A 495,911-nucleotide genomic window follows, 5' to 3' on the forward strand; every position below is an offset into this window, starting at 1 on the left:
GGGATGAATTGATCAAGACATAGGGTATACATACATACAATATTCAAACAATAAATTTAGAAAGAAAGGACGGGTGAATGGGTAAAATGGTGGGGTGGGGGTTAAGGCACTTTCAAGGTGATTTCAGGAAGCTAAGAAAGTTGGAGAATGCTGGCTCGTAAGGAAAGAACTTTTACTGGAGGATCCTAAAAAAATCACTGCTACAGAAAAAGCTAAGCAGGAGACTGGGCATGTGAAAGTCGTTTCTGGTGGCCCTGTATCCACATGAACAGCTCTTGATGGATTCCCACCCGATTCCCAAAGGAATCCAGGACTTAAACACATGGTCGGGTGAGTTCAGACAGTCCAGGCTTCTCCTCACAATGTGTGACGGGCATTAGAGGCTGAGGCAGGCACGTCCTGGGTGCTACCGGGCTTTCACGAGCCTGCACCTGCTAGGGCTAGCGCGGTCATGCCCCGAGGTGGGCTACTCCTTGAGGCTCGCCTACCTCATCAAAACGACACTCCGCGCTTCATGGTTTGGCGGCCCCAAGACGGTCACTGAAGTCCTCAAGGTGCTCTGAGAAGAGCACATACTCCTGGGCGAGCACACCCTAGGGGCACCTGGAACGCCTTCTCCAGGCACAGTACCAGGCTGCCCCTTGCCTGGGTTTGGGAACAAAACGCTGACTTCTTGCCTAACTCCCTTTACAGCAGCTCGTGTTTCAGGCGCAGAAGTCCTGCCCCGGAGCAGTCTCCCACAGTGGGACTCTTCCGACTCCACGGGTCTGCGGGCTCACCTCTACTAGAGGCGCTTCTGGAAGACTCTTTCCAACTTTGCAGACGCTCATCGGTGAACACACGGCTTGCCTGCGCCCAGCTCCGGGATCCCAACCCCGTGGAACAGTGAGTAAGTCCCACCCGGCCTCCCCTCTTGAAAGCCACCGCGGGGTGGGGGTTGTGGGGGGCGGGGGTGGAGGGAGGCAAGTGCGCGCGCAAGCTGGAGAGCGGGCGGAGTCAAATTTTCTCCTCCAGCCCGCCCATACGTCACGAGTCTCAGCCCCGCCCAGGCGGTGGTGATTGGTGAGCAGCGCGCGCGAGCGCCCACGGCCCGCCCCCACTGCAGCAGTGCCCCGCCCACCGGTTGACAGGAATGCTAGTCTGGCCTGCAAGTTGGAACAAGAAGGTGAGGGCGCCGAAAGGCTCAGACCCTCCAAAGCTGGTGGCTTTTACCCGAGAGCCGGCACAGCCCAACGCCCCAAGTACTTGAGACCAGGCCCAAGTCTGCCCTCACTGGCCACTTTCTACCCTCAGCCCTCATCCACATCCTCCTTTCCGCCTCCAGAGGCAGAGGTGCCCACAGACCCTCGCCGAGGTGCCCACAGCCCCACGTGCCTAGAGGTCTAGCGTCAAAGACGCACTGTTCCTCACACCGATTCTCATCCCGATTGCTTATGCAGACTGCACAGTGCGAGCCTGGTCTGCGGACTCTCCGTGCACCACTCATCGCTTCCTCACTCCCGGGTCCAGCATCCCCTCGGCCTTACCTCACACCCTAGCTCGACATCACCCCAACTCAGTGCCCGAATCCTTCTGCAGCCTCGCTCCCCGCTTCCCCTGGCGGAACCCTCCATTCCTAGTTCGCGCGTCAGGACGTCCCTCGCCCGGAACCCACTAGTGACTGCAAACGTCTCCCACGGCGTCTGGCCTCGGGGTGACTAAACCTCCCTGGGCCTCAGCCGGTGATCCCGCTGCACCAGGGCCTCCACCGCGCGCGCCCCGCTCGTCCATTGCCCGCTCCGCGGCCCAGCCCATCGCTGAGCCCGCTCCTTCTCCCAGGCTCCACTGCACCCTCCCACCTCTCCCCAGGCGCCCTGTGCCCCACGCGCGCGCCGCAGCCCTCGGCCCTAAGACCACACCCCGCGCGCTGTGCCCCGACTCGGCCCCGCACCCTTCTCCGGGGCGGGCGGGCGGGCAGCGCCGGCGGCGGTGGAGGCTAGTCCTCGGGCCGGGACACACCCACCCGCCCGCCCTCCTCGCTTTCCTCCCTCCCTCCTGCGCTCCCTCTCTCCCGCCCTCCCGCCCTAGCTCAGCGTTCGCTCCTTCCCTCCGTCGCCCGCTCGCGCTTCCCGCGGTGCCGGGCCTCCCGCTCCGCCTCCCCGAGCGCGGCTCTCCCGGGCGCGGCTCCGGGGTTCATGCTGACGAGGCGGCGGCCGCTCCAGCCCAGCGGCGGCGGCGGCGGGAGCTGGGGCGCGGGCCCCGGCCTCCTCTCTCGGAGCGCGGGGCCGGGCGGCGGGCGCGCCCCGGCGGCGGCGGCGGCGGCGGCGAGCGCCCCACCGCGCCGCGCCCCTGCGCGCCCCCTGCGCCGCGCCCCCGCGCGCCCCCCGCGCCTAGCTTGCGGGGGGCCGGGCCTGCGGGCGGCCGGCGCTGCGCGCACCCATGGACGGTCCGGCCATCATCACCCAGGTGACCAACCCTAAAGAGGACGAGGCCCGGTCGCCCGGCGCGGGCGAAAAAGGTGAGGAGGGGCACAGGCAGCTGCCGCGATGGATGTGAGTGCACCCCGCGTCGCCAGAGTTCTCAGTGTGCGCCCGCACGGGCGTGGGGGAGGGGTGCACCGGGCCAAGAGGGTGCGTGGGTGTGGGGTGCGCCTGGAGCAGAGGGAGGCTGCGAGGGTGCTTGTGCCAGCTGAGCTCCTGTGAGTGTGCACGAGCGGCCGAGAAGTTGGGATCGGGTGTGTGCACTGCACAGAGCTGTTCTAAGTGTGCATGCGATGCGTGTGACAGGTTGTGAGTGCACCTACGTATATATATACGCGCAGGCCAGCTGGAAGATTTGTAAGGGCGTGTGTGCTTCTAACAGATTGTGTGTGTTGCTGCTGACAGGCTGTGAGTTTGTGGTCTTATGTGGGGGTCTGTGTGCATCTGACTGAGAAGTGGTGGAGTGTGTGCAGAGCCGGAGCCTGGGGACATTGGATGTGTATGTATGTTCACTCCTGATGGAGGTGTGTGTGTGTGTGTGTGTGTGTGTGCGCGCGCGTGTGCTTACGCTACCCAACTGGCAGAGTGAATGCACTGTGTCTCTCTACTGTAAGGATGTGTGTGTATCTGCCACCCTGACCAAGAACCTGTGGGTACTTGAATGCACACATGCTTGTACCTGCTCGTGCACAGCACAGTGAGGTTATGTCTTGGGAATAGTTGGTTGTGCAAGTGGAAGGGCGAGGTGAAGAAGAGCTGACCGCACAACACCGCACAGTACAGGCACAAGCGCACACTTCCTTCTTAGCTCTTGTCTCGAATCTACCAAGTGGCCAGTGAGGAACTCCAAGGCCCAGCACCTCAGGCCTCTGGTGGGTGGGTGGGTGCTAAGCAGCACTCTGGAACCTGTTAGAGCTGTCCCTCTGGGGAGTTGGTCGGGGGCCCAGCCGGCAATGCAGTGTTGTACCTGGCTTGTGGGGGCATATTCTGGCCCCAATCCCTTTCTCTGTTTACTTTTTGGGCTTTTTCTTGGTGTATTGACCCCTCGGAACTGCCTGGAGTTGCTGTGCATCCGTCCGGTTGGACAGACTGTTTTGAAGAGCTGACCAATCTGGCTTGGTTTGTTCTGGCGACCAGCTCTGGCTTCACTGTCCCTCTGCCATGTGCGGCACAAACACCTGGATCTACCTCTCCTCTACCTCTCCTCCGCAAGGACTTGTTTGCCCCCTCCACCCTCTGTGCTTGTGCTGTGAGCAAGGACTGTAGCCCTCCTGGGAAACAGGGTGAGGAACAGTCCAGCATTTCTCCCCAAGTAGGACCCCTGGGCAAGCCAGGAAAATGCAGAGCATCCCCAGAGTTCCCCTCAGGTGGAGATTTGCCATCCCATTTCACTCTGGACACTGTAAACACCGCCTGTGTAGGCACACTGGTTTTCTAAATGTAAAATAAAGAATCGAACTCTCCCCCTACCCCCAAGCCTTCTATGCCCTATAAATGAGTTTTAAAAGCCTTGCAAGAGGGTATAGAGTGAATCCCACGCCTGCCTGGGGCCTAAGTGGATCGCACCTCTGTGGTCTAGCCTTCTCTCCATAGGGGCCAGTGTTCTTGGGGCCCTGGCTGGGTATGTCCCCTCGGGGAAGGTCTCTGAAGGAAACATCAGGAAAGCTTGGAGAACCCAGTGCTCCTCTCTGCTGTGGACTTTAGGAGAGTGAACCCTCAGCTCTTGCTGCAAGAGGTGTGGCAGGCAGCTAGGGACTACTTGTCAGCACCTGGGCCCTCTTGGGGCTCCGCCTCACCCCAAGAGCAGGCATTTTGCGAACTCCCCCTGTTCTCTGACTGCTGGGATTCCTGAAGCAGAGTCAGTCTGTAGAAAAGCCAGCCCTTGTACATGTTTCTGGAGGCTGGAGGTGCTTGGCGCTGTTCGGCCTGTTGACATTGCTTTTCTGAACAGGCTTTTCATATCTTTAACAGCGGATTTTGTTTGTTTTCGGTGTCCGATGGTTACTTGTTAACTGCTTCGGGGAATTCCTTGCCTGCTGGCCTAGGGTGGGGTGCCTGGCTAGTAAAACCATTAAAATCCCACTAACATGAGGTTTTGTTTTTGTTTTTGTTTTTTTTTTAACTCCAAAAAGTTAATATAATTTTGATCACATGTAGTATAACAAAATACTTGAAAACCAGTTTTTATTGTTTGTCTTTTAAAAATATTTTTGGCTTGGCCGGGCGGTGGTGGTGCACATCTTTAATCCCAGTGCTCAGGGCAGAGACGGGAGGCTATGAGTTTAAGGCCAGCCTGGTCTACAGAGCAAGTTCCAGAACAGCCAAAGCTTGTTCTTTGACAGCCCCACATATATGCATGTGTCTTGATCATATCCACCCCCAGTTCCCCCTGCCCCCTCCAGCACATGCTCCTCCCACCTTCATGTCTATTTCTGAGAATCAAATTTTGTAACAGATTCTTTAGAATAATGAACCACCAAACAGGTTCAGCAGTGTTTCCAGCTTCAGCGTGCTGATATCTTTAGATAGGCAGAACATAGTTTGCATAATTTAAGACAGACAGTCATTTTGTTATTAAATATTGGCCCTGCAATGTTTGGAGGTGTTTGTGGTATGAAAGTGATGGATGGCTTTAAAATGTTTGCTTTTATGATGAATTCTATTAAATAGGAATGACAGTGACCAAACACTCTTGAGTTTGGTGGGAGGGACTCTGCCCTGTGTACCAGTGGACTGATGCTCCACAACCTTTGTTTCAGTAGGTTTACAAAGGAAGTTTGATGTGCTGGCACCAAGTTGAGTTACTGCTTGACACAGTACATGTGGTGGTGTACTGGGGGATGGCTGTCACCGTCAGCCTAGCCTGTTACTCTGGGCTTCTTCCTTCCAGCTGTGTTTGACTGGATTGATAGTATGGTGTGAGGCTACAAAGAACGATGTCCCCGTCAGCCTCACTGTTCCTACTGTGTGTCTCTTAGCACTTAGAAAAGCAGACAAGAGATAGGCATGAGAAAGCCTTGGGAGAAGAAAATTGAACGACTGGTCAGTCTGTGAACTACCCATTCCCAGGCCATTCTTGTTAAACATTTAAGTGACTTCCAATGTTCAAAGCTGACAGATGTTAGGAGGAAAACGGGTCCTCTCAATAGACTTGGGAGAATATAAAAATTAAAAAAAGTACAGATTTTCCTATCCTTAAGATTTATTTTTATTTCACGTGTATGGGTGTTTTGCCTGCATGTATGTCCATACACCATGTGTGTGCCTGGTACCTGTGGAGGCCAGAAGAGGGTGTTTGATCCCCTGGAACTGGAGTGACAGATGATTGGTTGTGAGCCACCATGTAGGTGCTGGAACTGAACCCAGCCAGTGCTCTTAACCAGCCCCAGGAGTGCAGGCGTTTTAAACAGTAATTTAATACTTAAAGCATGGGGAATGCTTTGGCTGCAAGTAACAGAAAACCAGGCTTCCTGCAGCCTAAGCCAGCTCCGCCTTTATGACAAGTGCCTGGAGTTGCCTGCTGTGGCTCTCATCAAGCAGCTCTGGCGTTAGAGCCAGCTTCGTGGTGATTCTCTTGGCTCCCCCACCCCCATGTTGCATCCTGGCTGCAACCCCTCTAGTCACCCCAGTGATCCTCAAGACGGGAAAAGAGACCGAGCAGGTCATGTTTATCCCTCTTACCTGGAAAGCCGACATTCCCAGGGACTGCTCAGTAAACTTTTGTTCATGTTTAATTGGCCAGAACTGGGTCATGTGGCCTCCCTTAGCCTCAAGCAAAGTCGAGGAAACAGAGGGGACCAGTGTGGGTGCAGCTGACCCCAGAGCTAGCTACCTGTGTTCTCAGCGCCAGTCCCTGTCACAGAGGAGTCATCTCTGAACTCCAGAGACACAGTGTGATGATGTCGCTGCTGACCTCAAGGCTTGCAGAAACAACATTTCTAAACATCCTGTGTCAACAGGTGAATCAGGCTGGACAGTGGGACCTCAGTCCTGCAGAACAAATGCTACCAGGCCGTTGGAACAGTTAAATTACATCTGAACACAGACACGTGACTTTCTGAGACATTTCAAAGTGAGAAATCTCAAAAATGACATAACAGTATGATCCTATCTTGTTTAAAAAAATCAAATACACAGAACTGAACAAATGTCTAGAAATACACACACAAAAATAATCTGTGAGGAGCAAACGTACATGGATGATTCCCTCTGGGGCGAAGGCTGAGTGGTAAGTGAGGCAACCTCTCCTAGCTCTTTGGAAAGAAGTCATTTGAAGGAATTGTACAATAACAAAACAAACTCCCCAAACCTTGATTAATATGCAGAAATATCCAGAACATTTCAGTGCTAGGTATGCAGCTAATTGTTTTGTGAGCTGATAGTTTCACAGGAGATGACTGCAGGCCGGTGTGTTTATGCAGATACTCAGGCCCAAAGTACTGAGCTTGCCTCTCAAATGTTTGTGGCCTTAGTCATTTGTAAAATATAATTTACCATTTTTAAAATTTTATTTCATGTGTGTGGGTGTTTTATCTACATGTATGTATGTGTGCCATGTGCATGCAGAGGCCAGAGGAGGGAGTCAGGTCCAAACGGAGTTACAAACGGTTGTACATTGCCGTATAGCTGCTGGGACTTGAACCCAGTCTTCTGCAGGAACAGCTTGTAGTCGGAACTGAGAGCTTCCGCCCCTGGAGGTGCTGACAGAATTAGCGAAGAGAAGGGTCTTATAGGCAGTCATCATTTCGGACGATGGCATAAATCAAAAGAAAGTTCACATTAACATTTTGTAGAGGGGATGTGAGACAGGGTCTCACGAACTTCAGGCTGCTCAGGAATTTTCTGGGTAGCCAAAGTTAGCCTTTACCTCCTACGTGCTGGGATCGCAGTCATATATCAGTGTGCCCAGTTGATTAAGTTTTTAAAAGTAAACTTTTGTCATGATTGTTGTTGTTGAGACGGGTTTTCCCCATGTAGCTCTGTCTGTGTAGCCCAGGCTGGCCACAAGCTCAGAGATGCCCTGCCTCTGCCTTCCCAGTGCTGTGGGATTAAAGGTGTGCATTCCACACCAGACTTAAATTCCCCATGCCTGACTTAAACTTTTACTTAACATTACTGTAGATTCTTATGTTGTTGTAAGAAATAACACAGGGCCAGGTGTGGTGGTGCATACCTGAGACCAAGATCATAGATTCCAGGGTAACCTGTAGCAGGACCCTTTGAAGAGGCGAGAGGGAGGGGAAGGGTCAGTCACAGAGATCCTCTGTCTCCTCTGCCCTGATCCCCTCAGTATTAATATTTTGCAAGACGTTGAATGGCTTCACAGCCAAGATGTTGAGAATGACCTTATCAAGGCAGAAATTACAGACCAAGAGACTCAGCTCACTCTTTAACGCTCTTTCTAGCCACAGCCTTTTCTCGCCAGGCCCGTCCTTAGCACACTGGCAACCTCTATTCTGTTTTCCATGTCAAAACTTTGTCATTTCAGAAGTGTTAGCTGGGCAGGATCAGACAGTGTGATCATTGAAGTTTGCTCTTCCCCTCAGTATGCTTCTCCAGAGAGTCGTTCTGTTACTGCTCATGTTAACATTTGGGTTCCCTTGTTCCTTGCTCTGTAATAGTCAGTGTGTGAACATGCCACAGTTTGATTGCTCATCCTCTGAAGATAATTTGGGTTATTTCTAGATTTGGGGTATTTTGAATAAAGCTGCCGTGAACACATACAGACATTTTTATGTAAGTATAGTTCGTTACTGGGTCGTATGATGATTGCAAGTTTATTCACATTTTTTTAAATTTAAAATATACTACTATTTCTTTGAATAAACACACCATTTTGCTTTCTTAATAGCAAGTAGAAGGCATCTATTTCTCTGTAGCCTCTGGAATATTTAATGTTGCCATTTTTTTGTTTTTGTTTTTTTGTTGTTGTTGTTTTTTCGAGACAGGGTTTCTCTGTGTAGCTTTGCGCCTTTCCTGTATCTCACTTGGTAGTCCAGGCTGGCCTCGAACTCATAGAAATTCTCCTGGCTCTGCCTCCCAAGTGCTGGGATTTTAAAGGCGTGCGCCACCACCGCCCGGCTTTAATGTTGTCATTTAAAAAAATCATTATATTTGTGTATGTATGTGATATGTCCTGCACTGTCACTACCGGGCTTATGCCCTTGAGACAGGGTCGCTCACTGAACCAGGCTAGTGACCAAGTCCCTGCTACCCTTCTGGCTCTGTTGCATACAGCACTGGGGTTACAGACTTGTTCAGCTACATCTGACCTTTTAGACGGGTGCTAGGGTTTGAACTTGATCCTCATGCTTGCACAGCAAGCACTCTTACTCACCAAGCCCCTGGCACCACACTCTCATAAACGGAGTGGTCACATTAAATGATGCAGGCTAAGAAAGAGTGTAGAGTAAGACACAGAACTCAAAACAGATCATGCAAACACACCCAGCAGACTTCAGCAAGCTCAGGTGAAGAACAGGGGCTGTGAAGGTGGCAGAGCTGTTAAGAATGCTTACTCCGCAAGCGTGAGATCGTGAGTTCCAGTCCCCAGAACCCGTGTAAAAAGCCAGGCGTGGGTGGACGCGAATCAGGGTTGTAGGATTTTTAGTAAACAAATCCTATTAATGTTGCACTGCACTCTCTCCGTAAAGCAGTTAGGAATTTCAATGTGGATGTCCATGTGTTCTGTGTTAGCATACAGACATATAGCTGGCATTGTATACTTATCCTGTATCCTGTGTCTTTGTTGAGCTCACTGATTGGCTATGCGCCTTTTGTGGATTCATACAAGTTTTGATATAAGCAATCTTGTCAAATAAGAACATTTATTTTTCTTCTTTGGGGCTGTATGCCTTTCATTTATTTTCCTTGCTTTGTCATGCTGACTAGAACATGGAATAGTATATTAAGTAACTGGTGAGGATGGATGGAGGGATGTCTTTTCGTGCTCCTATCTTGATACTTTTCTGTTGTGGTGGTAAAGCTATGACCAAGGCAACCCACAGAAGAAAGAGTTTATTTGGGCTTACTGGTTCCAGAGGGATAAGAGTCACTCATGGTGGAGACACATGGTAGTGAGCAGCAGACATGGCAGCAGGAACAGGAAGTTCGAGAGCTCACACCTTCAACCATGTGAAGGAAGTAGGCATGTGACTCTTTACGTCAAAGCCCACTCCCAGTGATGTGCTTTCTTCCAACCAGACTGTACCATCTAGACCTCCCCATCTAGGGACCAAATGTTCCAATGCCTCAGACTGTAGAGGACGTTTCCAGTTCAAACCACGGCAGCTCCCAAGCTGAAGATGAACTCCTTGTCTTCCACTAATAATATCATTTGTCGGATTTTGTTTTGTTTTTTGTTTGTTTGTTTGAGACAGGGTTTCTCTGTGTAGCCCTGGCTGTCCTGGAACTCACTCTGTAGACCAGGCTGGCCTCAAACTCACAGAGATCCTCCATGCCAGGATTAAAGGTGTGAGCCACCACCACCTGGCTCAATTGAAATTTTCCATAGGCCCTGTCTGCTTAAGTGAGTCTAATCATGCATTTCTTTGGGGCAGTTTTTAAATCTCCAAATTCAATTTTTTCAGTAGTTGTAAAGCCGTTTAAATCATCTCTTGTGTACGGGAAGACCTGTGGTAGAGAGGGTCTCTTGATTTAAGCTGACAAACGTCTGGGTGCTGAGTTGTCTCTAGTATTTGTTCCCTTGCCGTCTTCCTGATTTGTACAGAACCAGCAGCAGGGAGGGCCGTGGTCATCTGTGGCCCCGAGTATTTCCTGTCAGCCTTGCTAGGAGTATCTCAATTTCCTTGGTCTTTGTCCATTATTTTTTTACCCCTCTATTTTCTGTGTTCATTTTTTTGTTTGTTTGTTTTTTTTCGAGACAGGGTTTCTCTGTGTAGCTTTGCGCCTTTCCTGGAACTCACTTTGGAGACCAGGCTGGCCTCGAACTCACAAAGATCCGCCTGCCTCTGCCTCCCGAGTGCTGGGATTAAAGGCGTTCACCACCATCGCCCGGCTCTGTGTTCAATTTTATAATTCTTTCTGCTACTTGGTTTGTTTTGGGTCTGTTTTGCTCCCCTGACCCCTGTGTTCTTGGAGAGAAGTTCAGAGGCCCAGGTATTTTTTTGCTTTCCTAATAAATGTGTTTAGTGCTGCACACTTCTAAGTACTGCTGTAGTAATCCCCACAAATTCTGATATTTTCATTTTCATCCAGTTCCATGTGATTGTTAAATGAACTTTAATGTTTAGAACAGCATCAGGTTCATGGTCAAATTGAGCAGAAAGTTCCACACAGCCCCCGGCGCCAAGTGTGGGCATCCTCCCCCACTGTCAATATCCAGAGCCCTGTGGTGATTACAGTTTTATGACCCTGTGTGGACTCGGTCATTATCACCTGGCACAGGAAGTGCACATTAGGGCTCAACTGTCACCATTGTCCATTTTATGAGTTTAGATAAAGGTGCAGTGATATGTGTCCACCTTTACAGCATCTAATGGGATGATTTCACGGTGCTAAAAACTCGTGTTCACCCATCCTTTCCAGCGTCTGGAAACCGCTGACCTTTCTACTGTCTCCATAGGTTTGCCTTTTCTGGAAGACCATCTGGTTGGAGTCACAAGGGCGTGTAGCCTCTGCAGATGGGCTTTCTTCACTGAAAATGCATTTAGATTTTCTTCACATCTTTTCATGATTGAAAAATTAATTTGGGGGCTTAGAGAGATGGGTTAGAAGTTAAGAGCACTTGCTGCTCTTTCTGAGGACCAGAGTTTGGATCTAAGCATCTATTCCTGGTGGTTCACACAATGCCTGTAACTTCAGCTCCAAGGGATCTGACTCCTCTAGTCTCTGGCACACACACACACACACACACACACACACAGAGAGAGAGAGAGAGAGAGAGAGAGAGAGAGAGAGAGAGAGAGAGAGAAATTATTTTTTTAAAGATTTGTTTTATTTGTAATTACCTGTGTGTGTGTGTGTATGTGTGTGGGCTCTTACACTCACGCACATGTGTATAGGTGTGCTTGCATGTGTGTGCAGGTAGATGTAAGGACCAGACATCAGCATCATGTGTCTTTATTCAGGAGCTGTTCACTTTGTTTTTTGAAACAGGATCTCTCATTGGCCTGGAGCTCACCAATTAGGCTAGTCTATGGCCCCTGAATCCTAGGAATCTGCCTCTCTGCCTGCCCAGAGCTGGGCATACAAGCATGTGGCACCATGCCCTGCTCTTACATATGGGTTCTGATGACCAGCTCAGATCCTCACCTGCTCAGTGGATACTCTGCAGCAGTGCTACCTCCCCCTCCCTCAGATCCACTTGTTTATAGTGCTGAATAACACTGTGCTCTGCAGATGTACAACAGTTTAATCATAGTTCACCTACTGAGGGACAGCAAGGTTGCCTCTGAGTTTTAACAAAATGAACAGGGTTGCTCTGAACAACTGTGTCCACATCTTTGGTAGAGACAAGATTTTGATTCATTTGGATAAATACCCAAATGAGAAAGAGTATTGAGTTTAGTTTTAAAGGAAAACTGTTGTGCTGTTTTTCAAAGCAGCTATATGATTATTAGTTTTCATTAGTTTAATTATAGTGCATCTTGGCGTGGATTTCTTTGATTTGTGTATTTCCGGTTCTTTTGCTTCTTGGTTTATTTCTTTTGCCAAATTTGGGAAGTTTTCAGCCATTATTTCCTGAGTTCTTTTCCAGCCCTACACATTCTTATCCCCTGAGATGCCAGTAACACCAAGATACTTAAAAAAAAAATAAGATGTAGTTATTTTTATTTTATGTGTATGGATGTTTTGCCTGTGTGGGTTTTTTGTTTGTTTGTTTGCTTGCTTGCTTGTTTTTTCGAGACAGGGTTTCTCTGTGTAGCTTTGGAGTCTGTCCTGGACTAGCTCTGTAGACCAGGCTGGTCTCCTCGAACTCACAGAGATCCACCTGCCTCTGCCTCCCGAGTGCTGGGATTAAAGGTGTGCACCACCACCGCCCGGCTTTGCCTGTGTGTTTGTGTGTGCATCACAAGTGTGCCTGGTGTCTGTGGAGGACAGAAGAGGGCATAGAACCCTCTAGAACCAGAGGTATAGAGTGTTGTGAGCCACCATGTGGCTGCTGGAATTGGAACCTGGGTCCTCTGCAAGAGCAGCAAGTCCTTAAGTGCTGAGCTGCCTTCCTCTCCAACCTGCACAGTTAGTCAATACTATTCTGCTCAGTTTTTTTCTTCAATCTCCTCTTGTTCAAACTGGGTAGTTTCTGTTATTCTCTCTTCAGGCTCTGCTATAGAACCGATCCACTGGAATATTTTTATCACACTTCTTTTATGTATGTGGTGTGGTGTGGTGTGCACATGGGCACATGAGGCTGATATCAGCTGTCTTCCTCACTTGCTCTCCACCTTACATCTTGAGGCAGGGTCTCTCACTTGAACTCACAGCTCACTAATTTTTCTAATCTAGCTAGCCATCTTGCTCCAGGGAGCCCCTCACCTTCACCTCCTATTCACTAGAATTGCAAATACATTACCATGCCCACCTGGAATTTACATGGCTGCTGAGCAGTCTGAACCCTCGTCTTCATGTTTGTGCGGTGGTGAGCGCTTGACCTGGTGAGCCATCTCCCAGGCCCCAGCCATATGCCTTTAATTCTAAGTTTCTGTTTATTCTCTAAAATTTCTTCTTTGCTAAGGCTTTCTACACCCCCTCCCCATTTGTCTCCAACATGCCTCAGTTGCTTGTTGAGGCATTTTATCATGGCTGCTTTGAAATCTTTGTCAAGTAAGCCTATCATCTCTGTTATCTTGGTGTTTCCATCTGCTGGATGCTCATTTTTATTCGGTTTGAGATGTCCTGAGTTTCTGTATAACAAATTACACAGAATTATAGTAAAAACCTGGAGATCTTCATGAGGTGTCAAAACTCTGGGTCTTGTTCAAGCCTCCTGTGTTAGCTTTCTTCTAGCTGGGTCCAGTGAGAAAGGGGAGCCCTCCCTTCTTCCCTTCTGATGTCTGCTGGGCAGAGGAGGGAGTTCAGGGTCCACATGTCTTTAATAAGCTACAAAGGACTGGCCTCATTATCTCTGGGTGTTGAAAGCCCTGACTCTTCCCACGCCTCCTGTGATACCAACTTAGTGGAAGGGGGGTGTCTTCCTGCTCTGTACTTGGCCTTCTCTGTCCCCACCAGGGCTTGTGACAGATCAGTACACCTGAGGAGAGTTCGTGGTTGATGGCCCTCGGCTATTTACTGGCCTTTATGGGGCAGGTCCACAGGCGTGTGTGTGTGTGTGTGTGTGTGTGTGTGTGTGTGTGTGTGTGTGGTGTTTGATTGCAAAACACTATTATCTGAGATATCTTGGTCTTGCCAGATTTTCCTTCCGTCGTCTGGCCTCTGGGTTGCAGGAGAAGGCTTTTCTGGGGCTCTTGTCTGTGACCTTGCTTTTTTCCTCTCACATGCAGCTTCTTGAGCAGTAGGTCTCAGAAGCAGGCGGGCTCCCCAGGGAAACCGCCCCGTATTTTCCTCAGGCCTCATGGTTGCTACCTGATTTACCTTCTCTCTGCTTTTCAAGACTGACTTGTTTGTCCCTGATACAAAGTCCAGAGGGTTAATTGTGTTTAGTGGGAAGGAAGGAAGTGAGTGTATCTACTCTGTCTTCTGGAAATCCCTCAATTAATGTTTAGTCTCAGCCAAATTAAATACTGAATTTTAATTATGTAATGGTTTTTGACATGGTGTCACTCTGTGCAGAGAGGTTGGCTTTGAGCTTGCCATTGTCACCTCAGTGCTGAGATAACAGGCATGCACCACCACCAAATTAGATACTTTAAAGACTAGAGAGGGAAAATTGTCCTTTTAAAGGTTCATTTCAAGGGGGGCAAGATGGCTCAGTGGATAAAGATGCTGGCCACCAGCCTCACAAGCTGAATTTAATCCCCAGGACCCATGTAGTGGAAGGAGAGGACCAACTCCCCAAAGTTGTCCTCTGATCTCCACACATGTGCTGTGCTGTGTGCCTACCCTTGAAATAAATGCATAAATGTAAGAAATGTATATTTCTAGGAAAGATTTGTTTATTTTTAATTTACGTGTGCAGGTGTTTTGCCTGCATGTATGGCTGTGCATCATTTACATGCCTGGTGCCCACAGAGGCCAGAAGAACTGGAGTTACAGATGGTTGTGAGCCTGCATGTGGCTGCTGGGAATAGAACCTGAGTCCTCTGCAAGAGCAGCCAGTGATTTCAATTGCTGAACTATCTCTTCAGCCCCAAATATTTATGTTTTTAAAAAATATTTATTTCAATATTATGCTAGTGAACAATATAAAATTCAACTTCTCTTAGTGTTTTCAATATCTTAAAAATTCTTAGCTGGGTGTAGTGACACACACTTTAATCCCAGCACTTGGGAGGCAGAGGCAGGTGGATGGATCTCTGTGTGTTTGAGGTGGGCCTGTTCTATATAGCGGGTTCCAAGCGAGCCAGGGCAACATAGTTAGACACTGTCCTTAAAAACAAAAAGAGCAAAAAGATAAGAATGAATTAAGTCTAAAATCAAATCTAGATTGGTAGGACTGCTGGGACAACAGCAATCTGACCAGCCTTGAAAGGGTTAATTTATAAGTTTTGACCTTCACATGAAAATTACATTCCAAGTTCCCCCGCATCCTTATGTAAAATGTGTTTTTAGCTGATATTCTGTTTGGTTAGTGAGGATGTTCAGCCTTATATCTTTAATTTCATTTCTCAGTTAAGAAACTCTCCATTTAAGTAAACAAATGCCTTCTTGAGGTAAACACAGAATGGTGGATCTGGAGTGCACATGGCTATGAGACAGAGCTTCCTGGCCAGTGACTGTGAAAGTCTGCCTTGGAAGTGGGTCTGTACACTCCAGAAACTTGCTTTGGGATGGTTCGCAGGAGCACGCCCTGTTGGAGGAAAAGCTCCCTTTTGAGATGTCAGGACAGTCTTCTCAGAAGGGACCTCAGACCTTAGAAGATTTTAATTCTCAACCAAAGGGCTTTTTTCCCTTTTTGTACTGCAGAAGGGGCAGGCTGGTGGTGAAGGGAGAGAGAGGGTCATGTGAAAGGGGTGTGGGTCACTGGACCTTCCAGCCAGTAAGTAGCAGAGAATGGGGAAGAACTGGCCACTAGTGTGTGTATGTGAGTGTGTATATGTAAATATGCCTTCACCACTGTTCCAGAGGAGATACAGTACAGTGTCTGGATACTGGACAGGGCAATGAAAGAATTCTCTTGGGTAATATTGAAATTATAATGTACACCTTAGAACTTATTGTTCATGTCTTAAATCCTTACTCATCAGACATTTAAAGGTAAGAGTGGGACATGGGTGTGTATGTGTGTATTGGGCTTTTAAAAATCTCCTTTCTTGGGCTGGGAAGATGGCTCAGTGAAAAGAGCATCTGAAGGCCAAAGTCCTGATCCCCAGAACCCAGGTCAGTGCCAAACAGGAGTGGTGGCTTGCCTCAAATTCCAGCAATCTCAAGGGAAATAGAACCCGAGAGCAAACTCTACCAGGACAGCCTGAAGGACTCTGCCTCAATGAATAAGGCAGAAGCAGTCAAGGATGCTACCAGTGTCAGGCCTCAACACATATTCAAATGTGAACCTCCCCCGCCACACACACACACACACACACACACACACACACACACACACACACACACACACACGCTTTTTTCTCCTTACTTGTCTTCCTAGCTCTGTGCTAACAAGGTATAGCAGAGCAAAGGCTCAAAAGCCCCTTGAAGCTCTAGGTTGGGATGTGGACATTTATGTTTGAATCACAACTGCAGACACTGATGGTATAATCCTTCTGAGACAGGGCCCAATCAAAACCCGTCTTTATGGTGCCTAAGATTATGCAATTCCTTAACAGTGCGTGCAGATTCTGAGTAGCTGTGTCAGATAAAAAACTGAAAGGTTTCTTTGAAATTATAATTTGTATCAAGGCTGTTTGCCAGAATGTTCCCAAATCGTTGTGCTGCAGAGCACTTTAAAAACTGAAGAGAAGTGGCCGAACATGTGATGACTGGAGCTATTCTTACTTTTCAAAATTAGTACGTAACCAGAGGCCACAGGGCAGTGTGCCAGCATCCTGAAGAACAAACTGCTTTACCTTGTCAACATGGCTTGATCAATGGAGCCTCGTAAGGCCAGTGAGAAAGAATAGTGTACTTCAGATTGTACTTCGTGTAGTCCGAGCAAGATATGGCTTTTATGCTTGGCTGTAAATTTGTTCTGAGTGTTGAGTCCAAAGACCTCAGTCAAGGCCGTATTTTCTTCCCCTTCTTCAGGAAACAGAATACATTCACTTATGTTTTGATTACAGTACTACATTTAATGGCAGTCATCAAGCAGTTCTAAAATCTGTATTGTTGTTAACTTTGTCTAGTGTATAAGCAGCAACTGTGTGTGTGTGTGTGTGTGTGTGTGTGTGTGTGTGTGTGTGTTCACATGTGTGCATGTTCAGGTATTTTACATGTGTGTGTATGCATGTGGAGACCAGAGATCACCCTTAGGTGTACTACCTCAAGTCTTAGCCACCTTGCTTTTGAGACAGGGTTTCTTGCCTAGTCTGGCTGTCATTAGTTGAACTGGACTGTCCAGGCTGTGAGCCTCAGTGATATATCCCTGTCTTTACCTCCCCAGATCTGAGATGCCAAGCTCTGCTGCCAGACCCAGCTCTTTGTGGGTTGTGGGGATCTTGCTCTGGTCTTTGTGCCTCCGAATACTTTACAAACTGAGCTAACCATCTCCCCAGCCCGAGAACTCTCTTTTCTACTTCATAGGAGGCTGTAACACTTCCATGGGCCTAACTTCTTCCCTGATTGACTCCTGGACTTCTTTTCCTTCTTCTTTGAAACAGGGTCTCACTGTCTAGCCCAGGCTGGCCTGGGACTTGCCATCCTGCTTCAGCCTCCTAAGTATTGAGATACGGACATGCACTGTCACACTAAATCTCCTTGATTGATTTTGCATTTAATGTATGTGTCAAGGTAAATTTGCAGAGAATAAAAATACAAGTGAATTTTGACGAGCATAACCATGAAACCACCATGTCTATCAAGATGAAATGTTTCCACTGGCCCCGAGATACTCTCCCTGGCAGTTCCGTTTTGATTCCAAGCGGCCGTGTGACAGTCCCTGTTGACATGCTGCTTATCTGTCTTCGATATTGTCATTTCTTCTGAGTGGCTAATGGCATCTTATCAGGCTGTACTCTTTTGGTGTTTGTATTGGCTTTGGAGACAGAAGCCAAGGCTTTGTACATACTAGGCACACTCTCTACACCTGGACCTAGCCCAACATCCTAATGATGCTGAGTCTTACTTTTAATTTTAAAATTTGCTTGATTTCTTAATATTTATGTCTTTTAAATATAAATTGAGATTCAAGTACTTTTTTTCTATGTTTTGCAAATATTTTCACCCAGAGTGTACAGCGCTGGGGAATAACCCACGGCCTTGTACATGTTTCATCCCCTCACACCCCACCCTACCCCACCAGCCTAGCCCTGTCTTTCTTTTCTCAAAGGGGGTACATGTGGTTAAGGAAACACACACACACACACACACACACACACACACACACACACACACACACACACACGCTGGAGCAATGGCTCAGCAGTTACAAGCACTTGCTGCTGTTGCAGAGGACCTGGGCTTGGTTCCAGTGGAACAGACGCCCTCTTTTGGCCTCTGTGGGCACTACACACATATGATGCACAGATACACATTGCCGGCACATACACATAAAATTAACATAAATACATTTTTATATTAAAAAACACAGAGTGTACAGTTTTACCACTTTAAGGCATACAGCTCATGGGTACCAAAAACATTTGTGCTGTTTACAGTCATTGCTCCATCCATCCCCATAGTTCTTTCATGTTGTAAAACTGAAAGTGCCTGTTAAGTGGTAAATGTGCTTTTTCCCTCTCGCCATGTCCCCAGCAACCACCCATCCTGCCTCGGTCTCTCCTCTGGTGCTCTACCTTTCCTTTTATCTTTTGTGTACTGGTTTGTGTCACTTTAACAGAATGCCCTCAGGTTTCATCCATGGCACGGTGTGTGTTGGAGTTTCCTCCTGACACACACTGTTGTGAATGTCACTCACCTTTAATTATAAAGGTGGCTGACACCCCCTTGTCTGTATCTGGCTTCTTTGCTCTTTCTTCCACTCACCTGCTTGTGGGCGCTTTGGTTGCTTCTGTGGTTTAGCTTTTGTGAATGCTGCTATAAACCATGGGTACAAACATTTTAAGTTCTTGCTTTAAGGTTCGGGGTTTATACTTACATGTGGAATTGCTAGATTATCCGGCAGTTCTACTTGGCATGTTTTGAGGACCCTCCATGCTGCTTTTCAAGGCATTCCAACAGCATGAAGATCCCGGAGTGCTCACATCCTGAGCATGCTTATTGTTTTTCTGGGTTTTGCTTTCTGTGCTTGCTTGCTTGCTTGCAGTCAGGGCCGTTGAGACAGGCTTCCTCCATCTCCCAGGCTTGAACTTCTCTCGGTCCTCATGCCTCTGCCTCCCAGAGTCCTGAGGTTACAGCATGAACCACCAGGCCTGGCTTTTCTGGGGTTTTGATAGTAGATATCTTCATAACTGTGAGTGCTGCTGGTGCCTCTCAAGAGTGAGGATTTCTAATTTGGATAAAATCCAGCTTGAATGATGTTTATACTGTCATACTGATGGCCTTGCTAACCCAAGATTACAAAGATTTTCTGTATAATTTGGGGGGAGGGAAGAGCAGTTTGCAACATTCCATTTTTAAACTGTTTAAAGTAAAATATATGGCATGGATTGAGGCCTACTTGTTTTCTTAAAATTTGTTGGTTGTTTGTTTGTTTGTTTGTTTGTTTGTTTTGTTTTGGGACAAGGTTTCTCTGTGTCCTAGAACTTAATCTGTAGACCAGGCTGGGCAGTAGCTGAAGTTTTCTCTGGTCCTGCCTAGCCCCATGGACCCCGCAGCCATTTATAAAAGAATCACTCAGAAGCTTATATTAATTAAAACTGCTTGGCATTTAGCTCAGGCTAACTACTGACTAGCTCTTACATTTAAACTCAGCCCATTTCTGTTGATCTATATGTTGCCATGTGTTCCATGGCTTTACCTGTGTGCTATTACATGCTGCTCCCTGGATGGCGGGCTGATGTTTAATGACTCAGCCTTCCTCTCGCAGAATTCTCCTTCTCTGCTTATCCTGCCTATACTTCCTGCCTGGGTACTGGCCAATCAGCATTTTATTTATCAACTAGTAAGAGCAACACATTTACAGAATATAGAGCAACATCACCCATCATTTACCCTTTTCTTTCTATTTAAGAGGAAGGTTTTAACTTTAACATAGTAAAATTACATAACAAAACAGTTATCTAGCAAGAATTACAGTTACGTTATCTAGTCTTTTTAAATTAAATTAAAGAAAATATTCTATCTATCCTATATTTGTGAGTCTAAAGTTTTATATCTAATTTATTTTTTATCATAACTAAGGAAAATTATAACTATCTAGTCTTCAACTACATCAAAGACCTCAAGAAGGAAATAATATTACCTAATAAAACGGGAAGTGCAAACAAATGGCTTCTAAAAATCTAGAGTGACAGAGACAGCTAGCTGCCTGGACAGTTACCCAGAGTTCTTCTGCAATGTTGGGCATCCATCTTCAGCCCATAGGCCTAGTCTCTCAGTCATTTTTCCCCCTCTGTGTCCTGTAGATTGTCTGGCAGTTTCTTCTGCGAAGCAGGAACCTGAAGGACCATTTTGCCTTACAAAGTTCAGTGGTCACCTTTCTATGGGTCTTGTATGTCCAGTCAATATAACATTTAGTCAAGCAGTCCTGGCAAGAATAGTGTTTTTTGTTTTTTCCCAAATGGCTGTTTTTGCCAAGAAGAAGATAAACTCCACATGGAGTGTCCTCAATGCCCACCCTCCTCTCTGAAGTAAATCGGTGCTGCCAGGAGCAGACATGTCTCACTGTCCAGAAAGTCTTAAGTTTTTAAAACATTTTAAATGCCATAATCTGTAGCTCTCTGAAGGGTTTGAAGAAGACTTGTCTATCTAATATATCTCTGCTTGACCTTGAAAACATACCTAATATGACTACAAGTTTGATTGTAATGTCTAACTACTAACTTTCATTTCTTTGTATCCTAGTAGTTGGTAATAATAACATTCAAGGATTAGCAAATTGCATTACATTGTTAAATGAACTAAGTATAATATCCTGAACAAGATTAGAAAAAATACATACAGCATTTTCTAACAATATCAATCTCAATATATATAATTTGTATACAATATATAAAAATCCATTCCAGTGTAAAGTATTTAAAACTAGTAATTATCTTTTAAAAGTAGATTCAATAATCGACCTTTTTATCTATATCCTCTCTTTTCAGAGTAGATTCAATAATCTACCCTGTATTCTATCATTTCTGTATATCTTCTTTTTTTTCCAAACAAGAACCTTAAATCTAATCTCCTTTGTTTAGCCCTTTTCCTAACTACTAACAACAACAACTTGTAACCAACCCTCCTAAACAGTGAAAATTATCCTAGACCCAAAACTCATTGAAAGACCAAAATCCACCCGCCCCACACCACCTCTTTGGGAATTTGGGCGTTGTATTCTTAAAATTGCTTCCTGCTGGTTGTGGCAAAAGCATCTTTAGGAGATTCTGGAAAGAAAAATTTTGGATTAATTGTCAAGTTCTAGGAAAGGTAGCTATATCCTTTGTTGTCCAGTCTATGCATAATGCCAAAGTTCAGGGCTTATCTTAAGTCATTGTTCAAGTAGTCTGTGAAACTGGATCATCTCAACTAGCCATCTCAAAATTGCTCTGAGCAGTTTGTAGTCCAAAGCTGATATGTAGATGGTGTTTGTCACCTTAGTGGCATTATTATTGTCCACATGGAATCGTTGTTGTGGGGCCCCATCATCTTTCTGGAGACTTCAGTTGATGTTAGGCCTGGCCATGATTTCCTGCAGAAAACTGATAAGAGACTCAAACACAAAGACATGTACAGGCAGCTAACAAGCCTTTTGTTTCTAGAATTAGTTAGTACTCTATATGACCATTAATATCATAACAAAAGTTTAAAATATATAGATATTAATCTTATAAATTTTGGTATAAAATTCATACGTTAAGAAAAGTTTAAAGAATCAAATAGAATCAAAGAATTGAGATTAGTGGCAGTAGAACAGTCCCTTAATTTTCTCGTTTTCTTCTGTCCCATATCAGAAGATGGCTCTTTCTTCTGGCATAATACAGAGATTTTGCATTTTCCTTTTAACAACATACTTGGGTTTAAAGAAGGAGAGCGCCTTCTCCGACTCCAAAGCTAGCTTGAATTTTTAATTGAACTGGGACCACAAGAAGACCATTTGTGTTAAATGTCTTTAGAGAGGAGCAGAAACAAACATGTAGAAAAATTTATGAAAGTTGGCAGCTATTGCTCTGATCTCTATGGCTTGCACCTCTGTATTTGGCTCTGTGTTTCTTATTTAATAAGACTGATTAGAGGGCTGGAGAGATGGCTCAGAGGTTAAGAGCACTCATTAGCTGCTCTTCCAGAGGTCCTGAGTTCAATTCCCTGCACCCACATGGCGGCTCACAGCCATCTGTAATGGGATCTGATTCCCTCTTCTGGTGTACATGAAGACAGAGTACTCATATACTTAAAAAAAAAAAAAAAAAAAAAAAGACTGTTTGGAAATTTGTTTACAGTGGCCTCCAAAAGAGATCCACCTGCCTCTGCCTCCTGAGTGCTGGGATTAAAGCCATGTGCCACCACCACCCAGCTTTTAAAAATATTTTGATATAGGCTTAAGCACAAGGATTGGGAGAGAAAGCCACGCAGAAGGAAACAGTCATACTTAAGGAAGGGTACAGGCCCTGAAGGGAGAGTCATCTACCTTGGTTTATTGAGATAGTATCTCCCACTGTCCTCATTAAATAGGATAAACTGATAACCAGCAACACCCCTGTCCCCACCTCCCCAGCACTCGGATTTCAAGTGTACACCACCAAACTGGGCTCTTTTTTTTTTTCTTTATACACATGACTTCTGGGGATCAAATTCAAGTCACTTTACCATGGAGCTATCTCCTCAGCCCCACTTGTTGACTGTCTTTGAGCCTCCATTTCATAGTAGTCAGTACCTTATATGAGTTATTATGAGAATTAAGTGATATGTAAAAGGCATTTGCCAAATCTATCAACATTTAGCAAACACGTCCTAAGCTAATCATTATTGTTATCTCTGCTTGTTTACTCAGTAAATATTTGTTGAGCAATGCTCTGTCCTGTTCAGCCCCAGGTTCCAGAATGCAAATGCAAAATGGAGGTAGCTATTTTATTTAAAAATTTGAAAAACTGTTATTAGATTTAGTGTGTGTGTGTGTGTGTGTGTGTGTGAGAGAGAGAGAGAGAGAGAGAGAGAGAGAGAGAGAGAGAGAGTATGCATGTGAAGAAGTCAGTGGACAACTTGCAGGAATTGGTCTCTCTACCATGAGGGTCCCAAGGATGAACTCAGGTCATCAGGTTAGTGGCAGATGCCTTTCTTTACTCACTGAGCCATGTCACTTGTTCTGGCTGTTTTATTTGAGAGATTAAGCAGAATGCTCTAGGGAAAGGATGTACAAAGAGCCACAGATGCTCTGCCTTCATGATTGACATGTGTTAACTCTCTGCATGTGTGTCTTATTTCATGCTACTTTAGGATGTCGTGTTGCCCTCCATGTGGCAGAGGAAACCAAGTCTCAGAGGAGTTGAGAAACTCACCTCTGAGGTAGCTGTGTACCTACCCAATTGGAAAGCCAGGGAGTTAAACCTAGTCTGTCTGGCCCTGGTGTTTAGAGGAAACTTGAAAAACACATGGAGACTACTACAAGCCCTTTCAATTTATGTCTTGAAAGACAGCAGCTACTCTTCTCCGGAAGATGCCTCTTGCTCCTGCCACAGGCGGCATATTTAATGGGATACATTTTTCGGTTCGCCCTAGATGACAGACCACATTCTCTTAGGATGTGGTTTCTTCTGTCTGTTATCTACAGAATGAGCTGCTTCCTTGATTCTTGCTGTTATCTCCCGACACTCTTCAAGTTAGCTTATGAACCATGAATGCTGGAAGTGAGAGACACTGAAATGTATCATGAAAGTCAAGAATCCTGGGCCTGGAGAAATGGCTCAGTTGGTAAGATGCTTGCCACGCAAGCATGAGGATCTGTGTTCAATCCCTAGAATCATGTAGAAAGCCAGGCACACCTGCTCTGGGGAGGCAGCGACAGGAAAAGCTTCCCCAGCTGGTATAGCCAAATTGGCCATCATTCAGTTCAGTGAGAGACCCTGTCTCGATTCAGAGAGACTGTCTCATAAAACAAGGTAGAGAGCGACTAAGGAAGATACCTGAAGTCCACTTCTGGTCTTATGCACATATACACACACACACACCCCCCCCCCATACACACACACAAGAATCCAATATTATTGATTTCTAAACCCATGGAAGAAGTGATCCCCTAGCCTTCATTTGTTCCAGCCACATGATTTCTATAAATAAAGGAGGAGCTTTGGAGTGTTTTTGCTGTTGTTGTTGCTGTTGAGACAGGCTCTCACTATGTAGCTTTGGCTGTCCTGGAAGTGACTATATAGACCAAGCTGTCCTTGAACTCACAAAGATCCTCCTACCTCTGCCTCCCAAGTACCGGGATTAAAGGCATTCACCAATATACCTAGGTGGGACGTTTTCAATAGGGAAACAGTATGCCAAGGAGGCTCTTAAAGGCTGTCAAGTTCCATTGTGTTGGTCAGAGTTCTTATTTGCAAACCACAAAATCCATATATATTAGAAGATTTTGGTGCCTTGTTGACAATCTGGATGGCCAGGAAATGCTCAGCTCCACCTGGAACTCTTCCTGTTGAGGTATACTATGGACCCCACCTGCTCATGATTCAACTTAGGGCATCTCTATTACAATACTGGTATTGTCTGAAGTGAAATAATTTCATTATTAAAAATAAAAGAAGGAAATTTATCAAAATCTCATTGGCTTCTCTTTGGAAGAAATCATAGAAGAACAAAATTCTAAATAAATAAATTTAGGCATACCTAGTGAGACAAAAAAGGAATCTATTAGACTCTCAGTATTATCAGTGCAAAAGTATTTTATTGTCTGTGGGGTGTGTGTGTGTGTGTGTGTGTGTGTGTCTGTGTGTGTGTGTGTGTGTGTGTGTGTGTGTGTGCATACATATTCGTGTATGTGTGTGTGAGTGAGAGCATGTCACAGAGCATATGCAGAGATCAGAGGACAGGAGGTGCTGGTCCTTGACTCTCACCTGAGCCAGGTTAGCTGGCCTGGGATTCTGTCTCCACTTCCCATTTCTCTCTGGGAGTGCTGAGATTACTCACATGTGCTGTCCTGCCTGCCTTTGCAAGTGTTCAAGGGATTGAAACTATGGTCCTCATGCTTGTACGGCAAGAACATTGCCCACTGAACCACCTCTCCAGCCCTCTGTAATGTTTTCTTAACAAGGGCTTTTAAAAAAAATTTAAGACAAGTATAACAAAACTTTAAAATTCTCTAGAGATGGGTAGTTGGGTACATAGTTCCAATATGTATTTGCTAAATTTATTCCCTGAGTTTCTCATAAGTTTAAAATTTTCATAATGAAAAAAGATTAATCCTGGACTCTAGTTGAAGATTAGCATCAATTTTTAAAGATATTACCTCTGTACGTGGAAACGAATTCCTAAAAGTGGGGAAGATGCAGCCATTGCATTTAGTTGGTTCTTCTCCCAAAAGGAGAGTGTCCAAGAAGATTGTTGGACATTTAGGGTGATCTTTCCCTCAGGGAGTTAAGCTCAATGCTAACTCAGCTGTCCCACATCCACCCTCAGTCTTGTTTTTTTTTCAGGTGACCTTCCAAAGGGTGTTGTAAGGGTTTGGTCTGTAGCTCAACTTTGTGTCAAGCGCCAGCTACAAAAATGCCTTGAATGTCCTGTTTACAAACCATGCAGTCCAACGTCTGAGCATGTCATCAGAGGGTGGATTGCCTAATATGCCGCCTCTACTTTGTTATCCCAGGGATTTATTTTAGGAATAAAGGACTTGAAATGTTCGGTCAAGTTCTTTATATTAAGGAAAGCAAAAATTATTTTAAAGAGAAAACAAAGACATGTGTAAAATAAAAAGCCAAGACAAGTCCTCTTAGAACAGCAGTTCTCAACCTTCCTAAGGCCGCAACCCTTTAATACAGTTCCTCATGCTGTGGTGACCCCAACCATAAAATTATTTCATTGCTACTTAATTACTGTAGTTTTGCTACCTTTATGAATCACAGTGTAAATATCTGATATGCATAATATCTGATATACAACCCTTATGGGGGTTGTGACCCATAAGTTAAGAGTCACTGTCTTAAGAGCAATCCAGTTCCCAAAAAAACCTGTTTGAAGCCCTTAGTATCCACAGGACAGATGCCCATTATGACTCACCTGATGGGTTTTTTGTTTGGACTGGTGTTCTGGCTCCTTGGTAGTCTAGATTACCTCTAGCCCTGTTTCTGTTTCTTAAAGGTAGGAATTTTCTTTCTTTCTTCTTCTTCTTCTTCTTCTTCTTCTTCTTCTTCTTCTTCTTCTTCTTCTTCTTCTTCTTCTTCTTCTTCTTCTTCTTCGGTTTGTTTTTTTGAGACAGGGTTTCTCTGTGTAGCTTTGCGCCTTTCCTGATTCGCTTTGTAGACCAGGCTGGCCTCAAACTCACAGAGATCTGCCTGTCTCTGCCTCCCGAGTGCTGGGATTAAAGGAGGGCGCCACTACCGCCCGGCTGGAAAAAAAAAGTGTTTTTTTTTTTTTTATTTTTTTAAATATAAAGATTTCAGGCCAATTTATATTCCTGAAGTCTTTTCTCAATTGACAAGTGACATCCTAAATGTCACACTTTCCCCAAATGGAAACTCATAAACTTAAGTGAAAGAGTTGATTTCATATGTGTCTTAGTCAGTGTTCTATTGCTATGAAGAGACACCATGACCATGGCAACTCATACAACAAAAAAAAAAAAAAAAAAAAAGCATTTGATTGGGGCTGGCTTGTAGTTTCAGAGGTTTAGTCCATTGTCATCACGTGGCAGCATGCAGGCAGACATGGTGCTGGAGAAGGAGCTGATAGATCTGTGTCCAGGTTGTCAGGCAAGAGGAAGGGAGACACTGGGCATGGCTTGGGCTTTTGAAACCTCAAAGCCCCCCGACCCCCAGGTGGGAATTTTCAAGCCAGAGCCCACAGATTCCCCGAGTGGTCCAGGAATCAAAAATTCAGGGAGTTCATGAACTTGAGTGGAAGGTGGGCCACAACCCAATGTAGTGTTTAACCAGGAGGCTAGTGTGGGGTTTTCTTCTTGTTCAAAGTCCGTGTGAGCTTCTGGCGTCAAGATCATGCTGGGCCTCAGAAAACATGTTTGGGAGTTTTATTCTTTGGAAAACTTTGTGTGAAGCCAGTACTGCTTCTGTCTGTTTTCAAACTGCACTTTTGTGTGTATTTGTGTGCACATGTTCATGTGTATGTGTGCACATGTGTGTCCAGGTGTACATGCATGTTACACTTGTGCATGTGGGAGCAGATGTCTTCCTCAGATGCTCTTTTCCTTAGTTTTTGAGGCAGGTTCCCACTGAAACTGGAAGTTACCAGTAGAGCCGAACTACCTGGCCAGCAAACCCTAGGGATCCTCCTGTCTCTGTCTCCCAGTACTGGAATAGAAGTCACGTGCCACCACACCTGACATTTTCGTATGGTTTCTGGAGAACCAAACTTGGGCTTGCTCACTGAGCCGTCTCCCCAGACTGTTACTTCATTAATAGCAGAGTGCATTTGTAAAGCCTTGGGTCCTGGAGTTTCTTTGTGAGCAAGGTATTCAGTGTAGATTTAACTTAAGTGATGGAATCAAGACTAGTCACGTGGTCTGTTTCTTCTTGCATCCATCTTAGCAAGTTTCTTCTTCCTCAGAATTTGTCCATTTGGACTGTTTTTGAAATGATGGTTGTGGAGCTGGGTGTGGTGGCTCACACCTTTATTAATCCAGCTCTCCAGAAGCAGAGGCGGGCAGATCTCTGGAGCTCCAGACCAACCTAATCTGAAAACAAAGAAGTAAACCAATGTTGAGCCAGTCACCTACACAATCACTTGGGACTGGAGGGATGGTTCAGGGTTCAGAGCATCGGCTGCTCTTGCAGAGGCCCTGGGCTTGGATCCCAGCACCCACATGGCAGCTCACAATTGTAACTCCAGCTTCAGGGATCTGACTGACATCCTCTTCTGACCTCTTCAGGCACACATGTGGCATACATGCATACATACATACATATATACATACATACATGTAGGCAAAACACTTAAACATGAAAATTTAGAAGTTTTTTTTTTTTTTTTTTTTTAAATGAGGAGTGCAATTCGGGAGACAAAGGCAGACAGAGCTCTGTGATTTCCAGGCCAGGCTGGTCTACAGTGCGAGTTCCAGGACAGCTACACAGAGAAACCTTGCCTTGGAAAACCAAAATTAAATTATTTAATTAGTTAATTAATTAAAATAAAAAATGGGGAGTATGAGTTCATGTTACTTTAATGCCTACAGGCTTATTTTTCATTCTTGATATTAGTAATAGAAATGAAACAATGTACTTCAGGATCTGCATTGATGGAGATGCAGGAGCACCAGCACCAGGGACTCTTTTTACAGTGTGTAGAAAGCCTGAGCTGAGGGTGGATCTATCAGCCGAGCTGAGTTTAATCTATCAACTTCTCTGAAGAAATCTGCAGAGGAATCTGTGGGAGGCCCACTGGGTAAAAGCAGTTGTCACCATGCCTGGACTTGAGTTCAGTCTCCAGGACTCATGTGGTGGAAGCAGAGAACCAACTCCCACAGATTGTCTCCTGACCTCCACACCCACATGATGGTACTCCAATTCACACAAGTGCACTTTCTCTCTCTCTCTCTCTCTCTCTCTCTCTCTCTCTCACACACACACACACACACACACACACACTAAAAATGTCTAAAAAATAATTTAATAATTTTAAAAAATGCACTTGCTAGAAATAATCTCCTTGACATAAATAATGGACAGAGCATGATAAACTTATCAGTAGGGGACAAGGAAGCAGTTATGTTATGTACTCCCCAGAATTCATCACAGTTACAAAATGTAAGGCAGTGACTTGGAAGAGGGCTAGAAGACTATGAAGGAGTGCTGGCTTGCTCTCCATGGTTCACTCACCTCATTTTCTTATACACCCAGGATCACCTGCCCTGGAGTGTCACTGCCCGCAGTAGGCTGCTCCCTCCATGTCAGTCATTGGTTGGTTGATTGGTTGGTTGATTGGTTGGTTGTTTTGGTTTTTCAAGACAAGGGTTCTTTGTGTAGCCCCGGCTATCCTAGAACTTGATCTGTAGACCAGGCTGTCCTTGAACTCACGGAGATCTGCCTGCCTCTGCCTCCCGAGTATTGGGATTAAAGGCATGCGCCACCACTGCCTGGTCCACATCAATCATTAACCAAGAAAAAGCCTCCACACATTGCCTACAGGCCAGTCTGATGGGGGCATCGTCTCCACTGAGGTCCCCTCTTCCCAGACGACTCTAGCTTACATCATGTTGACAAGTTAACAGCACAGTGTGCACAGAGAATAAGTTGAGGCACATTATCTCTGGGTGCTGAGATGCTGGAGCATAGTTATTTTCTTCTTGATCTTCTGTATTATTTAAAATGTTTTGCATGAGCACGCATCATTCCTACAAAAATAGCAAAACTTTCTAAGGAGCTTGGCAGGAACAAGATGAGAGGGTGGTAGGCAAGGAGTGTGTGCGTGCATTTTTGTTGTGTCTTAGGAAACAGCCAGGGAAGGAGAATTTGAAGCTTTGAGAAAAGAATGGTAGTCAACAGAGTGAAGGAGACTTAGGGCCTGGACTCCAGCCGAGAAATCAGCCTTAAAGGGACAAGACACCCTCTTCATAAAGCTGAGATGAAGACACTGGGGAACTCCAGAGCTGCAGGGAGGGAGAAATGAGAGTGTTTATAATCCATGGCTTCTGGTGTCTTGGTGAAATGGGAGAAAAACATTTGCAGAGAATGGGAACAATAAAATCAGAAATAGGAACATGGCGGGGTCTCAGTGGACTGACAGCCGGTAGGGGAGGCATCTGAGGGGGGGGCCAGCTGGGCTGTGGGATCCTGCATGGAGCTATAAACGCAGTATTGGCAAGAGAGCCCAACAGTGTGGCTGGGCAGGCTTTCTCTGGAGGAAGACGGTGCTTGGATTGGGCTGGAGGGAAGAGAAAGGGTTAGCAGAACCTCCAAGGAGGAGAGAATTCAGAACACTCACGAGAAAAATTGAAATGACTGGCCTTTGAATCTGGATGCTGGGAAAAAGTGAATTAGAGAAACAGTTGGAATTTGAAGTAAGTATCCAAGAGGTGATGGTGAAAGAGGGGCTTTAGAATGTGACATACTACAGGAGTTCCTGAGGATACAAAGGCAGCTGTGGAGTGTAGGGCTGGTGAGGAGTTGAAGGTCACTGTCGTGATACTGGGAGGCTCAGTGGTCTTTGTCAAGGAAGGGGCCATTTCCCATGCTTTGGCCTTTTGAAGAGGAAAACTGCAAAGCAGGAACTAAGGTATTAGTACTGAGGATAAAAAAAAGGACAACTCCTCAGGAAGGCCCCATGAGTCCACTGACCCTTCACTTGTGGGGGGGTTCTGGTGTCTCTTTGCCCTCTTTTGAAGGGCAGGTTTACCAGGCAAGGGAGGGTAGTCTCAAAAGGGATTCAGCTAGCTCTACCAAAGTTTCTTCCAGAAGAGAGGGAAGTGAGATGTAGGTGGGTGAGCATAGTCCCCACAGTGAGAAAAGGGGCGTGCAGAGGCAGAGTGGGGGGAACAGGACGGAACAGTGGAGGGCAATTCGCACGTGGGTTCCCACAGGAAATGCTAACCTGGGTGTTTTCTGTTTACAAAGCACTGTCTGCTTACTTCAGGAGAAACTACAGACTAGCAAAGGCAGAAAGAAGTAAACAGAAGAGCCGTTAGAACTACCCATAATTCCCAGTGTGTGGGGGCTTTTCCCACTGCCGCAGCTTTGGGTCTCAGAGTCAGCCTGACCTCTGTCCAGCTCAGTGTCTCTCCCTAGCTGAGACTGGGCCCTGCCCCAACCACGCTCCCAGCCTCTCTGTCCAGTGTGAACGGCCACGGTCATCTTCCCAAGGCCCCCCTCTCCCTAGTCATTTCTCTGCCCGGGTTCTGTCATGTCAGCTCCCTCTCTGGCTCCCAATGTCATCTTGTAACATGAGCCTCCTTGCTTTCCCTCCTGCCTTGTTTCCAGGCCTGTCCATTTCCACTGAGGTGCCTTCTCATCTCCCCCTTTGTCACTTCCCTACAGCCTCATGCTGTGCCCTTAGCACCGATGTCTGACTTAACAGGGTAACTGCAGGGTAACTGCCCCTGTGCCCTTAGTAATGATGGCTGACTTAACAGGGTAACTGAGCAGGTAACTGCCCCTATCCAGAGTCTTCCTGTAATAAGACCCTACAACCTCCTCCAGCCTGTTCTGACCTTTGCCCTTCTGAGTTCTCAGCCCATCCCTCCTTCTGGAGACTTGCATCCATTAACCACCTGGGTAGGAAGCACAGGCTTCAGAGCTGAGAGAAACCTAATCCCCTGATCCTACTGCTAAGGAGTCTGGGAGGCCAAGGAATGTCCCTAAAATCAACCAGCAAGCTAAGGCTTAAGTCTCATTTCAGACCTGAGTGCTAACCCTGGGTCCCATTTTTATACCCGAATGCTACATTGGAAATTATCTTTGTAATGCACTTTTTCTTGATGCCTAGTCAGGAAGTTCTAGAGGTTTATAGAAATGGCTATCACCATTTGGCATACATCAGAATCACTATTTCTGCCAGCCTAGACCTGTGCCTCTAGGTATCTGTCCCTACCTAGAGGGGGTATAGCTGGCCTGTGGCAATGCAGAGAATCTGTCTTTGCCTCCTGTCTGTCTGCAAGAGCACTGAGATTGCAGATGTTTGCCCTGTCCCATCAGGCTTCTCCATGAGCTCTGGGGATCTGAACTCACATCCTCCAGCTTGTATAGCCATGTTTTACCCACTGAGCTGACTTCTTAGCCCCTTACATTTTTGAGACTAATTGAGTGCCCTAGGTGGTCCAGATAGTTTTATCCCTTCTTCTAGATCCTTGTTATTGCCCTGCAGACTGAATTTCGGAGGCATTTTCATCACAGAAGAAGCCCTGGCGACCCCAGAACCAGATTCCCATCCTAAACGCAACAGCTGTAACCTAGAGCAGCATTTGTGAACCTTCTCAGGCTCACGCAGTTCTGGTTTCAGGCTTTGATCTCGCCCACTTCCCAGTGCATCTGGGGACCAGGTTGTTGGGCATGATCTAGCAAATACCGAGGAGAGTTCTTATTGGCTCCATTTGTCCGGGCGTGTGTGTGTGTGTGTGTGTGTGTGTGTGTGTGTGTGTGTGTGCGCCCGCGTGCGCGCTTGCTTGCGCCAAGGGTCTACAGCCAAGTCAACCAGACCTGGCCTAGGCAGTCTTGGCCAGTTAGAGGAGATAGGATCTGTGCTGTGATTGGAATGAAGATGGGTGAACAGTGAGTTTGTATCCCAAAGCCCCCATTTGACCACCCTCTGCCTCTTTTTCCTCATCTATAAAGTGAGAATAAAACTCATTAAAAACCACCACAATTATATTAGAAAAATAAAAACAGTCCCTTGCTGCCCAGGATGGACTATGAGATAGATCCACCCAGGTAAGGTACTCGAGATGGCATTAGGTATGTAGCAAGCGATCCATGAGGGTTTGCTGCTATGATTATTTCACGAGAACTGTGAGGGATGAGAAGCCTCCAGAGAGCACTGTGCCGCACTGGTATGGGTTGGGAAGTTATCAGTCCCTGCCTCAGTGCATGAGCTCACATCAGAGGAATGACTAGAGGATGTAGGCTCTTCACAGCACCACAGCCCGCTGAAGGCAAGCATGCTAGGTATTTGCAAAGGAGAAGGTCAAGCCATGCATAATTTAAGAAATACACAGCCGTTCTGCACTCCAGGGCTTCGATAAGGTGGAGTTACATAACAGCTGCAGCCATGCAGACGAGCAGAGACATGGTGGGGTCCTAGGGTAGAGGCCGTGGTGGACGGAGGACAGGCTGCACTAGGTTTGGTCTGAGATCTGTGCGCTTCCCATGCTGCTGTATGTGTTACTGTGGCAGCAGGACAAGCAGCCTGATGATCCTTGCCAGGCCAATACCAACAGGAGGATTGAAAGATGGCTTTAAATATGATAGATGACCATTGTTTTCTTCCTCCCAGTTAATGTTTGTGAGCTAAAGTCAGATCGCATCAATACGTCGAAGTGATACTGTGCAGGTTGGTTTGGGTTAGTTCTTACAAACCTAGACATCTCTGGAAAGAGGGAATCTCAGTTGAGGAATTATACCCATCAGATTGGCCTGTAAGCAGGTCTGTGGGGCATTTTCTTGATTAATGATTGATGGGGGAGGGTCCAGCCCACAAGGGGCAGTGCCACCCTTGGGCAAGTATGAAAACAAAGTGAGCAAGCCATGAGGAGCAAGCCAGTAAGCAGTGTTTCTCAAAGGCCTCTGCTTCAGTTCCTGCCTCCAGGTTCCTGTCCTAACTTCCCTGGGTGATGGACTGTAAGCTGTAAGGTGAACCCCAAGTTGCTTTTGGTCCTGGTGTTTATCACAGCAGCAGACACCCAACTAGGACAGGCACAGAGTAATCTTACAAACATTAGGGGCCAAGGACACAGCTCAGTGGATAAACACCTCAACGAGCTTGAGTTTGGATCCCCAGAGTTCCTGCAACCCCAGCACTCCTGTGGAGAGATAAAAGATGGACAGGTGAACCCCTGGACAGTCACAGGACAGCTAGCCTGTTTTACACAGCGGTAAGGAGTCCCTGTCTCAAACAAGATGGAAAAGAAGGATGGACACCTAAAGACTGCCCTCTGACCTCCACACACTATGACACATGTATGCCCACACTCATACAAACACGCACACATACTCATACCTCTCTCTCTCTCTCTCTCTCTCTACACACACACACACACACACACACACACACACACACACACACACACACTTTTACACATAACAAAATGTTTCATGGCTCCTGGAAAGCCACACTTGGATGGATGTCATAGCACAAGCTTCCCATGTCACCTGGCCTCCTTGGATGCCTCGGACTAGCTAGCTTCCTGATTCCAAGCACAGGTGAGTCCAAGGTGTTGGGAAGCAGACTCCAGTGGCTTCTTGCCATTTAGGGGCAGAAGGTGTGAGCCCATGAGCACTTACCAAGTGCTCCCATGTGTCAGTTACAACATGCTTAGACCTCCCTGTGTGAGTCATTGGTACCTTTTGAGAGGGGACTGACTGGTTTAGATAAACTGTTGTGGTTAGTCATCATGAAACCCAAAATTTCAGAAACCAGAGAGCCAGTTTATTTCCAGAACCATCTGTAGGGTAAGCATCAACCTCATGTCCAAGGAGATGCCAGAGCAGCTCTGCCATTGCCAGGCTTTTGGAAATGATACCCAGGCAGGGAGGTTTCTGGACTTGGTAGTATGACTGAGGGGGCTCCAGCCCACCAGGCCATGCCAGAAGCTCTGCTCTGTCTCAGCATGCCACAACCTGCCATCTCCCTTACTTAGCAAGAAGTTGCTGAAGAATTAATTGGTCCCTGGGAGTGGGGAGGCACCAAAAAGCTTTGTTGGGTTGAATCCATCATTTTAAATTGGGTGTGGTGGCGCATGCCTGTGCATACCAGCACTCGAGGCTAAGGCAGGAGGATCATGGGTCACAAGGCAGCCTGAACTGTAGAGCAATTCCCTCACTCAAAAGGAGGAAGGAAGGTGGGCGTGGGGGAGATCCACATTATTCCTCTGTCGCTTTTTAAATATTTGTAAACTTTTATTTGGGGTGTGTGTGTGTGTGTGTGTGTGTGTGTGTGTGTGTATGAGTGTGTGAAGTGGGTAGGGTGGCTGTTGCCTGCTTCCATGGTCTCCAGGGATTGAATTCAGGATGTTAGGCTGTGCAAACACTTCTACCTGCTGAACCTCTCACCAGCCCTGAATAAACAGTTCTCATATTTGTAAATGAGAGGAGAATTTGGAATGTCTTCGCTTTTTCACTGCCGGAGTCGTGTGGGAGATGGGAAGGCTGGCTCCGCAGGCCAGGAGGAAGCAGTGAGCCTACAGCCTTAGCTAGCACTGGTCTTTACTTAACTGTAGCGCAGGGGATGGGTCCCACTGCTGTGAAGGACAGCCCCACTCTTTGAAAGTTCTTGTAATGAAGATTTAAAAAGTGACAGCATATTTGAGGACAAGGAGAACATTTTGGAAGATAAAAATATAGCTAACCACTTTAGAAGTGAAATGTAAAGGCTGGATATGAGATCAGAGTTTCCAAAAGACAAGAGAACAGTCAGAATGGTAGCACAAACCTCTAACCCCCCCGTGGTGGGTGGGCACGGAGTTCTACTGGCCAGCCATTCGTAGCCAATTGGTGAGCACAGGGCTCAGTGAGAGACCCGGCATCAAAACATGAAGTGGACACACACACACACACACACACACACACACACACACACGTGCGGTAGAAAAGTAGACCGTTAGTTACATAAGTAAATTTAACCAGGATGTTCAGGTTCAGTATCTGACTAGCAAGAGTCCTAAGGTAGAACATTGAAAATAAGAAAAGGGGCTGGAGAGATTGCTCAGTAATCAGAACACTTGCTGTTCTTGCCAAGGTTTGGTTTCTAACACCCATACGATGGCTCACAACCACCTGTAACTCCAGTTATAGGTGATGAGACACCCTCTTCTGGCCTCTGTGGACATCAGGAATACATGTGGTACACAGACATGCAAATACATAGGCAAAATACTTATACACATAAGATAAAAATAAGTTTTTTTGGTTTTTTGTTTGTTTGTTTTGTTTTTGTTTTGTTTTGTTTTGTTTTTTCGAGACAAGGTTTCTCTGTGTAGCTTTGCGCCTTTCCTGGAACTTGCTTTGGAGACCAGGCTGGCCTCGAACTCACAGAGATCCACCTGCCTCTGCCTCCTCAGTGCTGGGATTAAAGGCGTGCGCCACCACCGCCCAGCAAGTTTATTTTTAAAAAAGGAAATTAACAAAATATGAAAAATTTCAGAAGTGAAAGTCAAGGCACTCTATTTTGAAAGTCATCACCCCTATCTCACTATATAGGCCAAGCTGGCCTTGAACTCCTGACCCTCCTTTCTCAGCCTCCAGCATGCTAGGATTATAGACACTTACTGTCACACTAAGACACAAAAGATGCTTTCAATGTAGAGCTCCATAAAATAAGTGGGGAAAAGTCACTTATTGAAAGTGTAGGACATTATGAGCAACATTAAAAACTAGACATAAGGGCTGGAGAGATGGCTCAGTGGTTATTTAAGAGCACTGGCTGCTCTTCCAGTGGACCCAGGTTCTTTTCCCAGCACCCACACGGCAGCTCACATCCATTTGTAACTCCAAATCCAGGGCACCTAATGCCCTCTTCTGACCTTCATGTGCACTACACACGTGTTGCACAGATATACATGCATGTCAAATAAACATACACATAAAAATAAATAAAATCTCAAAAAAATTAAAAATAAAAACTAGAAACGATGGGTTATAAAAAACGTTTTTTCAGTAATTCTGTGTCACTATGACAAAGGTCCTTATGGAACAACTTAAAGAGAGGAAGATTTTGTTTGGGCTAATGGCTTTGGGGTCGGGGTTCAGTCCATTGTAGTGGGAAAGGCCAGATGGAAGGCATTTCAGAGTCACCAGCGTGGAAATGGAAAGCAGAGTCTGCTTGAGCAGGAAGTGGGGGAGCCACCTTCAAAGGCCCACTCCGACCCACATCTGCCCACTTGCCTCTACTTCCTAAAAGTTCCATAGCCTTCCAAACTAGCACCCCACGTGTGAGCCTCTGACACTTCAGATTCAGACCATGGCACGTCAGAAACGGGAAACATGTCACAAGCAAAAATAAATGAAAACCAGGATGGTGTCGGATTCATAAACATCAGCGCTAGAAGCAAGGTGACAAAGTCATCGGAGTTGTAGGGCAGAATTATTTTCCATCTAGAGTTGTACACTCCACTGAAACTTCAATCAAGTGTGAAGATAGAAAAAAGATGTTTTTAAATCTTTTTCTGGGAAACAAACAGAACAAGACCTTCAGTAAAATTATATATATATATATATAAACAGAAACAGAACCCAGGAGGCACAGAATAATCCATCATAGAAAAGTAGGCAGAACACACCCAGTGTTTTGAGAAATAGGCTCAACTATGAAATGTGCAGGTATTATCCGCCCACCCTTAGCATTTGAGGAATAATAAAAATATCAGAATATTTGGAAAAAGTGGATATAGGTTCATGGAAAAGTAAGCAAGTGAAATAAAAAGAAGAAAGGGAACTAATACAAGAGACCACAACTGAACAATGTGCAGAGTGAGAGACTGTAGCACTCAGTCCTAAAAGGGATGGGTGGGAAGGAAACCTCCCAGACCCACAACAGGACTGATTTTATGAGCTCACAGACTGGCCCATGCATGAGACCTGCACAGGGCACACCTGACAAACACCAGCGCTGAGAAGGGGAAGTGGACACAAAGTCCCACCCTAACCAAGAGGCTGTTTGCAATTGGTACATGCTGGGAAAAGGGAAAGCAGTGTTCTCCCATGGAGTGCCACTGCACTCACTAAGACACTCCAGGGCAGGCTTCTACCAGGGAGTGGTCAATCAACACAAAATGGACTCCATGTGCATTTTTGTGGGTTTTTGTTTTTTGTTTTGATTTTTGGTTTGGTTTGGTTTTGAGAGAGGAGAAAGGACATGGAATTGAGGGGTGGAGCATGATCCAAATATATCGTATGAAAAACATTTTTAAATAACTTTTTTTTCAAAGAAAGAGATGGATGGATGGAGGGCTGACACAGTGGCTGGGTGGGTAAAAGTGCTTGCTGCCAGACATGATGACCTGAGTTTGATTCCCGGGACCCACAATGCAAAAGGAAAGAATGGACTCCCACAAGTTGTACTCTGAACTCCTCACTCATCATGACACACTGTCTCTCACACATGAACACACCCTCGCATACAAAATAAAGCAGAAAAGGAAATGACAATATCAGTATACTATTTGGTTTAAATAAAACCAAAAGAATGTTCAAAGGGGATAGGCACTCTTTTTAATAGTTTAGTGTAAAACATTGTTTGCTCTGATTAAAAATGAAGAAAGGGCCTGCAGAGACGGCTCAGTGGTTAAGAGCACTGGCTGCTCTTCCAGAGGACTCAGGTTCAGTTCCCAGCACCCACATGGCAGCTCACAACTCTAACTCTAGTTCCAGGGGACCTGATGCCCTCACAGAGACATACACATGCAGACAAAACACCGGTGCATGTAAAAGTAATGAAAAACTTTTAATGAAGAAAAATTATAAAAGCTTTGTTAACAGGAGACTCGACGTAAGCCTGTCCCATCCGATGGCATTCGCCAGCCCAGGCTTCCGCAGCGCACAGCCCGAGTCTTCCTCAGGTCCTCTGTCACAGGATGGCCTCTGGCAGGTGGCCAGGCTGTCACCTGCCAGAGTCATACCAAGTTTCACATGAGGTTATAAGACTGAGCAGGGTCACATTCTTCATAACAGGAAGCTAGGGAAGAGGAAGCAGGAAGGAAGGAGACAATCCCCTTCATAGGTGGATTTAGAAAAGGATTTGCCACTTTGTGGTTGAGACCGCTCCAGGGAAATCCTATCTTAAACACAGCCTGTGACCGTGCACCGCCTGGCCATTCCACGCCTTCATCTTCTGAGGCCTGCCTGGTTGACCCAACAGTATGTCACCAAGGCCAGCCTAGATACAGAGTTAACTGAACGGACACAGCACTCTCCGTTCCTGCCCCTGCTGCACAAAGGGCTCCACGCTGCCCTAACCCGCGGATTGGCTTGGAGTCCTCGGGATGGACCAGTTCCTCCTCTCCCTACCCCTCACCAGAAGTGGCTTTTTCTCGTCCATTACTAGTGGTTGCTGACATGCAGTGCCTTTTCAGAACCCAGACAAGACTAATCAATGCCTGGGCTCACTGAGTCCAGTTCTAATTGACCATAGGAGAAGTCAGTTGTTTGCCTCTCTCTACTCGTGCTGTCTGAAAGAAGTGATTGTAGAGAAGGGCCTTTGCACTCCTCCACACAGATGTGTAGAACAGCAGCCCAGGTGAAATCGAGGACCAAGCTGTTTGTCAAGACATTTGTCTTAAAGCTCAGACTGTTCTCTTCTGTCCATGCTTGGGGTGACAATTTATGTCAGAAACTCTTGTATTGCACTTCTGGTTGGGGAAGAGCCCCTGCACCTTTAATTAGTCATTTAACATGTTATGGAAGTATTTCCTTTTGAAGAGAACATATTTCTCTTCAGCTTTCAGGTAGTAAGAGACTTTGAAAACCTACCTGATTATTACAGAAATAATGCATAGCCAGGCATAGCAGTGTGTGCCTGTGATTCCAGCATGTGGGAGGCTGAGGCAGGGCAACTATGGGGGCCAGAAGTCAGCCTAGAGTGTTGTAGTTGGAGACATGGTTTCCCTTTTGGCTTGGCTTCCCAGCCAGCCACTCCATCTCTGTAGTGTTGGGATTTACAGACACCAGCCACCACACCAGGCTTTTCCACATGGGTTCTGGGGACCAAACTCAAGTCCTCATGCACTTGACTGATCAAGACGTCCCCCCATCCCAGTATCTCTACTTTAAGTCCCCAGAATAGAAAGGCCCTTAAACTTGAGTCCTTCTTGTGGTGTCAGAGGGTGACCATAAACAGCTCATTTAACTGATCTGCTTCAGCTCCCCTGCCTGTGTGGTGGTGTGTAAGGGTTATTCTTTGCAAGAGGGAGGGATGGTATCAAACCCTGGATGGATGTGAGTGTGCTCGTTTGCAAGGCATGTTTTAACTCTTGTTCCCTGGTCCTTTGCTGTCACACCATTTCCAGTGGTGGCTCTCAGATATCCTCACTGAAAAAGTGTGTGTAGGGAACAAGAGCCACACTGAGCAGTCAGGATGGAGGGTAAGGCCTGCGCTTCCTGTGCAGGGCGAGCTTAACATCTAAGGCCAGTGAAGAGCAGCCAAGGGGGAGGAAACGGAGTTGGGGGACAGTCTGTTCTGTTGTGCCTGCATGTGCCACCAGCCGTGGAGCGGACTTACTGCTGCAGGACACAGCTGACCTTTGGAGAGTCACTGGGTGAGGCTGCCCTTTCTCAGGACAGAACACAGCTGTTGTTTAGCCATTAGAGGCTGGTTCATAACTGAGTTTGGCAGTCTGCTCAGGATGTTAACAGTTTGGAAAACAGTCCGCCTGTAGATTTACGGAGGCCAGGATGGTAAGAAGGGAATCTTTGTGTTCCCGACAGGTTGTTCCCTAATCCTTCTTTGCAGCTGCTTTTAAAAAGAATTAAGAGAATGCAGGAAGGCCAGAGCAGGTGTTCAGAGGTCACCCTTCCTAACCCCTGGCGGAGGACAGGGACCATTCCTGAACCAACAAGTCCAACAAATATACTGATGCGATTGAGATTTCTACAACAAATATTATCTCCACCTCATGCCTTCAAGTTAGTTCTCCAAACTGAATGTAACCTCCAGGGTAGCCCAGCCTGTTTTCTTTCTTCATACCTCGCCATTTACCTACCTTCCCATAGTCCTGAACTCTGAACAGGTGAGGCTTTTTAATGGCCAGTTCTGTATTCGTTCTCTGAGTCTTAATAATGTTGAGAGGAATACCAAGAACACCTTCATTTTCTCTGAATGTGATTGTAGGGAAGTGGGAGAAGGCCAGGAGAGCCTAACAGCGTAGAAATGACAGCCAGGTCACATCAAAGTAACTTCTTTTTGTTGTTGTTGTTGTTTGTTTGTTTGTTTGGTTGGTTGGTTGGTTGGTTGGTTTTTCAAGACAGGGTTTCTCTATGTAGTTTTTGTGCCTGTCCTGGAACTCACTCTGTAGACCAGGCTGGCCTCAAACTCACAGAGATCCGCCTGCTTCTGCCTCCCGAGTGCTGGGATTAAAGACGTGCACCACCGCCCGGCATTGTTGAGCTTCTTAAACCCATAAAATCTAAGACTTGCCAGCCATTATTTTTTCAATTTTTATTCTGTCTTGACCCCTCTCACTCTCTCCTTCTGGGGCTCCAATTACACTCGGGGCTCTTTGAAGCCCTTCAGGTCTATAATAGTCATCCATCATCTTTAAAACATTTTTTCCTTTCTCTTCTTCAGATGGGATCATTTCCACTGTTCTTAAAGTTCACTGGCCCTGTCTATGGTCTCAGTTGCATCGTCCTTACCCGCTGCTTTCATTTTTTTCACATATGATAGGAAGTTTGATGTTATTGTTTGGACCACTGTGTATTTCTGGTTGGCCTCAAAGTCACAGAGATCGGCCTGCCTCTGCCTCCCCAGTGCTGACATTCAAGGTGTGCGCCATCACACCATATATTACAGATTTTAGTCTAGAATTTCCAGTTGGGGCTCTTACATAGTTTCTGTGTCTGTGTGAAATTTTCCTACGCATCTCATCTCTCTTATCGTTTCCTCTATGCCACTGAGCATAAGAGTTGCTTTAAAGACACTCACCCGTTAACTATAACATGAGGGGTATGTTGAGGTCTCTCACTGAACACACGCTGTATTTTCCTGTTCAGTCACCAGATACTTTGCTTTATATTTTGGGTGGAATATAGTCACATATTCTGTGGTGAGGAGCCTGGGTTCTCTGCTCTTCTTCTGAGGAGAGATTTGAGGAGAGAGAGGTTGTTTGTTTGTTCTAGGTACCAGCGATTAACTTGGATAAACTAATACCACAGCTTGGTTCTTGGGCAGCTCATCATTTCCGGGGTATTTTGTTTAGAGTCTGCTGCATGCGTGATTCAGGGTCAGCCGGAGGTGTGGGTGGTTCTTACGCTGAATGCATGTCTTTCTGGGATTGCTGCTGCAGTTTCCAGTGGCCGTGCTAGCTGGGAATGTCCAGAGAGCCCGTGCTCTCCTGCTTGGGTGTTATGCTGCATGAGCTGCAGCTTCCACAAGGCTCAAAGACACACGACTGAAAAATACATCTGCATCTTTCCCACTGTGCAGGTGGCAACCACTCCAGAATATACTTACTTTCTGTCTCATGGTTTGTCTTGTGTTCATGTGAAATTGTTGTATGTTATATTTTTGTCCTGAGTTCTTACTTGTACTGTCCAGGAAATCGATCTAGTATCAAGAATGTAGTGGTGGGATCAAGACAGTAACCCCCATGGAGGAGTGTGGGCTATTCAAATGTATACAAGAGGCAAAACTCCTTGAGTATACATGTAAGATTTGGGTCAGAGTGCTTACTGTGCAGGCATAAGAACCCGAGTTCAAATCCCTAGGATCCATATCAAATCTGGGTACAGTGGGCATGCCTGGAACCAGAAACAGGCTAATCCAGAGTGCTCACTGGGCAGCCAGTTTGTCCAAAATGGCGAGATTCCAGTTCAGTGAGAGACCTTCTCTCAATGCAGTAAGCCGGAGGACAATAGAGAAAAATACACAGTGTCTTGCTTCTGGCTTCCATGTGTATGTGCATTGGCACACATGCAGACATTTATGTGCATGCACACACACATGCACACATAGATTTGGTCACAAAAATTTAAAAGTTAATACTAAACTAAAGCTAATTTAGTCAGATGTACTGAGTTATTCAAGGAAGATAAAACAGTATCTGATGATTTTGAAATGTGTCGGGGAGACTAGATTGATGAACAGAGGAATGACTGTAGATGAGGATAAAGCAACTGCAGTGAAATGTTGGGGGTTTAATCCCTGTGGCCTTTGGAACTTTGCTGGGCTTGAATTTTTTCATTTAAGATGCTGAGATGTGAGAGAGGGGTGCTGCTTAAGCTGTCTGCAGACTCACTGAAACACCATGGCTCCATCCTTCCTGAGGGTCTGCTTTTGTAAACCGACAAGAAAGATGTGACACGGAACACTTGTTCTTAGTTGCTTGAGGGCCGCCATATAACAAGGACTGTGGGATAAGGGATTAATGCAAATGAAATGTGTCCTCCCTCTCCTGGAAGTACACAATCAGAGGAAGCGTGGAAATGAGCCTGCAAATAGTTGAAAGCAGGCATGCTGCATCCTCTCAGTGAGGTGCAGACAGTCTGGGTGTTGAGGAGAGTGAGGGCACGTAGCCTGTTAGAAAGACAAGGAAGCTACATGGGAAGGGTGAGGGGCAGTGAGGATCAACAGGACATGGGGAGCCCAGATACAGAAAGGAGCCTGTGTAACTGTTTGGAGTGATACGAAACAGGGCTTTCTAGAAGGAAGGACCAGCGCCTTGAAGACTAGCTTGGGTTTTATTCAGAGCAGAGGAGACTGAATCTTCAAGCAAGGTAGGAGATGGACACTCTCACAGGCAGCTGTTTATCTGGTACCCAGAAGTGCAGGGCACCCAGATGCAGCCAGTCCCCACCCCCCTTTGACGCTTCATTCCCTTAGGTGCATTTGGCAGAGTGCCTGGGCCACCTGTGAGTTAGAGTGACACCCGAGGGTTCCACAGGCCTTCCAGCTGTGGCATCCTGTGATTGGATGGCTGTCTGAAACCAGTGCTTCTGAAGAAGCCGATGCTTCTGAAGTGGATAAACGTTTTCTTCTGTAATGGTGCTTTGCTCTGCCAGCCAGTTCATCCTCTCAAGTCTGGACTGCCCTGTTCGGCAATTATGAATTCTACATCCAGAGCTCATACTCCTTCCTTTGTGCAGTGAGGTAACCTCTGCCTATGGAAGGATGGATGGAATTGTAATAGACGCTTGCAAGCTCTCTCTCATAGAGTCTGTGTGACTACACATGTCACGGGTGTACCTGAGCAGTCCCATCATAACGCAATACTCCTCAAAGAACTCCTGGATAGACACCTTGGTAATTCTCAATGAAGAGAAGTGGACTCTTAGAGTCACATTGAACAGCAGCAGTTTCCTTTCTCAGAAAGAGAAATTGAGGCTGGAGAGATGGTTCAACGGGTGAGTGCACTGGCTGCTTTCCAGAGGACCTGGGTTCCATTCCCAGTACCACATGGCGGCTCACAACAGGCTATAACTCCAGACCCAGGGGATCCAGTGCCCTCTTCCGGCTCTCTTGTGCACCGGTGTACACATGGTGGGTGGCCGTGTAAGCAAAACATCCATACACATAAAATTTTTAAGTATGTATTGTGTACGTGTTTGGTGGTTGCTCTATTATCTCTAGTAAGGTAAATGTTTTGATCTTTACTCTAAAAATTAAATTCTCAAGTAATATATTGAGACATTGAGTGATAACGGCTAGATTTTTTTCATCTCTAGACATCAGGGTATAGGTGGATATCCTATTATGTCAAGAATGAATGCCAGGGTTTGAAAACATTGATAATTTTTAGATCATTGGGTATTATGGTAGTTTAAATGAGAATGCCTCCATAGGCTCATATGTTTGAATGTTTGATCCAATTCGTAGAACTGTTTGGAAGGGATTAGGAGGTGTGGCCTTGTTGGAGGAGGTGTGTCACTGGGAGTGGGCTTTGAGGTTTAAAAAGCCCAAGCCACTCCTGGTTAGCTCTCTCTGCCTCATGCTTGTGGATCAGATGTGAGCTCTCAGCTACTGCTACAGCCCCGTACCTGCCTGCTGCCATGCTCCTCACTATGATGGTTATAGATTCTAACCCTCTGCAACCTGGAGCTCCAAATGACACACTTTTTTTACAAGTTGCCTTGGTCATGGGTTTTGTCACAACAATAGAAAAGTAACTGAGACAGGCTCCGTGTGAAAGTGGCATTGGTAGACTGACAGACTTGTGCTGTGTGGAAAGTACCAGATCCTCGAGAGCAGTAGCGGTCGGTGGCCCTCGGCCGCTCCCATCTGTAAGGTTTCTGTTGCTGTCCTGTTGGAGACCTAGCTGTTGCAGTGACTTAAGGTTGGTGATGGAATGGCGGTTAGAAGCAAGCTCTGTTACGGAGAAGACGTGTTTCTTGTTTCTAATTCACCTCACCCCAACCACATAGGAACCACTCAGGCACAACGCCACAGCTCTCTGAGTCCTTCACATGTCTGTTCTCCAAGAAGTGGACAGAGATGGTCCAGATTTACATTCAGTGATGCAATGAGTCCATCAGAACCTTTTAATGGAGAGGGTCTTCTCTCAGGGGACCCCAGGGGAAGAGGGATTCTACTCCCTAAGTTGCCTCAAAGAGAGGAGAATGTGTCTCTAGCGCTAGACCCCAGTGAAGGAGGAAAATGCATTATTAACCTGCTGGGAAATGAAGGGCTGAGGCTCCATGTCAGAAGTGATGCTTTCTGACTGAGCAGACAGCGTGCTTTCAAGCCACATATCCTGTTTAAACAATGATCGTAATGTTGAGTTAGACCATATGAAACTGCTGTTCTGTGGGCAAAGTTAAGATGTTAGCAATTTCATATAGCAAAGTCTAATAGTGAGAACGGTAATAACGCTGCTGCTGCTGCTGCTGCTGCTGCTGCTGCTGCTGCTGCTGCTGCGTCTCTGCTGCTGCTGTCTCTGCTGCTGCTGCTGTTTCTGCTGCTGCTGCTGCTGTTTCTGCTGCTGCTGCTGCTGCTGTCTCTGCTGCTGCTGCTGCTGTCTCTGCTGCTGCTGCTGCTGTCTCTGCTGCTGCTGCTGCTGCTATCTCTGCTCACTCTGTGCCACACCCGGAACCTCACACAAATGCTTTCACTTATGCTGGTTCTATTAAATGTCACTTGCTGCTGGATTGACTCACATTCCATTTGGTCATTAAGCAGTATTTACCACGGATCTACCGTGTGCCAAATAAGGCACATCAGTGAACAGGACAGACTTATTGTTCTCGGAGACTCAGGGAGATTCCCGGGGAGGGCAGATAATAGCAGATGAGCAAAAGCTTAGGGAAGAGCCGGTGAAGGCTCAGCAGGTCAAGGCACTTGCCACACTAACCTGACAACCTGTCATTGGTCACCAGATCCCACAGCAAAAGGAGAGAACTGGTTTCCAGAAGTTTTCCTCTGACCTCACATGTACCTTCTCTCAAACACATGCAACAGTAATTTTTTTTTCAAGAGGGTTTCTCTTTGTAGCCCCCGCTGTTCTAGAACTCACTCTGTAGACCAGGCTGGCCTCAAACTCACAGAATTCTGCCTGCCTCTGTCTCCTGAGCACTGAGATTAAAGGCGTGCACCACCATTACTAGGCTATAAACAATTTTAAAAGGCTAATGAAGGCAGTAAATTAGTGTCGTAGTTTCATCTTTGTTGATGTGATAAAATACCCTGACAGAAAGCAGCTAGAGGAGGAACGGGTTTACTTTGTGTCATAGTTCTGGGCTGCAGTCCATCACAGAGAAGTGGGAACTTCAATCAGCTAGTCACATCACACCCATGATCAAACACAGAAAAATGGATGCATGCGTGCTGCTTGCTTGCTTGTGCCCAGCCTGGTTTCTCCACTCTTACACAGTTCAGGACCCTGAATAGGTAGTGGTGATGCCCACTGTGGGCTGTATCTTCTTACATCGATTTGTACAGTTCCCTATAGACATGCCCACAGGCCAACCCAATGTAGACAGCCCCTCACTGAGGCTTTCTTACCAGCTGATTCTAGGCTGTGTCAAGCTGGCAATCAGGCATGCAGTTGGTATCTGTGGTTTTGTCAGTGGTTGGAGAAGTCTCATAAAGGTGTTGGGAGGCAAAGAAAACAGCAGCTGCTAACCACTTGCCGTAAGCAAAGCTTGGCATAATCCAGTAGCCAGTGAAATCCCAGTGAGCAAAGTGGTCAGATGAAAGACAGAGGGCTGTGCAGGTCTTTTGTCTTGGACACATGGGAGGTGAGAGATCAGAGAAACTTGCAGAAAGAGTTACTGAGGAGGCATTAAAGTCCCAGGCTGGCCAGGCGGCAGTGGTGCACATGCCTTTAATCCCAGAACTTGGGAGGCAGAGGCAGGCAGATATATGTGAGTTCAAGGCCAGCCTGAGCAACAGAGCAAGATCTAGGACAGGTACCAAAACCTCACAGAGAAACCCTGTCTTGAAAAAAGCAGCCCCCCCCCCCCAAAAAAAAAGCCCCAGGCTGGAATCCAGAACAATGGTCTTGGCTAGAGATGTATATTTGAAACCTGCCATGGAGGTGATATTTCAACTCACAAGAGTATAGGAGTGACCTAAGGAGCAAGGACCGGCAGTCTCTGTGAGAGTACAAGGAAGTCAAGCCTTCCATACCAGAGGCCCTGCTTCTTCATGCCTGTGGGCTGAGATCACCACATTGATGCCTATATCCCAGAACCACTCCAACCCATGTCCTCAACTGTAGCTGTCCTGTGGCCTGAGGCACAAAAGGAGCTCATCAGCTCTTCCTGTGGCATCTGGCATTAGGTGTCCGCTGCAATAGTGAGTGGACCCTGAGACAAGTCCAAGTCAAGAAAAATCCAAAGGACAAGTTAGCCAAAGGCAGAGGGCCAGAGATGATTGTGAAGAAAGTGAGATGGTCAGGGCTTCACGGAGGCCTTAGGAGGTCTTGAATACCAAATACCATTCATGCCTGATCTCCCAAGCCACCATAGACAAGTGCAGCAAAGTATTGCAAACTGAGGTTCACATTTTTAATGTCATTTCTAAGCTTTGCTACTTTCTCTCTAAGTGATGCCGGTGAGTTACTTAATGTCTCTAAGCCTTGGCTTACTCCTCTGTGAAACTGGAACAATTATGATGCAGATTTCTTCCTGTAAAGAGCATCAACCATGGCTGACACATAGTAAATGCTCAAATGTTTCTTTAAAGAATTTATGAAATCTTAGGACTGTTTCAGAGGTTAACAGCATGTCCTGCTCTTGCAGAGGACCAGGGTTTGGTTTCTAGCACCCATGTCACAACCGTCAATCCAGCCCCTGTAGAGTAGATCTGATGACTTTGTTTGACCTAGGCAGGCAATGCACTCATGCACAAACCCAAACACAGGCATACATGCATATACATATTCGTTAAATGATTTTAGATTTAAATTTTAAAAATGAAATTTAAAATGTTTAGTGAATTTAATTTAAAAATTAAAATGAATCATTTTGAAAAAGAACTTGAGGAATCTCTCTGACATATAAGTTAGTCCTGAGACTAAGATGGGCCATGTCCCTTGCCTTCTGAGAAAACAGACAGACTCAGAGAGAGGACTCGGTGTGGCCAGGCCTTTCACCACAATGACATCTCACCTGCTGTGAAAGCAAGAGTGTGTTGCCTGGGAGCGAGGTCGCAGAACTGTGCCTTGGGTTAGATGCAGCAAAGCACAGAGTCCCAGGAAACGAGGCTAGAGAGTGAATGACAGGATGGAGCTGGGGGCCGCATGACAGCAGTGTTACTCATCTGCTCTGTTGTGCACGTTGTCCGGGGTCAGCATGAGAAGGAACAGAAGGTGCCACACCAAGCCCAGGGATGTCTGACGGGAAGGCTCCATGTGGCCTTTGAACCCATGTTAAGTTTTGGGGATACTGTTTACTGATGTCAGCGGGGTCGTTTTTGACAGCGAGGGAAACCTTTAGCTCCTGTTGCTAAAAGACTTGAGGAAAGGGGAAAGCAAGGCGGTGGCAGGCATTGTGACATTGCTTCTGAACAAGGATCCTCCTAATGGTCATATAAAGCATTGTAAACGTCTCATAGGTGTTTGGGGGTGAATATTTTGCCTGCATGTACATATGTACATCACATGCCGCTGCCTGTGGAGGTCAGAAGGCAACATTGGGTCCCCAGGAACTGGAGTTATGGATTGTGAGCCACTTGTGTGTGTGGGAATCAAACCCAGGTACTCCTAGATGCTGTGCCATCTCCCCAGCCCCGTGTGGGCCACATTTGTACAACTTTGACTACAGTGCAGCATCTCAAGGAAGAAGATTATTCTGATTCACAGTTTTGGGGGTCGCTAGTCCACCATGGCGGAGAAGGCATGGTGGTGGGAGTGTGTGGGAGTCTGCTTGTATCCCAGGAGACCATGAAGCAGAGAACAAGTTTGAAACCAGTGGACAGACTGTAAACTTAAAGACCCACTCCTAGTGAGCCTACCTCCTAAAGGTTCCACAGCTGGTAGTCTAAGCAGGAACAAAGACAGGAAAGCTGAGGCACTGGGTCCAACAGTCCTTTCCAAGGGCATTTCCTCCAGTGACCTAAGGACCTCCCACTAGGCCCTACCTCTTAAAGGGCCCACCACCTCTCTATTGCCACACTAAGAGCCATGGTTGCAGCACATAAACCCAGAAGGGGACAGACATGTCCCCAACATAGCAATTAGCCTAAACAAGCAATTTTCTGACACGATGAGAAACCCGTAGAGAACCTTTCCAGGGTTCGTATGGTACATCAGTGACCCAATCTGTTATCTTCCTACCTGGACTGTTCTTGGCAATGGCTTTCATCCTTGTGGGCATAACTGGCTCTGCCTTTTCTTTGAGTGAGCTGAGTAGGAAGAAGGAGGAGAAAAGAGAGATCCCTATGTCATGACAGCGAAGCTTTTTTTAAGACTCTTTGGTCAGTACTGTGTCCCACGGTAATCTGACTGTGAGCCAGGGAGAAGACTTAGCTGGGCACGTTGCCATCCCTAAAGATGGAGAATCCTGTTACAAGGGAGAAGAGGAGGGTGTTTGATGGGTAAGCAGCCATCAGTGTCTGTATCAGCAGGTCGTTTCATCCCTTTGAAACTCAGCTTTGTCCAGTACCACCGTGTTCTAGCCTATCGCTTTTCAGCTTATCAGAGTGATGCCTCGTTTGTCTCTGGGATGAGAACTCTTCATGAAAATCTCCAGGGATGTGGGAAAAGTTGACACACGTCACAGCAAACAGTCTGTTCATCACGGCTCTCCGGAGCTCTAGTGGCCTCTTGGGCAGCTCAGTGTTCAGAATGCCAGGAGTTGTGGGGCCACATTAACACATTAGCAGTTTAGAGTTTGGCACCCATAGTCCCCACCATTGTGATTCTTCCAGATGACCATGCCCACTCTGTCTTCTTGCCCCTCTGCTCTGCCTGCTGTCTCTACTGCACATCCCTTTTAAAAGAGAGGATGTCTTGGGTCACTATGAAGGAACATTACAGTTGAGCAGAGTCTTACACCCGCTGCCCTGTGGCCACAGGGCATATCAGGGCTGTTTTTCCACATAGAGGCCTGTTGTCATGACAATTGCTACTGGGTCAACATCCTCCTCAGTGAGTTACCTCAGTCTTAGAGGCACAGCACTGTACAACTCAAGAGAGCGCTGTCCAGCATGAGATCTGTGTGGTTTGAGCTTCAGGAATTGTCAGGGCCCTGAAGTTAAGCGACATAGTACTGGTCTATGATGGGCCTCAGATGCTTGGGATAGTTTGAGAAGATGGTGGGCAAACTGTACTCTTGTCAATTAAGAGCCAAGCACAAGCCTGAACCAACCATCTGGTCTACCAACCACAGGGCCTAGTAGAAAGTGTGGGTTCTGTGCAAAAATGGAATGTTCGCCACCACTAGCCATCAGAGAAGTGTATATAAAAATGGCACTGGGACTCCATCTCACTGCAGTCAGAATGACAGTCCAAAAGCAGCATGCTAATGAGAACGGGGACAAGAGGGTACGCTAATACACTGTTATGAGAATGTAAACTAGCCATGCCACTGTGGAAAACAATATAGAAAAAACAAGAACTAAACACACACCTTCTGTATGGCCCAGCTACAGCACTTCTCAGTATTCACCCAAAAGACTCCAAGTCAGCACACCCCAGAGATCCTTGCACATCAGTGTTGACTGCGGCCCCATTCACAAGAGCTGAGTTAAGGGACCAGCCTAGGTGTCTATCCACAGAGAACCGGATAAAGAAAATAGGTTTATGTAGACAATGGGAATTTTTTCAGCCATGAAGAAGTAACTTAGATCATTTTCTGGAAAGTGGATACAACTGGAGCTCTCCATATCAAGTAAATTAAATCAAACTCAGAACGGCAAATAGCACATTTTCTCTTTTTTGTGGGTCCTAGCTTTTAAAGGTCCATAGACTTGTTTGCACTGATGATGTGAAAGAGATAAAGCCGAGACTTGAAGGTTAGTGTTTTCAACTTGACCGAAGACTATGGAATCACCTAAAGGGGTCCTCTATGGCTGACTGCGATTGTAGGGGATTCTCTGGTTGCACTGAGGTAGGAAGACCCATCTTTACTATGGACGAGACTAGTTCCTCATCAGGTTATCTGCACTGTATGTAATGAAAAGGGGAGCTGAGCATTCATAGACATTGTGTTTCTCGACTGTAGATGCAATGTGACCAGGGTCCTGCTGCTTTGGCTTTGGCCGAACCAGAGCAAACTCTCCTTACGTTGCTTTTGTTGGGGTATTTTATCACAGCAATGGGAAAAACTAAGACATTGGAGAACAAAAGGGTGAGAACAGGAAGAGCAATACGAGGAAGAGTATGCTCAGATAACATATGTATGTGAAAACAGACTTGTGTAACTCTGTGCTGCTGCTGCTGCTGGTGGTGGTGATGGTGATCGTGCTGGTGGTGGTGGTGATGGTGCTGCTGCTGGTGATGGTGGTGATAGTGATGGTGATGGTGCTGGTGATGGTGCTGCTGGTGGTGATGGTGCTGCTGGTGATGGTGATACTGCTGCTGCTGGTGGTGGTAATGGTGGAGGAGTAGGAGGAAGAAGTTAGGTCATTTTCTGGAAAATGATGATAGTAAGAGGCCAGGACTTGGGGAAGAGCAGCCAGAGATGGTGCTGGCCCTCCCGAGGAGTGGAAAGCTGCTGCTGGTACTCCCTTCATCTCCAGCTGCCGAGCAGCGAGGGGCCGTGGGGGACTGATGAGGGAATGTGTGTGCACAGATTTTGAAATGGTGCCTTGGGTAAAGGCTCCTTTGCTGCTGTTACTATGGCTGCTGCAGCAACAGGACAGCTTTGAACCCTGAGGTGGGAGACGGACTTGAGAGGTCGGGCAGGGGTGGGCAAAGGTGATGGGCCACACAGAGCATGAGAGCTCACGCTCAGTTGTGGTTTAGGTTATTGTATAAATTTTGACACCAACAGAGTCTATCCCGACCCTTGGGGTCAAATGCTAGAGACAAGCAAGAATGTCCTTATCACAAGCCTGTCTATGCATCTCACTTAGCAAACGATGTGTCACATCCTGACACAGCCCCGCCAGACGCCTCCCCGTGTGGGCTCTGAGGTAGCTTCCTAAGCGCCAGGCACAAGCTCTCTTGCTGTGAAAGCCAGGTAGTTCCTCTTATTCACACTCTTATAGAGAAGCCACCGTGAGTCAGATGCTGTCACTGTTGGACCAAAATGCCTTCCAAGTCCCTGTGCTATTGCTTCTGGCTGGTGCCACATTCCTGAGCCTGCCATCAACTACCACTAGGTTGCCTGAAGCTACCTGTGTAAGAGTTTTTACAGTTTAGGTAGAAAGTAAGCAGGGGATACAACTATCCCCACTGGATCCCTGCCACATACTCCTGTGGCCTTCAGACTGCCTCAGTCGGTCAAGGGCTAGAGAACTGGGTAGGAAAAGAATTCCTGTGAAGAATTCTGTAGAAGAAAGTTGGCTTCCTAGCCTGGCTGGCTGCTAGCAGTACAGCCTTTCATGTGACCACACGTAACATTTGTAACTTAGGCAGAGAAGAAAGCCAGATAGAGAAGAGCCATGCTGCAAGTGTGTTGTGTGACCATGTGTATGTGTGTCTGTCTGTGTGCAAAGGCAGAAGCCCGAAGTCCATATCAAGTGTCGTCCTCTGTCAGCCCTCCACTTTATTTTTTGAGACAGGTTCTCTCACTGAATCTGGAGCTCACTGACTGACTAGACCAGCTGGCCAGTGAGCCCCAGGCAGCCTCCCAAGCCCTGGGACGACAGCGGTGTGCCACCGTACCCGGCTTGTTTCGTGGTGGCTGGGGCTTGAACTTGAGCTCTCATGCTGTACAATGAGAGTTTGAATACGAATCCCTCTAGAGGAGGATCTATATTTGGCAGCCTCTGAAGTGTCAGGATTCTGCTGTGTGTGTGTGTGTGTGTGTGTGTGTGTGTGTGTGTGTGTGTGGACATTCCTGAGCGAACACGTGCAGATGGGGGTACAGATGTGGGGACAGAGAGAAACCTAGGGTGTTACTCCTGTCACTTTCCCCCTTGCATTTTGAGACAGGGCCTCTCACTGGGATCTAGGCTCAGTAGCCAGTAGGCAGCTGCAAGGGGCCGGCCTGTCTCTGCCTTCCCAGTGCCCAGATTACAAGCATGTGCCACCATACCTGACGTTTTACATGTGTTTTTAGGTCACATTCTTGTCCTCATGTTTGCAAAAGCACTTTACCAATGGGCTGTCTCCAGCCTCGGGAGGTTATTTTTCCGTCTACCCTTGCATCTGAAACGGCCTCTTCACTCAGCTTACTGACTCTGGATTGTTGCTGCCGCCGCCTCCTCCTCCTCCTCCTCCTCCTCCTCCTCCTCCTCCTCCTCCTCCTCCTCCTCCTCCTTCTCCTCCTCCTCCTCCTCCTCCTCACCACCACCACCACCATCATCACCATCTTTTCAGTGACTTCTCAAACACAATGCGGTCCGTCACTCCTCTGCTCCCAAGCCTTCAGTGCTGCTCTGCTGCCTGCAAGAAAACAGGAAAAGGTGGGAGAATCTCCCTCCGCCCTGGGCCCCCACCCACCGCTCTGAGTTTCATGACTTTGTTCTGGAAACAATTAGAAATGATGTGAATGAATATAAAAACTGGGAAGCCTGGCGCGAGTTCTCTGGAGCATTCTGTTTCATCCATACAGAGCTGTGGCAATATCTGATGGTAGTGATTGTCAGCAACCATCTCTGCTCTTATTGGTACAGACTTGTTACTCAAAGAGTTAGCTTGTCTTGCTTCATAAAGGGACAAGGTTGATAGACTTTCTACAGGAAACTGAGACTCAAATAACATTTTAGTCTTTTGCTTTGAACTCGTAGTGCAGATAATGCCTGAGTAAAGGATCTCAGCAATTCATTCTTTTTTTAGCCAGCCAGTCCTCTAGTCAAGTTTTGAAAGGCTTGGGAGAACATGTGATTTTTTTTTTTTTTTTTTTTTTTTTTTTTTTAATATCCTGGAGTATTTTTCCAGGCCTGGGCAGCTCGTGGGTCAATGCACAGCTATTTCCGTATGTGGGTAGGGTGGGAGAGCATGGTCAGGTCACCGAGGGCCAGGGCCCAGCTCTCTGAGCTGGTGGTTGCTCGGAAATGCTCCCTCCTTTCCTCCTGCTGCTCCTCATGTGCTTTTCTCCAGAGAGGTGCAGATTTGTCTTTCAGACCCACTTGTGTCTACCTGTACCTGCTGCGTGGTGTTTATTCTGAGCCCTGATCCCTTTACATTGTGAAAGCCTGGGCTTCCCACACCCAGGGTGTAGCAGGCAGGTATGTACCACCAGGCATTTTGGGGGGGTAGCTCGAGGGGAATGTGGACTGCACCAGGAAGGGTGGCTTTGGAATGCGCCATCCGGAAAACACATACCCACAGTCCCAACTGATATTGATTTTTCAAGGCTTGTGCTTGAGTCCTAGAGTAGGACACCTGTGAGGAGGGGTCCTTGAATCACACAGAAAAGTGTGTACTGGCAGGTGGGTGAGTTCACAGCCCGGCTCTACCACCATCTGTCACTTTCCACCCATGTTCCCCTTTTCAGGCACAGAACTTTTCAAGTTGGAGGGCGAGTGAATTAGTTCTTGGGCCAGATATTTCCTGTCCTTCTCCCAGCCCTTCCCGCCCTGTCTGTGCCCTGGATGCTCCCCAGCAGGGACTGCATGAATGGGCTCCCTAGCTTCCTGACATCCTCTTGTTTCTTTGCTCAGTGGGGAGCAAGGAGAGAAAGAAGGAAGTATTGATTCTCCTAGCTCCACCCTGTGACATCACCAAAGATCTGGGCTCCTGGCACTACATGTAGTTCCAGCGACCTCTCGCCCTCTGCCCTTCCCACCAAACGTCTAAGTGTGCTGCTGAGACTGGTCCCAGGGCCTTTCAATCAGGCCCTGAATAAGTGGGCCCCTTATTAAACACCTCACATTACCCATTTGGGTAAGATTCCTAAGATTTTTTCAGATTTGAGGAGAGAGGAATGCACAGAGGAGCAGCCAGCCCTCTGGGCTCCTGTGTTTTCACCAGTCCCTCCCTGGTTGTTCACCATGATCCTGGGAGACAAGGCCTGGTCAAAATAGACCTCTAAAGCAAAAGTTCCCAGCGGCGTCACTGGAACCCTAATAGGCACAGACTGTTGGAATTTGATTCCAAAGAGTACATAGAGGAATGTTAGCACTGGGATGGGGAGAGAGCAGTGAGGACCACCCCACTAGGCTGGCTTGTCACCCACCCACTTTGCCTTTGGACCTTGAACTTACCCACTGAGCTCTCCTTTTGTTTCTAACCTGAAACTGCTCTTACGCTGGCCATGCACGGCCACTATGAAGTTCCCATGATGGTCCGTGTGCCCGCTGTGTGGAATGCAGTCTGTGGAATGCCTGGTGTAGGTAGCACAGGAGAATTGCAATCATAAGCCATCCTCACTGTGATAGTGTCGTAGATGGAGCCTGTGGCCAGGTAGGCCGTCACCTCTACCCCATCCCTGTAGAAAACCTTCTTTCCTCTTCTCTGGAATGTGTGTTGCTCAGACAGACGTGAGGCATGATCTCGGAGACGTTAAGTTATACAATCATGCTGTCAAACAGCAGCCATATCCTCCTGACAGATCTGGAGTTTGTGCTCTGCCCTTGAGGGTCTTAGGACCACTCACACAGCCCCTTCCAAGAACAGCTACTTCAAGATGGGTTCAAGGGGAAAAGGTACAAATTAAGAATTTTAAAGGATTCATACACTCTGAATTATTAAAGTTCGCATTTTTCAAAAGAGAGAACTATGTTAATTTTTTGCCACATGCAGCTTTCTCTTAATAATAGAGACTTAAGGACATTTGTCCTCCCCACTTGGCCCTGTTGATACTATGCCAGGCCGTATGTGCATGCTCACATGTGCTGTGTGTGTGGCATGACCAGAGAAGTTAAAGGAGACAAGGATGGGGACAGCCAGGCCTGGAAAAGACCTGTGCTGTGATAAAATCCCCTGGAAAACAGTGCAAGGGGGAGAGGGACTGTTTGACCCCCAGTTCCAGGTGACAGTCCATCAGAGCAGAGAAGTCACAGGCCCAGGGGCTTGAGGGTCACATCACATTCATAGCCAGGAACAGAGCAAAAGGAGTGAGTACACGTTTGCTGTTCAGTTCACTTTCCCAAGCCCAGGGAATGATACACCCACAGTGGGCAGGTCATGCTTCCTCTGTTACTGCATTCCTCACAGACATGCTGCCCACAAGTCAGCCTGATCTACACAGTTCCTCATTGAAACTCCTTTCCCAGGTGCGTCCAGATTGTGTCATGTTGACAGTTAAAATTCACTGTCACATAACACCAAGGGGCATTTATCAAACAGATGAAGGGCCTGATGCGCACAGCATTATGGGTAAATCTTAGGAGTAGCACACAGTGGGGAAAGCAAGAACGAACTACATACAGTAGCTGTTTTATAAGCTAGGCATAGGTGCTCATGAAAATGCAGCGCACGCTTTGGGGGTATGGACACACACTGAATCACTCTGAGCACATCGTAAAGTTCTCCTGTGGGTCGAGGAGATGGAAGTTAGCCTGTAGGCCGATAGGGAAGCTTGCGCACACAAAGGGCCTTGGCGTGGTGTCGGCCTTGTGGCACATGATCAATGGAGCTCTCTGTTCTTAAGGTGGAAAACAGAGTCCTCGGCATGTTTCTGAAGAAGTCTGAAAACCTGCATGTCGTCCCCGTGACCGTGCAGCCGCAAACCGCAAGTGGTTAATGGAACAAAAGTTCCTTTTGTAGGGTCAGAACACAAACACTGCCTAGACACCGCATGAAAGGACAGATGCTGTGAGCTGCCCTCCAGGCTTGCTGCTGAAAACACATCACCTGGCAGCACCCACCAAGTGGGTGAGTGACCATCTCTGCATGCAGGAGTACTCCAGAAGTGGCTGTCCTTTAAACACTGCCTGATAGGGAGCGGAGCCCATGGCAGACACATGCAAACCCTTAAGAAAAGGCTGCTCGAAACATCTTGAACAGTGCACTCTCTCTCTCCCCCACCCGCTGCAAACTGAATGAATGGCATCACATGTCTCTATAACCACATTTCACCTAAGCTACGTTTCTATATCCTTGTCTTTGTTATTCCTCTTTCTTGGTTGTGTGTGTTTGCATTGTGTGTGTGTGTGTGTGTGTGTGTGTGTACAGATAATGTGCATGTGGAGGGCAGAGATTCCATACTGAGTGACTTCTACTGTTGGTCTCTGCCTTATCTTTGGAAGCTGGGATCTCACTGTATGGCTAGACTGGCTAGCCAGCATGCTTCAAGGAATCCACTTGTCTACACACACACACACACACACACACACACACACACACACACACACACACACACCCTGCTCCCCACCTAGCACTAGAGTTAAGTGCAGGACTGCGCCTCAGTTTTAACTGAGTACTAGGGATTGAAGTCAGGTCCTCATACTTGGTACTTTACCCATGAAGCCATGCTTCCAGACCCCCAATTATTCTTTCCTAATGTTTCAGTTAACTATATTTTCATTTTGCTATAAAGGCAGTATCAGTGGGGCTGAAGAGGTAGTTCAATGGTTAAGAGCATTGGCTACTCCTCCATAGGATTTTGGTTCAATTCCCAGCACCCATGTGGCAGCTCCCAACTGTAATTCCAATCCCAAGGGACCCAGTCCCTTCTGGCCTCTACAAGCATTGCATGCACCTGGTATACATACATGCATGCAGGTGAAGCCCCCATATATATAAAATAAAGTGAAAAAGAAAAATCTCTAAAAAAATAGACCCATCGGTTTTAGAGGCCAGGTGATAGATTATTGAGAAAATACACTGTGTTTGCTACTCACTGTCCCTTTGTGTCACATTTAGCTGCTTCCCACTTGTCCCACTTCTAATAACCCACAGAAGGTACCCATGCTGCATATGGCATCTTCATATTTTAACTGAAACCCTCAGGATACTTAGGACCTGGGATTTTGGAGTAAAAGTATACACAGTAGCATCAGTGGGCTGACACAGTGGCTCACACCTTTGATCCCAACACTCGGAAGCAGAGGCAAGTGGATCTCAATTTGAGGCCAGCCTGGTCAACATATCGAGTTCAAGGCCAGATGGAACTAGATAGTAAGACACTGTCAGAGGGAGGGAGGGAGGGAGGGGGGAGGGTGGGAGGGTGGGAGGGAAGCTTCTACTCTTGGGACAGGCTACCAAATTGTTCTCCAAAAGAATCCTAACAGTCTACCCTTTCCCTAGGGCTGTTGCTATCCAGCAGTTTTTGAAATTTTATGTCATTGCCTTTTGTCGTTGGTGGGCTGCTTCATAGTCGATAGCTAACTAGCTAGTTTGTTAAAACAAGGGCACTCTATAGCCCAGGCTAACCTGAAGCTCACTTTGTAACTTGACCAACCCCAACCATCCCCCACCCCAACTTATGTTGATCTTTCTCCCTCAGCCCTTGAAGGCTGGAATTCCAAGCATGAGCCACCATACCACACTAAATGTTTTCCTTTATGAAGAAACTGATGCTAACTTGTTGGTTTCTGTTTGTTTTGTTAGCAAATAAAAACCAAGATACTCTTTTTTGGCCAAATTCAAAAAATTTCACAGCATTCTGTAATGAAAACCACATCAAACCGGGGGCCTTGAAAGTAGACGAGCCAGGCCTGGGCCCTGCCACTGGGACCCCAGGCCTGGGCCCTGCCACTGGGACCCCAGGTCTGGGCCCTGTGCCTTGATGTCCTGGGCAAATGCATGCCCTGAGCAGTCTGTTCTCTGCATCCAAGCTTTGGAAACTTCCAGGTGCAGGACTGTGACCAGACACCTATGTAGTGACCTTGGTGCTCCTGGCCCTTGAAGCCCAGGACTAAGCAGGGGAACTGAGCGGCTGCTTTAGAGAACAGTCCTTAGCCGAGACTGCCTGTGGCCTGCCCGGCAGCCCTGAGGCTGCCTGTTTGCTTCCAGGCAGGCCCTACACAGGCGGCAGCCAGGAGCTGAGAAGAGTGGGGCTGTTGTTCTGGCAATCTGGAAACCAGCTTCCTGTTTTTCCTGGTGCGGTGCTGGTGTTTCAATCAGCAGCAGGAGGGAAGAAACAGTCCTGAGTGGGTAACTTGTGTCCCACAACCCTGCAGTGAGAAGTCTGGCCCTTTCCTCCAGGGACTCCATGGGTCACAGAGTCACAGAGCTCTGTGACCTAGAACTGAGCCACGACACCGGGTTACCAAGGGGAGGAGCTCAGGGGCAGCACATCATCATAGCTTGTAAATCAGGGTCTCCACGCCTGTGAGAGCTGACACTGGTGCATTTAAAATGTAAGGCCAATTAAACATTAAGCTTCCATTCCCCCCAGAGTCCGTGCACCACACATTCCTGTTCACTTCACATACTTGGACAAGTCAGACTCCTGGGTTCACTCACCAGACACAGAAGGAAGTCTAGACAAATGACTTAACCTCGCTGTTTTCATCTCCAGAGCGGGAAAATAACAGCAACTGCGTCACTGGGTCACTGTGACCTGTCAATCAGGCCCACACTAGCCATGCCATGCTTAACATATGGTCTAGAAATGTTATTTGCTAAACACTGAACCCGTGCTTCAGAGGCTAAACTTTGGTCAGAGACCTAGCAATCCATTTTAAAGATAATCTGAGGAAGTTTCACAGCTCACTAAAAGTGGAGTGGATGTCTTAAAAATTCCACAGGAGCCAGGTGGTGGTGGCACACTCCTTTAATCCCAGTGCTTGGGAGGCAGGGGCAGGTGGATCTCTGAGTTCCAGGACAGCCAAGGCTACACAAAGAAACTCTGTCACAAAAAACAAACAAATTAACAACAACAACAACAAAATCCTCAGGAGTCTATTAGAGGTATCTCTAAATGTTAGTTATAAAATAAAAATGTTTCCTTCCTAACTGCCTCTTCGGTTTATAAAATTCAGGAGGAAACAGAGTTGGCTTAGTGCTGACATGGGTGCCTTGCTCCCTTCCACGAACTGGCAGAGGAGGGTATGAGGTGTGAGCTCACCATTTGTGAAGGTGGTCCCTGCTGTCTGGTGGGTAGACTGGGTTACAGCTCTTTAGTCTCTAGCTGATTCTGAGGTTGGGGACTCCTGCTCTGCTCTGAGAAACGGGCTGTGCTGGTTTGCAGCTGGGAGTGGGTTTAATAGGTAGCATTGGTCCTGCATCCTTTAAGGGTGTGAATCAAACACATGTGGCCATTTAAATCACAGACTACCCTTGCCATTCTGCAAAGCAAGTTCACATGACAAGGGACGTGATGGGGCTTGCTCCTGCTTGGGCAGTCGGAGCAGGACATCCAGGGTGAGCGCTGGATGAGGCTGCAGAGCCTGCTGCCTGCACTTCCAAAGCAGGTTTGCTCAGTCATGGAGCAGGTTGGAGCACAGCATTCTCCGCTTTCACAAATAGTCGGAAGTAATAGCACAGCTGCAATCCACAGTCCAGAATGGAGTCAGGGCTGTGGAGAAGGGGTGTCCCTTTGAGGATTTTTATTTCTTTGAAAACATCACACTTTTAAACCATGTGTTTTGACCCTACCTCTCCACCACCACTACTCTCTGACTCCCTCTACGCCCTCCTCACCCAGCCTATCTCCCAACTTTATATCCTCCCCACTTTTTTGAGACAAGGTCTCACTATATAGATCGGGCTGGCCTTGAACTCACAGAAATCCACCCACCTCTGCCTGCTGAGTGCTGGCATTAAAGATGTGCTCCACTACATCTGGCTCTTCCATTTTTCCTATCATTGGTAAAACCAGAGTCCAGTTAGTATGGCCCATATGCACATGGGTATGGGACCGTCCACTGGAGACGGACAACCTACCAGTGGCCATATCCCCAAAGGAAAGTGGCTCTCAGTCCCTTGGCAGCCATCAACTGCAAATAGGTCTTCCACCAAGGGTGGGACTCGGGGGCCCTTCCTCATCATGTTGGAATTTCCCTGGCTTGATCTTGTGCTGATGACTACATCGTCTGTGAGCTGATGTGTACACCAGCCAGTTGTGTCCAGAGACCATCATTTCCCATCCCTCTTCCTCATCCACCAGCTCTTACATCTGTCCCTCCCTTTTCCACCATTTCCCCCAGCTTTGGATGGAAGGAGGTTAATAGAGTTGATCCGTTCACAGCTGAGCACCCTCGGTTATTTGTATCAGCTGTCTGTGATAGCCACTAGCCACTGCCAGGAAAACACTGAAGGAAGTTCAGAGATTTGCTGAAGAAAATTGTTTCTTCGGGTTGGTTTGGTTTAACATGGTAAAGGGTTCCCAAGGCAGGTTTTCAGAGTCTTTCTGGAAGAAACAGGAGAAAGGGCAGCAAGGATCAGAAGGTGGTTCAGATCCCCAGGCAACCCCGCACACTTCTCTATGGAGAGGGAAGAGAAGAGTCTGGTGTACAGAGGGTGAAAGTCTAACTAACTACTGGGCCACACAGAAAAGAAGGCGTGGAAATAGGAGGGGACTTGGGGACAGGGTTTGGCAGGGGATTGAAAAATGACTAAAGCTTATTACACATGTGCGCACACACACACACATACACATACGCGCGCGCACACTGTCAAAGAAAAAAACCTCTGTCCTATAAAGCAAAGCTCTTGAGCTAATAATGTTTTATTACATTCATCTATGCTACAAAAGCATCTTGATTGGTGTCTTTGGAGGAGCTGAAGGGATCAAACATGGAGCTTTCACAGCTCCATGGTGAGGCCCAGAAGTGAGGGAGTATCTGAGTGGCAGGAAACCCATAGAGGGAAGGCCGGGTCCTCCCTGCAGTCACCAGCCTGGCTTCCTACCTCCCATTCGGGGCACTGTCAGGCCTAAACTGCAAATCTGTAACAGGGTGGAACAGAGAACCTCAGCTCTGGTTGGCTTTAAGACCATTTCTTTATAGGCAGTTATGAAATGAGGAGTCTTTGTGTTAGAAACAGGCCCAGGAAACCGTATTAGCCAAGTTGTAAGCTAAAGCTAAAGCCAGCCAAAGATGAAGGGTTGGTGTGTACTCATGAAAAGGAAAGAATGTTAGACAGTGTGTGTGTGTGAGTGTGTGTGTGTGTGTGTGTGTGTGTGTGTGTGTGTGTGTGTGGTGTGATAGGGATGTACTATGATCTCTCTAGTAATAGTGCAGAGCAGAAATGTATTAGGTGTCTACTTACCATTTGGAGGGAAGTCTGCCATGAAATAAGGAGACCTCGTCAGAAGACTTGGTGAGTGCTTTATAGGCAGGATTTAAATCCATCTTCATGACTTTGCTCTCATAGGTAAAGGCCCCAAGACTCCAAGAGTGGTTTAGTCAGAAACTTCACATGCATGTAAATGAGCCCAGAGTGTTGGTTCAGGCCCATGATCCCAGCACTTGGAAGATGGAGACAGGAGAGTCATAAGTTCAAGGCCAGCCTGATGGATATATGAAGTTCCAAGCCAAGGTTACATGAGACCCTATGTAAAAAGAGAAAATTAGCCAGGTGGTGGCACAGGCCTTTATTCTCAACACTTGGGTAGCAGAGACAGGCAACTACAGAGTCCCAGGACAGCCAGGGATACACAGAAGCCCTTGAAAACCAAAAAAGGAAAAGAGTACACATAATGAAAATAGCATTTTCAACCTAGGTCTGTCTAACATCACTGTGTTATCTACCACCCCCTTTTTGTGTGGAGACAGGGTGTTACCATGTAGTTCCAACTGGCCTGGAACCTGCTATGTGAACTTACCGAGACCCATTTGCTTCTGCCTCCCAGGTGTTGGCTTGCATAGATAGATCGCTGCATCACCATGCCTGTCTTATATGCCTTCTAAATGGGCCATCAAGACAAGACTAAGCAGACCCTAGGCTGCCTGGACTCTTTGGGGCTATAAGGGCACAAGTCCAAAGTCCCAGATTTTGCACCTACCTCTACCCCACCTCCTGCAAAATGTTGTTTGGTTTCATGGAAAATTATCTTGTTTGTGGGTAGAAGCAGAGACTAGAAACCCTGCAAACTGGGAATGTTTAAGTCACCGAATTCTGACTTCAAATCTGAATTTTGGTGACCTGGCCCAGGTGTTTGATAGATAGGAGACTGTGGTCCACAGTGGATGATGAGCCTTACTCCAAGTTACAAAGAGGAAGGATGCGCTCTTTAGGGGCCCAGCCCAGGGCCCCTTCCGTGAACATCTTGGAACTCCAGGCATTTCCTGGGCTTTTTACTCTGTTGCTTGATTTGTTAGTTCTTTGTCCCAAGTCACCCTTTTCTGTTGGTGTGTTTCAGCAGCAGGCTTCTGTAGCCCCTGGGACAGAGTTCTTACTGTCACATGCATTTCTGCGTGAGTTTTTAAATCAGCTTGACTTCCCAGTCTCCAGAAAATGAACAAGACTTGCTCCAGTTTTTACTGAAATGGCATCGAATCTGTAATAGATCAATTTGTAAATATTCTTTACAATATTGAACCTTGAAATTCACAAACATGATATATCCTTCCATGTATTTATAGACTTAAAATTCCTACAGATAACATTTGGAATTTTTCTATGGAGAAGTCTAACATATCTCTGATTTACTCTTACATATTTTATATTTTTGATGTTAGCATATGTTACAGCTTTGAATTTCTTCCCTTTTCTAAATGCTTTCTATTCCCTTGTGTATGTGGTATATAGTTCTTGTGGTATATGTAAGTATGTGGTATATGTGCATGTGATATACATGTGTATGTGGCATATAGTGTGTGGGTTATATGTGTGTGTGGTATATGTGTATATGTGGTATACATGTGTGGGTGGTATATGCATGTGAGTGTGTGTGTGTTTACATGTGTGTGCCCTGCTCTATCACTCTGACTTGTTGCCTTGATTAAGAGAACCTGGGGCTGTGATCCTACCACTCTTACCCCATCCCCCACCCCAGTGCTGGGGTTATGAGTGTGACCACACCCAGATTTTTTTATGCATGCTGGGGATTTGAACTCAGGTCTTTATGGTTGCAGAGCAAGTGCTGTTACCCACAGAACATCTCCTCAGCCCTACATGTTTTTTTTTTTTTTTGTTTTTTTTTTGTTTTTTTTTAACTAACCTTCTGTTTCCAGTTAAATGTATGTGGAAATTGTTTTAGGTCATCAATACACGACATCAGAACATCTGAACGAGCCCCCCCCCTACACACACACACACACACACACACACACACACACACACACGTTTCTTATAGCGCTCCCCCCCAGCACGGGGCTTCATCCAGGTGCTGACAGCTTCCTTGTCTAGTCCTTGATCTCAGCAGGAAGCCGTCAGTATTTTGGTGGAGTATGACGAGGGTGATAGTTATTTATAGATGTCACTTATCAGATTCAGGAAGATTCTATCTTGTCCTCCTTTGCAAGGAGTCTGTCATAGATGGCTGTTGGCGATTACCACATTTTTTCCCTCTGAATCTGTGAATGTGGTCATTTGGTTTTCCTCCTTTATTTGAATGTGATAGCATGGATTCATGGGTTTGGGTCCTAGCTTGGTTGGACTCAGAAAATGAATTTGTTCCTGATTTCTAGAAGGGCGTGTACAAGATAGCTGCTATTTCTTTGGAAAGAGTTTATATAACATTGATGCTGTTTGGTTCTTTAAACATTTGGGTATTTTCTTTCCCATCTACTGGCATTTTATCTTTTCATTAAGAAATCAATTGTTGTGCCAGGCACGGCAGTGCACTCAGGAGGTAGTGACGGGTGGGTCCCTGAGTTCACAGGCCAGCCTGGTCTACAGAGTGAGTTCCAGGCAACAGCAAAAAGAAATCTGCAATCTTACTGTTAGTTCTTTGGAAATAACCCAAGCCGCACACCTTCCCCCCTCCCCCCATTGCTTTTAAGACTTTTCTCTTTGTTTTTGACTATTTTCCCATTTGCCTGGGTACTGCCTTCTTTTCATTAACCCACAAGGGCTTCTGCATTTAAGATCTAAAGCTGTGCTAATGATATTCTTCAGTTTTTAAATGTTCTCGGTTGCTGTTTCTTTTCTTTTTTTTAATTACTGCATTTATTTTGTGTGTGTACACATGCACACCTGTGTCGAGGTCAGAATACAACTTGTGGGTGTCGGTTCTGCCCTTCCCCATTAGGGTCCTGAGGATGAAACTTGGTAGTTAGGCTTGGCTGGCAGCAAACGCCTTCCCCTCCTCAGCCGTCACATTGGCCTCCCTGCCTTCCGTTGTTCTAATGCTGGTTCTAACCTCTTCCCTCTTTGTCTCTGGACTTGAGACACAGGCCTGTTATCCTCCACTATATCCCTCTATCTGCCTCATGTAGCCCAGGCTGGCCTTGAACTCATGATCCTCCAGCCTCCACCTTCCCAGTGCTCAGGTTGTAGGCCTGTACAATTCCAGCTATTTCCCTTACTGGCTCTCTGTTTTCTACCCGTCCACTGCCGAGTTTGAAAAAGATTCTGCCTTTTGACCTCTCAACAAGTTCCCTAATTTGCTTGTCTCACTGAATTTCAAGTGCTGAGTCCTTGGTTTTAGTTGTTTTGTTTTGTTTTGTTGTTTTGTTTTGTTGTTGTTTTAACCATCTACAATTCCTACATGTTCTTTTAGCTTGTTCTGTTTCTGGTTTCACTGGAAACTATCTTTTACCTCTTTGAACTCTTTTAAGTGTAATTTCTTTTAAAATTTTTATTTATGTATGTGAGTACATGTCATGTGTGCTGGTTCACCTGTGCAGGTGAACGTAGGGCGCTGGGGGTTGATGTTGGAAATGCTCACTTGCTTCTCCGTGTTTGTTTGTTAGTTGTTTCAGGCAGGGTCTCTTACTGAACCTGGAGCTCATCATTTCAGCGGGAGCGGCTGATCCTCCTGCCTCCACCCCTACCTCCAGTGATGGTGTTACAGGTGTGTGCCGCCAGCCCTGGCTTCACAGTGGTGCTGGGATCCACACTCAGAACCCCTCCTCACTCAGCAGGCACTGTACCCCCGGAGCCACCTCCCCATCCCCAAGTGTCAACTTTAAAATTCCCTGACTGTTAAAACTCACGTTGTCTCTCTTCAATGCTGTTTCTATTGCCCGTGGCTCTTCTCAGCATATGTTTATATTGTCTCATCGTCTTAGTTGTTCTCGATTAAATGCCAGACATCGTAGCCAATACTTTCTAGAGACAATGTGAACCCTTGGTTGATGCCGCCCTTCTTCCGGGAATCTGTCACTGCCGTCTGGATTCAGGGGCTGGGGTGGGGTGAGGGGGCTGCTATGTTTCAGAACCAGCCTGCTGAGGGTGTGTGGTCATCTGGGATGTCCAAAGTGCTGCTCTCAGCCTCCTCCTCTCCCAGAAGTGGCAGGCGTTCCTAGGGAAGCGGCCTCCCCAGCACCACGCACCTCTCTGCTGTCTCTTGAGTTTTGCTTCCATTGTTCTTTATTAACTGCTCATTTACCATATCTTAGAGGAAGGGTTTTTACGCTTATTACTTATGTGGGGGAGGGGTGTGCCTGTGTCATCGCACTCTTGAGGTCAAAGGACAACTTGGAACAGTCCATTCTCCCCTCCCACCCTATATGTACTGGGAATCGAACTCGGGCCCTCAGGCTTGGTGGCAGGCACCATCAGGCACTTTGCCATCGTGACAACCCCCAAGGAAAGTTTTAAAAATTGTTTTCCAGCTTTTCTCACTTTCAGTAGGTGGGTTAGTCTGTGTTACCTAAGCTGATGTTTCCTAGTAGAGTTTCAAGTGACCCATTTACTCATGATGTTTGTGAGTTGAATTATGACCTGCAAATCATGCGCCGAAGTCCTAGTCCCCAGCATTTCTTAAGGTTGAAAACCGGGTCATTGCAGATTTACGTGGTTAAGGAGAGATAAGATGGAAAGAGGACTTTTGTCTAGCGTAGCACGTGTCCTTGGAGGAAGCAGACATGAAGTGTGGAAGCCATAGGCCGACATCAGAGACAGGGCTACTGGGGGAAAGGAGAAGCTGAGATGGGAGCCATGTCTGCTAGCCAGGGGACCCAGTCTCACAGGTAAACAGCAGGAGCTTATAGAGGTAAGGAAGAGGCGCTGGCCCCGCCAGCCTGACAGCAGACGCCTGGCCCTCAGAACTGTGAGACATTCCAGTCACACAGCGAGGGTGCTTTGGTGTGTCCAACCTAGGAAAGAGACACATCGCCGAGTACATCCCGCAAACCACCTTGTTAGGCACAGATTGCCTCATGGGAAGCAGGGAGGGCAGCTGGTGCCTGAGAGAATCATGTTAGAGACCTGGAGGCTAAGAGGAAGGAAGCCTCACTTTGGTGACAGAAGTGTCTTCAAACTCTCTGCTGCACAGAAATACCACCATGTGTTCGCATGCATGTGTGCCACACGTGTGTATGTGTGTGTGTGTGTGTGTGTGTGTGTGTGCATATGTGTGTAGGTAGACTGTGTATATATATGCTTGTGTGTGTCTGTAGTCACACTATGTATTGTGTGTGAGAATGTGCATGTCTGTGTGGAAGCCATAGGCTGACATAAGGTGTGTCTCTCAATGGCTCTTCATCTTGTATGCTAAGGCAGGGTCTCTCATTTGAACCCAGAGCTTGCTGGCACACCAAGACTAGCTGTCCAGCTTGCTCCAGGGATCCCAAGTCTCCACTTCTCAAGGACTGGAATCACAGGCTGCCATGCCCACCCAGTATTCATGTGGGTGCTGCGGATCCACACTCCAGTCCACACTCTCGTACATCAAGAACTTTACCTGCTGAGGCATCTCTCTAACCCAGTGACTTGTTTCTTTAACTTTTAAGACAGAATTTAGCAAGATATGAATAAGGTCATTAATTCAGAGTGAATTTTCCCCAGGGTTTGTAAAAGTAAGAAAGCATTTGTATGTACTATTTAATAATTATGGCACATGATTTCCCTAAAGTGTTAGACACTTTCATTATAATTATTTAGAAAATTGACTACTGATAAGTTGTCCTAAATTATATCCCCACATAGATGAATAAATTTAGACCTTACAAAGTTGATGTCATCTAAATTGAAACAGAGCCCCACCCTGGAATAGCAGGCCGCAGACCACCAAACAGATTTACTAATAAATGTTTCCATTTACTACATAGTGTTCTGAGTCATCAGGTTCTTGTATGGAACGTTCAGAGGGGTCTCAAAGCAGTTCCCGCCCTCAGTCAGAGGCAGCTGTAAGCAACAAAGCCTCCTTTCTTGAACCCGATCAACCTTAATTGACATGCCCAGACATCCAGGTTGTGCTGCTGAATAACACAGGATGAGGGAAGTGCTGTTGTGTTTGACAGCAGATATTCAGAAAACAGTTGGTGAGCCCAGGGTGTTTAGGAATTGAGAATGGTGTGTATGGGCTGAAGGTTTAGAAAGGAATTTCCAAGTTCAAAAGCTAAGTAGTGGAGGTGGGGGAATAGAGAGGCTTGGGGTTGCTGATTGAGGGGAGCTGGGGGAGAGGCACAGAATTGGGGAAGACAGAAGCATACAAAGTGGTGCTCCAGGGGGAGCTTGCTTAGTGTACACCGAGGTAGGCATGGACTAAGGAACAGACTTCAGTGCTTGGATTTAAGTTAGTTTCCATCTGGCACTAACCAAGTCTGATGCCACACAGGCCACCTCATTTTCCTGTACCTTTATTACAGATCTCATTAAGGAATCCACATGGCATCAGGAAATGACAAAGTCCGATGTCTTTTTCAACAGCCCCTTCCCTTCCTACCCAGTGTGACTCCATGATGGTTTGAATAAGAACGGCCCCCATAAGCTCGTATATTTGAACGCTTAGTCACCAGAGAGTGGAACTGTTTGAAAGGATTAGGAGGTGTGGCATTGTTCGAGTGGGTGTAGCCTTGTTGGAGGAAGTGTGTCACTGGGGGTGGGCTTTGAGGTTTTGAAAACCCAAGCCAGGCCCGTGTCTCTCTCTTCCTGCTGCCTTTGGATCTAAATGTGGAACTCTCACCTGACATGTCTGCCTGCATGTCTCCATGCTCCCTACCATGATGATAACAGACTAAACCTCAGAAACTGTAAGCCGGCCCCATTAAATGCTTCCTTTGTATAACAGCTGCCATGGTCATGGTGTCTCTTTGTAGCAATAGAACACTGACTAAGACAGCTGTATGTCTAATCAAGCTAAGGCCTTTGCCAGTTTTAGAAGACCCCACCATTGTCCAGTTCAGGCACGCTGGGGTCCTTGTGGCTTTGTGAGCCCTTCCCCAGGGCTTCCTGAAGTTAATGTGTCTCTTGGCACCTCTAACCTACAGAGATGATCTGTAACATGAATCTTAAAAGGTCTTATCAATAAAATCAAACCTGAAGCCAGGTATTGGAGTGAATGCTGGAAGATCGGAAAAGCAGAACAAGCCACAGCTTCTTCACCTCACCAGTTCCTCAGCTGATCCTGTTTCCTCAGACTGGAAGCCTCTGTGTCCTCATCCAGAATGAATCTCAGCTGTACTGCTGCTAAAAGCCTAAAAGCTTCACCAGCCAAATGCTTCTAGTTGCTGGTTTTCACGCCTTATATACCTTTCTGCTTTTTGCCATCACTTCCTGGGATTAAAGGCATGAGTCACAATGCCTGGCTGTTTCCAGTGTGGCTTTAAACTCACAGAGATCCGGATGGATCTCTGCCTCCCAGGTGATAGGATTAAAGGTGTGCGCCACCATTTTCTGGACTCTATGTCTATCTAGTGGCTGCTCTGTCCTCTGACCCCAGATAAGTTTATTAGGATGCACAATATATTGGGGGACACAATATATCACCACAATGATCTGTCACGGATTGTCATCTGGATTTTCATTCTCCTTCCACTCACATTCCATATTCATATCATATATCATATCATATCATATCATATCATATCATATCATATCATATCAATGGCTCCCATCTCCTTCCCTTAATTTAATACCATCAAAACTTTGACTTTCAGCAACTCGAAGGAGTTGTATTCTTCACTTGTGGTAGGATTTTATACTTTGATGTACCTAGCACATGAACTATCTGTGATCTAGGCTCTGCTCGTGATGGGGTCACCATCATAAAGAAAATGCCATTCTCTGCCTCAGGGCAGCCTCAATTCTACAGAGGAATCAGGCCCTGTTCAGTGGTGAGAGCTGAGCACCTAGGATCTGTGGGAAACAGTGGGGGGGGGGGGGGACCTTTAATTGCCATCCCCCTGCCTCTGCCTCTTCAGCATGTGTTACTGACATGTGCCCTCGTGGACAGAGTGGGGCCTTCCATTGTAATAGAATTTGTGGCTGTGGGATTATTCATTAAAATACTGATATGTACTAACAGTAATAGATTCAGTGTCCTGTTGATGGTCTTCACACAGCTCTGCAAATCTCTCATGGCTTGAGTGGGTCAGGCACCCCTGCCCTTCCCTGACAACACAGGTAGCAACTCCTCTCAGCATTTAGTGTTTGACATCAAGTGTCCTTGTAGGTTACTGTTTTTAAAAGGTTACCTGGTGGTATTTTAAACGTCTGAATTCTGTTCTTCCCCATAGCAGACACGTCATCCTTGGAAGTATTTAGAGATCTTGAGGACTTGTGTCTTCAAGCGCCTGCAGAATACTTTCCATAACATAGAAACAAATACTTTCCCTCTTTGGGAAAACAGCATTGGAATTTTGCCTTGAGTTGATAGCACATGACGGGGCAGAGCCTCTGAATATATTCTCACCTCCATCTTTATTTTAAAAGTGATGTGTGAAGTAGAAACTAGACTAGGAAGTCAGTGTGGCAAGTGTTGGGGGCCACTTGCAGAAGGGATTATTTAAGGACACTGTGTGTTCTCTGATCTAGAGCCAGGTCCTGGAGAAGCTGAAAGACTACTGGGAAGCTGTGGTCTGGAGAGCTGAAGAGTAGGTCATCCAGTGGGAGCCTGCAGCTGAGGAAGACTTGGCAGGGTGGGGTGGAAAGAGGCCTAGGGCTCCCCGCGTCGGGAGAGTGGAGTGTGTTCCTGGGCTGTCTTGGTTGAGGAGTGCTGCTCTGCAGGACCCTGTGGGAGACTGAGAAGGAGGTCTAGCTTGTTTGTGTGAGCCAGTGCCCACAGCAGGTGCCCATGAACCACAGAGGAACTGATTAGAGCAGTTGGGGCCCAGAGAGAGCGCTAATTTGAGGGTGAGAGTTATGGAGGTGCACACTCTTCTGTCTTGATGGGGGCTTGTACTTTCCTCCGGCTACTGAAAGAAAGAAAAGAAAAATACAAATCACACACTCCATGCTTAAGGCAGCACATAGTCTCCTACGGATTTGGAGGTCAAAATTCAAGTAATCTCACTGGGTTAGGGATGAAGTGTGTTAGGGTTACTGGTTCCCTCTGGGGCCTTCCCTCACTTCAGGAGGCCGCCAGCAGCCTTTGGCTTCTGGCCTTCCTTCCATCATTCCACTCTCTTGCTTCCTTCTTTGGCCTCCCTCCCAGAGTTGTGTTCGGTGTTCAGGGGTGCTTGCATGGTCCAGGACATCCCACCATCCAGTGACCTTTAACCAAATTCCAGCTTTCCTCCATCAGAGACTGTAGCATTCCTAGGGCCTAAGGGCCTGGGGTCTTTCCCAGCAGGAACTGCAGTGTAACAATTTCAACATAGAAAGTCAGGGATTCGTGATGTCTGCTTGAGTCTTGCGGCTGTGGTTGGGTGCCCAGTCTCAGGGCTATGCTGGCCTGGAGTGTTGCCATCGGTCACCAGATTATCCTTCCATTCAGTCAGTCTGCTGCTCCCTGGCCTATGCTGGGTCTCACAAGGCTGAGTACTAGGGGGATAGCTCTCCACAGTAGAAATAGGGCCTTCCGTGCCCGCCTGCTGTGACTACTTATGACGGACACAGACCCTGCCACCCTCAGTTAATTGGCAAGTTGGGTTGTTCTGTAGCTTGCTTCCTGCTTCAGCTCCCATTTCCCCAGGCTACACAGCCCCTGCCTGATTGGTTCCTATGGGTGCCGAATACACTCTTGCAGGTGCCCTTCGAAAGGTGCCGGAATCTCTTACCCTCCCCCACCGGAGCCCGTGGGTAGTGAGCGGCCGGGCACCGAAGGCTTTGCGGTTCAGAAGCATCCTCTTCAAGGGTGGGATTCTGAGCCTGTCATAGTGGTACACACAGAGTAAACTGAGGCAGGAGGGTCATGAGTTTGAAGCCAGCCTGTCTTGAAAGGAAGGGTGGAAGGGAAGTAGAGAAAGAGAGAAGTCATGAACAGGGAAAGAGAAGATGGAAGAGAAGAGGAAATAAGAGAGGGGAGGGAGGGAGCACGGAGGACCCCAGGTCTAGTGGCTCACTTCTGAGTCCAGGCAGCCGAGCAGGGAAAGGACTTCCTGTTAGGGCAGAAAAGCACTGGGTGTTGGACCGTGTAGCCACATGACCTTGACTCCTCACCACTGTACTGTAGAGCTTTTCAGAACTCACGGGGAGTTAATGTGCTGCATTCCACAGACTATATGGAATAGGGTGAATGGTCTGGTCTGGTGACGCGGCCCCCATCCGGCCCCCATCTGGTCTCGTCCCCTCCCCTGAGCCACCTTCAAGACCTTCCCACCCCACTTCCTCCACCCTGTGGGCCAGGGTCCGACCTACTCTGAGCCCCTGTGCCAGCTATGGAGTTGAACTAGTGCCCTGTGAGCCTCGCCGACCCAGTGCCTCCATTCAGGCCACGGCCGAGAAGGAGAGCTGGAGGACGTTACAAGGTAGCTGTCCTCCGCATGCTGTGGCACCTCCCTGAGGATGGAGACACTGCCTTATTTGAAGTCTGGAAGTCTCATCCTGTTAGTGGAGGCAGCTGACTTACAGGAAAGCGGTCCCTACTCTTTCCCACATCCTGGAACAAGATATAAAATTTGTGGTTTCCTCTCTGGCCCTACAGCATCAGTCCACTCCTGCAGGGTCATGTGAGCTTGAAGACTTGATACCAGGTCATGGGGTGAGGACCTCAGCTTGAGGGAGGAGCCAGCTGAGGCCACTGTATCTGATAGTCCCTGGAAACTGCTCTCTGGGTTTCAGTCCCAAATGCTGTATTCCAAATGAAGTCTTGTCATTGCAGGATGTGAAGGTGGGGTTGGTCTCTCAACCGAGCCCTCCTGGTGTGGGAAGCAGTTCCCTGGGACTCAGGAAGCTGGGGCAGCAGTGACTTTGAGATTCTCTAAGGGGAGGTAAATGGCTGAGAGAGCGCTCTAGCTGCCTGGGCCTGTGGGAATGCTTCCCCTGTAGTGGGTAGGAGGAGGATGTTACTTCCTTAAAGGAACCAGCAGGTCTCCTCATAGCAGGCGCCAGGTGAGCCTTGAAATAGACGTCTACTCCTCGCACACGGCATTGTTGAATTAGGACTAATCAGCCCTAGGGGCCAACAGGAGCGCCTGTCACTCTTTGTCACATGATGTTAATAGAAAATAGTACTCCAGCTTCCAAACAAGAGGAGTGTGCACATAGCCCACTCGCAGCAGAGACCTGCCCCTCTCTGGCGTGAAGCCCTGTTCTCTCTGAGGACTTCCTTCTGGTCTCATGCTCAACCTGCAGACCTGGCAGCAATACTGACAGTATTTCCATCACAGATGCTGAAGGCTGAGTTCACCAAGCATCCTTCCAAACCTCTGTTGCCCCATCTTGTACAATATTACAACAGCTCAGAGCCATAGAAAGCTACCCGAGGAGCTGTGAACAGGAAGGGAGCCAGCCACAGCCGGATTTCAGAAAAATCACTCTGCAAGAGTCGGAGAGGAGATACTTGTCATCAGACTTCTGCAAGTCTTCGGGATGCAGGAGCCACGGTGTGGACTGGGAGCTACTGAGCACTAGAAACAGCCAGGCTCTGGTAGCTGGCTGAGGGAGTGCAGGCAGAAACACAGGACATGCTAGAGCCTTGAGTTCTTTTGAGAACCCCTGAAAACGGCTTGAAGACTTCCAGAGAGAGAGCTGCCATCTCAACCGGTTCAAGTGTATCTTAAAATACCTGATCTCAGCAGAGTGGAGCGCTGTGTAGGAAGAACCACGTGCTATTTCTTATTCCGTGTTTAGTCCCCAGTGTGTGGAATCTATTTTGAAATATGAGCTTTATGTGATATCATCTAGAGAGGTTTCTCAGGGTCATTGTTAATTTTTTTCCCATTTCTGAAAGTACCATGTCTTAGAAAATTCATGTTAAAGAACAAATACCTTTATAAGTTCTTTAAATTATCTCTTTACAAATCATACTCATAGCCAGGAGGTTGTGGCACACACCCAGGCAGAGGCATGCGGATCTGAATTTGAGGCCAGCCTGGTCTACAGATCAAGTTTCAGGACAGCCAGGGCTACACAGAGAAACTCTGTCTCAGAAAAGAAAAAAAAAAAAAAAAAGTGATACTCATGGAAATTTGAACTGGGTAATTAAAAGCTGTAAGCCATCAAAGGTGACCTTCTGCCATACACATTTCCTATGAACTGCTAACCTGTTAGCAAGGCAACACAGGCCACAAGTATGCCTTGCTTCCTGTTGATCTGTTTTCTTGTAAGCCCATGCAGTATCCAACACTGAATCACCCATTTAGGCTATCAGAAAACTCTGGTGCCGGGAAGGGAAAACACAAGCTACCCATTTGATGGCATCTGCTCAGCTAGTCTGAAACATCTGTATGTGCTCACGAAGGGTGATGCCCTACAGGGAACAAAAGGTTACAAACAGCAACTCCCCTGTCCCAGGATGAGAGAGACGCCTGAGCAAGTAAAGCACTTCTGGCCAAGCCTCACAACCTGAGTTCCATCCCCAGGACCCGCGTGACTGTAGGAGAGAAACTGCTCTCCTGTGGTGCTCACAGGTGTCCTCTGACCTCTGCACTCATGCTGTGGCATGCACATGCGTACACAGACACAACATACATTCGTGTACACACATGCACAATAAGTAAGTAAATGTAAAAACAGCACATAGAAATTCTCCTGTTCCCCCTTTCTCCTTAAAACTAAAAGGGGGAAAGTTTTCCATGTTTCAAAGCTCAGGAAAGGACAGCTGACCGCATGGGGGTTGAGACGGTACACATGTATGTACCATGTACTCTCCTACGAAGACGTGTGTGGGGGCCAGAGGTTGATAGCCGCTGTAGTCTGTTCATCTTAGTTTTTGAGACAGGGTTGCTCACTGGATCTGGAGCTCACCATGTTGACTAGATTGCCTGGCCACAGAGCACCGGGAGCCTCAGTCCTTGCTCTGGGGTGCTAGATTGCAAATACATACCAAGGCAAGGCGCCCAGCCCTCACATGAGAGCTGGGCGGTCTGCGTAGCAGGCGCTTTTCCCATAGAGCCATCGCCCCATCTTCCAGAGTTTCTTCTGACATTCAAACTATTTGTTTTGGGTTTATTTGGTTGGTGGTTTTTTGTTTTGCTGCTGTTGTTTGTTTCAAATTATTGAGGTAAGAATTTGATAAAATTCAGAGTAAGGCTACTTCACTATTTGGCCTACAGAGAGGAGAGTACTGCATGTCCTGTTTGTATGATAAAAATAAATTTCTCTAGGCCCACCATGTGCTCCTTGTCTGTTTTGAACACTGCCCCATGATTAGAGTTGTTTACTTATGTAACAAAGGAAATGGAGAGGACTGTGAGGTCCAGAGTGGTAGGTCATTGAGAGACTGGGTGCGGTGCAGTGGCCTCTACCTCCACTCTGTTTGGTCGTTGCCAGCCCTTGCAGGGAGGATGTCCTAAGAGACGACCTCCAGTGGACAGCATATAAGATGTCCCCAGCTTGTGTTGGTCTTCCCATCTCACAACTCAAAAATAATGACAGAAGTAAATATTTGGGACCAGGTTTATTTTGGTCAGACAAATTCCAGCCTGCTTTCTAAAATTAGGGAATCTGTGGGATGCACATGGCTTGGGGCATCCTGCCGGAGAAGTTTGTCTCAGAGATATTCGGTTCTCTTCCTTACTGTTGCTGGCAGGGAAAAACATACATCTGAATGTCCCCTTGTGTTGGCCCATCTGTGCAGACCCAGGGCCTGTGGTAGGAAGGCTCTAACCAGCTAGTTTGGTAGGCTTCCCCTGCCTGCCCTCAGCAGCTGATGCAGAGTTGAGCTGCACTCTCCTGTCCTTCCCTCACATGCTGCCAGATCTGCCTTCTAAGGACAGCCTTCACCCTATCTCTGTCCCTCTGGGAAGCATTCAGTGACCACCTTCCCACTGTCTTTCCCCTGGTGGTACTTGGCAACCTGACAAGTTAGAGTCCTCATTGTAGCTTTGTAACACATTGTAACTTTCCATTGTCCCCATGTAAGTGTCCCTTCTTATCCACCCCCCTCCATGTTTCCCCCTCCGCTGCTGCTGCACCCCACTTCCGTGGAAGCCTTGGCTGTGACATCTCATCACTATCTCTCCCTCCATACCTAGCACAGAGGAGGCCCTTGAGGATGTTTCTGTTTCCCCTCCCAAAGTTGTCCTTGACCCAGGAAAGGCAGGCCCTCCCTGCAGGCTCCTACACTTAATCTAGACCCTACAGTTCTCTTGTAGAATGTAGCAGAAGCAGCTGCTAGCCTCCGCCTCCCACAGGATATTGGAGGAGACCTACCCTCACAGGGCCTCACCCTGCCCTCACCTCCCTTCCCTTCACTGGGCTGGCTTTGTGGGCTTATGGCTTGTGCCTTAATACTTTCCTGCAGCAACTCTGAGTCTCTTAGTTTTTGAACATTTTACTAAGTTAGACAGATTATATCCCCAGTTCTAGGAGCAGAAAAAGTGAAGGCAGACAGTGGGAGGTAGGACGAGGGATATGGCTCTGTAAAGTGCTTGCTTGGGAGAATGCGGACCTCAGTTCAGAGGGGGAGATAAGTAGAGTCCCGAGACGCGCAGGCTCTGTGAAAGACCCTGTCTTTTAAAAAAAAAAAATGCGGGAGAATGAATGAGAGAGGACTACCACATGCATGTGTGCACACTGGCACACGCGCGCGCGCACCCACACCCCCCCCCCCCACACACACACACAGTTGAGAGTAGGAGGCCACATAGAAGGGAGCCTGTGGGGTTGGACCTGGAGGTAAAGGGGTAACAGCAGCCTGGGAGAAGTGGAAAAAGCATGTGATAAGAAGTGCCTTTCTTGCAGGTGGAACAATTCTCTGATATGGAAAGCCAGGGTGCTCCTCATCAGTGGTGACTCTGGGACCTGTGTTGAACACTGCCTTACTGCAGTTCAGCAGTGGACAGCCATTTTATTTCCCACGACACTTCAGTTGCCTACAGGACCTTAGCTGACCTTTGCCACCGACCTCTTCTTCCATTGCCCCCTTGACCCCTCTGCTGTGGCCATGTACACCCTACTATTGGTTTTGAGTATATGGTATACCTCAGAGACACCCCCAGCCTCTAATATCTATTATTGCCTTCCTTCTGCTAACTTTGGGCTTTATTTTTTTTTCTAATTCCTTGACATATAAAGATAGGTTGTTAGTTTGAAATCTTTCTTTTTATAAAATTTATTTTGTATGTCTTGGTGTTTTGCCTGCCTGTCTGTCTGTGTACCCTGTGTGTGCCTGATGCCTGTGGAGGCCAGAAGAGGGCTTCAGATCAACTGGGACTGGAGTTACAGGCAGTTGTGAGCTGTGAGCTGCCATGTGGGTGCTGGGAATCTGGGTCTGTGGAAGAGTAGCCAGTGCTCTTAACTGCTGAGCCATCTCTGCAGGCTGGCTGTCTTTCTCCTGTTTTTATGTAGGCGTTCACAGCCGTCAGCTTCTCTCAGTGCCACCTTTGCTGCCTGTCTTGGTGTGTTGTAGTTTGAAGATTTCGTTCCATTGGTTGCTTCTCGGGCCCCTGGTGTGTAAGAGTGCACTGCTTGGTCTCCTGTGCTTGCGGTTTCCAGTTTTCTCCTGCTATAGATTCCTAGGTTCTTTCCCTGTGTGACTCCCCTCTCCTTAGCATTTCAAGACTTGTTCTGTGACGACACATGATCTGTCCTGAAGGACGCTCTGCATGTGCCTGAGAAGAATGTGTGTCCCGTGGTGTCTGGAATGTTCTGTCCATGTCTCCATTCGCCCTCACTGTTCAGTCCTTTGTTTTCTTATTGGTGTTCTATTGTTCAGAACGGGATTTTGAAATACCGTTGTGATGTTGTGCGCTCTTCTGTTTTGTCGGCCTTGGCTCATCTCCACCCTCTGATGTTGGGAACTTACATAACTATTTATCTTCCTATTGAATTAACAGAGTGTGTGTAGAGGGCCATGCATGCAAGTGTGCAGGTGTGCATGCCCATACAAATGCATACAGAGACCACGGGAAGACATTGGATGTCTTCTGTACATGCTCTCTATCTCTTATATATATGTGTGTGTATGTATTGTGTATGTAAAATTGCCTTGTAACAGGATCTCTCACTGACCGTTTGGTCCAGGGTAACTGACCAATAAGCCTCAGGTTCCACCCATCTCTAACCCCTGAGTGCTGGAGTTCTAGGTAGGCACGGCCATGCCCAGCTTTTTCCATAGGTGCTGGGAATTCAAAGTCAGGTCTTTAGCTTGCACAGTGAATTTTCTTACCACTGAGCCATCTCCCCAGCCCCTTTTATCATATGATGCCGTCTGTCTTCTGTGACGGCTCTTAAGTCTATGTTGTCAGCTTCACTCTGGTTTGATCCTGTTTGCATGGAATATCCCCCATTCTTTTCCTCTTAGCCTGTGTACAGCCTTCCAGGGACACAGAGTAAGTTTCATGCGATTGAATCTCAATATTTCTTTCCAAGTTCAGCCACTTTATGTATTGTGATGGAGTTTAATCTATTTATGCTTAAAGTAATTAGTGAAAGAAGGAGAATTATTACCTGTTTCTATCTTGTATAAGTTTGTCTGTCCTCCTCTTTCCTGTGTCTCTCATTGGTCTCTTTGTGTAGTGACATGATTTGATTCCTTTCTGTTTCTTTAGTGTCTCTTCTATAAGTATTGTCTTTATGGTTACCATGGAGATTACAGAAAACTTCATTCAGTAATATTCATCTATTTCAGGCTAGTGAACAATGCCATTCAACCTTGGCATAGATTTTAGGCATAATACAACAAAAATGATTTGTAAAAACTTTCTTCACTTTAACCTTCATTATTAACTAGAATTGGTAGATATATACCTTATGAATCTCAGGTAACTAATTCCCAGTGGTATTCTGTTTTAGAATTTGTAAGTAACTCTGACATTTGTCTGGAAGTATAAAGGATAGTCCAGCCAAGACATTTTCAGATCGAAGTTTAAAAAGCTGGAGCTTCTGCTATTAAATATAAAATAGTAAATCTATGCTCACCAGCCTGCATTTTACTGGCACACAGAGGGAAATAGAGCAGAGTATAGAACAGACCAACAGGCTGAATGAATACACAAGGATGGATTGTTGAATAGATAATAGGATATTGGGTTAGTCTTTTGGAGAAAATGGCGCATTAGTATATTCTGAAAACCAGAGGAAACCTGACAAAGAAAATGTTGACTTTAAAAAATACTAGCAGAAAAATATAAACAAATAGTGTATCATATTGAAGAGGAAAAGAAAGTCTCTAAAAGAGTGTTAGATTTAGGGGTAGGGACGTAGTTCTGTAGGAAAGTGGGAAATGCTTACCCGTGAGGCCCCGGTTTAATACCCAGTGCCTTAGAAAGCAAAGGGAAGGTATGGAGGAAGGAGATCAGTTAGAATTGACTCTCTGGAAATGAGATTTCTGCCTTTCCATAGCTCCTCTCACCAAATTTTAGAAGGCCTAAAACATGCTATTTCCAACACCCAGCACAATCAGCAAGACAAAGGAACCCGCGATATAATGTCCAGTCATCCCGATATGACAATGGGAAAAGTAAGTAGAAACAGGCTGCTTCGAGGTGTAGGGTTTCCCACCCCCCACCCTCCATGGTTCTCAATAGAAATGCCCAAAAAGCATGCAGGAGACTGTAGGGCTTGAATGACAGTGGGCAGAGTGCCAAGTAAACTCAGCAGGTTGTGCCTGGCACCTTTCGGACAAGCAGAGGCTGTGTGCTCCACACCACCACCAGGGCTCCCGTAGGCACAGCTGAGGGGACACCCTGCGGGTTGAGGCGCACATAGCTCTCTCTGACCCCATGGCAGGTTAGCCACAAGCACAAGGACAATTCTGTAGTCCATTCTCTCCTTCCACAGTGAGTTCTGGGAATCAAACCAAGGTCATCGGGCTCATGGGGCAAATGCTTTCACCCAGAGTCACCTCTCCAGCCTGTAATATTTTAAAGGAATAATGTACACGTAAAGACTATGTATGCTGCATGGTCTTCATGGCACTGCTTCTGCATTCTTACCACTTTCATGAGCATATAATTCACTATTGTTATTTTAATACATAATACAACATCCTACAATACCGGGAACAATGAAAAATCCTTCCCCCTCTCTCCCTCTCACTGTCCTTCATTCTCCTGATGTTTCTTTCCGGGGACATTCGGTTCTTTATTAAAACTTTCCAGGGATGCTCTCGACACGTAGAACATTACCATGTATGTGCATTTTGTTTAGAAGTGTATGCAAGTGGGCTGGAAAGATGGCTCAATGGGTAAAGGCACTTGCCGCCCGTGCCTACCGACCTAGGAACCCACAGGGTGGCGGAAGGGGAGAATCTGCTCCCAGCGGTTGCCCTCTGACCTCAGCATGAGACCTACACACACTAACACGCCATGCTGTAGTTTCTAAGGTTTTATGGTAGTGTGCCATGTACTCTTCTGTGCTGACCTCACTGAGGCATCTCCACAGAGGCCATCACTGGCAGGCTCTAGGGCAATTTGTGAGCATCGATTATGGGTCTGAGTAAACTGCGCTTTTACACCTTTGTTGTCCTCCTGGGCAGATTCCTTCTTTAGGACAGCATGTAGCCCATCAAAATGAGGTTGTGGAAGGATCAGTTTTATGAACTAGAAACTAATATTTCAAGTAATATTTACTACATTTTCCCATGATAAGTATGATGTAGATTGTGGTCATTTAGAAATCATAGCAGAGTATCAAGAAAAACATAATATTCACTCCAGTCCTGTGAGCCAGAGAGTGCTTCACATATTGGTAAGTTTTACATAAGCTTGTATTAATCTTATAGGAAGCAGGAATTACCATGTTTGCTAAAAATAGTGGGGAAATGGAGATAGCTCCGTGGGTAAAGTGCTTGTCATACAATCATGAGGACCACGCCAGACTCCCAGAACCCATGCAGAGTCACGTGGGTAGACATGATGGTTCCTAGAGCTCCAGAGGGGAAGACAGGGAGTCCCCAGAGCAAGCTGGCCCTCCAGACTGAATGCAAGGTGAACTCCAGTGTCAGTGAGAGAATCTGCCTCAGTGAATAAGGTCAAGAGAGACCAAGAACACCCAGTGCCAACCTTTAGCCTCCACATTCACACACACACACACACACACACACACACACACACACACACACACACACACCACAAATGCACATGTCAAAACAACAACAAAAACCTGTTGGGGAACTGTGAGTTGTGTGCCCAGGATGGGAGCTGAGCAAATGTGGGTGGTATGGATGACAAATGCCTAGAGGAGCGTCTTGCCATGGCCAGAGGATTCTCAGCAGAGCGGTAGTTTGACCCAGCTCTCCTGACAGACTGCTGCAGGGGCTCTCCCTTTCCAGTGTTCTGGCCACTCCCATCGTTCTGTGTTTTGGTTCATTCATCCATTAATTAACATCTGTGAATGTCCCCCATGGTCTCAGGCATCTGAACACTCGATCCCCAGTTGGCGACGCTGTTTGGGGAAGTTTAGAAGGTGCAGACTTGCTGGAAGAATATCACTGTCGGGGAACTGGGTGGGGTCACAGCTAAAAATGACACGATGTCTTTTTGCCTCATGTTTATGGTTGGAAGATACGAACTGTCAACTTCCTGCTCCACCTGCCGTCTTTACTCTGCCATCATGGGCTCTAATCCCTCTGGAACCAAAGCCCAAAGAAACTCTCCCTTAAGTTGCCTTGGTCATGGTGTTTTAGCACAGCAATGAGAGTAATTGCTTGAACATCTACTCTGGCAGGCCTGTGGTATACCAACACATATCTAAGCACAGGGATGTGACCAAGATTGGTAAGGTCCCCATACCCCTTTGCCCACACTTCCACAGTTTACCCAGCCCATACTGCTGATATAGGCAGGGCTGGTACAGGTCTGAGATGGTGGTCCGCACTAACTGCACACATCCCAAGGCTCACTCCTGGATGCGTAGGGCTTCCTGTAGCTGCGGTGTACTGGTAGGACTGGTGGCTGCAGCAACACCTCCTCTGTCGGACCTCCACATCACTTGCATTTTCACTGCCCTGCCTCATGGCTGTGGTAAAACACCCTGACAGAGAGCAACTTTTGGAAGAAAGGGCTTGTTTTAGCTCCTGGTGCCAGGTTCCAGTCCATCATGGCAGAGATGTCAACCAACGCACAAGAAGGTAGAACAACTGGTCCCATCCACAGTCAGAGCAGGGAAAGAGTGGATGCCTGCATGCTTGTTACTCTGCTTGCTTTAGTCTGACACAATCCAGGACCCAACTCAGAGGATGGACGGTGTCACCCACTGTCAGGCTGGTCTTCCCTCATCAATTCAGGCAAGAAGACCACCCCCAGACATGCCCACAGGCCAAGCTGACCTAGACCGTCCCTCGGTGAGACTCCTCCCACCCAACTTGTGTCAAGCTGACAGTTAAGCTAATTACAACAAACACCTCCTGGGTGTGACGTTCCTCTTCTGCTTCTCAAACAGGTTGTTGCCAGTTACGGAGTGGGCAGCGTGTGAGTGGATGGGTGTGTGTCTCCCGAGCTCACCTCCATTGGCTGGATGCCTCATTTTTGTTCAGTTAATAAGCACAGAAGTAGGGCTTGTTTTTTAAGCACCATTTATTTGGTGACTGTTAAAGTTTAACCTGTTTCCTCCTCCATGCCTCAGCGGTGTAAGTCCCTTGTGCTGTGGGTTAGTATGGCTCTCAGTGTGACAGCAACACACTGTGTGCAGTGACGGCTCAGAGCATGGGTCCTAGCCTCACACAAACCCAGCCTGTTTAACCAGCCCTGCCGCCTAGGACCTCGGTGAGTGTCCCTGGTCGCCAGGGCCAAGGAAAGTGCTGAGGCAAGGAAGGTGTTCCCAGTAGTGTGGGAGCGCCTAGGCATCATCACTGAGAGGCTATGCCCTGGGCACACGGAGGGCACAGTGGCTCTACCCACAGTGGGGCTTCCTAGCAGGACTTGGCTCCTTTGTTTCTCACGTGTGCTGACTCTGAAGGGAAGGGAGAGATTTGAGGACTCAGATGCAGGGGATGTCTCTGGAAGTGAGACTGCGGCATGCAGGGCGAGAGTTCGGAACCCGGGTGCCTGTGTTCTTGTGGGCAAATAGGCTGGTTATGATTGCACTACACACTGTGAAGAGCAGAGATGATGTGTATAAAGGGCCATGTACAAATACGCTCAGCTAATGTAAGACAGTACAGGGAAACACTGCTGTCATCTCAGAAGGAAGCGGTCAGCTTGCTGCTGAAGATCGGGGCCAGTGTTGTGTTCCCAGAGATGACTCTTTCACACTGTCCTATGGAATTCCCTGGGGAAATTTATCTCATGGAAATAAAATAGACACTGATTGGATATCTTGAAAGGTGGCTCTTTTCTTAACTAAATCTTTTTTTCTAAGTGTTTGGGTTTTCTTTTGAACTGTGTGGTGGGCAGCCCGGCCCCTCTCCACTCTGAACACTCCCCTTTTATCTCAGCAGAGGGGAAGTCTGTTTGTTGACAGCTCTTCCAGGGCGGATAAAGAAATGTAATGTGTGCATGCACTGCCCAGAATTTCCTGTTAGACACCCATTCCAGACCACGGCCTGGGAGCCGGTCCAGAGATAGGAGCCCATTCTAGGAGGGAAGAAATGGTGCATTCATCTCTGTGTTGGCCTCCGGAAAGGGCTCGCCCTCACCCTCCTTTTAAGAGGGCATTTAGCTTTCTCTAGCATGATGTAGTTGTGAATTCAGCAGTATGGTCTCTTTAGATCTGTAATTAATGTGCTCTGCTCTAACATTCCTGTGTGTGAAGCAACAGCCTTACCTTAAGGCACATTTGATGTTCATTCTGTAGCTGTAGCCGCATGGACAGAATATAGCAGCATGGACATCCACAAGGTTGCTGTACACAGAGCTTGTTGTAAATCTGCTCTGGATCACTCCTGGGTGTGGTGGGGGTGTGCAGGTTCATACCCTTCCCTTGAGAATGTTGGGTTTCCTGCTCTGACACCATCTGCCCTATTCACTTAAGACGGGGTCTGAGTCTGGAGCTAGCAGCCGGCAGGCCTCGGCAAGCCTGTGTGCTTTTGAAATGGGAGCTGGGCGTGCAAACTGATACACTCGCGCTTGCACAGCCAGCGCTCTTACACTCTTACATGTTGAGCTGTGCCGTCCCCAGCCCCCAGATCACTGAAGTTTGATAAGAAAAAGGCTCGTTGGTGTGCTCTGTCACATTGCCAGTCGAAGGGGTATGTTGTTGGAGGAAATTGGATCTGGGTAGTAGTTAAAATGGCAAAGAGATTGTATTCTGGACTGTTGCGATAGGGGAAAGAGCCCTCAGTCTAGATCCTTGGTGGAGTCTGAAGGTAGCATGGACAAGTGGTGTTTATACTGAGCAGAGCGGAGGAGGTCATGGGTGGACAGTTAGTGCGAGCAGTAATCAGGAGTTAGGGGGTTCTGGCTAACTCCCTGTCAGGATTCTTCATAGCATGGGTGTGGAGGTCAGAGGACAACTTGTAGGAGTCAGTTCACCTTCCATCATGTAGTTTCTGGGGATTAAACTCAGGTCAGGTTTGGCTGTAAGCACGCTCACCAGTTGACCCACTTCTCAGCCCACCTCTCAGGATTCTTGATGAAGAAGGGCCAGACTCGTGAGCCATCACCCAAGGAAGGATGGATACAGGGCATGTTCCCCTGTGAAGGCACAGGACTTTTGTTAAGGTCACCTTATAGCTCCTTGCTAAATTTGGACTTTACAAAGATGCACAGATGGACCTAGGAATCTCTCTACCTCCAGGGCATATGAAGGTTCCTTGTCGGTGACACGTTAGTTCTCTTCTGGACTGTGCTGTCTTGGGTGATTTGGCCCCTGTGCCAGGGAGAATCGAGCATCATGGGAACTAAAGACAGACTTTCATGCCCACTGCTGTTGAGATGTCTTTACTGGGGAGGCATATTAATATTAGAGATAATAACATCAAGCAACAAAGTCTGCTCACTGCTCTTTATCCTGAACTCCTTATCCTGAACTCCTTATCTTTAATTAAATTAGTTCTTGGACCTTTTCACCCTGTCTCCCTACTACTCCCACTAACACCTTGTTCTCCTCACAAACTTCACTCATGTTTATGTTCATTTGGTTTTGTGATCCACTGAGACAAACCAGTGTCAGCTTTGTGGCCATGGGTTTGGAGTTGTCTGTTGGGACCTCATAGGTTTACAACTGCACACTGATTCCATCTCTCCCAGAATCTATTGATCAGTCACTCTGAGGTTGTGCCCTGAGAACCATTCCTTGGTGGTGCAGAGGTATCACAGCTAAGGAGTGTAAATCAGAGCAGAGGGGAGGGTGGATCACAGCCCATGTGGTAGCAAGGTCAGGATGGTGAGCACACAAAGCCTGAGTCAGTGTGGACCCCAAAAGTTTAGGTCCTGAAGCCAGGGTGAGTGGTCCGAGAGCTTCCTCACCTCCTGACTCTAAACCAGATTCAGTCCACAGAAAATGAAAGGTCAGTGATTATGTGGCATGTGGCTGGTCTGGGGACACTTCAACATTTCTGGAAACTGCAAGGAAGCTAGGGGATCAGGAAACATAAGGTGATGACCAGAAATTGCCCTCTCCCTGTGTAGATGCCACTCCACTGTAGTCTCTGCCTGTTGGCATAAACTCCCCGAGACTCTAAGTCACGTGATCTTTAGACTAGTCTCCTTGGGCCACACCATGGTCAGCCTCTGTGAACTTCCTCCTAGACACTTCATGTCTTTGGTTACAATACTTTCTAACCACATTCATACGTGATTTTTCTAGAAGGGCCCTAAGGCAGGAGGTAGGTTTTCTTCATTGCCTTAGTGGTGTTCGTGTGTACAGAAATGTCCTCTGCATTGGAGGTAAAACTTGAAAGGGCCACTTAATGTTCTAAGTTTAGAGTCCACATCACCAAAACCAAAATGGGTCTGCCTACATGTTTTCTCATAAAGCCAGGCTGTCTGGGTAAGCTAAATTCTCACGGTGCACAGTGAGACACTGCACAGAGCCCAAGTCAACTGCCGCTCTTACTGTGTTTTAAGTTGCTGGTGGGTGTTTTCCTCTCACGTGAACATACATGCTTTTGCTGCAGGCATGATGCTGTGGGGAGCTGTCGTTCTTTGTGCAGTGTTGCTGTTTAGGTGGATGAAGTCACGCAGCTAAGGAGAGGGCTGAGACAGCTCAGGTTCACCGCTAACAACTCCTCCTCCTCCTCCTCCTCCTCCTCCTCCTCCTCCTCCTCCTCCTCCTCCTCCCCATCCTCCTCAGTACCTGATAAGTGCTTTCTGTTCGAGGGAGGTTTATTGTTTATCTGTTTTGTGCACATGCACGTACGTGTATTTATGTATTCACAAGTGTGTCTGTGTGTGCAGGTCAGAGGTTGACATCAGACGTCCTCTTCAGTCGTCTCGTACTGAACCTAGAGCTCACCGGTTTGGCTAGATTAAGGGTTCCTCCTGCTTCTGCCTTTCCAGCACAGGGAATACAAACATGCACCACCACACGCTGGGGACCCAAACTCGTGTACCCATGATTACAAAACAACCACCTTACCAACTTAGGCATCTCCCCAGTCCACAAATACTTTTAAAAAGTTATGGGGGCGGCATGGGTGTGACCATGAAGCATATGTAAAAGCAGAGAACAAATCTGAGGAGGTGATTCACCTTCCAGCTCGCTGAGGCAGGGTCTCTATTATTTCTATCCTGCTGCATTCTCCAAGCTAACTGGCCCACCAACTGCTAAGCCAGTGGTTCCCAATCTGTGGGTCTGGAACCCCAGAGACCATCAGGAAACACAGCTATTTACATTACAATTCAAAACAGTAGCAAAATTACAGTTAGAAGTAGCAACAAAAATAATGTTATGAGCCGGGCGGTGGTGGCGCAAACCTGTAATCCCAGCACTCGGGAGGCAGAGGCAGGCGGAGTTCGAGGCCAGCCTGGTCTATACAGCTAGTCCAGGACAGGCTCCAAAGCTACAGAGAAACCCTGTCTCAAAAAAACAAACAAACAAAAAAGTTATGGTTGGGGGTCACAGCATTAGGAAGGTTGGGAACTGCTGCTGTAAGCAGTCCACCTACCATCGTCTCTCAGTGGGTGTGCCAGGACCATAGACGTACATCACTGAGCCTGGCTTTATTGTGTGCCTTCCAGGGACTGACCTCAGGTTGTCTGGCCTGTACAGTAAGTTCTTTTGCTTGCCGAGCCATCTCACTAACCCTACACATACTTTTATTTTTATTTATTTATTTTTTTTTTTTTTGAGCTGAGGATTGAACCCAGGGCCTTGCGCTTGCTAGGCAAGCACTCTACCACTAAGCTAAATCCCCAACCCACAGACATTTAAATAAGTCAAATTCTAAGGAAGGATTTCCATTCTAGACTCTTCAATAGCCCATGGGGCTGGCTTACAAAAATATCTTAGATCTTTGCTACAAATTGATAGCTTGTGTTAGTAACTTAAAATTTAACCTCAGTTGCTGTGGGATGTTCTCTATGCTGTGAATGTGTTGCTCTGATTGAGTGATAAATAAAACACTGATTGGCCAGTAGCCAGGCAGGAAGTATAGGATAGGTGGAACAAAGAGAGAGGAGAATTCTGGGAAGTGGAAGGTTGAGGCAGGGGACACTGCCAGCCGCAGTGATGAGAAGCAACATGTAAAGATGCCAGTAAGCCACGAGTCACATGGTAACTTATAGACTAATAGAAATGGGTTAATTTAAGATGTAAGAACAGCTAGCCAGAAGCCTGAGCCATTAGGCCATACAGCTTGTAAATAATAAAAGTCTCTCTGTGTTTACTTGGGTCTGAGGGCCGTGGAAGCCGGGCAGGAACAGGATGACTTCAGCTACACACAGTCATTCCAGTTACAGAAATAAACCCCCATCTCATACTTCTCCCTTCTTTTTGCCTCTTCCCCATTTCCCTGGGGGAGGTGGTGTGTGTGTGTGTGTGTGTGTGTGTGTGTGTGTGTGTGTGTGTGTGTGTTTGAGTGTGTGGGCACAGGCATGTGCAGATGCACATGCATGTGGAGGCCTGTGTTGATGTCAGGAATCATCCCCCACCACTCTTCCACCTTATTCCTTGAAGCGGGGTCTCTCCGACCTGGAGCTCATCTGGATGACCACTCCCACTAGCTTGCTCTGAGAATTACCTGCCTCCCCCTTCTGAGGCTGGAATTACAGGCAAGACCACGGTGCCAACTCAGTGTTTCTGTGTGTTCCAGGAATCCCAGCCCCAATCCCTGTTCCTGCACAGCGAGCTCTTTATCCTCTGAGCCATCCCCAGCTCTCCTGCAACCTTGGTGCTCTCTCACATTAGGCCCCTCCCACACCATTGCCTCATTTCCCTGCTCTCCATAGCAAGTTTATATAACTCTTATCCTTTCTTAGAAACAATTCCTACCCTGGCTTGGTGACATGTGTTCATACTGGAGCTGTGTGGCAAGACCTATGTCAACAAAAAAGGAATTAAAAAAAAGAGAGAGGAGAGGAACAAATCCAATTCCTTCTACCCTGGGCCCCAGTGTGCCCTGCACTGCCCACATCAAAACATAGCTCTTCTGTATCTAAATTTTGTATTCAAATTCAAACATCTCTCATTAGCCATGACACCTCAGGCTATAAGGATAGTGCCTAAGACATCTGCCAGGCTCTGCACTGCCCAGCGCCAGAGCTTCCATTCCCAGAACTGAGTGTTGCCATTGAAAATCATGTAAACCGGGCTTAGACTGGCTCAGGGTAAAAGGGGATCTGTGGTTTTACGTAACGAAAAGTTCCACAAGGGTCTGCTCTTGTTAATATTCTGTCTCTCAGGAGCTTTTTCAACATTGGCTTCATGCACTAGTGACAAGGGTGCCCACCAGCTCCAGGCTTCTTAGGAAACCCAGCAAAAAAGAGGGCAGGAATCCCAAGCGAGACCCTTATGGTCTGTTCAGTTGTGTGGACTGAAAGCTGGTGAGGTGAGCACAGGAAGGAAAGGGAATAACTTCTTACAAGAAAGCTTAGTGGGGTTCTGGAAGGTGGAACTGTCAGATCTAAGCCATGTTCCCCTTTAATGACGTTATGATGTCACTTCCTGCTTCCACCCAGAGAGACCAGGAGATGTTCTGGAAGCTTTCCGCCCTGTAGGATCAGGGACTCATTTCCTCTGCGGAAAAGGCAATTGCTATGGTGTCCACGCCAAGCCTTATCTATAGATGTTTCCAGAAGCTCCAGCCCTGGCCGGAGAGAGAGGGCCACATCCACAGCAGGAAGCGGGTCTTATTTGTTGAGGTGATGACTAGAAAGAAGCAGTAGGGCATGCCCAGAAAAACAGCCTTCCATCTGGTTTCCTCTCTGTCACCCCCTCCAGGAGACACTCAAGGACCATGAGACGCAGGCCCACCCCAGCACCCCCACCTCCATGATTTCTACTCTTGTGTCTTCTGAGAAATAAAAAGTTGAGTCATAGACTCACTTGTCTGCATCTGCCAAGAGTCTCCCTTTATTCACCTTAGGAGGAGATACCCATAGCCTAGCCATCTGGTGGAGAAAATAGCAGCTGCCGGGCTCGGCCGGCCTCGGGCATGGCCTCATCATCACAGCAAAGGAAGAGATAGAGGGGTTTCTTCGCGCCCTGAGCCCAGGGAAATAGTCAAGGCACAGCAGGGAACCTGGTAGGAGAACGCACTGGCTCTGCTGCCCCCACCCTGCTCCGTTCCGTTGGTCCCAGGGCCAGCTGCAGGCTGGGCGGGAACAGGGCTCAGCAGAGGGCGAAACACAGCCCGGAGGGACCAAGCTGTGAATAGGAGAGAGAGGGAGTATGGAGGCTGCCCCTTCTCCTGAGAACCTCGTTCTTTCTCTCAGAAAACAACCAGCAGAGCACACTGGACACTCAGCCCCTCCCTTTGCCTTGCCCATCTCTGCATCCGATTTTTAGAGCAATTGAATAGAATCATTTCCTGGGATTTGTCTAGTGTTGCTTTTAAAGTAGTTTATATAACTGAAACCTGTTATAATAAATGCATCTCTCCGTTGGCAGATGCTAGTAGAAAGAAAAAAATTACTTTTGCAACATCCAGTCTTAATCCGGAACTTACCAGCAGATTCATTTCTGTTCTACCAAGCAAAAGTTGATGGGCTGATGAGATGACTTAGCAAGAAAAGGGGCTTGCTGCAAATCCCAGTGACCTGAGTTCAAGCCCCAGGACCCACATGATAGAAAGAAAGAACTGATACCCACAAGTTGTCCTCTGACCTCCACACTTAGTGTGCACATGGGTACACACACACACACACAGACTAAATAAATAAATAACGTGTTTTTAATAATGAGATAAACAAGAAAAATGTAAAAGAAAAAGGAAATAAATGTACTGCTGAATAAACTCCTAAAAGAAATTATTTTAGCCAGGCAGTGGTGGTGCACGCCTTTAATCCCAGCACTCGGGAGGCAGAGGCAGGCGGATGATCTCTGTGAGTTCAAGGCCAGCCTGGGCTACCAAGTGAGTTCCAGGAAAGGCGCAAAGCTACACAGAGAAACCCTGTCTCGAAAAGAAAAAAAAAATTACTTTAAAGATTTGTTTTATTTTTAACTGTGTGTGAGTGTGTCTGTGTGTGTGTGTGTGTGTGTGTGTGTGTGTGTGTGTGTGTGTGTGTGTGTGTAATGCCCAGAGAGGTCAGAAGAAGGCATTGGGTCCCTAAGAGCTGGTGCTACAGATGGTTATGGCCAACAGTTTCAGGGCACTAGAACCAAACTTGAATTCTTTCTAAGGGCCTTGCCCACCGTTGACCACTGAGCCATTGCTCCAGCCCCTAAAAGACATTTTTAAGAAAAGAAAGACTACTGATGATTCCAAAAGCTAGCATTTGTTTTAATGCCCACCTTTATTAGATTCTTTTCTAAATACTTACAATAAAACCTTTAATTCTCACTTGCCTGATGTGGCTATTTCTAATGTCTCTGTTTTATTGACATGAAAACCAAAGCTCAGAGAAGTAGTGTAACTTCCCCGCTGCTTCTGGCTGGGTCAGACGCCTGTGCAAGCTGGCTGCAGAGCCCATGCTCTCTCTCATCACTTGGTAGGCTTAGCTGCCTCGTGGGTCCTGTGGGGTAAAGATCTGCAGCAGATCAAGTCAGGACAATACTGCAGGTCCAGGGCCTCTGCCTGGCGAGGAAACACGGAAGACAGATGTAAGAGCTGCTTAGGGTTCAGAACAGCCTAGTGAAAGACAAAGGGCTAGCCTGTGGCACAGAGACCCTAAGCTCCACTTAGCCATGTCACGGGGAGGGACCTACGAGACAGAGATGTCCATCCCACAGGTTAGATAAACAATGGAAATGTGGGAGAGAGGTCTGGACCAAAGGCTCCAGCCACTCAGTCATACACTGGTGCTAAGGAAATGTGTCTATTTCCTGCCTAGCCTGATGCTGAGAGTGACCCACCAGCCTGGGAAATTAGCAGGGCCCAGAGCTTCCCTGACTTAACACAAGGGGAACCCACCAAAGCCGCTTCTCCAAGGAGGCAGGCGAGGAAACCTGTCCACTCCCACCAGCCTCCATGCTGCGTAGACTAACTTCCACTGACTCTAAACAGTGAGTGATCCAACGGTAGAAACGTAAGTGCCTTACTGGTTCCAAGTTTCAGGTTTATTGATTGATTTTATAAGTAGTTGTCTGTTAATTAGTGGGGAGGAAGAGTTGTATACGCTAAAGATGAAAACAGACCTTGGAAGGTGCTTCCTCTCAGGCTGCTCACCATCTCTGAGACTCAAGCAAATTGTAGACTTGCAAAGAAGTGTGCCGTCAGCCTGGAGACCAGCATGCTGTTGGGTTGGGTTTTTCCCTCCTGCCCATGGTTAAGTTATTTGAATGTAACATAAAAATTTTAACTCCCAAACTAATTATGAGACAGTCAGACCAATCATTTGTATTAAATACAAGTTTATTACAGTGCCTTCCTCTCTGCTTGGCAAGCTCTCTGCTCCTTAATCAAACCTCAGTTGGTTGAAGATTCGCCTTCAGTGGGGCACTTGGGAAATCACACCTTTGGAAACAGGCCCACTTGGGTTCTCCTTCTGGTACCAGCAAGTACTAGCTGCTCCCTCTCAGCAAAGATGGAAGCAATGACCCCAGATCCTCTGGGAGCTGTGTGGAGTCCAGGAGGTGAGGTTTGTGATGGCCTGGTCTGTAGAAGGTCAGCCTTCAGTAAACTTGACAGGAGCCATGTCTTTTCACACCAGTCACGGATGCAGCCACCACCTGTTGGCCCATTGGTCTGACCCAGCATTTGAATCCTGAAATGCAACCACTGGTATTCTGTACATATACTCAGGGGTTCATGAAGAAGACATAAACATCCAGCTCCCCCAGGATTTTTCATTTTTATCATTTATCATCCGCGCACGTGATCGGAAGAGGGCATCAGGTTTCCTCCATCAGTCTGTGCTTGTTCCTTTGAGGCATGGTCTCTCTCCAAACCTGGGGCTTGAGTTTTCTCAGTGAAGCTGGAAGACAGTGAACCCCATCCATCCTCTCCCCCTCAGAACTGGGACTACAGATGTGTGGAACACCTAGCTTGTTCCATGGGTGTTAGGATCCCAACTCTGGTCCTCATTATTGTGTAATGAATAAATGTTCTTAACCATCTGAGCTATCTCCCCAACCCCTAAGGGTCATGTGTGAGGGCTGTAGACCATCCACATCTGGACAGTTGCTTGGAAATCACCTTCCCAGAATCTCCTGGATGCATTTGGTTTTGCTGTCACCAGGAAACGATTCCTGAGGTTGTGGCCACTTGGGGGGAAAGGCACTGAACGAATCACTAAACTCACACAGTGAAGAGTAATGCCCGGTGGGTCATGAGGAGAGGCGTGTTCTCACGAGTGCTCCACATCACTAACCCTCAGCATGGTCCCTTCCCTGTGGCTACAGCTCAGAGCACTGCAGACCCACCCAGCCATGACATGTGGTAGGACTGCCCCAGCCACATTCCCAGGCCAAAGCACCTTCCCATCCAAGCAGTCAGTCTGCCCTGAGGTGTGTTTTCCATCTGCGCCAGACTTCACCTTTCAGTTCTGACTTGTGGCAGCTTGTCCTGAGCCCTGGATAAATAGAAAGACCCATCCCTCCCTCAGGCGCCTCCGTCCAGGACAGGCCAGGGCACAGTAGTGGATCTTGAGAACTTAACCTGATCCTTCAAGCCCACACTCTGCACGTCACAGCTCCTGCTGCCTCTGCAATGGACACCTTGGCTTTGTTCTTGGGGGCCCAGGTCACCCCATCAACTTTTGACAAGTGCCTGACTTTAGGAAGAGAGTTCCTTTGTCCTCTTTAACCCTAAAGCTGACAGTCCCCATAATGCACAGGGAGTGTCCAAGAACCAAGTTTCTAAGTGGCTCTTGCTGTCCAGTGGGAAGATGCTTCTGAGACAGGGTCAGGTCTGGTTTATTCACGAAAAAACACTGATTTTCAGTAGTGCTTATTGCATGGTAGGAATGCTTCACCTCCTCAGACTGGAGGACACAGGTGACAGTGACCCTGAGGATGGGCACTTAAGGAGCAAGCAGCCCCACTGAACTGAAGTCAAAGGGATTTGTACCACTTGTGGGATTGGGCTACAGGGCCCCTGGAGTCTGGTCCAGTACTCACACCCACACACCTCAGTTTACACTCACACTCACATGCCTGGGTCATTCACGTGACTCTTTCTCTTTCAGCTTCCCAGCGCAACGTCAGCTTGAAGAAGCAGAGGGGTCGTAGCATCCTCAGCTCCTTCTTCTGCTGCTTCCGAGACTACAATGTGGAGGCCCCTCCACCCAGCAGCCCCAGTGTGCTTCCGCCTCTGGTGGAGGAGAATGGTGGGCTTCAGAAGGTCAGTACATACGGAATCCTGCAAACTGTAAAGCTGAGGCTGCGTATGTCCTACCCATGACAGATGCCCTCACAGGAGTATGTGAAATATGCATGCAGCCATTTAAGACTTGGGTTCAGTCTTTTTAGAGAAAGGATTTCTGGTCCTCCCATCTAGCAACTGAAGAGCATGTATGATAGAAATTTAAGGCCAGCAAGATGGCTCAGCTGGTAAAGGGGCTTGCTGCCAAGCCTGATGGCTTGAGTTCAAGCCCCAGAACCCACATGGTAGAAGGAGAGAATTGACCCCCCAGGATGTATTTCCTGACCCCTTCACACACACTATGACATGGTCAGATGTGTACACACACACACACACACACACACACACACACACACACTCAGAATAGATAAATATAATTTTTTAAAAGTAACCAGTAGCAGATATAGAAACAAGTAAAATAAGATAGAGATGGAGCAGTCCTGGCAGTGAGTGTAATTGAGTTTAATACATGTGTTTAACAACAGCAAAGTCACATAGAGTGTTTGCTGGGGTGTGTGTGTGTTAGATTGTCATAATAGGTCAGAACCCCAAACCACCCACAGGCTGTCTGACAGACACATCTGAAATGAAATGACTCAGAACGGTTAAGAATATAAGGCTAAACAAAGAGGCGCTCTCCAGGAACAAGCAAAGAAACCAGGTTATATTAGTTTCTGTCAAAATTGGATTCCAGGTTAAGACAGCAACATGAAAATGCAGAGGGGGTTATCATCAGGAACGTGGTTAGATTACAGACACCAAAGTAGTAAAACTATGTTACAAACAGATGTCTCATAGAACAAGAAAGAGGCTGTGGGCAGGAGATTTGGCACGCTGGGTTAAGGGCAGGAGAGTTGGTGCTCGGCGGTAAAGAGCTCCTGCTGCCCTTCCAGGGACTGGAGCTTGGTTCCCAGCACCCACCTCAGGCAGCTGCAACAGCCTGTGACTCCAGTCCGGAGGACATAATGTCCTCTCTTGGCTTCCATGGGTATGTGCACACACACACTAAATATTTAAATAAGAAAAGAATACTTTGGTCAAATGTGGGATAGATCAAAACATCTGATTGTTTTGATATATGGCTCAAAAATACGAAAAATATTTGATAGTGGCCAAATGTGTAAACTAGAACAGGCCTTTCCTGTCTCTGAGGTTTCTAGGGGTGGGTTTGGTGTGGGGTGGAGGGTACAGCATAGCGTTAAGTGATGTGGAGAGCCTGCTAATTGGTTTTCATTTCCAAGAGGACATTTGGCAATGTGGAGTTAGAATCTTAGAGTATACCTGTTGATAAAAGCAATTTTATTTCACAGCCAAAAAAAAAAAGTTATGAATGTACAAAGATTGATCCACAAAACGCTATCCAGTATAGCTTACAATGGACCAGGAAGGTACCTGATGCAGACCTCAGAGCAACACACACACACACACACACACACACACACACACACACACAAAACAAAACAAAACAAAAAAACTAGCCTCCTTGAGGCAATGGAAGTACATTTTCAGACACAGAATGATTCCAGGAAGGGATTTAAAAAAGCGTTTGTAAAAAAAAGAGGTAATTGGTTAAATAAGCTACATAATAGTCATACAATCAGTTGCTGTCTTGGTTAAAAATGACTTATCCTGAGGAATGGCATGTCACGATTGTTAACATAAAGCTGGCTCAGTGAGTACAGCGCTTGTGCCCAAGTCTGACAGCCTGAGTTCAGGTCTCCAGAACCCACATCAAAGTATTAGTGCAATATATTTAGGGATTCAGCAGAAGCCTGTAGGCCAGCCAGCCTGCCACACACCGCAGGAACAAACAAGCCTGGGAAGAGAAAAGTCAAGTGCTTGTCTCCTATAGAGGCCTAAGGCAGACCTGAAATGTCAACCAGCAGCAGAGGCCTTACTCCCTGGGGAAGGAGGGGCACTCTAGAGGAGCTCTGCTGATGAACTGAGTGGTTTTATTCCCTTGCCCTAGTATCTGGTAGTGTGGGGCCTCCTTCACCTCTGATGGTCCATGGAAGCAGGGCTCCTCTGAACTTTCAAAGCTCCCACATCTCCCAGAGATCTTAATGGACTGAATAGCCAGCCATGGTCAGAACACACAACACAGCCTTGCACATGCAAAGAAAAATGTAGCCTCAGCTGAGAGGTCCATGTTGAAAAACTAGCACCTGAGACTCCTGGGGAAAACAGTGGAAGCCAGCCTCCACGGACAACTAGGACAGCCATTGGGGACAGAGAGACTTGTGGGCTCCAGAATCTCACTAAACAGAAAACAAGGGAGCAGAAGGAGGAGCAGCCATTTCTGAGAACTGACTGTAAATCTGGAAAAGCAAATGGAAGAAATAGTGTAGAATTCAGACCAGAAACACAAAGATGGAAATCATGAAGGAGGGAAGGAACCATCTAGACGATACACAAGCAGGAGAAGTACCAGAGAGAGGAGAGGCAGATTTTTTTTTTTCTCTTGAGCTGAAAAAGACAGATTGTGCCTGCCATTGGAAAGTTCACTGGTTCTCCCAAAGAACTGGGATGCAGCAGAGCCCGGGTACATGCTGATGAAACTCTGAGTTAAAGGAATACATCTTTTTGTTTGGTTGGTTTTTGTTTCTTTCAAGACAGGGTTTCACTGTGTAGTCCTGGCTGTCCTGGAACTCACTCTGTAAACCAGGCTGGCCTCGAACTCACAGAGATCCGCCTGCCTCTGCCTCCCGAGTGCTGGGATTAAAGGCGTGCACCACCACCACCCAGCCAAAATGACACATCTTACAAGCCATCAGAACACATTGTTCCAGAGAAAGCAGTTCTATTAGTCCCCGGCTTCCCATCAGCAACAATAAAAGACAGAAGACTATGATACACAGGTGCAGGTTACTGAGAGGAACAAAGATAAAGAAGGAAAAGTGTATGTGTCAAAGCTAGCCCTGGACTGGGAGCCACCTATGAGCATGGATGTCTGCGTTGAGATCCTGATGTCTCATGACTGCTGAGGATAAACAGCTTACAGAGAGCACAAAACAAAGCTGAGTGCACCAAATTCTGCTCACAGATGACCAAGACCACATCGCATGGTTTGGTAAATTCAGCGGTACACCATTACCAAGAACATGCCTGCCATCAAATAGGGATGATTTAGGCAACAAATAAAAGAAAACTAAAAACCAACAGCTTAAACTGATTGCATGACTGAGTCAGTCTTGGTGCTGAGTTGGTTTAGATCCCAGTGGTAACATGAGAAACCCAGACTGTGTGTGTGCTCCTCCATCTGGACGTCTTCCTGCTGGACTGTCTCTGGTCTCTGTGCTTCTCAAGATTTACATTCATGGGAGGAAGAGGGTGATGGGTGGCACAAACGTGCCTATCTCTTTTATGTCATTGCTTTTCTAGAAAACACAGGGCTGGAGAGATGGCTCAGTGGTTGAGAGCACTGGCTGCTCTTCCAGAGGACCCGGATTCAACTCCTAGCACCCACATAGTAGCTGACAAGTATCTGTAACTCCACTCTGGATCTGTTGCCTTCATATGGACACCAATGCACATAATATAAATATTCAATGCAATAAAATAAAGAAATAAAAAGAAAACCCAGAACTTTGTCACAGGTCTACCTAGTCACTGCAAAGATGACATACAAAGAAGCTCACCAGATGAGACAGAGCAGTCGGTAACAACCTTAAAACCTACAAGGCTTAAAACAATACAAGCCGGGCTGGGCGGTGGTGGCACACGCCTTTAATCTCAGCACTTCAGAGGCAGAGCCAGGCGGATCTCTGTGAGTTCGAGGCCAGCCTGGTCTACAGAGCGAGATCCAGGACAGACACCAAAAAACTACACAGAGAAACCCTGTGTCGAAGAAAAGAAAAAAAAAGTACAAGTCGGGCCAGCAAGATGCCTCATTGGATAAAGATGCTTGCTATTAGGCTTGATGACTTAGATTCTGTCCCTACGACCATGGCAGAAAGAGAGAAGTGGTCCCTGCAAGGTCTTCTGATCTACACACACTTACAAACAGCGGCGTCTGTTTACCCCACAAGCATGCGTACACACACACACACACACACACACACACACACACACACACACACGCTAAATAAGAATTAATTTAAGGGGGCTACAGGTTCAGTTTCAAGCACCCATGTGTTGGCTCACAATCAGCTGTAACTCCATCTAGTTTAAGGGGTCCAGTGCCCTCTACAGACACTGCACACATGTGGCACACATACATGTTTGCAGACAAAATAACTCACACATAAAAAATAAATAAATCTTTTTTTAAATTTTAAACTTAATTTAAAAATTAGTTTGGAGAGTTATTTAAAGTTTTATTTTTCCTCCATCCTTTATTTGTCATAGATTGGCTGAGTCTTTTGTGAAAATATACTGAGTCACAAATCTAATTTAAATCATTCCAGTCACATTTCAAAAAATAATTTAAAATAAATGAAATTAATTTTAATAATATTTTACTTAACCCAATATATCCAAGGTTTGAACAAGGACCAATAGAATATTGCTGGGTAATTTCTTACCAGGTCAAGAACTAATACACATATATTTTCTATTAGCTCACATCTTAGTGTGGACTAGCCACATCTCACAGACTCAGTGGCCACCTGTGAGCTGCGGTGTGTGTCAGCTCAGCTCATTCATGGGCATACGGTGATGATGGCCCAGGTTTTGGCTTCCTTGACTGTCACAGTGCCTGCAGGTTTTGACCCAGGAGCAAACACATTTTGCCTTCAGTGGCTGCAACAAGACGAGCAGCTATACCTAACTTCAAGGCATGAAAACACGCCCTTCCCATGTACCCAGAAGAGACTCCAGGATGACTGGGTGTTGCCTGGTTATGCCTGTCACCTGTATGAGTAGTGAATTGTCTCCATGCTAACTTCAAACACAGCATGATAAAAGAAAGCAGGAAGTAGAGAGATGGGTGCAGTGTAGAAGGACAGACCGAACCCAAAGAAAGGGGTCTTACTGTTAAGGCAATGTTAGTATCAGATCAAGCAGAATTGAGTCAAATATGTTAGGGGCTGGAGAGATGGCTCAGTGGGTAAGAGCACTTGCTTCTCTTGCAGAGGACCTGGGTTCAGTTCCTAGCATCCTTGTGAAGCTGCTCACAACTATCATTCAGTGCCCCTCTAGGGGATCTGATGCACTTGTCTGTCCTCCATAGACACCCACACACATCACATGCCTGCACACAAATTAAATAAATTAATTAATTAATTAATTAATTAATTTTTGGGGCATTAGACACAGTAAAGACATTTACAGTGATAAAAGATCTAATAAGTGGGGGTATTTAATAGCTCAGCCATCCTTCCATATGACCAAAAATATGGCCAAGTACAAGAAGAAAGCTATGATAAAAAGCTATTCTGTCTTCTGGAAATGAGCAGCAAACAACACAGTCGAATCATTGGTAGGTTCTGGCTGGTGAGATAAAACAGGAAAATGAAACAGTTGGTATAAATATGGAAATGTTATAAAATTAGCCTTGCTTGTAGATGACGTCATGGTTTATATAGATGCCGGAGAGAGAGGAAAACTGATCCGAATGGCTGAAAGCTAGGTTAACTCTTCTGTGTTTCTGGATGGGCATAGATTCTTGTGGAAGGAAAAATCATCAGAGAATACTGAAGAAACCTTAAGGAAACGCACACTGAAAGACAGCATATCCTAGCAGATGTTACTCCGTAATGTGTATAGCTCTCGGTAGCATGTACAGTGGGAGTCCACTGTGGTTCGTATCCTGCCCATTCCAAGCAGCTCTCCCATGCACTCCCCCTCTGCTTAGGAACTATTGCCCTGAGACGGCTCAGCAGGAAAAGGCTTTTGCTACCCAGCCTGACAAGCTGAGTTCCATCCCTGAGACCCACATGGTGGAAGGAGAGAACCAGCTCATGCAAGCTGTTGTCCTCCACCCTTCACATGTGCGGGAAGGCCCTCGCCCACAAGCACACACAAAATAGATAGATAGATAGATAGATAGATAGATAGATAGATAGATAGATAGATACATACATACATACATACATACATACATACATACATACATAGATACATAGATAGATAGATAGATAGATAGATAGATAGATACATACATACATACATACATACATACATACATACATAGATACATAGATAGATACATAGATACATAGATACATAGATAGATATATAGATAAATAAATAGATAAATAAATAAGTGGATGTAATAAGAAGATTTTAAAACAAGAGATTTAAGACACTGTCACTGTGGAGAAATGCCCTACTTGAAGGGAACTGGGGTCCTCAGTTATCTGTTGAGATAAACACCTTTTAAAGGTACTCCTTTGAGAATGGTAGTCTCACTTAGAATTCCTGTTCATTCATAGGCTGTTGCCTCTATTCACATTTGCCAAAGTGTCTTTTTAAATAATTCAGGTGGTTTTAATTTTTTTTTGGGGGGGAGGGGTGCTGGAGAGAAAGCTCAGAGGTTTGGCTGCTGTTCCAAAGGGCTAGAGTTGGGTTCCCAGCACCCATGTAGCAGCTCACAACCCTCTGTAACTCCAGTCACCCCTCTCTGGCCTCCATGGGCATCAGGCATGCACATGGCATATAGACATACTGCAAGCAAAACATTCATACATGTAACATAAAAATAAATCTTCTAAACTTAGTTCAGTCTAAAGTGTCTGTATCACAACTGCATGGTCTGTGGAACCGTGTGGATGGGGGAAGCTGACTCCCAGGGGACGCTCTGCCTCTTGCACTGAATTCCACCAGCACCCACAGAACACAGGCCAAGCCCAGATGTGGAAGTAGATCCCAGACCTGACTCCATGTAGTGGGTAGCCATCCCAGCCTTGGCCTGGAAGTTCCAACCCCCATTGAGGCTTCAGTAATGGTCACGCCGACAAGGTGGGGCTGAGGGAGGAAGCTGAAGACCCAGGATCGAGAAGAGAGGTCTCTCTTGGTTCTGGGACCCTGGATGCTGAAGGTAGACCAAGCAGAGTTCTTCAGAGAACACCGCCGGACTGTGCCATACCTTTGTCAGACCCTACAACCTATCCCTTCATTTGTAAGTTATCCCACAAAATAAACCTCCCTTTTAACTACGTGGAGTGGCCTTAATAATTTCACCAATATCTCCACTGAAGTCTGCAAGGCTCCCTGCCTCTCCTAGCTCAGCGATGGAGAAGATGGAAAGAAAGCCGTGGACAGAATGGAACAGGCAGCTGCTGAGACACCACCTGCCCTGAAAAGAGGAAGATCTGGAACCTTTTTCAACCATTCTGCAGCAGTGCTTCATGCTGACAGTCACTGGGGCATCTCACTACACCCTGGACCTGAAGGCCAGCAGCATCCAGAGACTAAGAGGAGTCCGTGTCCAAAGGCAGTGACCCTGGAGGACCCCAGGAGTAAGGAGAACCTAAAAGGGATTGCCAGAAACACAAATACACACATACATACACTCCCTATATACACAAGCCCTGTACACACAAATTCACATATCCTATACATACACACACACATACACACCCCTCAAAGCACACACATGCAGTCCTCATTCTCACATACCTGTGTCCCTGTTCTGTCAGCCCTCAGCTGTGCTCCCCAGACCTCTCCACACATGTTCAGCTTGTGACAGGTGTTTCTGAAGCTGACTGAGTGGGGTTCTGTGGTCTCTGGCTGGAGCAGGGCTTCCTACATGGCTTTACTTCCAGGAGCACTTGTAGTACTTAGAGACTTGTCCCTGCTCTGGGAGGCACCCTGGTGAGGCAGGCCAGAGATGCTGTTGTGTGGGCAGTTAGAGGGCATCCTCACCATCATCTGGCTCAAAATCCCATCTCAAAAGGGGCCAGCACTTACGAGCTTCCAGTTAAAATCTCCCCCGCTGATAGCAGCCATCTGCTCCTGAGTCCAGACACTGGGAATGGTATTGTTTAGATATTTCTGGAATGAAGTTCCTTGCAGGAGTTGTTAGACATCAGGATTTGATTAGCATGTGCTATTGTGTGAGAGAGCCCAAGTGATAGAGGCTGATTAGAATTATAGAGAATGGTCCCTTTTGGAGGCCTCCTGGCAAAGCAAGGAGCCATCAGGGTCATTTCAGAGAAAAGAGGAATTGCGTTACCCCCACAGAGGTGATGTCTAGGGGCCAAAGAGGATCAGGAAGTCACCATGCTGGTCTCAGCAGAGCTATCAGGAGGCGCCAGCCACCTGCCTTTACCATCAGGTTTGGCCTTCACAGGAGACCATGACCACCTTGGTAACCATGGATACATCTTTTCACAAATCCTCAAACTTGGAGACATGAAGCAGTATATCTCCATGTCCTAGCATATGAAAAAGAAAAAGAAAAAAAAAACACAAAAAAATAAATAAAACGTTTTTTTTCTTGCGTTTGCAATGGCTGGTATTATGGGCTGAGGCTAGTTGAGGCCCTTCCTTAGGGCATGAATCTTAACACCCTCAGTGAATACAGTGTTGTTTCCCTTAAAGGTGATAGCTTCGTGGGTAGCCTGGGAGGGCACTTCTAGTACCTTGCCCTGTCCTCTTTCCCATTCTCTCCTCTAGCCTACGGAGGCCCTGGAGTGTGCTCAGGCATTCCTTGTAATCTGATAAACCTGCCTCCCTTTCCCTGCATGTTATACTGATGTCCTTTTAGGGGGAAATTGCTTCAAAACAAGAGACAAGCCAGTTATTAGAGGGGTGGGGATCAAAACATGAGTGTTTGGTTTTGTTTTTAAGGTAGAGGCAGATTCCTGGGAGCAGGGCACACACTGTTTAAATAAATAGAGAGCTCTGCCTCCAAGTCCGGGAGGAGTCTGGAAGCAGCATGGGCCTGCTCCCTCCAAGAAGTCCCTTGGCTCACTGACTGCCACCAGGGTGGAGGGGTGGGAAGGCCATTGCTGTTTGTGCTCAAGAGAGCTCAGAAGTTTCTTCTGAAAATGTGATCTCTTTCTCTTCCATCCTGACGATGATTTTCTTTTCTTTTTCCACAGGGTGACCAGAGGCAGGTCATTCCCGTACCAAGCGTATGTATCTTCATCCAGTTCTATTAAAACATGCATAACATCCTTCAGGCCTTTGGGCCTACTCAGGGGAAAGGTTTTTCAATGTTCTTGCTTCTGTTGAGTTTTATCATGTGGTATAAACATCTATTAAAAAAAAAAAAAAAAGCAGAGAAACAAAGCTAGTCTGAGCTGTGAACAGCACAGCTATCCAGGGGAGAAAGCAGACAGCTGCATTGTTCACCCACTGCTCACCTCTTTGCTCCCTGCAGCCCCCATTTCCTTTCTCCCAAGAAGAGCTTTCCCGTAAACTGAGGTGGCCTGAGCCCCCCACCCCCATACTGTATTGGCCCAGCTCCTCTGATCTGGAACATAACACACATTGCCCAGACTTGCTCCTTCACGGCAGAGTCTGGCTCATTGAACCTGCGCAGTGTTGCTGTTCCAGGGCTGCTTGGCTGCAGCTCTGGGCTGGGCTTAGACTAAACTCACAGGAGCCAGCCTGCCCCTCAGTCCCCTCAGGCCAGCTGCTCTGCGACTCTGCCTCTGCCAGGCCACCTCACTTACCCTTTGAAAACCTTGAATTCCAGAGCTGAGTGTGCCTGTGTCCCCAGGCCTCCACTGGGCCTACCATTTGCTCTTCTCCATGCCCCCTTGGCCAGCCAGCAGCATTCTCCATCCTCAGACCATGCAGCAAACAACTCCCCTAAGGAACTTTACAGCTAGGCTCAGCCCCATGTCTTCAGGGAAGAAATCAGTTCCTAAACAGTCTGTGAATTGGTCTTTTGGTCTGTAAGGATTATCTGATTCCAATTATGGGATTCCAATCTGTGTGTGCACTTTGACATATTTCCTGGAGCCTCCAAGAAGTACAGCAGTCCTACACTGAATAGAGTGGGTTTTGTGACTTTGGATTGCCCAAGAAGACTTTTTGGTGCCATGTGTCATTTCAACTGGCCCAAAAAGGCCAATCATTTTATTTTTCTCAAGACTTTCAGTCTCCGTTGACCACCTAGGGGTCGGGCTTCACTGGGGGAAAGATTGATCTGGCATCATCTGAGTTAGTGTTTCCAGGTGACACCCAGCAGGCTCAGTCACAGGGCTTCCTTTAACCTCTACAAAGGTCTTTCCCTACATCTTTCTTGCACAAGTTTCTGTAGTAAATGGGTGGCAGCATCTATTGCCCCCTCCCATTTAATGTCACTACTCTACAAAGAGGTAATTCATGGCCAACTGTAAAACTAGGTGCTAGATGAAAGCATCTGTGGACCATGCAAACCCTGCTGAGGACACTGGCCCTTTTCCCACAAACTAGGCTCAACCATGTACGCAATTCCAGCATAAAGTAAACAGGGACGAGAAGGTTCCTTGTGTAATTTTTCTTAACATGAGATCAATAAACTACAGACTCTGCCCTGCATCTACAGCAGATGGTGGGTCAGGCCATGTGACTCTTGAGACTGGCTTCCAAAAAGGCAGCACCTGGCTGAAGTAACTTGTGTCTTGTTTTGGTGCTCCTCCCGGCCCCCTCCCAGTACTGGGAATTACCGTGTGCCTATTAAACAAGACTCTACCACTGAGCTACACCCCTAGCCCCGATTTGCATCTTTAAATGATGACATGAAGGAGAACAGTTCTACCATCGGGCACCTCCACTGCCTGCTCAGCATGCAGGACTGAGAGCAAGGTCATCTGGGCTCAGCTCAGTCCTGAGTCTTAAGTCCTGGCATCCCTGGTAAAATCTGTACTGATTCCCCAAGGCCCCTGGTCACTTAGGTAGACAGACCCTGTTCTTTCTGGAGCAGAGGGGGTTCTGGGTAGTACTGAGAGTGACTGAAACTAGGGGTGCTGCATCAAAGGACTACATACCTCAGCAGGTGCTGTGCTTCCAGACTAGGTCCCCTGGCCTCCTGAAGGCTTTCTCCAGGAAAGAGGAAGGCCATCTGAGGCCACAGGTGCCCAGGGCAACTGCTGGTGCACAGTCCCCCGTCTCTGCTACAGGACTCACCCCTGCTTCTCTCATTCACCTGCTGGTCTTTTCCCATGTGCAAGAGTTTTATACGTTGAACTTCTTATTAAACAATAATTCAAGCCAGTAGTTAAATTTTAAATGATGAAAAATTAACATAAGAGAAAAAATCCTCCCAGCAGTTCCCACGATCTCCCATAACTGTCATTAATGTTTGCTCCGCCCCTCTCAGAAAGCTTCCAAACAAACATGTTTGTACACTGAGACTGTGTCGCTCCTACCATTCTGCAAGCGATCTGCTGCTAGCCGGGAGCGCCTTGAACATCTTTTTGCAGTCAACATATGTACACCTACCTCACTGTTTTGCCTGTCACTGACTGCATTCACATGGCTGCCGTTAGCATACGTCAACAAGCATTTGTTACAGGAATATCTGTGTGTACATGGACCTCTACAGTCGGGTCCTAACTGAAAACACTAGGTCCAACAGCCTGTTGACATTGTTAGTTAGCAGAGCCAAATTGCCCTCCAAAAACTGATGACTATGAGATGACCCCATTCCCTTTCTGAAAATGCTTCTCAAAGGCTTTTAACCTTTGCTAATCCAAAAGCAGAGAATGCTATTGAGTAATTGCTTTGACTGGCATCTGTTGACCAGCGAATATGAACAGTTTCTCATTGGCCACACACCTTGCTTCCATCCTACCCATCTGGGTTTTATATTGAATTATCTTTCTTAAATGTTTAGGAAGTGGTGGTTGGGCCTAAGAAAGAGAGCTCAGTGGGTAAAGGTGCGTATTGCAAGGCTGAGTCTGATTCCCTGGGACCCACGTGGCAGAAAGAGATAACCATCCCCCACAGTTGTCCTGTGACCTCCATATATTCACACACACACACACACACACACTAAATGGGTTTTTTTCCCTAAGGTTTTAATGTTAAAAAACTATAATGTCCCTTTTGACCTTGTTTATAATCATTTTGGCCACAAATTTTATTCTTCTATAGGTAAATATATTCATCTGCTGTTTTATGACTCCTGATTCTGTGCTTAGGGACATCCATCCACTCTGTAACATGACCCATGTTCTTCTCTGAGGTTTTGATGTTCTTCATCCATTTAGAAAGTATGGTATGGTACTCCATGGCTGCTCTACTGCCCTGAACCTTTATGGAGTCATCATCTTTGACACACCACTAGAATGACATGTTAACATGGACTGTTGAAAGTTTCAGTTAGTAGCTTTTGTGTACCACTGGGAAGTTTTGTGGCAGTTTAGTGACAGCCTGATGTTGAAGGGAAGGAAGACATGTAGGGATGGGAAGTTCACATACATTGAGTGGTCATGACTTGAGACAAGCTTGTGAAGATGGCATCCTCACTGAAAGATGCCACAGGGTCTGTGACTCCACACCCTTGCTGAAGTTACATGTCTCACTAATGTGCACACAGAGCCCTGGCAGTGTAGCTGGACATGCTGAAGTTACGTGTCCACGGAGCCCTGGCAGTGTAGCTGAACGTGAAAGTGAAAGGGGAGTTGGAATTGACTTCACAGTCAGTCTGTGTTATCTGCCAGAAGCTTTTTGATAAAACTGGAATCTCATTCCCAGATTTCAGATGGCAAACCACGGTGCCTTCTTCCTCCCCCACTTCCGTGTTTCTGCCCCACCCCGCAAATCCCATAGTGCATTTGTGTGACTTTGTATAGAAAAGGCCATTCTTATCATACTCAGTGGCCCATGCTTGTAATCCCACCCCCAGGAGGGTTGAGAGTTCCAGACCAGATGGCCAGCAAGACGACTTTGTAGGAAAAGGTGCTTGCCAAGTGAGCCTGGCAACCCGAGATCACCCCTAGAACCCACATACAGGTAGAAGACGACAGACTCCAGAGTTGCCCTCTGGTTTGCACACACATGCATGGCATCCAGATACCCACACACAGTAATAATAATTAAAAGATTTGTTTTTAATGACTAGCCTGATAGTACAGGCTTCTAAGTCCTGCTATTCAGGAGGCTGAGGTAGAGTAAGTTCAAGGCCAGCCTGGGTACCTTAGTAAGACCTTGCCTCATATTTTCAAAGTAAAAAGAGGGTGTATTTGGCTCAGGGCTAGAGTGCTTACCTAGCATGGAGCTGCCCAGGTCAATTTACAGTTCTGCAGTAAATATGCAATGGCTATTTTTCCTGTTCTTAAGCCTTATGATGACCTCAAAGATTTGGTTAAATCTTTGAGTGAATGATTCAAGCTAAGTCACAAAGCACTGTGGCAGCTTTACAGTGTCCTGGGATTGCTAAGAGCACAGCTGTCCAGAGGTCTTAGCAGTGGACTGAGGAATTTGCATTCCTCCAAAGGAGGCTCCCAGGGAAGCTGTGTGAAGGGCTAGGGATTGATGGGGCCCTCCCTCCCTCCCTCCATCTTCCTGCAGCCTGGCCTTTCTCTCCGTAAAATCATGGCTTGCTTACGGAAGTCTCACCCCACCTGATCTCGCCTGCATCATTTGGTCAAGGAGATCTGATTTTTAATTACTGTTAACTCAGAGAATGCTGGTAAAGTGTGGATACATATGCTGAGAAGGTAATCTGTAGTCTTGGAAAGTCATGGAGCCGCTTTTGGCAAGTCTTTGATGTTTTCAGATCTGTGAGAATTGCTAGAGCCTTGTTTTCCAGGCCAGCAATTTCAGTGACTTAAGTTATAAACGTTGCTTTAGTAGTGCATAAAACAAAGGACTGGAGGGGAGCAGGCTACCCCTGGGGGAGGGGAGACAGGAAGGGAGAAGTTCTTACCTGTCCTATTCTTCACAGGGAGACTATGAGTGACTTTCACATAACTGTGTGATAAAATCCAAACAAAGTTTACCATGGTCATATGCATACCTTCTGCTGTGGCCCAAAGAAAGAATTCCCTTATCTTGGTTATGTTCAACCCTGCCTTTTTAAACATGTTTTTGTACAAAACCTCTTGTGAGTTTAGTTATCTTTTTTTTTTTTTTTTTTTTTTTTTTTTTTTTTTTTTTTTTTTTTTTTTTTTTTTTTTTTTTTATAACCTGCTGTCGTTTATAGTGAAGGAAACAGTCCCTCTCAGTCCCTGAATTTCATGTCAGCGGCCAGGGCATGTCCGACCTTCCTTGCTGATGCCAGGAGGCCATGGAGGACTGGAAGCCAGCTTTCGTTAGAGCGGTGGAAGTTAGACCTCTGGGATTTTTTTTCTTCTCTGTGTTTAGAAAAGGACATCGGTGCAGAGAGTGCCCTGGCGTCCGGACTGCTTCTGGCCCCACATGTCACCTCTTTGCTCAGCCCCTGTGCTGTGTATCGTGGTACCTGCCTCTTTAGATAGCCTGCCCTGTGGTTTACATTCACTGTTGGGCTAGCTAAAGTTCCATTTTAATTTCATTTTCAGCCCTGGAACTAGCTCACACATGCCAGCGTTCTACCACTGAGCCAGATCACACATGCCAGCGTTCTACCACTGAGTCAGATCACACATGCCAGCATCCTACCACTGAGTCAGATCACACATGCCAGCATCCTACCACTGAGTCAGATCACACATGTCAGCGTTCTACCACTGAGCAAGATCCCCAGCCCAACTTTTTGAGCCAGGGCCTCACTAAGTTGGCCAAACAAGCCCCTGAGCTCACTCTGTAGCCTCGACAAGTCTCGTTTATCCTCCTGCCTTGGCCCCCTGAGTAGCCCTCCTATGACCACAGGTACGCACCATCCAGCCTAGCTTCAGAATTATTATTTTTTCCATCAGCGAATGTTCAAAAGTGAAAGGAACCAGCCACTTTAAAGAAAATATTTCTGATTTCAGGCCTGCTTGTCTTGCTTGAAAAGCTCTACTGCTCATTCTTCCGTGGCTGAGTCTAGATATTTAATTATGTTTTGTTTTGCATCAAATATTAAACAGTTGGGGGGGGGGAGGTTAACTAGTTAACATTAGCCACTGAACATACCACAGTCAATTAAAATACTTCGCATTATCTCTGGAATGAGGCAAGGCCCAAAGAAGTTAATACTCAGAACAGAGCAGGCTGGCTGAAATTATGAAGCCGTGTATTATTAACTCCTTATGACCCCATCACAAGAGAGGAGTCAGCTGCTATGAGGACAGATTTTTTTGAGTTAACACAGCACATGGATTAAAGTCTAACTTGAGATAGGAGGTACAGATGCCTCAGCCATCGGTTTCACACCACAGCAGTGCAGGAGCTGTGCCCACCAGTTTCAGTTTTAATACTTGAAGGACAAGTTGTTGGCAGGTCTGCAACATCTCTTTTCAAGTGTTTAAGAATGCCAGGCCTAGGGCTGAAGAAACTGCTCAGCAATTAAGACTTTGTGTGGCCCTTGCAGAGGACCTGGGTTCTGCTTCCAGCACCCACATGGTGGTTCACAACCACCACCTGTAACTGCAGTTCCAGGGATCTGACGCCCTCTTCTGGCCTCTACAGGCACTGCATGCACAAAGTGCACATATAGACAAGCAGGCACACATGCATACATATAATAAAAACTCCACGAGTCTAACATAGCTCCAAAGTTTCCTGACATGTTACAGTAAATTTTAGGGAAAATAAGACTCCATTAAATAGGCCTGTGAAGTCAGAATAGTTACTACATGTAAACATTCATTCTTATGTAATCCATTTCAATAATAATTATGGCCACCCTGTGCATGCCAGGAAGAATGTTGGGTGGATTGCTGTTGGTACAGCTGATAAACATCTATTTTACATGGAGGTATAATCATCTCAACTACTAACAAAAAGTGTCTGAGGTGATATTGAACCCCAAGCTTGATGCAGAGCCCAGGCCCTCACTTCAGTCCATCACAGAAGGACAGTTTCAGTGGAGCAGACTCTCCGATGCAGAATCCTTGTCGTTACTGCTTTTAGTAACGGGACATGATAGGCTTGACCGGGCCTTTAAATGTTGCTTTCATTTACACCCTCATTAGTGTAGTCTCTGCTTTGGCAGATGGGGAGGGGGAGTCAGACTCTTACACTGAGTTTATAACATTGATTTTTTTTTTTTCTCCTTCCTTTAGCCAGCATCTAATTACCTCCTCCCGGAGGTGACGGTCCTCGACTACGGGAAGAAGTGTGTGGTCATTGATCTGGATGAAACCCTGGTGCACAGTTCATTTAAGGTAAATTCCACATTCAGGATTGCCATGGAGGGTCTTTGTAACGTCATGACCACCATGAGAAAAGATGAGAGCTGTGTGTGTGTGTGTGTGTGTGTGTGTGTGTGTGTGTGTGTGAGAGAGAGAGAGAGAGAGAGAGAGAGAGAGAGAGAGAGAGAGAGAGAGAGAGAGACTTCACTTCTCATGAAGAAATCCCAGGAACTCGGGGTTTGGGCTGAACCAACCCCTTGAGCCCTAGTGCACAGGAGCTATGGGAGTTGAGTATGTCCACAGTGGTTTGGGGAAGGAGTTCCTGGGCTGCCCGTGAGCTCTGGGCTGCCCTGCTCTAAGCCCTGTAGACATGCCTTTAGGTTCAGGTGGTACGGGCAGTCAGTGCCAAGGATGTGATGTTTTCGAGGTAACTGGAGTGCTTGTGTTTTATGGGGTGGGACATGGGGTAGGACATTGCTGAAAGCAGTCAGGTGCTCTGCTGTTCTGGTGATGTTCCCAAATTCATTTTTGAATGAACTCTCAGGAAGCCTTATCCAAAAGGGCTGGGCCATTCATCCTGACCATTTTCGTGCTGAGGTTTCTTGTGCCCATCATGGCTGAGTACCACCTTCACAGCCCTCTCAGCGGGAGACTAGCTGCAGCTAAGCTACCTCTAAGTGAATGTCAGAGGCTTCCTGGCCACTTTCCCCACTCCATGTCAGCACCAGAAACAGTTAAAAACAGAGGGCCTCTACACTGGAGCAGCGGTGGCTACATGATTAAGACAGTGAGTTAATTCACCCCTCCTCGAAGAAAAAGAAAGTGTGTCAAAGAGGCGACTGCCGATAACATTTGGAACATGTGATTGGTGTGCTGGGGAGATCAGTGGGTGTTTCTAAGAGCCTGATGCTGGTCTCCATGGACCATTCCTGTCGGTGAAACTGCTCTACCCTGCCCAGTGTCACCACATTCCTCATTCCCCCCTGCCCTGGGATGCGCGCGCGCGCACGCACGCACACACACACACACACACACACACACACACACACACACACATGTGGGCTAGGTGTCTCACCTGAGCCCCTGTCGTTCCTGGCAGGCCATCAGGCAGGAGGAACCATCAGCTTTACCTCGCACCTTCCTGCTGGAAACAACATCATACACTGTGCCTTCTCACTGAACAAGGAGGACAAGGCCAGGAGGCTGTCTCTAAAGGCTTTGGAAAGTGGGTGACCTAGCCGTGAAAAGAGCCTCATTCTAGCTGCTGAGGCTTATAGGCACACCTCATTACCCAGCATTCCAAGGGCCGGGCTCTTCCAGGGTTAGTCCTAGGGCCACACTGGACTTATGTATCCAAGCTCAGCTCTAAATGGCATTGCAACATTTCCCTTTCTGTGAAGCAGGCAGCTCAGGACTTCAACCCCTTCGGAGTGGGGGCCAGCTGCTGTCATAGCATAGAGAGCTTCCTCCCAAGGAGCTCTGGAAACATTGCCCAAGATTACCGAGGCCCTGGCAGCCCCGGTGTCTCCGGACCCTGCTCAGAGGGCACCGCAGTCACAAGCTGTAAACAGGATTTCCTCATTTCTTATCTGTTTTTGTGTCGAGTGTGTGTGTGTGTGTGTGTGTGTGTGTGTGTGTGTGTGTGTGAGAGAGAGAGAGAGAGAGAGAGAGAGAGAGAGAGAGAGAGAGAGAGAGAGAGAACCACTTTTAGGGGTCAGGTCCTTACACTGTGGGTTCTGGGATCAAATTCCTATCATCAGGCCTATGCAGCACCAAGCCATGTCTCCCTGCCGCACCATCTCACAGGCTCAGACTAGGCTCCTTTTCCAAGCTGGAATATGGTTACTAATGTTCTGGGCATTCCAGAGTCTTGGGAAAGTGGGTGCTCTGTTCACAGGTGCTCACGAACTCCATATGGGAGGCACTGGTTTCAGCATGACCTGTATCGCCCCAGCACGTGAGAGCTTAGGGGCCACGCTTGGCAGCTAGGGCTGATTCTCCTCTTACTTCACCATGCACAGTGTGATTTCATAATCCAAAGCCTGTGACAGTTTCTTCTTCTGGTCGTTTTTCTGTTTTTCATAACTTGATATTTCAGTGGTAAAATTATGAAATTTTGAGTTCATCCCTTGCCTATCTACCCTGGAAATAGATAAACTATGGTCTTAAACCCCAGCAGCACCCCCACATCTACGCAAGCGCTTAGTGGGACGAAGGTCTAGCATACTCCAAATAGTGATGGGCTGATGGTCTAGCACATTCCACATAGTGATGGGGTTATGGTCTAGCACACTCCATATTCTTCATTTTATGTCAAGGAAGAGTGTGTGGTGCACCAATAAACTTAAAAGCAGACCCAGTTTACAGCACAGGTTCCACACATCCTCTACCCAGTGGCCGCCATGCACCTCTGTCTTCCTCTGAGTCTCTTGCCCCTAGGATCTTCAGACTGCTGGTTCTTTTGGACCTGTTCCTTAATTTTTCTAATTTGTGGGATTCTGTTTAGAACTGTGTATGAGTCTGTCATTGAGATATGATAACTACTAAAGTCACATTTCATTTTTCAAATGTGTCTAATACTATCCAACAGTTACGTTAAATGCCTGTGGAGTTGTGGGTTAGCTGGGTTTTGTGTTTCTTAGAACAGAGCAGTTGAGAGACTGGCTGCCTTCCAATCCCAGAGCAAGAAGCCAGGCCAGGCCACCAGGCAGGGCCTGAGGCTGCTGATGGAGCCATGGGGACCCATCAGACCTACCACCATAGCAGTTTGAAGAGAGCAGACACTAAGTCCAGAGGGAAAGTCCACCCAGGGTCCTGGCCTGTGGTGTCTGGCTTTCCGCCTGCTGTGGGTGAGTGCTCTGAGCGTTCCCTGCCAAGCTGCCCACACTGTGGGTCCAAGGAAAAATTGCTTTTCCAGTGGTAATGACACTGGCTAGCAGGCTTTCATCTCTGCCCCCTGGTGGCCATCAGTGGTTCCCCTCAGTATGTCTGGGCCCCAGGGCAAGGGCTGGAGTCTCTGAGGAGCCTCATTCTCTTGCCAGGCTGGACTACCCTTTGTAGTTGAGGCAGGCAAGTAACCAAGAGGTTGGACCAGGATGCTGAAACGCCACAACACTCAGAAAGAAATGTGCCTTCCTGCTTGTGTTATTTCAAGGACCCAAGGCATGTGCCAACACCCTCCTGAACTGTTTCCCCCAGTTATCAAAATATTGGTCCAGGCAAGCTTTTTTCTTGCTAAAATTTCCAAATTTCTTTTCCCTTGCAGATGTATTAATCACAGTTTCTTTTCTCTCTAGCCCATTAGTAATGCTGATTTCATTGTTCCGGTTGAAATCGATGGAACTATACACCAGGTAAGAAACAGAAGCTAACCTGGAGTTTTGGTGAGCATTTTCTTCTCGTAACCACATTCCCTGCGAATGTCATTTCTAAATTCTCATCTCAGTGGTAATTTTATTCCAGCCACAGGAAACAAACTTTGTATAATAAATACAGTGAGCTCAGAGTGGAGGCAGAGGCAAGTGGGTCTTTTGAATTCAAGGCCAGCCTGGTCTACAGAGCGAGTTCCAGGATAGCCAGAACTACACAGAGAAACTTTATCTCAGAAAACCAAAAGTAATTAAATGCGTACGGTGAATGAATTTCTACCTCACACACATTTGTTCTACTCCAGGTTTGTGAGGGAGATTTTCTGCTCATAAATGTTACCTGTGATTTAGACTTTTGGGATTTTCTATACTGCCCCCTCCCCCCCACCACCACCATAGGCTCGCCCTCTGGTTGATGTCATCATATGATTGCTCTGGGCTACTCTTCCATGCAATAGGATGGGACACTCTTGGGAAGAGGTGTCCACTTTGATGACAATGGCCCCAGACTGATCTTGTCCCATGTGGTTTTCTCCACTGGCACCCCAATGCAAAGGAAGAAGGGTGTGTTAAGATCAGCAGGCTGCTGTGAGTGAGGACGGCACAGTCAGCTGGAATGAATCTTCTTTGGTTTGGGTTTTGTTATTTTTTCTTTGTATGAGCAAACTCTTCTGGAAACGGCTTCGTTTGCGAATGCAATAGAAGCATAGTAGAAAAAGTAGCCTTGGAGGTTAAAGTTGAGGTGGCTTTTGTCAGATTTCCCTCAGGCATGATGGGATCATCTCCCCTGTTGACGTCAAAGCCTTAACGGGAGAGTATCTGCCCTCATATCCCAGGAAGGAACATCTAGTTCCTGGGCCACACAGGATGTCATTTCTTAAAGATATCAATAAGGCTCCCTGGCTTTTAATGCATTCTGAAGACTAGAAGCAAATTTTTCTTTATGATTTATTTACTTATTATGTATGCCTGCACACCAGAAGAGGGCACGAGATCTCATTACAGATGGTTGTGAATCATGTGGTTGCTGAGAATTGAACTCAAGACCTGGAAGAGCAGCCAGTGCTCTTAACCACTGAGCCATCCCTCCAGCCCTGCTCCCTGACTCTTGAATGATGAGTTCCCAGGCCTGTGACATCAGCTCATTGCCCGCATGGGGAAACTGAGACTTACTTAGGGAAAGGGTTGGCTCAAGTGTGTATATGAAAAGTATCAAAATGAGAATCCTGACTCCCAAGCCAGGGCTCTTTTCCCTAAACACAGCTCCCCGCAACCCCACCTAGCCTTGCAGGAAGCTGGACCTAGGAAGGGCGGTGTTTCCACGTCTCATGGTTTTTAAAAGCCATTGTAAAGCGAAAACTGCAGGCACCTGGGCATTTAACATTCGCAAAGCATCCACTGACTTACCTGGCACCCAACAAGCAGCTCGGACTTGTACAGCTGAGTACTGTGGCTGGAGTTGCGGAGATCTTGAGATGAGGCACAGGAGGGCTGTCCAGTGGCATGGCGGGCGGAATCCTCCATACCACGTGACCGCGAGCATGCGCAGCTCCCCCGGCCCCTTCTCTTTGGCAGTAGACACCCGGGGCCCCCAGGGCTGGAATCAGAAACTCGTAAGGGGAGGAAACCACAGGTGCAAAGCAAGAGGACCGAGGCCCTGGCGAAGGCCGTGGCCTCGTTCAAGTAATCCAGGATAGGCTGTGCAGGTCCCAAGGGGCCTATTCTTGGTTACTTGCACGGGGACGCGGGCCTGGACGCCGGCATCCGGGCCCAGGACCCTCCTTTCTGCCAAAGGCGCCAACGTCAGAGTTCCCTGTCAGTCTCCAGCCCTTTGCATGTAGCCAAGCTTGCTGTCCGAGCAGTCCTCCCAGGGACACAGGACTGGAGGCCACACCCAGTCACTGGCACCAGCACCAGGGAGTATTACCGCCATGGCTCTATCCTCGGCCCTAGCCCATCACCCCAGCTCATCAGGGTCCTATTGGTACCCAGGCTAGTACCCGTCCCCTGGCCCCTCCCTCCACCCTCAGCCACAGAACCAGGACACAGACGCACTCCTTCAGTTTCCTACCAGGTCAACGACCTGCAAAGCGGGTTTTTCTGGCATTCTGCAAAGCAGTTGTTTCCACTTGGGACTCTCATCCCCTGCAGTGTGCTCTTCCATGCGGTGCAGAGCCTCGTGCCCTCCGCTCTGCAGCCTCTCGCTCTGTCTGCAGTGAGAGGCCTATACCCCTACTGCCACCTCACTCTTCCCCTTCACCCTGGACAGCCTCCCAGTCTGCTCTCACCGCCTCTGATTGGCCGGGCACACGCAGACTTTAGCCCAACACCACACATGGGATCCAGCGTCCAGATCTCACGTCCATGCCTTGCTCAGCCTTGGAAGCTTGATTCTGTTCCTTAGCACGTGAACCCCTATTCATCCTGCAAGGTCAAGGCCAGCCGTTCCTCTCTGTGACTTCCTTCTCTGGAAAGGAGAATTAATTGTCTCTAATGTGCCCCGCCCCGTGTGGTGAGTTTTGTTGTGTTCACTAATTCTGTAAGTGTCCGCTCAAGGCTGTGAGCTCAGCAGGGGCAGGCCTGCACCCGTTCAGCCTTGAAGCTACACTCAGTGCGGTGCTGTGGCCTAGTAAATATGTCGCATCTTAAAGAGGTAGCTAACGTCCGTGGAATTTCCTCAAGTTTTCATTGGTTCCTCTCTCTTCCTACGTCTTCTTCCTGGCTTTGCTTTCTCTCTCATCTCCCAGTTCCCTCAGATTCTTTTAACCTCCAGAAGCGGGAGCTTGTGTGTTAGACGGAGCCACGCGGCTTTGTAGTCCTCTCTGGGCTGACTGAAAGGGTGCACAGGGCCCAACTGTGACAGAGACACCCCTTGCCACTCTAAATGACTTTCTGTGTTCCCACATCAGCAGAGAAACCTCCATGGTGTTGAGTGGAAGGTTTTCAAGCACGCTAACCCAGGCCTTCCCATGGGATGGGGAATGGGGACGTTCAGAGTAGGAGGCAGCAGCCAGTTCTAGACTTGCAAAAGGACAGCACCTAGGCTGTGGTCTGTGTCCACATAGGGACTGTCTCACAGTGGGTACCAAAAGCCACATGGGGTGAATGGGCTTCTGAACATGGCACAGCTGTGCTCCACTTGCTAGCTCTGAAGATCCCTAAGACCCTTGACAGCTTCCGTTTCTCTTGGTGAGGGTTGTCTACACCTGGAGCGGCTCTCCAGTCTGAACCTCATCAAACCGTGCATAGGCCTGGCACCAGGAGGAGGGCCCCTTGCGACAGCTCTTCGGAGGCCCAGGCCGGCTCTGGCTGCTGCGTGACTGACAGCCTGTTGTCTCCTCCCCTTGCAGGTGTATGTGCTGAAGCGCCCACATGTGGACGAGTTCCTCCAGAGGATGGGGCAGCTCTTTGAGTGTGTACTTTTTACCGCCAGTTTGGCCAAGGTGCGTCCTGCTCACTGCTGCAGACTCCCAGCCGGAGTCCCAACCCTCCACCCTCCACCACCCCCCAAGCTGCCAAGAGCCTTTTGTTGAGGTGGAGGAAGCTATTTTTACGGTGACAGGTTCCCACCCCAGATGGGATGGATGCAGGCCATGTGCACACTGCCAGGCTGAAAGGCTTCTGGTTACCATGGTGACAGGGAGCATTTAGAACAAATGCTCCATGAAGTTGCTGTATGCAGCCACCTGAAACCAGTTATTCACAGATGAAATCGTGAGACCTGTCCATTGTGACTATGGAAGGATGGCTGCACAGCACGGGCATGCTGGAGCATCCCTCTTCTGTTGACCAGGAGCCAGATGTTAGAGGCCTCTGTGTCCTTGGGTTTAGTGGCCACAGGTTTTGGGGAGGAACAAATAGAGACAGGTATGAAGTGTCATTTACCGGCACAGGCTGATGGAAGTTCTGACTGGCTTGGGGAACTGTGTGGTTTCTGGTAAGTCCCTTTACTTCTGGCACCTCGGTTTCCTCTGGTCTAATTGGAGCTAATTCCATCTGCTTGATGGAGTGGATTAAATGAAATGGCCCACGTGAATGGCTCAGCACAGCTCCCGAATCCTTAGGCAGACGTTCGCTGAGCCCTCACCATCTTCTGGGCACTGTCACAGGGTGAGCATTCCTGATGTTCATTGTATAGTATCGTAAGTATTGGTGGTGGCAATATCACCCAAACGGGGCTCATAGGTACCACACTGTACTGAGGGCAGACAGAACAGGCCAGCTTCCCTCCCAGATCTGCCCACCGTGATCCTCATAGTCATGCAGTCCACTTGGTACCACCACCAATGTCTCCATGAGCACCTCGGAAACTCTGAGTACCCCCAAAGATGGGCTCTGTGGTGTGCAGGTTAACCCTTTGTGTGTAGAACTCCTCCAGGGCCACCAGCAGCTTCCTCCTTCATGGCCTGCCTCAACAGCACCCTCATTCCTCTACATATTGAACCTTGGACTCCAGGTTCTCCACACTACTCCACTGCCTGTGCTGACCAAGGCAAGGGACACCTATACAGCACTCCGCCAGCCTCATCAGCTGGCCTCAACGTGAGCTGCTAAGGAGAGATCCTGCACCTGGGCTTTGTTCTCTTGTACAAGACAGAGCACAGCCTCAAGGAAATACTCTTCCCCAGTGGCACCAAGACTAATTGTGTGAGCAGCCTCAGTAGTGCTTCTGGTGCTGCTCCGGGATGCTAAAGAACCTGAGTAATAACCAGCCAAATAGCAAGCTTGAGGATTGCACCAGCGCGCTGGACTGAGGCTTGTTTTCCTTGCCGAGATTGAAAAACACTCTTCCTTGGCATTGTCCCCAGTGTTCTCCTAAACATCCCTGTTCGGGCTGCTCTTCCTGGGCTGCGCTCTCCTGCACTACCATCTGTTTCTCTAGCCCTGCTTCAGTGTTATTCTTGCCCTGCAGAGCCAAACCCAGCTCCCAGTACAGCCTTGTAGCCTTTTCAACCCCAGTGGCCGAGTTGAACTGATGGGTGGTCAGTGGTCTAGCTCTTGGGGATAAGTTTAGCTCAGCACTCAGCCGGCAGCATTTATATAGTGTGTTTCCCTGCCTCCTGCCAGGGCCTACAGGTGCCACCCACTGACTCCCAGATTCCGTGGTGTCTGCTCTTCTATCGTAATACCCTTTCATTCAGTCTCCCTTCACGTGTGGTAGGGCACCGAGGATACAGAAGAGAAGAGGTGAGCCCCTGCTTATGGGGTGCCTGTAGGCCTCATCCTGATCTTGCAAGCCTGGAGCCCCCACACACTTCCCTAAAAGATGATTGACAGGACTGGAGAGATAGCTCTCGCAAAGGACCCAGGTTCAATTCCCAGCACTACATGAAAGCTTACAACTGTCCCTAACTGAAGTTCCAGGGGATCCAGTGCCTTTTCCTGGCCTCTGGACACTGCACACACATGGTGCCCCTGCATCTATGCAAGCAAAACACTCATGCACATTAAAATAAAAACAAATCAATCTTTAAAAAAAAAATTAAAGGATGATTGTTGCCTCTGGTGGTAGCAATGAAGAGAACACATCATTCTCCATACAAGTTAACCCTTGTAGACGCTCACATTCCCCTTAGCCAGCTTCACCCAAATAGTGCTCTGAGCTGCGTGGTCAGTAGGAGATGCAGCTGCTCTGGGCTCCACCTCCCTCAGGGTGTCCTTGGAGTGAAATGGACTTTCCCATGGACCCAGCTGCAGTGCATCTACGGTGGCCTGTATGACTCAGCCTCAGGTGTCTGCTCCCTGGGGATTCCCGGCTGTGGGATTCCAGCTGTGGGCCTCACTCTGGCCTCGCTGCTGAGTCCAGGCCTCAGGCTTGCAGGACAAGGCAGGGATGTGCTACATGCCATGTGCTTACTCCAAAGACACTGGGGAAACAGTGGGAGTTTTAAGCAAGGCAGAGATAGGACGGACTGGATGCCCTCCAGTGTCCACTGACAAGTGTGAGGTGAATGGCTGGGAGGGGAGGGCCTGCAGGATGTAGGAACCTCCAGGCCAGGAGACCTGGTCCAGACAGATGCATTAGAGCTAAAAGAAAAGAAGAATGAAATGAAGGTGGGAGGCAGGATATTTTTGGAGATGAAACTGACAGGAACTGCTGATGGATTCGATGGGAGAGAACTGTAAGAATGTAGTGTTTTCTGTTACACATGGAGAGGAAAACACCACAGTCCTAAAATACTTCAACCATTCAATCCTTCTAAAAGTGGTCTAAGAGGCAGATGAGATGGCTCAGTGAGTCAGGGCACCTGCCATGCAAGTCAGGCGATCTTAGTCCAGTGGAAGGGAAAACAGTCCCGTAAAGTTGGCCTCTGACCCCATGTGCACGTCATGGTGCACTTGTACACATGCACATACACAACAACAATAAAAATGTTAAGTAAGAAAATACAAAGTAAGTCTGAGAAACTGGGAAGGTAGCATCGCTGGAACCTGCGTAGAACCCAGTGCGGCAGCCAGTGTGCCCCTGCGGATCCAGCACTGGAGGGGCAGAGTGGGGGTCCCTAGGGCTCACTGCAGATGGTCTGGCTGAACTGAGAGCTGCAGGTGCAGGGAGAGACCCTGACGCAAAAATAAGGTGGAGAACAATAGAGAAAGACACTCTACAGTGACCCCACTGTGTCCGTGCACATGTGTACACGCACACAAACCAAAACGAGGAGTCATCCTCGGCAGTTTCTTACAGGGCCACAGGTCTTCAGCTTCATAACTCTGTTGACTTTCCTGAATTCCTTAGAAGAGCAGGCCTTTTCTGCTTCTTCCTTCCCTGACACTTCTGGCTGCCTTTCTTCTCTCTCAAGCTCCCCCCACCCACCCTTGCCTGCCTCCATGTGGCTTTTTTTTAAACCTTATTTCCCCCAGTCTCCTCTGAACAACTGCCAAAAGTTACAGCTTGCCAGACCTGGGGTTTTTCTTTTCAAATCTAATAAAATACACCAAAACAAAAAGCCAGAGCCTGATGTCATGACTCATACCTGTGACCTCAGCACACAGAAAACTGGCACAGGAGAACCCCATCCTGGGCTACTGAGTGAGAGCATATCTCAACCCTCCTGCCCACCCACGCCCCCAAAAAGGGACAGTGTGTCTTGGTGTCCTGGGTGAATTTCTGCATCTTCCAATTGTTTGGCCTCATTGAGACTCTACTTTCCAGTACGCAGACCCTGTGGCTGACCTCCTGGACCGCTGGGGTGTGTTCCGGGCCCGACTCTTCAGAGAATCCTGTGTTTTCCATCGTGGGAACTACGTGAAGGACCTGAGTCGCCTGGGACGGGAGCTGAGCAAAGTGATCATCGTGGACAATTCCCCTGCCTCCTACATCTTCCATCCAGAGAATGCAGTAAGTAGTCCCAGAGAAGGAGCTTAGAGGCGCTGTCCGACTCCAGCTGCCACACAGGCACCACTTCTGAACACCTGCACAAGGGGGGCTCTGGACTTTTTTGGTTTTCTCACTTTTTTGGTTTCTACACAGGGTTTCTCTGTGTAGCCCAGCCTGTCCTGGAACTCACTCTGTAGACCAGGCTGGCCTTGAACTCACAGAGATCTATGTGCCTCTGCCTCCCGAGTGCTGGGATTAAAGGCGTGCCACCACCACCTGGCACTTTTTTTTTCCAGATCTTGACTCAGCTACTTAATAATGGCATGACGTTGGCTTCATCTTTAGCCTCCCTCCTCATCTGCAAGTGAGATTGACGGACACTGCCTCCTGGGATGGTTGAGGACTCTGTGTGGTGATGATAGGTGAAAAGTATTTAGAACAGTGCGGAGACCTGGCGAGCGCTCGGCAGGCTGCCTCCTTAGCACTGAGTACTGTAATGGGGAGGGAGGGCTCTTTCTCTCTGCCACTAGCTTCATGGAGCTGCTGCTGCCCAAAGCTTTAGGACCTCTCAGACTCAGGAGGTGACCCCTCAATGAAGTGTGTCTTTAATAAACAGGAATGAAGCACTTTAGAAATGGCTTACCATCAGACTGTCAGCTCTGCCCCCTCAGAGGGGGCACGTAGGAAGGTCCCCACGTACAGCTCCTCGGAGTATAGCCAGTCTTGGCGCCTGCTCCCAGGCAGCACAACTCACAGGGCAGCAAAGTGGTGCCCTCCACTACTTGCTGGGCACTTCCAGGAAGAGAAGCCAGGCCCACTGGCAACTGCTGCAGGGTCACCAACACCAGGCCCAGTCCGGATCATTCTCTAGGAAAGACACATGCTTCCCAGGCTCATCCCAAGCCTTCAATGCAGATTTCCCATGCATAATTTACCGCCCGCCTCCTCCCCGAGACAGGGTTTCTCTGTGTAGCTCTGGCTGTCCTGAAACTTGCTCTGTAGACTGCACTGGCCTTGAACTGAGAGATCATCCTGCCTCTGCCTCCTGAGTACTGGGATTAAAGGTGTGCGCCGCCACCACTCGGCCATGCATCCCTTTTTTAAGTCTAGAATTCTATAGCTCTACTTATTATAGGGGGAGCGGGGACTACATTCAGTTAAAAGGTAAAAAGAAACAGTCAAACTGCCTTACAGTTAAATACGTTCATGTTGCCAGGTGTGGTGGTGCACGCCTTTGATCCCAGCACTCGGAAGGCAGATGTTCTCTGAGAGTTCGAGGCCAGCCTAGCCCACGGAAAGCGCTTCAGGCTAGCCAGGGCTACATAATGAGACCCTTTACATAAGTAAATAAGTTCATGTTAATAAGTCAATCGAATTCCACCTGATGCACCTGGCAGTTGTCTCCAGCAGATACAATGTGTCTCCTGCTGCCACAGTTCCCTTACACACACGGCACAGCCATTTCTTGTATTAGCTACTGTACACCCTGGCGATCTTGTCATCTTGGCGGGTTTTCTGGACAGGATTTGAATTGTTTAGGGCAGGATCTAAGGATGGTCCATGCATTGCTTCATTTAACGTGTCTCCGTTCTAGACATTTCTTCTCTCCCCATTGTTTCTTCTCCATCATTTCTCCGTGGAAAATTGACTAATTCGTCTTATGGGAATTTTTACATCCTGGATTTGTCTAGTCATTAGGAATTAGTGTTCTCTAACCACCCTTCCTCCTTCAGGCGAGCAAGTAGACTTTCTATCTGCTATTTGATTAGACCCAGGCTTCCTTTAAATTTTTTCTTTTTAAATAGTTTTATTTTTAATTAACTGCATGTGAGTGAGAATATGCACATGAGTGTAGTGCCTGTGGAGGCCAGAAGAGAGCATCAGATCCCCTGGAGCTGGAGTTACAGGGGCACGTGAGCTGCCTGATGTGGGTGCTGTGCTGGGAACTGAACTCAGGTCTTCTGCAAGAGTAGTACACGGCGCTCTTAGCCACCAAACCATCCCTCTTGTTAATTTTTCAAAGAATTTATTTTTATTTACATCTATACCTGTGTGCGCTACACACATGCAGTACCCACAGAAGCCAGAAGAGCACAATGGATCTCCTGGAGCTGGAGGTAGAAGAGATCATGTGTCACCTCATGTGGGTGCCGGGAGCCAAACTTGGGTCCTTTGGAAGGGGAGCAAGTTGTCTTAATGGCGGAGCCATCTTTCCAGCCCCTTCTTTTTTTCCTAACAAGAATATGTCATAGGTGGGGCTGTTGACATGGTTCAGTTGATAGAGCACTTACCTAGCATGAGTGAGGCCCTGGGCTCAATCCCAGGACTGAAAGTGAGTACATTCATAAATATCTTTTGGTTTCCCCAGACTTCTTTTTGACTCTCTTCTGTGAACTCCTAGCTGCTCTCTGCTAATACTGCTTCCTCCTCCTCTACCAAAAGCTAAAGGGAGCCTTCTCTCTGCCAGAGTTTCCAGATGCCCTGAAATTCGACACTTTCACATTTACCTGGGTACTGCTAAGCCTGAGCAGGCACTCTCTGCTTCTCTCTGACACACAGCTTGGAGCAGCGACCCTAAGTAGAGTCTGGCCCGGCATGCCTGGACCGGGCTCTGTGGTTGACAGATACCCTCTGAGAGGCATCGGGTGCTCTGACTGGCTGTGAGCTATTCAGTGCCATAAAGCGGGCTTTGAAAATGGGCAGGGAGTGTCCATCTGCCCTTCATCAGGAAAGCTGAAGGGGGCATACTCACACACTGGGGCCCTCTGCCTCACTGAGTCGTCTCCCACGCCTATGCCAGCGTGCTTCGGCTCAGGCACTAACTGGGGAGCGAACGTAAGGACGATGGTGACAGCGTCACCCTGGGCCCCATCCTATGGCCTCCACACACACTGTCTTGCAGGTGCCTGTTCAGTCCTGGTTCGATGACATGTCGGATACGGAGCTGCTGGACCTCATCCCGTTCTTCGAGGGCCTGAGCAGGGAGGACAGTGTATACAGCATGCTGCACAGATTGTGCAGCAGGTAGCCCCAGCCTCAGCCTGTCCCCACCTGTGCACTCCAGAGGCCCTGGCTCAGGGGACCCTCCTGACCTCAGCTCCCTGCAGGGAGCCTGAGAAGACTCCGTGCTCTGGGCCGCAGGGTGAATGTCGCCATGCCTACCTGTTTTGTTTTTTTTTTTAAAGAACAGAAACAACTATTTTAAAGAAAAAAAAAAAACTCTTTTAATAGATTTCATAAAAGGACATGCATTTTACCAGATTCGATTTTCTTAAAACATACCAAAAAGAAAAATGAAAAAAAAAAAAACAAAAAACAAAAACCTTGGTATCTTCCAGACGTCCTTTCAACTGTCATCCCCTCCAAGAGACAGTCCCCTTTGCCTCAGTCTGGAGCAGCTGACCCAACTCGGAATCTCTTTCCTACAGGATGAAGTGCCTTTTTGAATGTTATTTTAAGCTGAGAGTTAATTTTTGTATACAACCTATTTCCAGACATCTTTTAGTCTTTTACTGTCTCAGACACTCTAAGACAACAAACAGGACCATTTTATAGAACCTGGTAGCCTGTGTGGTGGGGTGAGGGTATGGCCAGGAGAAAGCGGGTCCAGCTCCCTCTGACAGGATTTTTTTTGTGTGCCTGTCATTGTTCCCACTCATTTCTGGCTAGTCTGGAATGTACCTGCCAATGGCCCAATGCTTTTATGAAACAACCGATTCCTTTTATTATGATCTCTGATGTTGATAAAATTGTCTTGAAGTTGCATTTCCTCCTTGAACGGTGACAGTACGTCACATCTGCTTTCCCACGACTGTCACGTCTGTCCCTTGCTGTTTTTCTGTTGTTATTGGTTTGAGGAGAATCGTCACAGAAAACCCAAAACCCTTGGATTGTTAAGTCTTTCCTTTCAAAGGCTGGGTACACGTGGAGCTGTTTGGGACTTTGCTGCTACTGTGCTGCCACCAAATGGAACTGACCAGCGGCTGTTACACTGTTCTTTGCCACTGTGCCTATGCTCAGAATATGCTCACCGCTCAGCTGCATACTTGGACAGGGTCAGAAGCAGGTGTCCCGCCCCATCCAGCATGGCACCAACTATCTCCCTTCCTTGGCCCTGGCCACCAATAATGCTGAAGGGCACAAAGATTCAAAACAAAACAAAAAGGGCGAGGGCACCACTCAGGTGTGGCATCACCTCCCTCTGCAGTCAACAGCAGAGCCTACGGTAGAGCTCTTCAGTCTCGCTTGAGAACCTGTGGCCTCAGCCAGCTGCCAACTGATGTGGCCCAGGTCCATCTCAGCCTCTTTGGAAGCACAGCCTCTTCGAGCCAAGGGTTGGAGAAGCCTGCCTCACGGGAGACGGGTTGCTTCAAACCAGGGAGAAGGGCCCCTCCCTGGAGCCCGGGGTCCCTCTCGGCCGCCGTTCCCAGTTTGGTGTTTAGCCGTGCCGTGTCGTGCTGCTCCCTCGTCTGGGGAATGAAAAGAGCCCTTTTGTGTTGGCGCCATTGCCTTAGTCCTCTGTGGGTTGGGCCTCAGCCAGATTTCTGCTGGGAGTCGCTGGTACTAACAAGACTCAAAATCAGGGGTCAAACTTTAAAAAAAAAAATGTATTTCCTTTCACAAAATAATGAAGCCAGCTTCCTGGCCTGTCTCCCCACAGTGCTTTGGTCTGGGAAACTGCTGTGCATTCAGAACAGAAATATGGAGGGTCTTCAGATCTCCTGACTTTCTGAGTGTTCCAAACCCAGTAATCCCTGTGCCAATTACAATAGAAACTGCCCCTTCGCTAAGCATTACCACAGATAACAGTTCCGTGGCAGATCCGCACATGCCATAAACCCTCATGGAAACCAGTCATTAACCGATCCTGCTGCCTTAAGTGTCCTGAGTGTCACGCTGTCTGCCGTGTGTTGATTTCCACACAGAACAAGGCCTGGATGAGAACCTCAGATTGTCACCTGTGCCTCTTGCTTTCGGTCTCACGGGCCTTATTTGGAAAAGGGGGCAGAGTGGACTGAAATTCCAGAATATTTCAGGAGAAGCAAGCCTGGAAATAGTGCTGTGCTTCAGACAGGTTCAAGGCTGACCTTGGCCTTAGAGTTCTGGAGCTGCATGTGCACTCGGGGCCCAGCTTCCAGGTGGGGAACCCTGTTCTTGCCACCACAAACATGGAATGTCTCGGGTGGTCGGCAGGGCCTCTGAGGGTTCTGAAGTCCGCACCTTATTGGACCAAGCTCCAAAATGCCAATTTTTCTTTCTTTAAAAAAAAAAAAAATCTGCTTTATGTACATAATTGAAAAAAAAATCTATATTTTTTAATCAGTTACTTGTAAATGAAGCAATAGAATTCTAATAAGGCCAAGAAAGGAGATGAATGTGTGAGGTTTATTTTCTTAAGGTAAATACGGGTATTGCTTTTAATTGTTAGTTTATTAAAATGTGGGCTTGAAAACTTATCAGCCACTTCTGTGTGCCATAATCTTCCCACATTACCAAAACACTCCATCTCCTTAGCCAAAAGAAACGTCTGACCTCCCGGGTTCATGGTCCTCTCAGCTCCAGGTTAGGACCCCTCTCCTAGACAAGTGCTTTTGACATGAAGGTCTGGGGCAGGACGGCTTGGGATTGTGGACTCCAGCCTACACCTTTTGCATGACCTCAAATGGGGGCGTCCTGGGCACCCCTGACCCCTGATGATGTTAGTGCTCTGTCTTCCATTTGTTCTGGAATCCTCCATGTTGGTCTGTGGTTTCATGCACTAGCTGTTTGTAAACAATGCATTTGTATCCTAATAACACCGCCTGTCACCCATGGCAGTTGGTGGGGATTCTGTGACACGGTGCAATGTTGATGAGATGACTTTGGGGACATGAGGATGTCACATGACACTAACTTGTCATGGTTACAGCATTTGAAGTTGGGATAGGAAATGAAACCTGTAAGTGTGTATAGCCTGGCAGCGTTCCACAAGCCTATATTTTGACAGATGGCTTCCTAATAAAAATCCAGAAACACACAGCCCTATTGGTCAGACACTCGTGACGTTTGTGCCTCTGCTTCTAATGGTGCTGTGCTGGACAGCTGGCATGCCAGGGGGTGAGAAGAGCGGGTGGTTCCCTGCGCAAACTTACTGGCTGCCTCTGCACCTGCTCTACTGTAAACCTGACCACGCCCATCCCTCGAGCTGCCTGAAGATGGATACCCCAGCAGTGGTGATGCTGATGTCTGGGGAGTTACGGTTTTCTGCTGGATGTTTGAATGTGATGATCCAGCGCCGGCCGCATATGTGGTGTGTGCACGATTCTGGGGGCAAGTATTGTCAACCAGTGATTCCCTCCTGCCGGAAATAAACTCGTGAAACTGTGCTGTCTTGTGGTTGACCTGCTTCTCCAGGCCTGTTATGGGGCTTTATTTTTCCTTCCCCTGCACACCACACCCTGCTGCTTCCCACTTCTACAGACCAGGATGGATAGGAGCAGAGCAGGAGGACTCAATGCCAGAGTTCTTGACACCCCCCCCCCCCCCCCCGACCCTGGGGTAAGCTAGAAAACCATTCAACCCAAATTGCTTGTAATTTGAGAAGTGACAGCTACTCAGCCCTCTGGCCTCTTTCCCCAGACAGGCAGAGTGACCCCACCCTCCCATAAGGACTCCAGTCCTACCAGCAGGCTACCTCATGGTCTTCGGAATTCATGGGGAGGGTCCTAGGACCAGTCCCCTTGGGATCGAGATAGAGCTCTAAACACACCATCGCCACCACAGGTTCTGGGTACCTGCCCTTCACAGCAGAGCTGCCCAGCCAGAGGACAGTCATTTTGACTTAACCTGGGTCTGACTTCTAGTCTCCCCCCTGTCCTGTCTGCTTCTCTCTGCTCCTTAGTCCGTCCGTTCATATCCTCTGCTGTTTTATACCTCACATACACACTGGCTTGTAGCAGCCCCTGGCAGGTGGAGACAGTCATCAGAACACTTAACTGGGACTTGGGCTCCCTGAAATGTGCCCTGCACTTTTCTAGTTATGACAAGAATGGGAGGGATTAATTAGGAAAGGTAGGAAGGGACAGCCTGGGAACAATAGCAGGCTAGCTGGCAGTTGGCAAGCTTATGGACAGGAAGTGCCTGTGGACAGTTGGCAGGGTCCCTGGAGTATCCAGACATGTTAATTTCCCTTTGCTGGAGATAGCTACAAATCCACAGGATGCTCAAAGCCCAGAACCTCTAACTAGTGAGGCAGGCTAATCCCAGAACAGACTGGACCCTCAGGTTATGGGACAGAGGCATACAGGCCCCCAAGCTTTCCAACCAAAACCGCAGCATAGCTCTAGCTGCGGCTAACTGAGAATTACCTGAGGCTGAGGGCATTCCTCAAAGGTACCAATTCCTGCCTTTAATGCCAGCACTTGGGAGGCAGAGCCAGGCAGGTCTCTGAGTTTTAGGCCAGCCTGGTCTACAGAGCGAGATCAAGGACAGGCTCCAAAACTACAAAGAGAAACCCTGTCTCGAAAAACAAAAACAAAAGGTACCAATTCCTGAAGGGTGACAGCTCAGTGGGTGACGGGAGCTCTTGCTGACCATTGAAGGCCCAGCACCCACATAGGATACAAGCTTCTAAAGCAAATGTGAGAGCCTAAGTTCGGTCCCTGAAACGGACATAGACACCAGGTGTGGTGGTGTGTCCTTACAATCCCAGACCTAGGGCAGCAGAGCCCAAGATACCTGGGGCTCACTTGACATCCATCCTAGCCTACCTAATCAGTAAACTAAGGCCAATGAGAGACCTTGTCCAAAGGAGATACAACATCCTGAGGATAACATTCCCACCTCCAACATGCATGTGTACACACGCACCAATGCACACGAAAGAAACATGCTCATACACACCAATACATGGAAAGAAGGAAAAGGCTAGACTCCTCACGGCCACCCTGGCTGCTCTGACTCAAACCTCTCAGAATGGAAGCCTTCTTTCAAATACTCCCGGTGACTCGAATGTGCAGCCAGGGCTGGGGACAGCTGACTGGCCACAGAGGGCTGGGAAATGTGTCCCCAAACTGTTCCAGGCCTGGTGCCCACACAGTGTAGCTGCCATGAGCAAGGCTTTGGGAGTTGACATACAGCTTTCTTTGGAAAATGCTTCATACATGTTCACTGCTTTAAAATGAACCTAGAAAAGTACCGAAAGCCCTTCATGGGTGTGGGAACCTCTCCACGGCCAGAGCAACGGCAATGCTAGAGGAGAATCCTGGTTGAGGGTCTGGAGCGATGGCTCAGCAGTTAAGAGCACTGTTGAGGAGGTAGGACCAGTTCCCAGCCTCCTTGTCAGGTGGTCCCCAACCTGTAACTGCAGTTCCAGGGGCTCTAATGTCCTCTTCTGGGCTCTGTGGGTACCTGGCACATACATGATACACAGACATATATGCAGGCATTCCCACATACAGATAAAGTTAACTTTTTGTGAACCTTGGCTGGGTCAAGTGAATGGGAGCCCAGGTCACCTGCCAGGAGCAGAACACAGCTGTCCACTCTCCTGCATCAAGGGTGGGACAGTGTTCTGCCCCCAGCTGTGTCCTGATGGATGTTCTCCCCTCCCTGAGCCAAGCAGCCGAGAGGCAGCTTGCATTTGCAGGGCCCGGGTCCGTCTGTCCATAAGATTCCCAGCTAATACCTGCCTTAGGCTCTGAGGCAATTCCATTTCCTTGTCCGGCAGCCAGATGTGAGGACCCAGCAGCCCACAGCTGGGCCACAGCAGGGCCAGGGATCAGAGCGGAGGGGACAAGAATCAGAGTATCTCCAAGCACTCGGAGTTGTCAGCAGGAGCAGAGCCAGGTGACTCTTCCCATGCCTACATCCTCCCCTGCAGGGGAGGTTACTCACCAGCCTGGGGGAGACTAGGCAGAGCACCTGAGAGCAGCACCTGGAGGGGTGGGGCCTACAGCCGCTCCCTCACCTAGGTCAATATTGACAAGAAAAGGTAGGGCCCTGGGAGATAAGATGGCAAGAAAGAACATAGTAGCCCCAAATCCCTGGGAACCTACAGGTTGGGCTTGTAGGGCTGCCTGGGCCAGAAGTCAGTGGGATGAGGAACTTACCAGACAGCCCAGCCAGGCAAGCCCAGCTCAGTCAGACCCCAAACTAACAGCTAAGGATTAGGGTGGGCATGTCCACAGGGGAGGAGGGGATGGCCAAGCAGAGGAAATGGACCAGAACTCCTCTCTTGCTCTAGGGAAGGAGAGAGGGAGAGAGTGGGTACCTCTATTATTGAAGTGACTGGGCCTACCCTGGGTCTCAGTTTCTCTCTCTCTCTCTCTCTCTCTCTCTCTCTCTCTCTCTCTCTCTCTCTCTCTCTCTCCCTCTCTCTCTCTCTCTCTCTCTCTCTCTCTCTCTCTCTCTCTCTCTGCCATAGGTGTAATGGCCACAAGATGACCCAAACCAGACACCAAGGGTCAGGTCTGCCATGTCTCCAGGCTCCGCAACCACAGGTCACAGGGTGGGGGTGGGGATGGGCATGTCTAGGGGGTGATTTTGCCCAGGTAGTGTCATCTGGGTCCTAGGGACACAGAATTTTGAGGAGAAGGGCTTTTGGAGGAGCCTTGTGTCTACCATTAAGCTATTGAGGATGGATTGTGCTAGATGGGGTTTTTTCCAAACTGGGGAGATGGAGGGATATCACCCCCTGGGAAGAAATGTCAGCTCATTAAAAAAAAAAGCAAAAAGCCTGAGTCCCTAAGGTCATTCGCCAGGGGCAGAGAACAGCTGTGGAGAAAATCCCGTGCCCTGCTTCCATACATACCTGCTTGCACACACAACACATACACACACACACACACACACACACATACACACACACACACACACCCATAGAACCAGGCACAAGCCACAGCAACACACAATCTGAGTGAATGTGATACATCAGCCACCATCCTAGAAGACAGCTCTACCAGGGCCTTGACCTCACTGGTCCACATCCCACAGGGGTCTACAAGTCCTGGAGGAGTGTCAACCAACAGTGCTCCAGTTGAGGGCAGGAAACAAGGAAAGGCTAGGGCAGGAGGCTGCTTCCATGTGGGCGGTGTTATTTGAGCTAGGACCTGGATTCAGAAGAGGAGCAGAGACGGGCCCTGGGGAGGCAAGGACACCAGGCCAAGGAGCAGAGATGGGCCCTGGGGAGGCAAGGACACCAGGCCAAGGAGCAGAGATGGGCCCTGGGGAGGCAAGGACACCAGGCCAAGGAGCAGAGACGGGCCCTGGGGAGGCAAGGACACCAGGCCAAGGAGTGGTATGAGGAAACAGAGCAGAATGTGCTGGGTGCCTTCCAGCTATGGGAAAGCACCGCACAGCTAGAAACTATAACTAGTGGAGGGATGCCAGATGTGCAGCTGGAGGGAGGTTCAGGTAACTTGTCCCCATCAGAGACTGGGGACAGCAGGAAGAGGTTCAGAGGTCGAGGTGAGATGTCTCCCTATAGCTGATCAAGACCCGAGGAATGAAAGGTTCGATGGTGGAGGGGGCCATGGGGAAGTGTTAGTATTTAGAGTTTATAGAGTAGTCATTCCAGTTTTTATTCTGTCTGTGTGTCTGTGTTTTTTTGCAGGGAGCAGGAGAGTGTCATGTGCACAGGTACAGTTGCTCTTGGGAGGTCAGAGGCTGGCATCTGTTGGGCCTCAGTCACATCTCCACCTTCTTTTTTGAGACAGAATCTCTCACCGAACCTAGAGCTCACCTAGGATCCTGTCTCAGACACCCCACTGCCCCAGTCTCAGTGCTGGGCTACAGGTGTGTGCCACCATACTCAGCCTTTATGGATACTGGGAATCCAAATTTCATTCCTCATGTTTGGGCGGTAAGTGTAGTACCCACTGTTCTACCTCCTTAACCACATAAAGGTTCTGTTTTCAAGTTGGGGAGGTAGAGATGTGTATGGGTGATGGGGATGGTCAGTGTCCCCATGCCACAGAATTGTACACTTAAAAATGTAGTGTGGCACACGCCTTTAATCCCAGCACTCAGAAGGCAGAGGTTGGCGGATCTCTGTGAGTTCAAGGCCAGCCTGGTTAACATAGTGAGACTCTGTCTCAAAAATAAACAACACATGGTAGAGTGGTAAATATTTTTGTTTTGTTTTATGAAACAGGATCCTCTTAGCCTACACTGACCTAGAACTTGCAACCCTTCTGCCTCTACCTTCTCAGGGCTGTGATCATAGGTAGGTGCCTCTATGCCCTAGGATGGTTTTAAAAAACTTAAAAGTAATAAAAATTTTAATGTAATATGTTGTTTAAGATTTCATTCAAGTACAATGTATTTTGATTATATTTGGCCCCCTCATCCACCTAACTCCTCCCAAGCCCACCGCCACACCCACTGAGTCCAACAGGATAACAGATTGGAAGTATTCAGTTAGCTTTCTGTATCTGCAGGTTTCAAAGATGTGGATTTGACTAACTTGAATAAAAAGACTTGAGGGAAGGCTGTGATTACTAAACATGTTTAGATGGCTTTTCTTGTCTGTCCCCTGGGTGTGACAACTGTATAGAGTGTTACACTGACCTAGATACGATTGAAAGGCTAGGGAAGGGTCCGGTGCTGTGTGTAAATACTAGCTCATTGCATGAGGGTCCCAAGCAGCCTTTGCTTTTGATATCCATGGGAAGCATAATTAGTCTTCTTACAGATATCAAGGCATGGCTGTATTCTACCGTAACCTCTAAAGCTATGGGCCTAGAAGGCAGACACACTGGCACACTGCTGTAATCCTAACATTCTGAGACTGAAGCAGAATTGCCACATGTATGTAGCAGGTCTTTCTTTGGACCACCAGCTCCCAAATAATGAGATGGAGACTTATTAATTATAAAAGCTTGGCCTTAGCTTAGGCTTGTTTCTAACTAGCTCCTATAACTTAAATTCACCCATTTATATTAATCTACATTCTGCCACATGGCTTGTTACCTCTCCTCCATACTGTCTGTCCAAACTCCTCTGAGTCTGGCTGGGGAATTCTGCTTCTCCTTGTGGCAAAGTGGCTCCCAGCATGGGTGTGTGGGTTCACAGAGATCCATGGATATAAGGTGCTCAGAGGCACCTTAAGAATGAATTTAGCCTTTCTGGCTGTAGGGGGATCCAGTCTGTAAGGACTGAAACATTTCCCCTTCATGCAGGACATTTTTATTTTTCTCTATATTTACAGTATAACCAGTTGATTTCCATTTGTTCAGAACAACCTGAAAGAAGCACCAAACAACACAATGCCAAGTGCAAATTCCTCAATTCATCAGGTACCAAGGTTTTCTGAACCACCTTTTGCATAGGCCTTTATATCCTTGGGAGACTCCCAGACAAGATTCACATAGGGCAACAAGAGAAACCAAAGGTGTCTGCTAAACAAAAGATGGATTAGGGCTAGTTGCTACTCTCTGGAGCCAGGCCAGGTGTAACCCAGTGGGAGTGCAGCCACATCTCCTCTTCCCAGAGTTCTTATCTCTTCCAGGAAATCCCACCTATCCTCTCCTGCCTAGCTGTTGGCCAGTCAGCTCTTTATTAAACAAACCAGAAGGTGCCTGGCAGAGACACATCTTCATAGGGTACAAAAAGATTATCCCACAACACAGGTATGAGGCCAAATTGGGCTATATATGGAGACCCTGTCTCAAAAAGGAGAGGGGGGAGGAAAGAAGGAAGGAAGGAAGGAAGGAAGGAAGGAAGGAAGGAAGGAAGGAAGGAAGGAATAAGCCAAGTATAGTGGTAAACTCCTGTGATCACAGTATTTGAGCAGTGGAAGGAGGAGGATCAGTAAGTAGTTCAGGATCATTCTTAGCTACATAGTGAATTCAAGGCTAGCCTGGGGTAAATGAAACCCTGTTTTAGAAAAAAAAAAAAAAATGAAACAAAAGGGGGCTGCAAGATGGATGGGTAGTGGGTAAAGGTGCTTGCTGCCGAGCCTAATAACTTGAGTTTGATCCATGGGACCTATGTAATAGAAGGAGGAAACAGCCTCCACAAGTTATCCTCTGGCCTCCATGTACACCCCATGGTGTGTATGTGCACACACATGCACACACACATACACACACTTCACACACACATATACACACTACACACACACGCACACACACACTGCACACATACACTGCACACACACATATACACACTACACACACGCACACACACACTGCACACATACACACACTGCACACACACATATAGTGCACACACTGCACACATACACACACTTCACACACACACACGCACACTACACACACACTGCACACACACACACACACACTGCACACACACACTCTGCACACACACATACACACACTGCACACACACACTCTGCACACACACACTCTGCACACACACGCACACACACACATACACACACTGCACACACACACTCTGCACACACACACACTGCACACACACACATGCACACACACACGCACACACACTGCACACACACACACGCACACACACTGCACACACACACACACACACTGTAATAAAAATCCAGTCCCTCTGGCTGCTGTGTGAGAGGGAAGATGTAAGGTCAGGGACAAGATACAGAGTATGATTCATGTCACCAACTGGTCAAAGCTGGCTCCCAGAGCAGGGCAGTAGGCAGGAAGCAATGGGACTCCCCAGTTCAGTAAGGAGAGTGAGTCTGTGTGGGGGGACAGGGGAGGAGAGTGGGGCAGGGGAGACACTGGGGGGTCCCTGGTGCTTTCAACTTTGGGCCTGGAACTTGGAAGAAAAGTAGAAAATTGAGAAGGGCCGGGGCCAGAGCTGTGTGCCTGCTGACTTTTAGAGACACAAAGGGAACAGATGGAGAGAGAGGAAAGGAAGGGGTGACTGAGGAAGGGGTGGAAGAGGGAGGGACAGTCAGCCAGTGCACAGGTGGAGCCCGACACCGGGAGACACAGGCGCGCTGTGACTACTGTGACCCAGACACAGAACCAAGCGAGTACCTTGTGACACAGGTACCCCTTCACACAGGCCGCCACCACTATCTATTGAGTATGCCCAGCATGGTGGCACATCTGTAATCCCAACACTCAGGAGGCTGAAGCAGGAGGATTGTGAGTTCCAGGTCAGCCTGGGCTACACAGCGGGACCCTGTCTGACCCAAATAAAACATGTACGCACTGGGCACTGGGCACAGAGTGGTCGGGAGTTCCTGGAGTGTCCACTCCTGTGACATGGAACAGTAGGTAAAGATTTCACTCCAGAAAGGGTCTGTGGACAGTCGACAGGCACTAGCAGTGTTGAAGGGGAGGCCTGTGTGGGCTGGGCCTGGGCTACAAGAGGCGGAGGGAGGCTGTGTCCTGGGCATATGAGAAGGCTCTGTTTCCAGCATTCTCACATCCCACAGTCAGAAGTAACAGAGCGGCAGCCAGGGTGTGGAAGAGATTTCTTTGCTGCAGACTCCACTAGCCTCTCCCACGATGGCTATCAAGGCTCCCTGGAGAGGGCATTGCTGGGCAGCCAGCCAGAGATGGGAGATGGGGAGTGGGAGATGCCGGGAGCCAGCCCGGCCATTTCCTTCACCTCCTAAAGTGTCTTTGATATCACAGATTCACTGCAGTGGCCTGAACCCCTGGATCCAAAAGGACCCCTCTCCGCTGTGTGTGTGTGTGTGTGTGTGTGTGTGTGTGTGTGTGTGTGTGTGTGTGTGTGTGGTGAGGTGTCCATCTGAGCTCCCAGGAACAGAAATCAGTGTTTTCTCAGCCCAACTCAGGCCTTCACCCCTTACCTTCTCTGCCCACTGATACCCAAGAAGTGAATCTACCAGGCCCTGGGAAGGGGGCTGGCTCCCAGACGGCTAGGTCAATATTTATTGACTGACTAAGTCTGAATACCCAGTCCATGCTGCACCAAACACTAGGGTGTGTCCTGCAAGGCAGGAGCTGGGATTGAATTACAGTTAGGAGGGAGGGGCAATGGGTAGATCCTGGCTTCCTGCCAGGCCTGGAACTGCCCAAAAGCAGGGTGAAGGAGAGTGCAGGAGCAGTTCCCAGAAGGTAGGCCTGGGCTGGAGGGGGCCTGGGGAACCGGTGGAGGGCATGGTGTTCCAGGGCTCGGGGTCACACAGAAAGGCTGAAGGCTGGCAGAGCTGAGGGCAGCCCCACCATGAGAACACTGGGTATGTATGTGGCACCGGCAGCAGCGGAGGGCAATGTGACAAGCCAGTGTGAGGGGAAGAAGTAGCAGGTTTTGCATGTGGGTGGGGGTCTCTGTCACCCCCAAAGCAGGTTTGCTTAACCCCCCACCCCTCCAGCAGGCTGTGCCCTCCCTCCTGGAAGTTAAACAAAGGAACCTCAGGGTTTAACCTCAGGTAGCCAAGGAAGAAAAAAGGTGCAGTGGGGGGGGGGGCACCTGAGGAGGAGGAGGAGGGGACATCTGGGAGGGAGAAGGAGTACCCAGAGGAGAAGTAAACAGAGAGAGCCTGCGCAGCAGAGAGCCCCTGGGGGAGGGGCGAAGAAGGGAGCCAGTGCAGGAGAGGAAGGAACCCTGGGAAGGTAAGAGGACCTCCAGGGATGAGAAGGGCATGGGACGGCATCCCCTCTGGGGAGGTGCTGGAAAGTTAAAGGGAACTTCCAGGGGTGGGGGCTCGTGGGCCACAGGTGACCCTCTGGGCAAAGATGGAACCTCTAGGAAGGCGTCTGGAGGAAACAGGGTGTTAGAGGAGAGAAGGGAGGGACCCCTGCTTTGAAGGTTTCTCTCCTCACCTGCCTAGCAAGAGGGACAGGGTTCCAGCTCCAATCTGACACTCCAGGCTGTGGGTATGGGTATCGGGGCTCCTTCCCAGCCACCCTTGGGATGATGCTGCCCCTCCCACTGGGACCAGCCTAGGCACAACGTCCAGCTGCCAATCCGCCCTTCTGTCTTCTGTGGCCCTGAGATGGGTCAGTGGTCTTCCCACCCCACTCGCTGTGGCCTTATAGTTACACGACCTATATACCTAGCTCTCATCTGTCTGTGCCTCAGGTCTGCCTGTCTGAGTCCCTGGTCACTCTCCTGTCACTGGTTTTGCATATAAACTCAGTGAGTGTCTTTGCTGAAGAGTCCCGTCACAGTGTATCATCACATTTTCTGTTGCTGGAGATGACCACTGTGCCTGTCTGTCCTGTGTGTCATCGTCACACAATGACTACACCTGGAGGCTTTGTTAGCATGCCTGGTGACTCCCTTTTGCATTTGTCTTGGCCAAGCCTTGGTCAGTCAACAACTATCTACGGATTTGTCTTGCTCCATATTGGGAGACCCAGACCTGCGCAAGATTTCCCCGGGGCTGTAGGAGAGGCTGGTATACTAGTTCCCATTACTGCCCCAGCCCACAGCCTCCACTAGTGTGACTCAGCATAGACAGCCCCCTGCCCCACCCCCTTTCCAGGCCACCTTGTCTTGAGCCCAGCCCTCGGGAGCCCTAGACCAAGAAGTAAAGAATGTGAACAGAATACAGAACCTCCGGTTCTGTAACTGTCTTACCTCACCTTGTCCCCTCTCGGCTGTCACACAGGGCAGCAGATCCTAGAGAGTTCTTGCTGTTGGTGGGGCAGGACTGGGATGCCCAATCAAGAGCAAAGAAGTCTCTGGTGCACCAGGGCCACCCATGTGAGACTCAGAACCCACTGACTGTGTCTGCCTACTGAGCAGGAGTTAGGTTAGATGTGGAAAGGTACATTGAGGACTAACAAAAACTTGACTTTCATGCCTGTAGAGCCCATGACTGTTTGCAGTTTCCAAAGCAGGGAACACTTCAAGTAGCTGAGTATGAGAGGATGGGGCTGGTAGCGCCCTTCTCCACGGCCTCTGTCATGTTTCTCCTCTACACACTCAGACTTACAGAGCATGGACTCCAGCAAGCTCAGGGACTGTTTGCAGAGTCCGTATGTATATTCAGCTGCTTTCAAGGCTGCATCGGGAAAGCACACGCTTCATGGCCCAACCTTCTGCGGTCACCTGAGCCTGTTTCTTGCTGCAGAATCTGTCACAGTCCTGTATAGAGTCTCCATCCTGAGTTGACAGATCTTCTGTCTTGTTTGTCGAGCCTGTAAAGCCGGTACCTCTTCACAGTCTAGATGTCTCTCCACAGTTTCCATCGCTCCCCATGTGAGGTTTGCTTTTATTCCAGATGTGGGCATGCACAGCCTGTCCTGGCTACAGAGCAGCCCAGTGCCTCTGTCTAGGTGTCTGTCTGCAAAGATTTGTCTGCTTATGGTGCCTGTCCCTGTCTAGGGGCAATTGTTTCCTCCACTGTAATGTTATCAGAACTTTGAGGATCAGAGCTTATTCCGTGATGGTCCTGCAAGCGAGGCTCAGCCGCCCACACTCGCCAGGCTAACCGAACGGACACTGATGAAAAGCGGAGAGAGGAGATATAACCAATGTGGCCACACTGAGAGGAGGAACAAATAGAGGTCCAGTGACCACCGCCCAAGTCCTGCTATGAGGTTCGAGGTTAAATGGAGCACAGGAGGTCTGCATGACCAAAGTGCAGTCCTGTCCATCACTGACCCACCTTTGTCACTGTTCTGTGTGCTCCGATCTGTCCTGCAAGGTGTTCTGACAAGTTGTCAGAACTGTGTGAAGTCTCTCTTTGGAAGACAAGCCCTTCCTCAAGCTGACCCAGGGCATCAGCCTTTCCTCCCTCCAGAATGAAATTATGAGGACATGCCAATTGGGAGGGGTGTCCACCAAGAGGGTGGAACACAAGTGCCATTCTCGAATACCTTCACACTTGCAGGATGGTTATCTTGTCTCTGTCTATGACCTGATGGCAGAGCTTCCTCCCACTTTAGAACCATGCTCTGTCCACATCTGTTCTGCAGAGCCTGATGCTCACATGTGACCCCATGATCTTTTTAGGGGGCTTTCCCTACTTGTACAGCCTGTCTGAACTGACCTGGGTAGAAATTCATTCACTTTGTTCCAATGGAGAATTTCTCACTGGACAGGGGTGATGTTTGTCTGGCAACACCCACGTGCTTCTGCAGACATCATCCCTGTGTGTAGAGCCTCTGCGTCTGTACACTCTTGTTTGCAAGTAGACCTGTGGACAGAGTTCATCCCTACTGACAGAGCCTGGGCCATTTCCAAACTAACCTGTATAGCCTGCCCCTATTTGCAGACCTGGGGCTCCCCACAGACCCACTTCATAATCCTGCCGTGTCCAGGTGAATGCACTTGCACTCAGCACTAGTTTCCCTGGGGCTCAACCCGCACACCCTGCCTCTCAGGAGAAGTCAATGCCATTGACAGAACCGCTCTGTAGATCCTTGTAGGCTTATGTAGATCCTCTGCAGGCTCCCCAAGCTGACCACAGGATGGGGTGGGTCATTTTACAGATCCAAAATCTCTTTGCAAAGCCCGCCATGGTTTTCTGTACCTGTCCTGCATATGAAGCTCTGGCATGTCTACAGAGCTTTTCCAGGGCTCTGACTAGAGCTCCTTGCTATAGCTATGGGTGACTGCTGTCTGCAGAGCCTTGTGCATTGATGTGCTTGTCCATAGCCTCAGACTCCACCCCTTCTACAGAGTCCTTTCTTATCCACATTAGCATGGCCTTCCCCAGGCTGCATGGCCTTCCCCAGGCTGCATGGTCTTCCCCAGGCTGCATGGCCTTCCCCAGGCTGCAGAGCTCCTGTGTGCCTGTAGAGCCTGTACCTGTTTATAGAGCCTTCTCAGCTTCCAGTCTCTGCCTATTTGCCAAACCTGTCTGACCTTCCCTGGGTAGCGCCTGGGTCTCTCCCAGCTATCCTTGTATACATGGAGGGCCCCTGCATGAAGAACTCATTTCTCTCTGGAAACCTTGAGTCGTTCAATACTTCATCAGCCTGCGGAGGCATGCCTGTGTGTAAAGCCGCTATCTGTCCAGCCTGTTGCACTGTGCAGACCCTGTGTCTATCTATACACTCGTTTCTAACTTTGTCAGACCTTTGTGTAGTTACTGCCCTTTCCTTGATGTCAGAACCTGTCCTTCCATACAACACTGAGCCCCATTTCAAGAATGCACCCATTTGCAGGGTCCTCCCCTGCAGACTGGAGGGGTCCTTTGAAAGATCCTCCTTTACCACTGCCTGCAGCGACTGTCCCTGAGTCTGCAGCCCCTGGGTCTGTCTAAAAGCTGCCAGCATGCTTCTTTCTCCTTCTGATTTTTCAGACAAGGGCTCCTATCTCTCCACCTGGCCTCACATTCACTATATATCTGAGGATGATCCTGAACTTCTGATCCTCCTGCCTCTACCTCCTGGGTGCTGGGATTAAAGCCATGCACCATCATGCCATGTTCTGTGTGGTGCTGGGGGTCAGATCCAGGGCTTTATGCATGCTAGGCAAGCATTCTGCCAACTGAACTACACCTCCAGCCCTTTGTGGTCAGTTTCTAACTCTCTACAGATGTTGCTGCTGCGGAAGGGCACTCTTGGCCTGATGTAAAGCATTCCCACAGACAAACCAGGTCCCTGTGAGTCTGTCCTGGTTTGCTGAATTGCATGTTTAATGAAAGTTACATTCTATAATGAAGGTGTTTGGGAGAGTGTTAGGTGGCAGGAGAACTCTTGCTTGGAGCCTGTGAGAAAGTAGCCAGAGGTTGGCCTCCAACATTTGCATTTCCATCATTCTTGACTAACCTAGGATGGACACCAACCAAGACGTCCCAGCCATCGACAGTCACAGAGCACTCCAAATATGGATTACTGAGGTGAGGGGCAAGACCAGAGAGCACAGCCTGTGAGATGGAATAGTCTCCCATCTCTTGTTGAGAGCTCCCTCCTCTACCCTGTCTCTGGAAGTCATAAGCAGAGGTCCCTAACTTGTTACTTGGCAACCTCTTCTCCCAGAACCTAAAGATGCTGCCGCTGCCTGAAAGGGCTCATGGGAATTTCTTCGAGGAATGCTGCTATGTCATCCTCCACGTAAGTCACTTGGGGAGTCTGTCTGAGGGGCGACATAGCCCAGAGCTGAAGAAACTCAGGCCAGGAAATGAACTCTGTCTTGAGATCAAGAGCCCCCACACCACATGCCACCCACAAGGAGCTGCTGCCCTGAGGCCTGTTTGTCCCAGTTCCCCTCATAGCCTCCGTCCACACACCTGCCCACTGGTTTCTTGATCACTGGCTCCACCACACTCTCCAACCAGGCCCTGGAGCCTGGTCTCATCCATCCCCTCCACATATAACAATGCCTGGACCCTAGGTCCCTCAGAGCCCAAAGGCCACCCACAGAGGGTCCGGGGACCTGCACTATTGGATCGGCAAGGAGGCCAGCGCAGAGAGTCAGAGGGCTGCAGTCACCTTCCTGCAGCGCCTACAGGAGGCTCTAGGAGACCAGACGGCGCTGCACCGAGAGTCACAGGGCCATGAGTCCGACCGCTTCCACAGCTATTTCCTCCCCGGTGTCATGTGAGTGCTGAGAGAGCTGGGCACAGAGAGAGGGGACACAGTGTGTTCAATACTCTGGTGAGGGTACCACCAGCCACCTGAGATAATGGCTTTTCTTTGGCTGAATTGAGTGTGTGTGTGTGTGTGTGTGTGTGTGTGTGTGTGTGTGTGTGTGTGTACACGTATGCATGTGTAGGTACTTTGTTAAAATATGTAAGCTCACATACATTCCACCCATCTCAAGCATACAATCCAGTGGTTTAAGAGGTATGTGACCATTACCACAATCAGTTTTAAAACATTTCCATCACCCTGAAAAGCCTTTGGGCAGCCTCTTTCCAGGTCCTTCCCTCCATCCTTTCTCCTGCCAAAGGCAGTGACTAGCCTACTTTCTGTCCACACATTTGCCCATTCTGGACTTGTTCTGTAAGTGAAACCACACAGAAAGTGAGCTTTCCATGGCTGACTTGTTTTCATTCTGTCTTAATCTTTTCCTCTCCCTCCTCCTCTCCCTCCTCCTCTGCCTCCTCTTCCTCCTTTCGCTCCTCCTTCCTCTCCTCCTCCTCTCCCACCTATGCTAAGGATGGAAGCCAGAGCCTTGCCCACATGGCAGGTGAGCCTCATCCCTCCTGATCCTGTTTTCAAGACCCACCCATACTGTGGCATGCTCACTGCCTGACTTCATCTCACTGTGAAATAATAGTCCGCTGTGTGAGCCTACCCTGTGTTATCAGTTCAGCATCCAGTGGACACGTGTGCCACTTCTACTTTGGGGCTGTTCTGAATAGTACTACTGTGAATGCTTGTGGCCACCTTGTCGTGGGTCTCGTCTGTACGTAGGAGTGGTCACCAGTGGTCCAGAGCTCGCTTGGTTCTACTGGGAGAAATGTCTCCTTTACTTTTGCTTCAAGGTGTTTTGTTTGGGTTTTTGGCTTTTTTGTTTTTGGTTTTTGGTTTTGGTTTTTCAAGACAGGGTTTTTCTGTGTAACAGCTCTGGCTGTCCTGGAACTCACTTTGTAGACCAGGCTGGCCTTGAACTCACAGAAATCTGCCTGCCTCTGCCTCCCAAGTGCTGAGACTAAAGGTGTGCACTGCCACCACTGGCATTCAAGTATTTAGATTGAAAATAGTTAACCTAATTGCCAATACTAAATCATTTTTGTTTCAAATCACTGGGTCAAATATGTGCATATGAAATAAAACATGCCATTCCATATATGTCCTGTAGATGGGCATGCATACCTGAATATTCATATCCACCACACAGATATGCCCTTCCATCTACTCATATCTAGACTCACCTGGGTAAAAAGCCCATATGAAATCCCCTAACATACCTCAGTTCACACAGTTCTACATGCTAATAAGCAATGCACACTTGTGCCTCATGTACCTATGTACTCAAATACATGTCTTACACAGACACATATCATCCCCACACATAATTACACACGTGCACTTGCTCACTCCCACACTCGCTCTTGCATGAAGTATGTTTTCAATCATGGGTCCCTGTCCCTTTCTCAGCTACAGGAAGGGAGGCCAAGCCTCTGCTCTCAAGCATGTGGAGACCAACATGTACAAGGTCCAGCGACTGCTACACATCAGGGGAAGGAAGCATGTGTCTGCCACTGAGGTGAGGGCACCGGGGACATGGTCTGACTCCAGACTCACACAGCTGAGTATCCTGAAGCATAAGGAAGGGCAGGAGTTGGTGGAGGATGTGGGGAGTGTGTGGAACAATGAGCTACAGTTCCCCAGACGGCCCACCTCACTCAGCAGACACAGGCAGCCTTGGGTTCCTGGCTCCACCTCTGCTCTGCTGCTGGTCTGTCTTTCCTCATGTCTCATGGGTACTTTAAGAACCTGGGCCGAGGAGGCAGATGCAGTGGTGCACTGGGCCCTTGAAGGCCACATGGTGGGAGTGTCTATAGCCTCACACTTCTCTCACACCATTCATACACACACACACACACACACACACACACACACACACACACACACACGCACACAGTCTACTCCATCATCCTTGGATGGCATCTTTACTCTGGTCCATGCAGTGCCCTTTCATAAACTAACACAAAGCGCCCTTTACTTTCACACACCAGGAAATTAACAGAGGAGCAAGACATTCTGCTTGTGGCCAGAGTTTGATGCAATGAACGTTCATCGACAGTATGGATGGTGGCCCTTTAGCTGTATATCTACAGTCAACCAAGCTTACAGCAGCCCTGTAACACACATAGTCCTTCCCAGAATGCACTGTAACCCCACAGAATCCTGGTTGTGTGGGGATGGACATTGTGTAGACCTTGGTTTTTCCTTTTATGCCACTGTGGTTATTTACTGTCCTCCAAATGTGTCTGATTAAATAACTAGCCTATGCTCCATTGCATACTGTCACCACACAGGCACATATACACTGTCACCATGAGCATACACACTTGTTCATATAGGGTGTCCCATATATGCACGAATGCCTGTCCATACAGAGATAAGCAATTACCTAGGCCCTACTTCTGTAACCACATAGAGGGTCACATGTGGCCATGAAGACATGTGCCTGCATGCTGTAACAGACACTGTCACACACACAGCTGCACATAGTCTCATTCATACAAGCGACACAACCTGCCTAGCCCACTCCCCTTTCCTTCCCCTTCCCTTCCCTCCTCCCCTTGCCTGGTGATCTGACACCTTTTTCTTCCACATCTCTCTCCTGGCTCCGGAAGGTGGCCTTGTCCTGGAACAGCTTTAATAAGGGGGGCATCTTCCTGTTGGACCTGGGCAAGGTGTTGATCCAATGGAATGGACCTAATACTGGCATTTCTGAGAAATCACGGGTCAGTGTCTACCCTAAGAGCCGGGTGTATGGGGCTTGGGGAGAGGTAGCCCTCCAAGTATCCATCATCTGGCCACCCACAGAGGTAGCTGGGCTCTCTGTCTCAATCCAACAGGCAAAGTTCAGACGTTCCACTGATGGTAGATCTGGAAACACTAGAAGGACAGGACACCAGCTTTCCAGTCCCTCTCCCCATGCCTATGGGTACCAAGCAGCTATAAGAAAGGCCTGGGCTGGGCTGTGTGTGGAGTGAGGGGCCACTCCTAAGAAGACTTGACTGCTGGGTCCTCTCCTGCAGGCACTGACCCTGACTTGCAGCCTGAGGGATAGGGAGCGTGGTGGCCGTGCCCAGATTGGCGTGGTGGATGATGAGAAGAAAGCCGCAGACCTCATGCACATCATGGAGGCTGTGCTGGGCTGCAGATCAGGCAGCCTGAGTGCTTCTGCACCCATCAACAGTGTTAGCCAGCAGCAGAAGGCCCACATCCGCCTCTACCAGTGAGCAGAACTGGGGTGGGCATGGGAGAGTGAAGGGTCACAACTGTGTGTCTGTTACTGGAACCACACAGCATCTCTACAGAAACCTCGAGTGAAAACACAAAGGTCTCTGGGTAGGACATGTGGGGTGTTGGGATTGGCCATGCCTGTATATCTCATGATATGCACTCTTGCATCGTCTGTGGCAGCATAATGAGAAGCCCATTGTACAGATGGGACATCGAGGCCCTGTGAGGGTCAAGGAGCCACCTAAGCCCCAAGCAAGGTCACAATAATTGAGATCACAGCTCATGACTTCAGTCTCTGGGAAACCAGAGAAGTTCAAGGGTGCTGGGATGGCATCAGGCCAGGAAGAGGCCAGCTGTCCACATCTGGATGTTTGTCCCCCAGTGTCTGCGAGAAGGGAACAGACCTGGTGGTCCAGGAATTGGCCACCCGACCACTGACCCAGGACCTCCTGCAAGAGGAAGTAAGGAAAGCCTGGACCCAGTACCCACACATCCCCCAGCCATCCCCCCTCACAACCCCAGTCCCTGCTAACCAAACACTTCTTCCTAGGGCTGCTATCTCCTGGACCAGGGTGGCTTCAAGATCTACATGTGGCAGGGACGAAAGTCCAGCCCCCAGGACAAGAAGGCTGCATTCAACAGGGCTGTGGTAAGGTCTTGGGGCCCCTACAGGGAGGCAAGACAGATCTGGTAAGGATGTCCTCCTGGGGTCTAAGGGAAGAAATAGCTCTCCCCTAGAACATCTTTATCCTGGGGTCAGAAAGTGTGTCTACCCTGGAAACTTTGCATGGGAGAGAAGATGCGTGACACCCCAGAGGTCATGTGTGCAGGACTTAGCCTTGTCTTGAGGCCTGAGAGCCTTCTGCATTGTGTGTGGGAGGCAGAGGTTTATGGGACTGTAGGGTATGCCATGGCCAGGCTTGGATTAAAGGGACCATGCCTCCCCTGAGAGATCTCAGAGAATCAGTAGTGAGAGAGCCAGCTTGTTAAATGGGTCTCAAGTTTGGTTAATTAACACAGCTCAGAGCTTGGCTGTCCTGGTAGCCACAGTGGCGGCGGCGGGGGGGGGGGGGGGGGGGGGGTGGTGGTGTTCCTTGGGCTGAACACAGCCTAGAGCCCTTGAGCCACAGGCCTGCTTAACAGAGCCATGTCTCAGGCTTTCATCCAGGCCAAAGGCTACCCAAACTACACCAATGTGGAGGTGGTGAATGAAGGTGCAGAGTCCACAGCCTTCCAGCAGCTGTTCCAGATGTGGTCAGAGGAGCAAGATGGGAAAAAACACAAAGGGAAGAGTGAGTGAAGGAGGGGTGCAGGGGTGGAGCCTGGGGGTGGACAGACCTGGAAGGAACCAGAGGCTGCTGGGGAGGGGGCTAGACAGGCAGGTGGTGTGGCCCCCGAGGATGAGAAGGAAGAGGGTGTGCCCCAGACCCTATGAGATGCGGGAGCAGTGAGTGGGCCCAGAGGCGCTGAAGAACGTCGTTGACTCTCAGCTCCACATGCAGATAAACTGATGCAGGCAAAGCCGGACATAGGCAAGCTGCACACCCAGCCTGAGCTAGCGGCCCAGCTCAGAATGGTGGATGACGGCTCTGGGAAGGTGGAGGTGAGGGCACCGGCTTGGGGTTGGTAGTGTGCATACAAGGAGAGAGAACAGTTGACTGGAAGTGAAGTGGGGGTGGAGGTCATGCCTGGAAACCCAGCACTCTGGAGGAGAGAATATCAGGAGTTCAAGGCCAGTCCAAACTACAGGAGACACTGTCTCACCAACTAAAATGACCCAGGAACACGTGGTGCCCACCCACCCACCACCAGGGACATATTCAAGGAAGCAGAAACACGAATGCCCACTCTCCAACAACTGGCTCATACAGTCATCTCAAGTCATACAACACCATGGTCACTCCCTCACAGACATGCCACTTGACAATACCTGGACAAGAGACCGTGCCCTGTGGCCAACACAGGTACACGGTCACTCAAATCACAGCTCCAAACACACCTAGCCCTTAACATACTGTCATGAAGCCCTCATCTGGTCTCAGACCAGTGTTCTCATACTGACCTATTGGACATGTTAAGGCAGAACTGTTAGTTCCCGCAAGGCTGTGTTTGAGTTCATAAAATGGAAGCAAGGTTTCTGAGCGTGTGTGTGTGTGTGTGTGTGTGTGTGTGTGTGTGTGTGTGTGTGTGTGTCTAAATTCTGTAGGTAAGCTGAGGTCAGAGAAAATGGAAGTTCTGCGTATGTTTACTCTTATATGGATGACCAGGAGTGATGGGTGAGAAGAGACGGAGGGAAGAGAAGAGCAGGGGAAGACAGAGGGTGGGTGGGAAGACTGGGAAGCAGGCAGTGAGCGGAGACAGGGTAATGGAGGAAACCCAGGACGAGGAGAAAAGAGGGGGTTTGGGGATGAGTAGAGGGGACTGGACGGGGACCAGATGGACAGAGCAAGAGTGGGTGAAAGCTGCGGGAGGATGGGAAGGAAGTCGGGTAGGGGGGTCTGGGATCAGCTCCAAGCACAAAGTCGAGGGGCCTGTGGAAGTGGAGAGAACTCGCTCCCAGGTAGGTGTACCTTTGGGGAGGTTTTGGTCCCTGGCAGCCTTTTCAGAAAAGTGTGGGGTTTTGATGGCCTGGTCTAGAGGGGAAGTCCCCTGGTGAAGCTCTCAGTGGTGTGGATAACGGACACCAGGCGCTGGTTCCAGGCAGGCTGATGTGCAATGAGCTTGGCCCTGTGATCCCCAACTTACAGGTCACATGCCAGGAACCTGCACAGACCTGGACTTCCACCAGTTCTGTCTGGTTCTAAAGCTGAGGTGTGGCTCCCATAGTAACAAGCCATCACTAGGACAAATGTGGGCAAGCACTGTCATCTCAGCCTTTGAGGAGGCAGGCGTTGGTTTTTTGTTTGTTTTATTAGACAGGGTCTCACATATCCCAAGCTGGCCTCAAACTCGATATATAGTCGAGGCTGACCTTGAACTTCTGATTCTCCAGCCTCACCTCCCTAATGCCATGGTTACAAGGGGGAATCCCTGTTTTGAGGGGTTCTAAGACATTGTGCATGCTGGACAAACACTTGACCAGCTGAGTCACACAGCCAGCCCTGATTTTTGTTCGCTTAGGGGTTGTTGTTGTTGTTGTTGTTTTATTTGAGGGTTGTGTTGCTGTTGTTAATGATGGTAAATGATACTTTAAGGAAAAAAGGAATTTTCCCCTCCAGAGTGCCGACGCTTCTCTTCCAGCCTCGATTCTGCTATCCTCGACTGAACAGCTGAACAGCGCAGCTCTGTGCATGGGGGAGGGATGCTGTCTGCCCCTAACCAGGGCTGTAGCCAGTGGGGTCTAGACTGAGGTAGCCATGGGCCAGGAGCTGGATCCCTCTTGCAGCCTCTAGACTTTCACTTACTTTCCCAGGTGCAGAATGCAAACTAAATCTAAGCTGAGAGGGCCAGCAAAGGCATGGTTACTACGGCCTGTCGGGGAAAGGCCACTCCCAGGCCCAGGGTGAACTATAGAAGGCACAGAGCTGGACAAGCTGCCTGCTGGCCCAGATGAGCCAACGAGAGCTTTCTGGCTGGGTGCAGGTGGGCAGGCTGCTACCAGTAAGGGTCATCTGTGCCCATGGGTCCCTTGCTCCTCAGGTGTGGTGCATCCAGGACTTACAAAGGCAGCCTGTGGACCCCAAGCACCATGGCCAGTTGTGCTCAGGAAACTGCTACCTTGCTCTCTACACATACCAGACACTTGGCCGTGTCCGGTACATCTTGTACCTATGGCAGGTATGTCTACATGCTGGGGTGTCATGCTGTCCAGCCCAAGGCCTGGAATCTAAGAACGGAATAGGAAACCCCAGGCCATTATTGTCTCCCTCCCTGCTGCAGAGCCACCAGACCACCATAGAAGACACCCAGGCCCTGAGCCGCAATGCTGAGGAGTTGGACCTCATGTACCAGGGAGCACTGGTGCAGGAACATGTGACCATGGGTAGAGAGCCCCCCCACTTCCTAGCCATCTTCCAGGGGCAGCTGGTGGTCTTCCAGGTAGAGCCCATGTTGGACCTTTCATCCCTTTGACACAGGGGCTGGAGAGATGGCTCCATTGGTAAAGTGTTAGCCTTGCAAGCTTGAATGTGACTCCAGCACCTACATAAAGATGCTGGATAGGATGCTGCATGCTTATGATCCTACCCTGGGAAGTGGACATAGGAGGATTCCTGGGGCTTGATGGCCAGCCAGTGTAGCCTACTTGGTGAACTCTAGACCAATGAGAGACTTTATGTAAAAGAAGGTGGACAGCATTCCTGAGAATGACATCTGACATCCTGGGGCCTTCATGAGTACACATGCGTATGCACACACTAATAGTAATAACAATCATCATCATCATCATCACCTATCTAACATAGCCACTCCAGAGACGAAGGGTTCATTTTGGGTCCATTTCAGAGGTCTCATAATCCCTGGCTCTGTTGATTCTGTGCCTAGATGAGATGCATACCATGGTGGTAGGAGCCTGCTCTGGGCCCTCTGAGATGTGTGACGAGTCTAATTTGAAAAGGTCTGTTTTACTGTCCTATGCAGACAGGACTGCCACAGTCCACACTCAAAGGGCCAGAGGACAGTGGTAGCCTTAGTCCTGAAGCAGTTTGCTCACCACTAGGACAGGGAGGTGGTCCCCAGGAGCCCTTGCCTCAGCTGAGGCCCCACCTTCTTCTAGGGGTGTGCAGGCAACAGAGGAAAGAGACCGCCGACATCCAGCCCGAGGCTGTTCCACGTGCAAGGGACTGACAGCCACAACACCAGAACCATGGAGGTGCAAGCCCGTGCCTCCTCCCTCATCTCCAGCGACATCTTCTTCCTGGTCACAAATGATGCCTGCTACCTCTGGTTTGGGAAGGTACCAGTGAGTCTCCACTTGGAAAGGTGGTGAGGTCAGAGATGGGTCCCCTCCACCTGAATGCAGACTTGAAACCCAACCAGCTATAGGCCAGTGAGGTGGTTCTGGGGGTGGTGTGAAGTGGCCCAGGGACCCTGATAGAGCTAGGGAAGTTACATAGTCACAAGTGGGCTGGGGTTCCTTAGGTCAGAGGCAAGCCTGGCTCTGGCTGCCTCCCTTCCTGCTTGGGGGCTTTTCCCAAGTCTCTCTGGGAAAGGGAGAGGCCTAGTTATAGCTGAAAGTTTTTCTGTGTCCTGCCTGGTCCGCAGCCGCTCAGACCCAAGTAAACACACAGATGCTTATATTAATTAAAACTTCTCAAAGCATTATCCCACAGCACCTAAATCTGGGTCTGCTTGTGGGTTTTGTTGTTTCCTTATCTTTAGCATAAACCGCAAATGACCCCCAAGCCTTGGTGTCTCTCATCCACGCTCTAGACCTAGGGGGTCACAGCTGAGGAAGCTTGCTCACAGGGGCCTCACCCACAGCTTAGGCCTCCCTTGGCTCAGGTCCAGCTCCCCATGTGCCCCAGTGGATGGACATGGGACTGGAGGTGAAGGCCTGCCTGCTGCAGGGTTTGACCCAGCCTCTGCTTGCCAGGGCTGTAGTGGAGACCAGCGTGAGATGGCACGGATGGTGGTCGCCGTCTTCCCAGGAAATAACATGGAAACGGTGCTGGAGGGTCAGGAGCCTCCCCACTTCTGGGAAGCCCTCGGAGGGCGGGCTCCCTATCCCAGCCACAAGAGGTAACAGGATTGCAGAATATGTTTATCTTGAGGGGGAGCTGAAGCCCAGAGGTGGATGACTAGTAAAAGGTCACAGAGAGAGCTGGAAAGATAAGCCTGGAACTGAGGAACTCTGGGTTCCCTCCATCTGCAGTCTCTAGCCCTTGGTAACTTGGATGGGGACATGCCAGGGCAGACAGGGAGAAACGGCACCCTCTGCTGGCAGAGTCCACTTCCTGCATTGCCTCCAAGAGCAATCCCCAAACCGCAGGGTAAGTGGACAAGGGATGAATAGGAGATCAGGGCGGAGTAAGGACTCAAGTATAGAAGGAGCTGTGTCCTTGGGCACTGCCATCCACTGGGCTCCCATGGAGCAGACTTTCTTTTGGGCCACCGACTAGCTCCCAAATCATGACATGGAGACTTATTATTATGAATGCTCGGCCTTAGCTTTGCTCTTATTTTAATGTTTCTCTTTGTCTACATTTTACCTTGGGGCTTTTCCCCTTTCTTTCCTTCTGTCTGTCCTACTTTCTGGATTCTCATGTCTGGCTGCCTGGCTTCTGGTCCCAGGCATGTCCCTCTCTTCCTTCCTCTCTCTCTTTTCTCCCTTGAGCCTAGATTTCTCTCTGCCCACCAACCCTGTCCAGTCTTCCCCTGTCTAGCTGTTGGCCCTTCAGCATTTCATTAGACCAATCAGGTGCCCTAGGCAGGCAAGGTGAAGCAAATGCAACACATCTTTATATAATTAAACAAATACAGCAGAAACAAAAGTAACACAACTTTGTAGAGTTAAGTATTCCACAACACCCCGGACGTGCTCCCCTCCTTCCACCCTGTAACTGAAGCTAGTTCCTGACTTAACCGAGTGCAGGTGACTCCCATTCTAGGGAGGGCAGGGCCTCAGCTCAGCTTCTCCCCATTAGGTCTGGGGTCCCCTTCTCCAGTGCCTACTTTGATAAATCCAGAGCAGCTGACAGGTTTTCAGTCACCTGCTCTATTTGTCCCTTGAAAGAAAAGGACCCTGGCCCAAAGCAGGCACCCTACACGAAGTCAAGGGGTGGGTAGAGTCCAGAGGAAGGCCCAGGCTCCTGTCCAAAGAAGCTGTTTTCCCTGAGCTGGGGGTGGGGGCATCCTTGGGGGGTGGGGGCACCCATGCCAAGGGCCAGTGTGGCCCAGTTGCACCCCTCACAGCCCCTCCTCTGGCCAGGCTTCCCGAGGTCTCCTGCATCCAGCCCCGACTGTTTGAGTGTTCCAGCCCCTCAGGCTGCCTGGTTCTCACGGAAGTGGTGTTCTTTGGCCAAGAGGACTTGGACAAGTATGATGTCATGTTACTAGACACCTGTCAGGAGGTGAGGCAGTCACTCTGGCTTGGCTGGGCTGGGCATGTACGGTGTGTCTGCATTGGTGTAGTTGGGTGTGAAGGTGAGTTCAACCTGTGACTGATTGTTGCCATGGACTGAGTCTGGGAGTGTCAGTAAAACCACAACATACTAGGAACAGGAGTCGGGCCATGTGTGAGTCTGACCTTGCACATTGTATGTGATACTGTGTGTCCTATGATGACACGTATGACTCCACATGACTGAGGGCCTGTGGCTGCCAGTATAGCAATAGCAGTAGATAGAAGGACTGACGGGGTGTGTGTGTGATGGTTCTTTGGACCTTCACGTTTGACTGGGTAGCTATGGCTGTGGACTAGGCCGACCATGCCAGCGATGGTGTGGTCTAGGACTAAATAGAACTGGCCAGACCAGTTGTAACTGGTGAAGCTGCATGTGTCCATGTGTCTGTGTGAGGGAAAGGAGGAATATATGATTGGTTGTTGGTATGACTGAGAAGCGGTATTTGTGAGTCTGTGAAATTCTGTATGGCTATGAGATGGTATATGTAACCAACCAGATATGCATGACTGGTAACCAAATGTGACTGTGTCTCTGTGCAGACACTGTGACGAAGGTGGGTGACAGTGTGTGATTGTGATTGGCTATCTGGCTTTATGGCAATGGACAATGTGTCTTTGTAGCTGTGATCGTGCATGCACACGTGTCCATGTGTGTATCACTGTGTGTGTGAGACTGTGTGTATGCATGTGTGTGTGAGACTATGTGTATGCATATGTCTCTGTGTGAGACTGTGTGTATGCATGTGTGTGTCTCTGTGTGTGAGACTATGTGTATGCATGTGTCTCTGTGTGTGAGACTGTGTGTATGCATGTGTGTGAGACTGTGTGTATGCATGTGTGTGTCTCTGTGTGAGAGATTGTGTGTCACTGTGTGCATGCGTGTGTCACGAAATGTGTGTGGTACTGTCTGAGTTCTGAGGAGCTTGAGCTCCTACTTCACTCAGAAAACTCAAGGCCAGACTCGGTTCCCTGCTTCCCCACTCCACGATCCCCACCCCATTACCTAGCCAGCCCCTCTGATCCAATCTCCCAACTCCACCTTCTGCTCTTTCCAGCCACGGTGGGGCCTCTTACTATCCCAAGCATGGCGGACACGTCCCACCTTAGGCCCTTGGCATTGCCTGATTCTTTTTCACTTTCTTCTGAGACATACATGTGCCTTGCTCTCCCATGGAGATTCTATGGGGGTAGAGATTTTTGTCAAATCTTTTTATTTTTTTTTGAGGCAGAGTCTCATATAGTCCAGAATGGCTTTGAACTCACCATGTAACCTGAACTTCCTATGATCTATCAGAATCCACCTCCCAAGCGCTGGGATTTCAGGCCTACCCTACCCGCTCCTGTTTATGTGGTACTTGAACTGGTCTTCCTGTCTCTGCCTCACCAGTGCTGTGATTACAGGCAGTGCCACAATACCTGGTTTAGTGACAGCGACCTGGATTCTTTTCATTGTTGTGTTCTTAGTTCCTACCACATGCTAATGCTTCCTAACTATGCATGTATGTATGTATGTATGTATGTATGTATGTATGTATGTATGTATGCATGCATGTCTGTGATGGCAAGTGCCCATGGGTGTGGAGGCATCTCAACTTGTTGGGTAAGAGTGTTCTTGGCCAGGCATATGCATGCAGGGATCTGAGGCCATCTGACAACGTGGAGTAGGGAGGAGGTGGCTGACTCAGGGGGCCCCTCCCCCGTCTAAGCCCAGGCTTCCTCCTGTGTCTCAGATCTTCCTGTGGCTTGGGGAAGCTACAGGTGAGTGGAAGAAGGAGGCAGTGGCCTGGGGCCACGAGTACCTGAGGACTCATCCAGCGGAGAGGAGCCTGGACACACCCATCGTTCTGGTCAAGCAGGGCTATGAGCCTGCCACCTTCACTGGGTGGTTTACCACCTGGGACCCCTACAAGTGGATGGTGAGGCTTCACACCAGTGGGTTTTCATCTGGGAGTGGAGTGGGAGCTGTTCAAGGCCCTCCTGGGCTGAGGACCTCCCATGAGTCGGGGAGGGGGAACTGAACTTGTTTTTTAGGCCCCTGACTGGGTTTCTGGGAGCTCCTTTCTTTGCCAGTCCTGATAACAGGACTCCTGCCCCCAGAACAACCAGTCTTATGAGGAGGTGGTGGAGGGAAGCCTGGGACCAGGGGTCGCCGTTTCTGAGATGACAGCAGTAAGTGTTGGGCAGTTACCCTGGCAAACCCACATAGTGGTCTGGGTTCACATGGTCCAGAGGTGGAGGGGCCACGGGTTCAGATGGTGCCAAGAGGCCTGCGGGTTCAGTGTGGTCTTTAGTGGATGCCTGTCCTCCATCTTCTGGACCATGAGTCTTCTCTCTGGACAGGAAGTACATAACTTCCAGATAACTCAACGGCTGAGTGATAACAAGGCAGGTCCCTCGACTCTACTAGCCTCCAAGGGTTCCCAGGATTGCCCAGAGAAAGATCTGGAGCTGGGCCTCAGCGTTGATGGCAAGGATCCTAGGATAAGCTCCACCAGCAGCTGCTGCAGTTCAGTGGCCAATGGGAGCCTGCCCCGGGAAAGGCTGATGCACCAGGCTGTGGAGGACCTGCCACAGGGTGTGGACCCTGCCCGCAAGGAGGTGGGTACCGATGCTGCTGTTCTCGGCACTGGAGGATCCCAGGGTAGCCTGTCCCCATAGTGGCCACTAAAGTCAGGCAGTGAGCAGACTGTAGAATGGATGACACCTCTGGGTGGCACAGCTTGGGCTCCAGTGACTCCTGTTCCTCCCCACTGCCACTCCGACCCCCACCCCCAGTTCTATCTCTCAGACTCTGACTTCCAAGACATCTTCGGGAAATCCAAGGAGGAGTTCTACAGCATGGCCAAGTGGAAGCAGCAACAAGAGAAAAAGAAGCTGGGCTTCTTCTGAGCTGGGGAGCCCTGCTCGTCACCCCGAGTCTCCTGGAACACCTCCCCAATAAAAGCCAGTGGTGTGTCAGGTGTGGCCCGTGTGCCTTCAAGCTGCCCCGTCTGGTGGAGCCCTCTTCTCGCAGCAGGGCCCTGTGGCACTCTGGGCTATACCCTCCTCCATGAAAAAGATTCCTTCAGACTGCTCACTCCAAATGACCCCATGATGGTGGGAAGGGTGAGGTCTGGAGGGCTTCTCCAGTGTCTATGTAAAAAAGACTATTTATTAGGCTTTACCTGGTGATTTTTATAAAAACTCACAACCTAAAGACAGCTAGAGTTAGGGAGAGGGCTGCAGTGTTGTTCCTAACGGAAGTTTGGACCACTCCGGGGTCTGGACTGCTCTGGGTCCCCTGAGAGGCAGAAGCACAGGTGATGTGTTAGAGCTGAAGGCCGGTCAGGGCCTCAAGCTCTGCATCAGAAGTTGGTGCAACAATGCCAGTCTTGCCCGAGGCGTGGATCCAGCTTGGCCCAGTCAGGGTGGACCTCACCCAGTCTCCAGGTTCAGTCCTGGATGGAGATCTTCACAAAGAGTGTGGCTGATGGATGATGGTCTCCGTTCTTAGACAAGAGGTGGATGTGGCGGTACCCTGGTGGGAAGGACAGCTCTGGTTACCGGGAGAGGATCTCAAGGCATTGGGAGATGTAGGCTGAGAGAAGCCAGGCCCTGCCCACTGTTCCTGGCTGGCCCCTTCCCTCCAACACTCACCCTGCTTGAGGCTGTTCCAGGGGATAGTACTCTGGCCAATAAAATCATTCTTAGAGGAGGCATCATAGTCCTCTACTACGAAGCGAACGAGGGCAAGGTCGGGCACTACTACCTCAAACTCAAACTCTGTGTCCCACCACGGGTTGAAACCTAGAAGGACAAACACCATATTAATAGCAAGGCCACCAGAACCAGCAGCCTGGCCCAACCCAGCCAGTACATACTATACCATTATTAGTAATAACTGAGGTCTGATGGCTGGCCACGTCCCGGGCCACACCGTGGATCTCTACTATCACCTTGGGGTCCACGATTGAATTCTTACTCTTGTTGACTTTTGGTAGCTGCTGTCCAGAGATGATCTAAGGAAATGTGGGGACAGGCATTCAGGATGGCAGTGAGCAGCAGGGATCCCCAACAAGTAGCTGTCCCTTCTGTGTCTGGCCATACCCGGACACGGAGCCTCTTCCGAGCCCACCAGGGCCCCTGAGTCAGGGCACGTGAGCTGAAGGTGGTGTTGGGGTCTCTCAGGAAGGCAGGTTTCAGCACATACCCACAGGCTCCGTTGTCCTGGAAGCGGCCCAGGTAGACATCCATTTCCGGCCCAGGGGTTTGGAAGTTCAGAGCCACTGCAGGTGGATGAGAGCAGTCACAAGCTGTGGGCTGGCCCCAGAGTCCTAGAGCCCAGCCTGCTGGGAGTGCTCTGTAGTCTAGGTTCCTATGTGAGTTGGAAGAAGGATCCAATGATGTTCCAGTGTCTCCTGCCTTCCCATCATCCTAACTGACCCACCACACTGACCACATGTTCTGTTTATTTGTGTGGGTGTAATAGACATGTGCTCCTGTGAGTGTGTGCATGTGTTATTTATACTTATGTATCTGTGGAGGCCAGAGGCCAATGTCTGGCATCTTTCTCATTGCTCTTCACTATTTTTTGAGACAAGGTCTCTACTGACCCCAGAGATCACCAACTCATCTGAGCGGGTTGGCCAGGAGCTCCAGAGCCTGTCTCTGCCTCCTCGGTCGGTACTAAGGTTACAGATGTGGGTCATCACTCCTGTCATTTAACATGGGTGGGAATCCCAATGCAGGACCTCACGCTTGTATGGCAAACATTTTGCTAACTGAGTCGTCTCCCCAGCCTGTTTTGTTGGGTTTTGAGGCAGGGTCTCATGTAACCCAGTCTGGCCTTGAACCCACTACGTAGCCAAGGAAGACCTTGAGCTCCTAACCCACCCACCCTACCCCATCCCTGCCTCCACCCAGAGAAAGTGTGGAGATGACAGGTGTGATACCACCCCTGTTCTCTGCCATGCAGAGGATTGAACCTAGTGCCAGGCAAGCACTTTCACGGCGAAGCTACATGTTCCATTTCTGAGGCGAAATTCAAAGGGCTGGAGTCTACACCAGACAGACTTGCTGGCTGGGCAATTTCCACGCTCAGCTCTTGGCCTGCATCCAAACCTTCTCAGTTGTCAGACTTCCCCTGTGACCTTCAGGGCTCGAGGCCCCCGGACATGAAGGCCAGGTGCCCTCTCTAACATCCCTCCATCCCAGCTGGTCCGTACCAATTTGGCAACCTCCATTCCACATCTCCACAGGACTGTAGTTGGAGGAATCTGTTCTTCTCCCAGCTGGATAGATCCTGCTCAGGTGGCTCACATTATGGCGGACAAAATTATTTCCTGAGAATAGGTGGGGTCAAGCCAGCAGTGAAGGCCTTGGTAGGCTAAAGACACACCTACCTACCCGCCCCTCACCCAACTCCACCTCGCCAGTTCTGCTTGGACAAAGAGCAGGGAATGCCAACTTGGGACACCCCCCCCCCGCAAGGGTGGAAGACAGGCCCAGTCTTGACCAGTCGAGACGGTCAGGATCAGATGCCTGTGAGAACAGGTGCTCACCTGATTCTTGCAGCAGCCGGAGGGCACGGTTCTCAGAGAAGGAAACCATCTCATAGAATGCCTGCTCGGAGGTGCTAGGATTGGAGAAACCACCAAAGTGGACGCTCTTGCAGTAAACGACCATGTCAGAGAGCTCCGGAGCCAGCTTTAGCTTATCCTCCTGGAGGCCACGGGGAGGCCCAGGTTAGAGCCAGAGGGTAGGACAAGGTGGCCACTGAGCACCAGAAACCCAGACAACAGAGAGAGAGAGGACAGAGAGAGGGGCAGAAGGTCTAAATGGCAGCCAGAGAAAAACTAAGATGAGGCAACTGTCCAGTGGGCAGTGGGAGTGGGAAGGCCCCGGGGCCACCCCACTGCCACAGCGTCCCCAGAACCTTGGGCTTCTCCTGCACTTGGCTCCGAACATCCTCATCCTCCATTTCAGCGGCCTCATCTTCGTCAGACACGTCAGTGGCCTCAGGCCCATTTTCCCCTCCAGCAGGCAGCAATCCGCCAAACTTCTTCCCCTTCAACAGGATCTTGCCCCTCAGTTGCTGGGAAGATAGGGCTAACTGGTTAAGATCCACCTAGGCCTCCCAGCCAGGTTCACTTCCCCGCCTTCGGATACCCACGCTCTACCTCAGGGGAAGGCAGGCTCATGGTAACCCCATCCAGCGGCTGGTCCAACAGCATGGGCCCCAGGATGGCCCTCAGGTGACGAGCCATCACTCTCTGTTGCTCCAGGCTGCAGTGGTTCTCCAGGGACAGGATGACTGGGTAGGGGGACGCCTAAAAGCCCCGAGATGAGTTAGAAGGGACTGTCCACCCCTGATCCTCTCCTCACTCCCACAGGCACGCCCAACCTTGAAGGCATAGTCCCGGATGGCCCTGAGCACGTCACAGAAGAGGATCTTCGACGTAAAGGTGTAGCCGTGGTAGATGACGGGTTCCTGATTGGGACCATCCCAGCAGTCGAGTTCCACGCATCGGCAGCCTTTGCACAGAGCCCTGCAGGGAGCAGCGACAGCTAGGCTAGGACCCTCCAGGTCCTGTGGTGCGGGTGGGGGTGGGGTCCCCCCACCCTGACTCGCCCCCAACAGTTTCGCCCCTGGACCGCACCGGATGTAGGCCTCTGTGCTGCTGGGTCCCCTGAGCTGGTCTTCCAGCAGGTAGGTGTTGTGGGAAGAGGACACTAGGTAGTGGCTGAGTGGCTGGTCCATGTCCTGGTAGACACGGCGGTGGGCCAGGCTGAAGGCGCTCCCATCAGCAGACAGCAAGTACATGAGGAAGCCGTCTTTGGTCATCTGCCGCTGTGCCTTGGCTAGGTCGGAAGAAGAAGAAGCCACCGAAAGAAGCCACCATTTCCAGTCAGAATTAGTTGCCTACCGCGATGGGAAGAAAAGTCTTTTCTCCACTCTGCCTGCCCACCCACCTTCTGCTAGTCCTCTGCAGCTCTGGGGGGCAGACGTCCTGGTCTCCCAGTGAGGCTGTGGTTAGTGTGGGGAGGCCCTGTCTTTGTCCTTCCTCCTGTTCTAAAAGCCTCAACGCTGGGTGACATTGCCTCCAAGTCCTTACCAAGCACTCTACCACTGAGCTGCACCGTCAACCCTCCTTTAACTGTACTTTGAGGCTGGGTCTCACTAAGCTGACAGGCTGGCCTGGAAGTAGTGAGCAGCGCTCTACCTCCCCTAGATCACGTCTCAAGGCTGCATCCAGAATAGACACAAAGAAGGAAGTAACAATAGCACTGTCTTCACCAGCCACTCCTTTCTTCGTCTTGGGGCAGGGACACTCAACACCCCTTGAAGAAAGAACTGAAGGGAAGTGAGGCCCAGACAGGGCAAACACTGGCGCTCTCTCTCCCATGTGCCTGCTTACACAGGATAGCCACACACTGATCAGCAGCCCTGGGGCTGGCTCCCTCCAGCATGTCTGTCTGTCTGTCTGCAGTTCCATCAGAATCTCCCAGCCTTGTGTCTCTGGGATAGCCAGGCCCTCACCAGTCGCACTAGGCTCGTAGCGCTCAATGAGGGAGAGAGCCAGTGCTGGCCCTGCCGCCTCCTCCCGCTGCTGATGCTGCAGAAATGTGACTAGCTTCTCCACTGACAGGGTCTCTGAGGATCCCGCAGCCTCTGCAAAGACACGGTCGATCTCTGCCCGCTGGGTCAGCATCTTGTAGAAGGTCTCAATCTCCTCATCCTCCAGCGAGTCTGTCTGGGAGTGGTCACATTCCTGCAAAGACAGCACAGCCCATGGGCTCAGACCCAGCCAGAGGCCAGGCCCGAGGCCCCCAGCCACTCGGAGCCAGCTCACCCTGAAGATCTTCCTGGCATAGCTGTCATCCACCTGTATGTTGAGTTCCTTCAGGAAGTCCTTCAGCTCCTTGAAGTTCATCTTGTTGTCCTTGTTTTTATCAGCCTTTCTCAAGCAGGAGTGAATCCAGCTGGGAAACAGTCAGGAAAACACACAGCACCCCGATGCCCACAGCATCCCGGTCATGTGAAGCCTGTGGTGGCTGGCTGTGGTGCAGTGTCCTGCAGGCTGGAGGACCAGGGAGCAGGGGAGGGCCCTGGAGGCCTTCCTCACTAGGGTCCTTTCCCTTCTCCTGCTTGTTGGTCGGTTTGGTGCTGAACTCAGTGTCTTACACAGCACTCCACCCCAGTCCTCTCGACTTTATATTTGTAGTCAGGAGCTCTCTAAATGACCCTGATCAACCATAAACTCACTCTTTAGTTCAGTAAGTTGTGATCCTCCTGCCTCAGCTTCCTGAGTAGCTCGGATTACAGGACTATACCACCAGGCCCAGCGAGAGGTCTTTTCTGTTTGCTCATTCCAATACCTGATGATGTTTGAAAATGTCTACTATAAAAAGGCTCACTGTAGACAATCTAGACTACAGAGAAGGAACCAGTCGAGAACTCCGCCACCCTATGGGATGTCCATCACAGCGATGATGTCAGCACCACCATTATCACTGTGAAGCACATCTTCCAGTTTCTCAAACCATCAGCCAACTTGAATTTCCAGCCACTGATCAGAAAGTGGAGCTATATATCCCACACAAACCAAAGCCTGGACCAAGTCATCCTGACTGGGACACCCTGGCCCCCTCCCACCTCACCCTTCTTTTCTCCCTTCAGACTCTGAGGGCCTGGGGCGGGGGAGGGGAGGCTCCTAGCACAGTCCTCAGAATCATAACTGAGTCAAACAAAGATAATGAACTTCATAGGTGTGTTCATGAAAAGGACAATGGAACTTTTGAAGAAATCATAAAGGAAACAACAGCATAACCAGCATAAACAATACTATATAACTATAAAAAAATCTAAGTACCAGGTGGCACACTCTGGAACCTCAGCACTCGGGAGCTTGAGGCAGAAGAATCAGAAGTTCTAGGTCATCCTTAGCTAGACAGCCAATGGCTACGGGCTGAGGGAATATATTATAAGAACTCAGCTGGTTACGGCAAAGCCACTACCTGAAGGGATCATGGAATTCCTCCAGAGGAAGGCAAATTCCAAGGAGCATTTCGTGTTATTTGTCTTGTTATATATCAGCTGTCTTCTGTGATGAAAATCATGTGTGCCTTCATAGCTTTCCCAATTGTCTTTTTCCTAAGATTGCTAACAGTGTAGACTGATCACTATTTGGACATATACATTCGAGGTATTTGGAGACCAACCTCAAGAAAGACTTCCTTCCCTTAGGCCCATCCATTTCTTCTCCTTTTGGCTCTGGAATCAGATCTCTCCCTTAGCCACAATTAAGGACTGACTAACAGGAATAACAGTCCAGACCACCACATAATAAGTCTCCTGAAATTAAGGTAAATTCCACAGGGAGACACCGCCTAGGTCAGGTAGTCCTTAAGGAATAGCTTCAAACCATTTAGTTCATACTCTCCTTTTCTTACAGCCTTACTAACTTTAAAGACTTCTAACTCCTTACCTAACCACTTCCAGGAGTATTTAGATAACCTTCTGCGCTGACAGCTAGGCATAGCCAGAGACCCAGTTCAAGCCTCCCTGTAATTATCATCATAGGCAACATCCGGCCAGGTCCATCCATAGTCAGAGGAAAGTACCTTATCAGATAACCTCTGTGCTCTCTAAGAACAGACTTAAGCGTCCAGACTACCTGTTTGAGAAGGCCTGGAGGATGTGTTAATTAAGCGTAACTTTCTCCTTTCAAAGTCTTATCTCTAGTTTGAGATCCACCCTTAACAATGAACTCAGAACTAAAGGGTTCCAACTTACAGGTACATCTAGCTGTGATGGAAGTTACCTAGTCAAGTGCCTAGTGACGGAGCACACTCGCCAGAACTGCAGGAGCAGAGACAGCTTGGAGAGATAAGGGTCAAAGGGATAAAAAGGCAGTTTTCTTTTCAGAGTAGGACTTAGAGGTATAAGGAGACGGAGAGGAAGAGAGGAGTGGAGAACTGAGAGGGAGAAGGGGGGTTTTGACGAGAGAACTTGAGTATGAGACGGAGAAGAGAGAGGAAGAACTAGATGGGAAGAACTGGACTGAAGGGCTAGAAGAGAGGACCAGAGGAACAAGATGGAAGATGAGGAAGAGCAAGATGAGAGAGAAGGAGATGGGAGAGGAGCTGAGATGGGAAGGAACTAGATGGCTGAAAACCTAGATGGGGCGGAACTAATATGAGAGAATTAAGATAGAACTTAGAGGGGACAGCAGGTACATGTAGAGAGAAATCAGCAAGAAAGGAGCTAGGCATGAGAGCAGACTATAAGCTTGAAGAGAGAGATCTGACACAGAACAATAAAGTTTATAGACTAAGGAGTTTCATGTACATAGATTCATTTCTTTTCATCAAAGATTAATTATCAGCTGGTTGTAGATTCTTCCCAGATCCTGGGAGGGAACTATCGAGAGGCTGGACCCCCTTAGCCAATAGGAGGCTGGACCCCCTTAGTCCCCATAGCCAATTCCATGGTAGCCTGGGCTACACGAGAATCTGTCTTGAAACAGACAAACCAAAACCAAAACCAACAACAATAAAAAATCTAAGAAATACTGGGCAGTGGTGCACACCTTTGATCCCAGCACTCGGGAGGCAGAGGCAAGTGGATCTCAAAGTTTGAAGCCAGCTTGGTCTACAGAGTGAGTTCCAGGTCAGCCAAGGCTATACAGAGAAACCCTGTCTCAATCCCCCACCCAAAGTAACAATAATAAAAATCTAAGAAGCAATTAACTTTTAATAGCATCCAAATGATTAAAATTATTTGAAATTATTTTTTAAAATATAAAACTTAAAATTCTGAAAGCCACAAGACATTATTAAAAGAAATGGAAAAAGACACTAGAGGCTAGAGAGATGGTTCAGCACACAAGATTGTTTGCTGTTCTTGCAGAGGACCAGGCCTAGAATCCTAGAATCCTCCAGATGGCTTGCAACCACCTATAACCCCATCTCTAGGGGAGCTGATACCTTCTTCTGGCCTCTGCAGGCACTACACACGTGTATACAAACACACTCACACACACACACACACACACACACACACACACAGAGAGAGAGAGAGAGAGAGAGAGAGAGAGAGAGAATCTTCAACAAATGGAAAAGGGAATAATCAAATGTAAAGACATCTATCCATGTTCATGGGTCAGAAGACATGCTGAGAAGTCTCCAAATTAATCAAGATTCCTATCAAATGATGTTGGTTTCTTTGCAAGAAATTGACAAATTGATCTTAAAATACATTCAAGAGGCCAGGGGACCTAGACTGGCCAAAGCAATCTTGCAAAACCAAAACCAGACTCAGACAACCCCACTTCCTGAAGCTGACTACAATTTAAAGGGGCTGGAAGATGTGGTACAAACATAGTGTCTGAAAGGACAGACAAACAGACAAATGGAAGAGAACTAAGCCCAGAATACATCCCCATTTTCACAGTCAGTGAACAGTTCAATGGGAAGATTCAACAGAATAATGTTTTCAGGCCTATGAGGGCACAGCAGGCAAAGGCCCCCAATAACTGAGCTGATCCCCAGGACCCTATAATAGAAGGAGAGAATCAGCTCCTGCAAGTTATCCCCTGACCTCCACACACACTAGATGGCAAGTGTGCAAACACACACAATAAATAAGTAATGCAGTAAAAAATAATTATGAAAAATAAGTCTCAACCAATAGTACCGGAACAACTGCCTATCCAAATGCAAAAAGAAAAAAAAAACAGATTTCCTACCTCATGCCACAAACAAAGGAACAGAACATTAATCAGAAATTTACTTCACACTCAAGACAGTGTCTATAGCAAAAGAAAAAGACGGAAAACTAATGCTGCCGTTGGTGGAAAAATGGAACCCTTCCCACACCGCAGGGGCTGAACTGTTGGAGTTCCTTTGGGAAATAGCCTGTCAGGTTTTCAAGAAATTAATCATGGAGCTGGAGAGAATGTTTAGAGGACCAGAGTTCAGTTCCCAACACCTACATGGGGCTTTTCACAACGGCTTATAACTGAGCTCCAGGGGACGCGGTGTCCTCTTCTGACCTCTGGCCATTGCACACACGTGGACATACATACACACGCATAGACAGACACATAGTTGAAACTAGAACATGGGGCTAAAGATATGGCTCAGTGGTTAAGAGCACTGGCTGCTTTCCCAGGGGACCCAGGGTTTAATCCCTAGCACCCACATGGAGGCTCACAACCATATGTAACTCAGTCTCAAGGGATCCGACGCTCTTTTCTGATCTCCTTGGGCACCAGGCATGGGCATGGCAAAATACCCATACACTTAAAATAAAATGATAAAAATAAACCCCTTTTAAAAAAGCCAAACACAAAAGTTACCATATAACCTAGAAATTCTGCTTCTAGTGTGTACTCAAGAGAAATGAAGACACACATTCACACAAAACATGTGCTCTAGCTTTCTCAGCAGATTAGCATCGTGAAGTGGAAGCGACTCATAGGTCCATGGACTGGCAAGTTAGGAGTCATGGAACAGAGTGTATCCATAGGGAGTCATGGAACAGAGTGTATCCATAGGGTGGGATAGTTTTAGGAAGCCAGAGGGAATGGAGTACAGACCCACACTACAGAGTGAGTGAATGCTGACACCCTAGGAGTAAGAAGCCATTCAGGAGAGGCTGTGGGCTCTGCTTCTGTGGCAAATCACAGAGGGCAATGGATTCAAAGAGCAGAAGGAGGCTTCTGGGCCTGGGAGAAAATATGAAACAACCAGCTGTTCAAAAATTGGCAGTGGGGATGTCAGTACATCTGTAAATATGTGAAAAGACACCGAATCGGGCTCAGCAATTGTATGTGCGTGGATGTCTGTTCATGTGGGTGCAGATGCATGCTTGTGTATATGGAGACTAAAAAGCACTGTCCACCTTGTCTGCTGAGACAAGATCCCTCACTGGCCTGGAACTCACTTTTTAGTCTAGGAAGACTCAGGGATCCACCTGTCTCTGCTGTGCAATGCTGAGATTACAAGTACAGACACCGTATCTGGTGTGTGTGTGTGTATGTGTGTGTGTGTGTGTGTGTGTGTGTGTGTGTGTGTGTGTGTGTGTGTGTACTGGTACCCCTCAGAAGCCAGAGGCATCAGGTTCCCTGGAGCTAAAACTACAGACTGTTGTGAGTTAGCTGAACCTCCTGGGTGCTGGGAACAGAACTTGGGTCCTCTGGAAGAGCAGTACAAGCTCTTAAGTGCTGAGCCATTTCCCCAGCCCACTCCTGGTCTTTCACCTGTGTGCCGGACTCAGGTCCCTGTGTTTGTGCGGCAAGTTCTTAACTGACTGAGCCATTGCCCCAGCCCTAAGTTTAACACGTGGGTTAACTTTATGGTATGCGAACTATGCCTCCATAAAACTGTCATAAAAGGGGAGCTGCAGGACATGGTGGGGCAGGCCTGTGACCCTAGCACCCAGGAGGCAGGAGGATCACAAGTTCCAGCCCAGAACATCTCAGGTAAACAAACAGAAGTTGGAGCTGGTTCCTCCCTCATCTCATGCATGCCGGAAGCAGGATCACTGAATTGGACTGATCCACAAGTTTCCATCTTCAGCTCACCGGCTGATCTGAACACTGGGTTCATGGTAACACTCCTGCAAGCATGGCTCAGGGGAGCGCCACAGCCTTCCAACTCCTAGAGTACAGTAACCCTGGAAAACATGACTACACCATCCCACCTCTCACTGGAGTGACTCCCCAGTCACCTACCTCCACGCTGCTTACAGAGAGAACCAAGGAGACACACAGTTCCTGGCCTTGGGTCAGAAGATCTTTCCCTTCTGCCACAGACTGAAACATGAATCCCTAAAATTCCTAGTTGAAACAGCAACCCCCTAGATGATTTCAGAGATGGGAGTCTCTGGGTTAGATGAGGATATGAAGGTGGAGCCTTAACCACAGGGTTACTGCCTGTGAAGAGAGCTTTCTCTGTGTTCATGACAGGACACAGTGAGGAGGTAGCTACCTGCAAACAAGGGAGAAAGCCCTCACCAGAACTAACCAGGCTGGTACCTGAAGGAATAAACTAGTGTCGTGAAAGCCACTCAGTCTGTGTGGCGCTCACTGTCATTGCTGGCTTGCCTGGATTTGGAAGACATCTCTGGGTGTGTCTTTGAGGGACGGTCAAGAGTCTAAATGAGAAATGTGGGTCACAGCACTCTTTAGAGTCCCAGGTTGAATAAGAAAGGAAAAGGAGCCGGGCGGTGGTGGCACACGCCTTTAATCCCAGCACTCGGGAGGCAGAGCCAGGCGGATCTCTGTGAGTTCGAGGCCAGCCTGGTCTACAGAGTGAGTTCCAGGAAGGCGCAAAGCTACACAGAGAAACCCTGTCTCAAAAAACAAAAAACAGAAAGAAAGGAAGGAAGGAGGGAGGGAGGGAGGGAGGGAGGGAGGGAGGGAGGGAGGGAGGGAGGGAAGGAAGGAAGGAAGGAAGGAAGGAAGGAAGGAAGGAAGGAAGGAAGGAAGGAAGGAAGGAAGGAAAAGGAGCTGAGCTGAGCTCAGCTTCCTAACTGCAGACACAGTGTGACTGGCTGTCTTGCACCTCTTCCGCCATGATGGACGGCATTCTCTCAAACCATAATAATATTCCCTTCCTCTTGATTTGTTTTTGTCAAGTATCACAGCAATCAGAAAAGTAACTGATACATTCTGGTATTTTGTTGCAGTGGCACAAAACTGACCCAAACACATTCCATACCCAGCCAGAACCCACTGTCCCCAAGAGGATACTGCTGCAGCTTCTGCCGCTGGTTCATGGAGCCGGAGTGATGGATAATCTTGCGCAGGCCCTGCACCCAGTGCTGAGTGTCAGCTGATGATGGGGCAATGAGGTCTAGTGTATTGCGCTGGTCCTTGAAGACGATAGAGAAGCAGCGGTCCTCAGGTATGTCACGGGCAAACTTCTCCAGGCCTTCTGTGCGGTGCCCCATCCGTACCTCCTGAATGTCCTCGATGGAGACTGCAGGGGGACGGACGGACGGGAGGACAGCAGGACAGACTGTGAGATAAATGACTGTCTCTGACACAGCCAAGGCTACAGCTAGTGTCACAGCCAGACTGGGGTCCACGGAGGAGGGCAGGAGGGCAGAGTTGTGAGAAAGAAGACACAGAACAGGCGCAGGACAGCCAACAGTGGCAGAGCGGAAACACACAGGGAAACGCGGAACAGAAATCTTGGGACAGGAAGGGCAGTTAGGACCTAGGTCCGTGGTCACAGTAATGAAGGAATCAGACAGCAGGAACAGGCTTCTGAGGGAGAGACCATTCCAGAGCCTGGCACCTGGGATGGAGAGGTCACACACCCTCCAGGCCACACTGGACTTTGGGGCCCCACAGCTACAAGAGCCTCTTGGCCTCTCTACTTAGGAGATGGGTGGCCACCTTTGGTCAACCGTGGCCCTGGGAAAGAAGCCCAAAGCCAAAGAGAAAAGTAGTGTATTTACCTTGTGTGTGACTGGATGAGTTCTGGCTTCAGGGAGCCCTTTGGCAGAAGGATGTGGAAAAACCCTACCTTTCAGGGTCCCAAGAAGCAGAGTACAGGCCAGTCTGCATCGCTGAGAAGATCTGGGCAGGGGTGATTAGGAGGCAGAGTTCTGTCCTCCTGGGCCTGTCTCAGCTTATGAAAAGGCTGAGCTCTGCACTAGAGCCCCCATCTCAGAGAGATCCCAGACCCAGGAGGCTCAGCAGAAAAAAGCAGGCAAGAAGAGGGAGGGCCTTCCCAGAAGGTTAGACACTTAGACACTGTGGGCTCATCACGTTCTCCTCTCGGTTTGAGAGATTACATCATTCTGCCCTTAGGAGGCTGGCGAGGGCCGACCATCACAGCCAGTCTTCCAAACTTCAGGGACAAATAAGGCCTTATACGCTACCATCATGGCTTATGCTGTGCCTCCCCACAAAGGACTACCCCTGCCACATCTGCCACATCCTATCTTTAACCATTCTGGGTCCCAGAATGGGCCTATCTGTAAATCATCATGTCCCTCCCAAACTCCTCCTACCCCGAGGCCCCAGGGGCCTTTCAGACACCTAAAGGACCACATGTATGATGTGCCTTGCCTGGGCCATAAATTCTGAACAGTGGGACGCGTGACCCCTGCACCATCTGGGATGCAAAGCATATCCCTGGTTATCCTTCTTTGCCTCACTAGGCAGCTGAGCCACCCTGAGCCAGGAAAGAAAACAGGAAGCCTGAGCCATGGAGCCCCCAGGCCCACACCTCCACTGGCCCCCGAGAGAAAGGCCAGCTGCCTTCACCACTGATAACATCCTGGGAACAAAGGGTGGGCAGTGGGGAAGCACTGGGGAGACTTAGCATTAGACAGAGAAATGGGAGAATGTGCTACTCCTCCATCATCAGGACTTAGTTTCCCCAGGGGTAAGGTGCCACTGAGGACAAGAACCTCAACCCTGGCCTGGGAAAAAACAAATACAAACAAGGCCTGCTAAGCATGGGACCAGTGGCAGCTATCGGAGCTGGAAGCAAGCCTCTCAGAGTGCCCCTGGATCTCCTGGGCTCCTGCTAGCCTGAGTGACAGCTGCTGCTGGAAGGGCATAGGGCCATCTCTTCTTCCTGCCCCCTCCCCATCCCTCTCAAAGCACTAAGCACAGAGGCTAGCAATTCCTATGTATCCACCGCTCCAATGAAAGCCCTCTGTTCCCACCAGGCTCCCATCCACCAGTAGCTAACAGGAAACCCTGTATCAGCCCAGTGTAGGAAGCCTGTCTGGCGCCACAAGACACAGGCAGGGTCAGGGTCACTCCTGTGCTGGGAGGCATTAGCTGGGCTAGGACAGAGTTGAGTCTCAAGGTGGTTTTCTTTTGTTTTTGTGACAGGAATTCAAGTTCCTAAACTAGTCTAAAACACTATGCAGATAAGGATGGCCTTGAACTTCCTATCTTTCTGCCTCTACCTCCCAAATACTAAGATTACTGGCATGTGCCACCACACCCAGTCTACAAAGTGCTGGGAATTGAATCCATGGCTTCATGAATGCTAGGCAAGCGTTCTACCAATTGAGCTACATGCCCAGCTCTCAGAGTAATTTCTGAGGCACTTCTGAGTCCCATCCTCAAACTGAGCACTCAGGAGTCTATAGCTGAAGGATCGGAAACTCATCCATCCTTATTAACAAGGGCGGGAGTGCCACCCTCAGGCTGTATGAGATCCTGGTCTTAAAAACAAACAAACAAACACCAGGCGTGGTGGCACATGCCTTTAATTCCAGCAGAGGCAAGCAGATCTCTGAGTTCAAGGCCAACCTGGTCTACAGAGTAAGTTCCAGGACAGCCAATGAAAATTTCACAGAACCACAGAACATTTGTGGGTATAAATTGAAACTAGTTAATACTAGGTTCCTTGGTCACACTGGCTGCAAGTCTAGAGCCCACTGGCCTCTTGGAGCTGGTGGCTCCCATGCTGGACAGTGCCGGCAGGAGCCTGACCCACTGTTGTACAATTCTCCTGGTGGCCCAGCTCTCTGCAAGGGTTGTCTCACAGAACTTTCAGGGAGCTCCTGCACTGAAGGGCATGTTTGCAGAGCTACCGCCAAGGTCTCGGGAGGCTCTCTCCATTGGCATACCTATCCCCTCAGCTTTGGGTCCCTGAGCCTTTGAGAACCTTCTAGAAAGACAGTGCCCAGCCCTGCTCACTCTCACTCTCTTCTCCTCCCTGCTCCACCCAAGCCTCCCACAGCCCTAGTTCCAGGAGAGATTCAATCTCCTCCGCTCCACCTAACATATTGGCCACTGATATGGAAGTACTTTATCTGTCCCTGGACTTTGGGCCTAGCTTTCAGCCCTAACATACCTAGAATGCTGATCCACCCATTTTCTCTCCTTTACAATCACCTGGGTGGCACCTATAAGTTCAAACAACCCTGTCCAGCTCCATAGTCGCTTCTGAGCCTGGCTGTCCCCATCTGTGGTCATGACCATGTGTCTTCACCCTCTTTTAACCCATGGTTGCCTTCTGTGCCAGCCTAACCTTGGTTTCCCTACATATAATTTAATTCGAATATTTCCTCGACTCCAACCGGCCTAAGTGTCTTCCTTTTGGTCCTTTTTTCATGCATGGCCCACCTGTGGTAACAGTCCATGATTGACCTCCACCCCACCCTGTACCACCCCCACACAAGACCCAGGGCACTCACACAGCTGGGACTCCGGGGACCTCATGACCTTGCGGGATTCCTGCCAGATGGTCTTGCAATCCTCTTGTAGCTTGTAGAAGCGTTCTCTCCGCCATGAGCTGGACTTCACCTTCAGGAGCTGGCTGCCTTTCAGAAGGGCCTGGAGGTCCTGGTCATCCTGCAGCCCTGGAGGGGTCCATGCTGGTGAGACGCCTCTCTTATCGTCAGCCCCACACTGGCCTGCTCCCCTGCCCTCACAGCCCTCTCTCCAGCCTCACCCTTTTCAGGGGTGTACTGCTCCTCCTTCGACCCTGCCAGCCAATCCCAGACCCCTGCCTCCTTCAGGGAAGACTTTTACCTACCTAAGGTCATGCTTTGGCCCCGGCATGGGTACTGCTCGAACCCAGGGCATTTGTGCATAGCATTGGACCACTGTGCTTCAGTCTCTGCCCCAAGACCATACAGACACTGTGACTTGTCTAAAATCTGAATGAGCACACATGGGGGACCTGGGAAATGTCCTGACTCAGAGGGAAAGGAAGGGATCTGGGACTAAAAGATGAAGCAGACGGGAAGGCAAAGGGACCACACAGCTGGAAACAAACCCAGGCTTCGGAGCCAAACGACCTCCCATCTCCAATGGCCCCAACATTATCTGTACCTAGGTTCCAGCACACTTCCTGACCAGCTGTATGACCTGGTGACTTCATGATTTACTGCCATGGGATCCCTGGGCCTAAGCTCTTCCAGCCACCCTCTCCCCTATCCCCATCTTTGCCCCCAGAAGAGAATGAAGAGCCCACTATGGGCTATGTTTATCCTGCTGGGACGGCCCTGTTTTTCCTACCGGACCCCTACCACTGAGTGTCCTGGGTCTGGGCTCTCTCAGGGAACGGTTGCTTTAAGACAGAACTCGGTGTCTTCAGTTGCCGAGACAGGGCCGGCAGGGAGGACAGAACTCTGCCTGCTTGTCTGGCTCCTGCCCAGCTCTTGTGCCATTTTCAGAGATGCGAGTTTGACCTGAGTCATGGACTCCCTTGACAGACCCAGACAGGAGGCACCAGAAGGACACCAAGCCCCTCAGAGTCACTGTCTGCAAACAGATCCTGTACTAATGATGATGAAGAAGATACCTACATACTAGATACCCTAATAGCCATCAGCACGATACAGAGGTAGATACACCTTCAAGGTGGTGTGCGCACGTTGATATCCCACATAGTTCAGGAGCCAGATCTATTCAAAGCCAATTAGAAACCTAATTATGTCCTAAAACTATGTGACCCAACAGAAAAGTGGCTTCAAAGACTCCAACTGTCCTGTTGGAGGAGCCAGAGCCTCGGCCTATGCTGGAGAGTCCTCACAAAGCCACAGATCCTCCACCCATGATAGCCCTCCCAGTTCATCCATGCTGCCACTATTACTTTCTACACATTATCTACAAGCCTATATGGACAGACCTTGCTCACCCACATCTCCCTTATCCCTCATCAGCTTCCCACATCCCGTGAGGGCAGATCCCAGGGCTAGCATCCCTGCCCTGCCGTTCCCGGAGCCTCTGCTGCCTCCTTCCCTCCCTGAGCCTCTGCTCCCTCACCAGCCCTGGGCTAAGAAGTGTCGCAGAAAGCGTTATTGCCAGTCCTTAGAGATGACAGTCATGTCACATGCCACCACCTTTGTCCCATTGCTCAAAGATGCTCTACCTCAGAAAAAGCAGCGTTCCTTCAGCGTGGGGAGACCTGGAAGGGGGCTCACACAGAATGTCCCATGTGAAGGGAAGGTTAGGGAGTTTCCACACTGTCAGAGCAGAGGGCCACCTCTGGCCTCTGTTGGGAAGGTCCCACTGTCTCTTCTGAGGCTGAGGTACAACTAGAAGGGAGCCCTCCTGACCATCTGCCAGCACGCTGCCTCCCCCCCCTCCCCGAGCTGGACACAGCTAAGCAAGCTCCTGCTAACAGCTCAGATGGGAATGGGGGCTTCTGGGAACCTTGTAATTCTGGAAAACAAGTGAAGGGATGACAGGTTCATCCTGTCCTGGAGCCACCAGTTGTGGCCCGGTCTGTGAGGTCAGGCAGTGATAAGCTCCTCCTGCTGTCCTGACTTCCTGGAGGTAGATCTGAATCCCAAGTGGCCCTAGATAACTCCAGCAGGGTGACAGCTACCTCCTTCCAGGAACTGGGAAATCTGGGCAGGGACCTCCATCAGGTGGGAAGGGTTTCCTGGTTCTGAGGCCTCTGGTGGCCTACCACAGGACCCTTGTTCTCTTATCATGCACAAAGTCTGTGGAAGCCCTCACCCAGCTCCACTCAGCCTTGGAAGGGCGGGTGGGTCACGAGCTAAAGGGTTTCCCCAATCGTTTCCAGGCTAGCTGCCCACAGGGAAGCAACTACTTAGAGGGCATGGAGGATGCTCCAGGGACCGGTAGGAATGCCTGACATTCTGTCCATGCTCCCAGTGTGGAGCATGAGGACAGTGCCGGGCCTGGAACCCACATCGACACACAGCTACACTAAGATACATCACCCCATCACAACCTCAGACACACAGGGACAGTGCCCCCGCAAACTACCTGTGTCTTGTGGAGTGGGTATTACTCTTTTTCACACACAGGCACACTACATACAGTACAGGAATGCTGTCACCATAATAACAGCAGCCGCCATAATGATAGCTAATTCTTGAGTAAGATACTGTTCGCAGCACATGTATTTAACCCCTCAACAACTCAGTGCAGAGAGGCAGTGTCATTACCCCATTTTACAGAGGAGGAAATCGAGGTTGAAGGAAGTTGCACATCGGAGTTGGAACTCAGAATTAGGAAGCCTGCCTGCTCTTGGGGTCAGAGTTATGAAACAAACATTCGGTCACCACTCAACGACACAGAGCCTCTGGGTAACTGAATCAGAAAACCCACACCATAACGTAGAATGGCAGTCAGTCCATCGCCTTGGGTCACATCTGTCATAAGCAGTCACTGTCAGCTGCACACTGTCACACAGGGTTACACACAGACACCTTCGGTACTATAGCGTGACACTTGGGTATATGACAGCACAAGCTATCATCCCCATACAATGGTGACACGATTCCACGAGTGTGACAGAATCACTCAGCCACCCTGGGGTCACCAACTGTCACCTGTCCACGGGCACATTTGCCCACTAACAAACTGGACTTCATAGGGTTATAGCCCTACCATTATACAGGGAGCCGTACACCCGGGGATTCATTTGTAACCAGGAGGAGTTGGAGTTAGTAGAGAATGTGAAAATTGGCTTGCTCTGGAAAGGGTAGTATCTAGTCCCCCATCCCACCCCCAGTACTCAACCCAGCTCCAACAATGAAAACACAGCCGCCGCCCCCCCCCCCCCCCCCCCCCCCCCCCCGCCAAGAACTAAACACGTCTAATCTGAGGCTCAAAAGGAGGAGCGTCCTGTTCCAGCTGCTGTCCCATTGCCCGCAGCGGGCTCTCAGTGTCCCGAACCCCTTACCCAGCCTCTGCCCATTGAGCGCAGCCACTTTGCGACTCTGCTCCTGCAGGTAGAGCTCCCTGGAGCGGCTCACGCTCCGCCGCCTGCAGCTCGGGACCCCCAGACACTGCATGTCGTCCTCCCAAGACTGCCTGTGTGAATCCGGCAGAGTCCGGCGGTCTAGCCTTGAGAAGGCGGAGCCCGAACCTCAGAGGAGGGGCGGGGCCCATGATCTAGGGAGAATGGAGAGAGCGGGGAAGTAGGCGGAGGAAATGGAACCAGAAACTAGGGAGCAGGACGGAGGAGGCTCGGTGTGGCCGAGATGGCCTTGAGTTCCGATCCTTGTGCCTTCACCTCCAGAGTGTTAGAATAGCAAGAACGGCTGGAGGGTTGGGGAGGCAGAGCCTGACAGACATAACCCAGGCCCAGAGGCTGGCAGTCACCGCCTGGGAGACAACGTGGAGGAGTCACAGCCAGGAAGCACACGGGAGAGGCGGAGCTCGGAGGGGGGCTTCTGCACGGGAAAGGCGGAGCCCAGGAAGGGAGCGGGGAGGAACTTCCACTTGGGAGGGTGTGTGAGGGTAGGGACTGGCCGTGAGCTTTACAGCCTGGCCGGGAACTCCCTCGCCAACTCTGCACGATCGCCCGGGCGGCACCAGTGGGAAGGCTGAGCTGCAGAGGGAATCCTGGTGCCTGCGGAGTTTAACAGAGACGCGGAGAGGATCAGGCGAGCCGGAACTAGTCAACCGAGCCCGACAAACCTCTTCTCATTTACTCAACTGATTTGTGACTAGGCCTGCTGCCGACTCTCTGGTTTTCCTCTCGGTTTCCAGTTTGATCAGGGACCTCCCCAAGGTAACATATGCAAACACATTTTTTTTTTTACCTTTTTTCTTTTCCTTTCTTTTACTTTGTTTTTTGTTGGTGTGTGTGTGTGTGTGTGTGTGTGTGTGTGTGTGTGTGTGTTTGGCTTTTTTTTTCCTCTCGAGACAGGGTTTCTCTGTGTGGCCCTGGCTGTCCTGGAACTCTGTAGACCAGGCTGGCCTTGACTTCAGAGATCCACCTGCTTCTGCCTTCCTAGTGCTGTGAATGAAAAGCAGGCGCAACCATCGCTCGGCCCAGAAGCAGTTTTTAAAAAGAATAAAAAAAAAAAATGCTAACCTCAAAAGGAGTCCGCGGGCTTGCCTAGAATAATTCAGAAAGACTGCAACTTTGTGCAGAACTGTGCGTCCTGAGTGCTCGGAACACTGGGGCCTTTCATGTGTACAACTCCCCATTTATTCACTCTGCAATTACTGAGGGCCTGCTGCAGGAGGGTCAGGACACCACCCAGAGGCCTGACTCACCCCTCCTCTACCCTCGGCCCCTGCAGCAGCGACAGTGAGTCACTGGCAAAGCCAGTTTGGGGCACAGGGGAGCGTGGTAAAAGTCAAACACTGTAGCACAGGGCAAGCAGGCTGCCCACAGTCACACGGAGAATAAATACTGAGCAAGGTGCTTTAACGTCGATGAGCTGAAATGTGGACACAGGAAAGCTGTTTATTTGGAGTGGGGGTGAGTAGAGTACAGGCTAGCCTACTCAGGTTGTAAAGAAGCCAACAGGGGCTCTTAGCCAGAACAGCAACCACCTGGGACCCGATGTGATCACATCTCAGTATTTTCTTGGAATTCTTCAGCACTTTATGTTATGATGCATCTAAAACATGGTCCTGAGCTTGTTCTGGTGGCTCACATCTATAACTGTAGTACCCAGGATTTCAAGGCAAAAGATAGCTGGGAGCCTGAGGACATCCTGGGCTACATAGTGAGCTTCCGGCCAGCCTGGCTATAAAGTGAGACCCTGTCTCAAAAAAAAAAAAAAAAAAAAAATCCACATAACAATACAGTGCAGTTTTGAGAAGGTCCATAGACTTTCCTGACTCCCCACACAGCCTGGGGCACACAAAAAGTTTAAGACCAACATGGGTCAATGTGTGTATATGATGGGCACAGAACCCCAAGCCAGACAGATTTGAGACATAACTCCTGTCAGTGGGGAACTGGCCATCCCTATTTTCTGTGATGGCTTTTCCTGGGGGCTCTGGATTTTTAAGCAACCCAGAATTCCTAAGCCCATTAATTTTGTTTGTTTGAGCTAGGATCTTATGTATCCTAGGCTGACCTCTAACAGCCTGTGTAGCAGAGGATGGCCTTGAACTAATGATTGTCACCTTCCAGATGCTAGAGTTGTAATCATGTACCACTATACCAGGCTTATAAGGTGCTGGGGACTGAACTCAGGAATGGTGAGTGCCAGGCAAGCACTCGGCCGAGTTAAATCCCCAACCCTCACTAAAGGTTTATCCTGGCAACATCCTCTGTGGGAAAGTATATTGTAATCCCATGGATGAGAAAGAGCTCAGAAAGGCATATACAGTAAGCAGCACAGCTGGGCTTGGAGCCTGTGCTCTCTAAGAGGAAGCCCTCTCCTTCCCCTTTTACAGAGTACCAGTTCCTGCAATAGGGCAGGTAGCCAGGTGTAGGGAAAGTTAGTGTGGGTGAATGTCTTCAGTGAAGGGAAAGGTCCTGGGAGGTGATGTCACATTTCCAGGCACATTTTGAGAACCTGCTGAGGATGCCAGTGTAGGCTTAGCTAACATGGAGTGGAGATATGGGGTAGGAAGAGCTGGGAAATGCAGCATCAATTTTCAGGCCTCCGAAGTGGAAGAGCCTTGGTTCATTCATCTGATTCCAGCCACAGTTGCCTTTGATAGTGTCCCATCATCTACCACCCTTGCCAGACAACTCCTGGCTTGGGGGACGGCTCCTGAAAGATTAGAATCTAATGCTCTCCCTGCCCAATGCTATTTCTTTCCACCCCACAGCACCCCTATGAAGTAGGTGGTGTTTCCTATCATTTTGCAGATGAAGAAACTGAGAAGAAACACACAGAAGTCAGACATGAGAGAGAGAGAGAGAGAGAGAGAGAGAGAGAGAGAGAACGAACTCTGGCATTTGTCTTCACAATTTACAACATTGCCTCTGTATGAGCAGGAAGTAAGGGCAGAAGGGACATTTCATCTCTAGGTAAGTCCATAGGTCTCCAGCCAATAGAAGGGACTGGAGGCATTCCTGTAGCAGACCCCCAATTGCCCAAGCCAGAAAGTGTGGTCAGGCAGCAGGTGGAAAGCCAGTGCTGTGGGACCTGCCCCGTGGAAAGCGATGCAGACTGCCTCTCAGAAGCACCAAGAACAAACGCACAGCCACAGCGCACACCTCAGCGGCCGCACTCTCCCCACACCGAGTCCCTGCTACTGTTCCTCCCCCATCTGGTTTGCAATGTAGGCCAAATGTGCTCAATGGGGGTCACTGTGGAGGGCAAGCTAGAAGCGGTGGGCCCACAGGTCCATCTCCTTGGTCACAGTGTACATTCCAGTCCTGCAGGAAGGGCTCCCCTGAGTCACACATTCGGGAGGCTGATCTCAAACAGGATGAACCAGGCTGGCCAAGCTTGTGCTTTCAGACTGAGGTGCTGTGTCTTTCTCTATAGGAAAGATACCAGGGCTGACCCAGGAAAGATGGGGCAAGGGAACAGACACTGAGGCTAGAACCTGTTACAACAGGACCCAAGGCTGCTGGGGTGTCAGAGGCAACCAGAGGGCTCAGAGGGAGGCAGGCAGAGAAGAGGTGCAGCCTGGTAGGCAGACAGCACTGTGATCTTCTGAGCTGCCAACCCTCTGTTCTCACCATTCTGTCAGGAGCTATAAGGGCACCTCTGGCCTCTGAAGAGAATGGGGGCACCGTGGGAGGGGCAGGGGCCCAGCCTGACAATGTGGCTTTGAGAAGCCCTAGCAACAAGGTCTAGGTCAACTAACAAACACAAAACAGATTGGGGGCTGGCTGCAGGGCACATATCGGGGTGGGGGAGTGGGGGGAGGTGGAGTGCCTGACTGATGAGCACAAAAATCTACAACCTAGTTGGCGAGCTGTCTCAGGGGGTGAAGGTGATTGCTGCCAAGCCCCGTGACCTGAGTTTGATCCTTAGAATCCACATGCTGGAAGGAGAGAACAGATTCCTGCATTTGTTGTCCTCCGACTTACACACACACACACACACACACACACACACACACACACACGGGTATGCGTGCACACACATACACTCACATACATATCCAGTATGTCTAGTTTAATTTAAAAAGACCTACAAAGTCAAGGATACTAGAGTAAAGTGAGAAATACTTTTAAGCAATGGATTGGTGTAGGAGGAGCCAGGGTTGCTGAGCTTGTAGACCCGAGGAGACACTAAGGAAAGACTCCCCCAAACCCCTCCCGAAGTGTGCACGAATACCAGTTGTTCCTCTCCCTTCCCTGGAGTCTTCTAAGGCTTGCAGCCAGAAGCCTGGACTTTCCTCTCCGCTACAGTGACAGTCACAGGGAGAGGAGCTAGCCCTGCTGGGAAGAAACAAAGCCGACTGGACAAAGGACCAAGCTTCAAGGCAGTTCTAGCGGAGACCTGGCCCACTGTGGCCGGGAGGGTCAGCAAACACGATCATGCTGCTGCTCCCAGCCCCGGCATAGCTGTTTTCCGTTCTAGGCAATGAGGGCTGCCAGACCGACCTCAGCCAAACTTGCACACCTCCTCCTCGCTCCACCCCCTCACACCCTCAGCTGCCACGCCCGCGCGGCCTGACGCGGTCCAGGCACACCCGTGTTTTGGGAAGCCTCTGAAGGGGCAGGGAGAACTCGGTGGTCCAAGGATGCTGTTCCCTTCCTTCCCCGACCCCTTTGGTGCCATCTGGACCGAGGAGCCCCACTTTTTATGAGCAGGATAAGGGGGAACTCCCGAGAGAAGTCATCACTGCTCCCCCAATCTCTTGGGCCAGATTTGGGGGAAAGTCTGGAAACGCCCAAGGTTCTGCCCAGCCCGGGCTGAAGTTTTCCAGGATCCCGCCAGGGGCCAAGGAGTCAGTCTCTCTGGTAGTACAAATGCAGCACAAGGAGCTACTACCCCTGCCCCCGGGGGTGGGGACAGGCTTTCCAGAGGGTCTCCTCTGCGGGCGGGACACTCACCGTGCAGGGTCAGGAAGTCCCGACCCGAGTCCATGCCCGTCGGGGCGAGCGGCGGAGGGGACGCGGCGAGACTCAGGTGAGCAGCAACCGAGCGGCCTGGGGTCCGAGCGCAGGCTGGTGCAGGGACCCGACTGGACTGCGGTGGGAGGAGGCCCGAGGGTGGGTCCACGGCCCCGCCCCGCCCCCCGCGCCCGCCAACCGGCGCTTCTCCCCGCCCCCTCCAGGGGACCGGGAAAGGACGCAAAGCTGGGGGCCGGGGAGACTGGCCAAGCCCGGCCGGGGCTCTGGCCAGCTGGGTGCGCCCGAGCCAGAAATAGTCAGATTCCTCCTGCTTCCTCCACCGCCGCCACCCACAGGCCCTGTCATTACCGCGGGCTGCCGGCCCCACGCCCTGCCTGTGGGCGCCTCGCCTCGCTGGGGTTGTGGGTGATGCGGGAAAGAATCGGAATCCGGTCTTAGCGGGCACAGGAATCACTGCTAAAGCGGCAGCCTAGCCTGGCAATCCGGGTCGTCTTCTGAGAAATGGCCCACATTGCGAGGTTTAGGGAGAGTAATAGCTACATTTTTGTCTGGAGAGGGTCCCCTCCCTTTCTCTGGGAGACTTCTCACTTCCGGGAGGGTTGTGGGGAGGGTGTTAAGGTAGGGGTAATAGCAAGCAGGTGCAGGTCTTTCAGCGAGGGGAGAGAAGAGATGGGAGGCCTGCCATGAGGCTGCCTGAATAAGGGTGCCCTAGTGAACTCCACCCCTGATGCTGAAGACAATGAGAGTCTGGCTCACCTCAGCTCCTTCTCTTCTGGCACTACCAGGCCTCTGTGGCGCTGGCCATTACATGTGAAACAGTTTCCCGATTCTGAGTGTTGAAGCTGGGCTTTGGAGAGCCACCTCATGTAACCCCACCCCACAGTGTGCGGCTGGTTCTTTGTCTGGCAATCGCCCTCGTTCTGATGCCCTAGGAAGCCACCCCCTCCTTTCCACAAGCTGGGGCAGCCTGGGAGGGGAAAGATGAGAAACTCCCTTCTCTCCCAGTCCTACTCTCCAGATCCTCCCTGAGTCTCAGAGCTTCCCACCTAATCTCCAGTCCTGCCAGGTCCTCTCCTTAGTGAGGCAGGACTCCACAAGCCAGCTCCTCTCCCCAACCTGAGACCAAGAATTCCTGACACCAGCAGTTGACTTCCTCTCCATCATCATTTCTACCTCTTGTCATCCTGTCTCTGAGTCCTGGGCTCCAAGCCAGGGCGTTATCCAGCACGCAGTAGAGGGCCTTCTCTGTACCACAAATGGCCATGGTTTACAGAAGGTTCACCCTTTGCACACTCCAAACTCACTCAAAACAGGCCTTTTTCTGGCTTTCATTGCACACGTGGGTGCTAATGTCCCCTCCCTGGCCTGGGGTTGCCAAACAGAAGAGGTATGCTGACTCAGAGATGGCCAAGCAGCCAGGTTCTGCCAGAAATGAGGTATACCACGCCCTTCTCCAAGTAGTGACCTGTAGAATGGCATTCTCCTTTTTCTTCTTCCTCTCTCACAGGGTGGGGGGCCCTCTGCTCTGTGCAACTAGTTACAAGTATTGTTTCGGGTGACTGTCTATCTGGTGGTTGGGGCGGGGAGAGGCTGGGACAGGTAAGGCACAGCAAATACAAAGTGACTGGACTATGTCTCTGTACCCTCAACTTCCAGGGGCAGCTGTGTGAACCTGGTCCTGCCCAGATGCCTCATTACCCTACTCAAAACCTCCTGAAACCCTGGTGACTCATAAGACCCAGTGGCAGGTTTACTCTGGAGCACAAAGCTTCTGAGATCTGTCCTGTTTAGGCAGAGTTCCAGGCATTGTCCCTCCCCCAACCCCTGGCTGTCTCAAGGCCAAGTGTCTGTGCAAAGGTGGGTGTGGGGGAGGGGCTTCTGAGGTGACTGGGCAGGTGAAGGAGGTCCAGTACCAAGAGTCACTTCTCTGGCTCCCACATCAGGCCCCATTCCTAAGGTAGTATGTGCAGTGCGTGCACTATCAACACAAGAATGCTAAATTTCAGGATGGTCAGGCTCTGGGGCTGGCCTTGCTCAGTCCCTCCCCCATGAAACTCAACCCAGGAGACCAATGAGGTTCATTCAGTCCCCTCCCAAGTTCAGAACCCAAGTCCCCAGTATCAGGGTGAAGGGGCTCTTTAAACTTTGGCTCTGCAGTTTCCTGATGTGAGAATCTGAGCAAATCTCTTTGTCTCTCTATAGCAGGGAACAGCCATCGGCTCTGGGATGAACAGAAGTAAGAGCTGTCCAGCACGTGGCACCAATACTTGCCTACCTAGAGATCTGAGCTAGAAGTCATTTGCCCACAGCCATTCTCTATATGGCCTTCTCTAACCTATGCTGGTAGCCACAGAGGCTCTTGGGCTAAGGGCATCAGCAGGAAATGGGAAGGTCACCTGTCCAAGAGGTAGCGATAGCAGGGAAGTCTCTTCAGATCACGCTGGGCTGACATCAGTCATGGAATGTTGGGGTCTAGATGCCAGTGTGAGCTACAAGGCTGCAGCCCTCCTGGTAATCACAGGACAGCACCAGGTTCTTAAAAGACAGGGTTTCTCCGTGTATCCCTGGTTGTCCTGGAACTCACTTTTTAGACCAGGCTGGCCCCGAACTCACAGAGATCTGCTTGCCTCTGCCTCCCGAGTGCTGCGATTAAAGGGGTGTGCCACCATGCCTGGCAATTGAGGGTTCCTTTTCTGTGATTATATTTATTAGCATTCGTGGGGAGTGAACTGAGTTGACTTTAATGTGGACACTCACTGCTCACCTCCACCTACTCCAGTCAGAGGTCGGTGGCATGCTTCACGGGTACTGGGGAGAGTGACCTGAAGCTATCTCCTTTGAACTGAAAAATTACCTATTGGAAGGAGTGGGAGGGTCCGAAGACCCAGGAAACTTGCAAAACTCAGGAAGTTACAAAATTTACAAGGCGTCTTCCAGGTTTCTCCGATCAGGGAACAAGCCTGTGGAGGGAGAGGAGGTTCTGGAGCGGCAGCCTGTAAGTTCTTCAGGGAGCTCTAAGGACGACTCCTCCCACGTCCTCGCCCAGGCTGGGGGGGGGGGGGGCAGTGAGGTTCAGTGACCCAGCTGTGTTTGACTCACCCCAGTAAGCTTACCAGTTCGCCAAGCTAGTTCTGAATGGAATCGTTTCTTTCCCTTTTCTTTCTTTCTTTTTTTTTTTAGGTAAGAATTTATTTTTTTAATGTGCCTTGGTGTTTGCCTGCATGTGTGTCTGTGTGCGAGTGTCAGATCTTGAATTACAGACAGTTGTAAGCTGCCATGTGGGTGCTGAGAATTGAACCCATCCTCTGGAAGAGCAGTCAATGCTCTTAACCACTGAGCCATCTCCTCAGCCAACCCCTGAAATCATTTCTTTAGTCTACCATTGGTGCCCTATCTGGAGTGAATAGAAGGTTGTTTGTGTCACAGGACAGAGGGACACAGTCCACCTGAGCTGGAGAGAGGAGTATCCAATCTGAAGAAGGCATGAGACCCCTGTTTGAAAACTGTTCTACTTTGTTTTTTCAATAAATATTTATTAAAGATCTATCATCTACTGAGCGCATAGAAACTTGGGAGTCATCAGTGTTCAAAATACATCACAAGCTCCTGCTGCCACAGAGCTTACGTTCCAATGGGAAGAAAAGAGCTGCTGTAAAAACACAAGAAGTGAGCCCTGCAGAGTATGAGGTGATGAGGAGGTGAAATGGGCAGAGGCAGGGTTGGTGAGGCTGGCTGGTACAGGGAAGGTGGCTCTTAGCAGACCCCGGGAAGTGGGAGGGAGTGTGGGGTGTGCAGGGATGCCTGGGGCCACTGACTCCAGGCAGAAGGGCTAGGCTCTAGGAGTGGGCGAGAAACTCATGACAAGACAGAGTGGCTGGAGAGTATATGATGGAGGAGTGAACGGAGAGGTGACAGGGTCTGAAGGCTTCGGCCTTGCAGGTGCTTCCAGCTTCTCTGGAAGAAATCCCTCCTTGGAGTCACACTTGAAAAATATCCCTCTGGTGGCTGGGAGAAGTCCCCATGGATGAGCAGGAACTGAAACAGGGAGCTTGCGGGAAGAGATTCCTGCCATCGTTATTCATGTGGGGGTGAAAAGTGCCTTGGCCTCCACAGCGAGTCTTCAAAAGTAGAGCTCCGTGGTTGAAAGGTTGAAGCATGTGGTGCTCTTTCGGAGGACCTGGGTTCAGTTCCCAGAATCCACATCAGGCATTCACAATAGCCTATGACTCTAGGGTATCTGATGTCCTCTTCTGGCCTCTGTAGGGGCTGCCTAAACACAGTTCACACAAACGTTCACACACATTTGCATAAAAAAATAGGTTTTTGTGTTTTAAGTAGAGCTGTAAGGAATCGGAGTGACTGCAGGGCTTTGTGCAGGGGCCTGGAAGACAGAGCTGTCTTTAGAACTTGGTTTTGGATACCTTGGAGGCTTTCAGACCTGCAAGAGAAGATGTCCAGTACAAGGCAGCTCAGGGGGGAGATGTTGGGGCTCGTGATGAAATTCAAGATATGATTCAAAGCACATCTGAAATGTCCAGTGGTCTGAGGAGACGCTCCACTGTTAAAGCACTGTGCAAGCATGAGAACTCTAGTGAGAACCCCAAGGCAGTGTAAAAAATGCCAGATGTGCTAGCACACGCTTGTAAGGCGAGTGCTGAGGAAGCAGGGCTCCCTGTCTAAGCAGCCTGGTCTGCTTAGAGAGTTCAGGCCAGTGAGAGACCCTGTCTCAAGAAACTTGTGATCTGGGTGTGGTGGTGTGCACCTTTAATCCCAGCACTCAAGAGGCAGAGGCAGAGGCAGGAGGATTCCTGAGATTGAGGCCAGTATTTTCTACAAGGTAAGTTTCAGATCCGCCAGGGCTGCATGGTAAGACACTGTCTCCAACAAGCAAACACAGAAACAACAAGAAAACAAGATAAATGGCCCCCGAGGAACAAAAGCTGAAGGTGACCTCTGACCTCCACATGAACCCACGCACCTGCACACACGCACACACACACACAGTAAACAAAAAAATACCCAGAAGCACTCACGTTCTACTGTGATACAATCATTTCAGGAGCCAAGTGCTAAAATGTACATACTTTTGGCGGAGGGATTCTAGCATACGATCACACATAACTATTACTATAGTGTACAAAGTTTGTACACACATGAGCAAAGTTCCTCAATATGACAATGTTTACAGTGAACCAAAACCAAAATCAAACAAACAGACAAACAAGCAAAACAGTCCCTGGAGCTTGCTACAGAGTAATGAAGAAAGGGCCCCAACATATAGCATGGTATTTTGTTTTTTAAGTAACAAAACTTACTTTACAGATATCAGTGTTTCCAGTATAAGCAGAAAAAAATAGCTATAACAAAATGGTAGTACTCTAATCAGTTGGGGAAAAAGAACTGAGGATACTTTTATTAAATTTGTTAGTTTATCCTCAGTCCTGGGGATTGAAGCTAGGGCCCTGCAGTGCTAGACCAGCACTCTCCCATTGAACTGCACCCCCGGCCATCTCTCACTTGTTATTTTGAGACAGGATCTTGCTAAGTTGCCCAGGCTGACTTGAGCTCTCTCTGTAGCCAAAGCAGACATTGAATTTGCAGCAATCCTCCTGCCTCAGTCTCCTAAGTAGCTGGGATGACAGGCCTATGTCATCAGGCCAAGCATTGTGTGTGTGTGTGTGTGTGTGTGTGTGTGTGTGTGTGTGTGTGATGTGTGATGTGTGTACTGTTTGAGGTTTTGTTTTTGTGAATCATGATTATTATCATGAATGTTTTACATGTGAAAGTTAAAAAAAAATGAAGTAAAAGAAGGTGTGCGAAACCCAGAGATAGATGATGGCAAACAGCTGGCTGCAGGAGGGACTGAAGTGAAGAGGGGCCGGGAGTTCCCTTTGTGCCCAGGGAGTCCTTTTGGGGAGGTGACTGGACTTATTCAGAAACTGAACAGAAATTGAATACTATTCGTGGCAGGATCAGGAGGCACAAAGATTATCGTAAATGGAGACAGGGGGCTGAAGAGGGGATGATGAGGAAGGAGGAAAGCAAGGGAAGCTTGAGGGACAGACAAGGGTGGGGTGTGTGGCAGAGCCATGCAGATGAGGACTGGAGTGACCTCTGCCACCAGAGGGACTGGACGTTGTGAGAGACATCGCCTTGGACAGGGCAGCTGAGCAGACAGTAAGATGGGGCATGCGAAGGACTCCCTGTGACTTTCTCTAAGGACATCTGGACAGAGAGTGGAGAAACAAGATCATGGCAAGAATCAATTGTTCTGCCTTCCTGTCTATCAGGGAAGGACACCCAGGAGCTTCCACAGTGGAGCGGCTGCTAATGACAGGGCTGCCCATTCTGGGGAGACCCTCCCTCTACAATAGGGCCACACACACTCGGCTACCATTCTGCTACTCTCCCGTGCAAAGCTCTTCCCTGCACCATTGGGAACCTGGATGTGTGTAGAGAACTGGACAGATGGTCCATTTGTTCATGTTCCTTCTGCTCACAAGCTACCCTTCCTGCACATCCCAGACAACACTGGAATTGGGAGTTAAAGAGGGGCCTACTGCGGTCCTGGAAATAGACTCAGGCTGTTTGAGCAAATACGTGCAGGATCCCAGGTGCCTGGAGGGTAGGCATGAACATTTCACCTGGCTGGATGAGCTGTTTACCTGCAGGCACAAGTGTAGAAGGGAGACAGCCAGAGCTGGCCCTTTCCAGTGCACACTTACACACGCACTCGGCTTTTCCTACTTTAATCTGTTCTTTAAGGACCGTCCTCCCCAAGGAACAGATGAGAGACAGACAAAGAGCAGCAGACGTGGCCCAGGTTTGTGGTGAACATCCTGGGACTCAATTCAGGAAGTGGGTTTGGGGCTATAAGGCAAGCACACTCACACCGGAATAGAAAGTGATTCTTTTGTCACCTGTGTTAGGCAATGGTATCTGGAAGTACAGAATTGACAGCATAGGATCATACATATGTACGCAAAACACCCATACACACAAATACACCTTAATCTTTTTTTAATTTATTTTTTGGATTTGAGACAAGGTCCCACTATGCAATCCTCCCTGACATGGAACTTGCTATGTAGAGCAGGTTGACCTCAAAGTCACAGAGCTCTGTCCGCCTCTGCACCCTGAGCGCTGGGATTAAAGTGTGGGCCATCATGCCCAGCTAGACCTCATGCCTTGTATTGTTTGGGGTTCTCTAAAGGAATAGCATTAGTAGAATGAGTACAGATTACAAAGGAAGTTATTAGGCTGGCTCACACAACATTGGCTGTCTGTACCTGGTAGCTGGCTGGTCCTTTAGACCTCAACAGCCCTAGCCTGGCAGTGAAGACAGAGGATTCCTGGAAAGCCACAGCTCAGGTTTCTATAGTGACCTCCAAGATGGCTTCAGCTTCAGAGTGAGACCCTGACAAGGCTTTGCAGTCAGACTGTCCATTAAACTTCATAACAAGCTCACATGTAAGAAAGGTGGTGCTGGGGCTGAAGAAGTGGCCCAGACTTTAAGAGCACATTTAGTGCTCTGGCAGAGAACCAGAGCTCAGTTCCCTGAACCCATGTCAGGAGTTCCCAATTGCCTATCACTCAGCTCCCGGAGATCTGACGCCCTCTTCTGGCCTATATGGGCAACGACACTTGTGTGCACATATACACACACAGAGACACACAAAATAAAAAATAAATCTTTACCAAGAAAAAAGCAAAAATGATGCTAGTTGGCACAGTGGCGCACACCTGTATCCAGCACTTTGGGAGGCTGAGGAGGAGGCGGAAGGATGTTGAGTTTGAGGACCATCTAGACCACCTAGCTAGACGTTAGAAATCCTTTACGATGACGACAGGGATGACGCTCTACTAAAGGAAAAAAAAAAAAGCTAGACGGAAGGGGCGGAGCCGGAAGCAGAAGTGGGAGCGGAGTCTGCAGCGTCTTCGTTGCCATGGAGCCCGGGAGCAGGGACGAGCCGCAATCCTCAGTTTCCCAGGTCAATGTGTCCCTAGAGACCGAGGGGGCGTCCACGCCTCCCGAGAACAACTCCAGGATCAACAGCTGGCGCATCAAGAGGTCTTCCTTGATGTCCTCGCTCGTCCTCCTTGATAGTTGCCAGTACGGCTTCCCCACGAGGTCCCTCCGCGCGGGATTCCAAGCGCTGCCGCCGATCCCAGAGCCACAGTTGCTGCGTCTGCGCCCTGCCTCGCTGCGCACGCAGGACATCTCACATCTGCTTGCCCGCGTCTTCCGAAACTTGTACACCGCCCAGGTGATCGGAGAGGACTTGAGTGACAGCTTGATCAAGGCCCGCGGCAGTGAGGATGCACGCCACGAGGAGTTCTTGGACCAGCTGCAGCAGGTATATAGTGGGTGCGGACTCTCCCGGGATATGCTCAGGATGCAGCCGCACCGAAGTGAAGGACACTATCCAAACTTTACATGTATGCATGTAAATGACACCTCCAGCGCCTTTCTCTGCACACATACACGTTCTTTGTTGCAAATACAAATGAAACGGCTGGAGCGGACTGCTCCATAGTTTGTTCCTTGGGGATGATGAAACCCAGTCACCCTCCTCCCGATAGGGGTGACTCTGTCGCTAATCATGATCATGGCTGAGGCATTCTTGCCCACAGTTTCAGATCTCTCTGTCAGCAACGTGGTTTCCATTCTGCACGGGGCAGCCAAACGGCTGACCTGGGTCCTCCATGATGAACCTGCCTTTGCCGGCTCACTGTTGAGGACTCCCTTCCCAACTCTCCCTACACCAACCAGCCTCTGGGTCCTTTCTTTTTCTTCTCCACTCCTGTCCTTTACTTGTCCCTTACACGACATGCCCCTAGCTTCATTCATTTCCTGTCTAACACATTTATTAACTACCTACTGTGTGCAGTACTCAGTCCTCGGCAGTGAGGATTCAGTAGTCCTGAATTCATCACAAGTGGCATACACCTCAGTGGTAGGGTGCTTGCCTGGAGAGGGTAAAGCCCTCAACCCCCAGCAATGTAAACAGACAGACAAAAACTTTAAAAAGAAAATATAGAAGCTGATAAGATGGCTCGGCAGGTAGAAGTATTCGCTGTTAAGCTGTGACACACACACACCCCAATATTATACCCCTCTCCCCCAGTGGCAGGATATTGCCGGACTCTGTCTTGGGCAGGTAATCATAGCAGAGTGAGATAGGATTGCAATGCAATGCCAGGTCGGTCCACCTCCCTCCACCCTTCGTCTGTTGTTTAGTCTCAGTCCTGAGATTTTTTTTTTGTTTTTTTTTGTTTGTTTGTTTTTTGTTTTTGTTTTTGTTTGTTTGTTTGTTTTGGTTTTTCGAGACAGGGTTTCTCTGTGTAGCTTTGCACCTTTCCTGGAACTCACTCTGTAGACCAGGCTGGCCTCGAACTCACAGAGATCCGCCTCTGCCTCTGCCTCCCAAGTGCTGGTATTAAAGGTGTGCGCCACTGCTGCCCTGCAGTCCTGAGATTGTTAGGAGCTCTGCAGTTACTCCTGTGAAAAGGAGCGTCTCTGCCCACAGAGATGAACACTAATCTGATTGTTGAAAGCACTGGCTGGCTCTCTTGATCTGAGGTCTCCACACAGTCTTGATGATCTTTCCCAGTTCTAGCTACAGAAATACTGTTTTGCGTGATGATTGCAAGCACACATGCTTAAAATACATCCTCTGGCTTGAACCCTGCCTCCACCACACACAACTGTGTGATTTTATGCATTGTTTTTTGTTTTTGGTTTTTTTTTACTTCTGTATGCCTTGGTTTTTTCATCTGTAAGAGGAGAGGGTAATAATGCTAGGAACAGTGGCGCACACCTTTACTCCCAGCACTTGGGAGGCAAGAGCCGAATTCCAGTCCCTATCTAGGGCTACACAGTAAGACCAAAAAACAAAAACAAAAACACCAGAAAACAAACAAACAAACAAAAAAGTTGATGACGACAATAATAACAACATCCAGTCTGTAGGTTGTTTTGAGGATTAAGTAATGACCTTCTGGAAGGTCAGCTGCTAACAGCAGAGCCCTCTCTGCAGCCTCTCACCCCGTCCAAAGAACGCAGTAACTTTCTCTGGGTAGCATATCACCTGACCATGTTCCTCTTAGGATCCAAATAGCCATGGCTTTATGTATATTAGATGTGGATACTACAAAAAAGATGCCGCCACATGTGAGTCCTTTCCTGTGGTTTAAATAGACAGGCTAACAGCTGGAGGCTGTCCACGCCTAGGTGTGATAGAGCTAAGCTGGCAGGGCCGTTCCTGAATGGAGATTTGGGTAGCCTCACTTTGGTGTACCAGAATGGGTTTGCATTTCACAGTATGGGTGGCGGCTCTCTTTACTGTGAAACCAGGAGACAGAGCCAAGCTTGACTCTCACTGACCATCCTATGAAATTGTCATTTCCTTCTGTTGACCTTGGATTTTACATCTGGTAGGTTGGACTGGAGGGTTTCGATAGTTGTATAGCTCTCCTATGCTTGGCTGAAAGCCCTGTTGTGGAAGGGCCTAGGGTAGTGCCAAGACGTGGGCTTTCATCAGATTTCTGTGTGTTTGAATGCCCACTTGCCAGGTTCGAGCAATCTATAAACAACGTCTGGATGAAGTTAACAAGTTGGAGAAACATATCGTCCAGGCCCGTGCACGAGATCTTGCAGAAACAGAGCATGCCACCAAAGAGGCCAGACTAGATGTCCTGGAGACCCCTATCAAGCTGCCCCCAGGTAAGTGTGAAGTGTGCCCACCTGCCAGCCTCTGCTTACCCAGCTGTTGGTGCTGAACCACATCCACGCAACCGCCCACTCCTCTCTGAACATTGGGAGAGAAAGTTGCAGACGTGACAGTCAATCAGTACAAAACACTCTGGTGTGTTTGGCCGCTCCAAAAGTGTGGTGCTCCACTTGGCCAGCATTAACTCTCCAAGCCAGGAATTGGCATTGGTGTGATACTGGTTCCTGACCCACAGAGCCCACTTAGATTCCACTGGTGACCCTACCATGGCTTCCTCTCCTCTGACCTTTCATGCCAAGTTCTCCAGGTAGGCTGGGCTGGCTGGCTAGTGAGCCCCAGGAATTTGCCTGTCTCCACCTCCCAAGTGCTGAGATTACAGTTGTGTACCACCACAGGAGCCCAGTCGGGATCATCTGCTCTGGTTTCTTATCCTTCTGCTGGTAATGTGTTTTCCTTAATTTCAAAAGTGGTAGAGGGAAAAAAAAAAAAAAGAACCTAGACCATCATTACAGACACCCATATGGTCCCTGCATCTCAGGGTAGGGCAGTCAACCCCAGGACATCTTTCACCATTTAGTTACTTGGTGATGGAGAAATCCTCCAACTGCTTTTGTTACTTCAGGCACTAGCGGCCTTTCTCCATCCACTAATACAATTGTATTGAGTTATTGAGCTGAAGAACCTTTCCCTTCTCCAGATGGACCGAGAAAGGTCAGGACTCCACAGGACAGCTTATGTGCTCATTCTTGTCCTTGCTGGTCCACACTAGCTTTTGGAGATTGGAACAACCAGCCACTTGCAGAGCTGTGCTCAGTAGCGATGGGGTCAGGAAGGGAGTCCAGACTTCCCAGAAAGAAGAAGGCCATCATCAGGGCCAGTGAGAAGTTCTTTTGCAGGTCCGGTCTGATAAGGAAAGAGACTCTTCAAAGATCTGATAGAGAAATTGCCTTGGTGAGAATTGGAGTGATGGCTCAGTGGTTAGAGCATGTGCTGCCTTTGCATGGGACCTGAGTTCAATTCCAAGTACCCAACAGGCAGCTCACAACTACCCATAACTCTAGCGCCAGAGGATCTGATGCCTCTGGCTTTCTCCAGCACTTGCTCTTCTCACCCACCCATTCACACACTTAAAATCTATTTTAAAACTGCTTTGAAGAAGATTGCAATGATATGTGTGTAAAAGTATAAAGAAGTCTGTTATTTTATATGCCAACACAAAGAACAAAGCAACAGAGAAACCACTCTGACCTCCTGCCCCTGAGAGGATGGCGAGGAGGGAGAAAAGGAGAAGACCCTTCTCTCTGTCACATGGCCATCACCAAAGTCCACGAGAATTAGGCTGGATTGGGCTCACTTGGCACTGCTGTTATCCCCACCAAAGTCTCACCTGCCAGGGGGTCAGGGGCTTCACTTTCAAAAGTGCACCTTCCCCGTGGTCCCAGGACCCATCAGAAAATGCCCTGGAGAGTTCTGGAAGGAAAGCCTCCAGAAGTAGTAGCTTTCTGGGCAATGATGGCACAGACCTTTAATCCCAGCACTTGGGAGACAGGGACAGGCAGATGGATCTCTGTGAGTTCGAGGCCAGCCTGGTCTACAGAGTGAGTTCCAGGACAGCCAAAGCTACACAAAGAAACCCTGTCTGGAAAAAACAAAACACTCAAACAAAAAAAGCAAGTAACTTGCAGGTGATTTGCTGGCTGTCAGTGCTTTTTTAATTGTTGTTTACTTGTTGACTGATTTTTAAAAATTTATACACACGTGTCTGTGTGGGTGTGAGCACATGGTGCAGGCACCCTCAGAGGCCAGCAGCTGGAGTTTCAGGTGGTCTGTGACATAACCCCTGCAGGAGCAGCAGGCCCCCTTAGCCACGCCCTGGCGCCAGCCCTGGCTCTCGGTTTTGGAGTTGCCTTCAGATGACTTATTGAGAAACTTCTGCTTCCCTCGGCCTCTTCTGCCTCAGCCTGTAATACCCAGTACTCATCCCTTTCCATCTGCTGTGTTGGAAGTGGCTTCTGTTTCAGGCTCTGATGGTTAACTTTAGGCCAAACCTCGGGATCCTTGTCAGCACCTATGAGGGCAGAAGCAGGGATTCCTTCATCACTGGGTGCTGGGGATTGGCCCCCACGGCTTTATGTGTGCCAGGCAATTACTCTACCAACTGATCTGCATCCCCTACCCCTAAAGGAACCTCTAACACAGCAGAAGAGGCTCTACCCATACTTAGCACTATAGACTTGTTTAAACACAGACTAGCACCAACGGTGACCTCTCCCTTAAGACATGGACTTTGTGTGATGCTGATGTCAGTGTAGACTCATTGTTTGTAGCGAATGGCCTGTTCTGTGGAGGATGCCAGTACTGGGGAAATCTTCACATGCACAGGAACAAAGGGACATGGAAACTGTCCGGCCTTCTCAGTTTGGGTGCCAATTTCTAACTACTCGAGTGTACAGATCTGACAAGATGGCTCAGTGGGTAAAGACCCTTGCTGCCAAGCCTCACAACTAGAGTTCGGTCCTCAGGACCTGTGGACCAGAAAGAGATCAGCTGACTCCTGCCGCTTGTCCTCCGACCTCCACACATGCATTGTGGCACCTCCACGCACCCCTTCAGCACACAGTAACAAACAAATGTAATCCAAACCCAGCGAAAGTCCATTTTAACAAAGCCCTTCTCACATCTTCCAGCGTGAGGTCACATCTTCCTCACATCACTTACCATCCATTTCTAGTTAAAGCCTCTAGTCACTAGTGTCATTTTATATGTGTGTGTGTGTGTGTGTGTGTGTGTGTGTGTGTGTGTGTGTGTTTACTATTATTTCTTGGCTCATCAACCACAAATACTAACTTCCACTCTATTAATGACTTTCTCTGATATATCACTAGGTCAGTGGGGGTTAGCTGATGCTATATTTATTGCTTGCTGTAGATTGGGCTCAGCTGTTCTCCACGTAGATTTTATGCTGGTGTCTGAGATGAAGGGACAAAGAAACCCTTCTCTTTGGCCAGAGCTCACTGTGCAAGCACATCTCAAACCACACAGCCAAAGGCGAAGAAGAACATTCTGTTGAGGCAAGAAGCATAGGGAAGGCCTAGCAACATGGAACTCTTGCTCACTGCTTAAGCCATATGCACACACTGCTTTCATAACAATGAACAACCCGAGACCTCCGCATTCTTCAAGTTGCATGTACACCCCACTTCAAACAATGCAATAAATTGTCCCCACAGCAAAATCCAAAGCCCGACCCACTCACAGAACCCCCTAGCCACCAACTCTTCCTCCTGGACTTTGTTAAAAGAAGCCCCAGACAATAACAAGCCACTTGGACACTCTAGCTCGAGTGGTCTTCGTATTGTGTGTCCTGTATTGTCTCTTTAAATAAAACTTCCTGGGATGGGGATTTAGCTCAGTGGTAGAGTGCTTGCCTAGCAAGCATAAGACTCTGGGTTCAATCCTCAGCTCCACAAAACAAAAACAAAAACAAAAAACAAACAAACAAAACAAACAACAACAACAACAAAAAAAAACAACTTCCTGATGCCTTGCTCTTTGTGTGTGCTTTTCCATGAACCTGGAAACACCAAGACTGTGGCCATTGGTCATACTGTCTCCAGTGACATTGCAAAGAGCAGACATACACAGAAGGGTGAAAGACTGGGGCTGAAATTGCATCCACCATACTTTGTCTTATGCCATTGTAGACTCCATGTATAATAGTAGTTTACCTCAATAACCCTGTGCACAGCTTTGCCTAGTTGTTGACCTCAACTGAGTGGCTGAGAAAACTTTGATCATTGGTTTCTTAAATCTCAACTTCATCACAGCTCTGAGAATTTGCTTGGGAAGTGGAGGTGCGGAGCATAGAGGTTTGGGTTCAGCTGCTTCTCCCTGGGTCTGGCCTAAATGCCTTTGTCTTGTTCCCTTCTCTGCAGTGAAGACAGTCTTCAGGTGGTGTATAGACAATGAGTTGCTGCAAAAACATCGATTAATCTGTGTAGAGGATTACTACAATGATCCTGTGCCATTTTGCTCAGCACCCAAAGGTATCTGTCTTCAAGCACTGTGGTAGGGCACAGGAGCATCCCTCAGTAGCTGCAGGGCCATCCTGCAGTAGCAGACCCACTTCAGCCATCCTTGTTATGAGGCTGGCTTGCCCTCCTTTTCTATAGTTGTTTAGTGGATTGGACTGGTTTCATCCGGGTTGTCTTTTCTTCACTAGCTTGATGCTTTCAAGGCAGAAGTCACATCTCCCTCACATGGGATTAGATGCCCTTGGTGGCTAGAAATCCAAAAATGTTTAGATGTAGTTGAATGAACCAGCAAAGAGAGGGGCTGAAGACTTGGAGAAGCAGTTGATTGAATTCCTGATGCAGGCAGAGGGGACCAAGGTTGTCCCCACTCAGGAAAAGAATAGCTTTTTCAAACATTGAAAATAGAAAGGATGGGCTAGGAGATGGACAACAGGGGAGGGGAAGACAAAGGTGTGTGTGTGTGTGTGTGTGTGTGTGTGTGTGTGTGTGTGTATCTGTGGTGTGGTGTGGTGTGTGTGTAGTGGGGGTGACTGTGATGCTGGACCAGTTTCCTCTAATCAGGAAGGCAGGAGTGAACAGGTGGGAATGTGTGTAGGCTTACACAAGGACATAGATTTTGTAAGAGTCACTGTATAGGTGGAGAAATGTCATTTTGAGTCCTGTGTGCCCAGCATCAGCATTGTTTAGCTGTGCCAGGCTAGAAAGACAAGCTCTCAGCAGCCCCGGGGACTGGAACCCTGCAGTGATCTTTTTGGAGGTTTGTAGCTGTCCCTGTTTGGGGTGGGAAGATTCAGATCCAGGGATCTGAGTGAGGGTGGAGACGAGAAGGAGAGAACCACACAGAGAAAGGTAGAACATGGCAGCAGAATTAGCTGCTGAGAGGCTGCACCACTTTAGTACTTTATGGCTGGATACTCACTACCCAGCGGGTAAATAAAGATGGCACTCACTCCTTGAGGGCTTACTGGGCATTGTACAAAATGGGGCTGGGCGGTGTTTCCTTGTTCCCTCACTAGCAACAGAAGTCGCTATTCAGCCTTGGGAGCATGGACATAGAAAACTAACAAAATGCTGAACCCTCACATGAGATTTTTTTAAAAGAATTGCTCACACTTGGGGTATGTGTTTAGCAATGGTCCACTTGTTTTTGCTAATTAACCATTCTGGAAAATAGAAAGATATTTTAACCTTTAGCCCTGTTTCAAATATGTAGAGTAAGTCCTAGGGATAACTCATACACAACACCAAATATGGCCTGACTGTGGCTCTGATTTTCTTTGATCACCTTAAAAGCATTCACTTCTTTGCTGTGGTATAGCTAATATGTGTGTTTCCTCGGTGCCATAGGCACACACGCCCCTGAGTCTTTAAAACTGACACTTAGTTGTGAGAGGCGTTTCATGCTAAAGGCAAAGCCGGACAGGCTGGCTGAAGAGCCCTGCAAGAAGCCGGTCGAATTTGATGAGTCTGAGTATACCACAGACAGCTGGACCTCAACTTATAAGACCAGACAAAGGACCAAGGTCACTGTCAAGGTTAGATCTGAATTTCGTTGGGACAGTGGGTACAGGGAGGTGGGCAAAGGGAAGTAGTCCAGATGAACACAGAGTCTGCACCGGCTAGCTGTCCCTTACCTATTATCAACTGCACTTTCATGTGCTTCAAAGAAGGCGAGCACACCAAAGAATAAGAAATGGATGAAACACTTACGGGTGCCACAGAGGGACCTGGAGAGGCTTCTGCTTGCCAGGATGGAGAATCGGAATCATTTCCTGAAAAACCCACGGTTTTTCCCACCTAACACACCATATGGAGGCAAGTCTCTAATTGTCTCTTCAAGGAAACCATCGAGAAGAGGAGAATCCCTGAGTGCAGAGCCAGAATGGAGGTGTGTTCTTCCCTGAGAATCCCAGGAAATCTGACCCTTTAAAGTGAGATGGGAAGGTTCTGGATCAGTCTAAGGAGGTCTCTAGAATTTGGCAAGCCAAGGTAGTGTCTCAGAGGAAAGCATGCCTTTAAGGTGACCCACAGGTATGGCCTTTGCCCCTCAGAGGCCTGGGGTTGTGACTTTCTCACCTATGAAGAGTCAGAAATAGTGCTGGAGAGATTGCTCAGAGGTTAAGAGCACTGGCTGCTCTTCCAGAGGTCCTGAGTTCAATTCCCAGCAACTACATGGTGGCTCACAACCATCTATAATAAGATCTGGTGCCCTCTTCTGGCAGACAGGCATACATGCAGGCAGAGCATTGTATACATAATGAATAAATCTAAAAAAAAAATTAGAGGACTAGAGCCCTCAGGGCTGGTGTGGGCTTCTTATGGGCGTCTGAATGAGCTGGGACTAGGGAGTCCATAGTCATGGCCATGACAAAATACCTAACAAGAACAATGTGGGAAAGGTAAGATTGATTTTGGCTCTGGGTTCAGAGGGTTCAGTCCATCATGGCCAGGAGGATGTAGTGGACCAGAACAGTTCACTTTGTGGTCACTAGACATTCTGTTTTAGGGCCCCACCCCATGGGATGAGACTGCCTGCATTCACCATGATCCTCTTCCTCTTCAGTTAACCCTCTCAGGTGGTTGTGAGTTGCCTGATGATGTGGGTACAGGAAACCAAGCTTGGACCCACTGTAAGAGCAGTATGTGCTCTTAGCTGCTAAGCCATCTCTTCAGTCCTAAAATATTTTATAACCTGCTTAGTAAACACCAACCAGAAAACCCGAGGAACAGCCTATTGTGAATGCCTTTGATGGCGTGGATGAGTTTCTTTCTTTACTTTTGGTTTTTTGAGAGAGGGAGTGGACTAATGGAGGCTGGCCTTGAACTTCTGGTGGTCCCGCCTCTACCTCCTGAGAGCTGGGACTGTGGGAGTGTGCCATCACATGGACCAGTCACCGCTTTACATCGGGTCAGAGAGGTGTCACTCACAGCCTTTCTTCCTCCCCTCCCACAGCTGTGCAGATACCCCTGTGTTTCTGGCTAAGCCATCAGTTGGATTTTTCACAGATTATGAGATTGGACCAGTTTATGAGGTAGAAATCTTGCTTTACGTCATGGGGTTTCTGAAGCCCACACAAAGGTAGGGGAAAGACTAATGCACATCCATATGGCTGACACCCAGCCCCAGCAGCTGGTCGGTGTCTTCCCCACCACCACCATGTGTGCTCTGGAGTGTGTTGAAGGACATACACAGCACGTCATTAAGTGTCTCTAACACACAGGACTTTAAAAAAAAAAGAACCATAACCTGGGCGAGACGGTGAGCTCCTGTCATCCCCATGCTTGGGAGGGGGAGGGGGTCCCATGCTGCTCTCAGCTATGGGCTATCAGATGCCAGACTAGGGTACGTGAAATCTTAAAGAACAAAACAGGGCCTGAGAGATGATCAGCAGTCAAGAGTGCTTACTGCTCTTGCAGAGGACCTAAGATCGAATCCCAGACTCCACTTGAGGTGGCTCACAACTGCCTGTAACGATCCCAGTGTCTCTGACCTTCATAGATGCCCACACTCACATGTGCATACCTGCACACAGACACATAATTTAAAAAAATAAGTCCTAAAAACAACAGATGCACTTATATGTGTATATGAACGAGAATAACATGTCTATAGTTGCGAGCATTTATAAATAAGGAAAGAGGGAAGGCTAGATTGAATTTGATGCTGCTGGACTGTAGTGGAGGTACAAACATGGATTTATGATTTATGGGGATGACTCCGTGGTAAAGCACTCACTGTGCAAGCATGAGAACTGGAACTTGGATCCTCAGCCCCCAGTGTGAAGAGCCAGGCGTGCCCACCTGTTCTCACCCAGCCTCTCCTGTCCTGTACAGTTCAGGACCCTGCCTAGGGAATGATGCCACCCAACAGGCCAGGTCTTCCTACGTCAATTAACAATAAAGACAGCCCACAGGCCCACCTGGTCTAAATAATCCCTCACCAAGGCCCTTCCCAGGTAATCCTAGATTATGCCAGGCTGTCATTTGAAACTGCCACCACAACAGGCTATGTGTAAATATTGTGCTGTTCTGTATAAAGGGACTTGACTACAGACCTGGGTCAATCACAAGCCCCTTGAGCACTGATAGGCAGGACAGTGGCAGCTATTGCTTTTCATGTCAAGAAAAAGTGTTTCATCAATTCCAATTTTCCTTTTACTTTGTATTTTAACCGGGGAAGGATGACTTTAAAACCTTCCTCAGACAGGATCTTACTCTGTAACCCATGCCAGTCTACAACTCACTACGTAGCCCAGGCTAGCCTAAATTTGTGGCGATCCTTTGGCATTGGCCTCCCAAGTGCTGGGAAGACAAGTGTGTGCCACTGTGCCTGGCTTTGTGTTTTTATTTTACTATGGAAATGTCCCCAAATGAAAGTAAGTCAATGAGTAAACCGAACCCCCGTGTACCTGTCACCCCACTTTAGTAATTACCAACATATGGCCAAGCTGATTTCTCTTAGAACCCTCTTCCTTCCCACACCATTGGAATTTGGGGTGGTGGGATGGCTCAGTGGATAAAGGCACTTGCCGACAAGCCTGATAGCCTGAGTTCTGTCACAGAAGCCACGTGCGAGAAGGAGAGAACTGACTCTTATAAGTTGTCCTATGACTGCCAATCAAGCATGTGTGTGCACATGCACACACACATGCACATGGCGCATGCGTGTACATACACACACACACACACACACACACACACACACACACACACACAGAGTCAATCCATCAGTCAGTCCTGACCTCACACCACAGCACCATCGAATGGCTGAAAGGATCCCCACCTTTCCCTTTGCACAGATGGTAATCGCTCTCCAGAACACCACTGCGACCAGCCGATACCTGCGGGTCCTCCCACCATCCTCCCCATACTTTGCTCTGGGGCTTGGTAAGTTCAGCAGAGCTCTCCATACTTTGCTCTGGGGCTTGGTAAGTTCAGTAGAGCAGCATTCTAGACTGCTTTAAAATGATGTGCAGGACTGGCCACTGGTCTCTGACAAGCTGGCTCTCAGGCCCTGTCCACGCCTCCTTCAGCAGTCCCTGGGGTCCCTCAGGCTCATCGACAGCCTGCCACTCTCTCCCATCAGGGTCCCAGAGTCTTGTCTGTCTGTCTGTCTACTCTGCTCAGTGTCTACCAACTCTCTGCCCTTCACATTGTGGCTACCCTTGATCAGTTACTGTGCATTGCTTACATCACCATGGCAACCCTCCAACCAGTCTCCCATCATCTCAAGGCCTCTGGTCTTGATGTGGTGGCTCCCACTTGTAATCCCAGCACTTGGAAGGCCGAAGGAAGAGGATTGACACAAATATGAGGCCATCCCAGGTGAAGAGTGAGAAAATATCTTACCAAAGAGAAAACACAGCAAAATCCTCTTCTCTTGCCGCTCAAACGCACAAATCTCAAAGGGCTCTCTGCTGCCCACGAGATAATCCCTATGCCATAGAGACAGATGACCTCCACCCACACATTTCACGTTGGTCACCTCACTCCCACTTGGGTACTGTTACCTTAGTACCTCCCTTGCATGCCCTAGGCAGCTCTGCCACACCAGCCCTGGCCCAGCTGTGGTTGGTGTCTGCTGCATGACTTTTCCAGGGAAGATGTGAGCTAGCATCTCTTCATCCCAGAAAGGCCCCAGCAACAGAGTCAAGTGACCATTCCCACTAAGCTGAACTCAGTGAACCAATGAACTTACTGGGTTACTTCCAGGAACTTGTAGGTGACAAGAAGGCAGCTGTGTCACCAAGAGTTTCACCCCAGTGTGAGCGGTGGTCCTGGAGCTGCATCCCTGGAGCTCACCGCTTCAGTTCCACAGAAGAGTCTCCCCTTTCTCGGCAGTTGCCCCCGGCTTGCTAACCTCCTGGAGGGGCCTCATGAATCTTGTGGCTTGTGCCAGGCGCCCAAGTCTTAGGGGGCGATGGGACAGAAATAGACACTCTGACTTCTGAGGAGGATCAGCCCAGGCCCTGGTGGGCAGCTAGTCCTTCATCCTCATTGGCCACTTTCACGGTCCACAGGGATGTTCCCAGGAAAAGGCGGAATGGTGGCTCCTGGGATGACCTGCCAGTACGTTGTCCAGTTCATTCCGGACTGTCTTGGGGACTTTGATGATTTCATTTTGGTTGAGACCCAGTCTGCCCACACACTGGTGATCCCCCTGCAGGCCAGGAGGCCGCCCCCAGTACTGACCTGTGAGTATGCATTACTCCTTCAGAGGGATTCAGTTAGGGCTGGGAAGCCCCTGTGAGGATGGACAGCATCTTAGGACTTCCTGGAAGGGGCACAGATCCTGTATCTCTTGGGTAGAGGCTTCAGAGTCCTGAAAGGAACCTTCTAGCAGCTTCCACACCTGCAGGCCTTCTGCCTGCAGGGCTTGCTTCTGTGATGCAGCAGGGGAAGGTGAAAGGTTCCAGGCACCCAGAGGAAAGCTCTGTAAGTGCTGACTCTGGGGCTGGGGAGGCAGGGAGGCATCCTTAGAAAAGCTAGGTTCTGCTGATCCCTCTCGGGCATGATGAGATCCTTCAGCTGGAACTCAGCCCATCCCCTGAGTTTTGTTCCACAACGCCCAAGACCATGTTGGGTCTTCCTAGCCCAGATGGGGAGTCTACAGTGAGTGTTGACTCCTATGATCATGTGACCTGACAGCACCCTGGACAGAGCCCAAGGGTCTTAGGGGTCAGGGCATACCACCCTACTTACCCTTCCTTCTCAGTGTGGTGGGCTGCTCTGAGCTCCAAAACAATGACAGTAGGGTCCATTCAGAGTGATGTGTTGTCCTTTTTTAATTAAAATTTTTGTTACATACATTTATTATTCTTATATGTATGGGTGGGGAGACACATGTGCCATGGTGCTCATGTACTTGTAAGAGGACAGCTCATAGGAGTTGGCTCCCTCCTTCCACTGTGTCGTCCAGGGGCTTGAACTCAGGTCATCGGGCTTGGCAGCAAGCACCTTGATCTGCTGAGCCATCTCACCAGCCCCATGTCGCCTTCCCTGAGACCTTTTCCCATGGCTGTAGTGTCACCGGTCTTGGACTGTGGCCACTGCCTCATTGGAGGAGTGAAGATAACCAGATTCGCCTGTAAAAACGTGGGCTTCAGCGTTGGCAAATTCTGCATCATGCCCCAAAAGAGCTGGCCGCCACCCAGTTTCCGGGTGAGTGACTGTAGATCACTTCCTGGGAAAAAAACAAACCACCCAAGGAAATGAGCTCCATGGAGGAGACTGCTGCATCACACTGGGACCAGAAACTTAGCGAAGTAGCGTGTTGTGATCCCCAGATCCAAGCTGCCGTGGCCCGAGAACAAATGTGTCGAGGGTAGGGATACGCCTCTGGTTGCGAGCACCTGGGCAATCCTGGGTGAAGTGTTTCCTCTCTCTTGTTTTGTAACGCGCTCTCACTGAGCTCAGTTTTATATTATAGCACATTGGAGCAGTCTGAGAGAGTACAGGCCGGCGGCTCTGGTTGAATTCTGCTGGTATTTATTTAGCACAGTACTTAAAAATATTTTGGGATGGGGAGATGGCTCAGACGGTGAAGTGGAAGAACCTGTCTGATCCTCAAAACTCACATTTTTAAAAAAAGCCACTCAGGCGTAATCCTGAAGGTGTGAGGCAGACGGTGAGCCTGTCCCTCGCTGGCCGGTCAGCTTTGCCTACTCGGTGAGTTCCAGGCCAATGAGAGCCCCTATCCCAAAAAGCAAGGTGGGCAGCATTGTTGGAGGACAATATTTGAAGCTGTCCTCTGGACTTCACATGTACACACGTCCACGTGTGTACCCACACACGTGAATACAGACACACATATATACACACAATATGTTTTGAACCAGCCATTGAAAGCAGGAGACTGCGTGTAAGTGCCCGTACCTCTGGACTCTGCTGAGACCTCGTGGGACCAGGGAGCAGAGCTCTGTCCTGCTGTCTTTGCTCCACACTGACCAAGCAGCCCTAGCCCCACACCAGTGGCATCACGTGTACACCGCAGTTTCTGTCACAGTGGGTAGATATCCCCGTGCCTTCTGGCCAGAGACCTCCCTTCCTGGGTGTCTGCTGCTGGGCAGGATCTTGTAAGCACCAGTTTGTGCCTCTAGCCCAGAGGTTTTGTGTGAAATACACAATTCTGTTACCAAGTTGACAGGTGTCCTCAAGACTCAGAAGCACTCAGGGGTGGTCAGGGACAGAGGCAGATGAAGTGGCCACCACAGGCAGAACCAGGTGTTCTGGGAAGCCCTTCCTGTACGTTTCCTTCCCGAGCACCGACAGTATTGCTTCCCAGATGTCAGTGACTTACCCCTAACCTTCAGAGCCTCACCCGGGGCCTGGCAAAGGTGAGTGAACACACCCTCAGAGTGACTGGGTCATGATTTCCTCACTCACAGGGCGCTTGGAGGATCCTTAAAATCCTCAGACAGCAAAATGAATGTCTGGAGAGGTTTTTGCAGTATGAGCACTGGATTTTGCAATTTCTGCCACACCATTGTGTAACCCTCTTGTTTTTTAAATAGTTATTATTACTTTTCTTTTTTAGGCTGTTGCGACCACTGGCTTTGTGGAGCAGCCTCCCTTTGGAGTCATGCCGTCCGTGTTTGAGCTGGCTCCAGGGTTTGCCATCCTGTTGGAGGTGGGTAGTCATACCTGTCCCTTGTGCTTACCCATGGTGGCTTCCTCGGGCGTCCATCATCGAGTCCCACTCTGTCTTCATGGCTTACATCCACACCGTTCTGACCCAGACTCCAGCACTGGCACTCTAGACAGGTGTGTGTGCTTGCATTCTGTGGCTGCCTTGTGACTTCACAGGTTGTCCTCTGACCTCCATAGTCCTGCTGTGGCACACCTTCACTAAATAAATAAATGAAGAAGTCAATACAGGACACTACGGTTTGAATCTGAAATGTCTCCTTTAAGTCTGTATTTCAAAGTCCTGTCCTTCAGCTTGGTGGCATTATTTCCCAGAAGCCGTAGAGCCTTTCATAGGTGAGGCCTCACTGGCGAAAGTAGATCATCGGGGACAGAACTCTGAACGTGACACCCAGCCCCTGGTCCTCGCCATGTTTCCTGATTAGTCTCTGCTATACATGACTTTTCTCTTCTCCAGGTCTTGTTCCTCCCAACCGGCCTGGGAAAGGCAGAGGAGACCTTCATCATCGTGTGCGATAACTGTCAGACAAAGGAGCTGGTTATCGTAGGTGCGGATGTGGTTTCAGGAGTGGTTACAATGGGAGCATTGGCAGCAGCATGCTGTACCTGCCCCAGCCGGGTGGGTGGGGATCTGTGGGGCACACCGCCTTGAACTCCTGATCCACCTGCCCCCACTTCCCTAGTGCTGAGGTTACAGGGGAGATCGTCCGTTCTTGCACTTGGAGAGTCATCTGTGGCTCCCACATAAATGACTGGTTGCAGCTCTATGTGGTGATATATTGTGTCCCCTAATAAAATTTGCCTGAAGATCAGAGAAGCAGAGTAGGCCACAGCCACCACCTCTTACCTCACCAACTTCTCAGCCTGAAAGAGCTCCAGCCAAAAGAGCTTCCTCAGCCTAAAAGGCTTTAGTTCCAATCTCCTCACGCCTTATACACCTTTCTCCACCCACCATATTACTCCCTTCCTAGTGCTGGGATAAAAGTCATGTGACTTCCCAAATAATCTCAAGTGCTGGGATTAAAGGTGTGTGCCACCACTGCCTGGCTCTGTTTCTCTCCTAGACTGAGTCAATCTCATGTAGTCCAGGGTGGCTTTGAACTCACAGAGATCCAGACAGATCTCTGCCTCCCGAGTGCTAAGATTAAAGGTGTGTGCCACCACTGCCTGGCCTCTGTGTTTAATCTAGTGGCTTGTTCTGTTCTCTGATCTTCAGGAAAAGTTTATTAGGGTACACAATGTATCACCACACCTCTAGGTTTTTGCGAGGTCAGAGAGGGCATTTTTCTGAATTGTACAGGTGCACACAATCCATCTTTTCCTCCCTTCCTTCCATCTGTCTATCCATTTCCACTGGGTAGTCATTAATGAGTGTCTGCTGCATGCAAGGCTCTCTCTGGTCTGGGAAGACCTGAGGCTGTGAATGGGTGATCAAGACCTGCTCTAGGGACCCGAATGAGGCCAGCCGCATGGGGACATGGCGTGGGGACATGGCAGTCTGTGGCCCTGCGTGCTGGCCTCAGCCTGGTGACGCTCAACGAGCCTTCCTACTCCCCGTTAGGAACCGGGCAGCTGGTGGCTTTGGATATGATCTATGTTTCTGGTGGAAAAAGTGAGCCAGACCCAGGAGAGCTGAGAGATTTAACAGCCCAGTACTTTATCCGATTTGAGCCCGAAAACCTCCAGTCTACCTCAAGGAAACAGCTCATTATCCGGAATGCTACGTGAGTGGCCCTGGTGTGGTTGACACACAGCCCTGGTCCTCCCTCAACTAGCCCTGAGTTCCTCACGAGGCAAGAGTGCTTTCTAAGAGTCAGAGGGAGTTGTGAGCCCAGAATGGATTCAGACTGAATGGAAGGCTCCTAGTTCACGTTGTCCATCATGCAACCATTAGACGTGTGTGTGTGTGTGTGTGTGTGTGTGTGTGTGTGTGTGTGTGTGGTGTGTGTGTGTGTATGGGGTGTGTGTGGTGTGTGTGTGTGTGTGTGTGTGTGTGTGGTGTGTGTGTGTATGGGGTGTGTGTGTGGTGTGTGTGTATGGTGTGTGTATGGAGGTATGTGTGTGTGTGTATGTGTGGTGTGTGTGTGTATGTGTGGTGTGTGTATGGGGGGGGTGTGGTGTGTGTGTAGTGTGTGTGTGTGGTATGTGTAGTGTGTGTGTGTGTGTATGGGGTGTGTGTGTGATGTGTGTGTGTGGTGTGTGTATGGGGTGTGTGTGTGATGTGTGTGTGTGGTGTGTGTGTGGTGTGTGTATGGGGTGTGTGTGTGGTGTGTGTGTGATGTGTGTGTGTGGTGTGTGTGTGGTGTGTGTATGGGGTGTGTATGTGAGGTGTGTGTGGTGTGTGTATGTATGGTGTATGTGGTGTGTATGTGAGGTGTATGTGTGGTATGTGTGTGTATGGTGTGTGTATATGGTGTGTGTGTATGTGTGTGTGTGATACGTGTGTGTGGTGTGTGTATGGTATGTGTATGGGTGTGTGTGTGTGTGGTGTGTATATGGGGTGTGTGTGTGGTGTATGTGTGTGTGATGTGTGTGTGGTGGGTGTGTGTATGTGGTGGGTGTGTATGGTGTGTGGTGTGTGTATGTAAGTGTGTGTGTGCACGCATGAGTTGTGTGTGTTCAGGTGTACGTGTTTGTGGGGTGTGTGATGGATATGAGCAGGCCAGAGGACAAGCTTGGCTCTAGTTCTTCAGGTACCACCACCTTGGCTTTTGTGTGAAAGAATCGTTGGCCTACGCTCAGCTGGCCAGGAAGTGCAGAGGGTCTCCTTGTCCCTCACTTCCCAGCACTGGGCTTGTAAGCATTTGCTACCACACCTGGCTTTTGTTGTTATTGTTTTGTTTTGTACAGGGTCTCACTGTGTAGCCTTGATTGTCCTTGAACTCACTATGTAAACCAAGCTGACCTCAAATTTACAGAGATCTGTCTGCCTCTGCCTCTGCCTCTGCCTCTGCCTCTGCCTCTGCCTCTGCCTCTGCCTCTGCCTCTGAGTGCTGGGATCAGAGGCGTGTGCTACTGTGACCAGCTTGTACCCAGAGGTTCTGCGTCTTATTAATGTGGGCTGAGATTTCACTCAAGTCCCCATGCTTGCCCGACAAATGCTTTACCAATGAACTATCTCCCCAGCTGGCTATTTCTATTTAATTTGGTTAAAATTAAATCAAGTGACAAACACCTCCTCAGTACACTAGCCACATTTTAAATTCTTGGTGGCCTCTGAAAACCAGTGGCTACTGTATTGAATAGTGTGGCCATGTAGGGTCTTCACTGTGGGAAGCCAGGTTGCACCATGAATGCAATATCCCACACACTAAGCCAGGAATAAATAGGTGGTTTTGTTTCCTTTTATTGTTTTTAATTGAAATAGAATTCTATTACTTTCTCCCTCCCTTTCCTACCTCCAGGCCCCCCCAGCTACCCTTCCTCAAACCCCTCCCATACCCAAGGCCACTTTCAAGTTGATAACCTCTTTTTCTTTGATTATGAGTGTTACATACAAATACACCCTGCCGAGTCGTTCTGGACCACTCTGTTCTGGATAGGGAAGAGACAGATGTGTCCCATAGGCAAATGGTGGTTTAGGAAAAGGGGAAACCCCATGTGTCCTAGTTAGGTTTCTTTTGCTGTGAAGAAACATTATGTCCACGACAACTCCTATAAAGGAAAACATTAATTGGGTGAGCCAAAGGGCACTTTTGATAGCTGGACTTCAATGCTTTGATAGCTGGACCTTGGGAGTGAGCCTCAGGAGGAGGGAGTGGCCAAATAAGGGAATGGAACTTGGAGGCTAGCTTCAGGAATGCCATCTAACAGTTTTTAGCAAGGCAGAGGGAGTAGGGGAGGGCAAGGCCAGCCAGAGCCACATGCTCCAGTGGACCAGTGTCCCTCAGCTTCTTTCTCCTTTATGCTTATCTTGCCATGCAGGTAATTGTTGTGGTTCACAAGGGTTGCAGCTGGGGAGGAGTGTTCAATTGCTTCCCTCCCTCTGGAACCATGGAAGCTAGACCATAGAGAAGATGCTTCCAGGTCAGATTCAGCTCAAATCATCAGTCCTATGTCCCAAGTGTGCAGTGTCTCCAGCAATAGGGCCCACCTCAACCTTGAGAGGTGACCAAGGGCCACATCAATAATCTGTATTGTTTAGGGAATCACTTGAACTACCCCGACCAAACATTTGGAAGGAGATTTCTTGTGCCTGGTCCTGGGTTGTTAGTCTATGGGTCCAGTGGAGAGCACTGACAGCCCAAGTAGCTTAACTTCCTTTAAGATGTAAGTATGGTGTGTGTGTGTGTGTATGTGTGTGTGTGTGTGTATGTGTGTGTGTGTGTGTGTGTGTGTACAGACACTTATGTGTATTGTATATACTTTTAGGTAAATATAAAATGATTCCTTGAGGCTTTATTGAACAGCATTGGTGTATTTGTCCTGTATCTCTCCTTCTCTTTCTGCACCGACCTCCTCCCCTCCACCCAGCTGGAGCCTCTCCTCATTATTCAGTTTCCTGCTTCGTATCACCTGTAGTCTCTGATTCTGTTTTGTGGTGGGGATCTCAGAATGGTTTTCCAGAGAGGTCATTTTGTATCCCTGGCCCGGGAGCCATTCAGACCCCAGGCAGGGTCTTTGGGCTCAGCCCTCACTGCCAGGTCCTTCCTTGTCCAACCTTTGAACATCACATTCCATCAGCCCTGACCTCAGTGGGCCTCCCAGTCAGGGGTGCCCCGGGACGCAGATGGGAGGGACTGACCTGACATCCCCCTCCATCCCCAAACCCAGAAGCATGTCTTGAGTACTGTCCATTATGACGCTGTCCTTGTCAATAGCCAGTGGGCACATACAGCCATCATCCCAGGAGACCATGGCTGGAGGCAGAAGGTGAGAATGTGGTGTGTATGGGAAAGCTGGAAATGCTCATGTGGTAGGGGACACTTTAGAGAATTTTCAGGGGTGCCTGGACTCCTCTAGTATAGTGGCGAGAGTGTGACATTTTGCATCACCTATGTCCCCTGATTCACTGTGGCTTCAGTTCCCAGCTGCTGAGGTAGGGACTCTTACATGGGCTCCACTGTGGACACCCTGCTATCCCTACCTAAGTTGCCCTCAGCTCCTCTGTGGGAAAAGCTGGAAGCCTGTTCTGGTTACTTCTTTTCTAGACTAGGACCAACCAATCACAGGGTGGGAGCCGCGAGGGCCGAGGCGTGGCCTGGGATCCATGGCCCACAGCAGCTCTTGCTCCTACAGGCACGTGGAGCTGGCCTTCCACTGGCAGATCATGAAACCCAACCTGCAGCCTCTGATGCCTGGAGAGACACACAGCTCAGACAGCATCAAGTGCCACCCTGACAGGGAGACAGCCTTCTCCATCATCCCTGAGAAGGGCGTCCTTGAGGGCCACTCAGACCATGAGTTCATCTTGAGTTTTTCTCCTCACGAGGTCATCTCATTAGCCACTGACCGGGGTCATTAGCCTTCCGTATGCCCCTCCTCCCCCACCCCCCATCTGTAACCACAGCTGGGCCTGAAGAGGCACCTGGGCACCATGCTGAGGGCCGCATGTAGCTCAGAGTAGGGCTGGAATGCAGGTCTGGTGTGCAGGACTCAGCAGCTGGTTTCCTGGTTCTGTCCCCAAATGGCCCTCCTGCAGCACGGCCCTGTGCCTGTTCCTCAGCCCTGGTGACTTTCACAGTTCAAAGCACATAACTGTCTCCTCCCTTGCAGTCCCTACAAGCAAGGCGTGGGCTCCCGAGTGAGTGCCAGTGTGGCCCAGGACTGGGTCAGGGCTGTAGCTGTAGAGGGTTTGAGACTGAGTTGTGTGCGGCTGCCTCTGGAGCCAGCATGCAGTTGCCATTGTACCCAGGAGGGTCTGGTACCTTAAACACACCAAGGGTGCTAATCAGAGCCAACGTCAGACTTTGGGGGCTGGGGCTTTCTTTGCTGGCCAGTAGGTTCCTGCCTTGGCAGAGATCCCATCCTCCCTACAGTGGAGAGAGCACACTGGGAAGCAGTGCATCTTTCAGAGCCCCCCTACCCCACCTCACCCCCCCATCCCCTGGGCACCCTGGCTCCGGAAACAGGAATCTCTTCCATGTCCCCTAGCTCCCTGCAGGCAGGCAATCTGGCTGGACATGGAGTCTGATTATCATACCGTTTTTCTCTTACAGCTCAAGTGTTTCCACAGTGTACTGCAAATGGTTTTGGAAGCTGTCCCTGAGCCCTTGAGGTGAGTAGGTGAGCCTAGATAAGGAGGGTCACTGCTACCCCTGGGCATCTTGGCTGGTAGACCCTGGGTGCTGCTGAGTACTGTGGGAAGGTTTGCATGATGCACTGGCTAGAGGTGGGTCTCCAGGGAGCATGGTGCACAGGTCCCGTGGAGGCTTCACTCTGTTCCTGGAGGCAGCAGGTCCATGCCCCAGGCTTTAGGCTACTCTGCTGTCACTTTGCCCTGTCACAGTATAGACACTGTCATATGACTGTGGGGTTGGGGGTCGAGGGTAAGGGAACCCTTTGTGTTCACAAGAACAAACCAGCCCCTAGCTCATAGTGGCTTTGTGTTCAGCTCAGGGGTGGAGAACCTGGGGGACTATTCCTACTCAGTGGATGATGTGATCGTCCTGGAAATAGAGGTGAAAGGCTCAGCAGAACCCTTCCAAGTTCTTTTAGAGCCCTACGCCCTCATCATCCCTGGCGAGAGTTACATTGGCATCACTGTGAAGAAAGACTTTAAGGTAAGGAATCCTCTCACCAGCATCAGCTAGCCCAGGTGACACTGTACTTAGGTATAAGTGTTGTGAAGACAGAGCTCAATAGGCCACACCATGGAGCCTACCGTGGTTTACACCTCTGGGCCAGGCTTGTTTGGCCTATCAGTGTCCAGAAACTTCTGAAGTCAGGGCTATGGAACTCATTCCCAGGTCTTCAGCAGGATGTGGTGCCTGTGTCCCTACAACATGGAGCAAAGGTGCCTCTTGGGTAGGGAGGCCTGGGGTTTCAGGTGGTCAGTAGCTAGCAGAGCATCAGATAGACGACCCCTTGGGAGCCGGTGATCCCACTGTCCTTCAATGGGTTCTGATTTCACATGGAAGGGCAGTACCCAGGCAGCCTGCACTGGCATGTGTCTTTCAGATGTGGAATAACAGTAAGTCGCCCATTAGATACACGTGGAGCAAGATCAGCCACTGTCACATCATCGAAGTGGAGCCCTGCACAGGCGTGATAGGTAGTTCACCTGCAGAAGGGTGTGGCCGGCCTGGGGTTGGATGCAGGGGACCCATGCAGGACCCTGGTTGTCCTGTGGTCAGATCCAGCCTGATAGGACACTGTACCCACCTCTGATTGCCACCTCAATGTCATCCTCCTCCCTAGAGCCTAATGAGGTCGGAGATTTTGAGTTAAACCTAACCGGTGGAGTCCCTGGCCCAACCAGCCAGGACCTGCAGTGTGAAATCAGAGATTCGCCCTGCCCGGTGGTGCTTCATATCGAAGCTGCCTTTAAGGTGGGAACTGGGCAGCTGGGAATGCCTGGAGAGCTCAGAGGGGCGGGGAGCAGGGGAAGCAGGACCCAGCCCCTTCCCAGGCAGGCAGGCAGTGACAGGCCCCTCTGGTGTTTCAGGGACCTGCCTTGGTCATCGATGTCCCAGCCCTTCAGTTTGGTCTGCTCCGCCTAGGCCAGAAGGCTTCATGCTCCATCCAGATCCGGAATATCAGCCAGCTCTCTGCCGTGTGGCATTTGAGGGAGAGCCCATTATGCCTGGCAGAGAGACACGAGGATGTGAGTAGGACCTTGCAGGTTCCCTAGATGTGGCCTCTCCATGGGACACTCACCTTTGGCTCCTGTCTGAATTGGGACACTTGCTTTGAGGCGGCAGTCTCCAGGGTGGAATTCATCCCTCAGCCCCAATTCCACAGGCATTTCCTGTTCCCTTTTTCGACCACTGGATGCAGAAGAGGGTGGTGTGGGGGTTCTCCTTCTTGGAAGCAGCCTGAGTCCAGAAAACAGGCAATGCGGTCAGAAGGTGCTGTTGGCCAAGGCCTCCCTCCTCCAGGTCACCTACCTGGGAAATGTGGCTGCAGTTTCAGTATCTGCCACCCAGGGGGAGGCTGGTGACTCAAACCTGAGGCTCCACAAACAAAATTCAATTTCGTTGCTCTGCGTTCAATCCCCAGCTCTGCACAAAGCAGGGTGTGGTGGCATGTGCCTGCATTCCCAGAACTCTGATCCAGAGGGGTCAGAAGTTCAAGGTTATCTCTGATGAGGTGGGCATGGGTTCAATTCATGTCTGTGGCATCTCCAGGCAGTTGTGGCCTTCACACCCATTGTCCTGGTCTCATTGAAGGGAGAGAAAATACCCTTTCTGGTGTGACTTTCCAGTGATATCCCACTAACCAGTGTGGCCCACCTAGAGCCTAAGGCTTCTTAGACCCACAGGTGCCTCTCATCAGGGACAGAGGAAGTAGGGTAGAGGTCCCTTCCCAGCAGACACTTTGGGACACTTCCTCTTGTCCACTCATCCGTCCGCTCTTCTCTTGCATGCATGTGGGGAGTGGGTTTGCTGATGGGTGAGTCAGTTCTGGGGGGGGTGGGGACCAGGATGGGGACAAGGGGGAAATCCGTCTGGCTGCAGCTTCTGCCCCTCCCAGTGGGGTGACCTGACGGCTAGCCTCAATTGAAGATGTCAGAGATGGACCTGGGCCTGCCCAGAGCACCTCGTCCAGGGCACCCAAGCTCTCCTCCTGTTCCTCTCTGATTTCTCAGTCCTCCCCCACCACACACACACCCACTCCCCCACCCCACCCCCAGGTATGGTGATATTTTGTTTGTACTGAAATGTGATTTTTATTTGTATGTTAATAAAGTTGCCTTGGGGTCAGAGCAAGTCATAGCAGAAGCCGAGCAGTAGTGGGGCACGCCTTTAATCCCAGCACTTGGGAGGCAGAGCTAGGCAGGATCTCTGTGTGTTCAAGGATACAGCCAGCATGGCAGACACACGCCTTTAATCTCAATACCAACCACAGAAGACCTGGAGGTCTGTACAGACAGGCAGTGATGAGGAGGTCATGTGGTTGGGTTTACAAGACAGTTACATCTACACCCAGGCACCTCTGCCTTCCACCTCTTAGCTCAGCGCCGGGATTGTGGGAACCTGCCTTGTGCATTCCTTTACCTGAACACCTAGTTTTTATCCCTTGTTCCTGATGTCCTCGCCAGCTGAGGTCTTGTCTCCGGAGATTGGGGGCAGCTTGGGGGTGGTCCTGATCAGACAGAGTCAGCCCCAGCACCCAGTCTCCCTGTCCTCGCTTCTCACTGTATCTTCTGGGTTGGCCTTAGGTGTCCCCTTTGGACATTGACCCCTTCAGCGGCCAGCTTCACCCTCTGGGGGAGTGCAAAGTGGCTATCGCCTTAGAGACTTCACACTGTCAGCGGCTGCAGACGGTCCTGGAGCTGAAGGTGGAGAATGGGGCCTGGAGGTATGGAGGGGCGGAGGGTCACAGCGGACTGTGTTTTCACCTTATGTTAATAGTGTGTCCAACTCTGTAAAAGCCTGGGAGCCTGAGTTTGGATGCCTAGCACCCACATGAGAAACCAATTGCAGGAGCATTTGTTTTTGAGTTTTTAAAAAATAATTTTAAAATTTTTTTACGTTTTCTGACATATTACATCTCAACCATAGTTTTCCAGGTTCCATCACAGTTTCATCTCAGTGCCTCTCCCCTCCTCCCTTCCCCTCTCCTCTGCCCCTCCTCCCTTCTCCTTCCCTCTCTCCCAGATCTCCTCCTCCTCCATTTCCTCTCAGAAAAGAGCAGGCCTCCCAGGAATATCCACTGAACACAGTGTATCTTTGCTGGACAAAGCAATCCAGTAGGAGGAAAGGGGCCCCAAGAGCAAGCAAAAGAGTCAGAGACACCCCTCTACCCCACTGTTGGGAGTCCCCCAAGAAGGCCAAGCTGCACAACCATAACATATGAGCAGAGGACCTGGCTCAGACCCATACAGGGCCGTGTTTGTCTCTACAGTCTCTGTGAGTCCCTGTGAGCCCTGCTTAGCTGATTCTCGGGCCAGGTTCTCCTGGTGTCCTTGGCTCCTCTGGCTGCTACAATCCTTCCTTTCCCTCTTCTTCCGGGTTCCCCTGGCTCTGCCTAGTGCCTGGCCGTAGGTCTCTGCCTCTGCTCCCATCAACTGCTGGATGAAGCCTCTCTGATCTCTCTGATGACAGTTGGGCTAGGTGTTGATCTATGAGTATAGCAGAGTATTATTAGGAATCATTTCATTGCCTTTTTTATGTATGTATGTATGTATGTATGTATGTATGTATGTATTGCCAGTCATGTTTGGTTTTATCCTGCCTCTGCCTCTGGGCCATCCAGGCAGTGTTGTCAGTCATGGCCTCCCTCTCGTGGCATGGGCCTCAGGTTGGACTAGTCATGGGTCGGCCACTCCCACATGTTCTGCACCACCATGCCCCAGCACATCTTGCAGGAAGGACAGATTGTAGGTCGAAGGCTTTATGGCTGGGTTGATGTCCCAGTCCCACTGCTGGGAGCCTTGCCTGGTTATAGAAGTTGACCAGTTTGGGCTTCATATTCCCATTACTCTACAAAAAAAAAAAAAAAAAAAAAAAAATCACCCCGAGGGAGGTAACCCAGACCCAGAAAGACAAATATGGTATGCACTCACTTGTAAGTAGACATTAGCTATTAAGTAAAGGGCAATCATGCTGCAAGCCACAGACCCAGAGAGGCTAGGTAACAAGAGATTTTGAGGTGGACTGGGGATGAGTGGAGATGGGAACAGGAGGATCAGGCCGGGGGTGGGAGGAATGGAGGGAGAGAGTACTGGGGGAGATGACTGGAACTGGGGGGCTCTTGGGGGGCAATGTAGAAACCTAGTGCAGTGGGAACTCCTGCAATCTGAGAGTGGCCCTGAAGTCTCCTAGTAATGGCAGCATGTATGTGTACCTCGTCACTGGGGAGGCAGAGACAGGCAGAGCTCCCAGGCTCACTGGCTGGCCAGCTTAGCTGGACTCTGTCTCAGAAAACAAAGTAGACAGGAACTCAGGAGACAACCAACATTGACATTCACACACACACACACACACACACACACACACACACACACACACACATACCTGTTACAGTCAGACATGGCACATGCCTATACTACCAGCACTCAGAAAGCTGAAAAAGAAACATTGTGAATTTAAGCACTGCCCAAGATACAAGACTACGTATTCTATTATATATACTACTCAGTACATATAATATATAAACTATATATAATATTATGTGTGTGCTGGGCGGTGGTGGCGCACGCCTTTAATCCCAGCACTTGAGAGGCAGAGGCAGGTGGATCTCTGTGAGTTCAAGGCCAGCCTGGGCTACACAGTGAGTTTCAGGAAAGGCACAAAGCTACACGGAGAAACGCTGTCTCAAAAAAAATTATGTGTGTATGTATATATACTTTCTTGCAAGGACTCAATCAACTCACCTAACTGTGGCTGGCCAGGCAATCCCAGGCTCTTGCTTTTAAGGCCTCTCAGATGATTGACAGGCCCATCTGGACTCTCTAGGATAATCTCCTTTGCTTACTATATCAGCTCACCATATGTTAATCTCACTACAAAATGTCCCCAGCCATCTAGACATGTAGAGCACAAGCTCCTGCCTCACAACAAGAAAAAAAGAAAAAAAAGAACAAACTGAAAAACACCTCTCTTTATGTCCGTCAGAGAATCTCCCAATCCCAGGGAGACAGTCAAATGTAGAAAACAGGCCAGTTCCCCCGAAGCAGCAGTGGTTGGACCCAGTCATGGAAGGAACACTCACTAGCTTCAACAAATTCTGGAGGCTGAATGTTAACTGGGAGAAGACTCAACACTTTTGGGAGCTGCTGTAGTTTACTTTGTGTTGTGGTAAACTCTCTGACCTTTACCCTTTAGGAAGAGGGGATAGAGGTGGGGAGGAGGTAGGGGAATGGGAAGAGGGATGAGAGGGGATCTGTGGTTGGTATGTAAAATGAATAAAAACACTTTTTAAGTAAAAACAAAAACAAAAACAAAAACAAAAACAAAAACAAAAAAAAACCTCTCTGACCAGCTGGGCAGAGGTGATGCATACTTCCAATCCCAACACTCAGGAGGCAGATGCAGGCGGAGCTCTGTGAGTCTGAGGCCAGTCAGGACAGCCAAGCAACACAGAGAAACCCTCTCTCTAAAACACAAAAACAACAAAACACTCTGACCAAAAGCAACTTAGAGCAAAAGATTTATTTGGCTTGCACTTCCAGGTCATAGTGCTTCACTAAGGAAGTCAGGGCAGGAACCAGAAGCAGAAACCACGGAGGAACACTGCTGATTTCCTCCCAGGCTCTTGCTCAGCTAACATGGCAGCCCAGGACCACCTGCCCAGGGAATGGCGCTGCCCATGGTGGGCTGAGCCCTCCTCCTTCCATCACAATCTAGACAATCTCCCACAGACTGGCCCACAGGCCAATCTGACTGGACATTACCTCAGCTGAGTGCACCTTCTCAGGTGACTAGGCTATGCCAGATTGACAGTTAAAGTTAACTATGGCAGGAGCACCTAGATTCTTGTGGTAGAGACAGAAGAAAGTTTTTTGTGTTTGGTTAGGAATAGGAAGAGGTGAGTAACAATTCTGAATTAAACCCAAAATATTCTTCTTAAAGTTTCTCAGATATTTCAAGTGATTTAAAATGTAAGTAGCTTGTTTCTACATGTTAACTGATGAAGAATAAGAATATGGTTATGTTCTGAATGATGGTCTTGTATTTTTTGCTGCAGCTTTTGCCAAACTTGTCTTTTAGGAGTTTTGTTTGTTTGTTGTTGTTTTGTGTTTTCTTGAGATGGGCTCTCACTGTGTAGCCCTGGCTTGCCTGAAATGCTTTCTGTAGACCAGGCCGGCGTGGACCTCACAGGGACTCTCCTGTTTCTGCCTCCTGGGTTCTGGAATTATGATTGTGTAACTCCTAGCTGTTCTGTTGTGGTGGTGGTGGTGGTTGTGGTTTGGCTTTTGTTTGATTATTATTATTATTATTATTATTATTATTATTATTATTATTATTATATTAATAGATTCCTCAGGGCCTTCCCCAAATCCTCATGCCATTTGTAAATTGGGATAGTTTTATCTTTCCTTTTCTGAGCAATGTGCTGTGTGATTTCCTGTGTTCCAGCTACCTTCCTGTGTACGCGGAGGTGCAGCAGCCTCATGTGTACCTGCAGAACAGCCATGTGGAGTTCAGCAACCTCTACCTGGGAGTGCCCACAAAGTCAACCATCGTGCTCGTCAATGGCACACTCCTGCCCACCCGGTTCCACTGGGGCAAGGTGATTGAACCCGAACAAGCAGCAGTAGGTAGCTCCCAGCTTTGGAGACACATGTGGTCCCCACCCCTGAATGGCCACCCTCCAGAAAACATGTCCAGCCTCCCTCCCAAAGCCTATGGCTCTGTAGGGAGCAGTTCATCCTGTCTGACTTTTCATGGCTCCGTCTTTAGGACATTCTACTTCCCTGTCCAAGGAGTTCCTGGTGAACACAGCTGGGACCGCCCAGCCAGCACAGCCCATAGCTAGTCTGCACAGCTGTTTGGAACCTAGTCATAGCAATACCCCTATGGTTGACTGGGGAGCTTGCTCTGAGCACCATGAGAGAATCCTCTATCAAAGGCAGCTGCCTTCTGCTGTCCACCACAGTGGGTTGCCCAGTTTGTCCAGGCAATTCCATGGTGGGTGGTGAAGCCCACCATGCTTGGGGAGGAGAGAAGGTTCAACTCCATGGTGGGAGGTGAAGTCCTCCATGCTTGGGGAGGAGAGAAGGCTCTGTGGTTTATTCCTGAAGTGGACAGCCATGTCTGGCTTGCTGTGTTAGCACTCTGTGTAGAACCTGGTCCATCTGGTAGCCTCATAAGACATCCTGTGTCTTCTAGCTCCTGGGGACTCAAGCAGCCTTGTGCACAGTGACAATCTCTCCTAGACGTGGCCTACTGGGCCCCAGTGAAGAGCGCCAGCTCAACCTGGAATTTACAGCTCACACACTGGTGAGTAAGGCAATTTGGGAGTGCCTTGTGGCTGGAAGTACCCCATCCACCCACTGGCACTGGTGCTTCCTGGGAGGGACACAGGCCCGCTCCTCATGAGTGGGCAAGAGATCTAATGTATTTGCATTTCGCATCCTCTTTCACTCTGGACCTACTTTCTGAGGCCAGAGGGCCCAGAGTAGTCAGATGTGGTCTGAGGCCCACCGACCACATTGTCACTAGCCCTACCCTTCTCTGGGCAATTGTGTGGCCTCAGGCAGTCCAGTTGTGCACTTTGCCTAGGGCAAAGCCATTTCTCAAGGCAGGCACTGTTCTGGGTGCTACAGGGGAGGCTAACAGGTGATTGGTATCCTCCTAGGAGAGGCTGGGATTCTCCCTGCAGTATCCTAGAGCGATGCCTTCACAGCAGGACTTGCACAGTGTTTGGGTGGTGCCAGCCAATTCTGTGGATTTTCTGGAAAGAGAAACATCCTCAACTCTTTAAAAGGGTTTCTTCTTTCTTTTTCTTTTTTTAATTTTTTTTTAATGTGCATTAAATGTGTTTTGCCATGGGTATCGGGTCTCCTGGAACTGGAGCTACAGGCAGTAGTGCTGTCATGTGGGTGCTGGGAATTGAACCCACGTTGCTCTTAGCCACTAAGCCATCTCTCCAGCCCCTTTATTTTTCTTGTAACATTTTGTTTGTTTGCTTGTTTGTTTATTGTGGGGGTATGTGTATAAGAATGTGTGCACACACGCCACTGCATGTAGAGGTCAGAAGCCAGCTTTCAGAGACTTACAGGCCCAGCTCCTAACTCTTTGATGGCAGACATGGTGCCATTGAGCTTTCTCACACACCTGAGCCTGGGTACCTGGGTGCTTGGGTGCTAGGCAGATAGGCCCAGGTCTGGCCTGGAACAGCTTCCTTCTGCCTGTTGAAGAATGTGACCCGCTCCCTGGAAGCTGCTTGAGGGCTCTCCTGGGTCAGTAGCTTTTCTCCTTGTGTAGCAAAGGCAACCTAAAGAAGGAAAGATTTACTTTGCTCATAGTTTGAGGCTTTGGGCATCACGGTGGGGAAGCCAGGGCTGGCTGCCCGAGTATGGGGGCGGCTGGTCACATCGCATCTGCAGACAGGAAGCGCAAAGAGAGGAGTGCTGCTGCTCAGCTCATTTCTTCCTGGTCAGTCTGGGGCTTTCACCCATAGACTGGTATGCCCACATTTAGGACGGGTCTTCCCACCGCAGCTAAACCTGCCTCCGTCACAGGCATATCAAACATCTGTTTCTATGGTGATTTAAATCCCATCAAATTGACAACAAAGATTAACCATTATCCCTTCCTGTGGATTATACAGATATGTAGGGCTGACACATATATCCATGAACCTAGAGGGAGGGTCAGCCTCTAAGGAAGGGCCTTGTCTGAGCTGGCAGGATGGCTCACTGCATCACTGGAGGCCTTTCCTTAGAGAGAAGCCAAGGCCTTCATGTTTTAGTCATGGTAGTGGAAGACTATCTGGCCTCATCTTCTGAGGTCCTGGCGCTGAAACTGACCTGTGGATCAATTTCTGCAGGAAAAGCTGACCGATTTGGCGCTCCCTTGTGATGTGTCAGGCATGGAGAAGCCACTGGCCCTGGGCATCTCTGGGAAGCCTCTGGGACTGCGAGTGACCATCACCGTCTCTGTGGAGGACTCTGATGGAAGGTGAGTCCAGGGCAGGGGAAGCCACATGAAGGGCTGGCATTGCACAATGATACTGGTCCCCTCTCCTCCTGAGCAAATTCCTACAGCTGAGAGAAGGCTACCAGGTTGTCACAGGTCCTTGCTGTCTCTGCAGAAACCACTCCTTCCACTCCATGCTGTGTGGCATTTCTGTACATGCTGTGAAGCGGGCAGGAGATGACAGGGGATCCTCCATGGGTTTTCCCACATGAGGCCCCAAAACTTGGAACCATAACATTCTGACCCCACAGGGGCAATTTGTACTGTTTGAGCACTCCCCTGGCATTGCAGATTGGCAAGAAGGTTGGGCCTCGGGTCTGGCCCTCCATGAGGAGGAAGTCCATATGAAGCTGGGTTTCAGGGCTACTCCCCCACCCCACCCAGGGTGGCTCACTGGAACAAGAGTGGTAGATAACATAGCACCTATGGCATGGGGCACTGCTGTCAGCAGGACACAGTGGCCAGGCCACCCGGAGGAGCTCCGCTTGGACTTTGGCTCGAAAGTGCCACTGAGGACCCGTGTGACTCGGCAACTCATCCTGACGAATTGTTCCCCGATACAGACCCCTTTTACCCTCAAGTTTGAGTACTTCGGGAGTTCCCAGGACAGTCTGAACAAAAGGACCAGCCTGTAAGTCTCAATCTCTTTCTGGGACATTTCCCAGTGGGCATGAGGTCAGATGCTTGGAAGGATAGAGTCTGATCAGTGTGGGAGGGCAAGTCTGTGATTCATAGATAGATGTAGGTAAACGCACAGAGGAGATAGTTCTTACAGCCCACCCCCAAGCTGACCTGTGGGAGAGGCTAGGATTTGAATCCTTCTCAGCTTGGCCTTAAATGTGGAGGGTTTCTGACACCAGGTAGGAAAGTTGGGTAAATGAGGGAGAGGCTCCTAGACAGAGGAACTGGGCACAGAGGAGTGGGGTAAGGGCTTAGAAATAGGGGTTGTCCTGGACACTGGCTCATGGGCCTGAGCTGAACGGCGTAGGGAAGGGAAGGACAGCTATCTAAACCATTAGTTCTGCTCCAGCATGTCAATGCATCCTGATGCCAGACAGGGAGTAACTGGGGAGACTGGAGCCTGTGACAAAGGGTGCCCAAGATCTGGGCACCCAGAGCTGGGTTTGCCTCTGGGATAACAGATCTCTGGCTCAGAGATCATTCTGTGGATTTCCTGGGAGGCAATTTCTGTTACTTTAGGGGCAGCCTGCAGCTAGAGTTGCCTTGGGTGGTAGAATTTTCAATTTAACAGAAATTTTAAAAGTGGGGAAAGGGGATCCAACCAGCTTCCCTTGAGTGGAGCAGACTACCTTCCCATGAACACCTGTCCAGATGTTTCTACCACGGGCTGTGGCTCAGGCTGTGGGAAGGACTGACTGCTTCGATGCTATTTTCTGTCTCTGTGAAGCCCTGACATGCCCCCAACCCTGCTAAAGACAGCGCACATCCAAGAGCACTTGGCCAAGAAACAACAGCTGGGTAAGAGCTGCCAACATGGGGGTGTTGGGCCCAAGCCAGGGCCAGGGTTGGGCTTTACATGGCCTTCTGAGGATGTGATGCCATATTCGGGTGCCAGCACTGGCCAGGGAGGGAAACGGGAACCAGAGACTCACCCCTGTAGCAGGAATCTTAAAAGTTCTTATTAATAAAAACAAACCTGGACCAGGTATTGGGGGTGAATACTGGAAGATCAGAGAAGCAGAACAAGCCACAGCCACCTCACCTTGCCAATTCCTCAGCTGATCCTGTGTCCTGAGACTGGAAGCCTCTGAGTCCTTATCCAAATGAATCTCAGCTGAACTGTTGCTTCAAAGCCTAAAAGCTTAAACAGCCAAAAACTTAACCTGCCAACTGCTTCTAGTTTCTAGCCCTCATGCCTTATATACCTTTCTGCTTTCTACCATCACTCCCTGGGATTAAAGGCATGAGTCACCATGCTTGGCTGTATCCTTGAACAGATGGATCTCTGCCTCTGGAATGCTAGGATTAAAGGCGTGTGCTACCACTGCCTATCCTCATGTTTAATATTGTGGCTGTTCTGTCTCTGACCCCAAATAAGTTTATTAAGGTGCACAATATTTTGGGGAACACAATACCACCACACACCCCTCTCAGCGTATTCCTCAGTGACATCTCCAACATGGCTGAGTCGGCATTGGACGTGGTTTTGTTCTGGGGCTGGTGGCAGCTCACAAGGGAAGGCTTGACCTCAGAGGAGGTACGTGAGGCTGGCCAAGCAGGGCCAGTCTCAGCCGGCTTCCTGACAGGATGGAGGCCGTGAAGTGGCCCCACCAGGGCCAAGCGTTGCTAACCCCCGAGGGTTTAGCCCTCACCCTCAGCCCAGGGCCCTGACCCTCCTGTCCTTCTCCCCAGATGTTTTGGAGAGCATGCTATCTCACAGGAAAGGAGCTGCTTTCATGCCCCACATTTCCCAGGGCATGCTGGGAGCCTACCAGCAGCTGAGTATTGACATCACAGCCTGTGCCAATATGTGGGGCGAGTACTGGGATGACCTCCTTTGCATGGTAAGGACGTGCATGTAGGCACACGGCTCCTCTCTGCCAGCTGTGGCCCTCAGCTCTTCACATGCAGCTGCTGCCAGGTGCTGCTCACTCACATCTGCTGCAGCTTCTGGGGTCAAGACCGAGATGCTCCCAGCAGAGCCCTCTTGTGTGGCAGAACTTTCTGGATCTCTGTGACACACAGGGCTGGGGCCACCATGAGGAGGCCAGGAGAGGGCTGGAAAGAACAGCATGGAGTCAAGAGAAAACAGTAACAGCTTTCCAGCACGGCACTCTTATCCAGCTTTTCTACATTTGATCATTTGCTAGGCAGCCTACACACACACACACACACACACACACACACACACACACACACACACACACACAGTCTTTAACAAACTAAAAGGTATTTGGACAAAGGGGCCGCAGGAGGCCAGAGGCCCTGCAGCTAGTCCATCTTTTTTTTTCTTTTTTTTAACTGGAGCTGAGGATTGAACCCAGGGCCTTGTGCTTGCTAGGCAAGCGCTCTACCACTGAGCTAAGTCACCTGATAGTATATTAGTAGAGGGTATCGGGCTGTGAAGGAAGGAAGGGCAGCCCAGGCTAGGGGTGTCTGGGTTAAGAACTGGGCAATGAGTGAGGCTGGGCTCAACAGGAACCAAGTCTGGGGACCCTGGGCTGTTTGGTCAAGTGGGAGCTTTGCCAAAAAGAAATTCAGTGGCGGGTTGGAGAGATGGCTCAGAGGTTAAGAGCACTGACTGCTCTTCCAGAGGTCCTGAGTTCAATTCCCAGCAACCACATGGTGGCTCACAACCATCTATAATGAGACCTGGTGCCCTCTTCTGGCCTGCAGGCATGCATGCAGAACACTGTATACATAATAAATAAATCTTAAAGAAAAAAAATAGAAAGAAAGAAATGCAGTAGCCCTCATTGACAAAGAGCTGGTGTGTTTGCAGGTGGGGGACCTGCCAACAACTGTCATCCCAGTGTATATGGCCGTGGTGGGCTGCCCCATCAGCTCCCTGAGGAATACGTGCTACAGTGTGGCCCCATTCCAGAAGGAGCCAATCATCAGGTACCCAGCTTGAACCCTGATTCCCGATGACCCCAGAACCCTCTGGCTGTTAGTCATGGTTGTCTGTGCTGGCTCCTGGTTCTCCAGCTGGCTCAGGGCCACCTGAGCCACCCACAAGGAGGCTCCAGGGTGGGGCTGTCTTGGGGAAGGGAAGCCTCGGGGGACAGTGCTAACACTTGTGTGTCTCTGGGGGCTTTGGGGCGGGGAGGTGGACAGAGAGTGATCCAAGGCAGTTCCAGACCCTACGGCTGACATCAGGATCCATCAGAGGAGCCCAGGCAAAACGTCAGCAGCTGGGTCATGTGTGACCATTCAGCTAACATTCTGTAGCCCTGGGTCTTGGTGTTCCTGAGGCAATGAACGACAGGTAGCTGATACCTCTCTGGCCCAAGGCCCACACAGGGCTCCTGCCCCCCAGGTCGCACAGTCTATACTGAGTGTGCTGGCTCAGGCTGCTCTCTCCCTCCAGGTTTGGGACCCAGATCTCTGGAGGAGACACAATCATCAGAAACCTCCGTCTGTATAACTTCAGTCCCTGTGGTGAGTTGCTCGTGATGGTCAGGATGGTGTGTCTGGCAGGGAGAGGAGGTGGCCTTGAAAGAACTGTCAGGTACAAACAGCACCCAGGAGTCCAAGGGGCTTGGTGCTCTTGAGACAGACGCAGAGGTCTGAAGTAGAGATGGGATTGTGTGAGTTCAGGCTTAAGCGAGAGGGAGGGACTTCCATCCTTGAGGATGGGACTCATTCTTGCTTAACTTTGTGTGCCCAGGGTCACTGTGCCTGGGGACAGACACATCCAGGGCCTCTTTTCTCAGTCCTTCAGCCAGCAATACCCGAGTTACACAGCAGGTGCCGTCCACAGGGGTGGGGATACTGAGAGAACAGGAAAAAAGGGTTTGTGCCCCATGGCTTCCACCCTGATGGCAGTGTGACCAAGTGCTGTGGGCCTTCAAGGAGCCTCTGAACTTCCTTCTGGGGGACACTTGGTAGGGATGCATGCGGTGATTTAAGGGAGAGATGTGAACAACTCAGAAACCAGAGGTTTTAAACTCTCCGGGCAGTCTCAGGAAGGCACAGCCGCAGTGAGAAGCAGGGCTCTGGACCTGCTCCTCATGGGACCCACTGTTCTGAAGGGCGTGATACCACCTCCACTCTCACCATGTCCTGAAATCATGTCCCCCTCGTATTCCCAATAGATTTGGATTGTATTTTCAGCTGCTCTATCATTAGCTGCACTTGAGTACTGTATTGAGAGTTGCTGGTGGCAAAAAGCCATGGGAGTATACAGCAGGTGACAACTAGTGTTCAGAAGGTCAACCTATCAGAACCAAGGGTTCTGGTAGAGGACGAAGCCATCTTCAAGGTGTGTTGGAGTTATTGACTTTTTAAAAAAGATTTATTTATTTATTATGTATACAGTGTATCCCTGCAGGTCAGAAGAGGGCACCAGATCTCACTACAGATGGTTGTGAGCCACCATGTGGTTGCTGGGAATTGAACTCAGGACCTCTGGAAGAACAGCCAGTGCTCTTAACGGTTGAGCCATCTCTCCAGCCCCCCAGAGTTATTGCCTTTTGAATGAATCGACTGTATCTCGTTGTAAACTTCTTGTGCAATAACAGCTATGATATCTCTCCATTACCATGTATTTTCATAAAATGTGTATATGCAATCTCATATTACATCTCAATCTTATGGGCACATAAATCTGTGGGTGGTCAGGAAGAAGACTTTTCACTTAGCTGTATCATTTTGATATATGGAAAATATACTAGGAGATGCTTCATAGCCAGATCCATTGTCCCACCAGACTGTAGACACTTAAAGCCTGCCTTGTTCCTTTTGCTCAGACTAACACAGAAAATAATCTCTCCTCAGTCTAACACAAACTGCACGCATTTAGCTCATTTTTACCTCAGAGCAAGTTCAAACTAAAGGCCTTTGTAAATAGATCATAAATGTAAAACTTTACAGTTATGCACAAGGTCAGAGTTGCATGTGTCTACCAAGGTTACTAACACAAAATACCCTAAGGAAAGCCTGCCAATTCTTCACTTGCCAAATCTGCTGATAAAAAAGCTATGTCTCAGAGCACTGTGCCCCCTCACTCTGGTCCTGAGACCTTGGAACCTTGGGTTACCACGGTAATGGCTCTGTTCCTTATCGTCTATTCTAGGAATGAGCTATGACTTTGAGGATTTTGAAACTTTTCTTAAGATTGCAAGGAGTCTTGGGGGTGAAATGTGAGGAGTCAGGCATGAGAGGGCTAAGAATGAGAACCGACTTAGAACAATAAAGTGACTGGACTGAGCATGGTGTGCGTAGATTCAACTGCTAGTCTTCAGACTAGATCAGGGCAGGTACTGAGGGCTCTCATTAGTACTGGCTCTTCTGCACACATGCTGGAGCCTTCTCTCATCCCTCCTTCTTCTTTCCTCTCTGGCCTCTTTAGTCTAATGCTGTCATGCTTTGGAGACCCCTCGCTTTGTGGGAACATTGTTGGCCTGGGTCACGTGAACATAGCTGGCCTGGGTCACATGAGTGTCACTAACTTGCTATCACTTTGATATGATTTGTTTTTGTTTTTAAGTTTTAAAATTAAATATGTTTATTTGTGTGTGTGAGAAGGGTCATGTGGGACAGGAGGAGTGGGGGGGGGCAGAGGACAATTTTAGGAGTCTGTCCTCTCCTGTGACATGTGGCTTTGGTAAACAACAGGAGGCTAAGCTTTGGACAATCCTGAGATGACCTTGTCTGTGGGATTTTTTCCCCTTTGGTTGGTTCTGCAGTTGTAGGAAGTTGATTGGATGTCACTCATGCTAGAGACAAGGTCCCACTAAGTTGCCTAGGCTGCCCTTGAACTTACTCAGGAAAGCCCTGAACTGGGTAGGGATCACAGGCCTGTGTCACAAGCCCAGCTCTTCCCAGCCTTACTCTGGATTCCCTTCTCCCTCAGGTTTCCTTCCTTACCACTCAAGATCTCTGCACATTGTTCAGGAGGTCATTATGACTTGAGAAAAAGCAGACAGCAGGTGGACAGGAGAGACAAGATCAAGAGCTTTGGGAGGGTCCTGAGGCATTCCTCAGTGCCAGGACCAGTGACGCTGGAGATCCAGAAAGTCCATGCTAATTGACACCTGAGGAGGTCACTGGATAATTGGTCCTGGTATCCTGCTGTGGAGAGGATGTATGGCACAGCCAAGGAGCTGATGTGGCCGAGGGAAACTTTTGCGTGATGGGAGAAGTCTAAACTAGCCCTAGTGCAGTTAGGAAGCAGCTAGGTGGAGTCAAGGACAGAGGGCCCTGCACTTGGCGGTCACTGCTAGGCAGGAGCAGGATGGCAGACAGGTATGGTCTGGGCCGCACTTCTGGCAGATGAAGTGAAACCACCACCGGGAATGATGGGATTCATAGGAGGTGTCAGAGGAGAGAGCAGGTGTGCAGGAAAGAAGGCAATGAGGCAGCCCAGATTCGGGGAGCAATGAGGTGCACTCTCTTCAGCTTGGAGGACTTAACCAGTGCTATCTAGAAGGATGATGCAGGTGGTTCATCCAGAGTTCGGCTTTGCCTTAGGGATAGAAGGATGGGGGTACAAAGGGAGGTAGGGAGTTCCTGGGAAGATAGCCACAAAGGAGAGGAAATGATAACAGACCGGGAATGATGGACGTGTGTGGAGAAGGTGCAAAGTGTGGGACTTGGAGAGCCAGCCGTCAAAGACAAACCAGAGACAGGACGCTGCAGGAAGCAGAGAGAGCCTTGCCAGGGTTTGGACATGACGACTGGTCTCATGACCAACCGTGAGAGCTTCGAGTAACTGAGCTAGGTGCCAGAATCCTGGGAAGAACTACTGTGTTCCTGTGTGTGTCTGTTGCGTGTGCTCATTTATGTGTATGAGTGCATGTGTGTTCAGGTGTGCTCACACAAGTGTGCTCACACGAGTGTGTTCACATGTGGAGAAGCCAGAAGCCAGCCATAGAGATTGCTCCTTAGGTGCCATCCACTTCACTGCTTGATAAGGGATCTGTTACTGTCCCAGGACTCAGTAGGTAGCCTAGACTGGCTCAGCAGCCCCCAGGCCTGTCTCTATCTCCTCAGAGATGGGATTACAAGTGTGTGCTTTCACATCCAGCTTTTCATGTGATTCTTGATCCAAACTCAAGTCCTCGTGTGTGCAGTGTGTCCCAGTTCGCTCTCTGCTGCGGTGACAAAAACCCCATGAAAAGAAAAATCAACTTAGGAAGGAGAGGGTTGATTTCACCTTACAGTTTACAGTCTGCCACCAAGGAAAGGCAGGGCAGAGACTCAAGGCAGGGACCGAAGCAGAGAGTGCGAGGGGTGCTGCTTACAGGCTTGCTCCTCTTGGCTTATTCAGCTTGTGATCTTATACCCCCCAGGACCACCTGCCCAGGGGTGACCTTGCCCATGGTGGGCCCGGCCCTCCCACATCAATCATTCACCAAGAAAATTCCCCATAGACATGCCCATAGGCCAAACTGACAGAGGCGATTTCTCAACTGGGGGTTCCTCTTCCCAAGCACCTCTAGTTTGGGACAAGTTGACAGAAACTAACCAGCTCACACAGCAAACACTTGACCAACTGAGCCATCTTCCCATCCCCAAGAACTACTTTCTAAACCTGTGGCATTATTAAAAATCGTGAGTATGGGAGAAGAGGGAGGTGGGGGCCAGGAGGCGGCCACCCACTCTTCTTTCTCCTTCATGCTTTCCCAGACATCCGTCTAGACTGGGAGACCTATCTCCCAGAACAAAAGGAGGACAGACTGCTGGAGCTGCTTGTGTTTTATGGGCCACCCTTCCCACTGCGGGACCAAGCTGGGAATGAGCTCGTGTGTCGCTCTGAGGGCAGCTCACCACAGTCCCCAACTCCCTCCAATACGTCTGCGTCTAGCCATGCAGTCCCCTCATCGGTGAGCCAGAGTCCAGGGCATGTGAGATGTGGCCCGGGTCAGTTGAGCCCACGTGAGTGGCAGGGTCTCGTTGGTAACAGGGTAACTGCAGTAGTGGTACCAGGACTGAAGAACAGATCATCTCAGTCATCCTGCAGGAGCATGAGGGAGCGCCCTCCAGCACGTACCGCATCAGCCCCAGGCAGGTGGTGAGTAGGCAGGGGTAGGTGCTCATTGGTGGAGCTGCCCTGGCTTGCCAGTGAACATGGGGCAGGGCTGAGGCTGCTGCATTCCTGCTAGGTCATCCCAGCTGGAGGCAACAGCACCATCTACATCTCCTTCACTCCCATGGTGCTCGGTCTTGACGTCCTACACAAGGTGGAGTGCACTGGCTATGCCCTGGGCTTCATGAGCTTGGACAAGGAGGTGAGCCTTCCCACCTGGGGCGAGGGTGCCATGGCCACCTCCTCTCCCCTGGGAGTCACACTGCCTGCTCAGCCCTGGGACCACCAGTGATCTCTGATGGATTGGGCTCTGCAGACAGACAGAGAGATTCCAGGCCGAATGTGTCGCCTTCAGGACTTTGCTGTGGGCCCCCTGAGACTAGAGATGAATGGCCACATAAGACATGCACAGTGAGTCAACTGGATCTCCCCCCCACCCCCATCCCTTTGAGAGAGGAACCTCATTTCACTGGTGGGGTTCTCAAAGCCAAAGGACAGGAATGGAAGGGAAGAGGAGAAAGCAGGGACAGGGAGGTGATGCCGGAGGACCCAGATCCTGGCTGCCCGAGCATGCCTGTCACTGTGCAGGCTGAAAGCCCAGCTGGACAGCAGTGGTTACTTGGAATTCCGGTGCCAGGCCAGTGACCTCATCCCGAAAAATCCCTGCTGTGGGGTAAGTATGCTGTCACCCCGAACCAGTTAAAGGACTTGGACCTCCCATGTGCCTGTGCGTCCTGAGGCACAGGCCCTTTCGAGTCTTGAGTCTCTTTCCCAGAGTCATGGTGTGAGGAGTAGGATTGATGCACCATGCCCCTCCTCCACCCATGGCCCTAGGTGCTGAGTGACTGGCCTACCACCCGCCATCTGAAACTGATCAACACCACGGAAATCCTGCACTACTTCCGGGTCCTGGTCTCCAAGCCCTTCTTCATTTCTCAAGGTGGGGCCAGGTGGGACAACAGAGCCTGTCGTCAGCAGTGTGAAGAGGAGATGGCCTCCTCAGGCCAGCAGCTGATACTCCGCCCACAGGAGAACATTCTGGTCAGTGCGGGGGTGCGCCATCTCCCTCCCCACCTCTACAGGCAACACATACACGTATCCTGCTCACATCTGGGCACCAGGTACAAATGGACCGTCATAGGTCCATGACCCAGACATGTCCCTTTCAACATACATAGTCCCTCTGCACAGGTTATATACAGATAGACCTATTGCAAATAGCCACATGCATTCCAGAAACACATCCAGACCCTCCAGCTTGTGTCCCTGTGTACCACCACTGATGGCCTGGTGGAGGCCAGTGCATACTGGTGAGCACCCCCACTTCATACCATGCCCCATCCCTTCTCACGTGCCCTTTGGCTCAAGGTTTAATGCTTTGGCTTGGGGCCACCCACAGCTGGACTGCCATGAATGTAAATCACTCAGAGCATAGGCTGTGGAGGAGCCTGGATTTTCAAAGGTGGGATTGCCCTGGGAATGCCAGGGCCTTGATGGTAACTTCTGCCTCCTTGGGTTGAGGTACCTGAAATGGGCTTTGCAGACATAGGGCATGTGCGCAACCCTTTAAATAGTGGCTCCCTGGGTAAGCACAGGCTTGTCCAGGACGGACAGCACAAAAACACAGCCTCACCATCTCCCACCTCCCATCCTGCCTTGCAAGGCCCTCTTCCCCCACTCCTTGCAGCCCCTCACCCCTTCTGTTGATGGTCTGGAGAGCTGCACTCAGTGCCTGTCCTACTCTGCACATTTTGGGTCAGCTCGTCCGGCTCCTCCAGGATCTCACTGAGTAGCACACATGTGCAGATGTGTCTGCCATGACAGCCTGCATGTGTTACTGGCAGGACTTTCCAGACCTTGCTTGTGGAGGTGGGGAGCCCACAGACCCCACGCTGCAGGTGGCACGAGCGAGCTCTCCTGACCTCTGCCTGGGCTCCCTGCTGAGAGCGCAGGGCGAGGAGGGTCCATCCCACTACAACTACACAGGAGGCTTGGGGTGACCCAGATGCTCCCACAAAAAAAAGGAAACTTGCACTTTCTTCTGGTGCAGTTGGATGGTACCTGGGCATCTGGCTCCTGACCTGAACTCTTTCAGCTCTAGATCTAAACACACCCTGTAAATCTGAACTCACCACTGTCACGTCATGCCCCATGTGGTGGCATTTACCCTAGCAGCCGCTCTCACCCACCAAAGCTCTGAACTCCACCCCAGGACGACTTGGCACTGCTACCAGCCTTTCTCATCTTGGCCCTCGATGGTGGTTTCCAAGCCAGGGAAAACCAGCCTTTAGAACGCTTGGGACAAGTAGAAGCTCCCAGACCACCTTCAGTCAGAGCTTGCCCTGTGACAGTCAGAGCCGAGGCCCAGGAATACTAGTAGCAAATACTGATTCTGATGAGCTACCATGGAGTTGTCTTGAGGGCTAAGAGCCCAAGCCCCACTCTGTTTGGCCTGAGTTCCAGTCTCTGGTCAGCTGTTCTCAGCCCACTCATGTTCCACAGCCCAATTATTCCCCACTGTAGCCAGAGGAGGTCTCTGTCCTGCCAGCAACTCCCAAATACCCAGCAGCCGCTTCCCAATAATTGACTCAGAAGCTTAATATTACTTATAAATGCTTGGCTGGTAGCTCAGGCTTATAACTAACTAGCTCTCACTCGGTACCTTTTCTCAGTATGGCATTCTCATCTTACTTCCTCTGCATCTGCCTGGAGACTAGTGACTCCTCCTCCTTCTTCCCATCATTCTCAGTTTGACTTTCCCGCCTAACTTCCTACACAGCTACTAGCCAATCAGTGTTTTATTAAACCAGTTGGAGTGACAAATCTTTACAGTGTCCAAGAGAATTACTCCACAGCCCCCACAGCAGCCAGAGGTTCTGTGGAAGGAAAAGCTGCCTTGGATGTCTCATTTTCAGATCCTAACAGGCCCCTCATGTCCTCAGGATAAAAACAGTCTTTCCTTGGTCCATACACAACCTCAGCCCAGGTCGCCCTAAGTGAGAAGGGCAGGTTCCTTGCTCTATCCCCTCCAGCAGACTCCCGAGGACAAGGAAGGCTTGTCTGTGCTGACTAGGTGCTGGGTACACAGCAGGCCAGTGCAGGGTTTGGGGACCACATGCTGCACACGGGGGTACTGCCGAGCTGTGTGCTGGGCAACTGGGACACTCAGTGCTCCACAGGCCCCATAAGCTAGGGCTGAACAGGACCTGACCAGACCAGCAGGCTGCCTGCCTTCAGGAACCTGGGGTGACACCATGTCCACATCTGCTCAGGTGGATGTGTCCTTCTCACTCTCCCTGGAACTGCTGTCCTACCAGAAGCTCCCAGCAGACCAGATGCTGCCTGGAGTGGACATTCAACAGAATAAGAAGGGGGAGAAACAGATGGTGTTCACAGGGAACCTGCTCCTGGGCTTCACCAACCAGACCGTTCAGGCATGTTCTAAGCTCCCTCCTGCCGTTTCCACCCTCTGGGGAGGAAGATGGTACCCCGGACCAAGGGGGAGGGACTGGAGGGGGAGACCCGAGGTGCTCCCTGGAGGAGGTGGCAGGTAAAGCCTGTTTCCTATTTAATCAAGAGAACACGGAAATTACATAGAGAGACCTAGGGTATGGCCTCATTGGTGGGGACAGCGGGCAGCTGAGGAAGCTGTGAGGGAGTCTGCTTCACTCCTGTAGGGCTTTGAACACCATGAGCAGGTCACACACCGGTCAGTGTGGAGTTGAGAGTCACAGGGGCCTAGCTGGGGCTGCAAGTAGGGAGCTAAAGGACAGACCTTATGAGAAGCCAGAGAGACCAGAAGCAGAGCAGGCTAGTGGGGCCCTGCAGCCTGGGACCTGGCAGCAGCTGGGGCCAAAGAGAAGTGGACCACGGTAGTGCCTGAGTGATCCCTGGACTTCCGAGGGGCCTCAAGCCACTTGGTTCAGGGTCTAATGGGTTGAGGGGTGTGCCTTGGACCCCAAAGGAGGAGGGAGACAAGGAAGGTGACAGAGGTCTTGTGGGGTGGATGGCTGACTGACCTATCAACTGGGAGCAGAGCATGAGCTCCCTCGGCGGGAGGCTGGCAGGGAAGCCGGGGTGTCCTTCCGGCCCTGCAGAATTCCACCCGCCCCTCTGGCTCTGGTGGCGTGTTCAGAAGTGTCAGTCCTCGGGGGCAGTGGGTTTCCCTGTGTCCCAGGACCCCAGTTCAGAGCACTACCCCAGTGGGCAAGGATGCGTCATCCCTCACTGAGTCGTGGGCTCGGGCCCCCAGGAGGTCCCCCTGCGGGCAGTTGTGGCCGTGCCCATGCTCCAGCTCTCCACCAGCTGGGTAGACTTCGGGACCTGCTTCGTGAACCAGCAGCACACCCGGGAGGTCTACCTGATGAACCTCAGTGACTGCCTGAGCTACTGGACAGCGCTGATGGGTATGTTTTCATCCTGCTGCTCCTTGATGGGACTGAGCAAGACCCCTAAGACAGACTGGGGGGTGGTGGTGGGGGTCCCGTCCATGCAGACTGGCTCCCTAGGACTGGTTGACCCGACAGACCTGGAGCCCACCAGTCCTCCAGTTCCTGGTTGCTCTGCCCGGGGTTGCTGGAAGGACCGCAGTGACACCTGAGAGGCTGGCTAGTCTGGGGGACAACATCTGGACAGCCTGTGGCCTCCTTTCTTCTCAACGTAGGACCGGAGGAACCAGCTAGGGAAGATGAAGCCTTTGGGGTCTCCCCAGGCAGTGGGCTGCTGGAGGCCCGACCCACCAATGCACCCCCAGTCTCCATTCCCCTTCAGGTGTTCTTCAATCCTAGGTAAGAGCTGCTTCCTGACTCAGGGGACTGCCCCATGGGGCCTGGGTACTGGCTGGCATTGCCTAACCCCGCCTCCCCTTCCCCAGGAGCAGCCAGCCTGCTGTACTAACCCCGCCTCCCCTTCCCCAGGAGCAGCCAGCCTGCTGTACTAACCCCGCCTCCCCTTCCCCAGGAGCAGCCTGCTGTACTAACCCCGCCTCCCCTCCCCAGGAGCAGCCTGCTGTACTAACCCCGCCTCCCCTCCCCAGGAGCAGCCTGCTGTACTAACCCCGCCTCCCCTTCCCCAGGAGCAGCCTGCTGTACTAACCCCGCCTCCCCTCCCCAGGAGCAGCCTGCTGTACTAACCCCGCCTCCCCTCCCCAGGAGCAGCCTGCTGTACTAACCCCGCCTCCCCTCCCCAGGAGCAGCCTGCTGTACTAACCCCGCCTCCCCTCCCCAGGAGCAGCCTGCTGTACTAACCCCGCCTCCCTCCCCAGGAGCAGCCTGCTGTACTAACCCCGCCTCCCCTCCCCAGGAGCAGCCTGCTGTACTAACCCCGCCTCCCCTCCCCAGGAGCAGCCTGCTGTACTAACCCCGCCTCCCCTCCCCAGGAGCAGCCTGCTGTACTAACCCCGCCTCCCCTTCCCCAGGAGCAGCCAGCCTGCTGTACTAACCCCGCCTCCCCTTCCCCAGGAGCAGCCTGCTGTACTAACCCCGCCTCCCCTCCCCAGGAGCAGCCTGCTGTACTAACCCCGCCTCCCCTCCCCAGGAGCAGCCTGCTGTACTAACCCCGCCTCCCCTTCCCCAGGAGCAGCCTGCTGTACTAACCCCGCCTCCCCTCCCCAGGAGCAGCCTGCTGTACTAACCCCGCCTCCCCTCCCCAGGAGCAGCCTGCTGTACTAACCCCGCCTCCCCCTCCCCAGGAGCAGCCTGCTGTACTAACCCCGCCTCCCCCTCCCCAGGAGCAGCCTGCTGTACGAGTCTACGATGATAGTGGAAGGTGTGCTGAGTGAGAAGCCTTGCACCCTGAGGCTGCGGGGCCGGGGCTCTCACGATGAGAGATATGTGAGGCCCCACGAGTTCTGAGGCTCTGCCACCCTGAACCCCTGCCCCAGCTTGGACATCAGTCTGGCCCAGGGCTGCTAAGCAGGGACACAGGCTATGGGGCTGGAGCAGCTCCTGGGATGAGGGATCTCCTTTCAGGCAATGGTGTCAACCACGCCCTGCATGACAGGTCTCCAGGGCTAACCAGCACAGGCCAACCACCTGGGTGACTGTAACACTTAATCATTACAAAAATGGCCCACAGATTCCAGCAAAGCAAGAGCTGGACCCTAAGTGAAATGATGGCCACTGGAATCAGATAACATGTATTTACTTTATCCGACATACCCATCATTCATGAGGTCACTGTCCCACAGAAGCAGACCCTGTCCTGTGGTCAAGAGTAATCAGCTGACTGTGGTCCAGCTGAGAAGACCAGACTGGATGGCCCAATGGCCACTTGTCCCCATACTGTGATCACATCTTCTAAATTAAAGTGCTGTGATACGCCCCTCCAGTGCTGAGTGTCCCATGCAGGTGGCTTCTGTAGAGTCCCTCTCTGGCTACCACTGTAGGACTCTCTGGGCAGTGCCTGCAGCCAGGGCTTCAGTTCCCAGGATATTCAAAGACAGCAGCAGCTCCCATCCCCGTCCCGATGCACATGGACACCACTCCATAAGCCCTGGGGAAGAGAACCAGCGTTGGCTGGGCAGAGCTTGACCCCAGCCCATGCCCCCACCAGGCAGAGCTGCAGCCACAAAGGCTCATGGACAGATGAGCAGAACAGATCTGTGGGAACTGAGCCCTAGACAGACACACACCCAGGTGGCAGACACCTTCCATAGGTTATACTGCCTTTTAAGCAAGCCATCAGGAAGACACGTCTCACCACTCCATCCCTAGTTCAGAACGCCTGTGTGTGCTCACCTCCCCAAGCCCCAGCTAGCTGACACCCCAGCTCGAGCACCCCCACAACACTCCACAAGCAGCAGCCTTACCGTTTCCCACGACGCTTCAGTTCATTGAGCAGCGTGACCACCTGCCTTGCCCCAGTGCAGCCCAGGGGATGGCCCAGGGCTATTGCACCCCCCAGGGGGTTCACCTTCTCTGCAGGAATTCCCAGCTTCTCCACACAGTAGAGGGCCTGGAAGGAGCCGGAGCAGGAGCTGAAGCCTCCATCTGCTCTGAACCACAGGCCCAATTCACCCCACCATGACACCCAGGCTCACCTGACTTGCAAAGGCCTCATTGATCTCAAAGATGTCTATGTCATTCACAGTCAGCCCTGTGCAGGCAAGAGACAGACCAGAGCTGACAGTCACAGACAGGACTCTGGATTTCCTCTGGGCTCCACCCCAAGTGCAGCTCTAGTGGTCTACTATGTGTGCCAGGCGAGTGGGTTCCAACGGTAGGTTAGGGAGGCCTGGATATGGGGTGCCAGCCTGAGCCACCTTCATTCCAGAGCATCCACAGGGTCAAACCCAGCATACCCTGGTCCCAGATACAGGGAATGAGGGTCCGGGCCCAGGACAAGAAGGAGCTGCCTCACCTGCTTTCTGCAAGGCTGCAGGGATGGCATAGGCAGGACCAATGCCCATGACGTCAGGAGGGACACCAACCACTGCATAGGACCTCAGGACCCCAAGGATGGGAAGGCCCAATTCTTCAGCCTTGGACCTCCGGGCCAGCAGGACGGCAGCTGCTCCATCACTCACCTGACTGGAGTTTCCTAGGGGAGGAAGGGTGAGACAAGGAGGCATCAGGCCAAGATGAGGAGAGCCAGCCCTCCAGCATCACTTTGCCAAGGGTCAGCTCCAGGTCTCAGAGTAGAGCAGGCCACCTCCATCAACCCTATTCCTGGCCCACGCTCACCAGCTGTGGTAGAGCCTCCATCCTTGAAGGCAGGCTTCAGCTTGGCCAGGCCCTCCATGGTGGTGCCGGGGCGGACGCCCTCATCCTGGGACACAGTGATGGTTTTCTTGTTGCCCTGGTCGTCCAGGACCGTGGTTGTCACAGGCACGATCTCAGCTCGGAAACAGCCCCTGCTCTGGGCTGTCGCTGCCCTGCCAGCACCAGGGACAGCGACTCTCAGGCCTAATTGTGGCCATTTCCTGCCTGTCCCTGGCCTTTGCTAACTCAGGAGAACACACAGCCCCTTGCTGTGCAACCCAGGGACTGCTCTGACCCCCTCCGCCCACCCAATGGAGCTGCAAGTGACTGCTGAGGGTTCCTCAGGACACCACCTTCCTTTGGCAGGGAAAGGCATGCCAAAGCTTTCCTAGACTCTTCATCTTCAGCTCCAGACTTTCCCAATCAAGAGCACGACATTTAGAGATGTCCTTCTGTTTGGAGCTCTTCATTCACTAGCCACTCAGCCTGCTCAGTGGTCTCTTCCACAATAAGGCTGGTGCTTCCCCCTGGCCTGAGGCTCTGGTTTTCCCGAATGGCAGACTCAGGTCACCACTCCAGGCCCAGGTCTGCCTCTTACACTAGGAGGACTAAGTTTTAGCACCACTGGCCCGGTACTGCAGGCTTGAGGATCACCAGTGGCCACTATGTCTGGTCAGAATGGGGTGGGGCTGAGGCCCAGTTAGGGAGAGCACACTCAGACCTCAGAGTGTTCAGTCGAGGACTCAGAAGACCTCGAGGACTCAGAAGACCTCGAGACAGTGGTGATGAGCCTTTCCACCCCCACCTAGAGGCTTGAGGCTAGTCAACACTTTTGCATCACCTTGACAGCCAGCTCAGGCCACTCAATATCCAGCCCCATCAATAGCCCATCCCGCTGTACTCACTTCTGCTGGGAGGCCAGAGCGAAGGCATCCTGCTTCTGCCGCGAAATGCCAAACCGCTCAGCCACGTTCTCCGAGGTTATCCTAGACACAAACAGTAAAGCAGGAGGCCGTGGGTCTGCTGGCCTGAGAGCCAGGGCCATACTGAAGGCCTGTGCTTGCACTTCTGGGCATCCAGGTCAGAGACAGGGTTTCCAGGGACAGAGTTAAGGACTCAGAAGGTGGCGATCCTGTCCCATAGTGAGGAGCACCCATGCTGTTCAGACCTTCAGAGGCACATAGCAAAGGAAACATTTTTTATGGGGGACAGGCAGCCTTTGTGTGGGACCTGCAGAGGGCATGGTCTTCTACCCAGTCACATCCCAAGGACAAGAGCAGAGGTGCTGGGCACACTAGCTGGCCAACTTGATCAACCTCTCCTATGGCTCAGGGATGCCTTTGGAGGGAGGGCCTGGACAAAGCCAGATCGCTGCCCATTGCAAGCCTTTCTTTGTATAGCCATGCAGCCAGGGATCCCTGTCCTTGGGTGTTGGCAAAGTCCAGAGATCACAAATATAACTGTAGACCATGGAGATGTAGAGAACAGATTCCCCAGGCTACATCTCACAGGCCTGAGTCCTTCCCAAACATGTTCAGAACTTCAGTGCTCCCCATGTCCTTTCAATGTTCCAGACTGCCAACAGAGGTTTGGGGGGACATCTGGCACCATCCTCCTCGTGACTGGGCACCTCAGGGTGGGGGACAACATGGGATGTGTTTGGATACTGAGGGGCTCAGAGAGGACTCAGGTGCTTAAAGAAAGGAAAGCCAAGGATTGCATCAGCCCCACACCCAGTCCCTACTGTACCCGACACTCGAAGGATGGAGTTTGAGGGCCTCGAGGCCGGGCATTGCCAGCCGCAGAGGAGAAAATTCCTTGGTCTCTGGTTGAGGACAGAGTGGTGGGTGAGTGGGCATATGTGCATGCCTGTGCATGCGTGCACGCACGTGCGCGTTCACACATACATACACACACACACACACACACACACACACAGCCTCCTGTGGACACTTACCCCATAGGAATCAGACAGTCTCTGGCCTTCTCATTCTCCATCAGGCGTGAAGAAATATTCCCAGGGTTCCCTCTCTGAGACAGGGTCATGGACTCCACCCTAAGGAGGAGGAGTGAGCTGTCAGTCTTAGTAGGAAGCCAGAGGAATGACCAGCTGTGTGGCAAGTGCTGGGCAATAAATAGCTAGGGAGCCCTCCAGGTATGCCGCAGATACCTGGCCAGTGAGCAGGGATTGCACAGTGGCTGAGCCGTCTTTCCCCCTGCCCAAAACACAGCACTGTACCAGACACGGCCCCAGTTCTAGGGTCCTGCTGCACGGTGCATTGCTGAGCTAAGTAAGTGGTGGTCCCCAGTTCTCCCTCCAATACAGGACATACCAAATCTGATTCAGCCCTCAGTGTAGCCCTCAGTCTTCCTTCAAAGGAAGAAGGGAGAAATGGTAAATACTAAGTTTACATCAAAGAAAGACCTGCCCTGTGTACACTGGTGGCAAGTAGGTGGGATGGCTGAGAAAAAGGTCTGGTTGCCTGTGCAGAGGGATCAGACATTGATGGGGAGGCGGCCATGAGGCCACATGAATACCAGGAGCCCTGGCTAAGTTCTCTCCCAAGTTCGGCATGACATGAACTCTTCAGGTTTTGTTTGTTTGTTTGTTTGTTTTGTTTTTGAAGAACTGAGTGTTAATTACAGGACCTTAAACATGACAGGCAATCACTACATGGCTAAGTATTTCTGGGCCTTAATTTTTTTTTTTTTTTTTAATTTCATCATGAGACAGGGTCTTGCTAGACTGCCTCAGCCCCAGATTTGCTAAGTAGCTCAGGTGGGCCTTGACCTTGAAATTCTCTTGCTTCAGCTGGGATTACAGACCCAGCCAGTTGTTTGAATTCTGCTTAGGCATGAGAACCTGTCAAACTGTGTGACCAAATGACCCGTATCCCACAGTCAGCTTTGGTTACAACTCTACTTAATTGTCCTACAGCATCCCCAGAGCTGAGGGGGTGAGGATATGAAGTCCTGGCAAGAGGCGAAGCTGGTCATGGTCACCAGCATGAACTCCAACTAGACAATCTGGTCCCAGAGTTCAGTCCTGGGCAAGCTGCACTCTCAAGTGCTAGGGGTGGTCAGGGGATGTGGGCATCCTCCAGGTATAGCTGCTTTGTCTCCAGAACCAGGGTCCTTGACCTGTTTGGGCTGAGAATCCCAAGGGCCTCACAGAGCCCCCGCCCTTCCCCTCAAGCCGCCACATCTGCTCTCCTTGTTATGGCAAACACAAGGAACAGCAACAAGCAGGCTGGCTGTGACCCTTGCCTACTATGGTCCCCATGTGTGGACTTTGGCTGTCCTCCTACTGACACACAGGTCAGGAAAACCCAGTGCAGGCATCCAAGACCTGACCATATGCCAGCAACGCTTCCTATTAAAGCTATTCTACAGAACCTGGGGCAGCTAGCTCGAAAGCCTGCTGAAGCTTTCTTCCAAGCTCTCCTAGGCTGTCTTCCAACAGCAGGTGGCCCCAGCGCTCTATTCTTTCCTGGATCCACCATCAGGCGTAACTTCTACAGCCCTTTACCCCAGAGGCAGAAACAAAGGGGCAATGTGAGTGAAGGGGACAGTGAGCAGAGGTCTGACCATGTCCCTCAGAACACAGTATCAGCTGCAATTTCTCCCTTGGTACTGGAGTGGCAGACAAGGCAACAGCCTAGGAAGATGAGCATTTACATATAAGGAACTGTCCCTGCCTTGAGGGAGTACACTCTGCCGCCTCTCTCAGGAGCATGGAAAATCAGCCAGTGCAACAGGCAAAGTGCTGCAGATTTCCAACGTGACAAGCAGATTGATTTGCAAGAAAGAATCAAAGAGGCCACTACACTTCCACAACTCCTAGGCTGCCTCTGTGAGAGTCCAGCCCAGCCAGCAGCCGTGGTGGGCAGGGAGAATCATGGCTGAGGAGAGGAAAATTAGTTTGATTATTACATTGGTTAGGAAGGTCCGGCAGGAAGACAATCTTACCCACAGGCCATGCCAATGTCATAAGACCCATTTCTGATGCCACCTGTAACAAAAGCACTTCATAACCATCCTTGGCCAGAGAGGGCCTGGCCTGGACCAGCCCGTTCCCTCCCTGCTCTTGGGAGACATTCACCGAAGCCTCACAGAAGACCCAGGGGCACCCAAAAAGGCTTGGGGTATTGTACCAGGCTTTTTCTTTTGGGCTGCCACCCAGCTCACACTGTCTTTTTTTTTTTTTTTTGGCTTTCGAGACAGGGTTTCTCTGTGTAGCTTTTCCTGGAACTCGCTTTGGAGACCAGGCCGGCCTCAAACTCACAGAGATCCACCTGCCTCTGCCTCCTGAGTGCTGGGATTAAAGACGTGCGCCACCACCGCCCAGCACAGACTTCTTATTAGTTATGAATGCTAGGCCTGGCTTGGGCTCATTCCTGGCCAGCTCTTTTAATTTAAATTAAACTGGTTTTCTTTATCTACCTTTCACCTCAGGGGTTTTTGTTTTTGTTTTTACCTTTTCTGTCTGTCTGTCTTACTTTCGATGTTTCCTCCATGTCTGGCTGGCTGGCACCTGCCTGGCTACTTGCCCTAGGCATGTCCTCTCCTCCCGTCCTCCTCTTTTCTTGAGCCTAGATTTCTCCTATTTATTCTCTCTGCCTGCCAGCCCCACCTGTGATCCCCAAACTTGGCCATTCAGCTCTTTATTAGACCAATCAGGTGCCTTAGGCAGGCAAGGTGAAACAGCAACACATCTTTACGTAAGTAAACAAATGCACATAAACAAATGTAACCCACCTTCACACAGTTAAAGTACTATTCCACAGCAGACACAGATGTAACACATCTTTACACAGTTAAAGTAATATTGCACAGCATAAACAAATGTAACACACCTTTACCCAGTTAAAGTAATACTCCACAACAGGGTGTGACAATGGGTGGTCTTCCACTCCTCTCTGCCCTGAGGGGCAAGAACCAAGGTCAGGGCATGCTCACGGGCACCGGCAGTCACAACTCACCAGCGATGTTGGCCACCGCCTGCAGCCCCGATGAACACTGTCTGTTGACAGTAGACAAAGGTACAGTCTCTGGAATGTCACTGAAACAGAAGGGGAGATGGCGTGCAGTCAGCCCTGACCGTGCCGCCAGCCCTGGACATGACAGTGTCTCACAGAAAGCCCACGAGACTTGTGGGCCACAAGAGAGCCCCAGCAGTATGTTCACAGATCAAGACAGCAGGCAGCCCTGCCCCCACTGGGGCAGATCCATAAGAGCAGGAGTAGCCACTGTGCAGCCCTGTCTCCACAGTACCTGACTACCTAGAGTCCCCAAGTACATTCTCATCTGTCCCACGGTTCTTCTCAACACAGACAATCTCCTCCCACCTCCCTGAGGACGCGACAATGGAAAGCAGCCATTTCTGTGGTCCTCTGAGAACAAAGACAGGGGCCTGTTGCTAGGCTAAGACATAACAGTTACATTCCAACACTGGTCCACCATCCATCCCCACTCCTTGACCTTTTTAGTAACCACAGAGTTGGTCCAGGGTGTCCAGTTTTCTCCTCTGTGGACTGTTTCCCCCTTGGCATGAACATGCTCTGGGGCTCCCTGGGTTCAGCCATTCAAGCGGTTGGAGCTGCTTTCCAAGGTGGCATACAAGCAATGGCCAACACCGTAAAGGCGTAGATCACCCCAGGCCCCTTGACTGACACACCAAGAACCCCAGAGAATGAATACACAGGAACTAGAATGACTCTGGTGCGCAGGCCGACAGGGGAGCCCAGGACTGGTGCTCCAAGGCGAGTTCTGAAGGGGACCTCAGGAGGATGGCTCTCTAGGCCTGTGGAATTCCTCCCATGTGCCCTAATTCCCTAACTCTTGGTGACCCTTTACCAAACCCATCAAGGTCCCCTGAACAGTCACTAAGCATGAATCACCACCTGAGGGCTTGGCGCTGACAGTGCTGGACTTCGGAGGATGCGCCAGCAGCACACAGAGACTGAAACAGAAGGACCAGATGGCAAAGCCACACGACGGGGAAGAACAGGGTCACCTACTGGACAGGAAAAACACCCATTTGAAGCCTGAGAGCTGGGGCATATCTGGGCAGGGTTTAGCCAGGGCAGGGAGAGCTGACAGAGCCAGGACTCCATGGGGGCAGAGGGCAGATAGAAACAGGCAGGCAGCCTCTGGTCCACTGACAGCCAACTGAAGACGAGTCTCCAGTCAGAATGCAGAGAGGTGTGGAGACCTTGAACCCCAGGGTGAGTCTGACCCTTCCGGCTACCAGTTGTGCTGGCCAGTGTTGCTGTTATTTCTGGCCCACACAGGAAGGACTGAGGAATGGGGTCCTCAGTCTCCAAGGCAGAGTGAAGGAACCACTGCTTAGCTGTCTTGGGGGGGAGGCTAGAGCTCTTCATGGGCTACACCCCCACCCCACGCTATGAATGGACAAGCCTGGACTTCCAGATGCTAACAATGAGTGGAAGCATGCACTGCTTGATGTTGGTCATATGATTCCGCGCTCTATGTGTTAAGTTGGCTTTGTTTAAAGCTTAGGCCACAGAAAAGGCTCTGCTCCAGTCCCCAAACCCTGGGAACCTTGGCCTTGGTCCCAGTGACACACCCCCTCTAAGTAGAGGAAAGGTTATGCTCATAGGACAGAGTTCAGTGTTCTCTAGTGGCCTCAGTATCTCCTTTCAGCCCGATCTTCCACCACACGCAGATGAGTCTCCAGCACCAGGGCTCCCAGCCCCCATGGAGGGCAGTTAGAGCTGGGGTCAGAAGGATTACCTCAGGAACTGGGCGATGCGTGCAGGGATGGCTCCGGCTCCCGGCTGAAGCACATTGCCTGTGGACAGAAGAGCCAGGAGGTGTCCTGCGACCTAAGGTAAAACACGTCCCAGAAAGGAAGCATTCTAGATCTTTCCAGGAATCTACAGCCTCTGCACAGAGGTTCATGTGAGGCCATGGAGGCTGAGTCTGAGAAATGGGGAGCCAGTTACCAACCGCCCAGTGCTGGACGCCACCAGCACGCATGTGCTTCTAAATCTTGCTGGCGGGAGGCCTGCTGGCCTGGCAACAGGAGAGCCTGTAGGGTAAGGGGCGCACAGCCTGAAAGCTGAGGGAAGCAGGGCTGGGGAGGGAAGTGAGTCTGTAAGTGCTCACCTCCTCAAGTGTCCTCCTCCAAGCCCTGTGTCACTGCGGGGAGGAGGAACAGGCTGGCACCCCCTCCCCACCCCATGAAACCCTGTCCTACACTGTGTTGTTCTAGTTCAGGGAAGGGCAGGGTGAACCCCGTCTACACCTGTAACCGAACCGGGGCTGGACCAGATGATTCTGATAGACAGGAGCCTCCAGGAACATCTGAGCTTTACAACATCTATCTCAGGGTGTTCCTGCTTTCCACGTCCACTCAGTGAGCAAATGTGCCTCGAGTGGAGGACCCAAGGCTCCAAGCTGAAGACTGGCTGTCAAGGGCTCATTCAGATCTCTGTGCCCCGGTCTTTCCCCTCAGTAAACTCAGGTCTCTGATGTGAGAGAAGAGACCCAGGGACGAAAGACCCAGAGCAAGCCCGGCAGGGGAGCTCACCCACGGAGATGTCGCCCAGCTGCTCAGGCTTTAGCTTCACGTCCTGGAGAACCGCGGTCAACACGGCCGACAGAAGCTCGTCCGGGGTGGTGTCCTGCAGGGCGAAGCGCAGCGGGCGGTGAGCCCCGCTCCCGCATCCCCACGCAGGGGACTGTGCGGTCACCTCACCCAGAGGGCAGGATCCCACCCGCACTGGCCTCCTTCTGCGCCCCTCGCCCGCCGGAGGGGCTCACCTTGAAGCCGCCGCGGCCCGCGCGGCCGATGGGGGTGCGCCGTCCGTGCACCACCACCACGTCGGAGGCCGAGGCCTGCCGGAAGCCAGCGGAGCAGGGAGCGGCTTGCAGCGCGGAGCTCGACTGGGGCCGGCCGGCCAGGTGGCCCAGCACTACCTGCAGCCGATGCATCGTGGAGGTGGGTCCCGAGGATTTGCCGGGGCGCAGGGAGCAGACAGGAGGGAATAAAGAACCGTGGTTTGCACAGGGGCAGAACCAGTTGGAGCCTTACATTTTCACAAGTCCCGCCTATCCCTTCTGCAGCCAATCAGAAGAGGAGTCTTCCTTAGGTCACACCCACCACCACCACCACCACCTCCCAATTTCTCAAGGCCAGGTCAATGAACTCCAAAATTCCTCCTTCTTATACCTTATCCATAAACACCTGTGATGGTGCAAGAGAGTACTGCGCAAGTTCAAGACCAGTCTAGGCTGCAAAATAAGCTTTTGTTTCAAATATGTAATTTTTTTTTTAAGTTTGTGTACATTTCTGAAGCCCCTCCCAGAAGTATAAACTGGAATGTTCCGGTCTTTCACAGCATTTTGCAGTCAACGCTGGAGGCAGGATCTCAAAAGTTTCCAGATCCTGGTTTCTGGCAGTAAACCAGGATTCCGTCCTCCAAAGTACTGCCATTGCACACTAGCAGGCAAAAGGCAGGAGGTTCTGGGGCCATGGCAACAGCTTCACGCTATGGATGGAGATGGAGGTGCCGACTCTGATTCGTGTCCTCCTGGGTCTCTGGACCCAAGCTGGAAGCTTACACACTTTGGGATTCCCATTGCTACTCGTGGACAGTTTTGGATTCCTAGATGGCTGGAAGAATCCTTTTTATCAAGGCACTGGGGTGGTTCAAAGGTCTCTGAGAGTGTCCCACAGGTCTCAACACCTCTTTACACCTGTTTGAGATATCTTCATTAGTGTTGAACACCCTAGCCCCACTCACCTCTCCCCATTAGCAGAGGTGTCATGAGCAGCACAATGTTATTCACTAAGCGGTGCTGTTTACCATCTGAGAAAAGCTGCCAGGTACAACAAAACCCACTATAAGAGTTTATTAAGGGAAGGGAACAGGAAAGATGTGCTTAGGCCTATGGAATGACCATGCAGGAAGAGAGGGGAGGAATAAGTGGAACCCACTTTTCTAGGTTCCCCCATACACATGTGCATATGTTATGGCATATGGCTTACATAGTTATGCCATGCATGTGAAAATTATGTGATCATGCAGCACACAGATTATGTAGGACATAAGGCCCTGGGATGACTAAGCATCTTACCAGCACCCATGGTCATGTAGGTAGTGGAGTGGCTAGGAATTCTAACAGTGTCTACCAAGGCAAAGGAACCTGCAGGGTGACAGACACATTAGCTGATCAATGACTTCCTGCTGGAGGAATGAATCAGGGCTCCCTAGATCTAGAATGTGTTACCCACTTAAAAAGTAAGACTGTGTCCCCCCCCAATCACAGTGACAGGTCAGTCAGTCAAAAAACAACACAATCACAGGGTTTTTTTGTTTGTTTGTTTGTTTTTGTTTTGTTTTGATTTTTCTCAAAGCCCAGGAGAGCCCAAAACACAAAAAGAAGAGACACTTGGAGAGAGCTCAGTGAGTAAAGTGCTTGATCAGATCCCCAGTGCAGACGTCAATGCTAGTCAGGCTTGACAGTGGCCCTGTAACCCTAGTGCTCAGATGGGGCAGGCAGAGGACCCTCAGGGCAAATCACCTGGCTAGACCAGTCAAATAATTGAGTTCCAGGTTCAGAAAGAAACCAGCCTCAGAAAACAAAGTGGAGAGAATGTCACAGGCCATTCAGGATGACACCCAACATCAGTCTCTGGCCTCTACCTGCATGTGCACACACATGTGCATTCACCTGCACACACATGTGCTCACATACACATGAGCATATGTACACACACATATATATGAGTTTGAGAAAAAGAAAGCCCCCAACTCCTGACGGCAGATCAAGTTTTCCCGCATCTTCAAGGGCACAGCCTGCCTCCCCATTTTCCTAAAAGCAGGGTCGTAAACTCCTAGAATGCACGTCCAACCCACTGACTGAATGTGGTAGGCCAGAGATTACATGAATACCACCCAAGACAAAAATCATAAGCTTATCTAAGGCATGAAAAGAAATGAGGTTTTGTGTTTTCTTTTGTAACTTGAGTCAATGGATGCTGAGTGTGTCCTTGTAGATGACAATGCCATGTCTCAATGTCAAAATGTTGAATACCTCTGCAAGGCCAGAGAGACCCAGACAGCAGAAGGACAAGCATGCCCACTCTACAACCAGGATGGTGGATTTCAAAGAACAGCTCTGAGTTCCATGTCACTGACCCCAGGGACCTCAAATGGAAGTGTGGGAGCCCCTTGCCCCAGCACAGGTGCAAAAAAACTGCAGACTCCAAGACAACAGTGTGCTTTTCTAGGATGGAAGGCAGGGAGGGCTGGCAGGGAGAAAGGAGAGAGGACAGAGCAGATGCTACACGTGCAGGATCCAGTGGCCAGCCACAGCTATAGGAGGACCCAGAGGTCCACACCTCACATCGTCTGGCTACTGCGAGGGGAATCATCTTTCCAAAGACTGAACTTTTCACTTGTTTTATTGAGACTGCTGTGGGATGACCTTCTGTATGCTGTGCATATGTGTTTCTCTCATTGGTTGATAATAAAGTTATTTTGGCTTATAACCAGGCAGAATAAGGCTGAGTGGGAAAGCCAGCGGAAATACAGGGAGAAGAAGGGCAGAGTCAGAAAGACCCCAACCAGCTGCTGAGGAAGCAAGATATGCAAAAAAAATGAAGTAGCAAGCCACAAACCACGTGGCTAAACATAGGTAAGAATTATGGGTTAATTTAAGTTTAAGAGCTAACTAGTACTAAGCCTGAGCCATTGGCCAAACATTTATAATTAATATAAGCCTCCAAGTGATAATTTGGGAGGGACTGAGGAATGGGGTGGGACAGAGAAAAGCCTCTGGTCACATGAGACAGTGTTTCATGTATCTCGAGCTAGCCTTGATCTGTATATATAGTTGGGAATGGTCTTGAACTTATGCCTTTTTAGTGCTGGGGTTACAGGTTTATACCACCACACCCTGTGTACTGTGAGATCCAGGAATAGAACTCAGGTTATTGGGATTGTCCAGCAAGTGCCGTTACCCTCTGAGCCTCTTGTAAGCCCTCAACTTTTCACTTTCTTAGTGGTATTCTTTGAAGCATTAAAAATTGATTAATTTTTGTTTAGCCCCTTTCAATTATTAAAAAAAAAGTCTTTGCACAGGAGTCATGAAACTTTCTGAGTTTCCCCCCTGTGTTCTGTTGGAAAGTATTTTCCCTTTTCTGTTTCAGTATTGAACCAGCTCATTATTATTTTATTATTATATGATTTTCAAACTTATCTTCATCTTCATCTGTTTTCTCCTCTCTTCTCCATTTCTTTCTATCCTTGTCTTTAACATTTTCAGTTTCTTTTGTATGTTTGAAGCATAGTGCTTTTCTTTGTGTATATGTGTATGTGTTGTGTGAGTGCATTATGTGTCAGGTGTACATGTGGATGTGTGGACACGTGTGATAGCCATGGATCAACCTGGAGTGTTTGTTCTTTGGGAACTGTCTTAGTTTCGTTTCTGTTGCTGTGGTAAGTGCTGTGGATATTGCTCTGTGTAAATAAAGTTCTGATTGGCCAGTGGCCAGGCAGGAAGTATGGGCGGGACAAGAGAGAAGAGAATTCTGGGAAGTAGAAGGCTGGAGGGGACACCACCAGCCACTGCCATGAAAAGCAACATGTAAAGACACTGGTAAGCCACAAGCCATGTGGCAAAGTATAGACTAACAGAAATGGGTTAATTTAAGATAGAAGAAGCAGATAACAAGAAGCCTGCCATGGCCATACAGTTTCTAAACAATGTAAGTTTCTGTGTGCTTTCTTGGTCGGGTCTGAGCGACTGTGGGACTGGCGGGTAAGAGAGATTTGTCCTGACTGGGCCAGGCAGGAAAACTCCAACTACAAATGGCGCCCAACGTGGGGCAAGAATTTCCACCTAAAACCTAAGAAAAAAAAGATTCTAAACGGAGCTAAAAACAGCTTCCTAGTTGTCTCCCTCAAGTTAGTGGCAGCCTGCCGGTTTGAGCTACTATGGCAGGTTCCTGGCGTGTGTGTCTGACCTGCACTGTGGCGGGAATGAGGAATCTATCTATAAGCGACACTTTACTCTGCTACATGGTGGATTTAGCCTTTGGTAGTTAAAAAAAAAAAAAAAAAAGATTTCTGGGCTATGCGCTGCTTTAATAGAACTGCTTCTGATAGTTGATGGTACACATGGCTCCAGACACAGAGCTGGTAGTAAACTGAACCACCGCCATGTTGGGAAGCTGAGGTGGGTGGAGCCAGCAGCCACAGAGGCGTTTCAATCTTACAAAGATGGATATTACACAGAGAATCTGGTTTGTCTTGTCTTTGGGACTTTTAACTACAGAAAAAGATTTGATCTTAAAAGCTGTTGAGTTAAATAAATATGTAAATTTTAAAGGTAACTTGACTTCAAAATTTGGATATAAGGATATGTTGCTTTGAAAAAGAGTCTCTGCTTTTGTTTCCACAGAAAGCCAGAGGCTATGGATTTGTTCCAGATTAAGATACATCAGGTTTGATCAGCCAACACCACCTGAAAGGTCTCCGATGACACAATGGCCCAGATAATCCGACATCCAAAATGGTTTCAAGGCAACTGGCTCAGAGGTTTACCCTCATGGACTACTCCATAATCCTAGAATTTTCTTTATGTCCCCATAAGATACAGCACCCTCCTCCAGCAGGAAGTAGTAAGAAAAACTACGCCCAATTTCCCAAAATTATCAAGCTGGCTTTGGAGATGGAATTGGCTCACTCCTTCTCTAAACCCAAGCACATTGTTAAAAAAAAAAAAAAAAAGGTTAAGAGATTCTTGTGTCCCAAATCAAAAGAGCCCTCTGGTATGGGACAGAGCAAAACCAATATTTTATTTAAAACAGGTTGATTATAAATGCAATCTATTTCTAAAAAAAAAAAAGGGGGGGGATATGATACAGACATAATAGGATGAAAGGGTAGATTAAGGAACTTACTTCTAAAGAGCAACAACTTGTTTAAAATGTTTTACATTGGTATAGATTTTAGTCTATTGATACAAACTTAAAGTTAATTTTGTTATACTGTGTGTATATTTCTAATCGTGTTTAAGGTATTATGTTTGTATAGCTCATTTTAAATTGAAATGGATAATTAAAAATAGATTAATAACTAGTCATCTATGATAATCATACTCGTAGCCATGTTAGTTAAGTCTTCTAGATATACATAGACATATTTCAGATAGATAGGTAATCTTCAAATACTTCAAAGACCTACAGAATATGGCATTTAAAATACTTTTAAAATTTAGACTTTCTGGACAGTGAGACATGTATGCTCCTGGCAGCACCGATTTACTTCAGAGAGGAGGATGGGCATTAAAGACACTTCATATGGAGTTTATCTTCACCTTGGTAAAAATAGCCATTTGGGCAAGAAACTGTTTTTGCCTGGACTGCTTGATCAACTGGACATACAGGACCCATAGAAAGGTGACCACTAAACTTTGCTTGACAAAATGGTCCTTCAGGTTCCTGCTTCACAGAGAAAACTGCCAGACATTCTACAGGACACTGAGAAAAGTGACCAAGAGACTCTAGCCCTGTGGGCTGAAAACAAATGCCCCAACTTTACAAAGGAACATTAGGTGACTGTCCAGGCTGCCAGCTGTCTCTGTCTACCCTACAAGACTCCCGAAAGTTGCTTACATCCTTCTCCCGTTTCTCAGGTAATATTATATCCTTCTGAGGTCTTTGATGTGGTTGAAGACTAGATAGTTATAATTTCCTCAGTTATGATACAAGATAAGTTAGATATAAAACCTTAGACTCACAAATATAAGATAGATAGGATATCTTCTTTAATATTGTAACTGTAATTCTTACTTGATAATTGTTTTGTTATATGTAATTGTACTATGTAAAAGTTAAAACCTTCCTTAAAAAAAGAAAAAAGAAAAGGGGAAGTGCTGTGGATATCGCTCTGTGTAAATAAAGTTCTGATTGGCCAGTGGCCAGGCAGGAAGTATGGGCGGGACAAGAGAGAAGAGAATTCTGGGAAGTAGAAGGCTGGAGGGGACACCACCAGCCGCCGCCATGAAAAGCAACATGTAAAGACACTGGTAAGCCACAAGCCATGTGGCAAAGTATAGACTAACAGAAATGGGTTAATTTAAGATAGAAGAAGCAGATAACAAGAAGCCTGCCATGGCCATACAGTTTCTAAACAATGTAAGTTTCTGTGTGCTTTCTTGGTCGGGTCTGAGCGACTGTGGGACTGGCGGGTAAGAGAGATTTGTCCTGTGTGGGCCAGGCAGGAAAACTCCAACTACAGTGGTAGAACACCCTGATGGAGCAACTTAGTGGAGAAGGTGTTGGTTTATTTTAGCTCACAATTCCGGTTGCAGTCCATCAAGGGACCAGGAAGCAGGAATGTCAAACAGTTGGTCACATCACAGCCACAGTCGAGAGCAGACAGAAACACATTTGCCCACGCTTACCTGTGCTTGGCACCCTCTCTACTTGTAAACTCCCCTGCCTAGGGAATGGCATCACCCATGGAGAGCTTCCCACATCAGCCCACATGAGACAATCCCCTGTGGACATGTCCACAGGCCAGTCTGATTTAGACAATCTCTCATTGACACTCTCTGTTTCATTCGATGGAAAAGCCAAGTATGATGGTCCATACTTGGGAGGTAGAGGCAGGAGAATCTGTAATTCAAGGCTGTCTTGCCTACTTTTCAAGTTTAAAACCAGCCGAGGCTACATTAGACCCTATCTAGACCCCTCCACTGAAACAAAATTTAATGGAAAGGAAGAATCTCAGGAGGTAGGCATTCCAAATGCCTAGTGCTGCTACAACATTTTAGGAGCAGCATTCTTGAGGAAAGCTGAGTTTTCTACCACCACTAAGTGTCAGGTGCTACACAACAGGACAGAAGACGGGTGTTGCCCACTAGGTAGGACATTTTTAGGCACGAGTATCTGTGCTTCAAAGGGAAGAGATTGTTGTCCCTCTAAATGACTACACAGTTTCAAGGGGTTTGTACTTTCTTGTTACCAACAAGGGGTTTCAAACACACACACACACACATACACACACACACACACCCCAAAATACAAAAGTCATGGTGAGTCATTCCCATAGTTGTCCTCAGTCAACTTTGCTCTTAATAAATAATTTCATTACAATGCTAACCTCTCTGGCCCAACTCCAGGGAACTTTGCCATCGGGCATTTTAGGGCATGTGGTTTATAAAGAAGCATAATGGGAAAAGAGGCAGGATCAGGAATGTGCAGCCCTCTGCATGCAACAGCATCTTTCCCCGTGTGAGTATGCACACGTTCCCAGTAAGATCCCATGGCTTCCTGTGTCCAAGCGTGTCCTTGCTTTGGAAGAGATCCTGGGTGCTGCAGAAAGCAAGCCTTTCATTCACTCTATCATCTCCTGATTGTGCTTATTAGCACCGCATACTTCATGACTATAACTTTGCTACTGTTATGAATCGTGATGTAAGTACCTATTATGCAGGATATCTGATATGTAATCCCTGGGAAGGGTCATTCAACCTCTCAGATGGGTCATGACCCACAGGTTGAGAACCACCAATCTTGGGGCTGGAGCTGTAGTTAGTTGGTAGAGTGTTTGCCTAGCAAGGCCAAGTTCTGGTTTAATTTCTAGCATAGATGAGGTGTGGTAGTGCACACCTGCTCATAACCAGACATCAGGAGGTGAAATGCTGAGCAGGGCCAGACCCTGGAGGTTACCTCAGTGATATGGAGATTTGAGGACAGCCTGTGATATCCTGTCAAAAATAATAAATTTTTAAATTTAAAAAATTTTAAATTGTGTCAGTGTTTCCTACTAAAATTTATATTCAAACAAACATATAAACATAAATCTCATTTAGTCCCGCCCCTGGTTTATAAAAGGAGAAACTGAGTCCCAGTAACTTTGCGGGAGAGATAGGACCTGAATCCAGAGCCTTGACTTTTGGCCTAATTCCCTCCCCATCCTTATCCCTTTAACTTTGGGACAGAGTGATACTGTAAAAGACAGAATGTCATCTAGCAGAATTCCCTGCGGTGTCATGTTGAAGGTCTCAGGAAAAGAGCATACTTTCTGTGTGCACATGTGTGTGTGTGTGTCTGTGTGTGTGTGTGTTCATGTGTGAGTGTATGTGTGCACATGTGTGCATGTGTGTTCATGTGTGAGTGTATGTGTGCACGTGTGTGCATGTGTGATTTATACAGGTACTTATGCATAGTGGCCAGAGGTCCATGACAAGGGTCTTCCTCGATCTCTGCCCACCTTATTTGAGATAGTCTCTCACTAAACCTAGAGCTTACTAGACTGGGGGTCCTCCTGACTTGCATTCCTGGTTCTTTAAGTGTGTACCTCCATGCCTCCGTGCCTTGTCACTACATGAGTACTGGGATTCGAACTCAGGCCTCCATGCTTACAGGGCTGGCTGAGTCTGTACACTCCCAAAATCACATTTGCCTGCCCACAGCCCATTCTGTTAGCTCCTTCAAGTGTTTTTATTCATTAAATTCTTTTTTTAATTTTTATTTACATTTATTTAATTTCGTGTATGCCTTTTTTCATTATTGTTTTCTTTTTTTAAAGGGGAAAAAACTTGTTTTTTTAAAACTGTTTTTGTTCCAAATATTTTTGTGTGATGAGAGACAGTCATACAGAAGAGTACAACCTCATACCCAGAATGTTCTTTCAATAGACTTTGAGTAGTTTTCTCACCCAGTTTAAAGCCCTGCAACCTTCTAGAGCCTTGAGCTCCATTAAGAAAGCCATTCTGTTAAGATCAGTTAAAACTGGTAATATCCTTATTGTACCCCTGAAAACCCCTTGGATCTTTTTTTTAATTTAATGTTTTAACCCCTTGGACTTTTTCATTTTTTTTAATATATTTTGATCATATTCATTTCTCTCCCCCAACCCCCAGATCCTCCCTACTTTCCCACCCACCCATCTGCATGTTAATTCCCTGGAGACCATCACCTGGACGGGCAGGCCATTTTACCAGTCTGAGCTGGTTTAGATGGGCAGAGCGCCTCCACAGGAGAGATGGAGACCACACAACCAAGCTGGTGTGTGGCTGGTTCCCCATGTTCGGCCTCCACAGTCTCAACTGAGCCTGCCTTCCAGAGGACTTATCCTAAGAAGACATCCAGAATGTGTCCTCTCTGGGTCTTACAGCTGTACAGTAGGGTATTAAATGAAGGAAGGTCTTTTCTGTCCTTGAGTCACATGATCCAGCCTTGGACTGGGGCCATCATTGTGTGGATAGCCCCATTTCTGAGGCAGTCAATGCTTCCAGATGTTGGGGTGTCCACTGTGACCCGAACAAGATCTGCTCCTGTGATCCAACCTTTCCCCTACTTGGGGGGGGGGGGGTGTCACCAGGACCACAGCCAAGTGCCCAAGGCTTCAGAACTAGGGTAAAGGTTCTCTGTCATCTGACTTTTCAACCAAGATGAGCCTGTTGCTCTCCTGTGAAAGTGTGGACTCCGGCCTCACACATTGGGTAAACCACACTCAACGGTGCTTCTCTTCCTGGGCTATTACATAACCCTGAACTCAAGCCCACTTAATTTCCAGATCTTTGGGGTAGAACAGTGAGTGGGAAAGGGGATTCCAGGGGGACCTGGTCATCTTGACTCTCCCAAAATGAAGAAGCAGTAGTTCAACTACCTCCATTGTGTAAACTAAAGCTCCCCCCACCCCCCTGACACCTCCCTCCTGCCACACAGATCAGGAATAATAACAGCACTGGCCAGTGTCCGAGCAGGCAGGGAGCAGAAGCTCTGGGGATTGGAGCATCTCCCCATCTCTCTGCAGACTAACTCTCCTTCAGCTTTTCCTCCTTCAGCCTGTGTTGGCCACACTCCTCACTGCCCATCTGTCTTCATGGAGAGCTGTCCCTGCCCGACCTGACCCTCACACTTTGTGCATAGCTTCCCCAAGATCTCAGGCTTCAAATGAGCAACTTTCTACTCCTTAGGTGACCATGATGAAGCTTTGCCATCTGGCCCCAGTGTTTCCAGTCTCCTTGCGTGCTGGATGAGCAGCTATGAGGCACAGTACGTCCAGCACCTCAGCCTCTCTCAGGTGGGTCTTGTGCTCAGTAGCTGTTTGATCAAGGTGTGGATTCAGTAGAAGGTGATGGCAATACATAAGAGAATTCAAGGACCTGTCAGGTGTTCACCCAGATTCATCGTCTAGAAGGTTCCTGCAGAGTGTGGCATGAGCAGTTCCTAGGCTGACTGCACACCAAAGCCACCAGGAGATGTCCATTTCCAGGGGTTCTAAGAATCTTATGAAAGCCTGGACATGTCCCCAGGGCTCTGAACTTGGCAGTGCCTTGAGGAAGGGCCAGGTGCTGATGCCAGCGCCAGGGGTACCTGGAGCTGGAAGACAGCTGAGGGAGGCTTGGAAAGCTTCGGGTCTAGCAGCCCAGGTTCTGATGGGTCCCTGCTGCCTCTGAGATGCTCTGTGGTTCTTGTCAGAAGGTGTTATTGGCCTATAGCCAGGGCCTGGCTGCTCTCCACTGGGTTCTCTTACCTGTGTCCCAGTTGGAAGATAGCCAAAGTCCACATGTAGGGTCTGGGGTAGCTAAGAACCAGAGCCAGCCTGCCCTTTGCCCTCTGTTGTGTTCTTACTGGGGGACAGCAGGTGTGGTGACTTGAGGTGACTACAACTGTGCACTTAGGTTCTAAAGGCCTGGACCTTGGGGACATCCACACAACAACCTGACTGTCATCTGACTGTTGAGATTTCAGCTTACTCAGGAGCTCCTCTTTGAGAGTCTCTGGGACCAGACTGCCAATTTGGAGTCTGAGCTGAGAATCTACAACTTCATCACTTCATAGGAACTCAGTGTGCTCATCTATAAAAGGGGTCAGATGACTGGGATCTGTGGATGTCTGAGGGGACTCTCAAACCAGAGACATTCAGTTAAGGTCATCTCTCCTGGCCACTTGCCCTTCCTGTCAGCCTCCATGCTTCCTTGAAGACTCTGGCCAGATCTTTCTTTCTTAGCAGCTTTGTTCTTGCTTTAAAGGAATTTCTCTGTCCTACCTGTGGGGGTGCAGAGAACCAGAGCTGGCTCAAATGATGTGCAGGTCACTGGAAGACCTGCCCGTCGGCAGAGGCAGAAGCAACACCATGCTTCCTGGGTCTTGGGCCCAGAGGTGGTGTATCCTTCATGTTAGGGAGAGCTTGTGCCCAGCTGCCCTGAAACCTGAGTCTGCCTGGCAACCTGCTTTGCCAGGCCTACCAAATGGCACCTGGCATACTCCCCTGAGCCACCCAAAGGGCCACTAGCTACCTCACAGCTTGCCACACACCCCACTCTCCCTGGACCTTCATACTAGGGCCCAGCTCCCCCTCCTTTCTCTCCCCTCTAGATTCTATGTCTCAAAAACTTGAAATATTATTCACATGATGGAGAATGAGCAGCAAACAAGCTCTGGGTGTGGCCATGCCTGCTTCTTTTACAGCAACTGTCTCTGGATAGGTAACTTGGGTTGCCCTCCCTGGAAATACTTAATCCTCTCTTGGGGTATGCTCAGTGATTCAAGGTGCTCTCAGTGAGCCCTAACTCTTTCAAAAATTGTATTTTAATTTTATATTTGATTATCATTTTATCTTACTTTTTATTTTATTTATATGTTTTATGTTATTTTATATTTTAAAGACAGAGTTTGCTTTCCTCTGTAACCTAGGCTGGCCCTGAACTTGCTATCTAGCTCACACTGGATCTTGAACTCACATTTTCCTGTGTCCACTTCCCAAGTGCTGAGATTAGAGGCATGATATGTTACTCTTCAACTTGAAATTTTAAATAATATAAAGTAATATCAGAGATTTAAAAAAAGCTTATTACAAAAAAATAATAATAGCGGGAGCCCAGTGGTGGTGGCACATACCTTAAATCCCAGCACTTGGGAGGCAGAGGCAGGTGGACCTCTTCAAGTTCCAGGACAGCCAGGGCTACATAGCAAAACCTTGTCTTGAAAAACCAAAACTAAATAAGTAAATAATAGAGGGATCATACTTCATTACAGAAAACACAGTCCCTAAAGAATATTCCAACAATTAGCTCTTTCCTGGCTGTGTCTGTTGTTTAAGTCACTATAGTGCACATTTCTGGACTTGTGGGTCCCTTTCTGAGCCCATATCTTAAGGGTCACCTCATTATTAATGAAATCTTTTAATTGAAAAATTTTTTCATACAACGTATTTTGATCATGTCCTCCCTGTTCATTTCCTCCCAGATCCTTCCCACTTCCTTACCTACTTATGTTATGCTCTTTTTTCTCTTTTCTCTTTCAAAAAACAAAACAAAAAACCCTAAAAAGGGAAAAGCAAGAAACACACACACAAACAAGTGAGCAAAAGACCAGTAAGAAAAAGTGAAAACAAAGAAAAATGAAACAAAAATACTACTCAGTTCTACTCAGTTTGTTTTGTGTTGGCCAACCACTCCTGGGCCTGGCCCTGCCTTGCAGTGAAGTTGATATACCCAGTGAGAGAACACCGACTTCCTGTGGCCAGCAGGCATCAACTGCAGATAGCACCTTCATTAGGGAGCTTCTTGGGTAGGGGGGGAGCTCCTGTCCACCCCACCCCCATCAGCATCACCGGAGCAGGTCCTTGTGCTTGCTGTTCCAGTTTGAGTTCATGTGAGCATCCGTCCTATTGTGTCTGAAAGACATGTTTCCTTGGACACATCTGTAACCTCTGGCTTTTGTAACAATCTCACCTACCCTTCTACATAGGTCTCTGAGCCTTGAGGGGAAGGGTTTACCAAAAACATCCCACTCTCTGCACATTGTCCAATTGTGGGTCTCTATATTAATTCCCATCTATTGTAAGAAAAGGCTTCTCTGATGAGGACTGAGTGAGACACAGATCTAGGTGGTATAGTATAATGCCATTAGGAGTTATTTTATTGCCATGTTCCTCTAGTAGAATAACAATATTAGGTTTTCTCCTAGGCCCATGACCTATCGAGTCTGACTCTTGGCCACTTTAGCAGTGTCAGGTGTGGTTTCCAATTCATGAAGTGGGCCTTAAACCCAATCAAAAGAGTGGTTGGTTACTCCTATAATGATCGTGCCATTATTATACCAGTCCATCTTGCAGGCAGGTTGCTGTTGTAAGTTTCAGGGTTTGTAGCTGGAAGATGCTGATGATTACTTTTCTACTCTGGTAGCATGCAGGTTACCTTCCAGCACCATCAACACTAGTTAGTAGGAGGTGAAGCTTCTAGTTAGGCACCAGCTCAATTTCTCCTTGTTCAATGACTAAGTGAGTCAGTCTTGTCTTCAAGATAGGATCTTACCTTCAGGTTATAGAGAGCAAGAAATAGCCTTGGCAATAGCCTGTGATGTTTGGAGGTTTCCATGGGCCCCCCCTTTGGCAAACTGGAGGTTTTATTTGGTGGCATAAGATGCCAGCTTTCACATATGTACACATTTTAGGAAGCTTCTACAGTGGTAGGTTTCCATAAGGGTTTTCAAATGGCCTTCAGTGTTGGTTGTTCCTCCTCATTTTCCCACCTTTACCCTCCTCTTCCTCCCATCTCCTCCCTGTTTACTCCTATTCTGGTTCCCACTTTGTCTCTGCACACTATGTTCTGTCCCCCTTCCCTTCAGGGAGGTTTTGTCATTGTTTCACTGAGGTTCAACTCTCCATTTCTTGCTTGTTCTCTTCTGTCTTATTTTTTTTTCACTTTCACAGTAATTTTCATTTACAAGTTCATTTTCCCTAGAATGTCCTATGAGTCTGTGCTGTTTTGATGATCTTTCTGACTAGATTTTGCATTTGCTTCTTCCAAGACTATAAAATAGTTCAGGGCTTCTTTAGTGGGATGCCATGTTCTGTGGTCTTAACATTCACTGTCTAACAGTGTTCCTATCTGACCTCATGCTCTTTGAGAAGTTGTTAGCAGCCATCTTGTGTGAGTAGTAAGCATAGAAAGGTGACAGTCTATGATTAGGGCTGGGGGTAACTTTTAGGCTAACACCTCAAAAGTAGTGGAGGCCCTAAAAGGTACCTGTGAGATGAGACAAAGCCAGTCACCAGTGACAATGGAAATGGGATCCTTGACATCCACAGGTATCTGTGGGGCTGTCACTAGTTGTAGTGTTACTTGTGTCCTTGGATACAAGGAGCCAGCCCCCAGTGAACATGTTCAATACTGTTTATTCTATCACAAAATTATCAGATTTGTGGGAGACAGAACTTACTGATAATGTATAAGTTCATACATTTACTACACTAAGACATCTCAGTGAAAGGAATGGTAAGAGCCTGTCCTGCCTTCAATGGTGTGTGCTGTGGGATAGTCTTTCTGTATGCTGTGAATATGTGTTGCTATAATTGGTTAATAAAGAAGCTGCTCTGGTCTATGGCAAGTCAGGTTATAGCTAGATGAGAAATCCAAGAGAGAGACAGGAAGAAGAAAGGCAGAGATAGAAGAGATGCCAGCCAGCCACCCAAGGAACAACAAAATGCCAGCAGACTGGTAATGCCACAGCCATGAGGCAACATATAGATTAATAGAAATGGGTTGAGCTAAGTTATAAGAGCTAGCTAACAGCAAGCCTGACCCATAGACCAGTTTGTAAATAATATAAGCCTCTGTGTGTTTACTTGGGACCAAGACAGTGGGAGAGATTTGTCCCAAATGCAGGGCCAGGCAGGACTGGAGAAACTTCTGGCTACAGGTGTGTAAGAACCAGCTTTGTCTTCAATGGTGTGTAAGAGCCTGTCCTGCCTTCAATGGTGTATAGGAGTCTGTCTTGCTTTCATGAGAACTGAAGACTTTTCTGGCCTTGCAGAAGCTCCCAGAGTTAGATTAAAAAACAAAACAAAACTATTTTTTTTTATAAGTTCATGATCTTCAACCAAAATGAGCAAGAGAGTAGACCACAAGGCAGACTTTGACTTAGAGGATAGCCTGCAGAAGGAGAGAGGAAGTGGTGTCAGGGCCCGACACCCAGGACTTTCCAGTCCACCTAGTGAAGATGAGCCCTACTTGGAAGAGTCATATGTTAGCTGACAATGGCAGGCTTACCGTGGGGGACAGTGGGCTCTGAAGACTGTAGGATGGGTGATGTACTAGTTACTCCTCTAGCCTCCTCTATGTTGCTTTAAGTTCTGAACCAAAAGCAACTAGTGAAGGAAAGGGTTTATTCAGCTGATACTTCTAGGTCACAATCTGTAGGGAAAAGGGGCTGACTAAAGAAACCCACCCTGACCCTGGAGCCCAGAACTAGGGAAAGACGGCTCAGATCAGGGCAGAAACAAACACTGTTTGGCTCAGTAAGATCAGAGCCATCTCTGCCCCTGGCCAACTGACTTGTGAAACCAACCAATCACAGAGCAGGATAGTAGAACCCTTGGGGGTTGACTCCACCCTCAAGACTTCCTGTCTGTGTAAACCACCCTGCCTAGTCAGTTAGAGAAAAAGGGTGTCCTACCTACTCTGGTAAAGGCAGCTACTCTCCTGGACTCCTCCTCCCAAATAAATCTCTTTCTAAGAGTTTTGGGTGTGAAGATCTTCATTCATTGGTGTAGAGAAGATCCTTGCTGAGACATCCCCCAGTGAACAAAACAAGGGAGAGCTGAAACAACAGAGCAAGGAAGAGCTGAACTGAAGATCTTTGATGAGACATCCCTCAGTGTGTGTGTGTGTGTGTGTGTGTGTGTGTGTGTGTGTGAGAGAGAGAGAGAGAGAGAGAGAGAGAGAGAGAGAGAGAGAAAGAGAGAGCGAGCGAGCTAATAAGTAACACTTTTCTCTGGAGCTGTAGGAGATTGCTACATTTCTGCAGGGGTTTCCCCTTTCACAGAGTGAAGCAAAAGAAGCAACATCTCAGCTGGAGAAGCAGAGCTCTGCTAGGAAGCCCCCTTAAGTGGGGGCTGAGCAAAGCTCCACTGTTGAGGCTCTCTAGGAGAGGAGCAGGATTGCTATATCCTGCAGGGAGACCATCCTCCATCACACCAGGTATACCTTGACTTTCCCAAAGAGTCAGGATACCCTTCTCTGCTGAAGCAGTTCCAGGCCTGACTCTGCTGAGAAGTCAGAAAAATTTCCCTTCCAGGGTTGGGCTGCTTCTTTGCAGTTCCAGCCATCAGAGCTGTGCTAAACAGCTCCAGGTGTCCCATACACCTTCAGGTCAGAGCTATTGTTCTGAGCAGCTCTAGGTGTCCAGGATACTTCGCACTCCAGGGCTGAACTGTCTTCTTGCAGTTCAGCCATCAGAGCTGACCTAGGCAGCTCAAGGTGTTGCCTGATTCCCCAGGTAGTCAGGACACCTTTCCCAGAGTTGTTGCAACCAATTTACCTACATTTTTGGTGCTGAAACCTGGGACACCAAACCCACAGAGTTGCAAAACATGGAATTTACCTACACAATCCACCATTGAACAAAGTCTAGACAGAAACTCAAGACAGGAATCTGGAGGCAAGAACACTTCCCTGGCTCACTCACTGCTCAAGCTTAGCTTTACACAGCCCAGGACCTAGGGATGATACTACCTGTATCATGAGTCCTCCTGCATCAATAATCAAGACAATCCTCACAAACATGCCTGCAGGCCAATCTGATCTAAACAATTACTTGAGGGAGATTTTCCTCCTAGATAACTGTGTCCAGATAACTAACTAGGATAGTTACTCTCCATCACTGTGATAAAATACCATGACAAAAGCAACTTAGGGGAGACAGGGTTTATTTTGGCTCATAGTTTTATAGTTTGAGGTTACAGTTTATCAGGGTAGAGACTTTAAGATTAGGTGATCCCATTACATCCACAGTCAAGAAGCAGAAAGGGATGAATACACACTGGCTGCTTCTCAGCTAACTTTCCTCCTTCTGCAGTTCAGAACCCAACTCAAGGAATGGTACCATAGACAGCAGGCAGGTCTTCCCACCTCAACTAACCTGATCAAGATAATCACCTGTAGGCATGATCCCCAGGTGAATGTAGATCATGTCAAGTTGATGATTAACATGCAGTGTCACGGGGCTTTTTCTTGGGGTGGTGGAAGTCAGAGGCAGCTTAGTGGAGCCATCAGGAGGGCATCTCTCAGGATAAGGCTTGAAATAGGTCAGCTTTAAAGTCATGCTTATTTGGAATATCAAGGGGAAGAGTGAGAATACCCTAAGCAATGAGAGATATTCTCATTAATCATTCTCTTCCATCCATACCTTCATGAATTCTGGCCTTGGTCTGGGATTGAGCTGATGGCTGGGCTAGAAAGTATTATTGGTACCTTTGTTCTGTCCCTGGACTTCAGATATATTGCTCATCCCACAAACCACTCTATCCAGAGAACTATTTGCTGTCCCTGAAGATTTAGCCAAAGTTCCTGAAAAGTCTTGGTTGCCCATCTAACCACCACCCCATACCTGTCTAGGCCACAGCCTCCGGGTTGTCATGACACAGCCAACCTTGACCTAACCATTTCAAGACCAACATGATATTTTATTGGAATGAATCAGAACTTAGCTCCTCCTTCAGAAGGGGATATTTTTGGATCCTGGGGGCTGGCCTTGGAGAAAGACATACTCTGCCAACATGCCAGACTGGACCTAGAGTTTGAAGCCTTGAATCCATGGCCCCCCACCCAGCCAGTAAACTCCAATCCACAATGTTCTGGGGAAACTGGTCCTCAGGGAGCTGGGCTGGGTGCTTCACTGGTGCTGGGCTTCTCCAAGGCCGTGTTGAAGAACATGTCTACTTCTGATTGTAGAGGCATGGCATTGAGAATGGTATTCTTTGTCACTTCATCAATCACGACATCAGACATTGACTTCCCAGCTATGATCATTGCAGCAATATCCTGGCTCCTCCTCTTTAAGTCAGTAGAATCTCTTTGGATGATGAAAAAAAAATCATGAGACATCCTCAGTCATGACCTCTTCTGAGAGAGATGGGGTGTTCTCAGTCATCTAGGTCCCTAGCCAAACTTGGTCATGGGTCCAAGAGGACCCCTATCTTCAGGATCAGGCTGACTCCATCGCCTGACCCAGCTAGACCCCCCCTCTTCCCTGTAACTTTGGAGTGTGTCTCACCATCTTTGTCACTAGCTTTCACTGAGTACCTGCCACATGCTGGACCATTTACAATGTGGGCTTAATTTTCTCAAAAACCCTTTAGGAGAAGAGGTCCTAACACTGAATGAATTTATGTCACCTTAGCTTCCTTATCTCCAAGGACAATGCCCCAGTCTAGGTAGGCAGATGGGGCAGGGCAAAGAGAGGATCTATGGGCAAGGAAAGCCAAACAGAGGGAGAGAATTGGCAGAGCCTGAGTTGGACCCAGGCAAGTGACCACATCCAGCAGATCTGGGGAGATTTCTTTGAACAGGGTGATCTTCATGTCATGGGCCCTCTTGTCATTGGGATGGACAATGTCTGGCATACTTTTAATGCCTGGGCTTTAGACAAGGAGGTCTGCTCATCTACCTTATATGGTACTCTATGCCATCACGGAGAGGCTTGTTTCTTGTTTCTGGCACCAAAGAGGAGAAGCACAAGGCCACGACGCAAGAGAGACAGCAGAAGAAGATGGGCAGCTGCGTTTTGATCTGGTTGAAGATGGTCAGAGCCATGATGGCTCCACCAGTGCAGGCTAGAGACACCATTCCCAGACCTGTAGACCTGAAGGTGGAGTTGAGAACTGGTTTGGACGACTTCTTATGCTCAGAGGCTAGGTATAGTGAAAGTGAAACACTACCTAAAACCACTACTCTGCATTTTACCCTATTCCAGCCCACTGTGTGACCTTGGAGAATCCAGTTCTTCATCAATTTAAGAGAGGTAGTTATTTCTCCTGGCCTCCTTCTTGGATATTGTGAGTGAGTTATTAACCATGTACCCATCATAATGGCATATGGTCATGTGAGGAAAGGATCAGCCCAGGGGTCAGAAAGACAGGGTTGCTATTACCAGGCACTCTATGAGAGAAGAGGAGGAACCTCAGGGCAACCCACACACTCCAGGCATCTGGCATGGGCTGGTTAGGTGTGTCAATTTGACACACCTCGAATCATCTGGGAAGGTAGAACCTCAGTTGAGAAAACGCCCCATCAGATTGGCCAATGGGAAATCTGGTGGGGGCATATCCTTGACTGATGATTGGTATGGGAGGGCCCAGCTCACTGTGAGCAGTGCCACCCATGGGAAAGTGGTCCTGGGGTATCTAAGAAAGCAAACTGAATAATTCATAAAGGAACAAGCCAGTAAACAGCATTCCAGCATGGCTTCTGCTTTAGTTCCTGTCCCCAGGTTCCTCTCCTGATTTCCCTTTATGAAGGTATGCTGTGAGGTTAAAAGCCTTCCTTCCCCAAGCTGTTTCTGGTCTTGGCATCTATCACACAATAGAAAGCAAATGAGGACAAGGTGCCAGGCAGGGACTGGAGCCAGACCCCATGTGATGGTTATCATGCATTGTCAATCCCACACAATGTAGAAGCATCTGGGAGACTGGCCCCTGAGCAGGTTGACTGAGGTGGGAACACTCGCCCACTGTGGGTGGCACCATTCCCTTGGCTGGGGTCCTGGACTGTGTAAGTGCAGAAAGGGAGTCAGTCAACAGTGGCATGCATGCGTCACTGCTTCCTGACTGCGGTGTGATGCAGTCAGCTGCCTCAAGCTCCTCTGCCTGGACTGTCCCACCATAATGAGCTGTCTCCTGAACTGAGAGTCAGAGTGTACTTCCTTTTCTCTAAGTTACTTGTGTCACAGTATTTTATCACAGTGACAGAAAAAGAAACCAAGATATCCCTTAGTACAAACTCCAGCTCTGACTTGCATGTGTGACCTAGAACAGGACCTTTCATGTCTTTGATTTTGTCAACTCAAAGAAGGTCAGTGAAAGCATTTGGGTTTTGTTTTCTGATGAGAGCTGGGTGAGCCAATCCATGCAAACCATGTTTAGCATGGTGATTGTTTCCTGGCAAATGTTTAGTCTTGGCTGCTACATCAGTCTTGGCACTGTCCCATCCCTCCGTCCCCCTCAACTCACCAGACTCCATACCTGAGGACAGTGGGGAGGAGCTCAGCAGTGTAGACCAGGAATATAGTGACAGTGGCAGCCAGGCTAAACTCTCCAAGTACAAGCACCAAGACTATCGTCGACTTCAGCTCTGGGTGAAGACAGCATGGCCCTGAGTCTTGGGCAACCCTACCTTTAGGGCCCTCCAGCCTTTTCTCAGTCCCTTGCCAAAGGCAGCTGAATGGCCCACCTCTACCACTTAGTCACATAGCCAGCAGACTCAGACATTCAGCCAGAGGGAGATCTGCAGGGGCCCAGCCAATCCTGAAGTTACCATAGTGGGAGAGCTGGACAGCTTTGGCGGCCAAACCCTATTTTGCAGGGATAGGGTTTCTCACTGACCCTGGAACCTGCTGATTCAGTAAGATTAGCTGGGCAGCAAACATGAGATCCTCCTGTCTCTCTCCCCAGGACCCAGACTATGGCCCATGCTATCCTGCTGAGACTTTCACGTGAGTGCGGGGTATCCAAAGTCAGCTCTTCAAGTTTATGCAGCAAGCGCTTCACCAACTGAGCCACATCTCCAACCCCCAGAATTTTATCTCCAGAATCCCATTCCTAGTTTCTTGCCCACATATGATATCTGTAAATCTGTCACCCGCTCAACAACAATAATGTCAATAACAATAAACACCAGGCCGTAGAAACCTAAAAATGTTTCATTTTGTGGTAACTAACCAGTATTTGCTCACATCTGGGAGGATCCTGAGAGGTGCTCTGAGAGAAAGAAAGGGGCTCCTTAGGGAAACACACATTGCAGCCCCCTGCTAGGCACTGGCCATTGATGGGGCACCACAGCTCTGTGCACTCCCGCCCCGCAGACTGACCCATGTTCACTGCCCAGGGATCTTGAAATGTTGGAAATAATACTGAGCACCAGGAGCCAGACAGTGAACCACTGAGAAAGGCCTCTGAGCAAGACTATTACCATGGGGCCAGGTCACCACTATACCAATTTTCAATGAGTAGATTATCCTGGACATCACAGGTAACACTTGCTACCATCTACTCTCATTTACCCACTAGATCTGCTTGTGGTGGGGGCTGGAATGGGGCCATAGAGGATGCCCATAGCAGTTGTCTGCCCTCACACACAAGGGTAGCTCTTTTTTGGACAGCCCAAGTTCCTCTCTCAGGTCTCTGAATGTGGGTACATGCTGACTTGGGGGCTGGGCTTCCTCAGGAAGGGCAAATGATAGACAGGAATCCAGCTCCTGTGCTTAGCTGGCCAGCCCAGATAAGAGACACTAGGAAGACCTTGAAGAAGGGGGAGGTCTGGAGCAGCCTCCTGGAGTGTTGTACCTTGAGGGAGGAAAAGGAGAAACAAACACATGATGGCAGCTAGGATGAGACTCAGGAACAGGCTACATTTCCTGCCCAAGTGCTCCAGGAGAACTATACAGCACAGCCGGGCTGGCACCTCCAGAATGCCTGGGATCACTTGTCTGAAGTAGGTGTCTACCCCAAAATCCTTCATCTTGAGGCTCAGCGTAAAATAGATGTAAGTGACGGTAAACCTGGACCAAAACAATAAGAGAGCAAGGGAGAGAGAAAGAAGGAGGAGGATGGAGAGGAGACAGGAGAGGAAGGGGGGAAGGGAAGGGGAGGAGAGGAGGGGAAAGGGAGGAGAAGGAAGAGGAGGGAGGAAGGACTGAGTCTCAGAAGGAACAGGACAGAAGCAAAGAGAAGAGGTGCGCTGTGGGAATGGCACAAACGCTGAGACATGACCCTAGGCCTGAGCAACCTCCACGCCCTGCCCGCGTTTGCAGCCAGCCCTGGACACTCACCACACACAGGCCACGGACAAGACCACCTTGAAGAGATGCTGGTTGGTGTAGAAGTCAATGATGGAGCCCTTAGTCACCTTCTTTCTGTGCAGCTGCAGCTATAAGACAGCAGGACCAGCCAAAGGCAGCCGAGACCCCAGCTTGCTCTCTGCCCACCCACACCAGGGGAGGCCTGCCCCTCCCCCAGTGCTAGCCACTTTCTGGCCTTGTGCAGGCCGGGCTTGGTTTCATCATGATCATTCTGAAACAGTAGACTGAGGTCCTATGAAAGGATGGGGGAAAAGGCCTTCCCATGGTGTCTGGCCCTGGCCTCACTCCTGGCCCGAGGCCCCTTACCTCATTTAGAAGATTTAAAGGAATGGTCATCTTGTTCACCTCAGCCGCATAGCACAGCACCTTCATGGCCTCCTCCACTTTCCCCTTCACCATCAACCATCGTGGGGACTCTCGGAGAACCCTGTATGGCCCACCTCTCTCTTACTTCAGAATTTCAGGATGCCCGAAGACAGTGGCTCTCCAGCAGAGACACCTCAGCTGTGGCCATCTGTATCAGCATGTGACCAAGGAATCTTGAAAGCCACCACCAACCTCAAGGTGCCTTCTGCATCTATATGGCAGCCAGGCCTTCTAATGTAAGCCTCTACAACCCCCACTCCCGCCCAGTCACCTCTCAGCTCTTCCTGCACAGGTTCGAAGACATACCTGAGCATCATCCTCCATGCCCACTCCCTGAAAACTATAGTATAGCTATTTCCTTCAGGCTTGACATGACCACCACCACCATGAAGCAGAATGGCTGTGGTGACTATGGCAAACATTCCTTGGCCCATGGTTGTGGCAACAAAATGAAAAGGACTAAGCCTACAATGGCTAACTCTGAAGGTGGTAAGGCTGTTGAACATTCCACCCCTTCTACCCATTGCTATGTAGTAGCAGGATCTTAGAAATGCTGAAGTACATAAAGGGTAAAACCTGACTAAGGGGTGGGGTGCCTGGTGATGAAATTGTTGGTGAGCTGCCTGTGTGCAAGCAAGGAACATCAATAAGTTCATGTATTTGCCAAACTGGACTTGATGAATCTTTCCTTGGTCTGTTGGCCTCTTTATTATTAGGGGTGAATAAGTGTGTCTTTCACATCTCTCTAGGATAAGTGTATGGTAACCAGTTCTTGCACAGCAGGGACTTGACAGGAGCATTGGTGAGAGCTAGGCATGGCGGTATTCCTATAAACCCAGCATCTGGGAGGCTGAGATGGGGAATTGATGTAAACTTGGGGTCAGCCTGGATTCCATAAGAGTAGCCAAGACTCGGTTAAAAAAAAAAAATATTTCTCACAGATTATGTGAGAAAGAAATCAATTTTCAATGAAAGGAAAAAACAAATAACAACACGAAGAATACAGGGTTATAGAGATGGTCCAGTGGTTAGAAGAGCATACTGATTTTGCAGAGGACTTAAGTTCCAGCACCCATGTCTGGTGGCTCCCGATCACCTGTAACTCCAACTCCAGGGGAACTGACACCTTCTGTCTGACTTCTGCAGATATGTGCACATATGTGCATATACCCACACACAGACACATACCTGCATACAATTTTTTTTTAACAAAAAACAGTCAAGGTGACTCAGGGTGGAACACCCATGGAAGAAATCCTGGGTTGCCCATCTTGCTTTGTGCAGTATGTGCTGGAATTCCTTCCTTGATGAATGTGGTTTACCACATGCACACAGGGATGTCTCCCCAAAGCTAGTGAACTAGACATTCTGTTGTGATCCCTGGAAGTGGCACACAGGTGCCAGCCTGTCAGAACATGTAAAGGCACTTGCATAGCTGCACTGCATGGCTGTTGCTATGGGCCACAAAACATGAACTGAAGCTAAGCTGCCTGCCCAAAGGGAACTTGCCTATAACGAACGGAGAAGTTGTGAAGGGGAGAAGCTGTAGATGTGGTATCCTCTGTAAAGACCGATTTGGCAGGTAAACTAAACAAGAGGAAAGATGGATGGAAATGCTGGCTTGGCATTTGGTTGTCATCATTTTATGTCTTGAGGTAGCATAAGGGAAAGATTATAAATGAGATCTTTGCAGAAAAGCCCCTGCTGGGATTCAAAGCCTTGAAACTCCAGGGAAGGATTGGATAATGAGGAGAGAGCGCACAAGTAGAAGTGACAGACGAGATCTCTGTAAGATAGTTACAACCTTAGATATAGAGGGGTAAGCCACTGCTCCGTCCCAGGAGGACTGTGAAGTCTTGTAAACCATTCAGGCTATTACCACTGCCGTGGCTGCATACCAAAATAGGATGGGTAGTCCCTAATGCTAAAGATACCACATGCTCTGGTTTCAGCAAACAAATCAAGCTTAATCTTAGCTATAAGCATTCTCCTTACTTGTGATCATCATTTTTGAAGGTATTATACAGGCTACTAGGAGAGAACTGTCATCACCAATACCCTTGCTCAGTTCTGGGCCCTGTTTATCAGCATGGCTCTGTTGTAATAGTGGCACACCAGTTACAGATGCAACCAACTACCTCCACCTTGGACTTAATGCTCGCTCTGTGGGAGGGAACCCATGTTTGGTACAGTGATCAGACAAAAACTTGTGGCTTGGGAAATGGTAAGCTCCAGTGGGGAAATCACTACTGCTGTTTTGGTAAGCCAATACAACATGCTTGTCAACTTGTTCTGTAGGCATTTATGACTATATTGCTACTGGATGCCAATTGAAGGAAAATTTCTTTCTACATTAGGTGGTCATTACTGCAGAGACTTACAAGCAGTTAAACTGCTGAGAACAAGTGTCTGTTGCTATAGCATATGTGGGCCAATCCTTAGGCCTAGTGAAGGAACAGAGATTCAACAGCCTCTCCAAGCTCTGGGAACACTGCAGAAGAACACATAGTGCTCTGCAGCTATTGTCTTTGGGCTTGACATGACCATCACTACCATGAAGCAGAGTGGCTGTAGTGACCTACACAGACCTTGGCCCATAGTCATGGCAACAAAGTCAATAGAATATATAGCAGATAACTAGGTTTATGGTCATGGGTCTGCTAACATCATCTATTAGAGAAAGGGTGAGAGGGTCACAATATCATCCCCTAACCCTCTCCTGAGACTATAACCACTGCTCCCTCCTGCCTCTGCTATATAATCCTGGGATATTAAAATGTGTAATGTGTCAGCAATGACTTGTAGAGGGACTTCTTGGTGATGCAACTGCCTGTGAGTTTCCCATATGCTGCTAAGTGACATCAATAAACTTGTTCATTCACCAAGGTAGACTTCATCTTTCTGTGATCTGCTGGCTCTTTCCCTATTTGGAGTGAATAGATGTTTCTTTCATAATTCTCCAGGGAAGTCAAGCTACAAGACTCCTCTTAATCCTTATATTGATGTTTGGCCTGCTCCCTCTGTCTCTTCAACATCATGGAGTGTGTGTGGGGAGGGGGCCTGGGTCTCACCCCAGGTTGCAGCGCTCTGCCCTGTGAAAACAAGGATGAGTGATGCTTTACTCTGTCCTGCTTTCTCTGCTACCACATTTGTCTTAGATAATGTGGTGGTCAGGATGAGAACAGCTCCACAAGCTCATGTTTGAATTCTTGGTTTCCAATTGGTGGAACTGTTTGGGAAGGATTAGAAGGTGTGGCCTTGTTAGAGGAGGTGTGTCACTGGGAGTGGGCTTTGTTCAAAAGCTTCTGCTGTTCCAAGTTAGCCCCTCCCCTCTCTCTGCCCCATACTTGTGGATCAAGATATAAGCTCTCAGCTATGGCTCCAATGCCATGCCTGTCTGCCTGCCTGCCTGCCTGCCACCATGCTCCCTGCCATGATGGTCACAGACTCTAACTCTCAGAAACTAAGCCTCCACTAAACTCTCTTTTATACATTGCCTTGGTCATGGTGTCATATCAGAGAAGTAGAAAAGTAACTAATATAGATATCAAAAACTAATGTTCCTTTTCCATTTTTCCAATCCCTCCAGGCTGTCAGACCCCACACAGATGACCAACTAAAGCACGGAAGTACGAGAAGATAGGTTAAAAAAACATAAGGAAAAAAACAGTTGGTATTGAACATAGTATAAAACAAGTATATGAACTTGTATAAAAAACGTTGTGTTTACTCTACACCTTGCCCTGGACCTAGTATGACGTTTTATTCTTAGACTTGGGAAATGAGGATGTGATCAAAGTCACAGAGGCAGAGCCAGTGGAAGCTGGGTCCCTGATAAGATGCTCTCTACAAAGTGCTAATTTCTTGTATCACTCTGGCCTCTGGCTGGCTGCTGCAGGCATTCATTTGGGACACCAGAGACTAATTCACCCCCTTATTTTCTCTGCTCCTTCCTTCTTCCCCATGGTATAGCTGTGATAAATCACAGCTTTCCATGCTGAGGCTGAGGGACTCACACTGGAACTTCTTCTAAAAGACAGGATATTCGGCATGTGTCCACCAAAACCCAGAACTTCTAAAAATGTTATGAGCTCTCAAAGACAAAATTCCTGGGGGGAAGGCATGGTTGAAGAACTACACCAAGTGCACGCAGAAGTACATGAATGGCAAGATGGTTCTGAGGGTAAGAGCACTGGCTGAGCTCAGGAGGTCCTGGGTTTGATTCTCAGCACCCACACGCTGCCTCATGACTCTCGGTAACTCCAAAGTCCAGGGATCCAACTCCCTCTTCTGGCCTCCCACGTATACCAGGCATGCAAGTGGTACACAGACATGCAGATAAAACACTCATACACATAAAATAAAACTTGAAAAATAAAAGACAAGTTCTCTACAAGGGGGGTACATAGATGGAGCACTTCTAACTCAGTAGGTGCTCTGATCTAAATGCTTGCATCCTCTGTGGTAGTTAATATCACACAGTCACCTAGGAGATAAACCTCTGGGTGTGTCTGTAAAGGAATTTCTACATTCCATTGATTGAGCTGGCAATACCCACCCTAAACATGGGCAGCATTCTATGGTCTGGTTCCTGGACTGAATAAAAAAGAGAAAGTGAGCTGAAGATCAGCATGTCTCCCTTCTTCTCCTCCCTCTCACTCTCCCTCCCTCTCCCCCCCCCCCCCCCCTTTCTACCTGACATGGATGCAGTATGCCAACTGCCTTAGCTCCTGCTGTGATGAATTGTACCCTATAACTGTTAACCAAAAATGACCCCTTCCCTTTCTTAGGTTGCTTTCGCCAGGGGTTTTGTCACAGAAATGTGAATTGTAGTTAACATATCCTCACTGTTGCAGCCATGGCCTCCAAACTGAAACACTCTCTCCTGTAGGGAGGAGGAGAAGATTCCCCGGGAAGCTTAGAAAGTTACAAGACCCATCCTCGGGTTATAAAGGCAGTTAGGTGACACAGTGCGGTTCAGTCTCAGGACCTCTGTCCCAAAGGCAGCTACATCAGTTACTTTCCTCATTGCTCTGATAACATGTCCAGCAAAAGCAACTTAAGGAAGAAGGTCTCACAGTTCAAGGTCTACCATGATGAGGAAGTCACAGCGACAGGAACTTGAGGCAACTGGTCATATCACATCTCAAGTCAGAAGTGGAGCAATGGATGCTTGTACTTTTCCTTTTTATACAGTCCAGGATCCCAGCCCCGGGAATGATGCCACCACAGAGATAATCCCTCAGAGGCATGTCTCCCAGATAATTCCATCTCATTGCTTACAATCTCGTCACACAGCCCACAAAGCCAATGCTGCGCAGCACATTTAGAGAAAAATGGGAGACTGTCCTAGTTCCGGAGGGCACTAGACACAAGTTCTCACAGGTAAGGTTGCTCCATTGCCTTGGGAGTCTATGCTAAAAGCATAGAGAAGGCTGGAGAAGGGAAGTACCTGGGAACTGAGGGAAGTTCTTCAGTGACAAGAGGGCGAAAAGGGAAGGGAAATATAATGTCACTATAATCTCAAGAAAAGCACTTTTTAAAGGCAAGAATTCCTGCCTCCAGACTCCCTGGAGAGTGTAACGGGTAGTGAATTAGGCCTTGGGATCCTTGGAGGAAAACCACCAAACAGAGTGGGTCCTGCAGTGTGGCCAGTGAGCCAGAATCACCATTGGAAAGTTAGGAGTGTAGATTCCTAGACTCCACTGAGGCCTGCTGTTACAGACACTGGGGTAAGATTCAGTTGCCAGTCAGACACCGGGGCTGGGGTCCAGCTGTCGGTCAGACACCGGGGCTGGGGTCCAGATGTTGGTCAGACACTGGGGTGGGGTCCAGCTGTTGTTTTCAGTGCAGTAATGGAGTCTGGGGATCTTGCATTAGTTAGGCAAGCTCTCTACTACTGATCTACATCCTCAGTCCCTATTCTTAGTTATCAAAATGACACTTATTCTTATAAGTAAGAGTGGCTGGAAAGAGATGGGACCTTTCCAGGATATTGTAGGTATCGGGAAGAATTAGCTGACAGGGCATGTCTGAAGACAGTGGCTGAAGAAAACTGTGCCCCGGGGAATCCAGCCACTGAAGATGATATTGGCTCTAAGCATGTACAACAGACAGGAGAAAGACTGAAAAACCTCAGTGAGGAATTCTGGGAAAGGAACTAGAGGCTGAGAGAAGAGAAACTGGGATCTTGACACTACAAAGCTCCTGGTATTATAATGTATTTAATATGTGCCTACTACATTAGTAACACTTGTATAGAGGTTGTATGTGGCAGGGGTGTGCATACATGTTTATGTGTATGCAGACATACACGTGCACAGGGTGTCTGTGTGGCAATGTGTGTGTATGTGTGCATTTGTGTAGAAGCCAAAAGTCAACATTAGGTGTCTTTCTCAGGAACCAACTGGTTTATTTTTGAAGCAGAGTCTCTCACCTGCACCTGGGACTAACTGACTAACTGACTAACTGACTAACTGACTAACTGACTGACTGACTAACTGACTAACTGACTAACTGACTAACTGACTAACTGACTAACTGACTGACTGACTAACTGACTAACTGACTGACTGACTGACTGACTAACTGACTGACTGACTAACTGACTGGCTGACTAACTGACTAACTAACTGACTAACTGACTAACTGACTAACTGACTGACTGACTGACTGACTGACTGACTGACTAACTGACTAACTGACTAACTGACTGACTGACTGACTAACTGACTGACTGACTAACTGACTGACTGACTGACTAACTGACTAACTGACTAACTGACTAACTGACTGACTGACTGACTGACTGACTAACTGACTAACTGACTAACTGACTGACTGACTGACTGACTAACTGACTGACTGACTAACTGACTGACTGACTGACTGACTGACTGACTAACTGACTAACTGACTAACTGACTAACTGACTAACTGACTAACTAACTGACTAACTGACTAACTGACTAACTGACTGACTGACTGGCTGACTGGCTGACTAACTGACTAACTGACTAACTGACTAACTGACTAACTGACTAACTGACTGGCTGACTAACTGACTAACTGACTAACTGACTGGCTGACTAACTGACTAACTGACTAACTGACTAACTGACTGGCTGACTAACTGACTGGCTGACTAACTGACTAACTGACTAACTGACTAACTGACTGACTGACTGACTAACTGACTAACTGACTGACTGACTGACTGACTGACTGACTAACTGACTGACTGACTGACTAACTGACTAACTGACTAACTGACTGACTGACTGACTGACTGACTAACTGACTAACTGACTAACTGACTGACTGACTGACTGACTAACTGACTGACTGACTGACTGACTGACTGACTGACTAACTGACTGACTGACTGACTAACTGACTAACTGACTGACTGACTGACTGACTGACTGACTAACTGACTAACTGACTAACTGACTGACTGACTGACTGACTGACTGACTAACTGACTGACTGACTGACTGACTGACTGACTAACTGACTAACTGACTAACTGACTGACTGACTAACTGACTAACTAACTGACTAACTGACTAACTGACTAACTGACTGACTGACTGACTAACTGACTAACTGACTAACTGACTAACTGACTGACTAACTGACTAACTGACTAACTGACTAACTGACTAACTGACTAACTGACTAACTGACTAACTGACTGGCTGACTAACTGACTAACTGACTAACTGACTAACTGACTAACTGACTAACTGACTAACTGACTAACTGACTGACTGACTAACTGACTGACTGACTAACTGACTAACTGACTGGCTGACTAACTGACTAACTGACTAACTGACTAACTGACTAACTGACTGGCTGACTAACTGACTGGCTGACTAACTGACTAACTGACTAACTGACTAACTGACTAACTGACTAACTGACTAACTGACTAACTGACTGGCTGACTAACTGACTAACTGACTAACTGACTAACTGACTAACTGACTAACTGACTAACTGACTGGCTGACTAACTGACTAACTGACTGGCTGACTAACTGACTGGCTGACTAACTGACTAACTGACTAACTGACTAACTGACTGGCTGACTAACTGACTGACTGACTAACTGACTAACTGACTAACTGACTAACTGACTAACTGACTAACTGACTGACTAACTGACTAACTGACTGACTGACTGACTAACTGACTGACTGACTAACTGACTAACTGACTAACTGACTGACTAACTGACTGACTGACTAACTGACTAACTGACTGACTGACTGACTAACTGACTAACTGACTAACTGACTGACTAACTGACTGGCTGACTAACTGACTGACTGACTGACTGACTGACTGACTAACTGACTAACTGACTAACTGACTAACTGACTAACTGACTAACTGACTGACTGACTGACTAACTGACTAACTGACTGGCTGAGCAGAAAGCCCCAGGGGTGCTCCGTTCTCGTCCCTCTAGTGCTGGGATTAAAAGCATACAGTACCATGTTGGCCTTTTACATGGATACTGGGGCCCAAAGACAGGTCCTCACATTAGGATGGCAGGCACCGTGCCCACTGGGTCTGTCTATCTTCCCAGCCCTGTGTTAATAACATTTTAAAAATCCTGAAGATTTTTAAACCCTTTGACCCTTAAGATCAAGCTGTCCCAGATACATGACAGACACACACAATCTGGGATCTGCCACCCACACTCACTGATCTCTGGAGGACTGTCAAGACTGGTTCCTAACTTCTGCAGAACTGGAAATGTCCCAAGCCACTTACATGTCCCCTGTTGTAACTCATCTTTTATATTTATCCTCTGTATGGTGCAGGCAGTTCCAGTCAGGGGCTCTGAAGCTAGGCAGGCTGGGGTCATGTCTCAGGTCCCCAGCTTCTTACCCATTATCTCCACCCTCTGAAGCCTCGATTCTACTTCCTGATGCCCATCAGAGTTGTTGAGATTTTCCATTCTTTTTTTTTTTTTTTTTTTTTTTTTTTTTTTTTTTTTTTTTTTTTTTTTTTTGTCTCATAGCTCCTTCTCAGCCTTGACTCCCCTCTGCTCAGACAAATCCAGAATACTGTTGTCTCCCTCCTTGTTCCTCTGAGCTTTGCTACATGAATGGTACCTTCACAGCTCCCACCTCTTAGATTCCTGTCTGTGGCTCCCTACGTTTGAAAACAGCAAATAGCTTGAACATGCCTCAGCCAACCACACAAGCTACTTTCCTTTCCCCCTGAAGGTCACTGGGGTAAAAGGGACTCCATTTACTCAGCTTCAACTCATGGGTCATGCCTCTGGCTCTCCTCCAGTGACATCACCTCAAGAGGGTGACTAGGCCATCCCAAGTTTTTCAGTCCTACCTCTTCAAGCCTTGGGAGCTCTGTCACTCCCACTGTCCCTCCAACCACCTCTTTGGCGTTTCTTTCAGTTTCTCCTCTGAGGGTGCTGAATGCCTCTGGCTCCTCCTCAGGCCATGCATCTCCCACCCTCTTCCATGCCCCTCCATCCCACCTGTGAGAGTCACCCTGTGTACGCCCTGTACTGCTTGCTCACCAGATACTGGAGACGAGGGGAAGCATGGGCATGCCGCCCAACAGGAACAGCAGCCTCCAGTGGGAGATTTTGTAGGCAGACACAGACAGGAAAAGGACCCCTACAGCAATGAAGCAGTGCCCCAGAATGACAGCTTGGGCCCGGTGCTCACCCACCAGCCACTCCATGACTGTGCAGAGAACGTGAGGACAAAGCTGTGGTCAGTTCACAGTCCCCAGGTGCCAGGGAGCTGGCTGACATGCCCACCCTGCCCTGGAAAGTTCAGAGTAGACCAAGTTGCTTCTGCCTATTCCAGATCTTCAGACACCTCTCAGAGCTAAACTGTCTCTGTGTCCCCCAGTGCACACCCTATGCCTTGATGAACCTCCTCGGACCCTGCCCCCCACTGCACACCTTGTGCCTTGATGAACCTCCTCAGACTACCCCCCCCCACTGCACACCCTATGCCTTGATGAACCTCCTCGGACCCCGCCCCCCACTGCACACCTTGTGCCTTGATGAACCTCCTCAGACTACCCCCCCCCACTGCACACCCTATGCCTTGATGAACCTCCTTGGACCCCTCCTCAGAACACACACACACACACACACACACACACACACACACACACACACGGTTCCATTTCTTCTGCCTCCAGCCACTCCCTTGTTCAGGGCATCTCCATGGTCTGACGTGTGCTGAGACAAGGAACTACTTGTCTGGGAGTGTATTCATGCTTTGCTCTCTTTGGCCTAAGGCTCTATAGAGGGTTAATCCCTTCTGCTATGCTCTGGCAGGTTCTCAGTGAGAAGAGGTGCCAGAGAACCCCAAGAAAAAGAGGGACTGCAGGCACTTGAGTCTAGGTATGGGTGTACATGCATTGGGGGTGTTAGCATTGCACAGGCCTGGGTAGAACCCCAGCTCCTTCCTGCTGTGTGCCCTGAACAAACTGGCCAACTCTCTGGGGCTCAGGATGAAACAAGCAAAGCACATACATATAGGACTTAGCAGCTCCCTGATTCTCAAAGTACAGGAGATGCAAGAAGTGTGAGAAGAACATTCGGGTTACAGGAGAATACTATGTGGGATGAGGGTCAGGGGCACTCCCTTTTGACTCCCTCACACCTTTGGGCAGCCAAGAGTGGAATGAGCCTCTTGCTCCTTCTCCATTGTGCTCTGTGGCCTGCTGCCTCCCCAGAAGTTAGTGTTAGCCTGTTCATCCCAGGTAGATCTGCCTCCTGCTCCCTCTTGAACTGTATCCATTTCCATCCCACCTTGGCCCTTGAGAGTCAGTCACCTAAGGACACACTGCTGATGGCATAGCCCACAGCCGCCAGGGCCACAACGAAGCGGAAGAACAGATACTGGTAAAAGCTGCTCACAAAGGCTGTCCCGAAGCCAAAGATGAGGAGCCCCAGCAGTGACATCAGGATGGTTGGATAGCGGCCCATCCTGTAGGTGTAAGGAGGAAATGCCACCAAGCGTCACACTTCCGGGGCCTGCTGTGGTGTGCATCTGGGCCAGACTCTGTGTTACCCGGGGCTTTGGAGCATCCCTGCATTTGCCTTCCCCAGCTTGAGACTTATTCAGAGTCCATGGGCTATGGCATCTCCTGAGATGGAGGCAGAGTATCCCAGGGCTTGGTGGGAATGCCAGGAGACTCACTTGTCACTTAAGAACCCGAAGAGAAGAGAGCCTGTCAGAATTCCTGCCAGGAACACGGTCTGTATGCTTTCCTTCCTCGCTTCATTCCCACACACCAGGTCAAACTGCAGGTGAGACATAGACACAGGCACTGATGAGTCTCCACACAGGCCGAGCCTTTGGGGAGCAGAGGCTGAGCTTGGCCCAGAGCATAACCCTAGGCCAGTGGCTCTCAGCCTGCCTAAGGCTGAGACCCTTTAATACAGTTCCTCCTGTTGTGGTGATCCCCCAACCTTAAAATTATTTTGTTACCACTTCATAACTGTGATTTTGCTACTACTATGAATTGTAATGCAAATATCTGATATGCAGGATATCTGATATGAGAGCCCTGTGAAAGGGTTCTTTGACTTCCAAGGGGGTTGCAACCTACAGGTTGAAAAGTGCTGCTTTAGGCAGACGGCACCCAGGCAAAGGGACAGGTGGTTCTATGTAAAGTGTCTTCACTCTGTTACCCCTGGACCCTGTCTGTCCAGCACCTGGTAGACCCTGTAGCTAACGCTGGAGAGAGGAAGTGAAGACCTGAGGTAAGAAGGGGGATTGGTGGAGCTTATTAAGCATGGGCACACAAACTGGTCCTGGGCTCCAACTTGGAGTTCCCCATGGAAAAAGGCCCAGGCCTCAACTCAAGGTATGAAGCCCTGTGAGACATGCCCAACACAAGTCTTTTCTTTTCCACCTCTAGCTTCTGTGCGTCCTGCTGGGTTGCCTCCTGACCCATCTCCCTTGCCAAGTGCCTCTACTATCTCAATCCAGGCTTAGATCCAAGGTCTGCCAGATGCCGGAGAGGATACAGAGGTAACAGAGTAAAGACTCCCTACACACAGCTACCTATGCCCCATCCCTAAGTGCTCCCAGCTGCAGGGTCTTCCCTTGACCAGAAGACAAGAGCCACAACCTGTCCTGAATTCTCTGGACAGGTGGCAAGCCCATCTCTAAGCCATAATGCATTCTAGTTTCCTGGCTAAGAAAGTTGGAGCCCAGTGTTGGGGAATAAGAGCCCCGATTTCCTTCTCTGGTATACCTCTGCAGAGTATGCTCAGGCCAATTGCTCCCCATCTCTGCCACTTTCCTGGGTAGCCACAGCCAACCCAACAGAAGACAAAAGCGTACCTCATTGACCAGAGAGCGCTTGTCAGCGTAAGGATAGATCCACCCATATTTGCATGTTTCTGTATAGTTGAGGCCAAAGTGGATGATAGAATCTAGATCCCATGACACAGGTATATACATGAGGCATGTTAGGAAACTGCCATTGGGTGCCCGGGGCAGGGTCAGGTTCAGCTGCTCAGCCACTGAGAGGTTGGGGCCCACTGCCAGGATCCAGCTGGTGTTACAGTAGGGCCTCTGGGCCGTGAGCATGAAGTGGTCAGAAAGCATGAAGAAGGAGGACAGCATGCTGGGAATGAAGGTGAGGGCCACCAGCCTCCACTGGAACGTGCCAAACTCCCCCAAGGTGTCCATGACACTGGCCAGCTTGTCATCTCTCCTGCCATCTAGGGCCTTCAATCTGTTTATCAACATCTCCAAGGACCAGGAATGGGAGGGGAAGGAGTTCTCATGCTGCTGTGTGCCCCTGGGACTCTGGGGTCCAAATGCTGCTGTGGAATTCTGCTTTTCTTCCATCTGTTCAAGAAAGGATGCAGTTCAGTCCTCTGTCACCATTTCCCAATATCAGATCCCAGTACAGGAGCCAAGGGACAGAAAACACCCTCTGCCTTGGATCAATGGGTACATGGTCCCTTCCTTCCCTTCCAAAGTCTCTTAGTCTGTATAATTCGTTCCTCTAGGCTCAACCATCCGATTTTTAGTGCAATGGACATTTTGAATGTTTTAGAGATGTTCTCCTCATGAATGCCAGGAGGCCTCTGCAGCTTTCTCTCTACAAACTATTCACACATCTGAGGCATCACTGGAATTTCAAAGGTAGCAGAGAACTCCAGGGATCCCCCTCCTTCAAAATAAGTAAACAAATAATGAAGTAAAATAGACAGCTGAATCAGGAGCCAGGGGCAAAGGCCTGGGGACCAAAGGCATGGCTTGAAGCCTTAACCATACAGCTTGGAAGCCAGGCTGGAATGTGGAACTGGAGGAGGAGAGGGGACAGCCAGTGACATGGAGCAAAGCGATGCAGCAGGTGAGGGCAGTGATGGCTATAGGCAGTACTCAGGACACTACCTTGGGACAGAGTAAGGAGCGAAAACTAGTCCTAACTAACCCTGTGTTGGAGCCAAAACTCCTTGGCAGCACTAAAAAGGTGTGAGTCAGGAATGTTCCAGCTACTTTTTCTGTGGAAATGTTCTGCAGGCTGCAGCCGCAAGATTCCCAAAGACTGGGAACTTGTCACTACAAACCACTTGGTATTATACTATTTTTAATAATATGTACCTATTACATTAGTAACACTTGCATGGAGGTGCATGTGTATCTTGGCAAACCAAGGTCTGAGAAGGCAAGCCATGATATGACCAGACATGATATGACAGGCCAGGTGGTGAGCTGCTAAGCCGGGGTAAAAAGTTGTTTGAAATAAAAATACTAACAGGAAAGTTAAACAAACAGATTGAATGCAGAGAGTTAGTGAGCTAGAATGTGTAGCTAACATGGAGAGGGAAAGATTTGGTAGGTAGAAGGCAGCATGGGTCTAAACAGAAACTAAAGAGAAACAGAAAGGGCAATAAATAAAAACATCTTTTCTCAAGCTCAAAAACCATAAATACATTCAGGAAACCCAACGCTTCTCACAAGCACAATAGCAGAACTCATGGCTAGACACACTGTAATGAAGCCATGGGACCCTAGGGGCAAAGGAGGATGCTGGAGCACGGCCAGAAGAGAATGAAGAGTACAGTCAGCCTAGACATGGTATGCAAAGAATCGGGGAGGAATAAAGATGCACATTGCCAGCTGGGAACTAAGAGGGCACAGAAGCAAGATGCCTAATCGGGTGAACTCTACACAGGATCTTCGGGAGGCAGCCTGAGATGCAACAGACTATCAAAAGGCAAGGCTGTAAAGGAATTTCAAATATGGATTGTTTTAAGTAACAGGGAGAGAGCAAGAAGATGGTGGGGTTGCAGACATGGCTCAATGTTAAGAGCACATGCTGCTTTTGCAGAGGACTGGTGTTCAGTTCCCAGCACCATATCAGGTGACTCACAACCATCTGGAATTCCAGCTCCAAGGGACCCAATGACCTCTTCTGGCCTCTGAGGTTGTGTGTGTGTGTGTGTGTGTGTGTGTGTGTGTGTGTGTGTGTGTGTACATATGTAAGTTGGGATGGGAAGGGACATATATTTTTCAGTGTTTTCTGTGGTTGAGAAAGGATGCAGGGTGAAGGTTTTGAAGTTACACTTGCATAATACAAATTTAAGAGTCACTTCAATAGGCAGAAAAAAATGTAAATCAAAGGGAAAAAATTTCAATTCAGAGAAGGTAGAGGAAAAGACATGTAGATAAAGTGAATTCTGTAACCACAACTGGAAAAATTAGTTAAAATACACCATCAAAAGTTATAAAGCTGTGTAGTTTCTGGGTACTGTGGAGCCTTCAAAAGTTGAGGCCCAGCTGGTGCAAGGAGGCCACTAGGGTCAGCTATCTGAAAGTTGTAGCCTGGTCCCTAGTTCTAGCTGCTCCCTGCCACTGGTCTATAACAACGTGGTTAGTATAGGCCACATGTTCCTGCTCCCATGAATTCCACTATGCCTTTCCCACCACAGTGGACTAGAAGGTCTCAAAACTTGAACCACAATAATAAACTTTTCTTCCTTTAAATTGTTTCTGTCAGCTATCTGGCCACCACAACACAAGTGATCTGCCTATCTCTATCTATCTACCTACCTACCTACCTACCTACCTACCTATCTACCTACCTACCTACCTATCTACCTACCTACCTACCTATCTACCTACCTACCTATTTATATCATATTTTTTATCATCTATTTATATCTATAATCTATCAATTATCTATTCATCCATCTATCACAATCTATATATCTATCATCTATCTACCTCCTATCATTTATCTATCATCTATAATTTATCTGTCTACCTATCATCTATCAATAATTTATATATCTATCTTCTATCATCTATCAATAATTTATCTATCACCTATCTCTCTTCTATCTATATATGCACAATAGAATATCATTCAGACATTGAAGACCAACATTTTGTCATTTGTAGAAACATGGCTGGAATCCTGTATTTTCATCTGTGTAGAAGACAAAATTGACCTCAAAGAAATAAATGAGGTAGTGGCTACCAGAGCCTTAGAGGAGCAGAGCAAGGGTGGGGAGATGATAGTTAATAGGGATGGGGTACAGTTAGATTGAAGAATAATACCATCTAATGCTCTGTAGTACAGCAGAATAACTATTAGTGGACAACAATTAATTGAATATTTCAAAGTAGCTAATAGCATTTTGAATATTCCCAGTGCTAAGAAATGATGCTTTATCTGAGATAGTGATTATGTTAACCACTGACCTGATCATTACATACTACATAAATGTTTTAAAGTGCTACACTGTACTCTATAATATAATTACTATGCATTAATTAAAATGTTAATAAATAAGTTAAAAAATAAAAAAGAAATATCAAATTCATGTTATGTTTTAAAGGAGCTGTAAGCATTTGCCAATGTACTTGGAGCATACCTTGTTTATATCTTCTAAGCTGGCATAGGAACTCACCTTGGTCCTTTCCTTTTTATTGAAAGTGTCTTGAAGTGGATGACAATTTGGTCACCCTGTAAGAAGACACACTTAAGACACCAGGACAAGAAAAGACAGAGAGTAAAGGGATGGGAAAGTTGTATTTGGTAATCAAAAGAAAGTCGATACAACTAAATTACTAACAAACAAAGGTAATCGCTAAGGGGACCAGAGAGATGGCTCAGCAGTTCAGAGTACTGGCTGCTCTTGCAGAAGCCTCAGGTTTGGTTCCCAGCATCTATAGGGCAGCTTGTAACCATCTGTAACTGCAGTCCCAGGAGATCTGACGCCCTTGTTTAGCCTCTGTGGGTACTGTGCACATACAGATGGTAAGCAGCCATACCTGCAGGCAGGCAAAACACTCATTTACATAATATGAAAATCTTCGACAAAAAGACAAATGTCAATATTTAGCATCACTAGGCATAGAGAAGTTTACTATCTAAAGATAAAAGCTCCAGAATATAGGCCGGGCAGTAGTTGTGCATGTCTTTAATCCCAGTACTTGGGAAGCAGAGACAGGTAGATCTCTGTGAGTTTGAAATCAGCCTGGTCAACAAAGCAAGTTCCAGGACAGGCTCCAAAGCTACAGAAAAACCCTGTCTCAAAAAAAAAGTTTCAGAATATAAAAAAAAAAAAAAAAAAAAAAAATGGAAATTCTTAAAATATCTGAACCTAATAAACCCCTTCAAATACTTCAGACTCTAACAGGTGGGCAGAGAGAAGCAATCGCTCCCACATAGTGATGAAATCTAACTCTTTTGTTTGTTTGTTTGTTTAGAGACAGAGTTTCTCTGTGTAGTTTTGGTGCCTATCCTGGATTTCGCTCTGTAGACCAGGCTGGCCTTGAACTCACAGAGATCTGCCTGGCTCTGCCTCCTGAGTGCTGAGATTAAAGGCGTGCGCCACCACTGCCCAGTTTCAGGTTGATTTTTTAATTGTGTGTATGTATGTGTATCTGTGTGGAGGTATGTGTCTGCGTGTGGGTGTGCTTATATGAGTGCAGGTGCCCTCAGAGAACAGAGTGGGTGTGGGATGCTCTGAAACTGGACTATGAGCCCTCAGTGTGGTACCAGAAACAGATTGGCCCCTCCAGCAGGAGCACACTCCTACCTGCAGGTCTTAATGCAACTCCTCTAAGAGATCAAATACATACAGCAACGATACAGACCAACGTCACTTAGAAACTATCTAGCCACCTGTGGGGCATATACCTGTCATCCCAAAATTTGGTAGTGGGAGGATTCCAAGTTTAAGGCTAGCCTTGGCTATAGAACAAGATTCTCCTCAGAAAATGGGGGTGGGGAGGGCATGCTGGAAAAATTGCATGGTCTAGAGCATTTGATGCACAGTCCCAAGGAAGTTCTGAGCCTAGCACCCATGTAACAGGCTGTGCATACACGCTTGCACCCCAGCTACAAGATGGAGGATTGCTGGGATTGTCTGGTTTCCAATCTAGCTGGAGAGAGGAAAGAGAGAGAGAGAGAGAGAGAGACAGAGAGAGAGAGAGAGCGCCCCAGAGACTCTGACTCAAAAAAAAAAAAAAAAAGGAGAGGAGCACTGAGGGGACTGACATCTTCTTCTGCCTTTACATGCATGTACCTGAACACACATACAAACACACACACACACACACACACACACACACACACACACACACACACACGGTCCACACTCATGTACCTGAACACACATACACACACACACACACACACACACACACACACACACACACACACACACCCCTAAATACAGTAATACAACCTACTCAGTCAACAGAGCGTCACTTGTATGTGTATGTATATGATTTCAGGGCTGACCACTTGGTATTGGATATTCAATTTGGGGGGCTTCCTTGGGGAAGACTTATGTCTCAGTATTCCTTAGTTGCCGGTAGTTCTTTGTCAGCCCCATGAGATTTCTCTCAGCATATCTATTGGTGTCCTTTACAGAAAACCACAATTGATCAAAATGCAGAGGGACCAGTGACTGTGGGTGGCCCAGTCCCAACTCACTTTTTGTTTGTTTGTTTTTCAAGATAAGATTTCTCTGTGTAGCTTTGGAACCTGTCCTGGAACTCACTCTGTAGGCCAGGCTGGCCTTGAACTCACAGAGATCCACCTGGCTCTGCCTCCTGAGTGCTGAGATTACAGGCGTGTGCTACCACCACCTGGCCAGCCCCAACTCATATGTCTACACCACAACTCTCACACCTGAGGCTCAGGGATTATAGCAGAAGGGAGGTGGAAAGATTGTAAAATGCAGAGAGACAAAGTTTATTGTGAAATTGTATCTCCTAGAAATGTCAGAGAAGCTGTAACCATGAGGTCTCATAAACATGGCTGCCTAACACCACTTTTTAAGTTGCCCACTTGGTTGCATGCATGAGCCACAGTCACACTCACCTACTGAAGGACATTCTAGTTGTTTTCATTGTTTGGCAACTGTGAAGGCAGCCATGATAAACATTTCTGTGGAAGTTTTTGTGTGGACTTAAGTTTTCAAAGCATTTGGATAAACCTTTATGAGCATGGGTGCTAGGGATGCTGGGATGCTGGGTCACTGGGCAAGAGTAAGACTTGCTTTGTAAACAACTATCAACTGTCTTTCAAAATGGTCGGCATGACTGCAATTCCACCAATGATGAATGAGAATTCTGTTTGTTCCACGTCCTTGCCAGGAACTGCTATGATCAGTTCACTTTATTTCAGCCATTCTGGACAGGCGCATAGCAGTGGTGTGATTGCTGTGGATTGCAATTGCTAATGACATCTTTTTATCTCTTCATTTTCTGTCTATATTTCTCCTTAGAGAATTACTCTTCTTGTGCCTATGTCTTAATTTCTATATCTGTCTGTCTGTCTATCTATGTCTCTCTCTATATATATTTATCTCAGGATCTTCTACATGTTAGAAAAGTGTTCCAACTACTGGGCTAAAAACAACAGCCATATCTTCCTAGTTTTGGAGACTTATTTTTATCAGTGTATACATGAGTGCAGGTGCCTATGGTGTCCAGAAGAGGGAGTCAGACTGCCTCATGGAGCTGGAGTTATTCTGGGTGCTGGGAGTCAAACTGGAGTCCACTGCAAGAGTGGCACCTGTTCTTAACTGCTGAGCCACACCACACACACCCAAGCTACTGCTGCCTATTTCAAAACCTGCAGTTTAGATATAAGCCCTTATCCAATGCTTGATTTTTGTTTTTGTTTTTGTTTTTTTGTTTTTTGTTTTGTTTTGTTTTGGTTTGTTTTGGTTTGGTTTGGTTTGGTTTGGTTTTTTGAGACAGGGTTTCTCTGTGCTTTGCGCCTTTCCTGTATTTCACTCTGTAGACCAGGCTGGCCTCGAACTCACAAAGATCCACCTGGCTCTGCCTCCCGAGCGCTGGGATTAAAGGCGGGTGCCACCACCGCCCGGCTCCAATGCTGGTTTGGCCTCTGACTCTGACTTTTCACCCTTCTCATGGGGGTCTTTGTTTTAAACAAGCCCCAATGTACTTATTCTTTTTTCTTTCTGAGGTTTTACTTTTGACGTTATAGCTAAAAATCTCATTACCAAATCCAAGATCTCTAAGGTTTTCTGCTGTTTTTCTTCTGGAAGTTTTATTGCATTGTTTCACATTTAAGTCTATGGTCTGATTGGAGTTAATTTTTGTAATATTTTCTCTATAGATAGCCAATTATTATAGTACACTCACTGAAAAGACTACATTTTCTCCACTACATTTTGCCCAGGTGGCTGCATCTGTGCAAACCTGGTGCCCAGCTCTGCTCTGTTTCATGGATGTGTGTGCATACACTTGTGTCGACACTATTCTATCTCAATTGTGTGCTAGTTTTACTGGAAGTCTTGGTATTCTGATGCAAATACCAAAACGCATACAAACACTTGATTCTATCCACTTCCTTGTGGTCATGGTGGCCACTCTCCACCATCTGAACATGAACTTTAGGGCTCACTTGTCAGAGCCGCAAAACAACTTGCTGAGCTTTGATTGAGATGATATTGAATCCTTAGATCAACAGAGAAGGATTAACAACATTGGCAGTGAGTCTTCTCACTGCTCAATACATTGAGGAAAAAACTTGTGAGTACCTCAAACATTAAAGAAATCATAGAAAATTAAAGTATTTATAAGTGATAACAATAAAGAATCAAATGTATGGGTGGTTTAAAAGTGGTAATTTGTGGGGATGTAGAGCTTTGGCTGTTTTTTAATAGAAAATTAAAGGCTGAATATTGATCAATTAAGTTTCATTATAAAAAGTAAAAGAAGGGGGTTGGGGATTTAGCTCAGTGGTAGAGCACTTGCCTAGCAAGCACAGGGCCCTGGGTTCGATCCTCAGCTCTGGGGGAAAAAGAAGTAAAAGAAGGAAGCTGGGTCTGGCACTGCAATTCCAGCTACTTGTGAGCCTGAGGCAGGAGGATCTCAAGGTTGAGACCTGCCTAGGGTACAAGACGATTTCAAGGCCAGCCTGGTTAATTTAGCATTACTCAGATACCTATAGGGACTGGTAGTCTGCAAGGCTCCTGACCACCCTTCCCTCTCCTGATCACTCCTCCCTCCACGGAATACCCATGGGGATTGGCAATCTGCAAGACCCCTGACCACACCGCCCTCCCCTGATCCCAAAGGTCCTGCTAGAAGAACAGACAGTCCAGCACTCCACCTGCACACAGAAAATGGCCAGGTGCCACACCTGAAAACTCACGTGCCCCTTGAGGACAGCCTGCTCTTCCCACAGAGTTCCCACAGCTGAACTGGCCCAGGTACACTCCTGTCCACATCTGTGTTGAGAACGTGGCTTCACACTCACCAGGTGCCATCATCATAATTGCCACCTTTTACACACACCCTCAGTCCCTCCTCCCTGGAGACAGGACCACAAGTCCAAGCCAGGGCCCACCTGACTGCTGTCCAGACCCAACTGTGTCCTTGGAAGCAGAACCCTGGGGTTCCATTGGTGGCTGTAGAGATGGTGTCACAATGGGATGGAGAGAGTGGGCTGGGAATGTTGAGGGCCATATTCTACTCCATACACACAAGTGGCCACAGTTTTGGGGCCAGAATTGATTAAGGCAAGTATACAAACTGCCTGTGAGGCAGCCTTGTGCCTTTATGCAAATTGTCCTCTATACTGAAAGCACTTCCCCTCCAAATGAAACTCCTTTGTCAACTGTCCTTCAAGGAAGGTGGTGGGAGGGGGGAGGGGGGGAGGGGGTGGGAACAGGTAGCCCTGGAGCTCATTAGTCAGCCAGACTATCTAAATCAAAGACCAAATCTCAAAAAATAAGGGGGAGAATGATTGAAAAAGACACCTGGTGTTGATCTCAGGCTTCCATGTGTACACACACACACACACACACATGAGAGACAGACAGACAGACGAACAGACAGAGACAGAGAAATAGAGTGAAAAGGTGCATGGCTCCCAAACAAGGGCACCCAAGGTTAACCTCTGGCTTCCACATATGTACATATGCATACATGTGCACTCTCTCTCCCGCTCTCTCCCTCCTTACCCACTCCCTCCTACTCTGAATTAGCTATTAGATAAAAGCCACCATCACAGAGAATGTCCTTACAGCCACTTATCAGTTCATGGATCTTCAAGTCTCCACTTACCTGGGAAGGCACAGAAATTTTCTTGGTGTCCGGGACATAGAACCTCTCTTCTTCTTCAGGCCTCCTGGATGTTTAGGGTCACCTGAGCAGCTGGTCCAAGGGCCCTGGGGCTCCTTTGAATTCCCCAATCTTAAAAGCTGAGGTGTGAGCAAGTGGGAACCCAGCAGTTGGTAAGGACAATAATCGGGATGTGGAGCCGCCTGGTCCTGCCTATGGCCTATGGCCTCATCTCTAGGCACTGGAGAGCACTGAGGCCACCTGAGACCAACACTCCAGTGACAGAGAGATGCTTAAGGGAAAGAAACATTGTTTCTTTACACACTAGCTTAAAGAGCTAACATTCATGCTAGCTATACATGCTAATTAGCTTTGTTTTTAATTAAACACACACACACACACACACACACACAGACAATGGGGCTGAGGAGGTGATTTAGGGAGTAACTGAATTCCTCAGAACTTATAAAAAGCGGGAGTGGAAGCATACATCTATAACCCACCAGCATTACTGTAGTGAGACGGGAAGCAGAGACGGGAACCCCAGAAGGTCCTCTGGAATACACAGCAAAGAGACTGTCTCAGGTGAGACAGAAGGTCAGGGACAATGCAAGGTCACCCTCTGTGGTGGTTTAAAAGAAAATGGCCCCCAAGGGAGTCGCTATTGGGAGGTGCAGCCTTGTTAGAGGAAGAGCGTCACTGTGGAGGTGGGCTTTGAGGTCTCATGTTATGCTCAAGGTCTGCTCAGTGTGATACTGAGACCACTTCCTGTTGCCAGCAAGATGTAGGGCTCCTAGCTAATTCTCCAGCACCATGTCTGCCTGCTTAGTGCCATGTCCCACCATGATGATAACAGACTGAACCTCTGAAACTGTTAAGTCGTCAAGTTTTCTTTATAAGAGTTGCTATGGTCATGGTGTCTCTTCACAGCAATAGAAACTCCAACCATAATACCCTCTGCTGCCCACGTGCCACACATATACACAGCATCCACGCACACATACAGTTATGTCATTTACATACAGAACCCTAGAATGCCATCTGTCTTCCTTGCTGTGTGTAGAAACTAGTAAACATGAGGGTCTTTAACTCATGTGAGCTGAATGCAGAACTGATGGTCACTTTGGCCCTAGTTTCTGAGGAACAAAAGCCAGGCGATGGCAATCAGGGAGCAATGAAGCAAGGGCCAGTCCCACAGGGAGCCCCGAGACCTTCTTGTTGCCAATATAATGGTGGTAAGGTCTCGCCCCAGACTCCTATGGAGGTAAGTGGACAGTCATTGGCTCGCTAGAGAGCTCTGAGAGTAGCGGACACTCCAGGAGGAACTGAAGTCTCTTGCTGCCATGGAAACATGGAGACAAATGCAACTGAGAGCCTTCACTGACCTGCCTGAGGCCAGGATCCTTGACCCTCAGAAACGGAGGACAGAGGCTGACAGGGAAGAGGGGTAACATTCAGCAGCAACCAGGTTTGGGGCAAAGGTCGTGGCATCACCTCTAGGTCAATAGTTTTGCTAGTAGGCAGCCTTGGAGAGTTGACACATGGTGGCCCCTGTTTCTGAAGCAAGGGGAGGAGTTCCTGGTTGGGAAATGCAGGATAGGAGACACGCAGAGTGGAGAAGATAAATGACCATTAGTGGAGACAGAAAAGAAGTCCATCAGAAGCAGGACTGTTAAGTGTCCAGTGGAGGCTGGTCACTGAAGTCACAGAAAACTGCAAGTGTACAGTTCATGTCTCTCTTGCTGCCTGGGGGACAGAGACAGCACAGGTACTGGGGCTCACTCGGTGCTGTGGCTTTTCCAGTTGGACACAACCAGACAACACAAGAATGAAAGTGTGAGGTGCTGGTGACAAGGACAGGACCAATCTGTCTCAACAGTTGGAAGGACGGCTTCATCCTGTGACCTGAGAGGTGAGAGAGACCAGAAGAGCCAACAAAATGCGGGTCCCCATGGAACTCAGGGTGGTGCTGTACAATGCTTGCACCCCTCCAGTTCATACATTACACCCCTTACTCTCAGGGTCACGGTATGTGGAGGCTGGGGCATGACTATAATTAGATCCTTCCTAAATATGGTCATCAGGATGGGACCTTCCAAATGGAATTAGTGACCTTACTGGAAGGGGAAAGAAAATGCTCTCCATGCATACACACCAAGGAAGACCATGTGATGACCAAGAGAAGTGGCCTTCCATACCCAGAGGTCTAGAGGAGGACGTACAGGGATGCACATGGGTATATGGAAAGGCTCTTCACCAGAACCGGGCCACACTGGCACCCTAGCCTCAGACTACCTGTCTGCTGTTGTGGCACCCCAGGCAGAGCAAGTCAGGTGGAAAGAATGTCGCAAACCAACCAAAGTGTTAGCATGCCATTAGAGCTTCGTGTGATTGTTTGATACTATTTGAGAAACTTTAGGAGGTGGGGCCCAGTTAGAGAAAGCAGGTCACCAGAAGCACACCTTTGAAAGTTGTACATGGTCCTCAGTCCATTCCTTACCTTCTTCCCTAACCATCAGAGCACTTTCCCCACCACACATTCCCACCCCCGTGATGGTCTGCTGACACACATGAGGCTCAGCAGCTATGAATGAAAAGTTTTGAAACCCTGAGCAGAAATCCTTCCTCCTTGAAATTGTTCTGTTAGGGCTGAAGAAATGGCTCAGCAGTTAGGCGATCTTGCTGAGTTCCATTCTATTCTGGTACCTACATTGGGCAGCTTACAGACACCCAATGCCCTCTTCTGGCCTATTCAGGTACAGCATCCACATGGCAGGCTAGTAAACACACACGAATAAAAAATAAACCTTGAACTTGTTCTCTCTCATGTCGGTCACAGTTACACAGAAGGAACCAGAGCAGATGTTGTAGTAAGAAAATGAGGTGTCTGAATGAGTCTCATCTACTCATTTATGTGAGATTTTGATAGGAAATTACTTTCTCCAAAGACAGCTGGAATAGACAGGGTGGCCATGAGCCAGGTAGATACGTTACAGAAGAATGGGGCATATGATCTGGAGGTGCAGACATGAGACCAGACTTGGGGGGAGGGTTCCCACAGACTGAGTTTGGCGAGTGAAGCCACGCTGAGGAGGAAAGGGGTCCTTCACCTAGCAGCCCTGCTGTGGGGGCTTTCACAACCATATGCAGAGGCAGGGGGACAGAGCCCTTCCAAGAAGGGCCGAGGACATGGGTCATCTACTGACATTGGTCCACAGTTCCAAGGACACAGGTTTGCACCTGTGAGAGGAACTGGGGACTGTATCAAAATAGAGATACAGTTAACCAGAGGAATATGACAACATCTTAGAGCTTGGACACAGAGAAGCCAAGCACTCAAGATGTCTAGTATAGTGGTCTCAATCTCAGAAGTCACCTGTGGAGAGCAGACTGCCAGACCTCTTTGCTTTTCACGCTCAGGCAGAGTTTGCAGTTTAACATAAAGTAAGCTATGAAATCACCTGTTTGGTGCAAGTGTGTAGGTAGGTGACAGTGTTGAGAATTAAACTCAGTGTCTCCACACGATGAACAAAATCTCTCACCATAAAGTGGGAAAGCTGGGTTCCAGATTTGAGGACACCTGCCCCCCAATGCTCGAGATCTGAATGCTGCACCAGCCCCAACAAAGACAACCACAGCACTGAATAGCAAGTCACTGTGTATCAGCTTTTATCTGTTCAACAGCACCCTCTAGAGGACACATGTGGATTGGCATATGCTAGCCTCCATGTTCTCCTTAAGATTCCTTTGAGATCTGGGGCTGGAGAGAAGGCTCAGAGGTTCTTCCAGAGGTCCTGAGTTCAATTCCCAGCAGCCACATGGTGTTTCACAGCCATCTGTAATTTGATCTTGTTCCCTCTTCTGGCGTGCAGTCATAGATGTAGGCAGAACACTGTATACATAATAAGATTCCCTTGAGATCTGGCCTGGGCAGAATCTCCTCTGGGCTCCCAGATATCTGAACTGCTCATGAGCAACTACTAAAGATAACCTGCTTAACAGGATAAGCCATAGGACATTTGTAAATATACACAGCATCCTGTCCTCAACTACTCCCATCTTTAAACAAGGGTGAGAGAATGTGGTGTTTCTACTAACAACGCAAAGAACCTCTAAATGACCCACGAATATGCCGTGGTAGCAGTGACAGCTCTTACATCAAATGTAGACTGCTGATAAGTCAGGGCATGCTGGGAAATAACAAACAACATCAGCTAAGCAGAAGGAGCTCTGCCCTCTTCCTTACCTATTGGGCATCAAGGCACAGAAGGTAGGGGAGGGGCTGCCCAGTCTCCTTTCCTTGGCAGCCTCACACATGCAAGGCACAAGCTGGCCACTGGCCAGAATGAAGGGATCTTCAAGTAAATCCGGCAAAACATGTTTCTTTGTCAGCCTGCTCCCACAGTTGGTCCTACTGGTGCCCTGTCCTGGGTTTGAGCTGTTTTTATTTGGGAGGGAACTGTTCTCTTCTGTTTGTTTTCTGAGGGCAGAGTATTCTAGTCTAAGGGGACAGTGAGGCCATAACTCCAGAGACTGTCAAGGAAGGCCAAGAAACACTCAAGCCCCAACTCAGTCATGGTTCTGGGGTGTGGTGTGTGTTTGAGACATGAGGAGAAAGGGGTACAGTCCCTTGATACTTCCATTGGGTTCACAGCATGGAGCTGTGAACAGGTCATGGTGTGTTGCCTACATGAACAAGGCTGCCATCCAGAAGATGGTATGGGCAGTCCTCTGCTTTTGATGGGCTGGCTCTTAATGACCATATTCAGAAGTATGAACTCTTCACAACAGCCATCCTCCTATTGGAAATCCTTCCTGTGACCTCCACTTCTTTTCTCTGGGGTGTTGTGTTGTGAGACCTACAAGGAGAACAATACAGTCAGTGGTTGCCCAACACATGGTCCCATGACAGATCTCTTAACATTCCTTGTGTAAAGTAGGGGAATGTGCTCTAAAGCCAGTCAGATATCAGTGGTACCAAGGGGGCAGGCACCATGTTGCCCAGTAAGCAATGAGTAAGAAATAATGGACTAATGGTGATGAGGAGGCCTGGCCCTAGGGAGAGGGTTCCTGATGTGAGGTCCAGAAGTCAATGCTCACCGTGAGGGGCACCCCTGCTCCAGGTCCTGGATGGTGTCCTTCAGCATCTGGCCCCGTGTCTCGGGCAGAAGAGCACACAGTAGGCCTGCCCCGATCGGGAGGCTGCCAAAGATGAGCATGGGGAGCACCCTGTGGTACTGTTCCAGCAGCATCACAAGCGGTGAGATGATGCCGCCAATCCTAGAGAAGATGCTTACCAACCCCATGCCTGTTTGCCTGGGAAAAGCAGCACAAGCCTTCGCTCTTACTTCTGTCCCACATCCTGGTCCTGAGAAGGCCATGGCACGCCCATGTCTATCTGTCCTCCAGTGTCCTGTGGCGACTTGGTGAGTTGCACTAAACTTCCAGTGGCCTAGGCCCATAGGGCCAGAAGGATGGGTGATATTAGATTCCCCAGGGCAGAGAACCAAAGTCACCCCAGCAGTTCTTACCTGATGATGGTGGGAAAGAGCTCAGTAGTGTACACATAGGATATGGTGAAGGCAGCGGATGAGGCAAACTTCCCCACCACGGCCAGCACAGTGACCACTGTGGGGAGACCTGGAGGAGAACGGGTCAGCCACATAGGGGGAAGGACACCATCACCTAAGCCTACACACCTCCCTGTCTACTCAAGTGCCTCACCCTCTATGCCCAAACCCTGGGGAACCCTTGGTCCTGAAGGGGAGTGTGGCAATGGGGGTAGCCCTGGCAGGGAGGAAGACAGCCTCGTACCTGCTGGGATGAAGATGATGACGACGCACATGACACCTGCCAGAGTCAGAGAACCTAACTGGCTCCACTTGCGACCCAGCTTCTCCATCATGAAGATGCTGGAATAGCGGGCAGGCAACTCCACTGCCCCAAATATTAGCTGTGTCAGGTAGATGTCAAGGCCAAAGTCCCCCACTCGGAGGCTGAATCCATAGTACACCAAACTGTCCACAAACCTACAAAGTACCAAGTATCCCTGTCACTGCTGGGTGTACATCAAGTCAGACCTAAAGGAATAGCCTGTCAGGACCAGGACTTATCCCAGGTGCATGAACTGGCTTTTTAGAGCCCATTCCCTGTGGTGGGACACCTTGCTCAGCCTTGATACAATGGGGAGGGGCTAGGCTCTCCTTCAACTTGATATGCCAGACTTTAACTACCATGGGAGGCCTTCCCCACTCTGAGGAGTGGATGGGGGTAGAGTGGGAGAGAGGTGAGGAGGCGGGAGAAGGGGAGGGAGGGGGAACTGCAGTTGGTATGTAAAATGGAAAAAAATTTAATAAATACATTTAAAAAAAAAAAAAAAAAAGGAACATCCTGGCTCAATGAGCTCACACCAGGGGAGAGACCACGACGCTCACAGAGCCTCCATCCATCCCTCCAGGGACACACTGAAGAGCAGGAGCAGCCATCTGGCTCTGTCCTCACTGAGGGACAAGGCCCTGGGCACTTACCAGACAGCAATGAGAATCAGGGTCACCTTCCTGAGACAGGGGTGTCTGAAAAGATCCAGGGCGTTCCCTGAGGGGCCTGACTTCTCAGGAGCCAGCTAGAAGAAGGGCAGAGTGAGGGGCCAGGACACAGGCATAGAGACTGGCTTGAGGCAGGGGTGAGCCTGAGCCTGCTAACAGGTACCTGGCTCAGGAGCTCTGGAGAAAGTGGCCGCCTGTTCACTGAAGCTGCCTTCTGGACCAGCTGTTTGACCTCCTCTATCTTCCCTTGGGAGAGGAGCCACCGTGGAGATTCTGGCAAAACCCTGTCAACCACATGTGACTCTGATACTGGGGTCCTGAGCCCTGTGTAATGCCCAGAATTCCAGGGCACACTGAGTCTCCCACCCAAAGCTCCACAGGTCCCTCCTCTGCACCCTGCCACAGCACTCCCAACAGAGGGTGGCCTATCACTGCCAAGGGCCTCCCTACCAGAAGTAGAAGACAAGCAAGAAGACTGGTGTGGTGCCTGCTAGCTGAAGGACTCTCCAGTTGCGGACACCATAGGCCAGGCCTGCTAGCACCATCAGTCCCATGGCAAAGCTGCTCTGGGCCAGGACCATGGCTTTTGTTCTCCAGGACGGCCCCACCCATTCTGAAACTGAAGACAAGGCTGAGACTGGGGTGGAATCTGCCCACTCATCCACCCCTGGTGATTCCCAAATGCCGGACTGTCAGATATGTGACTCAGTCCCAGCACAGAAAACTTTGATGTGACCTCCTTTGGTGCAGTTGGCTGACACCACCCCCAAGGGAATTTCAGGGCTCTAACTCTGACTCTGAGGAAGAAGGCTCTTGGGCCCAGACACTCACGGAGGACAGTGGTGCTCAGTAAGTATCCAGCGATAGCAATAGCCGTAGCAAAGTGTAGGGCCATGTAGAGCTCAAAGCTGGGCACAAAGGCTGTGGCCATGCTCGTGGTGGCAGACAGGAGCAGCTGCACAAGGAGGGAGGGTCTACGGCCAATCCTGAGTTAACAGAGGGACATGTTGTGAAGTGAGGAGGCCTTCCCAGGCAGGCCTGTCCTCGGCTCTGTCAGAGTGAGGAGACAGGGTCTTCCATGGAGCTCCATTTGAAGGCAGGCATGAGGACTTGTCTTGATGACTAACAAAACTCCAGGGATTAACTGAGTCAGCAGCAGGAGGCCAAAGCATGCTGGGTCAGCGGCACATACCGATCGCAGATGGGCCCAAAGATGAGGGCCCCAACGAGGAGTCCAGCCATGAACACTGACTGTGAAGTCCTCTTCAGGCTCTTCCGATCACACACCAGGTCAAACTGAGGCAGAAAAATATTCATGTTAGGCCAAGTGCAGCATCCAGGTCCAACTTTACTTTCTAGGGCCCCACATTTTCCATATTGTGTACCAAGTTACCCCATAGTCAACACCATGGACACAGGTCAGTTAAAATCTAAATGGAAATATCATAGCAATCTTTAAATTCTGTCCAACATCACAACTTGCCCAAGAATTCACAATTCAACAGGGTACAGTTTTTTTCCTCTCCAATGACATTAAATGTATACAGTATCTTGCTTGACAGTTGCTTTTATAAAAAGCAAATAACTTGTGCAATTCTACAGGACACCAAAAATGAGGGTGGCAGTGTTGGAGGGCCAGAAGCTGTGCACCGGCTGCAAGGCAGACATCCTATTAGTGTGTTTCAGTCTTCTAAAGAACTAAGCAGAGTCTTTCTTTTCTTTCTGTTTCTATGGTAAAAAACCATGACTAAAAAGCAAAAGGGTTTATTTGGTTAACTCCCAGGTCATAATCCATTGCTGAGGGAAGTCAGGGCAGCAGCTCAAGGCAGAGGCAGAGGCAGGAATCATGGCAGAAGGCTGATTCTGGCTACTCACTGGCTCATGCTCTGCCCAAGATCACCTGCCCAGGAATAGGATCACCCTCCCACATCAATCGTCAGTCAAGACAACCTTATGGACATGGCCACCAGTTAGTGTGACCTGGGAAATTCCTCTTCCCTAGTGACTCTAGGTTATGTCAAGTTGACGATAAGCTAACCAGCACAGTGTGTGCTCATGTTTTCATTTATTTTGAGGCAGGGTGTCATGTAGCCTAGGCTCTACTCAAACTCACTTTGTAGGCAGGATAACTCCTCACTCTCTGCCTCCTGAGCTCAGGATCATAGGCATGTGTCACAATGACAGCTCTGTGCATTAATTTTTAAAACAACTACTTGTTAGGGTAAAAATACCATTAAACTATTTGGACTTAATTACTTAATCCATAGAACTGGTAAGTACTTCTGCCATGGAGAGTACCATGTAAAATCATCGACACAAAAAGAATGTAAAATCTGGAAACTCCTCTACTAGCTGCTTCCTGACAAACAGAACCTGTCTCCTGTGTAAGCTACTCAGGCCCTCCCAAGTTTCATATGTGGCTGTCCAGTTACCTTCAATGTCCACAGTTTGATCAGAATTCTGAAGAGTGCTGTCGCATGCCTTTTAGCCAAGACAGATACATATGTATACAAGGAGTCAGAAGAGGAATACAGATCCCCTGGGGAAAATGTCAACCCACCTAGAGATAAGCTGACCACACCAGGAAGACCGAGTAGAGAAAGTGTGTGGATTCATATATCCCTACATATCTACTACAGACACACTGACCCCAATTCTTGCAGGCTGTGGCCCTGAGTGGGATTTCTGTGCCCTTGTATGGATCAGCACCTTATATGAATGCTTAGGTGGGAACCCATCCAGTGAGGGCTCTTCCAGTGTCACAGCTACGCACTGTGTGCCAGCAAAGAGTGGGTTTCCACCAAAATATACATGAGAGACCACGATAAAGGCATGCACCACTCAGGCTTAGCTTCATTTCCCACTGTAATTAGATTGCACAAGTGTGAACTTTGTAGACAATGTTGCATCACAATGTCAAAAGGTTGGACATGCCTGGTGGGAGTTTCTTAAGCCAACCAAGTTGACGACCAAAATTAACCATCCATAAGACTGAAAACACTGAAAAGAGCTGTCTCTTGCCTTCTCATAATTGCTATCCCAAATTGAACAAAAGGACCCTGGCTGGTTAGAAACCCTTGGTCCGAAGTCGGACGGCAGTATGTGGAGGTGATATGTGCCTGTTGCTGGACACATGGAAGGAAACATAGTGACACCTGAGAGAATATTTGCTGGGAACGGATTAATGAATAGCTGGACTAAAGCTCACACCTAGCTAGCTGATCATCAATTAAGTAACTTAGCAAGAAATTAACCAATCCAGGAATTGCTCTACTCATACTTCTCAAGGACAACAGTTCCTTCTGAAGGACTTATAGGATGTGTGGGATGGTGACCTAACTGCTTCTGAATGAGTCCTGACAAGACAGGGAACTCAACTGTTGTTCTTTCCAGTTCCACACAGCCTGGTTCTGTCTATTGCCTAGAGGTTGTATCATAGTAAGAAATCACTTAAAATGAGTGAAAGTGGATGGAGTCCTACTGCCACCAGGCTCCACAGCTGGAGCTTTGTGTGACCTTGAGCCTGTTCTCCATCCGTGCAAAGATGGGGATAAAGTCGACCATGTGATGTCACCCAATATGATCAGGTCGTCTATAGCAGTTCTAGACTAGTGGCTGTTACATAGGAAACTCCCAGTCCAGGTTGGCTAGGATGACTATGAGCTGTGCCTGTGGCCACAAAGCTGTCGGGGGAACAGTGCTTTGCAGATACAAATGCGGAGCCACAGACACTTCCAAGTCTGGCGCCATTTGCCACCTCCCTTAGTTTATATTCCTTGTAGCTTAAGTCCTTAACACTGCACCGTTCAGGAGCAGCACCTGAGACTTGCAGGCCCCTTCCCTCTGTGTGTCCAGTCTCAGGTAGAGGGGTCATGTGGCAGACAACAGGAATGAAGGGTTCTGCTGTGGGATGTCTTTCTACAGCTGTGAATGTGGTTTGCCCTCTTTGGTTGATAAAGCTGTTTGGCCAATGGTGAGGCAGAATGAGGTTAGATATACATTCAAATTAAAGATGGAGATGAAGAAGGGTGGAGTCAGGCAGAAGCTGCAAGCCGCTGCCAGAAGAAGCAAGATGTGAGAGAACAGGTAATACTGTGAAGCCATGTGGCAAAACATAGATGAACAGGAGTGGGCTGAGTTAAGTTGTAAGAGCTAGTTAATAACGAGCCTGAGCCATAGGCTGTACAGTTTGTAATTAATATAAGCCTCTGTGTGTTTACTTGGGACCGAGCAGCTGTGGGACTGGGCGGGACACAGGAAAACTTCTGCCTACAGGGTTCCAACTTGGCATGCCAGTCATCACCGTCTTTGGGTTTTCATAAATACAGCGAGTAGTTCTGTTCAAGGCCCATGGTGGTGGCCTACAGATTTCCACTCTCATTTCTTAAAGTGCATCCTATCATATCTCCCTCTCCATTCCCTAAACTTCAATGGCTCTCTCGGGTTTCTAGGAGAAAGTTCCAACTCCTTGGCACTGCTCCTAAGACCATTCAAAAGCTGGCTTATACCTATCTCCCAGATACTTTTATGCCATGATCCCTCAACTGTGCTAGGCATTTCATGCCTCCAGATCCTTAGAAAAAGGCCATTCTTTCTGCACCCCTTCCCTCCTGTTCAGATGCCTTTGCCCTGGACAAAAAGCACACTTCTGTGGCTCATTGATGGTGTATTCATTCCTATTCACCAGCCTATGTAGACAGGGCAGCCAGGCATGTTCTCATCTTACTAAGATTAGGTATCCAGGTAATGTTGCAAAGATACATTGAGAAGGGGAAGCATCTTCAAGGGCACACAATCTATCATAAAACATACTCTCTTCAAATTAGTGTCATTTTGTTTCCATTTGAAAATGAAGCCACTCATTATAGCAAAATGTCTGTTCAAAGAGGGTCCCTTGGGTTGATCTGCAGAGCCCTTCCTTGTATAAGGGAGCTCACACTAAGAGAGTGCTGCTCTGCAACAGAGTCTGGGATTATCATGTGGAACAGTACACACATTTCCAAAGGTGGCAAAGGTGTACATTCCCTGGAGAATCTGAGGTAGGAGGTAGCCTGTGGGATAGTTAGGCTACCCAAGGCCTAGCCTACCCAGCACAGGCTAGGTTAATAACTAAGGATAAAGAGAGGTCTCTGAAGCTGGGTGGAGGTGGTACATGCCTTTAATCCCAGCACTCAGGAGGAAGAGGCAGGTGGACTCTAAATTCCAGGACAGCCAGGGCTACACAGAGAAACCTTGTTTCAAAAAAAAATAAAAATAAAAGAGAGAGAGAGAGAGAGAGAGAGAGAGAGAGAGAGAGAGGAGAGAAGGGGCCCTCTGAGTGGCCAATACCATGGTGAAGAAGCTCAGGTTAATGTCAAATCTAAGATATGTCAATTGGATACAAAACAATTCCAGGGAAGCAAACAGCCCTAGTTTGCTGTTGCTGTGATAGTCACCATGACCAAACGTAACTCAAAGGAGTACAGGGTTTTTTTCAGCTTACAGGTTACAGTCCATCAGTGAGGAAAACCAAGTAAGGAACTCAGGGCAGACCTCAAAGCAGAAAGGAACAACACTGCCTTCTAGCTAGCTTCAGGCTCTCAGCTACCTTTCTTATACAGCTCAGGACTGTCTCCTAGAGGTGGTGTCGCCCACAGTGGCCTGGGCCCTCCTACATCAACTAGCAATTTTTAAAAAATGCTCCCCAGATGTGTCTGTCCACAGGCCACTCAGACCTGGGTAATTCTTCAGTTGAGGTTCCCTATTTCCAGGTGAATTTCATTTGTGTCAAGTTGACAATAAAACTAGCCAGGACACTCCACCCTTTCAATCTAATTCATAAACACATCACCTGTTAAACTATAACTATCCTTTCTTGTTTGTCCCCAGGATCTTACATCAATATCATAAAATAACCTATAGGACAACATTAAAACTCTCGGTCTTTAAAAAATTTCAGGGTTTTAAAAGTTCAATGTCTCTTTAAAAATCTAAATTCTCTCAACTGTGGACTCGTGTAAAATTAAAAAGTTATATACTTCCTTCCTTCCCAAAAAGAAGAACCAGGGCATAGGAATAATTCAACAAAGCAAAGTCTAAACCCACTGTTTTCAGACCCAATAGTGTAAAGAACTGGATATACAACATCTGGAACTCACTTCTGAACTTCTGGGCTCCAAGTGGCTTGGGAAGTCCCAATTCTCTGGCTCCACCATCCAAAACACACACTGCTAGTTTTGTATGCTCAGGCTGGCTCCACTCCATATACACTGCTGTCCTTAGTGGCTCCCCATGCTCCTGCCATTGTCAATATTCTGAGGTCTCCTCTGCAACTGAGGCTGTCCCTCACCAATGGCTTCTCTTGGCTTTTCTGCTAGATCTCAGACTGTACCTCACGGTGCCAAATGTGAGCTTCCTTCCGTGATCCTTCAATCCTGGGGTCTCCACGGCAACTGAGGCTAACCTATACTAATGTCCTATCCTGAATTCTCTTTAGGCACTCCAATACTGCCACATGGTTCCAGGCTTGAGCTGCTCCTCATGAACCCCTCAATCTTGCATCTCTCATGCCTTCAAAATCAGAACTACATGGGCAATTCTTATATATTGCCAAGTTCATTTACCAGCTTGAGATGCAGCCTCCCCCCCCCCACCCCAGACCATAACTTCTGTGTGCTGACTCTGAGGAAACGCTTTCCAAAAGATTTCATCTTAATGATGATGGTCTCCATTAACCACAGTTGATTTTTCAGTCCCAGCTGACCAGCACCCATTGTCCCAGTAAAGGAAGGTTTCATTTCCATACATCTTAATCTAACATGACACAACATAACAGCATCTTCGCTTCGCTCTGAAACCACGCATCCACTGCCTGTGTTTTTCTCAACATTCTTATTTTCCAAGCTCCCACAGGACAGCCCATTAAGCTATGAGTACTTGATGGGTTTTCCACTTAAAGTCCCAAAATCTTCAACAATTCCCAAAACAACACAGGTCAGGCAGAGTAACAATCCTATCCTGGTACCAATTTTGCTTTTCTGTGACAAGAAACTACTTGCGGAGGAAATGGCTTCCTTAGTTTATAGGTTATAATTCATAACCAAGAGAAGCCAAGGCAGGAATCTAAAGGGAAGAACTGAACCAGAGAACATGGGAAAATGCTGCTTATTGGCTTGCTGTCAGGCTACCTTTCTTATTCAGCTTGAAGCCAATCTGCCTAGGAATAGTTCTTCCCACAGTGGGCTGGGCCCTCTCACAAAAATGAATAATCAAGAAAATGCCTCACAGATATGTCCACAAGCTGATCTGATCTAGACAATTGCTTAATAAAGGGGTCACTACTTCCAGGTGACCAGGACACAGACCATCAAATAAGTTGTTTTGAGCAATGGAACCATTGTCTCCTGACATCCAATATAACATGTGAGGACATGCTATTTTTTTTTCTTCTTACTTGGTATGTGTGTGTGTGTGTGTGTGTGTGTGTGTGTGTGTGTGTGTGTGTATGCCTGTGCATGTGTGCACATGTGTATGATGTATATGGAGGTCAGAGGACAAGTTATAGGAGTTGATTCTCTCTATCATGTAGTTGATCTTAGGAATGACCCCCTCTGATTGAAAAGCTTGTCAAGAAGACATAGAAGACCATTACATCAGTGATTCCTCAAAAGCTGGCCCTTGCCAGAATAGTGTCGAGCACACAGACCCAGTGCATGCATCTATCATAAGCAAGTGTCAATGCCCTGGGTAAAAGGGCTTCTTCTGGTGGGCATGGTCATTTGAGTGTGCCTTTTCTGTCACCCATGAGCAGAGCAGATCCAGTGTTTGATGAACTCATAAAGTGAATGGCTCCCATCCTGCCCCTCCTCCTTCCCAAGAGGTTCTGTATGGCTACTTGCTGTTGGAGAGAGACATTAACTTCTAACTTCTTTCACTGATACATGAAGAAAAGGATTAAACTTTTTCAAACAACAAATATAGGCTGAAGATGGCTCATGGGATAGACACTTGCTACCAAACTTGAAGACCTGAGTTCAATCCCCCAAGGCCCACATAGTAGAAGGATAGATCTGCAACCACCTCCCAACACACGCCCAAGCACATAAAGTAAATAAATGTAATTTAAAAACAAATGCATTAGGGCCTAGAGATGGCTTGGCAGTGAAGACCACTGGTTACTCTTGATTCCCAACACCTACATGACATCAAAACCACCTGTAACTCCAGCTCCAGAGACTCTGATGCCATCTTCTGGTCTCTACAGACACCAGGTGTGTATGTGGTGTGCACTTGAACACACACACACACAGACACAGAGACACACAGACACACACACACAGACACACAGACACACACACAGAGAGACACACAGGCAGGCACACACACACACACACACACACACACACACACACACACACACACACAGGCAAAACACCCATACACATAGAATAACTTAAAAACAAAGATACACCAAATGGATTGAGCCCATGATTTCAGTGAGTGTTCTCTTTCAGTTATTTATGTGTGTAGTGTAGACTTGGAGCCTGACAGTGAGGGACCCAGCTGAAGGTTGGGTGCTAGATGAAGGGTCTAGAGGAGACTCTTATGTGCTTCCAGGCCATCAGGAATCAGGCCTGCTGCCAGGCTTTGGTTATGTGAAATTAGCACATGCTGTGGACAAGGCTTAGAGTAGACTCAGAGCAATCTGGAAGGTTCACTGGGCCTTAAAGATGCTGCTGTTTGGCCAGGTGTACAGAGCAATTCTATGCAATTATAAGTGTACCCCAAATTTTTTAGGGATAGTCAAGGTCAGAACCTACTATAAGGTGATGGAGAGCCCTGGACTCTTCTAGGCCAGGCTGAGCTAGATCCAGTAATTAGGAGTGTCCTTAAGCCACCTCGCTTCCCTGGGTGAGGGGCAGGGGGACAGTGAGAAGAATCCCAGGAAGGACACACAGACACAGAAAGGATTGCTGTCCCATCCAAAAGTGAATGTTTCACTTTGGTTAAAACATTGTCTCCAGAGACTTCTAAAAAAGTGTTGTTGTTGTTGTTTTTTTTTTTTACAAGTGTGTGTGTGTGTGTGTGTGTGTGTGTGTGTGTGTGTGTGTGTTGTGGGGAGTGAATGTTTAACCCATGGGATTGAGATCCACAACCATAGATAGGATGAGAATGCAGAGATGCTCCTCAAGAGTCCACACCCGTGGGTTTCTAGACTCTCCATGTGTGCTTCCTGCTGAAAAGAAAGGCAGAGCTGGACAGTGGGGATCTAGCAGAGGAGCCTGGCTCCATGATCAGCTTCCTACACTGCCTGGGCTAAGTCATCTCCTCCAACTGTGCCTCAATCCTTCCATTCTGGACATGGCAATAGCCTGACACAGAGTGCTTTCCAAGGGCCCCTGGGACTCTGGGACAGCTGGAGGAGAAACTGGTTTATCTGCTTGGATTTCTAAGAGAATAGAGCTAGTAGAAGCAAATGTTTGGTTATTTACACAACAGTCATAGGTTCTGAAGTGTTCTCCAGAATCCTAGAAGCAGGCAGGAAGAGACCTAGAAAGAAGCTGAGAAGTAGGAAGCCATGCTGGGTAAATAGGAAGGTAGAGGAATGGATGTGGAAGGAAAGGCATTAGACAGGAAGAGAGCATCAGATATCTGGCATTAGAAGTCCTTGGAATAGGGTAACTTATAGCCAGGCAGACCTGCAGAGAGGTATGTCCAAAGATAAAGGGGGCAGTAAATACAGATAAATGGGGACAAAAATAAAGGCAAGTGGCTAGGCATATGCCATCAACTTTTTACATGGGTGGTATGGATCCAAACTCAGTACTTTACCCACTGAGCCATCTCCCAACCTCTCGCCATTTTTATGCATGTGTTAGTTTCAAGGGCACTAAACAAATAGACAACAACTAAAAGAGGTTATGAAGCATTGCAAACTTCCCATCTGGTCTCTGTGGCCCAGGCCCCCTTCCTTAATGCACCAGAGTTGAATTTAGCTCCCAGACATGCCATCCCTTGTCTACAACCAGACTTCCTCTTGTTTTTCTTCTCTATAAAATATCTCCTCTTTCTGTCAACAGTTTACGGGTACCTTGGTGCCACCAGGTTCACAAAAGGACAGGCAAACATGAAACACTGATGGACAACGCAGCAGACAGAGAAAGTCAGAGAGGGAGAGATGGGTCAACAGACAGAGGACGAAGAGAAACAAGGGATGACCAGAAAAGGGGGAACAGGTAACACATGGCTACATACACACATAGACACAGAAACAGAGCAAGAGGGTGATCAAAGGCACAGGGTCAGACAGAAGAACTGACGGACCCATACAAGTGGACACACAGACAACAAGCTATCCCACCTCATTCTTCAGGGACTGAGGCTTGTTCTCAGGATAGTCCCAGCCGGAATCACAGGCCTGGGTCTCATTGAAGCGGTGGCTGAGGATGTCTTCCAGGCTGGCATTGTCAGGAGGGGGCCGGAACATGAGGCAGGACTCAGGTCTGCCTGCCGTGTCGTTGGGTATGCTGACTGCCAGCTGCTCAGCAGCACTTAGGTTGAAAGTGTGGTTCTTGACCCAGGACACTGAACAGTGGTGAGCCTCATCAAGGACCATGAAGATCTGACTAAACACGAAGAATGCAGACAGGAAGTTGGGGATGCCCATCAGGATGGTCACCTGTACCTGGAAGCGACCAAAGTCGCCCACTTCAGCCATGACCTGTGCAAAGTGAGCCATGTCTGCTGCTCACTCCTTAGTCTAGGAACACCAGGCAGGTCTGAAACTTGGCTTTGGGGCACTTGCTGCTCTGGGCTGTGGTGACAACTGCGTTAATGTTTAATCCAGTCTTGCTGAGCTCTGCCTCTCACACCTCTTCTACTAGCTGTAGCCTAAGGAGGTGTTATGGTTTGACTTTTAAATGTACCCCTCAAAGGTCTCATCTGTTGAAGGCTTGGTGTCCACCTGGCGGTACTACTCAGAGGAAGTGCAACCTTTAGGAGGTAGGGCCTACTTGAAGGAAGTGAGTGATTGAAGGCATGCCTTTGGAGGAGACATTGCAGCCTCAATCTTTCTCTATCCCTGTGCTTCCAGAATACCATGAGGCTGGCAGCCTAGTTCCAGCACACCCTTCATCATATTGTCAGGCTTCACCACAGAAACCAGAGCTCGGTGAACAGGAAGCCTCTGAAAACATGAACCAGAATAATCTGTTAATAACCCTTTAAGTTACTGCTGTCCAGTCTGTTGTCACAGCACAAAAAGTCGAGTATCGCCAAAAACTGGCATTGAGAACTAGGACAGTGGCTGTGACAGCATCTCATCAAGTGGCTTAGAGTCTTTGGAAAGCGTTCGCTGAGGATGGTAGAAAGGTTCAGGGACGCAAACAAGCAGTCTTCTTGTAAACAGAGCTTTGTGGGTCATTCTGGCAAGAGTACCAAAGAGGGGAATGCTGATAGGAATGCAGAGTAATGGCTGTGCTCATGAGGTTCCTGATGGAAGAGAAGTTTAAGGAACCAGACTAGAATCCATCCATGTCACATTCTGGAAAACAAGTACAAACTCGTCTACATTTAATCTGTTCTGTGACGTTGTGATGCTGAGTTCAAAGACAATGGGATGATTAATCTGGTAGAAGAAATTTCATGGCAGTACATATTCAGGCAATGGCATAGGTATGTACTGCTGGCTGCTTTCAGTTAGGTTTACTGTGAGGATTAGGAATAAAACTGAGGTATAAAGATTTGAAAAACTTTGACCAGCAAAGAGCAATTAATGTTGGGCCACACTTTAAAAGGTATGGTTCCTGAGAGATCAGTGCCATTAAAGAAAGCCAAGCTCTTTTCATTGGGACAATATGAAAGATGCCTTAAGAGCAGCTTAAGAATTGGCCCCTCCCATTCCAGAGTGAAACTGTAAACTCATTTGAAAGGCTCTGCTTTGAGAAGACAGTGCTAGGATGCCTTCCACACACACAGCAACCTAAGGAAATGTTTTGCTGTGCTCAGACACTCAAGACCTGAATGGTTACTTCAGCCACAGCCAAAGGAGGACCAATAACCTCTACAACGGGTGGCAGACCTTGGAATAATCTACATGGTCCTGGCTTTGCAGTTGTACAGAATTTGAAATTTACCAAATCATGGGTGTCAAGGAAAGTCTTTGAGGCCAGACTATGTCTTGGTTTGGGTTTCTATTGCTGTGAAGAGGCACCATGACCACAACAACTATTATAAAGGAAAATATTTAATTGAGGATGGATTACAGTTTCAGAGGTTTAGTCTATTATTGTCATGGCAAGAAGCAAGGCAACATGGAGGCAGACATGATGCCGGAGAGGTAGCTGAAAGTTCTATATCTTGATCTGCAGGCAACAGGAAATGAACTGTCTCCCACACTGGGCATGCCTCGAGCATATGAAACCACAAAGCCTGCCTAACAGTGACACATCTACTCCAACAAGGCCACACCTCCTAATAGTGCCACTCGCTAGGGGCCATCACATGAGTCTCTGGGGGCCATACTCCTTCAAACCTCCATATTCCCTTCCCTGGCTCCCATGGGCCTGTAACCATGACATAATGTGTTTTGGGGTTGAAGTCTGTTCAGGAAGCTGTTGAATAAGCAATAACTTAAGCCATGAGGATGATGCAATGCTATAATGAAGACCCCAGGAATTTAAAGATGGCTGGAACATGAAATATTAAGGAAAGCCACACACATTGAGCAGATACAGTCTAGAGTAGTAGTCAGTGGGTTGCAGACAACAAGACTATAAGGGGGAAGCTGTCCAAATCCATTGGTGCTCACATCATACCACCATGTGCCCCACACACTGAACATGCGACCCCACAGGCCATGTATAAGGCTCCTTTTCCACTAGCATTTGTTGTGATTTGCTTTCTTGATAATAGTTGTTTCAACTGGGTGAAGCATAAGCTCAATGTAACTTCCTTACAACTAATGATATTGGACATTTCTTCATGTATTTATTAATCATTTTTGTTTTTTGAGAAATGTCTTTAAATTTATTTGCACATCCATTGTTTGCTCTTTTGGGGAAAGGAAGTGATTTTAATTCTTTATATATTGTGAATAATCATCCTGTCCAATGTACATATTGCCCAGATCTCTCTCATTCTGTTGATCATTTCTTTTGTTATGTAGGGGCTTTTTAAAGTCAAACAATTCCATTTGTCAAATCTTGTAATCATTTCTTGTATTGGTGGAGTCCTTTTTTGGAAATTCCTTGCTTATACTTATATCCTGAAGTGCTTTCTCTACATTTTCCTCTTAACAGGGCTTCAGGTCTTACAGTCTTTGATTCATTTTGAATTAATTTTTGCCCAGAGTGATGGAGGCAGAGTTCTCTGTATCTCAGCAGCTGCTCTCAAATAATCACAAAGAGGCTTAACATTAATTATAAATGCTCAGTCAATAGCCCAGGCTTGTTACTAGCTAACTCTTAAAATTTAAATTAACCCATATTTCTTTCTTTTCTTTTCTCTCTTTTGGTGCCTGCCCTAGATCTTGCTCTGTAGATCAAGCTGGCCTTGAACTCACACAGATCTGCCTGGCTCTGCCTCCCAAGTGCTGGGATTAAAGGCATGTTCCACTACCGCCTGACTCCATATTTCTTATCTACCCTCTACCACATAGTGGTGCCTTCTTCCAGCACAGCATGTTTATCTCCTGCTTCCTGTGTGTCTTTTCTGTGACTCCTCTGACTTTGGCCTTCTTTTTCCCAGCATTCTCTCTGCTCTGAAAAATCCTGCTTAGATATCAGCCTATCAGCTTTTTATTAACAAAGAGAACAAGCAACACATTTTCACTATGTACAAAAGGATTATTCCACATCAGAGTAAGAAATAAGTATTTGGTTTATTATTCTGTATGTCAAACACAGCTTTTCCAGCACCATCAGTTGAAGAGACTTTCTTTTCTCTAATGCACATTTTTGGCACTAAAGTCAAGAATCATATGGCTATGGCTGCATGGGTTTATTTCTGGGTTCTCTGCTCTATTACATTGGTGTACACACAATACTTCCAGTTTTGCTTTCTGCTAATCAGGATCTTTTGTGCTTCCATATGAATTTTAGACTTTTTAAAAATTCCGTGAAAAATGACATGAATTATAGATTGATTTTAGTAATATATCCATTTTCAAAATATTAATTCTGCAGATCCACGAGCATGAGGCATCTTTCCACTTTCTACCTCCTTCTTCAATTTCTTCAGTGCTGAAACTTTTTACTGTAGCAGTCTTTCATTCCCTTTGCCAAGATAATGTGTGTTTCCTTGATTTTCCTGTTTTCTCAGCTTGTTTCCTACTGATATGTAGAAAAGCTACAGAATTTTATGTTGATTTTGTTGTTTATCTTGAGAGAACTCAAGATTCACAGAACAGAAGGGTAGTAGTCTTAATCTCAGGGGGTCAGACTGCTAGACCCTTTTGCTTTTAATCTCTAGTCGGGTGTTCAAGAATAGAACCTGAGAGGATTGGTGTAAAGTGGCCTACAAAATCACCCATTACTGTGTTTTTATTGCTAGAAATAGTACCCGGGGTCATGTGCATACTAGTTGTCTAAGATACTGTTCTGTTGCTGTGAGGAGACACCATGACCAAGGCAACTCTTTTTTTTTTTTCCCTCTGTGTAGCTTTGCACCTTTCCTGGAACTCACTTTGGAGACCAGGCTGGCCTCGAACTCACAGAGATCCACCTGCCTCTGCCTCCCAAGTGCTGGGATTAAAGGCGTGCACCACCACCGCCTGGCTGACCAAGGCAACTCTTACAAAAGAAAGCATTTAATTGGAGGCTTGCTGACAATTTCAGTAGATTAGGCCATTATCATGAGAGGAAATATGGCAGCAGACAGGGAATGAGGCTGAGTGTTTACATCCTGATCTACAGGTGAGGGAGTTAGGGGTTGGGGGAGGATAAAGATAGACACTGGACTTGACATGGACTTTTGAAAACTTAAAGCCCATCCCAGTGACATATTTTATCCAACAAAGCCATACCTCCCTAATCTTTCTCAAATAGTTCCATTCCCTGGTGACTAAGCGTTCAAATATGTAAACCCATGGGAGCCTTTCTTATATAAACCACAATACTAGGTGAAATTGTCCACTATAAAATAGTAAATCTGTGGTCTAGATTGGGGAGACTCCTGCCTACTATGTTTGAGATCTGGATCCTGTACAAGCTTCAATAATGTCAATCATAGAGCGGAGCAGTAGTCCCACTGCTACCATGTCCCGAGAGTAAAGGCTATTCTCTGTTCAACAGCACCCTGCTGAAGACAGGGATGGCATACCACATGCTAGCCTGTCTTTCCCTATCAAGCCCCTTCCATTGTGCTTGTCAAGATACAGACAAGAATACACTACAGCATTACTTCCCTAGGGAGATGTGAACAAGCATCTATTCACACTATAGACCACCATGTCTAGAACAGAGATGATCCACCCAAGTCTACCTTGGTAAACTAGTGAGTTCACTGGGTTACTAAGTGTACATGAGGTGTTACAGAGACGTGGATAACCTTCAACAGTTGTATACTGAAAGTCCAATCCTAGATGAGTGATAACCTCCTAAAATCTGAATAAACAGTGTGAACCTTCACCCTTCTACATAAAACATAAAATCAGTGTGGAGGAAAGAGGCATCTAGAGACTGTAATCTCAGGCCAAGGTCTAGTGACCCTCCTATCCTATCACAATCTCACACTGCGAATCAGAGCTGCTCTGATGTGGCATGTCATACCTAGAGGATATCATCCACAACACAGGCAGGTATGACCTTCAATTAGCTACTGATAAAGACAGACCTTTACCTGACAGCAGATAAAGGACCAGGACACTTGTAAATACACTCAGACAGGCTCCAATGATAGCCTGAGGCAGCCCCAGCCCTCTACCCCAAACTGCTCACTTGGGCTGCCTCTTGTCTTGTCTGCTTTCTTCACCTTAACAGATATTTGTAATGGTCCCTAAAAGTCTCCTTGGAGGGACTCTAAACCTATCACAGGCTGCTTGGCCTCAGCAGCTTTCTGGAACCTTGCTGCAAGCATCTGTGTCTTTTGGGCTTACAGAATGAGTACCATGTATATGATGCTGCAAAGTCCTGTTGCCAGCTTGAGATGTTGCCTAGCACCCTTGGATGACAGTCACAATTTGCGGTGGCCTCTGTACAGTCACCCTGGGAAAGCCATTTCTTTATTTAGCTGTTTTTGAACAGAGGAACTCCTTCTGCACCAATCTCACTCAGGCTCATTCAGGCTCCTCCTTTGAATAAACCTGTACTTTCACAAATACCAGTCTTCCATAGGTGGAGGCTTATCTTTAAAGACATCGTTTCTACTGCCTCAATGAAGGGAGTGGGACTCTCTTTAATGGTGCTAATTCCTCTAAAAATTAATTATAGTGCTTTGCCTGAATTCTCTTTATCTGAAACTTCAAATTGCTCACAGTACATTCCCAACAAAGTTCACATTTTTCTTATATTTCTGCTCTCTCATACTGCAGATCTGAATACATAAGCAATAGCCACATCAGAGCCTAACAGTGTACTGGAATCTAAGTGTTTTGAATTCCACTTCACTCAAGTTCTCGTGGAATACATGCAGCCAAACTCTTTGACAGAATGTGTCATCAACGGCATCCAGTCCAATTCCCAGTGGAGTGCTTGTTTCCCTTTGGAAAGTGGAATGATTTCTGCATTTCTCCTCATGTTTTGTCTTACAAGCTCCTGCTAGCATGATCCTTTAAGCTCTGCCTACAGCATTTTAGGGGTCCTTTGGCCTAAAGTTTCAAACTCTTGTATTCCTCTTGCAAACCTTTCTGAAGGCCCAAGAGCTGCATGGTCGGGTCTATCACAGAAAGCCCCTAGCCTCGGCACCACTCTTCTTATTGCTGTGACAAAAGACTCACTCAGCAAAGAAAGCCAGGAGAGACTTCACTGTGGCTCACAGTCTCAGAGTACACGTCCATGCTGGGAGTCGTCACTGTGGCAGGAAGTAGAGACGAACCCCACTGCTCAGCTCCCTTCCACATTTTAATCTATTTACCCAGGGCCTTAGCCAATGGGATAATGTTGCCCTCATTCAGGAAGGGTTTTCTTCCTCAGTTAGACTTCTAAAAACATCTTCACAGACATACCCAGTTAGTTCTTCCATGATGATTCAAATCCACTCAGGTTGACAATGAAAATTAAACATTACACAATGAAAATACTTATCCCCAGACATCCAATACCTAAGAAATGGAAAAGATGTCTACAAAGACCCCCAAAGGCAGGTCTGGGAACACAGCTCATACCACAAAACAAACCACAAAACCAAAAGCAACAGGAAAAACTTGCAATATGGCTGTGTCAATAAAGGATCCCTTTAAGTCTTTTCCCAGGATAGATAACCACTGCCAAGGAGGGAGCGCGCGCACACACACCCACACCCACACCCACCCACACACACACATCACTCAGAGAAGTAAACGGCTTCAGCCTTGAAACGCACTTTTCCACTTCTGTATGTACTCTTTTTATTAGAGGGACACAGTATGATAATGGTAGGAAGCTGAAGAACATGTTTGGCTATGATTTCAAGAGAACAGTACGAAACAGCCATGACTGGATGCACAGAGCACAGGTCCAGCCCTGCGCACACCCACCCTGACAGGAGAAGGTGACCAAGTGTGAAGGAGGAAGTTTCTCAAAGAATCTGTGATGCTCTGGAAATAGTTTCACAGTGTTCTCCAAGGGTTTGCATTGACACTGGCCCCAGGTATGACAATGTGAATCCCAGTGTGAGGTTTAAGAGGTGGGAACAAGGAGAAGACTGTTGTTCCTGGTGCTTCCCCAAGCTCTGGCTTGTGCTGTGATATCTTATATCCGCAGACACTCCTTCCTCTGTGATCCTGCTCACCAAGACATGGCAAAGACACAATCCAAAAGGCAAAGACAAAGACACACCGAGGATCCTAATTCAAACATGGCACTGACAATATTTCAGAGAAAGAGAGAGGCTGGTTCTGACCAACAAGCTGGGCTCGTCACTCCCTCAAAACAGGCCCCAGCAGTGTCCACTGTGTGATCTGTTGCTGTAAATGAACAAGCCCTTAACAACCACAGTTGGGAGGAGGATGGCCGATTGGAACCCTGAGGATAGAACTTCTTCCTTTAACCACCATTTCTTTCTCAGGAGACTATGCCACTGAAGATCTGCAAGGGAAGAAAGAAGTCAGCAGTAGCCCAGCACAGGATCCTCGGATGAATTCCTATCATCATCTGTAGGAGGAAAATGACCTACAACATGAATCTGTGGCACGAAGGGGCACTATGTTGCCCAATAAGCAATAATGGTGATGGGGAGGCCTGGCCCTAGGGAGAGGACTCCTGATGTGAGGTCCAGAAGTCAATGCTCACCGTGAGGGGCACCCCTGCTCCAGGTCCTGGATGGTGTCCTTCAGCATCTGGCCCCGTGTCTCGGGCAGAAGAGCACACAGTAGGCCTGCCCCTATCGGGAGGCTGCCAAAGATGAGCATGGGGAGCGCCCTGTGGTACTGTTCCAGCAGCATCACAAGCGGTGAGATGATGCCACCAATCCTAGAGAAGATGCTCACCAACCCCATGCCTGTTTGCCTGGGGAAAGCAGCACAAGCCTTCGCTTTTACTTCTGTCCCACATCCTGGTCCTGAGAAGGCCATGGCATGCCCATGTCTATCTGTCTTCCAGTGTCCTGTGGCGACTTGGTGAGTTGCACTAAACTTCCAGTGGCCTAGGCCCATAGGGCCAGAAGGATGGGTGATATTAGATTCCCCAGGGCAGAGAACCAAAGTCACCCCAGCAGTTCTTACCTGATGATGGTGGGAAAGAGCTCAGTAGTGTACACATAGGATATGGTGAAGGCAGCGGATGAGGCAAACTTCCCCACCACGGCCAGCACAGTGACCACTGTGGGGAGACCTGGAGGAGAACAGGTCAGCCACATAGGGGGAAGGACACCATCACCTAAGCCTACACACCTCCCTGTCTACTCAAGTGCCTCACCCTCTATGCCCAAACCCTGGGGAACCCTTGGTCCTGAAGGGGAGTGTGGCAATGGGGATAGCCCTGGCAGGGAGGAAGACAGCCTCGTACCTGCTGGGATGAAGATGATGACGACGCACATGACACCTGCCAGAGTCAGAGAACCTAACTGGCTCCACTTGCGACCCAGCTTCTCCATCATGAAGATGCTGGAATAGCGGGCAGGCAACTCCACTGCCCCAAATATTAGCTGTGTCAGGTAGATGTCAAGGCCAAAGTCCCCCACTTGGAAGCCGAGGCCATAGTACACCAAACTGTCCACAAACCTACAAAGTACCAAGTATCCCTGTCACTGCTGGGTGTACACCATCAGACCTAAAGGAACATCCTGGCTCAATGAGCTCACACCAGGGGAGAGACCACGACGCTCACAGAGCCTCCATCCATCCCTCCAGGGACACACTGAAGAGCAGGAGCAGCCATCTGGCTCTGTCCTCACTGAGGGACAAGGCCCTGGGCACTTACCAGACAGCAATGAGAATCAGGGTCACCTTCCTGAGACAGGGGTGTCTGAAAAGATCCAGGGCGTTCCCTGAGGGGCCTGACTTCTCAGGAGCCAGCTAGAAGAAGGGCAGAGTGAGGGGCCAGGACACAGGCATAGAGACTGGCTTGAGGCAGGGGTGAGCCTGAGCCTGCTAACAGGTACCTGGCTCAGGAGCTCTGGAGAAAGTGGCCGCCTGTTCACTGAAGCTGCCTTCTGGACCAGCTGTTTGACCTCCTCTATCTTCCCTTGGGAGAGGAGCCACCGTGGAGATTCTGGCAAAACCCTGTCAACCACATATGACTCTGATACTGGGGTCCTGAGCCCTGTGTAATGCCCAGAATTCCAGGGCACACTGAGTCTCCCACCCAAAGCTCCACAGGTCCCTCCTCTGCACCCTGCCACAGCACTCCCAACAGAGGGTGGCCTATCACTGCCAAGGGCCTCCCTACCAGAAGTAGAAGACAAGCAAGAAGACTGGTGTGGTGCCTGCTAGCTGAAGGACTCTCCAGTTGCGGACACCATAGGCCAGGCCTGCTAGCACCATCAGTCCCATGGCAAAGCTGCTCTGGGCCAGGACCATGGCTTTTGTTCTCCAGGACGGCCCCACCCATTCTGAAACTGAAGACAAGGCTGAGACTGGGGTGGAATCTGCCCACTCACTCCATGACATCCAGATGGTATCATGCCAAGCACTGTGCACGTTCCCAGCAGAGGAAGCTCTGCTGTGACCTCCTGGGGTACAGATGACTGAAACTATCCCCACAGGCTGTTCAGGGGCTCTCAAGAGCTCAGATTTCAGACTGTACCTGAAGGCTCCAGGGCCCAGATACTCACCAAAGATCATGGTGCTCATCATATATCCAGCAACAGCAGTAGCCGAGATAAAGCACAGAACCATGTAGAGCTCGAAGCTGGGCACAAAGGCTGTGGCCACGCCTATGAGGCCTGACAAAAACAGCTGCAGCAGAATGCTGGCTCTTCGGCCAATCCTGAGTTAACAGAGGGACATGTTGTGCAGTGAGGAGGCCTTCCCAGGCAGGCCTGTCCTCGGCTCTGTCAGAGTGAGGAGACAGGGTCTTCCATGGAGCTCCATTTGAAGGCAGGCATGAGGACTTGTCTTGATGACTAACAAAACTCCAGGGATTAACTGAGTCAGCAGCAGGAGGCTAAAGCATGCTGGGTCAGCGGCACATACCGATCGCAAATGGGCCCAAAGATGAGGGCCCCAACGAGGAGTCCAGCCATGAACACTGACTGTGAAGTCCTCTTCAGGCTCTTCCGATCACACACCAGGTCAAACTGAGATGGAAATAGGGTGTGTAAGACTTGTCCTAGCAGCCAGGATCAACCTCATCATCTAAACTCCATGGTTCCCACACTGTGAGCCAAGGCTACCCTCAGCACCATAGTGAGTTATTGAGCACAGAATATTTAAAATTTTATGGAATATCATATAATCACTGACATCATACAACTGTTTTCCATAGGCAGGCAGGCATGCATAGAACTAGGCAGAAGTTGAAAAGCAGGAAAGCACCATGGGCAAGCAATGAGGCAGGTGAATAGCCGTGGACAGAGACAGGCTAAGTCAGGACAGGAAGGGAGGCCTTCAGGCAGATCTTATAAAATGGACAGAGAGAACAGCAGGTAGGGAGAAGAATAAAGGCAGGCAGATGGACAGAGAGACAAGTCAAAAGATACAGACAAGAGGACATGCAAAAATGATGGCAGCAGAGCACACAGAGAAAGTGGTACATGCAATCTACTGGCATACAGAGCTCAAGGTTGGGCACAAAATGTAGGCTGGCCTGTGATGCCCACCAGGGGCAGTGGACCAGGATGACTGGCAAAGGAGAAAATAAGCATAAACCCAAACAGGCATCAGGACAGATAAAAACAGCAAGTATCAAGCAAAGGCACAGGGTCGGAGGAATAGACAGGCCTGTGAAAGCCTGAGAACAGGCAGTCCCACCTCATTCTTCAGGGACTGAGGCTTGTTCTCAGGATAGTCCCAGCCGGAATCACAGGCCTGGGTCTCATTGAAGCGGTGGCTGAGGATGTCTTCCAGGCTGGCATTGTCAGGAGGGGGCCGGAACATGAGGCAGGACTCAGGTCTGCCTGCCGTGTCGTTGGGTATGCTGACTGCCAGCTGCTCAGCAGCACTTAGGTTGAAAGTGTGGTTCTTGACCCAGGACACTGAACAGTGGTGAGCCTCATCAAGGACCATGAAGATCTGACTAAACACGAAGAATGCAGACAGGAAGTTGGGGATGCCCATCAGGATGGTCACCTGTACCTGGAAGCGACCAAAGTCGCCCACTTCAGCCATGACCTGTGCAAAGTGAGCCATGTCTGCTGCTCACTCCTTAGTCTAGGAACACCAGGCAGGTCTGAAACTTGGCTTTGGGGCACTTGCTGCTCTGGGCTGTGGTGACAGCTGAGTTAATGTTTAACCAGCTTAGAGCAGCTACACCTGTCAGCTTATACCTTATCTCCCTAGACCAACAAGAAAACCTGAGAGAAACAAAAACAAAAACAAAACCACACTCATCTGAGAATGCTTTATTGGCTGTGACAGATACAGCATCACAAGTGTACAAAGAACACCTTTCCAGGCCAAAACCTCCAACAAGATGTAGTTGTCATCCTCACTAGCTCCAATATAACATCTTAAACAGTTCCCAATGAGCTCTAATGCCTTCCTACCACTAAAAACTCAGATTCTGAGCATGTCTGCAACCTCACCAGAAGTGGGGATATGACAGGTACACAGTAAAAGTTCTTTATCAATGGTTTTACCCAGCATTCATCCCCACATGCTACAATGCCAGGCAAAATGTGCCTACTGTGCAATTGTGGCAAGACTGTTTGTTATAGGGCTAACTCAACTGTCCTCAGCTGCTCTATAGAAGGAAATGTATGCTTGGGGCTGTGAACATGATCAAATCACCTGGCTACTAAAATCTTAAGCCCTGGGAACTAATCTATGAGTTTTGTTTTGTTAAATAGCTATTATATAAAACTGACTCCTAAATACTTTTGTTTTTATATTCATACATGTGTGATGCTCTCAATCTTGGTCAAAGAAGCTTCTTATTGTAGAGGGTAGTAGTTAATTTTGAGACTTCTTAACTAGTCACTGTGAGTGCTCAGCCAGAGGGAACATCTGTATCTGCCTCCCCATGAGGCTCATGGGACAACACAGAAGCGAGGGCGGGGAGAATCCAAGAGCAGCAGGCTGGAGTGGAGTGGTGTGGGATGCTGACCACTAGATATGACACGGCTGTTGCACACATCAACTACCTCAGCTGTGGTCAGTTACCTGCACAGGACCTATACAAGACCAAGCCAGGTAGAAATGCTAGCATTTAAGAAATGGAAACTACCAAAGTATCCATAACGGAAATGTGGCACATATATACAACAGAATATTATCCACCATAAAAACAATGAAACCCTGTTCGTTGTGATAACCTACTTCAAATTGGAGTTCATTACAGTAACTGAACACAGTCAAGCATACAAAGACAAACACCACATGATCTCAACCATGAAATCTTTAAAATCTTTATCTCACACAAGAGAAGAGTAGCAGTGGTTACCAGAGTCCCTGGGGGCACAGGGAGGGAAGGGGTAAGAAAAGGTTGGTCAATGCCTAGTAAGGACGAGAAGTTCTGGTGTGCTGCTGCTCCTCCGCACACTCCTCCTTCACCTCAGCTGAGGTGCTAATGGCAGCTGAGGGCTGCTGATGAAGGAAGAGTCACCCTTTGAGGAAAGGCCATTGATAGGTTGACCATGCTCCTTTGGATCCATGCACATATGAACTCCTATATCTAATAATTGTATTCAGTGGAATATACACTGTTTTTTAAACAAGAGGCCAGAGAGATGGCTCAATGGTTAAGAGCACTTCTTATACTTGCAGAGGACTTAGATTTGGTTCCCAGCACCCACATGGCAACTCACACCCATCTGTAACTGCAGTTTCAGGGTATCAAAATCCTCTCTGATCTCCATAGGCATCAGACATGCACATGATACATGCAGGCAAAAGATTCATGCACATAAACATAAACACATCTTTTAAAACTTTAAAAACAACAAAATAAAGACATGAAGTTGGGAAGGATGTGGTCGGATCTTTTTGTCAAGACTGCCAGCTCCCCAGTAATGACACAGAGACTTATTAATTATAAGAGCTTGGCTGATAGCTTAGGCTTGTAACTAACTAGCTCTTACAACTTAAATTAACCAATTTTTATCAATCTACTTTTTATCTTGTGGCTTTATTACCTTTACTCTGTACTGTCCATGCTGCTTCCTCTCTGTCTGGCTGTGACTCCCCTCTTCTTCCCAGTGTCCCGTGTGCCTGAAAAATCCTACCTAGCAATTGGCCATTCAGCTTTTTATTAAACCAATCAGAATGGCACATCTACACAGTGTGCAAAATGATTATTCCACAATAGAAGATGTGTTAGGGAGAAGTGGGAAATAGGGAGTAGAGGTGGATATGACTAAGATATACACATATGAAATAAGGAGAAGACGGGTGTGACTAAGATATACATGTATGAAATAGGGAGTAGAAGGTGGATATGACTAAGATAAACATGTATGAAATTTCCAAAGAAAAGTACAACCCAGCCTGCACTAGTTCTGCCAAGAGCCCATTCTTGGCTCTGGCCTTGATAGTATTTTGCTGTATAAGTCTTCTGATGTTTTTTTTCTGGTGCTGTGTAATACTAACTAATCCCAGAGCAGCATGAAGGTCAGGAGACACACAAAAAGACCCTTTCTTTTTAGGACCAAAGACAAATCAAGAACGTAAGAGTGAATATAGGAAAGGTGTGTGTTGCATTTTCAGTACTAATTAAGGAGGACACTAATAATGCTTTTACTAGATTAAAAACAAATACAAGCTCTCCTAGTGTATCCCAATCTCCCAAAGCAATCAATGATAACAAGGACACAGGACAAAGTCTCCCTCCACAATTCCTCCTGCACATGTACATTAGCAATCTTCAGTGATGTGACCGCCCTCGCCCCGACCAGTTCAAGTAGCTGGCAAAGTCAAATATGGTGCATAAAGAGCACTTTCATGCCTTCTCACTACTGCCACTGTGCCCTCCCCACCAATGAGTTGGAGTATTCTTATTTTGAACATTTATGTAAATAAGTGGATTCAACACACAGTGAGACGGAAAAGCCCTTCCTCACAGTAGAATCCCAGTTTAAAAATGTGGAGTCAACCAGCAGTGGTGGCACACGCCTCCCTCAGGAGGCAGAGGCAGGCAGATCTCTGTGAGTTCGAGGCCAGACTGGTCTACAGAGTGAGTTCTAGGACAGCCAGGGTTGTTACACCAAGAAATCCTGTCTCAGAAAGGAAAAAAAAGTGGAGCCAACAGTGATAGGAAACAACATTTGGAAAACATTGAAGTAACATCTGTTAGGAAGGAATCAAGCAGGAAATTTGACCAAAGTATGAAGTATTCATAACGTCACAAATTCTATCTCCCCACAGATATTAACTACAAAGAGAAAAGCAGTAACTTTACAGTGGAGAACTGAAATGGGCATTTTCGAAGCACAAATTCAGTCAACATAACCAGCAGAGATGTTCTCCAGGGTCTCACAGTAAGAAGAGCTGGATATTAGCTTGCTATTACATTAGTCAACACTATCCTATCAAAGATAATGTCCCAATTTTGATAGATGTATATAATTATGTGAGATACTTAGAGAAGCCACAAAGCAAATACAGGTGAATATTTGGTACTGTTTATTTGCAAATATGTCTAAGTCTGAGCTTGCTTCAAAATAATATCTGAATAGTCTCCAGAACATACACAAAGCAAGTTGACATACATGAGGATGTTCAATAGCACATTCATTAAGAAACTCAAATTAAGATAAGGAACTACTGTACACCTAATAGAACAGCCACATTCAAAATATTAACATCACCAGAACATGCCAAGAGTGTAGAGCAACAGGAATGCAACAGTATAGCTATGTTGAACATGGTGAGCAATTTACTTATAAAATTAAATATACTCTTACCTTAACACCCAGCGATTATGCTCATTGCCCATTTGTCTAATGAGTTGAAAGCAAATGACCACACAAAACCCTGCACCAAGACGATTTCAGGAGCTTTGTTCTTAACTGTCCAAACTTGGAAGCACAAATGATGTCCTTCAGTGGGTGGGTGATAAGCTGTGGTAGACACTGGAATTAAGTGCTAAAAAAACAGAAGTTATTAATTATGAAAAGACATGAAAGAATTGTAGGTGAACACCAAAGAAGCTGATCTGAACAGACTACATATTGTGGGATGCTAACTATACAAAGACCAATGGGTCATGTGGGATGAAAATCAATGGAAGAGTGCTTGTCCAACATGCATGAGGTCCTAGGTTCAACCCCTTCATTAGTGGCAGGAAAAGAACAAAAATAATCCACCACCAACAAAAAACATTCATTCCCAAGGGTCAGTGGGGGCAGAGATAAACAAGCCAGGCAGAACTGAGTACTTATAGGGCCAGGAGATTTTTATATATAAAGGTGGCTATATCGCTATATGTGTCAAAACCATAGACCACACAACATCAAGAATAAATCTTACTGAAAATTATGGGTTTAGGGTGATAATGCACAGATGGAGTTTATTAACTATATCAAAAGCATTATGCCAATGTGGAGCCTAAGAGGCAGAGAAAGGCTGTTTAAGTGTGGGGAATATGTTCTACTTGATTTTTCTGTGAAACTCTCCAACTATCCTAAAAATTGAAGTCTACTTTAAAAACTAACATGGGATAATGACCTGACCCAAAGGACAAAGTAAAACTAAGTGTCCAAGCTGGGACACTCTCATTTGTTAGAACAGGTCCTGACCTAACCCCTTGCACACAGCATGGTCACATTTGAGAACCTGGCCCAGACTCTGTGTACAACACTCACAGTTCGCTTCTTTAATTTGCTCATCTTGGAAGTGAGCTCTCATCAGCTTCCAGCTCCACAGAGCTCTCAAAGAAATGCCATTCCTGCCATAGACTCTGGCTACTTCCATCAGAAAGGATTATGATCAGAAAGGTAGATTATGATCACAAAGCCACACCACTTCAGTAGCTAAGCACCATAGGGACCAGTTCAGCACTGCTCTACACTTTCTGAAAGGAACCCCAATGGCTAGAATTTAGTATCCTTCCCTGTCTAAACCATAAGCAGAATCAAAGATTCAGAACAAAATCAAGACATATGGAGGTGGTTCATAACGTTTCATGTCCAGTTCCTCGGGTGCTCTTCATTCTTCCCATTGGGGCACGTGTTTCCCCAACTTGAGCACAGCAGTGAGAAGCTGTTCCACTGAGAAATTTGCATGTCAGTAAGCTCATTTTACTGTTTATACAGCTCTTGTCTTCACGCTGGTCACATGAAAAGTAGTGACTTCATGTCCTACTCCCCAGAGTGCTTTATCAACAGCCATTATAAAAAAAAAACCATTCATACATCACTACAGACAATTTATTCTTTATTGATTAAAAATGAAGAAGAAAACATGCAGTAAAATACAAAGTCAAGAGAAGAGGGGGAAGGTAATATTTTACATCTCCCATCATCTAGCATATGTCATAAGGAGGAACCTACATTTACTGGTACATCATTATCCCATCCTCCAGATTATTTAACAGTCTCAGCTGGCTCTAAGATTTGGTTCAAAAAAAGAAAATAAAAAAACAAAAAACAAAAAACAATCCCTTTAATCATTTAGAAAGACCACACGTTTCACAAATAGCATTGGCACATATTATCTTGTGCTACTGTTAGTTCCTCCTCCAGGGCCCAGGGTATCTTAAGGACCTAGTGACAGAGGTCCACCCTGAAGCACTGCTCCTGGAAAGGAGAGAAACGGCCCCCGGGTTCCACGCTGTTCTGCCTGGGCAGTTTCCACTGACTGTATCTCACATCCCTGGGTAAGCCAACAGAGGGATTCACCACACATCATACAGAACAAGTAACACTGTCCTGGGTCTTGGTGCCTACCTTCTAATTCCCAGAAAAGCAAACGGTGAACTGAAACAGAAAACCCAGGCCACTTTTACTGTCATGCCTGTCCCCCACACCAGGGCAAAGGTGAAGATGGCCTAGAGAACGTGAACAGGAGAGGGGCTGCTGCATATTTCCAGCCTGGCACTGGACCACCTCAAGTCAAACACTACAACAGTGATGTTACACATTCCTTCTTGAGCTCTTAAGTGAATTAAGATAGGCTGTCAAAAACAAAACAGATTCTATAGCAAGCCACTAGTCTTGTGCCAAAGATGACACGCCTGTTTTCTGAACCTCAACCCCATCTCCCTGTCCTTGCTTCCTCATAGCCCTACCTCTATTAAGGATTAAGAAAGACAGGGAGGGAGGGGGGGAGGGAGGGAGGGAGGGAGGGAGGGAGGGGGAAGGGAGGGAGGATGAATGTTTTTCTAGCTAGCTGGTCAATCTTTGTTCTCCTTCCTGGCTCAGCAGGTTCCTCCTTTCACCAATCCTGCTGGGACCTTGGACTCTGGTATCTAATCTATTCTCCTCCTAACTCCCTTCTCAAGCCCATCTTCTCTTCCTTTCCAGCATCCCTTCTCCAACATGCCTTTGCACTCTTCTAACAGGTGAAGAAAGTCCATGCCTCAAAGGCTCACAATGACACAGGAGGTGACACAATCAGGACAGGGAAGCTCTTGGGTATGTCCCAAGAGGGAACTCCAGAGCTGCCTGCATGAGCAATGCTATGTTTGATCCTCAGAACTATGTGGGGTCGGGTGAGGGTGGGAACACATTAGCTACCAATTCTTGTTCATCAGAACAACAATGGCAGGTCCAAGGAACTCTGTAAAAGGCAACTAACTAGTCCCTTTCTAGGGGCCCACAGCCCATCTTTGTATGTATGTCTCTTTAAGGCCAGACTGACTATTCCATTCTTATATAAAATTTGGTAACTTGGTAGGCTTATTAGCAATCAGACAAATGCTATTAAAGAGTAGGAAAAAAGAAAAACCAACCCCACTGATTATTCAAATATTGCATTGAGTGCTCTTTTTTAAACCTAAAGAGTAATTTACATAATTTCTGTAGAGAATCAAATTAACACTGTCTACTCATAAAACTTAAAGGTCACGGCACATGTGGTTTCATGTTCCATCTTGGGTCAGGTTCAGTGAATGAAGACCCCTCCAAGGAGTCAGTGCAGGAGAGGAGCAGAAGGCAAGCAAGCCTCTGGCCCAGGCTGGTCTCCTTTATTGCTGTCAAAGTCACAGCCGTGCACACCATTTCCTCATGACATAGAGGCCAGGCAAATCCATCTTCACAGGAGGATCAAGGATCAGTTTTTCTTCAGTTTAAATTTTTAAAAATTGAAAATGCTTTCCCAATGATACAACTTACGAGTTCCTTTTCTTGCTCAAAAACTACCTCTGGCAAGATAAGAGTTCTAAGCCATTCATTACTTGATGTTCTCTGCAAAAACCACCCGAAGTTCCACTCTGAAGGAGCAGATGGCTGAAGTCTGACTACTGTCAGATGTTTTGCACCAGCTGAAGTTAAGGCTAGCAACCCTTTCTGGAGGGAGCAATGAAGGGGGTGCCTGAGAACAGCTTCAGCAAAACATGTAGAGACACCATGAACAGAACTGACGAGTTTAGGCTGCCTCCATCCGAGGCTGTGCTTTTTCCTAACAAAGGTTGCTAGAATTAGCATCAGGAACAAAGAAAAAACACTAGTTAAATTCTCTGGGCTCCAGCTGAACAATCAATTTTTAATTGCTACTTCAGTGTTAAAGAGATATCCCAAGATGCTCAGATCCCAGCAGGTGTGGGAGAACCGGCAAGATGAGGATGCCCAATGCAGCTGCTACTATCCACTTGGGCCATCACTGTAGTAAGGCAAGAATGAGCTAAGAGATTTCCATCCTGGGCCTTGAGGCACACTGGCTGTTTCTCAGATGGAGGAAGAGAGGGGACGTGAGCAGCATATCTACTAACGGAACTCTCTGAGGGGATGCTGGCCACTGGTAATCCAACTTTTCTTTCCTTGTGGGAAAAGGGGTAGGGAGATGGCAAGAACACAAATAAAGAACTCTAACGCTCCAAGCTGGGAAGGTTGTTGCTGGGTTCTTTGGCAGTTGTAGGTTCAGGCCAACAGAAGCAACAAATAGGCATGTGTGGCATCTCCTTACGCTGACTCTTCCAGGACTGTAGTTTAGCTGATGCTGAGCTGGGCAAATCCTATTAGTTTGCCATCATCGGGAATATCCGAACCTTCAACACCAGATGCCTAAGAATCAAACAAAATGACAAGGTGTGGCAATTTATAAATAAACTTTCAGGTAGCAATAAAATTGATTAAGGACTGCAGAAAGGAAGGTAGTAAGTGAAAGGTCCCTGGGATATAAATAGAAGACTACTTTGTTTCTTCCAGAAATGATGGGGGTTGTTCATACAACTAGGGTCAAACAGCTTTATAATTTTTCTTGAGAGGAGTCAGAAGTCTGGGTTGTAGGCTTCTGGGAGGGAGAGAGGAAGTGAAGCCACTCAAGTTGAGTTTAGCCAGGGGTCTTGGGAAGAGTAAATGGACAGAGCTCAGCATATTCTAATAGTCTTGGCATTCGGGGAATAGAAAGGCTAGTCTGCAGATGGATAAGAGGGGTGAGTACCAGTTTGAAAGTGACAGATCGATTTGATTGAGGTTCTTCCACAATTTTCTGCAAATTAGCTGCCACTGTAATCATACAAAGAAAATTAATGAGCAGCTACATAAATACATTTTAATAATATTTTAAAAATCTTAAAATGGTGGTTAAGAATCTTTAATATACAATCAAAATGGAGGAAAAAGGCCAGTCTTTTTTTTTGGGGGGGGGGGTTCTTGAGACAGAGATTTTCTGTGTAGCTTTGTGCCTTTCCTGGATCTCATTCTGTAGACCAGGCTGGCATCGAACTCACAGAGATCCGCCTGCCTCTGCCACCCAAGTGCTGGGATTAAAGGCGTGTGCCACCACTGCTCGGCTTGGCCAGTCATTTTCCAAATCAAAACTATTGTTGATCTCCAGACTGAATAAATAAATCCTGAATCATTGTTAAATTAACGACCTTTAAAATGTATTAGCTACCCTTTTTTAGACAGTTTATTAAAAGATATGTTAATGGACTAGAAAGCCTGTGACTAGGAGCCAACCAAGTATACAGTCTGTGATCTGTTTTTGTTCTACCTGTAAATCAGAAGGATTTTCAAATGACATACTACAAAACCCAATTGTGAGATATGAATCTGTAACTCTAATACTGTGGAGGCTGTGGGAGGAAAAGGACACTAAGTTCCAAGTCTGCCTAGGTTACACAGCAAGACACTGTACTCCAAAAAACAATGAAAAAAGACAGACCATTCAAGGCCCACAAAACCTAAACTATCCATTAGTTTGTATATCAGAGGAAAGTATTGACAGCCCAACTATATTAGCAACTGTGGCCTGTCTTTACTTTGGTTTTTTGAGGATTCAGTCTCTGTCCTCCTTACTTCTGTGTTCTACAAATATTAGTTATGGCAACAAATCAGAAATGGAAGAGCCATTAACTTACTAACTTGTGACTTTTCCTATCTCTTCTACAGCGTCCGAGAGACATCTACCACTGTCAATGGTCTGAGGTAGGACAGGTTTTTGCGTTTTTGCTCTGGTAAGGAATTGACCTTGATACTGAAATTTTAGTGAAGCCAAGACTACTTTAAGAAGCAACAGAGCTGCTCATTGGAAGCTGGGTTTCTAGGTACCATGTATACCAGATGACAAGAACGTAACATGCTCACCTATTACTAAGTCCCTTCCATCCACCAGGCCAGCAGAAATGAGCTCCTGAGAGACCCCCTCTGCTGTATCTGCAAGGACAAAGAACACGGTGCTCAATTTCTTGCATGTACATGTCACTGTGGCTCTCCCCGTCAGCACAAGTATCAATACTGCCAGAATCAGCTAGCTACTAAATCCACAGAATAAAGAAGGCAGGTGGGGGTTGTCCTAGACTCTCAAGTGAGATGTTCACAGATCTGTTGAGGGAGCAGAATCTATATGAACTATAAGGCAAATATCAACTCAAAGTAAGAGATAAGTTTCTAAATTGTATAATGTTCACAACCATACCAGAAGAGTTCCCTACAGTGATAACGAGATAGTCCTATGTTAAATATAACTCTGCACTTGAGCTCTCTGAATTTTGAGACATGAAATTCAGTGCCAGCAATATGGAAATTTATTCTCAAAACTTAAAATACTTTAGAATCTTTTCTGAGAATCACAAAAGTTTACTAAAATTATTATCATTATTCTGGCAGTTTGTTTTCTTACCTACTCATGCTAGGCAATACAATCTAAGTGATAGATCCAACCAGAAACCAAAGAGATGACGCAAACTATCTCAATCTAATTTCATCTTCAGGCTGGGCATGCTGTCATGAACCTTTAATCACAGCACCCTGGAGGCTGAGGGGAGCAGACCTCTATGAGTTCAGGGCCAGTCAACACCACACAATGAGGCCCTGTCTCAAATAAGCAAACAAACCAACCAATTTCACCTTTAACTGGTGAGTTATTGAAGGAACAAGAGAACCAATGCAGAGGTAGTGTGTACACATTCGTACAAAAGACTAGCAATTAAAATTCCTGGAAATATTCCTAAAAAGTAACACATGCCCCTCTGTATATTTGCACTCATTTTCCTTAAAAGAAGTAAAATTAACCTACACTAGACATTTGCTGGCCACTCCTCAACTCAGAAGACTGAGTTAACAATGACAAGAAAGAGAAGCCTTGTTGCAGGGTGAAGTTCACAATTAGAGACAGCACTGTGACAAGGTTCAGCTTCCACACGAGGAGGAGGAGGAAGGAAGCCTGACCCGTGTCTCTAGTTTACTATCAGAGAGAAGCAGAATGTGCAATGTTGAGAACGAGGACTCTGGCCTCTGAAAGACCTCCAACTGAACTTCAGTGCATCTTTCTAGCTTATGAACAAGTTCTTCTGCCTTCGTTTAACCCTGGAGTTCATCCTCTATTAAATGGGAATCATTTTTCCTTGGGTGGCTGTCTTAAGAACTGAATGGGATAATATTTAGGGAAATGCATGACCAATTTACTAATGGGCTTGTGTTCATTACTATACATTTTATTAGTCAGGTTTTCAAGTGAAAGAACTAGTAAATCCATAGTTTTTCTTCATACGTATTTTCCAAAACCTAAACCAGAAAGTTTTACCATCATTTAAAAGCAAAACTTTATCTAAATGACAAAAACTTTACACCTAACTAAGTAGCAAATTATCAGTCATTGTGTTTTTGACCATTTTTTTTTTTTTGACCATTCTTTTTAATACTCACCTCGCCCAGGAGTAAATTCAAATCGAATATCATTTAGTTCTTTTTTGGAATTTCTATGAAAGAAAACAGAATAAAGAAAATAAGGATTTCTGGATTTATGCAGAATTTATTATAGTCTGCCTGTGTGTGTGTGTGTGTGTGTGTGTGTGTGTATTCTGAGAGTCAGTTACATTTTAAGTTTTAATTACTATGACTAAGAGATCCATGAAACAAAAAATGTCTCTGATCTGTAGGCCCCTTGCCCAAGGACAGATAGTTTCTGAAATGCTGGAGGCTATTGTTTATGGGAGACAACAAGCCACATGTTTTCACTCCCCTAAACAAGTTTGACCCATCTCCACTGGATGTGCTTGATCACATGTGGTACATGGGCAGGAGATATGTCAGGATGTATGCTTGCACCTAACTGGGTATAAGTGGGAGGAGATATGCTGGCAGGAAGTATGCTAGGATGTATACTTGCACGTGATTGGAACTCACGGGGAATGCAGTGAATTATGGATGGGTTTTGCCTTTTTAACCCCCTGCAAAACGTGACTAAGGGCCATTTTCTGGGAAACCAGAGATGGACCTGGCCAGAGAGTCCATCAACCTGGCCAGTATTTAATTAAAGCTTGCTTCAAAACTTGACTCTCAACTGTGGTAGTGGTCTTATTCTCAACCAGTGGGATTAGTAGTGTGTGTGTGTGTGTGTGTGTGTGTGTGTGTGTGTGTGTGTGTGTGTGTATGGAGATATATATATATGGATATATGTGTTTACATATGAATGTACATGCATATACGAAGAGATTATTCTGTTCCCACAGATCACATACTTTGTCCTGATGTACTCACTCTACAGGGCTCTAAGCTAACACTTTCAGCACTATCATCAAATTACCTTTGAGTTTATTACCCCACCTACTGATGAAGACAAGAATCTTTTATCTGAGGATACTCATGCCCATTCCCACCCTTATTCCCACTAAGATAATGCTATGACCAGAGTTACTGTGTTGGAAAGGTGATTCCTAATGCAGCTCTGAGAGGTTACAGGCTAATTCAGCAAGTGGGTCTGTTATGTGAACCATGTGTCCTGTTTCCCTGTGAGCTCTTGCCTTCTCTGCCACAGAATAAAGCAACATGAAGGCCTTCCTCGGGTGTAGGTGTAGATCGACAACTCTGGGTTTCGGGTCTCCACTGTAAGAAATCAATCTCTGGATTTTGTTGTTGCTGTTAAGATAAGATCTTACTCTCTAGCTGGGGTTGACTCAGACTCTCAGCAATTCTCCTGCCTCAGTTTCCCAAAGGCTGAGATTATAGGTGTAAGTCACACTTGCCTAAACCTCTATTATTTATAAATTATACAATCTTTGATAGTCTGTTTTGGCAACAAAAGATGAACTAGGACATATAGTAAAATAAACCTAAGAGAAAAGCCTGTGTGCACATAGGAAGGAGCGGTTCAAATGACAGAGGCCCTTTCCACCTTTATTCCCACTGGTCCCCTAGGGACAGACTCACAAACTAAGTGCACATTATTCCTTCAAATTTCTAACAATCCAGAACACATGAGATCTGGATGGAGAAGAAAGCTTTAGAGGTTTTTATTCATGTCTTTTATGTGATCGGTGTTTCACCTGTATCTATGTCTGTCCACCATGTGCATTCCTGGTGACCTCAGAGCCCAAAAGAAGGTGTCAGATATCTTGGGCCTGGAGTTAAAGATGGTCGTGAGCCTTATCTAGGTGCTAGGAACCAAACCCAGGACCTTTGCAAAAGCAGCTCTTAACCATTGAACCATCTCTTTCAGCCCCCCAAAACAGTTGGGTTTTTTTGTTTTTTGTTTTGGGGAGACCGGGTTTCTCTGTGTTAACAGTCCTGGGTATCCTGGAACTCCCTCTATAGACCAGGCTGACCTCGAACTCACAGAGATCCACCTGTCTCTGCCTCCCAAGTGCTGGGATTAAAGGCATGCGTCACCACTGCTCAGCCCAAAGATAGTTTTAAATAGGACTTAAGATGGTCAGGGTTTGAACAGGCAGAGAGGGCAGGAAAAGGAATTGGGACCATACTGGAAGCAGTTAATATAATGACTCCAGAAACTCACATCTGACTGGTGAGATACAGCTTGAATATTCTATGTGCTGAGACTTGAAACTACCCAGGTTCCCTGGAAGTTCTAGTTAAGGTAGAGAAATTAGAACAGAGTGTCTAACAGTACACATGACATATCTCTGTTAGAAACACACCCAATCCTATGCAGTTACTCTCAACTATTACAACATCTTCAGAGTACTCATTAAGCAGCAAGTGCCCACGTACCTTAATCTCAACACTAGACTGATGGGGACCTTGGTCTCCTGGGAGCGGTCTCCTGCAGACTGAGCCTGAAACACATTGACAGTATAAAGTCACTGACAGGTCATCTATGAAAGACACTTGGCAGCAGTTTCTTTTCTCTCCAGCCCAAGTCCTTCTAGTCCCTAAAATGTCCCCTGCTGTGGGAGGATACAAACTCCAAAGGAGCAACCAAAGGCTATAGTGATATTTTATTTGTATTGAAATGTGATTTTATTTGTATGTTAATAAAGTTGCCTTGAGGTCAGAGCAAGCCAGAGCAGAAGCTGGGTGGTAGTGGTGCATGCCTTTAATCCCAGCACTTGGGAGGCAGAGCTAGGTAGATCTCTGTGTGTTCAAGGACACAGCCAGCATGGCAGACACACGCCTTTAATCTCAATACCAACCATAGAAGACCTGGAGGTCTGTACAAACAGGCAGTGACAAGGAGGTCATGTGGCTGGGTTTACAACCAATGAGAAAACAGAACAGAAAGTCTATAAAAAAGACAGGACACTCAGAAGTAGGTCTCTTGCGGACAGGAAGAACAGCAGAAGCAGTGAAGGGTAAGGTTTTCCGCTCTTGCTCTGACCTCGTGGTTTTTAACTCTGCAATTGGTTCTGTGTTTCTTATTTAACAAGACGGTTACATCTACAAAAGGCAGCTGTCAGCTGAGTCAAACACAATCAGAAAGTTAATTCCCAAGGAAAGGCCTAAACTAGCTGTCTCCCAGGGCTCTATTCAACTAAGTGCCAGGGTTTTTATGGCTGGAGTAAATCTTTCTGAAACTGTAAAGCTACCCTTTGCTTGCTGAAGGACATACACTCTGTCTATGAAATAAATCCAACTTTTCTGTCAATTCTTCTAAGGCACCTATATTTTTCCCCCATGTGATAGATGAAGGAAGGGCCAAATGAAGTTACCACTATGACTTCCTGGAAGTTCTCAGTGCAGTGGTCTCCAGAGACTCAAAAGGAGATGATGATATATTAAAGCACAAAAGGAAACATCAGAACTTCCATGTCTTTTCCACAATACAGAGCATCAGAGTCTCCAAAATGGAGCCAGAGTTACATAGCATGCAGGGATTCACAGTGAAGCTGTTATCACCCAGACACTACCACCACACTGCAATTTAATGACAACCGTGTGCTTAATTCAATTTTACCAAGCTTTCACAAAATCAACTCTTGCAAAATGGACAAATATCTTAAATAGAGTAATTCTGAAAACACAAGAGCCTGAAAAAGAAGTATCAATGTGTATAAGTGAGCAAAAAGGAAAGGTGGCTAACTTTCCAGTCTCAGAATTAACTCTATTGACTGGACTTAGGCTCATTAAATTTAATAAAAATCTAGTGAAGAGCTGACAATACATTAACCAAATTGTTTGCACTGGTATGTTTTCATAATTAACTTATTTTGTTGCTTAAAAACCTGTGTGATCCTTATTGAATGCTTTCATCTGTACCTGTAAAACTATGAAGACAGAATTTCTCACTTGTTCCAAACCAAATTATCAACTTGAGAGGTCACATGCTGCATTAATTTTTCTCATCTGCCACAAAGTGAGGGACCACGAAAGCACATCCCACTGTACCTGTGCTGTTTTTGCTTGCTCTGCAGGGGGCAGGAGAGAGACTTGAGCAGGCTGTGTAGGCATCTGGCCAGATGGCTGAGGTAGATGAGCAGAAATCTGTTCTGGAACTTGAAGCAAAGTACCCATGGGATCAGCTGCTGAGAAGAGCTGCAGCAAACACATGCAGTGCCATGTTAAGTAGGAGAGTGGTCTACGACATCTGAGCGGGCTCACAGGGCAACACTCTCACGGTGTCATGTCTTGCTACTGAATCATTACCACTTCTCTGCATTTGTCTGTACTTCATACAAGTCAGTATTTCTAAGCATTCTAAAATCTTTTAGGTTCTGGTTTTGGATTTTTAGAGGAGGGTATTTTGCTTTATAAAACAGGCTGGTCTGGGGCTTGCTAAGTAGTCAAGGCTGGTCCCTCAGCTTCCCAAAAGTTGGGATTATAGATGTGTGCTGTCATACCTGGTCTAGCAACGTTCTGAAATAGAATTATAAGATCTTTAAACGATGAACCCAGTGGGAGATGAGTGGGTTGCTGTTGCCTGACCTCTGGAAGAGGGTAAGTAGATCAGTGCTTGTGAGAGCGGGCTGCTCTAACAGACAGCCTAGACTCTCTTCTAGCTCTGCCATCTCTTTTGCATATGCTCACACATGTCATGCAACCTGTCAGGTTATGGCGCAGTCACAGCCTCACACCAGACCAACCAGAGGGAGCCATCACACCTGGAAATTATGGCTTCCCAAACTGTGACCCTAGAAAAGAGAAAAAAAAAAGGAAGAAAAGACAATATCTTCAAGAAATGGTGCTGGGATAACTGGATTGCCATGTGAAGAATGAAATTAGGCCCATCTATCACACCTTACACAAAAATTAGATGGAAGTGGATCAAAGTCCTTAATTTGAAACCGGAAACACTAAAATTTCTACAAGAAAATAGAAGCTGTACCCTTTAAGATATAAGTAAGGACTTTCTGAACAAGACTCCATTTGCCCAGGAGGCAAGGCCAACAACTGACAGCTAAGACCTCATAAAACTACAGAAGAACTAAGGAAACAATCAGCCAAGTGAAGAAGCCATATAGACTGGGAGAGAACCTTTGTCAGCTATATATCTGACAGAGGATTAATAACCACAATATACAAAGGACTCAAAAGACAAAGAATCAAGGAAACAAACAACCCAATAAGAAGTAGTCAAGGGTCTAAATGGAGAATTCTCAACAGAAGAAATAAAAATGGCCTAGAAACACCTCAAAATGTGTTCACCATCCTAAGCAATCAGAGAAACACAAATTAAAACAACACTGAGATTTCATCACCCCAGTCAGAATGACTTAGATCATCAAAACATCTGACAACACATGCTGGCGAGGTCATGGGCAAAGAGTTGGTAGGAAAACTAAAAGTCGATCTACCATAGGATTCAGCTATGCTACTCCTGGGGTATGCCAAAGGGCCTGATCTCCTACTCCACAGATACCTGCTCAGCAACGTGCATGGCTACTCTATTCGCAATAGCCAGGTAATAAAAACAATTTAAATACCTTCAACAGATGAATGGAGAAGGAAAATGTGGTTCATATACACAACTGTAAGGAAAACTGAAATCATGAACTTTGCAGGTAAATGGAGAGACCTAAAAAAGATTATATTGAGGTAAACAGACCCAGAAAAACAAATGCTTCATGTTCTCCCATCTGAAGTTCCTAGCTCCAAATCCTCAATATAAGTATACAACATGAGTAACCACAGAAACTAAGAAAGGACCACAGTGGGGGTGGGGAGAGGAAAAGCAGGAAAGAGGTGATGACAGGTAGGAAAGGAAGTAACAGGGAGGAGCTTCCACCTGGGCAGGGCAAAAGGGGAGCAATATAGGGGAAGAAGAATGGACAAGGGACAAGTAACACCAAGGCTGTTTGACAACGCCTCAAGGAATCGTATTATTGTATAGTTACCTAATATACACCACACATATAAAGGAAGGAGGCCTAGGCAGGAAGATAGATAAGGAGTACAAAGCCAGACAGGCTACATAGAGTTTGTATGAGGAGCAGAGGAGAACGGGAAGCTTGGTAACTAACAGACATTACATTTTGTACACTACAAATGTGTAATACATTTTATTTAGATAATCTTCAGGAAAAACACATCCTGATTAGAAAAGTAAGCTAAATATTTTAAATTAACTACTGGGAAAAATATCAATGTAACAGACAATTTTAATACTAAAAGAAAAGTCAACAGACAATAATAGAGGCCTACTTTTGATGGAAAATAATTGATAAACAGGTGGACAGACAGGCACACTCACACACTCCCTCTCTACTATTGTACAGAAGTAAAATCAAGGAGGTAGACTGGAGAAATGACTCAGTGTTTAAGAGGGCTTCCATTCTTGCAGAGGACCAGAGTTCAGTTCTCAGCACCCACATCAAACAGGTAACAATTGCCTGTAACTCCAGCCCCGGGGAGCTGATGCTATCTTCTGAGCACCCACGTGCATGTGCCCCTACACATACACATATACATACATACATAGAAATTAAAATTAAATGTAGAATTAAAGAACAAAATAAGGAAGCCAGAAATAAAACCTAATGAAACTTTTATATTCATTAATTGCATACCAAAAAGCTAGCATTGTTTTTAGATTTTGACAGAAAAAATAGAACTTGAATTTTACTTCTGAGAAAGTTCATGTAATTATTAGTAGAATTTCAAAATGGCAGCTTCCACATTATATGTACATATGACTATCTAACCATAAAGACCAAAAGGATACAGAAAACAAGGAAACAAAATGGGAAGGGATAGAGCTGTAGCCCAGCCTCATAGGCACAAAATCCTAGGTTTGATTCCTATCACTGCATAAAACCAAGCATGGTGATACAAGCCTATAATCCCCATCCCTGAGGAGGTGGAGGCACAAGTTCAGGATCTAGGTCAGCCTCGGCTACTTAGCGAGTTGGAAGCCAGACTGGGCTACATGAGGTCCTGTCACCAAAACAAAGCAGGGGGCAGGGAAAGTAAATATGGAAAAACTGAAATCTCAGTACATTGTTGGTAGTGATGAAAAATGGTCTAGGCACTACAGGAAACAATACAGCAGCTATTCTTCAAAAACTTTAGACAGCAAAGTATAGTGGCACATATTTATAGTCCTAGTACTTAGGATGCTGAGGCAGTAGGATTATGAGTTTGAAGTCAACTTGGACTACAAAGTAGTACCTTGCCTCCAACCAAACAAATTGGAAACCTAACTGGAATTACCACTGTTCAGCAGTCCCACTTCTAACTGTGAGGCCCGGAGAACTGAGAGCAGCATTAGACACTCCTGTTCAGGACAGCACTGTCTACAGCTGCACTTCAACTGCTGTCTGGCAGACGAATAAGGAAAATGTGCCCTGCCCACATATATAATGAGGTATCAGACATGCAGCCTTAAAAATAGAAGACATTCTGAGAGATGCCACACCATGGATGAACTATAAGGACACTGTGCTGGGTAAAATACGTCAGTGAGAAAAGAACATATATTATGACTCTCCTAATATGAAGTATAGAGAATAATCAAGTTTATAGAGATAGAAAATATAAAGGAAGTTGTTAGGAGCTAAAGGTGAGAGAAAATTCAACGGATAGAGTTTTAGCATGGAAAGTTCTTGGGACAGATGTGGCAGTGATCACACTGCAGAATGAATGTATTCAATATCACCAAACTGAAAATGACTTAACTGTGAATTTTATGTTATATTAACTTTATCACAATTAAATGAAAAACAATGTAAATAGCATGAGAATGTGGGTATGTAAGAACTCACATGGAGATGCCTTTAGAGAAGACTGAAAAGATCAAAAAGAAAAACTCAGGATAATCTGTAAAATACTTTCTCATTTAATTTTTGAGAAATTAATCAATGTAAGTTAAATCAGAAGCAATAGTTCTAAACTTACGGTAGGTGAACTGTAGAAGAAGGAGTTTCTTCTACACAGTTCAAGTCTACCTTAGCAGCACAAGTTATTAAGCATGGCATTACTGTCACACAAGGAATGCAGTTCATAGTGACAGGGGCTAAAAAAACAAGGAATCACAGAGTGACCCTTCCTTCTGCTAACTTTTTAAGAGGGTGGGGTGAAGGACAGGGTCTCATGTATTCCAGACTAGCTTTAGACACATTATGTGGCCAAGAATGATCTTGAACTATTTTGTTTGTTGTTTGGTTGGTTTTGTTTTGTTTTTTTGGTTTTTTGTTTGTTTGTTTGTTTGTTTTTTGGGTTTTTTTTTTTTGGTTTTTTTTTTTTTTTGCTATTTTTGAGACATAGTTTCTCTGTGTAACAGTCCTGCATGTCCTGGAACTCGCTCTATAGACCAGGCTGGCCTTGAACTCACAGAGACTCACCTGCCTCTGCCTCCCAAGTGCTGGGGTTAAAGGCATGAGCCCATCTGATCTTGAATTTCTAATGCTCCTTCCTGTCAAGAGCTGGGATTACAGGCATATGCATCCACAGCTATTTCCGTGTAGTACTGGGGATGGGACCCAAGCCTTCAGGTATGCTAGGGAAGCATTCTACCAACGAAGCCATAACCTCAGCCCCCTTTTAACTTCCCACTGACCAAAAGAACAGACAGGAACGGACATAATTTCAGGCCTGGGAAGAAGAGTAATTCTATCATACACTAGCCTATTGGTAGTTAATATGAATTTGAATCATGTACTTGGTAGTGCATGTAATCTGCATACTATGTGCACAAATTAAGAGCAAATATATGCTTTTAAATCACATACCATAGGCTCAAAATAGAAGGTGCTACCAAGAGGAAGACTATACAACAGAATAGACCCATGAAACCACTTCTCAGATAGTAAAAATAAGAAAAGTTCACTTAACGGGATGCTGTTTGACAGAACTGCCTATCACACTGGTACAAATAAGTACAAAAAAAAAAGGATTTACTTGCTTAAAAAAAAAAAATCAAATGCAAGGAAAACAAGATGACAAGTTCCTAGACAGATTAAAGGAAAACAACTACTTTCCACTTCAAGCAGCTCAAGCCTAAAAAACAGTTCAGCAAGCAAGGAAAAGCCTGAGCTTTAAGCCAACTTCAGATCGGGCTGGTATAATACCTCATTAACATTCACACACACAGCGATACAGAGAGACAAAGACAGACAGACTGAATAATAAATGAACGAAACATTAAAGCCAAAATACAAAATAAAATGTCTATTTAATAAGGACCTGATAATCTTGTTACTCACCTCAGAATTTGATAGTGAATCTTTCACTCGGGGAGACTGAAAGACACAGGAAAAGACGCTTGTTAGCTCAAAACTTAAGATTATTTGTAGTCAGTTTCAAGTAGCAAATTCCAAGACACTGCAAATCATACTGATTACATTCCACTCTGAGCCATAAATTAACTCATCTAACTTTTCTGAAAAAAAAAAAAAAAAAAAAGAAAGAAAGCTGTTGTAATATTACTACAGTTGTTGTTCAAGTAGTCCATAATGAACATACCAATAAATTACTGTATTACAAGTTAACAGTTTCAGCCAGGCATAGTGGCTCACACAAATAATCCTAGCACTCAGGAGGCAGAGGCAGGTGAATCTCTGAGTTAAATGCCAGCTTAGTCGACAAATTGAGTTCCAGGCCAGCCAGGGCTACACAGTTGAGACATGGCCCCCACACACCCACCCCAGCACTGGTCTCAAACAAAATAGAATACACAGAGCAAAACAAAAAGAAAACTTAACAAAATCAGTTTTATAAGCAAACAACCATACTGTGTGAATTCTCAGGTAGTAAAGGTCATACTCAAAAGCCAAATTTCTTTCCATTAATCATAAACGGACGATTAATGCTTATGTTAATGATTATGTTCATAAACATAACTAAACATATTATATACCTAAGATCATAGGCCAAATCTAAGTCTTTAAGCTAGTTATTTGACATATTTTCAAAGTTCCATTGTAGATGTTCTTGCACATCCATGCTTTCAGCTGTGTTATCCAGCTACATGTCCACTAAACAGAAAATTGGATAAAATAAATGTGGTAAGTATACAATGGAATTTTATTCATGAAGAAAAATAAAAGCATGGCATTTGTAGGAAAATGAGTGAAATTGGAAACCATTGTGAAACCAGACACCCCTAAAAAAACAAATACATCCTATGTGGTGCCTAGATTTAAACTTTCATTTGTGTTTGCATGGTCAGTGAGTCTAGAAAGAGAATCAGGTGAGTTGAAGATATCTTAAGGGGGAGTGGGGAGAAAATAATGGAATGTATGTGACATGAAAAGTGAACAGGGCTATTAGAAAGGAGGGAGAAAAGCAGCAGGACCCGAGCTGCAAACAAGGAAGGGGAATGGAGGAAGGCCAAGATTGTGATCAAAACAGGAAGGACAGAGTGTAAACAGGAATGCCATAATGAAACTCACTACTGTGTATACTAACTCTTAAATCAATTTTAAACATTCTCAAAATAAATATAATAAAACTAAAACTAAACCTATCATATATCCCAGATACACCACACCTGTGTATACGTATGAAGGCATTTAGACCAGACTACATAGAGATACGTATGCTTCCAGGTTTAAAGCTATAATTCTTACAACAGCCAAGACAAAGAACCATTTCATTTTCAAGAAATGGATGAAACTGCAGACGGTGTTAATCAGTAAGACTCAGACAAATATTATATAATCACATTTTCTGTTATATGAAGATTCTGGGTTCAAAGGAGGAGGGGAAGTAGAGGGAAAGAGAACTAGAAAAGTGGCATACACATGACGGCACCAAAGCCCCAGGAAGCAGATCAAGAGAGATGGAATGGGGACCAGGAAGACAGAGGAGAGATTTTTCCAAGAGGATGAGGGAGGATGACAGGAGGGAAGGTAAGAATAAAGTAGAATGGTGTATACATATGAAAGGATCACAATGAAGCCATCACCTTACACATTCACTAAATTTTTCTAACTACAAAATCACAAAATTATTGGTAAGCACCTATTGAAGCAGGAAAGCCCTCCTAATGCCAGTGTGAACAGACACTGAAGCACACAGAACCGGCATGGACCTCAGAGTTACCAAAGAGACATTATAAATGGTGTCTTGTGACTATACTACCTATATTTTAAAAACTAAGTAGCAACATGAAAAAAAAACTAACAAATAAGAAATAAAACAAACAACACAGTGATGTGGAGACATAAAAAACAAAGGAATAAACTTCTACATTATTGCAGTGCTTGACATGAGACAGACTGCACACAGGATGTGCAGCAGATGGAAGAAAGAAATGGTGAGCAAATGTCTTCATTAGGGTTCCTATTACAGTTCTGAAGGTTTAGTCCATTATCTTCACATTGGTATGCAGGTAGAAATGGTACTGGAGAAGGAATGGAGAGTTCTACACCCTGATCCACAGGCAGCAAAAGAAGCTGCTCCACTGGGCAGAGCTTAAGCATCTATGAGACCTCAAAACCTGCCTTCACAGTGTCACATTTCCTAATAGTGCTGTTGTCTATGGCCATGCATGCAAACACATGAGTGTATGGGGGCCATATCTATTCAAACCACCACAGTCAACTTGAAGGACAGCACAGAAACTATCCACAATTAAGCAAAATAAATGTTTACCATTTGTATCTCTTGCAGGACTTTTCTAAGCTTGATGCTTAATAAATATTTGCCAATTTTCATTGGCAAGGCCTTAAAAAACTTAGTTATACAAAAGAATTAGACTTAAAACCTACCAGGTAAGTAAAAATTCAATGATGAATAGTATGGTGATATTTTATTTGTACTGAAATGTGATTTTATTTGTATGTTAATAAATAAAGTTGCCTGGGGGTCAGAGCTAATAGTGAGCCATAGCAGAAGCTGGGTGGTGGTGGCACACACCTTTAATCCCAGCACTTGGGAGGCAGAGCTAGGCAGATTTCTGTGTGTTCAAAAATACATACAGCCAGCATGGAGACACACACACGCCTTTAAATCTCAATACCAACCATAGAAGACCTGGAGGTCTGTACAGACAGGCAGTGATGTGGAGGTCATGTGGTTGGGTTTACAACCAATGAGAAGGAAAATCAGAAAGTCAATAAAAGGACAGACACACAGGAAATAGGTCTCTTGCCGAGAGGAAGGACAGCAGCGGCAGTGAAGGGTAAGAAAGGGTTTTTAGCTCTTAGCTATTGCTCTGACCTCTTGGGCTTTCAACTCTGCATTAGCTCTGTGTTTCTTATTTAATGAGACTGTTCATCTACAGAACAAGAGTCCTAAGGGTAATGGGTATGGTGATGCACACCTTTAACCCCAGCATTTGGGAGGCAGAGGCAAGAGAATATGCGTTCAAGGACTTCTCTTTTTACAGAGCTCCAGGACAGCCAGACCTACAGAGAAATCTCGTCTCAAAAAAGTAACAAAGAGAGTCCTAAGAACTCCCATGAGAGTAGACCCCACTAGGCAAAGATATAAACATGACCAATATTAAACTCACCCAAAAAAGGCGGGGAGGTACTGAGTAGGCAAGGGTATAGTACCCTTAAACACTTGGCATCTATAGAAATACATCTATGCATAGTTTGGGGGTAAGAATGAGGAAGCAAAGGAAAAGGAAGACCCCAAGACACGCACACAAACACGGCAACATAAGCTATCCAATATATACTAATTAAAGAAGTCCACCGCTCCTCTCCATGTAAGGGGTAACATGCTTCCAGGATATGGTTTTATGTTACAAGGTCTTCTAGTTCACAGTTCTTCTGCAGTGTCTAGCCATTAGTACAATCCAGTTATTCTCCATATCAAGAGTTTTCTCCTCTAAACATGGGTCATTTTCATATGTCCTAAATGTCATCACATTCAGAGAGCACGCAAATCTAGTTTGCTACACAGAAGTACCCAGGAGACCGTCAGCAGTCCTTGTCTTCCTTCTCTTTGAGCCCACAGACAACTCTAGCTGAAGGCTATCCAGTTCACTAACACTTACCCTGAGTTGTGAGATGGCTGCTCTCCCTTCCTCACTTTCCTCATCAAATTCATCATCACTCCACTCCCAGCCCCCGTCCTCTGTCTTATGGAGACGGCCGCTGGAGCCCGGTACTCTCCGAACCTGAGCAAAAGGAAGGCATGAGAATTATGGTGTTTTTTATACACTGAACAAGAACCTCAACTCTACTTCCCATCCCTTTTTTCCACCTAAATAAAACAGTAACTACATCATTATTATCCTGGTAAGTGTGCCATACAAATTCACACCCTCTACCCCTCAATCTGCTCTATCTAGTACTTTAACTGTGCACAACCTCTTTTACTCTTAACCCCAATAATGTTTTTTATGTTAAGGCATAGGAGAAAAATCTAGCATGTAATGTCTGAAGACATTCAAAGGAGAAGAAAGGAGGTTTCACATATACCATAAACAAACCCAAGGTAAAGAAAGAATCCATTCTTTTTCAACTTTTTTCCTCTTTTGGGTCAGGGTCTCAGTGTGTAGCTCTGGCTGGCATGGAACTTGCATTATAGACCAGGCTGGCCTTGAACTGACACTGATCAGCCTGCCTGTCTGTCTCCTCAGTGTTGGGATTAAAGGTGTCTCCATCCTCTCACTCCCTAGGCTAGAGTTACAGGCATAACCTCTCATGTCTGGTTTTTTATGTGGGTTCTGGAGATGTGAACTCATTTTCTCATGCATGTGCAACAGGTACTTTACCCATTGAGCCAGCTCCCCATTCCCACCCCCAAATTTAATTTTGAGACAACCTCTCACAACATTGTCCAGGCTACCCTCACTTACAATCCTTTTGTTTCAGCCTCCAAAATATTGTAAGTGTATGATTACATGTGTGCTATAAATATAAAACCCAGCTTATGGGTTTTTTTTTAGATTCACCAATCTTAAAGAAATCATACTGCAGACACTAAACAATTTCAATTAGGATTTACTGCAATTACAAGCAGAGATTTTACATTGAATCAAATTATTTGTGAATGTTTACTGTGTACAAAAAACTGACCTAGGCCTACTAAGACAATGTGAAGAACATAAGTTTTTGTTCTAATAGCTGTCATGTTAGATAGTGATATGTTCTTCAAAGTAAAGTAAAACATGAAGAAATATAAAGTTGGAGTTCAGGTAGTCAAAGAAAAAATTTTGAGGAAGTGATATACTAATGACCTAAAGTGAGTGGGACAATGTACAGTGTTTCCCCGAGTGGCCAGCCATGGAAGGAACAGTCCCATTCCCCAGACATTAGATTTCAGTCATCTGTGATGACCTGATTATGTGCTGAACTCCTTGTGATTCTGATAAGCAACAACAGTTGATAAACTCAAGGGGAAAGAATATAAGTAAAAATGGAAGGTAACCTTTCTAGAAGGGAAGTAGTGTCATTTTAATTCTAGGGAAGAAAAGGCTAGCTTCTCATGAGCAATTTATGAAGAAGAAAATGGAGATCTTTTTGTTTTGTTTTTCAAAACAGGGTTTTTCTGTGTAGCCTTGGCTTTCCTGGAACTCGCTCTGTAGACAAGGCTGGTCTCGAACGCACAGAGATCTACTTGTCTCTGCCTCCCAAGTGCTGGGATTAATGGTGGACACCACCACCGCCCAGCAAAAATGGAAATCTCTTAATAATCAGACTTGAGCATTTCTACTTGAAGAATGACAGAGCTCAGAAGTGAAGGCAAGCTAATGTGTTGTTAGTGACTGTTAGTAAGTATATAAACTCAAGAATATTTAAGATACCTTTGGTCTTCGTTAAGCAAAACCTTCTGAATAATGACCTTCATTTCAAGTAGTGAAATGTATAGATAGTAAGCTTCTACCAGAATGGTCCTAACTTCCTATTACTATACCATATACCAGAATGACCCTAATTTCCAGACAAGCCTTCTACTATATCATATGGAACAGAGGACCCTGGTCTTCTCCCTCTAGTCCATCATCAACAGAAATCCATGGGACATTTCCTTCACACATGCTAAGTCTCCTTTAAGGAGAGAAGTAAAGAAATGGGGTGGGGGTGGGGGGTTCCTTGTGGTGAAATGGCAAATATCAATTTTGCCCAAACTGGGACTTTAATGTATTCTTTATGTTCAAATTATGACCAAAAAAGTTCTTAGAAACAACACACACTAAACAAAGTGCCTTGTTATAACATTGTCTTAAGCTAGGAGATAATATGACTTATACCACAAGCTGTAAGTGCTATGCAAAATCGCCATCTCACTCTAGACAGCTGGAAACAGTCACTAACAGGGGTTAGAACTGACTCACCACCAACTGCCATCCAGCCCACCTTGTTATTCTAGGAGACAACAGAGTAACATCTGAGCATACAGCTGACAGATATTTGCTGACTGAGTATATAAAATGCTTTGAAATGACTGAAAATGAAAAATCCACATTTCTATCAACAGAACAGCACCCACTTTAAAAATGCAAAACAAACAACAAAAAACTCCCACAAATTTGTTCTAAGCAACCTAAGAAAACTAAAATTAAACCCTGATGATACCCCCATTTACCTTTTTAGATCTTTCAGAAATGGTAGGTGCTCTCTGTAATATTTTTTCTTGAAGAAATTCTTTATTCTAGAAAATAAAAGTCAGTTATCAGAACCTTTTATTGAACCGAACACTGACACAGAAGTGTCAATCACAATTAATATGTGATAATAAACTGTTTGGTGAGGAGACGAGAACAGCTTTTATCTTTTCACTCTGAAGGCTTGTGTTCAGCACTTCCATCATTTTTCAACTGGAGACAAACCTTCAGTGTGTACTAGAAATCATTTTCTATGAAAAGCTCCCTTTACTGTATGTCCTTTGTTGGCCCTGCATTTCCAAACATACTAATGCCTTATGGTTGGGATATGGGGTATTTATTAGTTTAGAGAGCTCAATTGTTCAGAGTGCTTTTACAATAGGAAAAAAAAAAAAAACTGTTCATGTGTAGGGAGATGTATGACATAGGTGTGTTAAGATAAGATTTCTCATTGAGACTTGGGGCTCATGCATTAGCCTAGTCTTACTAGCCGAAGACTTCCAGGGTCTGTCTGTCCAGGGGAATTATAAGCCAAGTCTCTTTACGATTTCTTTATGGGTTCTGGGGATCAAATTTAGGTCTTCATGCTTGTGTGGAAAGTATCTCACTCCAGCTCCCCAAAATAAGTTATCTTACTTACCAAAAACTGCATACATAATACCTTCAGTAATTATTTTATCTACCATCACTTCTCCAAATGTAACCATCTTAAGAAATGCAACTTATAAACCATGAACACAACTAGTATCATATGAATGCATACACTCAAAAGCTGGAATGCCTACCTTTGCCTTCTGGAAAAACTTGTGCCTCAATAGCTCTGCTGCTGTTGGTCTAAAAGCAGAAAGGAGAATTTTTAGTTTTCAAGCACAACATGAATTTCCATCTTTGAAAATGAGAAACTATTTCCTGAACAGCAAACTAAAAACTCCTCTGTTATTTCATTTTATTTCCCCTGCTAAAAAACAAAAAGCAGGATAACCTTGGTATAGGACACTGAGTAGAACAAAAATTCAAATAGAAATGTGCTAATGACAACTGCAGAATCTTTGAAAAATTCATTAGTAAAATACTGTTTCTAGAAGTCGATTCCTAGGGACTTCCAATGTTTGCTACTTAGCAATATCATTTTCAGGGAGTTAGACAATAACTACCTAAAAGTGTTAGCAAAGCGCAAAAATGCATTTAAACTGGAAAAGAGAAATCAAACATTTTGATTCTTGCTATACAGCAGCCCAACAGGTTTCAATTTAAGGCAACAACAGATTCTTAATTGCTCAATTTCCCTTTAAGGAAAAAAATATTTAAAGTATATTTTCCAAATTTAACCCAAATTCAGTTGTGTTCAGTTATACATTAAAAACTTTTAAAAGAAGATCACTAAGAATAATTTATTCCTCAAAGACCTTACCTAACATTACCACATAATTACCACATAATGCTATCCAATGTTTTTCTCAGAGCTATCTACCCAAGTGCTAAGAACAGTGTTGATTCTGTCTCGTTTTACCCCACTGATGAGGATGGAAGTTTGTACAGAAGCCTGGTAAGCATTTACCTCTGCATACCTCAGTCTGAACAGGGGCTCTTAAACACTGCTATGCACTAGAACATCTGGAAGGTATTTTCAAATCACTACACTAGGCTTTTTGTTGTTGTTTTTCAAGACAGAGTTTCTCTGTGTAGCTTTGGAGCCTGTTCTGGAACTCACTTTGTAGACCAGGCTGGCCTTGAACTCACAGAGATCCGCCTGGCTCTCCCTCCCGAGTGCTGGGATTAAAAGCATGCGCCACCACCGCCTGGCCCTACACTAGGCTTTATTTCACCAAATAAAGCATAATATTTGGGAGTGAGACTGAGGTATCAGTAGTTCTTAAACCTTCCCAGGTAGTTCCAAAGTAAATTTAAGCTTAACAACCAATGCCTCAGAAGATTAATGCAGATTAGGAACAAATGGCCAATGCTATGTAAACTGAAATTAAACAGTGGCATTCTTCATTTGGTAAAGATTTCAATGTTTAATGCTTTCTTTGCCCAGGATAGCATCTTAGTGTTCATTTCCTTCTTCTATTCCATTTCTTTTTTCTAGAGTACAAGTGTGGAAGAGTGAAATGAAAGGATGTGACTACAAAACAAAACAAAACCAAACCACCTTATTCCATGTTCACTCTTGAAGACTAGAACTTGACGAGCTGGAGAACTGGCAGTTACTCTCCCTCACTACTACTTAACTATGGTCTGGCCTCACTCAGGTGATTAGAGGCGCTGGCCTACAGTTCCTCAGCAGGGAATTACTGAGGCTGCATACAAGAGATGCACAGCGGGGAGAAGAGACACCATTTGGAATCTCTAATGTGAGTAGTCAAGGCTTCACAGCTACAAAGTCTGCAGTTCTGTCTTTCCATGAGTAGATTTTTTAAGTGCCCTGTATCCAAGGCTGCCCTCAACCTTGGCTTAACAGCCACAGCTGTCCACTAACTTCTGGTCCTCCTAGTCCCGCCCAAGTGTTAGGATGATGGGCTGTTATTTAAATATTACTTCTCCTCCATTCTCACCAGTCTCTCTTTGGTAAGTCTACACATGTGCACACAAGCATCTGTGTGATGGTGTACACACAGATTGAACACCATTTACTGCAGGTGTGACTTTGCACAAGACTAGTTAACCTCTGATTGCTGTTTCTTCATTTGTAAAACAGAGAAAGCAAAAGTACCATCCTGGTAAGATTACTGTGAAAATTAAATGAGATGGTGTAAGTGCTTTAAATGTTTATGACAGTGCTTAGAGCTTAACCAGTTGATAGTTTTTGTTTTGTTTTCTGCCATTTTTCTGTTTAATGGGTTTACTAGGGGTTGGGTTTTATGTTCTTTGATTTTAAATAACATTTAATTCTAGTTCTCAAATTGGAATACATTTTCTATACTTCCTAGAGATTTAAAAAAATATCTATTTTGAAATAGTTTTGACTTACAAAAGAGTTGAAAAGATGGTACACTATTTCTTCATATCCTTCTCTAGCTTCATAAAGTTAGCCTTTTACATGATCAAATTATAATTATCAAGAAATAACTAAAGCATTAACACTAGGACAATCTTTCTACCTAAAAACTACAGATTTCATTTGGATTTCTTCAGTTTCCCATGGGGCCCTTCTCTGTCAAAGCACCTGCGGTATACCTGTCACATCTAGTCTCCATATCCAATCAATCTCTTCTAATCATCAGGTTTTTCAATTTCTTCTTTGTTGACACTTCTGATAACTACCAGTCAGACATTCCACAGCACGTCTCTCAACCTGGAGCTCTTTACTACTCTCTCATTCTAAACTGCAGTTAGGGAAGGGTGAAGGAGGCTTCACAGGCAATGCACCCTTCTTACTGCGCCACTGCCCCAGGTTCAGTACGCTGTCAATCATCTGGTGAGTGATCTTTCTTCATACCTTATTCAATCAGGAGCAAATTACAGCCCAACCATACAAGGGGAATCCACTGTTTTACATTTTAACTGAACCTTCCCATTCTAGAAGTCTTGCTTGATTCTTTGGGCATAATGAGACTTTTCCTATGGTTTTGATTTATGGTTTTAATTTTAAAGATTTACCATCTTTTCAGCTAGCACTGCATTACTGAAAGACCCTGAAGAACTAAAGCTGTCGTGTCTGCCAACTCTGGTGCATGGTACAGTGCCACCAAGTGTGCTGCAGCTTGAGTGGCCGACAGCAGCTTGAGTGGAGTGCTGTTCCCAGGAGCCAGGAGACCTGGATTCGCTGGTACTCTCTGAGTGCACTTCTGAGACTCTTGCAGCCCAAATGAAGCTGCCTGATAACAGTATTTCAATGCTTAAACCCTAGCAGGTGCAACATATGCATTTAATGTGGAGAGTACAAATTCAGACTCAAGCCATAGAGATAAAGTCAAAACAATGAGGAGAGATGCTGTTGCCTCTTGGCAATGACCAGTTTTTATTCTGTTTATCATCTCATTGAGAAGGGAAGGAGGCTTCTTGTGTGTATATGTGATGTACATAAAGGCAAACATTCATATGTATAAACTAAAAATAAATATACAGTTTATTAAAAAAAAAAAAAAAAAGGAGGAAGATGTTTTCTGATGATCCTATCTCTATATAGGAACTCAGCTGAAATTCTCCTCCAGGTGGACCCAAGGTCCTAATTCCAAAAGTCACAGTACCGGATTCAGAAAGCCAGCCTAGTATGATATTGGAAGGAGCCACGGGATTAGTTCAGGACTCTTCTGTAATTTATGGATTCTTCACTATTTCTGGCACCTAAGAATCTTTTAAGTTTGATGGATTTTTATCTGTTACTTCTAGGTATTCGTAACAAAGGAATTTTTTCTTTTTGTCAGCTAGCTTGGCAGAAACAAAGGTATTCCTATCAATTTTAGCCACTGCTGAGAAACAGAAAAAAAATTCTAAGAACATACACATGAACTTTTCTGCTGTTTTTCTTACCCTTTCTAATATTTCCAACAGTAAATTCTGAAGCCCCATTACATATACTAGACACATGATCAAGGATGTCAAAGTCTTTTATTTTTGTCGACCTTTAGAGAAAACAAAATTAAACAACTTTTAGTACTAAGAAACTTTGTGAAATATACAATAGTCCTGTGGTATCCCAGGAGAACTGTTTCCAGAAAATTGTATCCCTTTGCCAATACCAAAGCTCTGACGCTCAATCCCTTGTATTTACATGGACCAGTATCTGTGCAGAACCCACACAATCCTCCCGCACTTTACACCACCTCCAGCTTAGCTGGAACAGCGCTATCCTGCCAACTCTATGCCAATAGCTGGTATACTGCGTTGCTCAAGGAATGAGGACAAAGAAAAGGCTGATGATGCCGAATGCTGCTATAACTGGATCAGAGTACTTGGATCCACAGGTGGATGAACCTGTAGATGGGGCATGGGGGTGGATATGGGAAGCTGATGTATACAAACACAAACAGAAACCAAGATACAGTAGGGACGCAGCCCCAGTGACAAATGATGAGCTTTAGACTCAAGTTCCACCTTTGAGACTAGAGATTCGAGTGACCTTAAAAACAGAAGGCTCCACTCAGTGATCTCACCTACAAATGCTGTTCAAAGTAACACACACACTAAATACCCTTAGTTAAGAGCCTGCTACTTACCACTGACTGTGTCTAAAGCGGACAAGGAAACTATTTTAAATTTTGTTTACTAAAATCTTTCCAACATGGAAAGTACAATTATTTGGCATGAAATATAAATGTGTATGTTAAAGTTCTTTTGTTATTAAATTGTAAACGGCAGTTATATTTTAAGTGCAAGTTGGAAAAAGAAAAATTTCCCCAGCCCTGGTGGTACATAACTTTAATCCCAATACTTGGGAGGCACAGGCAGGCAGATCTCTGTGAGTTCAAGGCCAGTTTGGTCTACAGAGCAAGTTCCAGGACAGGCTCCAAAGCTACACAGAGAAACCCTGTCTCAAAAAAAAAGAAAGAAAAACTTTCCCATTAACGTGGCATTTTACTAATACAGAATTCACAATATATAATTTCATAGTTAATTTGTTTTTGGTTTTTTGGTTTCTCTGTGTATCCTTGGCTGTCCTAGAACGCACTCTATAGACCAGGCTGGCCTAGAATTCACAGAGCTCCACTTGCTTCTGTCTCTCAAGCCTGGGATTAAAGGTGTGCACTATCACCACCCAGCTCATAATTTCATAGTTTTAAGAAATTAATCAAGATCTGAACCATCAAGATATACAATATACTTAAAAGAACACAGAAATCAACTCAGTCCCTTCCAATCTTGTGGCCTTTATAAATGTTTCCAAAGTTTGTATTTCATTCATTTTAAGAATACACACAGGCTAGAGAGATGGCTCAGCGGTTAAGAGCACTGGCTGCTCTTCCAGAGGACCTGAGTTCAATTCCCAGCAACCACATGGTGGCTCACAACCACTTGTAATGAGATCTGGTGTGCTCCTCTGGCCTGCAGGGACATATGCAGGCAGAATACTGTATACATAATAAGTTAATAAATAAAAAAAAAAGTTTTTAAAAAAATACACACATAATCCCACATATACATACACATGTAAAATTTAGGGTTTCCCACATTGTTTATGTATCAAAAAGAGACACGTCACATTTATCTAATATTTTACCTTTTTTCTGGATCCTTTTGAAGGCACAGTGAAATCATTTTTCTAAATGATTTTCCATACTTTTTCAGCATTTCTTTATCTTGAACACCGGTTTCCAAAGAAGGAGGATCATTCTGGAGTGTCAGCATTAAAACCTGTAAGAATTTTCAGTACAGTATAAATTTCTGAGGGGTTTTTAATATGGATTAAAGCTTCCCAACATACAAGCAGATTTTACTCTCCAGAAGTTGACATCTAGAGGCTGGAGAGATGGCTCAGTGGTAGAGTGTTTGCTGTACTACAAGTAGAAGGACCTGAATTTAACCCTTCAGAATTCATGGAAAAAGTTGGGTGTGGTGATCCATGCCTGTAATCCCAGCTGGAGAGCGGGAGGAGCTCCTTGCAGTTTACTGGCCACCAAGTCTGCCAGACTGTCTAGTTCAGTTTCAGACAGAAACCCTGTCTCAAAATATAAGGTGAAGAGTGACTGACAATAACCTGTGGTCTCTAAAAGCTCACACACAGATATACACGCACACATACACGTTAACGTCTAGGAGGGACTTTAAGGGTTGGGGATATAGCTTAGGGGATATACGTACTTGTCTAGCATGTGTGAGACCCTGAGCCCAACACGAAGCACCACAAGAAATAGTTTGACTGTTTAGAACCCAAGGTTTTCACGTGTACTGGATATCATGTGTGGCTGTTAACTTGTCCAGTACTTGACCTGTTCTCCCTTGACTTTACATAGTGTGGACCCTTTTCTTCCAGAAACTTCTACAGAAATCACCTATTCAGACACGAGTTCACATCCTTCCTGCCTCCCTGCACCCTTGGGCGTCTTAGCTGTTCTGTCACCGGAGTCTACGAGAGGCAGATGAGCAGAGAAACCATGATTGGATAAAGACCAAACCACAGTGAGACCAGGGAGCAGTTCTGTGTTCACAGCACAGAAAGACGACTGTAATCCACCAGCTCAGTCAGAATTCCATGAGGAACTACATAAAGAGCTCAAAGGCTCTGAACCCAAGGAAAAAGAGTTTGTAGATGGTGAAGAAAACATATCATGAACATCTGTAACTTGACTGCACATCCAAAAGTGGTTTACCCTGGGTTTGATCCATACATAACACCAAGTAAAAATGGCTAAGTTGGTAATTTTATTGGAAAGATTATATTTTGTTACAATACACATAAAAAAATCTAGCAAAATAAATAACTATGGGTATGCCTGGCAAATGTCAAAGGCTCGGAAAAATGGGCTGAAGAGATAGATGGGTTGGCAGTTGGAGCACTGAGTGCTCTTCCAGAGGGCCCAGGTTCAACTTCCAGAACCCACATGGCGGCTCACAACTATCTGTAACTTTGGTTCTAGGGGACCCAATGCCTTCACACAACACATACATGCAGACAAAACACCAAAGCACATTAAAAAAAAACAAAACAAAAAACAAAAAAAACTGTGAAAAGTAACTGGGACTTGAGCTGGAGTAATACTTTAAATATGAGCCTCACCTTCATTGGTGGATATTTATGATAAGGAGCTGCCCCTGTGGCCAGTTCAATCGCTGTGATTCCAAAACTCCAGATATCAGCTTTAAAATCATAACCTCGAACCTGAAGGGGTAGGGGGAGGGCAGAAGAGAGAAATGTGCACAACTACTTTAACCAGACTAAAACACTTACAAAAGTTTCTAGTATGTCATGAAAAAGTGTTCATAAACTTTGGCAGATTTATTTTGAGGAGGGGGGGTTTCGTTTTGAGAGGTCTCCCTGTATAGCCCAGGCTAGCCTTGAATTTTTGATTCTCTTGCCTCAGCCTAAGCACTAGGATTGTAAATGTGCACTACCACAATGTGTTCATAAACCTTAAACCAGTAAACTGTTAACTATTATAATCACTTAAAAGAATGTTATAGTCAATTACTAGTAGTGCTTATTAATTCTGCAGGAAAAATAGTCATAAAACAAAAATATGAAACTATCATTAAGTTTGATATAATTAAAAAGTGTGCTCTATTTACAAAACAAACAAAATTAAAGAAACAAACAAAAAAGACAAAATGGGAACCAAGACTTTACACAGCCCTGTCTTTTATTTTCCAAATTCCAGGACACCTGTTTTCTTCTTTTCTTCCTTGTCTTTCCCTCCTTGTCTTTCCTTCCCTTTCTTTCCTGTCTCTCTCCTCCTGGGGTTTTTGTTTTTGTTAATACCCAGTATTTTATCACTATTCCTACAATTGAGAAAAGTTATAAAGGGATTAGGGATTTTTTTTTTATGTCATTGGTATGAATAAGCTATCACATTTCTCACATTTATACTGCCACCATCAAGACTTAAATTCAGTGGTCAATATATGTGCTGTCCTGCCTTCTGGAAAAACAGGAAGGCCTCTAGTGACCCAAAGGCAAGCTCCCTGCATGGACAATATTTCAACATGCTTCTCTACCAAACAGACAAGGGGAAGCCCCTGCTTAAATGAGAAGTAGATTAAACCCCTGCCACACCCTCTATCTCAGGAAAACTAATGAATTCTCATATTCATTCCTATCCCCCCCTTTTCCACAGCCCGTGTCTGTTCTTTCTGTTCCTATGCACAGCCTCTTCTGGCCTTGTGTGGTCTGCAGTGTCCTCCTTCCACAGGCTGTGCAGTAACACATCTGAGACGCTCATACAAACTGCCATACAGTGTTGAAAGATACCTGGAGTCTTGAGAAATAAGGTTGATTGTATATCATTTAGGAATCTTTTACAGGATGGCCAACACCATCCGAGGCAGGTGGATCTCTGAGTTTGAGGACAGCCTGGTCCACAAATCAAGTTCCAGGACAGCAGGGCTGCACAAAGAAAGCCTGTCTTGAAAAACAAAACAAAACACAAAGGAGTAGATGGCCTAGAGGCCAGAGGAGCAGTCTGAGGATCAGGAGAAAATGGAAGAAGGAAATGAGGCTGGAGCATGAATAATCTCAAGCACCATGAGGAAGAAGAGAGACGCACTCAGAAATACGCACTGGGAGTAAGAGTGTTCACTGGATATGGTGAGACAAGGACAAGAGACTGCGGTGGGTGGTCTGAGGTGCAGTGGGAAGTGCAAACGAGCCCCAGCAAGAAAACTATAAGCTAAACAACCAGGGCATTTTGTCTGTACTAAAATAGGTATTTTTAATAGTTTTATTTTCTTACTACTTGATTATATTTGGTATAGTCTTAAGTTTCTGATGTCCTATGTAAAGATCTATTTTTTGTTTGTTTGTTTGCTTTGTACTGTGATACTATCTTTCCTTATACCAAGGTCGTAACCAATCAATGGAAACACACATTTCATGCAGCCAACCTTGTATATTGAACAAATATAAACACTATTGAGGTTTCCTAACAAAATCCTAAACCATTTCAAAAAGATAAAACTCACAGTACCTGCTCCATAACTTCGGGTGCCATCCAGCATGGGGTGCCGACAAATGTCTTCCGCACTTTATTTCTGGTAATGTCACCACCAGTCGCTAAAAAAGCACTAACACCGAAGTCTGGAACACAAGAGACGGCATTTGTTATAGTTTGAAGAGGAAGGAGCTCCCACAGGCTCATGAATTTGGGCTCGTTGCCAACTGCTGGGCTTTGAGAAGTGATAGCTTCTGAGAGTTCCATATAACCAACAGATTGACCCCTGTAGAGTCAGAATATGACAGCACTTGGGGAGATGATGTCAAGGTGGAGCCTACTAGGAGGAAATGGGTCAATGTTCCGCAAAGACCCTTCTTGCTGCTCTCAGCTTCCGGGTAGTCATGAACAGCTCCCTGCTCAGACATGCTCTTACTCTGCCTCCCTCAGGGTGAGGTTAGGACTCAAATCAAAGGGTCTAATGAGCCCTGGATTGAAACCCATGAACCCACAGATTCAGAGAAAATATTTGAAACCACAACTGTAAAAGTATTAATATCCAGAATATACAAACAAAAAACAAAAATAACAAAAAAAAAAAAAAAACTACATTCCAAGACTAAAGAGTCAGAAGCCAATATAGGCTACAAAGAGATTTTTGTCTATAATAATAATAATAATAATAATAATAATAATAATAATAATAATAGTAACAACAACAACAACAATAATAATTCTACAATTCGCCAGGTGGTGGTGCACACCTTTAATCCCAGCACTCGGGAGGCAGAGCCAGGAGGATCTCTATGAGTCTGAGGCCAGCCCAGTCTACAGAGTGAGATCCAGGACAGACACCAAAACTACGCAGAAAATCCCTGTCTCAAAAAACAAAACAAAAACAAACAAACAAAATTCAGCAACAACAAAAATCACATTTAAGAAAAAGGCAAAGGACTTCACCAAAGAAAAGCAAATGGATAACATAAACATGAAAAGATGCTCAACATAGCTGATCACTAGGCAAGTATAATCCAAACCATAAGACAGACATTAAACTAGCAGGAGGACCTAAGTCTGGATCCCCAGCACCCATACAAATACCAGACAGGCATAGTAGCCGCTTATATGAGTGCTCAGGATGCAGGGACAAAAGGCCTCAGAGGCAAAGTATCAACAAATGTGAAACCACATACCTGCATGCATTCATGCATGACACACACACACACTCCAACCAAAGGAAAGTAAGTCATGGTAATCATTACCTGCGATCTGTACAGAGCCATCTTCTCCTAGGAGAATGTTTCCAGCTTTCACATCTCTTCAAGGAAAAAAAAACACCATCAACATTTGTTCTTTAAAATAGCACTATTTAAGAGGCAACTGTTTATTTACAAAATATTAACACCATTTAAATATTTTGTTTTATATTAGAGTATTAAAGTCAATAGTAATTTTAACTATTTATATTATAATCCAAACATTAAAAAGAAAACTATACTACCTAGAAAACTTAAGCTCATTAAATATTCTTTTTTTCCCTTTTCTTTTCTTTTTCTTCCTTTTTCTTTTCTGAGGCAGGGTTTCTCTATGTAGCTTTGGAGTCTGTCCTGGAACTCACTCTGTAGACCAGGCTGGCCTCAAACTCACAGAGATCTGCCTGGCTCTGCATCCAAAGTGCTGGGATTAAAGGCTTGTGCCACTGGCCCGGCTCATTAAATATTCTTGACTGGGATTATAATGGCCAAAGAAAGTAACCCTTATCTGTCCTCACCTAATTCTTTTTGCTGAAACATAAAATCTTTCCCCATACAAACTATATGCTAAAAAACAATGGAACATTCTCTTCCAAGTTCCTCAACCCTCAGTTCTCACTTTCTAAATGATTAATGAGTACATATTTGGAAACAGATTCTATTGTACACTTACAAAATAAAACGAAATTACTCAGAACTGGATATTTTTTCACTGTGAATCACATGTAACAATTCTAGTAAAATTGGGATACATGTTTGTTATCTAAAAAAAATAAAAAATGCCAAGTATAGTGGGATACAGCTTGAATCCCAGCACTCTAGACAGTAGTAAATTGTACATAACCCTGTCTTTTATTTTCCAAATTCTATGAAACTTTTTTGGTCATAGTTTTGGGTAAAAACTAAGGGAATCTGAATAGGCTCTGTGTATGTGAGGGGTGCCGTAAAGAAACCTTCATGGTACTATGACTGGAGGTGCATTATTGTTGGTAAGAGAGAGAACAGTCAGAGGCACCTGGAAGAATCCGGAGCAGAGAGAAAAAGAAACAGACTGGACATGGCCAGTAGATCTGAGACTATCCTGGTCTACATAGAGCATTGCAGGCCAGCCAGACCCTGTCTCAAAAAACACAAAACAAATTTTGATGTTTTATAAAGGAACACACGAAGAAAGAGAAAGCAACTCAGCATGGCAATTCTTTTTGTAAAAAACAGTGCACCAAAACCCAAACTAGGCTAGCAAGTACATTCAGCCAAGATTGCTTCCATCTTTTATCCCTGACATTAGTGATGACTATGTCTCACCCATTGGTGGGAGCTACACTTTATACTCTAACTTGACTAGCTAATTGATGGTTCAAGAAAAGTGAATCCTTTCAGGCTTACTACCTTTGGTAGAAAAGAACCTTAACTACCTTTGGTAAGAAAAGAGTTTCTCTTAAACCCAACGAAGAAGAGTACAATTCTACCACTACTTCCTCCACCCTCTTTCCTACCTGTCCTGTAGTACTTGCAGAGTTTACTAGATGGCTGTACTTCTAAGTCTCCCCATTTCACCATAAGCTATATGTGATCTGCATAATAATGCATTACCTCTTGCATCTGCAGTAATCAATCATCCAATCATCAAATAGACTGAATAAACTACATAGAAGACTACAGGAAGATAAGGCTCAAATCAGTTGCCAAAGCATGCACATAACATACTTCCTTATGAGCCAATCTGGAGTCTGCCTGAAGGCCTAGCCACAGGTGCTGTCAGAGGTCGTAATTGTGCCTAGCCAATGAGGAGCAAGCATGCAATGGGAGGAAGGTATATAAGGCTTTCCTCATTACTGAATAAGTGAGTCTGCTGTTGGCCTTTCATATGACTCCCAGTGCCTGTGTCATTGATGCCACACCTTCTCACCACCTCCCTCAAAAGAACCCTTAGGACCCAGCAACAGAGGACTACCTACCTGGGTTTGTTTTTCCCTCACAAGTATGAGGAGGGACATGGCAAGAGGGGTTGAAAATTAAATACTAACCAAAGTTGCCTCCAACCCATTTCTACCACCTACATTCTGTTTCAAATGTTAGAGTTATAAACTAAATATACTGTATTCAAAAAATAGGAATGACCTAATTATTCATCAGTGGATTGTTATAGAATATTAGTTTAAGATGTGTTACAATTGTTTATGCTGTGGAATATGTGTTTAATGAAGCAAAGATATGCTGCACTCTTTTATGTTGCATTTGATAACTCTGTGAAGCTGTGTCACTTTGTCTAAAACACCTGATTAGTCTAATAAAGAGCTGACCAGCCAGGCGAGCCAGGAGAAAAGGATAGGCAGGGCTGGTGGGCAGAGAGAATAATAAATAGAAAAAGGGAAGAGAAGGAACAAGAAAAAGGAGGAGGACATCAGGGGCCAACCACCCAGCCACACAGCCAGCCACAGAGTAAGAAGAAAAGAAAGATATACAGAATTAGAGAAAGGTGCAAGCCCAGAGACAGAAGGTAGACAGGGTAATTTAAGAAAAGCTGGCTAGAAACAAGCAAAGCGAATGTCGGGTATTCATAAGTAAGAGTCTCTGTTATTTATCTGGGAGCTGGGTGGTAGGCCCCCAAAGAGCAAAGAGCAAAATAAATAAATAAATAGAAGTAACTACAGTAGGTCACCAGTGAAGAATCTATTTGTATATGCCAGTGAATATATAAGCTTATAGAAAATAACCCAAATATAATCTTGTTTCTTCATTTATTTATAAAATGTATATGCGGGTTTTGTCTGAATGTATGCATGTGTACCATGTGTTTGCCTGGTACTCAAGAAGGTTGGAAGAGGGCACTGGAACCCATGGAAGTGAAGTCAGAGATGGTCGTGAGCCTCCATGTAGATGCTGGAAACTGAACCTATACCCTCTACAAGAATAGTCAGTGCTCTTGACCACTAAACTGATTCTCCAGCCCTTCTTGTCTTTGTTTAGTTTTGAAGAGTTTTACTGTGTAACCCAAGCTAGTCTTTATCTCATGATCCGGCTGCCTCAGTAACCCAAGTATGTGGAATTATAGGTGTGCTTTAAATATATTCTGGAGAGGGAAGAGAAAAGCTTCATATAATGTAACATTTTGCTTAAAAAACAGAATAGTGCTGGGCAGTGGTGGCACATGCCTTTAACCCCAGCACTCAGGAAGCAGAGGCAGGTTTTGAGTTTGAGGCCAGCCTGGTCTATAGAGTGAATTCCAGGACAGGACAGGGCTACACAGAGAAACTCTGTCTTAGAAAAACCAAAGGGAGAAGAAAACAGAACAACCCCATAGACTCAGGCATGTGAATGCTTGATCGAGTGGACTATTAGGTGTCTTGCAGATTCGGTGTGGCCTTAATGAGGCAGTGTGTCACTGTGGAGTGGGCTCTGAGGTCTCAGATGCTCAAACTAGGCCTAATGTCACTTTCACTTCTGCTGCCTGTGGATCCAGATGCAGAATTCTCAGCTCCTTCTCCAGCACCATGTCTACCTGTGTGCCCCCATGTTTTCTACTGATAATAATGGACTAAACCTCTGAAACTATAAGCTAGTCCCAATTAAAAGTGTTCCTTTATTAAAGTTGTCATGGTCATGGTGTCTCAACACAGCAATAGAAACCCTAATTAAGACATCAACTAAGAACCATCATATTCTGGAACCGGTGACTCAGTGCTTACGACCCAGTCTAGTCATAACTAACGGCCAATGCCATATGTTTCCACTGTAGCCACTGTCTGTATTTTCCCTACGTGCATGCTCCATACCCCTTTTAAATAAAGCCCACCATCACAACCTGGTCTGTCTCTGTTCTCCATCCCCACTCAGAGGCAGCCATTTTGTGGCCACCCCTCCCCCCAGTAAATCTCTTGCCTGAGATCTCTTGCATGGTGTGATTTTTGTGGCATCCCTTGACCCTGATCACCAAGATGCTCTTTCGTCACAAAACCCTTTCAGTCAGCCTGAGCACAGGGATACAAATCTTTGAGCCTAGTCATCAGGAAGCAGAGGCAGGTAGATCTCTGTGAGTTCAAGGCTAGCCTGCTCTATACAGCAAGTTCCAGGCCAGTCAGGGCTGTATACTGAGACCTTGTCTCAATGCAGGGGGTGGGGGGTGGGGGGGAAGACCTGAAAAGTCTAGAGAGGCAGACAGGTAGGAAACCTGACATACAGACCTACAGTAACAACTGCCCTGGACACACAGGAGAAAAGCCAACTACTAAACATCTACGTCTGCTTCCCAATTCAACCTTCTCCTAGACCTGACTAAAAACTAGTGTATTTCATTACTACTTACAGAAATCTACACTACTCAGGACTTCTTCTGGCTGCTCTGAGAGCACTGGTTCTCAACCTGTGAGTCACAACTGCTTGGGCGGCGCTTGGGGGGGGGTGTCAAACAAGCTTTCACAAGAGTCTCCTAAGATCAACATAAAACACAAACATTCACCTTACATAACATTTACATTATGTAACAGTAGCAAAATTACAGTATGAAGTACCAATGAAAATAATTGTATGGTTAGGGTCACCATGACACGAAAAACTGTATTAAAGGGTCACAGCAGTAAGAAGGTTGAGAAGCACTGACTCAGAATCACCTGGGGAGCCTTTAGAAATCCCAATGCCCAGACTTTATCCCAAACCAATGAAATGAATTCTAGAGTTTCCCTTGAGACTCTGCTGTCTGGACTGGGGGTCAGGGCTGGAGAAATGGCTCAACTACTGAGAGCACTTGCTGACCTTCCACAGGCCCAAACATAGCCCCAGTACCAAGGACCTCAGTCCAGGGGTCAGCACCCTTCTGGCTGTCACAGAGACACGACAGACACTCATACACATGAATAAAAATAACCGCTAAAACATTTTTTAAAAACATAATGGTCTAAAAAAATAAGAAATAAAAAATAAATAAAAGAAAAATTAACAGTCCATGATTTGTAACATATGTGAAAAAATATATCATTCTAAATAATACAGAAAGCTATACATAGAAAGCAGGGGCATCTGTAGGTGTAACAGAGGAATCAGATACCTTTTCCTAGTACTCTGCAGGGCACAAAGGTATATATGGGAAGACACAGGGAAAGAGACAGAAAGACAGACTCAAAGAAAACCGAGGCAGAGAGAAATTTTTTTGAATGAATGTATTCTCTATCTGTTAAGATTATGCTTCAAAAGTGAAAGAAAAAAATTTTTTCCCAAAAAGAAATTTAAGAATATCTGTAGTCAGTAGAGCTCTTGCAAGAAATAAATGTTAGAAGTATTTCAGAAAACCCTAGAAGGCTCACAAGCCAGCAGTGAATAAGAGAAAGCCCTATTAAAAACACGCTTGCAGGCAAGGAGTGACACCCTAGATGTCCACAGACCCCAAAGAGATGTGCCTGAAACACACACACACACACACACACACACACACACACACACACACACACACTTTAAAAAATGTTCTTCAGAGAGAAAAATTATATAGGTCAGAAACTCAAGCCTACATTAAGAAAGAAGAGTGTCCATGTGGAGCTCACCCACACAGAACTTTAGCCTGCCTTATTCTGCATGACTGTACATCGAGCTGTTCCATGCAACATTCCTCTGAAAGTGATCTGAAAGTAGGTTGGTCACAGCAGGTAACCTGTACCAGCCTTAGAATGCTAGGTTCAATGTCAGCACCAGAAAAAAGGTTACTACTCCTTAAAAAGTCATGTGAAATTTCTCAGAACTGGGGGGGGGGGGGGGGTGGTTTCTTTCCCTCAGAGAATATCTTTGAAGTGTGGGGCTCCTGTTTTTAGGATAATCTCATGGAAGAAATCTACAAAATCTAAGAGTAGGTCTATTTGAAAAATCTTAAAAATCATCCTCACCACTGCACATATTTGATGAAAACAATCACTTCAGTGCTCTGGAAATTTACCTTAGACACATGCTTGGAAAACTGAGTCTTATCAGATAGAAAAGGGGACCCTAGGTGTTCAGGTCCAGGACCAGATCACGTTCCGTCTGTGTGGCAGTTCTACTAGGGCACACAGACCACTATGGATGAAAGTTCCTAGAAAGAAGCTACACCTTGTACTCAAGTTTCCACAAGGCTGGTTATCTGATTACAACTTCAAAGACTGTGGAGAGGTCAGAATGTTGTAGGTCCAAAGCAACTCAAGTTTATCTTGGGCTATCTTCAGCCCCCCCATTAGCCTGTTCCACCCTATCCACCCCTGCTTGATCTAACATTCTGCTATCAGGTATGCCTTTTGAAATGTATTGACTTAGCAGAGCATTAGCTCCCACCAACCACAGCCTAGAACTTCATCACACAGCATTGGAGACTGGAGAAGAGGTTTCTGCCTTAGCTGTAATCACCTACCTGATGTTTCCACCAACGTAGTCAAAAGGTGTCTTGATTTATGACCTTTGTGTCTATGAAATTGCTATCTCATTGGAACATGGAATTTGGGTAGCCTAATTCTGTGTTCCTGGGCCATGGGCACTCACATTTAGTTAGCTCCAAAATAAATAGTTTCTTATCCCCTCTGAGGCGATAACTATTTCTGTGTGGTCCACCTCATGCTGAGTGGTCCATCTCTAGCCAGAGATACTGGGATTCATCTGAGCAGAAGTGGTGGGCAGCACCCTACACACAGTGACACTACTAACAGAGGCCACCTTCTGAGGGCTGCATCAGGAGAGGATAAACACTAACTACCACCACCCAGCTCATAATTTCATAGTTTTAAGAAATTAATCAAGATCTGAACCATCAAGATATACAATATACTTAAAAGAACACAGAAATCAATTCAGTCTCTTCCAATCTTGTGGCCTTTATAAATGGGGCTTACACGAAATATATCCTGTGTCTACCAATGAGTCTTCAGGTAGCAGCACTAGGTCCAGATTATGCTGACTATAGAAAAAGGAAAACTTTAAAGCTCTAATTAAAAAGTAGTATTTAATGAGGAACTTTGCAATAATTTAGAAAAATACTTAAGATATAAAATAAAATGAGAAGAGCCATAGACAGTGTGCACATGGGGGCATATACCTGTAATCCCAGTATTTGGAAGGAGAAGGCAAAAGGATCAGGAGTTAAAGGCCAGCCTGGGCAAGTCAGCAAGACTTTTAAAAGCTGGTGTTTATGTTGTTGTTTTTATTTTTACAGGTTAGAAATATACAGATCTGTGGTAGAGCACTTGCCTAGCATGCACAAGAATCTGAGTTCAATCCCTAGCACCCCAAAATTTAGATAAAATTATATAAATACCATTCTCATAAGTACTTTAGGAAACAGAAAAGAAAATAGAAAGCAATCTTTCAAACATTACTAGTGATTGTCTTCTTGGCAAAAATCAAATTGTTCTGTTTTTTTCATTTTCCAATTTGACTAAAACACTTACATTTGCTTGTTCTTTGAGACAGAGCCTTACTATGCAACCCTGGCTGCCCCAAACTCACTATGTAGACCAGGCTGGCTGTAAACTCAGAGATCCACCTGCCTCCTCTGCCTCTGAATACCGATATTTATCAGGCTTACTTTTTGTTTCGTTTTGAAAATTTATTACTTTCTTAATATTTTTGGGTTGTATAATTCAAACTATAATCAGCAAAACAAACTGAAGCTGGTAATATAAAAGCACAGGGCTTGGCATGAAACATTCTTAACGGAAGGAAACTGTCCTCAGTCAGGCACAGGGTACACCAACACAACCTAGAAAGGAGAAAGGGCAGCCCTTCACGAACCTGTGGATCTGCCCATTCTTATGCAGATATTCCAATCCCTCTAAGACTTCACGCAGGATTGTAGCAATGGTCGGCTCATCTAGGACTCCACTTTTGTGCTCCCCTTTTGCCACAATATGCTTAATAATATCCAGAACAGAACCTGAAAACAGGAAACATAACCCAATAAAAATTTTAATTCATTCAATTATTCAGCTCTAGTTTGGAATCAAACCACATTAGAACATCTACATAAATTATGTAAGAAAGAAATGAAAAAGAATCAAATAATAGCTCTCTAATGAGAACTTGGAAGGGTTAATGTAGGATTTTAGTCATTTCTGAAGAAGCCCTGGGTGAACCACACCAATCAAAAACATTCTAATATAAGACATCACAAACCGCCTAGCGTGGTGGTGCACGCCTTTAATCCCAGTACTCAGGAGGCAGAGAAGGCGGATCCCTGTGAGTTCGAAGACAGCCTGGTCTACAGAGTGAGTTCCAGAATAGGCTCCAAAGCTACACAGAGAAACCATCTCAAGAAACAAAACAAGCCGGGCGGTGGTGGCACACGCCTGTAATCCCAGCACTCGGGAGGCAGAGGCAGGCGGATCTCTGTGAGTTCAAGGCCAGCCTGGTCTACAGAGCTAGTCCAGGACAGGCTCCAAAGCTACAGAGAACCCTGTCTCGAAAAACCAAAACCAAACAAAACCAAACAAGAAACAAATCACAAACCAAAGCAGTTTTCAGCCCAGACTAGATTGCACAGTATTTTATAACTAACTTGTAGAAATACAAGTCAAATCAATGAAGAAATACATGAAAAGTAAAAATCACATTTGTAACTGTGATGGCTATTCTTGGTTGTCAACTAATCTGTAAATAACTAAAACCCCAAAATGGAGGGCACACCTGTTAGGGATTTTTGCTTAATTTGAAGTAGGAAGAGCTACTTCTAAATCTACCACCAACTAAGACATCCATCTTTGTGGATTCTAGGGCCTTCTGTTCACAGGTAGCCATTGTTGGATTACCTGGACCACAGTCTGTAAACATACATCCGCTTTTTATTGAGAGATTCATTCTATCAATTCTGTTGCTCTAGAGAACCCTGAATAATATTAGTAATCAAGTCAGATTAAAAGCCATAATTCTAGGGTAACAAATACATAAATGAAACAGATAAGGCAAAGGCAAACATGGGAATAGCAGCAATTTCAGTTCTTCCTTAAGTAATGCCCAGATGTCTCATCAATCCAATTCCTCTCAGGATAGAAGATGCTACTCCTACTAAACAAAGGAGCAGGAAGAACAAACTCCTACACATCAGTTAAAACCACAGAACACTGACAATCAAAACTACTTACACTCAAAAAAAAATGTTGACAGACTCATAAAAATACATAGAAATAACTCCACTGCCCAGCAGTGGCAACTGATTAAGGAGAACACCTTAAGCCTGAATAAGGAAAGAACATAGGAGAGATCAGAAGAGGGCAATGATATTCTTGGAAAGAAAGTACACTACAGAATAGACAGGTGAATCACTGAGTTCCAGGCCAGCCAGACAACACAGTGTGATCCAACCTTAGAAGAAAAAGGAAAGCAATCCCCACCTGGAGTTCTAGCACCAATGCCTTAAAGAGGAGAGGAGGAGTGGGAAGACTGAGGACGAGAGAACTGCTTGCAGTTCTGTCCTCTCAACTCTCCTTCGGGAAGCCAGCGCACCACCGCTCAGGACTTCCAGCAGGAGACAGGTCTTTTATTCTCTCTAGAGTTAAGGAGCCAGAGAGGTTCCAAACTCCATACCAATTTACTTCAGAGATGATAGGCACTGAACAAACTCCTTGTGGAGTTTGCCTTCATTGTGGGCTAAGAAACTGCTTGCCTTTGACTGCTGACAATGTGCTATGCAGACTGGACATGCAGGACCCAGAGGAAAGTGACCAGTGAAGTTTGCCAAACAAGGCAAGATGGTCCTTGTGGGTTCCTGCTTCACAGAAAAAACTGCCGGATACTCTTCAGGACACAGAGGAAAGTGACCACTGAACTTTGCCAAAACAAGGCAAGACAGTCCAAAATTCCTGCTTCACTGAAAAGTCTGCCAGATTCTTTGGACCTGTAGGCTGAAGATGGATGCTATAACATTGCAGAGGAACTTTGAGTGACTGTCCAGGCAGCCAAATGTCTCTGTTGTTAGATAGCATTACATCCATCTGTGTCTTTGATGGAATTGAAAACTAGATAGTTATAGTTGCAGGTTTTCTTAGTTATGATAGAAAGAAAGTTAGGTGTAAAATTCTGATTCACTAAGATAGGACAGATAATGCATTATTTTCTTTGAATATGCTAGCTACAAATAGAATATTGTAAATGTAATTCCTACTTAATAACTGTTTTGTTGTATGTAGTTTTACTATGTTAAAGTTAAAGCCTTTCTTTTATTTAGACAAAAAGGGGAAATGGTGTAGAATGTTATTTTAAAGTGCGTTACTTTTGTATAGTGATATTTTATTTGTATTGAAATGTGATTTTATTTGTATGTTAATAAAGTTGCCTTGAGGTCAGAGCAAGCCAGAGCAGAAGCTGGGTGGTAGTGGTGCATGCCTTTAATCCCAGCACTTGGGAGGCAGAGCTAGGTAGATCTCTGTGTGTTCAAGGACACAGCCAGCATGGCAGACACACGCCTTTAATCTCAATACCAACCATAGAAGACCTGGAGGTCTGTACAAACAGGCAGTGATGAGGTCATGTGGCTGGGTTTACAACCAATGAGAAAACAGAACAGAAAGTCTATATAAAAGACAGGACACACAGAAGTAGGTCTCTTGCGGACAGGAAGGACAGCAGAAGCAGTGAAGGGTAAGGTTTTCCGCTCTTGCTCTGACCTCGTGGTTTTTAACTCTGCAATTGGTTCTGTGTTTCTTATTTAACAAGATGGTTACGTCTACACTTTTGTTTATGTTGCACTTGTTTAACTCTGTGAAGCTGTGTTCCTTTGCCTGTCTAAAACACCTGATGGTCTAATAAAATACTGAACAGCCAATAGCAAGGCAAGAGAAAGGATAGGCAGGGCTAGCAAGCAGAAAGAAAGAATATAAAGGAGAAATTTGGGAGGAGAAATCTAGGAGCCAGAGAAGGAAGAGGACTCCAGGGGCCAGTCACCCAGCTACACAGCAAGCCACAGAGTAAGAATAAGATTTACAGAAGTAAGAAGCGGAAAAACCCCAGAGGTAAAAGATAGACAGGATAATTTAAGTTAAGGAAAGTTGGCAGGTAAGAAGAAAAGCAAAGGCCAGACATTTATAAGTAAGAATAAGCCTCCATGTGTGATTTATTTGGGAGCTGGGTGGCGGGCCCCCCAAAAGAGTAAAAGAAAAAAACAACAACAATCAAGGTTACACAGAAGTTCTCATGTCAACTAAAAGAAGGGTGAAGGTAAAACACAATAAGCAAAAAGAGACTAACAATTATCACTGGACAACTCAATTAACCCAATTAACTAAAGAAAAGTAGGGTTTGGGACAGTTGTAGGAGTGTGTACTATGTTATGTCCTTAACCACAATCTGCAAGAAATGTTATATAGGAAAAATTCAATTTTTAAACTTTGACATGCAAGCTAGTAAAAAAAAAAAAAAAAAAAAAAAAAAAAAAAAATCAAAGGAAAAAGAAAGCAAAAGACCCCAGACTCCATAAATTGTCCTTATATAACTATGAGCCCCAGAAGTTGCATTTCAAAAGACATTTAATATCATTAAACCCCAGGCACTGCAGGCTGGGGTTCAGCTCAGCTGACAAAGTCTAGCAGGTATGATCCCTAGCACTGCACAAACCAAGTCCCTGCAACCCAAGCATTCAGGAGGTATACTAATTAATAATTAATTAATTAATAGGGTTCAAGATCATCTTCAATACACAGCAAGTTAGAAGAGGCCAACCTTAAACTATAGGAAAACCTATCTCAAAAAGAAATTTTACAAGAAAAAATAAATAAAACAATTATTTTTTTAGAATAAAGCAAATAAAATACTGAAAAATGATATTTACTACAAATTTTGTAACAAAACAAGAAGTTAAAAATATAGCTCTTTTACTCCCTAAAATAATCTGTGTGCCATCACGGCTTGAGCACAGAACGATATATATATATATATATATATATATATATATATATATATATATATATATATATATATACACACACACACACACACACACACACACACACACACACACATATCAAACAACAATGTGTTGTGGAATATTAGTTTAAGGTGTGTTACATTTGTTTGTGCTGTGAAATATGTGTTTAATGATGCAAAGATGTGTTGCACTCTTTTATGTTGCATTTGTTTAACTCTGTGAAGATGTGTTACTTAACCTGCCTAAAATACCTGACTGGTTTAATGAACAGCAGAATGGCCAATAGCTAGGCAGGAAAAAGGAAAGGTGAGGCTGACATGCAGAGAGATTAAATAGGAGAAATCTAGAGGAGGAAGACAAGGATCTAGAAAAAGGAGAAGTAGAGGAGGATGCCAGAGGACAGCCACCCAGCTGGCCAAAGAGTAAGATGTAAAGAAAAGTATTTAGAAAGGTAAAAGCCCAGAGGCAAAAGGTAGACAAGATAATTTAAGAAAAGCTGCTTAGAAATAAGCCAAGCTAAGGCCAGGCATTCATTAATAATAAGAGTAAGTCTCCATGTATTTATTTGGGAGCTAGGTGGCAGGCTCCCAAAGAGCAAAGAGTTAAAAAAAAAAAAAAAAAGCCAACTATAGCAACACAAAGCCCTAATCATCCAAGGAAATCACTGCTAATTATCAAAATAATATTGCCAAGAGATGGCTCAGTAGTTAAGAGCACTTGTTGCTCTTGCAGAGAACCTAGCTTCAGTTCCCAGTACCCACATGCTGGTTCATAACTGTCCGAAACTCCAGTTCCAGGTGATCCAATGCCCACTTCTGACTTCTGTGGGTAATGCATACACACGGTATACCACATACACATAAATACATCTAATAAAAATTAAAAATTTTAACCATTTGTTAAAAAAATATGGACAAAGAATAAAGCAACTACTAACTTAAGATTCCTATAAAATCTGTCACTTAACCAAATGAATTAATCTACATATTACTTTCCGCATTTTGCTTTTATAAAAAAATCCTTTTTAAAAACAAAAATAAACTCATGTAAAAACTTAGCTATTATTCTCTCTCTTTCTCTTATAGGGTTGAGGACTGAGCCAGGGCCTTGCCCATGCTAGACAAGCATTCTTCCATTGAATTATGTCCCCAACCCTCTGAGCCATTGAGGTTTCGGGGCCCAAAATTTGTTTAGTTCAGTATTCCATTATAAGCCAACAGATGTCAAAAAAGCTAAAAAGTCACAGCTACTGATTAAACATGCAAAGCTCATCACTATTAACCAGATATTCTGCTGGACTTTGCTTAAATCAACAGATTATCCAAATTTTTCTCTTAGCATTTGACAAAGATGAGAACGGTTCTAAATATCAAAATACTTTACTATCTAAGAAATACATGAGATTAGATGTTTGTAATTCTACACATAATCTTTTAATGATGGAACTACTTGCTTTCCTTCCTCTCCGTTTTTTCTTAATCACTTGGAGTTGTTTTATCTACTTATCTGAGTGCACATGGATAGGATGGTGCATGCAAGTGGACGAAGGTCAGAGAGCAGCCTACTGGCCCCAACTACCTAGTTTTGAAGATCTTACACTGCAGTATGGTGCTAACAAATTGCAGAAACAGACATTTGGACAGAAAACACTTCTAAAGATTTATGAAAATAGTAATAACTGCCAATACTCACTGTCAAGGTTTGGTTTTTTGGTTTTTTTCTCCAAGACAGGGTTTCTCTATGTAGTCCTGAATGTCCTGGAACTCATTCTATAGACCAGGCTGCATTCGAACTCAAAAGATCCTCCTGACTCTGCCTCCCTCTGCTGGGATAAAAGGTGTATACCACCTCTCCCTGGCTCACTGTCAAGGTTAATTTCTTATAATTAACCAAATATTATAAGAAAGTACTATGAATTGCTTGTAAAATCAGTCTAATTAATGAAACTTATTTTAACAAAATGTCAAGAAATGGTGGTTTTAGAACATCAGTTTCACTGAGAGTGGTAGTGGCACATGCCTTTAATCTCCACACTTGGTCTACATTTAGAATGTTCTAGGCCATCCAGAACTTTATAGTGAGACTCTGTCTCAAAAAATATTAAGTCCCCAGATGTGGTGGCACATAACCTTTAAACCAAGCATTTGGGACACAGAGTCAGGGAATTACTGTGAGTTAGTGGCTAGCCAGGTCTACATCGTGAGCTCCAGGACAGCCAAGACTACAAAGACTCTTATCTAAAACACAAAACAAATTTAAAAAAAAGTAAATTCAAAATGTAAGGTGTTATTCTTATTGCTGAAAATATCAGAATAAAATTTCTTTTTTTTTTAAAAAGACTTATTATGTATATAGTCTTCTGTCTGCATGTATCCCTGCAGGCCACAAGAGGGCATCAGATCTCATTACAGGTGGTTGTGAGCCACCATGTGGTTACCGGGAATTGAACTCAGGACCTCTGGAAGAAGCTCTTAACCACTGAGCCTTCTCTCCACCCCCCAGAATAAAATTTCTTAATGTAAATACACATATGTTTATATATACATACATACTATATATATAAAATGAATTTAGTTCTAGTTAGTTTTGTTTTCTAAATATTGGTTAAAATATCTATTTAGTTTAAAGGTTTGTTCTGTAATAGGAAAAGGAATATTTCACCTTTTTTATTTTACTCATTTTTATTTTATATATATGGGTGTTTTGCCTATAAGTATGTCCATATACTAGGTAAATACCCATAGAAAGCAGGAAAGAACATGGATCTCCTGGAACTGCAGTTACAGAGATTGTTAGCGATCATGTAGGTGCTGGGAATTGAACCTGGGTCCTCCAGTACCTGGGTCCTGTGGAAGAACACCCAGTTCTCTAAGTGCTGAGCCATCTCTCCAGCACCACCACCACCCTTTTTTTTTTTTTTTCCGAGACAGGGTCTCTCTGTAGTTTTGGAGCCTGTCCTGGAAATCATCCTGTAGACCAGACTGGCCTTGAACTGGGATTAAAGGCACCACCACAGCCCAGCAGATTTAGATTTCACCTTTCTAAATAATACAAACTTTTAATATTTAAAAACAGATATTTAGGGGCTGGAGAGATAGCTCAGTGGTTAAGAGCACTGGCTGTTCTTTCTTACAGAGGTCCTGAGTTCAGTTCCCAGCAACTATATGATGGCTCACAACCACCTGTAGTGAGATCTGGTGCCCTCTTCTGGCATAAAGGCATACATGCAGATAGAGCACTCAACACATAAAAATAATACATTTAGAAAAATTTTAAAAATAGATATATTGAGATGCTGACTTATAAAAATAGACATAATTACATGAGGATTATGACTAGGACATATTTGAAAGTATCCTAGTGCTAGGAGGGAAAAATCAGAAACTGATTCAGGAAACCTGAGACCACAAGAGACAAAGAGCAAGTTAAAAAAAACTACCTTTCTCATGTCCTGCCTGTCTGTGATTAGGATCATGGACAGAGACACAGGAATCCTTTAACAAGACAGTCAATGTGCATAAAAGTTGCAGAAAGGATGGGTGAGCACAGGGAGTGATGAGAGAATTAAGTAGACATTCCCATTCATCATGAAATTTCTTCAAAACATGAAAAGCTCTGTATTACACATTTTTATAAATCACAAATAAGGATCATTATGCTATAAGTGATCAATAACAAAAGATACAATATTACCTATTATTTCCCATACTGAAAAGAACCACGCTTGACTACCATCTTGAAAGGTGGTTGGTGTTAGCAACCATCACATGAAACAGTCTTTAACAAAGCAATCTAGTGTCTCCATTGTCACTAATGGATTAAAACAAGGGAGATTCTGGCTACACTGGAAGCTCCAGCAGCAAGAAGACTCCTGCTGTTAAGTAAGCTTTCCTATGCACCTCTGCAAGAAAGTGCAGTGCAGAGAGACTCCTGCTATAACAGAGCATCCTGTGCACCTCTGCATGAAAGCCCAGTGCAGGGAGACTCCTGCTGTAACAGAGCATCCTGTGCACCTCTGCATGAAAGCCCAGTGCAGGGAGACTCCTGCTATAACAGAGCTTTCCTGTGCACCTCTGCATGAAAGCACGGTGGCAGATGCTTCACTTCTCACTTCTGCGATCTTGTGTCACCTCATCAACACCCTGGAATGCAGGATGGCATTCTCACTCAGCAAACACAGAAAAGGGTTCAGAGCTGAAGCTCTTCTCGTGAAAACAATTGCTTAAGAGAAAGGTGAATTTTATTCTAAGCCTATGTGTCTCTGAAGAAGTATGAAGTGAAATAATATACCAAAACTGAAAACTAAAAATGTGGATTCTTCCTCTGTAACTATACACTATAAGATGGAAAAAATCGGGGGTTGGAGAGATGGCTCAGAGGTTAAGAGCACTGACTGCTCTTCCACAAGTCCTGAGTTCAATTCCCAGGAACTCCATGATGGCTTTGTTGGTTAAAGTGGCAGTGCTTGTGGCTGGCCGCTGCGCCAACGGAATAGTTACCTTTTAGAGCTTTATTTAGGAGAGAGAGGGAGAGGGAAGGAAAGAGGGAGGGATGGAGGAAGAGAGGGAGAGAGAAAGGAAGACAGGGAGAGAGAAAGGAAGAGAGGGAAAGGAACCAGAGAAACAGAGAGACCGCACAGAGGGAAGAGAGCAGAAAGAGAAAAGGGAGACACACAGAGGGCCACCCACCCGCTTTTTAGGCTGGGCCGCCATCCCAGGCTGATGACATAATTAAGGACAGAATCCTTACAGGCTCACATTCACCTGTAATGAGATCTGGTGCCATCTTCTGGCCTGCAGTCATACATGCTGTATACATAATAAATAAATAAATCTTTAAAAAAAAAAAAAAGATGGAAAAAAATCAAACTCCCTTACAAAAAACAAAGGCACAAAGAAACCAAGCAACAAAGAATGGGAAGGAAGAGAGGCTCCATCACTGACAAGTCCTACCAACCTTGCAACACATTCAAATTGAAGTTTTACCAAAAGGGTTTAAAAAAAAAAAAAAAAAAAGATGTATCACTATATATAGCATGTGTCTTCAGATAACCATTAAAAAAATGTTCAATAAACTGAGCAGTGGAGGTGTACACCTTTAATCCCAGTACTCAGAAAGTAGAGGTAAATGGATCTCTATGAGTTCAAAGCCAGCCTACAGAACAAGTTCCAGGACAACCAGGGCCACACAGAGAAACCCTGTCTTAAAAAGCAAAAACGAAAAAAAGATCAATCTACACATGCCAAATGTCCATGTACTTATGTATATTACATATGTTACAAGAAAAAAAATTTTCTGTGCAAGAGATTCAAGTATAATATTAAAATAGCTTTATAAATTTATATTTTGTTCAAACAGGAAATATTAACGTGAAATTATGATTTACTTGTAACATACAATATTTCCAAGTTCTAAAATCACTGAGGCCATGGTAATGGACACTTCAAGTATCAAAGTTCTGCTTTATAATATCAGTCTTCAGTGAAAATATCAACTGACTAGACCTGGGAAGAAAGAATGCAAATGTGAGCCTGAGGAATCCCAACTACGGCGGAGGAAATAGCTCACCCAATAAAACCCAAGCACAGGACCTGAGTTCAAGTCTCAGAACCCACTTGGGAAAAAAAGGCTGGATGTGGTAACTCGATCTCATAATCCCAGGGCTGGGTAAGTGGATACAGACAGACCATGGGGTTTGCTGGTCAGCCAGCTTAGACCACTTGGCAAAGATCAGGGCAGTGAAAGACCCTGTCTCAAACCAAGGAGGGTGGGGGCATCTAAGGAATAAAAATTAGTCTTCTTGTCTATACATGCACACAACTGCACACATATGAACACAAACACACAAAAACAAATATGCCTTGCACAGGCACATGTGAATGCACATATGAACATACAAGCACGCGCGCGCGTGCACACACACACACACACACACACACACACACACACAGTAAAAAAAAAAAAAATCTAGACTCAAATTTGCAAGGAACCAGCTACATACATATAGTTTAAGCTGACCCCAAACTTGAAATATTCCTGCCTCAGCCTCCTATGTGCTGGAGGATTACAAGCATGAGCCATCATATTCACCTCAACAATCAATTTTTAAAATTATCTTAGATTTATTTTCTGTGTACAAGTATTTTGCACATACACACACACACACACACACACACACATATATGCACCACATGTGTACCCGGTACCCCCAGAGGCACGAAAGCATCAGACCCTGGGGAACTGGAGTTATGAATAGTTGAAAGCCACCGTGTGGGTCCTGCAACTGGAAATCAGTCCTCTGCAAGAACAATAAGTTTTTTTAACTACAAAGTCATCTCTCTCCAGGCCAACAATCACTTCTTTCAATATATTCAATGTTTATTTATTACTGGGAAAGGCATGAACACTCTAGTGCACACGTGCTCAGAAGACAGCCTTGTGGATCAGGCCTCCATCCTACCTTTGCGGTTCCCAGAGCCAAGCAGGCCAGGAGGCTTGCACTTTACAGCAAGGGTTTTACCAGATCAGCCATCTCACCTGCCCTCAATCTTTTTATTCTGCCTTTTTAATGGGAACTACAATACAGATTAAAGAGCCCCAGTTAGTAAGGCAAGGTTCCTCTTAAAATACACACACACACACACACACACACACACACACACACACACACACAGAGTTTATATTTACAAAAGAAATGAGACAGCCAGGGCTCACAGAGAAATCTTGTCTCGAGAAACAAAAAACAAAAGAAACAATGGAATAAAAACAAAAAAACTTCTAATGAATTAACTGATTTAAACAAGGACTGAATGCTAAAATATATAAAATATAAGACCTGTAGGGACCTAGAATAATAGTGGCAAAGTTTCACCTCACAGATTACCTGCTAGCTACAAGGGAAAATCCTTTTTATAGAGAGACCTGGGTTGTCATAATCTTAAACATACATTACTAATAAACATATGTTCAGATAGGAAACCTTCCTGATGTGATACAATATGGAATGTGCCATGTCACAGACCTAAAAATATTTAGCCTAAATTCTATCACGCTGAATTTTTAATCTCAGTAATGCTCAGTATGCTAGAAACAGACATACAGATTAGGCATGACATCAAACAGGAAAAATCTAATAAATCTAGAAAAACACACAAAACTTTTCAATCAGCTGATATCCTGGAAGGAAGGGGAAGGAAGCTATACTACTAAAAGAGAGATGCTGGAGGTATAACAGTCAAATAGAATGTGTGAAACCTATAGAAGCTACACACTAGCAATATGTTTTATTTAAACTACATTCTCATATCCTCAAATGTAAAATGTGAACAAAATCCTATTAGGATAAAAGAATTTTTATTTATTTATTTTTAGACAAGATCTCACTGTGTAACTCTGGCCAGCCTGGAATTTGATCTGTACACGAGGCTGTCCTTGAACTCAAGAGATCTGCCTGCCTTTGTGCTGAGTGCTGGGGAATTTTTATTAAATTTTTAACCACAGAACTTGGCATTCCACTGCAGTGCATATACTCACCTCCACTTAGCAGCTTCATGACTAGCCACAGCTCATCTTTTACCACAAAAGACGTGTAGTAAGACACAATATTAGGATGATGGCATTGACTCATGGCTTGAATTTCTTTCTACAAAGAAGAAAATACATAGTCACTTATTAAATTCCAGCCTAAAGCAACCCCTACAAATTAGCAAATCCAGATTTAGTTATCCCAGGATATATTACAGTCTTCTGTGGGATTTCTAAGGTACTAATCTCTTCATGAATGGCTACAGGCCAGGCTGCATACACCTCTAATCCTGGCACTTGAAAAGAAGGAAAGCTTCTTTTTTCAGGATACACAGGCGAGATGCCATCTTAAAAAGCTAAACCAGGCCTTTAAACCCGGCACTTGGGAGGCAGAGTCAGGTGGATTTCTGTGAGTTCCAGGCCAGCCTGTTCTACAGAGCGAGTTCCAGGCAGACAGTCAGGGCTACACAGATTAAAAAAAAAAAAAAAAAAAAAAAAGCTCAACCAGAAAGCCATGTAGTTTCCATCAGTCAATTCTGACTCTAACTCTACTCCTCCTAGACCTGTATTAGTAATCTCTGAAACAGAAAACATGCACTGTTTAGCTCATCCTGGCATAGTACCTCAGAGGCCTCCATTGGGACACATAGTTTTAACTTCAAAGTATCCTTGAATAACTATCTTGGGAAATCTGGCCAACAGAGAATAATTACTACTAATAAACAGAAGGTAATGTTTTTGTTTGTCTGTGGGGGGTTGTTTTGTCTTAGTAAAATATCAGTTCACCTAATTTTTGTGAAATTATTAACAATTCTCACATTAAAGAGAAGTAACCTGAAATGGTACAAAATTATAAACCAAATTCAGAGTAGTAAGACCTGTGCCAAAGCCTAACTCTATCTCGGTTTATAAAATTTAAATCAACAAAGTACGATTCCAATGTTTTAGAAGACCCTTCTGACCCCACTCCTAAGATGTAGCCATACAAAACAACTTAACGCTTCTCTCTCTGGACCTTGAGCCCTACAGCTCCCTCTGCACCACATATATTCCCACAGTGTCTTAACTGAGCAATCTGATTTCAGTGTAGGTATTTTTTAAATATTTTCCCAAAGCATCCAGGTTCGTCAGGGGCTGCTCCTCCTCCTCCTTTTTCTCCTTTCTTTTCTTTTTAATTGAAAAGGCAAAATAACAACTGTATTTTTCCAGATGGGAGAGACCTTAGACTGGAAGTCCAGGAGCCCCTTAACTTGCAAGTACCTCGTGGACCTTCTCCCGTGACGGCACGTAAACACTATACAGTACATATGAGCTTACTTGTCTGGCTCTGCTAGACTGAGGGCTACATGAAGGCCAGGACTTAGAACCGGATTCCCACATGTGATGGCACATGCACGCAATCCTAGCACCTGGGAGGGGAAGGCGAGAGGAATAAGAGAGTCTAAGGACAGATGCAGCTACATAGAGGGTTTTTTAAATATATACTTATTTATTTTATTTTATGTGTATGAGTATTTTGCCTGAATGTATGTCTGTACACCATAGGCATGCCTGGTGCCTACAGAGGTCAGAAGAGGGTGTCAGACCCCCTGAAAGTGGAGTTATGAATGGTTGTGAGCCACCATGTGGGTTGAGGGAGTTGAACCTGGGTCCTCTGAAAGAGCAGCCAGAGCATTTAACCACTGACCAGCCCTCCCACCCTAGTTTTCAAGGCCACCCTGGGCTACATAAAAACTCTACATCATAAAAGCACAGTTATTAAATCCTATTTTCCCAGTCATCATGTAGCTATAACCTTAGTAATGGAGTACTTGCCTAGCATATGCTAGGTCCTTCGTTTAATCTCCAGTGTGTGCACGTACATATGTGCTTAAAATAGAACTTACACTATTTTCTTAATTATTCTTATTTGGGGTATGTGTGCACCTGTGTACCCATGAAGGTCAGAAGAGGGCAATGGATGAATTGGAGCTGTTAAAGTTACAGGCAGTTGTGAGCCACCTGACTTGGAATCCTAACAACTTAACTCAGGTCCTCTGAAGGGCAGCAAATGCTCAGAACTACTGAGCCACCTCTTTAGCTCCTGAACTTATTGCCTAGTTATTTTCTGCACATACACACCCCAACACACACACACACACACACACACACACACACACACACACACACAGAGCTATAAGCTCAATGAAAGCTAAGAGTATTCTTTGCATTTATCATTGTGTCTGGCACATGTACACCTCTGTTAAACATTTGTTGAATGAAAGAACTCCTACAGTGATTTATACAGCTTTTCATTTATTCATGTACATGCTTTATATCTTTGGTATAGAAAGCTTTTAAAATTCTTTAAAAATGATAAATGAAGCTGGGCGGTGGTGGCGCACGCCTTTAGTCCCAGCACTCGGGAGGCAGAGACAGGTAGATCTCTGTGAGTTCGAGGCCAGCCTGGTCTACAGAGCGAGATCCAGGAAAGGCACAAAGCTACACAGAGAAACTCTGTCTCGAGGGAAAAAAAAAAAGATAAATGAAGTACTTAATAAATGCTATTTTTTCATCTTTTCTACTTAAAAGCAAATTGATTTATAGAAAAGACCTTACTCTACATATTGTGCAACCCATAAAGTCACTGGAAGGGACTTTGAGGCTCCTTAACTTCTCAAAACTCAGGAAACAGGAAAGAAAAGAAAGACTAAGTAAGCAGCTGCCTATTAACAGCTATAACTACTATGTTCTCTTTCACGGTGACTATGCCCCAATAGTCAGTATGGACACCACCAGTAACTCAGTTCCTCTTGGACAGTGGCGATTTACAGATGCAGCTCAGCAGTTTACTCCCTGTCACCATAACTATAGGGGATGAGGGTGGGGAGCACAGGCAGGGAATCTCAGATCTAACCCCTGCCTTTTCTCGTCACTGTTTTATTGTATTTATTTACTGAGTGAGAGAGAGAGAATGTGTGAGTACATGCATGCATACATCTGTGCATATTGCCATGGTATGTATGCAGGCACACCTCGGAGGACAATTTTGGGGAGCTGGTTGTTTACTTTCACCTTGTGGGTCCTAAGGATTAAACTCAGGTCATCAGGCTTAGCAGTAATGCCTTTACAATCCATCCCTGACTTTTCTATCACTGGCTCTATATACCTTTTTTAAAAAATACTTTTTAGGTTTATTTTATTAATGCGTATGAATATTTTCCCTACATGTATGTATGAGCACCATATGCATGCTTGGTGTTAGTGGAAATTGTTGGAGTCACACCTGGTTGTAAGGTGCCATGCGGGTGCAGGGTAGGTTGTCTATAAGAGCAACAAGTGCTCATAACCATCGAGCAAACTCTCCAGCTCTACTGCAAATAATCTTAGGGGAAAAATCATTATAAAATAAAAATATCAAGACATCTAATATGGTAGATTACAGCTCTCAAATAATGTATTTAGAAAGGCCCCTAAAGGGACTATTATATTTCACCCTTAGGCAAAAAGAAACCAAAACGCACCAGGATTTAAAACATTAAATGAACTGAGAATGTAACTCAGTAGAGCAGCATTTACCTGGCATACATACAACTCTAGATTTGATTGCTAACTCTGCAAAATAATAACAAAAATAAAAAAATATTAAATGAGCTAGGCATAGTGGCATATGCCTTTAATCCCAGTACTCAGGAGGTATAGGCAGGTGGATCTCTGTAAATTCAAGGACAACATATATAGTTCTAGGACAGCCAGAGCTATATAAAGAGAGAGTGTCTCAAAAACCAAAAAAGGAAATAAAGATATGACTTTTAAAGCTGTCTAATTTTCCTTGCTAAGCACTTACTACATGGCTTTTTTTTGGGGGGGGGGGTATTTATTTATGTATTTTTTTAAAGATTTATTTATTTATTTATTTATTATGTATATAGTATGTATGACTGCAGGCCAGAAGAGGGCACCAGATCTCATTACAGATGGATGTGAGCCACCATGTGGTTGCTGGGAATTGAACTCAGGACCTCTGGAAGAGCAGTCAGTGCTCTCAACCTCTGAGCCATCTCTCCAGCCCTTATTTATGTATTTTGAGACAAGGTTTCTCTATATAGCCTTGGCTGTCCTGTAACTCACTATATAGCCTATAACACAAGGCTATATTCTTAAACTATACTGCTAATCCAAGAATACAACAAAAATACAAAATAATCCCTGTGAGGTTGCTTTTTTTTTAAATTTTTTTTCCATAGAACATCTTTTATCACCTCTATTCCTAGCTAAGTTCGATCCTCAGAACACGCATAAAAGCCTAACATATCACATGCTTGTAATCCCAGTAATGGAAGGCAGAGGCAGGAGGACCTCTGGGGCTTGACAGCTAGCCAATCAACTCAAATTCGCAGGCTCAGGCTCACCTCAAAAAATACAGTGGAAAGCAACTGAGAAAGACACTCAACATTTAACTCCGGCCTACATATGCACTAGCAAACCCACAAACATGTACACTGTACACACATACCAAAATAAACTCTAAAAGTAAATTTAAAACCAGCATGGTGGTGCATGTCTGTAATCTTAGCACTCAGGTGCTTTGAGTCTGAGAGTCTGAGACCAGCCTGATCTATGTAGAGTTTCAGTGCAGCCAGGACTACATAGTGAGACCCTGTCTCAAAAACAAAACAGTTTTAAAATAAATTAAAAAAAAGGTAGAGGGCCCATTCTCTCTCTTATCTTCCATCAGTGTGCATACCACAAGTGATGTTTCTCTAAGGCCAGTATCTTGTAAGATTCTTGACCCAGGAGTCACAGATCCAGGGTGTTACTTATAGAGGTGAGAACTATGTAACTACCACTATATCAATAAGAACAAATAGCAACCATAGAAAACTAGAACACATGTTCATTAAACTATACTCAATAGATACTACACATATATTTACTAAACCTACACGAGCAAACACAAAGTGGTACAACTAGCCATTCAATGTGAAGAGAAATATACAAAAAGAGCGAAAATCACAAAAATGCTAATAAACTTAAATATTCAGTCTAAAAAAGTACGTATCAAATGTTAACCTTAGAGTAATAAGATTGTAATTTTTTTCAACTTACTTTGATTTTATAAATTTTATAATAATCATTTATTAATGAAAATAAGTCACCTTTTCAAAAGAAACTAAAAACATCCTTTAACATAAACTATAAGAACATGTCTCTCCACTTAAGAAATATGAGCTATGGGGCTGAAGAGATGGCTCATAGGTTAAGAGCAATGGTTACTTGCTGGGTGGTGGTGGTGCACACCTTTAATCCCAGCACTTGGGAGGCAGAGTCAGGCGGATCTCTGTGAGTTCGAGGCCAGCCTGGTCTACAGAGCGAGATCCAGGTCAGGCCCCAAAACTACACAGAGAAATGGGGGGGGGGGGGGCCGGCTGGCTACTCTTCCAGAGGACCCGGGTTCAATTCCCAGCACTCACATGACAGCTCACAACTGTCTGTAACTTTAGTTCCAGGGGATCTGACACCTTCACACAGACATACATGTAGGCCAAACACCAATGCACATAAAAATAAATAATTTTTAAAAAAAAAAAAGAAAAGAAAAGAAAGAAATATGAGCTATGCATACCAGGAGTTCATCCATGCTAGTCTGACACTTCTCAAGGTTTATCCGTTTGATTGCCACTTTCTCCTTTTTGGGGGTACAATACGCTGCTTGGACCACAGCAGTTGCTCCACTCCCTGAAAACAAATACATACAAAAATAAATACACATATAAAGCATGGCATTTTGAATCACCACGGTTTCATTTAATCAGTGAAGACTAAGCCTATCTTGCCTCCCAATGGACAAAAGATGAGGAGACATACCTTAGAGAGCTAGCAAACACAACCTTAAGAACCTCAGGGCCAGCAGGATGGCTCAGCAGGTAAAGGTTCCCACCTGACAGCAAGTCTCACAACCTGAGTTCAAACCCAATGCCCGCATGGTAGAAGGAGAGAAGTGATTCCAAAAAGATGTGCACTGACCTACACACACACACAAAATAATGAAAATGTAACTTAGAATAAAAAACAAAAAGCACCCTTAGCTATTTCAAGTCTATAGCCAATAAATAATAGTGCAAAAAATTGAAAATTGTTAGGATTCCAGTTCTAAAGTATGATAGCATAGGTCCATACTCCCTGTTCCTCAAATAACTAAATACCATGAAAACAACTGAAAAATGATCACAAAAGGATTTTGGAAGGTATAGAAAGGGAGTACCAGCTAGGGACCCTGGAGCTAGGAAAACCCGTGGTGAGTTCAATGAATTTCCCTTTTCTCTCCCATATGTTTCAGGCTGGATAACAGAGAGGTCTGCACTTCATAGCCACCAAAAAAATAAGGATAGATAGATACACAGACAAGCCAACAAACTAGAAAAGCCTGCCCTCTGGCTAAAGATCTGTGAAAACAGCAGCTCAGCACAGTTCTAGAAAGTATCCCCAGTCCTCATCCAGGACAGGACTGGCCCAAATGACTCCGGCAGCAGCATGAACATGGTCCTCTATTTTACACCTTCAACAGTGGCAGACAGTTCAACCCTGTCCACATCTACGGCAATGCCAAGCCAACCAGCCTTTAGCAGTACATAAGGCCAGGGCAGATCCTAGATGCTGCACAGGAGACACAGTGGTGCCAGAGCAATATTACAAGACCCCTGAAAACTAAATTACCAACTCCCAAAAGTAGGACAGAAAGCTATACACTAAACATAAATAGAGCAACTGCTTGCCAGAATACAAGACGAAGGGGTTGGGGATTTAGCTCAGTGGTAGAGCGCTTGCCTAGCAAGCACAAGGCCCTGGGTTCGGTCCTCAGCTCTGGAAAAAAAAAAAAAAAAAAATACAAGAGGAAAATAAGAACAAGGTCTACCAACATAACAACCCAAATGTCCATGATGCAATCAAAATGACATATGGAATACCTATAATCCCAGCACTTAAGAAGTAGAGGTAAGAGGGTCAGTTTAAAGTCATCTTTGACTACATGACAAGTTGGAGATCATCCTGGGTTACAAGAGAATGTCAAAAAGTAAAATAAATTCTCAATGAAGAAACTGGGATGGGAGGCAGGCTCAGCTGGTAAAGATGCTTGCTGCCAAGCCTGAAAACCTGAGTTCCAGCCACAGGACCCACATGATGGAGAGAAGTTGTGGTGGTATTGTGTTCCCCAAAATATTGTGCACCCTAATAAACTTATCTGGGATCAGAGAACAGGAACAGTCACTAGATACAGAGGCTTCCAGTCTGAGGAAACAGAAGAATTGGCAAGGTGAGGCTTGTTCTGCTTTTCTGATCTTCCAGCATTCACCCCAATAACTGGCCTCAGGTTTGATCTGATTAATAAGACCATTTAAGATTCCTGCTACAAGAAGTGACTCCTGGAAGCTGTCCTCTGACCTCTACACAGGCACTATGGTACAGTGTGCGCGTGCATATACACACACAGGTTTAGGGTTGTGCTAGAGACTGGGCACAGGCCTTGTGACTACTGAGCACAAACAAGCTCTACCAATGCAGTCTGTTCTCAGCACCAGATTTTGCTTCTTTCAGTCTTGGTACTTGTCTGAAGGAGACTAACAGCAGTGGCTAAATTGGTCACACTACAAATTTATCTACAAAGATTTGTTTAGCTCACCAAAAACATCTTTTCTCTTAATGTGAAGGGAAAAAAAATGAAATGTATACCCAGAAGTTATTTTTAAAGTACCAAATGGAACTATACAAATAAGATGAATACTGACTGAGAAAACGCATTTGCTGGGAACTCAATGATGTATAGATCACACAGGATAAAATCTGTGAACTTAAAGACAAGCTGAAGAACTTATCTAAACAACAAAACAAAGAAAACACTCTGAGGAAAAAAAGCCTTAGGAAGCAGTAGAGTTAACAGTGAAGGATCTATACTACACATAGTACATAAAATAATGCTCCCATCCCCAAGACATATATGTTCCATCTCAAAAACCTACAAACATATTACCTGATATAACAAAAAGAGCTGGAGAGATGGCTCAGTGGTTAAAAGCACTTGCTACTCTTGTAGCACACATTTGGTAACTGGCTCACAACCAACTCTAACTCCAGTTCCAAGAGATCCAAAGCCCTCTTCTGGCCTCCATGGGTACCAACCGTGAACAGACAGACAGACATGCAGGCAAAACATCCACACATCAAATAAAAACACTTGTTAGATATGGTCAAGTTAAAGATCTAAAGCTACGCATGGTGGTACACAACTGTCAGCCCAGCACTCAAGGAGCAGAGGAAAAAGACTAAGAATCTAAGGTCACACTGGGCTACAGTCAGTCCCAGGTCTCACTACATGAGGCCAGTCCAGAAACAGAACAAAGAAAGGGAAGTACAAAGCTTAAAATAGGAAGATTAGTTTGAATTATCTGGATGGGTTCAATGTAATGAAAAGGATCCACGTAAGTGAAAGAAGGAGGCATCAGTTCCTCAGTCAAGATAATAGAAGGGAAGGCTAGAAGTGATTAGCCATGAGTCAAGAAGTGAACACTGACACACACTAACTAAAGCATAGGCAAACCTAGAGAGAACAGGCTAAGTGAGGGAAGTCTAGCATCAAAGACCCATATTATCAGATTTCCTTTATATAAAATGTTCAGAGCACACAAATACAGAGACAAAATAGTGGTTGGGAGGAGTTGAGAATGAAAGTTGAAGTAAATACATCGTCACATTTTTTTTTTAAACTGCTATAGTTTGGCAGCAGTGATGAATGAGTTTTTTTTTTTTTTTTGGAGCTGAGGCTTGAACCAAGCGCTCTACCACTGAGCTAAAATCCCCAACCCGAAGTAACTACATAAGGTAGGTTTATTCTTTCTGTTAGTGATGATTCCAAACTACACTAAATGCAAAAAATTTTAATCAAGTAGACATTTTAAAATGGTAACTTTTAGCCAAGTGTAGTGGCACACACCTTTAATCCCAGAACACAGGAGGCTGAGGTAGGAAAATCTCTGAGAGACCAGCCTGGTCTACAGAGCCCGTTCCAGGACAGCCAGGAAAAAGAAGTCACTTTTATCTTAGTTTTTTCAGAATACTACTGCAATCATAAGCTGGGTGGTGGTGGTACACATCTTTAATCCCAGCATTCAGGAGGCAGAAGCAGGTAGGTCTCTGTGAGCTTGAGGTCTACAAAGAGAGTTCTAGGGCAGCAAGGGCTACACAAAGAAACCCTGTCTCAAAAGCAAAACAAAACAAACACACAAACAAAGAATACTACGACGGTCACCTTTTAATCCAAGAATTTTGAAAAGAGCATAGAGCAATGCTTCAAATACAACCAAAACTCAGCCCTAACACAGAAAGTGAATGGGTTATCTAAAAGCTTTTGTAGGCTGGCTTCCCCTTCCTCCCCGGCCCCACTCCAAAACAAGGTTCAAGGCATTATCAAGCCCTTTAAGGTTATGGAAGTTAAACAACAAATTCAATCTCATTCACATTCTCCTCATCCATCCAGCCTTCCCTTCTCTCTCCTCCTCTCTCCGGCCCATCACCTGCCTTCCTGACATGGGTTATTTTAAAATCTCATCTAGGTGGAATCCTCCCTCCACCAAGAAGGAAATCACCTACTCGACATTAACTCATTCTTCATGTCCTGAATGTCATTAAGCACCATCTTCAAGCAAGTAATGTGTCTTTCTTCCTATACATTAACTCACACTATGTCCTCCTTCTAAAGCCTGACTCAAAACTCACTTCTTTTCAAGAACTACCATTGAGTGACTGGAAATCACTCAACAGCTCCACTACTAGTGGGAGAATAAATTTCCGTCTCCCAACCATGTGCCTGGAGAGAAATGCTCAATTAATGACTGCCATCACTCATTTATTTACTCATTACATACATTTTGGTATTTAAACTGTTCAAACACATGTGTGTCTCAAGTATTATTTGGTCTAGGCTGAGCTTATTAAGGTTCAAAAGTATTTGAATCTTTACCAAAACACAAAAGGGCAAATTATCCCTACCAGCTCTCCATCCTTTATACATTTCACTGAAATTAAATGGGTTCCACACACCTCCAATGTTTTAATCACTTGTATGATCATACACTAAATGTTCTCTTGTACAGTAAAAGCTCCCAGATGGAAAAACATTAAACACTACAGGGAAAGTGATTGTTAAATTCTCTCTCCTCCTTCTCTAGTATCTCAACTTCATCTTAAATATAAAGTAATTTCAAAAAAATGTTGGCAAATTAAGAGGGAAAAATGCTTTATGTATTGCATAGTAACTGCACTAATAAAAACAGTCCTTCCTCAGTCAACTGCTGGACTCAAAACTCAAAATGCTTCCACTATTCTGGGGCCAAGTTACCTAGACTCCCTTATAAGAAGTATTTACTTTCAGTAGAGTTTGACTTGAATAGGAGTCCGAATCAACCTGTAAAATGGTTGGGGAGACAGCTCCATCATAAAGTGCTTACCACACAAGCGTGAGGCCCTGAGCTCAGACAGACCCAGAACCCTGTAAAAGCTGAGTGTGGCAGCACATGCCAGGAGTCCTAGTGCTGAGGAAACAAGAGACTGGGTCCTTGGAACCCACTGAACAGCTAGGTCTTGTTGGATCAATGAGCCCCAGGTTCAATAAGTGACTGGGTCTCAAATACAAGGAGAACAACTGAGTAAGTCACCCTACACAGACTACTGCCCTTCACAAGTGTGCTACACATGGACATGCACACACATACTACACAAAGAAGCTTCTAAATTTTTATTTATTTGTGTATGTGGATGTTTGGCCAGCATGTGTATCAGAGTACCATGTGTGTATCTGGTACCCACAGAGGCCAGAAGAAGGTACTGGATTCCCTGGAACTAGAGTTACAGATGGCTATGAGCTGCTATGTGGGTGCTAGGAATCAAACCCATGTCCTCTAGAAGAACCGCTAATGCTCTTAATCACTGAACCATTTTTCAGTCTTCTAAAAATTAAAATAATAATAATAAACCTAAGAGAAGTATGCAACAATGTAAGATGAGGCAAGTACCTGGATACTGAAATGGCTAAGATAACACCATCCTGTTCTCACTCCATTCTGTGTTTGCTTAGATAGTACTCAGCCCTACACCCTTCCCAACAGTCCCATCTACCTTGGCAATACACCTGAGGGTCCCATGGACTTGACCATAGTCCAGATGTATTAACCAAAATAATTAAAGTAAACTAATAACTAAAAAAAGATACTAAGTAAAAAAAAAATAATTGTTATGTGTGAGTTCAAGGCCAGTCTGATCTACAAAGCTAGTTCCAGGACAGCCAAGGCTACACAGAGAAACCCTGTGTAGTAAAAAAAAAATTGTGATGGCATAGCTGAAATAAATAATTACTATTCTCTACCAGGAATAAACATCTGAAGGCTAACTTATTTTACCCTAAATTAACTTAAATATAAAATTATGGTCTTTGTGGTTTTTGCCTTTAAAAATGCTGTACCCCAGCTGGGCAGCTGGTGTCGCACACCTTTAATCCCAGCACTTGGGAGGCAGAGGTAGGTGCATCTCAAAGAGTTGAAGGCCAGTCTGGTCTACAAAATGAGTTCCAGGACAGCCATCGATGATACACAGAGAAACCTTGTCTCAAAAAACAAAAACAAGGGGCTGGAGAGAGGGCTCAATGGTTAAGAGCACTGGCTGCTCTTCCACAGGTCTTGAGTTCAATTCCCAGTACCCACATGGTAGCTCACAACTACCTGTAATGAGATCTGGTGCCCTCTTCTGGCCTGTAGGCATACATGTAGGCAGAACACTGTATGTGCAATAAATAAATAAATTTAAAAAAAAACACAAAAACAAACAAAAAATGCTGTACCCAAGCTTGGTCACTGGAGACTTTCTAGAGACACAAGCCCACTCTTAGTCTGGCCATTAATGGAAAAAAATGTTAAGTGGTTTAATCAGCATGATCCATCTCAGTGGATCACTTCATTACAGGTCTGCAACCTCAAGTGTGCATCAGGATAAGACAGGAGGATCACTGAGGTCCAGGCCAACCCAGGCTCAGGGAGTTCAAAGTTAGCCAACATTATAAAGTAAAACCCCATCTCAGAAACAAAACAAAATCCTAAGTATCTAAAGTGGGAAAGGGCGTCAGGAAAAAGCATTGAGCAAAATGCTAAATAAAAAGATACATATTTTCTACAAGTAAATACAAGAAACAAGTAGCTAACACAGACCCTGGTGTGGTGGCCCATACCTTCTGTGGAATAATCTTTCTGTACACTGTGAATATGTATTACTCTCGTAAGTTAATAAAAAGCCAACAGGCCAGTAGTCAGGCAGGAAGTTAAGCAGGAAAGCCAAACTGAGCATGATGGGAAGGAGAGTAGAGTCAGGGGAGTTGCTAGGAGCCTCTCAGAAAGCAGAACATGCTGGAAGACAGGTAAAGCCACAACCCATGTGACAGAATGCAGATGAATAGAAATGGGTTAATTTAAGTTGTAAGAGCCAGTTGTAATAAGCCCAAGCTATTGACTGAGCATTTATAAGTAATATAAGCCTCAGTGTGGTAATTTGGAAGACGCTACTGGGACAGGAAAACTGCATACTTATGGAACTCCAAAGTGATGGGCATACAACCACATAAAGCCTGAGAAAGCTTTAAAAAAAGGGGGGGGGAGGTGTCTAGAAACATAAAAACAAAGCCAAGAGCAGCTTCCTAGTCTGTGTCTCTCATGCAGGCTGTGGTCACGGTAGACACATCCCTTGGCTGCTGGCTGCAGGCTTGAACTGCTGCATGGCAGGTTCCTGTAGTCTTTCATGCTGGCTGCAGTTCAGATAATCTAACCATCTCCCAGTTTAAAGGCTCATATGATCAGAAAAAGGATAGAGATACACAGTAACACAGATTCAGACCAAAAAAAAAAAAAAAAAACAAAACAAAACAAAAAACAAACAAACAAAAAAAGCCTCTAAACGGGTCACAGTGTGTTTATAAATGTGCATAGGCTGGGAAGAGTAGAAAAAGGATACATACAGTCTTAGATTAAAAGATACAGGTTTAAAATGAAGTCCTTTAAAAGGAATACAGAGTCTGGATCCTATATGTTATTGTGTTGTCTTTAGATTTTTTGACAGTTAATGAACAAATGATTATAAAAGCTACTAAACTGAACCAATACATATATTTTAAAGATGACTTGACTTTAAAATATAAGTCAAGAGATACGTTACATTGGGGGAGAGGTAATGTTTTTATTTCCACAGGAAATGAGAGGCTGTGGATTCATTCCAGGTTAAAGAACATCAAGTTTGATGGGGGAAGACCTCCTGAAATCCTCTCTATAGACATAAAGAAACAAACCCAAAAATGACTACAGGACAGGTGACCGGTATTTTACCTGCTCAAACATGAAACAAAAAAATTATCTTTGGTTGACCCATGTATAATGCACAATCTATATTTGTATTAATACGGATATGTATGTTACCTTTAAAAGTTTATGTATTTTCAGAGCAAAGGGACCAGACACCAATAAAAACAGCCCAGGTGATCCAACATGCAAAACAGCTTTAAGGCTAATTACTGAGATGATCCAGCCTCACAGAATACTACAGCCAAGATTTAACAATTATCCTGATTTTCTCAGGGTCCCCCAAAGATTACCAGTGTCCCCAGTCAAAAGAACATAGTCTAGAAAACTAGGTCCATATTCTTGAAATATTGGTTATAATGTTTGTTTTCATTTAAGGGGAGTTGGTTACAAATTGTTATTGATCATAGTTCAAAAAAAAAAAAAAAAAGAGCAGGCTAAACAAAGGAGTTAAATTCAGAGCTCTCTTTCTAAAAGAAGAAAGGGAGAAATGATGGGAAAAGGGTAGGTTACTGAAACCACTTTAATCCAAAAGATGTTAATCTTGAAATATTTTATAAACAAAGTTAAAGTTTATCTTGTTATACTATATGTACATTTCTACTCTTGTTTAAGGTAAATGTGCTTATACAGCTCATTTTAAAATGTAATGTATAATTAAAAAATACAGGCTAATAGTCACCCATAACTATCAAACTTATAGTCATGTTAGCTGGATGATACAGAAATATATTTCAGATAGTTAGGTAATCTTCAGACACTTCAAAGACCTACAGAACATGGCATTTAAAAGGCTTAATAACCTAAGGCTTTTCATCACAGTGAGATACGTCTGGCTCCTCACAGTACTAACATTCAACAGAGATGATGGGCATAGAAAAAACTCCCTATGGGGTTTGTTTTCTTTATGGCAAAAGCTAGCCATGTGGGCAAAAAAACTGCCCTTGCCTCAACTACTGACAGTTACTGTCCAAACTGGACCCTTAGGACACAAAAAATGTGACTACTGAATTTTGCCAAGACAAGGTAGGACAGTCTGTGGTGGTATTGTGTTCCCCAAAATATTTTGCACCCTAATAAACTTATCTGGGGTCAGAGACAGAACAGCCACAATATTAAACATTGAGGATAGGCAGTGGTAGCACACCCCTTTAATCCTAGCATTCCAGAGGCAAAAATCCATCTGTTCAAGGATACAGCCAAGCATGGTGACTCACGCCTTTAATCCCAGGGAGTGAGGGCAGAAAGTAGAAAGATATATAAGGCGTGAAGACCAGAAACTAGAAGCATTTGGCTGGTTAAGCTTTTAGACTTTTGAGCAACAGTTCAGCTGGGATTCATTCTGGATGAGAACTAAGAGGCTTCCAGTCTGAGGAAACAGGATCAGCTGAGGAATTGGCAAGATAAAGGAAGCTGTGGCTTGTTCTGCTTCTCTGATCTTCCAGCATTCACCCCAATACCTGGCTTCAGGTTTGTTTTTATTAATAACACTCTAAGATTGCTACAACAGTCCTTCAAAATTCCTGCTTCAGAGTATGCAAATATGCAAAACCTGTAGGTCAGAGTTGGATACCTCAACATTACAGAGGAACTTTGAGTGACTGTCCAGGCAGCGAGATGTCCCTGACGTTAGATAACATTTCACCCTTCTGGAGTCTCTTACAGAGTTGAAGACTAGATAGTCATAGTTATAGTTCTTTTTAGTTATGGTAAAAGATAAATTATATAAATATGAACAAATGTGGAACTTTAGACTCACCAAAATAGGATAGAAAATGGAGTTTTTCTCTAATTTCGTCAAATACAAATGGACTGGATATTGTAACTGTAATTCTAACTGTTTTTGTTGTATATAATCTTACTATGATAAAGTTAAAATCTTCCTTTTGAAGTAGACAAAAAAGGGGAAATTCTGTGGAATAATCCTTCTGTATACTGTGAATATGTATTATTCTCATTGGTTAATAAAAAGCCTGGCCGGTAGCCAGGCAGGAAGTTAGGCGAGAAAGCCAAACTGAGAATGATGGGAAGAAGGGCAGTGTCAGGGGAGTTGCTAGGAGACTCAAAGGGAGCAGAACATGCTGGAAGACAGGTAAAGCCACAACCCATGTGGCAGAATGCAGATGAATAGAAATGGGTTAATTTAAGTTATAAGAGTGAGTAGTAATAAGCCCGAGCTATTGATTGAGCATTTATAAGTAATATAAGCCTAAGTGTGGTAATTTGGAAGAGACTACTGGGATGGGAAAACTTTGCCTACAACATCTTTAATGCCAGCATTTAGAAGGCAGAAGCAGGGGATCTTTGAGTTCCAAGCCAGCTTGGTGTACATAGAGAGCTCCAAGCTAGCCAGGACTACATACTCAGTGCCTACCTTTAAAAAATAAAGTAAAATAAAATAACTTGGGCATAGTGGTACAAGCCTTTGGTCCATTTAATCCCAGTACTCAGGAAGTAGAGGCAGACAGCTCTCTATGAGTTCCAGATCAGCTTGGTCTACAGAGTTAGTTCCAGGACAGTCAGAGCTACACAGAGAAACCCTGTCAGAAATAGATAGGCAGGCAGGCAGGCAGGCAGATAGAAAGAAGAGCTCAAGGTCAGCGGGCATGGTGCATAGGCCTTTAATCCCAGTACTGGAAACAAGCAGGCTGACCTCTTACACAGGGTTTCTCTGTGTAACCCTGGCTGTCCTGGAACTCAATCTGTAGACCTATAGATCGGGCTCACCTCGAACTCAGAAATTCATCTGCCTCGGCCTCCCAAGTACTGTTGTCTATAGGCTTTAATGAGGAAGTATGATACTATTTTTTTTTTTCAACTTACATGATGTAAGTTTTTACAAGAAGGAAACTTTTCTAGTATATTGGAAGGAAAAATCAATTCTAGATTTCTGGGTTGTCTTAGCTTGTGTTTTTATTGCTCTGAAGAGACAGCATGACCAGGAAAACTCTTATAAAGAAAAAATTTAATTGAGGTGGCTCACTTACAGTTTCAGAGGTTCAGGCCATTGTCATCACAGAAGGGAGCATGGTGGCATGCAGGCAGATGTGGTGGTGGAGCTGAGAGTGCTACATCTTGCAGGCAACAGGAAGTCAACTGTCTGAACCCGCCCCCACAGTGACACACTTTCTTCAACAAGGCCACACCTTCTAACAGTACCACTCCCTTTGGCAAACCACCACATGTTTAAAAAACAAAAACAAACTGTGGTAGTCAAAGAAATCTGACAATTTTGTTAATTGTTTTTTAATTACAAGTCAACCTATGGATATAAGAACAGGACAGCTTGACATGGTAGCACAGCTATATTATGTTGGGGACAAGGTTTCGCTTTTGTTTCTACAGGAGATGAAAAGCTATGGTTATCATCAAAACTGATAAAGGTTCGATTTGAACAAGACAGACCTCTTAATTAGAAGAGGTGATAGTTCATCAACCAGCATGACCATTCAATTTAAATTAACTTACACAAGTAACAAATGCTTTTCACTTAATCAGATATAACTTGCCCAAAAGGAACTTCCCCAAAGTTAGGGTTGGGGAAGGGTTTTTGTTTTTGTCTTTCAGGAGAATGAAGGCTAAGGAATCTGAAGAACACTGGGCAAATGAGACATCTGAAGAAAAAGGACCAATCATCCAGAAAAAATGTCCCAAGAAAAAGAGAAAATTGGCCTATTGGTATAGCATATATAAAATTTCATATTCCTAAATGTTTGTTTCTGCTCTTCTAAACAGACACTAAACACAAATGGTCTTTATGGAGTTCCAGTTCAACTAAAAATTAAAGCTGGCTTTGGAGTTGGAGAATGGCTCTCTCCTTCTCTAAACCCAAGCATGCTTGTTAAAAGAAAATGCAAATCTCTGTTATCATGTCAGAAGAGCCATCTGATATGGGACAAGAGAAAACCAAAATTAAGGGACTGTTCTATTGCCATTAATCTCTTAATTCTTTGGTTCTATTTTGATTCTTTAAAACTTCTCTTAAGGTATGAATTTTATATCAAAATATATAAGATATATATAAAACTTTTGTCATGTAGGGTACTAATTCTAGAAAAGAAAATAAAAGGCTTCATCTAGCTTCCTGTACATGATTTCGAGTTTGAGCATCAGTTTTCTGCAGGGAACAGCAACTTTAAAGTCTCCAAACAGAAGATGGGGCCCCACAATGATGATTCCACATGGACAATAATAATACCACTAAGCTGACAAACATCACCCAAAGATCAGCTTTGAGCTACAAACTGCTCAGCACAATTTTGAGATGGCTAGCTGAGATGATCAGACTCACAGACTATGTAAGCGAGAACTTGAGACAAGCCCTGAACTTTCCCATTACATAAAGACTGGACAACAAATGATACAACTACCTCTCCCAGAACTTGACAATTAACCCAAAATTTTTCTTCTTGAGATCCCTAAAGATTCCTTTGCCCCCTCCCCCCCCAGCAGGAAGTAATTTTAAGAACATGAGGTGGGGTGGGTGGTTTTTGTTCTTTCAATGAATGGGTTATGAGTAATTGTCATTGTTTAGAATGGTTGGTTACAAGTTGTTACTGCTAAGGGTTAGGAAAAGGGCTAAACAAAGGAGATTAGGTTTAAGGTTCTTGTTTGGAAAAAAGAAAAAGGAAAAAGAGGACATAGATAAGAGGTAGATTATTGAAATTACTCTGTAAAAAAAGATATAGAAATGATAGAAAAAAGGGTAGATTATTGAATCTACTATGAAAAGAAAAGAGAGGATATAGATATAGATATAGTAAGATAAAAAGGTAGATTATTGAATTGACTTTTAGAAGGTAACTACTAGTTTTAAATATTTTACATTAGATTGGAATTTTTCTATTGGATTTTTGTATATTGTATACAAATTATGTATGTTGATACAAACTGGAGATTGATTTTGTTAGAAAACATTGTGCATATATTTCTAATCTTGTCCAAGTTATTATTACCAACTAATTAGGATATAACGAATTGTAGTAGTTAGTCATTACAATCAAACTTGCAGTCATATTAGGTATGTTTTCAAGGTCAAGCAGAAATATATTTTAGATAGACAGGTCATCTTCAAACATTTCAGAGATCTACAGAATATAGCATTTAAGATGTTTTAATAACATAGATTTTTCTTTTTTTTTATGACTATGAGACATGTCTGCTCCTGGAAGCACCAATATACTTCAGAGAAGATGATAGGCATTGAAGATACTCCATATGGAGTTTACTTTCATTGTGGCAAAAGTTAGCCACTAGGCAAGAAAGTGCCCTCAAATCAACTGTTGACAGTATGCTGTCCAAAATGGACAAGCAGGACACAAAACAAAGGACTGCCAATCCTTGCCAAGACAAGGTAGGAAGACCCTTTAGAAAATCTGCTTCACAGATGAAGTCTGTCAGCTATGCTAATAAGCCTGTAGGCCAAAGAATGGATGCCCCAACATTGCAGAGAAACCTCAGGTGAATGACTGTCCAGGCAGCCAACTGTTTCTGTCATAACTCACATTATTTTGGAAGTTGCTTGTTTGCCCTTCCTGTTTTACTAGGTAATATTATTTCCTTCTCGAGACTCTAAGGGAGTTGAAGACTAGAGAGTTATAGTTTTCCTTGTTAAGAAATTCAGAAAAGAAACTTACTAAGAGGTGTAAAATGTATACATTTGAAAGACATCAAAAGATAGTTTTCAGTTGGTAATACAAGTTAGGATAGAAAATGAATTAGGTACATTCGGACTCACCAATCATAAGATAGATAATGGAATATTTTCACTGAATTTGTCTGAATTTCACTGAATGCAAACAGATTTGACATTGTTGATGTATTTATTGCCTGTATATATTGTATATAGTTATTGTACTTATTGTATATAGTTCTTATATTAGTTAAAATGTGGTAATATTTTATCTGAGTACCCCAATAAAGCTTATCTGAGGATCAGAGGAAAAAGCCAGCCACTACATTAAACATTGTAGTTGGGCAGTGGTAGCACACACCTTTAATCCTAGCATTCAGGAGGCAGAGATCCATCCAGATCTCTGTGAGTTCAAGGCCACATTGGAAACAATAGCCAGGTGCGGTGGCACACGCCTTTAATCCCAGAATTAACCACAGAAATCTGGAACTCTGTACAGACAGATAGGAAGTGATGTAGTTGGGCAGAGAGAAGAAGTGAGATGGCAGAACAGAAAGGCATATAGGCGTGGGTATACTGGACGGAGGTCTCTCTGGAGGCTGAGGGTTAATAAAGTGAGGTTGTCTGTGCCTTGTCCTATTCCTCTGATCTCTCAGTTTAATCCCAATATCTGGCTCCAGGTTTTTTATTAATAAGACTGTTTAGTAATTTGTCTTACACACAGCCTTTACTCCTAGCACTCAGGAGGCAGAGGCAGAGGCAGGTGGATCTCTGTGAGTTCAAGGCCAGCCTGGTCTACAAAGCGAGTGCCAGGACAGCCTCCAAAGCTTCAGAGAAACCCTGTCTTGAAAAACCAAAAAAAAAAAAAAAAAGAAGAAGAAGAAAAGGAGAGAAAGAGAAACAACAAAAACAATATGACAAAGAATGTATCTTTTTTAAAAAAGATTATCTTAAATGTGTGTTGTTTATATAACATAACAAAAATAACTTGGGCTCAGACATATTATTTTACTCTCAGATTGTTAGGGACCAAGATGTCAGGAACCAAACATGAACCATGGAAAGTACTAGCTAGACCAAAGAACAACTCATAAGCCCCTTCCCAGAGCAGTAACCAGAGGCCCCCAAAGATAAGAGAACATCCCACAGTCAGGTGCCATGACAACCAAATGTAAAGAGCATTCCATGGTCAGGTAGCCTAGCAACAGAATAAACTGCCCCTGACCAGTGACCTTAGCCGACATCTCGCAGTTGCATGATCTGCCTCACACATCTTGCACCCCTTCCATGTTTTACACACCCCTTCCATGTTCTACACGCCCCTTTTCCCTTTCCCTCCTTCCTGCCCCTTCCCCTCTTATGCTATATAAGCCATGTGGAGAAAAATAAAGATTGGCAGCTTGATCAGAATTCTGTCTTGCCATCCGTCTCTTGTGTCGCCCTGTCCTTTCATTCGCTCCCACAGGCGGGTCGCCCCATTAACACCCCGCTGGCCGGGCATCAGATTATACTTTTGCCATTTTTATCAGTCATTATCTATTCAAATATTTAAAAAATAAAAGTTAAAATATAATATACAGCATAAAATAGCATCTAAGAATGTTCTCAATTTTAAAAATTCCTTCACAAACCAAGCATGATGATTCACACTTGTGACTTCTACTTGGGAGGCACAGGCAGGAGATTCCCTAGAGTTCAAAGCCAGTCTGGGGTACATGAAACCCAACCTCAAAAACAAACAAAAGCAGTCCTTCCCAAAAGTATAGGAGGACCAAGACTACATGAAGTTCACAGCTCAGTGACAGAGCACTTCTGTAAAGGGCTAAGGTCTAGGAAAAGAATGACCAAAATCTACAAGATACAACTTCAGTACCTATTAAGATAGCTAAATCAAAAGGAAAAAGAGAAAGAGAGAGAGAGGGAGAGAGGGGGAGGGAAGGAGGAGGGAGGGAGGGAGGGGTGGAGGGAGGGAGGGAGGGAGGGAGGGAGGGAGGAATTAAATCACTTATAGGTAAAGTACTTGCCTAGCTAGTACAAGGCCCTGGTTTGGGGGAGGGGAGATTTGAGGAGACATTTTGGAGTCAGAATGCTTGTCTAGGATAAATATGGCCCTAGGTTCACTCCTCAGCACAACACAAACAATAGCTCAGAGTAGTTGCTGGGAACTCATGAGATGATAGAAAAATCATGAGTTCAAGGATAGCCTGGGGTACATCAAATGATCCTACCTCAGAAAATTAAAAAAGTATATAAAGTGTGAATAGGAAAATATTGTAATGCTCCTGCATTGTTAGTAGAATTACAAAATGGCACAGCCACTTAGGAAAGTCTACCGATCTCCTCAAAATGTTAGTTTCCATCTGACCTCCCATTCCAACAAACAAGATTTACTTTACAATTCAGAAGACTCAGCTGCTATCTTTAACTATCTGAAGCCAACAGGACACACCTGATTTCCATACTTTCCTCAGCAGAAACTACAGATGCTTTTTTTGTGTTTAACTTACAAGAAGAAATTACCAGATGCCTTTGTGTTACCTTCTCTTTGGTGGTTTATCTACTCATCTGTCTAATAAAATATAAAATGAAATAAAACTATCCCAACAGACTACCACTGGAGTGCTCTGCAATTAGCTTTTTAAAAGGCTGAACATCTTTTATTGAGTACAACAGGGTTTAGTTAAGTGACAGTGATTTACACTCACTATCTATGAACAAAACCATACAGAAGACTTCCCCCCTCTTGCTACCAGAGAAACCACTGTGTGGTGCTTGGGAACTGGTCACTGAAGGGGGCTGACTGTTCAGAAATGTTCAAGTCACAGAAGACACAATGACTCCTCTATGTCGTCACTTTGTTTAATTAAAAACAATCTCATGTCTATATTGTATGCTCCTAGTGATCAAGTTAAATTCTCCAAGTGCGTTCTCTAGTGGTATTCTAATCCATCACTGTATAATTTAAACTGATTAACCATAAACAAAACCTGAAATGCTACCCTGAACTATATTAACATTATGTCTACATATGCCACTCACAGAGAATGCCTTCCAACCCTCCGAGAGGATGTCTGCAACCAGGGAATAATACTGAACTCTATACAATGATATTTTTCTCTTACATATAATTATGGTAAAGTTTAATCTCAATTAGGCACAATAAAATGCAAAAAAATAACAAATTCAAACAGTAATTATAACAAAATTTCCTGATTTACAATTTTAGAGATGTAATGTCCATTATCACCATATACCTTAGCAATCCCAATTACCATTATGATTTTATTACTGCTGTTTTGTTTGAGACAGTCTCTTACAGCCTAGGCTGGCTTTGAACTCTCTGTAAGAGGATGAACATGAACTCCTAATCCTCCTGTCTCTACCTCTTCAATACTATATGATTATAGACAGGAGTCACTATGCTCAGCTCTGACTTTTTTTTTTCTTTTATTATTAAGACCTTTCACCTTGGAGCTGTGTGGGTACACTACACTTCTAAATACAACCTTTGAGGGGCAGAAGAATCTTGAATTCAAGGTCAACCTGTCATATACACACATATATATACACACTCTCACACACACACACACACACACACACACACACACACACACACGTAAATGCAAAAATAAAATAAAAACAAAAACCAAACACTGCAGAAGCAGCTTGTGTGTTGTGCTGTCAGGGAAACCCTCCATAGTTTCTCTCTGGCATGTATGTGAGAACTGCCAGCACCAATATGTCTTGCACTGGGGCCATCACTAAGGGCTAGCTAACACAAGCTGAGTATAATACCAATGGTTTAGCGAGGGAACGCCTGCCGACAGAGAAGGCAGCACTGACATCCTGGACAACCACATCCTGCAGTGAGGACTGTAGCCAGTCTCACTGTGCTACTCATGCGTTATTTCTGGAATTTTCCATTTAAAATTTTCAGATCTCAGCCAGGCATGTGGCACTCAATCACAGCATTCAGGAGGCAGAGGCAGGTGGATCTCTGTGAGTTTGAGGCCAGCCTGGTCTACAGAGCGAGTTCTAGGACAGCCAGGGCTACACAGAAAAACCCTGTCTCAATAAATGAATGAATGAGTAAATGAATAATTAATTTTTTTTTTTATTTCAGATCTCAGGTGACAATAGGTAACTAAAACCTGAGAAATAAAAGCCATAGCTAGGGACTACTATACAGACAATGAAATGGTTTTAACATAGTTCTTATTTCCTTAACACAAGAACGAGTTCATTAACTAAGAATGAACTAACAATGAAATACATCAATCATATGACCAAAACCTAGCAGTCATAACTGTTCATCTAGAATTATCTTTTTATTACATTCAGTGTGTGTGGTGTGTGTGTGTGTGTGTGTGTGTGTGTGTGTGTGTGTGAACTTTAGGACTGTGGAGAGACTGGACTATTGCGGATCCAGAAGCTAGTTTCCTTACTCTAAGCAGCTCTAGCCCTCTAGAGTAGCCAATTCTTTGCCTACCTCAGTCTGAACTAACATCTTGCGACTAGTAGCAATCTATTAACTTAGCAGACCAATCCACCGATCCAAAAGTTAAGAATGTGATCAGAGTCCAGGGCCTGTAAGAAAGATCCCTCCATCTTCTTCTGTACCTGCCTCTCTGATAGACCTACCAAGATGTTTTAAACTTGCTTTGATTTATGACTTTCTCTCTTCTGTAAAACCATGACAGTGCTTCCACATCGGAACACAGATTCTGGAGTAACCTAAATACATGTTCCCAGGCAACGGTTATTCAAAATGGCTCCAGAATAAACTCTCTGATTCCCTTTAAGATGAGAAGTTGTGGGTTTTGTGTCAACAGTTGTCAGGCTTGGCAGCAAGCTCCTTTACCCACTGATCCACTTCACTGGCCTTTAAATGTTTTTGTCACTCCAAGTTTAATTCAATGAATAAGTTTTTATACACAATTTATCAATTAATCTCTGGTATGATTCAATAAACAGCCAAAGACAAAGGGCTGGAGTTTTACCATTTACTGGTAAGAGACCTACAGCTTCAGTTCTTTTAACAAGCACTTTTTTTTTTTTTGAATGCCGGAATGCTGTTTATTGAAGGAGGGAGGAGGTCCTAAATACAGGCTTACAGCACAGTGAGAGAACGCTGGAGGGCAGAAGTTCGCTACCTGATGTTTTACAATCTTGCACCTATGCAGTTAAGGCCCAATATGCAGGATACACAGACAAGGAACTTCCCTTAAGCATTCAGGAGGGTGGAACCGGCAGGGAATTAGCATAGGGAGGATATCAGGGTCAAGGTCAGCAAGCAAGGCAACAGTTACCCAAGATGGGGCCAGGACCCTACAGATCTCCCCTTTTACTAAAAAATGAGCTTCTGACTTAGGTAGTGTGGGTCATCAGCAGGTCACCTTACCCATCATGGAGACACCTGCCCAGGCCACACAGGCGCTCTGTCTTAGGTTGGTGAGCACCCCCCCAGGCATTACCCGTCTCTGAATACTCATTATCATATAGGCGCAATCGTGTGTGAGCTGCAGAGTTAACTGTAACAAGCACTTCTAACAATCCATATTTACAGGATTTCCCCAAAACAAAAGTTCAAACATCTCAAAGTTCTAATACAAAGCACTATGGTAATACAGTAAACAAACATTCAATACTACTAATTCAGACTAGCTGATAATGTTCCTTCATTAGAAAAGCAATTACGACATAGAAAACAGCAATTAATTAACAAATAGAATAGGAAAAAATATCCAAAAACCAATCATAATTATTAACTTGTCTCTATATTTTGCAAGAATATAGCAAGAGGAGGATTAGAGACAAATTGTAAAGGTATTCTTTGAAGTAGAACCTTAATGCATGAGTGTTCCTTTAAACCACAAGTTTATTCACAGGATTCAACAGTGTTGTCTTAGCATAAACAAAATAAGTGCACTATACAGGGCAAGACTGCCATTACTTATTTAGTGTAACAGCTGAAACAACTATTCAGTGTAAACACACAAGCACTGGATAAGAAGTACCCTCACAAGTGCTTTCCAAATATGGAAGCAACTGCCTTAATAGTCACTGTTCACAGATTTCCATTTGCATCCTCCAGCCCAGACTTTTATCCTTATCTCCTCCACCATCTGCTCTGGCTTACTTCTGCAACTTCAGTGTTAGTGTATATCACACACCAAACATTAATTTACAAAGCAAAGATGAGCTGTCTCAAAAAAAAACCTTTCAAAAAAAAAAAATCAATTGAAGACACACGGTGAGGAAGGGAAGGGAAGAGAGGAGGACCAGCACCAGCCAAGAGGAAGGGCAGATGAGGCTGAGGAACCTAAGTGGTGGTGTGATGAGAACGGCCCCGTATTCATATATTTGAATACTCGGTGCCCAGTTGATGGAACTGTTTTTAGAAGGATTAGGAGGTGTGGCCTTGTTAGAGGAAGTGCCACTGGGTGTGGGCTTTAGGTTTCAACACCCACAGCATCTCAGCTTGGTGGCTGTCATCTCAAGTTGTAAACTCACAGCTACTGATTCAGCACCATGCCTGCCCGCCTGCTGCCAAACTCCCTGCCATGATAGTTATGGCCTCTAGCCCTCTGGAACCAAGGGCCCCCACGTTAAATGCCGTTTTGATTGTTTGTTTGTGTTTTTCAAGTCAGTTTCTCTGTATAGCCCTGGCTGTCCTGGAACTTGCTCTGTAGACCAGGATGGTCTCAAACTCATAGAAATCTGCCTATCTCTGCCTCCCAAGTGCTAGGATTAAAGGCATGCGCCACTACCACCCAGCTTAAATGCTTTCTTTTATAAGTCACCTTGGTCATGGTCTTTTGTCACAGCAATAGAAAAGTAACTGAGACAAAAGTAGAAAATGATGAATAAGAATAAAGTATAATTTTCTATGTATGAAAAATGCCATAATAAACCTCATCACTTTGAGTGCTAATTTAAAAATTAGTTTAAAAATAGAAAAAGACTATTAAGATGGCTCAGTGGGCAAAGGTACTTTGAACACCTGAGTTCAATCCCTAGGGACCACATGAGAGAACGAGGGAAGAACCTCCTGAAAGTTGTTCTCTGACCTCCAACAAACACACGAGCGCGCACACACACACACACACACACACACACACACACACACAGAGAGAGAGAGAGACAGAGACAGAGAGACAGACACAGACACAGAAACAGACCCGCATGCACAGAAAAGAGAAAAAAATGTACTTCCCTGCCAGAATTTGTCCAGCCATCACTATTAAGAGAAGAGATATATGGTCCATTGGGCCGTGATGGCACACGCCTTTAATCCCACCATTTGGGAGGCAGAGACAGGAGGATCTCTGTGAGTTCGAGGCCAGCTTGATCTACAGAGTGAGTTCTAGGACAGCCCGGCTGCCGGGCTGTTACACAGAGAAGCCCTGTCTTATAACACTAACACACACACACACACACACACACACACACACACACACACACACGAACAAACAACAAAAACTTCATACAGCAGCCCAAGTTTAAAAATGCAAGGCAGTTCAAGTAAAACCAATGTTCAAAACCTTGAGATAACTTCTGATCTTTCTCAAAGCCAAGGTCAGGCTTACAAGGCAGCCCAATGGGTAGAGCACCTTGCCACTAAGCCTGACAACCTCAGTCCAATCTCCAGAACATACAAAGTGGGTGTCTCAGTGACTTTTCTGTTGCTGTGATAAAACACCACAACCAAGATAACTTATACAAGAGAGCATTTATTTGGTTTGTGGTTGGAAAGGGTTACATAGAGTCCAGAATGGCAGAGTGAAGAACAGCTGTGAGCTCACATCTTGATCCACAGCCAAGAGGCAGAGAGAGAGAACTGGGAATCTCAGGAGTCTTTTGAAACCTCAAAGCCCATTCCCAGTGACACAAGCCCTCCAGCAAGGCCACACCTAATCCTTCCCAAACAGGTCCACTAACTAGGATCAAGTGTTGAAACACATGAGCCTATAGGGGCCATTTTCATTCAGACCACCACAGTGGAGTAAGAGAACTAATTTACACAACCTGCCCTGACTTCTACATGCGCACCCATCCACATGTATACACAAAACAAAAAAACCAAAGCTAAGTTCCTACCAATGACTTAGATTCTGACAGCCAAGGCCTCGCCTCCCTACCACACTATCTTCTGAACCTCTTTCCCAGTATGTTCGTTCACACTGTCAGGCTCTGCTCTTGCCACCCCTACCTACTCTTCTACTCGAGAGTCCTGCTCAGTTCCTTCTGGAACAAACTCTATCATAAGCACTCAGCTCCTTCAGGTCTCTCCTCCAGTGCCACCCAGGGTAAGCTTTCCCTAACCTATTTAAACGGCACCCCACTTCTGTCTCCAGTACCTACAGTCGTTCCTTTTCACCACAGCAGAGTCATTAATTAACTCCAGGAGAGGGAGGGTTTCTGAGTTTGCTTCCCTGCTTTATCTCTGGAACCCAGACCAGTGCCTGGTATATAACAAGTGTGCAATAAATGCTTAAAGAAATTAATCAAACAGTGAACATTCTTTAGGGGAAAAAGTCCTTGAGAGAACACAAAAATAACCCAGTCTTTATGGCATCACTTCACTGTCATTATCATGAATGTGGACATTAACTGACAACTTAGTATGCTGAGCAATTTTTTTTTCATCTAATCATGACAATAATCCCATCAGTTACCTATTACTGGTCTCACAAAATAATGCAAATAAAACAGTGAAAGCAAAGTTAAGACTCAGGTCATGGACTAGAGAGATGACTCAGTGGTTAAGAGCACACAACCATCTAGAACTCCAGTTCCAAGGGATCTGACAAACTCTCATGGCCTCCTTGGTCACCAGGCACACACATGGTGCACAGAAATACACACAAAACACATACATATAAAATAATAAAAAAAATTTTAAACACTTAGGTCATCCAATTCATGCAAGGCAAAGCAGGACTTAAGAAATTGAACCTACATGGTGTTCAATACTATGCTCTTAATTGGTAGATAATTAGCTCTTAAAATTAACACTAACATTTATTAACTGCTTACTATGCATCAGGTTAAATTACTTACTTGAAATGTCTTATTTAACTATTTTAATTTTCACTGTTTAATTAAATTTAATTAACTGGACAGATGGCCCAGCGGTTAAGAGCACTGATTATTCTTCCAGAGGACCCAGGTTCAATTCCCAGCACCGACATGGCAGCTCACAACTGTTTGTAACTCCAAGATGTGACACCCTCACACAGACATACATGCAGGCAAAACACCAATGCACATAAAGTAAGAATAACTTATTTTTTAATGTAATTAACTATTTAATTCTTTATCAAGAGAACCCTGCATATGATTCACCTTGACAAAAACAAAACAGTAGTTTTATTCACAACTTTCCCCTATTTTATTGAAGTAATAATGTACTACCCAGTTAAAAACAAGCTTCATTCCCCAGTCTCCCTTGCTCAAAACAGTAAAATAGAAGAAGTCAATGACTAAGACATCCATGACGGAAAAGCTCCTGAAAGGGTGCTGATGCCTCAGCTGCCATGTCTGTCTTTCTGCCCCATTCTTCCTGACTAGACGTGAGCATGAAGCTGGAGGGGAAACAATACCACGTCATCATGAGGGAGTCACAGCTAAGTTGTGTTGGCATGGAGACCAAGGGCCTCAGACGCAACGTCTGGACTGCTGGCCATCTCAGTCTTCTATACAGGAGGGGAAGACTGTATTCAACTACTGTCACATGCAGACAAATGCAATTTCTGGTTTAACCCTATGAAGTTGAGGATCTCATGATGACCTCACTGAAAATGTCACCTGGCTCTCTCTCCTAAGTAAACAGAAAACACAGCACTACAGATAGAAAGTATCCCTCACGATTATGGAGGGATACTTTCGAATCTACATTTGGAAAGCACAATTTTAAAGATTTAAAGCTAGTGAAAACTCATGAATATTACAATGAGGAGGAGGGAGTAAAGAACAAAGCTATTGAGTTGCCTCTGTCAAACCTAGGTGAATATCAACCAAAATCAAATCTCAAAACTAGTCTAAAGTTTTCCAGTTTTTAAACTCAGTCTGAAGTAACCAGTCATTACTGAGACTTTCAGATGACAATGAATGCTATATGGCACAGTCCTTCTTTACCTAGGTGGTTTCTGCCAGGCTGGGTTTTGTCTCTGTCACCATAATGTAGTGTTAACAATACCATAGTGGCAAGGCCTAATCTACCAAATCTTGAATGAAACCTCAAAGGGAGAAGGGGCATGCAGAGATGTTCCAATAAGCTTATAAACAGATTCAAAATTCAAATCATGGGACTAGATAAATGGCTCAGTGGGCAGAGTGGCTAATATGCAAACATGAAGACCTGAGTTGTTCAGAAACTAGCCCCTGGGTAAAAGCTGGGGATGTGTCTGTAAACCCAGCACAGGGTGGAGTGTAGGGATGCAGAGACATGACAAAATGGAGAGCCACAGAAGATACCCCACGTCCACCTCTGGCCTCCACACAAGGAGTACACACAACTATACACACAGATGTACACAGACCACCAAGAACCTTCCCACACACAAATAAATTTTTTAAAGATTTTAAATCACATAGAACTTCATGCTTCATAACAATATCAGAATCCAAGAAATGTAAGACAAAGGGGCCAGGCATGGTGGTGCAAAAGCCTTTTAACACAGGACTGGGAGGCAGACACAGGTGGATCTCTGTGAGTTTAAGGCTACCCTGGTCTACATAGTGAGTTCCAGGATAGCCAAGGCTATGTAGAGATTCTTTTACAAAAAAAGAAAAAGAGAAGGAAGACAAAGACAAAGAAAATAGACAATAAAAACTACTTTAGGGAGCATTTAATACAAGCTGGGATAGGGGCTGGAGAGATGGCTCAGTGGTTAGGAGCACTGGCTGCTCTTCAAGAGGACCTGGGTTCAGTTCCCACAAGGCAGCTCACAACTGTCTGTAACTCCAGTTCCAGGGGATCTGACATCCTCACACAGACATACATGCAGACAAAACACCAATACATATTAAAAAGCAGAACAAAACCCAACTGCACAAAATGTGCCCACAACGGCAAATCTATTAAGTGGTAAAGACAAAGTTAGTCAGTCTAATCCCAAATTTCTTATTTTTAAAACCCTCCACACATATCAAATATAGTATAACCATGCTGAAACTCTTTTTTTAAACATTGTATTTTTATTTGTGTGCATACACACAGAGACCAAAATAAGGAATCAGATCCCCTGTAGGTGGAGTTACAGGCAGTTGTGAGCTATGAAACATGGGTTCTGGGAATTGAACCTAGGTCCCCTGGAATAATAGTAAGTGCTCTGAACTGCTGAGCCATCTCTCTAGCCATAAAATGCTGAAATTTTCTAATGTGAGACTAGACTAGATATGAGCTCAAAGTTACTAAAATGAATGATTAACTGTGAGAGTACTAACTCCTACAAATAATCATACAGGAAATTTTTAAAGCTTGCCAAAACATCTTTAAGATGATAAAATCCTTTAAGTCTTTTGAATTCCAACCTGTTTGGTGACCGTGTCCCCAAGGCAGTTTTTGTTGCTGTTGCTGCTGTCTTACCATAAAGAAGAACCAGGGGCCAGTGAGACAGCGCAAAGGGTAAAGGTACCTGACAGCCTAAGTCCAACCCCCAGAACCAACATGGTAGGGGAGAGGACTCCTACAAGCTGCTCTCTCATCTGCTGTCTCAGTGTCTTTAAACAAAACAAGGTAGTGTCCCTTACTGGTCACCATACAAAACCTCAAAACGTACCAGACTTAGATGGAACAGCTACAGTAACCACACTTAAAGGAAATGGCAAGCCCCCACCATTTGGGAGGCAGAGGCAGGTGATCTCTGTGAGTTCAGGGCCAGCCTGATCTACTGAGAGTTCCAGGACAGGCTCCAAAGCTACACAGAGAAACCCTGTCTTGGGGGGGAAAAATAACAAAAAATCTCTAAGATGTTGGGTAAAGATGTCTTAGGTGTATATACACCAAGAGAAAATCAAGGGGCTGGAGAGATGGCTCAGTGGTTAAGAGCACCAACTGCTCTTCCAGGGGTCCTGAGTTCAATTCCCAGCAACCACATGGTGGCTCTACAAGCACCTGTAGTGAGATCTGGTGCCCTCTTCTGGCCTGTAGGGACACATGCAGACAGAGCACTGTATACATAATAAATAAATAAACCTTTTAAAAAATAAAAATAAAGAAAAAAGTAAATAAGAATAACATAAAAAAAAAAGCAAAATCAATAGAAAAAGAAAACTTTTTAGCCAGGTGTGGTGGCTCAAGCCTATATAATCACAACCCTCAGGAGGCAGAAGAATTACTTCAAGTTCTAAGCCAGCTAGAACTACATAGCTAGAACATGTCTTAAACAAATTAATAAAGAAATGTTAATCAAAATTTCTCTTAGAGCCAGGTGGTGGCACATCTTTAATCCTAGCACTTGGGAAGCGGACGCACGAAGATCTCTGTGAGTTTGAGGCCAGCCTGGTCTATACAGGGAATTCCAGGACAGAGCTACATGGTGATGTCCTATCTCAGGCAAAAGAGAAAGGAAGGAAGGGAGGGAGGGAGGGAGGCAGAGAAAATTACCACCAATCCAAGACCAGCCTGAGCTCCCAAGGAGAGCCTTTTCTCAAAAAGTACCAAAGTACAACCCAAGTAAGAGAATTAAAGATGTATGTGTGTGAAAGTCTAATAAGCAAGCACATAAAAAGATCTTCACCAGCATTAGGCCTTGGAGAAATGCAGAAAGATACCACTGCAAATCTACTAGAATGGCTATAACCAAAGAGACAGGGCTAGCCATGCAGTTCAGCAGCAAGCATACGTTTAGCATGTGAGAGGCCCTGGGCTCGCTCCCTTAAACACACATATACATTCACACATACAAAATAGACCAATTACAAATTGCTAAGTTGTATAGAAATGGGAATTCTCACACGATCCAGAAGAATGTAAAATGGCATGAGTACTTTGACAAACTGAAACTTACCATTATGACCTTGTGATTCTACTCCTGAGTTGGTACAATAAAAATAAAAGATTTTCCAAGAAGACTTGATGTGAATACGAACAGCTTTATTCCGAACAGCCGCGGAACAGAAACAAGCCAATGCCCATCAACTGGTGTCCAATAAAAAGGAACTACGTATAACTGTTACTTCGTGCTATGGGACATGGGTGAACCTCAGCAAACACCAAGGAATACACATTATATGACTACTCTCCTATGAAATGTCCAGACAGAAAATAAAGTTTGGGTTGCCTGGGGCTGGGGTGGAACGGGGAGTTACTGCAAATGGACGTGAGGCATCATTCTGGAATGAGAGAAATGTTCTAAAACCGGATTGTGGTGATGACTGAACAACTGGGCAAATTCACTAAAATATTACTAACTGCACACTTTAATCAAGTTTATTACATGGGATGTAAGTTATACTTGCACAAACATGTTTAGGAAAGTAAAAACAGTGTGCTGTGTGACAGCAGCCAGACAGCAAAGGTCACATTATTGTATCACCCACAAAAGACAAACCTATAGACAAAATAAACTTGTGGTTGCCTGGACGGGGGCAGAAAGTACAAAGAAATCTCTAGGGATGATGTGATGGTTAAGTAAACTTACCCCCCAAAAAGAAATCACTAAATAAAATGACTGAAATTCATGGTATTAAATCATAGTTATTACAGTTTAAATTTTATTTTTATTTTTTATCTACGTGTATACGTTTGAATCTGTGTTTTCCAATGTCATGTATATGCTGGTGCCTGGGGCCAGAAGAGGTCATCAGATCTCCTGGCATTTGTATTACAGGCAGCTGTGAGCACCTGATACAGGTGCCAGGACCCAAACTCAGGTCCTCTGGAGAGTGGTAAGCGCTCCTAACCACTAAGCCATCCGTCTCCCCAGAGATGACCAAATCACACTGGTATTCTTAACTTTTGATGAACCTTGGATCACTTCGTGACAGGAGTGAGAATCCACTCTTAGAAAACTAATAGACTCTCTTCTTAATGCCCTCTCATACATCCTGTTCTACAGTTCTGACTATACAAAATTAATGTCACTAAATCTCTACAGCCCTTGCAACTCTCAAAGTTTGTAGCTGAACAACAAAAGCATCAAGAATGACTCCAACCACTCCTACAGTTAAGCTGTGGAGAACTAGGAAGGATGTACACCCCACCAGAAAGAAATGCAATGTTATTCTTCCAGAACAATAACAGGGACTCTTTATTTTTCTGACATCATTCTGGAATCTCCCATTTTAAACCCTTCCTTCAATATGAAACTCAAGGTTCAAAGCAAGAGAGATGTAGCTAGCTCAACCAGTACATGTTAAAGACCCAACACGCAGCAAGGACAGACCTATTGAATGACTTAAGACCGGACATCCTTTACGCACTATTACACTTCTATGAGGGTGAGGGTGCCAGATGACCAGGCTTGGCAGCAGTCTCCTTTACCTATGGAGCCATCCTACTGGCCAGCTGATGTCTTTTAGATAAAACTCAGTCCATATTGTTGGAAAACAGGAAGCCAATAAAGTATAAAAATGAAATTTAGAGAAATGGAGGCAGGAGGGTAAAGGTCAAGACCAGCCTCAGCTACACAGCAAATCTGTTGCCAGGCTGAGCTACCTGACAAGCTGAGTGTGGATCCCCAGCACCCATGTAAAGCTTCAGGCCCAGAAATCCTGTAAAGAGCTTGTAATCCTGTGCTAGAGGCAGAGACAGGAGGATTCTGGAGTCTTCTTACTAACCAGTCAGCCAAATGGTGAGTTCCAGGCCAACTAACGAGATTGATCAGCCAAATGGTGAGTTCCAGGCCAACTAATGAGACTGATCAAAACAGAAGGTGGGAAGCAAACAAGGGAGTCTATCCTCCACTGCGAGCATGCACACCCTACAAAGAAATTTGGTGGGCTGCTTTCTTTTTTTCTTTTCTTTTTGGTTTTTCGAGACAGGGTTTCTCTGTGTAGTTTTGGTGCCTGTGCTGGAACTTGCTCTGTAGACCAGGCTGGCCTGGAACTCAAGAGATCTGCCTGCGCCTGCCTCTGCCTCCGGAGTGCTGGGATTAAAGGCGTGCGCCAGGCAGGGGCTGCATTTTTTTTTTTTTTTTTTTTTTTTAATAACACAGTGCAATAAACCCTGGCACCTTTAAGGAAGCTATGGGATCTTAAGCCGATCTCTTATAAAAATACTTTTAAGGCAGGATGCTGGCAGTGTTAGCCAATCTTCCCACACTCGGGAGTCTGCTCATGTCAGCGGATGAAGTCTCAGTTTAAACCCATGCCCTTTTGATTTCTATGGTCACTGCGCCCCTGCTGTGCCACCGACTCTCCCCTAATCCCGGCCCCCTAAACAGCTCCTCAAGCACTACGCGCCTCTGAGAATGAAAATCCATGTTTGGTGTCAGCTAACTGGTACTCTCAGATCCTATTCGGGTACACTCAACACATGGTAACCAGGTTTAGGGATCACGCCATGGTTCCTGGTTGAACCCTCCAAGGACACTTAAAACTCCCAAATCCTTACATGGCTTCCAAGGTCCCCGAGATCCATGTATGCCCTCTTTCTAGTCCTAAAACTTATGGAGCACTTTGTCCCTCCTCAGTCTTCGTATTTCCTCACCCCTCAATCGGGGTAGGAGGGCGATCTCCCTCAACTCACAACTCACTTCAGGGCTCAACTTAAAACAGGTCTTCAGAAAAACAATCTTCTTTGAAATCACCTGACTCGTCCAAATCATTCCTTATTATAACTAATCTCGCCCCTTGCCTTCCTGACACCTCCCAAGATCCGCTACAGCTTTGTCATTCTTTCTAGTCGACCAGAGAAGTCAGTTGTAAAGAGCCAGAGCCGGGTCTATCCTGCTCAGCACCGGGTACCTGCAGCAAGCCCCACCCCTGCAAACCAGTACTTCATCGACACTTGCAGGAGACGTCGCGCGGGCGCAGGAATGGACTTAAGCTGCCCGCAGCCCACGATGCCAGGGACACACAGCTGGCTCTGCCCACGAACCCCAGTGCCGCCTCGACCAGGCCTGCCACCCACCCACATGCCTTTCTGCACAGGACACATGTCTCAGGTACGCCTCTCCCTGCGGAGGGAGCCCCACCCCAGGCGCACGCCTCGCACCAGTGCAAGGCTCGGGCCCAGAGTCCCCGCGCGTCGCCCCTCGGCTCTCACCGATCACCTCCTGCAGCTCGTAGTCGTCCCTGTTGATGGACCAGGGCAGGGCGCTCGAGTCCTCAGACATGACGGCTGCAGCGCCGAGGACGGCGCTCCCTCACGCACGGGGCTCTCGGGTCAGCTCGCCGCACGCCTCCCCACGCCCAGCCGCCGCCCCCCACCAGCCGCCTGGCCCAGCCGTGGAGCGCACGACGCCGGGGCGCGCGGGTCAAGCGCGGCCCCGAGGCGGGGACGCGCGGCTGCGGCCGACCTCGCCTCCCGCGGCTCCGCGTCCCACAGTCCCTAGCCCGGCCCACGAGCCGGCCTCGTCCTCCGCGGCACCGCAACACTAGCTTCTCCTCCGCCCTGCCCCTCCGTCCCGCCCTCCACCCGAACCCCAAGCACGGGCCAAACTTTCCCTTCTCCCTCCACCTGCCGGCACGTTACGCGCTGACGTCACCGCGCCGGGGAAGCCCCGCCCCGCCGCCTTCAGCCGCCATCTTAGGTGTGGCCGGGCCAGCCGCGAGCGAGGAAGGAGCCGAAGAAGTGGAAGTTGATAGTCAGAGGGAAGAAGTGCTCGGGAAGGGGTTCACTGCGGGCGTCTGAAAGCCAGGAGAGAGCAAACTGCCTCAGCACGAGGAGCCACACTAAGCATGGCGGCCGCTGAGTGCCAAGCGGAGGGAGCGGAGCTTCCTGTAGCGGCTGAAGAACGTTGCGGGCTTCGCTCCTCACTCATTGGTTGGTTTGAGGAAGCACGAGAAGGGCAACTGGTGGGAGTGGACATCAGTCATAGGTTAGTCCCGCCTCCAGGAGCTTGACTCGCTGCTCCGCTGGGGAGCTGAGGCCTTTCGGGACGCTGGTCTCTGAGTGACGTCACGGCGTCACCGTCATACCGTCGCAACGTGCGAACCGCTCCCCAGGGTGTGGAGAAGCCCCAGGGAGCGGCTGGGTGTGGTTCGCGGACCGCAGCCAACTAGGATAAAAGGTCTTGCAGGCTCCGGTGTGGAACCGGAAGCTCGGCCCGTGAGGACATTTTTTTCCCCCTAAGGCGGAAGTTCTCAGCGCCGCCTCCAGGATCCGGGCGGGAGCGAGAGGTGCTTTTTCTCAGCTTCGTGTCTGAAGAGCCAATGAGCACCTGCCTGGGGACCTTGGTTAGTTGACTCGGCTAGGACACCGCCCCGACTGTTCAGTGAGATTTTTGTCACGCGCCTTGGGGTCATTTCAAGGGCCCTGTCTTTTGTCATCCTCGCAGTTCAGTTTTCTCCGCCTTAGGTGGTCGCTTTCTGGTAAAATCGGAAGGGAAAAAAACATAAACCTGGGTAGAGTGGATGCATGTCCTTACCCTGCCGAGCAATAGAAACCCTGCTGAGCTCTCCAGAAGGAAGTCCACTGAGCACGTCATCTGGTTGACAGGACTTCTAGAACATCACAGGAGAGTGGCCCTTGCAGGACCACGGTGATTTCAGCAGACAGAATCTCCCAGCCCAACAAAGGTGCAAGGTCTGGCCGTGGAGTTTGTTTCCGGCATTGCCCGTGGCACGTTTACTGCATGTGTAACTCTTGCAAGGAGAAGGGTGATAGTAACATGAAGAGCAAGTGGGGAGGATTAGCGTTCTCAAGGTTTGTCACTGTAGAAAGACCAGTAAACCAAACTAGTCTGAAAGTGTTGGGCTGTGTGGACCAAGGACAGACTTTTCATTTTCCTTTTCATCACCTGGAAATTAAATATAGTTAACTCAGGGCTGCCTCCTCTTTTTCCCGTTCCACAAAGAAAAGGAACTAACTACCAATCTCGTGATGAAATTTCAAGATACTGGGTCTAAATTATTGTTAGATGTCATTAATTCATTAGATTCGTTAGATTCGTTAATGTTTTCTTGTTTTCCTCCTCATACATGCGCCTTAGTGGATTGGTAGAGCCAAACTTGCTCTATAGATCTGATCATTTTATTTCCCCGTCCCTGACTCTCTCTCTGTGGCCTGATAGAGGTTACAGTAGCATGATTTTAATGAGGAAGGAAGCAAGGAATTGATTTGAGGCCACAAGGCCAAGCTTCAGCCTCTAGAGTTATCTTCCATGTGAGTACTGTCTTAACAACAGTGACCAGAGTGTGCTTAGTTCCTTTTACTTTCTTTTTTTTTTTTTTTTTTTTTTTTTGGTGGAGTATGCAGTTTTTGTAGTGAGCAGTAGATAGCTTAAGTAAATTAATAGATAAGCAATTATAAATCATTAAATACAATACAGGAAAGGTGTACTGCGATAGCAAATGGTTAGAGAGCCCAACTATATAAAGTATGCCTTAAATAAGGTAGTTTTAAGTATTTCTGAGACTAGTAATAAAATTATGGTCTTACTCCACTTATGGCTCTCATTTTGGGGAAGAGAAGGAAGGAAACGTAGAATGGTCTGGAACCTTGACCCTTCTTCTATCACAAATTCCCCACAGCCCACCCTGGTTTCTCAAGAATGTGGCATATTTTCCTTGGGAGGAGCACCTTGTTTTTCTGCACATTCTCAAGCCATGCCTCTGCTGTGGATATCGCTCTGTGTAAATAAAGTTCTGATTGGCCAGTGGCCAGGCAGGAAGTATAGGCGGGATAAGAGAGAAGAGAATTCTGGGAAGTAGAAGGCTGGGGAGACACTGCCAGCCGCCGCCATAAAAAGCAACATGTAAAGACACTGGTAAGCCATAAGCCATGTGGCAAAGTATAGACTAACAGAAATGGGTTAATTTAAGATACAAGAAACAGATAACAAGAAGCCTGCCACGGCCATACAGTTTCTAAACAATGTAAGTTTCTATGTGCTTTCTTGGTTGGGTCTGAGCGACTGTGGGACTGGCGGGTAAGAGAGATTTGTCCTGACTGGGCCAGGCAGGGAAACTCTAACTACATGCCTCTGTCACTTTAGATCCCTTCCTCGAAAATGAGGCTCTGAGACAGATTTTGAGTTTATTTAGGGGTGATCTCAAGAGGCACTCTGAAGATGGAAGAGCTGAGAAAAGGGGAGAGGGGTTAGTGTGTGGTGGTGGGCTTAATTCTGCTGAGTACAACCATAGAGACTACAGAACACAGCCAGGTAGTGGGGTATAGTTGGAGAGCTTCTCTCCAGGTGCCACCAAGCCCCCACGGTCCCATAACCCACGTATAAAATAATCATACGGACACTTACATTATTTAAACTGCTCAGGCCTACCATTGTCTAGCTCTTACTCTTATATTTAGCCCATTTCTATTAGTCTATACTTTGCCACATGGCTTGTGGCTTACTGGTGTCTTTACATGTTGCTTCTCATGGCAGCGGCTGGCAGTGTCTCCTCCCAGCCTTCCTGTTCCCAGCCTTCTCCTCTTCCTTGTCCCACCTACCCTATCCTTCCTGTCTAGCTACTGGCCAATCAGCACTTTATTTATACAGAGTGATATCCACAGCAGTGGGGGTGCACGCCTTTAATCCCAGCACTTGGAGGCCAGCCTGGTCTACAGAGTGAGTTCTAGGACACCCAAAGATAAAAGAGAGAGAGAGAGAGACCAGAGATATGGAAGTGACTCATTGGTAGCATTCTTACTAGCCTAGCATTCATGAAGGCCAATCCCCAGGAGCATAGGGAGGAGGTGAAAAGAAAGTGAGCTATTAACCAGGAACATCTTATTCCTTACAGTGTTACTTCTCCTGTACCCATCCCCAGCTAAATACCTGGCAGAGCATGCTTGTGGGATCATAGAGAGCACACAGACAGTCACAGATGTGTTTCATGTGCCGACTTTCAGAAGGTGAATTCTGCAACAGGCCCAAACACTATGACCAGTGTGTACAAAGCTTCTACCACCATGTATCACTGGACTGAGAAATCAGATGTGAAAGCATAGTCATGCTGTCTCACTTAAGCAGCTGCCTGACTTAAGTTTTGCCATTAGCACCTTTAGGATAGAGAGGAAAAGACATTTCAAGACTAATGATGTCTTGGGTAATCATTGGCAGGTAATTATGTACTTACAGTAATTCAAGTTTTATAGGCTTTTTAAATAAAAGACTGCTTTTGAAGTTTAGAAATTAGTGGGTACCCGCTGTGAGGAACCTGAATTTTTTTTCCTTCTTCCTTGGCAGTATGAAAGATTGAACCTATGCCATCACACATTCTAAGCAAAGGCTAAACCACTGAGCTACAGTGTTGTGGAATATTCCTTTATACTATGTGAAGACGTGTCACTGTGATTGGTTTAATAAAAAACTAAATGGCCAATAGCTAGACAGGAGGTATAGACAGGACTGCTGAGCAGAGAGCACTCTGGGAAGAAGAAAGAGGGAATCGCCAGGCAAACACAGAGGAAGCAAAATGGGCTGTACAGGGAAAGGTAACTGAGCCACATAAAAGAGCATGGCTTTAAAAATATGGGTTAATTTAAGTTTTAAGAACTAGTTAAGGGGCTGGAGAGATGGCTCAGCAGTTAAGAGCACTGGCTGCTCTTCCAGAGGTCCTGAATTTAATTCCCAGCAACCACATGGTGGCTCACAACCATCTCTAGTGGGATTGATGCCCTTTCCTGGCATGAAGTTGTACATGCAGACAGAGCATTCATATACATAAAAAAAATTTAATAAGTACTAGTTAGGAACAAGTCTAAACTAAAGCCAAGCATTCATACTTAATAATAAGTCTCCATGTCATGATTTGGGGACAGGCAGTCCAAAAAAAGTCTGTTACATAGCTCCAACCCTCTGAAAAAAGTTCTTGTGGTTTTTTTGAGACAGGGTTTCTCTGTGTAGCTTTGCGCCTTTCCTGGAACTCACTCTGTAGCCTAGACTGGCCTCAAACTCACAGAGATCTACCTGCCTCTGCCTCCGAGTGCTGGGATTAAAGGCATACACCACCACCACCCGGCCTGAATATATTTTTAAGAGCACAATGTCTCGGTCATGAGCTATTTTTCTCAATTTCCTATCAGGATCAGGGCCAATTACAGACTGCTGGAATCTACCCCTTTCATGGAGTCCTTATTACATGTCACATGAAATTTAATGTCATTCTTTCCTACAAGAAGGGACAATAACCATGTTGTGGGTCTGAGGCTGTAAAACAACCCAAGCTGACACAAGCAGTCACACAAAGCAAGACTTATCACTGGGAAGCATGTAAGCTTTTCAGTCTATCCAAATAGATTCATTTGTTCTTTCTGTTATTAGGAACAGCCATATGTTTTAGAGAACTAAAGATGCATAATGGGCTGCTTCTATTGTTTAAAGAGGAGGTTGGTCAGTTATTGGGAAGTCCCCAGCTCCCCCAGGGCCTGGGAACTTGAACTTTGCTTCACCCTACAGGTAAAACAGAGTCTGAAGTCAAAATGACAGTGCTTAGGACAGGTGCTTTTGCCTGTTCCCAACAACCATACCACACATGGGTGTGTTTTCTGCTTTGTGTTTGTTATAATACCCTGCAGAGGCATATATAAGGTCAGAGTGTTTGATTAACTACATGAACTGTGATTGTAGAGGAATGTCCTTAAGCTAGGAATCTGGAGCCCAGTGAGAAACTACCATCTCGGTGAGTCCAGAGCACGCATGTCCAAAGTGACAGACACTTAGGGCGTACAAGGTAGGTGTAAAGGTGATTATAGGAGAGAAATAGTCCATGCCCAAAGTGGAGTCTCAGCATCAAACTGGGCTCTGAGGGCACCAGACCTCATTATAGATGGTTGTGAGCCACCATGTGTTTGCTGGGAATTGAACTCAGGACCTTTGGAAGAGCAGCTAGTGCTCTTAACCACTGAGCCATCTCTCCAGTCCTCTGTCTATTTTTTATCACAGCAGCATATAGCAAGTTCCAGGACAGCCTGGGCTGCATGAGACACTGACTTTAAATATCTATATCTATATAAATATACATATATGTATATAGAGATAGATATAATTTCACCTTTCTCCAAATAAACAGTATTAAATGAGAGACTACTAAATGCTGGCCAAAATGAAGGACAACAGAAACTCTCATCCTCAGCTAATTAGAATGTGAGTTGATGAAGATCTTTGGAAAATAGTTTTATATGACCTGGAAAAGTAAAAAACATGCTTCTGCTATAACCCCCAAACTCCACTGTATGGTCTACATCCAAGATAAACTCTTGTGCATATATTTTAAGCAACATACCACAGCAGCATTTTAAAGAATGGGGAAGTAAAGGAAACCACACAAGTAAAATTTGAAAATATTAAAATAGTAGGTACTGTACAGCAGCAGAAATATATACTACAGCCGTATAAAAATAGCTTAAAGGACTCTCAATGAAGGCAGAAACAAAGTAGCAGGATTGGAATGACATTCAGTGGTAGAACAAGAATGCTTACAACTCCCAGTACCACAAAATAAACAAGCAAACAGAGGAACTAGGCATGGGGGCACAGGCCTCTAATCCCTGAACTGGGGAGGTGGAGGAGGGACAATCAAGTTCAAGGCTGCTAAGACTCTGTCTTAAACAAAATGCAGCCATACATGGTCTCACACACCTTTCAGGAGGCAGGGGTAGATGGATCTCTGTTCAAGGCCAGCCTGGTCTACAAAGCAAATTCCAGGACAGCCAGAGCTAAACAGAGAAACCCTGTCTTGAAAAGCGAAGGTCTCTGAGAAATTTATAGGAGACTTCCTTATGGTCCTTATCCAGTTCTTTCTCTCCTCAGAGCCTTCACATTTTCACATCCCTCTGAAGCAGAGTTGTGAGAGCATCTTTCCTAGACTCTTCAGTCTCACTTCAGGGCTCAACTCCCACGACTTCATCTCATAAAAACATTGTCCTTGAAATCAGCCTAACTCTTCCAAATTACTCCTTATCAGAACATCTTACTCATTTCCTTCCTACAACCTACCAAATTCTATTTTTTTCATTCCTTTTCTTTTTAAAGACTTATTTTATATGAATTGTCTTAAATCCTGCATATATTTGTGTGCACTATATGCATGCCTGATGCCCACGGAGGCCATAAAAGGGCATCAAATCCCCTGGAACTGGAGTCATGGATGGTTGGGTCACCATGTGAGTGCTGGAAATCAAACCTGGATCCTCTTCAAGAACAAGAAGTGCTCTAAACCCCTGAGTCATTTCTTCAACCCCCTTTTTCCATTGCTTCTGACTACTTAATGTCTACCTCTTTGACCAGAGAGAAATCTATGGTGTGATGCCACCGCAGTCCCTCTCCCTGGCATTATGACCTCTTTATAAATGGACCTATCAGCAAATACTAGCACATCTGAGGATGAGACCAACTGATGTCTCCAGGTAGCATCATCCATCTTACTTTCCTGATGACTGAGTCTTTCACAAGAAATGCCATCAGATGAGCATTTCTGCAGGACACTATGAACAATCCATCTACAGATCTTTTCCCCTTGCCCTCCTTGTCGTCAGTCTTTTAAGTCTGTCCTTTCCAAATTCCTGATCAGCTAGCTGACATATGTATTAATCCCTACCCATGAGTCAAGTCAGGTCTGGACCTCCAACAGACCTACAGCAATGTTGACCGTTGGAGTCACCCCTCCACCATTAGCTTCTGAAGCCACTCCATAGTAGGCTAGGTACAACCACTGTCACTTTGGGCACTAGACAATTTGAATGAAACTTGTGTTTTCTTTCCCTCTATTAACTGATGAAGTATGTTCCTTTTAAGGCATAGGTGGAGACATAGGCAGTAGGATTTTGGGTTAGAAGAGTTCATCACACCTTTGAGTAAGCTCAGCATATAACATGTCCATTGCACAATGGAAACTTGAGGTGCCAGTCCAACTTGATGGATCAGTGTACCAGGTAACACCCAGGACTGGTGCTCAGAATGGCTGACTTGCCCACCACCTGTATCTCTAGCATGATCTTCTGTTTCTTCGATGACACTGCTTGCTGTGGATTGCAGGTTGTTGCTTCCCAGCAGAACATATGTGATCAATTCTGGCTACCCATCTGAAGGCTGTTCCCAATACAAATTACTGAGTCAGATACCAATGAAAATAAATGACCCCAACACCATATGTTGCGGAATATTATTTTAACTGTGTGAAGGTGTGTTACATTTGTTTATGCTGCATTTGTTTAATGATGTAAAGATGTGTTGCTGTTTCACCTTGCCTGTCTAAGGCACCTGACTGGTCTAATAAAAAGATGACTGGCCAATAGGTAGGCAGTAAAGGGATAGGCAGGAAGGCAGGACTGGCAGGAGTAAATAGGAGGAGATATCTAGGCTTGAGAGAAGGAGAAGAGAACAAGGGAGAAATAGAGGGACATGCCCAGGGCCAGAAGCCAAGCAGTTGCCAGCCAGCCATGGATAAGCAGTGGATATACAGAAGGAAAGAAAGGTTAAAAAAAAAAAAAAAGCCTGAAGCAAAATGTAGATGAAGAGAAAACAGGTTAAGTATAAGAGCTAGGTCGAGCATTCACGACTAAAAAGTCTCTGTGTCATGATTTGGGAGCTGGTTGGTGGCCTAAAAGAAACAGCCTGGTACAGCCGTCAAAGTGGACAACTTGAGAATAGTTTGGCGAGGGAGATGTTTGCTGGGGCACAGGCTGAACGAAGGAAGCCAAGGGACTAGTGTACTCTTTCCAAGCTAGCTATTCTGGAGAATCCCCAAATGGTCATGGGATGAGGATCAGCAGAAGTAGAAGGTAAAGACCAGTCATCACCAGCCCTTAGATAGGAGAGCCACGGGCCTTGTAAATACCCCTGCATTCTCCTCTTACTTTTGAATCTGTTGGTGCTGGCCATCAGCAAACCAGAAAACCAGGGCAACTGCCTGAAGCAATCCTCCAAGGTCGGTATCTTGAGACACAGAGCCTGGTGGAGAACCGGAGAAGAGATACAGAGAAAATGCAAGATGATTTGCACACAGCCTAATTTAAACTAGCAGAGCTCTGCTGGCTTATATGTCTGAAAACTCTAGCGGCAAGACTTGCTGCAGGATCCCACATACCGCCATCAGCTTGACTCCACTTCACAGGTCCATGCTCCACCATGGCCCCAGAACTCAGCCCTTTTCACTCCGCATACTAGGATCTCCCAAAGGCTTCCCTGACTTGGGTTAGGAATGTGACTTGGCTGAGTCATGTCCTCGGAAGGCAGGAGCTAATGTTGAGGGAAATCATAGCCCATAACCTGAAGAAGAGTGTTGATTCTGATGTGTGGGTCAGAGCTTCTCAACCTTGCATCACTAGGAGAAACCTAGTGCTTTTTTTCCCTCAGTGCTGTGATAAAATTCCTGAAAACAGCAACCTGAAAAAGGAAATCCCTCTCTGTTCAGTCCCATACTGGTACTGGAGAGTGAACAGAGGAGCTCATGCATACTGTTCAATCAAGCTTTGCCACTGAGTTATGTCCCCATCAGGAAGGGCTGATTGGGCCAATTCTTAAAGGTACAGTCTCATGGTGGGGAAAGAGTAGTAGTAAAGGGAAGAAACTGGTAATAGAATCTTTTTTAAAAAAGGGTATCCAGGGCACACTCCTTTAATCCCAGCACTCGGGAGGCAGAGCCAGGCAGATCTCTGTGAGTTTGAGGCCAGCCTGGTCTACAGAGCGAGATCCAAGACAGGCACCAAAACTACACAGAGAAACGCTGTCTTGAAAAAAAGAAAAAAGAAAAAAAAAACTGCTGAAAAAAAAAGATTAAAAAAGGGCTCCTATTTGATTCACATAGAAAGGGGATAGGTTGGTGAGAAGCAACACAGACTTTATGACTCACATGGACTTAAGAGATATCTACAGAGCATTCCACCCTAACACAAAAGATTATACCTTCTCAGTGCGCCATGTAAACTTCTTGAAAATTGACATATGCTCGGTAACAAAGCAAATCTCAATAGATACAAAAACATTGGAATAACCTTCTGTATTTTATCAGACCACCATGCCTTAAAGTTAGATTTCAACAGCAACTGGTAATATGTCCACAGTCAGGAAACAAAGACATAAAATCACTGGTTTTCATTTTTTTTAATTTTAAAATTATTTTTTATTTTGTGTGTGTGTGTGAGTGTTTTGGTGGCATGATATTTCTGTGCACTACATGTATGCCTAGTACCCGCACATCAGATCCCCTGAAACTAGAACTGTAGATAGTTGTGAGCCGCCATGTGGGTTCTGTTGAACCATCCCTCTCCAACTCCCTGCCATTTTTTTTAAGATGAAAAGAAATCCTGGGACTTGCTAGCCAGTCTATCCAGTTCCAGGTTCATGAGAATAAGGTGGTGTTCCATTGAAGGAGACACCTGACATTGACCTCTGACCTCCACATGCACATGCTCCTGTGCACAAATGTGTACACACATGAACACGCAAACAGGCACAGACTGTCTTAGTTCCCTTTCTATTGCTGTGAAGAAACACCATGACCAAAGCAACTTAGAGGAGAAAGAGTGAGTCTATGACCATCACGGCAGCAAGCATGGCGTCGGGCAAGCAGACATGGGGCTGGAGCAGTAGCTGAGAGATTGCATCCTTATCTTCAAGTATGAGGCAGAAAGAGAGAGCTGACTGGGAATGGCATGGGCTTTTGAAACCTCAAAGTCTGGCCCCCAGTGACATATCTCCTCCAACAAGTCCCCACCCCTTAACCCTTCCCAAACAGTTCCACCAACTAGGGACTATGCATTCAAACATGAGCCTGTGGGGGCCAATCTCATTCAAACCATCACACATATATACACACACTAAAATAAAGTCAAAAGACCTAAGACTTCTCAAGTCCCCCTCTAGAACTAACCCATCGGGCCCTGCTCTTCAGCAGGTGTGGTGGTTTATCTTGAGTAGCACCTTGGTGGGACTTAAGACTCACCTGGGAGAAAACCCTCTGGGTATGTCTGTGAGGGCATTTCCAAAGAAGTCTAACAGAGGTTGGAAGACCTACCCTGAGTACGGACAGCACCAGCACCATTTCATAGTTCTGCACTGAATAAAAAGAATTGGGGCTGGAGAGACAGCTCAGCAGTTAAGAGTGTGGGCTGCTCTTCTAGAGGACTCAGACACCCACATGGTGGTTCACCTATAACTCCAGTTCCAGAAAATCTGATGACCTCTTCTCTCTCTCTCTCTCTCTCTCTCTCTCTCTCTCTCTCTCTCTCTCTCACACACACACACACACACACACACACACACACACACACACACACCAAAAAATTTCTGTGGAGAAAGATAACCCTTATTTATTGCTAGTGAGCATGTAAAGTGGTGCAGCCACTATGGAAATGTATATGAAGAGTCCTACCCAACTCTATCACTCTTGGGTATATACCTAAGGACTCCCAGGTCCTGGGATTCCGGGCTGGAAAATTGGCCCAGTGGTTAAGAGCACTTATTGATCTTGGAAAGGACCCAAGTTCAGTTCCCAGCACCCACGTGGTGGCTTATACCCATTTATAGCTCCAGTTCCAAGGGTTTCAATGTCCTCTTCTGGCCTCTGTGTACATCAAGCATGCATGTGGTATACATACATACATGCAGACAAAACACTTATATACATAAAATAAAAATGTAAAAAAATAAAGTAAAAAAGTCAACCAGCCTCATGTAGCAACTGAGCACTTTGAAATGTGGCTGCCCAAAATTGAGATGTGCTGTGACATAGAATATACTAGAGCGAGCCCAGTGGGGATTGATCCGAGGGAAGAGGAAGTGTGGAGACCAGAGTCACTCCTTGCCAGCTCACCACCACTTCCTTTCTCAGCTTTTTTCAGATTCCTAAAGCAGACATTACAACCCTGCCTTTCCACCTTACAGGTAGTCACCACCCAGCTCCTCCTAACATACTTCAGTCTAGCACGCCTTCCCGCCCAGACCTGAGCTAGGGCCCTGCCGCAGCCTGAGACCCATGGCCCCAGTCATCCCTACTGAGACCCCAAGGTCTGGCATCCCATTCTCCATCCTACACAAGCCTCTCATTTGCAGCATCCACTGAGAGCTTTCCCACACTGCTTCTCCCATGTTAGGGTTTTCCCTGGCCCCCACCACCACCTCTGAGAGTCCTGTCTTCTGTAGGATATGCCGCCTTTGGTCCAGCCAATATCCCTGCTGTCCCGAGCTCTACCATCTGGGTTCTGAGTGGCTCTCACTTTCCTGCATTTGCATCTTGATTCTTCTCCTGGGGTCTAATTTCCTTTACAACAGAGCATGACTAGCTTGTATATTCTGTCTTGGCCTGGTCCTAAGCAACAAGCAGATCCTCAAAAAAATCAAGTTTCTGGGAGCTGGACACAGTGACACTTGCCTTTAGTTCCAGCATTTGGGAGGCAGAGGCAGACAGATCCCTGTGAGTTCAAGGCCAGCCTGGTTCCAGGACAGCCAGTCAGGGCTGTTACACAGAGAAACCCTGTCCTGGGCGGGGGTGGGGGTGGGGGTGGGGTGGTGGTGGTGGTGGTGGTGGTGGTGGTGTTAATTTTTAAAACCTTTTTTTGATAGTCTCTTTATGTTCCCTAGTTGAGACTAGGGGCATACCATCTCAACTAGCTCTAAGACTTTTTATCCTGAGATAATTATAGCTCTTCAGGAAGTTGGAAAGGTAATCAGAGTTCTTACACTCTTCACAAGGTCTCCCCAGTGCACCATGGGATATAGCTTTAGGGCAATCTGAAGACCTCAAATGTAACATCAGTATTGTGTGTGTAGCCATCCAATCACATACATGGATTTGTGTAACACCATAATCAAGGTCTAAACAGTGGTCTGAGAGACAGTTTAGATGATACAAAGTTTGCTTAACATGGACCCTAGGATCAATCCCTGGCACTACATACAACCAGCAGAACCAGGACCTAGAACATGGTATAACTTAGGAAAGGCTCAGGCTGGTGGAGCTGATGGATACCCTTGTCTCCACTTGGTCCCTGCTGAAGCCTGAGCCTATGAGGCCGAGGCTTAACCATCTGGAAGCCCCAGGGGACACCATATTACAGGGCATTTTCTCTTACATGAGAAAGTCACGGCCTTGCCATCTACTTCCAAACACCTTATCTCACACACACACACACACACACACACACACACACACCACATACAGACACAGTCATAAGTATGCTTTCTCAAATAGAATATTTTTATTATAAATTTCCAATACAGAAGTACAAATGGCAAACATGAGCCTTTATTCCATCTATCTCACTGAAGTTCTCATAAAACCTATATAACAGGTATAGAAGATACTTTCCCCAGATTGCTTTAAAATGCCCACAGAAGTGCTTCATGAGGTCATGCAAAGGGGCCTCCATTCCTGCCCCAGACACTGAAGGGAGGCACATTTTCTGTTGGATTCAGACCCCTGGGGTGGCCCTGAGCACTGAGCCCAGAGACTGTGACATTGCCTCCATGCTAGAGAGCTTGAGAGGAATATGGAGACCATCTTGCTGGGGAGGAGACAGCCGAGCCTGCCAAGCTGTGGTGTGAGGCGGCTTCTCCTTTTTCACCTTCTTTTTGCTGAAGGCACACATGCTCTCACGTTTGGGGCCTTTCTAGACTTTGCTTTCAGTGATTAGAAAAGAGAGAGAAGAAATCAACAGTGCCTCCATCTTTTTCTTCTTTTTTTGGCGGGGGTTGGGGGGGAGAGGTGATAGGCTCTCATGTAATCCAGGCTGGCCTTAAACTTGGTGTGTATCCAAGGAGAGCCTTGAAATCCTGACTCTCCTGCCTCTACCTCACAAATGCTGGAATTACAGGCATGGGCCGCTAGCTATAGTAAGGGCACCTTGTTTTTATCCAGGGAGATGGCCAGGTCCCCTTGATGGCAGAACTCTTCTACTCAGCCATTCTTAGGAGCTGTCCCAAAGCAAACAGAGGTATGCAGATGCCTGTGTGTGTGAGGGAGTGTCTGTGTGAGGGAGCACGTGTACATTTACATGTATCTAATAAATAGGACTCTATGGGCCACACACCTCCAAGTACTAGAGAAAGGATGTTTTTGTGTGTTTGCTGCTTGTTAACAAAGTAGGTAATCAAAGTGCAGAGAGCTGGAGAAAGTCTCTGGTTGGTGGCCAGGGAGGAAGGTTCCCTGATGACATAGTCCTGGTGCCCCTACTGGGGCCACTATAAATAATAGGCATGCCAGAGGACAGGATCCCACTTCAAGCAAAGTGAAACTGAGACATGTGCACAGGCATGGCTACATGGGAGGGAAAAGCAGTCCCAGTTACCCAGACTAGTGACCACCAAACATGGGATTGAGGCTGAGGGGGTCAAAGATGCAGAGAGGATAGTTCCAGAGAATCGGATCAAAGTCAGTTCAGCTCCCCATTGCCCTGTGAAAGGAGGAACAGGAATGTGAGGCAGACGGGGGAAGCAGTGTCCTGGCAAGGCTCCAGTCCCACAGCCAGCTCTCCTTTAGCCAGAGCAATGCCTCGCCATGCTCCTGCCTCATCTCCATATCCTGTTTTTCAGGTGGAGAAACTGAGGCCAAAGATGGCTCGGCTGTAGCTCAGCTGGTCCCTGGTAATCGCTGTACTGGCTGACAACCCAGCAAGTAACAAAGTCACTTGCGGTCACTCGTTCCATCCAGGACTTGAGGGGCGGTAACCAGATGGGTTTTGGCTGCTGTAGAGCTAGAATCTCAAAGGATGAGTGGACCACAAATTCCCTCCTACAATGTCAGAGGAGGCAAGCAGAAGAGCAAGGACAGACTGACAGACCTAGGGCTCCCAAGGCCATCTTCAGGGCAGGGACAAAGCCTTGGCAAGGCGGGTCCAGAACCAGGACTTGGTGCATGGGTTGGTATAGTCACAGATAGTGATGAACCGCAGGATACTGGGGAAGTCCTTCTTCATCGCCTTGTATTTGATGGGAATCAGCCGCTTCTGTTGGACACCTGGAAGCCAAAGAGTGTGGTATCAGGACCAGGCCCCTGCCCTTTGGCAGAGCCAGTCTCCAAAGCAAGAGCTAACACCAGCTCTCTACCAGCTAGGTATCCATGGTACATAACCACTGCATGAAGAAGCTCACAGGTACATCCACTCAGTGATTTGGCATGCTTTGGTCCTGCATTCTTGGTCTGGAAATCTTAAGGCTATTCCTCCCCTCCTCTTTCTAACCAAAACAGATCTAAGCTTACCTGGAGAGAGGCTGAGAGCAAACTTGGTCTGGAAGTCACATTCACTGCTCTGTAGGTAATCGTCAGAAACAACCACCACCATCCGGCGACACCTAAGGGAGAGTGGCAGAGTGCAGGCATTGGGATGACTTCCTTCAGCTCACCTCTGGAGGAGAGCCTCAGGGAGACCCACGCTGCCAGGGCTGCCCAGTGCAGAGCTGAGTTTTATGCACACACCCACCCACTTGCCCCTTTGGATGACTAACCAACCTTTTCTCAATGAGCTCACTGGCAATAGACCAGACACAGGTGCCTGGCAGGACATCACGATCAGACACACACAACTTCAGCCGATAGTCTGTCTGTTCTAGCTGCCTGATCATCTCCTGCACAAACTCAATGTCACTGGGGCAGTAGCAGATGAAGGCATCAAACCGTTCTGGTGTTTGTCCTGAGGACAGGGGACAAGGGTAATGGTCAGCTTTCTGAAGGAAGGGCTGGAAGGAGCCCAGCCTGGAGTCATCCATCAAGGGAACCTGGGCCTGCACCCATCCCAAAGTGATGTCTTATATATGCCCTTCCCACCAGAAAAGATAACTCCCAGATGAAATCTGAGTTAACCATGTTGAAGGCGTGCGTTACAGTCTCAGAAGCCCTCAAATATTATGAATATGCTACTATCCCCATTTCTTGGATGGGGAAACCAAGACTCAGAAAGAATGAGTGACTTGCTCAAGGTCCCAGGTCCATCCATCTGTGTTCCAATGTGCAGGATCTGCACACCACACATCCTGGGGCTGTGGCCCACCTATCCTATCCAGGAGAATGACACCAGGTCCTTACCCAGGGGGTCATCAAGAGTGGTGATGCCCTCCAGCTCCTTTGTTTGTGGGACACTGCTTTCCACTCTGGCCACCTGTAAGGGCTTCTCAGACTCCTGCATCTGCTGCCACAGTATGTATTTCTTGCAGTCATCATCTGTGGAGAAGAGACAGGGTGTAGAAGGCTCCCTAGATGCCCCAGGCTGCTGTAAATACTCTGCATCTATACCCTGTATCTGTTCCATTGGCCTACTTGGGCTCTGGGCCTTCTCTAGCCACTGTGCCATGGACAGCTCCAACAAACTGGCATTCCCTTTCTGACTCTCCCAGAGTGGGCATCTGGAAAGCCACCAAAGTCTGGCTGGCATCTGCCTTTCACACTTCATCCTGCATGCCCTTTCTAAGGCTCTTGACAACGGCTCCAAATTGGGCATCTTGCAGGGAGCAGGGTAGTGGGAGCAGGGGCTTAAATGCCAGAAGGGCTCAGACACCGGGTTAGTGCTCAGTGAGGGTGGTGGCCCCCACCTAGCATGGTATACCTAACCGTGGGCAGGGGCATTGTGTTGAATGCCAGAAGGGGCTTTAGTCTTTCACCTGTTCTGTTGCTCCTGCACAAATGGGATACTCCCAGAGAAGCAGGTCTTGATTCTTAGTGCAACTCAAGGTCTTTGCCTAGATTCATTCCACATCTTTTCCCTATTTCAGGGTTTTGGAGCCCTCTCCCCAACCAACCCTACGCTGTCCTGCATATTGCTAGAAAATTCGACCGTCTCTCCCTCCCTCCCCAGCACACCCCAGAAAAATGAAACAAGATTGATATTGCCAAGGCCAGCCTCCTCGACGACCATTGGCACAAAGCCAGAAAGCAGGCGTCCTCACCGATGCTGGGCCACAGCTCCCGCAGTATATCCTCACGGTCCAGCATGGCCAGCATCTCTAACAGCTTGCCGACCGTCGCGCCAGAGCGCCCCTGCCAGGCATCCAACAAACTACCGGTGGGGTCTGGGCGCGTCTCCAGCTGTCGGATTTCCAAGTACTCGAAGCCCATCTCCTCTGCCAGCATGGTCCAGTCGGCCGCCACCGGCGTCCTCGCGTTCAAAAACAGTGAGAGACGGCGCCGCACTCGCACGTTGAGCGCGGCCAAGGGTAGGGAGGATTTGGAGGAGTCCAGGGACATGGATCCCACTCGGGGGCCTTCGGCAGACATGGCGAGCCACCCTGAGCCTTGGTGAGGTCCGCTCGCAAGGCGAGCTTCCTTCCTACTTCCCCTAGGGTTCCTGCCAACCCCGCCTTCTCTCTTTTTCCGAGAAGCTCCGCCCTTTGCTAGAATCTAGAGTCCCGAGTACAAGAGCACAGCTGGGGTGTCCCGCCACTAGCCTCGGAGTGTTTGTATGTACACCTGAACACATGGATGGCCTGAACTTCACCCCACTTATGTTTCTCGTCTTTGCTCATCTCCCCTTGAAGTTGTGAGAACCTAGAAAAAGGCCGCCGGCATCTGTCTTGATCCACTGACCTGTCCTGGGAGATCTGGTATTGGTGCATGGGGAGATGAATTAGCCTTGTTTAGGACATGAAGGAATTACAGCCCTTATGCACAGTAACTTGTATTCTGGTAATGGGGAGGGAAAAGACAGACTGTGGCTTCAGAAATGGCAAAGTGAAGCCTCAGTCTGCCCTCAGCCATCTGGTGCTAGTAGTGACTGCCTTTTAAAGGGGAAGGCCACAACCCTGCCCGCAAATTGGCATTGAGGGCATCCTGTCCTTTGGTATCTGAGGCAAACTCAGTTCTAGCCTCTGGGGGTCTGCAAAAAACACGCGGACCTACCACCGTACTTACAGTCTAGATCCAGGGAAACTTGTTTTCGTTAATTTGTTTAATTAATCTACTTAGGTATCCATCTCCGACGCAGGGGCTTCACCCCTCCCTGCCTTAGTAGAATTCCTAGGAGATTGTGAACACTAAATGACATCATCCCAAACAGACGTAAAACAGGCTTAAGACGTGTGGGACACGCTACAGTTAGAACCTGGCTGCCATTCAGCACATTTGTAAAATCAGTTTTCCATACCAACCAAGAAACAAAAATTACTTTATTTTCTGAGAGGGCTTCTGTGACAGTCCAACCCCGTCGGGGCCAAACTAGGCGCCGCAACGTTTTCTAGGTCCACGGTCCTGAGTTTTGGGACCTGGGACCGAGCAGAGCAAATTTTGGTGGGAGACCAGAGTGTTTTTCCTAGCTCGTCCAGTAAAGGAAGAAGCCTTGAGCCGGGTTCCGCCTTCCCGCATTTCGTGTTGCTGCGCGCTGAGCTCAAGACTTTGGAGGAGGGGCTCCCTTGAGGCTGAGTTCATTTTAGGAAACTCTAAGTTTGGGGTGCCTCCTTCCCGTGTGTCTGCAAAAGGTTGCGCAAACTTAAGTTTCCAGTCCGTGTTTCTGGGCGAGGCTTAAGGGTGCACATTCTGATTGGTCTCCGTAGGATTGGCGGGCGGGGCTTTTAGTGGAAAGATCGTCTCAGGACGAGCCTTGGGCAGGGCTCTGGGGCGAGGGGTGGGCAGCTGGGGGCGTGCCCTCAACCAGACGCCCCTTAATCTAGTTGGTTGTGTCTAGGAGTGGGCGGGTCCCTTAGGAACCCCACCTCTCTCTCCCGGTATTCTACCCTGGTTGTGCTCAACTTTCAGGCCTCTCGCGGTAGAGACTGTCCTGCGCTTGCGCCGGGGAATCGTTTTTTTTTGTTTTTTTTGGTTTTGGTTTTTGTTTTTGTTTTTTGTTTTTTTTTTAAAGTCGTAGATCTCTGTACCCAGCGCCCCGGCAAATCTTCGGGACCCACCTCCACGATGCATCGGCTGCAGGTAGTGCTGGGCCACCTGGCAGGCCGGCCCCAGTCGAGCTCCGCGCTGCAAGCCGCTCCCTGCTCCGCTGGCTTCCGGCAGGCCTCGGCCTCCGACGTGGTGGTGGTGCACGGACGGCGCACCCCCATCGGCCGCGCGGGCCGCGGCGGCTTCAAGGTGAGCCCCTCCGGCGGGCGAGGGGCGCAGAAGGAGGCCAGTGCGGGTGGGATCCTGCCCTCTGGGTGAGGTGACCGCACAGTCCCCTGCGTGGGGATGCGGGAGCGGGGCTCACCGCCCGCTGCGCTTCGCCCTGCAGGACACCACCCCGGACGAGCTTCTGTCGGCCGTGTTGACCGCGGTTCTCCAGGACGTGAAGCTAAAGCCTGAGCAGCTGGGCGACATCTCCGTGGGTGAGCTCACCTGCCGGGCTTGCTCTGGGCCCTCCCTCCCCTCCTTCCTGAGGTCTCCCCTTCTCACCGCGAACCTGGGTTTTACAGAGCAAGACTTGACAGGGTCCACTGATTTCAGTGGGATGATTCCTTGATGGCCTGTGCTCTACCTCCAGGCGCATCAGCCAGCAGAGTGGAGGTGGAAAGCAGGGATGCCCTGTGGTACAGACTTTAAAGCATTGGTTCTCAACTTGTGGGTCACGACCTTTCGGAGGATCAAAAGGCTTTTTCACAGTGGTCTCAAGACCATCGGAAAACACAGATATTTACATAATGATTCATAACAATAGTAAAACTACAGTTATGAAGTAGCAATGAAATAATTTTATAGTTGGGGGGTCATCACAGCATGAGGAACTGTATTAAAGTGTCTCAGCCTTAGGAAGGTTGAGAACCACTGCTCTAAAGTCCAGATGTTCCTGGAAACTCCAGGAGGTGGGAGGCCACGGTTCTCCATCTATACTGTCATCCTGTCTATCAGAATCATCTGGTCCAGCCCCGGTTCGGTTACAGGTGTAGACGGGGTTCACCCTGCCCTTCCCTGAACCAGAACAACACAGTGTAGGACAGGGTTTCATGGGGTGGGGTGGGGGTGCCAGCCTGTTCCTCCTCCCCGCAGTGACACAGGGCTTGGAGGAGGACACTTGAGGAGGTGAGCACTTACAGACTCACTTCCCTCCCCAGCCCTGCTTCCCTCAGCTTTCAGGCTGTGCGCCCCTTACCCTACAGGCTCTCCTGTTGCCAGGCCAGCAGGCCTCCCGCCAGCTGTGCTGATTTAGAGGCGCAAGCGTGCTGGTGCCCTCCAGCACTGGGCGGTTGGTAACTGGCTCCCCATTTCTCAGACTCTGAACTTCTGCAGTTACAAATGAGGCTGGGAAAATCCTGAATAAATCTCTGGAATATCTCCTCTTTGGTAGTCACAGCTGAAAGTTAGTGTGCAAAGCTTGATACTGAATAAGGTCTCTATCCACAGGCAATGTACTTCAGCCCGGAGCTGGGGCCATCATGGCACGCATCGCCCAATTTCTGAGGTAATCCTTCAACCTCTGGTGGGGACTCCAGCACCATTGACTAGTCTGTAGGTGACAGGTTATCAGGCTGGACACTAGATATCAAATAAACCAGAATCCTTGGACCCAACTTTTCTCCTACCTTAAAAGGTGTGTTACCAGGCCCAGAGCCAGAACACCCAGAGCTTTGGGAGTGGAGCAAAGGTGGCCTGGATTTTCCTAAGGCCAACTTGTTGCTTACCCTTTGGACACATGGACTCTGTCCTCACATGTCAGGTAAATAATCGTACAACCATGTTGGCCCATGACTTTGCTTCTGCTTACTTGAGCTGCCTGAGAACTCCAGGCTCAGTCCACCATGAGAAGCTTGAGGGGAGGGCAGGGAGGGGGAAGCCAGGAGAGAGGAGCCAAGAGGAGCCCTGGTCATCTTCCGGTTGGAAAAGCAGTAGTTTAGTTACTTCCACGTGTAGATTGAAGACCTCCCTCCCTCAGTTAGATGAGACATAATAGCAATACTGGCCAGTGTCAGAACACGGAAAAAACCAGAACCTGTAGGGACTAAGAGGGGGTCTGACTTAGCCTGGGGTCGAAGGTATTTCCCTCCCTTGTAACTTTCCATCCTCATCTCTTCCCTGCTTCCTCCCCACTTCGACTTTTCCTCTGACATCTATCCGTCTGCCTCTGTCCATCTGTCTGTCCCCATGGAGAGCTCTCTCTCCACTCTCCTTGCTCTAGCCAATCCCTGCCCAAACATCTTTGGAGACTGGCTCTCAAGTGTCCGAAGGCTGACCTGCCTGTCCAGCGGGTTGCTAAGTGCCTCCTCTGACAGTGAATTAAATTTCTGCATATTGGTTGGGCGTCCTCTGGGGTACAGTACTGTTGGTGTCTTAGCCTCCTTAACACAGTGCCTTGTGCTCAGTACTTGTTGGATGAAAACTTGGTGACTTGGGGGAAGAGGCTTGATGAATGGGTAGTTTGGCACTAAGAGTGTATCAAGCCTAAAAAGCCGTCACTGAGAGCCCAGCCTGAGAGTTTCCAGGCCTGAGTGTGCAGCAGAATTAGCAAGATTCTCAAGGGACTTCCTGAATTTGTCTAGGAAGCATAGAAATGAGGCTCTTCTTTGTTTTTGTTTTTGTTTTTTTGAAACAGGGTTTCTCTATGTAGTTTTGGTGCCTGTCCTGGAACTCGCTTTGTAGACCAGGCTGGCCTTGAACTCACAGAGATCTACCTGCCTCTGCCTCCTGAGTGCTGGGATTAAAGGTGTGCGCCACCACTGCCTGGCTGAGGCTTTCTTTGTACTGTAAGACAGATGGGTTATTTACCTGGAGGGACAGCCCAGGTAGCTCCCAGAGCTAAGCCCAGTATCACACTAAGAACACAAGAACAAACATGCCAGGAGCACTCCTCACCCAGGCAAGAGCAGATGCTCAGAGAAGGCAAACAGGACGCACAGGTGTGTACTGGTGAGGCCAGGTGGCAGAGATGGTTGGAGGCCTTGTCTGTGAGACCTAGCTCTTAGGCTGGTGGCCTTTTTTGTGTGGGCAAAAGAGATATCTACTTTTCTCTGTCAAGTCTTCAGAAGCTGAAGAGGGATGCCTGTGGCCCAAACAAGCTTCCCCTGCTGGAGGAGCAGGGCTTGTGCTCAGGGGCCCTGGTGGCAAGTGGCTGTAGTGACAGGGTCTGCCCAGTCGTTGACCTCTCCTTTATATACGTCTACCCTGGCGGGGACAAGGCCAGCTGTTATCCTTCTGGTCTATACATACTGCAGTGGGCCATAATGGGGCCTTGGGGCCTGCTTTCTAGGAGTCTGTGGCACGTCCAGGGCTGACTGCATGTCCAGGGCTGACTGCCATCTCCCCTTCTGTTTCAGTGACATTCCAGAGACTGTACCTTTGTCTACTGTCAACAGACAGTGTTCATCGGGGCTGCAGGCAGTGGCCAACATCGCTGGTGAGTTGTGACTGCCGGGTGCCTGTGATCATGCCCTGACCTTGGTTCCTTTTTTGTTTGTTTTGTTTTGGGTTTTTTCCGAGACAGAGTTTCTCTGTGTAGCCCTGGCTGTCCTAGAACTCACTCTGTAGACCAGGCTGACCTGAAACTCAGAGATCCACCTGCCTCTGCCTGAGTGCTGGAATTAAAGATGTGCCCTACCACCACTGGCTCTGACTTTGGTTCTTGACCCTAGAGACTCTAGGCAGAGAGGAGTGGAGGAGCACCCATTGTCACACCCCAAGCCTTTTTGGGTGCCCCTGGGTCTTCTGTGAGGCTTCGGTGAATGTCCCCCAAGAGCAGGGAGGGAACGGGCTGGTCCAGGCCAGGCCCTCTCTGGCCAAGGATGGTTATGAAGTGCTTTTGTTACAGGTGGCATCAGAAATGGGTCTTATGACATTGGCATGGCCTGTGGGTAAGATTGTCTTCCTGCCGGACCTTCTTAACCAATGTAATAATCAAACTAATTTTCCTCTCCTCAATTCTGAAGGGGCATGATTCTCCCTGCCCACCATGGCAGCTGACTAGACTGGGCTCCCAGAAATGTGTCCAGGAGTGGCCCAAGCTCTGGGCTGCTCAGGAATGGTTCCGTCTCAGCACTTGCAGTAAAGGGAGTTGGTTTCTGAGGTCACCTGGGAATCTGCCAGAGTAGAAAATGTGGACAAGCATGCTGAGGAAGTACTACACTGGAGAACGCCTTCAAGGGCACTTCTATGTTCTCTGTGCCTATCGAGGGACAAATACCAGTTTTGGTCCCTTAAACCCAGGGACACATAGAGCAGAGCATGGTGGCTCATGCCTGTCCGTCCCAGCTGTTGAGGAGGACCTTAGGTTGGAAGCCAGCCTGAAGCCGGGGGCAGATTTGATTGTGTCCCCGATGACGAGCCTGTCCGGCAGTGGCCACTGTGTTCTGAGGGACAGGTTGTTGTATACCTGTTCACTGTCACCACTTAGACTACAGTTTTACTCGGCCTGTAGAAATTAACTTGGAAGTGGCTCCAAGGCGGGGCAGGCTCTAGGGTGTAGACTTGGGGTGTCTGAGGCTGGAAAGACATCTAAGGGAGGTCTTGGCAGGGTCCGGGGTCAGCAGCCTTTCATACCCTCTGTGCAGTGTTTCTCGTCAGGAGGCATTGCTGCCCATGGCCAGGTCTTAGCTGCCCTTCACTGGGTCGTCCTAGTGTGTCAGGAGGAGGACAGCCCTAGTCCACAGACAGAGACTGTGCTAGGCAAGGGTCACAGCCAGCCTGCCTGTTGCTGTTCCTTGTGTTTGCCATAACAAGGAGAGCAGATGTGGCAGCTTGAGGGGAAGGGCGGGGGCTCCATGAGTTCCTCAGGGGAGTCTAGTCCAATCAGTCCAAGGGCCCCAGTATTGGAGACAAAGCAGGTGAGTCTAGAGGATGCCCACATCACATCCTGACCATCCCCCAGCCTTTGAGGGTGCAGCTTGCACAGGGTCTCCTGGCTGAGGGCTTCCTCTGGGCCAGACTGTCTAGTTATGGTCCAGGCTGGACAGCTATAGGCAAGTCCCTCACCACTCAGCCCTCACTGTCCTCATCTTTATAAGGGGACACGTACTTCAGCTCTGGGAATGTTGCAGAGGGACGGCAGGCACCATGGGGTCTGTGTCATGAGGTGACCCTGTTTAAAGGGCTCCTACACTTGAAAAGAGGTCTAGCTAGTGTTAGAGGAAGAAAAACACTCAGTTAAGGTCATCTGCTGTCATCATGACACTTTACCTGTCCCCCACACCCTTCCTGCGTCCTCTACACCTACCCCATCCTCTCTGTCTACTCCAGACAGCTCCCTTTGATTGACATTAACCTTGTACTTGTTTGGAAGGAATTTTTTCCATCTCCTTTTGACTTTGAAGTTATGGAGAGCTTGGCCTAACTCGGGGCATATGCCTTGTGCTGGGGAGTGGGTACCAGAAGGTTGCCCCAGGGACGCTGCCAATTTCCTGCCTCAGCACTGGAAAGTGGGGCCTTGGCTCTGGGAGTATTTCTGATACAGTGACTAGACTTGAGAGAGAGAAGGCTCAGCTACCCTATAACCTCCACCTTTCTCAAAGGCTTCCTAGACAGCTTACCACATTTCCCAAGGGCTGCCTGAAATTGCCCAGAAATTGCCATTCAGCTGGCCATCCCTGGGGCTTCCTACTATGGCTGAAATCACTCCTCCTCCGTAGGGTGGAGTCCATGTCCCTGTCTGACAGAGGGAACCCTGGGAATATTTCTTCACGCCTGATGGAGAACGAGAAGGCCAGAGACTGCCTGATTCCTATGGGGTGAGTGTCCACAGGAAGAAGTGTGTGTGTGTGCGTGTGCGTGTGCGTGCGTGCGTGCGTGCGTGCGTGTGCGTGTGCGTGTGCGTGTGTGTGTGTGTGTGTGTGTGTGTGTGCTCAGTCACTGTTCTGCCTGTCCCTGACCAGACACCAGGGAATGTTCTCTGTGGCTGGCGGCATTTGTCTTCTTCCTCTAGGTGTCACATGCTCCATGGAACTGGGGATGGGATTGAGGCTGCCCTTGGTTTCCCTTCTTAAAGACCTGCCTCCTCCCACTCAAAACACACACACACACACACACACACACACACACACACACACACAGAGTCCTTTTTGATTCCACAAGTTTCCAAGTGTAGCTCATCCTGCATTACCCTCTGCCGTGTCTCAGGGAAAGCAGTAGCAGTCCCCAGAGCCTTGGAGGCTTCAAGAGTTGAGAACATAAGAAGCTTGGATTCCCTTACATGCAGGGGAGGACTTGGGCCTGTGAGATGCCGTGTGGGGAATCTGTTCCCTTTCTCCGGTGCTTTCATACTGCAGCCATGTCTGTGAGCTCTCCACAGTGTGTGTCCAAGGGCAAGGGATTCTGGGGAGGCTGGTCATGGGCAAAAGATTCTGGGGAGGCTAGCCATGTGAGGACTCCAGACTGACCTGGCTGTGTCCACATCCTGTGTTTCCAATAGTAGCCTGGAAGCCATAGGAGAAACTGAGGCCAGATATTACCCCCAGCATCTCTCCTGCCCTTGTCTTACGGGCTGAGGCAACTTACCCAGGGTACAGTTCCTTTTGTAGGCCCACATTCAGTCTGCTCTACCCTTTAAGAAGGTGTCTTTGAATCTTGGAGCACCTGATATGGGTACTCAATATCCATGATGAGCCAAGAGACCCTGGAGCATGGACTGGAAACCCTGTCTCTGACCTGGATGCCCAGAAGTGCAAGCACAGGCCTTCAGTATGGCCCTGGCTCTCAGGCCAGCAGACCCACGGCCTCCTGCTTTACTGTTTGTGTCTAGGATAACCTCGGAGAACGTGGCTGAGCGGTTTGGCATTTCACGGCAGAAGCAGGATGCTTTCGCTCTGGCCTCCCAGCAGAAGTGAGTACAGCGGGGATGGGCTATTGATGGGGCTGGAGAATGGGTCATGGGGCCAACCTGGTAGTTTCAGGTAGAGCTTTGCTAAGGGACAAACCTCATATCTGTCTAGCTGGGTGGTTTCAGTGGCCAGCATCATGATGAGTTGTATTAGGGTACTGCCTTCCTTAATTATGGAATAGGCCTGAGTGTTTGGGAGGTGACCTCAGGCAAAGCTGAGCTGCCATCAGAGAAATACAAAGCCTCGGATCTCTGGGCAGGCTAGGTTGACCAGCCCAGCTGTACAAAGAGACAGCAAAGAAATACATGGTGTCTGGGCCAGGTGGCCTCATCAAGCAGGGGTCTTAGCAGAGACAAGAAAAGCAGCTAGAGTTTTGTGGTCCAGCTACTTGAACTCAGCATAACAGAAATGAGACACTGCCTCTAACAAGGTGAAAGGAGAAAACTGACTCCCTAGAGTTGACCTCTGACCTCTACATGCATGCACACACACAAATTTAATGTTAACGCCCATGTGCGCATGCACACACAAATTTAATGTTAACGCCCATGTGCGCATGCACACACACAAATTTAATGTTAACGCCCATGTGCGCATGCACACACAAATAATTTAATGTTAATGCCCATGTGCGCATGCACACACACAAATTTAATGTTAACGCCCATGTGCACATGAACACACAAATAATTTAATGTTAACGCCCATGTGTGCATGCACACACACAAATTTAATGTTAACGCCCTCCTCCCATTTGAGGTGGGAATTAGACATGATCCAGAGCTGTGGGACAGATAAAGAGACCCTGGATGATCTTGGGCGTGCTGTCCCTACCAAAAAGTAGGTGAGGGTCCTAAGGAATTCCTTCCAACCAGAGCACCCCAAGGGCCACGTATATTTCTAGACTTCAAACCCTAAAGTACATGTTCTCCTGAGTTAGCAAAGGCCAGGGACAGGCAGGAAAGGAGCCCTCACATATCTGTGTCTCACTCTCCCTGGTGCTGGCAGGGCAGCGACAGCCCAGAGCAGGGGCTGTTTCCGAGCTGAGATCGTGCCTGTGACAACCACAGTCCTGGACGACCAGGGCAACAAGAAAACCATCACTGTGTCCCAGGATGAGGGCGTCCGCCCCGGCACCACCATGGAGGGCCTGGCCAAGCTGAAGCCTGCCTTCAAGGATGGAGGCTCTACCACAGCTGGTGAGCGTGGGCCAGGAATAGGGTTGATGGAGGTGGCCTGCTCTACTCTGAGACCTGGAGCTGACCCTTGGCAAAGTGATGCTGGAGGGCTGGCTCTCCTCATCTTGGCCTGATGCCTCCTTGTCTCACCCTTCCTCCCCTAGGAAACTCCAGTCAGGTGAGTGATGGAGCAGCTGCCGTCCTGCTGGCCCGGAGGTCCAAGGCTGAAGAATTGGGCCTTCCCATCCTTGGGGTCCTGAGGTCCTATGCAGTGGTTGGTGTCCCTCCTGACGTCATGGGCATTGGTCCTGCCTATGCCATCCCTGCAGCCTTGCAGAAAGCAGGTGAGGCAGCTCCTTCTTGTCCTGGGCCTGGACCCTCATTCCCTGTATCTGGGACCAGGGTATGCTGGGTTTGACCCTGTGGATGCTCTGGAATGAAGGAATGAAGGTGGGTCAGGCTAGCACCCCATATCCAGGCCTCCCTAACCTACCGTTGGAACCCACTCACCTGGCACACATAGTAGACCACTAGAGCTGCACTTGGGGTGGAGCCCAGAGGAAATCCAGAGTCCTGTCTGTGACTGTCAGCTCTGGTCTGTCTCTTGCCTGCACAGGGCTGACTGTGAATGACATAGACATCTTTGAGATCAATGAGGCCTTTGCAAGTCAGGTGAGCCTGGGTGTCATGGTGGGGTGAATTGGGCCTGTGGTTCAGAGCAGATGGAGGCTTCAGCTCCTGCTCCGGCTCCTTCCAGGCCCTCTACTGTGTGGAGAAGCTGGGAATTCCTGCAGAGAAGGTGAACCCCCTGGGGGGTGCAATAGCCCTGGGCCATCCCCTGGGCTGCACTGGGGCAAGGCAGGTGGTCACGCTGCTCAATGAACTGAAGCGTCGTGGGAAACGGTAAGGCTGCTGCTTGTGGAGTGTTGTGGGGGTGCTCGAGCTGGGGTGTCAGCTAGCTGGGGCTTGGGGAGGTGAGCACACACAGGCGTTCTGAACTAGGGATGGAGTGGTGAGACGTGTCTTCCTGATGGCTTGCTTAAAAGGCAGTATAACCTATGGAAGGTGTCTGCCACCTGGGTGTGTGTCTGTCCAGTTCCCACAGATCTGTTCTGCTCATCTGTCCATGAGCCTTTGTGGCTGCAGCTCTGCCTGGTGGGGGCATGGGCTGGGGTCAAGCTCTGCCCAGCCAACGCAGGTTCTCTTCCCCAGGGCTTATGGAGTGGTGTCCATGTGCATCGGGACGGGGATGGGAGCTGCTGCTGTCTTTGAATATCCTGGGAACTGAAGCCCTGGCTGCAGGCACTGCCCAGAGAGTCCTACAGTGGTAGCCAGAGAGGGACTCTACAGAAGCCACCTGCATGGGACACTCAGCACTGGAGGGGTGTATCACAGCACTTTAATTTAGAAGATGTGATCATTGGTGGCAAAAAGAGGTGGGAGTGCCCCATCAAGTACCTCACGTTATGCTGAAGTAAGCATGGGACACCCAGGTTGCAAAGTCATTGTGTACCTCTGAAGGAGGGCACCTCCCTTAAGGTGGGATGGATGTAATAAATGTATGTTGTTTCGTTTTGGTGGCTGTCATTTCCTCCAGGGGTCATTCTGTGTGATCTGCATAATGATTAAGAGCCATGGTCCCCCTAGTGATCTAGCTGTGTGCAAGCTTTGGAGACCTGTCTTTGCAGGGCCTCAGCTGACACCATTGTCCTGGCAGAGGCTCCCTCATCCCAGGAACCATCCAGTCCTCAGCCACTGCCCTGCTCTCCAGTCTTGGCCATGTTGAATTCTTCAGCTGGGGCTAAGGCTGGGGCTGAATGCCTTAGAGCTGATAAGGCATCGTGTATTGGAAGGAGGCATCTCATCCCAAGGTCCTCCACCCTACAGCTGCAGCGAGCAGACCTCCGGCACCTGGACTCGGGTTAGCCCGCTGCTCCTGGGAATAGGTAGTAGAGAGAGTGAGGTTAGGCAGCTCCAGCCTCAGCTGGTGCCCAGGACCTGTGGGCAGTGTCCCAGAAGCCAGGGGCAGCTTTCACCTGCCAATGAAGAACACCTGTAAAGACTGGAGAACTCCTGGGTATACCCCAAGGCCTTAGCTTCCTTGTCCTGCACCGAGAAAAAAGGACACTCATGGGCACAGTTCTCCGTGTGTTGTCCCCCAGGACTTCATTTGCCCTCTGACCAGTCCTGTCTCACAGATGTCACCTGTGGTCTTGCTAGCAACACAGAGCAAGGCAGCCAGGGACTGGAGGACTGGTGGACTCCAGGAGTGCCAGGTACTACCGATCTCGAGAAGCCTGTCTGCATGGACAGGACCCAACAGGCTTCCTAAGTGTCCTGTCCCTCCAAGGAGTAATGGACACGTGAGAAGGCACAACATCCCCACCCAATGGGCCAGCTGCTCCAGCCACCACTGACCTTCATCAGGTAGACCTCCCAGGTGTGCCACTGGTTCACAAGGCAGGTTCTGAAGTCCACCCAGCTGATGGAGCATTGCAACAGTAACACACAAAAGCCCCTCCTGGGAGCCCAAGCCTATGACTCAGGGATGAAGCATCTTTACAGGGGTGGAGTTATAAGCTGTGTGTCCCTGGGACCTTCAGGACTGGTGCTTCTGAGCAGAGCCAAGGACAGGGATGTTGACATTGCCACCATAGCCAGAAGTGCAGGTGGGATTCTGCAGAGGAGTGGGTCAGAGGGCACCTGCTGTCAGGCTCTGGTGAAGCTCGGTGCTCTGATCCTAAGTGGGCAGGTCAGTCAGCCATCTGACGTCACCCCCTGGCTTCTCCCTTCTGTGGAGCTGTCATGTGAACTACTACGCAGATGAGAACAAATACCCCTTCCTCCAGACAGCCAACAACTGGTCAAAGTTGATTGCACTCAAGTCCAGCCTAATGAACCAGAGTTTTATCAGGGCTTCCTTATAGGAGGATGGGCAGCTTGTGGTTGGTCACACCACTGAAGAAAATGTCCATCTCCCCTCCCTGGAAATGGTTAACCCTTTCATATCCTCAAGGTCAGGAGGCCAACAGCCTGGAAGATGGGGTTCTACAGCAGGTGCTCCAGGTTTGGCCCTTGGCTCCTTAGGCGCTGGACCATAGGGTAGTTTCTTCAGTCTCAGGCACCCCAGCAGTCCCCAAGTCACCCTTGTGCATCACCATGGTTAAGCTTCTCCCCTTGGACTCAGCTGCTGCCTAGACTTTAGGCTGCAGGGTCTTGCTAGTGTGCTCTGCCTCTGCTTATGGTCTCTGGCATTTCCCTGGATCTGTCCTTCAATACTACCTGTGCCCAAGCCAGTCACTCCAACTAAGCTCCATACTGACCTGTGACCTTCCTGCCAATGAAGCTCACCCTAGAGTTCCCTCCATAGGCCTGGAGCAGTACATCCTCCCTGCTCTGTTGAGAGATCACTGTCCCCACCCATCAGGCCATCCTCTGGATCTGGCCAAGTGGCTTCCATTTAATATACTAGACAGGCTACATCTTCAATCTCCTCAGGGGAGAGCGGTTGACTTCCCATCCTCCAGCCCCTCACTCTTGTGGCAAGGCAGGCCTGGGGACAGGTGCTGTTCTCCCTGGGGAGCAGGGAAAAATCCAATTTGCCTGAGTGGTTTGGTTGGCAAACCCCAGGAGCAGACCCCTAAGCAAACACCATATCTCCTCTGCAAATGTCCACTCTCGGGGGATCTGGTAAGCCTGGAGCTTCTGGTAGGACAGTAGGTGGGACACAGAGACACCCCAGGTTGTTGAAATGGACTGCTCTGTCTGAAGCTGTCTTCTGCTTTTCCACATGTGGCTACTGCAGGTCCAGGGGTTTCCTGTTTGACCCCTTCCCCCATGGGGCAGTCTCTCCAGCTGGACTGGCCCAGCTGCCCAGCACACAGCTCAGCAGTGCCCCCACCTGGTGCATTTGGTCCCCACACGCCTGCTCTGTGCAGCACTGACAGCCTTCCCTGAGGAAAAGCCCAGGGGACAGAGTAAGGAAACTGTAGTAAGTGATCTGGGCTGAGCAGGGTGTTTTTCTCCTGAGGACATGAGGGGCCTGCTAGGGTCTGAAACAGGATATCCAAGGCAATTTTTCCTCCCACAGAGCCTCTGGCTGCTGTGAAGAGTTGGGCTGTGGAACATGAGTGGGCTGAGAACAGAGGACCAGAGACTGGAACTCAGGCCAAACACAGCAGGATATAGGCCAAAGCTGACATTGAACTGCAGAGTCTCCTGCATTTTGCTTTCAAATGCTGAGATTACAGGCTTGTGCCTCCACACCTGGCTGAAACCACTCATTATTAAGAGGAAAGTGTGTGTGTGTGTGTGTGTGTGTGTGTGTGTGTGTGTGTGTGTATGTTTTGCATGTTTGCCTGCAGGCCAGAAGAGGGCACCAGAGCCATCTCTCCTGCCCCAAGAGGGAATATTTAAGCCAAGCAGAGTGGTACATGCCTGTAAACCCAGCATTTACAAAGTGAGGTGGAGGCTGGAGAGTTAGGAGGTCACTGAGGGTTGTTTTCTTTTCTTTTCTTTCTTTTTCTTTTTCTTTCTTTTTTTTTTTTTTTTTTTTTTTTTTGGTTTTTCAAGACAGGGTTTCTCTGTAGCTTTGGAGGCTGTCCTGGAACTTGTTTTGTAGACCAGACTGGCCTCAAACTCACAGAGATCCACCTGCCTCTGCTGGGATTACAGGCGTGTGCCACCATCACCCAGTGAGGGTTGTTTTCAACTACCTAAGAGTTTGAGGCAAGCCTGAACTACAAGAAATCCTGTCTTTGGGGACAGAAGACACCACATGATCACACTCCCATGAACTCACAGACCGAGGCAACAGGCATAGTGCCTGCACAGACCTCCCAGATAGGGTCCTAGAGCCAAAAGGAGAACTGGGCATATGCCCCATTCCGTAACCCAGAAGGTATCTTCAATTGATAATCACTTGCAAATGAAAATTTAGTTTTCTCCAAGGGAGTCTCACTAGGGAAACAAACTACTTTTTTCTTTTTTCTTTTTTTTTTTTTTTTTCCGAGACAGGGGTTCTCTGTGTAGTCCAGGCTGTCCTGGAACTCTCTCTGTAGACCAAGCTGGCCCCAAATTCAGAAATCCACCTACCTCTGCCTCCCGAGTGCTAGGATTAAAGGCATGTACCACCACCAGCCAGCCCAGCAAACTACTCTTAAGGGTAGGCTGCATACCCAGCAGTAGACGGCCAACAGAAAATGAACTCTACAGCATCTTTGGAGGTTCCTTGTCTCATAATGTCATGTTAGGGCTTTAAAGATGTGTGTGTGTGTGTGTGTGTGTGTGTATGTATACACACACATATATATGTACATATAAATATTTCTCTTTCTTACCCTACAGGCTCTTTGCATATATATTACGGCTCCCGGTTTGGGTTTGATGGGATTCCTGAGTGTGCTAAGGAGTGTCTCTGCGTCTATCTGTTTCTTGTGCCTTTTCTTGGCTCTTTCCCTTCTGTTTGTTTGTTTTGTCCTGTTCTGATGTGTTGTTCACTTTTGTTTTATCTTATTGCATTTTATTATGTTTTATTATTATTCCTTAGCAGCCTGTTTGCTTGTTTTTTTTTTTTGATTTATTTATTTATTTATTATGTATATAGTATTCTGCCTGCATGTGTCCATGCAGGCCAGAAGAGGGCACCAGATCTCATTACAGATGGTTGTGAGCCACCATGTGGTTGCTGGGAATTGAACTCAGGACCTCTGGAAGAGCAGTCGGTGATCTTAACCACTGAGCCATCTCTCCAGCCCGACCTGTTTGTTTTCTATTGAGAGATCCAGGTGAGAGGGAAGAGGCGGGGAGCTGAGAGGAAGAGAGGGAGGGAACACTGTAGTCAAGATAATATTATGTGAGGAAAAAAAGTATATTTTTAATAAAAGGGAAAAAAGAAAAATAGGTGCTGTCTGACAAAGAGAGTGATTTAAAAGGCCTGAGTTCACTCATATCAGATAGCTCACCACTGCCTGTAACTCCAGCCTCTGTGGATCCCAGGGCATCTGCACTCCGCCCATGCATGTATGCACATACACATAATTTTTAAATAATTTTAAAAACAAATGGTTCTTTAAAAGTTCCAGTCAACCAGATTATGATCTCAACACTGGGGAGGCTGAGGCAGGAAGATCACTGCGGTTTTGAGGTCTATATAATTCTAGGCCAACACGGTTTGATGCATGAAACATTATGTCTTTCTAAAAGATGTGGGTAAGATGGGAGAGATGGCTCAGTGGATGAGAACGTGCTATTTTATTTTTCTGAATGTTTTCCTTTTCTGTATCATTTCAGTTCATAGATTAAAAATCATAAACTATATAAAGAAAATGACAATGTGAAAGTGACCCCCAACCACCAGTTTCTGAATCTCATTCTCACAGATAATTTTCTGGGATAACACAGGGGAACGTCCTTCCAGACTTTACTTTCATACGTGAAGGAAACTAGGCAGGCATACCCCAGGGGATAAACACTGTAAAATCTGAAAGAAGATTAACATTTAATTTTCCTAAACCAAATTTGTTTTAAAGAGAGTCCAAACACAAACAGCAGGCACATCCTTGTTTGGGGAAAATAGGCTCCTTTCCCTTCAGAGCTCTGTTTGCTTAAACATCAAAGTTCACTGAGCGTTTGTCCAGCTGTAAACACTAACTCAGCTTTTTAAAAATCTTAGTGTCAGCTGCACAAGTTACTCATTTAACAGAAGGCAGGTCCAACACCCCTTCCAACTTGGACCAAGACTTATGTAATGCTTGCCCTGATAGGGATGGCTGGTCGAAATACTATCTTTACTCATAACAGCTTCCCACTGATTCAAAGACTAGTTTTATTTCTTCTGAGTCACAAAACTGAAGATAGATTTCAGTTCAAATATACCCTAAGATGAAGTCTTCTGCATAGAAATATAAAATTACAGATACATAGAGTAAATGATTAAATCTGAATTATAATTGGCTTATCTAATTCAGTCCCTAATTTTGGGTGGTTTGTTTTTTATTTTATTTTTTTAAAGATTTGTTTATTTATTATGTATATAGTGTTCTGTCTGCACATATCCCCATAGGTCAGAAGAGGGCACCTGATCTCATTACAGATGGTTGTGAGCCACCTTGTGGTGGCTGGGAATTGAACTCAGGATCTTTGGAAGAGCAAGCAGCACCCTTAACCTCTGAGCCATCTCTCCAGCCCTTGTTTTTTATTTTTGTCTTACAATACTAGGGAATGATTCTGTGGCCTTGCACCTGCTGGGCAAGTACTCTACTGCTGAGCTACACTCCAGCCCTCATTTTGTGTTTGTTTTTGTGTTTTTCGAGACAGGGTTTCTCTGTATAACAATCCTGGCTGTCCTGAAACTCACTCTGTAGACCAGGCTGGCCTCCAACTCAGAGATCCGCCTGCCTCTGCCTCCTGAGTGCTGGAATTAAAGGCATGTTCCACCACTGCCCTGTCCAACACTCATTTCAATTTTCAGACAGAGATCACTAAATTGCTCAGGCTGATCTTGAACTTAACTCTGTAGTCCAGGCTAGATAGATGTGGGTGCTGGACTCATCTCCTCTGCAAGAGCAGTATGTGCTCTTAATCATGGAGCCATCTCTCCAGCTCGTCTCTCTCTTCTGTGCTTAAAGTCTACATTAAAATATCTTGAGCCATCAAGATGGCTCAGTAGGTAAGGGCCCTGGCTGGCAAGCCTTCTGACCTGAGATTGAGCCCAGAATCTGCAGGGTAGAAGAAAAGAACCTGTTTCTGCACACTGTCCTCTGACTGCTACACACACACCATCACTCACACTAAATAATAAATGTAAAAACAAAAATCTCTGAACCATTCTGCGGTATGTTGGCTAGTCCTGAAATTATCTTCTGTGTTGAAGCCAGGCATCTCAGTTTGACCCGAGTTGAGGTAACTAAAAGATTAGGGGAACTCCTCAGGTTCCTGTGTGTGTCAGGGTGGAGTTCTGTCTTCTTCCCTGCACCCCTCGACAGCATGAGTTACCCCCTTTCTCTAGGGACATACACACAGAGGAGGCCATTTGCAAAGCTGAGAAAGAGCCTCACTAGGAGTCAGTACTGTAGCCTTAGAGAAACAGGTGTTTGCTGTTTAGGCCATGACATTGGCCACAACACACAGTAAGGTCCTTGGGGTCTCACTGATTCCTTTCTGGCTGAATTCTTAAGATCTACCTCTCTGCTGTTCACCCTAACAGACTTCTGGTGGCCATGTGTAACTGCTAAAAGCTGGACATTCCAGGAAGGTTCTTGTCTGCCCCCCTCCCCCCAGCTGAGGACCAAACCCAGCGCCTTGCACTTGCTAGGCAAGTGCTCTACCACTGAGCTAAATCCCCAACCAGGAAGGTTCTTCTAATGGCTTCTACCTTATGCCTGTCATGATTTCTGTGTTGTTGGATGTGTTCTTCATAATTCTTTCTGAGCAACCTCCATCTGCTCTGAGCCTGAGTCTCACTGTGTAGTTCTGGTGGTAGTGGCCTCTTGTGGATTTCATCATTGGCTTGCTTGCTTTATTTATTTATTTACTTATTTATCTATTTATTTATTTGTTTGTTTGTGAGTCTGAATCTCACTGTGTAGTCCTGGTAGTAGTGGCCTCTTGTGGATTTCATCATTGGCTTTATTTATTTGTTTGTTTGTTTGTTTGTTTGTTTATTATTTGTTTATTTGTGAGTCTGAATCTCACTGTGTAGTCCTGGTGGTAGTGGCCTCTTGTGGAGGCCTGAGCCTTTTTTGTTTTTGTTTTTTTCCTTTTAAGATTTATTTATTAGGTATACAGTGTTCTGCCTACATGTATGTCTGCACACCAGAAGAGGGCACCAGATCTCTGCCTCCAGAACCTGCAGAACGCAAAGGCCTGAGCCTTTTTGTTTTGTTTCTTTTAAGATTTATTTGTTTATTATGTATGCATGCACACCAGAGGAGGGCACCAGATCTCATTATGGATGGTTGTGAGCCACCATGTGGTTGCTGGGAATTAAACTCAGGACCTCTGGAAGAACAGCCAGTGCTCTAACCATCTCTCCAGCCCCACCTTGGCCCCATTCTCCCCCCCCCCCAGCAGAGCTGTGGACCGAACCCAGGGCCTTGCGCTTGCTAGGCAAGCACTCTACCACTGAGCTAAGTCCCCAACTCTTAGCCCCATTCTTTATCCCACTGTGCATCCACACCTTTTCCTGGCCTCATCCACCACTTGACTTTGGGCTAGCCACAGGACATACTTCTCAAATGGCTGCCCAAGCTCTTTTCTGGTGTTCTCAGACATGTGCACCGTCAGCATACTGAGCTCAGGGTGAGGGCGAGAGTCATGTGGAGCAGAGCCACCCCAACTGAGCTAGGCTTAGATGAGCTCACCCTCAGGTAATTTGTGGACAACAACAAAAGATAATTTCAAAGTGGGTATGGTGGCATAGACCTGCAATTACCACATTTGGGAAGGTGAGGCAGGAGGATCAGGAATTCAAGGCCAGTCTCAGCTACACAGTGAATTCCAGGCTAACCTGGAGCACATGAGATCTTGTCTTAAAATACAATAAAACAGATTTTGTCACACCAGACCTGGTGTCACAGGCTTGTAATCTTGGCCACCAGGGAGGCTCTGGCAGGAGGATTATAAACTCAAGGGCACTGGGCAGAAGGATCTTTTGAGCCCAGACATTTTATATGTTCAACCTGGGACATACAGCAAGACTGTCAAAACAAACAAAAATAAGAGGAGAGAGAGAGAGAGAGAGAGAGAGAGAGAGAGAGAGAGAGAGGATGATCATTATTTCTCAGATAGATCTAGATCTTGCTATGTATCCCAGGCTGGCCACAAACTCATAGTCTCCCTCCCTCCCTCCCTCCCTCTCTCCCTCCCTCCCTCCTTCCCTCCCTTCCTTCCTTCCTTCCAAATGGAATTAGTATATAGTTTAATTAAGATTTTGATTTTTGTAGTTACAAAAGGTTGACTCGGGCACTGGAGAGATGGTGTAGTGGTTAAGAGCACTGACTGCTCTTCCTAAGGACCAGGGTTCAATTCCCAGCACCCACGTGGCAGCTCACAGCTGTCTGTAACTCCAGTCCCAAGGGACCAGGGGACCTACACACAGACAAAACACCAATACACATAAGATAAAAAAATTAATTAATTAAAAAAAAAAAAAAGGGTTGACTCTAGGGCACAGGTTAGGCAAAATCTCTACCTTCAGTTCCCACTTACTTTTTTTTTCCTTCTTCTTCTTCTTCTTCTTCTTCTTCTTCTTCTTCTTCTTTTTGTAGGGTGAGGGATGGTCTCTCGGTGTAGCTTTGGCTGACCTGGAATTTGCTATGTAGATCAGGTTGGCCTCAAACTCATAAAGATCCATCTGCCCAGCCTCCCTAGTGCTGGAATTAAATGCAATACAACAACACCCAGCTTGGCCTTCAGCACCTCCCCCACCCCCCCACACACCTTTTATTTTGAGACAGTCTCTTTATTATGTAGCCCTGGCTGTCCTGAAAGGTTCTATGTAGACCAGGCTGACCTTGAATTTAGAGCTCCACCTGTCTCTGCCTTTTGAGTACTCGGTTGAAAGCATGTGCCACCACAACTGGCTTCTTCAGCCCCCTTTTAATTTTATTTTGAGACAGGGTTTCAATAATTTATCCAGAATGGTCTTGAACTTGAGATCCTCCTGTTTCAGCCTCTGAAGTGCTGGGATTACAGGTATATGCCACCATGACTAGGAGAACATTTGCTTCCTCCCTCCCTTCCTCCCTCCCTCCCTCCCTCCCTCCTCCCTCCCTCCCTCCCTTCCTTCCTTTCTTCCTTCCAAATGGAGTTAGTATATATAAAATACAAGGCCCAGACAAACAAAAGATAGAATGGAGTTGTGTGGTGATAGTTTGTTTGTGATCTAACAAATAAAGCTTGCCTGAAGATCAGAGTGTGGAGCTAAGCCACTAGTTAGCCATGGAGGCCAGGCAGTGGTGGCACACACCTTTAATCCCAACACTCAGGAGGTGGAGTCAGGAAGTGAGAGGAATATAAGGCAGGAGGAGATAGGAGCTGGCACTCTTTCAGGCTGAGGATTTGGTAGAGGTAAGAAATCTGGTGGCTGGCTGATCTGCTTCTCTGGATGTTCAGCTTTCACCCTGAATCTGACTCTGGGTTTTTATTAATAAGACCAATTAGGATTTTGTGCTACAGAGCTGGTCAAACCACTATGAGGACTAAGTGTGCTCAGCAGGTCCCAGTGTCTGACGGTTGGCATCCTGAGTGGTGACTGCCGAGAGCCTGTGTCCCCAATGAGCAGTAAATGTCCTGGAGGACAGGGACTTAGTTTAAGTGCCTTCTTGTTCAGACTGAGCTCCAAGCTGCTGGAGTTCAGCAAGGGAAGAGTCTGATGATCCAACTGCACATTGTCTGCACTTCCTGTAGGCAGGTGGATGTCATGGTGATTTCTAGAAAGATGTCACCAGGGGAAAAGAAGGTGCTCTCAGCTCTATGAACTCATGTTTTGGGTTCATGTCTGGCTTTGCCTTGCCTGACACATTAGCCCACCAATGCATTACCTGACAACCAAGATAAATGAGTCTCATCCATGGGGGGCATTGCAACCTCTGGTTTTTTCTCAAATGTTGCCATTTATTTATTGGCACATGTATGTTTGTTTGTTTATGGTGTGTGTATGTGTGTTGGCACATGTGCCATGCTGTGCGTGTGGATGTCAGAAGATAACTTGTAAGATGTGTAGGATCTTTCTACCACGTGGATCCTGTAAGGTACTCATGTTAGTGGCAAGTGCCTTTAGTCTCCTGAACCATCTCACAGACCCAAGAACACTGATTTTTAAATCCAGAGGTGAGATGTGCTAGGTACCGACAAGGCCAGTCAAAGCCCAGGTCTTCCAACCTCAGGACCCATTTCCTTGTGACTTTCGATCACTACCATGAGATGGACAGCTACTCCACTACCCAAGAGGCAATTCCAAAAGATTCCCTGGCTCAGAACCACCTGAGGGACCTGCAGGAACTAGTCACGCCAGAGTTCCCACCTGCGCCCCACGTGTCTCCAAGGAAAGCTAAGCCTTCTTAAGGTAGGGGGGTGACCCTGGAGGGAAGCCGCTGCCCTGCAGGGTTGGGACCATCAAGTGCCCCAGCTAGACGCAGTCCCACTAACGTCCTCCGGCAGGCGGCGCCAGAGTGTGGACCGCCTCGTGACTCCAGTCCAGAGTCCTGCGGGGCGTGGCGAGGGGCGGGTCCTGGCGTCGCTGGGTGTCGGAGCGCGGCGACCATCTGGCAGACAATCTCGCAGCCGCGGGACACATGGACCGACGGACTCACAGACCGGCAGCGGGAACCCCCAGGGCCATGACGGAGCACGCGGGCCGCCGCTGTTGCCTGGGCTGGGACTTCAGCACGCAGCAGGTTCGTGCGGGTCGCGGTGCGCCCAGGGGGAGCCTGGCAATGCCCTGCCAGCCAGACTCGATCTCCCGGAAACCGCGGGTGCCTCCCCGCGGAACTCCGTGGACGTACATCGGAGAGAAGTGACTTGAGGGGTCCACGCGGAGCCAGGGTTGCGGATGGCAGGGGCCCAGCTAAAACAGAAGAGCCCACAGGCTGGCAGAGGCGTGCGCGCATGCAAAACCTAGATCCGGATCACAGCCTTTACTATTTTTATTTATTATTTTATTTTATATTTTGAGACAAGGCCTTACTATGTAGACCAGACTCACTGTGTAGACCAGGCTGGCCTTGAACTCATAGAGATCCTCCCGAATTTTCCTCCCGAGTGCTGTGTTTAAAGGAGGGCACCACCATGGCAGGCACCTTTTGTTTTTAAATGTGAAATGGCTTAGTGTGTAAACGGATTTTGCCTGTCCACTGTCCCCTCCCCCTCCCCCCAGTGACCTCTCTTGGCTGGCAGCAGCCTGCCAGGGTCCGGGCTTCCAGGACTGCTGGTCAGAGGTTGGTGTTTCCAGCAGGTAGCTGAGTGCAATTATAACCTGGCTTCCAAGCAGGCATGGGACGCCCAGGGAGGGGTTCAATATGCATTCTTGAGGAATACACACAGTGGCTGTGAAACCCTTCTCCTCAGATGGGTGAAGAGAGGCAGAACTTTTTGGGTCTCTGAGGGGAACATCCCATAGGACTCAGAGAGTCTCCTTGCTTGCTCTATTATACCTGTTCCTCATCTTCCCTGAGCTTGGAATGGCTTCATTGGGACGTCATGTATGGCTTGACAGTGGTCATGGCTCTGGGGACAACCCTGGAGACATGCCTCCTTGTCAGGTGTAGAATCCTGGTCTCCACTGTTTGGGGAGCAGATGCTTACAGACAGTGGAGTTCCACCTGGCTTTCCCAGTCTCTAATTCATCCATCCTTCCTTCCTTCCTTCCTTCCTTCCTTCCTTCCTTCCTTCCTTCCTCCCTCCCTCCCTCCCTCCCTCCCTCCCTCCCTCTTTCTTTCTTTCTTTCTTTCTTTCTTTCTTTCTTTCTTTCTTTCTTTCTTTCTACTAAATCTTTGAACATGTGCCCCATGAAACTTCTTCTGCCGTGGTTACAACGCTACCCTCTCTGTGAACCATGACTGAAGTTAGAAGTCCCTTGGGCCATAAGCAGAGGCTGAGAAAACCCTGGACACCATTTTCATAAATGTCTTCCAGGTTAAAATTGTTGCTGTTGATGTAGAGTTGAACATCTTCTACGAGGATAGTGTACATTTTGACAGAGACCTTCCCGAATTTGGGTATGTAGCTCGTGTGCATGGGAGAGTGGGTGGGCAGTTTGAGGTCTTCCCTAAACCATTTACATTTATCAGCTGCGCTGTTCTGACTTAACCCAGTTGCCAGAGAGGTGCTCTACATAGAACTTGAGCACCTTCTATTATTACTGTTGTTGTTATTGTGTATAAGTGTTTGTTTGCATGTATGTCTGTGTACCACATTCATGCCTGGGGCCCACATAGGACAGAAGACAACATCTGATCCCCTGTAACTGGAGTTACAGATGGTTGTGAGCCACCACAGGGTGCTGGGAATCGAACTCAGGTTTTAACCTCTGAGTTATCTCTCCGCCCCTGAGAATCTTCTCTTTCCATACAGAGAGTGATTTCTCCCCTATTCTTTCCCAGTTCAATCCATCCATTCACACATACATTTGAGGTCTGTTTTTACCAGGCACTGTGCTGGATGCTAAAGTTTGATGGTTGTACTTGGCTATCTTCTGTTGCTAATGCAAGAGTACCACAGACTGGTGAAGTTATAAAGAAAAATGTTCACAAAGCGGAGGTAGTGGTGCACACCTTTGATCCCAGCACTTGGGAGACAGGCAGGTAGATCTCTGTGAGTTCCAGGCCAGCCAGGACTACAGAGTGAGTTCTAGCCAGAGAAACCCTATCTCAAAAAAACAAATGAACAAAAAACAAAACAAAACAGTTCCCATCAGCTCATGCTTCTGGCCAGAGTCCAGTGGTCACACCAGGCCAGCTTGAGCTACAATGTAAGACTCTGAGGGGAACAACAAAAACAACCAGTTTTCAGTGGTGAGGCCCAACCCTGCCTTCTAGGAAAGGTTTTCTCTTCTGAGGTGTCTTCTAGAAAATGCTTCCCCAGGGCTGGAGAGATGGCTCAGCAGTTAAGAGCACTGACTGCTCTTCCAGAGGACCTGAGTTCAGTTCCCAACACCCACATAGTGACTCACAGCCATCTATGAGTCCAGTTCTAGGGGATCTTATAGCCTGTTCTGACCTCCCAGGGCACTAGGCACGCATGTAGTACACAGACATACATATAGATAAACACATGCATATAGATAAGTTGAAAACTGGAAAAAATGAGCTGTCCAGTTTCATATGAAAAAAGATCCCACGTCTTTTCTTTACATCTTCCCCTGGTGAGTACATAATTTCTGCTTGGCACTCAGGAATATTGTCCTCTACCTGGAGGTCTCTTACACCATGGGGCAGCTCCTCAGAGCTCAGCCTGCCCTGGAGCTCCATTCCACATACCTGTTCTCCCTGCAGAACTCAGGGCGGTGTCCATGTACACAAGGACAGGCTGACGGTCACCTCTCCAGTCCTGATGTGGGTCCAGGTAAGCATAGGGAGGCTCCCTTCCTTCTTCTGTATCCAGCCTGTCACTGGTGGCCCCAAGGTGGCAGATGATGGGGCATTTGGTGAGACTATTTAACCCTTTAACCAGAATTAAAGTAAGTTGAGTGGTTCCTGGGGCAAACCAGCCTTAGCTGATGTCATTGTCTGTAAGAACTCACAGGGGACTTCCAGGTACCAGAGCCACAAAGGTTGGCAGGCCCTGCCTTTGAAGATTTATTTATTTTTAAAGGCTGGGTCTCATAGCTCAGGGTGGTCTCAAACTCACTATGTGGCCAAGGATGACCCTGATCTTCTGATCCTCCTGTCTTTACCCCTTAAGTGTGGGGCTATAGGTGTGTAGGGTCATGCCCCTATGCATTCCTGGCGCTTCTACCAACTGAGCTGTATCCCTGGCCCATGCCACCTCTGAAGGGACACAGAGCCAGGCTTTCCCAGGCCCTGATGTCAGTCCAAGCATGGCCTCTGGTGTCTTAGTGTTTGTCCCCACGCATGGTCACTCAGAATAGTGTCTTATAATCAACTAGCCAGGCTGAGATCAACCCAAGCTAACCCTGCCTGCGTTGGACCATCTGCCCTGGTCCGCCTCTGGCCAGATCTGGTGGCCTGAGCAAGGATTTGCTCAACATGGACATGATAGGGCTTGGATTGCCTCATGTGCTGGTGGCACCAAAGTCCTTCAACTTGAGAGTCAAGGGCAGCACTGTGTGTATCTGCCGGAAGTTCTTCTCCATCCTCCAGTTGAACCATTGCCTACATTATTTCTCTTTAAAAACTGAGCTAGAGTGAGTTCTGTTTTGTCTGCCCGATCATGGGTCAAACACTGGAAGACAGGAGTTAAGGATGGGTTCTACCCAGACAGGTTGGCTGAAAGGATCTCCAGAGACTGCGCCAGACCAAAGTTGGTAGTGGGAAGTCGAAGGCAAGGGCCGAGAGGTCCCCGACATTAAGGACTATGTCAGGGTAGGTGGGGGAGATCCTGGGTTGCCTGTAGAGCCAGGGTGGTCACTGAGCTGTTGCAGCCTCTGGAGCTGGACTTGTTTTGAACTTTGCCGCCTGTCCCTGCCCTCCTGCCTGAGGTTTGACAAGCGTGTTGTCAGGGCCAGGAATGATTTCAGCATGGAGTGGGGATGTCAGGGTCAGACAAAAGCTGGAGTGGTTTCTCTGCCATCAGAAGACACGGACTGGGATGAGTCTCAGATTCCTGCCGCGAAATGTTCCTATATCTGTCTGTCATCTTTCATAAAATATACACATACTGATGCAGGTCTTCATGTGTTCCAGATTGGCCTCAAACACTGTGTACCTGAGGGTGACCTTGAACTTCTGATCCCCTAGCCGCCTCCTGAGTGCTAAGATAATAATCACGTGCCACCACGCTTGCTTGTATGGGGCTTTATGTGTGGTAGGCCAGGGTTCAACCAATTTAGCTGCGGCCTAGCCCATCTGGCCATGAGGTCTTCGCATGTGACCATGAGGTCACACTCCGCTGGACACCACCGTCCATCCCACCCCTCCTGGGAAGAGAGTTCCGTTGGATGGCGCAATGGCACTTGGCAGCATGCTGCCGCTCCCCTCACTCCTTTCGCCTCAGGCTCCTGTGCACAGTCTGGACCCCGCACCCTCCACCGATGGCAACACCTGCCCGCCTTGCTCTTCTCTGTCCTACTCGGGTCATTCAGATGGTGAAGTACAAACACAAGTAAAAGGAAAACAAAACTTCGAGCTGTTTGCTTTGGCTCTTCCTTAGTGCTTGGAGGATGCCAAGTAGAGACGGAAATCCTGAGGATTAATGGTTTATGATTTCGTTTATTCAACATTTGTTTAGGCAGAGTAGACATGGTGGTGCATATCTGGAATCCTGGCATTTCAGAGGTGGAGACAGAAGATCAGGAGTTCAAGGTCACCTTAGCTGTTGGGAGCATAGCATGAAGGTCCTTGTGTCTACAGATCTCCAGAGAAACCAGGAATGCTAAGCACTCCGGATTGTCTTTCCAGGGGGAAGGTGTAAAACCTGTTCTTCCATCCAGAAAGCTGAGCATTGGAAGTGATTAATAGCCTAGTGTTATCTGTTGGGCCAGGCCATATCAAGCTCCTACAATTAGGGCAGGCAGTGGCTAGGAGCCAATGACCTCTATTAAGCTAGTACAGGTAGCCTATCTCTAGAACCCATCTTCTTGGGAGAAAGGACATGTGACCTGAGTTGAGTCTCAATGTAATTATGCTTCCTTGTGCACCAGGGGTTGTACTGTACCAGGAAACTTTTTTCCAAATTATACTGGGCTCAACTATATTGGGAATAAGCTGCCAGTTATTAGACTCCCCATAGTCTGATCCAGGTTGATGAAGTCAATCTGCACCAGGTTTTCTCTTCCTTCCTTCCTTCCTTCCTTCCTTCCTTCCTTCCTTCCTTCCTTCCTTCCTTCCTTTCTTTCTTTCTTTCTTTTCTGAAACAAGGTTTCTCTATAACTCTGGCTGTCACTCTGTAGACCGAGCTGGCCTAGAACTCAGAGATCCACCTGCCTCTTCCTCCCAAGCACTGGAATTAAAGGCCTACGCCACCACCGCCCAGCTCAGGTTTTCATACTATGTCTTCGAGCAGTTTGCTTCCCTTCCTGGATACCGGCAAGGACTCTCTCACTTAGCTACATAGTGAGTTGGGGGCCAGCCTGGACTACATGAGACCCTCTCTCAAAAAAGCAAAAATAGGGGCTGGAGAGATGACTTAGTGGTTAAGAGTACTTGCTGCTCTTCCAGAGGACCTGAGCTTAGTTCCCAGCACCCATGCCAGATTGCTCACAGTCATCCAGCTCCAGCTTCAGAGGATCAGGTGACCTCTTCTGGCCTCTTCAGGCTCCTGCACACATGGGATACACACCAATACAAATAAATGTTGTTTTGTTCTGTTGGATTTTTCAAGACAAGGATTCTCTGTGTAACAGCCCTAGCAATCCTGGAGTTTGCTTTGTAGATCAGGCTGGCCTTAAACTCACAGAGATCCACCTACTCCTAAGTGCTGGGATTAAAGGGATAAGCCACCATGTCTGGCCAAAAAAAAAAAAAAGAACATTTAAAACAGACAAACAAAAAAATGTGTTTAGCCAAGTTGAGCCTTTTATGTGGCTGAGGCCAGCTTGTTTAATTAGCTGTCCTGACACTTACAGATCCTGTATTGATAACCCTCCTCTCTGTGTCACAGTTGACATTTCTAAGCTGAGGTTCATAGAGGACTCAGTGGTTCTGTTGGGTCATGGTGGATTCTGTTCTTCTTCCCAGGCTCTGGACCTGATCCTAGAGAAAATGAAGGCTTCTGGCTTTGACTTCTCTCAAGTTCTAGCCTTATCTGGGGCAGGCCAGGTTTGTCAACAGCAGCTCCATCTGCCCTGGGAACTTGGCTGTCTCAGCAATGGGTGGGTGCTGAGCTGATGGCTTCCTGTGGAGTGCGCATTTCTTTCTTTTCTTTTCTTTTCTTTTCTCTTTCTTCCCTCCCTCCCTCCCTCCCTCCCTCCCTTCCTTCCTTTTTCTTTTTCTTTTTAGATTTTTCCAGACAGGGTTTCTCTATGTAGCTCTGACTGTCCTGGAACTTGGCTCTGTAGACCAGGCTGGCCTCAGAAGTGAGTACACATTTCTTTGGTAGTGACAGTACCTCCAGCTCGTTCACCTTAGGGGCTGTAATGGCTGGTCTTCTTGCAAAAGGATCTGAGGTGCTTCTATGATAAGGTATAAATAGGACATTTAGGTGGGCTTGGTGGTATAGGCCTGTAATCCCAGCAAGGCTAAGGCAAGAGGATTGTAAGTTCAAGGCCTACCTGGGTTATTCAGGGTGAGTTTAAAGCTAGTCTGGGCAAGTTAATGAGACCCTGTCTCAAAGTAAACTGGAGGGCTAGGATATAATTCAGTTGTAGAGCACTTTCCTAGCATGCCTGAGGCCTGGCGTTGACTCCTCAGTACTCAGTAAATAAACAATAGTAAAGTAAGACAGTTGATAGGGAACTATGCACAGGTCCCATAAAGGGATGGAGAGAACATTAAATATGGATTTATTGTGGCTATTTGGTGGCACTAAAATTGCTTCCTAGTTCTTGGAAGGAAAAACAATAAGGAGTGGTACTAACAATGGGAGCAGTTGTGTGTGTGTGTGTGTCTGTGTGTCTGTGTGTCTGTGTGTATGTATGTGTGTGTGTCTGTGTGTGTCTGTGTATGACTGTGTGTCTGTGTGTGTATGTGTGTGTGTCTATGTGTGTCTGTGTCTGTGTGTGTGTGTGTCTGTGTTTGTATGTCTGTATGTGTGTGTGTCTGTGTGTGTGTGTGTATGTGTGTGTGTGTGTGTGTGACGTAAGTGCAGGTGCCCTTAGGAGGCCGGAAGAGGATGTTGGTTCCCCTGGAGCTGGAGTTACAGGCAATTGTGAGATGTGTGTGTTGAGAACCAAATTTGGGTCCTCTGTCAAAGCATCAAGCTCCCTTAACCGCTGAGCCACCTCTCCAGCCCTGAGAGTAATTTTGGTAGAAAGCTGTAGCATTCCTGTTATCCAGAGTATTGACTGAACCTGAATGTGAGACAGAGACTGTGCTGAGGTCCTCAAGTTCTCTAGTCCCAGTGGTGATTCTGAGCTGGTGGTGGTGCTGCCAACCAGAAGAGGTGCTCTGGGCATGCCCAGCTCTGCCACGTAGAAGCCTGACCCAAGTCACATCACCCAGACTCCTGGGGCCTCCACACCCCTATCTCACACAGGATCACTGTGACTGTTAAATACATAGAACAGTGCCTGGAACATAATACACTTTCTTAAATTTTAGCTACTCTTTTTTAAAATACAAAAATATTTCGTGTATGTGTGTATTTGTGACACTATGCTGGGGCAAGTGTGTGGAGGTCTCAAGACAGCTTCTGGGAGTTGGTTCTTCTACCATGTGGACACTGGGGATCAAACTCAGGTCGTCAGGCTTGTCAGCAGGTACCCAGTTCTCTGCAGCTTTTCCACTTCCTGGAGCTCCATCCTGCCATCCTGTCCATGCCCCAGTCTGTACACCCACTGGCTGTTTCCTCTGCTTTCTCATTACTGCGGCTCCACAGGTTTGTGTGTGAGGGTGCATATGTACATGTCTGTCTGTACATGTGGGTGGTCCGGGGACAACCTTGGGTGTCATCCTTATGTCTTGAGGCAGTCTCTCACTGTTCTAGAGCTTAACATGTAGGCTAGGCTGACTGACTAGCCAGTGAGCCCCAGGAACCTGTTTGTCCCCAACTCCCCAGTGCTGGATTATAAGTACATACTACCATGCCAGATTTTTTGTGATTTTGATTATTATTATTTTTGTTATTTTGTTAGCCATCTTTCCAGCCCTCTTGATTTTTTAAAGTTTATTTATTTATTGTTTATTTTCTGTGTATGAGTGTTTTGTCTACAGGCATGGCTGTGTACCACATGCACACCTGGTGCCTGCAGAGGCCAGATGAGAATATCAGATCCTCTGGAATTGGAGTTACAGGTGCTTGGGGACCACCATGTAGGTCTGGGAGTTGAACCTAGGCCCTCTGGAAGAGCAGCCATGCTCTCCACCTCTGAGTCATCTCTGCAGCCCCACAGGTTATTTTTTAAACACAGGACCGAATTCAGGTCTTCATGCTTGCAGGACACGCACATTAACAACCGAACCATCGCCTGAGCCCTCCACAGGGTTTGTAATTGTGTTTTTGTGTCTTTCCCTCACTCACGGTCATGGTTCTGGACATCAGGATCAGTAAAAATCTATTTACTCCGGCATGATCTTGCTGCCCAATATGTTTGTTTGTGAATAAATGGTGTGAGACAACCTCAGGCACTACTGTGGGTGATATTTGAGAAATTAGTACAGTTTGACAAAAGACACACAATACAGACTGATGGTTCCAGGTTCCTTACAAGTTTGAGGTGACAGGAAGGAGTTCCTTTTATAAACTGAAAACCATGCATTGTAAAGGCACTGAGTTATGTGACAGAGAGGTGGTAGAGTCTTGGGGACTGGTTTTTGTTGTTGTTGTTTTTGGGTTTTTTTGGCTTGAGGTCTGGCTCTGCATCTGCAGGAGGTTGTGTCTCCAGGCATGGTAGATGAACATGTGCTTGAATTCCCTCAACAGCAACACGGAAGCGTTTACTGGAAGACTGGGGCCAGCCTGGCGCTGTCAAGCCTATCACCAGCTTTCCCATTACACCAGCAGTTGCAGGTGAAGATGCTTGTGAATCTAATCAACTTCTGCAAAACCTGCAGAGGCACCCCTATGTCCAGTGAACCCTGAAATCTGAGGCTTGTCTGCATTGTCATGAGTGTGAGAAGGTGGAAGGTGGTCTGCCCAGCCCTCAGGCTGAAGTCTCCTTGGGGTTGCCCAGGGGTGCAGATGACCCCCTCATTAATAAGTCCCTTCCTTCACAGAACAGCTGTGGGCCCCTTGGCGATGCTGGGAGGTGGGGCCTCCAGTTTCCCTTTCCTCTCTAAAGCTCTAGCCAAACCTGCACTGTGGTGCTGCTGTTGCCCACTGCCTTGTCTCCTGTAGCCTGATGTGCCCAGGAGTCTTTAACAGAGATCATCCAGCCTCAGGCTTTCTGGAGAGACCGCACTGGTGCCACAGAGGGCCTGTCCACAGGGTCTTCCTGATATGATGGCCAGTGTGATTACCAGCCCCAGGGTTTCCTGTAGTCAGTGGTAGAAGGGAAGCTTGGACTCTGCTGTTCTTTCCAGGACTGCTTCTCCATCAGCAACTGCCCGATATGGATGGACTCCAGTACCACAGCCCAGTGCCGCCAGCTGGAGGCTGCTGTGGGTGGGGCCTGGGCGCTCAGCGGCCTCACAGGGTCCCGGGCCTATGAGGTAGGTAACACGCATGTCATGATGGGGAGGAGGCTCTCGGAGGATGTAGTGGGCAGCTAGCCAAGGGGGAGGGCACGAGGGACGACAACGACATGACACAGGGGAAGGCGGGGGGGGGGGGGGGAGGGGGGGGGGGCAGGGATCATCTGAAGTGATGCTAGTGTCGTTCCCTGAAGCCAGGTTGGAACATGTTGGCCCTGGGTTCTGGTCCAGGCTGTCCTTTCTCATTAGCAGGCAATGGCAAGGTCCTTGCATGTAGTCCCAGGCCAGGGCTTGGGTATGAGCGCGGCTGCATGGCTCACTGGAGCTGCTGTGTGTGGGAGGGGTGTGCTGCCTCAGACTCATGGTCTGAGACCTCCTGATAGCAATGAAGCTGAAAGGAGGCAGAGTCCAGCAGACTCATTTTGGTTGTGAGCCTAGCCCTTAACAGCTGAACTATCCCTCCAGCCAAGTAGACTTAAATCAAGGGGCCCCAAGGCTTTAGACACTGTCCCAGAGTTCGTTGTGATTGGCTATCTTGGGTCACATGACCGTGGCTTAAGTAGGGGGGATGGAGGTCCAGAGATTGCTCAGCAGGTCAGAGTTCATACAGCATTTGCAGAGGTTTAGTTCCCAGGACATCAGGTGACTAGCACCTGCATGTAACCCCAGCTCCAGGGTATTGGACACCCACTTTTGGTCTCTTGGGCATCTACATGGACACACACACACACACACACACACATACACATTTTATTTACGTGAGGAAGGCGCACATATAACTCCCTTTATTTTTTTCACTGTCCTGGATTTTGCTCAGTAGACCAGGCTGGCCTTCAACTCACAGAGATGCGCCTCCCTCTGCCTCCAGAGTGCTGGGACTAAAGGCATGCACCACCACCACCCGGCTAAAGCAAAACATTTTTAAAACCTAGTTAGAACACTAGGAATATGGTTTCCACAAGGAGAATACCTGAGCCCCTGCTTCTGGTCTCATGGAACTGGGAAGGGGGCCCTGTGGTTAACAACACTGGCTGCTCTTGCAGAGGACCTGGGTTCGGTTCCCAGCCCCTATATGACAGCTCATAACTACCTGTGGCTCCAGCTCCCAGGTGATCTTATTCCCTCTTCTGATCTCTGTTCTGGCACACATGGTGCACAGACACACACTCAGACACAGACCCATATACATGAACTACACGGATAAATATATTTTAAGGACAGTTATAGGGCTTGTCACAGAGCTAATTAACGAGTAAGACACCCCCCAGGAAGCTGAGGTTACTGCCCTGTCTGTGGGTGCATAGGGATTGCTGACTGCCCAAGAGCTCATTTACCAAGAACATTTTCAGGACTCAAAGGCCAAAATATACCATCTCCCGTGTTCAGCTGGTAACAAGCATTTCTAGATTTGGGGGTCTCTCAAAGCTATTGGTATTCTACGCCATACCCAGGTCATGCTATGCTAACCTCACTTTAAGATTATTCTGTGTAGGATCTGAGTGTCTAAGAATCTGTGGTCTTTTTTCCCCCCAGCGCTTTACAGGGAACCAGATAGCAAAGCTTTTCCAGCAAAACCCCAAGGCCTACGCACACTCCGAGGTGGGTGAGCCTTCATGTTCCATCAGAGTGACACTTCAGTCCTTTTTGTCACACTCACCTCAACACAAACACATCTTACATCATTGGCTAATGCCTTGGTGAGTAGGTGATAAGTGATTCAGAGTGGGGGCTGAGATGGCTCAGTGGGTTGAGTGCTTGCCTCCAAGCCTGACCCCCTGAGTTCGATCCCCATGACCTACAGGGTGGAAGGAGAGAACCAACTCCTGAAAGCTGCCCTCTGACCTCCATATATGTGCCATGATGTGTGTGTACCTCTCACACATGATAAACAAATACAGTAAAACAAATTACAAGTAAAGGCAAAAGAACCCTGTATCTTTTCTACTTTTAGGTACACAGAGGGCACTGTGCCACGCTTGTCTATAGTAGCCCAGGAGCCACAGGCTGCACCATACAGCCTAGGTGTGTTCGAGGCTAGCCTGTCTAGATTTGAATAAACATACTGGATGGTGTTTGCACAATGATAAAATTGCTTAGGATGTTCTTCCTTTCTTCTTCCCTCCTTTCTTTCAAAATTATCCCATTTACTTATTTGTGTGTATGGGTATGTATGTGGAGGTCAGGGGACAACTATGGGAGTTGGTTCTCTCCTTACACGACCTGGGGCCCAAAGACGGAACTCAAGTCATTGGGCTTGGTAGCAAGTGCCCTAGCCTGCTGGGCCATCTGCTGGCCCTCCTTCCTTATTTTTTCCTTTCTTTTCTTTTTGGCAGCAGCATTTAACTATGTAGTGCAGGTTATCCTGGAAGGCTTGATCCTCCTGCCTCGGATTCCTGAGTGCTGGAATTACCGGTGTGCCCCACCATGCTTGGCTCCTTGCTGTAGTTAATTTTCTTCTTGTTGTGACAAAATAACCAATAAAAGCAACAAAGAGAAGGAAGAGTTTGCTTTGGCCCACAGGTTGAGGGTGCAAATCCACTACGGCAGGGAAGCTGAAGCGTCAGGAGCTTGAGGCAGCTGGTCACATGGTATCCCTAGTCGGAAAGCAGAGAGAAGGATGGGGAGGTGGCTCAGACATTCAGAGCACTGGCTGCTCTTGCAGAGGACCTGGGTTTAGTTCCCAGCATCCACATGGCATCTGTCACTCCAGTTCCAGGAGATTTGACTTCCTCTCCTGGCCTCTGTGAGCACCAGGCACACATGGGGTGCACAGTATATACGCGTGCAGACAAATGCTCACACACATAAAGTAAAAATAAACCTTAAAGAAAGCACAGAGAGATGAGTGCTGATGCTCACCTCACCTTTCCCTTCTCTTCAGTCCAAAGCCCCAGCTCTTGGACAGTGCTACCGACACATTGAGTGGGTCGGTCAGGGTTAACAGGGACTATCTTGAAGCTCAATTCCCACAGTCAACTGCGTATTGTGCTTTTGTACCTGTTTGGCAAATCCATAAGAGTTATAGACATTTATTCTTTTTACTTACTTATTTACCTTTTTTTTTGAGACTGTCTCTCTCATGTAGCCTAGGTTGTTCTCAAACTCTCTATGAAGCTAAGGATAACCTCGAACTCCTCATCCTCCTTCCTCCACCATCCAAATTACAGCTAAAATTACAAGTGTGCCCCACCACATGCAGCATTTTGTGTTTTGTTTTGATTATGGTTTGGCATGTAACCTAGTCTAGCTTTGAACTCACTATGTAGACCGGGTTGGCTTCAAACCCCTGCCTCAGCCTCAAGTGCTAAGATTACAGGGCTATACCACTATACCTGGCTGCAATTTATTATTTAATGATTCAAGTTCCAGATTACTTTGCAGCATTAGCCCTTGAGGAATGAAAACCCTCCTTAAGTTATATGTATGGAATCAAGGCATATGTCCCAATGGGAACTAGAGGTGATGGCTCTCTTCTCAAGTCTAGAAACCCTGGGTGGGAAGGTGGCTTTAAAGATTCTCAGGCTGGTGTTTACAGTCCATCAGTGATTCTCTTGGGGTAGGACTGGGTGTTGTAGCTTCTGGGGGCGGGGGTCAGTTTGTCTTTAAACTCGTGGTAGCCTTGACAGTCTTGGCTCATTCTGTGTTCTGTGGCCACATGTCCACTTCCCTGTGACCAAATGCCAAAGACACAGAAAAGGAGTGAGGAATAGAGGGTGTATGAATGAGTTCCAGATGGAAAACCAGCCTCCCTAAGTGTGGCATGTTCACAGGGCTTTGGCCTTCGTTGTTCCAATCATGATGATTTTGTGGCTTAAACCAGTACTGCCCAGAACTCTGGCTGCTTCTGAATGGATACTTCGTCTCTGTCAGTACCTGCCGAAGTTCCAGCTTCTGTTTTCTGTGTGTGTGTGTGTGTGTGTGTGTGTGTGTGTGTGTGTGTACGCTCAAGATGTGTTCTGTAGCTTAGGGTGTATGGAAGCAAGTCCTCTCTCACCCTGCATCCTTCTTTTCCAGAGGATTTCCTTGGTCAGTAACTTTGCTGCTTCCCTGTTCCTGGGAGGGTACTCGCCCATCGACTACAGTGATGGTAAGTCTTCAGAGCATGGAGGGACGCTTGTTCACATGCAGGGTGGCCATGGGGATTGCAAGTGCCTCATCCAGCCTGGGTGGGTGCCAGTCAGGCAGTTATATCTCATCATTTCCCAAGAAAGAAGGAATCTTCTGTTGTGTAACAAGTGTCCCCATCACTTCCTGGCTGAAGATGGCAAATGTTAAGTTCTCACTTAGTACCTGAATATCCCTCAGTCTGGAATGTGGCACTAGCTCAACTGGGTGGTCGTGGTTCAAGATCACTCACAAGGTAGGCAAACTGGCAGCCAGGGCTGCAGGGAGGGAGGGGATGGAGAGGGGGAGGGGGCAATGAGAGAAGGGCCAAGAAGAAGCTATAGTTGCTCCTTGCTGATCTTGGAAGTGACGGAGTCCTTTCAGTTCCATCCTTCTGATCACAGGGGCCAGCCTGGGACGGGGTTGGGGGTCACCTCGCAGGGTGTGGGCACCTGAGGCGAGAATCATCAGGGATCATCTTGGGATGGTCCTACATTGTTTTGCTCATGTTTGGCAAATTTATGAGAATTGTGTTTATTTATTATTTAGTCTAATTTTATTCTGTGAGATACGGTCTCTTGTAGTCTAGGCTGGCTTTAAGCTTACAATGAAGCTGTGGATTACCTGAACTCCTGACCTCTGCCTTCTAATTTCTGGGGTAACAGTGTGTACTGCCATACTCAGCATTTGGGATTTTGTTTTGATTTTAGGGTTTTAAAAAATAAGTATACTTTATTTGATTGTGTGTGTGTGTGTGTGTGTGTGTGTGTGTGTGTGTGTGCAGTTGCCCTTGGAGGCTGGAGGCATCGGCCCCCTCAGGAGCTGGAGCTGTAGGAGGCTATGAGGCACCTGATGTGGGTACTGGAAACCAGTTGGGTCTTCTACAAAAGTAGGACAAGCCGTTGACGTATCTTAAATAGTCTTATAATAAAAACCAGAGCCAGAAAGATCAGAGAAGCAGAGCAGCCACAGCCACCACCTCCTTCCTACCTCACCAACTCCTCAGCCTGACAGAGCCTTTTCAGGAGAGCAAAGTCCTGTCTCCCGCCTTTATTCCTTTCTCCACCCAGTCACGTCATTTCCTGTTTCAACCTCCCTAGTGCTCCGATTAAAGGTGTGCGTGCCCCCACTGCCTGGCTCTGTTTCTTTTTTAGACTGATTAATCTCATGTAGTCCAGTGTGGCCTTGAACTCACAGAAATCCAAACAGATCCCTGCCTCTGCCTTCTGAGTGCTGGGATTAAAGGTGTGAGCCACCACTGCCTGACCTCTATGGCTAACTCTGTGGCTAGCTCTGTCCTCTGATCTTCAGGCAAGCTTTATTTCCCAGATTACAAATAATATAGATCTATAAAAGCAATATATCACCACATAAGCTCTTAATCACTGAGCCATCTCACTAGCCTCTGGTTTTAGTTTTTATGAAACAGGATTTTGCTGTGTGCCTCAGGCTAGCCTTGAACTCGATATGTACAGCCCAGGCTGACTTCAAGCTCATAGCAATCCTCCTGCCTCTGCCTTGTGAGGTACTTTGATTACAAGTGTATGGCACTGTGCTCTGCTCAGAATTGTTAGCTTTTGGTATCGAGACTGATAAAATAGACATGATGCCAGCAGAGAGAAGAGCTAGGAGGAAGGTGCTGCAAGAACCCAAGGGTGAGTGTAAGAGGATCTTAGTCCGTTTTCTGTAGTTACTACAAAATTCCCGAGACCAGGTAATATACAAATAACGGAAGTTTATTTAGGGGCTGGTGACATCGTTCAGTTGGTAGAGTGCTTGCCTAGAATTTGTGAAGCCCTGGGCAATTCCTAGCCCCATGTAAAGCTGGATATAGTGGTGCATGCCTGTTATCCCAGCCCTTGGGGGTTGGAGAGGGGACAAGAGAAGTTCCAGACCGTGCTTGGCTACATATTAAGTTTGGAATCAGCCTTAAGAAGAAAAAGAAAAAGTGATTTCTTGATTTCAGGCACTTGAACCTGTTTGGCAGCTAGTGAGGCCTTCTCGTATCATGGTGTGTGGAAACAGCAAGTGTGCAGCTCAGATCTCTTTTAGAGAGAAGGCTCAGTGGTTAAGAGCATGCACTTATCTTGTGGAGAACCCAAGTTTAGTTCCCAGCACCCATGTCTGGTGACTCACAACCACTGAGACCTTCAGCTTTAGGGGATCCAACAGCCTCTTCAGGGCTCCTTGGGTGATTGCTGTCATATGCACATAACCACAGACAGACACATAAACACATTATTAAAAATAATAAATCTTGGGAGAGATGGTTCATTGGTTAAGAGCACTGGCTGATCTTCCAGAGGACCTGAGTTCAAGTCCCAGCACCTACATGGCAGCTCACAACTGTCTATAACTCCAGTTCCAGGGAATCCAACACCCTCACACAAAGTGTATTCAGGCAAAACACCAGTGCACATTAAATAAATCTTTAAAAGTATTAAAATACCATCATAAGGACCCCATTTTATGTGTCTTTTCCTGGAAAAGCCATGAGATTGGGAAATCTCTGAGGGCTGCCCTTTGTCAGGGCTGCCTCTGGATTCCTTGAAACCCATGAGACATGGGGAACAATTTCTGGTTAACATGTTGTTGATATGCCTGTACCTGGCAGGCCTCAGAACAGCAGATTTTCAGGCTCCCCATGTGACGGGAGTATGTGGAGAGCATTTGAGGAGGTGGCGACATGTTATACTTAGACGGGCCCTGTTACCCTCTGGTCCTTGAGTTCAAGACAAATGTGTTGCTTTCCCACTGTGATGAAATAGATCCAGCCACTGGAGAGGTGGCTCAGTGCTCCTGTGGAGGACCTGAGCTCAGTTTCCAGCACCCACACGACAGCTTACAACCATCTGTAACTCTAGTTTCAGGAAGCATATGACGTTCTTTTCTGGTTTCCACTGGCCCTGTGTGAATGTGTGTGCACAGACATACATGCAGGCAAACATTCATACACATAAAATACAAATAAATAAATCTTAAGCAAAAAACAAACAGAGACCCAGCCATACATTTACACTAGAGAATTAATTTTACCTGCCAATTTCACATATCTCCACCAAAGCCCCACACCTCCAGATGTTTTTTGTTTCCTTCCTTCCTTCCTTCCTTAGGTTCTGGAATGAATTTGTTGCAGATCCAGGACAAAGTCTGGTCCCAAGCTTGTCTTGGTGCCTGTGCCCCCCATTTGGAGGAGAAGCTCGGCTCACCGGTTCCTTCGTGCTCAGTTGTGGTAAGTCCTCTTTTTAGTGATGACTCCTGTGGGTACTGGCACTGCTGGTGGAGCCTACAGAGGTACACACACACACACACACACACACACACACACACACACACACACATTTGCACTTAAGCCTAAACTCAGCATTTGATTTTAGTCAGAATATCTGAATATCTGGATAAGGGGCTTGTACATGGCAGAGCTAGGTTCCCAAACTCTCTGAAGGGTTTCTGGGTCTCTGTACACCGACGGGTAAAAATGCACAGAGTGCTGAAATTATGGCCTGGTGTGGAAGCTTGCAGCAGTCAGGCTCTAGAATCCAGAAACACTAAGGATCTGACAGGCCCTGCCATCACATCGACTGAGGCTAAACCCTGTCTTTGCTCTCAAGCTTGCCTGCTCATGATTTATTGTTATTGTTTTGCTTTGTTTTGAGGCAGTTTCTATATAACCCTAGATGGCCTGGAACTTGTTATATAGACCAGGCTGGCCTAGAACACTTAGAGATCCACCTGCCCCTGACCCCCAGTGCTGAGGTTAAAGACATGCACCCCACACCTAGCTTGACCTGCCTCTGTTTAATCAGGGTTCCAATTTAGTTTCCCCATCTGGAGATAATACTGTCTATCTTAGAAGGCTCCCGTGCAGATGAAATGAGATATGGTATGTTGAAAGGATTTCAGGCTGGGCTGTGGTGGCGGTGCATGCCTTTAATCCCAGCACTCAGGAGGCAGAGCCAGGTGGATCTCTGTGAATTTGAGGCCAGCCTGGGCTACAGAGCGAGATCCAGGAAATGCACAAAGCTACACAGGGAAACCCTGTCTCAAAAAACAAAAACAAAAACAAAAAAAAAAGAAAAGAAAAGAAAGGATTTCATGTTCAGGTAGTGGTTGGACACACTGGTGAGTTAAGGGCACTTGACCCTGAGTGAGGTAGTACCCATTTGGAATGGATATGAACACCCAAGTGTGATCTGGTTGGCCGGCTCTGTTCTTGACTACACTGAAGAGATACAGGAGTAAAGAGAGTCCATGGTGTCTTTTGGTTCACATGCCGCATGTGTGAAGCCAGAACAATCAGAAAGAATCCCATATGGGACAGACAGCTGAGTGTGAAGGAAGGAGAAGGGGCTTCATGGCACTGGTTGTGGCCACCAGGAAGATGGGCTGTTGGAATGCTCAGGCATATCCACAGTTTTCAGATTCCCACTGACCTGTTACCATGGGCAGAATATCAGAGCCAAACCACTGTGACCCAAGGTGTGCTGTGAAGCCAGTGGGCAGAGCTGAAGTGTGAACAGTCCTGCCCAGAGAAGCCTACAGTGCAAGACACAAATGCATGGATGCCACAAGCCAGAAAGACAGAAAAGGCAAACAGAAAACCGGCGACTTCTGTATGAAGCAGCATTAGAAGGCCAGACAGTGGTGCGGGCGTTAGAAGAGCTTACCAAGGCATAAACAAAGGGAGAGTTAACTAAAACACAGAGGCCTGCTCACTGTCCAGAGAGAATCACACGGCCGAAAGACAGTGAGAGTTCATGTACAGCAGCCAGGGGGAATTAATCGACTTTAGCTCTTGTCCCATTTCGTAGGGTCCATATCAGTGTGGATGGGTGGATACCAAGTTGCCTTGCCGAGTAGCTAATTGAGTACAGCATACGTTGTTTTACTTGAGACTGGGGCATTTGTAACATGCCATGTTCATTAAGAATTAGGCTTTGACTGGGCTTTAATCCCAGGCAGAGACAAGTGGATCTCTGAGTTCCAGGCCAGCCTGATCTACAGACCAAGTTCCAGGACAGCCAGAGCTGCACAGAGAAACCCTGTCTCAAAAAACAAACAATAAAGAAGTTAGGCTTCAGTTATATATAAGATATCACGGGACACTAGGGGTCAAGACCCAAGTAAGTAGATGTGGCCTGATTGTTGAAGTGTGGGAAGTTTGCTTTTGTTTTGGTTTTTTGTCTGTGTACTGAGCCCCTGGAATGTTAACTGCCATCCATGGTCTTTTGTTTCATGAGAAATTGAGACCAACTCTTTGTATAAGGCTTTGTTTGCCCTACACAAAGAATGCATCTACGGGAATCTTTTCAGAGGCGAGTGTTGGAGGAACTGGAAAGAGCTGGTTCTGAAAAATGCATTTTTACTTACTGGCCATGCATCAAATGATGATGAGAAGTCAGTCCCTGTGGCTTTCATGCAGGTGTCACCCCTGCTGGAACCATACTTTCTCTGTTGGGGCTTCCCTGACTCACGTGTCCTGTGAGCATGGGGGCAGCCGTCATCAAAGAGGATGACAACCTGGGGTGAGCGCCTGCCTCCTGCTTGTCCCCAGGGAGACAGTCCTCAGGACCAGTCCCAGCTTTCAGAGGTTCCTCTGTGGCCTCAGCCTCAGTTGCCTTTGGGGTGCCTGGTGGGATGGTGGACTCTTAGGCCTCTTGCCCTTCTGTTTTCTCTAGTCTCCTGGGTCACTACTCTAAGTTAACCTGCATGCAGGCCCCATCATACCCTGGCTCCTGAGGCAACCTAGGTCAGACATTTATTTTCCCAGGGGATGGCTTGTTCTCAGGGAAACCCAAAATATTGCTGGATGGAACAAAATTTTCTTCCCATACACTGGGGGAAAGAATCTTTTAAAAAATGTGTTTCTTGCCAGGTGGTGGTGGTGGTGGTGGTGGTGGTGGTGGTGGTGGTGCACACCTTTAATCCCAGCACTAAGGAGGCAGAGGTAGGTGGATTTCTGAGTTCAAGGCCAGCCTGGTTTACAGAGTGAGTTCCAGGACAGCCAGGGCTACACAAAGAAACCTGTCTTAAGAAACAAAACAAAAATGTTTTTTGAGGCAATTTTATTGTGTAGCTCATGCTGGCCTAATGCTATGTAGTCCAGACTAGCCTTGAATTTATGGCCATCTTCCTGTCTCAGCTTCCTAGGTGTTGGAATTACAGGCATCAACCACCATGCCCTACCTTTTCTAACTTCTTTCTAAAGAGTATTTATCAGTTTGAGGAGAGATGGTCTCTGCTCTTGTTTTAAAGGGGTCCCCTGCCCTGGACTGTCATTTTTGGTTAATTTTCTTTTTTATTATTATTATTATTATTATTATTATTATTATTATTAAGACAGGGTCTCTGGGATCCCAGGCTGACCCAGAACTTGCTGTGTAGCTCAGGCTGACCCTAAACTTCTGACCTACTACTTCGATCTTCTGAGTGCTAAGATTACATGTACATCATCGTGCCTAGTTTAAATTTTTTTAAGATTTATTTATTTTGCATGTGAGAGTGGTTGCCTACATGTGTGTGTGTACAATACAGGCAGTGCCCACAGAGTTAGAAGATTCCCTGGAACTGGAGTTACAAGTGGTTGTGAGGCACCGTGTGGGTGCTGGAAACTAAACCCAGGTCTCTGCTGTAGCACTAAGTGCTTTTAACCACTGAGCCATCTCTCCAACTCCCTTGCTGTGTCTGATATTATGTGGAGCTGGGGATCAAATCCAGTGTTTTGTGGAGGCTAGTTGAGCATTCTGACAAATGAGCTACACCTCTAGTTTACCCCCTTTTCTTGAGACAGTCTCATGTGGTCCAGGCTGGTCTTGAGCTTGCTTTGTTTCCTTTAGAACATTCTTTGCACTTGCCTGCCTGCCTATTAGTCTGGTTGCTGGCCTGATAAACAAGCGAATGAGGCATTGGCTGTATCTATGAGCTTGCTTACCAATGTCCTGTTACTTTCTTTTCTTCAATGTTGTATCCAGAATTTGGTGTTCACAAAGTAGGTACAAGTTAGAGATTGCTATGTTCTAAATCCCCTCAACCTCAGACTCCTATGATCCTCGAGGTGACCTCAGGCCTGTGGTTCCAAACCTGTACTCCTTCTGCTGTGTGTGGCTAGAAAGGATGATGGAGCTCCAAGCTCTGCCACAGATGCCTGCAGCCTCCTCAAGGCCTGAGGTGTGGAAGATTCCTTCAGCTCCAGTGATCTGGAGCTAGTCTCCTGGGCTGTGATGTGCATGGCTGTGCTGAGCATGGTTGCCTCAGCAGAACATGGGTGCTCTTTCTCCTCAGGGAGCTATTTCTTCCTACTATGTCCAGCGCTACGGATTCCCTCCAGCATGCAAAGTGGTGGCCTTCACTGGGGACAATCCAGGTAAGTGCCTCAGGAGGAACTGCTCTCCAAGTGAGTATGGGTTGCTGGACTTCCCAACTTCCTTTTCCACAAATATGTAATTGAGATGGGGCCTTCCTCTGAAGGCCTGGATCTTACTATGTAGCACAGGCTCTCCTTAGATGCTCAGAATCTTCTCCCTGGGTATGGGGAATATGGATGTGAGCCACCACATCTGGTTCATACTGGACTTTTAAAGAATTTCACTCCATCTTCCTGTTCATGTCTCTCAGTGTGTACACATATGTGTGTGCAGGTGCATGTGCATGTGTAGACCCGAGGACAACCTCAGCTGTCTGCCATTCCTCATAATGCTGCCTACCTTTCTTGTTTTAAGTAGGGTTTCTCACTAACCTGGAACTCTCAGGTAGACTAGGCTGGCTGGTGGTAGATCCTCAAAGATCTATTGGGTCTCTACCTCCCCAACGCTGAGTCCCTGACATTGGGGCTATAAGTGCATGCTGCCATGCTCAGCCTACAGTCCAGCTTCTTGATGAAGCCTTCTGTGGTGTTCTCTTTTCCCTCTGAAGTTTGATTCTTTGTCTCAGCCTCAGCCCGGTCCTGGCCACCCTTAAAGCCCTTCCTTCTGGACACTGTTTTGACGATATGAGATCTAAGGGGTTCTCCTTGCTGAGGTCTTCATAGGCTTGTGTGTGAGCCCAGGCTTCCACTGTCCCGCCCTCACTTGGCCTCCCGTGGACTGTCTCCTGTGCTGGGCATGCACACAGTCTGGGAGTACAGCCTCCACTGAGTTCACAGGTGTCTGATCCAGCCCCATTTCTCCATCACTCAGTTCACTCACTCAGCTTTAGTGAGCACCAGCTATGTGCTGTGTCTTCTTCAGTAGTGGGGTGTATCAGCAAAGAGGGCAGAGGATTGCTACTGAGGACCCTGTGTCTGGGTGGGCGGACAGTCCTCAGCCCTCCTTTGTTCTGGTTGAGGATGAGTCGTTGTACTCCCGACTCACCTTTGCCTTCCCTGTATGTTCTTGATGCTGTGGCCTGGTCTCCTTGCTTCTCTGGTCTTCTTGGAGAACCAGGAAGTGGTGGGGAGTTGGAATCCCTGAGAGAATAGACTTTTCAGCCCAAATCAGGGGCCTTGGCTAGAGCAGCCCACCTTCTGACCCCTGCCACATTTTGGGCTTCTTGAACTCGGCTCGCTGAACTGTGGGTTAAGGCAGAAGGTGGTATCTGTGCTGCTGTCCTCATGGTTACTGCGCTTTGCTCTGTGGGTCATGTGACTCCTGCTAACCAGAGGTTCCCTTCCCATTCTCAGCATCGCTGGCAGGCATGAGGCTGGAGGAAGGTGATATTGCGGTAAGGTAACTCCTCACACCTACAGACTTTCTGTCCTGGGGACCACGGTGCTGAGCCTCAGCTGTGTGTTTGCTTCATCCCAGGGGATCTAAAGAGAATGGTGTCCCACTGTCCTTCCTTAGATGGTCATTGCCCTTTGCTGATGTCAAGCATGACCTGTCTGCTTGACAGTGACTAGCCTGCTGGGTATAGTGCAGGAGCGTTGGACATGGGCTGTGAACTTCCGGGTATGTGGGAAGATTTAATCTGTGGCTTTCTACATCCAGCAGGGAAGCCATTTGGGGTACCATTATCTTCATGATTTTGTATTGAGTTCTAGAAAGTCAATAATGGTGTCCATGAGAGCAGACCTTTAATTCATCTGGTATGGGGAGAGTCAAGAAAAAGTGTCTCTGAGGAGGTGGCAGCTGTCACCTGCAGTGTGAGGAAGGAAGTGATTTGTTGAGGGGGGCAGGATGCGGAGTAGTAGTCACTGGCAGAAAGGGAGCATTTGTAGCCAAGCCCTAGGTACCTCACCCTCTACTCTGCTCTCCTAAGGTCAGCCTGGGCACCAGCGACACCCTATTTCTCTGGCTTCAGGAGCCTGTGCCTGCCCTGGAAGGCCACATCTTCTGCAACCCAGTAGACACGAAGCACTACATGGCACTTCTGTGGTAATCCTGGAATCTCTGGGTCAGGGGAGGGAGGTGCAGACAGATTCGGCACCACCAGCACCCCAAGGCATTCTTACCAAATTGCCTCATGGGTAGCCAAGACCACAGGGACACAAGTTCCTGCTTGACAGCAGAACTATCTGGGGAAGGGGCCAAGACCTATAGTCCCCCAAGCCTCGATTCAAACTCTCCCTCCAACGCCAGTGTCCTTCATGGTGCCCTGACATATCTAACTTGACTCTCAGCACATGGCCTGGGGGACAGCTTGCTTCCTGGGGGTTCTCACAGGAGGTGTGTGTTCCACGTCCTGACCACAGGCCTTTGGTGCCTGCTGGAAGCTACCTGGTTTAGAAGGCTTCTGAGCTGTGAGCCCCAGGAACCGCTGGAGAATGTTCAGGTCTAGTTGTGGTAGTGTCTGCCCCTGGCAAGCTGATACAAGGTACAGGACGCCCTGTCTGGACCCCACCGTGGCAGCTTCCAACATAAACAGAGCCCAGAATAAGTGTGAGTCCAGCACCTTCCAGGATGCCTGTGGAACCCCAGGAGAACCTCCAATACTTACAATCAGGCTGCCTGCTGTGCCCAGCCTAGGGGTTGTGGTCTAGCCTGACCTGGAGACCCCTCTGTGGTGGTATTGTGTTCCCCAAAATATTGTGCATTCTAATAAACTTATCTGGGGTCAGAGGACAGAACAGCCACTAGATAGACATAGAGGCCAGAAAATGGTGGCACACACGCCTTTAATCCTATCACTTGGGAGGCAGAGATCCATCCAGATCTCTGTGAGTTTAAAGCCACGCTGGAAACAGCTAGGCATGGTGACTCATGCCTTTCATCCCAGGAAGTGATGTCAGAAAGCAGAAAGGTATATAAGGCGTGAAAACCAGCAACTAGAAGCATTTGGCCGGTTAAGCTTTTAGCCTTTGGAGCAGCGTTTCAGCTGAGATTCATTTGGATAAGGACTCAGAGGCTTCCAGTCTGAGGAAACAGGATCAACTGAGGAACTGGTGAGGTGAGGAAGCTGTGGCTTGTTCTGCTTCTCTGATCTTCCAGAATTCACCCCAATAACTGGCTCCAGGTTTTATTTTATTAATAAGACCATTTAAGATTCTTGCTACACAACTCTGTCCAGAACTCTTCTAAAACCCCTGGGTCCAGTCTGCATGTAAAGTTTAGTGGCAGAATCCTCGCCTAGTGGAATACCTGAGTTCCAAACAACACCACAAAGCCTGGAAGCCTAGGACTCAAACTGTGTGTATTTCTGCAGCTTCAAAAATGGCTCCCTTATGAGAGAGAAGATCCGAGATGAGTCTGCTTCCTGTTCCTGGAACAAGTTCTCTAAGGCCCTGCAGTCCACGGAGATGGGGAACAAGGGAAACTTGGGTAGGTTGGCCCTGTAGCAGGAAGGCTTGGAACATCATGACTTGGGGCATGGAGGAGTTTGGGGGGTCCTTTCTGTCTATGCTTGTAGCCTCACGAGCTGGTGTGGGTCCCCAGGTTATGAGGGTGGGATCATGAGGCTCCCGTTGGGTGTGGAAAGTCAGACTCTGGCTATGTCTTCTACCCCTTCAAAGCTCCTAGAATGAAATGGCAGCCCCAGGATCTACTGAGACCTGCTGCTTCTCAGTCAGCAACTTCCTGTCCCAGACACAAGGCTGTGTTAGGAAGACTATAGCACCCAGGCCACGTCCTGAGGAAGGAAGGGCCATGTCTTCTGAGCAGACCTCAGTTGGTGCTCAGGGTTAGGGAGCTGCCGAGGGGAAGTGAGGGCCAGGGGCCTGGGGCCTACTGAGGATCCTGTAGGGCTGGGGATGGGAGGAGGCCTGAGGTGGAGATGAGGTAACTTTGCTTCAGCCTTTCTGAAGACTTTTGAGAAACTGTTCTTTGTTCTGTGTCACTGACAGCTAATCTCTTCCTGGTCTTGCTTCAGGTTTTTATTTCGATGTAATGGAGATCACCCCTGAAATTATCGGGCGTCATAGGTTTAATGCAGAAAACATTGAGGTAACATACATCTTTTTTTCCTTTTCATGTTCATGGTATATGTAGGGGGGAGTGTGGGGGTATGTGTGCATGTTTGCATGTGTGTTGCTGGTGTGCATGCATGTGGCAGCCCAAGATTGACACTGGGAATCTTCCTGAGTTCTTCGACTTGACTCATTGAGACAGGTTCTCTTGATGAAACCCAGTACTTGTTCAGGGGATTCTGTCTCCACCCGGCATTTCTGTGGCTCTGAGACTCCAGACTCAGGTTCTCTTGCTCACACAGCAAGCCTGCAGAGCTATCCCCCAGCCCCAGACACACATGCTGTGGGTTTACTCGACCCAAGTGTGCAGTGCTCTGTTTAACAACCAGCCATCAGATCATGCTGCTTGTAGGGGTCCCGTCACCTGCCCGTCTACAGATGTGCTCGGGTACATTCTAGAGGCTGCGGCCTTAATGGGCTGACAGTCCCTGTCCCTTCTCCAAGGAGGAATACAGGGGACCTGAGTACTCTGTGAGCTACTGTCTGCCCCTAGACTGGTGTCACTGGACATTTCCTTGGTGGCTGTACCCTCCACCTCCCAGCAGCCCTTGGGTCCTGTGGGCAGGAGTTTCTTCCTAGTAGGAAGAGCCTGGGAGAGAGACTGGCACTCACTGAGCACCATTGGATTCCCAGCATCATGGTGTGATTGTAGTAGCGTCCTCTTTCTCTAAGCAACTCTGTGGAGTAGGCATGACTAACTCTTTTTACAGATGGGGAAGCTGAGCCTTAGTGGCCGGCCCAAAGTCACAAGGTCACAGGTGGTGGAGGAAGCTCAGGCCCACCCAGGCCTTCCTGACGCCACTGCTCAGAAGCCACTTTTCTCTCGTTTCCGTGGCCCCTTCCGGGATGCCCTGTTTGGGATGGGTTTTCTGGTAGTTCCTATGAGTTGACACCACGTTTTGGGAGGGTTGGAGCTAGAGGATGCTTGTGAACCCAGTGGATGTTGGGGAGCTTAGGTGAGATACTCTAGTCACTGTAATAGTCAGGTGGAAATTAAGTATTGCACACTTTAAAGGCCCATACCTTTAATCCCAGCCCTCAGGAGACAGAGGCAGGCAGAACTCTCTAAGTTTGAAGTCAGCCTGGTCTACAGAGTGAGTTCCAGGACAGCCAGGACTATGTAGAGAGACCCTGTCATAAACAAACAATGTAGAAGATTCATCCTGGTCCTCAGGATGCTCTCGTATACGTCAGTCCTAAGCCTGCTCTTGTGTACATCAGTTCTAAGCTTATCAAGGAGAAAGTAGGGTTCTTCATTCCTTCAGTAGATATGTTTTTTTTCCCCAGATTTGCTTATTTCGTATGTATAAGTATTTGCTTGCATGGATGTATGTACATCATGTCTGGAGACCTCAGAGGCCAAATGAGGACACTGGATCCCCTGGAACTGGAATTACAGATGGTTGTGAGCTGCCATGTGGGGGTATTGGGAACTGAACCTGGGTCCTCTGCAAGAGCGTTGAGAGAGAGTGGCAGGTTTACTTCTTGATCTGAGGGGCTGGAAAAGCAGGCCTCTGCCTGGGGGTGACTCCTATCCGAGCTATCTTGATGCTTCAGAGTCATGGTGGATACTCAGGATAAGTTCATGGCTATCACTTGTCAACATCAACTCCATATCCTAAGCCCTGTCAGTCTAATGTGGTCACAGTGACCTTGAAAATCCAGTCCCATCATTGCAGCCCTAGTTAGGAAAGAGGACAAAACAGGAAGATCCTCATGATTTTCAAGGTCAGAGGGGAAATGTTAGAGTCAGAACTCGAAACCCTTGGTTGCTTGAGACTGAGCACTGTGATGTCACTGAGTCCTCAGAGTGGCACACAGGTGAGGTGTGAGCTGTGCAGGAGAGTTGTGTCCGTGTGAAGGTGGGACAGGTGAAATCGATGGTTATAGTAAGATCACTTACACACGCGCACATACACACACACACAGACACACACACACAGACACGCACACACAGACACACACACACAGACACACACACAGACACACACACAGACACACACACATACACACACACACGCGCACACACACGCACACACACACAGACACAGACACACGCACGTGCGCGCACACACACACGCGCACACACGCACATGCACACAGACACAGACACACGCACACACACACAGACACACACACGCACACACAGACACAGACACACACACACACACACACAGACACTCAGATATTGGTGAAATTATTAAGGTGACTCCACGTAGTTAAAAGGGAGGTTTATTTTGTGGGGTAACTTACAAATGAAGTGGTAGGTTGCAGGGTCTGGGAAAGGTATGGTGCAGTCCGGCGGTGTTCTCTGAGAACTCTGCTCGGTCTACCTCCAGTGTCCAGGGTCTGGGCACCAAGAGATCCCAATCCTAGGTCTTCAATCCTGGGTCTTTAGCCTCCTCTCTTGGCTCTGCCTTGTAGGTGTGACTGTTACTGAAGCCTCAATGGGGGTTGGAACTTCCAGGCCAAGGCTGGGATGGCTACCCACTACACTCAGAGTCCCTCATGCTGGGCCCACTTTCTGTAACAGGTTTCAGCATTCCCTGGGGATGTGGAGATTCGAGCTCTGATCGAAGGACAGTTCATGGCCAAGAGGATTCATGCAGAAGGCCTGGGCTACCGAGTCAGTAAGTGAGCTGCCAGCTGGATATATTCTGGGGCTGGGGAGGGGCCGAGGCCCAGAGATAGTACCTAGTAAGGATCTTTTGTTACAGGATGTGGTGGGGAGAAGGTGGGTGGACTCGGTCCTGGGTGGGTGAGGAAGTGATTCAGGCTCCTGCGAGCAGGTGTAGATGCAGAGGTGGGGTGGCCTGCTTCTCTGCTCTGTCACTGCTTCCCTAATTTCTTGGTCATAAGTTGTAGTCATCAGGAGAGGTCTGTGGGTGCCCCAGGTCCTTCCTACAGAGAAGCATCCTGAGCTCTGAACCTTGGGAATATGGACAGTGTGGGTGGGAGGCCTGTGTTCTGGGGCCATGACTGGGCCTCTCAGGTGAACCAGAAAGAGTGGTCCTGTAGTACCACCGCCCACACGCACAGGACTGAGGAGAGGGTCGACCAGGGCTCTTGGAAGGGATTCCTAAGAACTTGGCTGCAGAGCAAGCAGGTCTCAGAGCTCATCCTGCTGGTGGAGTTGACTACTGTAGTCTTCAAGAAGGCTGTGCTAGCCCACTAGTGTCCAAGTGAGGCACTGGTTATGGTAGTACTGGTCATTTGTCCCAGCACTAGGGAGGCAGAGGCAGGGGCATCTCTGAGTTCCAGCTCAGCAAGGGCTACAGAGCAGGATCCTGTCTCAACAAACAAAGAAACAACAAAGTCCCTATGAAGCCTCTTTGCTTCACAGTGCCCATGGAAGCCTTTATGGACAGTTCAGGCTCTGTGTTGTTGAATGTTTTTTTGTCTTTGAACCAACCAAGTAAAAGGATACTATAAAATAAGCTCGGGGAAACCTGATAGACAGCATCTACTTAAGCTGAATATACACCGTGCCAGCAATCTTATTCTTATGTAAACATGCATAGAAACATACATATGTTCATTAAAGATATCATGGGAAAACAGTGTCCATGAGAACACTCAGTGTGCCCTTGCTTACTAACCCCGAGATGAAAGCAATCTAGTATCTATAGAGAGGAGACAGACTGCCTGGGAGTGGTGGCGTTTGTCACTTTATCCCAGCCCTTGGGAGGCAGAGGCAGAGGCAGGCAGGTCTCTGTGAGTTCCACACCAGCGGTGGCACAGACACACCTTGTCTCAATAAAACAAAACAGAAATTAAAAGAAAACAAAAAAATGTAGACAGGATAAATGCATGTGTATTCACAGGATAGACTACCACACAGAAATGAAGAGGCCCCCCCCCCCTTTAATTACATGCCACAGAATTTGTAGGTGACGCAAACTAATGGTGAGCAAAGGAACAGTGTTCAGACCCAATGCAGACACTACTTGCTGCTGCTTAAACCAGGATAATTCAGGCTGGGCGTGGCTTGGTTGGTAGATTGCCTGCCTGACCCAAGGCCCTGGTTCCATCCTCGGCACCATATAAAATGAACATGCTGGCTCATACCTGTAATCCCACCACGAGGGAAGCCTTGAACCTGCTTTGTAGCTGAGGATGACCTTGAACTCCTGATCTTCCTTACTCTGCTTCCCAAGTCCTGGGATTACAGTATGTGCCAACAATGCCTGAGTTTTAATACAAATATTAAAATAAGTAAAATGATTCCTATGGACTCTCATCTGACCATCTTGGAAGTGTATTTTTTTTTTTTTAATCCTGAAGGTTTTCAAAGCCACCAGACATCTTTGAGAAATGAGATTGTGTGAGTAGAGCAGAGAAACTGGCTCTAATTGCCTAGCAGGGGTCTTTGGACCATCAGTAGGGGACATCTAGGCATGGAGGGGCTATCCAGCAGCCCAGAGTGCAGGAGGAGGCAGGGCAGAGAGGCCGGAAGGAGTGCATAGGGTTACTCAAGAGCAATTCCTGTAGAACATAAAGACATTTACTCTCTTAGCAATTTGAAAAGCAGAATCAAGCCTGTCTAGAAAGCTCTGCTGGGTTCCTTTTAAACAAGACCTCCTGGTTTTGGGGGCAGGGATTCCTTTTTATTTTCTTTATTCTTTATTTTTATTTTTATTTTGTTATTATTATTTTTATTTTTTATTTTTATTTATTTATTTATTTATTTATTTTTGGTTTTTAGAGACAGGGTTTCTCTATAGCATTGGAGCCTGTCCTGGACTAGCTCTGTAGACCAGGCTGGCCTCGAACTCACAGAGATCCACCTGCCTCTGCCTCCCAAGTGCTGGGATTACAGGCGTGCGCCACCACCGCCCAGCCCTTTTTATTTTAAAGTATATTTATTATTTGTGTATGGGGGGGTGGGCACATACAACTCAGCATGAAAGTGGAGGTCAGAGGACAACTTTGGGATCAGTTCACTCTTTCTACCACGTGAGCTCTCGGGACTGAACTCAAGACGTCAGGCTTGTTGCCAGGCACCTTAATCTGCTGAGCCATCTCTCAGCAGGTTCCTTTTTTTATTTATTATTTTTATTTTTCATTTTAAAAATCTCACTTTATGTATATGAATGTTTTGACTGCATAGATAGATGTCTGTGTACCACTTGTGTACCTGATGCCTGCAGAGGCCAGAAGAAGGCATTGACGCCCCTGGAACTGGAGTTACAGACAGTTGTGAGCTGCCATGTGGTTGCTGGGAATTGAGCCCAGGTCTTCTGGAAGAGCAGCCAGTGCTCTTATCCACTAAGCCATCTCTCCAGCCCCCAAATAAATCCTTTTTAAAGAGAACAAGAAAAAAAGAAAAAAAGCCACCAAAGTTTTTTTGTAAGGTTTGGATATGAAGCCTTTATCTATTGAAGAAAATTCCATCCTAGTATTGCTATGTTGGGAGATTTTTTTTCCCTTTTTCTATTTTTTTGGGGGGTGGTGGAGCAGAGTGGGGTTCTTGTGATTGAACTCAAGGCCTTGTGTGCTAGGCAAGCACTCTGCCAACTGAGCTACATTTCCACCCCAAATTCAGTCTTTAATTTTTTAGTTGATAAAGATGATAAAGGCAGAGGGACTGTAGATTTCATACGAGGAGCCCTGCATGGACAGGTCAAGCTTTGAGTCTCTCCACAGCCCTGGGAGATCAGCAGGAGCCATAGACCCAACACAAGCCCTCCATGGCTGAAGGACAGTTCTTTCTGCCTTGGGAGAATTGCTACAACCACCTTAGTTCGGTTTCGTCTTTTTTTTTGTTTTACAGTGCCCAAAACAAAGATTCTGGCCACAGGAGGAGCATCTCACAATAAAGACATCTTACAGGTACGTGTGGTGGTGGCCCCGTACCTCACTGTTGTCCTTGTCATTGCATCTAGGAGCTAGATGTCTCCTTAGTTACTCTTTGCCTTATTTGGGGGAACCAAGTCTCTCACTGAACTTGGAGCTCACAGATTTGACCAGAATGGCTGCCTAGCAAGCCCCAGGCATTTGGGGAACCAGGGCTGGGATTCCAGGCATGAGCTACACATACAGCTTTTTTTACATGGGTTCCTAGGGGTCTGAAGTCAGGTCCTTGTGCATCGATAGCAAACACTTTACTGAACGAGCCACCTTCTAGCTATCCACCCATTTGTCTTGTGACACTGGAGGTTGATTCCCAGCACTGAAAGAAAATAAATAAACAAACTTAGGGTATGTATTGCTGTAATAAAACACCATGAGGAAAAGCAACTTAGAGAGAAAAGGGTTTATTTCACCTTACAGCTTATAAGTCCGTCACTGAGGGATGTCAGGGCAGGAACTAACGTAGGCACCTGCAGACCAGAACTGAAGCAGAAGTGATGGACGGGTGCTGCTTACTGGCTGGCTCCTCATGGCTTGCTCAGCCTGCTTTCTTATAAGACCTAGGACCACCTGTCCAGGGATGGCACCACCCACCATGGAATGAGTCCTCCACTCCCACATTAATCACTAATTAGGAAAATGCCCCACAGACTTGTCTACAGGCTAATCTTATGGGTATTTTCTCAGCCATGGTTCCCTCTTTTCGGATTACTCTAGCTTGTGCCGAGTTGACAAAAAAAAAAAAAGGAAAAAGAAAACAAACAAATAAAAAAACCCACAAAACAATGATATAAGTAGTTTAAAAGTATAGGACAGGGCTGGGGGATGAGTCAGCTGGCAAAGTGCTTGCCATGCAGACATGAGGACCTGAGTTCAGATTCCTACCCCAATAAAAAGTCTTGGTCATGTGTACCCAGCACTGGGGAAGAGGAGAGAAGAGAGTCTGGGAGTGCTGGCCAGCCACACTAGCCAGTCTGTGAGCTGGTGGCCAAATTAAAGACATTTCAACAGTGAGGTGAAGTGATTGAAGAAGACGCCTGGCATTAAACTCTGGCCTCCACTTGTACCTGCACACAAGAGGATGCCTCCTTCCCTACACACACGGTTAGACGTGGTGGTGCCCACTGTTAATCCTGCTGCTCAGGAGATAGCAGTGGGTGGATCTGTGAGTTCTAGGCAAGCCTGGTCTAAATAGTGATTTCTATACTAACCAGGGTTACATAGTAAGATGGTGTCTTTAAACAGTACAGGGCATGGCGGTTCACACTTGCCATCTCCTCACTCAGGAGGCTGGAACAGGAAGAGGTGAGTTTGAGGCTAGCTTGGGTTACATAGTAAATTTCAGGCTGGATGGAGCTATATGGTAGGTAGGCTCTTGTCTTTGAAAAGGTACAGGGACAGCCTGGAGACTGGCCCTTTCCTAGGGTCTTCCCCATGTCACCCTGTCTCATCACCAGGCAGCTGTCATTGAATGGAAGGTATTGGAAGACATGAGCAAGGAGAAAAGCGTTTCTAAATGATCTCTCTGAGTGACCACTCACCCAGTATAATGTCTGTGTTCCTCCTAGGTGCTTGCGGATGTTTTTGGGGCCCCTGTGTATGTCATAGACACCACCAGTTCAGCCTGCGTGGGCTCTGCGTACCGAGCCTTTCATGGTAGGTCAATGAATGGGGCTCGCTGCCTCTGGGAGTGTTTAGGCACCACCAGGATGAGAAGAGTGGGAGAGAGGATGGTGGCTTAGTCAGGTTTCTATTGCTGTGAAGAGACACCATGACCACGGCAGCTCTTATAAAGGAAAACATTGAATTGAGGTGGAGGCTTACAGTTTCAGAGGTCCAGTCATCATTATCATCACGGCTGGGAGTATGGTGGCTAGCTGAGAGTCCTACACCTTGAAGGCAACAGGAAGTGAACTGAGACACTGATCAGTGTCTGACACTGAGACAGTGGTCTTGAGCTTATATGAGACCTCAAAGTGTCTACAGTGACACTTCCTCCAACAAGACCACACCTACTCCAAGGAGGCCAGACCTCCTAACAGTGCCACTCCCTTTGGGGGGCATTTTCTTTCAAACCACCACAGATGGCATTCCCAGTTTGAGGAACACTGGAGTCTCAGGAGTGTTAGCCTCCTTTCTGTCCTTCCCAGCAAGCGAGAAGGAACCTGTACCCCTTTGTCTTATGTTCTCTAGCTAGAGTGGGAAAGGGAAATAGTATTCAAACTGGACATGATCAGAATCAAGCTCTACAAAGAGAGACCAGAAAGGCCCCAGGGCATCACACAACATGGGTATAGGTCTGCACAGCTGTGCAGAGGAAGGCAGTGGCTGCAGATGAGGTCCAGAACAGCAAGAAACTGAGACAATGGGGAAGGCCTCAGAGTCGAGAAGTCCAGAACCGTGGACAGCTCCCGGAGGTGCTGGCTCTGATGATGGCTGTCTGCCTCCCTGAGACTTCAGACATGACTGGAAGACAGTTGGGTTAGGGTTAAGGTTAGTCTCCTCAGTTAGGTTGCTTTTCCCTGTCATCTGTGTGCTGGGGAACTCCTGGCTGTCAAGGTCATTAGGGTGCCATCCTTTCCCGAGGGGTTCATTCTTCCTGTTCACTTTTCACTTCTCAACACACCCACTTAAACTTGATGTTTCTTTCAACATTACAAGTGAGTGATGAGCCTTTCAATCCTTTCTCCATCACCTCATGCAACTTCATGTAGCAAGATCATGGGAATTTACTTCCAAATTTGTACCTTTACCCCATTCTAGGGGATTGAATCCAGGCCATGTACTCGTCTGTGCTTGTTAAGCTATAGCACAAGCCTGTCCTGTCCCCATATACTTTTTGTTTTGAGATGAGGTCTCACAAAATTGTCCAGGTTGATTTCCCATTCACTCTGGATTCCAGGTGGGTTTTAAAATTGCCATTCTCCGATATGTATAACAAAAATCACCCATCTTAATCTTTTTTGTTTTTGTTTTTCCAAGACAGGGTTTGTCTTTGTAGTTTTGTTTGTTTTTTTGTTTTTTGTTTTTTCAAGATAGGGTTTCTCTGTGCAGCTTTGCGCCTTTTTCCTGGAACTCACTTGGTAGCCCAGGCTGGCCTCAAACTCACAGAGATCTGCCTGGCTCTGCCTCCCAAGTGCTGGGATTAAAGGCGTGTGCCTCCACCTCGGTTTTGCTGTCAGTGACTTTTAATAACTCTTCTGAGCTGGGCTAATCTGGTTTAAACACATTTCGGGTTTTCTTGTTCTGGTGCTGGGTTGAAGCCAGGGTCTTTGCATGTGGAGATGACACCTGTCCCTGGGCTGCACTCCCATGCCCTGGTCTGACAGTGTCTGTCACACAAGTCAGTCAGCCTTGTTTGCAATGCGCAGGAATGTGACATGACCTTTCCCCTCTAGGCCTTGCAGGAGGGACAAGTGTGGCCTTTTCAGAGGTCGTGAAGTCAGCCCCACATCCCAGCCTGGCTGCCACTCCCAGCCCAGGAGCTTCCCAGGTGAGAAGCCTGGGGGTTAGTGTTTGCTTTCTCAGTCTGGCTTGGGTCTTTTTTCTTTTCTTCAAAACGTAAGTTTTTCTTTCTCATCTACATGAAGCCTGCTGTACCCAACCAGAGGCAAATCTTACCTCCCCCTCCCCCACTCCCAAGTACTTGGGGATTGATCCTGGGGTTTTACCCATGGGAAGCATGCACTTGACTATGGACACCAAGGGTGCTGGGAACTGAACCTGGGTCCTCTGCAGGGATAATACATGCTCTTAATCACTGCACCGTCTCTCCAATTCATTTTTCAAAAGTAAAAATGGAAACAAAATTAATTTTAATAATATATTTTACTTAATCTAATGTATCCAAATTATCATCATTTTAGTAAATAACTGCTTAGAGAAATTACTAATGTCATAATCCACATTAGTTTTGCACAAGGTTTTGGAAATTTGAAGTAAGTTTTATAAATATATGTATTTATTTATTTAAATTTTTATTTATTTTATGTGTATGAGTGTTTTATCTACATGTATGTTGATGCATCATGTGTGTGCTTGGTGACTGAGAAGGCTGGAAGAGGGTGTCAGATCCCCTGGAACTAGAGTTACAGACCATAGTGAGTCATTATGTGGGTGCTGGGACTCAAACCTGGGTCCTCTGGAAGGGTAACCAGTGCTCTAAACCACTGGGGTGTCCTCCAGCCTCAGAATTTACTATTTTTTTTTTTAGGCAGGGTTTCTCTGTGTAACAGCCCTGGATGTCTTAGAACTCACTCTGTAGACCAGGTTGGCCTTGAACTCACAGAGATCCACCTGCTTCTGCCTCCCAAGTGTTGAGATTAAAGGTGTGCACTCCTACCACCAAGCAGAATTTACTTTTTTCTTTTTCTTTTTTTTTTTTTTTTTGTTTTTTGTTTTTTGTTTTTTTTTTTTTTTTTGGTTTTTCGAGACAGGGTTTCTCTGTAGCTTTGGTGCCTGTCCTGGAACTCGCTTTGTAGACCAGGCTGGCCTCAAACTCACAGAGATCCACCTGCCTCTGCCTCCCGAGTGCTGGGATTACAGGCATGCGCCACCACCGCCCGGCTCAGAATTTACATTTTTAAATTGCAAGCTGTAAGCAGGTGTAAGAGGTACTTCCCCCTTGTAAACTTCTCTCTCTACCCCTCCAGGTCTACGAGGCCCTTCTCCCTCGGTATGCTGAACTTGAACAGAGAATCTTGTCTCGGGCCCGCGGGCCTCTGGAATGAACTCTGTGTGCCCTGGCAGCCTGCCGCCTCCCTCCTGCCCAGACTTCCCAGTGGCACTGTCCTCTTGCTTGTTCTGAGCAGCTCCTGGGCTGTGTTGACTCAGTGGATCGCTCCTGTCCTGTCCTGGACCATCCTGAAGCTGGCCGTGACTCCCTGGAGACATGTGGGCCGCCTCTGTCCCAGGGTGGGAAAGCAGGCTCTCCTTTTCTGTCTTTCATTCCAGGAGGCGGGAAAACAGAGTATAGGGTATGGCCACCAAAGAGGATCACCTTCCCCGTTTGAAAGGCAGAAAGCAAGCTCTCTTTTAGGACCGAACTCAGCAGAATGGGAACAGCCTTCTTCCTGACTTACTCTTCCTCCTTGGTCTTCACCTTTCAACACCCCACCCCACACTGGGACCTCCATCCTTCCCTGAAAACCAGACTTCACAGGCCCCTCCTCATCCTCCTACCTGTTTCTACCCTGTGCCTTCCCAGGATCCTCTCGGTCTGTCCATCTGTCTGTCCATCTCCCTTTCCTACTCTTACCTTGAGGTTAACTTCCCACACAGGATGACCTTCATGGGCTGGGTGAATACCCTTCCTGTGCCCTCCTCCATCTTGGTCTATACCGGAATGGGGCTGACCAGGTCACCTGGCTAGGCCACCACCCAGGCTAAACACTTTAGGGTTCACCCCTGTTTCATTGTAGTTCACATGATGGCAACGTTGTGTGTTTCTCTTTGAGACATTTCTAAATTCTGGATTTTTTCTTTTTTTTTTTTTTTTTGAGACAAGTTCTGTAGCCCAGGCTGCCCTCAAACTTTCTTTGTAGCTGAAAGTGACCTTAAACTCCTGATCTTCCTGCCACCATCTGCCAAGTGCTATGATTAGAGGCATGTGCCACCACACCTGGTTTATATAGTACAGGGGATCCCATGGCCCCATGCGTGCTGGGCAAACACTGCCAGCTGAGCCAGTTCTCAGCCTGGATCTCCTTGTTCCTTGGCATACTGACTCTCACTTCCACTTATCCTATAGTTGTGCAGATGCTGAGTCCTCCCTCCTTCCTCTTCTCTTACCTTAGACTTCTCTGTTCCTTGCTCAGATAAGCCCCCTGTGACCTCACTCCTGTGACCCCCCCCCCCCCCCCGAGTTTTCCTTTACCACAAGGCTGTACCAAACTCAGGACTTATAAACTAGACCACTGGATCTGGTGCAGTGGCAAGATGTTGCAGACAGGTGTGTGAGGTCACATGGATCAGAGCAGTGACAGCTGGGAAGTCCAAAGGACAGAACATGGATTAGAAGAGCACCTTCCACCTGGAAGGGAAGGGCTCGGTGTGTGATGGGAAAGGATCTACGGGCAGCCACCACCAGCACCACAGCAAACCTGAGCTGCGGAGGCAACGCCGCTGGGCCTCAGCCCGTTAGAGCTTACAAACACCGAGCAACAGCAGAAGCAGCATCTGGACCACAAAACAGTGAACTAAGAAGACGTTCTAACATAGATCTTGCTTACAATAAATCAGACGGACACCATGGGTGACAAATTAAAACACAAATCCAAATGGAAGCTCACCAAGCTTCTGGGGGAAGACAGTGACTGAACAGAACAGCATCATGACGGAGACCGGCTTATACATGTCAGAGATGGGGCAGACATGGCAGGATGCCGAGGAGGCAGCGGGAAAGACAGAGAAGAAAGGACAACACAGTAACGGTAGAGCACTTGGCAACGAAAGACAAGATCCCTGTTGATAATTGAAACTGCCCAAAATAAAAACAAATTCTTGAAAACACCCCAAATCAACCTCTCTCCCTCCTTATCCCCCACCCCTTTCCAGCAGTGCCAGGGCTTGAATCTGCCCTGGCTGAGACCTCCTGGCTGAGGTGCACTGGCAGTCCACTAACTGTGTCCTGAAAGAGTCTACCTTATAGTTTAGATGTGTTCTAGCAGTGTTTTGCGATTTTTATATCACTGCCCCAGCGTCACAAAGGCTTTCTTAGACCATGAAAACAATAAACAGAAGTGGGAGGCAGCTACAGAGAGATGGTTTAGAGACTGAGAGCACTGGCTGTTCTTCCAGAGGACCTGGGTTTTATTCCCAGCACCCACATGGCAACTCACAACTGTAACTCCAGCCTCAAGGGATCTGATGGCCTCTTCTGGTCTCTTCGGTCCTCCATGTGATGCACAGACAATAAAAGCAGGAAAAATAGCCATACATGTGAAATAAAAATAAAGGTTAAAAAAAAACTAGCACAATATTCCAACATCCATTTTGTAATATAAAACATTTTATGTGTTGAAGGTAAAAGTGAAATGGTCAAGACCGAAAGAGACTCTTACAAAAGAAAGATCAGGTTGGGGTCAGACTCAAAAGTCTCTCTTTTCCATGGTGTGTCTCAGACAAGTGCGCAGCAGTGTCCGTGTAGTACTGCATGGTTAAGTTTAGCCAACATGTTCTTGAGTGGCCTCGGAGCGGCTCATGACGGCCATGGGCAGGTGAAGGACGGGAGCCTTTCAAAGCTTCACTGCTTTTATTAGATCTCCTGACTTTATAAAGGACAAAGGTCATTAGTCCCTTCTTACCCAAATTTTCTAGTAAACCTGGTTATAGTAGGGTTTCGTGGTGACCCAGGCATTAAGGCTTTGTAGTATTTTGGCAGGACCAAGGCTACAGGCCACACCAGACTAAGAAAGGTCACTGAGCACTCCTGCACCCTGGAACAACATTTTCAAAGAACTAAGAAAAATATAAGGACCAGTGAGATGGCTCAGTGGGTAAAGGGGCTTGCTGCCAAGACTGATGACCTGAGTTCAATCCCTAGAACCCACATGGTGGAAGGAGAGAACCAACTCCAGCAAGTTGTCCTTTGACCTCCCTACATGTGCTGTGGTAATGTGTGTGCCTCCCCCACCCCACACCATGGAGGCAAGTGAAGACAGAAGGATGCTCAGGCCTGTCCCTGACTAAGGTATCCAAGTGGCATGGCTGTAGAAAAACGTTGTCATGCCAGGGCTACAGTTTACTCCCAGCCTCCCAGCACTCTTCTCGAAAGCAGGAGGTGATGGGGGACCTGAGCAGGACACATGAGTGCCAGTGTGGAAAATGAAAATGGCCCTGCTCGGACAAGCTTACAAGAAAAAGATGTCCTCACTTGCTTTGTGCTGCGTGAAAAACTCCACGATCAAAGGCGACTTGGTTCGTAGAGGGTTAATTTCATCTTCCCATTCCAGGTCACAGTGATGCCTGAGGGAAGTTAGGGCGGGACTGTTGTAGAAACCATGGAGGAATGCTGCTTACTGGCTTCACCAAAGGCTCACACTCGAGCTATGTTTCTTTTTCTTTCTTTCTTTCTTTCTTTCTTTCTTTCTTTCTTTCTTTCTTTCTTTCTTTTTTGGTTTTTCGAGACAGGGTTTCTCTGTAGCTTTTGCGCCTTTCCTGGGACTCACTTGGTAGCCTAGGCTGGCCTCCAACTCACAGAGATTCACCTGCCTCTGCCTCCCAAGTGCTGGGATTAAGGCATGCGCCACCACCGCCCGGCAAGCTATGTTTCTTAAACAGCCCAGGCACACAGGCCTAGGGATGATGCCATCCACAGTAGGCCAGTCCCTCCCACATCAACCATCAGTCAAGACAGTCTCTCACAGACATGGCCACAGGCCAGTCTGATCTGGGCAATCCTTCAATTGAGAGTCCCTCAGCTGACTCTAGACTGTGTCATACTGACAGCTGAAGCCAACCAGGACAGGAGAGGAGAAAAGAGTACAAAGAACTCACTGTGACACATGCAATTTCGAGGAGTAAAAAATACTTAAAATTAGCTGGACGTTGCTGGCACGTGCACACCTTTAGTCCCAGCATTTGGAAGGTAGAGGCAGGCAGATTCCTGTGAGTTTGAGGCTAGCCTGGTCTACAGAGTGAGCTCCAGGACAGCCAGAGCTGCACAGAGAAACCCAGTCTCAAAAAACCAAAACCAAGAAAAAGAATTGCAAACCAAATACTTGGGTCTTAAGTAATGAGAAAGGCTAACTGACATTAAAACTACTTTGTAATATTAAAGGCATCGGTATTAAAAACTATACAACCAGTATAATAAAAAGCTTTAAAAAGCAATAAAAATGCAAATCTTGGCACCAGGGAGATGGGTTAGTAAGTAAGGGTGTTTGCTGCCAGGCTCTGTTACCTGATTTCCGTCCCTGGGGACTCATATGTTGGAAGGAGAGAACTGACTCACACAGGTTGTCCTTTGCTCTCCACACAGGTGCCCTGGCACATGAACATCCTCATATATACACAATAAAAAATGAATGAATAAACAAATACATGTAAAAGTGCAAATCTCCCTCAATGTTCAAAGGAAAGGCACCATATCACCTAACAAGCAACACGTGGTAATTGCAGCTTCGTGCACACAGTCAACAGGTTCTAGCAGGAGTCTAGTCAGTAAAGCTGAGAGCCCTTAGTCCACCTACTAAGAAGTTCCAAACAGCTTACAAACCAGTATGTTCCCGCCATGTTTAGAAGAGGCACATATGAAATTAGCGGTTTGGAAAGACTGGAAATCAGAGTGGGCAGCGACGGTCCAAACACAAAACCACAGGAAGCAGATCACAGAATCCATTCAAAGAGGGCACAGTTCTTGGAAAAAATGTAAGGAGGGACATGGTAGTGTTAGAGGCGGACTCCAGGGCAGAGATACGCTAGTCACCAGTGCTACAGGCTCAGCTGTTTGGACTGTCAGCTTGAAATAACATTCTGGAATCCTCTGCCTGCTCCAGAGTCCCGTGTCTTCCTTTCCCATTGGCTGTGACATTTGTGCAACAGCAGCAGGGAGAGCAGACAGCTGGAAATAACAGGCTTAACACGCCACTCTCTTATTCAAGACCGAAGAAGATGAAACTACATGGAGGCTGTTTCTACAAACTAGACCTAAATGTATATTGAATGTTCCACTTTGCATGTGTATATGGATGTGTGTGTATGTGTGTGTGTGTGTGTGTGTGTGTGTGTGTGTGTGTGTATGAGTCCATGCATGTGCATGTATGGATGTGTGTGTGTATGTGTACAAGTGTATGTGTGTGTAAATGTTTAAAGTCCTCATTATGAAAACATAAATAAATATTTCATTGGTTTACATTTAACATTGTTATACAAATAAAGCTTTTTAAAATCAGAAGAAAAAAGAGGAAATATGGCTGGGCAGAGAGAGGAACATAAGATGGGAGCAGACAGGAGCTCGGCCCTTTCAGTCTGAGGATTCTTAGAGGTAAGTTTCTCTAGTGGCTGCGGCTTGCTCTGCTTCTCTGGACTTTCAGCTTTCACCCTGATATCTGACTCTGGGTTTTTATTAAGATGAATTAGGATTCGTGTTACACTTGTGTGTAGTGTGTGTGTGTGTATGAATGTGTATGTTTATAGATGAATGCAAGTATATGGGTGCATAGGTATGTGTATGGGTGCATGTATATGTGTATGGATATGTGTGTGTGTGTGTGTGTGTGTGTGTGTGTGTGTGTGTGTGTGTGTGTTTGTGTGCATGTGGAGATCAGGACTAGCTTGGATAACATTTCTCAGATGCCTTCTACTTTTTATTTGAGACAGGGACTGGCTTCCAAAGATCCACTGGTCTCCACCTCTCATGCCACCATCACTGAGACTGCAAGCATATGCCACGGGGCCTGGCTTTTAATATGAGTTCTGAGATCAAACTCAGGTCTTTATGCCTGAGTCAAGCATGTTACCAGCTAAGTTACCCCCTATCACAGATGTCCCGTATTGAAATAGAAATATGTCTATTCTCATGCATAAAAACTTACCATTTAGAGTGGGCAAGACGGCTGAACAGGTAAAGGCAGAAGCTTGGCAGCCTGAGTGTGACCTCCAGTCCACGTCATAGGAGGACCGACTCCTAAGAGTTGTCTTCTGACTTTCATAGGTGCATGATTGCATGGGTGTGTGAACACACAGAGACAGAGACAAATAAATGTTTTAAAATCACCATTTATTATACCATAAAGAAAACTTGAAACGCCCACCACATCTGGCTAGAATGAAACTTTTTTTAAAAGCCCAATTTGGAGAAAAACTTTCTATTAAACTACTAGGACAAGATAGATTAAAAATAAAAATCAAGTTGCAGGCATTGTGGTACATGCTTTCAATCCCAGCACTTGGGAGGCAGAGGTAGGTAGATCTTCATGAGTTCCAGGACAGCCAGGGCTACAGAGTGAGTTCCAGGACAGCCAGGGCTACAGAGTGAGCTCCTGTCTCAAACAAAACAAAATGGAACCAAAAAAAAAAAAATAGCTTGGTTGTTGTGGGATATTTGGTTGCACTGTGAAATTTCAAGACTGTGTTAATAAAATTAACCTTGGGTCAGGGGGTAGAGGTAGCGACTAGTTGACAGGAATTAGCCATAAAGAGGATGGAGGAGCCAGGAACATGGATAGAGAGACACACACAAGCAGTAGGGAGGTATTTAGAGTTTTGAAGCCATTTTTGGTTTGGGACAAGTGGAAAATGCTTGTTTGGTCTCTGATCAAAAAGGAAGGTCAGCTGGTTGTTTCTCGGCTTCTCTGATCTAGCATGTTTTTACCCCAACATCTGACTCCCCAGTCTTTGTTGGTAAATAGAATCATAGAAACCTAGTTAAAACCTACATTTGGTGGTGGCGGTTGAGCCAGTGCCAATGGGACTGGAAATCCCCCTAGGCCAACGTCTGAGCGTCTGGGAGCTGACTGCAGGGCTGTAGGGCGCAAAGGGTAGTTAAAATATCAGTAGAATCAGGTGTGGCTGATAAGCCAACAGAAAAACAACACTTGGTAGTTAAGAACACTTGTTACTCTTCCAGAGGACCCAGGCTTGATTTCTAGCACCCAAATGGTAGGTATGTAGTAGACTGAATGTAACTGGCCCCCATGATCTCATAGGGAGTGGCACTATTAGGAGGTGTGGCTTTGTTGGAGTAGGCATGGCCTTGTTGGAGGAGGTATGTCCTTGTGGGGGTGGACTTTGAGGTTTCCAATGCTCAGGATGCTGCTGGCCATGTCTCAGTTGACTTCCTGTTGTCTGCAAGATATAGGGCTGTCAGCTCCTTCTCCAGCACCATGTCTGCCTGCATGCTGCCATGTCCCACCATGATGATAATGGACTAAACCTCTGAAACTGTAAGCCACCCAGTTAAATGTTTCCCTTATAAGAGTTGCAATGGTCATGGTGTTTCTTCACAGCAATAGAAAGCTTAACTAAGAGAGGTGGCACTTTTTTTTTTTTTTTTTTTAATTCCAGCACTCAGGAAGCAAAAGCAGAATCTCTGAATTTGAGGTTAGCTTGGTCTACAGAATGAGTTCCAGGACAGCCAGAAGCTGTTACACAGAGAAACACTATCTCAAACAAACAAACAAACAAACAAACAAAAAACAAACCAAAAACAACAACAAAAAGAGAGAGACTATTCACTGTGTGCTAAAGGAAATAATGCTTCATGCCTTCTCTCTGGCATATCTGAATTGCTGTCAGGATTATTCACCAATAAGGACCATTATTTAGTGAAATGCAGGTTCCTTGAAAACAAACACCATGATTCCATGATGGTTGATCTTATAACCAAGATGGCCATTAAGAAACCAATGGGTGTCGGGCAGAGGTGGCACATGCCTTTAATCTCAGCTCTCAGTAGGCAGAGCCAGGCAGATCTCTGTAAATTCGAGGCCAGTCTGGTCTATAGAGTGAGTTCCAGGACAGGTGCCAAAACTACACAGAGAAACTCTGTCTTGAAAAACCAAACCAAACCAACCAAACAACCAAACGAAAACAGTGGGTGATTGGAGAGATGGGTCAGTGGTTAAGAGTGCTTTTGCTCTTGCAGAGGACCTGAGTTTAGCTCCCAGCACCCACAGTGGACGACTAACAACTTCCTGTAACTCTCCTCTGGCCTCCACAGGCATGTGCACACAAATGTGCATACATATAAATAAAAATAAATCTTAAAAAAGAGAGACCAGTGAGTGAGTAGCAAATACAACGTGGAAAATCTGGACAAATGTAGGAATCATGTCCTGGGAGGGTCAGAGCAGGGTGGCAAGAAGTCAGCATGCTACCCAGGCTGGTTCACAGTTTGAAAGTTCTAATTTATAAAAATTCATATTTAACATTTGGGGCTTTGGTTGGCTGTTAGTAACTGATATAATGAAAAGAGAAACCACAGATAGAGGAGAATTACTATAATGTGATGTATCTTTTTATTTATTTTATGTTTAATTGTATGTGTATATATATGTGTGTGCACTCGAGTGCACGGGCAGGTATGTAGGAGTGCACGGGCAGGTATGTAGGTGTTTGTGGAGGTCAGCATAGGGTGTCAAATTCCTTGGAGTTAGAGTTATAGACATTTTGAATTGTCCAGTCTGAGCCCTAGGAACCAAGTGCAGGTCTCTGCTATAGCAGCAAGTGCTTTTAACCACTGAGCCATCTTTCCAGCCCCAGAGCCCCATCTTTTAAAGATTCACTTCAGTTACTATTTAGAATGTGTGCTCAGGCCAGAGACATGCTCACTGGGTGCAGGGACCTGCTGCCAATCCTGAGGGTTTGAGTTTGAATCCCAGGACCCATACAATGGAAGGAGAGAACCAATTCCAAGTTGTCTGACCTCAAAACATGTTCTCTTTCCCCTCTCCCTCTCCCGCCTCTCCCTCTCTCTTTCTCTCACTCACATGCACACTAAATAAATAAGTAAAATGTAATGCAAATTTAAAAAGAAATAGAAGATTCACTTAGCAACTTGAATGGGCACAGGTGACCAGTTAAAGAGCCTCTCCATCCACTGCTGTGGAAACAGTCCAGATGTGAAAGGTAGGCTGGTGTGGTACAAGGAAAATGAAGAAAATGGCTGGATGTTGGATGCACCTTTGAGGCTTGCTGATGGATTGGATATGGGATATTCAAGGGTGACTCAGAAGGCTTTGATATGAACAACTGATTGTGCCATCGATTCAGACAGGGATGGAGAGGGAGGGGCAGGTTTATAGAGGAAAACATACGGGAGTTCTCTTTTGGTAAGGTCAAATTCAGGATGCCAGATAGGTTGCCAAATGCAATTGTGAAGCTAACAGTTCAGTATATGAATTTGGAATTTCCCAGTAATACCAGAGCAACATTTTAATGTGTGGGCATTTTGGAACACTGGGAATTATGTGGCATATAACATGGTGTAGGTACACAAGCTGGGATATGGCTGAGTTGGCAGTGTCCTCTTGGCATGTAGGAAGCCCTAGGTTTGATCCTCACATCACACATAACCAAGCATGTGGTGCATAGAGGCAGGAGGGTCATAATTTCGAGGTCATTCTTGGCTGTATATTGAAGAGGTGGCTAGCCTGGGCTAATGTGAGACCCTTTATGTTCAGTACCCCTCCCCAACAACTCTCTCTCTCATCTACACAATCACAAAACAGAAAAATAGAACCAACCATTCTAATTTTTTTCATATGGATGACTTTTTTTTTCCAATATGAAAAAGATAACTAGTGCTTTCCTAATACAGTGGATTTGTAATTGCAGGCTTGTTTGGGTAAGTTTCTACCACTCATTAAAAAAAAATGCAAAGCTGCTCTTTCAGAAGACCTGAGTTCAGTTCCCAGCACCAGTGGTGGGGTGGGGCAGTCACAACCACCTTTAGCCCCAGCTCCAGGGGATCCTATGCTTTCTTCTGGCTTGCTTGGGCACATGGACATACCCACACACAGACACATACATATATACACATGATTAAAAATAAAATAAATGCATTCCTTTAATCCCAGCACTTGGGGGAGGAGAAGGCAGGCAGATCTCTGGGAGTTCGAGGCCAGTCTGGTCTACAGAGCAAGTTCCAGGACAGCCAGTGAGACCCTGTCTCAAAAATACCACCACACCATCAGCACTACCACATCACTACCAATAATAATAATAATAATAATAATAATAATAATAATAATAATAATAATGGGACTGGAGAGGTGACTCAGCAGCTAAGAGCACTTGTTGCTCTTACAGAGGATTCAAGTTCGGTTCCAACCACCCACAAGGTAATTCATAGCCATTCCTAACTTCAGTTCTAGGGGATCTGACAGCTTCTTCTAACTTGTTAGCATACACATTGAGCACATATATACATGCAGGCAGACATACAAAATAAAATAATTAAGTAAAGAAGAAAAGTTACAGAGGGATGGAGAAGTTGAGGTCATCTGGTGGTTACATAAGGAGAGGGGAAAGACAAAAGGGCAAAGGTCCTGCAGGTCTGTGGTCTCAGCCACTCTGGAGGCTGAGAATCCCCGGCTCAAAAACAAAGCCGCAGCAGTAACAAACTATACAAATCTTGGAGGAGTCTAACGCCGTCACTTTCATGAGGTAAACTGAGGCTCAGACAAGTGAGATGACCCATGCTCCTGGGTGCCACCTTCTTCCTCTCTTCCCTTGCCAAGGGAAGGGCCTTTTCTCTGAGCTATGACTAGCTTACCTAGGCTTGCCTGGAGCCCTGTTACTCTCCCAAGCCATGGTTGTGTAATGAGGAATGTGGAATCTGGAATGGAGGAACCTGCTCTGTGTGTGTGTGTGTGTGTGTGTGTGTGTGTGTGTGTGTGTGTGTGTAAGAGAGAGAGAGAGAGAGAGAGACAGAGAGAGAGAGAGAGAAGAGCAGAGATGGGTGGGAAGATTGTTGCAGGTAACCCACGAAGAGGGAGATGAAGGAGGGAAGGCTGAGGACCCTTAAGGAAGCAGGTCGCCAACAGCTCTCCCACCTGCAGCTGCTCTGCGGGTCTTCCTCTGCTTGGAGATAGCTGTCTGTGTGTTGTGGGGGACTGCTGTCAATTCAGACTTCAGCTTTTTCTGCCGGTTAATCCGTTCATCAATAAAGATGCGCAGAAGCTGGAGGACAGAGGTGTCCAGACTATGGGGTCCGGGGACTGCCCACTCACTCAGGGGTCTCAGAGGAGCATGCATCCCGCAGCATGACCTCCATAGTTTGGAGTAGGCATCAAGTAGGATGGCTATGGGTCACCCCAAAGTCCCTAGCCAAGTGGGCCGCAGTCCAATCCCACCAGCTCCGAGCGCGCGCCCGACTTAGCCCTAGGAGCCCGTGCGGCACGCGCGCTGTCTCCCGAGGGCGCGGGCTGGGGGCGGAGCGTCGGTGTTGTTGTTCCTCTTCGGCCCCGCCCCCTAGGGGGGCGCGGACCACGCGGCCGGAGGGCCCGCCTCCCCCCCCCCTCCCCGCCCAGCTCGCCCGCCTCTTTGTATCCAACATCCGGGTTTCCCCGCTGGCTCGGCTCCGTGGCCACCGCTCAGGAGCCATTTTGGACTCGGTTCAGCTCCCCTCCCCCCCCCCCCCGTTCATGGCCCCTCCGGACTCGGCCCCTGCGCCCGGGGCCCGGGCCCAGCCCCGTTGCGCCATGCCCGCGTCGGGCGCGCCCTGGCCCGCGCCCCGCCGCCGCCCCCCGGCCCCCGCGTCGCCCCATAGCCCGGGCCGTACTGCGTGCCGCCCGCAGCGACCCTGAGCCCCCGTCCCCGCACGCTGCCTGGGAACCGAAGCGCAGGAGCGAGCGCGCCTGGAAGCGCGACCCAGAGAAGGAGCGGGAAGCAGAGCGCAGCCGCCGCCGCCGGGCCCTGCGCGCCCCGGGAGCGCAGCGCGGCCCTGCCCGCGGGCTCCGGGTGTCCGCGGGGCGGCGCCGCGGAACATGACGGCGCCCTGGGCGGCCCTCGCCCTTCTCTGGGGATCGCTGTGCGCCGGTAAGGACCCGGCGCGGCGTAGGGGTGCGGGGACCCGAGGCGCGCGGTGTTTACCAACAAAGGGCGGCCCCGCGGCCTCGGCGCCGCGCCACCTGCCTGGGATCGGGGTCGCGCGGGGCGCTCTGCTTGAGATCGTAAAGACAAGCTCGCCCGTGCGGTTCCTCTGCGCGATTCTGGCTCGCGGAGGCGCTCGGTGATGGGGGAATCTGGAACGTCAGGGTCGGAGTTCGGGTTCTGCGACTCGCGGACCCCAGGAACCGAGCGAGGAAAACCTGAGCGTGGGAAAGGCGGCCAGGCTGGGAGGGCATCTAATCGAAGGTGGCTGGGATAGGGCTGCGCGCCCCTGAGAGCCGTAGGTGTCGCAAAGCAAAGCAGACGGCTTTCCACACAGCCCGTTCGGAGCCCTCTGCACTCCGGGCACTCTGCGTCGCGATCCTCGCAGCGGGCTACAGATGGGTCCTCGTGGGACCGCTTTTGTTTTGGGCTACAGGGAGTGGAGAGGAGGTTGAGGAGGCGAACCAACAGGTCTCAGATCGCTCCAGCCCGCACGTGGCGGGTGTGAGTGACCCGCGCTCAGCCCGCAAGCGGCTGCGGGATGTGGGTAACTGGTGCGCGTCTGCTTGGGGACTGGGACGTGTGGGTGTGTATGCGCGAAGTTGTGTTGGAAAAGCGCCTAAAGCTCAGGCACGGATCTCTCTGTCCCGGTGGTGCTGAAGCGTGCCCAACTCTGTTAGGAGCTCCGGGACGGGCTTGGGGCAGTCCTGGGAAACGAGTCGGGCATTGAGACTCCAGAGAAAAGATCGTGGCGATTGGGACGGCTGGTGCCCGGTGGCTGGGGCTCTGGGTCCTGCGCGTCTTTGTTCCCAACCCCCATTACACATGCAGCTCGGGTCCCCTGCCGCCCGAGGTGGCAGCAGCGCGGAGTCTGGTAAACCCGTGAGGGGCGGGGCCCGCAGTGCAGGGGAGGGGCTGGGATCCCCCCATGCTACTGCGGGGGTGGGTATCCCAGATGGCCATTGCACGCCCCACTGGGATCCCCACCCTCAATCTGCTCCTTCTATTGCAAGGTAGTGAGGCTGCAATCAATTCCGACCCTGAGAGTTTTTGCACGAAGCTGGGTGAGGTGGAGAGTGAGTGCGCGGGCTAGAGGGCAGAGCACCACTTTGCTATTGTTGGGAAGCGGTTTCGATGCTGTCCTGGAGTGGTCGAGGCCAAGCAGTGCTCAGGTTGAACATGTTTCTTTCTGCCATTCACGGAAGTGATGTTGCTTTTGACGTTTTCCCCAAGCATGAGAGCTTGGGAGTGTTGGAAAGCTTTGGCCTGCTTTGGGGAGGGCAGCAGTGGGCTAATCCAAGGGTACATGGCAGTCCCCTAGCTGCCTCTTGACCGCCTGGATATCTACTCCCGATCTGCCTGTCCCTTTCTAGTCCAGGCCTGTTGAAAGCGTTCTCTCAGGACAGTACGCCTCAGACTTGGAATCTGGGTATCACTGCCCCAGTTTGTTCCAGTTTGGCTTCACCAGTTGCCTTCCATCTGGGGACAGGGTGAGAGTGGTTCCCAGGTACTGTGTCTGCTTCTTCTTTGCGCTGTTTGGGGAGTATATAGCAGAATACACCGATAGGCATCTGTTCTGACTCAGAACCTGTTCTTCCTCCCCCGGGCAAGTTGGAGTCACCTGTTGTTTCTTGTCACACCTCAAGGTGGCCACTGCTCTTGAGGAACTAGAGGAGCGCTTCCCTGGTTGGGGCATACCTGGCCCTCCTGAGCCTCTGGCTTCAAAATGGTCTTTCCAGGAAAGGCGCAAAGCTACACAGAGAAACCCTGTCTCGAGAAACCAAAAAACAAAAAACAAAAAAAACCCCAAAAAAGCAAAAAACAAAATGGTCTCTCTTTCATGTTCCTGGCTCGGTCTTCGGAATTACTCAACCCCGTGGTAAAAAGAAGAGATCTATACTAGTGCTCTAGTGCTGCCAACAGGAACATAGGAACACGGGCAGATATATTTAACTTTAGAATTCCTGATAGTCATGTTAGAAAAGGAAAGAGAATAGCTGTGTCTTAGTGTGTTTTGGCTGGCCTAGTCCCGCAGGACTGTGTGAGTCAGGCGGCAGTATTGGGGCTGGAGCAGTAGCCAGGTGGTTAAGAGCGCTTACCACTGTTGTTCCTGACACCCACGTGGTCACTCATGACAATCACCTGGAACTCCACTTCCAGGAGGGTCCATGTTCTCTGGCTTCTTAGAGCATCATGCATACACATGGTGTACAGATATCTACAGATGTAACTCATAAATAAAGTTAAAATAGCCATATATATATATATATATATATATATATATATATATACACACACACACACACACATCTATAAATTTATATTTAAAAATCAGCAGTGCTTATTTTTACATGGTTCTAGAGGGTAGACTGGGGTGCTGGGATGGTCAGGTCTGCCCTAAGAGAGCTAGTCCTACGGTGAGGATCCCTCATGGTCTAATCCAATCTTCACTGCTCCCTAGAGGTCTCGCTTCCAAAGACCATTACATTATTGGTGGTTATGGCTTCGCCATATGAATCTGGGGGTCGAGACGTGCTCTTTTTCATAATTGATGGAATTACGTTAACGTAAAGATGGTCGTTTCGACATATAATCACTATTAAAACAGTTACTGAGACATGAAAAAAATGTGACTTCAGTTCTCCGTAGTCACACTCGGCTGGTCGCTGCCGTTTTGGACAGCACAGGCAGAGAAAGAAGGCAGTGCTGCCTGGCCCTGGCTGTCCTTGGGAGGCTGGCATTTGGCTCTTGCATTGCAGAGAACATCTGCACATTCTATTCTCTGACATCTGTTTCTGTTCTTGGGGTTCAGCGTGGAGGGCTTCAGGGTGGAGCGCAGCAGAAGAGCAGGAGCCAGGGGCTAAGGAGGGTCTTATCGGGTCCCCACTGCCCCAGGGTGTCCTCATAGGCTGACCGCAGACACAGAGATGTTTCTTGTCCATTTCCTTGTGGGTGGAGGTGTGTATGAGAGAGTAACCTTTAGTCTTCTGGTCCATTGTAGTGGGAGAGGCCAAGGACAAGGGCTACAGAGTCATGGAAGTCCCTCCCCAGAGAGGATGTCCCCTGGTCTCCATCTGTCTGTGACCATTCCAGGCTGCCTGCCTATCAGGTGGGGATGCCCTTTGGAAGGAGTAGGTAGGTACCCTTCTCAGCGCTCAAAGGCTTTGCATGCAGATGTGATACTCTCCCAGACCCTACAGCTGGGTGAAGTCTTAAGACCTGGAACCCTTTGACTGAGTCCTGTTTAGGTAGGCTTTGGTTGTCCTCTATGGCTCTTCCTGGTACCCAGAGTCCTCCAGGCCTCTGCACTTGCCCTGGCAGTTCCCCAAGGCCCCTAATTTGCTGGGAGCTCAGGGGAATGCCCTTATTGTCTTTTGTCATGCTGCTCTGAGAGTCTAAGAAAACTGAACTCCAGAAAATACAAATCAGTGCCTATGTGGGTACTGGGACACATTGTATGTGTGTACCATCCTGCTTCCTTTTTGGGCTCCCTAAAATCCTGACTGCCCTGCAGTCAGCTCTCCTGCGGGACAGCCCGTCTGTAGAAGGTTGCCTGCATTGGACTGACTTCTCTTGGTATCCCTGCTTATCCTGTTCTGGTCTGTGGACATGCCCTTGCCTTTACTTCTGCTACTTGTGGCTCTGCCCGTCGCTCAGTTTCCATGGTTTCTTCCCCATTCTGGAGGCCATCTCAGAGTGCCTATGTA

The 495,911-nt window shown here is 47.2% G+C and overlaps 13 protein-coding genes across 29 annotated transcripts in view; 6 read left to right on the forward strand and 7 right to left on the reverse strand.

Annotated features, from left to right (window-relative positions):
* Nucleotides 1-2,061: 2,061 nt before the first annotated feature.
* Ctdspl (CTD small phosphatase like) lies at nt 2,062-129,979 on the forward strand. Of its 2 annotated transcripts, none has more exons than XM_036193780.1 (8): nt 2,062-2,497; nt 93,612-93,766; nt 102,775-102,807; nt 109,798-109,899; nt 113,163-113,219; nt 116,585-116,677; nt 120,388-120,573; nt 123,455-126,916. In XM_036193780.1, the coding sequence occupies exons 1-8, from the start codon at nt 2,419-2,421 to the stop codon at nt 123,578-123,580; spliced, it is 831 nt and encodes a 276-aa protein (XP_036049673.1). In that variant the 5' UTR covers nt 2,062-2,418; the 3' UTR covers nt 123,581-126,916. The 2 variants fall into 2 exon arrangements, with proteins under 2 accessions (XP_036049673.1, XP_036049674.1); XM_036193781.1 differs by lacking the exon at nt 123,455-126,916 and adding an exon at nt 129,956-129,979 and having other exon boundaries at nt 2,325-2,497.
* A 6,058-nt stretch (nt 129,980-136,037) lies between these two features.
* Vill (villin like) lies at nt 136,038-155,811 on the forward strand. Its single transcript, XM_036193198.1, has 20 exons — nt 136,038-136,067; nt 140,185-140,251; nt 140,391-140,465; nt 140,746-140,951; nt 142,458-142,566; nt 143,663-143,773; nt 144,071-144,270; nt 144,661-144,739; nt 144,829-144,927; nt 145,435-145,570; nt 145,781-145,881; nt 147,918-148,055; nt 148,158-148,316; nt 148,993-149,172; nt 149,812-149,957; nt 151,147-151,288; nt 153,072-153,257; nt 153,439-153,510; nt 153,682-153,939; nt 154,117-155,811. The coding sequence occupies exons 2-20, from the start codon at nt 140,186-140,188 to the stop codon at nt 154,228-154,230; spliced, it is 2,577 nt and encodes an 858-aa protein (XP_036049091.1). The 5' UTR covers nt 136,038-136,067; nt 140,185; the 3' UTR covers nt 154,231-155,811.
* Nucleotides 154,473-178,149, reverse strand: Plcd1 (phospholipase C delta 1). 2 transcript variants are annotated; one of them, XM_036193199.1, is made up of 16 exons: nt 178,003-178,066; nt 172,972-173,183; nt 169,502-169,666; nt 166,080-166,308; nt 159,174-159,303; nt 158,861-159,092; nt 157,980-158,181; nt 157,724-157,868; nt 157,500-157,649; nt 157,256-157,414; nt 156,882-157,041; nt 156,546-156,662; nt 155,428-155,606; nt 155,207-155,339; nt 154,978-155,127; nt 154,473-154,858 (listed from the first exon to the last, which is right to left on the reverse strand). In XM_036193199.1, the coding sequence occupies exons 2-16, from the start codon at nt 173,081-173,083 to the stop codon at nt 154,773-154,775; spliced, it is 2,349 nt and encodes a 782-aa protein (XP_036049092.1). In that variant the 5' UTR covers nt 173,084-173,183; nt 178,003-178,066; the 3' UTR covers nt 154,473-154,772. The 2 variants fall into 2 exon arrangements, with proteins under 2 accessions (XP_036049092.1, XP_036049093.1); XM_036193200.1 differs by lacking the exon at nt 172,972-173,183 and having other exon boundaries at nt 178,003-178,149.
* Nucleotides 178,150-185,969: 7,820 nt separating this feature from the next.
* Nucleotides 185,970-232,213, forward strand: Dlec1 (DLEC1 cilia and flagella associated protein). Its single transcript, XM_036193666.1, has 37 exons — nt 185,970-186,380; nt 188,599-188,749; nt 192,692-192,802; nt 194,138-194,325; nt 194,458-194,678; nt 195,744-195,822; nt 197,590-197,677; nt 198,811-198,984; nt 199,815-199,951; nt 201,327-201,419; nt 201,894-201,984; nt 202,998-203,160; nt 206,675-206,867; nt 207,595-207,653; nt 207,990-208,158; nt 208,556-208,649; nt 208,796-208,926; nt 209,043-209,201; nt 210,759-210,898; nt 214,621-214,774; nt 215,374-215,484; nt 217,037-217,167; nt 217,634-217,816; nt 218,594-218,664; nt 219,559-219,710; nt 220,649-220,767; nt 221,237-221,307; nt 225,499-225,695; nt 225,776-225,883; nt 225,975-226,100; nt 226,215-226,309; nt 226,487-226,571; nt 226,733-226,939; nt 229,171-229,332; nt 230,151-230,304; nt 230,562-230,685; nt 231,627-232,213. The coding sequence occupies exons 1-37, from the start codon at nt 185,970-185,972 to the stop codon at nt 231,748-231,750; spliced, it is 5,226 nt and encodes a 1,741-aa protein (XP_036049559.1). The 3' UTR covers nt 231,751-232,213.
* Nucleotides 232,038-241,611, reverse strand: LOC118587528 (3-ketoacyl-CoA thiolase B, peroxisomal-like). 2 transcript variants are annotated; one of them, XM_036193555.1, is made up of 12 exons: nt 241,387-241,611; nt 241,154-241,247; nt 240,355-240,412; nt 238,581-238,660; nt 237,568-237,610; nt 235,556-235,654; nt 234,504-234,584; nt 233,581-233,771; nt 233,258-233,437; nt 232,938-232,993; nt 232,707-232,852; nt 232,038-232,390 (listed from the first exon to the last, which is right to left on the reverse strand). In XM_036193555.1, exons 1-12 carry the CDS (start codon nt 241,555-241,557, stop codon nt 232,315-232,317), a joined length of 1,275 nt encoding a protein of 424 aa, XP_036049448.1. In that variant the 5' UTR covers nt 241,558-241,611; the 3' UTR covers nt 232,038-232,314. The 2 variants fall into 2 exon arrangements, with proteins under 2 accessions (XP_036049448.1, XP_036049447.1); XM_036193554.1 differs by lacking the exon at nt 237,568-237,610 and having other exon boundaries at nt 232,039-232,390; nt 241,387-241,572.
* Nucleotides 241,612-257,715: 16,104 nt separating this feature from the next.
* Nucleotides 257,716-276,687, reverse strand: Slc22a14 (solute carrier family 22 member 14). Its single transcript, XM_036193667.1, is given in 12 exon segments — nt 257,716-257,842; nt 259,204-259,271; nt 259,273-259,450; nt 260,045-260,239; nt 261,618-261,726; nt 262,938-263,152; nt 263,423-263,520; nt 263,759-263,879; nt 273,378-273,477; nt 274,655-274,809; nt 275,023-275,126; nt 276,175-276,687. Coding segments are annotated over 12 exon segments (1,983 nt in total).
* A 13,486-nt stretch (nt 276,688-290,173) lies between these two features.
* Nucleotides 290,174-302,670, reverse strand: LOC118588022 (solute carrier family 22 member 13-like). The gene is made up of 10 exons (XM_036194293.1): nt 302,293-302,670; nt 293,146-293,249; nt 292,785-292,939; nt 292,404-292,572; nt 292,117-292,237; nt 291,936-292,030; nt 291,223-291,437; nt 290,940-291,048; nt 290,509-290,724; nt 290,174-290,267 (listed from the first exon to the last, which is right to left on the reverse strand). Exons 1-10 carry the CDS (start codon nt 302,668-302,670, stop codon nt 290,174-290,176), a joined length of 1,656 nt encoding a protein of 551 aa, XP_036050186.1.
* Nucleotides 302,671-309,488: 6,818 nt separating this feature from the next.
* On the reverse strand, nt 309,489-313,854 carry LOC118587786 (solute carrier family 22 member 13). The gene is made up of 9 exons (XM_036193869.1): nt 313,477-313,854; nt 312,700-312,803; nt 312,339-312,493; nt 311,954-312,122; nt 311,667-311,787; nt 311,486-311,580; nt 311,072-311,286; nt 310,789-310,897; nt 309,489-310,573 (listed from the first exon to the last, which is right to left on the reverse strand). The coding sequence occupies exons 1-9, from the start codon at nt 313,852-313,854 to the stop codon at nt 310,354-310,356; spliced, it is 1,566 nt and encodes a 521-aa protein (XP_036049762.1). The 3' UTR covers nt 309,489-310,353.
* Nucleotides 313,855-319,010: 5,156 nt separating this feature from the next.
* On the reverse strand, nt 319,011-406,146 carry Oxsr1 (oxidative stress responsive kinase 1). 2 transcript variants are annotated; one of them, XM_036194401.1, is made up of 18 exons: nt 405,760-406,146; nt 376,150-376,262; nt 370,554-370,662; nt 358,898-359,039; nt 351,167-351,222; nt 349,941-350,050; nt 348,038-348,139; nt 346,541-346,674; nt 341,166-341,214; nt 340,362-340,427; nt 337,825-337,947; nt 334,079-334,114; nt 328,827-328,973; nt 327,213-327,277; nt 324,909-324,961; nt 323,349-323,417; nt 322,201-322,265; nt 319,011-321,821 (listed from the first exon to the last, which is right to left on the reverse strand). In XM_036194401.1, the coding sequence occupies exons 1-18, from the start codon at nt 405,827-405,829 to the stop codon at nt 321,747-321,749; spliced, it is 1,584 nt and encodes a 527-aa protein (XP_036050294.1). In that variant the 5' UTR covers nt 405,830-406,146; the 3' UTR covers nt 319,011-321,746. The 2 variants fall into 2 exon arrangements, with proteins under 2 accessions (XP_036050294.1, XP_036050295.1); XM_036194402.1 differs by lacking the exon at nt 405,760-406,146 and adding an exon at nt 371,862-371,953 and having other exon boundaries at nt 376,150-376,207.
* A 13,144-nt stretch (nt 406,147-419,290) lies between these two features.
* On the reverse strand, nt 419,291-422,859 carry Myd88 (MYD88 innate immune signal transduction adaptor). 2 transcript variants are annotated; one of them, XM_036194406.1, is made up of 5 exons: nt 422,477-422,859; nt 421,620-421,754; nt 421,047-421,227; nt 420,798-420,889; nt 419,291-420,554 (listed from the first exon to the last, which is right to left on the reverse strand). In XM_036194406.1, exons 1-5 carry the CDS (start codon nt 422,802-422,804, stop codon nt 420,400-420,402), a joined length of 891 nt encoding a protein of 296 aa, XP_036050299.1. In that variant the 5' UTR covers nt 422,805-422,859; the 3' UTR covers nt 419,291-420,399. The 2 variants fall into 2 exon arrangements, with proteins under 2 accessions (XP_036050299.1, XP_036050300.1); XM_036194407.1 differs by lacking the exon at nt 421,047-421,227 and having other exon boundaries at nt 420,462-420,554.
* Nucleotides 422,860-424,207: 1,348 nt separating this feature from the next.
* On the forward strand, nt 424,208-434,000 carry LOC118588080 (3-ketoacyl-CoA thiolase B, peroxisomal). 2 transcript variants are annotated; one of them, XM_036194403.1, is made up of 12 exons: nt 424,208-424,604; nt 424,744-424,837; nt 425,850-425,907; nt 427,757-427,836; nt 428,248-428,290; nt 430,061-430,159; nt 431,170-431,250; nt 432,257-432,447; nt 432,591-432,770; nt 433,043-433,098; nt 433,184-433,329; nt 433,639-434,000. In XM_036194403.1, the coding sequence occupies exons 1-12, from the start codon at nt 424,434-424,436 to the stop codon at nt 433,712-433,714; spliced, it is 1,275 nt and encodes a 424-aa protein (XP_036050296.1). In that variant the 5' UTR covers nt 424,208-424,433; the 3' UTR covers nt 433,715-434,000. The 2 variants fall into 2 exon arrangements, with proteins under 2 accessions (XP_036050296.1, XP_036050297.1); XM_036194404.1 differs by lacking the exons at nt 424,208-424,604; nt 424,744-424,837; nt 425,850-425,907; nt 428,248-428,290 and having other exon boundaries at nt 427,780-427,836.
* A 10,498-nt stretch (nt 434,001-444,498) lies between these two features.
* Xylb (xylulokinase) lies at nt 444,499-481,135 on the forward strand. 10 transcript variants are annotated; one of them, XM_036194273.1, is made up of 19 exons: nt 444,499-444,824; nt 446,062-446,144; nt 447,420-447,489; nt 450,783-450,863; nt 453,625-453,711; nt 454,224-454,352; nt 455,868-455,933; nt 458,349-458,421; nt 461,552-461,670; nt 465,720-465,801; nt 467,095-467,135; nt 467,673-467,788; nt 469,056-469,171; nt 469,719-469,792; nt 472,349-472,445; nt 475,589-475,647; nt 477,237-477,324; nt 479,067-479,161; nt 480,321-481,135. In XM_036194273.1, the coding sequence occupies exons 1-19, from the start codon at nt 444,723-444,725 to the stop codon at nt 480,396-480,398; spliced, it is 1,656 nt and encodes a 551-aa protein (XP_036050166.1). In that variant the 5' UTR covers nt 444,499-444,722; the 3' UTR covers nt 480,399-481,135. The 10 variants fall into 10 exon arrangements, with proteins under 10 accessions (XP_036050166.1, XP_036050172.1, XP_036050168.1 ...); XM_036194279.1 differs by lacking the exon at nt 447,420-447,489; XM_036194275.1 differs by lacking the exon at nt 479,067-479,161 and having other exon boundaries at nt 444,669-444,824.
* A 10,721-nt stretch (nt 481,136-491,856) lies between these two features.
* Acvr2b (activin A receptor type 2B) overlaps nt 491,857-495,911 on the forward strand; it is a 31,198-nt gene continuing 27,143 nt past the window's right edge. For both annotated transcript variants that reach the window (XM_036193128.1, XM_036193129.1), the window contains exon 1: nt 491,857-492,150. In XM_036193128.1, the coding sequence (XP_036049021.1) occupies nt 492,099-492,150 (52 nt within the window). In that variant the 5' untranslated portion in view covers nt 491,857-492,098. The remainder of the gene's footprint in view (nt 492,151-495,911) is intronic.

The sequence above is a fragment of the Onychomys torridus genome, chromosome 7 (genome assembly GCF_903995425.1).
Source record: "Onychomys torridus chromosome 7, mOncTor1.1, whole genome shotgun sequence".
NCBI lineage: Eukaryota > Metazoa > Chordata > Mammalia > Rodentia > Cricetidae > Onychomys > Onychomys torridus.

What these genes read in the sequence shown, in the direction of transcription:
- Oxsr1 (XM_036194401.1), bottom strand. Translation starts at nt 405,829, where the DNA reads ATGTCTGAGGACTCGAGCGCCCTGCCCTGGTCCATCAACAGGGACGAC. An exon ending in CACCCGAAGTTATGGAGCAG is followed by an intron (nt 348,140 to 349,940) that starts GTACTGTGAGTT and finishes CTACCCCTTCAG; the next exon opens with GTTCGAGGTTATGATTTTAA. An exon ending in TTTCTGAAAGATCTAAAAAG is followed by an intron (nt 337,948 to 340,361) that starts GTAAATGGGGGT and finishes CCTTTTGCTCAG; the next exon opens with GTTCGGAGAGTACCGGGCTC.
- Plcd1 (XM_036193199.1), bottom strand. Translation starts at nt 173,083, where the DNA reads ATGCAGTGTCTGGGGGTCCCGAGCTGCAGGCGGCGGAGCGTGAGCCGC. An exon ending in AGCACAGAGGCCTACATCCG is followed by an intron (nt 157,869 to 157,979) that starts GTGCGGTCCAGG and finishes TGCTCCCTGCAG; the next exon opens with GGCTCTGTGCAAAGGCTGCC. An exon ending in CTCAGTTATTACTAATAATG is followed by an intron (nt 155,128 to 155,206) that starts GTATAGTATGTA and finishes TTGTCCTTCTAG; the next exon opens with GTTTCAACCCGTGGTGGGAC.
- Ctdspl (XM_036193780.1), top strand. Translation starts at nt 2,419, where the DNA reads ATGGACGGTCCGGCCATCATCACCCAGGTGACCAACCCTAAAGAGGAC. An exon ending in AGGTCATTCCCGTACCAAGC is followed by an intron (nt 102,808 to 109,797) that starts GTATGTATCTTC and finishes TCCTTCCTTTAG; the next exon opens with CCAGCATCTAATTACCTCCT. An exon ending in TGGTGCACAGTTCATTTAAG is followed by an intron (nt 109,900 to 113,162) that starts GTAAATTCCACA and finishes TTTTCTCTCTAG; the next exon opens with CCCATTAGTAATGCTGATTT.
- Dlec1 (XM_036193666.1), top strand. Translation starts at nt 185,970, where the DNA reads ATGGAGCCCGGGAGCAGGGACGAGCCGCAATCCTCAGTTTCCCAGGTC. An exon ending in TGAGTTTTTCTCCTCACGAG is followed by an intron (nt 206,868 to 207,594) that starts GTCATCTCATTA and finishes TTTCTCTTACAG; the next exon opens with CTCAAGTGTTTCCACAGTGT. An exon ending in GGGATGACCTCCTTTGCATG is followed by an intron (nt 219,711 to 220,648) that starts GTAAGGACGTGC and finishes GTGTGTTTGCAG; the next exon opens with GTGGGGGACCTGCCAACAAC.
- LOC118587528 (XM_036193555.1), bottom strand. Translation starts at nt 241,557, where the DNA reads ATGCATCGGCTGCAGGTAGTGCTGGGCCACCTGGCCGGCCGGCCCCAG. An exon ending in CGGGCCGCGGCGGCTTCAAG is followed by an intron (nt 241,248 to 241,386) that starts GTGAGCCCCTCC and finishes TTCGCCCTGCAG; the next exon opens with GACACCACCCCGGACGAGCT. An exon ending in ATGAGGCCTTTGCAAGTCAG is followed by an intron (nt 232,853 to 232,937) that starts GTGAGCCTGGGT and finishes GGCTCCTTCCAG; the next exon opens with GCCCTCTACTGTGTGGAGAA.
- Myd88 (XM_036194406.1), bottom strand. Translation starts at nt 422,804, where the DNA reads ATGTCTGCCGAAGGCCCCCGAGTGGGATCCATGTCCCTGGACTCCTCC. An exon ending in CACTCTTGATGACCCCCTGG is followed by an intron (nt 421,228 to 421,619) that starts GTAAGGACCTGG and finishes CCCTGTCCTCAG; the next exon opens with GACAAACACCAGAACGGTTT. An exon ending in AGTGAGCTCATTGAGAAAAG is followed by an intron (nt 420,890 to 421,046) that starts GTTGGTTAGTCA and finishes ACTCTCCCTTAG; the next exon opens with GTGTCGCCGGATGGTGGTGG.
- Xylb (XM_036194273.1), top strand. Translation starts at nt 444,723, where the DNA reads ATGGACCGACGGACTCACAGACCGGCAGCGGGAACCCCCAGGGCCATG. An exon ending in CTTCACTGGGGACAATCCAG is followed by an intron (nt 465,802 to 467,094) that starts GTAAGTGCCTCA and finishes TCCCATTCTCAG; the next exon opens with CATCGCTGGCAGGCATGAGG. An exon ending in ACAATAAAGACATCTTACAG is followed by an intron (nt 475,648 to 477,236) that starts GTACGTGTGGTG and finishes TGTTCCTCCTAG; the next exon opens with GTGCTTGCGGATGTTTTTGG.
- LOC118588022 (XM_036194293.1), bottom strand. Translation starts at nt 302,670, where the DNA reads ATGGCTCACTTTGCACAGGTCATGGCTGAAGTGGGCGACTTTGGTCGC. An exon ending in CTCCAGAGCTCCTGAGCCAG is followed by an intron (nt 292,031 to 292,116) that starts GTACCTGTTAGC and finishes CCCTTCTTCTAG; the next exon opens with CTGGCTCCTGAGAAGTCAGG. An exon ending in GAGCAGGGGTGCCCCTCACG is followed by an intron (nt 290,268 to 290,508) that starts GTGAGCATTGAC and finishes TTCTCCTTGTAG; the next exon opens with GTCTCACAACACAACACCCC.
- LOC118588080 (XM_036194403.1), top strand. Translation starts at nt 424,434, where the DNA reads ATGCATCGGCTGCAGGTAGTGCTGGGCCACCTGGCAGGCCGGCCCCAG. An exon ending in GACTGCCTGATTCCTATGGG is followed by an intron (nt 430,160 to 431,169) that starts GTGAGTGTCCAC and finishes GTTTGTGTCTAG; the next exon opens with GATAACCTCGGAGAACGTGG. An exon ending in TGCAGCCTTGCAGAAAGCAG is followed by an intron (nt 432,771 to 433,042) that starts GTGAGGCAGCTC and finishes TTGCCTGCACAG; the next exon opens with GGCTGACTGTGAATGACATA.
- LOC118587786 (XM_036193869.1), bottom strand. Translation starts at nt 313,854, where the DNA reads ATGGCTCACTTTGCACAGGTCATGGCTGAAGTGGGCGACTTTGGTCGC. An exon ending in CTCCAGAGCTCCTGAGCCAG is followed by an intron (nt 311,581 to 311,666) that starts GTACCTGTTAGC and finishes CCCTTCTTCTAG; the next exon opens with CTGGCTCCTGAGAAGTCAGG. An exon ending in CATCATCTTCATCCCAGCAG is followed by an intron (nt 310,898 to 311,071) that starts GTACGAGGCTGT and finishes GTTCTCCTCCAG; the next exon opens with GTCTCCCCACAGTGGTCACT.
- Vill (XM_036193198.1), top strand. Translation starts at nt 140,186, where the DNA reads ATGGACACCAACCAAGACGTCCCAGCCATCGACAGTCACAGAGCACTC. An exon ending in CCCTATCCCAGCCACAAGAG is followed by an intron (nt 149,958 to 151,146) that starts GTAACAGGATTG and finishes TCCTCTGGCCAG; the next exon opens with GCTTCCCGAGGTCTCCTGCA. An exon ending in TGGACCCTGCCCGCAAGGAG is followed by an intron (nt 153,940 to 154,116) that starts GTGGGTACCGAT and finishes CCCCACCCCCAG; the next exon opens with TTCTATCTCTCAGACTCTGA.